The sequence below is a fragment of the Aspergillus melleus genome (genome assembly GCF_016097325.1).
Source record: "Aspergillus melleus strain CBS 546.65 chromosome Unknown contig2, whole genome shotgun sequence".
Lineage (NCBI taxonomy): Eukaryota > Fungi > Ascomycota > Eurotiomycetes > Eurotiales > Aspergillaceae > Aspergillus > Aspergillus melleus.
The window spans coordinates 1835131-2302000 of record NW_025763371.1 but is presented as its reverse complement, the minus strand read 5'-3'; the positions used below and the strand labels follow the sequence as shown (position 1 = coordinate 2302000).

Genomic DNA, 466870 nt, shown 5'->3' with positions numbered 1-466870 from the left:
GACCAGGACGACGCAACGAAGACGACAATGAGTCTCCATATCTGTAGGCATCAAGAATCTTGTAAACGAATCACTAAACCAAAAAGGACAAGAAAACCAAAACGAAAATAGAAGAAAAAAGAAACGTGAGCTCCAGTCCAGTCCACTGCTACTCCGTATGCTATGCTAAATGCACCAAATCTAGACACTAACCAAGAGGTAAACTGGTAACGCAGTCGCTAAACTCGAACCATTAGAAAATCTCCTCGGAACTGGATAACTCTACTGCCCTTAGTCTCGTCAACTCTCCGAGTCCGGGACCACCTAGAAGTTGCATAATTTGAGCAAACGAAAATTAAACACCTTAATTATGGCTTATGCCCAGCTAGACCAGCCGAGAGAATGGCTCGGATTTACCGGTATCGACGGCGTATGATACAGGATGCTCCGTTACGCTAAACTTACGGGTTTTTTTAGGCCTAGGTAGGATTTAGTAGTTAGTTACCTTAGGAAGACCCGGAAGTTTTGCGAAAGTTTGGAACCGACGGGAACCCTAAAATCTTGGTGTCCTTCCTTGAGACCAGATGGAAAAAACCAGGACGGGCCGGGAATAACGCTCGGGTTAACCCCCATCTCGGTGAACATTGAATACTGGATACTGGACACCAGTTTGCTATTCGGACTCCGTACATACCCCGAATGCAGGTAACCATGTAAGGTACACACTACAGAATACAGATGGAGTCTGGCAAGTTGTAGTAGTCGGTTTTTAAGATTTTTGTTCCTGACGAGCCCACAAAATCTGAGGTCGGGCTCGGGCTCATGATTGTCTCGGTCGAGAAATCTGATGCTTTACTGTGTAGGGGTCCGGTAAGGTGTCTGGTACGAGTGGCTCTAAAAATTTTCCCCTGGGTTACACTTACAGACTACAGTGAGGTATCCGTATGCACAAGGTTCAGCTCCCTTCCCGTTCCAAACCTTCTTTTCGGGACCCTGAAGATCTCGACGGGTTGATGATATTTGAGTCAGCAGAGAGATTTTTTAGGTATTGATTAGGACGGGATCGACCATGTCCACACCCCATACCGGAGTGGACGGCAGGATAGATTCTTCAAGAACAATTGACAAGAAAAAAGAAGGACGAATCAGAAAAGCTATTACTGAATACTACGCTGCTAGACAAGGTAGGGCATGTAGGGTTACTTCTGCAACTGCGACTACGACTACGACTACGACTACAACCCCGACACTCCCTGCAGGATAGCAAATAAACAAGGCTGCACCCCTCTCGAATATTCAATCCCTGGCCCGCCAGACCTGGCTGGACCTGACTCTACCCGGTGTGGCTTGTTTCAGGTCCCTTTTTAGGGTTCGTGATTCCGGGTTCCCCTATCTCCGGGCCTTTGCCTGTGGACTAGTTACTTACGGAGTCATCACGGAATCTCTCCGTTGGAGTAGAAATACCACTTTGCCGGTGTACTTCCTTTCGATACCATTGTTAGTTATCTATACGAGCTGAACAGAGTTAGTATACCAACTTACGGAGTAGCTATATCATCAGGAGGGAGGGGAACGACTAACGAGACGGGAAAGGCAAGCAAGCAAAGAAAGGCAAACATCGACCGGGATAGGAAAAAACAAGGTAAAGATGGAACACGAGTCAGAGAACCCTATATTTGTGCCTGATCACCTGTCAAGGCGAGAATCACGATTCAAGAAAGACATTTCTAATATAGTAAATGATTGATAGTCAAGTTTTACCTTGCGACCATTGTTTCAGTTTGCAAATCGATCTCCATGCTAACTTGCTCGATGAGCACTGGAGAGAACTTGAAATAGAGACAAGTCAAAAGCCTGAAACTTTTATCATGGGTCTTTCTCTCCTACCACAACCCCTGTCTGGATGGGTATCATCGTGCGACGAGGTGCATGATTGCTACGCTATAGTTCCTTATCCCTGCTATAGGTGGATGAAGTATGCATCCAGGCCCCGACACAGCATGGTAGTCATTCTTCAGTATTCAGCCACGGGAGACCCAAGAGGGACGGGGAAGCAGCAAGAACCGGGTGTCCTTGATAGGTGAGGAATACGAGACTACGAGTAAGAACCAAGATATGCGTACCCTTGGAGTCCTAACTAACGAATAAGCTATCCAACTTCACACCCGGATTGGTTATTAACGTGGCATGATTTAGTGAAATACGGAGGATTTCTAGGGGATTCTTGGCAGGGTTGATGAGGCGCTAATTCACTAGCCTTGAACTGGGTCTTGGAACTTGTCTGGTCATGGGTACGGATATCGGCCCTTGGCTACTTTTTTCGTTCTATTTTTTTTTTTTTTTGGGTCTAACCCTGGCTTACTCACTTTTTAGGGTTCTGGATTGGATTACCCGACGGCCTATGAGATTAGGGTGGATGGGGAATGCATTCTGCGCCGAGGAGAAAAGAAAAAAAAACTGAGCAGGGTACCTGCCCCGTAAGACATCTATCTTAAACAAACCAATTGTTAAGACCCTTTTTATTTCCGATTTCCGTTTTCTTTCCGGACATATGCATCTACTCCGACCATCTCAATTACCTTAGACCACCCATCACCAAATTTTCCAAAGGTGAATACCCAACAAAAAGGCAAAAAAGTTTATCTCTGACCTCGTATCGAGATCCAACCTACCTTACCATACCTTACCCAATCTGAACCCGGAACAGAACCAGTGGACCTCCGTCGAAACGTCCGCTGACTAACTCCACGGTCCATGGTCGGGGCCTCGACTGCCGACGAGAAAAAACCAGCGCTTGCCCAGTGATTACAGGTGGGGAAGTCAAACCGCCCTAAAGGCTCATCTAGATGATCTACGGCCGGCTGTTGGCCAGTCAGCAGACTCGGTACTGTTGGCGGGTCTCCACCCGTGGTAAATTGAGTCCCCTGGGGCACTAGTAACTGAATGGAAACGTACGGTTTACGAGTGGAAGGTAGGTCGAACTTGGGTACCTACTACTTACCTATGTGTGGTACGATGTAGTTTTGTATCTTGGTAGAGCAGGTAGTGACTTGTAGGAGTGAATATGCGTTTATGCGTCTGAATGCTGATAGTAATGATAGAAAAAGACGCTACGGCATCGCTTACCGTCCCTCAACCCAAAACATTCTCAATCATGTATAAGTATCTGCACCTGCATTCCTGAAGGATTAACCTACTGTAGGGTCCTCTATAGTATGCCTTAGCCCTGGGGAGAGAGAAAATCGAAAATTACAAGTCTCTCATCCCCAAGAAAACAGAGGTGTCATTTTCCAGCCCTTGCGTTGATACGACATGCATAATGTATACTTCATACAATACACACCCGTCTAACTGAATCTGGCACCAGCCCTAGTTATCCCTGATACATACGTATAGTTAACGTCTCTCATCGTCCACACTGACATACACATTACATAGTAGACAGACAGACACATGTGGTGGCTTCAGATAAACTGGATCGATCATAACCCGCGCAAGCCCTAAACCGGTAAACCAGGAAGGAAGATTTCATCCCTTGCATGACGGACCTTGGCCTTGGACAGTATGTAGCTATCATGTAAGTTGCCTTGTCCGGAGGGTTCTCCGATGCTGTTGTCAGTGGCTGCGTTCGTTATGCATCTGCTTCAACTATAATTAGTAATTGGCTAGGTAGTTACGGTGCACTACATACTTTGTACTCCGTACTCCGTATGATTGTGTGCTTTGCTCGAGGGACTTGACATCTCGACCGATTGGTTCTTGGTCCCTTGGAGAGGTACAGTAATGCGCGGAGTTAGGTAGAGACATCCTGGAAAGTATATCATATGGGCCTGCAGCGGCAACTCCGATGTAAGTACGCTGCCCGGCCGGGATTTCCTGCAGATGCCCTACATTGAAGGTACTTGGCAGTTGGCACCATTTGTATGTACACATACTGTGTACATAGTCATACATCCATACAGTACCGATTGTATCTCGGTACCTAGCCATATACATAAATACTTACATACCTACCAGCCATAATAACAACAGACACGATCCTGCGCACACAGCTAGATAGCCACGAGAACTGTGGAGTAGAGAGCTCCAATCTCAGTACTAGGCAACAGACACGATGACTAACGAAAAGGGAAAACAAGGCGAAAGACCCTCAACGCGACACGTCAGGGTGACCACCAGCCCCGGAACCTAATCGCCAGATCTGGATATTTGATCCTATCAATCTAAGGCTTAACGCGTATGATGAGTCAACACCATCCTCGACAAGATTAGTATGTGGCTTGGTTTGGATACGGAGAAGGTATCCCCGGAAGCACTACCGAATGGGGATATTATTTAGAAAAAAGAGGAAAAAAAAAAAAAAAGGTAAATACAAATAAAAAAAAGATGAAAAAAAAAGGGCCACGAACACACGCGGAGGACCACGGAGTAGGACGAAAGGATGAAGCTAACTAACAATGTCCAATCTAACCCAAGTCTAACAAACAACGGGGTACCTAGCTAACCACCTACCCGCAGGTCAATGCAGAAAAAGTGTATACGTATGCCGGTAGATAATGGGCCTTGTGCATCTGATCACGGCGCCAAGCAATACCAGTGATGAAAGAGAGTGTCTATCATCTCCCGGACAAGCGTAGTCTGTCTGGTCTGTCCCTCTTTCGAAACCGCCTTCCCCCCCTCTTCCTCGTCCCCTCACCTCCCCTCGTCCCGGGCGATCTCGCAAACTACTTACCTAGTCTCTACGGTGTATGGTACCATTGCCCTGCTTTTCTCATTGGATGAATCCAGAGCTTTCTAGCGGCTGTCGAGGAGAGGAGAAGAAGAAGGATGAACCAGGGTAAGTGAACTAGTGGACCAATTCGAGACGAACTAGATGGGGAAAGGAGAAGGAGAAGGAAAAAGGACGACGTTGACAACACGTATGCGTGGCTTAACATAGCTATCTACTCCATAACTACTCCTCCGGATACCTTCGAGTGCCTGCGCAGTGACAGGCCACCGGCACATCTAGATATGATGCTAAGAATGCTTTAGCGCTCTAGCGTGCCTGCTATGGGTCAGATGAGGAGGGGGTCCGGACACCACTAGATTCCAAGCTACGACGACTAGCTGTGTCCGTCTCTCGCGACGAGGCCTGTCATTGGGTACTTGGGGGGCGCCCTGCTGAGGAGAAGAAACTTTAGTGTCGATGGCTTTGTAGGAGGTAAAATAAGGGTAATCCAGGGGAAAGAGGGGTGACTGGGTGAGGGGGCTGCAATAATAATCATGATAGGGTGAATGAGAGAAGGCAACAAGAAAACCAAAGGATATCAAATAATAGAGGAAAAGAAAAGGTAATCTGCAAGGGACGGAACCCACGTTGTTGAGAGGTTCGCCAATTCCGTCTACTGTCAAATGCTGGCTCATACCTTACACAAGTACTACGAAGTAAGGTTACAGGATTGAGAATTCCCATACGACAAACGCCATACATACGTATGCAGTTTGTTAGTCCCGCCTGCTGACTGGTTGATTCGGCATATCGGGGTATACTGTAAGGCTAGTGATTATAATCGCGACCATGCTTGTGGTCGTTTTGCTATTATTGGCATCAAGGGACACGATGCGGATGAACTGCGTTTTCGTGGCTGTTCAACAATTGATCCTATTTCTGGCGTCGGTGGGACGCCCTGGTCTTCCAGAAAATCGGGGTTTAAGCCTTTACACGTTAGCTACGAACAAAAGGAAAGAAAAGAAAAAGAAAAAGCGTACGCACTACTCCGTACGGAGGCTAGCTAGAGTATTCTACGGATGGTCCACGAGTCCCCACCCCGCAAGGAAGAGAAAAGAAAAAATCTCCATGGGAAGTACGGTACGTTACAGACTTACAGTCCAACCGAACAAACGTCCGATGACTTCAAATGCCCGAATCGCGATCAATAAATCCGAGATGACGGACGAGGATGCCAAAACGGGAATCGGAAAATTTTGGACCAGAGACAGAAAACAGTCAACCGTGATGGGAATAATTCCGAACACGCACCATTATTATCGACCCCATTTATTAATGCAGGGTTCCTTAGCTTCGGAGCAAGAGAGAGAGAGAGAGAATTCGACGGCGATGTGCACACGGAGCCAATATGAAGATGGTTACCAGACAACTAATGCAGGATATGAGAACCACGGTTTCCATCGCACCGTGGCTAAAAGCTTGTCCGTAAGGCTCTTCTGGTCAGGGGCCACTTTACCCGGTCTGGTAACGATGGGCATGGTCCATGATGAATGGCACGACCTTTGACTATCAGATCGGAGGTGTCAGATCGGTCGAGATTGCATCGCTCAGAAGGCGATCGGGTGTGTATGGATTTATTGCCTACATTTATGCGAGCAAGTCAAGATGATTCCTGTCCTTGGCCCTTGCCCGGCCATCGTTAGAGCGTTGGCGTACGGCGGAATGCGGATACGGCCAAATACCACATCAGCTTCCGAGCGACCCAGAGAGTTTACACCGGTGCAGGAACTAAATAAAAAGCGACGAGAACATTGCTCTTTTCGGAACCTTTGGATGTCCATGTCAACGGGGTCGGAAGTCAGGGACTATGGAGTAGTCAGAATCAACATCGACCTCCAGCTTTACGCGGCGTTGGTGATGAATGTTATTTTTGGGAAAAATCGATGAATGTCATTGGTACTGTAGGCGAGATTGATTGAGGGACTTTGGGCCTGAGAACAGGGACCTTTTAGTGTCGCTCTCTGCAGCATACTATCACGAACTAACTCTTAGTTACCCCATCTTTTAATTATCGGGAAGAAATTGTCCAGTCCAGTATGATGATTCGGTCCCGAGTTCCTGCTCTCTGACTGGAAACACATTGAATACCGATTTTATGATTATTGTAATTATTATTATTATGATTGTCTTTCTTCTAGACATGTTTGACACATGGCTCCGTTTAGATATCTTTCGGCTGACGACAGGGAATACGTATCGTTTAGGAAGCCAACCATTACTAGTTAGACCGGGTCCTGTTGGGACGGGAGGAGAATGGCGGAGGGGCAGTTTGGGCCCTGGAAGGCTGAACGGGGAGGAGAATACCGTGACGATGTTGACGTTATTGACGTTGACGACGACGATGATCCGGAATGAACGAATAACAATAAAATATAAATATACAAAAACAACCATAATCTCAAGATCCAACGCAATTCATAAATAATGAAGATGGATAATTCTTGACAGGGCAAAGCCACCTTGAGCGGGCCAGGTCCAGGTGGCTGTTCGAGGAAGTAAGGAACTCCCTGCCAATTGGGACTGAATCCCCGATGATGCCACTAGTGCCAAAGACTGGAGGTACTTCGGGTATACTTCCACATGTTATTAGAGTTGCCGTGAAGCTGAAGCCAACCAAGATTGCCTTCTGACTGGAAATTATCTTTCTTTTCTTTTTTTTGTCTTAAGGGTTTTATTTTTATTCATTTGTTTTTACTTTTCTGATTCTATGATTCGGATTGATTTATCCTTTTTTACTCCTTGACAAATAAACTTTCGGCAAAGAAGAGAAACAGTCAGCGTGTATTTTATTCGTTAGTATTTACATCCATACAGACCCAGGGTAGTATTTCCATAATTTTATGATGATTATTTTTTTCCTCTTGGGGTTGGCTTCCGCCCTGCTGTAATGGGTTTTATCATTCGTGAAAACCGCCCAAATTCCCTGCATCTACCCACCCGTACTTATGATGGGGAGACCAAAAATAAAAAATGACACACACAAAAAAAAGAGAACTCTGGGCAGACCCTTGGCCGTGATTCTTGGGAGGGGAACAATTTCAATTTCCTCACTCCGTCAGCCATCAAACCATCAACCAAGGATTGAACGTTTCTTTCTTCTCCAAATGAAGATGCCTGCTCCCAGGCTCCACACCCGAACTAAAGTCGCTCGTCGACACCCTCCTCGAACTAAGTCTGCCACTAGTCCGCTCCCTTAACCCACCCTGCTCGACTAGACTAAATGGACGGACTGACTGACGGACTCGACGGCCTCGACGGCGAAAGACTGACTGCCTTGACGCTCTTCCCAGATGGCCAGAGCTTCGGGAGAGACCCTGGACCAGTTTCAAGATGCTTGGTCTTCTTCTCTGCTCTTCTTATTCTTATTCTTCCTCGCTTTTATTTCCTCGGCCTCCCCCTTCCCATTGCCATTCTTCTCATCCCTAATCCCGCTTTTTCTTCGCTTCTTATTCTCTTCTTCTTCAATTCTCTCCGTTCCCTACTATTCCCCCTCCGGCGCAAGACCGTTACCATTGTCATCCTCTCCTTCACCATACGACCTTTTCGACCTACTTCCCTTTTCTATCAATTTATCGATATCCACCTGCTTATCTCCGTATCTCCTCTTCCACCATCTCTCCTCCCCCCATTGACGCTTGCTCGGTATCCTCTGATGCGATCCGTTTAAACCCATTTCTCCTCCCCTTTCCTTCTCATTACTGGACATCTGATTTGCATCTGGATTTTGTGAATCCCACCATCTATCTTCGGATTCATCGTTATCACTTTCATCTGGTTTCATTCTTGGCCCCCGCACTTCTCTGGAAGACTGTTGCTGGTGCCCGTGATTTTCGCCTCTTGACTATCACTATTATTATTATTATTATTTTCTTCCTGAACCTTCCCCCCAAATTCACTTTTCATCTAAACCCTGCACGTCTCCCGGACCGGTTTACAACCTTTCTCAAGCATCACTTTCCTATCCGCCTGCCCGCAGCAACTAGTGGGCGCCAAAGAAAAGAAAACCACCCACCCCCCTTGCGACATCGTTGTCTTACCCGTCGATTGGCGTGGGATCAGCTTTGAGTTCGGTTTGATCCAGAACGTGGGAGATCTGGTCGGGATTCTATCCGGTTCGACATCGAGAGGTTAGGCAAGGACGCCTCAAGTCATCCGTCGGGTTGCTGTCAGATTTGCGCCTAGGTGCCTATCGACAGATCGGGTGCGCGTTACACGAAAAGAAAGGACAAACATCCTCGACGTTAGCTGGTGTGTACTTTCGGCTTTCCTCGTTCTGATTTTTCGGCTTTTTTGCTTTTTTACCCTTTCTTTCTTCCTTCCCCCTCCTATCTCCGGGCTTTCTTTCCTATATCTTGGGTGTCCTGAGACAACTGCAATCTTTTCCTTGACGAAGCGTGATTCTGTCAGAACAGCAACACGCAGGAAAAGCGAAGCAACCAAAGTGTGGGAAGAAAAAGCAAAAGAGACGGAAGAAGGAGGGGAACCGAAAGAAAGAAGGCAAAAAGAACACAAAAAGGTCTACGAAGCAAGAAAGCCTAGCTAACCGGTTTGGCAGTTTTTTAATTATATTACCAGACCTCGGTGGTGTAGGAAATGGCGAGCTGCAAAGGGAGTTTTGTGTCGATCCTGAACAATGATGACAATCCGTCATTCGCCGTTCGATCGGCACCGAGGATAACGAGGCACCAGTCGTCTCCTACATACCCTTATCCATCAGAACAACCCCGCCAGGCCGTCGGCCTAGACTATCGCTATGGGAGCGCCTATTCCAGGTCCCCGGCAGTATCCCCGAGGGTGACGAGGCAACAATTCGATCCCGTGTCCGAAGCGACGCAGCCGACATCTCCCGGATCCTCGGATTGCTCCTATGATTATACAACAAGTGCCAGCACCGGGTCATACTTCCAACAAAGTCGTCAAGAATACCCCGGCTATTCCTCAGCGATGCCCGCTCCGGAGAAGCGGCTCAGCGCTAATTCTATGGTTGATCCTCCGTCTCCGCCGACGTCGATCGGTGGATCCAAAGATACGACGGCCGCCCGAGGGACGCGGAAGAATAAGTATCCTTGCCCTTTCGCCGCGAGTCACGGCTGCTCCGCTACCTTTACGACGTCGGGTCACGCCGCTCGTCATGGCAAAAAGCATACTGGGGAGAAGAGTGTGCACTGTCCGATCTGTAACAAGGCTTTCACGCGGAAGGACAACATGAAGCAGCACATCCGGACACACCGGACACATTCGGAGGACATGCCTACGGGTATGATCGAACGTGAAAGCGAAGGGAGCAGTGGGTGGAGAAGTAGGAGGACCAGTCCTACTTACAGCCACCAGCGATCGGCGAGCCAGTCCCAAATGGACGGAAACGCTTATGAGAGCATGACGAACATGAATTCTATGATCTCCAGTGGCACCCACCGCTCACAGCCTTATTGAACGATGTAACGGAGTCAATAGTTTGACGTGAGGTAAACCTGTGTGGAAAGACTCATGCCCCTGAAATCCCAAAACGGGACGAGCATGAGCGTACCAGGTGTTCTACCAAAAAAGAATTATCACGGCCCTTTTCTCCCATTTTTCTTTTGACCACGACCATCATCGTGTCGGTCTATTATTTGCGACTTCGTTTGACTAGCAGGCGAATCTGGCGTTCAAAGAGAGGGAAAGAAAAAATAATGCGCCCCGAGAATCAACTCGGGGTGACTACGGAGCCACGCTCAGCCCTCTTTTCGTGATTTTGTCGTTCCGACTGTCTGAGAATGACAGATATGGTCGGGACCTAATCAGGTTATGGAAAATGATTCAGCTCCAGATTGGCAGACTGGATAGCAGGACTCGAGCCGTTTCATCTATGTACAGCAACTCATTGAAAAGGATTGTTCGGTACGTGGTGAATTTTATTGGAGGACTCTTTTTTTATTCGAATATGCTCTTGGATACCGCTCTATACACCTGTCTTTTACTCTTGGAATTGAGGGCGTTTTTTGTTTGATTTTGATTTCGTGTGCGCTCTATGAACTTTTTGGATTGGACCACCAGAGAATGGCCGGAGAGCCAGTTGCCATGTATTGTATACTAGCCAGTACTTACCCTATGGAATATGAGATATACAAGGATGATGGTGTCATGAGGGACTTGGCGCATTTGATCGGCGTAGGATTTCATGTAGGCGACTTCATCGTAGGGTGCTATGAGAGGGTCCTCTGGAACCATGGAACGAGCGTGCCCAATCCGCGGAAGCCACACCGACCCGAGGACCTGACAGGGCGGGTTCAGGAACGGTGACGGGCCCATGGTCGAACTTGATTTGATCTGATCGGGATGTGCTAACGTTGAGATAGCCTTGGCCAGGCATGGTCGATGGCAGCGAGGCCAAACGCAGACCAGACCGGGCTTGACGATGCCGCATGATGTCAACGGCGTTTAGTCATCGGCAGAGGGCTTCAATGTCTCATTCTGGGGACGAGCCCAGCGCGGTCTGAAACATCTACGACGTTGGGCAGAAAAGGGTCGTATTATAACTGTAAATGAGAGAGATAATTTAAAACAAGGATAAAAAGAACAATAATGATAGAAAGAGAAAGACACAAATCAAGCAGAAGAGATAACATGTAAATAATTGAATCAATACAAACCAAATCCTCCAGATTGGCCCTACGTCACTGACAAGCCCCGCCTCTCGCCACGTCCCGTGCCTGGCTGGATTGGGCCATCGTCTCAGCTTCTGTTCTTTTTTATTCCTCTCCTTCTCTTTCTCTCTGTCTTCCATCTTTCTCCCTTCCCATCTCATCCAGTTCTATTCATTCATTCCCCTTGCATCCCCATGACTTTGCCCCCCATCTTCACTATCTCTTCCCCTCCATCTTAGCGTACCAGCCACCCCCACAATGGCTTACTACGAGGAGCGCCATTATCGACGTCCTCGCGATCGGCACGCCCGCCCGTCTGGCTACGCAAAGGAATATTACGAGGACCCCTATGGCGGTCGAGATGCCGGTGCCCTGCGCCGACGCAACAGGAGCGATGATTCCATCGAGGAAGTCCCCTCTGAATACCCCAAGGGTGATTATGGCTACGAATATGGGTACGGCCTTCCGCCACCCCGCCACTCTCGTGTATCCTCCGTCCAAGAGGACGTGCGCAGATCCTATTCGATGGGTGGTCGGGACCCGTATTATGAGGACTCGGACTATTCCCGCCCGCGCCATAGTCGGCGATCGAGACACCACGATGATCGACGTAAGTCTTTCTTAGTTGTGCACATCTACTTGTCCCGTCCGGGTGCATCTTTCACTCGCAAGGGTTATTGTAACTACAGGAAGAGCCGAGGATGTAGATATCATCTTCTTTCTTTGGAGCAGACGCTGACCTATCCTAGGACACCGTCATAGGTATTCGCGTTCTCCCTCAAGCAGCCGCTCGCCATCGCCCCCCAGGCGTCGCAAGTCTCTCTCGGAGCAGGCGTTAGGCGCCCTAGGTCTTGGCGCTGCCGCTTCTTCGGCCTCCTCGAGGCATCGGGACCATAGCCGTGGCCGTTCTCATCGCCATAGGGCTTCTTCCTACTCCCCTTCGCCGACTCGAAGCAGGAGCCGCCATGGTCGGGACAAGAGCGAGCAGCGGATCGCCCAGGCTGTCAAAGCGGCCGTGACAGCAGGTGCAGTGGAAGCCTTCCGATCACGAAAGGACCCCGGCGACTGGACCGGTGCCAAAGGCAAACGGATTCTTACCGCCGCCATCACCGCCGGAGGAACCGATGGATTGGTCGACCGCGATCCGAACAAGCATTCGAAGCGCCATGTCATCGAGTCCACTCTGGCCGGTCTCGCTGCGAACCACCTCATGAATGGATCCCACTCTCGGTCCCGGTCGAGGCACCGAGGACGTTCCAAGAGCCGAGGCGGATTCGGGGATATTGCCGCCACGGGGGCTTTGGCAGCGGCCGGCAAGGAAGCATACGACCGGTTCCGGTCCAAGTCTCGCCACCGAGGCCGATCTTCTTCGAGGGACAGCTACGACGAATACCCGCGTCGGGAGAAAAAGCGCAGCAAGAGCGTGACCGATTATATCAGAAGCGGACTGGGAGCCCTTGGCCTCGATGATAAAAAGGATTCCGACGACCGGAGAGACTACCACCGCCGCAGTCGCCCATCCCGTTACTCAGAGTACTCGGATGACGAGGACTACGATAGCGGCCATAGGTCCCGACGTTACGTGTCACCCAGACGCTCCAGGCCCTCCCGGGATCCCAGAGATGTAGATGTAGGTCGATCCTCTTACCCCAGCGACATGCAAAGGCCTCGTGCTGCGTCGACCACCGCCATGACTGGACCCCAAGGCTACGGTGGTCACCACAATGATCAAAATCGGCGTCACGAGGATTGCAAAACAGAAGGACAGGATTCTGACCCTGGAAATAGTACCGATGAGGAGAAACAGAAGAAAAAACTCACTCGCCAGACGCTCATGGCTACCGGTCTGGCTACCGTTGCCTCGATTCACGCAGCCCACTCGGTCCACAGCAGCATGGAGCAGCATCACAAGCGATTGGAAATGGTCAAGGAAGGTGAAATGTCGCCGGAGGAGGCTCGCAGACGACGAATCAAGGGCAACGTCGTCGACGCCGCCAGTATCGGTCTCGCGGCCATGGGAATCAACGGCGCCCTGGAGGAGTGGAAGCATGTCAACGAGAAACGCAAGGAGCGCACCACTTTTACAAAGAGTTGCTCGGAAAAAAGAAACCAACGACATCGCCGAGTGCAGAGTCAGGGTCCATCATCTGGGTCCTCGCGCGGAACGTATCGTCTCCCGGATGAGATCGAAGAGTATCCGGGCGACGCGGCTCGTTCGCGTTCGGTGGTCCATGAGCAACCCCGTTATGCTTGATTTGTGACTTGATTTGATATCTGTTTGAACCGAATTCAATCCTGGTTTCTGCGATGACACCTCGTTTTTTTGATATCGACTGTCTTATGACTGAATGAACCCCCTTGTTTTGAAACTGTTCGGCAGAGCGAAAACTCTATTTCGGGACTGAATTTGAATTGCATTGCTTTATGATGTTTCCCCTTCACCTCGATGACTTGATTTGATATCCTGCGATCTGATGATACCATGGCGGGGAAAGCGATTGATTTCACACGCAATTTTTGATTGATTGCATCAGTTGAAAGCGTAAGCGCAAGCAAGCGAGCAAGCAAGCCCAACACCACACAGACTGTTTTACTTTATGACATTGTGATATCTTGTTGATGTTTTTTTTTTTTTTTTTTGGATGTCAGATTGATGATGAATGACCCCTTATGACTTGATGACCTCCCCATGTTTTCTTTTACCGTCTCCCTGGTTTCTCGCATTCTACTGAGATTCCCGAACCCTCCCATTTTGTTTGTTTGAATGGGAACCTTCCATGCTCTTTCTTCCTACCTGCCTCGCCTACGTATAGTAGGTAGGTAAGTAGGGTAGAATAGCATCCTGTATGATTGATTCCTGTATACGTGTGGAATTACTCGTTTCGTTCGTTTGTATTTCACCAAGATGAAATAAACCATCAATCCATTCGATTGAAAATGTCCAGGATCAAGATCAAGAGAGATACAACAAATCAACAACTAAAGCAAGCAAGCAAACAACCATGCCAAAAAGGTTATAGCATGCAGGGAATACCAAGTGAGGTGGAAGCCACCAAAATCGCAAACAAAACAAACCAACAGATCTATGTACAATGCATACAATAGAAAGTATGAGAAACGAGCAGAGAAAAGCAACACCGATCCGATCCCTAAGAACCCAACCCCTCCCAACAGGCACTGACAACTGACAGATACAGACAGACGGGCACAACTAAACAAGAACAGCACGGTGGCTGAAATTCAAACAATCAATCAATCATGGAACAAGAACAAGAAAATGCTGGAGAAAATATGAGAACTAGACGGAATGGAACGCTTCAACGCTCGACTCTGGCCAGTGAAGGAGGGAGAGAGAGGATGGTTAATATGTCGTAGATGGGCAAAGGGAAAAAAGAGAAGGAAAGGAAAGGAAATTGCGGCTAGCTAAGCTGTACATCGATCCATCCCAAGATGAAGACGCGTGGAGAACAACAAGAATTAATCTTTTTACAGGTGACTTGATCTTTTTTTGCAACCCTGCTGGAACCCGTGCTTGGAGCGAAAGAGTGATTATATTAAACTGGGCGGGATATCACGAAACACGACAAAAAGAGAGACAGCGGCGGTGGGTGGCTTTTGATTATTTTGTTCAAGGAAAGTGAGCGAATGATACTGTGCACCCCGGAGGAATGTCAGCGTTCGGCATGCAGGTTGAGCCAACTCATATCGGAATTGATGTTGTTACGGTTTGAGTCTGACGGCAGGGGTTCGTGTTCGTAGGTGTCGGGGATCAGAATGCTGGATCCGCGCGTGTTGGTGGCGGTGGGCGGCATCGACGGCAAATCGCGCGAGCTCGGGTTATACATGCTAGGATTGTACATGCTTCGGCTGTACGTGCTGCTGGGAGGACGACCCATCCAGCTCTGTTGGTGCATGCCGTGCGGTAGTCCGTCCCGGCGCTCCCATTCGTCGTCGGACAGGTTGCTGATGGAGCTGGCGCTGGAGATGCGAGCGGACTGACTCTCGGGAATGTTGATGTACCGGCCGTCCTTGGGCGACGACGTATGTTCGGTGGTTGGGCTTCCCGTGACCACTCGTCCCAGAGGCTTGGGTTCTTCCAGCAGACCCATGTTCAGTGGCGCCAGGGTCGGTCCCGGCCATTGACTCACTTGGCTGGAACGCTCTTCGGCTCTGGCGAACGCCGGCTTCGGAGGCTGCTGCTCTTCAAAGAACGTGCGGTTCACCGGAGTCAGGGTCGACCCGGGCCACTGGCTGACCTGACTCGCGCGATCCTCCGCCCGGGCGAACGCCGGCTTGGGCGGCTGGTGCTCTTCCACAACCACCCGACTCACCGGCTCGAGGGTCGATCCGGGCCATTGGCTGACTTGACTCGAGCGATCCTCGGCGCGGGCAAAGGCCGGCTTAGGAGGCGCTTGGGTCAGATCCGTCGCGCTGTTGTCCTGGAAGTACCGACTCCAGCCTTCATCGGTGTGGCGATCGCCCGGATGGTTGGCCGGGGAGATGCCATGGGCTTCGATAGCCTTGTCCACTGACGCGGGCGTGCCGACGGCCGTGACCTCGGACTGCATGGACAACGGACTCGGCTTCAACGGCGACGGTTTCTGGCCATTGCCGCGAGCGGCGCCCAGGGCACCGGACGATTTTTCGTCGCCCGCAGCGCCGCCAAAGATGGCCAGGGAGTCGACCGAGGAGGCGGCCAGCGGGGCGGGACTCTTGGCCATCGGATACGCGGACTGGGCGAGAGGCTCGACGCCGCGGTCTTGGAAGCTCAGACGATCCTTGTCACCGTTCTGGCCCTGCGCGGCCCGCTTCAAGGCATTCTTCTTGCGTTTGATCAGGAAGATGATCAGCAGCAGGACGGCCGCCACGCCCAGAATACTTCCCAGGGTGGCGCCCAGGACGGTGCCGACGTTGGAGTTGTCCACTCCGGAGCCCGCTGCAGGGGTCGTGGTGGCGGGACTGGATTCCGAGGCCGTCGAGGTGGGACCGGACGTGGTGGTGGAGGTGGAGGATGTGGTGGGGAGAATCTTTTGTCGAGGCTCGTCGCCGTAGAACAACTTGGTGGCATTGACCCAACTGTTGGAGGTCTGGTTGAAGATGGCCAGCGTGTCGGTGCCGCTGCCGCTGGAGATGACGACCTGGTTGTCGCCCTGGGCGATGGAGAAGTCGTCCCGCTTCGTGGAAGAGGCCAAGGAGTCGTCATACTTGGGGTAGTCGTCGAGGGTGATGCGCTTCCGTCGGCTTGATTTCGAGCTGGAGCTGGCGGACTTCCCGCCGGCCTTCAGCAGAGTTTCGCTGGTCACCGTGTTGGGCGAGCTTCCCATGTCGAACGTTTCGAGAATCTTGCTCCCGTCCGTTCCCTTCACCAAAGCGCATCGGGCGTCGTCGGACAATTCCTTGGCGATGGTCACGTCGGAGCTGCGCCAGCCCTTGGCGGGATCGAACAAGTAAACCTGTTTCTTGTCCGTGAGACCGCCCACCAACGCCGCCTCCTTGTCGTTCCACGACAGCAATACGGGATAGAAGACCGGCGACGCCTTGGAGGCTTCGAAAGCTGAAATGTTGTAGGGGTCCGCGGTGTTGATGACGAAGGTATCGGAAGAGGCGTCGGTTTGATGCTTCTGGTGACCGCCGTACACGAGAATGGAGGCGGAATCCTTGAGGTAGACGGCGTTGTGGTCGGTTCGGTTGGCCATGTTCTCCTGAGACGGTTCGAAGGATTTCCACTTCTTCTCTTTGAAGGAGTAGCGTTGCACACCGGGGCCTTTCCCGTTGGACTTGGACGGGGTACCTCCGACTACGTAGAGCGCTTGTTGGCCCTCGTCGCCGTCGATGCCACCGGTGACGCAGGCGGCATTGGAGACCGGTTCTCCCATGTGGAGCTTCGACCACGTTCCATTGCGTTCGAGCGGGATAGAGGCGAAACCATTGGCGGAGTATGTGTATAGCGTGTTGTCGTGAATGACGGAACAGTGGCCCTCCAATTTGACGGGGGGCTTGGGAACAATCATGTCGAATGACGAGTGAAGAGAGTGAGGAGGGGGAGGGGAGGGAGAGGGAGAGGTAGATTCTTCGAGAATACCAGCCGAAGACAATCAATCGAGAATACCAGCCGAAGACAATCAATCGAGAATACCAGCCGCCGGGCGATTAGAGGACGGGCGGAGGGGTGCGAAACGAATGGAAGGGTTGTGACTGCCAGAGTACTATCTCATGGTCGAAGGGGAGTCAACGGATCGTCGGTGGCACTGGGCCGTGAGGTGAGGAATGAATTCGGAGACGGGCTGGATGGTGAGTGGCAGATCTTCTCCCTCGGATGATTCCGACGTAAGCTTTTTGTTATTCTGGGTCTTGTACGAAGTCTCTGAGGAAACGAGTGGTCGAGAGAGGCGTCCAGAGATCTATCTGATAAGTGATTGATGGGGTCGTGACGAAGCAATTGAAACACCACGAGGCGAGTCCGGAGAATTTTTGGATAATGGAAAAGAATGGCGACCTGGCAGCGTGGACGTTAACCAAGGAAGAGGCACGGCAGGCGAGAATTGAAGAGAATTGAAGAGAAAGAGATGCTCGATGTCAAATCGGCAGCGAAGGAGGGAAGCGAGAGAGCGAGAGAGAGCGACACGTCCGGACGAATGACGGTACCGTCCAAGGGGAGGGAGGAAGAAAGAGGAATGGGATAGGCAGAATGCCGTAGGACCGCAGGAGGAGGGAGGGAGAGAGGCGAGAGAGGGCGAGAAGGGAAAGGGAGGGGGGAGGGAGGTCAGGAGAGTCTCGATGGAGGATGAAACGACGGACGGCAGCTTAGACCAACACTAAGGACCACTCACCCTGTTTTTCGAAGACAACCCGACAGGAAGCAAGATCCGAGAACCCGCACGAGGTGACGAGAGTGCACAGCACGTTGTGATCAATTGACCCGGAAAAAAAAAAGAAAGGAAGGAAAAAGAAAAGAAGGGAGGAAGAGGAGGGCAGGTGAGAGAGAGAGGAAGAGGGAATGAAGGGAAATTGAGGAAAGGGAAAGGAGAGAACGTGACGGTCGGAGGAGTCGCCCACTCGGGTTTAGCCGGCCGGGTGGCCTGGTTTTTCAGGTCGAACCATCGCTGACTGCGACCGTGGTATATTTTAGATTAATTATGTTCTGATATTCTACCATTTTCAGTATACTCCGTACTACGGAGTGTTCAAACATTTGATCCATGATTGACCAGATCAGAATAGTACCATCTGTTTGTTTGTTGTGAAGCCCTCCTTGCGTGGAGCCAGAACCAGCAAGGAGACCTTGAAGGACTGACAGTTCCACGGATCGACTTCTTCACCCCCAAACTTTCCGCCCCTCTTGTTTGCTTTTTGTGAGATGTACAGGAGTACTTTGGTCAGATTCTCTCTCTGTTCCCTGTCTGACTATTCTACCACCTAACTAGACTCGAGTACGGAGGGTATACTCTACCGAGTATACCCCCGAGTGTACACTACGCCGTATGCACAGTTGGAAACATCGACAGGGGCGAATCTCTTGACTGCAGCCCCCGTGAAGTGGATTGGCTCGCTCGTCAGGAACCCGCATGGACCTGCAGGGATTTCCATGCAGGTCCTGTAGGAGTATCCCGTAAGTAGGGGCACGGAGGTATTTCATTGCTTCATAACACTTGATTCAATTCAAGATATCTCTCATCTATCGACAACTAGCATCGAGTCCGCCATTAGCATGAAACGAGTATACTCCGGAGTAGATTCCAGATAAAAATAGTACTCCTATAGATCCACGGATGTTACCAGTTACCGTACCATACCAACGGCCCCGCCCCTCCCGCTGGGACCCTGTCCATCTCTGCAGGTCTTATTGGTTCGCAGGTTGAAACACAGACCCGCCGGTACTCGGTTACCGGTATCGTCACGTTGATGGAGATTGTGTCTTATTCTGTATGGTTATGATATTCTTCTATTCTCTTCTTTTCTATTATTACAGTCCAAGAAATCGTGGTGGTAAGGTTGATAACTTGAAATATCCTCTCCTTCCGCACAAAACATGAAGAGAATTCTTGTGTCACCTTCCAGCCCCGTAAGATCAAGCAGATTCTTCTTGCTTCCCCTCCGCTGACGGGCCGGGCCTCCGTTGGACGCTGCCCATTGCACATTGGACGGGTTCCTTCTGCCCAGCTCGTAGCTCTTGGGGCCGTCTAGTTCTAGTGTTCTACCCTCGTCGAGGCCTCTTGCCCTTTGCCCTTTGCCCTTTGCCTCCACGGACACGGAGCGCATTTCCCTCCTCGAATCTATATATATCCCACCCTGGCCCCAAGATTCCGGAGATGTTGGTCTGTTGGTCCATGCCGACTTACTCAATCGTTATCGCGAATTGACTTCTCTGTCCTGTATCCGTAGACGGTTTTATAATCATCAACCCATACCCTACTATCCGGTATGCACAGTAGGATCCCTGCCCAGCACGGTGGCGGCCGAATGTTCTGGAATGGACGACGCTAGCTAGCAGGTAGTGTCCTCTAGTTCCTGTCTGTCTCTGACCATTCGATTTAGACCGGTTGGATTTGTTTTCTCGCGTCGCACGAAGTACAGGATTGTGTGACTTGTCTGGAGGTGTTTTTCAGCTTACGGTGCACTCATTTGTCTTCTTCCGGTTAAGGGAGTCCACACAGGTCCTCGATTCCAGACCCAACGGCGGAATGTGTCTGTCTTTCTGAAGCACCCCCCCAATAAGCTAACCCTCGTTCTGTCTCATCCAATCATCTGTAATACTAATCACCCAGCGCTAGTTACTGTTAGTTATGGGTGGCTGAGCTCCGTTCCCGGCTAATTGGCCCCAGATGGTCCCTCGCCCGGCCACCAGAATTCCTCTCTAGGGCATGCAGTGAGAGAGATTCCACACGAGGCTGATTCGAATTGTTGGATTTCAACATCTTGATAAGATGGATTCTCACGAGGGATTCCCGTGCGTTCTCGTTTCTCCGGACGGGTGCTGGGCTTATCGCGAAATCGCTAAGGAAGGGTTTAATATCCACGATGGGTACAGTGACGTGATACTTAATTTAACCGAGAACGGTTGGCCTCCGGGGTCGCATCCTGAGGGTGGCCCTTTGTTTGGCTCTCATTTCTTCTGTCTAGAGACTGCTTCTTCTCAGCCGTGTCCTGAATTTCAAGTCGGATTTATGTAGGAGTACAGAGTATTGAACTATTTCTCCACGGGGCGATTCTTTTCTGCATCATTAGGAACTAGATTGGCCCAATGAAGTATTGTAGACTGGAAACCATCTCTGCGGAGTATCTCCAGAGTAAATGTCTAGGCAGAATGTCACTTTATATGATCTCATGCTCTTAAAGTCTTATCCCCTTGTCAGAGATGGAAGCCGCCGTTTAACTAAAGAATCTGCTATGTGCCTATCCACCTCTCTTTCTGATGAAATTTATATGACTATTTTCCTGTAGGTAGCAGGTAAGAGGAAGTGCTCGGGTTAACCTACTTTTCCGCATCCCAATGATATTCTACGGTCTTGATCATCGCATCGCGGTGTCTGCGGCGTTCGAGGCGTGCCCGTGTATATTGTGCACACAAGAATGAGAACATATTTGGAATTGTCACGTAGGAATATGAGGTAACTAGAATAATACCATACTGTCTACTGGTTTAAGAAGAATAAGAACAGAGAGAAATGAATATATTTACCTGTATCTGTATCGGGCACTATATCATACATTGCGCCCATAGTGTCTTCTCGACCGATATGTTTAACCAGCACTGTCCCACCCATGAATCCCAACAATGACGTCTACTATAGAGCTATAAGTAAGAAGTTAGAAACATGAACCTATAGATATACTGTACATCCATCATAAACACCTACTTATTGAAATAACCAGACGGCGAGACAAGAAGAGTCAAATACCAAACGAAGCAGTTTCATCCCTAGCCCTAATCCTTTTCTTATATCCTTCTTTCACGCTGGGACTGATATAATTGTGGCAGGTTAATGCGTTTGTTCGTTTAGTCTCATGTTCAGGCATTTTGACTTTTCTCTTATATGCCGGAGTTGGACGGGGTGGGTTTGGGAGGTCGTTTTTATGTTTGTGCTGTGTGGTTTTGTGTTGTGCGGACTCGGGATGTATATATATGGTGGAATGAAATCGATTGGAATCTTGCATGCCGGAATAATCTGCCAATGCAATTTGCTGCGTAGGAAGATTCTGGCACTCGATTAGGGAAGATCCACTTTGATTAATTTACTTTTGACCATTTGTCCCCTGTGCAGCTTTTCTACAAAATCTAACGTTGACATAGAATTGCCATGGGTCATGGAGTGGGGAGATATCACTCTACCCATACTGAATATGCGAGACAAGACACAAAACCAACTAGCATTCACTTTTTACAACTAAGATAGTGGAGAGAAACTTTTGTACCAGGCAGTCACCAAATGTTATATACAAATTCCCAAGCTAACCTACCCCGACCCAACTCGAGCGAGCCCAGCCCAGCTCAATGCAAAGCAAATCAAATCAAATCAAATCAGAAAATCAACATCCACATCCATCCACCTTCTCCAAACGACAAAAGCACGACGACCGAATCTCCACATCTGCCACCGCCATCGCAACCTTCAACGTTGGTTCAATCATCCTGGCCTCCGCGACGCGTCCCAACCGCACCAAACACCCATGATACCCGTGCAGCGCCCACACGTTGTTCGGATGCCGATGCGTACCCACCAGTTTCTCGCTGAGACCCAGATCCTCGGCGTACGCTTCCGCCGCCTCGGCGACGTGGCCTTGTTCGAGGAGGAGGGCCGCGTAGGCGTGACGGGCCGGTACCATCCAGCCCCACGGCTCGGAGTAGAGGAGGGCGTCTTCGGCGCGGATGGCGTCGCGGAGGTGCGCGAATGCGACGTCGTAGTTTCTGCGTCGGTACTCGAGCTCGCCGTCGAGCATTGCCGTGGCGACTCGGAGCATGTCATTGACTTTGTTGGGGAAGTTGATGCGGGTGTCGGGCACGCGGGAGGCGGCGGACTGGTAGAGCGTGCGGTGGCGCTCGGCCTCCGGGATATTGCTGGTGGCGGCGTACGCAATCGCCTTGCCGTAGTAGATGGTTGCGATGGTGACGCAGTAGAGGTCTGGGTCGGTGGGTATGGGTAGGGCTTTGAGGTCCTCCCAGAGGCCGAAGCGGATGAGGACGTGTACGCGCACCGAGAGGAAGGATTCCATCCAGTTGGCCATGGGAGGGGATTCAATCTTCAATAGGGCCTCGGGCATGGTGGACTCCATGCGGTCCGTGGCGTCGATGGATACGGCGCACTGGCCGGCCAACATGGCGGCGTAGATGAGCGAGTGGTAGTTGTGCAGGCGGTAGAAGCTGTAGAAGTTCTGGCCGCCTTCACGGGCGTAGAACTTGTCGTCGGCGATGGTCGCCTTGGTGTTGCTGGCAATGGAGCGGCGGTAGTCGCCGATGAGCACGTCCAAATGCGACGGCATGTGACAAAGATGACCAGAATCCGGGATGAGGTCGCGGAGATGATCGGCGGGAACGAGGGCCGCCTCGGGGGTGGTAGACATCTCCATGAGATGGATGTACATGTGGAGGATACCCGGGTGGGCTTTGGCCATGGGGTCTTTGAGACCCCGTTCAAGGACCTCTTTGACTTCGAGCACCGGCGTCGAGAGAATGGGTTGGCCGGTGCTAGCTTCGTAGAGGCCCCATGGACTGACATTCATGAGAGCGTCCGCGAAGAGTGCGGTCAGGTCGAGATCGTTATTGCCACCGTGCACTTGGTAGACAGTCCGCATGGCATCAGCGTAGGCTCGATTGGTGGCGTTAAAGTCCTCGATGACGCCGTCCGTGGGAAACCGGTGCTGGATGGCCTGGATGAGACTCTGCTCGAGAGGTGTAGCGGTAGAGAGATGGGCGAGTCCAGCACGAGGAACATGATACGTCTTCTGGACGGTATGGCGTAGATCGGCTTCGTCGAACGCAGCCCACTGTTTGTTGTAGTTGGGGCCCGCGGCGAAGGCCACGCCCCAATAGCCCATGACGCAGGTCGGGTCGTGGGCAAGTACCTGCTGGAAGCATTTTTCGGCCTCATCGTGATTGAATGCGTATGCCCAGGTGAGGCCACGATTGAACCAGATCTGCGCATCAGAGCTCGTGGTGCTGATCTTGCGGCCGAAGGAGCCCAGATCATAGTATTCTTGGCTGGCAGGCACCGGGGTGGCCTGCAGGAATTGATGTGACATGCTTTATGTGAGTAGGAGGGGTTTGATGAGACAGGGAGATGAAGCAGAGAAGAGAACAAAGAACAAAACAAAGAAGGAGGGGTTGAGTCGTATTTATACTGGGATCCACGGCTTGTCATGCACGTCGGTGATTGCCTGTCGGTGATTGCTGATATCATAGTCTTATCGCCTGGACGGTCAAACGCCGATCTCGCCGACCTCTCGGGGATCCATACTTCTTCTTCATCCACTTGAAGACCGACGAGACCCAGTCGAGCACATAAATATCATGTCATTTCCTGCTCCATGGATTCAATCATATCCTCAACTCGAATCCTTATCATCAGGCCATTGAGCAATCCCAATTGAACCAAACCATCATCATGCAGCCCATCACCCTCTACTCCCACCAATACGGCCCCAACCCATGGAAGGTGGCCCTCATCATGGAGGAGCTGCAAATTCCCTACACGACCACCTTCGTCGACTTCGCGGACGTCAAGAAAGAGCCCTACACGCTCATCAACCCGAACGGCCGCCTCCCCGCCATCCACGACCCCAACACGGACCTGCACCTCTGGGAGTCCGGCGCCATCACCGAATACCTGATCGAGAAGTACGACGTCAAGCACAAGATCAGCCCTGCAGGGTTCGCCGAGAAGTACCACGCCAGACAGTGGCTGTATTTCCAGGTCTCCGGGCAAGCACCCTACTACGGACAGGCATCGTGGTTCATCAAGTTCCATCCCGAGAAGGTGCAGAGTGCCATTGAGCGGTACCAGAAGGAAATCCATCGCGTGTGTGGAGTACTCGAGTCGGTGCTGAAGGAGCGGGACTGGTTGGTGGGTGAGAAGTGCACCTATGCGGACCTGTGCTTCGTGGCCTGGCAGCGGTTTGCGCCTCGGTTTGGAGGCGAGGATCTGTATGAGAAGTTCCCGAAGGTTGGGGCGTGGATGAAGAGAATAGAGGCGAGGGAGACTGTGGCTAAGGTGTATGCGGATCAGGATAGGGCTATTGCAGAGGTCGAGGGCAAGAAATAGATCAAAGGGTTGGTCAAGACAGGAAAATCTTGGATGTCGCTATTATACACATCGATAGACGTTGAAGAGTTGATCAAAACATGTGAAATATCTTAAAAATGTTCAGTGGTTTCTCGTATGCCAGAAACTGTGCCCAAATTCCCGTGGGAGCAACTCAGGTGCATCAGCCGCGATCCGCAAAAGTTGAGTTATAAGCAGAATCCATCTCGCGTGCCATCTGACGTATACCTTCAAACAACGCATTTCTCTTCATCGCAATATTTAATGATTCAGCCCCATGTCGTAGTTCCTCCATAAACCTCTCGGCATCCTGGATCTCTGTTGCCGGATCCGGATAGGTAAGCAGGGGATAGCAGTATGAAAGGCGATCTGACACCATTGCGGCGCGCACCCGATGCAGCAACATGTATAACGTGTAGCCAGCTTGCATGGACGTGCATGCAAAATACGGTAAACCGTGCGGGTACCTGCAAGATAGATCAGGTTTAGACGTCAACGGATCTGCTGGCTCCTGTCCCGTTTCTGCGCTGCTGGGACCGCATGATGTGGGATATGGTAATGTGCGGAAGATGCGCGAGATGGTGAGGGAAGACTTCAGACATATAATCGACGATTCCACCTCGGTGAAGGGGAAGACAGCTTCAAAGTCGGGAGGACTCTTGGGGTAGGCCGACGCTGGCAGAACGCCATTTTCCTCAATGGCAGTCAGGTCGCAATGTTTCTCGTAAAATATTGGAATGTCCATGAATGCTCTAAACCGGTGGAGCTTATTTCGGGCACTGCATATCGTATGCTTTCTGTTAGCTCTACATGACGTCCTTGTACTCTTCAATACTTACACATGAGTTTCAAGACGAGCAACCATCCCCAGACTTTGTGCGGCAAGGCCTTCAACGCATTCTTTGCGAACTGGGCCTGCGAAGAGGTCGCATTGCGTTATCAATGACAAGATATGAGCGTCCATGTGGCGGATTTGGTCGCGTAGATGCGGCGATGTGGAAGGGGCTTTCCCGCCGATTCCACAATCGCTGAGAATATCGGAGACGGCCAAGAGGGACTCTAGCGCCCTGATCAGCAGTGGCCATGGCTACATTCAACGATTAACGAATGAATCTATTAAGAAAAAGAAGGGAGGTTATGCTCATACTTCCGGCTTCCCTGATCGAGCATCAAATATAGGGTAAGGCGTGGATATTCGTGGGTCAGATGAATTGATGATCGGCGACTGTTTGAAGCGATGAGCAACCATACTGACAAGGTCGTATAAGGAACCTTACTGTTTCCTGCAAAATTGACGATAGAAGTACGGTAAACATCTAGTATCGGTTAATCGAGCCCAACATCAAAACAAGAAGAACCAACTAACCGACGTCCACCATGCGCGCCGTTGCGCCTCAGAAGCGTTCGATCCCAAATTATGAATAGAGAGATCCATGGCCGTCGTCATCGCTTGATTAGCACGGGTGCGCATGCGAGATACATTGCCCCGCTGACAGTACTCGTAGATACTTAACACCACGAGGGCTAGGACTGGATGTAATCGCATTGGCACATTAGGATGAATGATCCCTTGTTCCGGCGAAAAGTTCGAACCGCTAACTGAAGTTAGATCGTCGATTTCCCTCTCTGCGCTGGTGAGCGCAGCTTGTGCGTAAAGCCTTGCGTATTCGCGCCTCATCCAGACACTGCACACGCTAGAGGGGGTCGGATTTTGGTCCGGAGGAATCAAGGCTAGAATCGCACATAGCGCTAAACTCAACGAGGATCTCGGCCAGTACGGTAGAGAGGACTGTTCAACGGTGCAGGTTTCTCCAGGCGGGGGCTGAAACGCAATGGGCCGGTCCTCGTACAGTGGCACTGCAGGAGCAGGTAGTAGGGAAAGGTATGGATGGATGTAGACGTAATAGGCATTCGCTCTGTACATTACGTTAGCCAGCTGCAACCCTTGGTCAATCGTTCTACAAATGCCAAATAGAAAGCATACATATCTTCTTCCGATGTATATACCCTCAAACTAGGAGAAGCCGAGGCCGTCTCACTCCTAGAGCTTGTCGAGTCCATGGGCTGCCATAGAAATTCCGTCTCCACATCTGTGCTCTGCATGCCACTAAAAGGAGACAGCAGGCCAATGATGCTCTGAAGACTGGAATCGATCGACTGCGGAGGGATCGGACATGCCGGGACTGACACCGAATTGCCATTCGAGATATCGACTGCGGGAGTCGGTATCGACGGGGACTTTGGCGGTACTGGCTGAGGATGATGCTGCTTAGGCATATTCGGGCTCTGAGTTGCGCTGTCATGTTTAATTCTTCGGCGTGGTCCGCCTCGCCTGCTGGGCTGATAGTGGCATTCTCTGGATCTTCCCATGCACTTGAGATGATCGTCAGTGTTAGTTAATCTATTGGGTTCTCCACCGGGGGATGGCGAGTCGCCCGAACTTACAGCCTTACATGGATGTTGTCCGTCACAGCGCGTCTTGGATGCGCGGCTGGGGCAGTGTTAGCATTCGCTTAACTGACCTGGACAGGCAGACTCACCAAGCTAGACAGGCTGCCTTAACTGGCTGCGTTACCACTCGCGGCATAGCGAAGGGGCAATCGGCGTGGATGGCAGCAGAAGAGTGGACTGAGGCTCGGGCTTTGAAGAATCGGTGATGGACGGTGATGTAACTGTCACATGACATCGCGTGATCCCCGGCAGGGACATTTGATGTATTTTGTGATAATTATCTTCTGGCTATTAGAACTTGGAGCTCGACGGGAGATAAGTTCAAAAAGATTAAGACAGGTTCAGAATAATCCTGGCACAGACTCTTCTGAGATCTGTGGGAAGAACTTCCATGAGTCTAGGTAGCCACTCGGCGTTTGAAAGTTGTCGGTGTCTGTCTAGGATGGACCCATGGTTGACAGCCATCAGTCGAAACTCTACAGGATGAAACTAGAAATGACTGCGTAAGAGTTTGGTGACGTGAGTTGTATTTTTTAACCTCCAATATGCCACGCCCATGCTCATTAACAAATAATATCCACATGTGTATTCCCTTCGCCATTTCCCATCTCGTTCTGCCACCATCACGCCTCTCCCTGTTGCTGCTTCCATTGGTGTGCTCTCTGCAACAGCCGCGACAGGTTCGCCGACGACTGATCGTCCGCCGGGAACACATAGTCCATGTATTCCTCGTAGCGGTCATCGTCCATCTTGCGGCGCTTCTTGGCCCGTCGGGGCATTTGTTTCTCGATTTTCTCGATGTCCTCGGCCGAGCCATGCGTGTGTTCGAACGATCGCCAGGCGTTGAGGAGTTCCACTCGCTGTGTACATATTAGCATGCTGTTTCTGACGGAACTGTTTGAAAGGTGGAATCTCACCTCTTCCTTGAGCTCCTTGTCCTTGAACACCTTGTGCGCCCGCTCGAAGATCCCCCGAGCACGTCGCTTGGCCTCGTCGCTGATCGGCCGTTCCTCGTCTTCTTCCTCTTCCTCCTCGTCCTCCGGGAGGTTGATCTCGAACCGCGCGTAGTTGATCCAGACCTTGACGTGGTCGGTCTTCTCCAAAAGACGTTCGTAAAGTTGTCGCACCCGGTCGTATTCGCCCTCGTATTCCTCAAAGTCAATGTATGACTTCCACACGAGCTCGGGCATATCCAGAGTCGGCTGGGCGATGCCCAACTCGTAAATCGCGCGCGCACGATCGGCATCATCCAGACCTCGTTCCAGCTCGGCGAACTGGATCCAGGACTGGCTGTTGGATGAGTTCCACTCGATCTGTTTCTCAAACAGCGTCCGGCATCGCACAAACTCGAACAGCTGGCGCTCCAGATCGATATAGCCCCGGAACAGCTTGTCCTTTGGGCACATGCCGATCGCCTGACCCATCGTTTTCCGAGCGGTGGCGAGGTCCATTTGACGGATCTCAAATTGTGCCTTCATGAGCCAGAGCTTGGCGAATGTGAACTTTTTGTGCGGCACCAGCTTCAAGCATTCGTTGTAGACCTGGCGAGCGCGCTCGATATCCTTCGCCTCCATCTCCTCCCAGATGGCGTAGAAGAACCAGAGGTAGATATACCGCCGCCAGTGACGCTTTTCTTGTGACGGGGGGATCTGTGCAATCGCGCGTTCATAGATGTCGCGAACTCGTTCAGGATCACCGGCATTTTCCTCCAAACGGGCAAAGTCGAACCAGATGTCGTAGTTGCGCGGGTTCTCCTTGAGCTGTTCCTCGTACTGGACTCGGCGCTTGGAGAAGATCACATCCTCCACTCCCACCTGATCGCCGTATTGCTTTTCAAACGTCGTGTACGCCTTGTGCAACGTGATCGACTTGGACCGTGGTAGCCGGTCCAGAGCATATTTGTAGATGGCTCGCGAACGCTCGTACTCCTTGAGCTTGGCCTCAAACTTGGCGTAGGCGATGAACAGCTTCTCGTCCATGAAGTCCTCCCCGAGCGTCTCAATTGCCACTCCGTACACCTCTCTCACCAAGTCACTCGTCCCGTACTCCTCTTCAAAGCGAGCCCACTTGATCCAGTTTCTCGGCTCGGGATGCACGATGGTAAACCGCTGGAAGATGTTGCGTGCCCGCTCAAATTCGTTGTATCGCTTCTCCAGCTTGATATACGCGCTCCAGGCGCCCTCATCCGGCTCCCACGACATCCACCGCTCGAACACCTGGCGCGTGCCGGGGATATTGCCCAGCGTCTCCTCCATGTAGACATACTTGTACCATAGCTTATCGACACGGGGCAGGATCGTCACGGCGCGATCCAGTAGGTTCCGCGCGTGGTTGATATTCCGGGTCCGCATCTCCGCCTCGATGTAGCGAATCCACAGGATCACCGACGTCGGGTTGACGTCCAGCGCCCGCTCGAAGATCGATCGCGCACGTCGGAATTCCTTCTGTTCCAGCTCCCACGCGGCATAGCGCATCCAGTTGTTCATGTTGATCCGGTTCCGGCGCACATAGTCCTCGAAGTCCTTTCTCTTGCGACCCTGGTACTCGTGCAGTTCTTCGAGGTCCGCAAACCGCTGCGTCGGCGCCTGCAGCGCAGGCTCCTGTCGGTCGACAGCCTCGCGGAGCAGCTGCTCCGCTGAGATCTGGACCGGCGCAGCGGCCTTGTTTTTGACCCTGGGAGGGCCCCGTGATGACTCCATGTTGGGAGAGAGACGGGCTCGCGACGCGGCCTAGAATCGTAAAGTTCGATCCGTTCGGGATTCTGAGATGGTCTTGTTGATTAAAAGGGATCGAGCCAGGAATCCCGCAAATGGACTGCAGGCCGAGCACCGCAGGGTTAGCTTTGAGGTTGGTCTGAAGGTCGAGTCGCGGAGCTTCGATCGGCCGCCAAAAGTCGGACGGCTGCGGTAGTGGTCCGCGCCGCCACCCCCTCCGCCTGACTAAGCGATCAGCGGCCCAAATCGGTGGCGGCGCATTCAAAACCTCACTTTCTTTTGACCTTCCAGTTTATTTACTTGAACGGTTCCTCATCGGTCCTGCCCACCATGTCTACAGCCGAAGAGCTCCTGCGGGATTTTGAATCGGACGAGGAAGATCTTCAGGATCTTCAGCAAGAAGAAGGAGGAGGAGGCGAGGAGGAGATTCTCATCGACGAAGAGGAGGAGCATCGACAGAAGACCGGCCCCGAGGTCACCAACGAGTTCGAAGTCGCCCTCTCGACGGGCGATGAACTGACGCGACTACACAAAGTTCTACGGGACCATTACTCGATTCGATTTCCAGAACTGGAGACCCTCGTGACGAACTCGATCGAATACGCCAAGACCGTTGCTATCCTGCAAAATGGCCCCCTCAACGACATTAAAGCACTGTGGACGTCGGCGGACAACATGGTCGGCGCGCCTCTGCAGTCGGTCCTGGACAGACCTTCTCTGATGGTTGTTACCATGGAAGGCACGACGACTCGAGGACGCGAAATGACCCCGGCAGAGTTGAAGACGGTGCTTGATACGTGCGAGAGGATTCTGAAGCTGGATCGAGAGCGCACCGCTCTTACGGAAAGCATCCAGTCTCGCATGAACCAGATCGCTCCCAACCTAGCAGCGCTAATTGGACCGGAAACGGCCGCTCAGTTCCTCAACCAGACCGGTGGACTACGCGAGCTGGCCAAGATTCCCGCATGTAATTTGGGCGCTCAGGGCAACAAGAGGAAGGAAGGATTGGGTCTTGCTACGAACATTGGTATTCGATCGCAGGGGTTCCTCTACGAGTCTCCGCTGATCCAGGACATCCCGAACGACCTGAAGCGACAGGCCATCCGCATTGTCTCTGCCAAGATGGTTCTCGCTACGCGAGCAGACGTTTCTGATTTTAGTCCCGACGGGTCATTGGGTGAGGACTTGAAACAGCAGTGCTTCCAGCGGCTGGAGAAACTGACGGAGCCGCCGCCAAACTCCGGTACCAAGGCACTCCCCGCTCCGGATGACAAGCCGTCCCGCAAGAGAGGTGGACGACGGGCTCGAACCGCCAAGGAAGCGGTGGCCATGACCGAAATCCGCAAGGCCCAGAATCGCGTTGCGTTTGGCAAGGAAGAAGCGGAGGTTGGATACGGCACGGGCGAGGGTACGGTGGGTCTGGGCATGCTGGGTCAGCAGAACGACGGGCGAATTCGCGCTACCCAGATCGACCAGAGAACCAGGGCCAAGCTCAGCAAGTCCAACAAGGGATGGGGTACGGCGACACCCGCCAGCGGTACTGCGTCGTCGCTGCGTACGTTCGGACAAGGCGGCCTGGGAGGCACGGCCAGTGTTCTCAACGCAAAGGGTCTCCGCAGCTCTGGCATCGGGACTTCGTTGGGCGCAGGGTCGGCGGGTACCGCGAGTACTATTGCATTCACGCCGGTGCAGGGTCTCGAGCTGGTTGACCCGAAGGTTCAGGCCGAAATGAGCCGGAAACGCAAGGCTGAAGAGGACCGATGGTTCAAATCCGGCACCTTCACGCAGGTTGGAGGCAACCAAAACAACAACAACAACAATGGCCAGCGGACAGATAGCGCAGGGTTCAAAGTGCCGGCATTGCCTGCCAACAAGAAGGTCGACACGGGCGAAGGTAAAATGGCACCGCCTCCGCCGCCACTGAAGCGGTAAAATGGGGGTTGTGATATGTCTTTGAACGAAAGCATTGCGAAAGAAAAAAGAAATGGCGTTTTTTCATTTTTACATCTGAGACGGGGATTCTCGAGGGGATTTTTTGCGCATGATACCAAGTTCAATCAATGTATAATAGGTTTCGAAATGACAAGCAATCTTCCAAACCAGACAGGCAAGAGTCAGGGCTTACTCACCGTTGAGGATCTTTCATCCGGGTGATCGGGTCTGCGAACCATGGAACCCTCCGGCTGCTGAATTCGCTCCGACATCTGTCCCAAGAATGTGAAGCAAGGACCATGGATGGCGCGAGATGGGAACTTCCTGTCGTGCGATTGCCCCCAATCGGCAAAGTGTGGTGTCAGCCACTTTTGCCCCTGAGTTTCTTCTTCCTTTGGTCTTCGAATGCTTTCGGCCATTCGGTAGTACACCGTAGTAGTAAGTTAGGTAGTCTTCACTACCGGCTAAGGATCCGCCTCGGGCACGTTCTTTGTCCGTTTCATAACGGCGAAACACGCGAGATGAGACTCTGAAAGCAATAAGCATAACTTTAAGTCGTGAAACCCACCGAGGGACCAATCGGCGTGGCGCCCTTTCTTTTGCCTTCTTGTTTTGTTGCAATTTTTTTTTTCTCCGACTTTTCTTTTTTTGCCATCCGAACGCGAACAGATTGAGCTCGTCAGCGTATTGCGTGCTTTTTGGAAATTCTGTCTTCATACCGCTCCGGGGTCCTTTTTTCCCTCTAGGGCTGGGCTTCTGGGATTGTAGTATTTCCTTCCTTTCCTCGTAGTCCTTCCTTATTCTTTCTTTCTTTCACTTTCTCTCTCTTCTGTATCGTTTCTTTTCCCCATAGATTTCTGATCTTCTTTTTCTTTCTCTTTGTTCTTCCCACGTAATTGTTAATTGGTCCTTTCCAAGACTGCTTTCTCCTCTTTCTTTCCCCCCAGTGTCTGTCTATCCAATTGTCCCATCTACCGAGTCACCTCACCTCGACAGCCCAGACAACAGACAAGCAAGACAAAGACAAAGAACAATATCGCACCAATGGCCCCCGAAATCGGCAACCCTGTCTTTTTCACACCCCCAGAGACAACGACAACAACAGCAGATACCACCAGGGAATCCTCGCCATCGCAACCCCTCCCCACCGTCTCGTCGTCATCATCTCCCTCTATCTACCACCATAGTCTCATCACCGATGACTTTGACGCTCTGAAATTCCACGCCGCTGCCGCTTTGCAACTGCAACTGCGCAATCCCAATGCCGATGCCGATGTCAAGCCTACTCACCCGCAACTCGCCCTCCCCTCGAGCACCCACCTCATCGCCTCCCCCTACAACTCCCCACCCCACCTCCTCGACCTCACGACGCTGGACACAGCAAACCGACTCCTCGCGCAGGCATTGACGATCTTGAAACCCGTGCGCGACGACTACGCGACCGCGGCGTACGAGGAGTCGCTGAACTGGCCGGCGGTGTTTTCATTCCTGCGTGACCTGGTGGCTGCGGAGGGAGGTGGGTTCGAGTGGACGAAGACGCATTTCTACGTCGTGGTCTTCCGGTCCCGGTTGCAAGATGGGATCGATAATCAGCGCTTGCATGATCTGGATGCCTACTCGCATCAGGAGGCTACTGTTAGCGGAGGGTTGTTGAAGTATTGGTTCGGGTCGAAGGATGCGGAGAGGAGGAATTTGGCGACTTGTGAGTTTTTCTTTCCTCTGTGCTTTTGGTCTTTCTTCATCTTGTAGGGAGGGGAATAAGAAAAAGGAGTGGAATTGGAAGTGAGGATGAAAGCTAACGAGATGAATAATGCAGGTCTTTGGCGCAGTCGACAAGATGCACGAGCAGGGGGTACTGGTCCTTGGCATAAGAAGGCACGCGGGGCAGCTCGGGAGATGTACGAGCAAATCACCTTCACGACGTTGAAATTGGAGGTTGGCGATGGGGTGAAGTCGTGGGGGTTTGCGGATTGGACGGAGGAGGATGAGTAAGTTGGACGATAGAAGTCGGTGGGGGATCGTTCATACATGCACATGACCCATTCTAGAAGCGAGTTAGATACCTTTTTTCACTATTTTGTCATTGTTTAATAATACTATTTGGGTGATTTGAGAACTTCCCTGCATATGATTATGAAGTTACTCAAGAAGCGAGGTCCACTCTTTCGGCCATGCAGACTAGCGAGTAGCGGTACCTGGAGAAGACTCCATAGTATCCACATAGTGGCAACGCCTTCAAATGCAGAGGATCTCACTGGAAGAGACAGACCCTCTGGTTGGGCTCCAGGACCCCTCCTTCTGGACTGCGTTCGAATCGAGTATCTTTTCACGCCCAATATATCAATATTTGCGTCATTGGTCATTGTGGTCTTGCACAGACGTCACACTAAAACGCGGGTGTATCGATGGCTCAGAGCTGCCCGCGAATCCAATAGAGACTAGCAGGCGAATGTGGCAGTCTGTGCATCTTCTGCAGCCATATCGCATAATGCTGACATAATAGCATAAGATCGGAACAGAAAGTGCACCTATCAATTTAGTGCCTTTGCCCCGCTCTGTGCCCATTATCATGTATAACATAAAGGAGAGTATCACCTTTCCCCTACTTTTTAGAGAGCACACTTGGTGCTGAACAACACAGCGGTCTAGACTGTGCAATGTGTTTAGGAGATCCTACGTGCTCAATCAACATATCCTTACCGGTGTCCAAACCATCGAGATGAGTACAGTCGACGTTAAGCGAAGCGGAAATGATATCGCCGACAGCAGTCTGCACCTGCGCAGCCGATTCAAATTCCGATAGCCAGCATTGTTTGATAACTGGCCCACATATCATGTCAGAGACATCGGGGAATTCTTGCTCTCGATATAGTCTTTGTAGTTCGTCACTAGGAACCTCTTCGTACGGACTAGAGCCTTGAAAAAGCTCGAACAAGGTCGATCCAAGGGCGAACAGATCCGTAGCCACGGTGGGTTGAGCTGCCCAGTGGCGTGGAAGGAAAAATCGTGTGCCTTCGCCAGAAGCGGGCTTCGACCCGTCGAGCGACGAGCCGGAGAAGTCAATGACCTTAATGTCAAGAGCCGCATCCAACAGAAAGTTTCGTGGCTTTACGTCGCAACGAATCAACCCGTTTCTATGTATTAGTTCGACGGCCTCCGCGGCTTGATATGCCCACTTCAGTTTGAGGTTCGTGGGTATCGAGCTATGGGTTTGTAGATATGTCTTGAGATCACCATTTCCCATATATTCAAGCACGAGACCATCCCTGGAATGACCCAGTAGCTGAACAAGCCTCTTATGGGGTCCAATACGACGATAGATGGTGGCTTTTTTGGCGATGTCTAAGACGTGGCTTTCGATGTCTGAATCAGGAAATGGTGACTTGAGCGCGGTCCCATCATCCAGGAGCTCCACAATCCCTGTGATGCCTCCCGAAATGAATTGGCCTTGGGCGTCCCTTGTATTCGAATAGGCCTCGCCATGCTCTATCCTGGCAGTATTATTTTCACTGGAACCCAATTCTCTCTTTTGTTCGATAGTTAGCAAGGTTGTTTCGCCTGCGATGTGATGGAATGTAGCATCGTACGGTTTCAACGTCTCCAACAGGGGAGCGACCGATCAGGCGCGGCAATAATGGCATCCAATGCCATGTCCAATCTATGAAGAAAGACCATATCGTCAGAAGCCACCGCGGTCTTCCAATCCGAAGACCAAATGCCATTTTGGACGTGACACTTGTCGATGGTAGAGCATGAAGTGGTTAAGGTAGTAATATCATCCAACCAAGGGGCATAGAGCAAGAGCATCACGTGGGGATACGGGGACCGCAGCCCCGGTCTAATCTAAATTGGGTTAGCTCGCCGTCTAGGCGATGCTCCCCGAGGAGTCAATTTGGGGCAAGAAGCAGCGATGATCTAAGCCCATTCCGGAAAGGGAGATATACCCCGCCCTCCAGCAGAGTTGTGGAACTATGTACTGTTCGATTCAATCTATTTAAGGAGTGTCGCGACCAAGGCAGGATGCATTCTCAAATTCATTCGTCTATCCTGTTCCTCCATAACCCCTCACCATGCCTGGCGTGATCAGCGACTCCAACCTCTCCGTCGTCGACGGCCCCTTGACCTCCGAGAACGCCGCCCTCCTGCGCCCCTCCGACCCAACCCTCCCAGTCGAGGAGCTGCGCAAGCGATACAACGAAGATGGCTACCTTTTTCTCAAGCAGGTTCTGCCCCGCGAAGACGTCCTCGAGGCCCGACGGAAGTACTTCGACTACCTGGCTCCCACGGGTGTCCTGAAGGAAGGCACCGACCCCGTCGAGGGCATCTTCAACCCCACCAAGTCGATCGACGAGTACCCCGGCATTGGAGCCGGGCATGTCGGCGGAAATGGCCGACCGGGGGGCGACAACGCGGCGCAGTTCGTCGACCGTGCCATCGAGGCCCATTATAAGGACTGGTATACGAAGAACTTGGTCAACCACCCCGCCCTGTATGACTTCGTCGCCAAGTTCACGGGCTGGGGAGCGGATACTTTGACCTTTAAGCGGACGCTACTGCGGAACAACATTCCCGGGTCGAAGCCGATTGGCGTCCATTACGATCAGATCTTCTTGCGGTATGGGGAACCGACGAGCGTCACGGCTTGGGTTCCTATTGGCGATATTAAGATCAACGGAGGGGGCTTGATCTATTTGGAAGATGGTAGGCTTGCTTTCCGCCGGGTTTGAATCAACGTTGAGTCGAAGCTGACGACTATAAGGCGATCCGGTGGGTTTGAAATGTGAAGAAGAGTTCACCAGCAGGGCAAAACAGGCTGGTTTGTCGGAAGAAGAGGCCAGGTCGGCGTTCAACTCCAACATGATGTCGACAGGTCTGCTCTCCGAGTTTCCTGCTCAATTCGCAAAAGATAATAACCGGCGATGGCTGGTCTCCGCCTACGAGGCAGGTGATGTCGTCCTGCACAAACCTCACACGGTAAGATTTCAGTTGTGTTACTGCTTCAACCGGCTGACAAAGTCTACTAGATCCACGCATCGACTATCAACAATGATCAGGACAACGTCATCCGACTGGCGACGGACCTGCGTTTCTGCGACTCTTCCAAGCAGTATGACAAGGTGAGCACGAATGCCCAGGTCGGATGCTAGATCATGCTAATCGAGGTATAGCGATGGATGAACCATTATCGGTTTAATGATGGTGTTTGAGCGGATGATTTTGATTTATCTTGTCGAAATATGAAATTAGTGCACCTGTACCTTCTTTAATGAGATATGATCTTTCTCCGCAAGTATAGATTCAAATCACATGCGACTTGTGGCTCAAATATGCAGTTTTTCTGGCTGTCATTAGCCATAGATCTCTTTAAAGTGTTCCAATAGACTTTTACGGCACCCCGACAAGTTAGAATTGGTGGTCGCACACAACAGGGCCAAAGGAGGCCCAACCATCAGCATTAGCTCGGTAAACATGCGCAGCTGCTCAATTATCATTTACCCTCGGCTCTGTATCAGAGACCGCGAATGCATCCCGCAGTTTGTTTCGGTATTCTTCTTGATCCTTGAGCTTCTTCGCAAGGAAACCCTGCATATCCTCACTGCAATAGGGCGCCACCATTTACTCCAACTTGTCCACTCCGGCATCGTCTAGCTTTGCGAATATAGGCTGAATATGGTCGAGAAATATGTTATATAGTCCTTTCGGGTTGTCAAGGGCATGAGAATACCAGAAGCTCCCGTTTTCCAAGCCCCATTTTATAATGTCTGTTAAGCTGAAAGCCCTGGCATGCTTCTCGAAAAGTGATTCTCCCTCTCTTGCGAACGCGTCCATGAATTCGCTATGCATGTTGTTGAAAGCATCGAGATGCTCCCCCTCTTCCAATTGGTCCACCCCACGACTAGTAAGCCAGTATGGGGGATGCAGCATCTCTACTGGGCGTGAGCATGCCCACTCTAAGTCAACAAGACACTTGATGTTCCAATCTTGGTCCACAAAGATGTTGCTTTGGTGTAGGTCCGTGAGACTCAAAACGAAAGGCCCTCGTCGAAAGTCACGATTTATGAAATGCGGCAGGATAGCGCGCATTATGGTCAGTGTTGATAGCTGCGCTTGGCCATCAAGCTCATCCCGTACAGAATTCGGCGAGTGTCGTAAGTAACTGTCGTGGTACGCCAGGAGGTCTAAAAGGTATGCATCTGTGGCATGATAAACAATGTCTCGGTCGATGCTTGTCGGTACGGATTGGTTTTCAAGGTGCTGAAGTCGGAGCGTGAGCGGGCGATTTTTCAGTCGTATGACGCTTCGGTTATCGATTGTTAGAGAACCTATCCGTTCAAATGGCAAGCATGCCAGCGATAAGATAACCCGAGATAACCCCCTGAAAAGATTCTCTCTCCGAGTCTGGTCGTGGCGTGACCCTTCCCAGGACTCGGAAAGCATAACTCCTTGAGTGCTATCAATGTAATCCATAACCAAATATGGAGACTTCAATTTGTAAGGACACTGCCGACTTACGTATCGGCATGGAACCGAGTAACGAAAGATGGAGGAAACGATTCGGCGTAGATTCCACATCAGCCGGCTTGAGAAAGATACTCGGCCAAGTGCGGTGAACTCCAGATGGACAGATATAAAGTCAGCCCCACCAATCAAAAGAAAATATTTGGTTATACTCACACTATGGCCATTGGCAAGCCCAAAGCCCCATAAGTTGGGTATTGGAACCGATGGGCAGTTCTCCTGGAGCTATATAAAAGTTGCAGCCTCACAGCGCAGCTTCTCCTCCGCGTTGCCAGGGTATTCGACTTCCCCGACTTTGTAGGGGAGAGGAAATCAGATCAATACTCGTTTTTCGGTAGGCCAGTGATTAATATACACCGGTATGCAAACATTGAAGCTCCCAGAAATCCATTCTTTGACTTCTCCAATGCGGCATGTCTGTTTGCGCTTTAGCCCAAGATGGAATGATATAATATTCTCAATCGTATCCCGCTGCATAAGCAGGTACGCGAAAAATTCAATCCTTTTTTCTGGATAAGACAGCTCCTGGAGCACATTATCGTCATCATCTAACGCTGATTTCAGTGAGACATGTCCTTTGAGAAGGGGGAGTGTTCTCTGCATTGTGCCTTGCCAATCAGAGTGCTTTTCAAGATAGATCTTCTCGTTTTTCCTCACACTGCCATGTGTAGATAGTCATCTACTAGTACACGAGACTAGGGTGCAAAGAATTCGAAGCGACTGCGGTATTCTGGAAGGGGCTTGCCTTAACTTGGGGAACAGTCGCAGTGACCCACTGCAACTACTCCGTACCTGAGCGCCGGGCGTTAGTAATTCGCATGCCAAAATTTAGTGACACTATTTTCAAGAAGAAAGGTTACCATGAGATTAGAGATTTTCGTCGTATTTCGATTGCGTATCAAGAAAGGGGTTGCAAACCACGTGTCAAAAGCCTGGGGAGGTTTCGGACAAGACCAGCATAACAAAACAATGCCCAAAAGGTCGGAAAAGCTAAACCATTTCGGGAGACCCGCATCTACACTTCCCAAGGGTATCTATACATGGAATCAACAAAGGGTACGTTTACCTAGACTTGAAGTTTATTATATTTGTCTAAAGACTGGCTTCATCATCATGATCATCATCAGCATCACTCATATCGTCTGCATCAAGACCATCGAAGTTCATGAACTGTTCATTTTTGGCATCGGTCTCTTCCTCGACAACAACGCCATCTTGTACCTCGCAGTCCTAGCAGCAGTCAGTATTCGATCTGATTCTTGAAAATTATTCACACGCACCTTGAGAACGGAATCGCGTCCGACTTGACTATATCGACCGACTGGAATATTGTTAGTTAAAGAACCTAACGGATCTCTATCTGGTTCGGGATTAACTCACCGATACATCCGGTGAGCACACACTTCGGACCGATGACGGCGTTGTCCATGATCACACATCTAGTTAAGTTAGTGTTTGGATGTATCAGGTTGCAGGTTGCGTTTGAATGCCTACCTCGTCAGGCGAGCGCCGCTGCAAATCTTCGCCTTGGAAGAAATGCACGATTCCTTGATGACGCACTTCTCTTCCACCTTGTAATGAATTAGATGAGCTGTTTCGACAATATGGGATTGGGACGGAGCGCTTACCGTCACGTTAGACCCAAGTAAGCAATCGCCTTTCGTGACAATAGACTTTGCAGCAACTCCTTCTGGGCTGGAGATCTTCGAGGCATGACTAAATGGCGAGGCAGCAGCACGGCCAACCTCTTCGATAGACTCCAGCTTGGCGAGCTGTAGAGACATGGCTAATATCAGGGCCGAACTGTCCACCCGCCGAACGAGTTGCTCAGAGGGCTTGGTCATGTATGCTAGAATTGGCGGCACCTCCACTGCGGACGGGGCATTAGGAGAAGAGGACTTTTGATCCCGGGCCTCAGAAATCTGGGCGTGCGTAGTAGTCATGCCACGAAGGTCAATATCATCCTCCAACGAGTCCCCATCGAGACTTGCATGCTCCTCATGATTATCATCCTGTCCGCCTAAGACCTCATCGATCCCCAATTTTGCACTCAACCCACGCTGCCATCCTGCTTTTGCCCAGTATCCGATCAAATCTTCACTCACCGACTCGAACCGCTCCTGGTGTCGAACCAAGGACTGAATCCACTTCGGCAAGATGTACAAATGTGCATCTCTGTAGCTCGTCAGCATTTTAATGGAGGCATGCTTCTCGACCAAAGTACGACGGAGCAAGAGGCCTTTATCCTTCTCCATCTGCTCTTTCAAGGTATCCATCGGCATTGAGGTAACCAATTTCGAGAGTTCGTATCGCGAGAAGCCAGGTCCTTCGTCTTCCTTCAACAAATTGACCGCTACGAAATCTGTAGGCTCTTTTTTGACCTCGTCTTTGACGCCTTTTGCCGGATAGAATACGGACAAGCCGCCTTGGGACAACGGGCCCAGATCACTCTGCGAGACTAGCCATGCTTCTAGCAAATGTTCGCCGGGGATATCGCAAAGCAAGTCGCAACTCAGAAGCAGAAAGTTGGATCGAATGCAAGCCTGGACCTCCGGTAGACGGAGCAATTCGGCCGTTCCTGTCGTCATCTTGAGTTCCTTCGGAGCTATGACGGTGGGCGAGGGCGAGGGGAGTGATGTAAGATAAGGGTTTTGTTGAAGAGCCGCCTTGACAGAGGTGAGAGCCGACGGGGGTGTAATCAGAACGATATCTGATCGGTTAGCAATTGCAACTATAGAGCACAAGTGGCCCGGAGAAGAAGCCAAGCCACTACTCACCATTTATTCCTGCGCGCTTGCACCAGTCGAGTGGATAGTAAACCATTGGCCTCAGCTGAAGATCAATTGGTATTAGTGACTGCTTCCTCCTAGAACCAGCCCTAAGGTTCGCCAGTACATACTGCTATAGGAATTAAACATTTTGGATGCTCGTCCGGATTCGACGAGATAGTATTCAAGCTTTCACCAGGGCCACAAAGAATCAAGGCCTGGAAGCCACTGCTTGGTACTGGTGCCGAAAGCACCATGGTGTCTTAGCGTTGTTTGTATAAACAAGCCCCGCGGGCAGAGGTGGGGTGAAAGAGTTGGATTGATGCAGCCAATGCGGTTCAAAGGAGCTTCGAGATCAAAAAGTGGGAATGTTGAAGATTGAATTGTCTTAAATCTGTCATTAGAGGAACGAAAATCTTGCGAGACAAAGAAGATCCCCCAGTCCTGCAGAGAGCTGGATGCATAATGGCCCAATGGGTGAGTCAGGCCCCGCTGTCACCGAACAAACACTGCAAAATCAGTCCCTGTCAGTCGGCGGTCGGAGTGCTGCCTCAGGCTCCAAGAAGGCCCGGGTCATGTGACCAAAACTCTAAAAACCACAGATTTCACATGACTTTTTGGCAGTGGTTAAAGCTGGAAATAACAGAAATTATATGAGCTGTAAAACCAATACGCGTTTTCCCTCCGCAAATTGGGTGCAAATTTGGTAAAAGTCTCATCTCTGCGAAACAAACCAACTAGCTACCTGTTGCAGTTTTCCAATCTTGATTATCACCTTTTGTGCGACCGTGGCAGTCGATTCAGATGTTGCCAGGCGCTCGCCGTACAAGTTCGAGAAATGGAGGTTTTGGCAGTTGGTCAGGTGCTGGCGGTCAGCTCCTCCGCGCTAGTCCTAACCCGATTCTGCCGGTCACGGGGTGCCAGCCAATCACATGTCGGCCTGTTACTCTCGTCAATAAAGGTCTGGATTTCGTCTTGTTATTTCTTGGTTCTTTTTGCTCTCTGAGAATCTTTGTTGTTTTTATATAAATTTCCCTCTCTATCTTGGAATCAAATTCCTTTGGCCGATAAACCCTGTACCCAACGCAATGTATGTAGTCCTAACCTCAGCCTCGGAGTCAAGCGGGCGTCGAAGGAAATGCATCACGATTCGTCCATTCTCCTCTTGTATGTCGGCCGACAGCTTCCGGATGCGTTGATGCTCTGGTATGTAAACAGTGGGGTCATCTGCCGGCTCCATGACTCGGCCCTCCTCTTCAATTTCAATGATGCGTTGCGCGCAAAGGCCCGTATACTGGTCGGGCCAGGCGCCGTGGTAGAAAGGGGACTGAAGCATCAGACTGACAGCTCTGCGTCGGATCTGAGGATGACGACAGCGAGATGCAACGAGAAACATGGGCGGGGTGATACCGAGGTCGAAACTGAATAGCAGGCTGAATTGCTGCGATGCCGTTTTCCAGGCCTCGACGATCGCTTCGGCCAGTTCGACGATCGCCTGGAATCTGTGGACGTGCTGGTCGAAAACAATTTCGCGCTCCGTGCCGTAGGTATCGGCTATAATGACTGAGACGTGGTAGTATAGCTCTAGGAGCCTGCGAACACAGACCTGGACTGTGGATTCGGTGGCGAAGGTGGAAGCGTCCAGGGCATCTTTCCACTGCCGGAGGATGAGGGTCGGACTGACGCAAGGTCGCTGGGAGTCCATCATCGAATCGCTTTCAAGGATTGAAAAGGCGTAGCTCATGGCGCGGTCAAAGTCTTTTCGTGCGAGGCCCAGGGATGCATATGAGGAGGGGATCGCAGGCGCAGGTAGGCAGGGTGTCATCCTGGCGTAACTCACAGTATGACGGGAATCCATGCACAGAGCGAACTGGACTCTCAGGCGTTGTAAGATAGGGGTGATCTTCTCATTCATCAACTCGAGCGTCGGCCGGGAATAATCTTTGAGCTTTGTGTAGTTCTTAGTCGTCGACCTCCACCAGTAAATCAGCTTCAGTCCCGCCGTTAGGTGCAGAAAACTGGCAGCATCACCGCTGCGTAGCTGTTCGAAACAGATAAAAAGGATGCACAGAATCATGGTCAGATCTGGTTTCGAGGCCATGTTCAGAGCTTCGATACGTAGCGACTTCATCGCTTGCGTATAATGCTTCAGCGCAAGTACTTGTGAAGCGGTACTAGCATACCTCGGAAAATTGCGCACTAATGGACATGCCATGTTAGGTTCAAGGCTCTCGTGCAGCGAGGCCAAAGCAGTGATGGCATGTTTCACGGAGGCCTCATTATGGCCGAGTTGGAAAAAGACAGGGGCCCAGTCGTCTGCATCCTGTTGGCCTAATATCCTGGGAGCTGTCCTGGACTGGAAAAAAGCGAATGCCCGGCGTTCCTGATCGCTCAGAGCATTCTGCGAGGAGATAGACAGAGGCACAGCGCTGTAACCCTCGCAGATCCGTTTGGTGGCGACGCACCGTAAGCAGGCCGGCTTCTGCTCGTCACACTTGACGTGTCTAGAGAGAACCAATCATTAGCCTTCGAGGGCACATGAATGGCCAGTCTTTTCCAAATTCTTCATTTATCATACCGAGATCTGAACTCGTAGATACGTTAGCGTGGAGTGGTGATGCAATGGTACCCGAATTGATCTCACTTGCAAGTCAGGCAGCCTGTGCGAGCTTTTCGACGAGAAACAGCTGGTTTGGCTGCCTTCATATTTCTCCAACCTGGAGAAAATGCATTAATAAGACCCCGTTGACCTGCATAGATCGCGGCGTGGGGGATAAGGGTGGTTAAGAGTTACTTTCGAGAGGTCGAAGAGAAGCGGAGATAAAAGCGGGTGATCAAGCGAAGGGCGCGAATGGCGGTCGGTAGTACAGTACAACAGACTCCGCAATTCCATGGTTGATCCCAACTCTCATTCCTCTATAAAAAAGCATGTAGAGATCAAAACTCGATCCAACCAATCAGGCAAGGGGCGAAGAAATCTATTTGATATCTATTACTAGTAGAGAACATAAGCCACACCGAAATCAGCCAACATATATTCAGGTATTTGGGTTTCCTCCCGTTGCTACATGCCTACATTAGAGCTCACTATAACCCAGAGAACTACCATATCAAATCTAATTCCATCAATATGTCTCAAACTCCATCCAAAATCCTCGTCGTTGGCGCAGGTGTGCTCGGTCTCAGCACCGCATGTGCCCTCGTCCAACGCACCAAATACTCCCAGTCCAGCATCACCGTCTTGGATGCGGCGTCAGAGATCCCCAATAGCGTCGGCGCATCCGTCGACACGAGCCGTATTCTGCGAGCCGACTATGCTCTTAAGCCATACACTAAACTCGTTTCCGAGTCGCAAAAACTGTGGAAAGACCAGTCCGTCGATGGCTGGGGCGGAGAGGGACGTTACCATGATGCAAGGCTAGTGTTAACAGCCCAACCAGGCACCGAAGGCCACGTGGATGGCTATTTGGAAGAGAGTCTCGAAAACATCAAGGAGCTGGCAAGGTCCGGAAACTGTGCATTCGATGTTCAGAGACTGAGGGAATTGCCCGATCGCGAAGCCATCGCCCGAGAAACCCGCTCCGGCGGAGCCAGTGGGGACTTTGGCTACGTGAATGAAAGATGCGGCTGGGCAGATGCTGAGAAGTGCGTGCGATATGCGGTCAGGACTCTTCAGCGTCGAGGTGGCGATCGGGTTAGCATTAGGGCTAACGCCGGAGTGCGCCGATTGCTCTACGAACGGTCTGATGGACCTGGACCTGCTAGATGTATTGGCGTTGAGTTGCGTGATGGCTCTCAGGTTTTGGCGGACCTGGTTGTTCTTGCGGCCGGCGCATGGACGCCGTCTCTCGTCGATCTCGAAGGCAGAGCGGCGGCCACTGGCCAGGTACTCGCGTACTTGCCCGTCACTGAGGAAGAGGAAAGAGAACTAGGGTCTACCACGCCACTCTATTTCAACGTGAGCCGCGGAATGTTCATGGTGCCCCCTCATAATAAGGAATTGAAGGTAGGCCGGCACGGCTTCGGATATCAGAATCCCACAAAGGTGTCCATCCCGGTGCCAACTCCATCAGGGGATATCCAATTTGTCGAAAAGATGGTCAGCGTGCCGCGAACTGACCTGCCCATCCCGTCCGAGGCGGAAAAGGCATGCAAGGACTTTCTGGTGGAGCTGTTCCCGAATTGGCGCAGCCGACAATTCTCCAAGACACGAGTCTGCTGGTATTGCGATACGTAAGTGGAATCCTGCTTGAGTTCTGTCACAATGCTCGAAGTTAACCGATTCCAGACCAACAGGTGACTATATCATTGACTACGACCCACGAGCTACTGGGCTTTTTCTAGCTACAGGTGACAGTGGTCATGCTTTCAAGGTCTTCCCGATCATTGGAGAGAAGGTAGTGGATGCCATTGAGGGCAATTTAGAGTCGGAGTTACGAGAGCTATGGAACTGGAAGAGCGACGCACCCTCGACCTTCCTGGGAACGAATGATGGCACAAGGGGAGGTAGAAGGGGTATGGTTCTGGAAACCGAGACCCATAAAAGCGCTCCTCAAGGCCGAGAATACCGCCTTTAAGGCTTGGGGCTCGCCGCTAGTGGATACCAGTCAGGATCAGAAAGGGGGTTGGCGGATCGGGGCATTCAGGCAAGTTGGCTTTAGAATCAGAGTGAAACTTTCCCAGAAGAAGACTAGGGAAAATGACAAGATTGCTCACTTCAGGTGAGAAAAGCACTACAGGGCCTGGAATTTACGGTCAACTAAATTGATGCCGAGAAAGCTTCACTCGGCGTTTTAAAGGAATAGAATATGATGATAACTATGTGAACTTTTATACAATTTCGACACTCTATTCGGTCTGTCCGTAAACACAGTGATAAATTTCACAGAGACTCAACTTCAAGTTCCTTTTCGATCTTGACCGTGTCTTTGCCTTCGAGTCCATCCCGGCTCGGACGTACCCAATATATAAACTTGAAGAAATTCAAACACGCAAGGCCAGTGTAAGTCACCGGAACATACATCGCCCCCCGTCGAATCCACCACATCGTTACGCTGGCTGCCCATTCCGGCGAAACGATCGCCTTTCCCATGGAGGACTCAAAAGCAGCTGGAACGATATGCCGATAGACCACCCGCGGGTCGTCGTAGAGCGCCCGCGCGAACGGCAAAAAGGCACGCTTCGAGGCAGAATAGCGTTGCAGAGTCGGTATGCCCCAGGCAGGATGCACCTCAATCTCACTTCCCACGTACCAGATCTCCGGGAGTGTCTTCCGCCCTTCCCCAGTCTTAGTCTTCGATTCTATGAAACGCCGTGCAAGCTGGATGCTGGAGGTGCAGTTCGAAGCCATAGCGTCGGGGCCCTTGCTACCGTGCGCGAGTATGAGAATATCGGCTTGTTCGAGCAGGGAACTGGTTTTAGAGAAGTCATCATGCGTCCAGTCCCTTCCGTATTGAAGTTTCTGTACGCTGCGGACTTTCTCCCCGTGCAGTTGTTTCTCAATAGCCTGGCCATAAGCCCCTGAGCCCCCCGTCATCACGACTCGTTTATTCCTTAAAGAGTATGCCGTTCCTGCAAACCAATCGAACAGTTTTACCATAGAACTCATGTACTTCTCCGGGTGGACGTGATGTAACGCGTGGAATTGAGGGCCGACAAGGATGGCATGCGGGTCTTTAGGTACGGTGTCATAGGCGATATGGTTCGAGTCCTGGCCGCTCATAGCAATCACCACAAGGGTCCTAACCACCTGGATGATAACTATGAGATACAAGGGTCTGCTATCGAGGGCTTCGCTGACCAGGAACCCCTGGATGAAGGCCCAGCCTAATATGCTTCCTAGGACCTGGCAGAACATTTCGAGGGGTAGGGCGATCCAGGCATTTTGGAGTTTGTAGCGTGCGTTGAACTTCAGCGATCGGTTGTAGTATAGGTGGTGGTATTGGTGCCATTGGGAGAGGGTTCGGAGGAGCTTCCATTGGGACGTGGACCATTGGTGCAGGAGGTAATGGGCTATATCGAAGAATATGGAGCCGACTAGGTAGAGGTAGAGGAGGGAGAAGATGAGCGACGGCAGAGACATGGTTCGCTAGTGTATTATAGATTGCTTTTTGACTGAACTGGCTGTTTCTAGCCTGCTAGAGGGGCTGGTATATAAATATTGTAGCTATTAGGCATCTATCAAAGTTAAGGGACCTCTACAGAATGAAGGCTTTTCTTAGAACTTAGAAGTACCCTATGTATTGGAGCTATAGGCCCACCTGCGGGATATCTGGGCTCGATTTAACCTTGGCATGGCATGAGATAGAAAAGGGGGAGCCATAAAGAGCCTTTGTGGTGAAGCTCTTACAGTTCTGTACGGTGAGGCCATCCCTCTATGGGCAAGTCTATGGACCTAAGTTGAGAATGTCTCATAAAATTTCAGGGTCTACCAATACGGAAGTTCTTTAGAGAGAGAAAACCCGAACAAGGTGTGAACCTGTCGATCGAAGTTGCTTAGTGTAAGAGAACCACAAAGAACCCCCGAGCTTAGCTATATCTGGCTAACAAGGACCGAATTGACTGGGTAGCAAATGTGAACTAGGACTGTTTGACCCATTGTGGCGGGGAGATTCGGTCATTGCTTCGCTTCTCCTGTGTCAGACTCAGATGTCACAATGTGCCAGGATGGATGAGGAAAATGAACTGTGGAGTGGGCCTATTGCAGGGAATGTGAAGCTTCTGCAAGCCCTAGTATTTCCATGATGGTTGAGGACGGAATATACTCGGAGTAATTGACCTGACTGACCGATGAGCAGATCAAGAACGGTCTTTCTCACCACGCTGCATCATTAACAGCCAATCGTTAATCGCTGAGAATGTTACGATATCGGCAAAGCATTCGTATGCACAGACTTTAGCCCAAGAACGAGCAATAGGCAGATGCAATCTTTCGAGATACCGTTAACAATAAGGTGCTTGGCAGGAATGGTCCACTGCGATTAACTATCTTGTAGAAGGCATAGCGGGAACAACACAGCTGCTTCGAAGACTTTCCTCTTCATTAAAACCATCTTATTTTTTATCTGATAGAGATTGGAAACAGTTTTATCTGTTACACTGGGTGGACATCAGGCTAACACCTGAGCTTAGATGCCCTAATACTTTTTCAAGTGCATGATCTGCAAGAAACGCTGGTCGAGTATACAGATTCCATTTTCTTTTATTCCACGGGGATGTTTCAAAGTGCGACAGTAGGCAGAATGAGCCTGACTAGTTCAATGTGTGCTCTAAGACGAACCATAGGTACTTCGCAGGCCTAAGTTTAGAACGTTCATCCGGTAAACGTTGTAAGGGAGGTCCACTCTACCGGTGGCAGTGCAAACGAATACGGCGTCGGGCGTTTCCCCCACAATGAAAGTCTTCTTTACCGCGGGAAGTGGGTATGGTCAAGTAGGCAGCTATATTTCACTTCATGTGAGTTTTTGTCAAATGTGCACGAGAGATACTATAACGCGTTGATCTGGAAGAGTCTAGGGTCATATCCAGCAATACTGAGATGGTATAGTACATCACAAGAGATTTGTCCACAGCTAGAGTTGTTGTACTCGGAGCACTTTGTATATCTATATGTCTGGAATCCTCCCAATCGATTTCATTATCGAATTAGAATGGGGCGACCTTCTCGAAAGAGTTAGAGTAGTCCCCAACCATCGCCAAGGAAATCTTAACCATCAAGATCCCCTACTACAACACTTATCCTATTTCCGATTACTTAATCGGGTGCTTAATCGGTTGGAAACCCCGACTAATGAGAGGGTCTTTGGTTGCCGATTTAGCTCGCCGTAGGGAGCACGGATTGATTCAGGGTCCCGGCGAGGCAGACTGCACTGGTAAGGCTGATTCGGCTAGAATTGTCAAATTTGTTTTAATCCATTCAATTATGGCTCATATCTCATATCGCAATGTTTCATGTTTCTACCCCTACATAATGCCCCATCTTGCCTTCAGCCCAAGGTTATAGGGAAAGAGGACTAGCCTGTAGGCAAAAAAACCTGAAATTCTCTCTTTGTTCTATTTTCGGAAACGGGTTTCTCATGCTTAGATGACCCTTTGGACTGATAAAGCCCGATGAACCAGCATGCTAGGAACAAGTGGGATTGTGCCCTTCATTTTACCATCACGGGTTGCGGAACAGGCCTGTCAGATAACTAAACAAGGGGCAAGAGAGAGGAAAAAGAGTTTGACGCCCTATCACCGATGGCAACAAAGTTGAATTATATCCAAAATTCTACTGTCAGGTGCTCTTCTATAGCAAAGACCCCGGTCTCCCCTTCAGGGTACATGTCTCAAGGCTCGTCGTTGCCCATTACTGGCAACAATTTATGTCTCAGGATGAGCAAAACCATATCCATATGCGCTTAGACTGGTTTCCAGGGAGCTTTAAGCTCAAAAGGTACAGTGGCAGATCCTAGAAGAGAATAAGCATTGACGTGTTGAAATTTGAAAGACAGGACCTACTGAAGATCATCGCAATAACCGCCCGTCCATCCCTGGCCTTGTTGAATACACTTAAACATCATCAATGGCCGCATTGAGCGAAAGACCGAAAGCATGTCAACATACAGTATTTCTGCAGATAATACTGCCAAGCTCACCCCCGCCGTCAGTCTGACAGGATGTCTCGTTTCTCAACATAACGTCGCCCGCGGGCAAGGCGCCCACGGAGAAAATTAAGGAGAGACCAAAGAGAACGAAAGACTTCATTTTGTTTTCAGTTGATTTTTTGGATGACCCAATAAGTCAATCAATTGATTTTATCTGAGCCCACAGAATGTGGATCGACTGAAGAGAGGATCTGGGGTAGTTTTGGCCGAGATGACAGCTGCTGCTCTTCGGGGATCTTCTCGGCCTTATAGCACTACCACCCGCAGAATTCCCTGGCTGGTTTAACGTTCTTCAAGGCCACGCAAGCATTTGATCAACGAGGCGGGATTGGTCGAGCCCAATTCATCGACGTGAGGGTGCAAATGCGTGTTTCAAACTTTTCTTGGTAGATTATGCAGGCCGTATTACGAGGTGCTACCTAAGCCCGCAAGGATTCGGCTCAGTATCGGAGGCTTTTTTCAACGAGCCAAACTTTCAATTTTGGACCATGGGAAGGGAAAGGGTTCCTGAACCAGTATAAACCGAAGACTTCCATTTTTCTGGTTGAAGATGACTTCATGAGGGCAAAGAATGAAACCCTTGCATCCGAGCCTCTCAAGGTCCTTCCCGATTGGGTTGTCTAGGGCAACTGGCGCCCGGTGATCGGCGCAACGTTACGCCGGTCAATGCAAGCCCCGCCTTTCCCTCTTTTGGCCCCGCCCCTCTTCCTCTCTTACGGCCGTTCCTTTTTTCTTCTCTTCTTCTCTTCTTCTCCTCTTCTCCTCTTCTACTCCTCCCTCTTCTCTCTCCGGTCATCATCCTCCCTCCCCCCTTACTTCCATTTCATCTTGTGAGTGCTTTCCCTGGTAGCTGTCATCTAGAAGTGTCTTGATCTGCATCATTGACAGCCATTGCTAACTGCTTCTCCATCCAGTTTCTCTTTTTTACACTCAGCTGTAAATATCATCATCATGGCTGCCCCCGCTCAGAAGTTCAAGGTCGCCGACATCGTAAGTAGCACCCAAGCTTTTTGAAAGCAACTTTGGTTTCAATTGCTAACTTCTCTAGTCTCTGGCCGCCTTCGGTCGCCGTGAGATCGAGCTCGCCGAGATTGAGATGCCCGGTCTGATGGCCATCCGTAGCCGTTATGCCGCTGACCAGCCCTTGAAGGGTGCTCGTATCGCCGGTTGTCTTCACATGAGTATGTTGCTTTCCCCTTCTCGGGCAGACGAAGACCAGGCTTGCTAACTCCGTCTAGCCATCCAGACCGCCGTCCTCATCGAGACCCTCACTGCTCTTGGTGCCGAGGTTACCTGGACCAGCTGCAACATTTTCTCCACCCAGGACCACGCTGCCGCCGCCATTGCCGCCGCCGGTGTCCCTGTGTAAGCCAACACACTCCTCTATCGCCTGACCTTCCGACTAATGAATTGTCTAGCTTCGCCTGGAAGGGTGAGACCGATGAGGAGTACAACTGGTGCTTGGAGCAGCAGCTCCAGTCCTTCAAGGATGGCAAGAAGCTCAACCTCATCCTCGACGACGGTGGTGACCTGACCTCCCTCGTCCACGACAAGTACCCCGAGCAGCTCAAGGACTGCTTCGGTCTGTCCGAGGAGACCACGACCGGTGTCCACCACCTCTACCGTATGCTCAAGGACGGCAAGCTGCTCGTCCCCGCCATCAACGTCAACGACTCCGTCACCAAGTCCAAGTTCGACAACCTGTACGGCTGCCGTGAGTCCCTCATCGACGGTATCAAGCGTGCCACCGATGTCATGATCGCCGGTAAGGTCGCCGTTGTTGCCGGTTACGGTGATGTCGGTAAGGGCTGTGCCTCCGCTCTGCACAGCATGGGTGCCCGTGTCCTGGTCACCGAGATCGACCCCATCAACGCCCTCCAGGCTGCCGTCCAGGGTTACGAGGTCGTCACCATGGAGGAGGCTGCTCCTCAGGGTCAGATCTTCGTCACCACCACCGGTTGCCGTGACATCCTCGTTGGCTCTCACTTCGAGGTGATGCGCAACGACGCCATTGTCTGCAGTAAGTCTACCTGGTCGAATAATCGCGGATAGCGAATAAATGATTCACACATCACAGACATTGGTCACTTCGATATCGAGATTGACGTTGCCTGGCTCAAGGCCAACGCCAAGTCGGTCCAGAACATCAAGCCCCAGGTTGACCGCTACACCATGGCCAACGGCCGTAACATCATCCTGCTCGCTGAGGGCCGTCTGGTCAACCTTGGCTGTGCCACCGGCCACTCTTCCTTTGTCATGTCCTGCTCTTTCTCCAACCAGGTCCTGGCTCAGATCGCTCTCTTCAAGGCTGAGGACGTTGCTTTCGGCCAGAAGTACGTCGAGTTCGGCTCCGCCGGCAAGAAGCCCGTCGGTGTCTACGTTCTGCCCAAGGTCCTCGACGAGCAGGTTGCTCTGCTCCACCTCGCCCACGTTAACGGCAAGCTCTCCAAGCTCACCCCCGTGCAGGCCGAGTACCTGGGTCTGGATGTCACCGGTCCCTTCAAGGCCGACCACTACCGCTACTAAGCGGGGTCACCCATTTTTCTTTTCCTTTCTCTTTTGATGATGTTTGGTATACCCTGACCCCTAGACTTGTTTTCTTCAACATGTGACGATGTTACGATCAACATACACCGAGTTCTGTATCAACTTGGAACTCAAAAGCGTTTGTCCTTCAACGGCAATACACAAAAGGTGGCATATACGGGGGTTTCATTTCTCATGGCTTAGGTTTTCTGGTTGTAAATGGGCTGGAGTATTTTGCATTCAACTGTGTGCCGCTGGGGGATTTTCTTTTCTTAATGTTACTATAACCTGATACACATTAGACCGGGCCTCTGGCCGGTGTCGTGCATGAATGAAGACATTCAATGCGATCATTGCTCGTTACGTTGAGAATCATATGCTGATATGTACAGAGGAGAGTCTTGCCTACGCCTGCTGGAGTGTGTCGGCGATGAGCTGGACGAAGGACTGGGCGGCCGTGACGGCAAAGTCCTCCTCGTTGATGGCGCGCGCATCTCGCACGACGGCGATGCCGGTGCCCTGCAGCTCCGTCTCCAGCGTCGAGAACAGCATCTCATCCGCCGCCGGATCATGGAAGAGTTGATCCGGCGTGTCCAGCAGACTGACGCCGCCCGTCGGCAGCAAAACCCGCACGCGATCCGGCCGCTTTGCACGCTTCAACTTGTCGGCGATCCACCGCGCCACGCGACGGTTTTCCTCGACCGTCGTCCGCACGATGGTCACCGTCGGATTATGTTCGTAGATCCTCCGATCGGCAAACTTGGTCGGCAGCTCCTCGCGGGGCCCAAAGTTCACCATGTCGCAGGCTCCCACGCTGACCAGCTGCGGAATGCCCGCCTCGGCCGCGGCCTCCAGTCGACTGGGACCGGCGCTGAGGACGCCGCCGACCAGTTCGTCGACCACCTCGGTTGTTGTCATATCGATCACCGCGTCCAACTGCTTCTCTTTCACCAGCCGCTCCATCGCCTTGCCTCCTGCCCCGGTGGCATGAAAGACATAGACTTCGTACCCAGACTGTTGCTGCTGCTCGGCTGATTCCAGATACTCACGCACTCGATCCACACAGGGCGTAGTCACTCCGAACATGGTGATTCCCACCTTTACCTTATTCTTCTTCCCTGCCCCTTTCCCCTGTACTGTCTCCTCATCTTCTTCTTCATCCACATTCGCCCAACTCCCTGCCACCATCCCACTAATTGCCGCCGCCGCATTCCTCAATATGCGATTCAAAATCGTATTCGTCCCCGCGATATCCACCACGCTATACATCATCGAGATATCCGTCCCCTCGACAAACCGGCGCACATCGCCGCTCGCCATCGTCGAGACCATCAGCTTCGGGAACCCGACCGGCAGCGCCTCCCGCATGACCGACGTCGCGATGTTCGTGCCGCATGATCCGCCGATGCCGATGATTCCGTGGATGTGACCGGCACGGTACAGCTCGGTTGCTTTCCTGACGGCGGCGTGGCTGATGGTCGTTATGTATTCGGCGCGGGGGAGGGTGTTGAGCGGGGTGGTTGTTGTGGGGGTGAGGATTTGGGGGGTGGATGTGCTTGGATTGTTGTTAATGATGTTGTTGTTGGAAGTACGAGTATCGGAGGTATTGGACTGGGTGCGTCCGACGTCGAGGATGAGCACGTTGCAGGCGTTTAGGCGCTCGATCTGCCGTCTCGTGTAGTGCAGTTCGGGGGACTTGGAGTCGAGGGTTCCGACGAGGAGGATGGTCGGTTGGGGCATTTTGCTGATGGAGGTTGACTGGATTTCCGCGAGAATGGCAAAACGAGAGTAGCAGTATGTGTAGAAGGTACAAGACAGAGAAAGAAAAATCGTGTGAGGTTGCAGCGATGAAAAGGAGGGGGCGTGAATTGTTTGCCATGACGTCGTGCGGGGTTCTGGCCCTTTTTTTCTTTTTGTGCTTGTGAATGCAAGCCACATCACTTCTTTCCCTACCCTCCATTTCAATTCTGTCTTGTCCTGTGCTTTCCTTTAATTGCATTCACTCAACTACTACAAATCCAACGAACATGCCTCGTCCCACCACTCGACAGGAAGTCCTGGATCGCCTCCGCAAGACCATCGCGGACGGTTCCATCGTCGTGGGTGCCGGTGCCGGTATTCCTCCCTTCTCTTTTTCTCTCTTCTAGCGCTATGAATCGAAGATGTTCTAAGAAAGGCGACAGGCATCGGTCTCTCAGCCAAATTCATTGAAAAAGGCGGCGCCGATCTCATCCTCGTCTATAACTCCGGTCGCTTCCGTATGGCCGGCCGCGGGTCGTTGGCTGGCATGTTGCCCTATTCCGATGCCAACCAGGTGGTGGTAGACATGGTGAGCCTCCATTCCTTGCATACACTCTCCACCCTTATCCTGAGTTCATGCCCAAAGCTAATTGTACCCATCTAATTAGGCCAACGAAGTCCTCCCCATCGTCGAAAACACCCCCGTCCTAGCCGGCGTCTGCGGCACCGATCCCTTCCGCAGCATGCCCGAGTTCCTGCGCGAGCTGCGACGCATCGGGTTCATTGGCGTACAGAACTTCCCGACAGTGGGACTCATCGACGGCAAGTTCCGCCAGAACCTCGAGGAGACAGGCATGGGGTTCGACCGGGAGGTCGAGATGATCCGCCACGCGCACGAGATGGATCTCGTCACGACGCCGTACGTATTCACCGTCGACGAGGGCGAGCGGATGGCGCGCGCCGGCGCAGACGTCATCGTCGTGCATGTCGGCTTGACGACCTCCGGGACTATTGGCGCGCAGACGGCCCTGTCGCTAGATGACTGCGTCAAAATCGTCCAGGAGATTAGGGATGCTGTGGTCAAGGTCAATCCGGAGGTCATTGTGCTATGTCATGGCGGGCCGCTGGCGGGACCGGAGGATGCGCAGTATGTGTTGTCTCGTACGAAGGGCGTGCATGGCTTCTTTGGGGCGAGTAGTATGGAACGATTGCCGGTGGAGTTGGCGTTGCAGGAGAATGCGAGGCGGTTCAAGGAAATCAAGGTGTAATGTAGTGTCTTCCATCCGACTGAAATATCGAGAAGGAATCAGGTACATTGAGTGTCGACATTTAACAGATATCGATCTAAGAACTTAGGGCTAGGGTCCGCCGGGGCCCAAATAGGCAATTCTCCCGTGGGGGAGCGGCATATCGAAGTATAAGTTTCACGGTCTCCAATTCTTCCAGCCATCCTCGACACTCCTGAGCCCCTCATTCTCCCCTCTTCACACTCTCTGTACATCATGCTTCGTGCTCTTGAAGGAAAATTTGGTATCGTCACCGGCGGTTCGCGCGGTACGTGTCTTCCTCTATATCCGCCCAGACAGAGCAAACCACTAACTCAGGCACAGGAATCGGCGAAGCCATTGCGCGCAACCTCGCCGAAAAAGGCTGCTCGCTGCTCCTCAACTTCACCTCGGAGTCGTCGCGCGCCCGCACCGAGGACCTCTGCGCCTCGCTCGCAAAGGACCACTCGGTTCGGTGCGTCAGCGTGCAAGCGGACCTGAACCAGCCCGAGGCCGGGACATCGACGATCCTGTCCGCGGCCAAGCAGCACTTCAGCCCAGCCGACGGAGGCGACCTTCGCATCGACATCCTCATCAACAACGCCGGCGTCTCTGCCGACCGTCTCCTCAACGACCCTGTCAACGGCCCCATCGACCCCGCCTACTTCACCTGGCACTACAACGTCAACGTCCTGGCCCCGCTCCTCCTCACGCAAGCCGTTGCTCCGTACCTCCCCCGCGGCGCCCCCCGCACCGGCCGCATCGTCAACATCTCCTCCGTGTCCTCGAGTCTCGGGTTCGCCGGCCAGACCGTCTACGGCGGCACCAAGGCCGCGCTGGAGGCCATGACGCGCACCTGGGCGCGTGAACTGGCTGACCGCGCCACCGTCAATGCGATCAATCCTGGCCCGGTCATCGGGGACATGTATTTCCTGACGGGTGAGGGCTTCTGGAACCAGATCCAGGGGTTCCAGGATAATACGCCGCTAAGTGAGCTGGTGGACGGCGACCCGCAGTTGGAGTCGTTGACGCCGGAGCAGATTCGTCTGGTGAAGGAGAAGATGGGGGGCAGGAGACCCGCGTTTACGGGGGAGGTGGCCGGCGTGGTGGGTATGTTGTGTACGAAGGATGGAGGCTGGACTACGGGGAGTGTGGTGTGTGCGAATGGAGGGATGCGGATGGGGTGTTAGTTTTGGTGATTTGATTTGACCTGTTTAGACATAGAGAATATGTTATGTATGAAATGCTATAGACCCATGTTCATGTTGTGTCCCTATTTCTGAGGCATCCCCAGAAATCATTACGTCATCCCGCCCTCCTCCGTCTCCTTCTCTTCGTTGCTCCAATTCCTCCTCTTCTTTCATCTCGCCTCCATTTAATCTAATCCATTCATCCATCTCAATTCAATTCATCGTTAAATTAATCAACCCTCTTATCGCAGCTAATCTAACACAAACATAATGTCCCTCCCATCATCCCTCCATCTCCGTCTCCTCCGTCTCCCTACTCCGCGTCTCCTTCGCCCTTCTACCTCGGCATCCGTGCCGTCAATCCGATCATACCACTCTAGGAACCTGGGGTCGCGATCAGTCCGAATCGGCGCCAGTCGCTCTCTTACGCGGACGGTTCCCGTCGCGCAGACATTGTCGTCTACATCCACATCGGCGTCGGCATCTACTTCACGAACTCTTGCAACCTCCTCGGGCAAAACTCCCGCTGATGAGATTGTTGAGGAGTTACAGGAATTGTACGTTACTATACATCTGCACACTCAAACATCTGACACCCTCACTCGATCGTATCTTCTATAATACATTCCCAATACTTCCCCCTCACCTGAACCACGAAAGGAAGATAGAAAGCGCACTCACTAGCTACTCCGGGGAAAAAAACCTCCCAAGATCAAAGAAAGAAAGCTAACGTCTCAATTTTAAAAAACCAGATACGAAAACGCCAAAGACGAATTCGAAATCGCCACCGACAGCACAGACGGCGGCACCATCTACGCAGCCTCGGACCGCGAAAGTGCCCGCGACGCTCTAAACCAACTCCTCATTGTCTTTGAGCTCTACACACAAGACCACAGTCCGACGCAGACGGCCGTGCGGGCGCAGGTCCGGGCGGAAGCAGAGGAAGGGCGTCGGGAAGAAGGAGAAGGCGAAGATGAGGGACAGGTGATCGAGACGAATTTCGATCCGTCGGCTGTGGAGCCGGAGGTTAGGGAGGAGGTTAAGAAGAGGGTTGCGCAGCGGGTGAGGGAGTTGAGGAATGCGGTTGAGTTGTTGGAGGAGAGGGCGATGACGGAGTAGTGATCTCTCTGGCTCTTTCTCTCCCTCTTTCTCGCTGGGGTCGGGTCCTGTATATTGTGGGTTTTATTCATAGATAATGAATGGATAGGTAAAGTAGACAGGCACTGGGCAATTGTATCCCGTCTATTCCTAGCCATCTAAATCACCTTGATGAATAGTGAAACTACGATTTGATCTGTACTTATCACGTACTATCGTATTTAACTATTTAACTACCTTACATAATGTCTGATATAGTTGCTATATGTCCCAGTCTCATGCGAATAGCAACATAACCAATTCGAATAGACGGTGTGATGCTGGAGCCTTCGATCATTATCTATATAAGGTCGGTTGCTTTCATTGTTCCATCAACGTTAAAAATATCCCGCCCTGAAGGCAGACAGATCGTATAGTTACAAACCCATAAGCGCACAATCAAAAACAGAACTGATTAAGCTGTCCAGAAAATCCGGCACGTATGTATGTAGGTATATGTGTGTACTATACAGACATGACAATCGTCATTCAAACTCGTCATTCGTATCCATATGCATAATCAAAATCCAAACCCTAGGTATCGTAACATTCCGCCCTCCTCTCGTACAGGATAGATAACTTATACTTCGTAGTTCACATTCCATCGCTAATCAACGCCGATTGTACCCGAACGCCGTTATGCCACCGCGGGAAAGGATAGGTCGAATGTATCTGTGAGCGGGGACATTAGGGATGTCTCGTCTTTGTGCGTGGATCGCATGTGTCGTTTTAGTTGGTCTGTTCTGGTTAGCAGAGGGTTCCATCGGCTAAGAGGAGAGAGGGGTTCTAACCAGGTCGGGTGAAGCTTTTGGTACATCCTGGGTATATACATTTGTGGCGTCGTTCGCCGTGAGCTGTGTTCGTTAGTCATCTCTCTCCTTGTTTTGTATGTCAGATTATACATACTTAATCGATGACTGGACATATTCGACGACTGGTCCTTGTTAGAATTTTCCGGCAGTTAATCAGAAAGTGGACTTACGTCGCCGGTCTGGAAGTTGCACCCCGGGTACGTGCACTTGAATGGCTTCTCGCCCGTATGTGTCCGCGAATGCGTTTCTATTCTGGTCAGCTCTGCCCGTACACTCTGGTTATGCCAATGCCACATACTCAGCTCGCTGCTGTCGGTGAACGACTTGCCACACTGTGAGCACTTGTACGGCTTCTCGCCACGGTGACTGCGCTCGTGTCGTTCCAGCGTGGCCTGACGCGCGAAGAACTTCCCACAAACAGAGCATCGAAAGTTTTTATCTACCACAGTCAGTCCCCATCCTATACAGACGATAAAAACAACTTACAATTACTGTGCGTCAAGAAATGACCCTGCAGCTTGGACTTCTGCGAGAACGGCTCGTCCGGCCGGTGACATCCCTCCCAGCAACAATAATACCCAGTCCCCTTGGCTCCCTCCACAGTGGCCATGTGCCGAGAGATCAAATGCTCTTGTAGAGCGCAACAGTCGGAAAAGGCCGCTCCGCAGGTGGTTTTGATGCCGTTCGAGCTCGAGACCCATTTACACACGTGCAGGTCGCGGTCCGTGGGGCTGAAATCCGGACTCGTGATGACCGAGGAGCCGCCCTCTAGCGGAGGCGGCGACTCTCCAGGACTGGACAGTAGTTGCGAGCTGATGCTAGATCGGGAATGGCGGGAAAAGGGCGAGTAATGAGCGTATGGGTGATGATGGGTGTGAGCATGAGCATGAGACCGACATCGGTGATGTGAGCGACATGGCCCCCTCGACGCGCTGCCATTCAACTGCGCCGGACTCTTCATGAGATCATTGGCATTGAAGTGCGGGATATGGAAACAGGCAAATGAGTTTGGGTCAGGGTTCGGGTTCGGATTCGGATTGGGGATGGAGGGTTCTGATGTAGGGTGTTGGTGAAGGGTTTGATCTTCATGGACATGAAAGTTCTGGCAGGCCGACAGGTCAGGACACATGCCCAGCATGTGGAATACTTCAGCCGGATTCACTGAGTTGGGTAAAGGATAGGACTGGTTCATCAAATTATCGTGAACCTCTTTGGGAAAGTCATGACAGTGAAAATGGGGCGTATTTTGCGGGTGACAGTGAGGCATCGCTGTGGAGAAGGGAGGAATGAAGTGCTCTGCGGAAGAAGTTGGGCCCATGAACCCCGACACGGGGTTGCCGGCAGCTTTAGATAGCTGGTCGTCGGATGAATGGTTGAGGGAAGCCGAGCAAAGCAATTCATCGGAATCTAGGGCGAGAGGGGCTCCCAACCCTAATAGTGACTCGAGGCTGTGGTCCGTGCCTTGGACATGGCTGTCATCGTTCCCAAAGCAATGGTCCTCGAAGCAGGCCGGGTCGGGGTTTTGGCAGTCATTGTCATCGCAATTGTCATTGCAATGCACCGCAGAGCACGCGGTGGACTCATCGCAGTCGACAAAACCATCGCAGACGGAACCACAATCGTCGGAACAATGGTCCTCGTCGCAGCAAGTTTCATCGGCATCGCAAGGAGCCAGCGAGGCGTTGTGTTCGTCACCTTGACAATCCCATTGCGACGACGGGTGAGTAGCAGTGGTGGCAGTGGCAGTGGCAGCCGCAGGAGTCGTCTCCTGCGGGTCTTCCGAGTCTTTCCCGTCCAAATGGAAGGCCTCCCAATGGCATTCGAGACAGAAATCGTCCTGTTTCGTGTGAGAAGCCATTGTCCGTGTGATGTATCAAGGCCTCGACCAAAGACCGATTAAACTTCCGACGGAGAGGGACTGTCTTTCCCCTGATACCCGAAGAAAGAAGATCACTTTAGGGGCTCGCCTCAGCAAAAGGAACAACAGCAGAGACGGAGAGAACACCGTGCAGCGGAGACCAGGTAACGGGGGAAAAGGGAAAGGAAGAACAGCAGGGCGGGGAGCAGTCTGGGAAATCTGGGGGGGCAGCCGCAGAGAAACGTCCCGTCTCTTTTTTTTTTTTTCCCTCCCTGACCAGTGACCACTGGTGTTAGTGTGAAGATGCCTGCCACGCGAGTTCTGACCGACAGGAACGAAGGATACCAATGGAAACAGCCGAGAAATAGCGCAAGCAGCCCCAAAAAGATGAAAAAAAGAAAAAGCAAAAAGGAAAGCGGCGAAGAGCGTCAATCAGGGCCAACAGGCAGTGCGTGCGCAGAGATCGCCTGGAAGAGAAAAGGACCGACGGGTCGGGGCATGAGGGACGACGGCGGAGGACCTTGGGAGCATGAGGTCGGTATAATGAAATTGCGCGAGTTGGGCGAGGATGATTCCCTGGCAGAGCGTAAGATGGCAGTTGGTGGTGGTGACGACGGGAGAGCGCAAAATGATGAGGACCTTCGGAGTCCTGCGCTGAGGACCTTGCGGGTTAGCGTGGGTCCGCCCCTCTGCGCCAATGAGCGGCCTGAGGTTGTCACTTTTTTCTTCAGGCGCCCAGTGTTCTCCTCCGTAGGACTAGTATCCCTACTCTGTACATTGTACTTGTACATCTTACCTGCTACATCCTGTGCCGGCGACAGATCTTTCTGGCGTCGTCCATTTTAGCCTGCATTATCAGACCCCGCCGAGGTGTTCGATAGTAGTAGTCATGACTAGCCTTATTCTCCATAGTTATCAAGTAAGTTCAGTAACGCTGATCGCCAACTCACTTCCCATGCAATATCTCCACCATGATGTATACTATTCCCTCCCCCTACCGGTAACACCAGATAGCTTCTCCCCGGTCCCTCTGCATGTCTGGTTGCACTCACCACGTTCTATAGTTGCTCATACCAAAGAAGCCTAGTCCCGATCGGAATGGACGACGGGAAGACCACGTGCGACGCCCACCGCCTTTTCTCCAGATCGTCATTCCTTCGCCGGAATCTGGTTACCTTGGATTATCTACATCCCATCTATCTACCTGATATCACACCCCCCAATCCGTCAATCGCATCATCTCCAATTACTCATGGAAGACCACTAATCAAGCTCTCTAATTAACTTTAATTACACATTCCCCCCTCTTTCTTGTCTCCACTCCGGCAATACCCCTCCTCTCTACGGAAGCCTGATCTCCAACTCAACCCCCACCAACCCACCGCAAACAAAACGAAAGGGAAGAAACAAAGAAACAAAGAAAATGGGAAACATCTGCTCGCGCTCCAAAAACGAACCCGAACCCTTTTCCCAACCCGGTCGCGTCCTCGGCTCCAATCCCCCTCCTTCGTCCGCTGCAGGTACTCCTGGAGGGAAGAAACCCGCCGGCCCGCGCGCCCCGCTCCCCGCAAACTCCAAATCCAATTTCGGCTCCCCGGGGAGGACCTTAGGGGATGACGCCGGTGGCCAGAACGCTGATGCTCGTACTAATGCGGCGATAGCAGCGCAGGTATGCAGTTTCCTTCTTCTTTTTCTTCTGTTTGGTTTTTGTTTGGTTTTTGTTGCTTGCTTGCTTGTCTGGTGAATTGGTTGGTTAGGATGAAACAAGTGCTGACTCGGGTCGGGGTTCAAACAGAAACGCGCAGAGTCCTCGACCACCGCCGGAAAAGGTAAACTAGGGTCGAAACTAGCGGCGCAGAAGGCCCAGACACAGACGCAGACCTTAAACGAGGTTAGTCGCGATGAGAGAGCGGCGAGGGATGCGGACGACGCGGCGAATTCGAGAAGGTGGGAGTGATCTGCACCTTTGCACCTGCAGTCACGTCACTATCGCACTTTTGTCTACATATGTACTTGATCGAGAGAGGTCTGGTTGACTACATTGCGTTCTTTGGTTGATGTTCTTCTGTTCTTGTTTCGTTGTATCTCATGGAGCCGGCATCCAGGAGTCTACGGTTGATTATAGCGATTTCAACATATGTCAGTCAGGTGCTTGGCCAATGTTAATACCCTTAAGCAATCTAGCGCTTGGGACATAACCATCTATTTCATTCCATTGCCATCTCCCTGCGTCACGCCAAATCCCCGCCGTGGCTCAAAAAAGACGACACTTTGGTATAGTAAAGTATGATACAATTATATGTGAGGCGAGAAGAGTACCTTTAGACCACGTTATACCGTCCTCCGACGGGGGCCCGCGCGTCGCTGTCCGCAGCGGCAATAGTTCCTTCCTTGAGCAGCCGCATAAGCTCCCGCATGGCATTCGTGACGGAGAGCTCGGTTTCACCCTCAACAAGAATATACAGCTTGGGGTTCTCGCCAGGACCCGGCTCCTTGCCAGTCCCGTAGAAACTGCCCTTGGTGGTGATGGACGTTCCGGTAGCTTCGAGGATTTTGGCCACGTTCGTACGGTTGGTAACGGCCCATCGAGCTTTCTCTGTTTCGGACACCATATCATTAGCAGTTGTTCGAAGCCAAAAAGACGGGTAAATGAAGAAGTTTGGGGGGGGAGCAACTTACGTGGAAAGTCGTTGATCTCCAAAGTAGCATGGAAAGCTCCGGCGTCAGGGCCGCGGTTGTCAATAGGCACTCCAGATCTCATAACGCCGGCACGGCTAAGACGAGCATGGATGTCCGCAACTGCCGAGCCCACCTTGTCCAATGGGTTCTTCGATGTGCTGGCAGGATCCTTCTCAGTCCTGTGCACGGTGATCTTGCCATCGAGATCAATGCCCTTGGGAACGCCGGGTGTGGGTGCCGCAGGGGCGTTTTGGGTCCCGGATAGCATCTTGTTGAACTTCTCTTCGGCCTGCTCATTCTTCTTTTCGTCCTTCTCCTCTTCCTCTTCGCCCTCTTCGCCGGTCTTGTACGTACGGCGTTCTCGCATCCGAGCGGCATCTCGCTCCTGATCCAGCCGCTCCAGTCCTTTTCCACCGAATCCGGACGCGCTGGCCTTCTCTTTGCCTGCGCGCACCTTCTCCAAGAACGAATCGACCAGCTTCTGCACGGGCTCGGGCACTTGCTGGCCACTTTGTTTCAACGCCTTGGCGATATCGACCGAATACCGCTCCTGATCTTCGGTCAGGAACGTCACTGCAGTTCCGGTATTTCCAGCTCGCCCAGTTCGTCCTGCGCGGTGGACATAATCTTCGAGATGGTTCGGCGCATCGTAGTTCACAACGAGCTTGAGCTGCTTGACATCCAACCCACGAGCGGCAACGGAGGTGGCAACCAAAACGGGGAATATACCGGCCTTGAAATCCTCGATCGTAGAATCGCGGTCAATTTGATCCTTTCCGCCGTGAATGGACATGCACGGATAACCCTTGCGCATCAACTCGCGAAGAAGGGTGTCGGCTCCTTCTTGACGGTCAACAAAGATCAGGGCACGGGAGTCTTCGTTAGCCTCGTCGGAATACAGGTTGCCCAGCAGCTCGAGCAGACGAATAAACTTCTTGTCTTCACTACGGACCTCCACAATCTGTGTAATCTCAGGCGCAACCACACTCTTGCCGCCGACCACAATCTCCACAGGTTTGTTCAAGGTCTTGCGGGCAAGTGCTTCCATGTTCCGCGGGAAAGTGGCGGAGAAGAGCACCGTCTGTCGATCCGGTCGAATGTTGGCCATGATCTTCATGACCTGAGGTTCAAAGCCCATATCGAACATGCGATCGGCTTCATCCAAGACGACATAGGTCACGCGGCGCAAATTCGTGACTCGCCCAGAATTGGCCGCAAGCAAGTCAATCATTCGTCCCGGGGTGCAGACAATGATCTCCGCACCACGCTTGAGATCAGCAATCTGGTCTTTGATGGGAGCTCCGCCATAAGCGCACACGGCCCGGAGATTCAAGGCCTTCAAAAATGGCTTGCAGTCTTTGTGGATCTGGGTTGCCAGTTCACGCGTCGGCGTCATAATCAGCCCAACAGGCCCTTCCATGTTATCCAGTGGCCGCTGGTCTTTGATATGTCGGAACATGGGGATCAAGAAGGCGACTGTTTTACCAGACCCCGTCTTGGCTACACCGATGACATCACGCCCGGACATGATTGCTGGGATGGCCTGTCCCTGAATCGACGTAGGACTATCGTAACCCAGTCGATCAATCACGTCTAGAGTCTGCACTCCCAAGCCACATTGTGACCATTTCTGCACCGGCTTTGGAACATCCACTCCGCGAACCTTGATCCCGTCAAATTCCAACCGCAAATTAGCGACCTCCTCTTCGGACATTTGCGCCAGATCGCTAGGCTCGGTGTAGAACTTCTTTCGGAAAGGTTCATATTCCGCTTTCTTATGATCGACTGTCGGGATGTCCTTCTTCTTTTTCGCCTTGTTGGCAATGGCTAAGAAGTCGTCCGCATCACCGTCACCCACGGCGGTCATATCAACATCGTGCTCATCACCAAAGATAGCTTCCGGCTGTTCTGGCTTCGCTTTGGAAAACTTGGCGCCCGAGGTCTTCTTAGGCGGAGCAGACTCTGCCAGCTCCGACATGAAAGCATCCAAGGGATCGACCTCCTCCTCTTCTTCTTCTTCCACCTCTTCCGCATCGACATCCATTTTATCGGATTCTTGTTGCTGATTCGAAGATAAATCATTAGATTGCACGTCTCCGTTAGTTTGATTCTCGTCTACTGGAGTTTGGGACTTGAACGCTTCGTTCTGCAGACGTTCCTCTCGCCTTTCGGCAGCTGCTCGTGCCGCCGCGGCATTTTCCTCTTCGGTGCCCCCGTCTTGCATGTCAACATCGTCGTCTTCTTCTTCCGCTCCCGCTTCAACTGATTTATCAGCTTCTTTAGTATCATCTAACGGGGGCGTTGGCAACTTTTCGAGCTTTCGCCGAGTCGATTCTTCTTCACCAAACCCAAGGGTCTTCTTCTTCGTTGCGGAGGACTTTTCGGTATCTGTGGCTTGTTTGTTTACCAAGCCAAATCCACCTACATTGCCCTTGGCTTTTAGAGCAGCTATAGATAAACAATTAGCCAATGCCGAAGGAGGATAGATGACCAGAGAGTAAAACTTACAAGAAGACACACTCGAAGAGGCAGTAGGTTTGTTAGCAGACACCTTAGACGTGGTGGTAGTGGTGGTGGTGGATGTCTTAGCCGTAACCGGAACAGAAATATCAGTCCCCAACACAGCTGGAGCAGCTTGAGTTGGAGCAGCGGCATTCTTTGCGATAGCCTTGGGGTCGAACTTTCCGGTATACCCGGTGGGAGCAGGTACAGGCGATTGCAGGGAGTCGACAGCTGGCGATAAGCCTGACTTTCGATCGATTTCTTCGAGAATGTTCCTAGGGCCCCCAGCGGCAGCGGCTTCCTGCTGTTTTCGTTCCTTCTCAGCAGCCTGTTTCTGTTTCCATGCTTCCAATTTTGCTAGCCGTTCGGCGCGTTTTTGCTCGTCCGTCGGAGCGGCAGAGACTGGTGTGGAGGGTTTCGACGTCTGGATGTCGGTTAATACATTACAGTCTTTTATGCGGATGGCTTGAACACATACCTCGCGAGATCGCGGGGCCGAGTCCTTCCCCCGGTCTCGGCTGTCATCCCGTCTAGACTTGTGTTTCAAATCAGCAGAATCGTCTGTCCGTCTCCGAGCCCTATCGCGGGAGTCATCTCGCCTGCTTCGATAATCCCTATCGCGGCTTCTGCGACGGTAGTCCCGATCATCGTCTCGGTCTCTCGATCGACGTCGGTCACGGGAACGATCTCTGCGACTGGGCCGATAACTGTCTTCGTCACGGTGATCATCGCGTCTGTCTATCGAGCGGTCACGTCTGCGGAATGAATCACGATCACGGTCGCGTTCGCGTTCACGGTATCGTCTCTGCATGGGCCACAAATCATTAGTTCCCGAACGAGGTCTGGGTTTATCGCATGCTTGCGTTGACCGCCACAGACGACTTACCTCGGGACTGCGAGATCTTCGGTAACTTCTGCCATCATCTCGTCTACTCCTCTCATGACGATCATCTCTGCGACTGCGTCTGGATGAAGAATATGTGCTGCCTACAGGTGATGGTGAGCGAGTATCCCCGTGGCGAGCCATTGTTGCAGGCCAGCGATGAGTGAGTATTACTGGAACTCAGAAGCACCCGACGAGATTGCGGAGAAAATAGTAGAAAAAGCAAAGTGTTACCCTTCCATTAGACGCAAAGCTCGGGGAAAAGCAAAGCCACTCCAGGTCGAAGTTGGGGATAGATGGTGGCAACGGGCTGTCCTTAGCAGGGTGGAGAGATTCTTCAGAAGCAGCCGCGCTAATGAGATAAATCCCAGCCTGACGCAAACTCCCGCGCAGGTTCCCGTCACGTGAGATCCGGGGCGTCAGGCCGTCAGGCAATAGCAATGATGTCACGTGGTACGTCCCTTCCTCTTTGGGGTTACCCCAACAAGACGCGCCCGGCCATCTTCCCGCTTGCGTCTCAGAAGCTCCCCTGCGGCCAAGCCCCTGCAAAGGAACCTACCGCGGTAGTCGCTTTCTTCGTTTTGGTTGGCTACTTTTCTCTTCCGACTGACTGTTACTCTCACTATCCTATCGTCGCCTATCGTCGAACAACAGCACCATGCCTCTGAACATCGCTCGAGGTGGAGGCGGTGCCCTTCGCGGCCTCTACCTCAATGCCGTCTCTCGTCCCTTCCGTGTGGCCATCTCCCAGCCTCATGTTCGCCGCGTGTGCCTTGCGACGCATCGTGGTCCCTTGAAGCCTATCGCCAGATCTGTTCCTTCGGGTATCCTCTCGCGCCAGCTGGTCAACACATACGCGACCGCCAGTGAAGCTACGACCAAAAAGAAGGCGACAAAGACAACGAAGACAACGGAGGCGAAGAAAGCTACCAAAGCCACTTCAGAGAAGAAGAAGAAGACTACGCCAAAGAAGAGCCCTGGTAGGCCAAAGGTCGTGTTGACAGAAAAGCAAATGGAAGCAAAGAAGCTCCGGGAGCTCAAAAAACAGATCAGGGAGCTCAAGGAAATTGCGCTGGACCCGCCCAAGAACACCAAGCCGTCCTACTGGAACGTCGCGGTAGTCGACATGTTACCCGAAGCCTCGAAGACGCAAAAAGGTCAAGATAACATATTCACGGAGGCTGTCGAGCTTGCGAAGAAAATAAGCCCGGCAGACAAAGAGGTATGTATAATGTTTCCACCAGCAAGCTTTCGATGTAGCGCTTCAATGCTCACACCTTACTCTAGCGCTATGCGGCTATCGCCCAATCCAAGCGGGAGGAAGCCCAGGCCAATTACGAGAAATGGGTTAGGTCGTACACTCCCGCGCAAATTCGGGAAGCCAACAATGCCCGGCGCAGACTTACCAAGCTGAAGGGTCGCCGTTATGCACTTATCGAAGATGATCGCTTGGTCAAGCCACCCCGTACTTCTTTCGCCTGCTACGTGAAGGAAAGAACCCAGTCGGGCGACTTTAAGCACATGGGAGGCCCCGAATTACTCCGTCAACTCGTGGTCGAATGGAAGGAGTTGAGCGATTCCGAGAAAGAGGTATGTTTCCCAGCTTCCATTCATTTGGAGCCAGCGAGGTAAACCCGTGCAATGCTAACATCAAATTAACAGAGATATGTCAAGCTCCGGGAGGCTGAACAGGAACGCTATGTTCGCGAATGCAAGGAAGCCTATGGTGAGGTCAGCACCAAATGAATGGATGGAGACAATGATATGCGCGCTTAGTGATGCAATGCTTCTCGGTCATACTCATGGTAGGGAAGAAATTTGGGAAAGTGGGCCGTATCGCGTGTCATACCGCGACCTTGTGTTCCTGTTTTTAATGTGCCTTTGTCTGTTCCTGCGCTGTCTTAGTCTACGAATTGTACTTTCTAGCCATATTGCCTGAAAACGAATTTAATCGGTTAACTTGCTCACCCATGTCGTAATCTCTCGGTGTAGAATGCGGCGTCTCTTCCATAGATGGAGTATTGGAAATAGCACGTTGCCTGGGCGCTCAGACAGGCCATAAGCTAGCAGGAGCATGTAGCACAAGGCAACGAGGGGCGCAACCTGTATCTGTGGGTCGAGTAACGATAGCCAACGAGTTCCTTAATGTGCTCGGCTCAACCAGGGCGATGTAAATGTACTTGCATAACGAGTGGTCCGTCATGTCGAATTTCCCCTTTTGGCTCTAGAGTTTAGGCACTTCGACTTTTTGACATATCAAACAGCCTGACTACCAACGCGAGGTCATAGCTTCGTCTTCACACCGATCTGTCTCAAAACACCAAGAAAGACGGTGATCAAATGAGCAGACACCGTCTGACCAACCCAAACCAAGAACTCCATGTCGTGTCACCGAGTCTGCGACCCATGATGCAAGCAAGTGACGGGGTCAATGTCTGTCGTTTCACTTGCACTGCTCCTCCCGAGAAATAATGCAGGCACGTACAGTATGTTGACGTTGGGCAGAAAGAACTACGGTAACTAATTCGAACGACATACATGCGTAGTACTCCGGCGTACATGGGAAAATGTGGGTATACGGAGGACTCTCGGACATTACGGCAGTGTCTTAACTCTCGGTGCCCCATGAGTCATTTGGGAGTGTACTGTGTACCTAGCCACGAGAGCTGCGATGGATGTGGATTGTGCTCAAGCAACGTTGCTTCTTTGGCTCAACTCGTCATCATCTTGGATTTGGTTGGGTCTTGTCTTCTGCTGGGCCTCGTCGACCGGTTCCCACCTGGGTCCAGAATTCTCTGGGTCGGGTTATATGCAATGTTCGAGATGAAACATGCGGTATAGCCTCAGTGACTTGTCCCGGATCTAGAAGTTTCCTCCTCAGTTACATGATCAGTGAGTAACCATGGCCGGAGTCGATGGGAAATTGGCCCGCATATGCTCCGCAGCGGGGATTACGATGCAGCTGGAGTCGGAACTCTGAAGAATCAAGAAGTTCAGCCTGATGAACAACTCATGAAAGAAAGCATCAGAAAAGAATCATGAAGAAAATCAACAGAAAATAAAAATATAATTAGACGGTACCGTCCAAAAGAGGAGTCGCACGGAGGAGTCGGACAAGTCTGTCAGGACTTACCACATCCGACTTGACTAGAGAACGGACGTTGGGGCGTCTGGTAAAGCGCCGACTCTCATAGGCTCGAGCGAAGTCTTTGCCTTCGATGCGGTGAAGAAAAGACGGCGCTGGAGGAGGGGCTAAAGTAGTCGCTCTGCTGGGATGGGATTTTCCTATACCCGAGATTCTCGCTGGATTTACGGCGACAGAAAAAGGAATAACAATTGGGAGTTGGATGCCCGATGGGGGTATTTCTTGGGAAGAATCCATGCTGTGATAATGTAGAAGTAGAGTGTTGTTTGTTGTTGTAGTTATCTGATCAATGCTCCGGAGGAGAGTAGAGATCCGTCTCGTGCCTTGTTGCCTGAGATCGATCTTATCGATTGTCTCTATTGTTGTGTCGACCCAAGGAACCGTCTTCTCTTCTTATCCGTCACCCCACTCGGAGGGACAACAAACACATTCAATACATCAAGGGTGATCTCCAATTTCCGAGTGCAATTGACGGTAATCATCATAGTCCACCGTCATACCGTCAGGGTTCAGCCGGCCTGCCCACCATTATCACCGAAGGAGGGGGGCCATCTTTATCGATAGGAGCGTTGCGCGCACTGCGACCGGGTGTGTGACTGGCTTGTGCCTGCGTGACTTTCTCTTCCCTACACAATCTGTTGATCTTGCGCCAATCCCAGAGATCCGCGGTCATTGCTGTCCCCAGCCACCAGCCACCGTTTTTACTTCTTGTCTCTCGGGGAATTCAGATCATACTGCCGAAGATTGATTACGTTCGAGGTAAGAAGAGAGAAGAAAAAAAAAGTCCAAACCCTCGTCCTTTTTTTCTCTTGGTTTCCCTTTTTCCCGCGCAACTGCTGACTCTCCCCATGTACGTGCCATACTAGACTAGTTCGCATTCCGAACGGTGCCCTTCGCATACCTCGCCGTCCAATCCAATCTACTCGTGGGACGATCTTCACGACTCTCCTTTCTCCAATCTTGCCCACCGCCTCGTCATGAACTACTGCGCTTTTCTCCCTATCCCTACGCCTTCTTACTGATCTTTTCTTTTCAATTTTTCTGCTCTCTCTCTTCGACTTTCTCCACCTTCAACTATTCTGTTTTTCGTATCATCATCTTTAATTTCTGATCTTCTCTTTACCTCTTTTCTTTTCGCAAGTTGTGCTTCACGTCGACTCGCATTCCATGATTGTCGCGTCTTACTCCGTCTGACCTCCATTTGGCTTCTGGTGTTCTAAAGGGAGGCCCTTTCCTTTTTTTTTTTCAGCCCTTTCCTTTTTTACTTCACCCTTCGACAGCCGCTCATTCCATTGATTACTCGCCCTTGGTATTTCCACCTAAATAAAATCGACCTGACAATCCTCAGCGCTCGACTCGCTTGACGTCAATTGCCTGTGGCCGATGCACCCTCAATACCCATGCGCCTGACGCTTTCGTCTCGCTGACCTCTGTCAAACCGCGTATACTTTTTCATATTGTGTTTTTTCTCAACTATGGAAACCCTGCGCATGGCTCGCAACGATTTGTTTACTTCCGCTTTCGGTGGTTTCTCGCATGCGCGCGATGCAGCCGTGCGTCATGGGCAGCAAGCACGATGCAAGGGAAGTGGCCTGATTGGGAAGAGTATGGAAGCCGAGGGATTGTGCCGGGACATGCTGAAAGAGTTCTTGGAAATGGGACTTGTGGGTGTACTTGAAGTGTGTTTGCTTTGCACGGGTTATCAATACATCTGAACCTCTAACTGACTACCTCAATCTAATATAGGCGAAAAGCTCTCGAAGTTCTCTCGACAAGGGGCTTCTGATTTCAGGAGTGAACTCTCACAGGCTAGATGATCCAAGTTACGATGACGTCCCTCCTTCATACGACGACGCTGTCAAAGACCTACCGCCAGAATACGCTGCCCTTTCGCCACTTGCCCATCGAAAAGATTCGATCCACGATTCAGCGCCGTCCAAATATTCCCAAGATGCCAGTTCGAACCCCTCGTCCCGTATCATCGACTGGGATGGTTCATTCGGAATTCGAGAATACAAGGGCGGGAAAAAGAAGAAGAACAAGCCGGCACCGCAGCGACAGGCTACACCTCCGCCGAACGATGATGGCGACAAGAAAGGTGAGGGCGCGGATGAGGGATCCAACGGTGGGGATCCCCCGGCCGATGGAGGTGATGCTGGCGACGGGAACGGCGACGGCGGAGATGGTGGAGGCGGAAGTGGTGGCGGTGGCGGTGGTGATGAGGGCGGAGACGACGACTGGGATGCTTGGAACACTACCAGCACCAAGAAGAAGACCAAGAAGCAAAAGAAAGAGGAAGAGGAGGAACTAAAGCGGAAGGAGGAAGAAGAACAAGCGGCCAAGGAGGAGGAAGAACGCAAAGCCAAAGAAAAGGAAGAACGAAAAGCAACAGAGGCCGCGGCAGCAGACAATAACAATCTCAGCTGGGCGGATGATCCCGACGGCAATGGCGATGACTCATGGGCTGGGTTTGCTACTGCAGGGAAAAAGAAGAAGAAGGGCAAGGTATTTTTATCACGTGCAACATACTTTTCGGTTTTTTCGAGCTAACATTCTATAGGGAGCTGATTTGTTAGGGGCTGATCCTCCTGCAAACTCTTTCCAAGACATCAGCTTGGGTGACGGGGCTCCGCAATTAGACCTCAGTCTTGACCCTCCGGGTGGGAAGTCTGCCGGGACCGATTTCAATTTTGGTACCTGGGGTAAAGGCTGGGGGGGCGGAAACAAATGGGGACTGGATTCCTTGGGAGACATGAATGGTGCCAAAGACGATAAAGGCAAAGTGGACAACAACCCCTGGTCGCTCGGCTCCAAGGATCCTCTAAAAGGCTCAGTCGGGTTCGATTTCGGTGGCTTCAGTGATCCCCCACCGGCCGATAACGCTGCTCCTGCGGAGGAGCCAAAAGTCGAGGATGATGACTGGGGTGGTCTTACTGTCACCAGCAAGAAGGACAAGAAGAAGAAAAAGAAGGGCCTTTTGGAAGAAGAACCCCCGAAGGAACCTGAACCTGAGCCAATTCCACCCCCCGAGCCGGAGCCTGTACCCGAACCCGAGCCAGCAGCGGACATGGCGGGACTCTCCAAGAAAGAAAAGCGAAAAGCAAAGAAGGGGAAAGCTGCAGATGATCTACCGGCGCCTGCGCCAGTTGTAGAGGAGCCTAAAAATGACGATACTTGGGCAGAAATTGACACGAAAAAGGAGCCGGAGCCGGAGATTGCAGATGATAATGATTGGGACTGGGGCGCGTCGATCAAAAAGAAGGACAAGAAGAAGAAGAACGCAATTCTTGAGGAGCCGGTGATAGAGGATCCTCCACCGGCTCCGGAACCGCCACCGGAGCCCGTCGCCGAAGAAAAGAAAGAAGACGACGATTGGGGCGGATGGGGTGTGCCAGCTAAGAAGGACAAGAAGAAGAAGAAAGGAAAGCTGATTGAGCCTGAGCCCGAGCCTGAACCTGTCCCAGAACCCGAACCCGTACCTGTTGTGGAACCGGAGCCTGAGCCAGAGCCAGAGCCAGAGCCTGAACCAGAGGTCCCTACGCTGCCTGATGACCCTCTTTATAATAATTGGGACAAGTTGCCTTCCAAGGACCGGAAGAAGCGAGAGAAGTCGCTGAAAAAGAAGGGTCTTCCCATACCAGGTATAGATATTCTAATTCCTCCGCCTCCGCCTCCAGCGCCCGTGGAACCCGAGGAACCCAAGCAGGAGGAACCGGTCCCAGAGCCGGAGCCTGTGGTGGAGCCTGAACCTGAACCAGAGCCAGAGCCAATTCCGGAAGTGGTCCCTGAGCCGGTCATAGAGCCAGAGCCGCCTGTCGAGGAAGATAGCTGGGGAATCTGGGGCCCATCGAAAGACAAGAAGAAGTCAAAGAAGAGCAAAATCGCCGAGGAACCTCCACCACCTGCACCAACTCCGCCCTCCCTAGGATTGGATCACGATATCGATGCGTTCGCTATTGAAGATGTCCCTGAGGAGCCCATGCTGGATGATCCCCCTCCTAAACCCTCGAAGAAGAAAGCAGAAGAACCTGCCGCGAAGGCCACCAAGGGATTCTGGTCCGCCTTTGGAGCCGCAACCTTAGGGAAACCCAAGGCCACGAAGAAGAAATCCGAGGAAAAGCCCAAGGTGGTTGAGGAACCGAAGGAGCCCGAGCCTGCCCCGGCGGACGCTGATTTGCTCCTCGATGTCGGTGATGAGCCTGAGGAACCCGCGGCGCCTGACGCGCCTGATGCGCCTATAGTAGAAGAGCCACTCCCGCCAGCCGCGCCGCCAGCGAAGACACCTGTTGTCAGCTCCAAGTCCAAGTCATCAGCCAAGCTGTCCGTTGCTGAGCGCATCAAAGCCCTTGAGCAGGCGAAGAAAGATAAAGTAAAAGACAAGGCTTCGGGGAAATCTAAGACGAAAGAAGCCATCCCGCCCCCAGAGGATCCTCCCGAACCTCCTCAGCCAGACCCGGAACCAGAGCCGGAGCCAGTGGAAGAACAGAAAGTTGCACGAGACTCGGTCCCCGGAAGCTTTCCTGACGCCTTTGACGACGACTTTGAAGACCCACCACCTCCTGCCCCAGAGCCTGAGCCCGAACCGGAACCAGAGCCCAAGCAGGAGTCCCCGCCACCAGCTGAGCCTGAGCCCGCAATCACGTCGAAGAAAGCCAAGAAGAAGGATAAAAAGAAAGGGAAGGTTGTCGAACCGGAACCGGAACCTGAACCAGTCCCTGAGCCGGCTCCAGAACCCCCACAGGAGCCCGAGCCCGAGCCCGAGCCCGAGCCCGCTCCGGCTCCAGTTTCCAAGGCGGATAAGAAGAAAAAGAAGAAGGGTAAGCTCGGTGAGCCTGAACCGGAGCCTGAACCAGCACCGGCGCCAGACCCTGAGCCGGAGCCCGAGCCTGCTCCTGCAGATGAGCCCCAACCGGAAGCGGAGCCAGAGCCAGAGCCAGAGCCCGCAGAACCACCCGCTCCCGAGCCCGAAAAGCCCAAGAAAAAGAGCAAGAAAAGCTCAACTTCAAGAGGCATCATGTCCTCTGCTGATGCGCCGCCTGCGGATGTGACCGCGGCTGACGCGCCCCCGGAGAATGATGCCGGTGGACCCCCGACACCACCACCCGAACCAGTTGCGCCTGAAAGATCGGCCAAGAAGGAGCGTGCACGTGTCGATCGAACGGCTGGTGCCACATCCTGGGCGTTCTGGGGCGCTGGGGCTCCCCCGCCTAAGAAGTCTGGTCATCGGGAAACCAGGCATAGAAGGGAACAATCACCGGGAGTGTCAAGATCCAAATCGACTAGACACGCCAGACCTCGGGATCATGAGCACGATGTGGAGAAGTCATCACCATCTGAGAAGGACAAGCGCAGAGAAGCGAAACTCAACCGAGGAACGGCCTTCTCGAACTTCATCCTTGGAGGCCCCCCTCCGCCTTCACGCACCAAATCAAGCCGTCGAAACGGCCACTCAGCCTCAAAACATACTTCTAGAGGCCCGTCAGTCGATATGGATGACACTGGCATTCCATCACCCCCGCCAGAGGACCGACAGGAGATGCCTGATAAGGTAGCGCGGATGATGGGAGCATCCGGAACAAAGCGAGAAAGGCCGCGTGGGACGCGGACGAAATCAGGTGGTATGTTCTTTGTACTATATTCATGTTTGGACCTTGCTGATGGTAATTCTATTTGCAGGTGCTCGTGATCCTTACGCATTGGAGGACGAAGATATGGTCATGGTGGATCGGGAGGATGCCGAAGGGTATCCACCAAAGACTCGCTCTCGCGAGTCCAGACATTCCGAAAAGCGATCAAGAAGACAGGTTAGTAGGCCTGAGCCTTGACGTAATTTTCTGGTTGTGAATCTTTGCTAACCATCTACTAGTCGCGGTCGAGGCCCGAAGAACTTCAAGAAGATGCCGTTATGGTGGATGCTGACCAGGCGCACCAAGGCCCTGATGTCGTCTCTGGGCCAGATGACATTGCGTTTGTCGAAGCCCCACCAAAGGAGCCGCAACGACTCAAACGCTCGAACACCGCTCCTAAGAAGCCTGAAACAGGTGGGTTAATGGGTCTCATCGGTTCGCTGCGCAGGACTGCGCGTGCGGAGCCTCCTGAACGTCACAAGTCTCGCTCTCGTCGTGATGATGATGCGAGGATGGCGGACCCCGAACGGGACGAGGCTCGGCGTCAGCGCCGTGAAGAAAGAAGGAAACGCTCAACCCGCCCGGAGAACGAGGGCGAAGGGTTTGTCGCCGACGCCCCTCCAGCCGAGGAAGTGCCAGATATGGAAGCAGACGATGCGGAAGCCAGAAGAGCAGAGCGCAGGGCGCGGCGTGCCGCAAAACAGGCTTCTTTGGATCAAGCCCGAGAGAACGAGATGCGTGAGGCAGAGGAGAGGCACGCGAGACGAAAGGAGAGAGAACTCGCTCGAGAGCGAGAGATGCACGATAGACAGCTCCGCGAAGAGGAAGAACGGGAGCAACGACGCCAAGAAGAGAAGAGAGCACGTCGAGCTGCCCGTGAAGAGCGCCGCGCTCGTGAAGAGCAGGAGGCCCGAGAGGCGGAAGCCCGGGCCGAGGCGAAAGCTGCGGAACGCCGTGAAAGGCGCCGGCAGAGGGAGGCAGAAATGCAGGATAATCCCAGATCGCGACGTCACTCCCGCGTGGATGATCGCGCTGCTCGGGATTTCTACGCCGAGGACCCTTACGCGGACCCGGAGAGATCGAATCGCCGACGATCCAGGGCCCCAGAAATGGCCAGGGAGCAACCGCCGCCGATGATGTCTGGCGGACGGAGGGATAAGATCTCGTCTTGGGTTGATCAACAACACATCAACCCTCCGGAGCCGCCGCCCCTTGTGGCCACTGTACTCGACGTACCACCCGGTCCGGGCGATCAGACCAATGCGCACTCGATGTCATCGGATGAGGAAGCTCGCCGCGACCTCCGCCGCAGAGCCCGCAGACGGGCGCGGTATCCGGGACTGACAGACGAGGAAATCAACGACCTGCGCGAGAGAAAACGCGAAGCGCGCCGATCCGACCGGGATGGCCTGAAGAGCAGCTCCGGCAGCGGTGACTACGAGCGAGATCGTGGCATGCGACATGAGCGGTATGGCGCGCCACCACCGCCGCCCAACTCTGGTGGAAAAATGAACTGGTTCAAGAAACTCACCAGTCTGTGATGAAGGAAGGGAGATATATAACGATTTATTATTTCGACTTTGCGTGATGATTCAAATGATTGAAACGACAGAATTATTCTTATGACTTTGTTGGATTATGAGAACAAAAAAGGATATCAAATGGATGGACGAACAACTTTTAACATGAACCCAACAAATTGGACCGATGTTGGATACGATTGAAATGTATTATTAGCGAGAACCAAAATGTGTTACTCTCAGCTCGATCATTATAGCTCAAATGATGATGCTTTATATAACCTTTCTATTTCTATTGTATTAGAACGTGGCCTAAGTCTGTAAAGCCAAGAGACACAGTGTTATCTTGCTGTACTCTTACAGATCTCAGAGTGTAAGGATAGGCATCCACCGCAGCACCCGACCACACCGACCTTTCATATATGCCTTCCTACCTTAAACAGCCCTTAGATGCCCAATGCCCTCCTATAGATATGTTATTTCAATGCCTTGTCATTTAGATCCCTCGAACTCTTTAATCACCTGCTTCTCAATTTCAATGCTGTTTATCCCCCGAGCCCTCTCGCCTTCTCCAGAACCAGCACTCGCTATGTTCCTTTGATTTTAGCACCTCCCGAGCAAGATACAACGAAACCGTAAATGTAAACGCCTAAAGTCATCGCTGCCAAGTGTGAGGTACATAACTTATAGCCTCGATTTCAAGTTCAACTGTCTAGTTGTTCTTATCTATCTTATCTAATCGGTTATCGATTGCGATAACTCGTCTATCACGTGCTGCAGATGCCCTAACAGCGGCATTAGGGCACGGGCCATAGATATGGAACTGGATATACAAGATAAAGTAGATTGGACGGGAGGGAGAAGAGGAAAGATAAACAAGAAAGAAAAGAAATAACAGCAGAAAAAAAGATAAGGGGCAGTGCCATACGTGCATCAAAAGGGAAACAATAAAAAAAAGGAAAAAGTTCAAAGTAAAGAAGAAACAAAATCAAGAAGGAAGACTCAAGTCATATCCCGTAACGTAAAACTCTAGTCGTCGTCACTGGAACATATTAACAGGTCAAGATACACATAAATTTTCCCTCCCTACGCCGTTAAGGTCATGCATTGCGATTTTCCCAGAATCCCCCTCGGGTGGTTTTTCCAGACAAATAAAAAAAACGGTTCATCTCGCTCCGTCAGCCAATTCTCTCCTTTGTCTCTCTCATTCGTCCCGCATCTTTTTTTTTATTTATTGTGTATTTATTTGGCGGTCTCTCCAGGCAGCAGGTTGCCCTTGACGGCGAACATCTTACCCGTCGTGGCCGAAACGAAGCTGTCGACCTGGCGGGCGTACTGCTCAACCTGTCGGCTGTTCACCATGGTCTCCAGGCGGCTGGGCTCCTGGGGAAGCTTGAACAGTCGCTGCCACTCATCCTCGGGAAGCAGGGGCTGCTTAAGGGCGGCGCGGCTGGCGTTCTCCTGCTTGCGCTTGTTCTGCCAATTCGTGATCTTGGTCTGCTCACGAGCAAGCGACCGCTGGTAGTACTGGTAGTTGTTGGTCTCGGTGTGGTGGGTCTCAATGCTGTCGAGGAGAAGGTCGCAGTTCTTCTCGAGGAAGGGGTCGATGCTGAGAGCCAGGTTATCGAAGTTGGGCGCCAGGACGGAGTCCTTGACGAACGGGCCCGATTCCAGAGCGGCCAGAGACGAGGGAAGATCCGCGGGGGACGACTGGCTGGGGCACTGGAGCTGGTGGAGGAAAGAGGTGATCAGGTGAGAGTTGTGGATTTCCACCGGGAGTTCAACGAAGATGTCCTGGAATCTCAGGTTGGACTTTTGCAGCCTGCATTGAGTGTTAGCTGGATTTTCAGAGGCGCAGATGCAACAATCGCTCAGATTTTAGACAAAAAAAAACACATACTCGTCGGAAGTGAACTTGTTCTCCTTGAAGGCAGCCATGAACTTAGGAGACAGGCGGAAGGCCCGCAGGCTCAGGCTACCCTGGGCACTGCGGCTGACGTCGTGCACCAGAGCGACCGTCCTCTCGTTCATCTCCTTCTGGTAAAAGAACTGGTTCTCGATGACGCTCATGTTGACGAAGTTGCCCATGTTGGCGCTGGTGTACCATCCGACGTTGTTCGCGTCCACGTTGACCTCCCGAAGCATGCGGATCATCTCGGCCTGGTAGACGGCGTTGGCCTTCGCGCGAGGGGCGGCGGCGGCCGGGTTGGCGGCGGCATTGTCAAAGTGCGACTCCGCGGGCACTTCGACGACGGGGAAAGGGAAGCAGTTCGTGACCTCGAGGCTGCTACCCGCGTCCATACCAACGATCGAACCGGTCGCAGTCGTCGGAAAGGTCTGGGAGCAGTGCTTGATGATTTTCATCACCACCTAATTTGACACAGAATGAGTCTTGCTGTCGCTCACAACATGAATATCGCGGGTGGGGGGAGGAGGGAGAGGATTTTCAGGGAATGATCATACCAAGGCCTCGACCTTGATGGCCTCGAGGGGAACGGAAACTTCTTTCCTATAGACAGCATTAGCAAGCGGGACCAGAGACACGGTCTCGAGACGACAGCAGGGGGCACGTACTCCGCCATGTTGGATATAAGCAGCGCAGGGTATACGATGGGGTTGACACTTCGGGATGGAAAGGTAACTTTGTGTGGATGGATTTGATCAATTTCCCACCGCCTATCGCCCCTTCCGGTTAGCGCGCCAAGCCTGGCAGTATCGCCTCGTTCGGCCTTTTGCGGATCACCTCGTTTCCTCCTTCGCCGCCACAACAAGAAACAAGTTCTTCGCTCTCTTCGTGCTAGGAGCCGTCGGGTTCATGTCGTTGGCGCAATTGCTGTCCTGACTTTTCTTGGGCCAGCCCCCCGTCCAGGACGACGCGCGGGGGCCTGTGTGAGCCATACGCCCATCCTAGCACTACTAACCACCACTACCCCCGCTAGCCAGGCCGCCAGGACCCCATCCTGGGCTATGTATAACCACTACTATTTAGTACGCCCGATTCCCTCTTTCCCCTCACGTCCATGTCCCTAGCCTTCTCAAATCATCAAAACCATGCTCACCGAAACCCTACAGTACGAAAAGGACCACGTCCTCCAAACGGTGGCGGTCACCACCCTCCCAGAATCCTCTCATCAAGATAACAGCTACTGGGTGATGTAGGTACAGTACATGATCCGATCACCAAAGACCGATGTCTAACCGGCATGGTCTCCCAATTCATTACCCACCCTCCCCGGCATCAAACACCTTCAAAATCCAACCCTACATAGCAAAGACTGATTTTTATCTACTATGTTTACAAAAACCTTCAGCCTCATACACGGTGGCGCCTGGCGAGACCCTTCGCAGACCTCCATCGGATACCTCACCCGCGCCGCATCCATCCTAACCACCTCGCCGTCCTACACCACCACCACGCTTCCTCGTATCGCCGGCCTCGCCTCCATCGAATATCGTCTCAGTCCGCACCCAGCGCATCCGCAGGACCCGCAAACCACCGACCCGCGCGCCCTCCGCGCCGCCAAACACCCCGATCATCTGAACGACGTGCAGGCCGCGCTGCGCTTCCTACAGCGCAAGTTCGGCTTCGGAGAACGGTATCTTCTCGTCGGACATAGTTGCGGGGCGACGTTGGCGTTTCAGTCGGTGATGGCGGGGTTGCGCGGAGGTGATGGAGGAAGTGATGATGCAGAGAAGGTCATTCCATCTCCGATGGCGATCCTGGGCGTCGCGGGGATCTATGATCTCAGGCTTCTTCGGGATACGTTCTCCGATGTGCCTGTCTATCAGGAGATCGTGGAGGGGGCGTTCGGTAAGGACGAGAATCTCTGGGATGAGGTCTCTCCTGCGGTGGTGCAGGGTCCCAGTGGCGTGGTGGGGTGGGAGGCCGGTCGGTTGGCCGTGCTGGCTTACTCGACGGAGGATGAACTCGTCGATCCCTCGCAATGGAAGGCTATGAAGCAGGCGTTGACGGGGTGGGAGGACCAGACCGAGGAAACGAGTCGGCGGGTGGAAATGCTGTCCCTCACCGGCCAGCATGACGAAGCCTGGGAGAACGGGGAAGAGCTAGCGAGAGCGATTGCTTTCACGATCGAGAAGCTCGACGGTTGATTTTCCGTCCTCGAGGGCTTAGATAATGCCTTGTTCGATAGCGAAGATAGAAACAAGCGTAGATAAGGTGGACAGAAAGTTTGCAGATTACATGAGAACTGAATCAGTTTATCTATTTCGCATTTGTGCCACGACGTCCGCGAAAGACATCGTTGGGATTATGTAACTAGTCCACATGAGAAGAAAAGAAAAACAGACCGGCCATTTTCAGAACTTCCGACGCCCACCAGTGTTCGTGATCATAAAATGCAGTACATGGGATTGCAGCTTGAACGTCTCCGTCATACGCCGGGTATTGGAGAAACAAAAGACTAAACAAAGAGACAAGTCATAGCAGAAAAAGCAAAAGGGGATAAAAACAAGGTTATCTCGAGCACCACTATGTCTAGGCGGTACGTGACCGGAGAAGTGTATGAAACGATGAAAGTTGGGTCGGAAAGGAGGAAAGGTGGGGATGAGATCAAGGTTGATGAAGAACAGCCATCGTGCAAGGCGCATGTAGCAAGGGTGCCAGGTCACAATAGCTTAAGACACATAGATGCCTTAGTTGCCAATGTCCATGCGTCCGGAAGCAGCGTCGCCGACGGTCTTCTCTTCCTTGCCATCAAAACCAGGCTCGTCGATTTCATCGTCGTCGTCCTCCAAATCGTCTTCCTCAGTATCCTCGATGTATTTCGCCTCGATGCCCGCCTCGCGAAGACGCGCCTTACTCTCTTCGCGATATTGATCCTGCCAGCGAGCAAGTGCAGCGCTAGCGTGAACACGGAATCCATAGATGCGAGGCTCGTAACGGCGGATGCTCTTCTCCGGAATCAGCGCAGGATACACCTGGAAAAGCATGCTGTGGAACGTGGTTCCGAAGTAGGCACCATCGATTTGAGCGTGACGCGAGGACTTGGGGTTGTAGATATCTTCGCACTTTGCGCAGTAAAGACGAACGGTGCTGGTGTGCGGCAAGTCATGCTGCCCCATAGGAAGAAGAGGATGACCCTCACACACGACACGAGGGCATTTGCCGAAATCGCCCTTCTTGTACTTGTCGACCTATAGACGAGTCAGACTTAAAAAGATCAGCGCCCGGGATTTTCACTGTTGTTTACGAACCATTTTGGAAAGACCACGGGTGGTGATAATGTAGCGAGCATGTACGAGTCCGTACAAGTGACGTGCGGACTTCTCAATTTGCTCGCGCAAGTCGTCGTCCGCGTCCAAGTCAAAGACATCGGTCACAAGATCCAAGGCATACTGGTAGTACGCGACCTCGGTATTCAAGCCAGTAAGGTTGAACCGGTCGGTTAAATACTCCTCATCGACCTCGCAGAAATACTCGTTTCCACGGGAAGAAATGAACTGTACAAGCCAACGACTGTCAGGGAAATCTGTACAAAACTCGGCAGGAACGTGGGGGACGGTGATTGCATATGGGAATCTTTCATGCTCTCGCATTACAAAAACGGGGGAGGGAGCCTGAGGAGCCTCGGGATTCCGGTCGAGGGATTCGCCTTCATCATTGGTAGAATAAGTCGCTTCAGCTTGCTGCCTCATTCGCTCTTCCCGTTCTCTCTTCGCCTTGTTCGTCTTCTCCTCCTCAGTAGTAGAATACTCGTACCACCAAGGATCGAGAGGAACGGGCGGTTCGGGGGAATAAGGCCTTTTTGGGGACTTGGGTTTCCCGGAAGAAGAATTCGAGGAAACAGGCTCCGAAGACATTTTGAATAACAATAGTTGTGTTGGGCAAAGATCAAGTGTGCTGTGACGTGTGATGGGAAGATCAAGGGGCAGTGAGAGGTGGAAGCTTTAGCTGTTTCCAAAAATCCCCCAGAAGGGAATTCTCCCTTCACTGGGTCATGGTCGCATCGTCATCACATTGTTGAACGCAGCCGCACCCACCTTCCCTCAGATGCGACTCACCAGCCGCAACTGTCTTCCGCGGGGGGCAGAATCCATGGAATGAACAATGGAAGGAAATAAAAACTTACCCAATCTCTCCAGTAACTAGTGTAGTCACTGTCAGTCTCACTATTAAAGTCTTCCATCATTTTGGCGCGCAGTCACAGGACGATCAAAGAGAAGGTGTCTGAAGGTAAGATTATTTCTTGCTTTGCCTGTAGCAGTTGCTGAGAGGAAAACTGGGTCAGACCATCCCAGAGCAGGAAAGCCCCCAGAACTGTACAGCTGGAATAATCTTCCTCAGAGCTTCCAACAGCCACAGATTGGAGTTGAGAGGTACGGGAAAGCGTGCAAATCGGGAGTCACGGATGATAACGATGCGCAGTGTGAAGATGGATGAAGTGAGCCTTTCTGCTTCATTCCGTCGGCCTGTTATCTGTGGATCTCCTTCTTCGGGTTTAGCGCGGGGTTGGCGGTGAGTTCCGGTCGTTTTTTTATCACCGCCTTTGTTGGCCCTCTTTGCTACAGATTATTCCGCATGAATGAGTGCATACTACATTCACTCGAGATTTTGGATTTGATACTGTTTTACAAATGGTGTTCTTAAGTGAAAGCTACCATAGTTACTATGTTTATTGTAAAGGACATGCAGTGAAACACGGATTGATTCCTATGCCGATCAACGGCCATGTTGCCAGGGTCTACCATGGATCGAGCGAACTATATACATCCAACATCCATCGAAAGAATAGAAGGAAACCACATCTCTCTGACTCTCTGCCCAACTGTCCATTCATTTACAGAGACGGGCTAGCATTCTCCACAAGCTGCTCAAAGTATGCCTATAATAACAGCGTCAGTCAATCAAAACTCAAGCCCCTTTGAAGCAGGTATCAGATGCAACTCACCTGGAACCAGGTGCCAGCCTCGGGAGCGGGCTGCAAAGCAGCAGCGAGACCACAGTGGGCATCGTAGCGCTCCGCAGACTGATCAGAGGTTCCGTCGCTCTCTCCGCCCGGCTTGATCCAGACAAAGGCGTCTACCAGCTCATCGCCCGTGTCGGTTGAAGGGCGAGCGCCGAAACCGGTGTTCTTGACATTGCACCAGTCACCCCATTCATTCTGGCCGGTGGGCTGGTTTCCATTGCGTCCTGCCAACACGAATTAGCAAACCGCTTGTCTAATTTGATGAAATGAGGAAGGAGCTTACCAGTGTCGACGATGAAGTGAGCGTCGAAGCCGGCGCTGGCCAGCTGCGGGGCAAAGTTGTTTATGTAGCTCTTCTCGTCACAGATCTCGTTCTCAGACGTGTACGAGGGGCAAGAGTCAATGGAGAAGGCGTTGTAGTTGGCCACGTTAGTCGCCAAGCCACGAAGAGCATCGGGAGAGGAGGCGTTCTTGTACACGGAGGCGTACAGCTCGGCAGCAGGGCCGATGTTCGCAGGCCATCCAAGCCATCCGGCATGTCCTAAAGCCGTGTTAGCACGCTTTCGATGATCAGAGAGAGCGTGCCGGGGTCTTCTAGCCACGTACCAGCATCCAGATACATTGCGACATTAGGCAGGCTCAATTGCGTAATCGCGTAGTTGGTGCACTCCAAATACGCATCCTTGGCGTTGGCGCACTTGGGAACGTCCAGGTTCGTGACCAGGTTGGCCAAGCTGTCAGGCTCTACAAACAGTGAGTAACAAGTCCAGCCTTTCCTCCTTGACAGGTATGCTCACCGATGACCAGAATGATCTGGGTATCCGAGTATTTCTCAACGTGCTCACGAATGGAGTCGATGTACGCCTTGTACTTCTCGACTCCACCGTCATCGATCGCATACTCGCCGTTGCTAGCCAACGCGGCACAATCGCGGTCGGGCAGGTCATACACGACGAAGATACCGGCGACTGGGGGGCTTGCTCCGTCATCGTTCTGGGACTTGATGTCTTCCAGGAATTCGCCCATCGTCGGAACCTTGTCAGCAGTGTCCCTAGAGATCAATTGGTCAGCAATTGAGTTGGATCATCCAGTTCACCATCAAAGAACCTACAGCCAGTGGAACGATGGAATATCGGCGACGGCGCTTGCCTGTTCAGCCAGTGACCCGGTCATGGAGGGGATGGCCAGGCTTTCCACCTCGGACTTGTAGTAGGGGTTCACATATTGCTGAACGCCTTCGAAAGGGTTACCGTCTGCAGGGCTACCGGTAGGGGTAGGAGAGCTTGACGGGGGGTTCGACGCCGAAACAGTGGTGCTGGCAGCAGGGAGCGCCTTCACAGAAGAGAAAAGAAATGGGACGAGAGCTGCGAGAGCTCGCATGTTGACGGTCTGCATACTGAGAGAATAAATGCCGGTGTCGTTGCTGCAGTCCTCAGAAAAGACAGTAGTTGACTGTTGTCACCTTCAATGCCAGATTCCCAGCGACAATGACCTCCTATTTATACCAATTGCTTCATATTCTCGACCCTCAGCACGACGCTCCGACTACCAGAAGCAACAAGGAGACGGACGAAGTAATTCGGCTAAACCCAAGGCATGGCAAATAACAACAGCCGGTATTCAGAGCAGTCTGTAGGGCTCAATTCCGATCCGCATCGGGAAATGGAGGGCCTGCAATGATCGATCCAAGGCCTCCGATCCGTTAAGACGGACTCTCCGTCCCCGAAAGGGCTGGAAGGCTGATGATCGTCATTATAACGGTGCACGTTGAATTCTTCCGGGATTGGCGTCTGATTTCCATTCCCTTTGAATCAAGGAGATCTACTTCCTGGTTCCTGACTTATTTTCATGCAACTTAGGTGTGGAAAAAGAAGGGTCCTGATAGAGTTGCCCCAAAAAAAGCCATAGAACGTAGAGCCGAACGCTCAATAACGCCACGGAGGGAAGCCACGACGCCTTCATACGCCATCGACACTGCAATAGTACTTGGTCCATGACTCGTAGATGCAGTGTTTAAATCACGAGACGAGTTTATGAAGGACTGTGGAGGCAAATTCGGGGTGATGATCTTTGCGGGGTGAAGAATGAAGAAGGAAATCATTAGGCTGTCCCGCCCGCATTGAAACCGAATCCGTTTCATCTTTAGGGTTAGATTAATGGACGGGGTTACCAGACGTGCCACCAGGTTCTTCCGCCGCACCGAGCCATCTCATTGAAGCCCCATAATGGCATTGTTTTGTCAAGCAAGCTGGCTGCAACGGTAACTTAGATGCTCTACGGTGTACATGCCACGAAGATTAATCGAGCACGCAATCCACCTCCTGAAAAGTCTCCGTGTCACAGAGAAACTAAACAAGGCAGATGTAAACTTGCCAAGATGTGGAGAGTCAATAGACCTGGGAGATAGCAGGCATCTTGCTCAATTTGGTCCGGTTCGGCGGCCCGAGTTCCCACGAAGCGGATCATCGTGGATTCTGCTCATTGGGCTAATACTCAAGTGGAAGGGGATACCAAGTCTAAGGTTACTCGATACAGAAGCAACAATCTCACAAGAAAGCGGTATAAAATGTTCTTATATATATATAATTCATTGACAAGGTCGACGTGGTATCAAAGTATGACCTTTCCGATATTTGGGCTATACAAAAAAAAAGCAAATGAGCGTTCAAAACAGGTCGAAATCAAAGTGAATACGTAGATATTCTCCGCCAGCTAATTGTATCGCGCGGCGTAATCGCATTCTGCTAGAAACCTGTGAATCCCTTCGACTCCATCGTATCCCGAAGAGCTCGCTGGAAAACTAGCGCTTGAGACCTCGGGGAAAAGGGCATGATCACCGAGTTCACTAACGTTGATGCTGGAATAGCCCGAAGATGATGAGACCCATGGGTTCTCAGCGAATAATGTAACGTCCTCGAAGCTAATCCTGTTCCCTGACTGTTCCAGACGGCTGGTCGAAGACTTGGTTTTGTTCTCCGGAGACATCATGGCCTGCCAGTCGACCTCTTCGGGCTTTCGTAGCTCCGAGGCATCCTTCTGGTAGAAGTAGTCCCCGATATCCGAAGAGTGCGCACTGGGAGCAAAAGGGAAATGCAGAGCCACGTCAGCACCTGTGAGGGCATCGAAATCTTCATCTTGAGCAATCTTGCCCCGCTGAACCCCGACCTCGTCGCAGAGCCGCTCCACAGTTTCGGCATCACAACCAGGGAACCGCACACGGATAGTCGATTGATCGTGAAGCAAGATAGGCAATTCACCCAAGGCTGAGAGGCGCTTGAGGTCATTCAGCACGATGGCCAGATCCTTGAGGGCACGCGCAAAGTCGGCGGAGAGGAGATCCAGAAGGCCATCCGTGTTAAGCGTCTCGGACTGGAAGGCACCACTGGGATCGAACTTCTTCTGCAGACCCAAGGCCGTGATGGTAGGGGAGAGCTGGAAGTCAATGAACGAGCCGGGAGCAGTATGAGGGATGGCCATCATCTGCCGCTCAGCCTGATCCTGAAGCACAGTCACAGCTTTGTATTTCTTGTTTCCGCTGACGGAATCAATGCCGTCGAACCGGACCTTCTGCCCCGAAAGGAAGAACGCTCGCATTGCCACAGACACATTGTTGATGACCTGGGCTGGTGCAGCGGGGCCATGCGAGAAGTACCGCGCGCCCCCAATGCGGCCAGCACCGATGGCATAACCACCCGCTGTACGGCAGAGTGTACCACCGGTCAAATTTGGGCGAAGAGCCGACGCAAATGGCGCCCGGCTTGTGAGACGACTGATGTTGGAGGCAACCCGCGACGCCTGCGGGGTAGCCTTTCCACCTTGTAATCCAGACCGGATATAAGAGACGAAGGAACCGGCGGCACGAGTGGAAAAGTGGCGACTTCGGGCTTGTCGGATCGCAGCAGCTCGACTGATGGGCTGTTGAGGATTGATGCGAGCATATGCCGGTTGAACTCGAAGGGAGCTTTGTTGGACAGGCTCTGGAAATTTGGTTTTGATGGTTTTCCAAGCCTTCTCGTAGGCAAACCTGCGGCCGATCAGCAAGGCGAAATATAGTTAGCCGGGGCAGTAGATGGCTCACCTCGCTGCTCTCCAGAACTTGGGGAGCAACAGGTGCCCGCTAGAAGGCGGCATCCTGACGGTGATGGAAGATATGAATTTAAAGAAGACGAATAGATGGAAGCACCATCCCTGTGATGGACAGTAGATGGCAAAGAGATGAAGGAGAGAGGATGACTGGATGCCTGATGATGACGGCAACCAGTGGCGGTGCAGGCGCCTGACCCACACGTGCTCTTATCGGGTGTCACATGACCGGGGTTATCCACTCCGATTGTCTGGCGCTGCTCCGTCGGACTCGGAGCACTGACTTGCCTCCTTTCGCGAGTTTTACTGTCCCACCGCCACTACAAGTCAATTTTACAGTGCTATCAGCATCACTAGTTTATTCGTCTCAAATATATTTACAATTGAATTTGGTAACTTTCGTCTAGATACGTGGGATATCATAAATAAGGAAGCATTTACTCGTCATCGCCAAAGAAGACCTTGATGGGGAGCCAGTCATCACCGCAGACCTTGAAACGGTCCTTCAGGTTGTCGAGCTGGTTGATCTCCTCATCCGTCAACTCGTAACCGTCAATCTCGAAGTTGGCGTCAATGCGAGACTTGCTGACGGACTTGGGGATGACACTCCATCCCTTCTGCAGACCCCACAGAAGCAGGACCTGCTGGGGAGTCCGGCCCTTCTTCTCAGCCAGCTGCAAGAGGGTAGGATCCTTGTACAAGGGGGAGTTGGTGGAGCCCAGGCAGGAGTAGCCGGTGGAATGGATGCCCTTGGAGGTGTTGTAGGCAACCAGCTTGGGCGAAGGGTTGTTGGGGTGCAGCTCGATCTGGTTGACGGCAGGGATGATCTTGGTGCTGGGGTCGTTCAGAAGTCTCTCAAGGTTCTTGATTCCGAAGTTGGAAACACCAATGTTCCTGACCTTGCCGGTGGCAGGGAGCTTCTGCAATTCTTGCCTGGAATAGACACGAGAGACGTCAGCTGGCTTATTTGGAAGCCAAATTGGCGCGAAATCAAGGATGAGCTCTTACCAGGTCTTGATGAAGTCCCAGTCGGGCAAGTGCTTCTTCAGGTCGTTGGGGTCAGTCGAGCTGGGCCAGTGCATAAGGTAGAGGTCGACATAGTCAACGCCGAGGTCCTTCAGAGACGAGTTGATACCGTCTTGAACGCGGTGGTGCCAGGGGTTGTCGAGCTTGGTGGTGATCCAGATCTCGCTACGAGGAACGCCGGAGTCCTTGATACCAGCACCAACCTCAGCCTCGTTGCCATAGGCAAGGGCACTAGAACGGAGTTATCAGTGGATTGAACATGATGTGAAGTAAGCCGAGGAGTGGGCACATACGTGTCGATGTGACGATAACCCTTCAGGAGAGCGTTCTTGACGGCCTCACGGACCTCGTTGGGCTTGGACTGCCAGGTACCAAGACCCAAGGCAGGGATCTTGTCCCCGGTGTTCAGGGTGTAGGTCTTCCTATGATTTCAAACAAGACCACATTAGTTTGAGCGTTGCATAATTGGGCGGTGGAAGTAAACAAATGCAACTGCAGTGGAGACTTACTTGGTGTGCTCAAGGTTCGACATTGTGAGTAGTTGTAAATCGAGGAACTTTCTTAGAGTTGGGAGAGAGGTTTTGGATGTTGAAGATAGAAGAAAGGGACAGGGGGGAAGGCGGGAATTTATAACTGGGGTCTGAGAATTTACTCCGTCAAAAGCCAAAACGAAACAGGCATGATAGAAGGCAGGTCCATCCAGCGCACCAAAGGCGGGATGATGTCGATTGAGGGGCAGGACTGACGCCTCAGCGTTGCCCCTCCAAGCGTAAAGTGGGGAGCGAGTGAGGGTAAATCAATGGCCAGGAATTACCCGAGCCATTCCGTACAGTCCCCTATTTACCCATCCAGGACATTGGGGACAAGGTACAAACCCCGTACGGAATCGGTAGGGCCAATGGCCAACTCGGGATAGGATGGACGGCTTTCCGGTTGATTCATTCTGGAATCCATTGCCGAGTTCTCCTGCAGGGTCGGAAGCAACCCCCAATAACAACCAGCCCTCTAGGATTTACTCCGGAATGATGAATCGGCAGAAACGCATTTTGCCTAAATTCGAAGGCTCCACTTTGAATGCGGGTCTGCCTCAGGCCAGTCGGGCAAGCCCGGTCTCTCACCGCCCGTTTCTGCCGACCCTCCCAGTCCACCCGCGGAAAGTCAGGACGCCTTTGTCTCGCTGCGATTGCTCTTCGGTATTATTCCATTGCTTTCTTCACTTGTCTCAGTCCATTGGTAGATCCGGGTGTATTCAAGCGGCTAATTTCGACCCCCTTTGGTAATGGGTCCGCTCCCCTAGAATTGAGTGCGTTGGCTAACGATCATCTGCCCGCCAGGTTTTGACTCTCCTAAGACCAGAAGACCAGAATGTCTTCGGGATTCGTGTCTGCTGGGACAGACCAGGAGCCCGTCGAGCGCGACGACGAATGGCTCCGTGTCCAACACGAATTGGAGGAGGAGCGGAAGCGCAAGGCCGACCTCGGCAAACAAGATGGCGGCAAAAGCCTGTACGACGTTCTTCAGCAGAACAAAAGTGAGTCGAATCAACCGCGGGGATCAGGCTCGATTTCAAGGCTGTGCGGACGCTTTGGATTGACATATTAGGGTGATTGTTCCTACGGTATAAAGTGGCCAAGCAGGAAGCCTTCGAAGAGAAGATCAAGCTGAAGAATCAATTCCGCTCCCTGGACGAGGATGAAGTTGATTTTCTGGATTCCATCATGGAGTCGACACGCGCCCAGGAGGCCGCGGTGAAGAAGGAAACGTCTGAACAGCTGGAATTATTTCGCCGACAGCGGGAAGAAGCAGAGAAGGCTCTTTTAGAAGACACGTCGGCGGATGTTGCACCGGTAGCCGAAGGGGGGGACTGGAAAATACCTGCCCGCAAAAGAAGGCGGGAGAAGAACAGGGAGTTACTTCTTCCCGGTAAGAAACGCAAATCCACCAGCGAGGCAGCTGGCGAGACTTCTACTCCAGGGGAGGCAAAGACAACTCAAACTACCAGGAAACCGGAAGAAGCGCCTGGGTCTGCGTCGACTCAGAAGTCTACATCCATAGAGAAACAGAACCCTCCAGTGGAACCAACAAGGCCGAAGGATCCCGCAAAGGGTGCTCAAGGTACTGTCTCCGCTCAGCCGGAGAAGAAAATAGAACCAGCAGCGAAGCCGCCATCGCTGTCTCTTGGCCTCGCAGGATATAGTTCGGATTCGGATTAAATTTGGTTGCTCGACAGTCAGCTCTCGTGCGATCTTTATATTCACATTAGTGGATCCCTCGCGCATATAACTTCATGGCTTCCACCATTGAGGAATAACTGTACTCACCGATGGTGTTGTCCTGGTGGTGACTACTGTTTACTGGTGATGACCGAAAAGTCGGCAATCCAGGCTGCGGCACACAATGGGCGTGCATTTTAGTTCAGCCCAAGCTTACGCCTTTTCAAAGAAAGGGTAATTTATTACAAATTGAAGAATTTATAGCTATCTAGGCTGGCTGCTCGTCATTGAGATAGCTTAGACAATTCAAACAATTATGTCAATGTTATCCCTTGAAATATTCAGGAGTATGCAGTTGACTACGTGGTATGTCTGCGATGAAACGATCATCTATAACTGACATTTCCCTTAAGTCATAAATAATCTTAAACTTCAAACACAGGTATTAGAGCTGGAAATTATTGCCCATCGAGAGTGAACCCTTGATGCATCAGGCTGGTTACTCTCGGCAACACCACGCACCCGCCCGCTCACTCGCTCTATCTCTTGTGGTATCCTCTTATAACATCCGCCGTCTCCTTATTCCTTGTGAGTGGCATAGATCTCTTGCTTCTCCTCTTGCTCCACAACCTTGCGCTCCAAATCGTGGGGCAGGTAATCCTCCTTCTTGGTTCCCGGCACAATCCAAGGCGAGTTGGTGAACAGATAGTTCATCTCCTCCAAGGGCAGCTTCTTGGTCTCCGGCAGCAGAAGCCAGAAGAAAACCGCATTGGTGAAATTGCAGATGATGAAAACGAAGTAGTATCGGTATTTGATGGTGTCCATTGCCAGGGGTGTCACCTGGCCGATCATGGTGTTGAAGGCATAAGACGTCATGGTTGCAAGTGAGACACCCTTCGATCGGGTTCGTGTGTCAAACACTTCGGCCGGGATAATCCACGACAGAGGACCGCAGGTGCATGAGAACGAGAAGTTGTACAGCCAGGTCATGATAATGAATCCCCAGTGAGCTCCGGTGTTGTTGACCTCGGGAGGGAACCTGGCCAGCAGAACGCAGGCAATGATGAAAGTGACCATGTTACCCAAGTTTCCTGAGATCAGAGTCCAGCGACGACCGAAGCGGTCAATGAACATCATACACAAGAACTGAGCAACCAAGGCAATGACCGAGTTGATCGCCTGGTAACGCAAAGTTTCATCGCCCTTGATACCGATCTGCCCGTAGATATCGACCGAATAGTATCTGTCGCGTCGCATCGATTAGCCCTCCAAGCCCAACAACAGTGAATTTACTCAGGCAGACACTTACTGGATGGCTGAGACACCAGTCATCTGCACCGAGGCCTGCAATGCACAGCAGAGGAAAAGACGGCGGAAGGACGACCGCGATGTGAAGAGCTCCAGGTAGGATTTGGCCTCGTTCTCATGCTCATACGTGACGGCCTCCTGAATCTGGTTATATTCCGCACGAACCCAGGGGTCATTCTCGTCTCCATGAGCGTGAAGCTTCGCAAGGGTTTGAAGTCCTTTCTCATGGTGTCCATGGTCAATGAGCCAACGAGGCGACTGTCCAATCATCAGAAACAGCGAGATTGCGAGGGAAGGAGGGATATTTTACCTCGGGGAAGAACATAATCAAAAGACCGAGGAAAACGGCCGGGACGATCTGCAGACCAAGCGGTACCTGCCACTGGGCATTGTTGGTTGGATCGAACCCGATGTAGGTCCCGTATGAAATCCACGCAGCGCATAGCGAACCAACGCCCAACATGAACTGCTGCAGCGCAGTGACTCGTCCTCGAATGTCGGGATGGCAGATTTCGGCCTGGTATAAGGGGATAATCATGGTAAGGAAGCCGACCCTGTTAGTTGTTAGGGAAGGTTGGATCCTTTGCATCAGGTGTCCGACAAAGCTTACCCTAGTCCGGCTAAGAATCTACCACTATAGAGATAGTCCACCGTCTGGGCTCCAGTCTGAAGGCCTCCACCAAGACAGAAGATGATACAGCCGATCGAGATAGTCCATCGTCGCCCAAGCATGTCACCGGTGGGACCAGCGAAAGCGGAGCCAAAGAAGGCACCGGCAGTGAACAAGGATACTACCAATCCACTTTCGAATGATCAGCATGTCTTCTTGTGTCCTGCCTACTAAAATTGTTTGATCAGTGCGAACACTTACGTTTCCGTGGAGTTTGCCTCGAATTTGGAAGCAAAAGATTGACTGGCAATGACCTCGGCGATAACGCCCAGATCATCTGCGGGGAATCATTGTCAGTATTCATTCCGACGAGGATTGCGCAGGTCAAATACATACATCCATAGAGAAACGATCCGAGGGAGGCGAAAATGCCTACCAGGAACTGGAAAGCCGGTTAATAGTCTGAATGCCAGGAATACCTCGTCGGGCCGCGACTTACCTGGTACCATGCCGGAGAAAGACGCATGCTGGGCTCGATATGGGGCTCCTTCTGGGCCTCAGCGCATTCAATATACTAACACCCCGGACACTCAGAAACAGGATGAGATGTGGAGGCTGGAATGGGGTGAGAGGGTCCGCCCTTCTTTTTAAAGACTGTCTGGGGATCGGATGCCCGCAACCAATCCATGTTCAAATCCGGGGAATTCTACGAGAACGTGATCAATTCCCTTGGAATCTATTACGCATTGCTCACGAGAATCAGGGTAAACTAGAAAAAAAAATAATTATCACCGTCCTGTCCGCCGGAGAATCGACCGAAAGTGTGACTTTCCACGCCATCTCCAAGGGAACAAATCCCCGATTTGAGGCGAAATGCATCCAATCGAGCCTGCGCCGTAGCATGGCACGACCTATCACCATCTGATCACGAATAAGGATTCGAACTAACCCCATGGCACGCTAAGGGCCGCTTGACCTTTGCGGGGTGTAGCCGGGCCACGCCAACTGGGGGGAGGAGAGACGCTCATTAAAGGCCGCGTGCTGATTGACGGAAGATCTCGTGGCGCTGCCTCGGCTCCAACACCAAGACGACGGCGCCGTCCAAGACTGTCATCCTACAGCATCAGCTCACGATTCCCTATATCTCTCCGTGGCCTGGAACCACCCCGCAGGGGATTTGCCCAATTCATCCCCCATGGCTGGCGCTGAAATCGGAAACATTAATATTAGCCGTCAAGTCGCTTCCGCCACAACAGCTTGGTCCTTCAACTGGTCATCGTTCAATCCCATCTTTCCCTTTTTCTGTTATTATTCTTCGATTTGCCTTTTATTTTGCACGCTTCCTGCCAATCACCTGCTCCCCCTGCTTCGACACGTTCTGTCGGCCGCATCGCATCAACCATGACCACCTTCACGCAGCTCAGTGACCAGGATGCGCCTAGTCTTGCCATCCACCCATCCCGACGTATTTCCAAGATCAACCCTAACATCTATGCGGGGTTCACAGAGTAAGATCCCGCCCGTCAATTATTATCCCGTCTCAATAGTGTGTATGTATGGCGTTCTGACACGTGGTGAACAGGCACATGGGCCGCTGCATCTATGGCGGCATCTACGATCCGGGTAACCCCTTGTCTGATGAGAACGGATTCCGGAAGGATGTCCTCGAAGCTTTGAGGGATCTGGACATCCCTGTCGTCCGTTACCCCGGTGGTAACTTTATGGCGACCTATCATTGGATCGATGGAGTTGGACCCAAGGACAAGCGGCCTTCGAGGTATGTTCATCTGTTTAGTCTACGCTAGTCATCATCGCGTGACATGCATTGTCCATGTACATGCTAACTCTAATGAACTTCAAAAGGCCCGAGCTTGCTTGGCTGGGAACGGAGACGAACCAGTTTGGAACCGATGAGTTCTTGAAATGGTGTGAGGTCCTTGGGACCGAGCCCTACTTCTGCCTAAACTTCGGAACTGGTAAGGTATCAGTCTCCTCTATGATTTTGAACCCGAAAGCTAACTATCCCACCACAGGCACTCTCGATGAAGGTGAGGCGTTGCCTTTCTAAGCTATGTATATGGCGTCTGGTCTAACTCCATCCAACAGCGCTGGCTTGGGTCGAATACTGCAACGGCACCAGAGACACTTACTATGCCAACCTCCGCCGTAAGAATGGTCGCGAGGAGCCGTACAACGTATGTTTCCCTCCGTACCCTCGCCAGCTCAGCGATACTAAAACATCATTGAACCTAGGTCAAATACTGGGCCCTCGGAAACGAAACATGGGGCCCATGGCAGGTTGAGCAGATGACCAAGGAAGCGTACGCCCACAAGGCATTCCAATGGGCAAAGGGTACGATTGCTCCTACTTCAAATATCCCAACTACATCAGCAACTAACATCCCACTACAGCCCTGAAGCTCCTGGACCCCTCCCTAGTCCTGGTCCTGTGTGGACAAGATGGCACCGCGTCCTGGGACTACTACACTCTGAAGCAGTGTCTGCTTCCCGCCCACTCCCCCCTCTCCACCAGCACCGTCCCCCTCATCGACATGCACAGCATCCACCTGTACACGTCGTCCTCGTCCCACCTTCCCAATGCCACTGCTCCCTTGGCCGCCGAGCGCGCCATTGAAATCACCTCCTCCCTCATCGATCTCGCGCGGATCGAGAACGGTGTGCCGCCCGACCAGCTCCGTCCCACTATCTGCTTCGACGAATGGAACGTCTGGGACCCCATCCGCGCCGAAGGCAGCAAGGGCGCCGAGGAGTCCTACACCCTCTCCGACGCCCTCGCCGTGGCCGTGTACCTGAACGTCTTCGTTCGCAAGAGCAAGGACGTCGGTATGGCCTGCATCGCGCAGACCGTTAACGTCATCTCCCCCCTCATGACCACCAAGGATGGCATCATCAAGCAGACTACCTGGTGGCCCTTGTACCTCTTCTCGCGGTACATGCGCGGCTGGACTATCAGTGCGCACATCGCCTGCGGTGTCTACGAGGGCGAGACCTCTCCGAAATGGGTCCGCGGAGTCAAGGACACCCCCTGGTTGGACGTCAGTGCTACGCTGGGCGAGGACGGCTACGTCAACGTGGCCGTGGTCAACATCCACGAGGAGAAGAACATCGAGACGAAGCTGGAAGGCCCTGCCGGGGAGGTTGCCGTGTTCACGGTCACCGGCGACAGCGTCGCGGCTTGCAACATGAACGGAAAGCAGGAGGTCGGTATCACCGAGAGCACCTGGGACGGCAAGGGTGCGTACGTGTTCCCCAAGCACTCGTTCACCCTGCTCCGATGGAAGGCGTAGACTGGATCAGTCTGCCTTGTTTACAAATGAATCATGAACATATTGCTTTTACTAGAATTGGATTAGACGCATTAAAAAAAGAAACAATACATGACCCCGAGCAATTCGTACATCCACCATATCTAAACGCTCACGACCCTTCATATGGCCTTTAATCCATCGTTTAAGCCAGCCATATTAACCGAAATTGACATCATGCACAATATCATCTTCGCCTAGATGGATATTTAATCTGAAATTCCCACGAGGTTAGCCAACCAGTACTCGCGAATTACACTCTCCAAAACAAGCAGAAGAAGAAGACCAACCGATCTTGTCTATAGTCCATTGTCATAGCGTCACCTGGCTTGATAATCCGATGCGACTGGGGTAAATCCTTCTTCGCGAACGTCTATATAACGAATTCAAGAATCAGCCCCATACGACATTTGAAAGATGGGAACACGTATCAGTCGGAAGAGGAAAACGAACGTTCACATCACTCGTCGAGTCGCTGATTTTCTTCCCCGCCAGCTTGTTGAGCCATTCTTGCTTATTATCCGTGTCGTTTGCCGAAGCGTTGGTTAATCCCGGGACGACGAGCGGCATGGTGGAGTGAAATGGTCTATGAAATTCACGAGATCTTGATGCTGATGGGGAAAGTCTTTGCTTTATGAATGATTGAAGTCGGAAAGGTATCATGAGATGGGAGAAAGATGATGTCGAGGGATGAAGAAGGGCCGGGGAGAAGGAATATATAAGTACGTAGTGGTGATGCCTGTTTCTGGAAAGCGATGACGTCGATGGATCGGAATGCTCGTTTGGGTTTAGCGTGGAATGGGGGGTCGTGATCTGCCGGCCCGAGTCTGTCTTTCTTCTTCGTCCTTTTTCATCTATCTTCTCTCCTCTGCTGCCATCTGCCAGCCCTTAATCGAACAGAACTCTAATCCATGTATACTTCGTGTCCGTCGACTTCACTAGGCGAACAGCCCGGACTTGGGGAAAAAGTTCCTGTCAAAATAAAACCAGTCGGCCTTCATAGATTTCCAAAAGGAGAATTGATTTGACTTACGGGGTGGTTTCCCGGTATGGCTCCATTTCGGCTTGATTGAGGCCGCAGATGATGACTCGTCGAAGAGTGGCTTTGTACGAATGCTCGGTATTCAAGTATTCGCGGATTACGGCCAGCGTAAGCTCTGCTGCTTCTCTGGCGGGGAATCCAAACTCGGCAGCGATTGGTGGCAAGGAGATACTGTCCATCATGTTTCTTTCGGCAAGTTCGAACATGTCCTGGTAACACAAGCGGAGCAGCCGTGTCGATTCTTCAGTTTCCCGAACATCGTATACAGGGCAGATGGTACAGATTGTCATCTCGTAGGGACTTTGTCGATTCTGGATTGTCTGACGTTCAAATTGGCGGGGGGAAACTCCTTTCGAGTTTTGACACCGGAGACCGAATCTAGCGCAGCCCTTTCGACTCCCATTCCATCGCGAACTGACTTGTTGAGTATGACTCGACAATCGGTCTGCAATTTCTCGATGTCATACTGGAAAAGGGAGAAAGCGGTTCAGATCATGGGATGGCTGGAAGACTGGGTCAGACACGGGGGTAAGATGGCCGTCTTGATAGAGCTGTTTGATAGTCGGCACCTGACGAACAGCTAGAACCTTGTCTCTGCGAAATCCGGGCGATCGGGGCCTTCTAGGGCTACCGCTCACAGTACGTAGCTCTTCTGCAGAAAGTTCCAGTTTGATTTCAATTCCGAGATCATCCAAGTCCGAGGCTTCGTTGTTTCGCTCCTCACCGGACCAAGAGACTTCTTTGATTGGAGGCGTGGTAGGGCTTTCAATCTTCTCTTGTGTGATACTCATGTGGTTGATGGGAGGTGGCTCGGTGATGAACAGCTCTTGGATGACACTCGCAGGCATGCTCGGAGGCGTTTCACCGACGACAAGCTCGTTTTGGCTGACAGGTTCTAGGGGTGGTGATATTGGTTTCAGCAACCATGGGTGTCTCAGGCACTTCTGAAGCGATATCGAGTCATGAGCTATATTCATATTCGTTGATCTATGGAACCCAATCTGCAAATTCACTTACCTTCGTTGTCCGCATCGTCAACCTCCGGAGGACAAAAGTTAACCCTGTTTCGCACTATCAACTGCCGGAAGAGCACAACGGTATTTTCTGGATTTCTTTCTAGATACGGCTGGAATTACTGCACCACCAATTCAATGTGAAGCTTGATAGCTTCATGCACAGCGTCTGTTGTGCTCTTGAATCGATAATCCTTGTATAAGAGGTTTCGAGTATGAATGCACTCTAGGAAACTATTTATTATCTTCATCTCACTTATATCTGTGAGAGACACATCTAATCGGGTCCAGATGTCGTTAGGAGACCTTTTTCTCCGGCCGGTACCACGACCTTTCTTCGTGATGCGACGAGGAGCCATAATGTGTATTACCAAAAAGAGTCGAGGTGAAGTAGTCAAACGTGAAGAACATGTTTAGAGTGGCTATACATGGGTTACCAGAGGCCCTCGTGTGGGTTTCAGGATGAACTTGTCATAGGATGTGTCGATGAGTGAGAAGCTCTTTGCTGTAAGTAGGAGCTGTTGCCAACACTCACATGGTTACCATCGACAAAGAGCAAGGATGTGAAACGGGTTCTAAGATCGACAGTGGGAGGCTTCCGTTGTCCCAACATTGACTCTATGCGAGAAACTAAGGATTACTGGATTACTCGTGGGGTGGATTAATCGATCCGACAACAACAAAGCTTTGTTGGACAAAGATAACCAAATTCGTGTTCCGGGCAAGATCTACGCCTGCGGACAATTAACACAAAGACAGCGACCAGAGCTCGCGCTGTAACACAACCCAGGAGTGGTCCTAATAACACCACCGACCTTTTGTCGAAGCAGGAAGTAGCGTTGGGGAAAATCAATCTCCGGGGGCAGCTGCCTCGAAAACAAAGGATGATCCAGACACTGCCACAACAATTAGTTCTCAAGACGAAAAGCAAACTATTTCTTGAGCTGTCCTCTCAAGCTTCGTTCTTTAATCAGTATACTCTACTGCATTGCTAATATTGCTACTGGAGCTCGATTTGTGGTCCGGCATATGTCAATTACTTTCATCTTATACTCCTGCAGCTCGACAGAATCTTGCAGTTGCAGTAGTGTCGGCGATGGGTCAAACATCGCGAGCACCACTATCCTGGCGGAGGGAGGAACGGGAGTCTAATGATCTTGCCATTCGCGAAAACATATTGAACAGACTCAATGTTCCTGGATACAGCCATCATCCACTTGCTATTCGAGCTCCTCCGCCACCGGCCTCAGCCAGCAATCAGACTGTCAAAGTGGCAGCCAGCAACACAACCACTGCGAGCAAGCTATCCCCGACGCCGACAAAAGCTCACATCTCCTTGGTCCCGCATTGGAGCTATGAGAAGAACTCCATCGCTGTCGCCATTGTCATTTCCGTCGTGACGGTCATCGCCTTCACCACGCTGGTCATCCTTCTTGTCCAGAAGATCCGCAGAAGCTGGAAGCGTCATAAAAGTGAGAAGAAGGACTACGCTGGCTCTAGGTACCGTGTCTACTATTTGAACGACAGCGCTGAGAATGGGGGACTCGAGCACAAATTCAGTCGAGAACCAGTCATGTTCAGCAAGGATGATCCCACCGCTCGAGAGTATCTCGTCGAGCAGGATGGCGATAAGATCACTCGCGTTTATCATGCTGGAAATAATGATTCGTCACGCACCTTCGATTCGCTCGGAAAACCACAGGAACCGCAGCAGCAACAGCAGCCACCAGCACCACCAGTCCAAATACCGCAAGAGACCGCGGTGAGCACGGCCACCACCGTCGACCCAGCTCAACCCGTACCTGAGGTGCAACCTGACAAACCGTTGACTGTTCGTGGACGTTCTGGCTCCATCCCCAAGCCTATAGTCGTCGTGCCTCCTCCCTTGAAGCACGCCTCTTCGTTGAAGGCAACTCCAGTCACGCAGCCACCGGACCCGCTCCCTGAGAGACCATCCTTCATTCCCAAATCCCGAAGCGAGGCCAGAAGAAGTCTCATCAAGCTGGCAACGGATCCAGGCTCGCTGTTTCGACTGCCTTCGATAAAGAAAACCACGTCCCCTATCTATCGCCCTTGAGATAAGGTGGCATGCATTGGCTTGTGTACACGGAGCATACATAACGAACCATTTGACGAGCGCATCTGCCCAGCTAAAGATGATGGTTTGGAAAGCAGAAGCTTGAGTTGAAAAAGATAAGCTGGCATCAGTGATGCATTCTCCTTCATACTTTTGTATACTTTCTTTGATTCTTCTCTATTGTTCATGAATTCTTCTCCTCGCCTCTTAGACCAATGCCGATATCTTCGTCCCTGATGGACCAGGATATCACCTCGGCTGGTGTTTTTACTTCTGTTTATTCTTCAGACAGGGTAGATAGATCCTTACAGCTTTGAATTCAGTGTGCCTTGGTCTAGCTTTCTAGCAGCAGAGAGCCTAATAACAGAGGTGTCTTCGTCTCGTCCATTTTCATAAAGCAAGGACATAACTTATAAATCAGCTCCCTCATTATATGTGATCTTATTTCGGTCTCATATCATCGTTATAACAGAACACCACACCAGTAGAATAGAAGACAAGGCAAAAGGTACAAACGGCAATACAAAAGCGGCAAGGAATACAACAAGAGAGCGAGTACATCTACAGCGGACAAGGGGAGAAGAAAACAATGAAGTAAGAACACACGCACACAGAGAGCGAGTAATAGAGATGGAGAGAGAGAGAATGAAGACAAATGCAACAAGAAATTTCTATCTATAATACCACACACACAACATGAGAAAAAAAAGATGACTCAGATCTTTCAGGTGGCTTTATTTAGCCTCGTGCACATTCCTCAGACACCGTTCTAGTCTTTTGCCCCGTTCCTTCTCTCGGACGATAGTCGCCTTGACAAAGGAGCGGATGGCGTCGCGACCGACTTTCTCGCGCCAGGAGGTCCAGCCTGCTAGCTCGCTGACGACGACATCTTTGTTCCATGTGATTTCGCGGGAGACGTGGGCGATCTGGGACTCGGATTCTTGGATCTTGGACTCGAGGTCGCGGACGGACTTTTGGCGGGATTCTTCGAGGCCGGGGAAGTTGAGGTTGAATTTACGGGGGAGAGAGGAGGAAACGAGCGAGGAGCGGGAACGGGCGAGGGAGCGGTTGGCAGAAGCGAGGGTGGACATAAGGGAGATGGGGCGCGAAAGGGAGTGTAGGATGGCGGCGGTGGTATTGTCGACGGAGGTGAGAGCTGCGAGGAGCTGGAGGAGAGGGGAGGAGTCGGAGGATGGGGTCGAGAGGTACGAGGCGTAGCGGGCGAAGGCGTCGACGTGGGATTGCGGGAGGGCGTTGGTCGGTTCCTTGAGGGTTGAGATGGTGGCCGAGCAGAGGGTTACGGCATCCGCCACGTCCGTGGCCGAGTTTTGGAGCGCGTGCCCGTGGCGGATGAGGCTGCGAGTGTTGGCGTGCACCGAGCGAACCATGTCCTGGGCATGTCTGACGAACTGCTCCGTTTCTCGCATGCCATCGTTCGTGATCGGCTCGAAGTCGTCGACGATGGACTCGGAGAGAACCTGCGCCTTGCGACGGGACCGATCGGCCATCATTTCTGGATGCAGCTCCGGTACAAGGAAAAACTCCCAGAGCATTTCATGGGTCGCGAAAGTTGGATGCGATAGCAGAATCTTCAGGAATCGATCAAGCTTCTCTTGCATGTCGTGAAGGACCGAGCGGGACGGCTTGGAGTGTATTTGAAAGGGCGTGCGAAAGTCAGACAGCGAGGGCATATACGAGGCTGGATGTTCGATGGAAAGCCACTTGGCGAGATTCTCAAAGTCCGAGAACGTCCTGCGGCAAGTAGTCACGGTGTACGTGGTAGACCCAGGTCGGGATTCAGCTGCTTTGGCAGATGGGCTGGGAGCGCCGGACTTGAGTACGAAGCGCACCGTTGCATCCTCGACGAAGAATGAACGAACGACTGTTGTGACTCGACCGGATGGGTCGATACTCGTCGACGGGGAGTTTGAGATAAGAATGAGGTCGTCAATTCTATTTCGAACTTCATCGTCTTTCGCAAGTTCGACTGCTGTCAGTCCTCGGGCTTCTTTGAGGTGCACATCCACTCGCGGATCCAAAAAGAGGATCCGTACTTGGTCGATTCTGCCGTACTTGCTGGCCATCATCAAGGGTGTGAACTTCTTATCATTAGTTGCATTTGGATCACAGTCGCTTTCCTGAAGGATGCGAATGGTAATATCCGGGTCGCTGACAATGTGTAGTAAGGTATTGCCCCGCGAGTCAACATGGTCATCGAGGTGCAGAGGCTTTCCGTCTTCCTGGGACTTCTGAGCAGCCGTCAATGCTTGATGGACCATTGATTTGTAGTCCGGATGATCATAAGATCTACAGAGCGCGAACAATGGGGTTTGCCCGTGCTTATCGCGCTGTCTCCAGGGGAGCAACCCTTCTAATCGGCGCATGACGGAGGGCGTACTAAAGAGATAGTGGGCCACAGTACGGCCATGAATGTCAGACTTCTGAAAGTAGGAGACAACCGTATCCTTATCAGTTGCACTGAAAAGGTAACTAAGCAAGACGTCGACAATCTCGGTGTGAGCCAGCTGAACGGCAGCATTTAGCAGGGTTGTCCCGTCCATGTTGGTATCCACAAGAATATCCTCGAGTGGGTAGTATTCCTCGAGACTGAGGAGATATCTCAACGCCTCTGGTTGGCAGCTTTCCACTGCCATCATGGGGATCGTGTGCCCTGCAGGGTCTTGCGTCTTGGTTAAGGTCTCAATGGAGCTGTCACCCTCGATCGTGCTCGTGATGGATCCCATTGTGGTTGTTCGCGAAGCCATCGATATCGCAGACGATTCGGACAAACTACGAACGTCCATGGAAACCTTTTTGACCGGGCGTTTGATCTCTCTCGGGGATGTGGTCTCCCACGTCTTGAACGGGAAGACGTGCGAAAGTGGCGGCACGTCTTGGGTATCATCCAGGATCGCCGATTCGCCGTTGGTTTCAGTATATCCATTGGGAATAACCAAAGGGGCTCGAGAATGGCTTGGCTGCTCATCATCATCCGTTTTGAAAAGGACGCTCTTGCTCTCGGGTTCATAGGGAATGTCATCCATTGATTCGTGGTCGCCATCGGGTTCCAGAATAGCCTTCATATCGGTGATTCGCCCGCCTTTGGTAGCATTCCATAAGCGTTTATTTCGGATGCTCGCCCTCCGTAGGCCTGCCGAATCAGTTACAAGATACGTGAGGACCGCCTCAAGAGTACTTAGAGCGTATCCCATTTCGCCACTGTCGACATCGTCGACGTAGATAAAATGCTGCATGTATAACAGTCGTGCCTGCAGATGCTTGACCTGAGATCTGATAACAACGATAAGCAATAAAGAAACCAAAATGTCAGCATTCACCGTCACAGGAGAACGCTGCTTCTCGGACGCCTGCGGATCTGCTTTATCGTAGTTGCCAGGATACGAAAGGATCTTGATTGTCTCCAGAAGGATGGTGAGCATATCATGGGGGCACTTCGCATCGAGCATTTTACGGAATTCTTCCACCGCCTTGCCTAGGCGTTGCAGGAGCTCGCGCTTGCCTTCATGTCCGCCCTCGACGGTGATCCCAACCTGGGAGACATCGATGTTGTCCATCTGGCGGGTCCGCAAGTCCAGCTCTGTATCTTCAGGCTGCCGGAAGGCACATAAGCGAGGGAAAAGGAGCGATTCGTGCACCTGCTCGGCCACATAGCGCTCAATCAAGCGCTCGACCAGTGGCCCGGTTAAATCCGTCGTTGCGCCGAGGAAGGAGAGTTGTTGTTTGTCCACCAGCCGAAACAAGTCAATAGCCGCAGTCACGGCCGTTTCCAAACTGCGACGCATAAGGTCTTCGTCGTCTTCAAAATACTCGTCCGAGTTGAAAGGAAGCCCTTCCCTGAAGCGAGACGATGAGCTTCTGATTGACGCACTTCGGATTGATGCACTTCTGACTGATGCGGCTTCATCATTCGGGGTGTCCTCCCGGCCTCGTTTCCCCTCAAACTCGGGTATCGAGGGCGAGCGCGACGGAGGAGGGGGCAGCGGTTTTCCCAATTCCTTTCCAAATTCGCGAAATAGTCTCTCTAGTCCGGGCTGCATTTGTCTGGCGATCATGGGGAAATGCGAGAGTAGCTCCCCAAAAGTTCGGATCTCCTTCTTTGGCGGCGATGAGGTAGGCTCCCCTGACTTGGATCCCGATCCCATGACGGCCTTAGCCGGAAGCGTCCCCGGGACGACGGCAGAGATGATCTTTCCGGGGTCGAAAGAGCCGATCAAGGGTCGGGAGATATAGTATATAAGCCATGGCTGGGAATCGTTGCTCGGGGTGTAGTAAAGCGCATCGGAGAGCAGCTGGGCTTGCGTTAAAGACTTGAAGCCTAGAAGAGTAGTTCAGCATATAAACGTCGAACCTCCTGCAGGGGGGGAGCAGATCGTCCCCACCTTTGTTGCTGTAAACCGAGCTTTCCTTGATAATCACAGTCCGTCCATTCGCCGTCGGCACCTGTTTTGCCTTCCCCCTACTATCACGGACGTTGGAATCATCCTTGGCTCCGGCCGGTCCATTGAAAGCGGGTATTCGCAAAGTATGGCTTCCTAGGAATTCCTCGGAAACAACGAGATCGGAATAGAGGAGGGACGATTCGCGATCGCGTGAACCAATCAGGGATTCTGTTACCGGAACAAGAAGAACCTAGAGAGCGCATAGCAGGTCAGGAACAGCGGTCCGAGGGGATGATGACATAGTGCAGAAGGGGATAAGTACATGATTCTCGATCGGCACGCACTGCCCCGGAACAGTGCTGCGGAAGAAGGCACGCAGGAAGGGGTTTAGAGGGTGCATCCAAACGGTCTTGGACGACGGCCCGACGAGGGAGCTCTGGTACTCATCAAGCCGTCTGTATCAATTGCGACACGGGCTTGCGCTGCTCGATCGACAGAGGGCGAGGAGCAGCTGTGGCGCATGTGTTTGCGGGTGAAGGAACGCGTGGGAAAGACAGGTCAAGGCTGTGCGTGGAATCCGGAATCACAACGCTAAATAACACTGCAACTGAAGTCAAGAGAGCGCGGAGGAGGGACAATCGGAGAATTCGCAGTCGGGATTACGGTCGAAGGCGAAGAGGAGCAACAAGGCAGCCTGGCAGCTTTCGCGGAGTTGGAAGCTCCTGGCGCTATACCCGATTCGGGCGGCCAGTTGGCGGGCCTCGTTCTAGATTTCCTGATGATGTTGACTTGTGACTTATGAGAGAATTGTTTCAATTGAAGACCATAGTATCTCTACGGCCGCAGTGGCTAGTATAATACAAACATAATAATGAACAGAGCACATCCCGAAAAGTATTACAGTCGGCGGACCTTCCTGCTTCTGGTACCACCGAACTTGAGGCGAGTCGCGTCCGTTACGCTGCTCACCAGTCCTCGAATATTCCTCCCCTCGTTGCCCAGCAAGACCTTCGTAAAGGCCTCGCGGCCCTGACTGTATCCCCGGAAGATCACCTCCAGTCGCTGAATGCTGGGGAGAAGGCCTCGCTCCTGGATCTGACCAAACACGTGGGCCGTCAATTGATATGCCGAGTCGTATCCTCCACGGCCGCTCTTGCGGAAGCCCAGCTGACCACAGCTGATTGAGAATATCGGGTTGCCATTCGGACGAGTCAGGGTCAGGTGCATGTTGTGCTTATGAGTAAAAACGTGGAGATGATGCGGAGGAGAACGGTCGGAATACGGTCGCTTGATCAAGTCGGCCTCCAAGCTCTCGGCCATGCGGGAGTAATCGCGCGTAACACTCTGGTTGGTACGGATTTTCTCTTGCTCCATCATTCGAGTGATCGCGTTCAGCGGCGAGTTGTCATTTGCGGCCGCGCTCGGCTCCGAGGGCGTGTTCAAGATCTGCCTCTCCATCTGTCGGGTTCTCTCTCGGGCATCCGAAAGGGTCTTCTGGGTCGTAGAGAAGGGTCTCATGGATCGAGCCAGAGAGCCTTGAAGCTGGCATGGCCGGCTCATTGACGGCAAGGCTCTCGTCAGGGCGTTCACGAATGTCGAGTTCATTCTCGCGGCTGCTAGTGGAAGGGGAATGGACGTGAGGTAACAAGAACACAGTGCAACTGACCAGCAGGGCCGTTGACCGAAATGAATAATTGGTTCAAATTATTGACGACAGCGACAGGCGCAGCACCGTAGGGAAATCGGGAAAGGGAAGAAGTCGGGGCAAAAGGCGGCGGAAAAGGGCCGAATTTTCGGGTCTTGGCGCATCTCAACTTTTTCCTTGTCCTTCACTTCTCTCGCGGCCGAAATCGCTTCCTCTTCTTCCTTCTCTTTGCTTCCCCACGCCGCTTACCCACCAACACGCCCCCCTTTTACCCCCCGGGGAGTTGCAGACTTTAATCTCTTTTTCTTTTTTCATCTCCTTTTCTTTTTCACTCATCTATCATCTCTTATCCCCTTCTACAGAGCATGATCTCGGCTACCAGGATGTCGGCTACCGCGCGGGCGGCCACCTTGAGATCTCAAGTGCCCAATATGAAAGCCACCTATGGCACCGCGGTCGCCTTGCAGCGGTCTATGATTCAGTCCGCTTCTATTACCACGTCGCCAGCAGCGAGATCCCCTCTTCTTATTAACTCCGAACGTCCTGCATCTCAGATCCTTTCCCCGTACGCTGCTCTTCCGCTCACAAAGTCATTCCACGCCGCCACTGCTCGCTGGCAGGAGCAGCAGCAGAATCAAGAACAGCAGAAGGAAAACAAGTCCGACGGCACAAATCAGGAGAAGAACGAGGAGTCGAAGGACCAGGAGAAGGAAGGAAAGAAGGAAGAAGGAAAGGAGGAGGCTCCTCCACCGCCCCCTCATGGAGACAAGTCACCTTGGCAGGTGTTCCGGGAGACCCTGCAGTCTGAATTCAAAGCGTCCAAGGAATGGAATGAGTCGACGAAGGCCCTGGCCTCCTCGGCTCACGAGTTCTCCGAGAACGAAAACATCAAGCGGGCTCGCGCCGCTTACGAGGCTGCCTCGGGAGCTGCCACTTCCCGAACCTCGACGGCATTCAAAACCACTGGCCAGGCTATTGGCAAGAGTGCTGCGTGGACATGGAACACGCCTGTTGTTCAGGGTATCAGGAAAGGTGTCAACGCGACTGGTTCCGGACTTGAAAAGGCCACTCGACCTGTGCGAGAGACCGAGGCTTACAAGAGCGTGAAGGATGCCATTGATGACGGCAGCAGCTCTCGCTACGGAGGCTGGATCGAGAAGGAGGAGCGACGCAAGCAGCGTCAGAAGCGTGAAGCGCTGGAAGCCCAGTCTGGTCGTCGAGTCGAGCCCATGGTTGAAGATCCCAAGTAAGCATTGCACCCGAAGAAAAACACGAAGTATTTTGGTTTCTAATGTCTATCTAGCGCTGGTACGAACGTCACTCTTCACAAGGATTCCGCCTGGAAGGAGTCGTGGCGCGACTTCAAGGACTCGAACCCCATGATGCAGAAGCTTTTCACTCTGAAGGAAACCTACAACGAATCTGAGAACCCTCTCATCAGTACCGCCCGCAGCATTTCGGACCGCGTTGCCGGGTTTTTTGCCGAAAATGAAACCGCCCAGGTTATCAAGAGATTCCGCGAGATGGATCCCAACTTCCAGATGGAGTCCTTCCTGAGAGAGATGCGCGAGTACATCCTTCCTGAGGTGCTTGATGCCTACGTGAAGGGAGACGCCGAGACTCTGAAGCTTTGGCTCTCCGACGCTCAATACCACGTTTATGCTGCCCTTGCGCAACAGTACAGCACCGCCGGACTCAAATCGGATGGCCGTATTCTTGACATTCGTGGCGTTGACGTCTCCCACGCGCGCATGCTCGACCCCGGTGACATTCCCGTGTTTGTTGTGACCTGCCGTACGCAGGAGGTTCATGTCTACCGCAACGTCAAGACACAGGAACTCGCCGCCGGCATGGAAGACAAGGTCCAGCTGGTGACATACGCCATCGGTCTGACCAGGATACCCGAGGATGTCAACAACCCCGAGACCCGAGGATGGAGACTGATCGAGTTGCAGAAGGCTGCCCGCGATTATATCTAAAACTGCTACCGGACTCTTCAATCCTGCTTTCTCCCTTTCCGACGACTTATATTTCATCCGTGTCTTGATTATCGGCAATTTCCTCATGAATTCTTTTTATCCCTCCTCTTTTATATTTATCTCCCTCCTCGAATGTTCTGATATCATCCGACTGTACAATACCGATTATTAAATAGAGACCAGGTGGAAGCGGCGCTTTATTTCTTATGTCTGAAGTAACCATGACTAATTTCGTTGAATATTTTTATTTCTTATTTCTTCTCTTCGCCTGGCTTTTGGCTTCCTTTGGTGTGGTCGGTGTTTGGGGGGTTTCTGGATTTTCACCATCGCTCCACTCCTAAATTTGCATCTGGATCTATGTCCAGCGTGTTGTTGATCAATGTTGTTGAAAATCATAAATTTACAGTTACATTGCAAGTCTAGTTCTTTCCACTCATAAGCAAGCTTGTTTGGATTTCCTAGGCAATAGATGGGGGACTCTGCTGGAATAGGTTCTGGCATAATTTAGATCTGTCAGTGCATGAAATCGATGGTAGTCATCTCTATTAGCTTCTCGACAGTATCGTCGAGTGCGTATCAAGGTATAGACAACGGGAGCAAATTCAGCGCAGGAACATTTTCGAACGAGGATAGAAAGGCTCAAGAGAGCGTACAGAATTGGGAAATAGAAACATTGAAAGATACAAGGTTCTTCGTTTACTGGCCTTGGCCTCCCCGGCCGGCACCTCCCATGAAATTCCGAGCCCTATAAATGTGAGTTAGCTGCCACCAGTCTCTAAGATTCAGCAAAGTGGTGAACCTACATATCGGCAAGGTTGGGGTCGTTCATCAACTGGGACATATCGGGCATACCGCCGCCTTGGCCAAAGTTCTCGGCCATTTGCCTCAACCGGGGGTTGCTCATGAGGTTGTTCATCATGTCCGGGTTGCTCATCAGGTTCTGGGCCATGCTGGCGAACATGGGGTTGTTCATGATCGAGCTGAGATCAGGCATGCCACCACCGCCTTGTCCGCCAGCGCCGCCACCGAGCATGCTCGCCAGGGAAGAGAGATCGGGCATGCCGCCACCGGCACCGCGAGAGGCTCCAGGGGCTTCGTCAACAGCATCGGCCGGAGGCTCGGTGCCACGGCTGGCCTCCTCGATCTTTCTCTTGGTAGTCTCGAGACCACGCTTCATGGCATCGCTGCCACCGTTTCCTTCCGCCTCGATACCCTTCTCGTAGGCTTCCTTGGCACCCTTGTAGTCGGCCATGTCGAACCGAGCCAGGCCCAGACGGCTCCAGGCCTTGGAGTACTTGGGGTCGACGGTGGTCGCAAGCTCGGCATCCTCGGCGGCCTTCTCGTGCTGTCCGGAGGCCGAGTAGGCGGCCGCGCGGTTGGAGAGGTAGATAGGGTTGGCGGAGGCAATCGCCAAGGCCTTGGTGTAGGAGTCGATGGCGGCGTTGTAATCCTTGCGCGCCATCGCGGCATTTCCCTCCGACTTCAGCTTATCCGATTCAGGCGTGGGGGCACCAGCCTGGGGCTTCTGGCTCTCCTGCGAGGAGGAGCCAGCGGATTCACCGGAGGGCTTCTTGCGGAGCTTCTCATAAACACTGTAGATGCTGGCCAGCGACTGGCCGCCCAGGGCATCCTTCACGGCGGCCTCATCGGAGGGATCGACTTTGAAGGTATCGGCGATACACGACTGGGCGATTTCGATCGATTCGGCGTCGTCGGCAGTAAGGGTGCCGTCCTTGACGCTGGCACCCAGGAAGTCGATAATCGCGAGCGCGAGGCGCTTCTTGGACTCGGTAGGAGCCTAGATAAGCAGAGCGATCAGAATTCAGTACAGAGAGGGTGGATGAAACGACAAAGCGCCTGGTACACCTACCATTTCGTAGATCGAAATGTGATAAAAAAGAAAGCAATGGGGAAAGTGTAGAAGAAAACTGTCCAGTCGCGGGGGATTTCACTCACTGCGGGGGAAGCAAAAGATGGCCTGTTTGGCCCGTTTGCCTGCCGCACGTGATGGCCGCCGATCCCCCGAGGCTCTTCCAGCTGGACATCATCGTCAACCATCCTCCCTCTTCCCCCCTCTCTCCCCTTCTTGATAGATCGAAGGCTTTGGATGGATATGGTCGGCTCGTTTGGGATTGAATCTGTCCCGCGCCCGACAGAATAATCCCTCCGCACCCTACGAAGATGACTCGGTGTGAGCTTGCTTTCCTCCGTGACTGCCGCACCTATATCAAGCCATGTACTGGCCCCATGGAGTTCCGCGGGTCTATGCGATCAATGGCCCTGGAATTCCGTTCACTGTCTCCGACGACGACGAGTCTATAGGATTGGAGAATGATGTCGAGCAGTCGCTATCCCTAAATGACAATGGGCCCAAGAAACCGTCCGGTACGGAGTCAGCATGGGCAAATGAAGCCATTGACGGCCTCTGCGCGTCGCGCACGGGTCATATGTTTGCGACTATGACCCACACATCGATTGCTTTGTGGCAGACGCGAGTATGTATTGGTTGCGCAGTGCCTGTCTGCATCTATATTGACCGAATAATAGCCTACCGCCGTCGTCGCCGCCGTCACCCGATCCACTTCATCGCTCGAGACCTACGGGCCCAATGTAGCCCTACTCATGCATCCTGATTCCACCATTATTGTTGTCCAGACACAGAACGGCTATCTTCTGACCTACACGGTTGCAACGGATCCTCATAGCCGGGTGTACCAACAACACTTCGACCACTCTACCCAAAGACAGCTCGCACGTTTGTCCGCAGAGGAGGATGCCAATGGGGTTCGAGATGTCAGTATGCGATTCAGGATGGCCATTAAGATTGAATCTGGTATCGTTCGGGCTCTTGCCCTAGATAATGAACTTGTCGTGGCCACTGTGAAACCACCGGCGATCCAGTGCATTCGATGGACTCCGGACGCCAGCGGCTCGCAGACCACCTCGGAGCTATTGAGCCGGATTCTAGGTGTGTCCAAGCGGACTTCGATAACGGACATGGTGTATGACCGTGCCATCAACCTCCTGGTATGGGTCACCAATGACGGACAAGCATATGCGGTCCAACGCGCATCAAGCACGGCGCAGGAACCCGGAGCGCCCAAAAAGCTTTTCAACGGACACTGCTTTCATAACCCCAAAGATGACGGGGAGAAGGCCGTCAAGGTCGCCGTGAATGCCCGGTTCTCACTGCTGACGGTGAACTGCGCTAACGGCGAGGTCTTGGTGTACACGGCGAAAGACTACCTGGGGAATGTACCCCTTTCTCACAAACTGCAGCTGCCTGCCTCGCCGGTGACGACCGGCAAGTTGAACTTCATGTGCTACTCGCCAGATGGATACTGCCTGTTCGCCGGTTACGACCGGGGGTGGACCACATGGAGCGTGTTCGGGAAACCCGGAGGCAACAGTTTTACAGCGGACCGGGAGCTCGCCAAAACCAACTCCGAGGATTGGTTAAATGGGACGTCGTATGGATGCTGGATCGGCGGAGGCTCCGACATTATACTGGCAGGGTTGGACGACCGACGACTGTGGATTTTGGAAACAGCCCGCAGCGCCCTGACCGGCTGCTTTTCTTCGGCAAATCTCGCCAGAGGCCTCCTGCAGACAGGAACAGAGGTCATTTTATATCGAGGCCACGACCTGCCTGACCTCATGACCATCTCCGGCAAAGATTCGCTGTGGCATCATGCGCAGTACCCCCAAAGCTACCTCCATTCCCAGTGGCCCATCCGGTCCAGCGTCGTGTCGCAGGACGGACGCTATGTAGCCATTGCCGGCCGACGGGGCCTTGCGCACTACAGCGTGAACAGTGGGCGGTGGAAAGTGTTTGAAGACTCGAAAGTCGAGAACTCTTTTGCAGTCCGAGGCGGTATGTGCTGGTATGGGCATATTTTGATCGCCGCCATTGAAAGTGACGGGTCATACGAGGTAAGCTGGTTGTTCATTGGATTTTTACTCGCGACTAACATTACGCAGCTGCGATTGTACTCCCGGGAGCAGCCCTTGAACAACCAATCAATCTTGCACATAGAGTATCTTCCCTCGCCGGTAGTTTTCATCGGGCCATCGGGCGAGGACTCCATCCTTGTTTATACCTACGACAACATCTTATACCACTACATCATCTCTTCTGTGAATTCTCGGATCACGCTGGTCCCGGTTGGCCAGATTGCTTTTAACGGCATTGTGCGGGCCCCAACTCGAGTACGAGCGATCAGCTGGGTGTTGCCGGAGGATCAACTGCGTAAGTGCAATTGAATTACGGAGGCAATGGCGTTGTATCTGACTCTAGCAGGCAATGGCGACCCATCGCAAGATGTAAAGCAGGCTTCGGTGCTCCTTTTGGTTGATGGCAACCTTGTGTTGCTCCAGCCATCAACGTCGGACGCCGGGGACTTGAAGTACGACATGAGGGTAGTCTCTCACGACGTCGAGTATTACATCTTAATGCGGGATCAGTTCTCATTCAACTTCGCGCCGTCGGCGGACGAGTCTATCCCGTCCAGTCCCTCGGCCGAGATGGCATTGAACATGTACCACCACAATTTGTCCCTGAGAGACTCTCTCTGGACCTTCTGCGGCAAGGATCTGCTGGCCTGGGGCGATGTGCAAGACGTCCTGCGGCGGGAAGACGTTCCCAAGGCGATCGAGATTCCACTGGACTTTTATCCGCTGTCAGTATTGTTGAATAAGGGGATAGTCTTGGGGGTGGAATCCGAGATGATGCAACGACGCGACGTTACATTTGCAGTACTGAAATTTGCCATCCGAGTGAGTTTCCTCCTGTGTTTTGCCTGGAGTGAAAGACTGACGATGAACAGAGCCATCTATTCCTGCCCTACCACCTGCAGCACTGTCTGGTCAACGGGGATATGCCAGCCGCACTGTCGCTCTGCCAACACTTCTCGCACCTCTCATACTTCCCGCATGCTCTTGAAGTCCTCCTTCATCACGTCCTAGACGAGGAAGTCGACAACGAAAGCCGCAACAGCAAAGTCGACGACCCGTCCTTGAAACAAGAGCCCCTCCTCCCCTCCGTCATCTCCTTCCTCCAAGCCTCCCTCCCCGCGCGCGTCTACCTGGACATCGTCGTGCAATGCACGCGCAAGACCGAGCTCCGGTCGTGGCGCACCCTCTTCACCTACCTCCCTCCGCCGCGGGATCTATTCGAGCAAGCCCTCCGGCTGAACTGCCTCAAGACGGCCGTCGGCTATCTCTTAGTGTTGCAAGCCTTCGAAGACGAGGAGGGCCACGAGGCGCCCATTGAAGATTATGTGGTGCGGCTGATGGCGCTGGCGTCCCAGAAAAGCGAATGGGAGCTGTGCGCCGAGCTGGCGCGGTTTTTGATCGCGCTGGACGGCACGGGCGAGATGCTGCGACGGGCGGTTTCGCGCGCGGGCCTGCGCAATCCGGGTGGGTATGCTGGGACGGGCAGTGTCAAGGGACTGGGGTTGGCGATCAGTCCGTCGTGGTCGTCGCTGTCGCAGACGTCGTCGATTTCTCCGCGACGAAGTCCGAAAGAAGACGAGTTGCCTTGACTGGGATAGGGGGGGGGTGTACATAGATAGATAGATAGTTTATTGATCTTGGCTGATTGCCTTTATACTCGACTGGCTTCTCACTTACTTCATACTGTCCATTCCTACGTCTATTCATTTCACATAAGATAGGCAAACATTGAAGATCTATACGGTTCAATTCATTCAATCCCATCATGATCATGACAAATGCCATACATAAACAAACAATACTCAAATCAATCGAAACAAATCATATCATCAATCATCCCCTCTCCACCCCCCCAACTCCCCAGCCCTTCAACCCCAACAAACCCAAAGGGAAGAGAGAAAAGAAAAGAAGAAGACTTAATCCAAAGCCAACCTCCACAACCCATCCCCCAAATAATGCCCCTCATCAATCGCCACCCCCTTCCCCTTACTCTTGATCTCCTCGGTCCCCACACACAGCGCGCCCACCAGACACGCCGTCTCCTTCCCCTCCGCCATCACAGCCACCACGTCGCCTTTCTCCAGCTTGTGTTCGGCGTCGGGCAGTTTGCCGCCCGCAGACGTGAGCCCGGGGGCCATGAGCGCGGCGCCGGAGAGGACGAAGCGGATGGCGCCGCGGTCGATTTGCACGGTGGGGAGCGCGGAGGGGTAGGCGTGCACGAGACGGAGGTGCGGGAGAGGGGGGCCGTCCAGGGGTTGGAAGAAGAGGGGTGTCGAATCGATGGTGTAGAGGGTGCATTTGTCGGGTCTATATATAGCATTTTTTTTGTTAGTTATTTAGTCGAGTTGGGTTGGGTTGGGTTGGGTGGTGGGTATGAGGGGTGAAGGATCTCTCATAAGAACATGCATCCCTCTCCTTGACCTGATCCCCTTTACTCCCAAGACAATATGATAAGCAACAGGATGGATAGACAAGGAACATACAGTTTGACGGCATCCAACTGCGCCTTCTTCGGCAAGATCTCTTCAATGAACGGTTCGAAGCCGGGATGCGCTTCGACGAACCGTTGGCGCAGACCGCGCTGCACGGACGATTTGACCTTGGAGCGCGTGCTCGCGGGGATACTATCATCATGGTTTTATGTTAGTTTGCATTTCCCTTTTATCTTGGGTTCCTCTTTCTCCAATGTTCATATCTTCTGCGTCTGTTGTCGAGTTGTATTTATACTATGCGTGGTACACATTGTATAGAAGAAAGAGTTGCAGAGGGTAATGGATGTGGCTTTAGGTAAAGAGCTAAGCTCCATGGACAATGACTTACTCCTTCTTGAACATTTTGTCTGATGATCTGATTGAGAGGAGCTGATCCGATCAGTTTCTCGTAACAAGCTCGAGGGGTTGCGCCGACGCGGGGAAAGGATTGCCGCGTCACGTGCGCAGATACTGCCGGACAAATCTGAGGTGAAAGGCGGGAAACAACTTGCGGTGTTTACTGACAGTAGGGAGTCCATCATCCGTACTTCATACATTTACGAGAAATAAGATTGAAACTGAATCGTTCGTCATACATTCTTTTATCGTAACTATGAATGATGATACTATTTAACCACGAGCAGCACCCGCCTTGATGAGGAGCACGTCGCCATCCTCGACAACGTAATCCTTACCCTTGGTCATCACCTTACCGGCGGCCTTGACGGCACCTTCGTCTCCGTACTCCCGCAGGGTCTTGTAGTTGTACACGACGGCCTGGATGAAAGTCTTCTCGAAGTCGGTGTGGATGACACCAGCAGCGGCAGGAGCCTTGATGCCCTTACGGATAGTCCACTGGCGCACCTCGTCGGCACCCGTGGTAAAGAAACTGGCCAGGTTCAACACCTGACGCATGGTGGTGATGACCTTGGGCAGCGACGACTTGGTGTTCAGCGTCTTGCACTCCTCCTCAGCCTGGGCCTCGGTCTCGAAGCGGGTCAGACGCTCCTCGAACGCCACGGAGATGGGGATGAGAGGGTCGCCGGGCGAGTTGGCCTTGATCCACTCAAAGACCTTGGGAAGGTACTTGTTCTTCTGGCGGATGTAGTCACGCTCACTCAGGTTGACCAAGTAGACAACGGGCTTGGCAGTGAGAAGCATGAGAGGGTTGATAACCTCGACCTGAGATACCAAGTTAGTGAATGGTAAAACTCGTATGATGAGTGATTAAAACATAATGGATCAAAAAGATATCAGATGGGACGTTATCTCAATATGGCCTCGAACGTTGGAATTAAAAAAATGAGGCCATTCGACGAGCTGGGATTATCGAGCAAAGCTCTTATTCATCATAAAAAGGTGCAGTAACAAGAACGAAAGGTAAAAAGATACATACCTCCTTGGGACCCCACTCGCCCTTGCGGACGTCATTGCCCTCCTTCAGGAACTCCAGCACCTTGGCGACGGTAGCCTCCTCCTCACGGAGCTTCTTCATCTCCAAAGTCTGGCCACCACGTCGCGTCTGCTTGCCGAGCGCCTCCAGAGCCTTCTCAGTGAACTCAATATCCTTGATGCGCAGCTCCTCGTTGATGATGGTCAGATCCCGGATGGGGTCGACGTCACCCTCGACGTGGATGATCTCGGCGTCATCGAAGCATCGGACGACCTGGAAGATGGCGTCGACGGCACGGATGTGCGACAAGAAAGAGTTACCCAGACCGGCACCGGTGGACGCACCGCGGGTCAGACCGGCGATATCGTAAACCGTCAAGTTGGCAGGGACCTGCGACTTGGGCTTGTAGTGATCGCACAACCAATCGTAACGCTCGTCGGGGACGATGACGCGCGCCTCTTCGGGGTCGATGGTGGCATAGGGGAAGTTGGCCGGGTTACCCAGCGACGACTTGGTGATGGCTTGGAAGAGTGTCGATTTACCGACGTTGGCCAGACCAACCTAAGCAGGACGGAAGGTTAATAACATGTTCAAAGCAATTGAATCGGTGACCTGAAGGATTACATGGTCATGGGTGGTGAGAGGGAAAGAGGAAGAAAGAAGAAAAAATTTTCAGTTGTGTGGAAATAAATAGGGGGGAGTGGAAAAAAAGGGAGCTAAGGATGGGTGGCTGGGTAACCAATCCATACCAGAAGGGAAACAAAAAAAAAATTAAAAAAGAGAGGGCGGTGGGGGGGGAGATAGCTCACATACGATACCACTCTTCAAGTTGTTACCCGGACGGCCCAGGAGCACCTTCTCTTGCACGACAGCCTTCTTGGGGGGCATTTTGGACTTGGACTTCTTTTTGCTGGAGTAGTGACGACGACAATAGAGGGAGGAGAGGGGGGAGGAGAGTGACGAAGGAGAGTAGGAGGGGAGAGAAGCGACGCGGGGCAGAGAGTGGAAGCGCGAAGCCAAAGCAGGACCAGCTGCAGAAGAAGGGAAGAAGAGGGGAAGAGAAAGAAAAAGAAGGACGGAAGAGGGGCGGGAGGGAGACAGAGTGGCGGTTGGCCCAATGACGTGGGCTGAGAATACTTTACAAGAAGGAAGATGGTAGGAGGGAGTGTACAGTGGACAGTGGTGCTGGTGCTGGTAGAGACTAGAGATGGTAGAGAACGAGGAGACTCGCTAATCGCGTGTGGGCTCGCTCTCACCGCCCACGTGACCACTGAGCCCTGGTCGTCACCTGATGTTCAACTTGTAGTATCGTGAACTATGTACTACAAGTAAGATATAATACATCCGCACCGTAAATCCAGTCAAATCAAAAGCAATTAATGTCCCGCCCTCCCCGTAAACTCCGTGGAACGCCCTTTCATCTCCTAGTTATCCCATCTGACTACGTTTCCATCGCTTCACCCGCCTCCGACTCGTTCTCCACCACCCCCAGTAGCTTCGCATACGGGACCGTCACCCGTTGCAGGTCTCGGTGTTTACCTGTCGTCAAGTCAGCCGGAGACTCCTCAAATCACCAAGATCACAAATGTCACACTTACCCAGCGCCAGAATCACCTCCTTCAGCAGCACCTCTCGTGGCCAGCCACAGAGGGTCTCCGAGCTCTCACGCCAGTTGCGGTCCTCCTGTTCATTCGCCTGTAGTCGTCCCCCGTGGCTCGTCTCCTCCTCTTCAAAGAGTCCCCCAATAAGTCCCTTCAGCAACTCCTCCACCTTCATCTTGAGTCCCTCCGCGCCGATGCGCTTGGCATACATCGACAGATACAGCCGGAACTCTTCTTTCGCGCCCAGAGACAGCGCCGCCGCCAGTCGGTTCTCCAGATGCGCAATGGACACGCTGGACTCGAAACTCTCGTAGCCCTCGCGCGACAGCAGAACCTTGATCAGCCGCTGGAGGAAGTACGCTCGTCCGCGCAGCAGGGTCTCGTTGGTTGTATTGCGCTCCAGGAACGGGATGATGCCCGCCGACACCGTCGCCTTGGCCTCCCTCTCCTGCTGCGAATCTGTGGACTGCAGGTTGCCCACCGGCGCGTCCGTCGTGTTCCAGTACTGGCTGCCGACCGCCCACCACGCCTCCGAGATGCGCTGCCACGTGTACAGGGCCGGCGAGTAGGCATATCCTTCCCCGTTGGACAAAGCCACCACCACCCGGCCCTCCGAGTTCACGCGCGCGTTCGTTACCGCCGGTGCCGCCGACGGGTGCGCTCCCAGCGTGTGTACCGCCGCATCCAGCACCGGTTGCAGGGAGATGGGAGGGTGAGGCGAAGAGAGATGTTGCACGTTCCAAACGAAGCACATGCCGACGGCGGAAATGGCTAGAATCCACGGCCCTTTGCATTCCAGGATAACCGGCTGCGCCTCCAGCACTAGAGCGCTGACGAGACGACGGCCGGCAGGGGTCCAGATGTAAATCGACCCGTCCTCGCAGCCCGCAGCCCACATGTGCTGATTACCCGTCACGAGCAGGACGGCGCGTGGGAGGAAGTCCTGCCAGATGGGCTGCTCACCTCGCGACAGCGTCAGTCGCACCGGCTCTCGATCAACGGCGCGACCCGTCAAGCTGGCAGGAGACGGGTTGCGCGCCTCGAACACCACGTCGACTCGCGACTTGCTGGATTCGGCCGCCGTGCCCGGCGGCTCCGTGGGGTTCCCGGCCGGGTCGATGGCGCGCACGATCTGGCTACGGACCTTAGGGACCGCCATTCGAAGTTGACTCATCGCCATGGACGGATTGACGACCGCAGGCCGGATAAAGTCGGGTGTGGGTTGCTGTCCAACTGAGGGGGGCTGTGGTTGTGCCGGAAGGAGGCCATCGGGCGTGTTGGCAAGAATCGGGGTCGCGCCGTTTGCACTTGCCACGGCTACTCGCTTTTCCACATGACCGTCGTCATCCCCCTCTAATTGGGCAAGCTTCCGTTTGTTACCAAACAGCAGCGACGTCAGCCCCCCTTTCGGTAGGCCGTCGAAGGGTTTGGAGAGATCCACGATGGACTGGGGCGTGTCGGCCTTCACTTGGTTGCTGACCGACGCCATGAGCCGTGCTTGGGGCAGCGAGGATTCGGCCGCCCCTGCGCCGGACACCAAGAGGGGCGCAATGCGCTTCTTGCCATCCTTGGTGTAGGTGGGACGTTGCTTTAGCCTTTCCAACTTGGCCTGGTATGGATCAGGCTTTGGCGCCTCGGGGGCGGCCGGGGTCGCTGTGCCGTTGGTTTGGTTCTTCTGGGTTTCCGCAGGGGGCGACGCAGCTCGAGCTGGGGTGACTCCATTCGACGGTAACGGGGTCGACTTCCCGTTGACGGTGTTTTCTGAGGCCGTGTGGTCATCGCCCATCAAGGCACCCATTCTCCCTTCGACGCCCTTGATCTCGCCGGCTTTGCTCTTTTCCTCCAGTAGCAATCCATCCGTAGTCTCCGCAATGCCAGCACCCCTCCGATTCGTACCGAATTTGGTGAGCGACTTCTCGTTCTCCTCCATTTCCATGGGATACCCAAGGTCCCCGTCTTCAAACCGGATCGCCAAGATCGTTCCGTCTAGAGCGGTTGCGTAGAGACATCTCCCGTCAGGACTCCATGCCAGATCGGATAAGGACTTGGCCGCTAGCTCTTGGGCAACCACCAGCGGTCGAGGGTTACTCGTGATCCAGATGCTCAATGACTTGTCGCCTCCGGCACAGGCAATGACCGTCACGGAGGGGGTTGCATGGCCGTCGACAGTCTGTTGGTTGACCGGGGCATACAGTCGCGGAGAGAATGCGCACACTTCCACCGGAGCTTCATGTCCGATCAGATTGATATCGCCGTCCCACGTCCCGCGGTTGATGATGGCCACAGAACTAACGGGTCCGTTCACGGCATTCGCGGCCGCAATATGCATACCATCCGGAGACCACGAGCATCGACGGAAATAGGCGGTGAGGGGGGAATTATTAAAGGGGTCCAGGATACTGGTGTCGAGGACAAAGTTGTTCATCTGATCATGAGCCGTCGAGTTCGGCGTCGGGGAGGTAAATCGGAAGATGCGAACGGTGCGGTCATCGCTCGCCGTGGCGAAGTATTTGTTGGCCGGATCGAAGGTGATGCCCTTGACATGACTCTGGTGCACCGACAAAGTCTTCAATTTTTCAAAGGTATGTCCCGACCACACCACCACCTTGGAATCCAGGCCGACAGACACCAGAATCGAAGAATCGTACGACCATCCCAGATCTTGAACGTCGTTATCATGCCCTATCAATCTGCGAGTTGTGCGCCAATTCTCTACCGGCGGTGCTTCGTTCGAACCTAGAAAGATATCCCAACCACCATCAGCTCCGCGTCATACCCCCTCCCCAGAAAAAAAACATCAACCCCTCTCCGCACTTACCGAACGTCGAAGCGTGTGATGGCGCATTCGCATCCAAAGCGTAGATACAAACAATCTTATCGTCGGCACCCGACGCCAGGTATTTCCCATTCGGCGAGAATCTAACGGTGTGTATCGTCCCGGAGTGGTTGCTCATCGACGCCAGCTGTTTCGGCTTGTTCGCGACCTCGGGGTCGTCCGTGTTACAGATCGCCTCCGTAGACCAAATTCGAACATATCCATCTGTATATCAAAGGCGAATGCGCAAGTCAGTCCCCATATTCTATGCACCCGTCACCAGCCCTGCAGGGGAAAGGGGTCTGTCTCCGCAGGAGCAAACGTAAGAAACTGACCTCCGGCGGCCGTCACAAGTCGGCTTCCATCGGGGGAAACATCGCAACTGTATACTTCGAAATCTTTCCTCTCGCCTGTAGACCGGAAAAAATGGATGTTAGCCAGCGTTTCACTTCCTCGAGTCCTCTCGCATATCTGTTGTATCCGATCCGAGTCCTCCTTCGCAAACCGGGGGAAAGAAAGAATCCAAAAAGAAATACCTCCATGCGTGAGCCAAACTGGCTTGATAATATGCATCGTCGCAACCTCGTAACTCCCTCGCTAACCCCAAAAAAATGCTTCCGTTATTTGTGAATGTAGTCCGTCGGGGGTTCGATCACTAGTAAATTGACGTGGACGAAGGAGAGCTTCCTGGGGACATCGCAACGCAACCGCGTCGACAGCTCATCGAAACACAAGGCAGATTTCCGGGTCGGGTAGAGCTTCGAGATGGAAGAGGATGGTTGACGGAGCTAAAGTGAGTCTGCAGGGAGATCCAGGCACGGTGGGAATAGCAGCGGGGAAGGAGAGGAGAAACGCGAATTCAAGAAAGGGCCGATGGAGGGCGCGCCCGATTCCCTTCAAGTCGCGATCTTCCGTGGTCCGAGCTTTCTGCCTTCTCCGCCCGGAGGTACTGTGTACAATACTTCGACTTCTACGACTTCACCTCAGTGACCTTCCTATATCTACAATAACTAGACTGTTCCATTGCGTCGCCTTCGTGCATTTGATTTACTGTACAGCCTATCCCCATGCCAGATACACGCAAAGTACTGGAAATAGTCCTCGCTCCAAATTACCTGCCCGCAACACTCTAGCAATAGTACATACATGGACCATATCTAGTCCCCTTTTCTGTTCTTTTTCTAGCTCCTGCAATCACATACTTTGACTTCAACGCGCTAGAGGGATGTCTAGCAGTCAAAGACAGAAAAAAAAATGACAGGCGTAGAATACATGAGGTGGGAAGGAAGCAGTTTCATACTCGTCCAGAGGCAATCGTAAGAGTAGAGAATTAGAGAATACAATTCACGGGGAAGAAGTGCCAGATAGATATCACATAGAAAAGGAAAAGCAATACTTGCGAATGGTCACTCAATACTTTCCAGTTCACCGGCCCTCAGTGGCTTGGTCGAAACTCTGCAACACATCTCCAACAACGCCGTCCTTGCCAGTCGATCCCTCCTGCTGCTCCGAGTTGGGCGTCTGATCATGCTCAGACTTGCGGGACGAGGACTCCTCGGAAGCCGGTTCTTGCACCCCCAGCGACTTGGCCGCGATGCTCTTCGCCTGGCTGCCGCTGACGTTGCCGTAGACAGCCATGGCGTTCGCAATCATTCCACCCAGGTCACCCACGTTACCGGGGACCACCACCGAAGTACCTTCCTTAGCCAATTTCGAGAACGCGTCCACGTATTTCTCGGCCACGCTGAGACTGATAGCACTGTGAGCATTCTCCTTGTCGGCGTCGATAGCCCGAGCCACGGCGTCGATACCGCGGGAGGTAGCCTGCGCGCGCAGAAGGATAGCCTCAGCCTCACCATCGGCACGGTTGATCTGCTCGGCCCGCATGGCCTCCGAAGCCAGAATGACAGACTGCTTGCGACCCTCGGCGATGTTGATGGCACTCTGTCGCTGACCCTCGGACTCAAGAATCTCCGCGCGCTTCGACCGCTCGGCCGTCACCTGGCGATGCATGGCAGCCACCACGCCCTCGGGGGCATGGATATCCCGGATCTCGTACCGCAGGCAGACCACACCCCAGGCCTGGGCCGCCTCGTTGATGGCCTGCGTGATGTTGGTATTTAATGTCGCACGCTCCTTCAGCACATGGTCGAGTGTAAGCTGGCCGATTTCCGAACGCATCGTGGTCTGCGCAAGCTGGGAGATGGCATACTCGGCATCCTCCACGCCGTAGCTAGATGATCGACATCCGTCAGCCCCCAGGCCCTAACCTTACAGCTTCAAACGGATAAAAGTTTCCCAGCAAAAACTCACCTCGCCTTGTAGGCATCAAAAACCCTCGTATACAGCACACCGTCAAGCTCCAGTGTCACGTTGTCCGCCGTAATAGCATTCTGGCTGGGTATCTCGATGGCCGATTCCTTCAAGCTCTTCACGTAGGCGATGCGGTCGATAAACGGGATCAGAATCGCAAGACCGGGGTCCAGAATGCGGTGGAACTTTCCCATGCGCTCGACAATCCACGCGGTCTGTTGGGGGACGAAACGGACGACGGTGTTCATGGGAAGTGCGGAGTGATTCGCAAAGTAGGAGGGCACGCCGCCCGTCGAAGGAGCACCTCCAAAGTTCAGTAGGGACTGCTCGGGGGCCAGTTTTCGAGATGATGAGGAGACATTTCTTCGTTGAATGCGGTTCAAGGTGTTCGTGGTTGTGAGGCGGGAGGCAGGAAGACGAGAATTATGGAGTAATCGGTAGGAGCTGCTGGCAGAAGACCGGAGCAGCCTCGATGTATGCCTGGAGGCCACGTCCATTGTGGAAAAGGATAGTACCGACAAATAAATCCCGAAAGCGCGACGGAGGGGAATTGTGAGGTCAGATGAAGCTATCTTGAGACGTGAAGCTGGCCGCTCCGGCGTTCATCACCTGCCGGGGTCGGTAGCCTGAGGCAGCTATGAATGCTGAGTCATCCGATCTACTTGGTGTGCATAACCAATCATTTCTCCTGCATTTCCGCCCGCATAAATCAGGGCAGTTCTTCCTAACCTCTGCCGATGGAGGACTTCTAGTCTCTACGAAGAATCTGGCAGATGAATTGACAAAAAGCTGTGTTCATACATGGTATTTAACACAGAAAAATCAATCAACTACCCATAAAATGCATATCATGTTATCATCTCACAGCCAAAAGAGAAAAGAAGATTTCAATAAAACGGTCTTCTGCAACGAATCCAAGCGCCAGCCCAAGATCCAGACCAGTTCAAGAGGCGATACGCGACAGTAATGCTCCAGTAAAGAAGTTGGTCATGAACCCGTTGAAATGAGAAGGTATTTCCATAGAAAACGATGCCGGCTTCAATTTCGTAGTTTAAAATCGTATTTGCGCCCCGCTGTGGATATTTTTTTTTTCTCTTTTTGGTTCTGATTCTACCATTCATACTAGTGGTCGAGAGAACAGGAATTGAAACATTGTCACCATATTAGAAAGAAGAAAGCAACGAAGAAACGGAGAATCCGGGTACACATTCTATAGTTGTGGGAATAGCTTCAGCCAGAAGCAAGCATCGAACACAGAAGATACTGCCCAGTAAAAAAAATGCCCGGACTCCAGAAATTTTAGAAACCTCCCATGACTAAAACAGTAAGAAAAAAAAAAAGAAAAAGAAGAGGGAGAAAGAAGAAGCAAATTGAAGAAAAAGCTGGACAGAATCAACAGACACAAGCCGAGACGTCGAATGTGCATAGATGAAATTACCTCCATAGAAGCATGTCGTCGGCAAATGATGAAAAACATAAAAGCTGACAGAATAACGATGCAAGTCATGATTGATAGAAAGGAACAGAAAAAAGCAAGGGAAGAGAGAAGAGGTAAATGGTTGATCGAAGAAATGGAAAACAAAATCACTTTTTCAGCTCGGCTCAGCCAGAAAACAGTCAAGTTCTTTTTGCATGTCTGGAGTCAGGAAACTTTGCTGGCATAGTTGGAACGTAAGGCTTGTGGTGTGTTATCGTCCACTTTGGCCGAGGTCAGTCGCGGTAAGACAGACGAGTTTCGATCTCTTCGAGAATGACTCCGGCGCTCAACAAAAAGAGTAAAACCGTAAAGGCGATTCGGCAAAGCCATGTGCTGACGTTTCGTGCAAGATCATCAAACGCTAGACTCTTAAATTCATTGTACATTTGTGCATTGAAATTTTTGGACCAAGAAGTGCGACCAGAATTGGTACAGAACATCCATATCACGGGTCACCGTCTCGGGTTGCCGTAAAAACTTTGTTCGTCAAGAACTCGTTTCGGAAAGCACTGCAAAGGTTCGTAAGAAGAAACTGAAAAGACAAAAACCATAGAGGAGTAGCCTTCTTCGCGCAGGATGTCGGTATGTAGGCTGCGGTGGTTGTGGGTGTATATAAACCGCGGGGCCATGGACCTCGAATCCGACATAAGTCACGTCTCGACTTAGGACAAGTTAGTAGATACTAGGGATATCTTGGAAAGGAGACAGGACATACCAAGAGATCAACATCCCGGAAGGAGAAGAGAAGTGGTGTTCAAGAGAATTTAATCCGCCCGCTGTCGCCAAGTCAGTCAAGACAATTCCTGTGGATAGCAAAACCAGGCCACGGAGTGTTCGGAACTTACGATTTCATTAACAGGCTTCGAAGGAGAAAACTCCGGCGCATCAGAAGACAACGAAGTCTTCGGGGCGGCAGTACCGTTAGACAGAGGAGCAGTACCATTTACTGCGCCTTCAACGTGGTTCTGAGGTGCGGCGTTCTCATCGGTCTTGCTGGGCTTCGCCGGAGCGGTACCGCTCTTCTGCGCGGAAGGATCACGCTGTTCCAACGGCAGGACCCACTGCTCCCATTCCCTCGGTCGCAAACGATCAAGACCATCCTCGCCAGTGATGTATTCCACGTTTCTCAATTGACGGGACACATGACGGAGGAACTCGAAATCTTCGGTCAGGGTCTTAATCCGCTTGAAGCTGCCGATGAACGCCAATTCCACGAAACCCTGCGAATCCATGTGCTTGCGGAGGAAGAGGTCCTTGCAGAGGTTGTCCACGGAGAAATAGTACTCAAGCTGCATGGAGACCATGCTCATCAGGGAGAAAGGCTCCATATATTGCTGGTAGGGGACTGCCGTCATGGGGCCGGCGTGCATGGGCTGGTAGCCATACATCGTGTTGATGTCGGCGGGGAACTGGTAGACACCGTACATAGTGGCAGAGTTGGGCAGCGAAGGTGACCTCAGGGACATCCTGTGGCCTTGAGAGCCATTGGGGATACCGTTATGCGATCGCTGACGGTCGTTGAAGCCGAAGGACTTCTGGTGCATGAACGAGTTGTGCGACATGTGGTTGTTGGCGAAGTGAGAGTTCTGAGAGCCACCGAAGCCACCGCGACCCCGGGAGCCACGGCCGCGGTCAGCGCGCGACTCGCGAGAGAACTCCTTGTCCTTACGGTCACCGTGGAATCCAGAGAAATCAGCCGACTTGGGACCATTCTCGAACCGGCGGTCGTTGGACGAACCCGAGCGGGGACCAGCCTGTGCATCCACGGAGAGATTCGAGTTTCTGGGGCCGTGTTCTCCGCCCTTGTGGGTCGCATCGTGGTTTCTGAAGGCCTTCGCATCGCGGTGGTGTCGGGGGAAAGTCTCGCCTCCGTTGGCCTGTCGCCCGGCAGGGGCAGCGTTCGCGTTCTCCGCACCCTTGGCTCCACGGCTCCGGTCCGTCGCCTGGGCTTTACGCTGGTCGGCAGATCCAGCATCGGCACTGTTCGATCGCCTCGAAGGCGCAGGGAGGGAGTTGGCGCGAGCGGAGTTGGCATCGTTCCTTCCTCGGTCTGCGGGCGAGGCCTTGGCGGAGCCTTGGGCCGCCTGTCCAGAGGCAGCCTTATCGGCGGCGGCAGCGTGAGCGCCGTTGCGACCACCCTCCCGTCCACCACGGGCAGTACGTCCGCCTCGGCGAGCGGCAGACGGAAGAGGAGTGTTGAACACAGCAGTAGGGACGTAGGGCACGGGCATCCACTTCTCCTTGCCATGAGGTCGGATCACAGGGCTCTTCTCAGACTTGTCGCCCTTCTCCTGGGCCTTCTTCTTCTCCTCGCCTTGGGCGACTTGCGGCGTGGGCCACAGAGCTGCATCCTCAACGGGAGGGACAGTTGCGTTCTCATCACGGCCCGTTCTCTTGCGGTTGTTACCCTCGGAGGCGGCATCGGCTCCCTTCTTCTTTGGGACAGCCTTGGGCTGTTCCTGCTGAGTTTCACCCGATATCGAGGAAGCTGCCGAAGCAGTCTTCGCGTTGCCGTTCTTAGGCGCAGGCTTGAGCGACTGCACGACCTTGGCTTTGGCTTCTTGCGCCTCCTTTCGCTGTTGCCACACGTTCACCGCGGGAAGAGGGGCAGCCTTCAGCTCCTTAGGGGATTCCTCCTTTTCGTCCTCAGCGGACTTTTCCTTGGTATTTTCGTCTCCATTCTGCGGCTTCTCAGACCCCGAAGCCTGTGATTGTTTATCCCAGGTAGATTCCGAGGTACCATTGGGCGTATTTGAACCCTCGTCTTTCGCTTCCGTAGAAGTCGAGTTGCCAGCACTGGGGGACGTTGTGCCCGATGCGTTCGCCTTGGTTGCGGCAGCCGTAGTCTCTGATTCCTTCGTCGAGTTGACGGGGGTCTTCTCTGCTTCCTGAGGTGCCTCCGACTGCGAGATCACCGCATTTTCGGTTTGCGAACTAGAGTTCGAGTCCTGCTCATCGGGCTTCGAGACAGTATTCGGCTCTGACGTCGTCTTCGCTGCTGGTACCGAGGGAGCAACGCCCTTAGCGGCCTGAGCATAGGAAAATGTAGCAGCCATTTTCGTTATGAAGATAGAAAAGCGAAGTCTAATATATCCGTTCTAGAAATGAAAAAGGTGTGAAAAAAAAAAGCAAGTTGTTCTTCCAGAGAACAGGTGCCTCCGTTGGCAACTCCAATCAAAGAAACCTGCGTGCGCCAACTGTGGGCGAGAGCTCCAGCACTTGACGGCAAACAGAGGAACCGACTTCCGTCCTCTTGCGACCCCACCAAGCTGCAGATTCCCGTCACTGGACGTGGCTCCTACGTCGGTGCAGGTTATTGAAAGAAGGCCGATTTAACGGTTGGCAAAGTCACGAAAGCTTTATTGGCTGTCGAGGAAAAACGGTGGAGGATTCGAGAGATCGTATCCGGGTCTTTTCGATTGCAAAAGATTTTCTACCACGCGAATCGCATAAAACTCGCTCGTCGATAGAAAAAGATTTCTTCCCTGGTATTGTTTCGTCCGAAAGTCGGGATGAAGAGGGTTGAAGACGGTGTAGGGATTGGTGTCGGTGGCTTCGGCACGATAGTCGAAAGAGACACTGACTTCGAAACGAGTTGAGGTTAATACACGCGAGATCGAGACATCAACAGAGGTTTTCGTGATGATCCACTGAGCGTTGCGTAGACCTAGCACAGAACTCACCCAATATATGCCGTTCGAGATTCGGACCGTCGGAAGATTCGCGAGGACTTTCCGATATGCCGCTTAGGTGGTCGAAATGTGAAACAAATCACGACCACGAGTACAAGCTATTAATTTCTCGAGAGGACCCCGTTGGCGTAGCCCCTTGTGAAGCGTAGGCGAAAAGGCGCGACTTGCACGTGGTGATTACCGCAACGGAACGACGAGATGGAATTTCGGATTTCCCTGCGAATTGAGGGGAAAGAAAATTTGGCACAAGGATAATAGATGAGGTCGAAAGCGACGATGAGCAATATGAAAGAATCGAAGCAGATCTCGTGCGGAGAAAGTAAAAAATCGGAAAGGGATCAACCGATCAAGATGCCCTTGCCAGCAGAAAAAAAAAAAAATAGTGGACGTGGGAGAAGATCGGAAGGCGGAAGGAAGATGTGCACTGAAGAATGAGAGCACAACCTCACTGCGGCAACACGGACGCCAGCAACGGAACCACGGGGTTAGGCGAAGTTCAAGAAAGGTGGAAGGAAGAAAACTTCCGGGATGTTGAGGGGAGAGGGAGAGAGAAAGAGAGGGGGGGGTTAGAAGGAGGGGGGTAAGAAACAAGAGGGAGGAAAGGGTAAGGTAGGAAGAGAAAGCGAGGGAAAAAGAGACGAGCGTAGCGCAGTGTGTGAGAGAGACTGGAGAAGTCCGAAGGGCAGCGCAGGGGAAAAAAATTAAAAAAAAAAAACAGTAATAAATTTGGAGGGACGTGGAAGAAAATCCGAAGGAAGCAAATGAGAACAGAAACAGTAATAATAATTGTGGACTACCAGGGAAAAAAAAATTAAAAATTAAAAAATTAAAAAAAAAATCAAAGGAAAACCGAATAAAATGGTTAAGTTACGCCTGTAAATGCGGCGTTTTTCCCTTTTCTCCCAGAATGTAAAGAGGTTTCCTACGCTTCCTCCCCTCCACTTTGTCCAAATAATTCACCATCAATATAATAAAAAATCCCAATCAATGTGTCTTTCTAGCATAATATAATTCATACCTGCCTCGTCCGTCGTCTCTCGAAAGCATCCAAAAAAAGACGGACCGCCGAAGAAGTCCTGGATTTTAGTGGACTTCAGGGCTTCTGTGGGTATGAACCGCCCATTTCCCTTCCTGTCTGGGACTAATTCCGATCGTGATTTTGGTTCGACTCGCGCATTATCATATATTATTATTATTATTATTGCAGACCATTCTCAATTCCAATCCATCGGATGTTCCTGTTAAGTTGTTAACCCAGTTAGACCGGCGTGGTACCTGAGACCGAGAGACGCACACGCGGTATTCTATATATAACTCGTCGACTCGAATTCCAGACCTGCCACAGAGACAGTGTGGTATGTGCTTAACCATGTTGGGGGGCGGGTCCAATGCTCTTTCTGATTCAAGATCATATCGACTACTCCTACGAGGTATCGTATATGTTGGAGATCCTTGTCCTCGGGTGTCCTCTCTCTACCGACGTTCCGCAGGCACCCATTCGCCCATGGATCTCGGACGACCCCTCTTCCTATCGACCTTCAGCCATTGTTCGACCATCATTGCCATGGGCCAGGGCAATTGGAGGACCGGTGGAATTTCCGCCGACTCCGAGTCAAAGCCGAGATCAGAGGCACATTCTTTTCAGCATAGAGCCGTGCTTGGCTCCCTACTCCGTACACATTACATACGTATGTTTGCTGGAAACGTGGATCTTCGACTTTCCAATATACCCTACTTCAGATTACTACCGCGACCAAGATAATTGCACTGTCATCAACAGAACTGCCATCAATCGAGTCGCAAGGCAACCGGATGGAGGGGCTTGGAGGGGTTGCGCCGTGAACCCCTCTAAAGCCTGTAACTATACAGATTTGGAATAAGCAGTCTGGCCGTGCTGGCCCAGGTGTGACCTATAACAGATTAGCAGTAGCGCCAATCTCGCTCCCATGTGGTATTGCAGCCCCGGATTTGCACGTCTGACATATTCTATTATGTCTGTCTGTCTATGATTGCTTTAGAAAGGGCATAGTATTAAATACCACACAAAGTCCGCGGAGTGGGTAGGATTATCTCATCGACAATGATTCAACCTCGGGAAACAAGAGAATTCCCCCAATTAAACATCGCCCAAGATCCTCATGTTTGATGAAGATTATCCAGACCATCCTGAATAGTGAATATTGAAATTACCTCACCTTGGTGTACTTTGGGTGGTGGGCCCACCTGTCAGAGACTTACAGACTCAGTACACATAGTTTACATTGCCATACAGCTCATTTATACCATTCAGTCTCAAATATCACTCCCTGTTATCCAGATTAATCTGCCGTTCTCCGTAGGTGCCCCGAGACCTAAGACAAGCATCAGGGTACTTCCCGCGTAGCCCCGGATAGCAGCAGCAGCAGCCGTAGTCTACGGTGTGCTGCGTACGCTCAAGGTAAGGGATCAGTGTTTCTCTCCGGCTACCCAGGACTACGGGGAATGCCTTTCCCTGCATCGGTTTACGGTGTACACAAGAGTGCCAGGGGGGTAGGATCTTTCTTACATCTTGCGTTCATTACCCCTCTCATCGTCCAGGATTATGTCTACCTATAGATTTCATTCCTTCGCCCGTTTATTTCTTTTTCCTCCCCTGACTAGTAATGTTTGTACAGTATGTGCCTGCTCCCATCAGATCTGACAGGTTCTTTCTTCGAGAGTAAATAGTTATTGTGTACTCTGTCGACATGAACATCAAGGTCAAGTGAAAAAAGAAAAATTAAATAAAAAGAAACTGTACCTGTAAATCTGTAAAACTCGAGAATTCACGTGCCTCCGTCCGTCCGTCAGACTCGCACCGAAACTGAGACCTTCTCGGCTCTGCTCTTGTCTTGTCTTGTCTTCTGTCTGGGGTCCTCTTGACAAAAATACGTAATAGTTAAAGACAAGAGTCCGGTAATTTTAATACTCTACATATTCAATTACATATTTCTCCCTCTGTTTCTAAACTGTGAATACGGATTCGGCATAATTTTCTTCATGAATTAACCGTTCATCCGAGATTGCATTAATTTCAAGGTTGATTTACTTCGTCCCCGGAACTGGATTGGTCTGCGCTTATTTGCATAACCTTATGCTCAGCACTTTACCACCATCGGAGTCTTAACATACGGAGTAGAACTTAGGGCTACATACAAGTAGGATGTCTGGATCTTTAGTCGAATCGTATAGTTATACTCCGTACACTGGATAGACTATAGCTAGTAGTTTCTTGTGCATCAAGGTACCTAGATAGATACATTACACATATGCATTACATATATAATACACGTGACATGTAACATATAAATTACTATACTATTTCCATCTATTACTTTTTCCCTTCCGGCGCATGCCGTGCCATGTTTTATCCACACCGGTGTAGTCTTAGCCTACCATAATAAAAGTACTGAGTAGTTACCTGTGAAATCGATATTTGAACGCAAGTATCCGTACTTTGGTCAAAATCAAAATGCTCATGTCATAGTTGTTCAGACCGACCAATCAATAAACCACTGCATTTCCCGTTCAAGAGAAACACTAGAAACGTCCAAGGAGGTTAAGGTTGCGGAAGTAAAGAAAAGAAAAAAAGTCCTCTGTAAACCAATTACTACAGTAACTGTGACTATTAGATTCGAACTAACTAACTTAGATGGTATGAACCATCGCTTAGCAACCCGCGTGGGTGATGGTCATTAGGGCTGAGGCTTTCCCTTTTTTCTTCTTCTCTTTTCTCTTTTCTTTTCTGTTCCGCTTCCGCTTCTCGGAACTCGGGATTCTTCGGAGGTCGTGGTACCTATTTCGGTGTCACGTGCTCAGTTGCCCTTCATGTATACAACACCGTAGGTAGGGAAAGAGTCATGAGGTACAGGATTTCTATATACGAATTGGTTCTTTTGTTTCTCGGGTTGCGATCGACATTTAACCCCTCAACCATTACCAATGTCGCACACTAACCAAGACCTGTTCGGCCGGATCGAGCTCCAGAGATGACTGCGAACTAGTTACAGATCCCAGCCGCGCGAGCACCTGCCAGACAAGTTTCCGCTTGAGGTTCTCCCGCACAGGGATCTTCTCGACGGCGTCGTATCCGTTGAAGTATTTGATGTAGGTGGGCCAGTACTCTTTCATGGAGTTTCGAAGGCCCGCGTATTCCACATCACCCTCGCCGACATCCCCGGGTCGTCCGGCGCGACCACGCAGGAAGAAACGCGGATGGTCGGGGAACCGCGCCACGATCTCGTCGAGCCATCGCGACTCTAGCGGCGAGGCTCGGTGCGGGAATAGGATCAAGGAAGATGTTTTGAGCGACGTGTGTCGGTCCAGCATCGAGTGGGTCAGCCGCATCCCCCCGTCCGGTTTGTATTGTCCCGGCATCGGGGTCTCTTCGCCGCTGCCCTGGCTCGCGAGGGACGAGGAGGACGAGGAGCTGGCGTCGTCAAAGTCATCGTCACCATCGCAAGACTCGCTGCGCTTTTCGGGTTCTGGCGCGCGCTTTCGCAGGTACTTGTCGACTTCTTCGCGTCGCAGGGCCATCTCCACGGCCATTTTGATTTCCGGTGTCACCTTGACTCTGGAGAAGGACCGGAGCTGGGTCACCCACCCTCCTCGTAACAACCAGGCGAGTATAGCGAAGTATGTCTCTTTGTGGTCTTTGCTGGGAATAAAGCTTCCATAAGGCCGGGGGGTCCCGCTCAGGGCGGACAGCATCTTTGGAAGGCTTGGGAGCGTAGGAAACGCCGTTTGATAGGCGATCGTCGCCACTTCCAGCTTGCTCAGGTCACAGTTCGGAGAGACAATGAAGGTATCCCGTTGGTGGAGTGGTGGGATCGCACGGGCCCGTCTCCAATACACCAGATGACTTGCCAGAAGCTGTATGGTTGAGAGGGAGATCCCCGACGACGCCGATATCTGAGCAAAAGACTTGGTCGGCTTTGAACAGCGGATGTAGTGAGCTAGTGCGGGAGCCAAAGCTCCCCCAGATGACTCGACATCCTTCAGAATGCTGGCCTCGTTGTCAAGTAGTAGGAGCGCAAAGTGTTTGGCCGGGACTTGGTGCGGCGCGGTATTCTCATCAGCGGTTGGGTCATCTACCGGAGTGACGCTGTCGGCCGTCGTGAGCCAGAGACCAGGGTATGCCTTGTCGGTTGGGCCAGGAAGATACGGTGTCGAGGTCAAAGGAGGGATCTGAAGGGAGATGGACACGTCCGGACTCAGGGCCACGGACGCAATCTTCGACGCCGAGATACTAGAGTAGACGGTATAGATGGCTCTAGCCAAGGACGATTGGTTGATGAGCTCCGAATAGAGTGTAGTCGCAGACATTCCTGTAGTCCATTGTCAGTACGCACAGGCTTCTATCATCCAATCTCGGTGAAAACCACCGATCACATACTCTTCTCTTTCGCTTTCTCCTTAATATGTGATATATGCTGGGCCTCCCTCCAGACATAGTCCGTCCGCGCCTGTTCCCATTTCAAGGCCTTTGCGAACTTCTTGATTATATTGTCGTAGATCTCGCGAATGCGCAGGGAATACTCGAGCAAGGGCGGATCCAGCACGAAGACGACATTGAACATAGTCATGGAGTCCTTATCATCCGCGTCCAACGACTCACTCGCCGTCCGTCCTCCACCAGTCTTACTACTCGCCATCGACGCCATCGACGCGCGCTGCGATTCCGCCGCCGCCCATAAACTCGGACTCAGCGTCTCCGTCGACGCGGCCATCGTCAACTCCGGACCGTCGTCCTGCACGTCCTCGACATTCTCATTGTGACCCAGCTCCCCGCCCTCCCAGTCCGCGCGCGGCTTCTTCTTCTCCTTCTTCCGCCGCTGCTTCCGCCAGGTGCCTTCTTCGCGCACAAACACCGGCCACCCGACGAAGGCGAGGTCGTTGATCCCCACCTCGAACCGTCGTTTATGCCACGACCGCGACGGACTGAGCACCTTCTCCCACACGTCCGCCGGAAGCCCGAGCATTGACTCCCACGGAGCGCGGAACGGTCCCCCCGCGTCTCCGCCTGCGCCATCCTCTTGCCGATCCGACGCCGCGCCCGGATCGTCTTCCACGTCTGACGCTGCGCCGCCGCGTTTTCGCAACAGCGTGCGACCCGAGCTGATGGATCCCGGTCGCTGAGAGTCACACCCAGGCGACACGGACATGGCGACGTGGTCGTCGAGGCCGAAGTTACTCGACCGTCGACCGGCAGTGGCGGACGCAGACACCGCGCTGCCGGCTAGGTGCGTGGAGCTGGGGTTCTGGCTGGTGGCATGGTGTTGTTGCTGCTGTTCGTCCTCGTCTTCATCGGAGGTCGAGCCGCTGTCTTCGCTGGAGCTAGAGTCGTTGCCCTTGCTGCCCTGGCCGGTTTTGGTCTTCGAGGCGCGCCGCGCTTTGTTGGTGGAGGTTGCGGATCGGAGCCCGTTCTCGCTGAGCGGGTTGGGAGGGTAGTGGAATACGAAGCGAGGGCCGGCTCGCGAGCGGACGATCAGGGCGATTGCCACTAGGCAGGGGTCTGGGGGGCGTGCGATTGAGGACATTGGAGGTGAGCAGGTAAGGACATGCTGGAGTGTGTGGTTTTCTCGATGGGAGTGGATGGGGGATGCGGAAGAGAAGGCTGGGGAGGGAAGGTTTGGGGTTGGATTCCAGAACGGCGGGACAGCTTCCCCGCATGACTTGCGGTGTACAGATAGGACTCTACTTTCATTCATCCTAACTGTTACCATGCAATGACTTGAGGAAGTTCCAGTTCATATACCATATACAATGCACGTTCACTAATATACACATATCTCACAAGATATAATTAACACAGCCCACTCAACGCCCGAAATGGAGAGATAAAACAAGTCCCGATCTCAACACCAGGTGATGGATCTACTAATCACCCAAGGTATCAATCACATCACGCATCTCATGAGTCTTCAGCTCCCATGCTTCCGTCCATCCTCACGGCTTTGTCCCTGTCCCGTCACTCGACGTCGCCGCTGCGTTCGCCCCGTTCGAACCCTCCTGCTTGTCAAAGACCAGTCCGAGGTTCTTGAAATCATCCGGCGCCATCAGATTCCTATCAATTGGTGGAGTGTATGATTAGCCTTCATTCCTCACGACAATGTTTCCCATGGCGAACGACTCCGACTTGGTAATCGCCGCGATCGGATTCCCCAGGACCGGATTAGCAAGAACATACTTGTCCATACGACAGGCCAAATACCCCTTAGCCAGTTTCCGACATTCCTCGTCATTGACGCCGCGGCTGCCTTTGAGGCATTTCAGGTAGCTGGAGATTAGGTGCTTGCATTCGCCTGGTCGGGAGCCCGTTTAGTTAGTGTTCGTGGAATCGAGGATGGTGGTTATGATTATAGGATGGGATAATCGGTACCTTCGTGGTCGAGAGGGAAACTGCCACGCTCGGGACTATAGTTTCAAATCGGTCAGCATCTCGTCCAGTCCTTTGTTTTGGTGCTCGCCGATTGCACAGTCCGGCGACGGAGTATAGCGAAATGGCATGGCAAGCAAGAACATAGCAGGCGGAGCAAACTCACGGCGTAGGTTTAGTAGGCACGGCGGCGCCACCAGGACTTCCGAACCCCATGATGTTTTAGATGTCGTCTTTTAAAAGGACAAGGTAGGTAAAAGGGGTATTCAATATCAATCCCTCAGTCAATCAAGCCGGAGAGCGAGCGCAAGAAACGAGAATCGGAGAATCGGGGGAAAGAACGGATCGGCTTCCGGACAGACAAACAGAACAAACATGGCAAACATCCGGATGACCGTCAATGCATGCAGGCAGATCAATTACAGTTACTGCCCAGCAAGCGATTTGTTGATGCTACACAGTAAGGCATCTTGCGCTGGAAACTTTATGCAATGACGTAGACTAGCTTTGTCACGGTGCAGATGCGCGTTCAACCCCTCCCTCGTATCTCGTTGTGCAACATATATAATGGGTAACGGGAACCGGGGCGCCCGGATCTGAGCTATGAGTGACGTCGCTGGTCTAGAATATCGACATAGCACCTTCAGACAGCTTGAACGCGCCATCTCTGCAACATATTGCTAATCTCCGAACTCTATCATTCAACCGTATATCAGACATCCAAAATGCCCATGTACGCAACTACCTACAGTAAATCCCCATCCTCAACCCTCTCACAACACCAGCTAACTTGCTATGTGCACCAGGACCCTCGAAGGCAGCTGCCAATGCGGCGCCGTCGAATTCACTCTCGACTCGAGCACCCCCGTGCCCTACCAGCTCTGCGCATGCAGCATCTGTCGCAAAGTAGGCGGATACAACGGCAGCGTGAACCTAGGCGGGATCAACGATAGTCTGGACATCAAGAAGGGGAAGGATGTAATCAAGTACGTCGCGACTTTTACTACCCATAGATATACAAGCACGTCTATTATCTCGGTCCAGCATCCTATAAGCATCGTCCAATCAAGCCGCTGTTCTACATAGCAAGTGCAACCAGGCTAAGGCTAACCAAATACACAACAGAAAATACTCCGCCATCATGAACCGCGGCGCAGCCGGCGAGAAGAAGTGTTCGAGCGAACGGAACTTCTGCTCCAACTGCGGCACGATGTTATGGCTGTGGGATCGGCACTGGCCAGAGCTGATCCATCCGTTCGCCTCGGCCATCGACACGGATTTGCCGGCGCCAGATGAGATGGTGTGTATCATGCAGGGCTCGAAGCCGGAGTGGGTTCGCTGGCCGGAGGGGAAGAAGCAGGTGTTTGAGGAATATCCGGATGAGAGTCTGGAGGGATGGCATAAGAAGCATAAGTTGTTTATGGAGTAGGTTGAGGTCGAGGTTGAGTTTGGTGGTATTGTGTGCATGATTGATGATGATTGACCGGTGACGAAGATGATGATTACGAATGACCAAAGCTACGATGTAAAAAGGTAGTGAACGAAAATATGAATTGAATTTGACATTATCATTATTCTTAATAAGTAACTGAAATGTCCTGCGAAGCGTAATTGTCAGCCTCAGCAACAATAAAAGTTGGCAGATAAATTTGCTCAAAGCACAAAGATCAGTTCTCCAAGGTGAAATTTAGTTTTTTCTTCAACGGTATTCAGTAAGAACACAGCGAATAAATTTGTTCATCATGAAGTGCAAGCAAGGAAAGAAATGGAAGGCAACTCACACTTTAATGGCACCAAGTCCTCTACAAAACGGTGTTCCTACTGTAGAAGTTGACGAGTCAGCACAAATCTCGAAGCATGCATGAGTGATCCAAGATTGAGTTGTGTCAACTGAAGTCAGGCTTTGAAAACTGTTAGCATATATTGCGACCAAATGACATGACAATAGCGACATACCTCATTAAATCAGATTTTTGTATGGTAATGTTCATTTCCACACGCAGTACGCGGGATCAAACAGTGTGAATAAACTATTCATCATATAATGTTGACGAGATAGGTGTTGGGGCAGAACTGGGAACGTGGACAAGTATTACCTAGGGCAAGCCCGTTAGCATCTTGTCTGTCAAGAGATTGACAACCATGAGATATTGAATTCAAGACTCAGGTGACGAGTTCTCAACAACCAATACACCGTCCTAACACCCGCAAGGTTTGTACGCCTTGCTTTTGATGGATGCAGGCAGATGCACACGTCTGTCCGCCCGTTCGTTCAAAATATCCTCATCGAGGGGGTGATAAGAGGCAATGAATCGCGGGAAGTTGTATTTACCTATTCAATCGCTTGTTAGCAGATGTCATACAAGACAAGTGAGTGAAGCAAATGAAGGTTTCCAAAAGGAGTCAGACAAGGCTGAAACTTGAGTTAAAACACGAATTCCACATAGTGATTAAGTTTGAGGAATGCCTTAGAGCGTGTCATAGAGTCATCATCGAAGGGGTGAAGGGAATAAACCAAAAGTTTGAAGCAAACAAAGTCCCAGCATACCTTTTACAATTGATACAGAGGTGGTCGAGAACAGCAGAGATCATCATTGAATCCTGTGTCCTAGAGGCATGACCCCTTAGTGAACATTGCAAGTGTCGAACAGAAAGAGCATTGCAATGGCGGCGCAGTGCGTTGTCCAGATGGACGCAGCTGCAGTTGCAAGCTGATGCAAGTTGAGAAAAAAAAGTTTGTGGGTTGCGGCAGGGTTTTATACTACGAAGCTTAGGGCCACGGCGGGCGGATCCCACCAAAGATGCTGTTTGTCTCCCAGACAAACACAAGCTCCGGATGGACCGTGCTCTTGGCCTCAAAATGTCCTCAGATTGAGCAGCATTGGGATGCAAAGATAACGGAAGGAACTTAGCAGTTTCTTCACAAAAATCTACCCTAAACATGTTCTGTATAGAGTGTAATATCCTTGGATTGCCCTGTTCGATAGGGCGATGGTATGATTTCCCTGGAGGAAGCTGGGAGTGGATTGATGAGATCAGGCAAATCCACCGTTCACCACCACCAGCCATTGCTGGTTTTGCGTGCTCAACGTAGTGGAGTCAATGATCCCATCCCCACGTGGTGGCCCATTGGCGAGCAGATGGGAGCAAAACAACCTGGTTGTCTGGAGCTCGACGTTGGACAGCTGAAACTCTGGTTCGCGCAAACGTCATACCCATAGCCAGCGGCCAAAACTGGGTGCGTCAAATTGACGTCGATTCAAGTGCGTGAATAGACAGGATATAAGAAGCTCTCGCTTGCCGTGGTAGACCTATACAGACCAACGAATAATTCAACTCTTTTTTTATTGATAACACATCCCATACCCCACCGAAATGTCTACCACCTTCAAGCTTAACACCGGCGCTGAGATTCCTGCCGTCGGATTCGGAACCTGGCAGGACGCCGATGAGCAGGAGCAGGCTGTGATCGAAGCCATCAAGGCAGGATACCGCCACATTGACACGGCTCGCATGTAAGCTTTGCTCTTGAGTCGGATCGCGCGTAAAATTGCTGACTATCTTCAATAGTTACGGCACTGAGAAGGCCGTGGGATCAGCCATCAAGAAGAGCGGAGTGCCACGCGACCAGCTCTTCATCACGACCAAGCTCTGGAACAACAAGCACCACCCCGACGATGTGCCCCAGGCCCTTCAGGACTCCCTCGACGATCTGCAGCTGGACTATGTCGACTTGTTCCTGATTCACTGGCCAGTAGCATTCAAGCGCGGCTCCGAGGCGTTCCCCAAGGATGCCAATGGAAAGACTGCTGTTGCCGAAACCGACTACGTCGCGGTATGTTTCGCTTGATTAGAAGCAAACCTTTGGCCTCTGTCCAAAACAATACTAATCATCACTCTGCAGACATATAAGGCTCTCGAGAAACTGTTGTCCACTGGCAAGACCAAGGCCATCGGTGTCTCTAACTTCTCCAAGGCCGAGATGGAGCACTTGTTGAAGAACACCTCGGTCGTCCCTGCGGTGCACCAGCTGGAAAGCCACCCCTGGCTGCAGCAGCGGGAATTCGTCGACTGGCACAAGTCCAAGGGCATCCACATCACTCACTACTCGCCTTTCGGAAACCAGAACGCCCTTTACTCGGAGCGTGGCACCATTGGCAGACTCATCGAGGACCCGGTGCTGGTGGAAATCGGTAAGAAGTACAATAAGAGCGGAGCACAGGTTGCTCTCGGTATGTTATTCTTACCTTAATAAGGCATGTATAGTGAGCCAGTTAAGCTGACAATTGATATAGCATGGGGCATCACTCAGGGTCATTCCGTGCTTCCCAAGTCCAAAACTCCCTCGCGCATCAAGGCGAACCTCGAGGGCGACTTCAAGTTGAGCGACGAGGATATGAAGAAGATCGAAGGAATCAACAAGAAGCTTCGATTCAACGACAGCAGCGCGGACTTTGGTCGAGACTTCTTCACCGATCTGGAGGGAAAGAACTAGAGTAGTCCGTTCATTGACGTCAGACCCATGCCGCTATGTATAATGATGTAGTTTGTTAGTTTAGTTAATCTAGTTAGCTCCAACGAGGAAACGAATAATGTTAAAAGTCCTGTCCATCAGTCGAACCCATTTAGACTTTTTCCAACGGAGATCCCAAGACTTTTAGATCGTGGCGCAGTCCAGCGAGCTCTCGTCAGCGTTCGGCCAAGATCGCTCGGCGGGTTTCTTTTGTACGCCGTCATTGTCTTTGTCCCTCCAGCATGCCGGCAGGCTCCGCTTCATTGTCATCCCTTGCCTGCGACCGTCTCGTCGACGCAGCTCGGTTCATGATTTCGGTCAATTTTGGATATATTAAAGACCCGTATAGTTCATAGAGTCTAGCATGGGCTCTCCCATGTTGGCAAATGCTCGCGTGGGCATTTCTAAGCGCCTCGTGCTGTCGTACATCATCGACTGGATCTTGATCATGTATGACGCCCCCCTTGTTCTCTTCTCTTTGTTGGTATAGAACCTTGTTGATATTAACGTTCTTGCTGCAGTGGTATTGCACTTATTGGATATGGCTTTTCTCGCGTGACTCCTAATCACCGCCCGTTCGTGTTGACGGATCAGAGCATCTCTTTCCCTTACACGGAGGACGAGACGGTCCGGACCAGTGTCCTGGTGGTGGTCTCGCTGATTGCTCCGGCGGTGATCATCTTTCTGGTCATCTTGCTCTTTGTCCCTGCCTCCGTTTCTCGGGAGACAGGCTCGCGGCTACTGCTATTGAAGTCTAAGATATGGGAGTGGAACGCCGCGTGGCTGGGCCTGGGGCTATCTGTCGCCGGGGTTTTCATGGCTACTCAGGGCCTGAAGGCGCTGTATGGCCGACCCCGTCCTGACATGCTTGCGCGCTGCGACCCGGACCTCTCCGACATTGCCTCGTATGCCGTCGGTGGTCTGGGCCAGAGGCTTAGCGACGCGCCTACGTTGGTGTCTTGGGAGATATGTCGGAACAAGTCTGATGATCTGAAAGTAAATGGATTCTCTAGTTTCCCCAGTGGTCATTCTTCCAGTAAGTTGAAAGCTCTTGCAGTTGCCGAATACCTAGCATCGAAGCCAAATACTAATGACGCTGTTTCCAGTCGCGTTCGCGGGTTTGGGATATTTTAGCCTTTGGCTATGTTCCAAATTCGCCATTGGGTTCCCGTATCTGGCCCATTCGCCCCTGAGTCAGGAGCTGCGGGTACAGAATCGAGAATCAATTCGCACCCAGGGAGCGGCCCCGCCGGTGTACATGGTCATTGTCGCGTTTGTTCCAATTGCGGTCGCTTTCTTCATAGCCGCATCGCGCTGGTTCGACTACCGACACCATGTGTTTGATATTATCATCGGGACCCTCATGGGAGTGGTTTTCGCTTGGGTTGGGTTCCGACTGTACCATCTTCCCATCATGCGTGGCGCAGGCTGGTCATGGGGAGCGAGAAGTCCACGACATGCGTTCTTCAAAGGCATCGGACTTTCCAGCCACGTTGGTGCCGACAATTGGTCCAACACTGGGGAAGTTCAGGCGACAACAGAGACCGAAAGACACGAGGACACGATGGACCTCGAAAGTGGGAGACGTAATTTGGCGGATTGAGATTGACTTCCAACGGACTGGGTGATGGAGACGAGACAAGGGTGTCGGCGTTGAATCTTTCCGAATGCGATATGTAATATGTATGATCAGCCTCTGCGGTGTAATAATTGTTTTTGGACACAAGTTAGTGGTTCTTGATTCCCCTCCGCAAGTTGAAGGCCACGTAAACGTATCGCCGACGTTCACCTCCATCCACCCACTCTCCCCTCATCCCATCTAGCTTTGGCTTCCCTTCTAGCGGCCAATTTGGCACTCTCGGCCCTCACTCGCCGAATCCAATCAGCAACCTCTTTCTCGGTAGCTCGCCCGTGATGTTCTTCCTCGAGAAAGCTCTCCTCTACCGCTCGGCACACAGCTTCTTGCTCGGCGATCGAGGCCGCCAGCCGCTGATATAGTGCCTTAGGCGACCACGGAGCCAATGCGGTATCCATCTCCGATTGTTTCTTCCGCCAGGAAACCTCCAGGGACTGATGCGTCAAGAGCAGCGTTTCGGTCGAGCCGCGCAGCTCTGTGAGATGGGCCTGAAGCTCCAAGAGACGGTTGGCTAGGTCTTCGTTGTACTTGAGTCGCGATTGGAGGTTCTCCTGATGAGCGGAGTAGGAGGGGTGCTGGCTAGCGAGGGCAGAGAGGAGATTCGGGTCCTTGAGGATGGTCTGGAGGTCCACGGTCCTGGATACATTTCCGGTTAGAGACATGCTTTTCTGCGCTGACTATGAATAGAGGGGGAACGCCATACGATTTGTCCTTGACGGCGTCGGGCAACCATCCCTCCTCGGCGGTCGGGGCCTGGGGAAGAGGATTGACAGGGGCCATGCCGGAGGAAGTGTGTTGATGAAACCCCTGCGAGCCCATCCCGTTCAGAGCGTACCGAGGGTCCTGGTACTGGTGTGGTGTAGATGGGTTGATCTGCGGTGTACCCCCTCGACTAGCCTCGTGGCTGCCGGGCTTGGGAGGGGGAGGCGGAGGTGTGTCGGGATTAAGGGCTGGATTCATAGCGGAAGAGTGGAAGGCTGCGGGATGCATTTGCACCAATCCAAAGGGAAGATGAAAGGGGAATCGTCTGGGGATGACGCCGGACGAGCCAATGGAGATCGGAGGACCTCAGGCAGCGACGGAGAGGATGCGGGGAAGGTCACGTGGAATGCATAGAACGGAGTTTTAAGTAGTTCTAAATATGTACATCGCATCCATATGTAGGTACTTTGATAGCAAACGGATATCCGATAGTTCATGTTGTGGCCCAGATCTAACCAACTCATTACTTTTGATATCTTCATTATGTCATAATCAGTCGGGGGAAAAACTGTCTGCTCGTAGCCTTGTAAATACCCCAAGTCCATGACCTGAAGTCATGTATGACGGCATATGGCCTAGAGAGATCCCCTCTTGCTTTTTCTTGAGGGTTGGGTCTATATATCAAGGGTTCTATCCATCTCTCAGTAACCAGGACCCGGCCATGCCTTGACCAAGCCCAGCTAAGTCGTAGACATCCTGCAATTAAGCCGGACTTCTACGGCCTGATCATCGCGAGGATGATACGACTGGAGAGTCTAATGCCCCTCTAAACGCTCCCACTGTAAAGATTCCTGTTTCCCAGTACTTCCAGACCCCTCCCTCTAATCCACTCGACGCCGCACTTCCCGATCCTGGGTATCGACATTCCCCCGCAGAGCGTCCTGAACCAAGTTTCGCAATTCACTCTGCGTCTCCTCGCTGTGGAAGTCCTCGCGCGCCGCCAGCTCATCAATCCGGCGCTTGAACTCCGGATCCACCTGATCGGCACCCGCGTTGACTTCCTGCTCCGACACCGTCCCCATGTTGACCTGGATATTCGGCGGCAGCGGCGGGGCGGGGTTCAGCGCATCCGCCGGCTTCTCAGCGGGTATCGGGAGACCCATCACCTGTCGAAGATAGGTGGCGACCTCGGGGAAAGCGTCTTCGGTTTCGATGTTGTCCAGCGCCGTGAATCCCTCGTAGTTCTTGCGGTAGAAGTCCACCCGCAGCTCCTCGACGAGACATTTGGCGATGTCGACGGTCTCCGTCACGAATAGGCAGGTCTCGCCGTCTTCGTCGAGTAGGTTCACGTCCACATTGTATTCGTTCACCAGGGCGTGGAGCAAATCGATGTGTCCATACGACGTGGCGGCGTGAAGGAGCGAGTATCCGTGCTCATCTTGACCGGTTGCGATGGAGGGGTTGGCTTGTAGGAGAGCGAGAACCCCGGCGGGGTTTTCGGCGGCCATGATGTAAGGGTTGGGTTGAGTCATTGCGGCGGAGGGTGACTTTGGGGATGAGTCAATGTCTTGAATTGTGTCACAAAAGGAGCCCGGGAATGGCAGTTGATGGAATGCCGTTTGTTGAGTTGGAAGAAAGAAGGGGAAGAAGTGGCGCAGGCGGAGCGATGAAAGGAAAAAGAAAGAAAAAGGATCGGCGTGAATTTCTGCCCCGCAAAGCAACCAACACCGATAAGCTTGACTCACACAAGGCTCTAGACACTTTGCCTTTGAATTCATTTCGTTAAAAATAGCTTCTCGCTCCTGAAATAATTGGGCAGGAGTGGATGGTTTGATTATTTATACCCAAACCTTTTTCTCGTCAGCAAATCCACTTCGTTCACCATCTCGCGAACACTCCCTCCCTTCGTTCGGCTCTTTCTCCCGCCGACCCTGGCGATCCCAACTCGAGCTTCAACAATTCCCGTCAATTTTACGTATCCTAAAGGAATCCAGGCACCGATAAGAACCAGCTGCACAATGGTGAAGCAAGACGTTAGGGAGGTTGTCCGACTCGTCGGCAGCCTGGAGACCGCGAGCCAGAGGAACAAGAAAGACGGGAAGAAGGCGTTCATTTGCAAGAAAACCACCTTTCCGGTCGCTGGGTCTGATAACATCGCCGTGGACTCCTGGAGGTTTATGGACTGGGACTACAAACGATCCGACCTTCCGACATACGCTCGTGGATTGTTCACAACCAAGAGGAAGGATGGGACCCCCGAAATCGCGGTTCGCGGCTACGATAAGTTCTTCAACATCGACGAGGTGGACGCGACCAAGTGGAGGAACATTGAGAACAAGACCCGGGGTCCTTACGAGCTCAGCGTGAAGGAAAACGGGTGCATCATCTTTATCGCGGGCTTGGAGGACGACTCGTTGTTGGTGTGCAGCAAACATTCGACCGGAGGACGGCAGGATACCGAAGTGAGCCATGCGCAGGCCGGTGAGCGATGGGTTGAAAAGCACGTCAGCTCGGTAGGCAAGTCCGTCAAAGAGCTGGCCCGAGAGCTGCGCCGGATGAATGCCACCGCGGTGGGCGAGCTGTGCGACGACAGCTTCGAAGAGCACGTTTTGGCCTACGACCAGGTTGCGTCGGGAATCTACCTTCACGGTCTCAACTTCAACGTCCCGCAGTTCGCGACATGCTCGAGCACCGAAGTTCATGAGTTTGCCGATAAATGGGGGTTCAAGAAGGCCAAGTTCATGGTCTATGACGATATCGACACGGTAAAAAAGTTCCTTGATCAGTGCGCGGAGTCGGGAACCTGGGATGGCCGAGAGACCGAAGGGTTTGTGATCCGATGCCACAGGCAGGAAACAAGCACGGCGCCTCTGGAGGACTGGTTCTTCAAATACAAATTCGAAGAGCCGTACTTGATGTACCGGCAATGGCGTGAATGCACCAAGGCGGTCATTTCAGGCAAGGTACCCAACATCAAGAAGCACAAGAAGATCACCGAGGAGTACCTGCAGTACGCCCGACGGCAGTTCGTCAAAAACCCCAAATTAACAACCCTTTACCAGCACAACCACGGAATCATTTCTCTGCGAGAAGGCTTCCTCCAAGAGCGCGGGCTGAAGGGCTCGGAGATCATTGCCATGGAAAACGAGGGACCCTGCGAGGTGACCAACAATGTGATCCTGGCCCCCATTGCCTCGCTCGGATGTGGAAAGACAACCGTGGCCGTTGCCTTGGTTAAGCTGTTCAACTGGGGCCATGTGCAGAACGACAACATCCCTAAGCAGAAGAACAAGCCGAAGAAGTTCGCCCTCGACATCACCAACCTTCTTGCCGCGCACCCCGTTGTCATCGCAGACCGCAACAACCACATGCGGCGCGAACGGCAGCAGCTCATGGATGATCTCCTTCCGGTGGTCCCTGACGCTCGCTTCGTCGCGCTCCAGTACGTTCACGAGCCTAAGGGCCAGCTTCTCCCTGGGATTCGCGAGGTGACGCGCCGGCGAGTCCTGGACCGCGGAGACAACCACCAGACCATCCGCGCCGGCACCCAGAACTCCGAGGATGTCATCGGCATCATGGAGGGATTCCTGAATCGCTTCGAGGGCATCGACACCGACCGCGAGCCGGACAAGAGCTTCGACGCAACGATCGACCTGGACGTGGCCGCCTCGTCCCGCGAGAACCTCGAGAAGGTGGTCACCTCCTTGCATTCCCTCTACCCCCATCTCATCAAGCAGGTGCCGACCCCTCAGGAACTGGACGCCGCCATTCACAGCGCCATGGCCGAGTACGAAGTCCAGCTGGACCTCAGCCATCAATACGGCAACAAGGGCCCCAAGCAGAAGAACAACAATAACAAGAAACCCAGCCCCGGCGCTGCCTCCACTCCACCTCCTCCCCCCAACTCGCAAACGCTCGCAAAGAACATCGAATACTTCGGCATCACCCTCCCCGCCGCCGACATCACCCACACCCTACAATCCCTCTTCCCCGCGTCCACCACCAGCCCCGACAAAGCCCGCATCTACAACCACCTCCTGCACTCCCGCCGCATCCAGCCCGCCTTCCACGTCACCCTCATCCACCGCGCCTCGAAAAAAGACCGCCCGGACATCTGGGACACCTACACCCGTCGCTACCTCGACAAGATGGCCTCCAAACCGGACTCCGACCCCACCATCACCCCGGTCCTGGCCCCCGCCCGCGTCCGCCTCGAACGTCTCATCTGGGACGACCGCCTCATGGCCTTCGTCGCGCGGATCCTACCCTCCTCTTCCTCTGCCACCGACTCCGACGACCAGCAGGATCCCGAGTGGTCGTGCGCCAACCCCATCCCACACGTCACGGTCGGGACCGTGTCGCCCGATGTCAAACCGAAGGAGAGCAATGATCTGCTACAGCGCTGGCTGAAGGTCGGCTCCGGTCCTGGGACGGGGATCTGGGAGGCTGAGATCCCCGGCGTGAAGGTCGTGTCGGGACAGGTGGGTGTGGTGATGAGTCGGAGGTGATCTTTCTTTTGCTTCTTAGCTTTAAGCAAGACATGTTTGGTATGCTTGAGGAGGAAGACAGGAAGGAAGGGAATATTGGATTGGCTTTTTCTGTCTATATAGATGTCTATCTAGACAGGGTAGGATGGATGGGATGGGATAGAACAGGATTGGGGTCACGATTATTTATGATTAGGATCAGGATCAGGACAGGATTTAGACAAGATCAAGAGTCAGAGAAAAAAAAAAAGATGAATTTAAAAGGAATCAATCTCATAACATTTACAGGAATGATTCATTCTCTTCGGGTACTTCTATTACTTATCAACAGCATCGGATATCATACACGTATTCAGAAGATGACTAAGTCAAGGACAGTCCATTAAATTGTACATAGAATATAGAGGGAGAGAACACTACAATCATCTACCCATCTATCACGAAAGTGATCTAGATATGCTCGACAACGTAACGCTACATCCCAAGTCGTGACAGCAACAGTATAACATTAGTTGGTTATCCAAGAAGAGACGCGCTGGGCACCGAACCGGCCCATGAACTGCAAGCCGGTGCTGCCCATGGGGAAGTAGCTGACGAGGTACCAGAGGAGGGCGGCCAGCTGGAAGATAGACGAGATGAGCGTGAGGAAGGTCGAATGAAGCTGGAAGCAAAAAGGGTTAGCTTTCATTCTCTGCGTCGTAGTCATCCGGAGGTATATTCGCATGGGAAGGGGGGATAAGCAAAGGATGCGGCTCCCTCGAGTCGCGGGAAATTTTCGTCTGCACCCGAAGGAGAAAAGGTCACGCCTGGCATGTGCATGAATGATGTCATAGCAGACAGGAGCATGTTGTGCATATGCATCAGGTGGAGAGGGAGGGAAGGAATGCAAGATCTGGTCTTGTCGCGATTCTCAACACGACCGCACGGGGACCTGGAGAGGCGGCAGGCGGCAGAAGCGCGAATCTCGAGAAGCGTCCAGAACAGGGGGAGGGATAAGACGCCACCAAATCAACGAGAAAGAAAAGGAATAAAAAAAGAAAATCAAAAACCAAAAACCAAGAAAAAAGTAATAGGAATAATCAACAGGCAACCACTTACCCCGATGGCAAAGTAGAGAGTCATGGCAATCGAACCAAAATAGGCGGCCGTAAAGGGCAGCCGTGATCCCGAGACCAGATGCTTAGCGTAGACCAGGGGTCCCATGAGAACCGCCCATGATAGCAGAAAGAGAAGAGAGCCGACGGACCATCTAGATTAAACAGCCCCGAGCCGGATGGCGTCAGCGTTTTGGCAGGGCAAAAAAGTAGGGTGAGTCGATCTTGGCAACGAGCAGAACGGATGTGTATGCGGGCAAGATCGACCGGGCGTGGTACAGCCACAGGCCACAGGCATGACAAGCCCTACACCGCCTCGTGCCAGGACCGATGTTGAAGAATGCAGTGGGAGGCAGAGAGGATGAAGGCACTTACAAGATCGCAAACTTGCGGGGTTTGAGCGACAGCACTGGGAACAGGAAAAAGCAAATCATGAAGCAGACCGCCGCTCCAAGGTTACATGCCGCAAAGACGAGCATGCGATCCCACCGACTCACTAGAAAACAGATCAGATGGTTAGCCAGACATGATTCGATTTCCCTCTCACTCCGTCCATGCCCTTTTTTCCCTTTCTTTTTTTTTTTCTTGCACTGGTGTGTAGGAGAGACCAAAATCAAGGCACAGTCCGACTAGATACGCTCGTCCCCACGGCTTCCGTGAAACCCAGCCAGACGCAGGAACTGAACGGTTGTCACCTGGACCAGGCAGTGCAGCAAATCAGGGAATAGACAAGAGCTTGTCGGAGCCATCGGTCATGGGCTCGGGGGGATCTTACGGGCAAAGAAAGTGTCCTCCTCTTCCCGTCGATTTGCAGCCGGTAGGGGAGCTCCCGGAGCTTCGTGAGTGGGCAGTTGCACATAGCCTTCCCCTCCGAACGGATTCCATGACTGTAACCGTGATAGGAAAGGAGTCGACGCCGACGAGTTATTGGTGCGCACCGGTAGATCAGGGTCTCGTCGCGCCCAGCCTAAGGAGTTGACCGAGTCGCGGAACGAATTAGAGGCCATGGTTGTGATTTGCTTCCTTGGGGAACCCCCCTGTAATGTCTAAAATGCGTGCCGAAGAAGGAAGAATTGTTCGTAAAGGGGGGGGTGGAGGGTGAACCGAGAAGGAGGGGTGGATTGGTGTGGGTAAGGGGAAGAAAAGAGGCTTTTTGGCTGCAAGAAAAGCAAGACCGGGCCAGCGTTAGTGTCAACGGTAGGCAGACCAGTGAGAACGCAACGCTAGAATGTCAAGCTGAGGCAGTCTCTGCAGGGACTATGCACGGCGGAAACCAGTCTGTACGTGCAGATGATCTGCAGATATCAATCAGCCAGTGTGGGCGAGAAGGTGTCCGGCGTAACCAGCGGTCGGCGGGCCAGATGACTGTTGCGCAACCGGACTAAAACACCCGAGAGGGAGCTTGGGCACGGGGCAACTCGAGCACCCGCTAGCACGTCGTGCTTTCTTGGACGCTCGTCAACCCGATAAGCTTGTGATTGATTCCCCTTGTGTCTTGTAAATTAACTCGCGGGCAAATTCTAATTTTCTTTGATAGATTTTATTCCGGGATGGGGGGGGGGATATCCGGGTTCGGTAGAGCGGTTGGTCAGTCGGCGGCAGGAATGACGATATACAACCAATCCAGCACGGGGAATGTGAAGGCGACTAAGGTAATGTAGGTATTGAGGGTGTAATAGACGGATCGATAAGAGCTAGGTACTAGCACGATAGCCTGGTGGAGAAGGCTTGCGGAGAATAGGAAGGTGAGGAGGAAGAGGGAGGGGGGGGGGACTGCTGCAAGATGATGGTAGAGTCAAAAATCGGACGGCGTAACCTAAGGCTCTAGCACCAAACAAACGCACGATAGAGATCGCTTCTAGACAGGCGGCAGCATTAGCCATCATCATCTGACTTTGGAAAGGGAGGAGAAGAAGAAGTCAAGAAGGAGGGGGGGAAAGGGAGGGGGGAAGGGTGGGTGTGGCAGTGGGAGGGTTGAGCAGGTGGTTTACAAAAATCGAATCAAATCAAATCATAAAAACACGAACAAAGCCGGGGTTGGAAAGACCAGGGGGAGGGTTACATACCACGAGAGTTGGAAACGAGGACTACTGTGTCAGTAGTCGTAATGACAGTGATGATGCTATTCTGGGGGGAGCCTTCCGGTGATGTCTCTGAACAGGCTGGAGGAAGAAGATGGAGGAATTCGGGTGGGTTGCCTGAGCCACCAATCGAAGTCGGGCGCAACGGTGACGGGGGCCAGCTGACGGCACTAAGCCTGATCCGCGCTGGTGCCCCACTGTCTGTTGCCCATACGCCAATGAGCGACTGACGATGTACCGCAGGGGACGGCACCAATGCAATTGATTGGCCACCCGTGCTGGTCCGTGCCCTCCCCGCTTGAGGCCATTGGAGCAAATCCGCCACCGCCCATGGGGTTTAATCATTTAGCGCCGTTCCCGCTGACCTTCCATTGTTCCCTTCTTACTTCCTCCTCCTACTTGCCTATGAGCGATTGAACCACACCTACATCACTCGCGTTAGGGCGGTCTCTACGGTAGATCAACGGAGCACTACTCACTACGAATCAGCCAACCCTACCCCAACGAGCATAGTCGCTCTCTGCTATGACTCCTCGCCGAGTCAATACTAGCCCGTATTCAGTAGCCAGTACAGATAGTCAGGATCACTTTTGCGCGGGAGACCCGACGGTGACCAAGAGGGTACGCTGTTTGGACCAGTGACGATCGCAAATCCCTCATTGATTCCCTGCTTGGTCTCCTTCTTAGCCCAGTCGATCGTTGCTAGAGCAGCCGTTGAGTGCAGAAGTCTACTTGAACTCCATGTACGGGTACTGAGCGGTCTAATCGGAAAGTATAACGAGCGCGGCGGGGGAAGTCTGATCAGAGACACATTACGTAGTTGGACACTTGCGTTTTTTTTTTTTTTTTTATCGATCGGGCAGATCATCCGAGCCGGGGGTAAATCATCCAAGGCGAATGACTGGTTTGCAGCAGTATCAGCATCATGGTCTCCATTCAGATGCCCTCTGAGGTAGTTGGGAGGAAAAGAAAAGAAAAATTTATACTAAATGACTGAAATAAAATCAAGGAAAATAAACAGGATAATCGGGTAATAACCCTATCTTATATCCGAGACCACTCGCAAGGTTTCCCATGTTACATTACCTATCATAAGCGGATATCATCTCCTCCTCCCATAGAGAGACAGGGCTCGCTATCTCCAGGGTGTCATATTAGCCCCGACGCTTGCGAAGAATAACCGAAGGCAACCCAAGAACAAAAGGATTCGCATCCTGTAACTTACCGGGGGCAGTTCCTGAAACGCCAACTTCGCATCTGCACGGCCATGGAAGCGTAGCCATAATTAACGGATATCCCGGGGTGCGTCTCCTTGCAGTCAACCGTGGATATCGCGGCCATGCACTCCGAACTTTGACGGGACGGGACGACCACGGGAGCCAAAAAAATCGCCTCCCTCTAAGTGAAGATAGCACGAGTTCCCCCGTTCGCACCTGGATGAAGCACCATTCCGTTGTTAATCAAACTGCAGACGTGCAGGAATCGTAGTTGATGGGGTTTGTCGGTATGTGCCGTGCCTTGGTCCCACCCCACACCGCATCTTCTGCTGCCATCATGCTTGACGCCCACGATGAAGGGAAACCATGCCAGTACCGACATACCTGGACATATACACGGTACATCCATTTAGGGCACACCCATGGTACGGTACATACATCCCACCCACGCACCCACGTCGGTAGATGACTATTTCCCTAGGAGGAGAGAAACATATTAATATCGGCTTGGCATACCTGACCTATCCTACGGTGTACTTTGCCGTAGCAGGTTTTGGCCGGACAGGAGATAGCAGTAGATTGGAATGGAGACCCTGATTGGGCTAGCATATTTTGACAGCATTCCTATCTCCAAGGTAAAGTCTTCTCGGGGGAGCTGAGGGCGAGCTAAAAGATGCTACCCACATTCCTAGATCCGCAGTATTCCAAATCATGGATGACTGAACGAGCTCGAAGAATGACTGATAGAAGACCAGGGCTTTGACGGATAACCTCAATGAGGAAAAGGAAAAGGAATTAATTTAGTGGTCGGACCGGAATAGGCAATCCACTTGGGAATCATTATCTCTCTCTCTCTCTCTCTCTCTCTGCGCAAGGGAAAACGCCTCGAACTAAAAAAGGTGACCCCTCCAGCCTATCACACATGCCCGCCGACACGCACGACGCACTTCGTCTCGGGAGGCGACAGGATCTCCAGCCTGCACCGTGTCACGGACCGCCTTTCGAGTGTCAGCGTCGAAGAACGCTCGGACAGCCGTGGGGATCCGGGGGTTTGGACTCATCAGCGGCGTCGCCTTGTGGGAGAAGGCAGCTCTGATACTGCGGCGGTGCGGCTACTGCAGAAAATCATTTATCCACGCCGATCTACACAAGTAGTAAATCAGGATCCTACTCCTCCCGAGACTGAATAATAATAGACTGCGATTATAGCATAAGCGGTAGTCCCGTCGTCATCAAGGGTCGTGTTCACTGGTCATCCAACGCTGCGACTCAAGAATCCAACATTACTACTACCGCCTAGCTGCACACCTCTTCGTTTTTCTTCCTTTTTCTCCCGGTTGAATCGGTTTTCTTGGTTTGTCGATCGTCTTAGTGTCCTCCTCTCGTCCGTGAATAATGACTATCCCTCGATAATCAGGTATGGGGGAAGATCCGAAATCCTTGGATGGGGCTGCACCAGACTTGCAGGAAGGAGATCGCTTCCCCCATCCATCCCTTCCACATGGTGTCCCACGATCATCCATACATTCCAGCAGTACCCGCCATTAGGGTCGTATTGTCGGCAAGACATTTACGAGAGGGTAAACTCAGGGCTGCCTTTTCATGTATTTTTCTATTTATTTTTATTTTCTGATCGAGGGAGGGGGGAAATTTCTTTTTTTAAACCATAAATCATCCACCATAAACCATTAATTGATGGCACTCCATCTGCGATGATGTCATTCCTCCCCTCCCTGTCTCATTGCTTCTGAAATATTTCGTGCCTACAGCTAAATGAATCATATTACTATTACTATTATTATTATTATTAATCCGGTTATCGCTATGATTGCGACGCTAATTTGGCCTCACGCTTCGGGGTCATCATCCCCCTCTTGGTATGTTTGGGGTTTGCCCGAACGGGGCATCTGATACATTCTACTCAGCTTCGGCTCTCAAGTCCGGCCGTCTTCTGCCAACCAGAATTCCTGCTAATCTTCCTCAACGAAACCAGACTAATCGAAGTACTATTCTTTCAAACCATCCAGCCTAGCCTGACCGCGGTGAGTCATGGTGGACGGCGAGGAACAGGTGACAAAGCTGGTAGTACCTGGCTGCTCATGGGATGATAGTGGATGCTTGATTTCCCCCCACCGGACTGTACGACCCTCCTTGAGGAACAAGAAGTTGGCTACACCATCTTGCTTTGGATCACACCCCCTTTCTTCACTGAATCTGGGCGTTACCGGAGGTTGACACCCTCCTTCAGCGTAGTTTAGTTCGCCGGTGTTGAGTGGAGTTCTTCGGGGTCCCCCTCACGCACCTTTCCCCCTCCTTTTCGCCAATGATGTTTTTTTTATTTAATCCTGATCATTTTTTATTTTCTCTTTTGATTTATTTATTTATTTTATTTTCATTTCTAGATAATTAAATTAAATTAATCAATTTACAACCCCCGATCCCCCGTTGAAGAAGGAAGAGCGACGCACGTAATTCCCGTCGCGAGTTTATCAAGCCTCGTCGATTTGAGGATCGACGGCCTGCATGACCATCGCTGTGATATATCAAATGGGAGCCGATGGAGAACGCCTCGACTGCCCTTTAAAGCCTCCATTCCCTCGCTCGTTCGACCTACCGACCTTTCTCTGGATTCTCATTTGATTCCAATTCTCTGTCTCGCTTCAGCTCTACCGCCATCGCGCTTGGTCGAAGTTGGCATATCCTGCATTCGACCTACACCAGCCTCCAACCATCCACGCAGCCTTTGGTTATTTCTTTTGCTGCTTCCTTCCCCCTCATGGGCTCCTTCCAGACAGGGTTACTGGCGATAAAAGATAACCTGACCCGACTCTTCTTCTCGTACTTACTTACCGCCTGAGCTCGAGCCTCTTGGTGTTTGCGACGACTCTTGGAATCGAACAGGGTGCATGTAAGTTCGCAAACGAACCATTTCCTTGCTTTTTCCTTCCTTTCTGCTCTTTTCTTTTTCTCCCTGATCGCGTCTTCCCTCCTACCCTGTTTCCGGTCTCTCCGTGGTTACATGTTCATGGCATTCTTTGCGGCGCAACGAGGCTTCTGAGGAACTACTGTCTTTGCCTAAGTCGTGATTGGACTCGGCGAGGCGCAGGCTATCCTCGCCACGTGTGAAGAGCATAAGAGTCCTTTTTAAGGCCGCTTCCTTCCTGGTGGCTGTTTTCCCGCCGTGCATTTCACCTATATATATCTCGGTCCCCACCGCGATAACCAGGTAGCTGATCTGACGGATTTGTTCTCTCCAGGAACGCAGTTCCATTGCCCAACCAACTTGATCAATAATAGATCTCAAGTGGTAAGTAAACATTTATTTTCCTTTTCATTATTGCTTGCGTTTCTTCAAGATTTGCGCATTTCACCCACCTGCACACTGCACACTGCACACTGCACACACATGGACCCTCAGCGCGAGACACTGGCGGGGTAGTGTTGTTCTTTCTTTCTTTCCTGCATGTTTTCCAACTCCGATTTTTCTCCGGGTTCACCGCAACCCGATTTGACTGCGGGCTTCATCCCCGAACCCTGCAGACTGCCTGCTTGACTCAGCGGGAGAATGGAAGGCGACACGGATGGCAACCCCTTGAGGAACGCGTTGCGGGGCGGCTTATTCGACGGGCGAAGTCGCCCAGACATGCCAGAAAAGGCTGAGCCGCCGCGGGGCAACGATTTGGATCCCAGAGCGTCTCACAGACTCACAGACCCCGAGGCGGGGAGAACTCAGTTCCTGGTTGGACCGAGGCGGAGCGCCGGAATCCGGGAGAGGCAAGAAAGTGAAGAGAAAAAAAAAAGAGAGAGAGAGAGAATGAGAGAGGACCAACGACAGGGGAAGTCCAGGCGCAGGCAACCGAAGAAGATGCAGTTCCTGGCTGGTGCCTTGTAGGATGCACCCGGTAATGCCGCGCTCCACCGCCCCGGGACTCAGGCTCACCGCCCCTCTTTTTCTTTCCTTTGGACTTCTTCGTCTCTCGCTCTCTTCGTCCCTCTCGCGCTTCCTCTGACCCCACCGGCTCTGGTTGCTCCAATAATCAATCAATTGCTCCATCCGTGATCGCTTCCTGTTCTCCATCTCTCCACACCAGCTACTCTCTGTCCCTTTCCCCCTCTTCTTGTGCTACCCGTATACTCCAAGACCGGGTGAAAGAGCTGGCATTTTATCACTCCTTCTCCCCTCGGAGAAGTACAGTGAGAGCCAAATCCGGGCAGAACTCCAGCTTCGGGGCTTTGTCCGACTCGGCCGGTCCTCGCGCGTCCCTCCGTCCCTCCTCTCTTTCCTAGTCTTATCGCACTGTTCCAGCCCGTCAAGTCTCCGCGGGCCCATCGTGCCGGCCTTTTGACTCTGGATTGCCTTCTGGTTGTCTCGCTTATGGCCGCGATTCCCTAATCTCTCCTGATTTTTTGTTTTGCTTTTTTCCTTGATTGACTTTGTTACCCCATATTCCCGGTCGCTCACGGTAGAATTTTCCAGACTTGTCCCCTATTTCCATCTTTGTGCGATCGACGCCACCCGGCGCTGCCGCCTATTGGACTTAGAATTCCGCCCACGATACTGGCATTTGCCGACCTGTCCGCTTTCGACTCATACTTTTTCCCTTTCCCCTGCTTCCTTTTAAATCATCCCCATCCGCCTGTCTAGCCTTGCCATTCGTTTTTGGCATCAACGAACCTCCTCGCATCCGCCTCGAGTCATCGCGCTCCTACAACCAATTGCATTTCATCATCACCATCAAGGGGGAGGTGTGTGCCTACCGCCCTATTTCCTGTTTCTTCATCTTCTCCTGGTGAGTGTCTCAGTTCGCCCCTCCTCACATTTTTGGCATCCTCGCCAGGACCTTGTTGGCATCCATTCTTGTTGAATGGAGAAGAGTAGTTATATTAACCAGATCCGCTTTCCTCAGGACCTTAGACGCAATCTTTTTTCTTCGTTCCCGCTTTTGATGCCTTGACTCGGTGACTCAGTCTCACTCGCTAGTTTTTAGCATCCGTCCCCATCGAATCCTATCATCGTTACCTCGACTTGAAGTGACTCGAATATACTTTTTGCGACGCTTGGTGTCGCATTGAATTTGGAACGAACTCGCTAGTTGGATCGGATTTCACCGACCCTTTCTTTTTTTGCCTCTCTTCGTGCTCTCGCCCGTGAGTTTGGATCTCGGACTGTAAGGGGTTCCCTGTGGATACGTTCTCTCGGCCTTTTGTCCGAGACTTGTACATGCTCGCTACACTATGACCGAAACGAGCATATTCATAAAGAGTGACCCTGACGAACACAACAGTGACCATTTCATGATGTCGCATTCCGGCTACATGTCCAATCAATTCGGCAACACCGACGGTGTTGACCCCTCAGAACTTACCATGCAAAATGGTGGATTCATGTCATATCCATTTGGCTCCCAACAGAACATGTCCTCAAGCTTCAACTTCGGAAACTCCGGTATTGACACCGATGAATTACTGGACCTGGAAATCAACGGCCACAATGGGATTCAGCGCGCCGACAGCATGAACTTCCTCCAGGATCAGACCCACTCCAGTGCCGGGATTTCCATGAGCCACCCCGGCCAGATGTCGCAGATGTATTCCAATACCCCGGAGGGAGCTCCCATGCATAGCCCCTTCATGCATAATAGTTTTAACTATGACCAATTCCGGCCAATGAACCAACAGGGACAGCAGCCCACCCCCCACATGCAGAGTGCTGGCTCCCACTTCGAGCAAAGCTACCTGAATGGCAAGACACGACCCAGCCTCCAGGCAGTGGATCGCTCCGCGGATGGCCGCAGCCCGATGACCCCGAAGACCCCGGCCCTGGGCGCGTTGACTCTTGGTACCCCCGAATCCGGGAGCTTCCCTACCCAGCCCATTCGCACAGGACTTCAGCACCGCCATCAGAAGACCCTCTCCAACCAGTGGGATGGGACGCCGGGAAGCGCCCATTCGTATGTGGAATCTCCTATCTCGTCCCCCAGTCATCCTCACCACGCCGGGATCTCCGAGATCCTCAAATCGGGCAAACATGCTTCCTTGCCGGCCAAGGTTGATGGTCACATGCCCGGTAGCGCGCAGGATTTGGAATCGCAGGAAGCCAAGCGCCGTCGCCGCCGGGCCTCCCACAACCTCGTTGAGCGTCGCCGGCGGGACAACATCAACGAGCGAATCCAGGATCTCTCGCACTTGGTCCCCCAGCACCGACTGGAGGACGACAAGGTTCGGAAGCAGCTGGTGAATAACACGACCATGTCTGCTACGGGAGCCAACCCTAATGCCGCCACGTCTCTGTTGGCGGGCGGCAATGGCCGTCGCGCAACGGCGGGTAACATCACCATGGGCCTTCCCATCGAGGAGAAGGAGAAAGGTCCCAACAAAGGTGACATCCTGAACGGCGCCGTGGGATGGATGAGGGACCTGATGTGGGCTCTGCATGTCAAGCATCAGCAGGAGGCCGAACTGGCCGAGCTGATCAGCAGCCTTGGAGGAACTTGGCCCTTCGAGCAGACAGAAGAAGAGAAGCGAATGCGAACCGAGATTCTTGATGCGCTCGAGAAGAACGACCCCAGCTCTTTCAGCTACAGCCGAGCCCCCGGGACCGGTCTCCGGGTGCCGAAACACACGAACATGGCCGGTGATGCTGTCTCTGGCAACGGCGGCTTGAGCCCCCAGAGCCTTAGCCCGTCCTACAACAGCGGCGGTAGCAGCAGTGGCGGCACTGGCCAGGCGCAATACTGGAGTACCTCAGGACACGCCGGAATGAGTTTCAAGGAGGAGGATGAATACGCCATGGAGATGAACTAGAACCGACATGTGGTTCTAGGACCTCTTCACGCTCATGTCATCTTTCAAAGTACCATCCGATACATCTACGAACACATGCCATGACCTGTTGCATACAAACGGCGTCCAACGGAGCAGTTGAACCGGCGAACACGGAAGTCTTGACATATTCATATCTGACTTTTAATGACTCTGCGCTTTCAGTTGGTTTTTGTTTTAGGGTGAGCTTTAATTGTCTTGTTTTCTATGGGTTATGGATTGATCGATTCTGTCCTTCTTTTGTTGTTATTACCTTGAAGCTTTTTCCCTTTTGATTATTATTATCTTTTATTCTCTGGCTCTCGAATTCGTTCTGATGTTCATGCGTTTATTCTGGGTCGGACTATGTTAATTCTGCTTCTCTCCCCTTTGACTATTACTGCATACATGTTGCCCAGATCTCTTGTCTTCATTGCCCCCTGGGTGGCCTAGATTGAATCCAACATTAGTCGGGCCATTCCTTTCGCGATATCCGGGCCGAGGCAGCGCCTTACCCGGTTGAACTGTGATTTCCCCTTTTGCTACTGCTTGTCTCATTGTCTCTTTCCTCATTTCCATTTATCTTTTATCTTTATCTTTCATCGATACCCTTTTCCTTTTGCTGCTCTAATATTCTTTGCTTGCTTGCTTTGCCTTGTTCCTATCTCGGTTGTTATCTATCTCACGGGTTATGTATCTCTTGCTTGGTTCATATAACTTGATCTTTTTCTCATTATATTTTTGATCGTTTCGTCGGCTTTGCATTGACTATGGCTTTGTTTCTTGTGCTTCTTGACTTGACGTGTAATGTCCATGATGTCCCTTAGTCAGGGATTGACGAATTCACGATAACGCTGAATTTCAGATCATCTTTTTGAAACCGCCATTCTATATTTACAACGGTCTTGATATCTTAACTGCGTTAGTTTTGGCAGCAACTTGAGGTTATTATCTATGTTAAGTGCATGCATACAATTATTATTACTTGCAGTCTTCCTGGTTCTCGAATGGACTATTGAGTAGCAGGGTTGTAGATTGGTAGGCAGGTTGGTACACTGATAGATATACAGATTGCAGCCATGCTGTAGATCTGACCCATCTATGTATCGCAGCCCTAAAAAGTATCCTTACATATCAACTAATCCATTTACTTGTACATACTTGTTTATATTGTATAGCATCCAAGGCGAGAAGATGGCAAAGCCAACGATGAAGAGAAATCGGGTATTGAGTCTGAGACGTACATCTAAGTTCATCATCGCAGGGGACACAATGCACACAGGGCTTAAGATAGACAGAAAGACAATGTAGATGGAAAGATAGTCTAGTCACGAGACGAACATTCTTCAATCGCACAGTCTAACCCAAAGTCGATCTATTTGCAAAAGAAAGGAAACGAAAGAGAGAGAGAGAGGTATAAAGAGGGAGAAGACGGAAGGGGGAAAAGAAAACCACCAAAGGTCTAGGATTTTAAGAAAAGGAACAAAGACAAGCTGCCAACATAACAGTGAACACAAGATAACATGGAAAAAAAACATTTTACTCGCCCCGCATTTGGCGGAAGAAATCCATGACACCGGTGAACACCACCAGCAGGATACCACCACCAGGTCCCAGACGGAGCACCTTGGGAAGGAATCCCTTGTACAGGGCAGCGAATCCCTCCTCCTTCATGACGGTGCCGACGGCGGGCCAGGCCCAGTTGTACTTGGGCGTCTGACCGGGAACCTTGGGGCTGTTCTGGATACGCGACTTGACGACGTCCATGGGGGTGTTGAGAATAGTACCGGCCGTACCACCGATGGAACCGGCCAGGAGGTCGTTACGGGTCTGCTGGGCCTTGTTGCCGGGCTCGGCGGCGGGCAGCTGCGCGCGCACCTGGAAGATACAGCCGAAGTAACCGCTGTTCCAGAGGATGTGACGCCACAGGGTCGACTCCAGACCGTTGTACATGGCCAGGGGACCCTCGGTCTGAACGATCTTCTTCACCACGTCCAGCATGCCGTTGTACTTGCCGGCCGAGGCGCGGTCCTGCAGACGGATCTTGACCAGCTCGAAGGGCACCACGACGAAGGACTCGGTGGCACCAGCCGTGGCACCCGTGAGCACGGCCAGACTCTGGTTCTGCTTCTCCACGCCGAAGAGGCCTCGGTAGAACGATCCCCAGCTGTCGTTGGCGGCGAACTTGGTCGCACGCTTGGGCGCTTCCATCAGGATGGGAGCGCTGATACCGCGGTATAGACGGGAGAAGCTACACGGATAATAGGGGGCATCGCGTTAACGGTCGGGGTTGAGAGACGAGACTAGGGTGGTCGGTTGGATTGGGAACGAGACCGGGACGGCTCGGTTTTTGGGTGGGTGTTGGGTGCGAGGACGAGAGCGAGAACGTACCCTTCATGCTTGACGATCTTGCGCATGCAGTCGAACATGCCATTGTAGGCCTCCTCACCGGTAGCGGCGTTGGTCTGCAGTTGACTATGGGGATGATTTGTGTGTCAGACACGTCAAGTTCCTTTGTTGGTCGGTTCGGAGAAAATGCCGGCGGGTAAGTTCTTACACTCGGGTCTTGACCACATCCAATGGGTACCTGAGGGCGATTCCATGGTTAGCAAAGGGGTCGCGCAGATCGAGTGAATTGGCTGGAATTGGCGTACATAACGAGAATCTGGATATCGAGTCAGTCCACTGTTAGTCATACGGCTACTAGCCTACCTAGCCTGGGTAGGCCCCGGTGAGGAGAACGTACCTCGGACACACCAGCCACCGCGCCGGCGGCAAACTGGTAGATGAAGGGGAGAGGCTTCTGGTTTTCCGACATGATGGTAGAGGCGAAGAAGATGGATGGAGAGAGAGGAATGGAGAAGGGAAAGAAAAGAACGAAGGAAGACAATTGAAGGGAAGAAGAGAAGGAAAGGAAGGGGAGGAGGAGAAGAGGAGAAGGGAAGAAGTTGGACTCACCGGGGAATCTCCCGAAGGGGAAAACTCACGCCCGGCCCCACGTGCCCACGCGGGGAACCTTTTTCGTTCTGCCGCGGGTTTTTGTTTTCTCTTTCTCTTTATCTTCATCTCTACGCGCATATCTTTGGTAAAGCGTCATGGTCATTATTCTATCATTTTCATGGTCGCGTCTGTCATAGATCATATACTCTCGATTCATCCCATCGTCCAGATCATTCCCAGCATGCCAATTCCCACGATCCTCGTCCATTCGGACCAATTCCGACTCGCCGCGTTGGTCGGCGCCTCCTTAGCTACGGTGCCTGTCGCCGTCGCCGTCGCTTGAGCGGTACAGCTTGAACCGCACGCATATCCTGTCGGACAACAACCTCCGCCTGCGGTGTCGGCGCAGCTGAACCAGCCAGTCGCGCATCGTCCGCCGCTCGTCGCCGTCGCCTCCGTCGTCTCGACCGGAACCACGATCGTGCGATCATTGGTGGTGATGGTCGTGGATCGTGTGGAGGGACACGAGGTCGTGTCGCAGTCGCGTCCGGTCTGACAGCATCCTCCGTGATACACCGCCGAACATGCGTAGAATCCAAGGGGACACACGTCGCCCGTTTCCCTGGCGTGGGAAGTAGTGGCCGTCGAGACACTTGTGGGCCGCGCGGGCGGGGACAGATCCCCGGTCGTCTTGGTTTCCTTGCTGCTAGTAGACGCAGTACTATGGGTACTACGGCTGGTGGTCGTGGTGCTATGCTCAACCGTGCTTGTCGCGGGGACTGTCTGGGTGGAAGTGGACAACATCACGGACGAGGACACCGTGATAGTGATCGTGTAGACTCTGGCACCTGGAGGAAGATTGGTCAGAGAACCGAATGTAGAAAACAGTCAACAGAGCAGATCAAAGAATAACTCACATCCACCACTGACACAGTCATAACCCGGAATACAACAACCGCCGCCCAGCGACGCCGAGCAACTCGAATACCCCTGCCTGCACTTCCCAATCGTGCCCGAGCAGTCCTCTCCAGTCGGGCAGCAGCCCACGTCGCCGGACCCAGTGTCTTTGACCAACTCGCAGGTCTGACCGGCATTGCAGCAACTGTTGGGGCGATCGATCGAGGCACAGGAAAAAGTGCCGGCCGGACATTTAAAATCTCTGCGAAACAGCGGTGAGAACTGCGCGGCCATCCAGCCGTGAGCGTCGCTCGCCGAGTCCCGACGATTCAGTAAAAGCGATGGATTATGGGGAAACGATCGAGGCTGGAGGTCGAGTCGTTCCTCGGTCGCGAGGTGCTCGTTCGTAGATGTCTCTTGTCGCTCTTGTAGTGGTTTCGTGGTGTGGTTTTCATTGCCCTCAACTGCATCCTCCCCGAAGTACCAGTAATCCAAGAAGAACTTCTCGCCCTCATCGTTGCTCATCTTCTTCACGCCGCGCACCGGTCGCTGGGCGAGATGGGCTTGAATGACCGCATTCCGCTGCAGAATGTCATCGGGGATCTGCGATAGGTTGGCATGGGTATCGACAGGATCGGTATGTGCTGCCACCGCCGTCGCAAAGGCCGGACCCAGCCCGACTAGTAGAGGGGTGAAAAACATCGGGACTGATGAGCAATAGCGAGGAAAGAGCAAGTGAAGTCACAGAGTGAATTGTGCACGAGACATGGAAGACCCGAATGGATCGAGAATTAATTTAATTCCGATGGCTGGGCGTATTTACTATTTACCGCTTTGGTATCCGCAATACGGATGCGCCCACTTTTGCGGTGGGAATGAAGTATGGAGTATGCACACTTCTCGATCAGATATCGAGAAAACGAGACAGATTTCCGCTGAATCGCTCTATTTGGAATTGTGGTCGGATTCTCAAGGATCGATGCATTGGCGATCATCTGCCAGCTTGGTCGGGATGGTCTGATGCCTGAAATCCCAGGCAGCACATATAGTTTAGTGCGTTCTACTGATGACTGAATAGCTTCATGAAGAAATGACCTGTAGTGCAGTCTGACAGTCGCTGATCTCTTATTCTGATTGGACCATTGGAATTATTCACGACGTGTAGTTGTACCGAACCTACTAACATTTTCTCATCAAGTTCAACTTGCTTTGATTTTTCCTGTCTACAGAAGAGAAAGCTCCAAAGAGGATCCCCCATGCCGGGAAACCCACTCTCATCGCCATGGAAACTCCTAGCTACTTCACACGCATAACAGTACTAGTACATCTAGTCAAACAAGAGCACGCAATCCGACAGCAAAAAGCCACCACATGCGTAGAAATTAACCAGACAGGAGGTCAACGAAAGAAAGAAAGTCAAGGAAAGGAAAATCAAATAAAAAACAACTCTACCTCCCCAATAGAACCTCTACCGCAAGCTGCAACAAACAATTCTTCACATGAAGCTCGCACAGCCAGAGAACCGTAGCCCACCGAACAAGATCCAACCCGAGTCGAGTCTCCAGTCCAGGACCGTCACCGTCACCAGCGTCAATGCCTGCGCCCGCATCCCAGAAAAAGCCAGAGCCGGGTCTCGCGTATGGGCTGGTGACTCCTAACGCGCCGAGCTCGCTCATTCTAGCGCCTCGGCCTCGGATTGACGGGACGATGGTGTTCTCGCTGTCCGGGAGGAGTCGAACCTCGATGAGGGTGAGGGCAGTGAGCGCCGGGAAGTGCAGAGCGAGACGGCAGGCTGTGATGAGGGTCTGGGATGCGAGTTTGGCTTTCCAAGGGGAAGCGGTGCGCTCGGTTTCAGGGACCAGGGTGATGACAAGGCGGAGGAGGATGCGAGGTAGTAGGTCCATTAGGATCTGCACGGCGGCGAAGAAAAGGGATGGAAGGGCTAGGATGCGCCACGAGGAAGGCCGATCGAATGGTGAGGATGTCGGCGCGGAAGTGACGAGCGAAGAAGAGGGTATGGAGATCGTGGCTTGCGTCCATGCGAGATGGAGGTTGCTGAGGAAGACGGTGGAGAGGACACGCGCGACGAACGGAACGATGGACCGAGGACCTATCATGACGCGCTCGATCTTCTCGAGGAAGAGGCTTGTGAGGAGGAAGGAGGCACGGTAGACGATGGCTGCTTTGATGCCCTTGAAGAAGACGCGCAGGCCGGCGGTCCGTACCAAAAAGACGCAGGCGCTCAAGATGCTGCGAGAGACTGGGGCTGGGATGCTTGGGTTACCGGTGTCGGCTCGCATCAAAGTAGATGAGTGGGTATGCAGGGTCTCGGCCTCGAGAATCATTACTAGAGTCAGGACGTGGCCTAGGAAGTAATGGATCTGGAGACATTGTAGACGCAGACATGACGATTAGATGGATACAACGATTAGAAAACGGAATCCAAAAGATGGTGCAATGGACTTACAAAAGCCTTAAGGACCTCCGCTAAGACGGGCATGATAAAGAGGGAGACAATCGATGCGTCACGTCGGGTGAACTCATGAAGCAGTCTTTCCGCTTCGATAAACATATAATTGTCGCTGCTGGCATAGAGGACTATATTCAAATAGTGCAGCAGCAGTCCGCAGAGAATGTTGGGGATCTGATCGAGAAACATGATTGCTGGAAGCTTGGATAGAAGATGGATTACACAAGGTCAGGGCTTCGGTTGGTTTTGAAAGCGAGTGTGTTCAGTCCGAGGGAAATGGCTGAAGAGGAGAGGAGAGAGTGGAGGAAAGAAGAGCTAGAAGGTGAAAAGTGTAACGTTACGCCGAGACATCCTGGTCACGATGACCTGGATGAAGGCAGGTAGATGTCTATGTTAGGGCTCGCGCCGATGAGGTGGTGAACTTTAGAGGAATTGTTTTGGTCGTGAAGACAGACACGGGGAATCACGGTGCATGATCATGTATGAACTCCCATATGATCATTCTTGGGGTACAAATTCATGCCATCACATCATGGACCATATACTCCATCTTTATAAAGAGTAACACTGTTCTAATACTGACTGATTGGAAGTCTGTAGTGAGCCCTACAAGGTGAATAAAGTTGGCTTATAAGGCCAACATAAAGAAGGACACAGGCAAAGGCAATATAGATCTCCAATTCAATTCTCAACACAACTAAGACTATCCAACTGCACGGCCAAAGTATATCCCATACATATCAAATAAACCATATTCAATCAAGCTGCAGTCGGCAAGCACTGCGAATAGAAGTCATTGTAAGAAGTGCAGGTCGCACCGGTCGAGCAGGCCGTCGGACCAGCCCATCCATTTCCACCGCATTGGCCATAGTTCGACTGTACCGAAGTCACGGAGCCCCCAGCCGTCGTGGTCCTCGTCGCACTGGTCGCGGTGGTCGTCGTAACTCTCGAGGTGGTGGTGCTCAGCGTAGTAGTCGTCGCGCCCGCCGTAGTAGTAGTGACGCCACCGCCAGACCCGGTTACTGGAGTACCCGACGCCGTGATCTGCGAGCTTGACTGCACAATCGATACAGCTCCGGGGATGAGGGTCGGACCAGGGACTACGTAGGTCGACAGCGACTTGTAGATATCGACCAGAATACCCGGGTCCGTGGGCTTATAAAGAGCAGTACCTCGCACGCCGGAGGGTTTCGCAGTGCCCGATCCAGTGATCTCCAAGTTGAAGCACTGCATGTAATTCTGGGCGCCATTCTCGCTGAATGCACCGTGCAAGGCAATCAGCTCGTGTCGCAGCACGTAGTGACCCGGCGCAATGGTTGGCGGGATCTGAACCATCCAGCTGTTATTGTTCTCGATGAGTTGGTCGTCACCCCAGAACCCGGGAACCGTCGTGCCGTCGACCAGCCCGACGCCGCTGATTTTGAAGAATTCTAGGGTCGTTTTGTCGACGGTCTCACAGCTGGAGCCGCACGATGCCAAGTAGTCGACGACGGGCCCGTGGTGGCTCTCGGGCCACTCGGTCCATTGAATGCTGAGTTTATCGCCAGCAGCGACGACAGCATGCCCGCGGGCGTTCTTGGCATCCAGGTGGCAGATCACATCGGCGGAGGAGAAGGCGTCCGGGGAGATGAAGCCGTTGGCGGTGTTAGGAGTGCTCCAGGCGATAACTACTGGAGGATTGGAATTGTAGGGATCCGAATTGATGTCGAAGCCGCGGTAGGAGACACCGTTGATGACCACGTTGGTGACATGGCCGTGCCCAGCGGCGTGGGTGGCGAGGAGAGTAGTAAGGATGAAGGAGATGGTATGCATATTGCTCTCACTCAAGGAACTGTAGGGATGGTGTTGGTTGGGCAATGAACAAGAGAGCTTGGATAGGGGACGAAGAGGTCGTTTAAATATGCGAGTCCAGGCCATGTTTATCCGGTAGATTGGTCTGCAATGGTATATTCAGTGGTCATCCCCATTGCAACTTAGATGCAACCCGGAGACGTCCACCAGGAAAGAGAAAGAGTGGCAGATGCAACTCTCAATTCCATCATGAAAATGAGCATGATAAGCGCCACCAGCGCTAGATTGGTGGGAGCAACACCGAGAATACGACGTTTAATCTAAAATTACGGGCAACGCCGTGTGATAGAATCACCGTCACAAGATGCCCAGACGGAGAAGAGAGAAAGGATATAGTGGCAGATGAGTTGCAATTAAGGTGTTCTGCAGAACTAGTCTTGATTCCCCACGGAGGTGATCCTGGAGTGGCGTGCATGCGTCTTCTTCAGTCTAGACCGTTTTGAGAACGGATCACAACCGGTGGCTTTGAATTAAGCCAGTACCTTGTCTGTGGGGTATGGGGATACCCTGGAGGAAGTGAGATGGGTGGAGGGCTATGGCCCCAAGAACGTTTTGGGTACTGATGTGGGTGGTTTACATACCACATGGAGGACTAGACTACCGACATCATCGGCAAAATTCAAAGGTCTGGACCATTCGCTTGGGTAAACCCCAGACTCGATGGAATCTGCATCCCGGAAATGCGGTCAACTGCTCCGATGGAGGCCGCCGTTTGAACACTTCTTTCATAAAGTCTTATCCCGCTCGGACACCCTGTCCCAAAAATCTAAAGAATCGCCCCTCTTGAGTAAAACCAGGCGCGTATCTCGTCGATTCCCAAGACCGCACTCAACAGCATTCGCCCGAACAGGTCCACATCCGTAGGTCGCGCCCGTTGCAACACGTCCGAGAAATTGGCGTTATAGACCACGAAATGCTCTTTTTCAGTCCAGGCCACCGCAAAGTCGAATGCGCTCTGGGCGTGCCACAGCTCCGCCGAGAAGTACCAGGAATGAACGAGACCTAGTCGGCCGTCACACTGCATATTCGGGTCGTCGTGAAGAAGTCGGTGGATCTGAATGAAGTAGAACGTGACTAGGACCGTGCGCCGTGCGGACTCTTGGAAGACCCATGAGGCCCAGAAATCCATGACTGGCTCGATGGAGCCAGGAAAGGTGACCTCCGGTTGCAGGGGGTCCGGGAAGTGAATATACTGGAGGAGCGAGAGGGCCGATGATTCTAACGTCGAGATGAGGGGTTCTGCAGAAGCCCGGGCCTGAATGTCCCCATCGAAAAGGCGCATTATCTGGTAGAGAAGCAAGGCCTGGGTGTGGGCCAGGGCCTCTAGGGGGGTTGTGGGAGGACTGGAAGAGAGCAGATCCTGGATGCGTGTCTTGAAAGAAGCCAATATGACTGGTGCATTTACGTCGTTCCTTGCCATGTACATAGCACAGCAAGCGAAGGCATCTAGACCCCACCAGTTTAGATTCGCTACTCAATGTCCTAGCTTGTGTCGCTTTTACTTACCCTGCATGGCCCGAGGCATCCCATCTTTATAGAGCTGAGGATGGCACCACGGGGTCTGATTCTCAAGCACCATCATGCGAGGGGCACTCTTGAGCATATCGATGGAAAATTGCAGTCGTTGAGCTATGACGGTTGATATCGGGGTCGATGACCTCGTTCGCAGTATCATCGTTTCCGCCCTTGGTGTCTGCACAATAGACTGATGATAGCTATGAAAGAGATCTGGTGAAGTAGTCAAAGAATGATCAGTCTCCTGATCCAGCATAGCAAATTCTGGGGGCTCTAGATCCGACAAGGCCGAGAGGTTGAATTCCGGTGGACATTGGGATCCCATGGAAGAAAACGGCGGTAGATCCTGGGATTGCTCGAGCATCGAGAGTACATCAAGTGCCGGTTCCTGAAACGGTTGCTTGCCGGGATAAACGCAAGTCAAATTCCGACGCGCACATCGAAAACAGGCCGGAAAGGCTAGATCGCAGCGTCGCTTGGCGATTTTGCATGCTTCACAGGACTTCCGCCGCGGTGGGGGATTGGATCGCTCGGTGGTCGAATTAGAAGACTTCATTTCGCTGGACAGTTCGATAACCAGTGGCACTTGAGTCTCGTACTCCCTTCCTCCAAACAGAAAGGGGTGGGAAAGCGCAGTTGGACGTGGACAAGAAAACAAGGGAGCGCCGCCGGTGGAGTCTGAAAGGGCGGAGTTCCGCACGCTAAATCAATCAGGCTGCACGTCTCATGCCAATCAGCATCGCATCCTCATACTTGCAAAGTGGAGTTCCGCGCGATTGCCGCAATTTCGACTCCATCAGCTGTGCGGGTGCATATCGTGGAATGCAAGATGTAGATCGGCGAGGGTCTGAGCCTGGAGGTCCGGGGGTATATAAAGGATCAGAGGAGCAGCTTCTTCTACTCCCCAAGTCACCGCTTTCAACCCATCTTTTCTACCTCAATCAATCAAAACAACTCACAAATCCAAACATCCATTCCTCATACCTTCAAAAAATGACTATCAAGATCTTCGTTTGCGGAGCCACTGGCACCCAAGGCGGCGCCGTCACCCACCACCTTCTTCAGAACGGCGCCTCGGTGCATACCATCGTCCGCGATCCCAGCTCTCATGGCGGCCAAAAACTCCAAGAAGTCGGAGTCACCGTCACGCAGGGAAATTACGACGACGAAGAATCCCTCCGAAGAGGCCTGCAAGGCTGCACGGGCCTTTTCCTCAACCTCTCGCCCGACTTCACGAACGAAAAACACGAACTCGAACAAGCCCGCCGGATCCTCTCCATCGCCAAAGCATCCGGCGTGAACCAAATCGTCTACACCAGCGGATTCGCCGTCAACCAGCCCGAAAAGCTCCCGTACTGGGATCCCACTAGTTTTCTGGGCAAGACGCTTCTGACGAAACAAGCGATCGAGAACGAAGTCCGCGCCACGGGGTTCGCTTCCTGGACCATTCTGCGCCCGGCCAACTTCATGTCGAACTTCCTCCTGCCCCTGGTGAAATTCTTGTATGCCGGGTTGGTCGAGACGGGCGTCTGGACCACGGTCCTGTCGAAGGAGACCCTTTTGCCTAATGTCGACCCCAACGACATCGGGCGGTTTGCTGCCGAAGCCATCTTGAATTCGCAGCGGTTCCATGCGAAGGAAATCGATCTGGCGTCTGAATTGTTGTCTGTGGAGGATATCTTGAATGAGCTGGCCCAAGCGACGGGTCGGCAGTTTAAGGCGAAGTATCTGACGCAGGAGGAGGTGGATGCGCAGTTGGCCGTGAATCCGATGATTGGGGGACAGTTAGCGATGCGCGATATGCATCGGTTTGTGAACATGGAGGAGGTGAAGGCGTGGGGAATCCCGCTGGGTACTTTCAAGGGATTCTTGGAGCGGAAGAAGGAGAGCGTCGAGAAGACGTACTCCGTCTGATTCGTTCCTCAGGCAGCATGTTTTCTAGTATCTCGTTCAGCATCAAATCATGAAAACACAATGTCCACATCTACAATTTCCATCAGAAAACCCTGGTATAGAGCTTGAATTTAGGTCCCCATTGCCCTTTAGCAAGCATTTCTTTCCTTCTGACAGTTTTTGTTCTTGTATACTTTCGCTCACTCTGCCCAAGCTCATAAATGATAAAGAAGGAAGTGTTTGAAAAGTAGTAAATTCAGATCAGACCGTGTATGCGCCACTTAAGATATGAAGTAATAAAAGGAATCTATCAACAAGCACTGATGATTTTTGGTTGGAAAAACATTCAAATCCCATGACCGAAGCGTTCGTTAGAAACGGATAAATAAAAGAGAATACCCAAGGAAAATCATTAACCCCCCAAATCGCTCTCCTCCGATCGAAATAAGATCAATCAGATCGTCGTTCACATCATCATCTTCCGCCGGGACGCAATCGTCCGCAGGTTGCCATAGACCTTTCCGGGCGGCGAACCCAGCACCAGACTGACGACGGCCTCCCGGGCCATGCGAATATTCTGGAACCCGCCCAGAATGTGCACCTTCTGGCCGGCCAGGACGATACGTGTCCGCGACGCATTCTCAATCGAGTACCGCATCTTTCCGTCCTTGCCGGCAATACGACCGATCGCACGCGCCAGATGGTCTCCCTGCAAGGTCATCTTGACGTCCTTGATCTCGAACGTCTCGATGAAGAGGTCGTCTAGTCGCAGCAGCGCGATGGCGTCCTCCACGTCGAAGCCGTACGCCAGCGCCCGCACGAAATCCTCGCCCTTCTGCAGTGCCCCCGAGTCTGTCGTGAACTTCGAGCTGCGCATCTCCACCGACTTGTTCTTGATGTTCATCCGCACCTGCAGCTTCAGGTGGTCGCAGAGCGGCGGGTAGATCTTCGGCCACTCCGCCTTGATGGGCGTGAATCGGTGCGGCGGGATGGGCACCTTGCGGGTCTGGATGTGCACGAGGTTCTGCGGTTGCGAGTCTGCGGTGAGATGGAGGGTGGTAGGGGGAGCGGAGTCCATGTCGACGAGGACTTCATCGTCGTCGTTGTTGGCGTCGCCGGCTATTTTGGGTTTATCGATTAGCGGGGGAGATTCTTTTCTCCAGAAGGAATTGGCAGACTTGGAGACTCACCAGGGGCGGACTGGGGGACGCCGGTGTTGAAGTCAATGACGGGTTCGTCTTCAGTGCGCCGCAGCGCCGTGGGAGCAGGCATTTTGGAGTGGTTTGGTGAGTTTGACTGGTGAAAGACTTGACTTGATCGATTGAAGACCCGCGATTTCTTCTTTTTTCGCCCAAAATTAGAGGGTTTTCCATGTGGGGCCGATGAAGATCACGTGGGTGGCAGTCATGTGAGTCATGTGACACCGCGGCCAGCCCTAAGTCGTCGAGGGAATGCTTGCATGCTTCTGCCCATCTGCTCGTATCCTAACTTCTTTTATAAAGCTAGTCTAAGGCCCAAGAAGTCTATTTCCAATTTAGTCCATTCCCAGGTTTGACTTCGTCCCGTTGCGTCCAATTCCGGTTCGCCGGACCTGAACCATTCAAGAATGAAGTACTACTAATCAAAGTACTCTCTATCAACCGACCCAGTTTTCTCAGATCTAGGTCCCTCTCGGTTCAAATTAGGAAAGAGTCGAGGGACTATTCTCTACAACTTACAGGGGAGTTCTTCCCCTGCTGCCCATCGAATTAGTCCATCCTCTCGCAACCGCTCCATCGCCAAAGGCTCCAAGACAACCCGAACCTTCCACGGTGGATCTTCAGCATTCCCTTGACATCGCGGCAGTATCGAACAGAGCCCGTTGATCCTCGTTTTCAAATGTTCAAAGTTCACCACCTTGCCCAGCTCCGGACCAAACTCCCACCGGTGCAGATTCAGCAGTCGCGTATTCGTTACGAACGTTTCTGGGAAGTAGAACGATGCGTCCTGGCGGTCCTGGCTTTGTTTGATGTGCTGCATCACTTGGCGGACGTACTGGTCGTCAACACCCTGGACGATGTGCCGGATCTTGAATGCGAGGTTAGCGAGTAATCGTAGTTCGTCTTTGTCGATGGAGGTGGCGGTGGTGGTCCCGGAGGCTCTCATTTCATCTCGCGCATGAGTATCGGATGCCACGACCATTGCGTTTCCGAGATAGCTTAATGGGATGGGTGGTTTGAGGACGCCACGGATATTGACTGCTACCGAGAGGCGAGTGGTGTCTGTAGTATAGGGACTTGAAGCTGATCGCGAGCGAGCTCCGGAACGAGCGCGTGTCCCACAAAGCCACAGCAGTGCGGAGAACACGTCGCTAGTCGAGAGCTCATTAACCTTCCTTGTATCATCTTGACTCGCCTGCTTCTCCGGAATCAACTGGCTGAGGACACCATTGCAAACTTTTCCTAGCTGGCGGATCCTTTTGGACGGAAACTGGAGCTCGCAGCTGGTAAGATGCAAGTGCGACCAGTGATGCCGACCGTAGCTTTCCATGTCCATGAAAGATCCACTGGTTGTGATATTCAACACCCGGCTTCGGACAGAGGCCTCGGTGTGAGAAGATACGGGTAGACGGGGCATGTCGTGGCTCGCGCAGCACATTCCTATCATCCTTATCACGTTCATCACCCCTAACCCGTCCATGGTGGCATGGTGGAACGAGGCGCAGAGTATCAGCCCGTCAGTCATGACATTGATGCAGAATCGAATGACAGGACTGTTATTCTGGGACTGTAGCGATATCGGGATCGGGAGGAAAGAGTCGCTGGAAATGCCGTCATTGAAGCCATAATTAGGCTTGTGGAGAACAGAAATGCTCTTAAGATGAACCTCTGTGCGGATCATAGGATTTTCTTCTAAAAGTTTGCCACTAGGCGGCCTCACGACACCCCCGTTGCCTTGATTCAGGATAACATTGCCAGCTAGAAACGGGAGTTGTGTGACTAGACGGGAGATGCCGCGCTCGAGTGCTTCAACCCCTGCTGGGATGCTGGCAGGAGTGAAGACGAAGGCAACAGGCACGTGGATAGGTAGATTGACCCAGTCCAGGGGTGTTAAATTATAGGCCTCGAAGGAGGATGGTGGCTGCGTTTGTGTAGTAGCTGACATAGTCGTTGCATTAGCTGTTTTGTCTGTTCATGTCTGACTTTGTGCTCAACCCTGACAATTTATATCGCATTCATGCGCAAGGCCCGATACCCCTAGGGTTCTGTTTATATTTAGCAGGTCGGAAATCTCGGCATTACCAATCTAAAATCAGGATTGAGGCACCATCAAACCATGGGCGACAGCTGATATACGAACTTGTCAAGATGGTTACTCATGTACCAGAACCTGTTAGTTATGTCATTGTGAACTTTATATAGAACTTGCTGTGAGGACACCAGACACGACTAACGGCCGCCATCCTCCACTGTACTCGTCTCATACACCTGCAGACTATAACTCGCAAACCGACTTCTCTTCCGCAACGAAACACCATACCGACTAAACAACACTGGTGCCACACAGAACACCGTCGCGACGGCCGCCAACACCGACACCGCGACGTTGTTCCCCAGCGAATTAAACATCTTGGGCGTGAATAGGGGAAACAAAGCCCCCATCAGCGATCGAAGCATACTCAACGCTGCCTGCGCGCTACCTGCATAACTCAAATAGCTGTCCGCGATATAGCCCGCATAGACGGTGGTGAACTCGTTAAGTGCGAACCCGATGAAGAATAACGCCAACACCGACACAATCCAGTGTACGTCCGGAACCATGGGTGGGATCGTCCATGCAAAGAGCCACAGTGCGCCGGCGAGAACGGGGGCTCCGAGGAAGAGTCCGATCAGCTTGCTCTCCGGTCCGGCGACGTGGCCCTGTTTCCGTAGTTTGGCACGTAGTCGTCGATCGAGGAACCGTGCGGGGATGTTAAGAAGTATGCCTAGACTAAAAGCCACGAAGGGAAGGTTGGCTTGTGCTTCTGTGAATCCGAACAGAGGGTAGATAATAGGGAGGGCCTCGGTGAAGAGGTAAATCAGAGCCATGCAGGCGCCGTTCATCAACGCCACCGTAAAGACGATGGGCTCGGTGAAGAAGAGTTGCAGCGGTCGAAACAGCGAAAGGCGCACAAAAGTCTTCATGTCGGATACGTGGTCGGGGTTGGATGCTTCCAGGGATTTGTTTCCTGTTTGTTCGCGCAGTTTCTGTACCTTGCGGGCTAGCAGCAATGTCGGTCGTGACTCTTTAATGGTGAGCATCAGGACAGCGAGAACTCCGGTCACAATGGCTGCAATATAAAACACCCATTGCCTGTCATCTTGAGTTAACTAGTATCTTCAACATATGCATACGACGAAGCAGGGAAGTCGTACCACCCCAAAGTCGTGGTAATATAACCACTCATAATCGGTCCACCGGCCAGTCCTATATTCGTGGAAATGGCGTTCATAAAAACAATCCAGATACGAGTGTCTGTATTAAACATATCCTCAATGCTCCCATTGACGACAACGCTCGGCATGGCCGACAGAGAGCCCGATATAAACCGTCCGACAGCAACGGCAGCAGGCGAAGGCACCGCGGCGATGATGATGCAAAAGATGCAGTAGAAGACAGTGCTCCAAACGTACATGTTTTTGCGGCCAAAGGATTCCGAGCAGGGTGGGAACACGACGCATCCCATCGCTTGACCGAGTAGGTACCTAGGTAAAAAAGTTCAATGTCGATATCCAATTCCAATGGATGATTTGGTACCCACATCGTAACAAAGTAAAGAATCGACGGAGTCACGTCGATATGGAATTGATCGCGAGCATGGTTTGCTGCTGTTGCCTAGACAGCCAAATTAGACATTTTAGATTGAGCAGTTGACGAAAGGAAGAAAGAACACATACACCAGCTGTACTAGTCGCGGTTCTGTAAAAAGATAATGTAAGCTCATCTGACTATACCCTCTCTCTCTCTCATATGCCCAACGAGACGAGAGAACCACCTACGTAAAGATTTCCAACACGAAAATCATACTAAAGTCATAAGCTTTTCGAAGCGGGTGCCAATTCCTCGGATGGCATTTGTTTGTCTTTGCCCAGCGCACATGGCGCCCGTCCTCTGTCAGGGTCAGCCCATGCTCAGATAGAACATGTTCCAGATCGTGATGCGGCGCAGCTGCTGCCATTGTGCGGAGAAATGAAAGAACGAGAGTATTTTTCCATTGCTCCCCCTACCCCTGGGCACTATTACTACGGAAGTATATAAGGGGCAGGCCGTTGCAACGAGTTGGAATGCATTACCCCCTGTCTGGAATATCCCGATCTACAAGTCACATGCAAGGGTATGGAAAGTGAAACTTAGATGTGATTTCATAACTGTATCAGGTAAAAGATACTCCATATAGATAGCCGTCTCCTGCACTAACTATGCCAGCCCCTTGCATGAAGCTCTGTGTACAGTTTCTACGACTCTGTTTGACGACCAACATCTACGTGATGCATGCAAGGACTTTTCTTTCTCCCTGATTAAATAACGCTTGGTAATGAGGTTCTATGAAAACGGTATTTGAGATTGCCTCCTGTTTTAGTATTTAGCTCTTCTGTATAGTTTATATCATCTGAGATCCGTCGTTAGCTTTGTTTCCGGTACATAATATCTCAAAACCCACGGGCTATGAAGGCATATCTATACTTGACGTACTATGCAAGATGATAAGGACCTTTGTATTATTGTGCTAATTGCAAAATACGACAAACCGCTGCATCTCCTTTAGTGCTTAGAACTAAAATGTCGCCGATACAAACCCCAAGACTGATGCCAAGATATCTGTATCGCCGAACTGAGTATATCGGCGATATGAACAACAATTGAAATACACCCTACTTTAGATAGATGGGCCATTTCACCTTCTTTTTTCAAGTTTATGCAAACTCCATGTCTATTCTACATTGATCCCCTTATGAAGAACTAAAATTGTCGCTTCGTGGGCTTTCAAGTCCCCAAGACAGCTCATGCTATGGAAGACTGCACCCATTCTTCCGCAGTACCGGTTCTCTCCAACCTGGACAAAACACGCCATCAATAGTCCTTCGCAATCTGTCTCGGTCCCTAGCAAGAGAATGCTGGAAAGCTGCATCACCTCCTGTATGCTTCTCAGTGTTGATCCCTACCTCAAGCCGGCCTATACATCCACTGACCTGATCGTTACTAGGACTACTACTGATCAACTGATCAACTGGGCCCGGCAAGGATCCCTGTGGCCTGTAACCTGCGCTCTCGCTTGCTGCGGTATCGAAATGATACACGTATCCATGCCTCGGTACGACCAAGACCGACTAGGTATTATCTTCCGAGCCTCTCCGCGACAGAGTGACGCGATGATCGTGGCGGGCACCGTGACCAAGTGATCGAAGCGTCCATATGTGAACGCGTTCTGCAAAGTCTCAGGCGTCGGCGAACCATGGGTGTTCCAATACTTCGCGCGCAGTAAGCCGTTTTGCCGGGTCCAAGTTCATGAGTCTTTCTATAAGATCCCTGAAAGCCGCATCAACGACGTCTGGCCACTCGGTAAAAGGTTTGTACGCTATGTGTTCGTCTGTCCTCTCATCCCATAGCATTCTCAAGACGTGGCAGGTAACTTCGTCGTCTCCGATATGTCTTAATAGACCACCGATTCCTTGCTCGTCGCCGAAGTATGATACCTGGCGCTGTAGGCGTATAAACGTGGGCAACGCACCCTGCGCTTAATGTTGCCGGAAATCATTATCGGGGCCAAAGATAACACGACCGAGGACCGCATATATGCACTGGGATTGTTAGAGTTGGATTGCGGAAGAATAGACATACTCACGACCGTTCCAAATGCGAACATATCTGTCGGCTTGTTGAGTTCACCCTTGAAATGTGCTTCTGGAGTGCGCCAGTTGTCGTTTCCAGCAAGCATACCCTTGATGCACCTGCCTTTAGGGAGATATGCGGCGTTTTCAAGATCAGTAAGCTGTGCGGTTTTGATGATAGTCTCTTCGTTTCCACATTGGCAGTTCACCATTATGTTACCCGGCTTTATATCTGGGTCAATTTAGTATCGATCATGGCACCAAGTCGGTCGGAAATTACCAAGATAAACAACTTGCTGTTCATGCAATTCAGCGATACCCAGCACAGAATTAGATTACACCAGTCAACAATCCTGTTGTGGAGAGTGCTGACAGCATTCTAGGGGTAGCGTTGCTTTTTCCGGATCAAATGGACCTGGCATTGTTTGTCCTTTACGTGTACACCATATGAACACCCACAGGCATCGGACTCTTGGTTTGCATCGTACAGCGCTTTTGCCCTTTGATAAAACGTGCATGTGGCCAAGTACCTACTGGAAAACCCAACCTCCTTATGCAACGTCTCTCCACAGTAAGCAACGCCGACAAAATAGATCGCCTGCAAGAGCAACTGAGAGACACGGCCAGAGTCACCACAGTAGACGACTTTGCTCTTCGCATTCTGAAGTGTATCCACGATTTCTGGTGCTGATGCAGAATCCTCCATCGATAAGATGCTCGATCTGGCATGTCACCTGGAGAGGTTGATACTTCTGGCAATGCGTTGTCTAGGGCCACCCTTTGTTCACTACCGCCGGGCAGACCGACGAAAAACAGCTATATTCGCGGAGCCCTTGCCCTTGACTCGTTTGTGTCTGAATCATATTCATTATCGGCACAACTGCACAGAACTCCAGTTTATGACGAGACATACTTGCCACGCCGAGAGATGATATATTGGCAATCCTTCCTTGAGAGTCGGCAAATTGGTACATGCAGCTAGCTCTGTGCGATCACATTTGACTCGTCGCAAATTGCATGTTTGACAGGCCTTTTTTTTTTTTTTCTCTTGGTTCCAGAAGGTGTCATAATGTTGCAGGGAAGAAGATGGCAGCTCAGTAATTGCCAGGCATTGAATGGGGTTACAGTGACTAGGCCTGAATGGGACTAGCCAATACTGGACTATTTGAGACTAGCGCAGATGCTTAAAAATTCAGCAGAATCACACCGCCTCCGTATCACGTGGCTCACCACCTTTCTTGTTGATCGTTGGCCTTCTTGATCTTAGTCTCTTAACAGCGATCAAGTCGAATTTTGTTCTCTCTAGCCAATGCAATTCAGCTACTCAATGGCGTAGGTACCGGTCCTTCATGGCTTAGTCGAAGTTATGAGACGGAGTTTTGAATCGGTACACCGACGGTTCTCCAGACTGGCCCCTTCTGCAGTACCATGATCTGCAACGGCTCTGGGGAAGTACTACGGATAGCCCACCATGTCCTACCATCGAGAGGTGTGGGCTACAGCAAACGAAGCTTACCAGTCTGAAATACCCCAGCAAAATTATTGACTCCTCTGTCAAATCGATACAGATCCAGTGTATTCTATCCAGTGAGAGGATGGATGAACACCCGCTATGCGATCCGCTGGAAGTCAACATGAAGGTGCATGGCTCCATGACAGACCCGTGTATAACCATCACCATTGAGTACACGCCCCGAGGTCATTCAGATCTTTCCATGGACAATGGACTCTCAGACTCGGTAGATCGCACTCATTAAACTGGAGTGACTTGTTCTACAGCCGTTGGCCAGATTCTAAATGGCGTGCAACTCGCAGATTGGAGACAATCCCATGAAATAAGTGCCTAAAGAGAGTATGGCTGTATAACCTTGGCCAATAGACTCACGTCATTTCGCGCCAGTTGATGGATGTCGGAACGCAAATCCACGAGTTACCGAATGGGGTCAGACTCTCTGCGAGAAGGATCTCGCAATAGCCTAGAGATGCATATCAATGGAGAGGATCAGCACGGACTTTAATATAGAACTAACCGTTTCTCCGGGATGAGGAATGAGGAGTACCTGACAGGCTATGTTTAAATGCGAGACAAGCCACACAGATAGTCGGTGTGGATGGCTTCTGCGGCGATGCAGGAGAACACATATATGGTCTTCACCCGCCCAATCCCCCCATCCCCCCAGACTCTGGTTTCATCGAGAGAGAAGAAAACACCAAAAGAGCAAACCACAGACATGGCACCCTCCTCCTCTTCCCCTCCCAACGGCAAAAGATATGTTCAGCTCCGTCCCAAGGAAGGTCAGTCCACTTCGTTTATCACCTCAGTTACCTTCCGACCATAGATCTGCCTCGAATCTCCAACTGACGTCTCCTAGGCCGACTTCTGATCACGTTTCCTGATGGAACCTCGGGATCCGGGGATTTCCGACGCAAGAAACACGCCCAGTCTCAAAAGAACCAGCGAGACCGTCTGAAGGGGGCATTTGAGCAAATGGCCCAGGTGCTACGGGACGGTGGCGTTGACCACGCAGGGAAAGGGGCGACCAAGGTCAGCGCGCGCAATGTGGCATTGGCACATCGAAAACACCATCTCTTCCTTCCCACACCCATAGCCCCCAAGCCTCTCTGTGGTCCAATCAGCTAAACGTTGCATTTGCAACTTGCTCAGGTCGAACTGCTCGAGGCTGCGGTGGAGTACATACAGCAGCTGCAACGAGGCATACAACAGGCCCAGACCGAGCGATAGCGCGACCAAACGACCACATGGTGCATCGGAAATGCCAGCGCTGCGTCGGGGAATTTCCCTGTTGCTTTCCTCCCTCGTATCGTCACCTTCTCCGATGCAGCACATGCCATCGAGCACGACGCAGACTGGTCCAACGTCCCCCGAGCACTAGCGGAATCTGGACATACCGCAGATGCCAAGGGATCCCTTGGCGTCGCCAAATGAACCCCCGTAAGCTTGACTGCGGCCCACGTTCCTCACTTGTTGCCAGTGATTGGCCGTCGTCGTCTGGCCAGGGAGCGGAAGACTTGGCATCGACATCCCGGGCGCCAAGACCGCCGAGGATATTGTTCTTATATTGGTTTTTCTTGGTCTATACGGAATACCCCCCTGTACCGACCAATCTGTTACTATCTCATACTATACCCTGTCTACGCGACGTCTGCCCATGTCACCGTACTGTTTGTCTGAGTCGACTGACTCGCCCTCGCGTAGTTTGGCCCTCCCACGCCTGTCCTTGCCACTTTTTTCCGCCGTATATAAACATCTGACAAACACCCCCATCCCTCTCCCTGTTCGTTTGAGATCACTTCATTGAACCATCCACTTTACTCAGCGGTCAACATGGCGCTGCACCAATTTGACTACCTGTTTGCCCTCGGCACCATCTTTGCCTTCCTCGATGCATGGAACATCGGTGCCAACGATGTCGCCAACTCTTTTGCTACCTCCGTTTCCTCGCGGTCCCTGACCTACTGGCAAGCTATGGTCATCGGTTCAGTTATGGAATTTAGTGGAAGGTATGTTTGAGTTGTAGTACAAAATCGCACAACCCGGCTAATCGCAAACCTTACCTATCTAGTATCGGGGTCGGAGCCCGTGTCGCAGATACCATTCGAACCAAGATCGTTGACGTGGACCTGTTCGAAGGTGAACCCACAATGCTCATGCTGGGCATGGTGTGCGCCGTGTGCGCCTCCTCTATCTATCTTACCGTTGCCACCAAATTTGGTATGCCGGTTTCTACCACCCACTCTATACTGGGCGGCGTGCTCGGTATGGGTATCGCGGCGGTGGGTGCCGATGGTATACAGTGGTGGGGAGGAGACGTCAACTCGGGTGTCGTCCAGGTCTTCTTAGCCTGGATTATTGCCCCCGTTCTCTCAGGTTGTTTCGGTGCCATCATCTTCCTGTTTACAAAGTACGGGGTCATGCTGCACGAGAACGCCGTTGTCAGAGCCTTCTTCAGCATTCCCGTCTACTTTGGCATTACTTCCGCTCTTCTGACCAGTGAGTCTGCCCATGTTTACTGTTTCCTTCGTTGGTGTTATGATAGGCTGATTACCGTCTCAACTAGTGTTGATCGTGTGGAAGGGAGGCTCCAGTAGAATCGACCTCACCAACGCCGAGGTCATCGGAGTCATATTTGGTGTAGGAGGTGCCGTGGCGCTCATTGTCGCCGTCTTCTTCCTCCCCTGGCTCCATCGCCGCATCATAAAGGGGGACTGGCAGTTGCAGTGGTACCACGTCTTCTTGGGTCCTTTGGTGCTGCGTCGCGGCGAGGTGCCTCCTGCCCCTGAGGGCTATGCCATCGTGCAAGATTATTACCGTGGCCACAAGACCATGGAGGAGCTACAGGCTGAGCGGAACACCCCAACAGACCCTGAGCATGCCGCTGAACGAAGCACCGAACACACCACCGAGAACGGCACTGAGATCCACAAGGAAAGCCACACCACATCTACGGCCGCCGAAAAGTCCGAGCCGTCCAGCAGTGCGCCTCCGTCGACCAACGAGCCCGCGCCCTTCAGCTTCATCGGCCCCCGTCCCGAGGGCAAGGGCACCTTCCACCCCGTCATGCTATTCTGGCAGTTCCGTCGGTTCTTCTTCCGTGGTGTCGAGAAGGATGTCATCAGTCTGCAGAAGAAGCGTAACATCTTGACCGGAGACATTGAGATGACGCACGCTCATGCCAAACACTACGATAACCGGGCCGAGTACATGTACTCGTTCCTGCAGATCATGACTGCCGCTACTGCGTCGTTCACCCATGGTGCAAACGACGTATCCAAGTACGTTTCCATATCCTGATCCCTCTATGTAATTCCTTCCACTCACTAACCAATGAACGCAGTGCCGTCGGCCCCTACGCTACCATCTACTTCATCTGGTCTACCAACGAACTCAAGTCTAAGAGTCCCGTCCCCTACTGGATCCTGTAAGCAACATCTTCTCCAATCCCTTCTATTATATCTAGTCTAACCATATCATAAAACAGTGCCTTTGGTGGTGCCGCCATCTCCATCGGTCTCTGGACCTACGGCTACAACATCATGCGCAACCTGGGTAACCGTATCACGTTGCACTCGCCTTCGCGTGGATTCTCCATGGAACTCGGTTCAGCAGTGACGATCATCATGGCCACGAGACTGAGTACGTCTTTCCTTACTTCCCTTCCCTCCCATTGATCACCCCTGCCCCTCCTCCCTCCCGACCCAGAAAAGCCATACATACACACACACACAATACTAACACCCATTCCCAAAATCCAGAACTCCCCGTCTCCACCACGCAATGCATCTCCGGCGCCACCGTCGGCGTGGGTCTCTGCAACGGCACCTGGCGCACCATCAACTGGCGCATGATCGCGTGGATCTACTTCGGCTGGATCATCACGTTGCCGGTCACGGGTATCGTGGCGGGTTGTCTAATGGGTATCATTATTAATGCGCCGAGATGGGGAATGCCGCTTTGATTTATTCGATTTGTTTCAATGTTGGCTTCCTCGCGCTCTTTCCTTTCTTCTGGTTTTGCTTTCTTCTTCTGTTGCTGCCGCTTCCTCTATAATTGTGGATATGCTTGTATAATTGATTCGATGGGCTGGTTGGGATACAGAGAGAGAGAGATGTGGCATGGAATGGGTCGGATGAAAAATATAAAAAGGTGACCTGCTTATGTGCGTGCATGTATGTGGTCTGGAGATGTCGAGATGGATGAATCAGGGAGGAAAGATACCTTAATTGTTTGATGGTGATGGTGACAGTGCTTTATGTCTAGACTATCGATTCCCAAGATTCCCAATTCTGCACTTGCGTGTTTATGGCCGAGTGTCTAGATAAGAAAAGTTTTTAACTTCTCTATACTATAAGAATTCTTCAACCAGAACGTCTGCTCTGATTATCTTGATTCAACTTCGAGTAGTGACAAATTAGAAGAAAGTATACAAACCAGCAGTGATGAACCAAACCGGTCCAGTCAACATGGAAAGACTCTGCGCAATGCACCCAATTTACAAACTGTCAGCCGAATGCCAATTTTGCCAACATCAAAGGATGTGGCAGAGATCCCTCTAATTAGAATCCTCCCACATAAGCCAATTCAACTTACCAATCACCCACGAGTGATTCATGTGTAGAACCCACAGAATGGCCCTAGAGATGTAGTAGAGGCTATCTGCCATCTAGTCCTGATCATTGAGGTTCCAAGTGTGCATGTCGCGCGAATGATACTCGAGGTTGCCCAGCACGATGTCCCGCTTGAGCCAGTGGCAGGTTAGAACCATCGAGGAATTCAACACGCTGACTCGATTTTCCAAACTCGGCATCTCTTTCAGAAGACATGACGGTATGGTTGCTAAACTGAGCTTCACCATGTTCCGCAGCATGATAGGAGCAGCATACTAACTCGGGCACCTGATATGCTCATCGTCACCACCTTTCACTGGAACCGTGACGCACGGCAGCAACAGGCTGGGCTTCTCTGCGACAGGGGTAAAACAAAGGTGAGATAACCCGATCTAAGCGCAGAGATGAGGTTGCTTCCTCCGTGTCCGAACGTCAGATCCGGGCAAAGCGTCGGAAGCTCAGCCCGCACCCCTCCAAGGTAAAGAAGTTGTCTTCCACTCCTTTCGACGGCACATTTTTACAATATCATCTTTCTCGTACAAGGCCACAAAGTGCAAAAGAAGAAAAAGCAGTAACCCTTGGAGCTCATTGTTGTCATCCATCAAGCTGGTCATTCAACGAGCCCCTTGGATATAAAGCAAGTCAAGCTCTTCCCGGCCATCGTTAGAGGCGAGATAGCTCTGAAGTGTCTTCCAGTCATATGGGGTGGGCTCCACCGTCTTCGCCATGTACGATCACGCCGCGTATGCGCAGCTCTCGTTGGTAATCAATGGGAGGACCATTTCTATCTGGGAATAGAGGTTGCGTTAATTCAGCCGTAGGGGCATCCTAGAAATGCAAATGGCTGGATGCCGGCGATGGCCTAACCTGGGGTGGAGGCTGGGCTAACGATAGCGTGGGAAAGACTGAAATAACAAATGAAGGGATTTGCTAATGAGATGTCAAGGTAAGTGTGTGCTTGTTCTCAGATGAATATGGATGGGGTTGATAGGAGGATGAAGGCGAGGGAAATGCAGATAAATGGTTCCTTCTGCTCGAGGTCAAGTCGATATCCCACATAAGCTCTACACTCTATACCAGGAGCTGTACATCGCAAAGAGGCTGAATACGTGGTGATATCGCAACGCTGTCAAGAAGCTCAAAAATATAGTATAGAAGACAAAAAGAGATAGGGAATATAATTCGATATCCCCAAAAGTATCATCACAGGGGTCATAATAACAGGCCACAAATCGTGGCAGGGTATCGTCAGCAATGCATGGATAATGGTTGCATTTCCAGTGTAGTCCGGGGACAACCCAAAATATTCAGGTACCAAAGAAACCAGCACTTGCACAGGTTGTATTCAAGCAACCGAACAAAAATTAACAAAGAAAACAAGAATTGAAGGAAAGACAGGGTGGGAAACAACAAAGGGAAACAGGCTCAAGGACCGGCAACAATTAGTCTAGACAATGCAATGCATGAAGAGGTAAATACCAACACAGGAAAGAAATAGAAGGAATGTGAATGGAAGAGAACACAGACGGGGGACGGTTGAAAAGAAGAGTTCCAAGAAACATAAGATCCAGCACACGAGAAACAGTCCAGTTGAAAGCTTCGAGCGTGAGTTCTCAGCGTACCCCGTGAGCTATTTGGTCTCGGGGTCTACCGCGTCGTCCTTCTTGGAGGACTCATCCTGTTTGCTAGTCTCGTCTGTCGCCTCGTGCGTCTCAGGCTTGACGCTACTGTCATCCTTCTCGGCAGTCGCGATCGCTGCTGGCGGTTGTTCATCTTCGGGCTTCGCAGGTTCCGGTTCGGCAGCGTTCGCCTCGCTATCCTTGTCCGCAGCGTCGTCGGCGGCAGGCTGTTCCTGGGCTTGCGAAGATGCTGCCTCGGCGGCCGCCGCTTTTTCAATTTCCGCTGCGCGCGCTTGCTGCCTTTCCCAGACCTCTTTGCGGATGCGGTCATCCTTGGCTTTACGCAGTCGCTCGGTCTCCTCAACGCCGCCACTCTTCTTCAACTTGCCCTCCTCAACAAATTTACCCAGCTCTTTCTGGAAGAGCCCGATCCGCCGGGTCTCCAGCTCCTTCTGGCGTGCCTTCTCGGCCCTCTCGATAGCTTCGAGACGAGATTCGTGATTGGGTTGTAAAGCTCGCACCTCCCCTAGGACGCCGTCTTTGGCTTTCATGGGATCCACGGCGGGGTCGATCACCACGTTTCGCGAAGTGCTGCGCAAGGTCACACCTCCGGGGGCGTTGTTCTGCATGGCTTGCTGCTTGGTAGCCTGTTCAACTAGACCAAAGGTTTGGGCAGCCTTCTCCAAGTCATCCTGCAGATCGGCGGCAAGATCCTCCTGCATAGTGAGCTGATCACGCTCCTCACACACCATCTGCAGTTCCTTCTCCCATATCTTGGTCCAGATAGGCTTCTCTCGCTTGAGGAAGTCTTGCATCTTCTTGATCTCTTTGGTGACGGCACTGATATCTTTACTGACTCCTTCCAGCTGGCGCGGCAGAGGTCGAACCCCGCGAGTAACCACATCTTTCCGGAGATCCTCCACCAAATCTTGTAGGTCATCAACGCGCACGACGAGACGTTCTGACTCCTCGGCAAGCTCCTTCTTCCCGGAATTTACCCGCGCACGACCCGCATCGCCTTCGAATGACGGCACAGAGGCATCGGCCGCCACGGTTTTGACGCTGCTGGCTTTGGTGCGAATGGCGCTCATGGAGCTGGCAATATCCGAAGAGAAATTCGAATACGTCTGGCGCAGCACAGCAAGATCGCGCCGAAGGCTCTGAAGCTCCGCAAGCTGACTGTCACTACCCGTGATCGGACCCTTGCGGGTGGCTCCCTCCGCGGGAGCATTGGAGACCGGCGGCGGCGCTGCAGCGAGGCGGGCCATCTCCTTGGCGGCATCGAGCTGACGGTCCGAAACGCGTTGCATCATGGTTTCCTGTCCGTCCAGAGCACCCTTCACACCCTCGATCAAACGGCGAACGCCGCCAAACTCCTCGTCAAAGTGCTTCTTTACTTCATCCAGGATGTCAACATTCAGAACGAGGACGGAGCGGTCTCTGACATCACTGAGATCTTCCAGCTCGTGGCGAACCCCCGAAACTGGGTCTTGAATATAGATCTCCGGTAGATCGACGCCATTGTTGTGCGTGTTCCAGGCAAACTTCTCGATAAAAGCCAGCTGCAGTCGCCCAATCGTCAAGCCGGTATAGCCCTCCGGCAGCACGTACTTCTTGATTTTGCTCTTGTACTGTAGGAATAATGTTAGTTCCTTGCCTGGAGACGGTTGCTCAGCGGCCAATTGGGAGGACTGAGGAGGCGTAGACGTGGCCGTCTGAGGCTGTCGATGTTCAGCCTTCGGCGTTGTGGGAGCAGCAACGGCATCCGCACCGCCTTTCTCCGGCTCAAATGCCTCATCGAGAAGTGGTTCCTCGGGTGGTCGAGGCAGCTCCGGCGGCGGCCCAACTGGAGCAGCGCCCGGGCCATCCTTGCCGATGCGAGGATGAGATCGCTCCTCCGTAGCTTTCACCCCGTCGGCCGACAGTTCCACGGGGGACGGACCCCGAGGTGAGGCGCGTTCTTCTTGGATCTTCGGAACATTTGGGGCCACCGCAGGTTGGGTACTCTTGGCACTGGCGGCATCGTTGGCACGGTTGGTCGAGCGCTGTCTGCCATGTGCATAGGATCCCCGCAAGCGCACTGCATTTAAGGATTCCCGAACATCGCGGCCTCGATTGGGGATGGGAGAGTTCTGGGTAGGGAGCACAGGGACCCCGTTGGAGGAAGTACCGAGGTGTTTCTGTATCTGATAGGCGGAAAATCTTCGAGAGGCACGACGCTCCAACTCGCCACTTCTTTGCAACGCGCCGATGGCATCGTCTTGTTTCGGGGGCGGAGGCGGCGGAGGAGTGGGAAACCCGCCGGCGTTATTCGATTCGGGGGCCTTGGCAGCCGTGGCCTCGGAGGGTGAGGATTGAGACAAGATTGTCTGTGCCTCTCGTCGCGACGCTTCTCGTTCGGAATAGCTGGAACCACCGGGCCCAGACGGGGTTGGAGAGGCCCGAGCCATCGATGGCGGGGGGTCTTCGATCGAGCCGTTGCTTCCATATCGACGACCCGGACGTTTCGGCGACGAGACCGTCGAAGCCGTTTCCTCGTAAGCCTGATTCATCGCCGCTTGCCCACTGGAGATGCTTCCCGCACTCGCCTGGCGACCCGGGAGGGTTCGCGACTCTTCCCGCTGTTGCCGAGAGCGTAGGCGAGCCTGTTTCTTCTTGAGGCCATGTAAGAGATTGATGATGATGTCGCGAATCCGGGGCAGATAACGATCGAGACTCTGTGGGGATGCATCCTGACTGAGGGTATCTTCGAGGATTGTGCGGAGGAGGTCGGGAACGGGACCCAGGTCGGAGGTATCGACGCCGATTGCATTGAAGGCGCGACAAGCAAGATTGAATTCATAGCCCAGCCGCACATACACGTCAGACACCTCGTTCTCCGAGGCTTGCGTACGGGACCATTGCGTTAACGTTTCCAACAGTTGTTTTGTGGCCACCAGGAGATGCGTAACACTCTTTTCGATTTGCGAGATCTGCTTATCGGGCTGTTGAACAGAAGACAGGTTAGAGGCGAAAAACCCATGACCATACATTCGAGATGGGACACTTCGTGCAGGCTCGCTCGCACGCGACCGAAAGCGGTCGGGGTTGTGACATGTAGTCCGATCATCGCCAGGCATGAACTTACCACGGCACTTCTAGATTGCGACCTTCCGGAACTTGAGGAACTGCGCGGTGCAGAAGACTGCGAAGTCATGGCGGAATCGATACTGCTCCCGGAACCTGAAGGAAAATGTTGGGCTGAGGGACTTCGCTGGGAGCGAGAGGAAATGCTCGAGCCGGACTGCATGTGGGAAGGGGATTTCGGGGGTTTTTTTCCCTCGCTTTAAAAAGGGTAGGGAATGAGCGATGGCGGGACAACCGGAACAACGGGAGAGGGGGAAGAAAGAGAAATGGCTGAGATGCAGGGAGTAAGAGTCAGAGTAAGGAAGGACAAGTCAAGAAGTGTAAGGGGGAGGAGAGTGAGAGAAGAAAAGAAGAGGAAGAAGAAGGAGGATGATCCCGACGAAGGAAGTTTAGCCCAGCCTCTTTTCAGGCTGCCGGCGATAAGTTCACAGTTGTTCTCGAGGTACCTCTGTAGGTACCTAACATTACTTGGGTTGACTGGTACCCGCGTAACTTCCTTACACTCTTACCCCCAAGTCACAGGCTCCACTACTCGAGTCAGCTTTCCACGTTGATATTCCTGACTATCAGTTCATCTTTAACGTCGGAATATCTCCTGTCATACCTTTGCTCCCTCTGCATTGGGCAACGTGGACTGAAACCTCGTGTTGAGCGCTCGGCCTGTGTGTCTAAATTTAATCCTACTAGCGCGGCCCCGGCCATCGCATTAGTTTTCATTCAGCCTTCTACGGAGTACAAACTACAGCAACGGGAGGGTCCAAGGAGCCTCAACTGATGTATGATCATGTATCTGCAGTGGTCAGATGGAACATCGAGGTACTCTCGGTGGGTGATGTAAAACCCTGGTTGTACGATGTAATAGTGGCCTAAGTCCGGAATACTGAGTGCCATGGAAACGAGGTCCTGATATCCAGACGTCGCTCACTACTATACAACCAGTAGATTCTCTTTTCGGAGACTCCTGCCACCACGCCCGGGCTCCATTCAATGACGATCCGTTCAACCCACCAAGCGGTGCTAAACTCCTTAGGGATTTTCCTCACCTCGTCCAGTGGGGTGCGAAGGAAATGGGAAACGTTTCGATGTTTCAACATGGACCAGATGTGCTGGCACCTGAATGACTGACCCTTGCTCGGCACTGGTCAGGTAGGAGGACCAGGTAACATGGGTTCCCCCCGGGTTGTCAATTCCTCCTCCATAGACGAGTCCCGTTGACGGCTACTTTGCCGACAAAGGACTTGGAATTTGTACCGAACATACTTCAAAAGCAATTGGATCGCGTGGATCCATGGTGTGTTGCTGAGTTGATTTGATAGATTGATCTTTTTAGGTTCTAAACAAGATCGAGACCTGCTGTACGGAGTACCGGATACGCAGAAGTCCAATGCAGCAAGGGTGCGTTCAGCATTGGCGTGCGAGGAAAGTCTTCTGTGCCTCGCTAGCCTCGGTGCTAGCTGCTGCTAAGCCATAGCGATTAGCGACCGACCCAGTGGAGGATGACAGGCATGCACACAGCTCACGGCTTCTCGGTCCTCATAGGCTCATATTCTAACCAGATAGGTGGAGTGAGGCGACACGGTGCGTCTCCGTAGCGAGTGGAACACGCACACAGCTGAGAGGAAGTGGCGTACGGAGTAAGGGTGAAAAGGGGATTGAATCCATCTTTAAAGCGTAAGAATCATGACCAGCCCTGCAGGATCATCAGTTTTAGAATTGGCAATAATCTCATTGTCTGTCTGGACTCTGGACTGATCCTGTCGGTTCTCAGTGTATTGTAGTCTGTAGGAACATCCAGGCGGGTCTCTTAGCGGGCCACGGCGGCACCGCCCAACGGAAACCATGGAAATGCCTCAGGCTCATACTCCGGAGTAGTCTCATAGACCATCATACATTCAATTATTCCTTTTCCTCTCCCCCCCCCCTCTTGAAGCCCACCCCGCCTAAATTCTTATTTGGTCTTTTCTTTTCTGTTTAATTCACTCCTATTTTCCCATTCTTAATCTGATTCTCATTCGACACTTGACTCTGCTTGTGTCTGGGTCGTCGTTCTCGGCCTGTCTTTTCTCCCTCCTTCCTTCCCCTCTTCCCTCCCATTTCGAGGTCCCGTGACCTGTCCACTGCGGCTTTCTCGTTTCGTGATTGCTGCTTTTCGCATCTTCCAATCCATCTTCTTGTTGCTTTCCCTTCTGGGATCACACTTCTTCGGCCTGAACTCCAGTTTCTTCTTCTATTTCTTATTCTCTTCTCCGTCCCTTCCTTTCTTCCTCTCGTCATTTGCTCCTCCCTCCCCGCCCGTCCCTCCTCCCACCACCCCCCCAAGCTTAAACCACCGCGTTCTTTGAGAGCGCAGACGGTGCGCCGTGGCTTTGTGCCTGCTTCTGACTCCCGTCATTCCATCTTGATCCATCGCTCTGCGTCGTGTCTAATTCCACGACCGGAGTGAGTGTCCTGTCGGACAATCCAAAGCCAGATGGCTTCTACCGCCAACTCCATGTCAACTGCCAACAGTGCGTCTGGCAACCCCGGCAATGCATCCATCCAGAATCCAAGCGCGAGACCCTCGCTGAGGCCCAGCGCCAGCACCAAGGCGTCGGACGGCAGTCGACGACAGTCGGGCAGTCCTCTCGATGGGGGACAGAGGTACGTTGCGTTGTCATGTTCATTCGTCGCCTGCCATTCCTTGACTATCCTATTTATTTGCTCTTGCTTCTTGATCAACTTTCACCGCCTGTTCCCCGGCAGACCGTGGCTGCGGGATCCCCTTGCCTTTTCTTTTTGATGCTTGCGAGGCTCAATCGATTCTTCCAATTGGCTGTTTTCTTCGTTTGCGTGGTCTTTCTTGTTTCTTAGCTTTTTTTTTCTTGATGTTCATGCTCTTTCCCCTTCATACAATCCTCTGTGCGTCTCGGAGCTTCATGCTTCCGGCTTTATCTGTGCGCATGGACCAATCGGGTTTCCCTGCAATCTAGACCGCAGCACTTACCAGGGCCTTGAATGCACTCGAACTAACTCTCGCCTCTTCCCACGCAGGCGCAGTAACTCCCAGCGGGCGTGGACCCAGGGCACAAATCCGATTACCCAGAGATCTTCGTACACGCAGCAGAACGGAAATATGTCTCAGAAACAATCTCCTTCCCCCAGACCGACTCCCAAGGAATCGAACACGCCCGATAACCATGCACACGACCGCCTCGTTTTCTTGGTCACCAGCTTTATTGTAAGCCTGGTTCCCCCTTTCTTATTTCTGAGGAGTCCGCATAGTTTGTTGGTGGAATGCTCATCGTTGTTAGGGTTTGACTGCGACTATCACCACGAAAAACGGAGACAAATTTACTGGAATCTTTTCATCCTCGTCTCTTGAGCCGACCGACTCTTCCTTTGCCCTTAAGATGGTACAGCGGCAACAAAATAAAGAGCAACAGCGGACAAATGGAGTGAGTGAAACGGCAAGCCCGTATATGGGAACGGTACCCGATCACACGGTATCGTTTGACATACGGGATGTGGCAGACATCGCGGTTGCCAATGTCTCCACCTCGGAAGTCATTGCGAAGCCTTCTAATGGTTGGTTCACACAGCCTCCGTCTACACTGAGTTATCTGTATATTAATCATATTGTGTAGGCGCCTCGAGTGGTTTTAGAACCGACGCTGATATTTCCGGAAACCTGGCGATGCGTGAACGGACATTGAAACGGTGGGAACCCGCTGCAGACACGGACGTCGACTTGTCGCTGGAAGGCACATCGGCGTCGGCAGGCTGGGATCAATTCGAAGCCAACGCTCGACTCTTTGGTGCCACCAGCAGCTACGACGAGAATATCTATACCACTCGGATCGATCGATCCGACCCGACTTATAAGCAGAAGGAGCAAGCCGCCGCTCGTATCGCTCGCGAGATCGAGGGCGTCGAGACGGATAATGCTCATATGCGGGAGGAACGAGGGCTGGCCACGGCCGAGGGCGGTGACGAGGAAGACAAGTACAGCGGTGTCCGCCGTGATGAAAAGAACTTCCCCCCCTTGGTGTCGGGACAGCCAAACAAGTATACCCCGCCTGCACGCCGCCAAGCTGCTGCGGCCACCAGCGGAACTCCAGCCGCCGCACCGCCCAAGGAACCTGTTAAACCGCCGGTGCAGCCCGTCGCGCCCGTGGCTTCGACGAGTGCTGCCGCCGATGCAGAACAGAAGACGGTCCCTGGCAAATCCTCGCCAGCTGCCAATGCCACCCCGAAGCGTGCCGCCGCGGAGAATGCTTCTGCGAACGTGGAAACGGAAGTGCTGGATCATTTCCGACAATTCGCCAACACGGAGAAAATGAAGATGCAGGAACGCCGCCGGAACCAAGCCTCGCTTGAGAGGAATGTCAAGCTGAACGAGCTGATGAAATTCTCGCAGAATTTCAAGCTTGGTACGCCGGTCCCCAAGGACTTGATCCCGATTCTTGCCAAGGACCCTCAGAAGCAGGAACAGATCGTACAGCGGGCTCAGCAGCATGTGGGCGACAAGCCTACATCCAAATCGCCTCCCACGACCGCCAGCACCGAGCAGAAGCCTGCTGGTCGTAGCTCCGGTACCGCCCGTCACGACGGTGGAACGCTGCCCGCAGCGCCATCTGAACGACCGACCTATCCTCGCGGGCGTCAGATGTATCCTCCCGCCGGTCCACACGCCGGTCCCGGTGGGCGACTGCCACACCAAGCCATGCAGCAACAGGGCCGTCAGGCGACTGGGATGCTCGGCCACCGCCTGGCCGACAATCTTCAGCAACGGAAGGGGGCTGCTATGGGATCAGTCCCGGCGCCTCTGCCCATCAACGATGCCCGCTTGCCCCCAACCGGACCGGCCGCTGATCAGCCAAGCATCACCAGCCCGCACAAGGCGCAGACTCCGACCTCCGCCGCTTCGACCAAATTCAACGTTCGGGCCTTGGAGTTCAAGCCTAACCCGGCCGCCAGCACATTCACCCCCGGTGCCTCGTCGAACTCCTCGCCGTTTGTTCCCGGTCGCTCTGTATCCCGCGCTACCAGCCCGTCGGCTTTCTTTGGCGGGAAGAAGCTGCGGCCCCTCGCTGAGCGCCCGTCTCTCAACGACCAGTTCAACCCCATCAAACGGATGAGGAAAGAAAGCACGGAACAGGCGGACAAGGACTATGCCTTCAATGGCGGCATTCCTCCGGCATACAAGACCCTCCCAACCTGGGACGTCGCCGAAGGGAACGAAGACAAGACGCATGATCAGATGTTCAAGGCGCCCGTTGTCTCGCCCCAGAATCGTTCGGCATCGAACCCTCAGGTTCCTCAGCAACCACAGATGCCGTTCCAATTCCCGCAGGCGACGCCGGGTATGCCCCCTACCTCGGGCCCGCCTCATGGACCTCACCTGCATCCGCAACAGCACCACGGATCGGGCCCGCCTCATTATGATGACCCGCACCGGATGCAGATGTCTGCATCGACCTCGCAAATATTCCCCTCCCCGCGTCTTCAGCCCGGCTATCCGTCTCCTATGGCGCCGCATGCCCAGCTTGCGTTCGGTCAGCCGGTACCGCAATTCTATCCAACCCCCCCGCAGCCGACTCCCGCCAGGCACTATCCGGGGACCCCTCAGTTCATGAACCCGCAAGCCGCCATGGGTGGCGCGCCCATGATGGTCCAGCAACCTTCCAGCGGGCCTTACATGGGTGTTCCGCAAGGCATGGCACCGTACACGCCTCAGATGCAAATGTATTCGCCTAACCCTAGCCATGCTTATCCACAACACGCCCCCCCTCAGCCGCACAGTGGCTATCCAAGCCCGAGTCGGGGTGCCCCTATGATGATGCATCAGAATTCCCAACCCGGCCAGCCTCCACAGCCGGTCATGTTTATGTCTCCCGGCCAACATGGACAGCCTGTTTATCCCGGCCAACAGCCCGGGCACAGTATGTCACCATGATCCAACGAGAACCATATTTCCATCGTTCTTGCTAACAGTCGCCAGTGCCACCGGTTCGGGGAAATTATCCTCAACAACAGCAACAACCGCATTTCCAATCTAGCCCTCATCAAGCGCATCATTACCCACCCCATCAACATCGCACGCCCAGCAATGGCTATAATCAAATTCCTCAAATCCCACCTCAGGCCGCCTCCCAGCCACCACCCTCCGTTGCCTCTGGTCCACAGGCCCCCGAGGCTGCCGACGAGGCGAAATGAATGCGACAACCCGGGCCTCCATAGTGCGCCAGACGCTCTCGTTCATTGGCCTCGGAATTGAAACGGTCATGGCCCGCGCGAGCGAACTGAACCCTGTCTAGCCGCACTGCGAAACAACGGCCCCCTCATTCTCTGTTCCCCAGTGGCAGCAATTCCAGTCTCACGCTCACTTCTCACTGCACGTTTCTCTTATTTTGGAAGGTATTTGTGCCTTGGAGGTCTGCGACTACGCTGGTTTGTACAGTGGGTAACCTTCCGCACTGCTGCTGCTGCTGATCCGGCATCTGATACTCCCACTGGTGAGTTGTCTTTATCCAATGTCATCTCAGGGGAGACCTTCGGGCGTGAATTAACCAATTGTAGGCTGCATATTCTCCAGTTACCCCATCATTTTATCGACTGTTCGCCTCGGATTGAGACTGGGACCGGGAATTCAATTTCCCTCAACCTGTCACAAATCACTGGACTGGCCGTTCGTGCAGCTTTAACGTTTTTACAGACTATCGCATTGGTCGGTGATTCTGTTAACTTTGACCTTGCTATACTATACACCACTTCAAGCGGTCTATGGGTTGGCTCCAGCGAATGGAAACTCCCAGCGAACTACAAGAGCTCCGTCCACGTCCGTGGAATGGTATATGCTATCATGTTTGGGGAGATTCTTTGATACTTTTTGTTCCATTTATGTTTTTCTTTTCTCGTGTATTTCTTTTGGCCTATGATGGGTCCACTAGGGCAATGATTTTCCGGCAACGGGTGCAGGGAGGTAGTGACTGACTTGCTTGGAGAACGATCTGATGCTGACGGCGATAAGTGACTTTGTTTCATGTCAATGGGTGGCCGGTTGCAGGTACTTTGACCGGGCATTTTCGCAAAGGCTTCTCGGGGGACTTTCTGCGTCCTTCGAGAGAATTGGGCGTTATACAATTAGTATAGACGAGTAGTTGCTAGTGGACGGGGAGCAAAGGAATGCGCTATCTCAAAATTCACCATAGTCTAATGATCTAAGAAACTCGCATTGTAAAGCGTGCAGTTGAGCTATAGGGGAATGGAGAATGTCCCCGGCGCTGAGAGGGTGTCTGAAAATCTATTTCTGAGAAGTGGTTAGCAGGAGAAGTAACCAATATCCTTGCGGGCATTTTTGGGGTAAATCAATTAAAGCGTCTCCTCAGGTCTTTTCAGTTTTATAGTTGGTCGTCATCCAGCCAAAACGCACGTCGCGGCCGCGGTACTATACAGCACCCATCCAGAGTGCCAGCCGTCGAGACCCAGTCCAGAATTGTCGATTCCACAACCATCCTACCAAAACCAAGACGAAGCCCAGCACTCGTTTCCGACCTCCAGTCCCCTCCGCGCATCATTTCCATCCGCAGTAGAATCCCTCGCCCAACCGATGTTTGCCACAGCCATTAGTTTCTGAAATTCCTCATAGAGACAAAGCGGACCAGAAACCCCAAATTGTGGCGCCTGCGGACCGTACGGCCCTTGATATACACATGTCTTCCCAAGGTCTGTCACGCCGAGAGTCTCGCGGCGAAGTGACCCTCGTGCCTTTTATTCAAGTCATGTGCCTGCATAGCTATATTGGAAGAAAAACGATGACGAACAGAAAATGAAGGACTTCGCGAGCGAAAGACATCCACCTTGATCGACGCTATGGAGGCGGGATTCGAGCGGACTCTGGCTGGGGGTGAACCTCTTCGGCTGGGCTGGATAGGCAGTTCCTTCGGTTTTGGTGCGACGTATCGTTTGGACAGCGCGGTCTGACCTTTTACCAGATTCACATCATAGGAGACGCATTTTGGGGCAGGGTTAAGGGAGTGGGTAGAGTATTGTTTTTGGGGAAGCGTGGAGAAGAGGAGTAAAGACAGCTATAGCTTACCTATTGCGCGTAGGAGCTGGAGAGGAATCCTCCATTCATACATCTTGAATGGAGAACGATTGATGGGTCCTGAGCTCTCGGGGTGAGAGGAACGAAAAGGAGTGGAAAGAAGAACAGAGGAAAACAAAACAATTGAAATCGAGACCGACAAGAGAGCGGCGACGGCCCTAAACCGGATTGGGGGCGGGGTACCACTTGCACGGCGACAAGGAGACTCGAGAACTCCGAGAGACCTTGAAGACCTCCGTCTGTCCTTCTTTCGTGCCCATCCGCGGCGACTCTTGGGGGCGGATCGTTTCTCCCGGCTTTTTTCGTGTCTTAACTGGCCCGTGTTTGTCCCATCGCTTTCTCTTATTCTCCCGCTGCTATATCTTCCCCTTTAACCCTCGATCGCCCCCGTTCGGCACCGCCGAATATACTCTCTCCAGCGCCATGGACTTCCTCAAATCCGCCGTCGCGTCCGCCATCGCCAAGGGTAGCTCGTTCCCCTATTCGCTCGGTGACAGAGTCGACATTTCGGATTCGATATGGACCCTTCATAATGCCACCAAACGGGTACGCGGATCTTCCTTGTTTAATTGCAATCTCGGGACTTGCACATGAAACGGGGCTAATGCGATGATCTGGTCTTTGCGCGGTGCAGGAGGACGGTTCGTCATGCAGCATCTTCACCTTCGACATCGCCGCCAACAAGTCTCGTCTGCCCCTGGCCAAGAATGCGGTGCGAAAATCGCGGACGTTACGGCACCCGGGCGTTATCAAGGTTCTGGATACTATCGAGGTACGGGATCCGGGGAAAGTTGCTGTGGACCGGCAACCCATGGCTTACACAATCTAGACAGAGTCGAATATATACATCGTGACCGAACGTGTGGTCCCGCTATCCTGGCATGTCAAGCGCAGGAGCCTGAGTGAGGAAATCTCCAAATGGGGATTGCATACCGTGGCGGTAGGTTTATGATTTCGTTCCCTCATCGGTGTGATCTCGTGACGATTTTTCTGGCTGACTGAACTGGATTCGAACATAGACTACCCTAAAGTTTATCAACGAGGATGCTGCGTCTGTCCACGGTGTCGTGAGAGCGTCGTCCGTGTATGCTAGCGAAAGTGGCGAGTGGAAACTGGGCGGTTTCGATGTCTTGAGCTCCATGAATGACGAAGAAGCGGTTATATATGTGCGTTTACTGCTCAGGGGGCTTGTTGCGGTGCGGTTTCACTGACTCTTATCCAGACATACGGAAGTCTCGTACCTGATGCGGCTCGCTATACACCTCCGGAGGTCGTCAAGGGTGGATGGGATATCATCAAACGTCACCCGCTAACGGCGATCGATGCCTACGGACTAGGCATTCTAATATACGAGGTATACAATGGCAACTTTACCGGAGGGGATCAAGTGGGTAAAACGACGAACATTCCGCCGACCATGCATCAAAGCTACAAGCGACTGTGTACAGCCAATCCGAAGTTACGACTCAGCCCGGCGCATTTTGTCGAACAAGGAAAGAAGACCGGCGGTTTCTTCCAGACTCCGTTGATTAGATTGACCGATGATATAGAGAGCCTGGGACTGAAGACGGAGGCGGAACGGGAGGAATTTATCAAGTATGTGATCGTCCCTGTTGGCCGATTGCATGGTTACTGATCGTGGCAGTGAACTGGACAACCTGTCCGATGATTTCCCCGAGGACTTCTTCAAGATGAAGGTGCTTCCGGAGCTATTAAAATCGGTCGAATTCGGCGGTGGCGGCCCGAAAGTCTTGAGTGCGCTGCTGAAGATTGGGGCGAAGCTGTCTCAGGACGAGTACAACTCCAAGCTGACGCCCGTCATCGTTCGACTGTTTGGGAATCCCGATCGAGCACTGCGAGTGTGTCTCCTGGATAATTTGCCATTGATGATTGATAATCTCCCTCAGAAGATCGTCAACGACAAGATCTTCCCGCAAATGGTGTGTTCTAGTTGAACTACCCATCGTCAGCCCTTCGCTAATAACTCCTTAGACCTCTGGATTCACCGACATTGCGCCGGTAGTCCGAGAGCAGACCGTCAAAGCTGTATTAGTGATTATTGTCAAGCTCAGTGATCGGACTATTAATGGCGAGCTGCTGAAATTCCTAGCTCGGACTGCCAACGACGACCAGCCCGGCATCCGTACTAATACTACCATCTGCCTTGGCAAAATCGCCAAGAACCTAGGCCAAGGTGTAAGTAAACGCCTTCAACTACGCCCACCGGTAACGCGATGCTAACTGGACTTTACAGTCGAGGAGCAAGGTCCTTATCGCTGCCTTCACTAGGTCTCTTCGGGATCCCTTCGTCCATGCGCGCAATGCCGGTTTGCTCGCCTTAGGTGCAACGATCGAATTCTTCACCGACGAGGACTGCGCAGGCAAAGTTCTTCCTGCCCTGTGTCCTTCCCTTCTAGATAAAGAAAAGTATGTTCCCCACGTTCATTCCCTACCATCCCCTGCGCGTCATCTTCTCACATGATGAATCCGTAGATTTGTTCGAGATCAGGCGAACAAGACATTCGATCTCTACCTGCAGCGCATTCGGAAGGTTGGTAGCAATATGGCCGACACGGTACTGCCGCCGTCGTCGTCCAGCCCCGACACCACCAAAGATGCCGCTCGTATTGGAACGTCAAATGACAAATCCTGGGCTGGATGGGCCATTTCTTCCTTCACAAATAAGATCACGACGGCCAACGGCGAGATTCAACCCACAGCGAACGGGGCCAAACCGGCGGAGGCTGAACCCGCTCGTCCCGCATCTGTCCCTCGTGTCACCAAGCCATCTCCTTTGGCGAAGGAGACCTTGCGACCCGCAGCTCAGCCATTAAATCGATCTCTCTCGGAGCAACCGGTCCCGATCACTCAAGAGGAGGACGAACCGGATGAAGTCTATGATGCTTGGGGTGCGATGGACGACGACGAGGATGACCAGGGACAATCGAAAGATGACAATCCGTTTAGTCCTGCGACGACCACGGCCTCGTCAACCAGCTTCGCCCCGGCGGCGCCCAAATCAGCACCTGTGCCTTACGATGACGGGGGAGAGCCGGACTTTGCCGGCTGGCTTGCTGCGCAGTCCAAGACGAAAAAGCCATTACCAAAGGGTCTAAACAAGACAACATCGAACACGTCGGTTTCCCGCACGGCCAGTCGGAGCAATTCCAGTAAACCGAAGATCGTTACCGCGGCTCCTGCAAAGAAAATCGACACCAAACCGAAGGACGAGGAAGTGGATGATGATTGGGGCGATGCTTGGGATTAAGAACTACCTTGGAATCAATCCAACCTGTCATTTCTTTTCTTTTGTTGTCTTTTTTTTGTTACCTAGTGATCCACTTCTGGACCAGGGCAGGGAGTCGGGGAGAAGAATTGGCGTACATAATTCCAATAATGATAGAGAAAGCGACATAGATAGATACTTCTCTAGTACCTACCGCGGAGTGGTCAGCGCTAGGGACGAGGAGGTACCCGGCCAGTACCTCCTCCCCCAAAATAGGGCTGAAAAAGGGCGTTGCGCCTTATCGACGGCCGCAGCCAATCAGGGGGCGGTTTGCCCCGTGATCATCGACAGTCGTCCCCAACTTTCCCTCTTTCTCGCTCCCTCTCCCTCTTCTCTCTTTCTTCCCCGTCGTCGTCCCCCTCCAACTCTCACCCAACCACCACCCTCCTGTATCATCATTGTCGATGCCATCTTGGGTGTCGCTCGTGCATGTTCTTTGATCGACGTCAGAGTGGAGACCGAAGCAGCTGTACTACCGAGAACCTTCGACATAATCTTGCTGCCTTCCTCCCGCGTCAGCCAGCTGCGTTGGTGCGTCTTGCTCCGGGGGGAACCGCCTGCATACGATCCAGTCATTTCATGCGCGATGGATGACCGTTGACAAAAGTCGCCCGTCATTCTTATCGCCTCGCACTGAACCACCTGCCATTCCCCACGCCTTTCTCGTCATCGACCGCTTCCCGCAATGGAGCCCGAGGAGGAGGCTCCTCCGCCGCCTTACTCCGCCGTCGACCCGTTGAGTTCGTCGGCCAACAGAAACAGCCCCAGCGATCGCAATGCCGCCGCTTCCGCCGAGGTGAATCGCGTCCTCCTCCGGCTTCGCGGGGGAGACGCCCCCCTCTCAGATACCGCATCGAGTGATGGCTCCAGTTCCGTACTGGCGCTGACAACTCGCTCTCCGCTATTACCCGTCCACTTCACCTCCGCCGCCGCCTACTTCGTCGACCGGCCACCCCCCACCTCCGACGATAGGAGATCGGTCCAAGAACATCAGATAACGATATACCCTCGAAGTCAGTCGAAGGACTTCCCCCGTCGCCCCCGTTGCTGGGGAGCGCGACCGGAGGACCTCACCCAGCAGGACTGGGACATGTTCCTCCGGTATTTGTTCCCCCCGCATCTGGGACTGGCATCAGCATCTGGCCAGCTACCGCGCCAAGTGAGGGCCGAGATCCAGCGAGATCGCAAGGATCGACCACAGGAGACAGATGAACAGCGGAGGATGCGAGTTTCGGCGGTGATTACCGAATGGAACCAATACTTTTTCGAGCCTCGGGCAACCCGCATCGTGTTTGCCTACGTGACCGATCCTCAAAACGCCCCTCCGTCGCCCCTGTGTCCCAGATGCTATCCCGCAGCTACGAGAGTGTCGCAAGAAAACCGGATGGTCCAAGCCCCCGAGGCCGGTCGCAGCCGCCTCGCCCGGCCTAGCTTGCCGCCAGCCGCCGTGAGGCAACAGCCTGCGTCGTTGCAGACTGGTCAACACTATCCTCCGACGCCCCTCTACAACTATCCGAATCCGCCAATGCATCAGGCTCCGTATAGCCCTTACGGTGCACCGCCCTACCTCAATCCTCCCGCCCCTCAACCTCCTAACGCCTATCCTTATCCTCCGCCGCAGCCTCCGTTGCCTTATCAGCAGCAATACCAGTGGGGCTATAACGCCCGGCCCTATGCCCCCATGCCGCAGGACTCCGGTTCCAAAGGCGGGCCGTTTGGGTGGTTTGCCTCGCTGGCGTCCCAGGCGCAAAAGTATGGCGAACGTATTACGGAACAGGCCCAGCAGTACGGGGATCAGATCAGTGCCCATGCCCAGCATTACGGCAGACAGGTTGAAGAGCAGGCCATGGCTCACGGCCGTTGGATCGAAGAACAAGCAGGCTTCTCGGGCCAGAAGACGAATAATCAGTTCAACGGTAGTATGGTCCATCGGCCTCGTGGCGCTGGCGGTGAGTGGGCTGCCACAGATCCTCGCTCGCAGGCTGCGTACTACCCCAACGCCTATCCTTATCCTTACAGCACCGTTAGCAGTCCGGCCGAGCCTGTCGCCGCGCCTGCTCTTCCTCAGCGGCCTCGACGGGCCTCTACTTGCTCAACCTCGTCGGATTCGTCATTGACATCGATCGATTCCCTATCGACCACCTCGGAGCTGAGTTCGTCTGACCTAGCGACGGTCAGGGCGCAGCTTCTTTCCCTCGACGATCACCACGATCGGGATCTCTACGAAGCCGCCGTCGGTCTTCGCCGGCAACTTACCCTTCTCCAGGACTCGCGCCGCCAGACGCGCCAGGCAGGACGGGGCCATTGGCGCAATGGCTGGGGCCAGCAAGCGCAGCAGGGCTACGGTCGCGGCGGCTGGGGACGTTGGGAATCGCCACAACAACATCAACGCAGCTGGGCGGAGAAACGCGCGCTGAAGGAGGAGACGAAGGCAACCCGGAAGGCGTTCCGGGACGTGCTACGTCGTGCCAGGGACGAGCACCGCGAGCAACGACGACTCAAGCGCAATCGAGTACGGCAGGAACAGCGGAATCGACAGGTCGAAACTCCTCCGTCCGAGCCGCCCCTCGAGCAGCGCCTGCAGAACCTAGAGCTGGACCACACCAACCGAGAGAGTCGCTCTACGGTCCAATCATTTTGCCCGTCACCGACCCGGTCGCTCGTGTCGGAAGTCAGCGAGATCAGCTCCATCAGCACTCCGAGCTCGGTATCGTCCCGACGCAGTAACCACCAGACGCATATTGGTAAATCAGAACTGTCCGCCAGCAAATCGGACCCGAAAGGCACGGATAAGAAACAGGACGATGCGGAGAAACCGTCAGATAAGAGCAATCCTAGCTCATGAAAAGCTAAGCCTGATGTTGCGGCACGTCCAAGACAAGCCAGGACCGATCGACCATAGATTCCTAGAGATTTTTCTCTTACGGATATGATAATAATGACCAAACACCAGCGGTGTATTTTGATTGCGCGTGAGGATTGCGTGGAGAGCGACTTGATTTCTTTGTATTATGCTTGGTTAATATTTGCCCGCCATCTTGCCTGGGCTGCTTGGGTTGGGACGAAAGCTTTTCACTTCTTTTTTTCCCCCCTTCGTGTCATTGGGTTTTTAAAATCGCATTGAGGATACTGGCGATCAATGGGTTTATGAGGTTATGACTTTTGACATCTGGTTCTTTTCCCTTCTTCATATCTTTTCACATATCCTGTCTAGAGACGTTTATACAAAATCCATCCATTCCAGACCGTCCGTCTATAGATCATTTCATGATTTCGTGAAAGAGACATAGTTGAAGGTGTAGCGGGGAGAGAGTGAGGGAGTGAGAATTCTTTTCATCTTTTCCTTTTAAGATTGAGGTTGCGACTCATTCTTCTCAACCAAATCACCCACACCGAGACCCCGACCAACCTTCACCTTGACCATCCTCTCCTTCTCCTTCTCGGTGCCAACCTCACCGACCGCGTCGCCCTCGTCCGCATCCTTCTCGTCACTCTGATGACGCAACCGATCCTGGCGCTCGACCTCCTTCCAGTCCATCCACATATTCGTCAGGTCCATGCGCATCGCGTACGCGTCCTCCCCGTCGGCGTAGTACTTGCTCTCGACATTCTCGACCTGGAAGCCCAGCGTGTCGCGGTACAGGCGGAGCGCGGCGTTGTTGGAGACACGGACGTGCAGGGAGACGTAGTGGGCGCGGTGCGATTCGGCCATGGCGCGTTCTATGAGATATCAATTAGCCGTCCATGTTCCCGTGAAGAACAGACCCGAGATCAGAAAATGGGGGAGGGAGAAGAAAGAAAAATCAAACATAGAGAGTGCGTGGTGCTGGTAGTGGTGGGGGAACATACGACTCATCCTCATCAATCTCTCCGCAATACCCAATCTCCGATGCGTCCTCATGACACTCAAGCTGGTAATATGCCCATGCTGCATCCCATCCGTCGGCTCCTCCTCCATCTTCGCCAACACGTACCCCACCACCTTAGGGTAGGCCTCTCCGGAGCCGGCCGCAGCGCCGGCGCCGTGGCCGGCGCGCTTCGAGTAGCCGTTCTTGGGACGCACGACGGCGACGAAGCTCAGTTGGGGCCAGGTCAGGGCATGATAGAGGTAGTATTTCAGGAAGTAGTTCTCGGGCAGGTTGGTGATGTTGCAGGTTTGGATGGAGGGGAGGAGGTCGATGTACGAGGGGTAGGAGGATAGGGGGACGATGTCGACCATTTTGGCGGATGGGTGATCTCTCGGTGGATGTTCCCCAAGAATGGTGAGGTGATTTCTCTTGAGAAGGTAGAGGGGTGGGGGGGGAATTGAATTGGATTGGAGAGAGACAGAGAGAGTGTGTTCAGGCGGTGGTGGTGCAGCGTCAGTGCTTCGAGTCGCCGATCCCGTCAGGTGCGCGCGCTAGTCCGCTTTTGGAAGTGCCCTATTCCAGTCGCTCCAGAGTATATCCTGCGACCTTCGTTTGGGTCAATTCAGTCCTCCAGTTCGGCGCTTGATTCGAAAGATAGAGTTCCATGTATTTGGTTAGACACTCATCTCGTACAATTATCCTTATGCCCAGTTCCCTGTGATTGGCCCCGTGAATGGGCACAAAGATCAACCGTCCAATGCTGCATACTTGCCGCAGGCTAGAATCTGCCTGCTATGGCTTGTGCTGTGTTTTAATTCTATATATTAGAGGGCTTTCACTGGGCCCTGGTTCAGAGCCTTCTATAGATCCTAGTTATTGTATCATAAATTCATGATTTGGCGAATATGAAGATTGCCGAATTACCACTTAGGCATTGAGATCTTGGACAGGACAGAGAAACCCAAGCTGTCTCGCTCCGGCCCCGATTGTTGTTCGTACCTTCTCTGTGGAAATGCAACCTACCATGTTGTCTTGTATACGCTACCGAGGGATATCTCTCCCATACGACTCACCCCTAAAATTCTTCCTTCCTTCCTTCCTTCCATCCACCCACCCAACTTTACGTTCGTGCAGTCAGTCATCCAGTCATCAATCATAGTAGCAGAGTGGAATGTCCACATCGACCTGGTCAGCCGATACTCAGCCTGTCGCCCATCACAGACTCCCGTCTCACTTGATACGGTAAGTGGATATGACCATGCTTCGCTTTGTAACAACACTGTTGCAAGTCGCAATCATTGTAGTCTTCCATGCCACAGCTCGCTGATTATGACCAGTAAAACCTATCTAACCCATCTGAATGTCTTTGAGGCTGACCAACATTTGGAATGATGCACATACTGTATACGAAGGACTCGCCGGTCGCCTGATCGAGTCACCAGGAAGGAAACAAAAAGTCCGAAGGAAAGCAGGAATTCCAGAGTCTGTCCTTCATCCAATGGATGAATGGGGAAATACCATCCCCCCATTGTGGCAAGCCGAGTTAACAATAAGGTTCGCGAGTCAGTCGTGCAGTGCACTGTCCCCTACAGACATTCCTCATAGAGAGTCAAATGGTACGGAGCATTAAAGATGTGCATGGTCTAAAAACCAATCCTGGCGCTCATATCAAATGCAATCCATTCCATGTGGAGGGTATATGCATTGTAACACATTGCACTGCCTACTCAATCTCACGCATTCCATCTCAGCGACGACGAAGGAAGGTAACATCGAGGAATCTTCAATGAGTTGCATGAAAGTCTCTCTGTTGGGCACTACATTAATCAATCAGTCTGTGATGGTTTTGACTGTTTTCTTCTCTTCTTGATGAATTTGAAGAAGGTCCGGTTTCTTGTTGTAGAGGCCTCTACAATAACCTCTACCTAAGCTTTGCATATCCACTCCTCCGTGCAGTCTAATCCAGCTTTGCCGAATGAATAACACAAAGGAAAACGTTTCCGCGTCGGTGATATGCTGGACCTCTCCAGTCTTTCCGAACAGCTAAGCTGTCCAACACCCATTCCGAGTCTAGATCCTAACATTCGACCCAATAACCCTTGCGTATAAACCAAACAAACACACATTCTCAAAACCGCAGCACACATTCTATGTAAACATGAAAAACAAAACCTGTTTCGGACGGTCCGGGCCTTCATTCTTCTCATCTGGGACCAATCAGATATACTCCGTACATTCCTCAATTTATATCGATGTGCTGTTCATTAATCTCACCTGACGATCTTTATTTTCTATCCCCAGAGCATGGGAGCAGTATATAGAGCACCCAAATTTACACTCCGACGTCCAGTCCCTTAACTTCCTTTTCACCAAATAAGTTCTGACCCTAATCCTTCTGCTCCACTTTTGTCTATCTATATCTGGATAATCGCCTTATCCTCGGGCAGCAACAACTAGTCAAACGGTAAACGATAAACCCGACTATCAGATCCACTCGCCCGCCGGTCCCAGTCTCACCATCATGCAATTGAAACTTCTACCCCTTCCCCTGACCGAGACCCTCCTCTCGCTCTCCTTAATCTCCGTCTCCATCTCAGGCGTCTGTGCCTTCACCGAGCCCTGCAGACAGGGCCTCTCCTATTGTGGATCGACTCTGCAGCAATACCACGGTACGTATATGTATTGAACTACTGTCTGTGTACGACTATGGAGCAGCCCCTGTCATGTCTATCAGATTTTGAGGACCTATTTTCTCTAAACACAAATGCCTCTTTACCTTTTCTATCTGAAAAATGAAAATAAAAATAAACCACATTGGAAAACCCCCTTTTACCCTAACCCCATAACCTACCAACCCACACTCAGCTCCCTGACTGATTAACTTGAACGTCCTGAACACTAAAATCAGGAACAAAACAATACTAACGCTGAAAAAAAAAGACTATTCCCCAGACGAACTCCGAACCAAAGTCCTCGCCTCCCCAAATTCCCCCTACAAGTTCGCCGCGCTGGGACGGCCAACCGACGCCCTCTTCCGATGCGACGATGACCAGGGCGCGGTGTCTTTAAGGGAGTTTTGTTTCGCGGGGTGCGCGCAGCCGCTGAATGGGGATTCTTGCGCGACTGAGGGCCAGAGTCAGGAGGAGGTGTGATTCTATTTCTTCGATACGTAAGAGATTTTCGGGGACGGGAGTATAGGGGGTTGTTTTCTTCTTCTTTTTTTTGTTTGGGGGTGAGGGTTCATGTCTGTCTTGATTGATATTGTCACTTGGTTGTTGTAATTGGGTCCGGAGTAGGTAGTTTGATATGATATATCATGCATGACTTATCGAATCGTTTGAACTGCACGCACGATCGATCGACAATGAAATACAAGTCGTATTTTGAACTAGACTAAGTCATGCAAATGTTGGAAAAGGCAATTTAAATTGATAATGTATGATGATATCATAATCTACAACACCACAGAATTGTAAAATTCGCACAGTCGTATCTCATAATCACAAGGATAGATATCTATATATAGGAAGAAGGGGAAAACAATCTAGAAGGGCTATTAGAATATCGAAATCAAATACTGCACGCCTGCAATCAGCACCACCGACATCGCCATGCCGTGCGGCGCGAAACTCGTCCCGGACGACGTCGCACCGCAGCATTTGCCATTGTACGTGACGTTGTTCATGTCGGCGGCGACTTCGAAGACGGACCCGTTCACCGGGCCGTAATTGTAGTAGTCGACTAGGAGGAAGTTGGGAGGTCGGGCGTGGTCCCCTGTTTTTGATAAATGTGTCAGTGGTCATTTCTTGTGTAGACGTCTTTAAACCAAGAGCAAGGTTAACATACTGGTACAGTTACTGGCCATCCAGCCCAAACTGCCAAACCCTTCCGCGGCGTTCGTCTGGTTCAGCTGGGCCGTGTTGGGAATTAACAGATTCAGATTGGCAAAGTTCAGTTCCAGGTTGAGGTTGTGGTTGGCCAGGTACATGCGATTGCGAATGTCGGGCGGATGCAGACCGGGCGGGCGCTGCACCGTGCAGGGGAAATTGCGATCCGTCGGCGAGAACGGCGTCTCCCACATCTGCGAAAACTCGTCCATCAACCAGGGGTACGCAGTCTGGTTGGCCATGTAGTCCATGAACAGGACGGCGCGCTTGCCCGACAGGATCATGGTGGACAGCGTGGGCCAGTCGTGCAGACCCATGGGGATCTTGGGTGGCGTGTAGGCCAGGTCCAGCAGGCCGGATTTGCGGATGGGTTCGGTGAAGTTGCCGGGTAGAGCGTAGTCGTAGTTCCCAATCAGGATCGTGACCACGTCATACGGATGGCTCTTCATCCAGCGTGCGACGGTGTTGAGGTAGGTTTCCAGCAGACCCATGTCCAGCAGGTCGCAGCTGGTGTGGCAGAGTTTCACGGTGTTGTTGACGACGTGGGTTTGGAATTGCACTGTTCAAGCGAAAAGGGTGGGAGGTTAGTCGAGTTGGAGCATAGCGAAAGGGACACAAGGACAAAAGCATACGCATGCGGATTCCATCGTTCAATTGAGCCTCGACATCCAAGGCCTGATTCGCCGCGACATTCCCTAGTTTCACGAACGGACTGTTGTGGGCTGCCACCATGGTGATGTTGGAGTAGTTGCGCGCGCAGAACTCGGCGTAGCCATTGCAGGGCTGGGTGTTGACGACGGGGGTCGAGGACGAGGTCGGACCGGTGTGCGTCGCATTAGAGGTGTTATTGCCCACGAGCCGGGTCATGGTCTCAGAGGGCGTCGTGTGAGTGGCATTGCCGGTGTGCGAGGCGGTCGTCACGGCGGACTCGGAACCGCTGAGGGCCGTCGAGCCCACCATGCCGCCATGACCGGTGGCCAGAGTCTTGGTGGAGGTGTATGAGAGGTAATGACCAGTGCGTGTGCCGGCATCGCTGATGGGAGCCGTGATAGTACCGTCCAGAGTGAGGATGTTCTTGGTGTTGGTGAGGGTGGTTTTGGTGTCGGACGAGGTCTCGCTATCACTGGCAGCCAGTACGACTGCCAGCAGCGGTAGTAGGGAAACTAACCGCATGGTGGGGGGGGGAGACCAAGTCACGGGCAGAATGGGAGATCAGTCGGTCGGGAGGGGAGATTTCTATATAGATTTTAAGATAGATATGATAAAATGTGATCTAGGAATGAAGATCCCACCAAGGGAGCGAAAGAGAGACAGAAGGAGGAAGAGGAAGAAGGGCCGCCGCCACAAATGCCTTAAATGGAATGTCGTATTTTTGCCTGACCGTATTATGATGTACACCGTACGGCGTATCAAAGCTGAGTCATCCCGGATCCCTGTCCCACCCGATCGGCAGCCCGCATGGAACTGCGTCTGTGGCGGCGCACCCCACTCCCCGGTCGGCCAATCATCGGGCGGTCCAGGCCAGGCAGCCGGCAAAACAGGGACCCACTTGCTGCCGGCATGACGTTGGGCCCGGTGAGTCGGAGCCAATAACGGCAGGGGCACGCCGGTCGTCGTACTTCCAGACCGGCTCCGTCTGAGACATTCAGTCAATCATTTTCCTCCGATCTGTCAATCGGGTCGATGAATTGCTCGGCCAGGAATAGATATTCCTAACAACACGAACGATGCGTGACGATCGTTGCCACTTTCTCCTGGTTTCAGGGATCGTTTTTTTTTATTGTTTTGCAGCTTTGCTCTGGGTCCTTTGCGACACCCAACACCCAGCCCTACTTTAAAAAGGTTAAACAGTCTAGCCGCCGATCGACCAGACCCCCGAATTAATTAGGGATCAAATAGAAACACATAATTCCAGACTAGCCGGTTCTTAGCTGCGGCGGCGGTGGCTTGTTTTTCTCGCTCGTTTGGTCTTCCTTTTCCTGCTCCTTTCCCCTTCCCCTGCACTCAATTTGGATTTACGTTTTGACTTTTATTTCCCTGGATTCGGTCTCGGCTACTGAACTCATTTTCTCATCTCATTTGTTGCTCGAAATTTATCCACCATCCGTCTTTCTGTCAAAAAATTTTTTTTTATCTTTCGATCACTCATCTCTGGCTCGTGTTTGGTCGTCGATGGAGCAGCCGAACCACGTCATCTGGCCAACCTCCACCTAGATCCATCCCAGTCCATCTTATATCATATCATATCATATCTCATCACTCAACTCCGTACCTCCGTTACTTTCCTGTCCCTTCTCTCCTTCCCTTCCGCCCTCCCTTTACTCTTTTTTCTTCCCACATTCCAGTCCAGCCAGCCCCCTCCTCTCCCCACGTGTTGATTGTCAATCGAACAATCGACCGTTAGAGAGGAAATCACAAAAGTCCATGGCCAAATTGCCCTTATTCAATAAAGCTCCTCCGCGGCCTCCCACCGCCGGACGGTCCCGCTCCACCGTTCTCTGGCATCGCATCCTCCGCTCCTTTTTCTACCTGATTGCCTGGATCTTCCTCATCCTGGTGGTCATCGGCAATCTCTCCAACAAGCCGGTCTTGCGCGACACCTACTTCCTCAAGATCGATCTCTCCAACATCGTCCCGCTCTCCATCCCCAATGCCGTCCTGATCAACAGTATCGCCCGGTCTATCGGCTTGCACGATTTCTATCAGGTCGGATTGTGGAACTTCTGCGAGGGCTACAATGACAGTGGGATCACGCATTGCTCGAAACCCGAGACGCTGTACTGGTTCGATCCAGTGACGATCCTGTTGAGTGAATTGCTCTCGGGCGCTACGAGTACGTTTTTCTTTTTTTCTTCCCCTTCTCCACCTGTCGACCTAGAATAGATCACATCGCCTAGCATGGCATAGCATACATACCTGCATTGCATTCTTTCCCCTTGATCCCGTTTCCATTCCTGCAGCTCATTCAACTCGATATACATTGAACTAACCATTCCTCTCTTTCAAACCAGTCGCCCTCCCCGGAGACATCACCTCGGCGCTTCAAATCGCCCGCAAAGCCTCGTACTGGATGTTCGGGCTCTTCCTCACCGCGACGGTGCTCACCTTCGTGATGATCTTCCTCTCTCCGCTCGCCACCTCCTCACGACCCCCGCAGTCGCTCTCCTCCGATCCCTCCGTCAACGCCGCCTCCCCGACCCATCGCCGCCGCACCTTCGTGCTCTTCCGCTCCCTGCCCTTCCTGCTCCTCACCTTCCTAACCGCCCTCTTCACCATCGTTCCCTCCGTCGTCGCCACCGTCATGTTCATCATCTTCAAAAACGTCTTCACCAACTCCGCCCAGGACTTGAATATCAACGCTGAGGTTGGCTCGCAGATGATGGCTTTCATGTGGGTCGCGTCTGCTTTCAATTTGTTGCCCTTCCTGTGGCAGCTGGGGTCGTCGTGTGCGGCGTGCTGCGGCGGCCGGAAGGCTAGGAAGGAGTTGAAGCGCGCGGGGAGTCCTGCGGCGGGTACGAATACCGATTCGAACGGTTCGGGGTCCTTGGATCGCGAGAAGGTGAGGAGTCCGACGGATTGAAAAAGGTGGATGGTAAGCGCCGGGTAGGTTTCAACTGTATATTGTTTCTCATTGAGAAGTGGAGGGTAGGAGGTTGGGTTGAGTCAAGTGTCTTCTTTGCCTTCTTCCTCCATCTGCCTTCTGTCTTCTCTCTCTCCCTCTCCCTCCCTCTCTTCTTTCCTAAATCATTTGGCGCGGGATTTTGTCTAGATTCTTCTTTTTCTGATATATATATGTGTTGTTGGCTTTGGGGATTACCTTGTTTTCTTTGCTCATCTGTCTCTTTGTGGTTTATATAGCAGGCTTACATTTACTATACCGGGCTGGATTTCGTACATACATGTTGCTTGCACTGGTTCTGGTTCGGTGGATTGGAATACGGATCTGGATCTGGATCTGAACATGGATTTGGACTGGCTTAGAAGGATGGTATAAAGAAAAGAAGGATGTACTTGATATCTTACCTTACGATCGTTACGACTAAACTTGGATTACGATGGATCTTTTCAATTCGTTCACCACTGGTAGTTATTTGTAAATGTGTATTTGGTCTAAATTGTATTTGTGATGTTAATGTTCGTCAAATGGTAACTCGTTCAGTCCTTCGAGTGACACGGCAAAAGTCAGAATCCCAGATCGCTATGCTATCATCTCTGAAAATACATGAACAAAAAAAACGCCCGAAAATTATGTCAATCTTCCATGCAAGTGGGTATGTGTATGGTATGTATGGGGTATCATCAGTCTGTTGTTTTAGGCTTGTGCCAATTCCTCCTCCATTGCACGCGCCAACTCGTCATCCGTGGTGTCACCGCCGTTTGCAAGTTCTGCGGCGTCGGCATTCGGCGGGCGGTCGCGAGGAGTGATCGAGGCGGGTGTCGCTCCGTCAGGACGTTGTGCGCCCGAGTATCCAGCCGAATCGGTCTCGTTGAGCCAGCCATATTTCTTGTTGCGCAGGGATTGGAGCATCTCGATGCGCCGTCGTTGTTGTTCTGGCGAAGGTTCCGGCGGGGGAGCGGGTGACTGCTCGGTCGTGTCCTCCGTGAGATCAATGGTGACCGGCGGCGGTCTGGACTCGCGAGGTGCTGGGCGCGAGGCCAAGGTGGCCGTGGCACAAGACGGTTGCGCTTGCTGGTGGTGTCCTCGGGCAGCAATGGCGTCAGGCGTCGATGCGGCATGGGGCACGAGGCCTAGAGGTCTATGTACAGACGGTGTAACGGGTGGTGGCCCCCGAGTTGTCGGGGGCTTGTATCCGGCGGGAATCGGCGTGACTGCAGGCATCTGGCGCTGAACGTGGATCTCGTACAGAAGATTGTTGTGGGTGATCCCAAGTTGGCGCATTTGGTTCTTCCACTCCGCGATCTCCTTCTTGTATTGCTCGGCGCGGTTCTGGTGTTGCGAGGAGACGCGCCTGAGGGTCGCATTTTCCTCGCGGAGCAGTTGCTCCTTCGTTTTGCCCGTCTTCTGGTCGAGCGTCGTCCATTCATACCATGCGTTCCGGTACTTGTTCCGCTCCCACGTGAGGTGTTGGATTTTGTCCTTTAGACTAGATAGCCGATAATTGGTCCGATCATCCCCAACTTCTATGCAGCGAACGTGTACATTTGGCGCCGACGGAAAGTATCCTAGCGGACCTCCATATGCCGGATAGGGGGATGTGTATTGCGGCTCCTGGTAGATCCGCTGTAGAACCTCTCGGGTGGTACTGGCAATGATGTCCTGAGGGTCAAGCGAGAACCGCTCTTTGGTAAAATCGCTGAGGCACGCTTCAGCGGGCCCGGGGGCGACATCTACTTTCTCCAAAGGCTCCGAAATGGTATCGTCGAGATTGGGGTCGGTGTTGGGATGACTGGTCGAATGGACGGCCGGTTGCTCCTCGGCGACTGGTTGATCGAAAAACGAAGGGGATTCCAAGTCAAAAGGGAAGTTATCGGGGTTATCTAGTGGGATTTCGAAATTCGGATCCTCGAAAAGTGTATCTAGCGATTCAAAAAAGGGGCCGGGCGACTTTGCTGTTTCTGTCCCCACGGGAGTATGAGGGTAACTATCCCCTTGTTCAAGTCGAGCGATTGAGTCTGCCGACGACAGGGAGGGGGTTTCATCGGGAGTGGTGCATTGTTCATTCGTCGTCGGATCAACGGATCGCTTCTTCACCGGCTGGGCCCAGAGATCAAACTCTCCTGGAAACGCGTCCTCACCAGACCGTTTCCGAGACGCAAAGACCGCGTCCAGTTCTCGGAGAACAGAATCGGAGTCAAACAGATGGTCGTAGAATTCTTTGTTGACATCGATCGCGTTGTGGTCGGTCTCAGAAGGGATGTCTTGTGAAGCGACCGCGCTCTTTTCGGCTATAGAGAACGGAATGTCACTGGCGGTCGATGATTTCTCGTTGGCGTGGCCGGAGCCATCGGTGTCCCTGGTTGAAAAGGAATCTCCTTGCTTCTGACCAGGTCCATCGTGAACAATACCTTTCGGCTGGTCTAGATCATCTTGCATGACAAGGCCATCTGTTGACCTCATCGGATTTCCGTCAGACGTTCCATGACTCTCACCCTGGGGGAAATTCCGAAGAACGTCGGTAGGTTGCTGCAGCGGGGACCCAGGGGGAGGTGTAAGCCCCAGATCATTTACATGCAGATGCGAAAAAGATGGAGAATTCGGGAGATCTCCCAAGGGCATGAAAGCCTGGGGATCAGGAGGGCAGGTCTGGAGAGAGGTAGAAATACCTTCAACCACACTTCCGTCCATCGCGATTCAAACCGTTCAAAAGAATCGCCCGCAGTTTTGGTAAAACAACGGAGACTTTCAACACGTCAACAAAGTCAACGTAGCAGAGTGATCGAGCAGGCCATATGGTATGTTGAAGGCTAGAGAATAAAAGCAAATGAGAACCAGGCCAAAGGGCTTCTTGCCACAGCGCAGTCGTACCTCTTTAAAGCCAGCAGCACCTTCAATATAACTAGACTCTCACGAGTTTGAATAAACCAAATTCGCAGAGTTGCCACGGAAGGTTCAATCTTATTGACAACAGATCCTCTCAGGAGACAACCGGCTACCGATCGCCGGAGTCACCTTTGGATGCAAGAGTGGAGGAGAAGCAAGTAAGAAAAGAAGGATGAATGCGGGAATGCAGAAAAAAAACAACCGTTTGATCAGCTGCGCGCTGACTCCGCCTTTGGTACCGCCTTGATGACCGCTCACGTGCGGGGTGCGGCTGTAGAAAGGCCGGGGCCCAAAAGACCGGCATTTCTGCTGGCTCTTGGTTATTACTGGTTTCACCCGGCGAAACACTTCGCAAAGTCATCGCATCCTCCTCCTTCGCTATCTTCGGCCACCTTGAGTGGCCTGCGCATTCAAAATGAGCGTTATTCTCTGCACAGGTGAGTCTGAGAAATTCGTTGGTTCTTGCTCTGTAGCGAGGTATTATACGTGACATTAGCTGAGATGGGAATATCGCCCACAGCGGGCTATGACCATACCATTCGGTGAGTCCCGATCAGATCCCCATACGGCATTGATCAGTAAGACTGATTTCTTTCAATAGTTTCTGGGAAGCGCTGTCTGGCATCTGTTCACGTACCATCCAGCACCCGGACTCGCAGGTTAATCGGCTATGCATTACCCCCGACAAACGCTATCTAGCAGCGGCAGGCCACAACAACGTCAAGCTCTATGACATCAAGTCCACCAATCCCAACCCGATTATGAGCTTTGACGGTCATACAAATAACATAACTGGGGTCGCATTCCACTGCGAAGGCAAGTGGATGGTTACTAGCTCGGAAGACGGCACGGTGAAAGTCTGGGACACCCGCACCGGCAGTTTGCAGCGCAATTACGCCCACAAGGCTCCCGTGAACGACGTTGTCATTCATCCCAACCAGGGTGAGCTGATTAGTGGGGATCGCGCCGGTATTGTGCGCGTCTGGGATCTGGGAGAGAGTGTTTGCACCCACCAGTTGATTCCTGAAGATGACGTTGCCGTTCAGAGTGTCAGCGTCGCAAGTGACGGGTCTTTGCTCTGTGCCGGAAACAAGAAGGTGAGAATACAGTCCAGTCTATCCCCCATATGACTGATCTATCTATCTCTTCTTTTTGAAACCCCACCCTAATGCCTTCCCAGGGCAATGTTTACATCTGGCGCATGCTCCAAGATGCTGAAATCACTCGCATCGTCCCCATCTGCACCTTCCAGGCCCACAAGGATTACCTCACCCGAATTCTTCTCTCCCCCGACGTCAAGCACCTCGCAACCTGTTCTGCCGACCACACGGCCAAAGTCTGGAATCTCGACCTCGACTACCCTCCCGCGAAGATGGCCGCTGCCAAGGCCAAAGTGAAAGCTCTCAGCCCGGGCACCCAGGACATCGCATCCCCGCAGCCCACGCCAGACAGTCAGAACGGAACGCCGGGCAGTGACAAAGCCAAGGCCGCCACCGATTTCAACCCCTTCAGTCTCATCGACGGAATCACGCCGCCCCCCAGCACCGAGCCGCAACAGACCTTCCCCGTCCAGCCCGACGGGCCGCCGATCGACCCCAACACCGCAACCCTCTACCTGGAGACGACACTAGCTAATCATCAGCGCTGGGTCTGGGACTGCGCGTTCTCCGCCGACTCGGCTTACCTTGTCACCGTCTCTAGCGATCACTATGCCCGTCTATGGGAGCTGGCGTCCGGCCAGGTCATTCGTCAGTACAGTGGACATCACCGCGGGGCGGTTTGTGTCGCTCTCAACGATTACTCTGAGCCTCGTTGAGACGGAGAATGGAGAATACGTAGGACGAGACCAGATACTACTCCTTGGTTGTAAGTGTGGGGTGAGAAGCGGTATACCCATGATTTGGATTGGCACGATTAAGTCTTTAATACGGGTAAGCATGGCGCCAGGGATCTGGGACAATGAAGTAATTACCCTTCTTTGTCTCTCTTGTCTTTTCTTAATTGGCGTTTCGGGTTGCTGTTGTTCTCCTGTTTTTGCTGTTTCTGTTTGAGGTTATGGATAATCTACGGGCTCCGTTGCATGGAGATCGATGTTGTTTGTCCGAGGAACGCTGCCGCCTGTCTAATACCAATGAGCATATGCATGACGTCCTAGAGAATTGCCTCTTGATCACCCTATCTAGCTATATTTTGTTAGAATAGTAAGACCTAGAAGTTTCTCTCATACAAACCAATATCTTATTTGAGACACCGGAATGATGTCAGAAAGAGTACAATAACAGGGCTCCCAGTATACAACCATACACACAAGCCATAGAATTACAATCAAATACTGGAAAATAGAAGTAGGAGAAATAAAAAGGCAGCCCGAACAACCAAAGCTAACATCAATCAGAAAAATATCTACTTTTTTTTCCTTTTCTTTTCTTGTTCAATTTGGTTATACGACCTTACTCCGCTTAGTTCACCGCAAACCACGTCACGCTGACCACCACATCTAGACCCCGCTCGTCCGCTCCGGGGTACTTGAACGTCCACATGCCGTCGCGGTTGACGTCCCAGTAGGCACCGGAGGCCGAGTGCATGCCGCGCTTGCCGACGTTGGTGGCGGCGCCATCCGCGGCCGCCGACTTCTCGATCAGACCTTGTTGCACGATGGTGCTGTTGACGGTGAACCGGTAGGGAGGGCCGGCGGAGGGCGTGGACGGCGTGGTAGCGGTGATGAGGGCTTTGAGGATGTCGTTCTGAGGAAGATAGAGATTAGGCGTGCTTGGATTGGCCGATGTCCCGGGACCGATGGAGGGGAAGATTGCGGTGAGAGGTTGGGAGGAAGGAGAGGGAGGTGGGGGGGGCTGTTCTTACGATGATCTGAGAGTTCCAGTCGCCGACTTTCACGTGGTCGTATGCCTCAACATCTTTCAGCGAGGTGTCGCAGGCCTGGTCCGGGGTTGTTAGATCGGGGCGCAAAAGCGAACGGCGGTGGTTCCGGGGTTCCAAGTGGTATGATGTTGGCGGGGAGGGCTAAGAGAGTCAGACGTACCTCTGTCGCGATCTTGGTGAGTTCCGCAACGGGAACGGGCTGTAGAGACAAAAAAAAAACCGGTCAGCGAACTGTAGGAACGGCCTCGAGTATAATTATGGACAAGTCGTGCGGAGAACGCTGCCTCGGCCGGAAGTCTCGATCACTCACGGTGGTGGGAGCCTCAACAGCCATTGTGGATGATCAGAGTGAGTAAGGAATTGTATACACGTGTGTTTCGAAGACTTCCTAACTCTTAGTTAGCATGGACCGTTTGTGTGGGGTGCATCGCTGTCATAGAAGAGCCCATGATAGCGGAAGACCGAACCAGACCCGCGACGCGGAGATGCGATTGTGGGTGGGGGGGAGACATAAACTCCAGTGTCGCGGGAACGGAATGGATTGCGGGGGGAAGAATTCCGTACTTGCTCAAATCAAGGGACAGAGTATGCAGGGATAGAGAACGGGCTCGAATCTGGCAGCAGGAATCGATGCGGAGCAGGCGTGTTGTTTGGGATGTTTAGCAGATTAGGAGACTCATGGATGTGGCTGAGCCGCGCATAGTAAGCCGTTTAACTTCGGCTGCCGCTATGCCCGATCAGGACTGGATTAGTAGCTGGCTTCCCAGTCAGGCTTAGCGCGTTGCTTGACTGCGCACCGCCACAGACGGGTACTTTTGTTCGACCTCAGGCAGCAAATCAGTTGAGCACGTGCGCCCTGAGCAGCGGAGAGCAGCGGAGAGCAGCGGCAGAATAGTCGGGGGGCGCCACACGCTAGGCCCGACAGGGTAAGCACCTCCCCGTCAACTTTCCAGCGGCGGGGGCCTGGAGCGAGAAAGTCCCCATTAAATACTGTCCCAAGTGCCCCGACCTGCGCCCCCGTCCTTGCTGGGCGTCGTTTTTATTTCAACTTTTCTTAATCGTCGAGTCGACAGGAATTGCTCGACAGTCTCTCCATTGGGGCATTCATTATCTCAATTATCCACCAGTTCATTCATTTTCTCCGAGAAACGTGACCTCACTCGTCTAAATCCGGTTCTGATATCATTAACGGCTGTCCACCCCTTGGCCGATCTCTCTCCCTTCTTTACTCGAGATCTCTTGCACCCACACACCACAAAATGTCCAGTCAACCTCTCCTCCAAACAGCCCCAGGTTAGTCTCCCAGATCCCTCCAGATGCACCATCGCAACGATCTCCCTCCATCCCTCAGCACCCAAGCCCCATGATCCTATCCAAACCCATGTCGTCATAACCTCATTCTTACCCGTAATCAATCAATCAACCACCTAAACATCTCCCGCAAACCACACACAGGCAAACGCATCGCGCTCCCCACGCGCGTCGAGCCCAAGGTCTTCTTCGCCAACGAGCGCACCTTCCTCTCATGGCTCAACTTCACCGTCATCCTGGGCGGTCTGGCCGTCGGCCTGCTGAACTTCGGCGACCGCGTCGGGCGCATCTCCGCCGGCCTGTTCACCGTCATCGCCATGGCCTCGATGATCTATGCCCTGGTTACGTTCCACTGGCGGGCGCAGAGTATTCGGAAACGGGGTTCGACGGGCATTGATGATCGGTTTGGGCCGACGGTGTTGGCGTTGTCGTTGTTGGCGGCGGTTATTGTGAATTTTGTGTTGAGGATGAAGGAGTAGGGGATCTGTTTTCTTCTTGTTTAATCAAGGGAGAGGGGAGTTGGTGGATTGTGGAGAGAAGGAGAGGAATGTGGACGAATGATTGATGAGTCTTGGTTTGATTCATGCTCTGTGATGATCTCGATTTTTTGCAATATGTATACGCCTTCATGCTGTCTTCACTGACTATGTTTTTTACACCCGCTATCATTACCACTGGGCTGCATGTGTTGATTTGGATGAACGGCTCTTGTTATTACTATGACGGCTGGTTTTGTTCGTGTATTCATATTTGTGGCGTACTTATCTTTTCTTGGCTTGTTTTTAAACTGGCCTTAGTCGCCATGCTTGTTCAGCTACTATTAGATCGAGCGGCTATGGTTGAACGAATTCGAAAAGTTTCAAAGGGTATATTGTTTCTAACAGATGAATTCGTCAAAATGAGAATCAAACTAGACTACTCTATTTCCCCAACCGAACTCTCATTTACTCCCAAATTGCTTAACGTAGCCCCGGTCAATAAACCCCTCGAAGTTCCAGTAATCCCCTTGCGTTCCCTGTCCGTCCACCGTGACATTGCTGGTAAATTTCGCCGTCCAGTAAGTGCTTCCTTGCATATGTGTGCGGAAAGCAGTGGCGCCAGCGTTGAAGTTCCGCTCCCGGAGAGCAAAGCTGTTGTTCTTCGCGGCCTGGATGGACCACTCGCCCACGAAGACGGGGAACTTGCCGTCGCCCGATTTGGTCCGCGCGTCGGAGTCGATGTAGGCGGGGAGGTTAGCGGAGGTGGCGTTGGGCTTGGAAAAGTAGTAGTTGTGCACGTCAAAGATGATGTTCGTGTCTGACGGGAAATGGCCCGACCAGTAATTTACGGGCTTGAAGCTGCCCTGGAACATGATCGGGATGCGAGGGTTGACGGCGGCCACGCGATCGACGACCGCCTGGATGTATTTCAGTACCCAGGAGGCGCCGCGGTCCGATAGGGCGGCCGGGGTGCCGAAGACCGACATGTCTTGGTTGCTGTCGGCAGGCTCGTTGATCGGCGCGATGGTGTAAGACTGGGGGGAAGAGGAGCTCTGTATGAAGTCGACCACGGCGTCGACAGTCTGCAGAGAGTAGTCGAGTGCGGTCTCGTTGTGAAACCAATCCCAGTGGCCGACGGCTTCGCCGATGTCGAGGCCGTTCACGCCGCCTGGGAGCGAGTGGAGGTCAAGGACCACGTGCATGCCGTAAGTCTCGATGGCATAGTCCGAGATCTTCTTGATGTAGGTAAGCTGGTTTCCAGAGTACAGGAGTGAGCCGGGAAGCTTGATCCAGGCGGCGTAGGTGGTGGGGATGCGGATGATCTCCACCCCAACGCCGGCCAGCTTGTCGATGTCCGCTTCGGTGATAAAGGTGGCGTATCGATGCTCTAGTAGAGAAGCGCACTGCGATCCAAGACGCTTGCATATCCCCCATTCATCATCTTCACCGAGGGAATATTTGCCCCACCATGGAGTGTCAATCGTGGACTCTTGCACGAGCCATCCTCCTAGATTGACACCATCGGCTTTGAAGTTCCTCCAGTCAACGTATCCTGATGAGTCCCGGCCCTGGAGATGGGGAAGTGCGAGAGAGAAAGGAAGGCAGGATAAGGCACCGAGTGCCAGCGAAAGGTGCATTTTGCTAGAGGAGGCAAAAAGAAAGGAGAGACGGAAGAGCGCTCGAGAGTTCTTTGGCAGGTTCGTCAATCAGAACATGTCCGAGGCAATGGACCCCTCCGGCCTCATATAGGCACAAGAACAGTGCCAGCGATCCGTTGGAGCCATGAGCTCATACTTGAGCCAAGAAGGAATTTCCGAAACCGATGGGTTAGAGGATGTCCATGACTCCTTGTGCTAAGAATGGGCGACCCGTTGCCAAAGTGGCATCCGAAGTTCACCCAGCCCGTCGGCCAGCGTCGCACCCAATAAGCGAGGGTCATTCAATTGAAAGATCAAATCCCGCATCTATGGGACTCGGACAGCTTCCATGTAGCGGGGTGCATGAGGACTAACGAGGACCGGGGTTGCTGCCAAAAGCAAATGGCGGTTGCGGGGTGTGGGGAAAAGGCGCCGTTCCTCATAAGTGCAGGACCCTCTGGTCGCGCGGGCGGTGCAATCAGCGTCCAGTGCCTCCCGGAGAACCTCACGCTTGCCATGTTGATCCGGCCGTGCCCAGCTTCAGGCGGAACCAGAAATGCGCTGTTTTTCTGTTCGTGTCGGAATTCCCAGGGTTCGGTAGAGCAGGCCCCGAAGTTGAAGTTTGTGCGTCTTTCGGAAGTTCCGAGTAATGAGAAGATCTTCATGACATAAAGGGGAGATTGTTGCTGATACTGTTCGATGTTCGCCAGTTTGAAGTTTCTCCTTTTCCACTGGCTTTTCTGCGCTGCAATCTCCTTACTTTGTTCTTTCTTGCCTCTTGGAAAATCCCATTGTCTCAAATCCTTTTTCATCTATTTTTTCTTTCTTGTTTGTTTCTTCTCCAAAACCAGTCTTAGTCGCGTTCGTCCGTTTCTGGGAACAATCAGAAGCTGCGGTATACCGGGATAGAGAATGACTTGCCGTGGTCTAGTTTATTCCTAGGACCAGGCAGAGCGGAATGACTCTCATGGCGCATCGCACATGCTCGTCTTATATGTATCGGGGATAATAACTGATGTCTACCGTATCTCCGGGGTCGATATAGCAGGGGAACGCAATTGAAGATCGAAGATGGATAAATGATGGATGCTGTTCGGATGCATGACGTCAACCAGGAGAGCTGATGGAGCACAATAATGGACAAATAACAATGGCCATGTCAGTCCATCAACCACGGGTCTGGAGATGGAGCCTGGGCCGGAGCCAGACGACGACTCCGAAGTCCGTGTTCGGGGCGTCGTTTGCAATCGGAAGAGATGCGAGACTTGAACCCTTATACTTCGTATAGAGTCCAGTGTCAAGGTACTTAGTAGGGCGTAGTCTCTAGTCTTATCTACTGATGTGATCTGAAACGCAAAAAGGTGCTGGGGCCATCGACGACCAGCAATCGGACACGTCAAGAAGGGTCTGGCCGGGTCGGTGGAAAACAGGAAAACCAACCTTTCTGACGGTTGGACTGACTAAGAAGTAAGAAGTCTTCCGTCTTTCCCCTCCTTCTTTCTCAATCTTTCATCCTGGATTCTTCCCTCTTCGGTCAACTTCTTCCTCGTCCCAGTTTCGTATCCTCCGTTTGACTTGTGATCGTTTAGATTGATTTCTAATCAGATTCTTTCTTTTTTTCTTCTATTCTGAAATTATTGTGATTTACATACCATTCAGTCTGTACAATAACTACTATCGTCGTTATCATTAAACTTTTAGCAACCGTCTCTCTACTGCTGCCCAAACATTCGACAGGCTGCTTACAGTTTTGTTCCCTATCTGTCTGCTCGAAGGCCAAGTCAATTCGTTGCCATTCGAATCCTTCTCTTTCTCTCTTTCTCTCCCTCTCTCTCTCGGTCGTCGTCATCCTGTCTGCTGCCTGTTCCTGGGCGGTGGATTGATTGATTGAATCCCGGGGAGCGGACCCGTTAACTACTCTCTTCTTTAATTCTTATTAATAGATTACGCCACCCACTTGGAGCCGGTGGATCGTGTTCTTGACTTCCTGTTCTCTCTGCTTCTCGTCCCTTTCGATTGATTGATTGATTGATTAGCGGCTTGCCTGGCGATACGCCATACTTCCCTCATCCCATTCCAACTCCTGCTGGTTGTTTGTTGTCAACCTTCCTCAACATTTCCATTCTCCTTCATTTAATTTGCTTCCACTGGATTGATTTGTTTTGATTCTGTTTTATCTTTCCTTGGCCATTCTCCCCCTCTTCCTTTCCTCCCACCCAATCGGATCCGACCCTCGTTGTCTGAATCGCTTGGTTGCATCCTGATTGCGCGCCCGCCCGGTGTCTCTTTCTCTTCCCCCCTTCGCCTTCTCCCCCTTACTCCCTTCTCCCTCCCGGTCGCAATCCGCTTCCTCCGCCGATCGGCGACGCCCACTCCTTTGCGGACTTTCTACGCCTCACTCCACCCTTCATCTTCTATTCCTGTTTCTCCTCCCCCCAGGATCTAGATCTCGTTCGCATGCGCCGGTGCATGATTTTGTCGCTCGACGTTTGACTTTTTTTTTTGTTTCTTTTTCTATTTTTTTTTTGTGACGTGTCGCATCACTTCTGCGCCTTCCCCTCCCTCCCTTCCGGCCGAGATCTATTTCCCATCCCGCTGTTCCTGTCTTTCGCATGGCATGTTTCGACTGCTTCCCTGGTCCTCTGCAGTCGGGGGAAACAAGGTGACGGCCGAGGAGCTCAAGATGCTCGCCGCCTCGTCTCACTGCGCCGCCCCAGGCGTCAACGCTCTATCCCTGCCCCAGTTGAAGCGCAAACGCTCGGATTCCAGCGACCCCATCCCCGGTCAAGATGCTCCGGTCGCGACCAAGTTGCGCGCTGACGATGCGCCCGGTCATCCCGTCGCCTCGACGCAGAAGCCGGAGCCCATGGGCGACCGTCTCTCCGGTCCGACGTCCACTTCGTCTGACACGTCGCATCACTCAAATCCAGCTTCCGATCGTTCAACTCCCGCCGCCGGCGGCGATGCCGCCTCGCGCAAAGTAGACGTCGGCCGCTTGCGCGAGACGATCGAGGCGCAGCTAAGTCTGGAGGTCTTGCTCAAGCACAACGAGCTGCGCTTGATCGACCAGGAGATCGCTAAATGTCAAGTCGCGTTGGAACAGCTGCGGCGATGCGCCGAAATCCCCTATCCAGCCTCACATCCCGCCGGACTTGCGCCTTCCGTCAGCGCCGGGACGGGGATGGCGGTGCTTGCTCCTGGAAATGGGCCTGCGCCGCTCTCTCCAGCTCCGTGGGGAGTCGCCGACGGTCCCTACACGCGACACTACGCGCGATGGTTGCTTCCTGACCCTCGCTTCGACGGTGGCGAGGTTGAGCCCGGGACCCCTACGGCGATCGGAGCCGTGGGGACGCCCACGGCGGAAGGCCGCTCGACGCGTGGGAGCGCGGGCGACGCCGGCTTCCTGGCTGGGAAATCTCGCTCCCAACGAGCATCCGCTGGCAGTACCCGGCTGCAATCTTTACCCAACGGCTACCCGGCCCCGAAAGAAAAAGCCGGCCCCATGATCATCCGGCGAAAGTCGGATGGCGTCATGGTCAAGCTGATCTGTCTGGACTGTCGGCGGGACAACTTCTCCAGCACCCAAGGCTTCATCAACCACTGCCGCATCGCCCATAGTCGGAACTTTGCCAGTCACGATGCCGCTGCCGTCGCATCCGGGGAACCGGTGGAAGTCGACGAGGCGGGTGCGATCGTGGGAGGCAAGAATGAACCCCCCAGCACCACCACGGCTGGGTACGTTCACCCGTTGATCCGGTCAGCCCACGTTATCGAGCCGTCTTCCAAGACGCCCTCGTCCGGGTCAGAAGCCCCCGGCAGCGACGCCGCGACGCCCCGGAAGCCATCGGATTCCGGCCGGCAAGGATCGTCTGCGGTGGAAACACCCCGGGCATCGGCTCGCCCGTTGCTCGGCAAGCAGACCACGCCTGCCACGGCGAACGCGTCGAACGTCTCCTTCATGGCCTCCCCCGACACCCCCCATCTCTCATCTTTGATGCAAATGCGGGGAGTTGGTCTGGACCTTGATCGGTTAGTTGGGGATGCGAAGACCACGGTCGATCTCGATGCCTATTCTTCGGACGAGGGCGAATCCGAAGCGGAACCGGAACAGCCGTTAGTCGACGAAGCCCCGGATCAGCAGAACTCTCGCGTGGGCCGGCAGCCCATGCGCACGACCGCCTCGCAGGCGACGTCGCGGCGGCCCGGCAGCCGCAAGGGAGTAGAGAAGACGAGTCACCGACCTTTCCCCATTGAAACTTTAACGCCGACGCGACCCGCCCCCTATCAGTCGCCTTACGGCCCAACCACCTCCTCGCGGCCCTCTCAGCTACTTGACCTTCGCGAAGTGGACGGGATAGATCGCGCCCCGAATCTGAGCCCGAACACCATGGAGTCCAATCAGGCTCCGAGTCTGGTGAGCGACGACGAGGACGACTACGAGGAAGCCTCCGATTCGGAGAGCCCGGGTCCTAGCTCGTCCGAGGCCGGGGATCACGAGGAGGATTTCAGTCACATCAACGTCGAGGGTGACGAAGACAGTCCGGCTTCTTCCACGGCCACCGATCCTAAGACCGCTCCCAGTATGGGCGGCGCGGCGGCTCATCCCTCCGCGTCGTTGTCGAAGTCTCTTCGGCGCGGCAACGCAAGGACGAAGGAGCAAGTCATCTCCTCTTCCGTCGTACCTTTGAATCGGGACAAGGATGAGAGGCGAGTCAGCTTTGTCAGTCCCGACACGAGTCCGGAAAAAGATCAAAAAGACCCCAAGCGCAAGCCTAGCCGGGGACCATAAAAAGGATAGATCTGTTATATCTCTTCTTGCTGTTTACTATGCCAGGGTTCTAAGTGGGACCCTTGTTGTAATCTTGACATCTCTCTTCTCCTGTGTATGAGGCCTTCAACCTATTTGCTTTCCTTGGGCGATGTTGTGGTTTACAGAGGTCGCCATACCACCTTCATGTATCTCGGACCTATCTATTATCATTGCTCTTTCTTTGCCCTTGTTGTATGGGCACAAGGATCGCTTAACTCGATCTTGTGTGATGAGGAATGTTGTTCAGCGTTTCTGGCGTGCTTTTATTGTTATGTTATGGGCTCAGCGCTGACGATAAGTTTCCACCGAATGTTTTCCTGTACCTATCAATTTTAATATAATCTGAACTTAAGACAAGCTCTATCATGTTGACTATGCTTGGTCCCAGTAAATCGAAGAGGTCAATAGATTGAATCTGCCGGAGCAGTCAAAATTACCAAATCACATGCCCACCGGTACTGGCGTTACGAGAATCTCCATCCTCCGCCATCAACCTTGAACCAGCATCAACATCACCAACCACAGCTACAAAGAAAGCCCACCATTCCCAATGGCCAAAGACTCCGCGCTAACTAAGTCCGAGAAGGCTTCTTCTAAACCCACTTCATCACAGAAAGCGCAATCCCCAAATTTCCACCCCAACCAAATAACCCCAGACACCTTCCACCGTCTACTCAATTTCTACCCCGTAACGGTAGAAGCCATTGCGCGTCGCAAAGCAACTGCACGTGCTACTCGCTCTTCAACCGCCGCGGCGAAGAAGGCCAAGAGGTCGAAACCTGGCCCTTCGTCTTCGTCTGCAGGGGTCGGCGATGAGGCGCTGACGGAACAGGAGCAGGCGGACCGCGACGTGCGGGGGTTCTTGGAGTTAGATGAGAGAAGGTATCGTGGGCTTCCGGAGCTTGTGAGGGACAGAGCAAATGGAGATGGAGGTGAGGGTGGGTATCTTACGAAGGAGGAATTGGTTGAGATTATGGAGTGGAAGTTGTACGTTTCTTTTCTCTTGCTCTTTCTCTCTCTCTCTCGTTCTTACTTTCCATGCCTTCATGACTAACAGTTTCTATCTAGAAAACACGGCGTCTTCCGCCCCATGCTCCTCGGCATGATCAAAAAAATCACCGACGACGTGGTTGAAAAAGCCACGGCGAATGCATTTGCCGAGCTCCCTGCGCCTCGACGCAGACTGATCAACGAATTCGATGGTACCTCAACCGAAGAAGGTGGTGCATTTCCTGAATTCTGCCTCGGGATGCTGTCCGGGCCTCTTCGGGGCGTTGGGCCCGCGACGAGTTCTCTTTTGTTGTCGGTTGCGACGGCGGCGAGGGACGCTGTGGAGGAGGTTCCGTTTTACAGTGATGACGTTTTCCTTTGGCTTTGTCTTGAGGAGGTACCGGTGGATGGGAACGAGGAGTCGGCGAAACAGAAGAAGGAGAAGATACGTGCTGGGATCTTCAAACCGAATGGGGAGGTTAATGTCAAGTATACTGTTCAGGAATATCGGCAGTTGTGGGATGCGGTGGGGAAGTTAAAGAGGCGGATGAACGCGCTCGGGTCCCCTGTTTCCTGTTTGGATGTTGAGAAAGTCGCTCTGGTGTTGAGGCATATCGACGTCTCGGGGTTCTTCGAGACTGAGGCTGAGGAGGGTAGCAGCGCAGGGAGCAAGAGGAAGCGGAATGGAAAGTCGGGTTGATCTGTGGGACTCCCACCGGTGGTGGTTTGGCTTCCTTTTGCCATGTCTATTGCTGAACAGGCTTTACTGATTAGTGACTTCTAGGCTTGAGCTTTTGGAATATACATTCAACATTTGACATCCTTCGATGACCGCAAGCTATTCTAGACACTGTCTAGTTGTAAACCTTCGCATGCAGCCCAGGAATAATCTCGAGATCCTTCTTGCCATAGCTGAACTTCCCCTCGGCAGATACTTTGACCTCCGTGTTCCGTCGCTGTTGCTGCGTCTGTCGCTTCTGGACCCATTGCTCGGTCGTCAGATGCTGGCCAAGCTCTGTGAAGACGTTCTGCGTCAGTCCGAGACGCTGGAGCAGCGGGCTGTTTTGGAGCGGATCCAGAACGACATGGTTATTGGGTCTACTGCGAGATTAGTATGTTCAACCCCCATCGACAGGATACTACTTACCGGGCGAAATAAAGCACGCCTAGCCGGTCAACATGGGCCTGATCAGGTGGCGGAGCATGCACCCGGTGAATGCTCGACTTGATCAGCCCGCCTGTGAGAGCCGTCAAAGCATCGCAAGTGTTGATCGTGATGGTTCCATTCTGAGGACGCACCCATTTCCACTGGCCCTCCGAGTTGAGGATCTGCAGCGCTGCAACAGGCTGTCGGAAAAGCAGGGTTACTGTGCCCAGGTCGGTATGGCCGGGAATGTAGAGGCCGCCGACCTTCTTGTTGTCCTCGGGGTTGCGAGCTTCATAGTGCATATAGCGCAGATGATCCTCGCCCTTCACGTCGTATTGGTGGTCGCGGACCAGCTGGTCCTCGTCGGGAAGTTCTAGGAGAATTGCGAACAGGCGGAGCAGCTTCTCAACTACCTCCGTGTGACACTTGCGGCTGAACGCCTCGATCTCGGCCAGGTTGTCGCGGAGCACCGGGGGATGCTGTCGCGGGTGGTAGCCGTCGAATTTGGGGATGTTGTATACCTGGGCGTTGTCTTTGAGGCCGTTTCCCAGGCTGTCGGAACCGCCAGTCAGCTTCAGTCATCACGACATATCTCTAGGGCAGACCTTACTTGCGGTGACCCGCGGGCCTGTAGCCGTTATACTCTCCGCGATCGAGGTCCTCTCGGTTGTGGAAACGGAGTTTCTCCTCGAGCGGCAGTGCATAGAACTCGCGGCCTAGGGCGAATTGACGATCAATTTCATCCTGGCTGATGTTGAAGTTCTTCACGTAGAAGAATCCTACAGAGCTTGTTAATAAGAGCCACGGGCATACCAGAGTCTTACTCAGGCGGATGAACAGAAAGATACAAACACCTACCCACATAGCGCACGGCGTGTTCCAGCTGCTTGACAAGATCCTGCTTTCCACCTGGTTGATCATACAGACTCAGGTCCAGAGTGACGAGCTCCGCCCAGTCCACTGACTACATTAGCAAGATTCAATTATGCAAGAAAGATAATGCTCACGGTCTTCCTTAGTCTCGGGGACATGGTCATAACGATCGATCAATTTACCCGGCATGATGACGACGTGATATTAGCCCGATTCTTGCAATCAAGGTACCGTTTCTACCACACAGACATCCAGCACCGTGGACAAGTCCGGCTACTATAAGTATACCAAACCACCTAATCACATCCAACCCTCCCCGCAATTCCCCTCACTTGGACGCCTGCGATTAGCAAGCAAAGCACGCAATCCCTTCGAGCCATGAGGTCTTCGGGGGGTGCATGCGCTAATCAGAGCCGGTGTCTGTCGATGTCGACGCCATGTTCTCCTCGGTCTACATCCGCGATGTTGAGCATCAAATGTGGGATGTCTCCGAGTCAGGTCGTCGTTGGTATACGCCGTGCGATACCGGACGTCAGCGCACGCCATCGTCCGACACCATGTCGCTGTCAGCGTGGCGGGCGCTGTCTTCGAATGAGCACTTGCATAGAGCCGTAGAGTGCTTATCTCTCCGGCTAAGCGTGCCTTGGGATCTGCAATGGCGAATGGATGTGGGGGAATTGCTCACTTGTCAGCAAAGTCGTGCAGATTGAGCAGGTGCGAGAATGTGTCGGAATGGTCCAGCCATGCGTACATAATGAAGGGGATTCACGGAGATTCGGATTGAGATGATATTTCTGGTGATAGAGCAGCAGCTATGCCGACGTCGGACTCGAAGCCTGGAAGAGGTTCGCTTCTAGGGCTTTTCAAGGAGGTCTTCAATTGGTACCCGTCGGCTTATCCTTCGGAGGAGAGAAGGTAGTATACTCTCATGTATGCTTTTTCCAAGTCAAACTAACCATTGCAGACTGCTATTCAAACTCGATGTATCGATTCTAGTATTTGCTTGTCTTTGCTGTAAGCTCCCCGTCAGACAGACGCGAGTTCCTAGCTAACGGTCAAAGTCTTTGTCAAGTATCTAGGTACGGAGTTACTGAGCGCCAGTCTGGACGAGGACTCACGGTATTAGATCAAACGAACATTAGCAATGCCTATGTCAGCGGTCTCAAGGAAGACTTCAATCTCAACGGGAACGAACTCAACTACTTCAATGTCTGCTACTACACCGCATACGTGGTATTCCAGGTCCCGGGTCTTCTTCTGATGTCACGTCCATCACTGTACGTCAAGAATTAGTCTCTATATCTACTCCAGGATGATCGGACTATGCTGATGCATATAGGGCTCGCTGGCTGCTTCCTGGACTTGAGGTCCTCTGGGGAATATGTACCTTTGCCCAGAGCCGCGTCACCAATGTCGGTCAGCTTTATGCCCTTCGGTTCCTTGTTGGCATGTTGGAGGCACCGGTGTTTGCAGGGACTCATTTCATTCTTGGTAGGTGCCCCACGCACTTTCAGGTTCAGAAGCGTGGCTAAGACGATCAGGATCCTGGTACTCCGGCCCCGAACTCTTCAAACGAGCCGGGACATGGTTTGTGTGCAACCCGCTCGGCACCATGGTCAGCGGATACTTGCAGTCGGCAGCATACACCAACCTGTCCGGGGTAGCAGGCATGCCTGGCTGGCGGTGGCTGTTCATCATTGACGGCATCTTCACCATCCCTGTGGCTCTGCTGGGCGTCTTCATCTTCCCGGGCATCCCAGACTCGCCGAAACCGTTCTATCTGACGGACAGCGACATCGCCTTGGCCAAGGAGCGGGCACGGCGAGCCAATATCCGGAGGCCGGGCAGGTTGGGACTGGATGTGTTCAAGCGGACACTGAGACGGTGGCATATCTGGGTGTTTATATTTTGCTATGCGTGAGTTTCCCTTCCTTTTCTTGCCTGAATTAGTGCATGTTTGTACATGTTACGGAGATTAGCTAATGTCCTTCAGATGCATGATCATCTCCTACTACCCCAGCAGCTACATGAACCTCTGGCTCAAGGCCGAGGGATACTCGGTGTCCCAGATCAACGAACTGCCCACTGTCGTCTATGCCATCAACATCGTGGCCTCGTGGCTGGGGTCGACCCTCGCCGCGATCTATCCGACCTGGGTCATCTATACGATCATCTCGGTGTGTTCGCTGTTTTCGACCCTATGCATGATCATCTGGAACATTCCTACGGGATTGAAGTACGTTTCTCGCTGTTCTTCGCATGCATTGGCAGACTCTGACCCATCCAGATTCTTCGCTTGGTATCTCTTCGGAGTCGCCGGATGCGCAAGTCCCATTTTATACTCGACCGTCAACACCATCGTGAGCAACGACTCTGAAGAACGAGCTCTGATTCTGGTATGTCCCGTCCCAAGTCTAACCATCCACCAGATCAGACCTGGCCTGACCAAAAGACTAACTAGTACAGGGCGCCATGATGACATTCGGCTACTCATTCAACATCTGGGTTCCTCTTCTTCTCTTCCCGACTGCGGGACCGTACGGAGCGCCGCGATGGCCCAAGGGCTGGCCCGTTACGTTTGCGTTCTACTTTCTTCTCTGGGCGGGGTTTATTGCTGCGATTCTGATTCATCGACGGTGAGTTCGCGTCAGTTTACTTGGTGGTTTATATTTGATGTCCTGATGTCTGGCTAATGCATGATGGTTGATGGGGATGTAGTGAGACACGGAAAAAGTCGGCTCTGTCGGAAAGCGAAGGGAGTCAGGAAGATGCGGAGACTATTATAGTCGGTGGAGATGGAGATGGGAAGAATGGGAGGGACTCTATGGGGTAGTTGTCGTAGGAGATATATCCCTAAGGGTTACAGGGTTCGATGAAGTTCGCAAACACTTATTACAAGTTGCTCTACATACTTAGTTATATCAAGAGACATAAGTAATGCATTTGATCGTGGTATCCATACACAGAGCTAAAGACAAGTAGGATTTAGTACATATAAGTACTATATATTAAATAGATCGATCATCCTTCACATACACATAAACCACATTCTCACCCGGAAGCCCTAACTTTCCTCATCCCCTACCTAAGCACACACACAACCCCTCAGCCCCCCAAACCCAACCCAAGTGAGTGAGTCAGTCCATCAGTCCATCAGTCCATCAACAAACCCCCTAGCGAGAAGAAGATCTAAAAAACCCCCAAAACCCCCACCATCGCCGCCACCAAAGCACCACCGCCACCACCAAGTCCCACCCCAGCAACAGCAGCGACACCCTCCGATTTACTATCGCCCGTACTCGTGGCCGACGCCTCCGCAGCGCTCGCATCGCTGCCCGAGGCCTTGGTCTTCGACGTCTCCTCTGTCTTGGTTGGTTTCGCAGACGTCGAGGTCGAGACGGTCATGGAGGCGGCTTTTGCGGCGCGGCAGTAGGAGTCGAGTTGTTGGGCTGTTGTGCTGCGGTTCGGGTCGCTGGGACAGTTGTTGTAGCATCTGTTTTTTTATTACTGGAGTTAGTTTGGGGACTTGGGTATGGTGGAGTATTGGTTTGGTATGGGTTTGGATAGAGGAGGGGTATAGATGCGGGTAGAGGTATGAAGTCTGGAGTGTCAAGGCAAAGATGTTTTATATTGATAGAGATAAGATGGACGAGGAAAGGAAACATACGTCAAGACATTATTCGTCTGTTCACACAGACAGTCCCATCGGTTCGGGGTACATTTCTTCAGTTGCGGTTCCATGCGTTCGAGACATGCTTGGACGATTCTGTCTGTCTGTTAGTTCTATTCTGCCTTTTATTTCGGTTCACGGGAGGGTTTGCTCATGGGAGTCTTGGTGTAGAATAGACTGTCTGGTGGGAGTAGAAGATCCGAGAAGATATAGGTATATATCTATCCTGTCGATCTATCTGTGTCTTTTCAGGGTGGAGAAGATGATGGAGAAGATGGAGACATGGTAAGGTATAAGGTAAAAGAGTTAAGATAACATACTCCTTTGCACAAGTCGAGTCCGACGTCGACGAGGTCGGAACCGCAGTCGCCGCGGCAGGTGAAGTCTCGGCCGCAGAGACAGCCAGGACAGAGGATGCCAGGAGGGTGAGAAGAGTGAACTTCATCTTGTCTTTCTGTTGACTGTTGTCTGTCGTGTCTGAATGGAGGTTAACGAAAGAAACAGAAGACGTATGTATAGATATGCCCGAGAATGTAGAACACCTGAGAAAGAAAGAAAGAAAGAAAGAGCAAACGAACGAGGATGGCACCTTTTATCTTGACAGGTTCCTCCGTCCTCCGTAGAGTTACACTTCTATCAGGTGAATCAGTCCGTGCAATATTGACTCGCGCATGCATGTCGCTGAGACACTATTGGCAGCCCAGGTGAGACATCAGAAGTGCCACCACTGCCATTATTGAACCTACAGAAACGGACGTGCAGGAAGAACCTCTATAATTAGACACATCAGAATCAACTCGCTGTCTTACTCGGTCAAAGGGTTCTTGCTCTCGGACTCAAGTCAAATGGTCAGGTCCCTGACAATAATACACAGTATATACAAAGTTCAACCACGAATAATAAAAAAAAAGGGAAGACATGAAAAGAAAGGAGGTTAAATAAGAAAAGAAAAACCATCGAAAGGACCCGCGTATAACATGTATCTGCTCCAAGAACCGCCACATGCAACAATCATCAAACGAAGGGGGGAATAAATCAACGAGAGTCGACGGTGCTGCCTCACACCTCGCAAATCAATACGCTCTCCAATTCAAACTTCTTGCAACGCTTCCGTCTCCATCGGCTGGTTGGGGTTATTATAAAGGGAAGCCCGGGGCTGTATATGTAATGCAAGACATCTTCATTCGTCTACTCCTGGCCGAATCCGAGCGTTTCCTCCACGGCAATGGACATCTTATGCTCCAAAGCATCGTGGGTTTTATACGGCGGAAGATCCAACCGATTGAAACTATTCTAGTTAGTACTATGTGGACAATATTAGGAGGGGGAGAGGCGTACCATGTGTGGGACTTGGGCAGTGCAGCCGGATCGCCCGACTTTTCAATCGTGAATCGTCGCGGTCCATCCGATCCTTGAAGATCCTTGAATCCGTTGACGGGAATACGCGAAGTACCCGTGGTGAACTGAAGCAGTCGAGACTTCTGCTCCGCATCCCACGAGCGGACAATCTTCCAGAAGTTCTGGATCACCTCGTCCTGCTCCTGGTAGCCACGGTAGTCGGTGTGCTTCTTCCAGTCGTCCACATCGATATCCGCAATACCTCCGATCAGCAACTCCAGTTCGCGCTCGTCGAACACATTCACCAGATCCGCCGGGATCAGCTCGTTGAAGCCGGACATGAAGGCATTGAACTGCTCCTCAACGCGCTTCACGATCTTCCATTCCGTCACCAACCTACATAAATTAGTATGGGAACGAAAAGAAGTATAGACAACACGTACTCAACATATTCGTGCTTGTTTTCGTTGGTCACGGGAATGTCCCGACCTCCCGGCTTCAAGTCGATCGTGCGACGTTCGCCAAACTTCTCGTCATCCACCGAGAAAGTCAACTCTAGGATCCCGTCGATATCATTATCGCTGTTCATCCAGTTAGCCAACCATCATCGTTCCGAATGGGATAACCACGTACATGGTCCATGCCAGATTACGGTGCAAGTCTTCGTCGACACCCTCCATGTCCTGCAACGAGACCTTCTTGCGGAGCATCATCTTGTAGAAGGCTCCGATGAAGAAAGAGTCGAGGAAACGACGGTGGAAAATGGCCAATCCAACCACACGTCCGATGAACTTGAAGTAGTTCAAATGTTCCGGGTTGACGCCCGAATGGGGATTAATTTGCAGGGTATAATTATCGTGTGCGGAGTACTCGAATAGACAGTAGAAAGGGTTAAACATTTCGTGCGAAAGAAGGAAAAAGAATTCACTAGGCGGTGATTAGCAAGAAATCGTCAGGGAGAAGAATTTCTGAGAACCAACCGAGAAAGACCGCCGTAGTCCAGACCGTCTTCGCCGTCGAACTTGATCATCAACCGCTTCTTCAAGTCCGAGGCGCTCTGCCGCATAATTTCCGCGTACGAGTCTTCAAAGATGTTGTTACGGCGCACCTTGACATGGCATTGTCCGGACATGATTCGCAAAGCGGGCTGCGACCGGAAGTAGATCAACTTGCGTCTAAAGTCACGCTTGTACTGTGGAACGCCCTGGTCCAGCGACGATGGCAGACGAGGGTCATCCCAGGTGGTCGTCTTGGTGTTGTGGTCGACGAAGTAGACTCGGGCCGTATTCGTCAGACGCATTTCCCACCCACTCGGCAGCGGTCCCAGCTGAGACACGGGCTGTTGCTGAATGGTGGTGTTGTTGCCGTTGGCATTCTGACCGTACATACGGATGTACTGCTGCCGGCGGGGGTCCACCCAGGTCGTGGTCCGGGTGTTGTGGTCGACGAAGTACGGCCGACCCTCCGGGGTCGTCCGTTGCTCCCACCCGGGAGGAAGCTCACCAGTGCCTGCAGTGGTTGCTCCCGTGGCCATCATGGACACCGCGTTGGCGCTCCCACCGGCCGGTGGGGTGGCAGCTTGCTGTTGCGGCGACGGCTGTTGCTGGCTCTCCTGCAAATTCGGCGAGCTGGCGCCCGTTCGGTCCTCCGGCAGCATACGGCTCTGGTGAGCTCGTCGTTCCAGCTGCATGTTGGCTTCGCGTTGGGTGCGTTGCGTTTGCTCGTTATAGTTCGCCGACGGTCGGGTCCAAGTGGTAGTCCGCGTGTTATGATCGACGTAATACGTTCTCCCCAGGTTGTCTTCCCGACGCTCCCAGCCAGCCGGCAGGCGCCCTTGGCTGTCTTCAAAGGACGAGAGGTTGGTGCGAGAGCCTTGCTGACCGTTCGGGGGCGCCGGGGCTCCGTTGGGAGGGATCACCGTACTCGAGGGTCGAGTTCCGGATGGCACGCGCTGCGGGTTGAGGGACGGGTTCGACGCGGCAGCGGGAGAATCGACAGGCGGCGGGGGAGGATGCGAAGTCGATGCCGGGACCTGGGGCACAAGGCCGCTAGATGTTGAGGACTGGAGATGTGACCGGTTCATACTTCCGTTGGCTTGGTTGGTGTTGGGGGTACTGAGGTTAGTAGACAAATTGATGATCAGTTTCCCGTGTACGACAAGGTTGTCGTTGGACTTTTTCAAGTCCCTGGTGAGCATTTCTAGGCGCAAGAAGATGGCCAGGTCAGTGCAAGTTCTTTTTCGGTTTATCAAGACCGGCCACGCCTCCATCGTAGAAGGTCGGATGGCGGCTTGGACGAGAACTCACCATCACCACCCATCTGTAGATCGATCACATCGCCGATGCGGACGTTGATGACGCCAAGGAATCCCTGATCCTTCTTCTTGAACTTTTTCTGGTCGAAGATCTGAATCGCGAGGATGCTGTCTTCGTTGACTCGCCTATGAGTCGCAAAGAACGGGATCAGCCGGGAAAGATTTCCCCACGTCGGGTTCCTCAATAGGTGCTTACAAGTCGAACATCTCATTCCAATACGGATTCAATGTCTTTTTGATCACCGAGGTCGTGTGGGTTTGCTCACCACCGACGGTGGCCACTGCGAACGGATCGGGGAATCCTATCAAGAGAGCGAAGAAAGAAGGTCAGTCACCCCGTCTTTTGGAGAAATACCCGATCGACACACGGAGGGGGGGACATCGACGCAGAACATACGGAAGACATCGCGCTTGTATAGCCCATCCGCCGCGATAACTATAGAAGAGCAAAGAAGAAATGGTCAGTTTTGAATTCCGATCGGATTCCCGAGTCTTTTTATGTGTCGTTCATATTTTTCTTCATGAAAGAAAATGGTGGTGGGGGAGGGGGGGAAGTCGAGTGGGATCTCACTGGTGACCCTGAGGTTCGGCTGGCTGCAATTCCAATGATGAACCCGTTAGCATATTGGACCATCAAAACCACGGGGATTCCTGGCAAATCGGGGGCGATCGAATCGGAGAACCGACGGGAAAGCGGGGACGAAAAAGACTCACGCAGGTAGATTGGAACCCATGCTCAAGGGAAAGAAGAGATGAGGCTGGCGGGACAAAGGCTCCGGAAATCAACGGCCGAACAAGGACGAGCCTGGGAGGTAAATTGCGGCGTGCGCATCCACCGCCGTCCACAGACACGGGACACCGAGAACAGTCCAGGTCTCCCGGACAGGACAGGATGGAGGGAACAAAATTGGGGGGCTGCGTTGGCGGCGAACGGACGGGCGTGGGAGACGGAGAGGAAGAAGGGGAGCGAGAGAAAAGAGACGAGGGGGGGAGGGGAGGGGAAGGAAAGATGGTACGGGATGGGATGAACAAGAGGGAAAAGCAGCGATGAGGTTGGCGATAACTAACTTAACGGGGGGGGAGATGAAGTTGACTAAGGCTGAACCAGAACTACTGTTTAGTTATGGGACTTCCGGGGCTGAGCACCAGTCTTGACGTTGCCTCCGCCTTCGCCCAATCATGCCTAGTGGCGAAGGAGATGTGAAGTACGATCGTTTCTATCTGTCTAATTCATTCTTGATCTTTTTACTTCTACTTGACTACGGAGTACAATTTGCTGGAATTTCTTGTCGTGACTCGTGAGGTTATCCTCGTATTGTCCGTCAACGATCCCGAAGTACCGACAAAGTACCTCGTCGGTACCTCCCAAAGAGTACACCGTAATGCCCTAGGGAAACCCTGCCAGGGATAGATTTCCAATTCATCCTGATGAATCCCGCCGTTTCTCGCGTGGGCGGCTACTGAAAATCCTACAGACGATACAGAAAAAAAACCCCCGCGTGCTGGTCGGCCAAGAAAGGTCTAGTTTCCTGGGGTGGTTCGGGACAAGGCAGCAGAATTCAACGGCCTGAGGACTTCAACAGTTCAACTCGGTCCTGGAAGATCTTAAAATATCTTTAGCTCCCTTACCACTCAGTAGAGAGTAAGAAGGAGTCAGCTTGATGGAACTGCTGGGAATCCGTGACGGAATGGTTGCGTACGTCCAATTACGTACCAAAGCCCATCCCTTAACCCTTCCCTCTCCGTGTACCTCCCGCGTACCCTGCAAGTCCCTCCGGTGCGTTAGGACTTACAGAGTAGAGTAGAGTATCTTTGGCGCTGCCGTGGGTCCCCTTCGACTTCCGAATGAAAATAGCAACCCCGTCTGTCTGTTCCTGGTTTCCCTACTCCGGTATACACAACACCGTCAAACGGTGAGGGCGGAAATGCAATACGTCATCTCACCTGACCCGCTCCGTTCCTGTCGAAGCAGGAGGATTTTTTTACCACCGAATTCAATGCCCCCAATTCATGCTGATTCTCACGGAAGATGAACGCCTGACCGGTGGCCCAGACTACTTAAGACCGAGATTGATTTTGCTTTTTAAAAGAGAGATAAGATATAGAAAAGAAAAACGTAGAAGAATACGATGATATCACAGAAAATCAGCAATTGCGGCGGTCCGCCCATCTTGCCCAGTCCGAAGCTTGCCAGATGGTTATCATACAAGTAGTACACCCTAGTCCCCCAACTCCAAAGATCTGTTTCATGAGATCGGAGAGATTGCCTCGTGATCTTCCAGCGCTTTCGTTCGTCGCGGTCCGCTTTCGCTCCCTCGGTCCTCTCGCGTCGTGCCGTGCGTCGGAGATTCGCCCGTTCGTGTGCTGTCGGCTTGTCCTAAGGCTCCTAGCATGGCTTGCTCTCCTTAATACGGCGCGTAGCCCCTACCCCGGCCGCGGTAGCCACCGCGGTAGCCGCCGCGAGGGGGGAAGCCTCCGCCGCCTCGGTGGAAACCACGTCCACCCCGGAAGCCACCTCGTCCGCGGCCTCGAGCCATTCCGGGAACGTTGGTCCGTTTGGGAACGACCTGAACCGACATCACGTTAGTGGATTTTATTTGGTGGTCTGAGTAGACGATTGGCAGGACGGCACTCACCTTGAGATTCCGGCCGCGGAACACACTCTCGTTCAGAACAAGTGCCTGAGCCACCAGGCTGGGCTCGGCGAACTCTACATAGGCGTACCCCTTGGGTTGACCCGTGAATTTATCCAACAGGATGGTGACGCGGTTTATCGAACCGCAGCTCTGGAAGTGTGCTTGGATCTCCTCGGGCGAAGCTCCGTAATCGACGTTGCCGACGAAAATACTCCGGGCATCAATCTCTTCTTTGTCCTCTCGTAGGTTCTCGGATTGCTGGTCAAGGGTGGCCTGCATTTCGCGCAGCTTCGCAGCTTCGGATTCCATCTCGGCTACCCGCTTCTTCATCGCCGCAATCTCCTCCTGGACATGAGACAGAGTACATTAGTAAGAGGAAACAGAAAGAGACAGTTGGTTAGGTACGGTAGGTATTCGGGAGGCAAAGAGCGAAAGCATCGTGATAAAGCTTGCGGTGTGGGCTCGGAATGCTGGAATCACAAGCCCCAGCGTTGGTTAGAAAAACTTACCTCGTCGTCACCACCCTCCTCGTGAGTCTCGAGGCGCTCATCTTTGATCTCGTGCTCTTCCGTAGTCATTGTGCTTGTATGATGAGGAAGGAGTGTTTCCCTGTCTAATTCAACCCGCAAGTTCGCACGGAGGGGGGAAAAACTCGAAGTTGATCCACCGGATGGAGTAGGCGGGGAAGAGGTTTTTCTTAAGGGAACAGAAACAAAGAACAACCCAAAGCCAATGCAGATGCAGACTCTATGGGTTTGAGGGAGAGAAAGAAAAAGGAGAAATGCGACAAGGAAATGGAGTGAAAGAGAGGCCGCAGGTCAATGAACCTGATACCCGCGTTTGGATCGACGCCGAAGTCACTGCTGCTCTTTTCGGCTTAGCGACTTTTGTCATCCTCTCCAGAGCCAAACCGGGCAGAACAGCAGAAGCTCCTGCTGTGCTCCATGCATTCCGATCTAATAATGTCCTGACTTGTTTCTCTTGTTTCCTTCTTTCTTGCTCTTTCTTTCTTTCTTTCTGCTCTTTTATTTCGATTCTTTTTTTCTATTACAGCAAATCCTTCACCAGAATTCTTCTCCACTGCCACGTGAGACACTAAACCCAGGTGCTTCCAACTCTTTACATCGGATATGCTTCTGGTAGCACAACCACAGTTGGATTACCTTCATGAGCAATGTAAAGACGATTCTCCACGCTCGCAGCAGCACGGGATGTGCCCATTCGTCGAGAGGTCCCGCGTGTCTTACAAACCCCGAGCAACAATCATGTGAGAGATAGAACGTCAAGTTGAATTAGAGTGTCGTAATCGTGTCTGTTTCTATGGCGTATATACAAGCAAAGAAAGGGGGATGGAACGTAAGAAAGTCAACTCATGAGGACGGGACGTTGTTCTTGCGGTACGAGACCTTCTCGACGGCGACCGTTTCGACCCCGTTAGCGTCCGTCTTGAGCTGATAGACATACAGCACCAGCACGTCTCCTTGGATCTAGACGGGCGCGTTAGTATTGAAGCAAGGCCGTTCCGGCGAGTCTCACGGGGCGCACTTACGTCCATTAAGCAGAAACTGGGCGTCGGATCCTCTCCGTCAGCCCAGTAGCCCGTGCTCAGGGCACCTGTGGCACTTCCGGGGTTCACAAAGAATCTGCCCTCCATTTCAAAGGCCTCGAATCGATGGGTACCGCCCCAAAGTAAGATGTCGACATCCATCTGGCGCGCCGCAATCAGCAGGGCGTCGGCGTCGCCCGGCGGGATGATGGTGTGGCCATGGGTGAAGCCGATGCGGAGGCTGCCGTGGGTCACGACTTTGGAGAGCGGAAGGTTGGGGGAGTCAACGTCGAAATCACCCTTCACCAATTGCAAGTCGGGGGCGACCTGGCGGAGAAATTCAAAGGTATGGCGATCGGTCAGATTGCCCAGGCACAAGATCTGGCCAATCTTGCCCGGCGTCAGGAGCTTGCGGAACTACAGATGGCGGTCAATTGAGAGCGGTCGGATGGAAAGGCCAGGGACGAGCGGGGTCCGATGAGCTAGAGGAAGCAGGACGGTGCGTACCTTGGCCGGAAGATCCTAGCGATGGCAAGTCAGTCGGTCAGTCAGGAAACGGGAATAACAGCTGCATGAGCGGCGGAGAGCAAGTCGGCGGCCACTTACCGGAGCGCGATCAGGGATGAACAGGTCACCGATGACCAGGACTAAGCGCGAGGTCATTTTGGAGGAAAGGAAAGATTGGCGGGAGGGAGGGGAAATTCAACGGCGCATAGAGTGGACGGAAAGTAACCGATCCAGAAGGGAGCTATCACGATGCGCGCGATAGAGCAGCAACCGCAGGTCAGCTTACGACGTAAGGCAACTAAGGCTAACTACTTCGTTCTCCGTTACTAAGATACATCCATGGATGCCTGCTTCCTCAGGTGTCGTCGCGGGGAAGCCTCACCGCCCGCCCAACCCTAAGCCCTACTTGGACCAGTCTATCTAGTTATGTACTGTATGTACACATAGTTCTTTGAACTTCATACTGCTATAAGGCATGCCATTGATCGAGATTACTTGGTCATTCAAGATCGAATTGCTGGTCTGTCAATGGTGCATATCTTTACTGGCACCTATCGTGGCCATGACACATCAGGCTGTGTCACTGGCGATATATACTTCGGGAAGACTCCCGATGCCGCCACGGATCAAGCCGATCTACTTTCATACTATAACTCCTTGTAGCCTCATATTACATACATTCTCCCCTCCAATTTTCCAGTCCAAATCATGACTCAATTCTAGTCGGCGGACGGACGACGGCGGTGATCGTAGTACGGAAGGCGCCGCCCGTTCTTGAATAGCTTATGAGAGTAATAGTCTATAGACTCTCTTCCGGCCGATAGACGCGGGTGAAGACTTAATAATCCGGGGGAAAATTCCAACAAAAGGACAAATATCAACCACCACCCCTTTTCTTTCCCTGAGCAGAGGGTGTCGACGGCCACAATCACTGCAACTGCATCTTCTAGTCCTCCTTGTCCGTCTAGAGTATAGATACACTTCCCACGAACCATTCATTAACCAATAACCAACGCAACCGGCGATCCCCGACCCGACTTTCCCACGTCTGGCGGGAAACTCAAAGGGAACCTTGTCCACTCACTCGTCCTTCTCCTCACTCTTCCTTATCCCCGCGGGCTCTCGGGTCAAGAGCCGAGCATCTCGGAACGGTGGCCACCAAACAGACGTCGCAGCGCCTGAGTTTGATCTCCAGACACCTGGATCAACGCTTGCCGCTGCCGGAGCTGAACACCCCCTTCTCGACCGAGAGGAACTCGCTCGCTCCCGACGATATCGAATATAAGCCCCTCGATCGCTCATCTCCGCCCTCCCCTTCTCCTCCCTCCTCTTCATCCCACCCTTCTGACTCTCCCCCCGTCACCATGTCGGCCCAAGCTCCTCACCCTACTCTCTTGATCCCCGGTCCCATCGAATTCGACGATGCTGTGCTTCAATCCATGTCCCACTATGCGTGAGTCTTTCCCTTCCCCCCCACCCTTCCCCGCTATACCCCTCATATACATCATCGTCATCTTCCAACCCCGGGAATGACTCGAAAAAATAACAAATAAACAACCAAACAGTCAATTTGAACAAAAATAAAACTAACGTTGTGTAATAGTGAGAGCCATGTCGGACCCGGCTTCGTCAAGACCTTCGGCGAAACATTGAGCTTGGTTCGGAAGCTCTTCCAGTCCACCAGCCCCGCGGCTCAGCCCTTCGTCATCTCCGGTAGCGGTACTCTTGGCTGGGATATCGTCGCCTCCAGCTTGATCGAGAAGGGCGAGAACGCCCTCGTCCTGCACACCGGCTACTTCGCCGACTCCTTCGCCTCGTGCCTGCAAACATACGGCGCCAATGCCACCCAGCTGAAGGCCCCCGTCGGAGACCGCCCGTCGTTCGAACAGATCGAGCAGGCCCTCAAGGAAAAGCCCTACAAGATCATCACCATCACGCACGTCGACACCTCCACCGGCGTGCTGAGCGACATTAAGCGCGTGGCCGAGATCGTGCGCCGCGTCAGCCCCGAGACCCTGGTGGTCATCGACGGCGTCTGCAGTGTCGGCTGCGAGGAGATTGCTTTCGACGCCTGGGACATCGACGTCGTGCTGACGGCCAGCCAGAAGGCCATCGGCTGCCCGCCCGGCCTCAGCATCCTGATGCTGTCCGGCCGCGCCCTGGACCGCTTCAAGACCCGCCAGACCCCTCCTTCCTCCTACTACGCCTCGCTGGGCAACTGGCTGCCCATCATGCAGAACTACGAGAACTTCAAGCCCTCCTACTTCGCCACCCCGCCCACCCAGCTCGTCCACGCCCTGCACACCACCCTGTCCCAGATCACCGCCCGCCCCATGGCCGAGCGCTTCGCCGTGCACGCCCAGGCCTCGGACCGCGTCAAGGCCGCCGTCGCCGAGCTCGGCCTGACGCAGCTGGCCGCGAAGCCCGAGAACCAGGCCCACGCCATGACGGCCATCTGGCTGCCCGAGGGTCTGGCCCCGCCCGACGTCCTCCCCGGTCTGCTGAAGCGCGGCGTCATCTTCGCAGCCGGTCTGCACAAGGAGGTGGCCACTAAGTACATCCGATTCGGTCACATGGGCGTCAGCGTCACCTCGGGACGCCAGGATATTGACAATGCCATTGCGGCTCTGAAGGAGGCTCTCACGGAGGCCAAGCAGGCCAAGGGTTTGTAGATTTTTTATGGTCAACTTTTCCTATTCTCACGTAAATAGTCAATTATAAAAGGATGAATGTACGAATGAGGTTCTCTCAATACAATGGAACAAACATAGACATTAAACACCTGTCATACCCTGCAACTGGGAAGTATAGACTACCGTACACTCCAGTGAAAGACTAACCAGATCTAGTTATTACTTCCTGGCCCGTCATCTAGCCCCCATTTCACATCTCTATGCCCTACGTTTCCCGCATCTGTAACCCTCATACGGTCGCTTTTTTTAGAACAACAACGCAGACCGCCAGACCCGACCGATCGACTGCATAAGGCAGACACGTGAAGCAACCTACCTAGGCATGGGTCTCGGTCTCATTTCCCAAAAACCGGTACCAAAGTATCAGTAAAATGAGAATTACCTCGGTAAACAATCTAGGTCAGGTAGGAACATGTGACTGAAGCGGTGATATTCGTACATAAAACATAAAAATACCTGGATTATCAAATACACGGAGAAGAATACCTGCAAATGGGGAAACAGAAGAAAAAAGAAGAAAAAAAGAAAACAAAACAATTAATAACAAATCCTGACTCGTAACGGCCATGCATCCACATCCACCCAATCACTTCGGCAAGAACGACACAAGAGGACGGGTGATCTCAGAAAAAACACTAAAAATTACAAGGAGAAGTAAGTTGAGTCTTTAAGGAGAAAGAAAAGAAAGAGAAGAGAAAAGAAAAAGGGAAAAAAAAAGAATAGGGAACAAACACCGAGCATCCAAGATAAACGGGGGTATGAAGAGTCATGCTTGGCACTTCTCATGCTTTCAATCAGCTTTCTTTACAATGACGTTAACAAGAAGCAAACAACTATGGATGATGCAATAGGACTTTCGTCAATATCAAACAAGCCTGTATACTTTTTTTTGCCGGATTTTTCTGGTCTTTGTGCGTGTTTCTTTTTTTTTTTTTTTTTAAGTTTGCTTTGGCGGTTACCCTCTCATCATCATGATATACCCCGTCTCTAGGCTATGCTTCTGTCTCTCCCCTACGTAATGCCAGGGGTGCCCGCACATCGGTCACATACTGCAAAGCTTCCAGCATAGGGATCAGATGGAGGAGTCCGTTGTCGGTAGGGTCATTGATCCAGCCTTCGATGGGAATGGCATTATCTAAATAATGGAGTATAGTGTTAGTGATTTGACGACAGGAGCAAAACTTGGAAAGATGGGAATACGGTACCTTCGTGAAATATGTAGCTCATGGGACTGTTATCCAAGATCATTACTTTACTCAAGTCAGGTTCCACCGAGCTGAGGTCTTTGATATACGCGCCGTTGCGGAACGTGCAGTGCTGGCGGTAATACCGAGCGTGGAAGAATTTCCGCTCTTGTTCCAGCCAGTCGATGACGGGATCGGCGTATTCTTGCACGCTAGCGGTGAATATGACAAGCTTATACCATTTGCAGATCTTGCGAAGAAAGTCATCGCAGTGTGGCCGCTTGTGGACGTAGTAGAGAATGGGGTGTTGCGGTCCTAGAGTCGTGGGCGGAGCTCCCGGAGTCAAAGCAGTGGTCATCGGCGTGGCCAGCTTGACTTCAACCATATGGCCGCTAGACATACGACCCCCCTTGGCCAGCGAATGGATAAGAGTTTCGTCCAAGTCAAGTACCAGGGTCTTTTGAGGGACCCGGGACCCGCGCGAAGTAGCAGTGTACGACGGGATACGTGGCGGGATGAGCGGCCGCGGAGGCACCGGAGAATGGGGGTACCTGGTCACTCGATGCACTGATGGAGACGTCGGAGACTTTAGATTATCGAGGTTGAGCGCCCCTTGCGTTCCATTATGCGAAGCCGACGATGACCCCAGATCGGCGCTCTGCGCTCGACGGTGTCGTTGACGTTGCAGGGCTTCTTCGTTGTGCAGTTTGATCCGGATTGAGCGACGAGGAGCGCTCTCATCGGACACCGGCTCCAAGCCCGTAGATTTCGCCTTCGAGGTCCGATGATTACCACTCGTGAGGCCCTTCACGGCTCGACGATCATTATCCGATTCGGAGGTGCTGGATGCGATCGACTCCCGGGATGCGTGGCCCTTGAACTTTCGGGCAGAACTGCCTCGCCGATTGTTGCTGGTCCGTTTTGGGGAGCTGCCTCTGCTGCCTGTTGCCTTGGACCCGAAAACCGCCTGGCGCAGCTTCCGGACTGGCGCCATAGGAGAATAATGGCCGTTGTCATCCCGGAAACACTGGGCTGCGTATATCCCCGGAGCTGCCAAAGTAGATAGGATAAACTTGATTGTTTCGGTGATCGCATCAAAAAAGCGCTGAGCAACCAGGCCCAGAGAACTTTTGGTCACAAGCGAACCATCCTTATGGATTCCGCGGATTAGCGACGTCTTCTCATCGAGGACATGCTCGAATGAATCCCCAACTTCCGTCGTCCCGGTCGCATCGTCACCAAGTTTCTCAGTAGCATCTAGCGAATGGAAGTCGTTGCTACTGTAAGACCGGAGTTTTGCGAGATCGCCCGGCGAGCTCGGGGGAGGAAGGTCACCTTGCGAACGAGATCGCTGACGGCTACGGCTGGAATTTGAAGATTGGCCAATGACTCGGGACGAGAGGATATTCAAAGAGTTCATCTTCCTACGCGGCCCACGGGTGTCCGGGCTGGCGCAGGTATCTACAGCAAGCGAAGAAGCGCGAGTCAGCCATCGTACAACAACAGATCATAGATTGACCGAGATCGAGCCAGGAATAATAAGGCAAATCGCTCGAAACTGACGACAGCAAAAATCTCGATTAAAACTTACCTCAATGCGCCAGTCGACAGCCCGTGTTTCGGAAGCAACCGAACTCCAGTCTTGTTGAATGGGGGCGGTCGAGAGGGAAGAGGTGAGATGAGAGGTCAGACGAGTTAAATGACCGTAGAAGGAAGAAGCGGAGGGAGGAGGAAGGAGGGAAGGTAGAAAAGAGTCGGAGGGCGAGGATTAGGGCGAGGGAGAGAGAGAGAGAGAAAAGGCGTTGGGGTCGAGGATGACGGCGAGGTGTGGGGAGAGGAACGGATGGATTGTCCGGAGATGGTTTGCTGCTCTACTTTTTAGTCTCGCGTTGGGCCGAGCATTTCTGCGCCAATTTCTCCCTCGTCGGCACATCCCACCTCCTCCCCTCTCTTTGTCCTCCTCGCTGCTCCCCACTCTTCTGCACGTTTTTCTGTCTTCTTCGACACCCTCCTGGATTTTATTGCAATCCATCGGTAATATTTTACCCCAAGAATCCCCAAATTAGTCAGTGTTCTGGTACGCCGTGCAAAGTTCTTATCCGTGTGCGGTCATGACTCAATCCTGCTAACTGCTGGCCCCAGGGAGCTGTTGACGAGTCGCCAAAGATCGAAATTTGAACTTATACCCTTGCGAAAGAACGACTCGAAATAAAAAAGAACCGCAACTATGCCGGCCACGCCTGCGGCGTTAACGCCCGGATTGGCGTCCTTCCTCAAGTCGCTGAAGACCAACCCGATCGACACATCCATTGACAATCTGATCTCGTACGTTGCTCGCATAGTCACCCCGTCCCATCCCGGGCTAATGCGCAATTCAGGCTACTAAAGCGAAGACAAATTCGTCACTCCCGATCATGCGCCACGGCGACCGCTTACCTCCTCCTCCGTGTCATCTCGGCCTGCAGAACGTCGGACGCCGCGAAACTGATTGAACGGGTCCAGAGTGTGGGAAGACGGCTGGTGGCTGCTCAGCCGAGAGAGATGGTGGTTGGGAACGTGGTCAGACGTGTGCTCGGTTTGATCCGTGACGAGGCCGAGGACGACAGAGAAGCCGACTTTACACTGAGCGAGACCGGCTCTGAAAGCCAGCCGCAGACCCCGCGTGCTATGGATGGTGAGTCTCGCTCATTTCACGGACATGACTCGCTCGGCCCAGGCAATTAATCAGCGGCATTATATTTAGATCCCTCGGAATCCATGTCTAGCCGCTTCGAAGGCTCCGATCGATCAGCTTCCCGACCCACGGCGGCCTTGTCTGCGCCGATTTCTATGTTCAGTCTTCTCTCACACCCAGAACCCGATCCATCGCTGCCAGGTACGCCGGTGTCGGCCTCGCCCTCTGGTCGCTTCTTGGGTCACGCACCCAACAAGGACGTTCGGGCGGAGGTTCTCGAGGGTATCAATGAAATTATCGACGAGCTGGGCCAAGTCGACGACCAGATCGCCGCCTATGCCCTCGACCACATCCACTCCAACGAGATTATCCTCACGCATACCTCGTCCACCACCGTGCAGAGGTTCCTGCTAAAAGCTGCTGCCAAGCGCAAGTTCACAGTCATCCATGCCGAATCCTTTCCCAACAACCACGAGGCGACGCACGCCACCGTCAGTGGTGCCAACCCCAACGACGACGAGATTCTGAGCACCGAATCGTTCCAGAAACCATTGATCGCTTTGGGTATCACGGTCATCTTGATTCCCGACTCCGCCGTCTTTGCTTTGATGTCGCGAGTGAACAAGGTGATTCTGGGTACACACTCGGTTCTCGCCAACGGCGGCCTGATCGCTGCGGCCGGCACTCGGGTCATTGCTCGCGCCGCCAAGGTGCACCAGACTCCCGTCGTGGTGGTTAGCGGTGTATACAAACTCAGTCCGGTGTATCCATTCGACTTTGACTCGTTGATTGAGTTTGGCGACTCCAGCAAGGTCATCGGCTACGAAGATGGCGATCTCGTGGACCAGATCGACGTACAAAACCCGTTGTACGACTATGTTCCGGCAGAGCTGGTTGACCTTTACATCACTAACTTGTGGGTTTCCCTGATTTATCATATCGTCTTTAATTTCTTTGACAAGGTGCTAACTTGGAATCACAGGGGCGGTCACGCACCATCGTATCTGTACCGCATTGTGTCCGACCACTACCGCAAGGAGGATATTAACTTCTAGTTGTGATCACGATGGAAACAAACAAAATAAAAAAATAAAGAAGAAGAACAAAAAAGAAACAAAAGAAAAAGAAGGAATCAAATGGCTATTTTATTCTGTACGGACAAAGTACGAATTGAAAACAGGCGTAAGGATAAGGATGGTTAATAGACAAAATACGAGGCAATGAATATCCATGGATGCTGTGACGTATGGAGGGCTTGAAGGACACCTCAACTATTGATCTAATAAGTCCATCTGAGACAAGTCCAGAGCAAATAGGAACGTGATACCAGGCCAATGAAAGTTAGTTGCAGTCTAGATGCTTGCTACAAGTATACAATCCCACGGGAGTTCGGTTATTGTTTTTTTGAAGATTTGATATTTTAGGGCCCGTCCCAAAGAAATCAATCATGGCGCCATCTTTTTTATGAGTATATCAATCGTAGTAGCTGCAATATCTGGTATTTGCAGGGTCATCCGTCCTGAACCATAATTTCCAGACCATAGACCGAAGACAGATCCCGTTGGTATCTCCCCCATCTTCTATGGAATGGGCCCCATTGCTCCGCTATCATTTCCGTTGCATCTCGTTCGTGCACCTTCTCTAAGAGCGGGGCTTCTCCTTCTTCTCCTTCCACAGGGCCATAAGACCGACACCCGAGACCTTGACGACCTTGAAACGGACACCGGGAATATCACCCTTGGCCTTACCCTTACGACCGAAACCGGCGAGGAGAACCTCGTCGTTCTCGTCGATGTAGTTCAGGCAACCGTCGTTGGGGACTGTAGAGAAATTGACCGGTTAGCATGCGTTTGTTGTACAGAGCACAAGAATCAGGCCATCCGATCGGATCCACTCCTTTCCGCCACCCGTTCGAGATTCATCCGAGAACCCCCCATAAAATTATCCCATCCGCATCAAACAAAAATCCACTCCGCATATCCAGGATCCGATCGAGTATATTGGCCATCGTATATACCAAAAGGGAAAAAGAAAAAACCGGGCTACCCACCGAAAGCGGCGACCTTCTTGCCGTTCTTGATCAACTGAACCTTGACACACTTTCGGATGGCAGAGTTGGGCTGCTTGGCCTCAACACCGACCTTCTCGAGGACGATACCCTTGGCGTGGGAAGCACCACCGAAGGGAGAGGACTTGTAGGCGGTACCGAGAAGGCGCTTCTTGTAGTGCAGATCGGCCCAGCGGTTGTCACGGCGAGTGGTCGCGAGCTTGCGCGCGGCGTTGAGACCACGGGGTTGTCCCTTACCCATCTTGGCGTATTATGTTCGGAGGACGGTTCAACTGTAGAGATTGCCGTGCGTTAGATCTTCCTGTTGCCTTGTTGCCCTTGGGTTCTTTTTTTCCTTGTGTTGATCTGACGAACTAGAAGGGAACCGCGGAGGGGGGGAAAAAGTCGACGGTGCACAATTTCGGATATGGACGAAAACGATCCTAGATTCGACGGGGGGACTCCTTTCAACAACACCAGGGGGCCTGTACGTACCGACTGATATAGATTCGCCGAAAGGCCTGATGGGGATGGTTGTCGAAAGTCGAAGGTCGGAAGGTTCCTTCACGGCCGGCGGTCTCGCTAAAGTCGGGGCGAAAATGTTCAGCTGTGCGCCCCGTGCCCCCTAAGCGAGCGTCGGACGAATATCGGCCCGCCTCCCGATAAGATAAGCGTTATCGCCGGGAGGCTGCCTGATAGATTAGGCATAAGTTATTGACGTCCTCGACGGAGTAGAACTTGTAGTTACTCCGTACTCCGTCTGTCATTCTTTCCTGCGCATCCCCCCCGTCCAACTCTCGTCAACTCTCTCACCATGGACGCCGCTCCGCGTATGGAGCACATCCGGAGGGTCAGCACCCAGCGCCTCCCCCCTCCGGCTCTCTTCCAAGGTCCACCCTCTCACAATGCGTCGAATCTTTCTCTCGCGCCCCCGGTGCCGGCGGTGTCTTCGCCCGGAACCAGCCAGCCGCCGCCTCTTCAGCGCAATCGCTCATCCCGACAGCCCGGCGGGCTCGAACCGCCCGGCTCGCTGTCCCCGTTCGTGTCACGTAGACCGTCCAAAGGCGAGGCTGATCGCTCCGATGCCATCTGGCAGGAGATGCAGAATGCCCTGTCGGAGGTCGAGCTGAGCGCCGTGACCAGTGAATACGTCTTCGGGGAGAAGCACTCCGAAGCTTTGGAGGATCTCCGGACCAAGCAGCTGAAGCTGGCGCAGGCCTGGGCTGCGAGCGAGGCGGACGACGAGGGGGCCGAGAATAAGGGGAATCCCCCGTCGTTGCGGAAAGGCTCGCGCAATACTGCCACGACGGGAGAACCGGTCGCGGTGGACGATGCGTCCCATCGAAACTTGGACGACGAGACTGAGAAGGACCTGGTTCTTGCGCGCGAGCGACGAGAGGCGAATGATCGGTATTTTGATCGGGTGAATAGCGGCGTGTTGGATGTGGTTGCCAGGCTTGAGGAAGTTGCTCAGGCCATGCGTGCGGTGGAGAGAGAAAGCAGAGATATCTGGAGTGACAGCGAAACGGACAGCGTAACGGCGACGACGCGGTCGACTCATTCTGACTGAGGTGCTCAGTATCCATGTTCATGATGGGACACTCATGACAATACCCAGGCCTGATTCAAATCGACTTCGGGGCCCCAGCGAGATGCAGTGCAATTCCGGCTAACAATGAGCCCGTGAGACTACGGAATTCCGACATACGCTTGGGACAATATCATGCTGCTTCACGCCATTGACGCGCAGCGCGAGGTTGTCCCCACCGCGGTTTCTTCAGCACATCCTGACAGAGAAACACAGTTCGTATGTTCGAAGCGACTCGGGCTTTTAGCGCTCGGGCATAGTTATTACTACACCGCACAAGGACGCCGCATATTAACACAAGCCTAACGAATCGGCTATACGTAATAGACAGTCGGAGAGAGCATTGACACAGCGAAGAACAACATGTAGTAAAAGCATCCAGCATCAGATATGTGAATGCAATGCAAGGGTATCAAAAATTCAGCTGTGCGCCATAATCACACAACACCACATGAAGTATATACGTAACCAACATCAAATAAATCAAAGTAGAGCATCCCCATCTCATTCTCTCTTCACCAGTCGCACCACGCTTCTCCATCCTTCCGCGGCGGTCGCCCGCGCATCCTCCCACCGACTCTCGTACGCTTTCCGGGCCAGCGTCTCGACCTCCTTGTTCCACCGATGCTTTAGGAGATCCTTCAGTTCCGGTCGCGACGACTCCGCACTCGTTTCTCTGTCGGGCTTGGGAAGAGTGGTCGGGGCCAGGCGCCGGTCATATGCGCCTATCGGGGAGGCCAGCTGGTTCAAGATCCGGGTCTGCTCGCGGATGACATCGCGCTGATCCAGCCGATTTGACCGGTGGACTTGGATGGAGAGGTATAGAGCGGTGGTGGTCAAGGCAAAGCCGCTGAACTATTTCCCGCGTTAGGAGCTGCATGAACAAGAGGTATGTATATAGAAACATACGAATCCGGCGAAAAACCCCATTCTGAACGAGACAAATGGGCGGCAACAAGAAGAGATGAATAGTATGGAGTACTTTGCGCCTGTAGCCAGACAGGTACGGTTGAGAGCGGAGAGAGGGAGAAAGATGTCGCCCTTCCGCCGATGGGGAGGATTTCAACGGGGGACAACAAGCGAAGCGAGACTTGAGGGAGATGGAGAGTAAGAGACTCACGAGCCGGAGCAAATGGACTCTTCATGAAGGAAAGCGACGAAGACGGGAAAAGCGAAGAAAGTCTGGGCTGATCGGGACTGGTCGCTTCCACCACTCCGATTGGCTGCGGCGGGAACGTCGAATCTTCCCTTTCAGTTGCACGTCCTGATCCTCCAGGCATCAACTCCTCCGTGACCTCTTCAGTCTTGACAACTTCGCCCTCAATCTTTCCTCCCTCGAATTGCGTTCGTCTGCGGCACCACTGGACTCGTTCGGCTTCGTTAATTGGCTACTCCCTCACCCCTGCCTGTCCCCCGGACTTGGCTAGAAAAAAAACTACTTCCGATCACCGAATTAAAAGAAGCACCGTCAAAACATCCTCACAATGGCCGGAGGTGGAGGCAATTTTCGCCATCTTGGCCGCAAGTCGTCGCATCGACAGGCCCTGCTCCGCAACCTGGTCACCTCCCTGATCAAACATGAGTCCATCACAACGACATGGCCCAAGGCCAAAGAGGCCCAGCGACTGGCCGAGAAACTGATTACCCTGGGCAAGAAGAACACCGAGTCCAGCCGGAAACGCGCCTTGTCAATTTTCTACGTATGTGTGCACCGTGTGGTCCCTCAGTTGTTGTGTTGAATCGTTGGAGTTTTCTCTTCTTCTTTTTCTCTCGATCTTTTTGTCGGGGAAATGGTACCCTCATCAAAATACACAGCGTCCTACTACTACAACCTCATCCCAGACCAAGAAGAAAGCAAAGAAACAACGAAACTAACTCTCACCCCCACTAACAGACCCCCCATGAGATGCTCCCCAAACTCTTCGGCTCGCTGCGCGAACGCTACGCCGAACGCCCCGGCGGCTACACCCGGGTATTGCGCGTCGAACCCAAGAAAGACGACCAGGCGCCCAGCGCCATCCTGGAACTGGTCGACGGTCCCAAGGACATGCGCTTTGCCCTGACAGCCCGCACCATCGCCCGACAACGGTCGCAAGGCCTCGAGACCCTCAACGAGTTGACCACCATGAACGTGCGCAAGGTGACGCAGTTCCGAAAGGACGGCGTCGAGGACCTCGAGCGGGAAATTGGTCGGTTAGGGCTCAATGACAAGAAGGCGGATAAGCCTGCCAAGGGGGCGGGTGAGAAGCAATGAATAAGCAATAATGCGTGCGTGTGAGTGTGTTGATTTTCTAAAGTCGCATGTTGCATATCCCGGCTCATTCTTTCTTGCTTGGGCAATGGGTGCAGCGGAGGGCGAAAAGAGAGAGGAAGAGGGAGAGAGGGAGTTGTTATGACCAGTCTGGGGCTTCCTGTCTGGTGCCTTCTCTTGCTGAGTGTCCTTGTATCTAACCATTTATTTTCCCTTTCTGTTCCGTTCTCTGTCTAGTTTACTTCCTGTTTGACCGTCATGATCCGTGTAATTCTAGCTGTCTTGGTATGCAGATTGCCAGTCTGTTTCCCCTCCGAATTGGGGCTGGGGTTCTCCTATGATTTGCACTGTCCCTACTTAAGCATTATAATCCGAAGTAATAAAAAGACTCTTCATTTGGAGTTCTTAAGCCTTGTTTATCTTTAAAACCAGTATCTTCAACCTTAACGTCCGGCAAAATCTAAACGTACATGATAACTACCAGGAGGAACAACCAATTCAACCGCTTATGGTAGATGACGTCGCAGACAAGCCGGAAGAGTTTGCAATCCGCTAATCGTCTCGTGCATTGCTTCAATCCGTAGTAAGACCAGATGATTATTTTTGCCATATACAACTCAACCAATCGAAGAGAGAATAGCTGGTTTGAATAGGAATTGTGACCAAACATGTAACGTGGGTTGACCATTTCTTTGATATTTTTCTTTTGAGGCAGATGTTCAAGAATTCTAACACCCCCTCGCTAGAGGATACAAGGCAGCGCGGCCCTAGTTAGCCCGCGGGAGAGACGTGCCTCCAGAAACAACAAGCGGGCCTTTATTCGGATTTGGTGCGTTGTTGTTATTGTTGGAGTACGCGTGAGTGGTGCCACCAGTAGCCCGGTGCTTTAGGTCAAAGTCAGACGGAACTTCAGATGGTGGTGGCTTAGGGGGGAGATGAGACGGTGTTCCCCATTTCGCAATCGAATCTCGCCCTCCTAAGACTGCTCCTGGGGGTGGGATGCCAGCCTGCATGGCCGCATACGGGTTGATGCCGTTTTGATTGCCTTTGCTCGGGTGCCGAGCCAAAGGAGCGCCGCCCGGGACAAACGAGCGTGTCTGGGGATTGAAAGATGGACGTGTGAAGCTGCCAGGCAAGGGATGTGCACCCGAAGGGTTCTGTACTCCCGGGTTCATCGGCTGGCCCGGGTATTGAGTGTAGGGGTACGAGGTCGGGTTGAGGGGTTGCGACGAGTAGTTTTGCCAGGGAACTGGCGGATGATTCCGATGGGTTGTTTGCTGATATCCTCCGTGATAAGGGGAAGGAGTCCAGGACGATGGCGCCTGTTGGAACTGCGCGGCACCTGGCATGGGGTAGTTGTTTATGGTCGGAGACGGCTTGGCCGCCGCCATCGCAGGTGACTGGTTTATGGTGGCATACCCAGAGTAGGGAGATTGTTGGGCCATAGCCCCGTTTTGCCAGGGACCACTGGCAGTCATTTGCGGGGACGTGGGCATGGGGTATTGCGGCATGGAATTCATAGGAGCAGAAAACATGCCGCCGGTCTGACCACTGTGCACGTATCCCATTCCCGGCGGGGACACGCCGGGGCCTACCATGCAGGGTTGGTTGGGAAACGACGAGTCATTCATAGCCACGTTGTATGGGAGTACGCCTTGACCATAGTGCATGCCGGGGTAGTAGGCGTTAAACTGAGAACGCACTTCAAAGCTGTCATCGTGAGGAGTCTTCTGTCTCTGTGTCTTCTTGCGCCCATTGGTTGAACTCGATCGCGACATATTGGCGCCTTGGTCACCACCCGTGTTGTCGGAAGACTTTGAATCAGGGAAATCGCGGAAGATTCTCTCCCTGACTTCATGATATTTAGCCTCGCGCTCCTCCCGGGTCAAGATCATGCGGTCTTTGGCCGGCGTTGCTCCGGCCGAAGAGCTGCCACGCTCTCCATCATTTCCACTGTCACCAGCCTCTGACCCATTTTTGGAAAGAAATCCCGAGCTTGCCGCCGTACTCCCTTCCGCAGAAGGCCGTTCACTATCTGTTCGGCGCATGATTTTCATAGCAGGCATGGCCGGGGGTGGTGTAATGTTCGTGGCAGCGTGCAAGGTAGAGAGAGGAGTAGGTCTATGGAGAGTTAGTCCCTGGGTAAGAAACCAAGCCAACGTGTAGGATTCTCTGATGACCTAGTCGGAGCCGGGAGAAAGGTAGATGTATAGAGAGTAGAAACACTTACAGTCGACAGAAAGGTGTTCGATGTAGCCGGACGGACGTCACATTGTTATCCACAAAGTGAGTTAAGTGGTAGTAATCACCCAGCTTATGCGCGAGGAGTCGCCCGAAGGCATTGGATGGTGGCAGTTCCAAGGATTGATCCCTATAGCAGATCGTTAGATAGGCCTGTGAAACGGATTTATTTGCACCGATCGACTCACGTGGACTTCTCGATGAAATTTCGCACTCTATCTTCCAATTGCAAAATCAAAAGGCGATCCTTTGGAGATTTCATCGCTTCCAGAAGCTTCTCGTCCGGATCTAGAGGGAATGGGTGCATTGGTATGGGCTGGCCTCCGGAGAAGGAATCGGTATTTGACACAACGTAATTGTTAGATACTGAATCGGGCATGACGACACCGTTGGTTCTCTGACCGCCATCGTAGACAGGGCCCATGTTTTGCAACGTTGCTCGAGCCCTCTGCAAGTCTCTGAATCCCCGAGCGCCGGCCTCGGACCCGGTCAGCGAATTGGGTGCACCCGAGGCCACTCCCGAGAGACTTTCCTCCTCGTCGACAGCCTGAACGCTGGCGCTATCGTCAGGACGCAAGGAGTCTTTCTCATCCATTGCGAAAGTGGTGACCGATGCCATGCTCTTGGAATCGAAGCTGGTCGGCTTGGTCGAAGAGTTCGATAGATGTGTACGATCGTCTTCGAAAGACGCTTCCCGTTTCAGAGTCCCAGCGTCTCGAGCTTCAGAAAAGTCGGGGCTCTCTTGACCCTTTTTCCCCATGATATGCACGTCGTGCACTGCCCGTGATAGACTGTCGACGTTTCGATCGACAGGATTTGCCTCACCCGGGACTGAGCTTTCCTGGCTCGGAAGGGCATCTTTCGGGCCCTGTGATTCGGAACATGCCGGTTCCTCGGCTGACTGTACACCATTCTTTTCATCAGATGCGACATAATCTTCCGAATGTGGTGGCGGGATCATTGCAGCGATCTTATGCGCAAGTCAGAAGGTTGGAACCATCATCTACATTGCGATAGGCGATTCGTGCAAGCAAAACATACCTTTGCAAAAGAGAGGCGGTTGTCGCCGCTTGTAGATCCTTGCGATGTCATGGTTGGATCGAAACTTTCTTCCCCCTTGGCGAACGATCAAGATGCACCTATTGGCTCTTCTTTTGTTGATGTGAGGACTGGATAGGTAATGATGGATCTCAAAGAATGGGAGGAAACCCGACGAGAGATAGTGCACGGTCAAAATTGACAAGAGTGCGAGTTTTCACAAGACAAAAACCGAGATTCGAAGCGATAAAATGCCACTCAATAATCCCACTTCACACAAGCCCAAAAAGAAAGACGACATATCTTTGAAAAACGTAATTCGCCATAGGGAAAGTCGCTCGGAGTCAGGACCAGTGGGGACACGATGAGCCGTGCGCTGTAGGCAGGTCGAGAGAGAATAAAGCCTAGTAGATAGCGGTTCGAGTTTCCAAAGGACCGGAGGGCACTAGGAAGGTTTCCAAGTGGAGTGGCTGGTCTAACACGATGGTCAGAAACGTCTGGGTTCCCTAGGGAAGTGGTTTTTTCTGCTAAGGAAATGGTGTGGATTTCTCACGGGAAGGAAGATCGGGAATCCCCTCCTACTCGCAAAACCAAGAGAGATCGTCCCCACCCAACTGGAAACAATCAAAGGGACCAGACAGCTCTGCTTCGGGGAGAAAGCAGCGATGTGGTTGGCGGTCGCGAAGATCGAGGGGTGGTGGCTATATTTTTGGGGGTGGGAGTTGGTTCTTTTCGTTTGGGCTGAGAAGGAAGGAAAGAAGATCGGGTCGTGGGCGGTGAGACGCGCGCTTAAGCCAGTCGGTCTGACCCACTCGTCTGCCTGAACAGCCGCGGGGACTTGGTTTGCTCTGAGATAATTGCGACAAGTACGAGAAGGAGAACAACCTCTGCAAACGTATTGATATTGCTATTCGTATCTGCTGCACATGAATCGTTATCGCAACGCCCCCGGGGCTCGAGGCCCGTCCAAGGCAACTCCCAGCACGCTGTGTCAAAAGTGCTTAAAACGAGATATGTTCTTTGCCCTCTGGTCGCCCCTAGGCCCTTGAGCTGACCTTTATAGCACGACACTATAGCTATGAATGCACGGTGACGGCCCAGGATCGGCCATATACCTCGCGTCCGTCGCGTACACAGCAACTGTTGAACCCCAAACTCAGGCCGCAACTGTCAACGGAAGTCCCCAATGATCTTTTGCGCACGTAAGTCGTGGCATCTAATCGCTGCAGTCTTGGACCAAATGCCTAACAGATCTACAGCAAAGGCGTCGCCGATGAGATCTTGGCCAAACGCGAAGAAGATCGTGGCCGAAAGAGGGACTTGGACGAATTCGGTCCCCGTGATGCCCAGGAACAAAGCTCAAAAAGAGCTCGTTCGGTATCATCGCATTCCACAAATTCCGTGTCTACGATATCTACGAGTCGCTCGCGCTCGGAGTCGCCCCCTCGTCGCTCCGGCTACACTGCGCGAAGTGGCCGTGACCGGTCAAGATCGGTGTCCTCGCATCCGTCTAGGCCAAGGAAGAGGAGATACAGCGACTCATCCGGATATACAGGCTCTTCTCCCTCACGGGAAGGGGCACGCTCTCTGTCACGCGACTGGCCTGATGATAGGAACACCAGGCGGAGACATCGAGAGTCCAGCCCTGCCCACCGTGGTCGAGCAGTGAATGTGTCACACGAACGCAGAGAAAGAAGTCGCAGTCGCAGTGTGGACCCAGGCCGGATTGTACGAGGCCGACGTTCCATCACCCCGGCAGATCTAGATGATGACCACAGGAACTCTAAAGGATATCCAAGAGATCATCTGGGTCGGCATGATAGCAGCCGGGGTCGTTTCAGCCAGGCGCAGGACAAACGAGGTGGGCGCGATCAAGGCCACGTCTCGTCTCAAGCTCCTCCAAGAGAACGGAGTCTCAGTCCTTACAGCAAGCGTCTAGCTCTAACTCAGGCCATGAATATATCATAATGGGGGTTGGCCCCCTTTTGGAAGTATAGGAAGGAACGGCAAAAGAGAAAGGACGAGAATCAAGGGGGGAAAGAGAACGGCGGAGAGAACAAACGCGACTCGATGATTCTTCTGGGGATTTGCTTGGGGAATTCAAGCAAGCTGGAGTAGAACTATAGACATGACACCCTGTATTATACTAATTGAAAGGAAAATGTATTGATATTGAGATCCATGGAGTATACCTGGCATGCTAAACTCCCTCAACGCCCTTTGAATGTACGTCCTAAATCCCCAACTGCGAGCGCCTCAAAGTAGTATAGCAAAGAATGAGATTAAATAACAACATTTCTCATACACCGTCCCTCGGGTATCAAAACCATGCATGCCACTTAGTCTTCCCTGTCCCTCTCATCTTCGTCCTCCCTTTCACGCATATGGATCCCCTCTACCAGCACCTCTCCTTCGATGCCTACCTCCTCGCCCTGCTTATCGCTGTTGATGTCCTTGTTCTTGACCTTAGCCGCACGCTGCGCATTCTCTATCCGTTGACGAACAAGCCTTGCGACAGCATTTTGCGTCCTCACGTCAAGAATCTTCATCTTCTCGTCCAAGTCCCGTTTCAGATCCCAGTTGGGTTTTTTAGGCTGCAACTTGAAGAGATCGATGGGCTGGTCTGCCTCTGCATCCTTCTTTGCCTGCTCAGCTGTGGCCTTTGCAATCTCAGCGGCTTGTGCTTCTAAGGTAGTCTGGCCGTCTAATGGATTCTGGTCGAATCCCAGCTTTGGGCCCCGGGTTTCCGCATCGTAGTTCCGCCCCGAGAGATACTTTGTCGAAACGTCGTGCTCGACATGCTCCATGGCATCCTCCTGGACATGGTTCTTTTCTTCTGCCGGAGCCTCTGGTTCGGGTTGTTTTCGTTTGAGCGACGCCAACTTCGCAAGGCGAGCTTTGCGCTCTGTCGCCGCCGCATCAAGAGAGGCATGGTTGGACGCCATATTTGCGGGGCAGGACTGATGTAGGAAGGCGTCAGAGGAGGTAATGAAAACTCAAAAGACGTAATTAAAAAATCGACGCACCGGAGTGGGAGGGATTGCGACAAGGCCGAGCTCTGAATTTGTTGAAGGTGATAGTTATAATTGATTAATTCCGCAGCGGGAGGAAAAGGTGGTGCGCCACAGGCCGGGCGGACTCACCAGCCACAAAGTCGCGGGCGGAACAAAATCGGGGTTTCCATGCGAACTAAAAGTTTCCCTTCCGCCATCTCTCTCTCTCTCTCTCTCTCTCTCGCTCTCTCTCCCCTGTTGCTCTACACTTTACCGCCGAATACTCAAGTCATTGTACTGATTTTTTCCTATCTCTTTTATTTAACACCTTTCTAATGCCTGAGATCACGAAATCCTGAATGTCACTTTGTCCGTATCAGCTTCTGCGTCCCCGCGCCAATGCTGGACTGTCCTATATTCCACGACATAGACTGCGCCTAGGACCACTGCGTCAAGTGAAAAGAAATACTCTCCCGGCACGGCCCATCGCCCACTATTCCTCGCATTCCGATGTGGTATCCTCGCACAATCACGGGCTAACCGACAAGGACCATGATCCTTCTCTACGGCGGAGACACACTCCGCCAATTTATCCCCCCGGGGGTCCGACCGGGCACCGAAAAGGGCGAAACTCGGGGGAGAAACGCCCAAGTCACACTATAACTCCCGAAACCGAAGGTCTTGGTAAAGTAATGGATGGGATGCCTATTATAAGACTCGGTCCCAGCTTTGCCGAAAACCCACCTGGCCCACGGTACCTATCGCTTGCGCCAGGTGTCATCGAACAAGAAAACAAAATGAGGGAGAACAATCTGTATTGCGACTCGGTAGCTGAGTTTCGACGATGGAAAGACGACTTTGCGCAGATTTGGGCAGTCAGCATTGAAGGGCAGAGTCCTGATAATCTTCCTACACGGTGCCTGGAACTCGATCAGGCGTCCTACAACCTCTTCGAAAAGCTCACGCTGGATGGTCCGGACGGCTTTCGTCTAGCTTGGGAAAAGCTAACGAAGGGGGAAAAGTCAGACCACTGGCCGCGTTTGTCCCTATATCTGCTGTACTGCGCGCCCGATTTAACCTGGCAATTTCTATATGTCACTTGCCAAAGTGAGAATAGGCCGATGTTCATAATGGCATGGTATTGCTTAGACTACCTCAGAGTGCGGTGCTCTGAAGAAATCATGCGCCACGGAGTCCGCGGGATCACATTTGACAAGTTGATCCAAACCGTCTTAAATCCTGAGTTTTGGCCCCCCATTTTCGCGGCTCAGAGAGGCATACGACTTTTCATCAAAAATTCGACACAAGAAGACTTACAACGTGCTTATAACCTCGTACTCGAGCGCAAAAACCACCTCAAGCCCGAGACGTGGCTCTGTTTCATGAACCAGTTCGTGCACTATGGTGACATTGAAAACGCACTGGGGGCACTTTCACACCTACCAAGACTACAACGCGATGGCTATCTCTTGGATCACGACATGGTTCAGTCCCACTGCTGTAGGCTCCTATTGCAGGACTATGTGTGTGACGGCCCCGATGGGCGTAATTTCTACATTCTCCCGAAGCTCCTCGAGATGGGGATTCAGCCTGGCCGCAGCATGATGAACGTCGTTCTTTCCAACGCTTTCAAGACGGGCGACCCACGATTGGGACAGGACATGTTGCATTACATGGAATCTGAAGGCCATGAGTTCGATAGTTTTACTTACCTGGCCCTTCTTCGGGATGCCGTTGATCGTGGGGACCAGATGCGCGTCGAAGAACTGAGCGAGGAGATACGCAGCGATCCCGAGATGTACAACAACCCGTACATTGCTAGTAAACTCCTCCACGCTCGTTACGTATTCACAGTGAAAAATCCCGATTCCAACGTCCCCGCCAGCACGGTGTTTCTTGCGCTGCTGGACATGTATAACCAGTTGTACGACCTGACGCCGCTAAAAGATCTCACCATCCTCCCGCCACATTACACCCCGGAGAAGCCAGGCGAGAACAATCCCCCTTCAGTGGTCGCTCTGTTTATTATGATCGCGGCCTACGTCCGATGCCAGAAACAATTGCCCATTGTGTTACGCATCTATACTAAGTTCAGGTCCCTCGCGTGGCAGGGACACCCTACCATCGCTCCCTTGCAGGCCACAGACCATGTATACAACGAATTTCTGGCCGCTTATCGACTAGACCCGCATGGGGCGCGACCAGCCGTGCGACTGGTGCAGGATATGCTGCGAAGATCGGAAGAGGTTCCAAGCGTCGAACTTCCCGACGGGCGGGTCATTACGCCTACCAAGCCAACCGTCTGGACCTGGAACATCCTGCTCTCTATATTCGTCTGGAATAGACAACCCTATGCCGTGGAAAGAGTGAAGGAGATGATGAGCCAGCACAACGTTGAATACGACCAGGTTACGTGGAACACCGTCATCACCGGGCTTGTCAAGACCCAGAACATCCATGAAATTGCTCAAAGTATCAAATCCATGGAGAAGCAAGGCTTTGGATTCGACGACTATACCTTGAGAGCCCTCGGTTACCTCCATGATCCGCATAGATTATGGATGGCTGTCAAGGAACTGGATAAAGACCCCGAACCACCCGTCGATCAGGTCAACGCCGGCTTGCGGGACCTCCCAACAGCAAAAGCGGACGAGGCGGAAGGAGACGAGGCGAGAGTGGACGAGGCGAGAGAGGCCGAGGCGAGAGAGACCGAGGCGATAGAATATGCGGCGATGATGAATGCGGCGAAAAGGAGTCAGGGCGAGGACGAAGGGTTGCTTGTGCAAGGCTTGCAACGCCTGATCAAAAAAACCTGACCTAACGACCTCGCTCACATTCCATTCTATACCCCAGATACCCTTTCTGTCTATCGTTCGTTTTCTAGGCGGTTTCCCGCCCCCCCCCCCCCTCTCTCTCTCTCTACCTCACTTTCTTTTTCTTTCTCTTCCCCTCACTTTTGGCGTTTGGATCATTTGTTTGGTGTCATGTAGCGATTGGCCACGAGGAGGGAAGATTTTAGCTTGTAAAAACATGGATGCATAGTTCATTTTGCGCTGTATAGAAAGTCATCCTCTATGTACAATACGAAATATAATCAAAAGTAACAGAGAAAAGGAAAATAAGATTCAACTCCTGGCCACGGAACGTAGTCCCCAAACCGACAGAAAAGACCAGTCAGTAACGCCGATTGCCTGGTAAGAAAGACCATGCCATCTTGAAGTCATAATAGGAGGGGGTAGGGTGAGATGAGATGAATTAGAACGGATGAGTTGATTTATTGATAGATAGATCTCAACCACCAAGGAAGATCGACACCTACAACAAACGACTCATTAGATGAAGGTTCCTCAAGGCGCGGACAAGATCGTGTGGAAAGGAATCTTCCGGTCCTACTTACAGCCATCAAGACGCAGCAGATACTGACGTACGGACTCAACCTTTCCCCGATTCGAGCGCATTTCCAGAATATCCCGAAGAATCTGCATTCAGATGAGTTCCCTGGGCCACTATATTCACATGTGAGTTGAACGTACCCATGACGGTTGCGATCCATGAACCCTGGCAGCATAGCGTGGACATAGGTGCTCGTGCAGATGATGAGCAGTATCACCAGGAGGAGGGACTGGAAATTGAAAAGAGCTGACTAGATACACCACAGGTTGTTAGCCACACATTTCACCCAAACCATCAGGATAATTCCCATCTCCATCTAGAGACAGCTTCGAGCTGTACTCATCAGGACGGTAAGGCGCATTTTCTCACTTACCATTGCGTTTACTGTGTCTCAGACCTAGTGAAAGAAGTAGCCCAGAGAGAGAGAGAGAGAGAGAGAGGGAACTTGAACTTGCTCACTGCAATCTCGCAAATTCTAAAAGTTTCCCACAAAGCCAACACTCCTGTCAGTCTTTCACGAAGGTGAGCATGCAAAGTGAATGACGTGCAACAAGAGGAACTAAACATCGGCCAGCTCGACCGCAACCGCCCTGCCATTCTGCCCACCATCATGGCGACTCACCGCCCTCGCACCCCGGCGCACCGCGCCAACAAGAACGACTCGCCTCGGATCCCCAGCTCGGGTCATGTCGCCAGTCAACTTGCCCCTCCGTGGCCCTTCAATCGTCAAGATACTGCTTTAATCCGTGCTGGCTATCGCCCTGCCTTTACTCCTGAGCAAGCACAGCCGCCCGAAGCCAACAACCGCGGTCTCGACCCTGTGCAGTCCTCCGCCAAGGAAGACCCCCAGAACAGCAAGAACAAGAAGACCGACAAGAAGAATAAGAAAGGAGGTCCCACCAAAATGGCTGAACCCAGAGCCCGCGCCGCCCGGCATAAGGGCCAGATGAACTTTTCATCAGAACGTGAGTGTCTACCTACTCTATCTATACCTATCTCACCCAGAGCCCTCCCCCCCGTAGAAAAATTGGTAGAATAGGAATGCTCAGGATCATAATCAATCTATAGTCCGCCTCCTCCTCCTCGCCTACGGAGATCCCAGCCCCCATCCGTCCTTCCCCTCGGAACCGCTCCCCGAAACGGTCCGCGTCCTCGACGAGATCGTCACCGACTTCATCCTCGAAATGTGCCACGGCGCCGCGCAGTACGCGAGCTACTCGCGCCGACAGAAGATCAAGGTCGACGACTTCCGATTTGCGCTGCGTCGCGACCCGAATAAGCTGGGTCGTGTGCAGGAGCTGCTGCGCATGGAGCGTGAGCTGAAGGAGGCGCGCAAGGCGTTCGACCAGAACGACGACCAGGTGGGGAATCTCAAGGATGCGGGTAAGAAAGGGCTGGAGGAGTTGGGGGAGAGTGCTGATGGGAAGAAGAGTAAAGGGAAGGGGAAGAGAGGCGCCAGACGGGACTCGGATGCTACGGAGGATACGGCGCCGCCGAAGAAGAGGAAGGTTGCTGGTTGAAAGGTCACTGTCTCGATTTGTGTTTCTTTTTTACAAGCAGGCGTTTCAGGGCACTGGGCATAAGGGACCTTTTTTTTGACATATGGAAATACCACTAACTGCACGGCGGGCGTTAAGAGCATGATTTGATGGCTCTGCAAATGATTGAGACAGAGGATTTGCTGCTCGAAGATAGGGCCATAAAACCCAAGGAGTTCGAACCGAGAGAATATAATATCTAGCACATATATGTCCATTCATCATGATTGATATTCCGCTGCCGGAAATGCGACGTCGTAATCATCTCGAATCTACACATCAAAGACCAGAAGAGCTCAGTAGGATCCTCCCTCCAAAATTGGAAAGAACCAAGCAAGGGTCTCAGACCCGCATCACCTTTCTCGGTTCATGGCCTATTCCCATCTCGTTCCATCTCTCTCTCTTAGGAGGATTTCTCGATCACTCTGAACTTTGAATAAGCCAAATAGATCGACTTGACTCCCATACGCCGTGCTCTTTTCTTTTTTGTTTGTAAGTCCCGGTCCCGCACCTTTAATAAGGACGATGCTGCTGCTGATGTCATACTGCTCCAACGACCAAGCATATGAGACAAGGAGAGGAGGGGATGGGAGCAAAAAGTGACAGGATGCTTTTGGTTTTTCCACAAAAGAGACAATAAACCCCTGAACAAAGAAATAGGACCCTAGATACGTATCGAAAGACAAGAAGACGGAAGAGATAGAGCGAGAAAAGGCATCGAAAATAGGAATAGCGAGATTGAAGAAAGCAAGAAAAATCGTTGGGCCGGAGGAGAAAAGGGTGGGGCAGTTGAAAAGAAGAGAGAGAATGAAGAAACCTGTAAATCTGAAATATTATTCATTTGTTTTTTCATTCTTAAGCGCGAGCCTCCTCGCCGCTGCGCTCTTGGTTCCGCTGTTGACCTCCACGACCTCCTTTGCCGCCTCGTTGACCGCGCTGCTGACCACCCTCGGTGGCACCGGACTCTCCACCCAGAGTGAGCTGGGCAGTTGCTAGCCGGTTGGACAGCTCCATCTGTGTACGGATGGTGTTGGCCAGGTAGGACACAACCAGGACGTCCTGGATGTGGTTGTTGCTAGAGACACAATGTCAGTAAACCCATGCTAGCGAGGAGTTAGGAGTGATATAGAAAACGTACAAGTCACGCTCGACATCCGCAGCATCAACCTTGGGAGCCAAGGCAAGGGTGTTCAGAAGGAACTGACCCAGGGCAGTCGAGGCGGGAGTCTCCTCGTCGATGACCGACTCAACGTAGCGGGAGACGCGATCAATCATGCCCAGAACCTCCTCGATGGCGCGCTCCAGAGCCTCGATGTCGGTGAAGAGGTTGGTGGCACGCTCCTCGGCGTCGCGAGCAGCGGAGATGGCCTCCAGGCCACTCTTCTCGGTCTCGCCGTAGCGGATCTCGTAGGGGACGGGGATGAAGGCGGCGCTGTCGGCGGCGCGCTCGGCGGTGACACCGACGGGGGCGGAGATGTAGGCCCGGGTCTCGATATCCTTGCCGGGCTCGGTCGACACGGTCAGGTGGACGGCGGGGTGAGGCCATGTGCCGTCACCCTGGCCGCTGTAGAAGTTCTGGATCAAGGCGGAGAAGGTGTTCAACTCGGACGAAGTGGCGTACCAACCGACCAGGACTTCCTTGGGGTTGGCCTTGAGATGCAAGGCCAGCATCTGCTTCTGGTATTCCATGTCGACCTCGACCTGATCCGTCGTTTCGGTGTGACCGACAGCGAAGGTGCTGCGGATCTCAACCTCTGTTCCATCCTCTGAACGGGTTCCTAGCAGGGTTCCGATAACACGCTCCTGATCGGCATTGCGACGAAGAGAGTGATCCAGGATCGAGAAGAGCGCCTGAGCAAGTAGGGTCAGCCACGGAATCCTTTGACATATTCTTCCATACTCCTTCGCAAACATACCTGAGGTTGAATGTTCACGTTGAGAGGGGCGGTCGTCGGTGCAGACCCCACTGCCACGGGGCCCAAAGGACGAGCCAGATGAACGAAAGAATCGGATTCAGCCATTATGAGGAGGGTGGGATGTGGAGGTAAAAAAGGTGCAAGTTGCCGGGGGGGAGGGAGGAATGGAGGGTTCAGGGCAAACTCTCTCGTCAGGGCAGGGTCACTTGGCGTGGTGGAGAGAGACTGCTGGACAATCAATCGAGCTGCTTCCAAATTTTCCCGTCAGTTCGTTCCGGGCGACTTCTTTGGCGGGCGGTCGTTCGTTCGGCGCCTCGAATTGTGTGTGCGAATTTCGCGCTAAGATAAGATAAGCCGCCCAGCCGCCCGGCGAGAAAAAATAGTGAGAGAACTAGAAGTACTACTTACTCCGTCCCTTACGGAGTAACCCTCTCTCTCTCTGTCGTCCATTGCCTATTCCTTTCTCTCTTTTCCTTTCTTTCATTTCTTTTTCAAATGCCTCCCCCTCGGAATCGTGCCCCCAGAGGCCGTGGAAGGCGCCCTGGTGGCTTTGCGAATCGACGCAGTGACTTTACAAAATCCCGAGTGGAAGAGGTCGAGTGAGCCACTCTCCACCTTCTCGATCTTCTTTCCCTTCAATACAACTAACTCGAACCCTCAGTTCCGACGAATCCTCTTCCGGAGATGAAGGCCCCGGTGCCGAACAGCTTGAGGACGACATCGATCACGAAGGACCCGTCGACGGAGCATCCTCGGACAGCGAAGAAGAGGACCAGCCTGCGGGACGCCCATACAACGAATTGCTGCAACTACTGAATCCCGGCTCGGATAACAAGGGTCCCGCTCGGAAGAAGAGGAAGGTTGAACACAAGGGCCGGGAGTCCGAGCGCGACGCGGTTGCGACTACGAATGAGGAGGAGAACGACGAGTCGCCGGCCGATGACGACCTAGAGCAGCAGGAACCTGAGGACGATGAGGAGGAGAACGGGGACGAAATGGATGTTGACGGGCAGGCCAATAGCGATGACGAAGACGGTACCCATTCCCTTCATCTGCGACGATCCTTCGTGGTATACTAACCATCTCGCAGACAGCGATCCCTTCGACGCGCATTTCTCAAGTCCAAAGGAAGACGAATTGTCGGAGAAGATTCAGGCTGCGGGAGCGAAGCAGTGGCGATCTACCAAGAAGGAACTCCCAGAAGGACTGAAACTGATGCATTCGGTGCCGGATCTTGGTACTGATGTTTCCATGCTTCCTCCCATGAAGAACATTACAAACGTGAAGGTAAGATGCGGCGGTGGTTCTACTACGCACGGAGAAACGGCGGACGCTGACAGTAAAACAGCTGAAGAAGAAGCTCAGCGAGCCTGCGACGGAGCACATCCGGGATATCAGCGGGCATGCTCAGCACCTGGCTCCCTACATTTTCGATTACCAGGATGTCCTATACGGCGCTCGAACCGCATCCAACTCCGCGGCGATGCAAGACCTACTCGCAGTCCATGCCACCAATCATGTGCTGAAGACGAGGGACCGCGTGCTCAAGAACAACGCTCGCGTGGCCAAAGAACAGGACACCGATCTAGACCTCCGAGACCAAGGCTTCACCCGACCCAAGGTGCTCTACCTGCTGCCCACCAGGCAGGCCTGCGTCCGGGTAGTAGACGCGATCACCCGGATCTACCAGCCAGAGCAGCAGGAAAACAAGAAGCGATTCGTCGACACCTTTTCCGGGACCGACGATGAGAGCTGGGAAAACAAGCCGGAGGATTTCCAAGAGCTCTTTGGCGGCAACGACGACGACATGTTCCGTCTCGGTCTCAAATTCACCCGCAAGACCCTCAAGTTCTTTGCGCAGTTCTATGCGTCCGACATGATCCTCGCCAGTCCTCTGGGTCTGCGGACCATTATGGACCAAGCCGAGTATGTTTCCTCCTGTCCCCGGAGTCGTTCGCTTCTGTACTAACCGGACCTCCCTCCACAGCGCCAAGAAACGCGATCACGATTTCCTGTCATCCATCGAGGTGGTGATCGTCGACCACACGGACGCCCTTCTGATGCAGAACTGGGACCACGTCGACTACATCCTGAAACATCTGAACCTGCAGCCCAAGGAGGCCCACGGCTGCGACTTCAGCCGCGTGCGGACGTGGTACCTGGACAACAACGCGCGCTACCTGCGGCAGGTTATCATGCTGGCGTCCTTCGTCACGCCGGAGATCAACTCGGTCTTCTCGTCGCACATGCACAACGTGGGCGGCAAGCTCAAGGCGACGCCGGTGTACGCGGGCGCGATCTCGGAGGTGCCGCTGCCGGTGTCGGTCAAGCAGACGTTCTCGCGGGTCGACAGCCTCTCGCCGGCCAAGGATCCCGACGCGCGATTCAAGCACTTCACGACGACGGTGCTGTCGACGCTGGTGCGCAACATCACGTCCAGCCGCGGCAAGAACGGCGGCGGCACGCTGATCTTCATCCCGTCGTACCTGGACTTCGTGCGCGTGCGCAACCACTTCGCCACCTCCACCCAGACCAGCAACCTCTCGTTCGGCGCCATCTCCGAGTACACCGACATGCGCGACGTGGCGCGCGCCCGCACCCACTTCATGAACGGCCGGCACTCGGTGCTTTTGTACACGGAGCGCTTCCACCACTTCCGCCGGTACCAGATCCGCGGCGTCAAGCGCGTGATCATGTACGGCCTGCCGGAGAACCCGGTCTTCTACGGCGAGATGATCGCCCTGCTCGGCTTGGATCCGACCGGCGTGGTCGAGGCCGCGTCCGAGGGCGGCGTGCGGGCCTTGTTCTCCAAGTGGGACGCGCTGAAGCTGGAGCGCATCGTGGGCACCAAACGAATGGGTAATATGATGCGCGAGAGAGGCGGCGATACCTTTACCTTTGTATGATCAGAAGATCGCGGGGAACAGGGGCAAGTGTATATAATTGAGAAAGATCGCAGCGCAGGTGTATTGTATGTAACGATATAAAACTAACGTCCCACGATTACAATATTCCTAGGAATAGTGTATCCCACCACCACTATCCAGAGATCTTCAGCATAACATAACATGACCAAGCACATAAAGGTACAGTACCTACTGAGTACATCAGCCTCCTACGGATGATCCTACGCAGTCAGCGCCACAAGCGCAAGGAAAACCCCAGTTGAAATACTTGCTTTTTTCAAACCCCCTGTCACACAACATGGAATGAGAACCAAGAACAAGGGAAAAAGCAAAAGAAAAGAAAAGTCAAGAAGAAAAGAGGCAAAAACCGGACAAGACCGACTAACCAAGCAAGAAGTTCAGCTGACCGCCAGAAAAAGAAGGGTCGCTTGATGAGGATTAGTCATGGCGCTTGCGGTCGATCGATCGGATAAAAATCCTGCTGAGGTATATATTCGCTCCTCGATTATTATCGAATTTAGACTTTAGACGGTCTTCTTGTTCCTTGTTCCTGGGGTCTTCGAGAGAGTGAACGGTGGCGAGTATAAAGTTTAAGGAATAAAGGTGGGGGAAAGGACGATCCAGAGGTTCTACTACCTACAGATACATATAAATCATCATGTCAACTCCGCCTTCAGATCCTGGCCGGATTTCTCATCCCACGGCGCATGCAGATCCCTCATCGTCTCGACGGTTATTCAGATGGATGGGATTCAGTCGACGGTCTAATCTGCCCGACGAGAGTGAAGATGATGTGCGTCAGCCTCTCCTGGGTTCACAGGAGCCGCCATCTTCATCCTCCTGGTGGCATGACAAGCGAGAATCGGCTCGCGAGGTGTGGGCGCAGGGCAAAGGCATGATTCTCGTGATGATGTCGCAGTTCTTCGGGGCGTCGATGAATACGATGACCAAATTGCTGGAGAACCAGGGACGCAATGGCGAAGGGCTGAGTCCGTTCCAGGTACGTTGGCTTTTTGGTGATCGACACCAGGTCACCTACACAATCCCTGTCGACCGATAGGGCTAACGATTGTTGACCACTGCGACAGATTCTCTTCGCACGCATGTCCATCACCGTGCTGGCCAGCTACCTCTACATGTGGTATGCCAATGTGCCGCATCCCCTCGGCACCCGATCCGAACTGGGCTTGCTGCTACTGCGCGCCGCCGGGGGCTTCTGGGGCGTCTACGGGCTCTACTACTCGGTGCAGTACCTGCCGCTCTCCGAGGCCACCGTCCTGACCTTCCTGGCGCCCATCCTGAGCTGTTACGCCTGCTCCCTGTACATGCCTAACGAAACGTTCACGCGCAAGCAGCAATTGGCGGCGCTGGTGTCGCTGGTCGGCGTCGTCCTGATTGCGCGGCCCTTCTCGCACGCCAGCTCGGACCCGGACTCGGTCGACAAGATGCATCGGTCCCTGGCGATCGCGATGGCGCTGGTGGGCGTGCTGGGCGCCTCGTGTGCCTACTCGGCCATCCGCATGATCGGCCAGCGCTGCCATCCGCTGGTGTCTGTCACGTACTTCTCGACCTTCACGACCATAGTGTCGTTCGTAGCCATGCTGGTGATCCCCTCGGTGCCGCTGGAGTTGCCGGGCACCGTGACGGAATGGACCTTGCTGGCGGGCCTGGGGGTCTGCGGATTTCTCCTGCAGTTCCTGCTGACGGCCGGGTTGTCGTACGTGCCACCGGCGCCGCGACGGTCGACCACGAAAGGGGGTCGTCGTACTACTACTAGCCCGTACGGTAGCGACGAGCATAACGGAAATGAGGATGATGATGTGGATCAGCCACGTAAGCCGTCGTCTTCCGGGTCGCGCGCTACCTCGATGCTCTACACGCAGATGCTCTTTGCGTTATTTTATGATGGCGTGGTCTGGAATAATACGCTGTCGGCCGTGAGCTGGTTGGGATCGGGATTGATCCTGGTCAGCGCCATCTATGTGGCCATGGCGCGGGAGACCCGGTCCGATGGAGGTGCAGCAGCTGTGGCGTCCAAAGAGACGGACGAGCCGAACGAGGGGCGCTCAGACGTAGTAGACGACGATCCTGGGCGACGTCATGGGGGAAGAACTCCTGGAGGAAGGCGGGGGAGCAACGATGCATGAAGGAGGTGGGGAGACAGAACGAAGTAGGCGGCCGGACGATCTGGAGGGAATTGGTATTTTCGGGAAGAGGAAAAGCATGTTATCAAAAAGGCGATGCATGCATGCACCGGCGACACTGGGATCAAACCAGAGCTGCAGCGCTCAGGCCAGGTTGGCATGGCTTGTGCAGCAGTGAGGCTGTCGGACTAAGACCTAGGAGGATTGTGCTCCGGATGGCATCATGGCTTGCATGACGGCAGGTATCTCAATTGCCTGGTCCATTCTGGGGGGATTGATTGTCTGACAAGGTCTGTCCAGGAGGACTTTTGGTATGGTGGGTAAAGCCTGAGACATAGACCACCTATATAGGAAGAGTCGAGAGTTAGAGAAAAGGGAGGAAGGGATTGAATCATGAATCATGACGAAGAACGACAGAGGAAGCCTGATAATTCAGGCACTATATCCAACTTGACCGAGTCCCGAAGAGGCAGTAATGACATCATAGGGTTGCACCGGCCGCCGACATGGTCCGAGAGGCACCAATCAGAGCGGCGGACAGACCCGACTTTGACCGGCGAAGGGGGGAAGGAGCGTCCAATGAGAGGAAAGGCGGTGGAGCTTCCCCGGACGACAGTGGCCCTTTTCCTTCAGCCAGTGGCGGCCTTCAATTCCAGCTTGCTCTTCATCTGTACTCTCGAAGGAGTATATATTCATCTCCTCTCCTGTTTCCGGCTTCGTCTGTCTCCATTCCTTTCGTCGGTTCGGTTCCTGGTCTCGTTCCTGGTTCTCCCCCTCTTTGATATCCTTCTTTTCCTTTCATATACACTATATACTATACTATATACTCTATACTCTAGATCATATACACAATCATATACAATTCCATACATATACAGAATGCGTCACTTCGATGCCTGGATCCTGCGAGATCCGTACTCCATCAATCACTACTACCCCACTGGACGTCGATGGCAAGAGGCCGTTCGCCATCTGATTCAAGAACGCAAGATCTGTGATCCCTCCGTGGACCTTCCGTTCCGTTCCTCCTCCACCCCGGTCGATCCTTATGCGCGTCCCATGGCCGACCAGACGGACTGCGGCCTGCTGCACAAACTACCCGCCGAGATCCGCCTGATGATCTACGGATACGTCTTTGGGGACGAGGCCGTGCACCTGGTGCAGGTCAAGGACAAGATCCGCCACGTTCGCTGCCGCCAGCCCGCCTCGTCCATTGACAAGAACCGCCGCTGCTGTCCCGCCACCCAGGCCCGCTGGCGACTCGTCGCCGACGGCACCAACCCTAGCATCGGTCCCGGGACCAAGTCCGACAGCATGCTGTACCCGCACACGCATCCGGACCTGACGCGCTCCCTGAGCAACTCGTCGCTGACCCTGCTGCGCACCTGCCGCGCCATCTACGCCGAGGCCGCCCGGATCCTGTACGCCAACGTGACCTTTGACGTCGACGACCTGAACACCTTCGTGGCCTTCTCCGCCGGCATCTCTCCGGACAGCCTGCGCGCCATCCGCCGCCTGACCGTCCAGTGGTCACCCGTGTGGCAGCCCATGGCCGGCCATGAGCAGAAGACCTCTATCTTCGCGCACACCCACAACGACCGCCTCTGGACCCTGTTCTGGTCGCGCGTGGCCGCCCTCCGGGGCCTGGAAGCGCTGCATCTGAGCCTGGACCTGGGCCGCTTCAGCGGCAACCCCGTCGGCGGTCTCGTCGCCGGCAAGCAGCGCCTGCGACTGGCCATCGACGAGCCCTGGGTGGCTCCTTTGTTCTGCGTGCGCGGGCTGCGGTCGTTCGAACTGGGCATCACCGCGCGCTGTGACGCCTACGCCAAACGGGTGCTGGAAGGTGATCTGGTGCGCGATGCCGGGGCCCTTCGTGATAATCTGCGATCCATCCTCTGTTCGCCCGCGGGGACGATTCCGTTCATCCCGGACGTACAGTTGCAATTGCAGAAGCGACCGTGTGGGAGGAAGGAAACGAATGATCTTGCCGGGTCGAGAATGCGGCCTCGTCTGGCGATCACGGCCGCCTGACTTTCCTCTTCCTCTTCCTCTCCTTCCTTGACTCCTCTTCCCTCTCTCGTCAACCAGTGGCGTTGGTCGTGGCTGACAACCCATTTTCCCTCCGAACTTCCCGTCCAAAAGTGAAATTTTGCATCTTAGAGATACCCCATTTGAATTTGATTAGTTGCTGTTCTTCCTCGTCACATTTGCTCTTTCTCTGAATGGATCTTTGGTTGACCTGTGCACCTGAAACAGCACAAGACCCTTCCTTGCTGGTTATATTAGATGTGCAAGAATAGAGTAGATGACAATTGCATTTGATCGGATTTGTCCGACCGGTTCCAAACTACTCAGTCCAAGAGATAGAAACAGAAGAAAGAGATTAGGAAAAAAAAAAAGAAAAAAAGAAAACGCCCGTCTCGAAGCCTTCGTGCGTCACCCTACCATCTATCCAAGCATCTATTAGAGAGTAAATAACAGCCATTTCCAATCTTTGTGTTTGTCCAATTTCCACGTCGTGCGCGTCCTTTCGGTTTCCTCGCCATGCCAACCGATGAAAGGAGTGCTGCATGTCGACATACAGGGCAATGACAAAAGTAAGTAGTACATCGAAAACCAAAAAACCGGAGAGAGACAATAGGCCTAAATAAGAGAAGTAAAATGAGAAAAGGCCCCCAAAATCGGATACATGCACGTCTTTCCCAGTTAGTCAAACAATCGCAAAGTCCACAATGATTATGTTGAGAAGATTCAATAGTAATACCAATCAGAAGAGAAAAGAAGAGAATGGAATATGTCATCGGGGCATGTCACAGAGATCAAAATTGTCGTCTCATATCAATCCATCAGAAAATTGCAACCATAGAGCTGCTTTTCTTTCTGCCTATTTTTGGAGCTTAACCTTTTCTTGTTAATGTGCTTGGCTCGAATCGAGATCAGATGGTGGATGAGAAAGAACGGAGATCTATTTCTCTTCCCAATCTACCTTGAGATCAAAAACCAGGAAGATCGTTGCGTTCCGTGGCTTTTAGCTTACATCGAGCCAGTTAGTCCAGAAGGGACATGGATCATTGCGATCCAACCTTCTAGTGGGCAGAAATATCAAACAAATCCGACAGATCAATCAGAAGACTGAAAGATACGGAACTCCGCATTCTCTTACGCGGAGTGAACCCCGGCATGGGCTGGGGTTTCGGCCGTACTGCTGACATGGCCATTGCTCCGTTCTTGTTCCGAGTCATGTTCCTCTTCGCTAGTCGGAGAATGAGCTCGGCTTTCCACAAGGGACCGACGGCTGCGCATCTATACCACCGTTAGTATCCTGCCATTGCCGCAGGATTTCGAGAAGATCGAACGAGGGATGGAACTTACCCATGCTCTTACACCACCGATCAAGCCCAGACTGTAACCGGTCGCAAAGTCCTCGTTCCGTCCATTTCCCACGGGGCTGTCCGGACGGCCCAAAGTCTCCACCCGCGACAGATGGGACTTGGCCCCCGTGGTCGGACTGATCAGGCCTCCACGAGTGCTACCCAGATCAACGCTGTTCCGGGCGCTCGGGGCCGGGCTGCCGGGCCGGCTGTTCTGCCAGAGCTGCCGCAATTCGCGTCCCAATTCTTGGCCGGTGGTCGACCAGTTTGTGCGAATGTTATCCCGGATCTCAGACACATGGCGCTTGATTTCCAGTTCGTTCTTCTTAAGCCACGAGACGTTCAATTCCTGTCGGGAGGCACCGCGTTTGAATTGACGGGAAATGTATTGGTCATAATCACGGACGATCCTGGAATCGATTAGTTTCTGGTTCTTTTGCGTGGAAAAGTTGCATCCCGAACTAACCGTGTGATAATCCCTGTGGTGCTGACGCCTTCAGTCCGCTGAGTGGCTAGGAACTTTCCTTGGGCCTTGATCGGAGCATAGATGTCGTCGCCCTCCGCGGCACCATAGGGGAGGTCATCGTGCGCAACGTAGTCGATCTGGTGTTGGTCGATAAATTCCGGCGTCACGATCCAAGGGCAATTGGGAATCACTTCGTCCACCCATTTGCAGTGGCGTATAGTTTCCGCTCGTTCTGCGCCGCTCAACACCGTGAGACCCTTCCGCAGATGAGTCTCTTCATCTCCCGTAACGCCGACCATTAGATGCACATCGGCGAAAGCCTTCTTGGCCTGCTCGAGCTGACGCATGTGACTAAACGAGCATCAAGCGGCGTTAGCATGGACGCGAACCGGGAAGCTTATACAGACAGAAAAAAAAAAAAAAGACACGAAACCTACCCCATGTGGAACAAATCAAACACACCATCGGCATACACCCGAACCGGGCGTCCCGTGGGCGGCGGGTTCGTAGTGTAACCCACGGGATTCTGCAAACCGGCCTTCTCAGGCGGTTCCAGGTCCTGTCGGGTCTGTACATGTAACCCGGGTCGGCCCTTACTCTGGTTCTCGATATCACTGCTGGCGACCGTGGTTTCGGAGGGTTCGCCGGGGTCCTCTTTGCTGATTCCGGACGGGTCCTCCGCTGTCTGTGCATTGATCGAACTGTCGTCGATCGAGCTCTTCCGGGCCCGTTTGGTAGGCGGGACGGTCGTCGCGGACGTTACGTTAGCGGGAGCATGCTGCTTGTGTTTGATGGATGAGGGAGTTGCGGGGGCGGTCGACTCATCGCCCTCTTCACCGGACGCATCGCGCGACGAAGGCTGCAAGAGATCGGCGGGATTGGGCTTCGTGGCAAGATGGGAAGCACTGCGCTTGCGTTTGCCTGCAGACGACGGAGACGACATGGTGGCTGACCGAGGGAGCACAGCTCGACTTCTATCGGTGATCAATTAGGAGAGAGAGAGTGGAGAGGAGATGATAAAGATGGAGGAATTGATATTAAAATGGGGGGTGGAGAGACGCGTTGATAGAAAAGAAAGAAAAGTTGAAGAAGCGGCCGGGTTAGGGGGGGGGAACGAGGAGGAGAAGGTAGGATAAGAGACTGCGAGCGCGAGCGGGAGGGAACCGGTCGAACAAGGAGTAGTAGTAGGACAAAACACGGGACGGACGACGCTCACGGGCTTTCTCCAGGTCCAAGGAAGGAGAGGGACCAGAGATGGAGAGAGAGAGGACACGAAAAGCGAAAAGAGGCGGAGCTTCCGGTAAAAGCGACTAAGGAGAAATTAGAAAAAAAAAAAAAAAAAAAAAGGAGATGATTCCTGAGGCCGAGAAACATGGCGTATGAAAATGTCATCAAAACCCACGGCGGTGGACCAATATTACAGGTATTGGTCAGGGCACGAGCAAGGTACCTCTGAGGTCCCTCTGAAGTCCCTCCGCCGCGGACTTTGGGTGGGCGATACCTGCTGGGTACGGTACCGTTACCCACTAAGTCCCTGAAGCTTACTAGATGCGGTCAAGCGTTCCCCAACGGGCCTTGACTTGGCGGTGATTCTTACTTCCAACTTCCTTACGCTGCTCTGCTCTTCGGCCGACACACTTCCTGCTTGAGCCCATTGTCTATCTCCGTTACGCAATGGATGAGAACGATGACAGAAAAAATAAAAAGAGAAAAGGATCATGAGCAACTTGAAGCTCGCTTGCATCCACCACAATTCCAGAAACTCCGCGGCTCGGCATTCGCTTCAACGTAACGTAACGCCTTGCCTGCCTAAGGAAACACGATTTTGCATGTCATGGTCTGATTTCCGCGTACGTCGTCATGCGTGCAAGTATATGTAGTCTCGTCGCCCTCTCCCCTTTACAACTCCTCCCCGGTCGTCATTATACTACATGGCCCGCCTAAGCAAAGCGTCGTCTCCTCTGCTGAGTCGTCTCGTTCGTCATGATGCCATACCCGTAGGTGGAAAGCTGCAGCATTCGGGAGAAAGGAAGAGACGGAATCAAGAAACAGAGAGAGGAAATCAAGGGCAGTAAAAGTAGGAGGATCATAAGAAGATATCAAAGTTCATCAATAGCGGTCGGCGTTGGCGGTATCTTGCGGGAAGGCATGAAACAAGACGTACTCTCGTGAGATCTGCCGCTCGCGGCTTCGAGACAAAAAGAAAACAGAGGGGGAAAGAGGAAAATAAACACGGTCCCTTCCTTGTTCCTTCTAAGGCGAAGATTGCTCCACCGTCAACCTATACAGGTAGACACTGAACAATTGGCCAGCTGGGTCTGATTGCACGCTGCTTGGCTCCGCCCCACTCACTGCCACAGGAAAGTTCATCACAGAAGGCAACAAAAAGGGATAGAAAAAAAGAAAAGAAAAAAGCGCGTTTGAAATGAGAAGGAGGAGTGGGTGAAAGGTAGGACACAGTAACACGGCGCTTCCAGGGAAGAGAAGGGGGATGGGGGGGGGGGGGGGGGAAAGATAAGGTAGATCGCAAAGGCGGAATCAGTCATGAAATCACAAGAATCGTTTTCAAAAGCCAAAAAGAAAAAACACAGACATGATAAAAAACCCCATCATAACTACGAACTCGTAGATTGTTCCGTGGTTCCAGAGTTGTCGCCGGAGTTGTTCTTCGTGGCGGTCGAGGGGGACTCGGAGGACTCGTCAGACTTGGGGCCGTCGGATTTGGTCTGAGGTCCCGGGGTTCCTTCGCGCTCATTCCGGACCGAGTCGGGCGACTCGTGCTGAGCCTGACGGGGCAAATCGCGGTCTTCCTCGGTCTGGTCAAAGAGTTCCTCATCATTCTGTTCAGGGATTAATTCGGTGCCGTCTCCCAAGAGGATTATGCGACCAGAACGCACGCTAAACCCACGGGCACGATCATTATCCATCTCATAGTCATCCGGGTTCTCTTCAAATTGGTTACGGATACCAGGGCCGCGGAATTCAGCTGCGTCCCCATTCAGTCAGTAGGGGTTCGAGGCCGTGGATTCCTCAAGAGACTTGCCGTATTCGGGAGGAGCACAAGGGCCGTCACCGTTGGCTACCCGTTCAGCGATCTGATTGTACCACTCTTCCTTGGTTCTACCGTTCAGAAGTCCCACGATGGTCATGGTCATGTTGTCGCAACCGACTCCACCGGTTTCGCTGTTCGAGGCGAGGCAGTTGTCCATCATGTTCTCACAAATTCGGTAGAGGTCTTGCTTGGCAGCGATACCGCGACGAACAAACTCGACCACAGACTGAGAAGTTTGGCAATCCCAGATACCTAAAGAGAAAGGCGGAAGGGTTAGCGGACACGGGAGTCAATGCGATCGTAGGAAAGTTGGCGTACCATCACAAGCAATGACAAGGAATTCGTCGTCGTCACTCAATTCGTGGACCGTCACATCCGGGTAGGCGGTCACGATCTGCTGCTCGGGCGACAACTCGGCGCTCTTCTTGAATTCGAAATCTCCAATGGCTCGCGACAAGGCTAGATTGCCATTCACACGGCCAAAGTCGACGAAACCGCCCGCGGCACTAATACGAGCTTTCTCGCCTGGTGTTCATGTCGTCAGCATGACTGCTCCGGAACCGAGGACAAGGTCGGATCAACTCACCTTCATTCTGCGGCTTGTGGTCGAACGAGAGGGGTTTGGCACGGCCCTTAACACCCAGGACCGAGCGGGAATCACCGGCATTGGCCTATAAGACCGGGTTAGGTACGGGCCATACAACCGGCCAAGCAGAGAAGGAAAGACATACGACCCAGATTTTGTGCTTTGAGATCACACTGACGGCGGCGGTGCAGCCGGAAACCTCTTCCTCGTATTTCGGGTCTGGACGAGTCAGTGGGAAAGAACGGAAATATATATACGTCGTCCAGACGAACCTTCCAAGATGGCCCGATCGGTGGCCAAAAAGCCGTCCTTCAAGGCCTGTTCAATGTCGCCCTCGGCGAACGCGTCTTGTTTCGCGACGATCTTGTGCAGATTCTCCCCGGCAAATAGAGCCACTTTATCACCACCATGCCCGTCATATACACCAAAGAAAGCGAGACGTTTATCGGGTTCGGAAGGGGTATCTTTAGGAGTCGTATATTTCGCATACAGATCTAGGACAGCAGCGTGGGCATCTTCCATGCTGATCCGCCAGCCTTGCATGGCGGAGACGCCGTACACACAGCACTCATCTTCACCCTCGGAAGAGACCTAGACGGTTGGCAGCGAGTTAGCGACCGTGCAGACCGCGAAGATGACTGGGCATCCGTCGTGGGAGGCGGCTGCGGGAAATTTTCTTCCACTCGTGGAGGACCCCGCAGGCGAGGATCACCACGGCGTGGTGCCGCCCAATATACCGAGGAGAGGGGGTGGGGTGGGAGATAACGAGGTCCAGAAGGCTCTAGACACGAAGAGATAACACAATGAGGAGGAAATAGGTAGTGAATAAATCGAGGGAAGATGAGGCGTGGCCGAGGAGCATGGTAGGCGAGTTCTGCGGTCCGGATAGGGAAGGGATGGAATTGCGTAAGGACAGTGTGGGGAGGGGAGGGGAGTGCAAAAGGGCAAGTTCAATCGGGATTTTTTCACTCACCTTATCAACGACTGGCTCTGACAAAGTCTGACCCATGATTGCGACTGGAAAGGGGGGAAGAGGAGGGAGGGGGAGGGGAGGGAAAGACTTTCAGGCCAGGGAATCACACACAAAGAGGGACAAGCAAGGAATCTAGAAGAGAAGAGGAGGAAGGAATAAGAGTGGTTCTGAGGGGGGGGGAAGAGGGAAAGGGAGAGCGAAGGACGAGAGAGAAGGTGACGGGCGGCAGAATCCCCGGGCGGCGTACGGGGGCAAAGGTTTTCCTTGTCGTGCTTTGCTGAAGGCAGCCGCAGGCATACACTGTACAGACTACAGAGTATCTGTAGGTATAATACTACCTACTCTAGGTAAGAAGGTGCCTTGGTTGTATGCACTCAGGTAAGAGATTGACCGATTTCCATGGCCATCTCTGCGTCACTTTTACACACTCATCTTCACAAACCCAGACCCAAGTGGGGAATCCCAAATCTTGGAAGCTGGAAATTGAAAATTACCGAATACCTTCTTTCCGTGTTCGTCCTCCTTAGGCTCCAACCGAATGATCACCAGACGGGCCTAAGAAAATTGATGATCTCGCCATTGTTGGCCTTAAAATTCTGCATGTCGCGTGCCCACCCTTCAGGCAGCCTACCTTAGGTAACTAAAGTACCTACACTTCCTTACTTATCGGAAGCCTGCATTTACTTATTGCTTAACCGCATGTAAGTACAGTACATACATACTGTCATATACTGTAACTCTGTACGGTACGTACCTTGCTTACCGGTCAGGTGCCCCGTCCTTGCTTCGACAGGTCTCCAGCTCCAAAGCAAGGCCCAAGTGTCACGAATCCTCAACGCAAAGGATCTCGACACAAACCAACCTGTTTTCCCTGGACCAGAATAACCTTGTTCTTTACACTCCTCCCCTCCTGTCAGTCGCCTTCTCCACAAAGACTCTTGTTGATGTGATTAGCGGGGTCCCTGATGGCCATGGCATTGGAGTGATCGAATATCTCGAGCCTATCGAGGCCAGGAACGAGGAAGCGCTCGTGCTACGCTCGTGCTAATTGCCGAGCCAACTCTGGGGAAGGAATAAGGTAGTTCTAGAACCAGTGTTCCAAAGCCTTATCACTTTCGTCTTCCTCGGCTGCCATTCAACTACTATACTGGCTAGTCAAGCGCATGCACGGCCGGACGGGACTCGCTTCCTACGCAAGGGCTCAGGGCCGTAATTCGTTCAATTTGGATCAATTTCATGAGTCTGTCCCTTGACGCAATTTCAGATACACACCGAATTTTCTTCTATCCGTGACTGCATGTGGAGGGTCGGACGCCCATACCGATTCATTGATCCTAGTTTTTACTATGGTATATTGACTTTGATTGGACATGCCTTACTTGATTTGTCAAATGATCATCGATGTAGGGTTCTATTCCGACTTATAAACCGACAAGAAGGTTCTTGGTGTTCAGCGGACAACAGAAAAGAAAGATGCTTGAAGCCAATAGTCAAGCCACTGGACTCCTGTGACTGGAAGGTCTTAAGGTTCCTTCTTGCAAGAGCTTCCTCTTCCTGACATCCATTTATCCCCCACATTAGCGGTGTGTTATGTCCACTGCTAGCGCTGACAAGAGTTGTGCCAGAGACAGATCCCATACCGACCGTGCACATTGATTTGGTGCTCATGTACTACGGGACCTGCAGGTGAAAGAGGGTACATACCCCGCACTATGTACCTTTCTTTAACATAAAATCCTATAAGCAGTATCTTCACCGTCAAGTCGGCAGCCGGGGATGTGTCTGGTAGGCCCTGTTGACACGTAACAACCAATGCAAGCTGCCCACCGTACACACGAACGATGCAATGGCCACACATGGAGCATAATAATGGCCTGTTCGTATTGAAAAGCTGCAAACGAACTCTCTAACTAATGCTTCTAGATATCAGATGTATTGGCGGCGTTGGGTCTCGGCACAGGTTATTAGCAATGCGTTATTAAATGCATAGTGCAGTACCAAGACTTCAAAAGCCTGTTCTAGGTTTTTGTTTCCATGAAGCCCCAAACGAGTGGACCTGGTGTGAGTTCTCTTGACTTCTCTTGCTCAAGTCTCTCTTTTAAAACAGTTTTTTTTTTTTTTTTTTTTTTTTTTTGGGGGGGGGGGGGGGACATCAGTGCCTCTTAACCCTCGCATAACACAATGTGTATGCTACCAGAGAAAACTATGTCATTCATTGTGCAGAGCGATTGCTGGGTGCTATGATTGCATCTCCCCCATGGGGAAATAACTTGAAGCCAGCAAATATCAAGCCCATTCTTTGTGGGTTTCGACTCTTGTTTTAGGATGACTAGATCGTGGAAGCAGGGAGGCTACTGAACATGACCAGTCTCTACTAATCTTTACTGGAAGAGGCTGATACTCTTGTGCAAGCCGCGCCTAACCAAGTGGGGTATTAGCCAACAGAGCCAATAAGGAGCGAGTCTACCAGCGAGGACATCTGTAGCCTCATTTCATTCCCATCGGAGTTTGGATACCTTCGGTAACGACTCTGATCCTGGTCTGTCTACCTAGTGAAAAACTCCACAATCACCTCAAGGCACATAGACCCGTTCCTTGCCAAATAAAAGCACGCATAATTCACAGTAACGTCTTCTCAAGCCGAAGCATCCCTCCCGTACTTTCGAGGCGCCCAGAAACAGTAAATTAGGTCTAAAAGTAGATTTAAAGTTGCATTAGTCCGAACCCACCCGCCCCACCCGCGGCAAGATAATCTAAGCTTTGCAAACCGCCGAGATATTGTCTCACTTTTTGACTGGGAAAGTTGGCGAAAGAAATCGGGTTTTGGATTGACGAGATCAGGCTCATACTTGCTAATCATGCTGCTCTCAAGTACATGCTCAGCATGGACATATTCAGTCAAATGAACTTCTGGAGGCTATATCGACGAAATTGCGCATCACTCTTGTTTTAGAGTCTGAAACGTTGATAATTTGATTTTTCAGGGGACTGGGGGATGCTGCTTGCTCCCTTTGATTATGTCTATATTAACAATATAGATGCTAAGAGATACGTATATAGCAACAATTGAGAGCGTAACAGAAACCACATGAACCAAGAAAACATGAACAATAGATTAGGGATATCATGCTGCGAATTGCTTGCTGCTTGTTGGCGTAAAAACGGGACCCAAGCGAAATCTATAGAACAAGGTGTTTCATAAAATGTTCCTGCCCGGGCTTATACAAATGCTATGTCGCTTTTCACACTGCTGTTTATGTCCCTAGAAAGTCCTCGCTGACGATTCGCATCGCTTTCCGCTAGTCGAATTAAGCTTGCTCGGCGTCCTTTGCTGTCGAAAGGAACAGATGACGCGGACGGACTTTTGCGGAATGGATTCGTGGATTTACCAGCCGGCTGGTTCTGTAGATTCGAATTGGATCGCGGAAAATCGGGCTGCGTTGTTTGAGTCTGTGGTTCCTCAACGAGAGGATTGGTGGCTGTCATAAGGCCCGGCTCGGCCCGTCGCCCACTCTTCATGCTAAGTTCACTGAAGAATCGAGGCAGCGGCGTGATCGCCTCGGAGTATTTCTGTGCTAAGCTAGACTGACTTGGCCCCTTTCCAATGGGTGCTAAGGGCCGAATGTTCAAAGACTCCTCGGATAACGATTCGAGGTAAGCTGATTGTCGATTGTCATCGGTGTATATGGATGCGGACATGGCCGTTGACCACGGGCGATCGTAGATGGATCGCCTGTAGTCTTCACCGTAGTTGGAGCTGTCGATTGTGTCGGTCCGGCTGGCTGTGCTTCGTGCCCTCTCTAGAGCGCGCAGACCGGAGGACGTTCGGCGACTGAGCTGACCGGAGAACAGTGGATTAGATGAGTTTCGATATTTTGCCCGGCTGTGTACAAACGCCTCTAATGAGTCGGAATCCGCTGTATTTGTATTGTCAGGTTCCACAGTCCGCAAACTTATTCGTTTTGGGTATTCCGCGCTTTCGCGCGCCCGTGGGGGAGGCCGAGGAAACAAAGGCGCAAGGTTCCCAACACCGCTCTCGTCACTTTGAAGGGATGCACGAGTGTTCTGCCATGAGACCCGGACAACGCCATGGCCCGGAGGCCCGAAACCGCCTGCTCCATGCCCAGCGCCGCTGAGTCTCAGGGGCAGCCCTGAAGCGATCGACGAGATTCCACTGGAACGCTTCGAATATCTTCGGGAACGAGACGACTGCGCCGAGTGTCGTTTCAGTGACCTTCTTGGCTGGATTGATCTGAGGGGCTCTCGGCGGCGGGTGCTACTGGTTCGCACGCGCCTGGGTGGGCTGTTCTGGAAAGACAGGCGCTTCGGCTGCGGAGGTGCATTCTCATTTGGTGCGTCTTCTCGTGATACAGAGGCTTTGATAGGGGCAAAGTCCCATTCGATGGTAGGATTTGCATCGTCGTCTTCTCTCACGAGCGATTCGTTCTTTCGTTCGATGGAACGAAAAGGGCTTGTATTCCACAAGGGTCCCAGTTCCAATCTTGGCGGCCTCGATGACGGCGAGGGACTCCTGGCTATTCGCGGTGGACTGCCCTGCGCTGTGTCCTCAAAAGGTTGGCAGTGTGGCAAATTCGATGTGTTTGGGCCGGTTGGCGGAAGTTTTTCTTGAGTATCATACCCATCTTCTGGTGTCGCCGCTCTACGCTTACGACGCCAGCAGCAGAAGAGGATCAACAGACTCGTGACGACCACAAAGGGGACGACCACAGCGATGGCAATGATCCCCGCCTTTTTTCCATGAATACCGCCACCGCCACCATTTGAATCGGCGGTGCTGGATTCATGTGAATTATCGTCTTCCACAGTTTTGATAATCAAGTCCCGAGTATCCTTTGCAGACCCCTCGCTGGCCGTGAGCCGAACCGATGATTCATCCGGGTTGAGATCGGAAGGCACCTGTCCATAAAGGGTTTTGTTGTCGGGATTGTAGTGGAGCCATGGCAAGTCTCGTCCAATGTCCACGTCCAGTTGCACTGAGTCGTTTCTGAGAACTGTATTGTCAAAGACAAAGGTAAAATAGTGGCCGATGACTGCCTCACAGTCCTTCACATGGCGAAAGAACTGCGAGTATTGCAGACTGACGAGAAGCTTGGCTTCATCCTGGTACTTGTCCGTGACAGATATTGTAACATTCTCATCACTCCCATCGATAGGGGGGGTGCCGCTGAGTGACATGGATTTTTTGTCCAGTTTAACCCAGTCCGGCGAGTCAATGTCAATACCGGTTAGATCGGCAGGCACCACTTTGCGTCCATCCAAAGTTAGGGTCTCTTCAAAGCGAGGACTGGTGAACTCTTTCCCCCGACTGACAAAGAAGGTTTGCGCACTCTCTTTGAATGTCAGTATGTGTGGACTGACGGTCATGTCGAAACTAGCCGTAGCTGCGCCAAAGCCAGCCACATCCGAGGCGACGAGGTTAAAGCTGAACGTTTGGGGTCCAATATTGGGGGCGACACCAGAGAACCGGAGGTTGGACTGATCAAATCCAACCCATGACGGCAGAGGAACATTCTCCGGCGACGTTCCATAATATACAGTCGAGGGTCGCGTATTGACGAAGGTGTCGGAATCAAAAGATATCGAAAACGAGTCGCCCGAGTGTATGAGGATGGTCGAGGGTGCGGACGTGGCTCCGATGCTTTCAAGTTGGGGTAGCAGTGGTTTTCCTGGCTTAGGGCCTTCATCTTTCGTAACAATCAAGGTCACCTCCATGTTTGCGGAGTCTGACCCATCTGACGCCACAAGATTGAACTTTGGGTGACCCTCATCCTCCTCTTTAGGGGTGCCCGAGAGGGTACGGCTTTTGCTATCGACATGGAGCCATGAGGGGGCGTTTGAGAGCGAATATTCCGTGTTCGAATCGACACCGCCGAAGGTACCTTGAGAGAAAGTGAATTTGAACGGCTGCGCAACTCTGGCCACGGGAGGTAGCTGCGCATTCACGGGATAATCTGTCACCAGCGTCGCATCCACGACCAGCAAGATACTGAGGACTAATAGTCCCCAAAGTGCCATATCTTCGAACTGACCACCGTCTTGGGCTGACTTGTTGATAACGCCCGCTAAATGCCAGTATACTCTAACAAACCATTTGACTGTAGAGAGTATGGTCTTCTGGGCAACACTGGTTGGAGAGGGTGCAGGAGGTTGAGTCGAAGAGAGTATGAATAATGTTTCAAGGATGTGGGATCATCCTTAGGAAGAAGACCGCCGTGCTAAGATCCTGGGGCCTGCGCGCTCAAGGGTCGTTGGACCCAGGAGAGGCGCGAAATGTAAAACCCCTTCAACCGAGCCATACCAGGATATGCTCGACATCACGGAAATATGGACCGGTGTCAGCGAAGATGAATGCCGGCGCGATAGAGGTTCACGTTGCGAAATGCATGCCCCTGCAAGGGATGTTTCGCGCAGGAGCCAAGGAACGCGAGCCAAACCTCCAACCCAGCCCAAACTAAAAATCCTGCCCCTCAGATAGCATAGGAGCGGTTGACAGGGGAGGATCGTCCCCTGTCACAGGTCTGCCCTTGCACAGGAGAGGTCCCGGGTATCTAAGGAGACGCGCAGGACGGGCAGGACGGGCAGGAGTGGCTCGAAACCCTTCAACATTACATTCAAGCGTCAAGATCCAGCACCATCTTGATCCCTGTACGCCCAGGCGCGTAGTAGTCAGGAATCACTTCCCGTTCTTCGAAGCCAGTGCGAGAGTACAGGGACCGGGCGGGATCCCTAGCCTTGTCTACCCATAATTGGATGTATTGGCAACCCTCCTTTTGTAGACGGCACCGAATGTACTCCATTAACTGCATCCCCACGCCTTGTCGGCGATATGACTCCACCACACAAACCTTGTGCAGTAAAGCTACTCCTTTCTGCCTAACATAGACAGCATACGCGATCACAGACGAGGTTGCTCCAGGCGTTGCTCTTGTTGCATACAAGACCCTCGTGTTCGGCTTCTTCCTCCATAGTTCCTGGCCGAACCCAAAAGCCTCATTGGCGGGGAAGGTCTTCTTCTCGGCGCGCGAAATCTGGGTAAGAATCTCGAATGCCTGATCCCTGCTTAGGGAATGAATGTCGGATATTTTTAACTCGGCCTGCATTCTTGCAACCCCTCCAAGATCCACATTCATGACCGTTCGAGGGCCGGGGATAACGATCAGACCAATGGGTCTAGAGAACCAGGGATGAAAATTCAAGGTTGATTCACGGTCAATCTGAGATTTGAACAGCAAAGACCAATGGGCGTAAACAATAAGTAGGATGGAGTAGAAAATCAAAATAATTACGGAGTACGAATACTGCATAAAAAAAAGTTGAGGAAAGGCACGTGATCCTGTCCCTGTAAATACATGTAAGTAACATTGATACCCGCCGCCGTATTCCAAAAATACCATACCGCCCGTATTGTGTCACTCCGAAGTACTGGACGGTAAGGCAGGTATGTTCTTCCCTTAGGCCCTTTCCCCTTCCCTTTCCCCTTCCTCTTCCCTCTCTCGACCAGTTGAAGAAACTCCACTGAAATTCCCAATATCAAGTTGGGGCTCTGAAAACCCAACCTTATTGTTCCCCGCTACATCTTAAAATGCCGTCGCAATCCGATGACAAGCGTCAGGCCGCCCGCGAGGTCGTCGACATTCTTCACGAGATCTCAACCCTCCTTGTATGTTGATCGATCTGTCATTCTTAGTCGAGGCATTGTGTCCCAGAATGAAACATGAATGGTACAGTGAGGCTGATGCTCCTTGAATGCGGCTAGAATACGCACCTAGACAGAACAGAACTTTCGCTGTGTGTCTCTCTCATCGAGAATGGAGTAAACCCTGATGCCCTGGCGGTAGGTTGCCTGATGATCTACAGTAGAACAGGACCAAACTAATGCAATGACCTCTGCTCTGCAGACTGTGATCAAAGATCTCCGGAAAGAAGCTACGGCGGCTTACCCTAACGACCAGAGTCTGCCCGAGTGATGAATTGAGCGGGCCTTGTTTGTTAGTTTCTTTTGTTCGTCTATTGTGTTTTATAGTTCCAAGGATACCCAACCTTAGCTTCCACGTGTAGGTAAGAAATCAGATTGCATGGCAAATGGGCGTACGCGTACACGTCACGGATAAAATTAACTAAACTACCCTTGAACCCTTTCATGCCTCCCGTGCGGCAGTCTCTGGTATCATCAACATTGTCTTTTGCAAAACAACAAATAACGAGATAAATCAAGATGCAAATGCAGTGGTACAGAACAGGGCCTCTCATGGTTTCCCCGCGTTGTCCGCCTTCTGGCTATCTTTCGATGAAGACCCAAGCTCGCCGGACATTGCCTCGGCCGTATCCTTCTTTATGCGATCGGTCTCGTCTGCGGCCTGCGGATTCTTAGCCTTCGTGTCCTTCTCATCTTCGCTGTCGCCTAGGCTAAACGGATCGTGGTCCCCGACGGGAGATGGTTCCACTGTCGAGAGCGGCTGCCACTTGCTAGGCTTTCCTCCCGTAGAGCTGCGCTTGGCGGGTTCGGACGCGTCATAAATGTTACCAATTTCGGTGGGCGGGCCTTCTTGGAAGGACACCTTGCGCCTGTCGGGGGAAGGCGAGGAGGACTTGTAAAGGTTGGAGTTCGCGAGAGGTCGGGGGGGTTGCGCAGGCGGAGCTAGACCCAAGATTAGCTGAGTGTAAAAGTATGCGCCTTGGGGAGGAAACAATCAAACCTTCAGAGTCTCTCAATTCAAGCGCAGAAAAGTCATCACTCAAGACTTGAGGATCAGCGTCGTAACGTTCGCGGTCGCCGCTGCGACGACCAAGATCCCCGCTTCGCCTCGGTCGATTGTAACCTTCATTGCCGTAGCCCTGGCTCGATTGACCACCTTCCTCTTCTTCGCCGTCAAGCCGCTTTTTCACGGTTTGAAACCACGAGCTGACTTTGGTCTGGGTGTCCAAGAATCCCTTGCGGATGTTTTCGCGGATCACGGGGAGGTCATCTTTTTACAGAGGAAGCCTGTTAGTATTTCGGAGGTAACGGCAAAGTACGAATACATACCATCAAAGAAGCTATATTCCCTTTCATCCGAGTGATCGCTACCCCTTCGGGGGCGCTCATGGGGAGGGACACCCTCCCACTGGGATTGCTGTGCGCGGCGGTTGTAGTGTTCGGCAAGCTGACGAGCATACAGTTCATCTGATTCTAGTTGTCTTTGGGCTGCAGTTGGACGAGGAGGTTTGGGGGGAGCAGCCACTTCCTCCGCACTTGGGTCGGTCATGCCTAGGGGTGTGAAGTTAGTAAACGTGCGATCCCCACTCCTTTAACATGCAGGACCCCACGAACCTAGAAGAGCATGGAAAGCCCGCTCGACATCGAAATTGCTTGCCGTCAACACTGCCTTGACAACAGATGCATCAACCGAGGGGAAAGCTTCTTTGAGAGTGTTTTCTGCCTGCTGCCGAGGGCTCAATGGGCGCGGCGGTTTTGGCGGGGCAGCTTCCGTCGCATTCGGCTGCGTTGTCGCTGAAGGAGGGACCGAAGTAACGCCAGACTCCTGGGGCTCATCATCGAAATCCAAAGGACGTGCCGTAGTAGGGGACTCGGGTTTCGGGCTGAGTGGCCCAGTGGGGGGCTTGATAGTGGACTGCAGTTAAATGAGCGGAGGCTTGAAGACACGGGTAAGATAGGAGAGGAGACCAACAGTCTTGTCTTCTTCAGACATTTTGACGCTGCTAGGAAGGATGTTCAGAGGGAAGATTCGGTCAGAGTGAAGGCCAAGCTGGTTTGGTTCTGCCGACACTGGAATAATGGATGCGACGGCAAAAGAATGAGACCACAAGGCAGAAAGCAATCAGAACGTTGTCATTGGAAGCTCCGAACATCAGCCACACTTGGGCGACGCCGATGCGCAGTGACGTTAAGCCACGTGACTATACGTGCTGACATAATCCCGTGCATGTCGTGCATGTGAGGATTCCTACGAACTACGGAGTATCTAACTCCTCCTCTGGCGCAGACTTGACGCCTTTACCTTCTAGATCCACGTTCTCCACGCCCTTCCTTGAGCCCGAGGCTGTGGCTTTGAGTACAGAGAGCTTCTTTGAACCCAACATGTCTCACAGGAGCCCGTCAATCAACACCTGGATCTAGACTTTGATTGTGTTTGGTGACCGCAAATGGCGTCCGAACTGGAGCTTTCCTCAACTTTCATTCCAGCGCTGTACAAGCCTGCGGCGCTGTTGCCCATAGCAAGGCATAGGCAAAGCTTACTCTATCTTGTAGAGACTTACCCGGTCACCATTGTCGTGGGGCAAACTGGTTGCGGTAAAACGACGCAGTTGCCTCAGTATCTCGACCAAGCAGGATGGTGCGCCGATGGGAAAACCATAGCAGTGACGCAGGTGAGTCTCAAAACACGTTGCAGCAATCTCCCAGGGAGAAAGGCTAAAGTGACTCCAGCCGCGCCGGGTGGCTGCCACCACAGTGGCAACGCGAGTAGCGGAAGAAATGCGCTGCAAAGTGGGCGAGGATGTGGGATACTCAATTCGTTTCGAAGACCTAACCTCCGCTTCTACGAGAATCAAGTTCCTAACGGATGGGATGCTACTTAGGGAGGCCCTTGTAGACCCTCTTCTATCACGATACTCCGTAATCATGGTGGATGAAGCCCACGAAAGGTCACTTAGCACAGATATCCTTCTGGGGATTCTCAAAAAGATTATGAAGCGTCGTCCTGAGCTCAGAATTGTGGTTAGCAGTGCAACACTGCAGGCTGAGGACTTCCTACGGTTCTTCGCCGGCGATGAATCCACTGATGACGACGGGTGGGTTCAAACTAGGGGAAACGTGGGACGGATCATTAGCCTGGAGGGTCGGATGTATCCTGTGGATATCCTTTATCTTGAGTCGCCCGCGGAAGAGTATGTTGAAAGAGCGGTTAAGACCGTTTTTGACATACATCTACAGGAAGGAGACGGCGATATTCTTGTGTTTCTGACAGGCCGAGAGGAGATCGACACCACCGTGCAATTAATTTCTGAGCGCGCTGCATCTTTGCATCCAAAGGCCCAAGGAATTCTTGCCCTTCCCCTTTACTCCGGTCTCACGACAGACCAACAAATGTATGTTTTCGAGCCGGCGCCGGAGAACACGCGCAAGGTGATCGTATCCACGAACATTGCCGAAGCATCTGTCACCATTGACGGCATTGTATACGTCGTCGACTGTGGATTCGCCAAATTAAGGGCGTATAACCCAAACTCCGGGATTGAGACGTTAACGGCAGTACCGATTTCGAAGGCAGCAGGGGTTCAGCGTGCCGGCCGAGCAGGTAGAACGAAACCTGGGAAATGCTTCCGACTCTACACTCAGCAGGCGTACGAAGCCCTTTCGGAGGCGACCGTCCCCGAAATTCAACGATCAAACCTTGCGCCAGTCATAATGCAGCTCAAAGCTCTCGGTATAGACAACATAGTGCGGTTCGACTTTTTAACGCCGCCTCCTGCCGAGCTTGTGATTCGTGCGTTTGAGCTACTGTACTCTCTTGGAACAGTGGATGATTATGCCAAGCTCACAAAACCTTTGGGCATGCGTATGGCTGAACTGGCAGTCGATCCAATGATGGCCAAGGTTCTCCTTTCTGCGCAGTCCTTCAATTGCTTGAGTGAGATCCTTTCCATCGCAGCGATGGTCAGCCTCCAGGGATCAGTTTGGGTGCAACATGAGGGGGACAGAAAATCAGCCGAGAGCACTCGCCGGAAGTTCGCCGTTGAAGAAGGCGACCATCTGACGTATCTCAATGTATACCAGGCGTTCGTTACAGTTGGCAAAAAGGATTCCAAATGGTGTCGGGACAATCTCTTGAACTATCGATCCTTGCTACGGGCTGTGAGCATCAGAGCTCAGCTAAAGCGTTATCTCGAGCGGTTTGGCATTCAGGTTGACGAGACCCTTTCTTCGTCTCGTTCCAAGCAGCCTAGCCTAGCTAATCCCTCCGAATCCCTTCGGAGATGTCTCACGACCGGTTACTTCGCCCACGCCGCCAAGATGCAGCCCGATGGAACGTTCAAGACCGTCAGCGGAGGTCTCACACTGCATGCTCACCCCACTTCACTGATGTTTGTATGTATTTCTCTCGTCCTTGCCACTTGATGCTCGGCTCTTACTAACTTGGTGTCGTCAGAATCGGAAAGCAGACTGGGTGATCTTCCACGAGATATTGCAAACGGGAGAGAAGACCTTCATCCGGGATATCACCAAGATCGAAAAAGGATACCTTGTTGAATATGCGCCCAACTATTATAAAGTTCAATGATGGGTTCGGCCGCGCCTCGTTTCAACGGATAGGCTGTCTGCCTCGCTGAGGAGGGCAAGTAATAGATCATATACCCTATGAGGACGGAATAATGAATCGACGGTGTACAGTACCTGGTAGAAATCATTCAGCCCTATAGAGTACGGCGTAGTAAGACCATTGACGTCATACGACGGCTTTGTTTTCGACACTTCGGAGCGGAAGAAGATCCGCCTTTTGTCACATGTCGATTTCCGAGCGGAACAAACACACCTTTTGTTTTCTTTACAACCAGATCACCTTCTTCCAATCTCGAGATGTCTGGGAATCACCATCATCACGATCATGGCGGGCATTGCCACGGGGAAGACGGACATGATCATTCTAACGACATTACCCCCGCTATTCAGTCCCTCCTGTACTCGCAGATCCAGTTCGATTCTATCACGACGTTGAACGGTATGAAGATATATGATTAGACGCGACCTCCTTGCTTTCTGCTCTTGGATCGAGGTGTGTCCTGACGTGGGGTTATAGAGGCTGTTCCAAACTCCGGGGCTGCGATCGCCCAGAAGACGTGGGCGGAAAGACTGAACGACCAACCCGAACTTGAAAGCGATGCGGACGAGCAACTGCTTATGTATATCCCGTATGTTTTGCCCTTCCTGCTGCGTTTGTAGGAGTCTCATCGTCTTCGTTGTTGATCTTTTTCTCATCTTCCACGTACCCCGCCACGTGCCCCTCCACCCCGCCGTAAAAACACCCGATCTTTGCTGATTTTCTATATTTCCAGGTTTACCGGACAAGTCAAGGTTCATTCACTCCTTCTTTATACCGCGCCGACCCTATCCGTTCCCAAAACCCTGAAACTTTTCAAGAACCGGGATGATCTGGATTTTGCAACGGCCTCGGAGCTCACGCCCACTCAAACAATTGAGGTTCCACAGCCGGTTCCGGGAGCAGATATCTTCGAGTTGCCCTTGAATCGTGCACACTGGAATACCACCACCTCCATCACCTTGTTTTTTGAAGACAACTGGAGCGATGGGGAGGAAGAGGTCACCAAAGTTGGATACATCGGTTTCAAGGGTCAGTTCATGGCACTGAATCGGGAGCCGGTCAATTTCCTCTACGAAGCAGCTGCCAACCCCGGTGATCACAAGGCAATCCAGGGGGTGAACGATGTAGGAGGCAGAGTCATGCCGGGCCAGTGAGGCTACTTAGGACCATCATGCATTCTGACGAATATGTGCAACGAGAAATATGACTTTACTGTTGTTCGTGTAACAAACATCCTAATAGAGGATTTATGTCAATGGTAAGGGTGAGTACACCGATGTACACGCAAGCTAAGCGAAAAATTCCCTAGCAAAAGCCAAGAAAAGGAAATAAGAAAGAAGCCAAAAAAAGAAAACGAACCGAAGAGAAAGGCGGGGAATATCAATGTGACGACGCTCAAAGTCTAACTGCGAGTTGATAAAATGGGTTTCCCTCGTCATCTTAACTTTCAATATATACGTAACGAAAACCCTCAACGCCGGCGATGCTTCAATGGTTGTTGGTTAAACATGAAAATAGAGATGAAGATTCCAGGCGCCCGGAGCGACTGGTTAAGCTGGAACTGCGGTCCGTTCTTCACTTCTGGCCGGTGTCTTTGCCTCTGTCTGTTGGTTTCCTTCTTCGTGTCGGATTGGGGCAGGAGCCGCTATGGGAGGAGTGGGAAGATCGATGGGCTTCTGTGTTTCGCGCTGCAATGCCGCCAATTCATCCTCGACCTCATCTTCATCCTGATGTGACAAATGACCAGCCAGCATTTGGCTAATTTCCTATGACACGAAACCATATTTAGTACGTCTACAGTAGCTGGCATTTGTCCATGGAATATTCTCACCTCCTGGTACGCCCTGGCGTCCTCCGTCTCGCCCATCAGTTTCTCCACCCCTTCAATGCCACCCATCTCCTTGTTGATGGTTTGTAGCACTTGCGTACCTTGCCGCAGGCCAAACAGGACATCCTTCTGGACGAGGGAAAACTCCACCTGACTGGTCAGTTGTTCAAGTTGTTCGAGTTGCCCGTCCGTCTTGGCGAGAAGCGATTCTTGGTATTTCTTGCGGCGCAGAGCCAGGAGCGCACGTTTGCGATCATCCCGGGCCAGGCATTCCTTTGCGATTGCGGTTTCCCGATCGGTGAGGACAGTGATCCGCCGTTGGTATTGATGGAGTTTATCCCTCTGGTTCTTCAAGTCGAGGATTGCTCTAAGGACGAAAAATCCGGATCTCAGCAACACTTCTGTTGAACACGGAGATGCACCGTTCAAGGGGAGGCCCGATGGAATGTATCACGAGGACAGCTTTTGATACCCGTTCGGTGAAGAAGGAAGAAGAAAAAAAAAGAAAACACAAAAGTGGATGATAGGAGAAAGACCAAGCCAGACCGAAGCACTTACCTATCCTGAGCCGAGATTTTCTGGGAGCTGGTAGAGTTGCCCATTGTCATCGCATGGTTGACGGGGGTCGCAAGAGCAGCGGGACTCGATAAGATCATCGAAGACCGATAAGCCTGAGGCCGAGTGATGACGTGACGCACGTTTCCGTATTTCACGCTACTCCGGGCGGTGAAGGTCCTCTGTCCAATCGTCAAGAAGCCCTGTGGTAATACCGTAATGTGGACTTACCGCCGGCACATCAATTCTCCGACCGCCTTCAAAATTGACAAAATTATAGAAAATCCGAATGTCCGTCGGTCTCGCCGCGTCTTTTCAGATCGAACAATCGGCTGCGGGGCTCAGGAATCATGCGTCGCGGGGGAAGACCGACGTTGAGGCAAGGCCTGGATCGGGAGGTGAGAGTCCCTGCCGGATGAGCTTAGACGAAGTACATATCGCTGAACTTTTCTGGAATATATATAGGTCTACCAGATCGTGCGCAAAATCATTGACGATCAATCCGAAAAAAATGAACAAATTCGTCTCTCGTCGTCCGCGATCTACGATACCATCAAGCGCTCCAACTCGAGCCTGAACAGGAAACCCAAACGCATGCTGGAAGACAGCATCGAGCGGGTGGTCGAAGTTGTCAAAACCGACGAGCTTGGGCAGGATGACGAGGACTCCGTAGAGGGCGACTTTGAGGGATTGGAGGAACCGGTTCCAGTTCCGGTATGCGATTCTACCTACCCTTGCCAGTTGGCTGTCTCCGGCAGGTCAATGGAAGTGTTATGGACGTACATGGGCGCAATGCTAACTCGTCCGGTCGCAGGAGTCCAACAGTCTCAATAAAAGTATGGTGGGCATGTGGAATACGACATCGAAACAGCCGAAACCTACCGAGCCCAAAAATTCCGAGTCGGCCCCTCCGGCGACTACTTCTTCCAGTAAACGACGACAACATGGGGGAGAATCTACCTCTTCCAAGCGCCGCAAGGCTGAGAGCGCGGTCGACCGATCACCCCCCACCCATGTGAGTCTGTCGGATCTGGGTGGCCTCGACGACGTGGTCCAGGACCTTGGAGATCTTGTTATTCTTCCCATGACCCGCCCTCAAGTCTACATGTCATCGAATGTGCAACCCCCGCGCGGTGTCCTGTTGCATGGTCCGCCAGGATGCGGAAAAACCATGATCGCAAATGCCTTTGCGGCAGAACTGGGGGTGCCTTTTATCGCCATCTCGGCCCCGTCGATTGTCTCCGGAATGTCGGGAGAGTCCGAGAAGGCTTTACGGGAGCACTTCGAGGAGGCCAAGAAAATAGCCCCTTGTCTAATTTTCATCGATGAGATCGACGCCATTACGCCTAAACGAGAAAGCGCACAGAGGGAGATGGAGAAGAGAATTGTCGCCCAGCTTTTGACATGCATGGATGACCTCGCTCTGGAGAAGACGGATGGCAAGCCGGTTATCGTTCTTGCTGCTACCAATCGGCCCGATAGCTTGGATGCCGCTTTGCGTCGAGGAGGCCGCTTTGACAAGGAAATCAACATGACCGTGCCGTCGGAGCCGGTGAGAGAACAGATCCTCCGAGCCCTCACGCGCAAGATGCGCCTTGCCGATGACCTGGACTTCAAGACCCTGGCGAAGAGAACCCCAGGGTTTGTGGGTGCGGACCTGAACGACCTGGTTTCCACGGCTGGCTCTGCCGCTATCAAGAGATACCTGGAGCTTCTAAAATCTCACGGTGGTGAAGAAATGGAAATTGAAGAAGAAGTAGATGATATCAGCCCTAAGATCAAGGAGCTGCGCCGTCTAATCGCCCACGCGAAGGAGACGCCAATGGGCGAGGAAGCCCAAGTTGTCCTGGTCTCCAATGCAGACTTCTTTACAGCGCTTCCTAAAATCCAGCCATCATCGAAACGTGAAGGCTTCGCTACCATCCCCGACACCACCTGGGCGGATATTGGCGCTCTGGGCGGCATTCGTGATGAACTGTCGACAGCGATTGTCGAGCCAATCAAGAATCCGGATATCTACGCCAATGTCGGCATTACGGCGCCCACCGGTGTGCTCCTTTGGGGTCCTCCTGGGTGTGGTAAGACCCTGTTGGCCAAGGCCGTGGCCAACGAGTCGCGCGCCAACTTTATCAGCGTCAAGGGTCCCGAGTTGCTCAACAAGTACGTCGGTGAATCGGAGCGTGCCGTGCGGCAGGTGTTCGTGCGCGCGCGCTCGTCCATCCCCTGTGTCATTTTCTTCGACGAGCTCGACGCTCTGGTTCCTCGACGAGACGATACGCTGTCCGAAGCCTCGGCCCGCGTCGTCAACACCCTGCTCACCGAGCTGGATGGCCTCGGCAGCAATCGCCAGGGCATCTACGTTATCGCGGCCACCAACCGGCCGGATATCATTGACCCGGCGATGCTGCGTCCAGGCCGTCTGGAAACCCTGCTCTTCGTGGCCCTCCCCGATAAATCTGAGCGTGTCGAAATCCTGAAGACCCTGGTCCGCAACCTGCCCATCGAGTTCAACGAGGATCTCGAACGACTGGCGGTGGAGTGCGAAGGGTACAGCGGTGCTGACCTGGGAAGTTTGCTGCGTCGGGCTGGTTACTCGGCCATCAAGAGGCGGGATACCATCGCCATCCAGGACTTCGTGGCTGCGAAGGAGTTCATTCGACCGAGTGTGACGGATCTGAAGAAGTACGAAAAACTGCAAAAGGACTGGGGTGGAGGTCCTCCCCGCAAACTGTAAATACCATAGATTTCCTATTTATCCTTGCTCTTTCTTATACTCCCATCATATATACCCCGCCCTATCTATATAGATGAGATCGCGACTTCGCAGTGTCCTTTCTCGCATAGATTAGTGTGTTTTTGGAAGAGAACTTTACACTACATAGCCGCCAAAGAGAGTTGTAAACGAGGAAGAAATAAAGAATTATGGGGCGAGAACTTTTTAATGGATATCTAACAGTAACATTCATACACACCAAACGCCCCATGTAGATAGATATGGCAAGAACATAGAGACAGGAAAGAGATTTTGTAATTACATCCACAAGCGGCAAGTTCCATCGGCACCCGCACTGACACACCAGGCTTCTCGAGGATGCCAATCGATATCCAACACACCCAGTTCCCCGGTGATCTTATGGCCCTTCAGCACCTTGAGGGGTACGATACTGGCATTGCTGAGCATGTCACCTGTGACGCTGCCGTGGAAGATCTGAAGGGAGCCATCGTCACTGGCATCGGCGAAAAGAGGGTACCGGCCACCGGGGTGGAAACGCACGGAACGGATGGCCTTGCGGTGGTACCGCAGAGTCTTGTAAGGACGCTGCGACAGCTCGAGATCATGCCACAGAAGACGTCGATCGTACGATCCAACAATGAGGTTGTCGCCGCCAGAGGCGGTAGAAGAAGTCGGATGAATGTCGAAGGAAGAGATCCAGCGGGCACCGGGTTGGATAATCTTGACAAGGAGCTGTCGCGAGAGGTCGTATGCGCGAATGGTCCGCTGGTTGGCAACAAAGAGGATCGGCTTCGAAGGGTGGAAGTGAGCCGTCTGTGGAGGACCACCACCCTTGATGCGTCGGCGGAAGGGGAACTGGGTCATATGCTTAGAGAGTGTGTGAATGGAAATCGCCACGGAAGCCGGAGTGGAAGATCCGGGGCACACAGTGACGAAGTAGTCACCGCGGCGATGCCAGGAGATAGATTTGACCACATAGCGAAGAGGAATAACCGCACAGATACCGGAATCTGCAAGGGAAGCCGAGGGGCGGATCCATTGCGGAGGAGTGTTCTTCTTGTTTTCCTCGGCAACGCTTGGAGGAGGCCTCGTGGCCGCAAAGCCCCAGCCGGCATCCAGGATATCCAAACTGGCTTGTTCGATTTCAGGGTCGACAATCGGAGGCACCGCAAGGAAGATATCGTCACCGGCTGCGGCCGCAAGCACCACGGCGTCCTTTCCAGGTCTCCAGCGAACCACATTGACAGGTTCCTCATCACCAATCTTAACGCTCCAGAGTTGACGGCCGGTCAGAAGCTCCCAGACTCGGACAGTTCCATCGTCACCACCAGTAGCAAGCCACACACCCGTGGGGTCCACAGCCAGGGAACGAACACGGCCCTTATGCCCCCGGAACACTGTGGCGCAAGCGGTAGGGAACGGCTTCAGTTCTTCAGGGCTAGGAAGTTTAGGGAGAAGGCTTTCAGGGTCGATGTTCAATTTGCTCCTCCGAACCCGAGGAGCCAGGTAAAGATCCAAGCAACGCTCGAATTTCTCCTTAACAAAAGACTCGTACCCAGGAACCTTTCGAAGAGAGCCAAAATCATTGGGAAGGAATTCGCGCTCCCGATCTTCCGGATCCGCCTCCTCCCAGGCTTTCCGTTCTTTCTTGTCGGGCAAATATTCGGCAGGGGGGTGGTAACTCTCCTCATAGCCCGGTGGCGGAAGTTTAGGAGCAGGTGCATTCATAGGATGATCCGGGCGTTCTGCTTCATCCTCCCACAAATCGTATTTAATGATGTCTTGATCAGCCTCATCTTCTTCAGTCGGAGGCTTGAAGGGCAAGATACGTCCTTCTCTAATGGCCTTCACGATTTTCATGACCCGCTTAGCTTCGTGTTTGGATGGCACGAATCGACGCTTCGGTTCCGGCGCAGCGCTCAGAGGCATGATCTCCTCCTTGTTGGAGAACCATTCCATCAGTGGTTCGTAGGGGTTGAATTCATCATCCGGGACTTCGTTCATCTGGACCTTGCGCAACAGCTCCAGCTCATCCTGACTCAATTCCAGGGGTTTACCCGTCGAAGGATCCGTCAAACCAGTCCAGCCCTTGGGCATCTCAATGCTGTCAAGTAGTGCGTCAAGAGCCTCTCCCTTGGCGGGACGCAGAATCTTCTTTCCATTGATATCGTAACCGATATGAGGGTACGAATCGTAGAACGACAGGGGAATGTTACCGATGGTGTTGGCGTTTTCGTCGGCATCGGAGTACTCTGAGTTGTCATCGGGATTGATCTCGTCATACAGAAAGCGATCATTCCCATTGGCGTCCTTCTCAATGCGAAAGTTCGGTTGTTCTTCGTCGGAGCTCTCATCGTCTTCCGCTGGTTTGCTGGCTTTTGTTTCGGCGAGCTCTTCTCCATCTGAGGGAATCTCGTCACTGTCCAGCTCCTCCTCATCATCATCTTCGTCACTGAACTCGTCCACCAATTCAACCTCCGAATCATCTTCATCGCTCGACAGGTCGTTGGCATCAAGTGCGCCGTCCAGGCCATCTCCGTTTAACTCATCGCCTGAAAAGACACCTGGTTCCTCCTCGACATCGCGAGTGACTGCCTTGCGTTTTTTCGAAGCCTTAAGAGCAGGCATAGTGGAGGAATGACACCGAGTCCTGCGTGAATCTGTTTAGTCTTTCGTCTTCTTTTTCCTGTCCGGAACTTTTTTTTTTTTTTTACCTTTTGGGACTACCCGATGAACACACCGCCCACGTGACACACCGCCCGCGGGGTCATCTTATCGTGGCCATTTCTTCGCGCCAAACTTTGGAGATCATTCATGATATTGATATCGAGATAATAAGTGCCTTGGATGCTAGCGCCGAGGATTCTTCGTTATCATGCAGTTTGATAATACCGAGTGGAAAGAGCCACTTCCGAATTTGACGGGTGGGATCTGCCCCCAAGATATCGCCGCACCCCCCGCTCAGGCGCTGAAGAGGCATGCGGCTTGTGACGAGTGCAGTAGGTCTCATAACCCCAGATCTTCGGACAGATATCAGTGTGCTCACCAAATGATTGCGGAATAGGGAGTCGAAAATTGAAATGCTCAGGTGAAGCATCAGGGTGTAGTCGTTGCCTCAAACAATCTCTCGTCTGCCATTATTCTGTACAAAAGCAAATGGGACGCCCACCAAAGAAGCGGGCGCGAGAAGACGATAACCCTGCTCAGTTTGGTCTGTCAGGCAGTGAAGGGTGGACTGACTCCGATAGCTCTCACCTCGCTTCGCTTGGAACAGATACACCCGTCGCAGCAGAACCATATCCTTATTGTGCTCCAGTCTATGCTACTCCTTTCAGTACGCCAGAGGCATACCCTCATCTGGTGTCCACAGACAACAACCACAGTCACTCGTGGGAACTGGACCATGGGAAATTTTTAGATCCGGTTCCAGCAACTTCCAGTCCATGGCCTGACTTTTCTAGCGTATCCGCGGCAGCGTCGAATTCATTCACACATCCTCCAGGCCTGCCACAATTACAATCTCCTCCGCTGTCTCCATCCAATTCAGACTCCCTCGAACCCCAATGCACATGTTTATCGTACTTGTATTTGTGTCTCAGTCATCTGTCCTCGCTTGCCCCGTTTCCAGTCTCCCAGCATACCCTGTGTTCGTTGTTCATTGGCGCCAAGACTGCGCGCGCAGTAATACAGTGTCAAGCCTGTCCACGAAAGTTTGCCACTGGTTTACAGAATGTCATGTTCACGGGAACTTTGCTAAATGTCATGGGTGACGCTTGGCTGCGCGTATCAAAAGCCGACCCCGTTGAGCTTGGGAAGCAAGCGGCACCATCCAGCTATGTGCAGGCCGTTACTCAGAATTCTTCGGATCCTGCCGAAAGCTGGAAGGAATGGCTGCGTCAGACAGTTCGCAGCGCGGTTCTTGGTGGGCCAAGTGACCCTGCTGGCTCCGTTCAATGCTCGGATGCGCCAAGTCTGCTCTGTCTCATCCAAGAGATGGAGGCTCGCCAGCGCAGATGGCATCAATCCCATCCGCTTCCGCCGGAGGAACGCTTGAATATGCCGCCTGCGCATTGTGCCAAAACGTACGATGCGCAAGAGGAGCAGGACTATCTCTGTTTGCGGGTGGTCAATAGCGCCAGAGAAGTCATTGCGAAATTTGGATTTCAGCGGCATGAGTATCCGGACGGCGTGGTCGCCTAAAGAGCGCTCGTGCCTTTCGATCGTTTGGTTTATCTGGCGTCAACACTTCTTTCTCACCTATGTCAACACGATGGAGTTATACTCGGGCGTTAGGGTTTTGATGGTACGACTTTCCCTGAACATACAATTGAGGTCCACGGCAAGGCGCGGATGTTATTTTCTCTTTCCTTTTTTTTTTTTTTGACTATGTTTAAATGTTCAAGCGTCTCTTTCTGAGGCGGCCATGCTGCCGGTGTTCGCTGATTTGACGATATACGACTTTTTCGCTCTGGAAGACATGCATGTACATACATAATTACAAACCCAACTTCTCTGTATTCAGCACGCATCTTGCAAGATTCGCTTCTATTCTTTTGTTTTAAGATCGATTAAAAACACCAGAACGCACAATGACCACTCGTTCGCTGAGGAATAAATTACCCATGAGAAAATTTGATATAGATACAGAGTGCCGTGACTAAAGCAATATTCATAGAGGACATGATCTAGGTGGGATGGAGAAAATCGCATCAGACGCTTCATTCATCATCGTCATCATCCACAATGAAACGATTTTTCTTTCGGGCAGGAGGAGTTCCGGCCGCTTCTCCCGGAGATGCTCGTCGTTGCTTGGGTTTGGCGGCGGGCTCGTCTTCATCGCCCTCTGCATCCATGTCCTCGTCCTCAAGAAGATCCTCGTCATCGTCGTCATCGGCAACTTCAGGCTCTTCGTCACTGCCAACCAGGAAGCCGTCATCTTCATCATATTCATCCTCCCTCGTGTGTCCCCTGCGGTCGTAATCATCCTCGTCATCGGTGTAGATTTCACCACGGCGGTTGGGCTTGCGCGGCTTTTTGGCCCGAGGCCTCGTGGTGAGCAATCCGTCGTCGTCCTCCAATCCACCGACAGTGAGACCAGCACCCCCGGTACGAGAAACGCCGACGCGACGGCCGCGGTCGAGCTCCCGGTCGGCAAGTTGCTGGCGTCGACGAGCAGCCTTCAGTTTCTCCCGCTCTGCCATTTCCGCCTGTCGTTTCGCAAGCTCGGGATCCTCCGTCACTTCAATCACAGGAGCCGATCCATCCGCGGTCTTCTTGCTGCCACGAGTGGCTGCGGCCAATGACTCTTGGAGACGCTGAACGGCGTCGTCGGTCTCCATGGTCGTTGGGTAAACAGTAAGTCCATGTGTTAGGTGAGACGTCAATCTGAATACGGATGACGTTTCTGCGGCAGCTCCCAAATACACGTGCGAGTCCAATTTGGTATCATATTCGCCCGACTTGTTGAGCGGCGCCAGAGGTTTTGTCGAAATTCTGTACTGTTCCTTAGGGGCTGAAGCCATCTGAAGAGTCATTGAACCGTCTTCCCAGCGGATGATACGGGCGTTCGACTGAAGAAGGGCATCGTTATCGGGGTCGTGCCGCCAGCAGAGAGACGTAGCGGCGGTCGAGTATGGGGGCGCAACATATGTTTCAGGGTTGAACTCTTCGGTCTCCACCGACAAGAAGTTGGGAACTGGCATGGTATAGATCTAATACCGACAGTGTCAGCCGAGAGAAAAACTCGCGCTTGGGCCTAGATTGTTCCACGTACCTCGCCATTGGAAGTTACCGGCTCCGGCGCCCGACCCAGGCTCAGGTCCATAATGTTCACCGTTTCCTGGTATTCACCCTGATCGCCATCCTCATAGTCCATGCGCTCCCCAGTTCGATCAAGTCGATCTTCGTCATCGCCCGAGTCAAGTTCTTCGTCGTCCAGAATCCGTTTTGGTTGGCTGGTGTCAAGGTTAGCGACTGGTGTTATTTTCGGTCCTCCTTTGCTCCTTATTCCTAGAGGACCTAGAAATATGTCTAGAAGGGGTCATCTCTTGGGCAGAGCACGTACTCATCATCGTTGCCAAACCCTCCATCTGACCCATCCGAACCAAAGAGATCGGCATCGTCATCATCGCCATTCAGATTGCCCGCATCAAGGCCGGCCGGACTTTCGGGTGCAGCAGCAGGGTTGCTACGCTCGCTGCCAGAAGGGCTCGCGGGTTGACCAGCACCCGAGCTCCGACCGGGCCGACGAACCACATCCTCATCCGACGAAGACATGGTAGGTGATGAAGGAAGTGTACTGTGTGAGGCGAGCGAGAGAGAGGAGACGATAGCATTCACGAGAAACGCAGGCCGCGGAGCTTTGAGGCGGCGCGGCAGATGATCCGAGCCGGACCCAACGGGGCTTAGCGGCGGCAGGCAGCTGGACGGGGCCAGACCGATAGAGGAGAAGCGCAGTTTCATCGATTCCACTGCATCTCATTCTGTTTCCATCCTCGCTTTCTCCCTCCTACTCGATCTCGTTCCTCTCGTCGTCTTTCCTTCGTCTGCTTGATTGCTCCGCGAAAGTCATCATGGCGACCTTCTTCCAGAGCGTGTAAGTTGCCCTTGGTCTACGTTCATCTCTCCCCGGTTGCTCTCCCCATTCCCCATAGATTGTTGTCCCCTTAAACTTTCCCCCCTCCCTGCTCGGACTCGTCTCTCTTGCTTCCTTCGCTTCCCCCTAAAGCTGCAGCATGATGTGCGCCGGAAGTATAAAAACTCAACACTGTCACTCTTCAATTCGTTCTGCTTCGCCTCCCCTCTTTCCTTCACATTACCTTGAAACTTCCCCTTTTCCTGAAGTTCTTCCCCACATTTCGTATTCTGACTTGTTTCTCGATTCTACAGTCGTCAAGGGTTCGGCCGTGGTGGTAACAACAAGAATAACAACAACGCCCCGAAAACCAACAATGGAAGCCCGGCTCAGTCGCCGGTTCCCCAGATGCCTCAGGCGGGATCTGTGCCCAACTCGCCCTCTGTCGCGTCAAATCTCTCCGTGGACGGCCCCGCACCCTATGACCCCGACGCCCCAAAATACTTCTTCCAGGAAAAATACGCCCCCTTAAACGTGAAGGGTAACTTTTTGACTCTGTGTGCCTGCCCCAAGAATGTCGAATTGGGAGAATGGCTGGCTCACCAGAGTAAGTGGATCCTCCGAACCTCAAGGGCGTTCGCAAGTTCCGATCCTCTGACATTGTGATGTGAACAGTTGTCGAACAATATCGCCTGCTCCATGGGATGCTCCAAGTCATCCAGGATGTCAACTCCGTGACTGGCTTTCCCATTTGCAACGAGGCTACCTGCCCCACGATGTCGGCTGGGCGGTAAGTCATATCGCTTTAGATGAGCATTTGACGAAGAATCCCATCGGCTAATGATCTTACCTTTGTTCAGGCTGACCTACACCTGGCTTGTGGATGGCCGCGCTGCGAAGATCTCAGCCCCTAAATTCATCAATCGCGTTGAAAAATGGATCGTTAGCAAGATCCACGACCCCGTCATGTTCCCCACAGACAAAGTCACCGGCATGCCCGAGACATTTGCAATTCACGAGGCGGGGGGCACGAATCCCTCCAGCCCGGGAGCAAGCGCTACTGGGGAGGAGTGGATTGGAAAGTCCAGCGGCTTCCCCCAGACGTTTTACAAAGACTGCCAAGGCATCATGAAACAAATGTTCCGATGCTACGCACATCTATACCATGCGCATTGGCTGAACCCCTTCTGGCATATCAACAAGCATGACATTCTTAACATGTGCTTTGTCCACTTCGTGACCGTTGCCAAGTATTACAAGCTTGTCTCTGATAAGGAGATGGAGCCTATGCAGCCCCTCATTGACTTGTTCATCAAGCAACAGAGAATCCCTCCCGAGGCCTTGTCGGGCGGTCACTGGGGCCAGCCGAACTCTGGTTGAGCCAGAGAACAAGTGCCTTTCTCCCCTACGTTCATTGGCAATCACTTAGCCTTCTGACCTGGTGTTGGAACCTCTTTCTTGGTGTCTTTTACTCCCTGCGTGCGTGACAAATAACGGACGGTATGACCCAGAGTTCAAGAAATTAAGCATTTAGCATGCGATGTGAATATCCTCTTTCTCCTGTTACCCTTGCATAACCTCTTTCTGTCGAGATTCAATTATCCACCCAAATGTTTGTTCTGTCTGTTTTTCTTTTTCTTTTGGCCTAGATGATAAACAGAGCATCGATCCCTCCTGTTGTCGTTTGTTGAGATCTATTGACTTTTCCTGGAACTAGCGTGACGTGGAAATGACCCTCGTGAAACAAGCCGGAACAATAAATAAATATTAAGAATAATTAATCGAGGCCCTTTCTTCCGATCGGCAGTATCCCAAAAGATTGTGCATAACCGAACCGCCGCAGTAGGTGAACTGTCTCGGTACGAGGTTGTGCGCTCCGTCGCTAGATCTTCGCGCGAGGTAAATGCAAGTCCAGCAGTGGCCAGATAGTCATGAGCTTCTGTCATGTAGAGTTGCGCGATCGTTCGGGATGGTCGATGATTTCCTAACGAGGCAGTACTTTGAGCGTCCCTCTTTCAACCTTGAAAGAGCAAGGCGAGAGACAAAGGCCGTGTTAAAGGTAAACGCCTTCTTGATCCTGATCAGGCTGTGCCTCGTTTTGTCCTTCACCCGCTATAGAAGCATCCGGCTGCGCCGTACTCGCGCTGGCTCCATTTGTTCCATTCACCAGCGCCGCCTCTGTTCGCTTTTCCTCCGTTTCGATCCACTGCTGGCCCCGGCGTTCCACTTCCGCCTTCAACAGGGCAATTCTTTCCGTCATAGACGTCATCACACCCTTGTTCTCAGTGATGTAGCTTTCCAGTTCTCGCTTATCTTCTGCCGAATCGCATGACTCCTGCACAAACGTTTCCAACTCCGCGTTTGAGCGCTGCAGATGCGCGATGGAGTTCCGAAGTTCCGAAGCTTTGGCGTACAGGATGGAGAGGGACAGCTCCTGAATCGCCTCAGCGAACATGGCGGGAGTGATGGGAATGGATTCTGCAGACATGGTGGGCTCTATCTTGTCTTCTCCGGGGTTCCTCTGAGGATGAAATGAAGCTGAGACAAGATGGGAAGTTCGAGTTGGACGAGCGACTTGCTTATCAGTCGTCTATCAGCACGTGACCGTATGTGGTTATCTCCACGTGCCGCGACAGGCCCCTTGAAGTCTGGAGCGCAACTCCCGTACATCACGATGCATTGCGCACAGTCGCACACCACCCCAAGAATGCGGAGGGAGGAACAGCCCTGGCCAGGGATGCCAGATGATTTCAACCCGGTGGATCGCAAGTCGTGGGCGGTGTCACTGATTCAGGTACCGCTCGATTGATGCTAATCAATACTTCGGAACAACTGCTCGGCGGCCCGGAGAAATCCCGTCTTCTGGCACCATCACCGTCGCCATATCTAGTCTCCGTCGTGCCCGCATTCCTCCTCTACCATCATTGAGTTTCCACCCTTGAACTCTCGACACGAGTTGGTAGAGGCTCGGGTGCAGCCCGCTATCGCAGGATATGAACAATGCGTTCGGCGTAGCATGGCGCGTTCCATGCCCGGGGCTTTGTCCCTCCAACTTGCTCCCGTCGAAACCCACGTCGCTCCGTTTACTCAGCTGCGTCTCTTCCTCTACACGAGCATCGGTTAATGTACCCAGGCGCCCCTTCAGCTTTTCGAGCCCGTTGCCATTTTTGCACCGTCCCCCTTCGCCTCGCGGATCGATTCAATCGCCATTCTCGCTCTCCCTCGCTCGCTCGTTCGCAAACTCCGGCTCTCTCCGTGCTCAGTCGGCCCCGCCGCGGGAAGATGGTATCAAGCCCCGTGCTGAGCCATTTTCGCAGGCTGAGATCAATGCGATCTTTGGTCCCGGCGCAAGGGTGTCCCTCCACATGGGAAATCGTGTGCTTGCTGTACTGCACGGCAGACGTCTCAATGGCACTCCAGAGCTAGATCTTCCTAAGGATATCACATCGGCCGTCCGCGGACCCAATCGCGACAAAGCCTTGGAGTGGCTTCGCGAACACTATCCACTCGATGAGGATGCAGCTATACTTTCCCGATTTGAAAGAGAGGCGCGTGAGGAGGAAGAAAAACTCATTCGACGCGCTGAGAGCTTAGGTCTCTACAAGCCTCAGAGTGGCTCCTTTGGGGCAGAACTGGGAGACTCCAATGACCCATCCGGCCGAAGTATCTTACAAGAGACCAGACAGCGGAACGAGGCGAGGATTTTGGCAGAGGAAGAAGAGCGACGTCAAAAATGGCTCGAGGGCGAGGAACAGGAACGTGAGAAGATGCAGCAAATGGTCAAACGCAACACGGATCTTCAACTATACGAAGACTCAACGGCCTTGGAAGGTAAAGGCTTATTCATGTCAAATATCTTCTGTACTTGGAGATGCTGATACTCCCGTTATAGCCCGCCCGCGTGCAGATCCATCTCAGCGTCCTCTCCTCGCATGGATACAGAAGCATCACCTCCGAGCAACAGACTGGGATATGGATATCTCCCATGTCACCACCGTAAGTCGCTAATCTGTGGCCTCACGTCGATATTCACGAATACTAACCTCTTTTCCTATCGTGTATAGAGCAGTCGGTTGCTTCCGGCTCTTGCTTTCACCGTCGTTGCTCTCGGCCTTTGCTACGTCTTCGCACTAAATTACGAACCTCCGGCAAAGGCAGACCGAATCTGGCCTACGATACCTCCGGCGGCAGCCACAGTCATGGCTATCATTGGCGCTAATGTTGGCATATACGCCTTATGGACTTTATGCCCCCCTGCGTGGAGGATGCTCAATCGGTATTTCATTACCGTCGCCGCCTACCCTCGTACCGTTAGCTTGGTGGGAAATACCTTTAGCCACCAATCGATCAAACACCTGGCCGCAAACATGTTGGGTATTTGGATAGTGGGAACCCGGCGTGAGCTTTGCCCAACACTCCCCTTTAACGTGAATGCTGACTGATCATTTTTTCCCCTGGTGGCCTAGTCCACGACGACATTGGCCGAGGAAACTTTCTGGCCGTATACCTTGCCTCCGGCATCTTTGGTTCCTTCCTCTCGTTGACAGTCAATGTACTCATGGGCAGGTTAACGCTGACCGCACTTGGAGCTAGCGGAGCACTCAGTGGTGTTCTTGGCTCTCTGTGCACACTTCACCTCAAGTAAGTATTCGCTGACGACCCTACCTGTTTATATCCGGGAAAATTTGGGATTGTTCTAACTCTTGGCGTCATTCCGATAGCGACTCCTTCACCATTTTCTTCCTCCCCAAAGAATGGCAAGAGGTTGTATCTGCCCCGGGATACGTCCTCCTTGCAGGCCTTGTCCTTTTCGATATTGTCGGCATGAGAGCCAAAGCAGTCCAAGTGGACTACTGGGCCCACCTGGGCGGATTCCTCATTGGAATTCTCTGGGCCGCGGCATACAAACGACAAGAAAAGGAGCGTTTCAAAAACAGGTCTTGGTTTGAACGGTTTCTTTGGGGCGAGTAAAGGTAGATTTCCCCCCGGTTCAGGCTGGAAATGGTGGGGATAAACCGACATTGTTTGGATCTGCCTCTTCATTCTTTGTTTTATTATCTTATACTTTTCACATATTTGATGTCTCCCTTTGTACCACAATGATAATACCCAATGTTGCTGGTTTTCCGCATGCCTCTCTCAGGAAGAAGGATATAGGCTTAGGTCCGCTATCTGCGGATACCAATCAACTTGTGGTGTCGAGTTTCGGACCAGGCGGGTTATATCTGCATAGCCGTGAGTGGAGAAAATATCTCTGTGTTCTTCGCTTTTGGCCGGCCCCAAAAAGAAAGTATCTTCTTGCTTGGGACTTCTTGTTGAAAGGGTTTCTGACTTTCTGTTCTGTGTTTGGTGGAGAAACCTGTCTCACTCGTAGCACGTGGAGGGTTGGTCAACACTCAGCAACAGTCATTGCTAATGCTGACTCTAGGAAGGTAGAGTGGGTCTGTGGAGAGCCAAAGTTGAGTTCCCTGCTGGGGAGGGTCTGTTCTAGAAGTCTTCTTTCATGAGGGTGGAACATCGGAGGCGCATCACTTGTCAGGCACACCGCAGTTTGCCATAGGGTTCTAGATCTCCATCCTATAGGAGCCGTTGATGTCTTGGTGATGTGTGGCTCATGATTCAGAGCTTCAACTCTGATGTGAGCCGGCATCGTCAGTGGTAGGACCCTAGAAACAACTTGCGTGGGTGAAAGTCTTTATGCTCATTGCTCACCTTGCTGATGTCCCAGTCTGTGACAGATGTGAGGTGAAAGCACTTCGCTTCTGCACCTACAAAGGGCCGCGAAGCCCACTGCCATCTTCTCTCCTGTCCCCTTCCTCTCGTTCCCCTCTGCAGGAATCTCTCATACTTGTTTTCTCATCATAAAATCTCAGTTTCTTCTGCTTTCTCTCTGGTTTTTTGTATCACTCCCTTGTGCTCACCTAGTTTTGTCCGTCATCCGCAAACAGAGCTCCTCTTGCTTCTACAATCCATCAAACACCTTCCATCGGCCCTAGAGCCCTTACTCTTTCTAGAGTCTTGCAGCCATGCCTTTCAGAGTTGACCGTGCCGCGGCCAGAGAAGAGCCAATCCCTTTTGTGTTCAAGCTCCGAAAGAGCTGGGGAGAGATCAAGTACGCGCAAAGGATCATGGAGAGTGACAACTTCTCTTTTGGAGACATTGACCAAGTTCTTTCGGAAGACGGAGCTTTGCGACATACTCCGAGCAAAGGACAGACCGATACGACGGAATTGCAAGACGCTTATGACGGTGACATATCCGAGACTGCATCGTTGGCATCGTACCGCTCGACCGAGTCGAATCCCCAGAGTAAGCAAGCTCAGCAACTTACTCACAACGTTTGTCACCCGTGGGACGTGGTAGATTACCACCTGTACCTTTGTGGGATCGAGAAGGGTACGGATATCCACTCGCGACGCAACGGCATGTATGTATACGACGGGCTTGATTGCCGGCCGGTATCCTACCGTGAGCTTTTCGACGACGAGGCATTCGATCCGTCCAACATTGGGGAGGATCCTAAGTTTTTGTCCTGGATCCTGCCCGTGAGCAACGGGGGATCCTCCTTCGAGGGGAGGAGCTATGTCCTAGGTTTCGAGTACAGGAGCCGGACTCTCTTCGTCCGCCAGTTTCATTGGCTTCCCGGTGAAACCGACGACATTTGGTGCGTGTGGGACGAGGGCTTCACCATGTACCGTCTCTCCATCCCCGAGTTGATCGGTGTGCTGGATTCGGTGCTCTCTGGCACAGCCGACGTGGGAAGGGGGATTCTCACCTGCCACGCCCTTTGTATGATCCCCCGTACCGGCGACGACCCTGGCCTCGAGATTGTCATTACCATTCTACTCAGTCAATGGGTGATCGATTTTGCGGCAGTTTTCTCTGGCATGGATCCGACGGCATGCAACCAATTCACCAAAACCCTCACCACCTACATGGAGGACTGTCGTCTGATTCTGCAGCGAGCCTCGTACCGGGCGTGGTTTGCCTCCCGCGACGGCCATACGATGAGGGATTACAACCGCAAAGGGGCCATCGACAAATACACCAACGATCTTTATACTTTCAGCCAGTCTGCCGAAAGCGGAAGTTTGAAAGACAAGTCATGGCACGCCCCAAGCCTTGACACGTGCAATATGCTCCGTCGCCGAGAGCGATCTCTGAGAAGAGAACGAACAGAATGGAAACTGGAAGGTCTCTTCATGCGTCCCGCAACTGCTTTGCCAGTGGAAACCCCCGAGCAGGTCCTGAAGAAGATGTTGGCAAGAATTGAGCCTCCTGGGACACCTTCGCCACTCCAGTCTCCGAGCGAATCGGCCCATCGTGATCCTTCCTCGGGTGATTCCTCAGGCGTGCAATCCCCGGATGTGGTGGCAGCCGAGCCGTCGTTGATCTTCGAAGCAACGGACTTTCACAAGATACCGCTGGCCCTACTTTTGGAACGCTTTCTCGAACTTGTCGAGACGTACCCGGGATTGGACACTCCGGGCCATCGTCGCCTGTTTGGACGTTTCCTGAGCGAGATCGGCATTGACATCGAGCACACTTCCAGCGAGGACTGCTCGATGGCGCCTGTTCTGGAGAGTCAGGATGACCGTTGGATACTTTCTTCCGAAGCGGACACTTTTGGCAGCCCCCGTCTTCAGCCGAGCCCTCTTCTTGACTGCTAGCAATTGGTGGTACAAGCGGCAGGATTTTGTGTTAGTTGTACCTTTGGCTTGAATGCGATCTTTTGATGTTTGATTTTTTGTATGTGTACAGAGTAACCAGGAAGTATAGGTGTCACGTGCGCAATGGATGCCACTTGCAGCCCTAAAAAGAAGCTCAAGACTTGAGTCAATCCTTCCGGATGTACGCAGTAGATTTCAATCTGCATTCCGCCGTCTGGGCAGTGCAAATTAGAGCGTCAGGGGGGGCGATGGATCGGCGGGTGGTTCGCGCAAGTCTTGGCTTGCTGGTCATAGTCACCGGGGCGATTCAGTCAGCCTTATTCTTCATCTCTCCCTTTCCCTTTCCTTTTCTCTCTTCCACCCCCCCCAGACGGAGTAGTACTGACTACTGATTGACTCTCCCTTCTCACTCCTTCGATCCACTTGTCTCGCTTGTGCAAACTCAACCTCTCCTTCCATCCATTCAATTGACTCCCTCCTTCTTGGCCACTTTCCTTTCCTTTTCTTTTGCTTTGGAATTCCGGGTTTTTCAATTTCCCTTTTTTATTGACTCTGTAATTTTTTACCTTTCCAATTCGTATTTGTATCTTGTCTTCTTCGTCTCTCCCTAAAAACAACCAAAACTTAATTGATTATTAATCCCCGGACGCTCATTGCATTGCCCTCCTTCTCAAAACAACCCCCAATTCCGTCGTCTAGGAAGCATCATTCCTTGCCTTTCCTTACATTAATTACAGCATGGCCGAGCAGCCCGCCCCGGGTGAGTTGTCTCCCTTTTTCTTGCGTCGCCTGTCGCTGACGTCGCGTCGTGCGCGTTCCAAGGCTTTGCGCCTACTGCGCAGACCCAGATTGACGTAGTCTGCGGCCCCTTGATCAACTTCAAGAACATGGACGTGACTCCGACATCGTCCGTCTGGCGTGGCAGCGTGTTAATTGTCACCAAGCCCGGTCAGACTCCGCCGCAGCTGCTCTTGCGCCAGGCCGGTCCTGTCGGCGACAGCGCGGCGGTCAATGGCGCCGCATCCCAGGAGACTACAGTTGAGGGTCTCCGCCTCTATGAAGATCCCGGGAAGGCCTTCTGGCGGTTCTCTATCGCTGTGACCCAGGAATCCTACGAGTCGCGCTGGGAGTACCGCATCCCCGGTTTTCGGTATGCCGACGGTCCGGAAGTCATCACTTCCTGGGACTTCGTCGTCCCCTCGGCGTCGCAGTCTATGCGCCTGATGTTCCATTCCTGCAATGGCTTTTCCGTTGGCACCGACATGGACGCCTGGCTCGGTCCGAGTCTGTGGAATGATGTCCTGCGGGTACATGCGCAGAAGCCCTTCCACGCCATGATCGGAGGTGGGGACCAGCTTTACAACGACGGCATTCGCGTGGACGGTCCCCTGAAGCCGTGGACCGCCATTAGCAATCCGCACAAGAGACGCGCGCACGACTTCAACAATGTCATGCGTGCTGAATGCGACGATTACTACTTCGCCAACTACATCCGCTGGTACTCGACCGAGCCGTTCAAGGCGGCCAACGGACGGATCCCGCAGATCAACATCTGGGATGACCACGACATTATCGACGGCTTCGGCTCCTACACCGACCATTTCATGCGGTGCTCCGTCTTTCGCGGCATCGGAGGCGTCGCCTTCAAGTACTACTGCTTGTTCCAGCACCACATCGCACCGCCCAAGTCCACCTACACCACCGACGCCCCGCAAACCATGCAGGCCGTCAACGGTACAGCCGGAGCCGATCCCCGGCAGCTGGAAAATACCTTCGTGCTGGAAAACCAGCCGGAGGATGACAGTTGGATCATTGGCAGACGCCCCGGCCCCTACGTAGAAGAGCGGAGTCGAAATCTCTACATGCGTCTGGGCAAGCGAATTGCCTTCATCGGCGTGGATGCCCGTACCGAGCGCACGCGTCATCAGGTAAACTATCCGGATACCTACGACGACATTTTCGCTCGGCTGGAACACGAGGTATCCGCCGCCGCCGGGGATATCAAACACCTGGTCGTGTTGCTGGGCGTGCCCATCGCGTACCCCCGTTTGGCCTGGTTGGAGAATATTCTGAGCTCGCCCCTGATTGCCCCGATTCGCCTGCTGAACAAGCGCTTCGGGTTTGCCGGCGGCTTCTTCAATCAGTTTGACGGCCAGGTCGATCTGCTGGACGACTTGGACGACCACTATACCGCCCGTCAGCACAAGCGCGAGCGGCGCGTCTTCATTCAACGTCTCCAGGATTTCGCCAAGGCCCACTCCGTTCGCGTGACGATCCTAGGCGGCGACGTCCATCTGGCCGCCATCGGCCGGTTCTATTCGAACCCCAAGCTGGGCCTACAGACGGACAACGACGCCCGGTACATGGTCAACATCGTCAGCAGTGCGATCACCAACAAGCCGCCGCCCAAGGCCGTCGCCAACCTTTTGGCACAGCGGAACAAAATCCACCACCTGGACGCGGATACGGACGAGACTCTGATGGATATGTTTGACCGGCAACCCGGTGGCCAGGAAAAGAGTGCCTCGTGGAACAAGGTCACTATGCCATCCCGAAACTACGCGTGCATCACCGAGGTCGACCCGCCCGTCCCCAACGAGGACGGTTCAATTCCCCAGAGCAGCTGCGCCATCGAACATCTGCCGAAAGATGGACATTCTCCCCTCCATAAGGCCGAAGCCGAAGCCGGCTCGTCTTACTCGGCGGCGGACGGCTTCAGCAACCGAAGTGGCGTCTACGGCGGTTTGGACGTGTCCATCCGCGTGGAGATTGACCCTCAGAACCGTGAAGGTGCGACGGACGGATATGGGTTCAGCAGTAAGTTTTTTTATCCCTTTTTCTTTTCTCCAGTGTCATCAAGAGATTAGCTGACATCCAGTGTAGTTCCCGCATTGAACTACATTGCGTCGCAGGACAGCACACGACGCAGTTCACGTCCCCGTTCGGCACGCCCTCGTTCCTCTCAATCGCAGGCGCAGGCCAAGACAACTCGTCCTCAAACGGCTACGAATTAGCTCTCGCCTATCAATTCTTGAAACTCTTTTGGCGCCCTCCTTCTCTCCAAGCCCGACGGTACCGATCTCTGGATCGTCGCCCGGCAAAGCGTCAGCTATTCTTCATAATAAGATATTATATATCCCACTATATGTATAGTCGCCCCTGTTCTTAATGAAATAATTGGACTGCGATCTAAACTTGTTAGTTGTTGTCTCGTAGCCCAACCCTTGCATGTCGCCCAACCCCCTTTGTCCCCACCGGGATGGGAGAAACACTCGCTTCGGCTACACAAGGGATCATAGGTTTGGGTTGCTTCCGTATCTCTAAATCCAAAAACAAAGGGTTTCAGGGATCCTGATGAAAGCCCTTACCGATGACCGGCCGGTGGAGCTTCCCAGCACCACGGGGAGGGGGATTACTGAATCAGATCGTCTGGGATACAGACAAAAGCTTCGTCGCAATTGCTCGATGACGTCGCTACTCTTCCAGCTCTTGGCCGTCGCGGCAATTCTGTTCGGCGCGGGCTGGATTGTGCTTTGTCTGCTCAAAGAGTGCATTGCTCTGTCCTTCAAAGGACAACACCGGTGTCGCGCTATCCAACGTCCGTCAATCCGTCTTACTGATCTTCTTTCCAGATTACGACCCACGCCAACATTCTCATGTCCTTCCTTCGTCAACGGCTGGGTCTTCGTAAGTCGTTGGTCACTGGACGGTCTTACCTTGTCAATTTCGGGTTTATCTCGCTGGTGTCGGTCCCGTAGTTGTCTCCATGATGAACGTTATTTCAACTTCGATTTGTCAATCACATATCCTTCTAACTTTACCGGGATCGAGAGAGAAAACTAAGCAATTCGACAGTCAACGATCATGGCTCGAAATAATATTAGGTCATGAAGAATGGATACAGAGTAGATCAGAATTTCCATTATATCCCAGTATTACGCTTATTTCGACTCCAGTTGAGCAAACTATTCCCGAGATATATAACTATAACGGATTGGAATCATCCTCTTGGTACTCCATTGTCCCAAGCACAGCGACCGGGTCCCGTCCGTAATCTATACTATACCCTCTGCGTCTCCGAGGAAGCCCTTCGTTTGGCATGCGTCGTTGCCCTGGCGTGGGAACGTTCGCACCCGGGTAGTACGTCTCGGACGGCCGTCGGCGCCGCACGACCTGGTACCCTTTATCCAGCTCGACCTCCACCACGCATCGCACCCACAGGGCGCTCACCGCCGGCCACAGCCCCTTCTCGCCTTTCAAAATCCAGTGGTCCAGACCCTCCTTGGTCGGGTTCTCGAACAGCTTGGTGAAGTCGCTCCAGGCGAGATCGGGGACTAGCGTGAGGCTAGGACCGGGGATGGTTTCCTCGATCAGGAGCCGGCCGATCGACTGGGGCAGGAGACCGAGGAAGCTCAGCTGCTTCAAGCGGTGGCGGAATTCCGCCACAACCAGGCGCATCGGGGTCCGTGTGAAATTCCAGCGGCCCACGGGTCGCTGGTCAAGAAGCTCCGATTCGGAGCTGAGGAATGGAACGAGGTATGGCCGCGCCTGCGAGATAATGAAATGATTGACGTTGAAGAGCTCGGCGATACGGGAAAGGGGCGATTCCCCTTCGCTATATTGGACGTGCCGCCAGGGCTGGAAAGTGACGTCTTGGGAATATGGCCATGGCACAATGGAGCCGGTTTCGTCCTTGCAGTAGATCGTGACTGGCTGGTACAATGAGCTACTAGATACATTAGAAGCCACGGCAGCAGACCATATCAACTACGATTCTCTGGTCAGTCCAAGAAGGGCAGGTTTAGGCGGAGGGCTCTCGGTAGTAGGGGTAAAATGATGCATACCACGTTCGGCGCTGTCAGGTAATTCAACAAATTCGGAGCCCCCGTCTTACTAGACGTAGCAATCGTAATATTCAGAATACGTTTGGAGCGGGCATACGCCTCTTCAAAGGTCAGGTCGCCGAGGTTCGCTCGCACACATTCCTCAAGCACCCCGGAATCGAAGAAATGGCCTTTCTGGACGAACCGTTTGATACGACGCAAAAGAATCCATAGCCAGCCGTCCTGGCTTCGTTGCCACAGCCACTGATCGTGGCCATTGGACATTTCCCTCCCTCGTCGACGATCAAATGCAGTTAGGTCTATGCCATCCCCATTGAGGAACGTCAGTAACTCGTCTTCGGTGTGAATCCCAACTAGAGCAGCAATCAAGGCCCCCGTGCCAGTTCCGGTAATGATCCTGGGCAGAAGACCCTGCAAGTGCAGTGCTTTGACCACGCCGAGGTGGCACATTCCGAAGACAGATCCGCCTTGAAGGATTAAGGTCGTTCGTCCGAACGCCTGGCGCGTATCGTGCAACAACTCCAGCTTCGCCTGGGATGTGAATCCGCTCTCGTGAATCGGGGTCGTTTCCAATGCCGTCACATGCTGGATGGCACGCGCGACCTCAGTGACGTATTCGGTGATCAAGAGCTTCGTGCCGATGTAGGCGTGAACGTAGAGTTTGGGCGACGTGATATTGCCCAGGTTACGCACCAGGCCCGACCGAAGCAGGTTGACGAGATTCAAGATGTCGTTGGTCCGTTTAGCTGTCCTCAACGCTTCCAGTCTTCCCTTGATCAGCCGATAATCATAGTGTCGGCTTGCGTAGTTGTCTCGCCTGGTCTCCGGTTAGCGTGGATGACCTCTTTTGTATACCCATTCCTTCTCTCCGCCTCACCATGCATCCGAGTAGAGGAGCTTATCCAACTCCAAGGCAGCTTCCTCCCATTCTTCGTATACTTGCGCCGAGGCCAGAGATTGTCGCAGCTTTTTCTTCCTGTCTGACGTCAACCATGAAAAGAGTCTCTGTCCAGGGCTAGGTATTAGTCCGGTGCATTATCAATCAATTGTATATATGTGATACAGGTCAACGTACAGCCTTCCAGAACAGCACCACGTCCAACATCATCCTGCAAAAGGCAATAAATGCAACACAGATGCGAATGGACCTCCAGGTGTCATCCATCGTGGCCATGAGTGACCAAGAGGTCATGTCTTGGGTGGGGGATGATGGAGGAACGCGAAGGGCGGATTACTCTGGCCGGTGTGGGGGAGGGCCTCTCTTTCACATGCTTGCGGATGACCACCAAGACCCCGGCTTCAGTGCCTGAGGTATCCCCCGTCGATGACCTTCTTTACAGTTACAGCCCAGTCCAGTCCAGTCCAGTTCAGTCCAGCCCAATTCTGGGTGTTCCATTAAAACCCCCCCAAAGCCATAAAGGAACAAAAAAAAAGAAATTGGATTGCTCATCGAAAGCGGAATATTTTTTTCTACACACCACGTCTCCCAAGGTGAGAAAAGCCATATCCGTGGACACGTAAAAGGGGCATTGGAATTCCATGGTCCTTGTTTTTTGCTTTAATTTCGCTTTGCTTCCCTATGCAAGTGGGCGAAAATTAAGATTCTCCAGACATCCTATCTACCCACCAAGGCGGACAATCCTCGTCACCATTTACTCTTCAACAATGTTACCCCGCTCCGACACGTACAGACCGTCAAGGAACTAGTAGAGGTAGAGAAGTTAGCAATCTATGCCTGGCCAACCCACGTTGTTTCCGTCCCGCTGGATCTCGGGGCGCGGTCTCTCACCTTTCGGATATCCTTGTTGCGGACTCTGCAGATCTGCTGGATGTCGGCGGCGCTCTGGGAGACACCCTCGAGGGAGTTTCCGGAGAGCTGGAGCTCATCCTTGACGTTGGGGGAGGTGATGATCTCGACACCGGGCTGGGCGGTCACACGGCGAACGTACTTCTCACCCAAGAAGTTTCTGTAGAGGAAGAACACAAGACCATCAGCACATTGTTCCTTTTCAGCAGTTTACCCCCGTTGCTCGCATATTCTCCTCTCTTCTGATCTCAATCCTTCTCTTTCAAGAGTGTCGATTTCTCGATTCCATGCGAATCCCGGTTTAGGTGTGGTCGGCATACCTGATCTCAATCTCGCACTGGCCAGTCTCGCCGTTCTTCTCGATGTTGACGTTGATGGGAAAGTGAGCGTAGACGTAGCGCATCTTGTACTTGAAGCCCTTGGTGACACCGATGATCAAGTTGTTGATGATGGTACGGACGGTACGGAGGGTAGCGATACCCTTGCGGACACCGTGGTGCAGCTCAATCGAGATGACGTTCTTCTCGGGGCGACCGAAAGTGACGGCAATGTGGGAGAGGTCCTTGACAAGCTTGCCTGAAATACCACAAAGGTGCCGGAGGTCAGTGTGCGTGCCCAAGGTGGACTCCCCGCGAAAACTGAAGATTTTTTTTTTCTTTTGCAAAGGAGATCGCTCGTATCATGGAGGGGAATCAAGGCATACCTCGGGGGCCCTCAACGGTCACAGTCCGCGAACGAATGTGAACCTTCACTAAAGGGCGAAATTCGAATCAGTCTTCTAGATCCTTTCTTTCTCAAGACATATGAACATGGCCGATTTCCGACGTCCTCCTCTTTTTCCCTGGCCAAACACTAGGCAGTCGATATTCTTGACGCAGGCGCAACGGCTTCTCCTCAATCCCTGTCCTTCGCGACGCTCTTCTTCCATCCGGCCTCCCTCTCCGGTAGCAACACCGGAACGAAGGGTAAAATCAGGGGGGTGCGATCGAATGCTCACCATTGTCGGGGATGGGCAGCCGTTCCTCGGAGTGAATGTACCGCATCTTGACTGCGTGGGTGTGGAATGTCCGAGGGGAGAATTGTCGATGTCGTCGTGCGGTCGGTCGTTCGAGAGGATCGAAATTCGTCGAGACAAACCGCAGGCTTTCTTTGGTGGAGCGAAAACCCGCGGGTTGTGCGTCGCTTAAGGCCTCTTGCGGTTTAGCGTCGTCCGCCTAGGGCTGTCTTGTGGTATTCGGTATTGTCACGTTACGCCGCCGCTTACACTCCGTACGGTACTTTTCCTCCCGAGGACTGTAGGTATCTCCTCTCTGGTTCCTATTTCAAGTAGGAAAGCAGGTTAGAAGGACAGTAGTCGATCAGGATAGTAGCACTCGATCTGAACAGCTTTTATTCCAAGCCGAGTGGTGTCGTGGAATTTGCACCGGTGAGTCTGCCTCTCCTAGTACGCCGTACTCTGCCACCTAGGTCACGTGATCTATAGTGCCAAGAAGCGGCATCACCCACCCCCCAGTAGAGTACAAGTACCAAGTTGGTGTTGGTAGAAAACTTGCTTTCAGCTGATTATCTGATTAATTAATGGACCGTCGTTCGGATCCATATATATATCCAGTATATATACTGCAATGTCAATGATCATCCAGAGCGCCAGGCCAAGGTTTCGCTTTTGATACCAAAAACACAACGAGCATCTCTTCCCTCTGCCAACACCTGATATATTACACTGATCAGGAAATCCTGCCTCAATTGTCGGGTGCCTTATGGCTGACTCCTTGAAGCCATTTGCCCCCGAAGCTCTTCAGGGTGGATGCCAATTCATCCTTCTCGTGAAGAGCTGCCACGTCGTCACCTCCCCCAATGCTTCGGCCACTCACCAGCACGTTGGGAACGGTGCGGCGGCCCGTGTTTTCGCCTAGCAGAGCCTGTAACTGGGGTCCCAAAGGATGTTGATCAAGCTCCACCACGTAAGGCGCCGGGACGATGGAATATTGGTCTAGAATAATAGACTTGGCTCTCGCACTGTGAGGGCAGTAGGATTTCGAGAAAATGATGACTGGGCAAGGTTAGCCAAGTGAACTTCAGCAAGCTGAGAAATTGCCAAGACGCAAAGGGAGCGAGGTCGGTAACCAAACGGCTATACTGACTTGGTGAACGTTTCAATATGCTATTGAGCTCAGTCTTCGCCTCGATATGTTCATCAGCCACCGGTGCTTGTTCTTGCTTTTCTGGCTCGTTGCGATTCTTGGCGACCGTCATCTTGGTTCGTCCTGCGATTGGTATTTCCTCCGTCTCCTCGTCGCTGTCTTTAGGGATCGCGGGCTTCATCTCGTCGGTGATAGGCTTCATCGGCGTTCCGTCGGCGGGCCTCAAGTTGGGCGGCTCTTTCCGCGACGAGCCCTCTGCGGTGGTTCCGAAATTCTTCGTGTCCCTATGAGCTTCTATTGCCGCCACGGTTGACTGGTAGAACTTCTGGTTTTGAACTCTCCGTGCATCGCCCTGCGTAACAGTCGCGCGCTGGATCAGTCCACCGGTTCCGGAGTATGGTCAGAGGGCAGGGTATATACCGAGTAATATAGTGTGATAATGATGAAAACTAGGACGCCGATGGCCAATAGCTTGATGCGGCGTTGGGAAAGCATTTTGGAAGGAGAAGTCGTCTGGTAGGGGGTTTCCGAGAGACGAGAGGTTCTCCGAAGGCTCGTTCTCGGCACGAGTACACGACAGAAAATGGCGCTTTATATAATATTCTGAAAAGGACTGCCGGGTCAAATTGCCGCTTGGCGCATTGGAGTCAGACGTTTTTTAACAGCCTTGGTGAGTCGACAGATCATAGGCGCAGCTCCGACACCAGTCAGGACGGGACATTTGGCGCGGGGAGACAGCGGCAAGGAAGAAATAAGAAACCGTGTAGCTGTCCAGCGTGAGTGGGGACAAAGAGCTTTTTTCCAACGTCTCAAGCGCCGAGGGACCCTTCTATCTCTCTCTCTCTCCACAAGACTCAAATCAAGTCCGACTGTCGAGGATCGAATGAGGTGGTCGTGCGTGGGGGCTGCACATGGAAGAAGGGGAGGACAAGGAACCATTTCCTTGTCGGGGAGCGGCCCGCGCGCCTAACTTGTTACGTCACGAGGGTCCGGTCCACCGTTCTATTCTTGGTTCGAATTTAGACCGAACTTCATTATTCAAGGTACAGTTACACCATAGAGTGGCACAGTGGCACCAAGACAGAAGATCTCAATTAAGCATTATATTATCAACTATCCATGCTATATTCGGGTATTCTAAGGGCAAATGGAACATCTGCATGGTATCATGATCGAATGGGAAAAACGAGGGCATAAATCTTGCAGAAGCACAGGCTGTCTTCGCGCACGCAATGAAAAAGAAAAGCCAGTGACCGCAGGACCTGCAAGCGGCACGGCTGGAGACCAGAATAGATCACGCTTGAACGGCAACCCCTGACCGTGGTCCAATAGTTCCTCGACGCTTGCCCTGGACCACGATCATCCAATCCTCCCACTCCTTGGCAATCTCCATTAGTACATTGCCCATTACCGCGGCCGAGGCCATCAATCCATGGCCTTCACCCTCAAGGACTCGAACTTCACAGCGCCGCATGGTTTGCCCTAGCCATCGGACGTTGTCAACAGGAACGCGGGTGTCTCTGCTCCCATGGTGGATGACAACGTTTCGGGTGATATCGACATATCGAAACCCAATTGGCTGGCGACGTTCCAAGCACACCAGCAGATCAACGGCCGGGTTGGCGTTCGCGGTAGCCAACTCCCAGATCTTGTGAGTCAGCCGAGTGTCGTAATCGGTCTGGCGTTCCCGTTCTTGAGATGCCGTCACCGGGGCCGGACTTGCGGTCACTTCGGGTTTCTTATCCCCAGCCGCGTTTGATAGCGACGGGGCTTGGATGATCTGCAATGCCCGCAAATCTGTTCCCTGCTGGTGAAGTTTACTTGGGAGTCGCTGGGTCCCGTTGCTCTCGAGGGCAGTGGGGCTTGTTGAGTCCTTGACCGTGGCTCTTCGCCTGGCACGTCGGGGAGATTTCGGTAGGCTAGAAGTAATACTTGCGCTTGTTGCGCTCATGAAGCTGGAATTTGCGACCTTTAGGATGGATGTCGGAAGCGCCCGGAGAATTCTCTGGGAATAAGGAACAGCGTTGGTGGGAACAGGGGCCTTGGGCGAGCCAATACTGGACAACTGGGAGGGCGGTATCCAGGGGGCGAGAAGATGGATTCGTCCTCGGATGTGCTGCGGAATCCTCAAGGCGGTTGCCAGCGCATAGATAGCGCCGGCAGAATGAGCCAGGATGGAGAACTTGGTCACTTTGAGGTGGTTGCACACGATTGCAACATCATCTACTTAGTGTTAGTCATCGATGTATCACCGTACGCGTGAGCCAAATCGTGGGGTGATGCTCTTACCAGGCCAGCTCAGAGGAGTCCCCGCCTCGCCCACGTAAGGCCCACTCTCACCAACTCCAGGTCGATCCAAAGTTACGAGCCGGAGGTGAAGAGACCGTGCTAGCTCGTCGTAAAAAGCCATCAAATATCGGGTGAGTCCCATTCCGAGGCAGCATAATACTACATGGCCCTTGGGGTCACCGACTTCCGAAAACGCTATAACACGACCGGTAGCGGGATGAACCACTTTCTGCGTCAATTTTGAAGACGATACATAGTCAAAAACCGCAAGATCGATGGTATCCGCACTTGATGGGCGCTCATCCATGATTGAGCCATGACTTGGGGAAGCCTGGCCGGGTGGGAATTGGCTGGGATTCCGCAGGGGAGATTCCGTCGACTGTCCATGACGGGTTCTGTCGACTGAGTCGGGCTTGTCAGATGATTGCCTTGCCGATAAAGGCTGCAGGGGTATGTTGCTCGGTCTAGACGCGAGTGTCGAGCTTTTGTGTTTCGCTGACCTGCTTTTCCCGGTCAGAACAGCCGGTGATGGTGCGCTCTCGTCGAATTCCAACCCAGTTCTGCATTCGACCTGCCTTTTCAAGGGCTCCTCCAGGCGCTCCCCTTCGTCGGGGTTCTGTATTGGCGAGGTTTGTTGAGGAGGAGGCTCCCTGGCGGGCTTGTCGGGACTATCGTCGATTTCCAGCTCAGTCTTGATCTTCTGCTGCTGATCCTTTAGCTGTTGTATCCTCTTGGTCACCTGTTCGGCCTCGTTGCTCGGACCAACGGCCCCACTGTCCGCTTTCATCTCTTTGCTCCCCGAGGACGAATAGCGAGCATGGCGGACAGACCTGTGGTGCTTGGGACTGGACGAAAAACTATGTCGTAGAGACGACTCGCGAGTAGGAATAACCCTGCCACTTCCAATACCGCCCGGGGTGCTGGGCGCGTCCTCGGGAGCATACTGTGATGATTGTCGCGCCTTACTGGAGCTTCTGCTAATCGTCCTTCCCTCCAGAGCGGAGACCAGATCAGATGGGGCCGGGCGCCCCTCCTCGGCGACATCAGCCATCGAATACAAGGATCGTAGGCTGGCTCTACTGCGGGGAACGTTGTGTCTCAAGCTGTCGTTGTAGCTACTTGTTTTCCGTAACCTCTCCGCTCGCTTGTCCTTATCGCCTCCAAATTCCCGGGAGCCTTTCTTCAATAGGCCCAATTGGTTCTTGAGGCTCTTTCTTGACCCCGACGAAGCAATGCTAGGTGCAGTCGACACTCGGGGGCCGGGTTCCGCCGTTATCATTCCGAATGCGTAGTCTTCGTATGCGGCTTTCGACGAGGTGTACGAGCCCCGAGAGGTCGGTCGTCCGAAGGAGGAAGAAGGGTCTGGGGTCGATTTGGGCTTTGGAGAGGGAGGAGCTCGAGCCATGCGAATGACGGGCGCAACCGCTGCATCATCCGGATGCAAGAAGGGGGTAGTCGGTGATTCATCGGAGACTGGGGGTGCCCCGTAGCTCACACCAAAACCATGCTCGCTATGCGGGCGCTGATCCGAGATGGAATGTTGCTCAGACGGCAAGACAACGGGCGAGGATGGATCGGTTTCAGAATCGATGCGCGGAACGCTGTCGAAATGAGACTGCAGGGGCGCGGAGATGGTTGAAAGGGATGAGATCAACGAGGAGATCACTTCGGGCGATGCCGGGTCAACTGTGGACGGTTTCGCGGAATGTGAGCGCGACGGCGCGGCTTTGCGATGTCTCGAAAGGAGTGCGGTGGAAGACTGGAAAGGGGTTTCGAGCATCGACACCACCGCATCGTCGGTGCGGTCCATGGCGACTATTGACGGGAAAATCCGAAATTATAAACCCTCCAAAAGATTTTGGACCCTCCCAGCCCAAATGCAAAGACGGTCAAGGACGATATATGCGGGTGGCCTTGGAGCTCACCTGCATGATCTGGAGAGAGCAGGAGGAATTGGCGTCTGCAAGTTGACCTAACGGCGTCAATCTATATCTGGCTTTAGATTGCAGGAGTTGTACGCATGTGCCAGTCAGAGACCAAAGAGAGAGAAAAAGAAATTAAAAAGTTAGAACAATATAATAAAACAATAATAATTCAAAATAAGAAAACGGGTTCCCGATCCAAGAGATAGTATGCAAGATTTTTTTCTTTTTCTTTTTTTCGCCCCCCTTGCGATGGGTATGCAAGTGAGCGCCCCTTGCAGAACGTTAGTTCTCTGGAGAAGGAACGAGGAGAAGAGTTGTCGATCACAGGGAGCGAGCGAGAGAGAGAGAGGTAAAAAGAGAGAGGTCGATCAACGTATGACGGGGGTAGTGAATGGACTGTGATTGACCAAAGTGAAGCATTTAGGGCGGCCTAGGAAAAAAGGAAGGTGTTGAAGAACAGAAAAGATTAGGAACAAAGGCTTGAAGAGAGAGGGAGAAAAAAACGATGAGAAAAAGGATGGAAGAGAGAAAAAAGGGGCGGGGAGAAGAGCAAGCAATAACTTCCTGCGATATGGAGATCATCCAACCGGCCAGTTATTAAAATATTTCAAATGTTCAAGAAGAGTGAGGGGCAGGATGGGCCTCCGTATGATCTAGATTGATCATTGTAGGAGTACATACAGTCTCTCCTGTGAGTCCTGTACTCCTCCCTGCTTCTTGTCTTCTTCTCCCTCGACGGACTTCCCCTATCGGATGAGCACACGCCACTAGGACCGAGATAGTTAAATTGGCATCAGAAAAGAAAAGCCCATCTTCAGTCGCTCCACCGCCGGCCCCCCGATTCGGTCTGATTCGACCAGCCGTCCTCCGCATGGTTCGCAGATCCAAATTTCACTGCAGTTGGTTCACGAGATCACTGGCTCAGTGGCTGCTCAAAGTTGGTCTTCCCAGAATCTTAATTAATCAATGCGATCCAGCTAACCCTGCAATCTGCACCCTACGGAGTACATACAATTGCTTTTGTCGGCACTTGAATCTTAGGAAGCTCCGGCCTCCGTACACGATGGTGTCCACTTCAGACTGAGTCCTCCCCATTCCAGTTCCACCGTACTAGACCGTCTAGACGGTTCCTGGGATCGTAAGGATCCTGACGGAGGCTCCCGACCGGGTCGAGTCTCCACTGCCGGACCACCCTGAATCGATTCAGTCGAATGACCATGGTGACATTGGATGGTCTTCTCCGTACGAAGTATAACTATCAATAATCATGAGTAACCATCGTTCACGGAAGACAGAACCCGCATTTCCCAATATCTTGTGGCACGGTGAAAGTAGAGTGCGAGAACCCTGTCGTCATCGATATATATATCTTTTGTTTTTTTATGGAATTGTTGACCACGAAATTGTAGGGCTATACTCAACAGATTAGTGAAAAAGCTTGGTAGGAACCAATTCTTTCTTTCGCTGCGTTCTGTACAGTAGAGCGAAAAGAAACGACATGCAATTGGATACTGAAGGGTGATTTGAATATCACTTTCGGGTCTGGGACTCTTGCCCGAGGGAGGGATTGATCAGTGAATGGACTTTCTTTGTATATTTGATTTTTGGGTCCAATTTAATGACATTTTTTGATCATATATTTCTAAGAAAAAGGATATAATTTCTTGGTGGCTGCAATGATCACTTACCTGACCATAAACCTGACCACCCTACCTTATATGTACCGCCAGGACAGTCAGTCCCCCAGAAGTCCTACAATCGACCATTCCTTCAGGTCCGGACTGCCAAGATAGATACTCTACAGGACAGTCCGAAACAAAGCGTGCTTGAAGAACCATTGATGAGGTCCCTCGGGCAGCGGGGCTTGGCATGTTTCGAGATGGACTCGACACGCGGGAATGACACCACCGTCACCTCCGTCCGTCACCACCTCCCACCGAGACCTCGCTGCCGATCTCCAACGTCTAGCTCCAGCATATGCTTCTGCCCTAGTCAATCGATTTATCGCGTGGTACCTGGCTACTCAGGCATCATCCGGATCTCTCGCAGACCAGTCACCCGTGCTGGATTTAGAAAAGATATGCGGTGAATCAAACACGCGAAACACCTGTCCGCAATGGACGCCTACCCAGAAGATTATGTCGTCAACAATCTCCCGTTCATCTTGCTATCTGGACTGGAAGCAACCGCTGAGAATGATCCGGAACCAAAGCAGGCCGACTATCCTCTTCTTCACGAGAGGGGAGTGAGAATATACTCCGATTTCCCATCCTTGAACGGCCCGTCCGCAGAGGCATTGCGGGACGTGCTCGTGGGGGAGGATGCATCGACTGCTCCGTGGGAATCGCGAGCGGACGTCGATACCGAATCTCCCGGGATAATATATAAGATCAAGAGTGTTGGTCGGGTATGTCGGTCCATGTTAGTCCGCAGACATTGCCTCGCACTGGTCATGTTGAAGCGCAGCCCCCAATTCTGGCAGATCCCAGTTGCTGGACGGATTAATCTGCCAATGATCGCATGCCATGAATTTTGTGAATACTGACGGGCAGAAAGTCCTACAGTCTTCCTCCACGCAAAGCCGACCCCCCACCTGTGTCACCTCCGACAAGTCCACCGGCCAGACAAGGCACTGACATATCGCATGCGTCGTCCTTAATTCTCCACTCTCCAATATCTCCATTGACCCCCAGCTCTCCGACTTTTCCAGATGGGCTACTTACACCGCTATGGGTCACGAAACATCAGAATCTGGTCCCAGCTGCCGTGATCAACTTCTTCCCTTTCTGTTCCGACCATAACATGAGCTCTTTACGCGACAATCAGTTGAAGATAGAAATCAACGGACTGAGGAAGGAATGGTCATCCTCCGGCTACAAAACTCGTTTCATAGTCGTCTTGTTGTCAGAAGAACCGCACAGTGGTTATATCGGAGACGCGGATGATCGGGTAGCGAGCATTCGCAGGGCGACCAATCTAGATCCGAAATCCATTTTTCTTCTCCCGTCAGATGCAACCCCGTCGGAGCTAAAAGATTTTGCTCGGTCCCTGCTGTCAATGCTTCAGCCGTCGATCATAGAATACTATCGAGACCTTTCCAAGCATGCTAGGCGAAAGCGAAACCGGAGCACCATACCTCCCCCAACGGCGCCGCCAACTACTGGAACCTCTCAAACTCTCTCGCTGCAAGGGTGGAACGTCCGATACGAGTTCAAGATGGGGATATTTGCTGAATTTCGACATGAGATGGATGCCGCGCTGAGGAACTACGAAAGCGCCTACGAGACTTTGTTTGGGCAGGAGGTCTTTGAGAATATTGCTGGATGGAACCCAAGGTTCAATGATGCACGTCTCTTGGCAGATGCCATTGCCATTCGCATTATTCGCTGTCTGCTCTGGTCCGGGCATACCACTGCTGCCGTGCGGTCATGGGTCAGCCACCGAGACCACTCTCAGGATATCATCAACAGACGCGGCAAAGGAACAAGAAACTATGGCTGGGAGGCCTGGGAGGCTAGATGGTCCATGGTAATGGCCGAACTAATACGCCAGGCCAGTATCCCTCATCTCGCCTCGGTCGGGATCACCCAGGACCAGTTCCACGAGCATTTTCCCATTTTCGTGCCTCGCGAGAAGAATAGCCCCCATGCCGATACCCCCTGGGAACAACTTCACCATGAAGGGTACTGGTTATATCGATCGGCGAGACATTCTATGAATCGCCGGAATCTGGCTGAGCAGATTCCTGACGAGGACCGGATCCCGCCAGGGCAGTCCCCTGCTTCTCAAATTGCGAGCAAATCGTATCTATACGACACATACCTCGCCCCGGAGACCCATTTAGAAGCGCCTCAAGCAGGCTCTACCGGCTTCGACCACTCATCTCTTATAATACGTACTCTAAAAGCCGCGCTGGACGAGTTTGCAAAACGAAATCAAATCAGAAAAACGGAAAGCCTTACTTTGGAGATAGCAGAGGAATATATGCGCAAGAACTCTTGGGCAGAGGCCTTTGATCTACTTCAGCCGCTTTGGTCAACCCTTACCTGGCGACGATCAGGGTGGTGGCAACTCATGGCAAAATTTGGCTGGGCGCTGCGAGAGTGTGCTTCACAAATACAAGATAGTGAGATGGTGCTCCGGGTAGACTGGGAGTTACTTCATGACGGTGAGTGCCCGGCACGGCATAGCAGTTTTTCTAGTTGTGGTGTCTTCCCTTCGCCTTGCATAGCTGACGTTCGATTGCTTTCAGTCTTTCAACCGAGACTTGACTGGCGGTATGACCTCCACCACAGCCTCGGGGACCTTCCGCTGGTGATGCCTAAACCATCCATCGTTCTTAAAGCCGAGGATATTCTATCTAGTGGTAGGTTTGAGATACTACTTAACCCCTCGATGCTTTTGACGCTAAAAAATTCCTTGTTACTATAGCCACCGCTAGCTTCGTCTTTGCGAATTCTGAAGGGAACGTTGGCGAACCTCTTCGGGGTCAGATTGCGATTACATCATGCGCCCAGAAGCTTTCAAAACCAATCCGATTTTCCGAGGTTAAGGTTGTTTTTGAGGGCTGCCTTCGGCCAATCAAACTAGAGTCTGATCACAGCACGGATACCAGTACGGCGGCTGCTTGCACGATATCCTCACTCTCATTACGCGAACCGAATGTATCTGGCGATTCGTCGTCGTTGCAATCGCCTACCAATTGCTTGACAGCCCTCGTCGGTGCTGCCGATCTGACCCTTGGGCCCTCCCAGACTAAAGTGTTTGATTTGACGTGTATTCCCCGAGAAGCTGGAGACTGTCGGGTTGCATCTGTGGCCCTCGTGGTCGAGGAGGAAAAGTTTGACATGGCGTGCGTGGCTATGGATATGTCCCAGCAGGAGTCTTTCTGGTGGCGCCATGGCACGAAAGGCCCAAGCCGGAGAAGAATTGGCAAAGATCGGGATACGACTCGATGTAAAATCATGCCCAAGCCGCCGAAGATTCGGATAACAACCCCGAATCTCCGAGAAAACTACTACACCAACGAAAAGATTATACTGAAAATCGGCATACACAACGAAGAAGACGAGGCCGCAGATGTTTCCACCGAGATTCGACTTTTCGGTCGACCAGAATCTACTGCCAAGATTCAATGGCTCGACGAGGAAAACTCATCAGATTCCCAGAACTCCCAGGACTCCGAGCGGAGCTCCCCGATCGAGAACATTTCTCATTTCGTGAAGCGGCCGATCGGCGTGATGGCAAGTCAGTCACAACAGGAGCTTGCCATAATACTCACAGATACCCACGACGCTTCGGATTATGAGCTTGAGATATCCTCTGTATACCACCTGGTATCTGACGTCCAAACACCTATACTCGCATCCATCAGGGTCGGTTTATCTGCCATCCGACCATTCGAAGCCAACTACGAGTTCCTTCCTCGTCTGCATTCTCAACCATGGCCAGATTTCTTTTCGGTTGAGGATACTTTGCTTGCTAGTGAAAGTGCGGGCAAGGCCGGGGGTCTGCAGCAACGGTGGAATCTCAATTCTAAACTAGTCTCATTTGCACTGGAGCCTCTTGTTATTGAAAGAGTGTCCTTAGTGCTGCTCGGGATCGCTGGCGGAGCCACTTCGGACATAGGGTCGGAGGTGGTTGTCAGTCCCGAAACACCAGAACTCCGCCCCGAAGAGCTCCGCGAATCCAATTTCGTTCTGGACATACAGAAGGCCATACTGGGCGATCGGCGGCCTACGGCGCTGAATCTGGCACTGGAGATTCAGTGGCGCCGAGTAGATGAAAGCGAAACGCCTCAAGATAGTGTCACCACGAGACTTGCGATTCCTCGCTTTGTTGCCCCGGCTGGCGAACCTCGTGTGCTTGCTTCGGCAACGCCCTCCAAGACCCTCTCTGGCCTCATTCACCTAGACTACACTCTTGAAAATCCGTCGATGCACTTCCTCACCTTCAACTTGACAATGGAAGCCAGCGAGTATTTTGCGTTCAGCGGTCCAAAGACAATGGTCGTGCAACTGGTGCCGCTGAGCCGCCATACTGTCCGGTTCAACTTGTTGGCATCTAAGCGGGGACTGTGGATTCAACCTCAGCTCCTTGTGGTTGACACGTACTTCAACAAAACTCTGCGAGTCCTTCCAACGGAGGAGATGAGATCTGACAAGAAAGGAATCCTGGTATGGGTTGATGCAGATGACTAGAGCTTCTCATCCTGAACATCTGTCTGACATCTCTTTTCTGACCCGATAATCTTTGGTGATGAGCTTTTGCAAAGAATTAGCGTCTCGTTTGAATGTTGAGAGAGTATCATAGATGAAATCCAGTACTCCGTACATTACATGCTGTAGATGAACCTCGAGAAGGTAGCGTAACGGGGACAGACACGTGACATGGGCCCTTATCACGCGCGGCCCAAAGGAGACTAGCGGCGATCGCAGTATTGCCCGCAGCTCTCCATTAAGCGGAGAGCGAAGAGAGAGAGAGAGAGTGCCCGTTGCTCACTGTCCGTTCCATTTCCAGAGCCCATCGTTTCCTAAATTTTCAGATCAACTAATCAGTTATCTTGATCACGTCTCCCTACCCTATCGCCTCTCATACCCTTTCTCATCCCTCCCCATCTTCACTTTCGTCTTCGTCCTGCCGCAGTGCGACACCCTCGCCCTCATTGGTCGCCATGGCTGCGCAGGCGGCTTTGATTGCTGATACCATCGTTGGTATGAAGCGGGCTTTACACAAGGAAACTAACTGTAGGCTACACTGAATACCCTCATCCTCGCTCCTTTGGCTAGCACCAAACCTGACTTTCCTTCCTCTAGACTCAGGCCCGGATGACCCCATTACGGAACCGACCAATCGAGGCAACAAACTACGAGCCAATGCACAGTATGTTCGTGAGGGCGCACTAGGGTATATTCACTCGGAAGATCTCTACAAACAGGTAGGATATCTCTAGTCGGCACGACGATTGCCTGATGCGCGCGTCTGCTCCGATGTCGGTTCAAGAAATCGCTAACTCGGGATTCTTTTTCGTCGTGAGCAGAAAATTGAACATGCCGGATACACTCGATACATCCTTCAACAGAATCCCGTGCGATACGACTCCGAGGGCGATGAGCTCGACGAGGATGACGAAGATTCCGAAGCGGATGCCATTGCGGCGGAAGAAAACCCTTTTTCTGAGATTGCGCTGGAAAGTAAGTTGTTCGCTTTACTATTCATTCCTTTCCCTCCCCGTGTTTTACTTCGTGTTTCTTAACAAAGTGACTTGAATTTGACTTACAAGTATGCCTTGCGTTTAGACTTCCTGTGCCCTCTGAAGCATCCTTCGGAACTACCTATCCACCCCTCGTTATCCCATGCCTATACCTCCAAGGCCCTTTTTAATATGACACAGGCCATTGACGCCAAGTTACGTCAAGAGCGTGCATTATTATGGCGCGCAAGAAATCTTCATCGGCAGTTTCTAGGTGACGGGTCGTGGGTACCATGTGGGACAATAGAAACATCAGAAGACAGGTGGATTTTTGAGCCCCGAATGGCCAGCACCGGACACAGCACTCCGTCAGCTCAGGGGCGGGGAACTGGGACTACACCATCACATGTTCAGAATCATGAGCCATCGAACCCGCGCTCAGCAGAAGATGTCCCAAAGCAGTCACAACCGGACCAGAACGGGGAGCCCCAAGCTGCAGACAAAGATGTGGAAATGACAGATGCCCAGAACCAAGAGACGCAAAGTGATGTCCCCAAGGATAATGTGGAACAAGGAAAAGTTCCCAAGGCGGAAGAAGTTGATACACCCGTGGGAGATCTCCCACAGCATCCGGAGACCACGGTTCCGGGCCCACTCCCTAATGGAAATAGTACAGGAAACCCGGAGTCTGGGCAAGATCTGGCGACTGATTCCGACCACACACTTGACAAGGCGAGGAGAGACAATGCGAACGACAAGCCAGCCACCAGCGTGAAGGGGGCCCTGGCTGATCCGGGGTCCTGGGTCGATACGCAAGGGAACGAAACCGATCAAGATGAGGAGATGCACGATGAGGCTGACCACGGGCTACCTCAGCGCATGACGACTCGGGCGCAAGTCAACGCCGTCAACCCACAGCAGGAGCTTGACCCAAGCAATATCTCCCCATCGCCTTCATCTGACACTCTCAGTACGCTTCCAGCACCACACCCTCTTTTCCTCACCCCGAATTCTGTTCGACCAGACCCAAATTTTGGCCTGCCGCCCAACGAGGCCGAAGATACGCGGCGGCTACTTTGGTCTTATGTTCAGAAACAGGAGGAAACTGTTCGCGGGTTCGAGCACATGCTGGAGTGTCTCCTTCGTGCCGGCCGGATGAAAGAAGACGTCTTGGAGTGGTGTAAAGCGGAGGGCCACGTGGGGGAGATGAGTGACGGGGAAGATTGGTATGACCGTGAGAAGTGGGGTCTTGCAGAAGGAGAAGATCTCAAGAAGGGAGCTGACGAGGATGAAATCGAGACGGTCGAAGAGAGTCGGACATCGAACAAAAGGGGTAGAGGCCGACGAGCCTAAACTGACATCACACATACACACTCTCTCCTTCCCCCTTCACATTATTCTACGATCATGCTTCTTGCTACGCATTCACGCCTATCCTCATACATAGATCCATAGCGTGGAGTTGGCGGTGTTTGTGTTCCGATGCCGTTGACATTTTCGGGGGTCTTTCTTTAACATGTTGTTACCGGATTCCCCAGCAATAATCTTTTCTTTGACGAATATGAAAACGAATCAACTGCTTTTTCTTTATCATGATACTCTAGTCCATTGAAATCCCATCTCTCTCCTCTCTCTGAAGCAAAAGTCGAAAGAGAAGTAACATCTATTCAATCCCCCTGCTCACCACGGATCTCATCACATAACGGTGGAACATACTATTTCCCACACCGTACCCACTGGTCGATCTTCTCTTGTTGAAATTATCACCGTTGTACTACTTGTCTCGACAGCTCGCCGTCTTTCTTTGCCCACGGGACCCCTACTGTCTTCTATCGTCTCACCACCCTTGTCGATGTTATGGATGTTGAAAGTCCAAAGCCCCGACTTCTTACAAGGGGCATGTTGCCCCTTCTAAGTCGTGGCTCGCATTCTCGTACATCGAAACAGCTGCCTGTTCAGGCTTATTTTCAAGTGATTTACTGACGCTTGCCGCCTTGCTTCGACTTTGCACGCTCGCGTTCCCGCTTAGCGTAGATTTCGGCGGTGAAAGGACTACCCAGTCACGGTTAGTGAGTTACTTCATTCTTTCTTCTCATGCCGATTCATATTGAAACGCGTAATGGCCGCATGGTTGCAGAGGGGCGGATGGCTAGGATTGGCAGAGGGGAAAATAAAAGTGAAGGACTTACTCCTCCCAGCGGAGCGCAAACCAATACAGAATGAAGACCTCGGCTGTCAAAAAGATGCCCGCCACCTTGCCCTTGTAAAGAGCAACGCCCAGGAAGTTCAGGGTACTTCCCCAATACATGGGCGAGCCGGTCACGTTGAAGGGGAAGCCGGTGACGGGGGCATCCATGAGAATGCCAAAGTAGTCACCGAGGTAAGTCCCGGTGACACCCAAAGCATACATACTGGATAGGACGAGAACGGAGCCGATGGCGAAGAGGGCGCCGCCTAATATCGGTTGGTGCACTGGGGCGTAGTAGGGTTGGTCTTCAAGGGCCAGTTGATACACATGGTCGCGAGCGATGCCCAGAGTGAAGATGGTGACGGCGAGGAAATAGCACCCGGAGTAGGGGCTGCCGAATATACGAGTCAGGTAGTGGTTTCGATACTCTACAGAATGACGCATCAGGGTTGTGTTATGAGCCTTTTGTACACACAAGAGACAAGCATCTCCAAGTGAGCTAGAATCGAGTCAAAGGGGACCAACCGGCACGGGCCACGATGCTAACAACACGACGGGCCACGGTTAGCGAGATGTCTTGTGCAGGAATTAGGACCAGAGAGAGCAACTTACTTCCAAAAGATGGGGTTGAATGCAACGGACAGCGCACACACTGGGAGAAGAGCGGAGTTCAGGATCACATGCGGGGAGAGTCTCGGATGGGTAGCGGACTTACACTGAAGGGATTGTTGGGAGAAATCCACGAAGTCTGTGAGAGTAGCCATGGTGTATAATTTGGGGGGAGGGTTAAGGGGCAAAAGAATGGGTTGAGGAGAGGGGAGGAAGGGAGAAGGGGGAGGAGAAGAAGAGAAGAGGAGAAAGTGGAGAGAAACACCGAGAGAAGCGGCCAAAACACATGACGTCGGTGGGTACCGCGTCTGGTACAGATACCGTTTCCTTCATACCTCACCGCCCGAGACTCGGCGCCGACACCATTTCCCTTCCTTCCAAGGTAGTTACTTTCTACTTTCTACTTCCTACTCCTCCCTTTCCTACGTCCTTCCCTTCCTCTTCGGCAGGCCTTCTTTTCTTGCCTTCCCCTCCCTCGGAAGCGTCATGGGACTGTCTCCTTCGCTGACTGTGCATCTGGTCCGGGGAGAATGGCCCTGAACCGTCGTGATCTTGTTCTGCTGGGCACCGGTGGATTTATTGCGTGGGGCCTAGCCGTTCGTTGGATTCCTGTTCTGCGGTACCTGGGGTATGCCGTCGGACTAGGCATTCTCCTTGCGTCGGCCATTTTGTTCTCGCTCGTTATCCTGACCGTCCAGAAACCAAGCGTCACGAGGTATCCCCGCCCCAAGAACCCATGCGTTGCTGCCGTCGCTTCTCGTCACTGGAGACAGGAGGTGCAGGGCCTGCAAAGGCGCTCTAACTACCAGCCGGCCTCTCTCTTTCCTCCGTCCTTTGTTGTGTCGGAGGCCATTGACGACATACTGGCTCTTCTCGTCCGAGACTTCGTCGCGTCTTGGTACAAAAGCATCAGCCCAAGCCCTGTGTTTGTGAACGAGGTGGACCGAGTCATTAGAATAGCGGTTGGCAACCTACGCGATCGGATGCTGGACGAAGATCTGGTATCTCTCGTCGTGTCCCGCGTGTTCCCCATCTTGACAACGCATCTCAACGAGTTTGACGTCGCCGAGCGGTCAGTGCGCGGACGCAATCTAACGCGAAATGTTACCGAGTCGGAGGAACTGGATCTCGCCATTGCGAGCAAGTATCGCGATGGCCACCTGCATCCAGCTGCAGCGCTCTCGCTTGCCGATCAAAAACTAGTGGAGCAGGAATACCTCCGGAAGATTGCAAATGCACTACTCCCCCAACTGCTCCCGGAGACTGTCCTGAAAAGTCGCATCGTCTCGGTCCTGGTCAGGGAACTATTGTCTTGCGCTGTTCTCTTCCCCTTGGTGTCAGCCCTGTCGGATCCAGATACATGGAACCAGCTGATGGAGGCTTATGGGAGGACTGCTCTTCAGGATCGGAAAACGGTGCGTAAGCTCCGAGCGGCCTTGGACGAGCATGCATCTCCTGTTGCGAATGCAAAAAATGCCCGTCAATTTCCCCGGCTTGGCCCAAATGATTCTGAGCGTGCTTTTGAACGTTTTGTTCGAGCCATCCGCCGCTGCAACAATCTTTCAGATGCCAGGCGGTTCAGGGCACTCGTTGCGAGCCAGTTGAAACGAGAGACCATGGTCGAAGGACAAGACCAGGTTTATCTGCGACGCCTGGAAACTGGGAAGAGAGTCTTGGATCAGAAGGTATTCAAGCTTTCGACCAGTGGCGGCGGCGCAGTCTCGCACGCCTCCGTGGCAACGTCGCACTTTCACCGCAAAAGCTCCGCGTCACATGAGGCTTCGTTGGTAGACGTGATGCACGATGCTGCCGGCCTCTCATACTTCATGGAGTTCATGGATCGTCAGCAGCTCATGTCTTTGGTACAATTTTGGATTGTTGTTGACGGATTTCGCAATCCACTTGAAGATGACTTTGGCGACGAAAACTCTCCAGGCTCGACCCACTGGACAACGGCGGACCGAAATGATATAGCGTTGATAAGTGAGACATATCTCTCGAAGAGCGAGCTTAACGTGACCCAGGAGTCACGTCAAGCCGTGAAAGCGTTCCTGAGCGCGGGCAAGCGGGCAACTCCTGAGCAGTACCGTAGAGCTAGAACGGTGGTTTTGACTACCCAATCTGCCGTGTTGGAGGAGCTCCAGAACACTTATTATCCTAAATTCAAGCACTCTGATTTGTACTATAAGTATCTTGCTTCCGACGAGACCTCCCATCCGCGGTCTCATACCTCACCAGTGCCTCAGCAAAATTCCCCTTCCACCATGGAAGCGCTCGAAAGGCGGCCTCTTCCTCCTTTACTGGGTCGCACAGCATCACATCCAGGCATCAAACCAAAAGACCTTCGGAGGGCCGCGGTTTCCTCAAGCGATGTTCGAAGCATGGGCAAGTTATTTGATGATGACGAGCCTCTACGGCGATCCTTCGACTCGGAGCGATCGGCTCCACTGTTTGATGATGATTACGACACGGACCCTCTTGCCATGTCTACTAACAGTCTGGGCCGGGACTCGCAAAATGGCGAGAACGAAACGAACCAAAGTCAGGTGATTGAAACCATGGAAGCTGCACTGAATGAAATTATCACCAGCGAGCCAAAGAATGGCAGGCTGGAGGACCTCAAAGGCGTCGATTTACCTCCATCTGGATCTTCGAGCGAACCAGCTTCCAAATCTCCCCGGAGCTCGCTGGAATCGGCACGGGCAGAGTTTCGGGCCGATGACAAGGCGAAGCCCAGCATTGCCTCGCTAGGGCTTATAGACCAGTCTTCACGTCTGGGGGTTTTTGCCGATGATCTCTTCCCCGACCAGCAGAAGTTCATCGAGGATGAATACGAAGAACCGGTGGGGCCTGATGACAAGGATCCAGCCGACGAGGTCCTTAAGGCGGCCCCTGGCGACCTAGGGCTAACCGAAGCGGTTGAAGCGCTCACCGCAGATATTGAGAAACTAGGGTCACAAGAATCAGTGGTCGATGCTCTGACCAGGAAGGCGGAGCTCACCAACAATACGGCAGAACTGAGAATTCTCCGGAAATCCAAGGCTAGCATTCGACGTGAAATGCAGCGTAAGGAGATGCAACGACAACAGTACATCATCCAAGAAAGTGACAACAGCCTGTATGGTCGGTCGGCCGTTCGAATCAAGTCCATCGTCGTGGGCAAGGAAGAGGACGGCCGAGAATTTGCCATGTGTATGATATACCCTATTCTACTCCCATCCGGGCGATCAGCTAATAACACTTACTCCAGATGTGGTGGAAGTGCAAAGAAACGCCGGCGAGCAGATGCCCGCGGCCTCCTGGGCTGTTGCCCGCCGATACAGTGAATTCCACGAGCTTCACCACAAACTACGCATGAGGTACCCGTCGGTTCGCAACCTGGAGTTTCCTCGGCGCCGTATGGTCATGAAACTACAGAAGGAGTTCCTACAGAAGCGGCGACTGGCCCTTGAGGCCTATCTACAAAAACTACTCCTACTACCGGAAGTATGCCGCAGCCGGGATCTGCGTGCGTTTCTATCCCAGCGAGCCATCATTCCCCGCGACGAGAATCCTCGTGAGGGAGAGACCAAGGACCTAGTGACTCGGATATACAATTCGGTTGCGGATGGGATGGACGACTTCCTGGGAAATTTCGGCGTATTGGATCAGCTTTCGACGGCCGGGCAGAACCTCATTTCCGCCGCGACCACGCAGCAACAGGGCCCTGCTTCGGAGTCCGGACTTGCCACCGAGGATGCTGTGACGGCGGCGGAGGCAGAAGCGGAGCTAAATGCGTTTGAAGACCGGGAACTGGAGCCGTTCATAAAGCCGATTTGCGATCTATTCTTAGAGGCATTCGAGCTGAATCGCGGGAACAATTGGCTGCGAGGCCGCGCGGTTGTCGTCGTCCTACACCAGCTGCTGGGAGGCACTATCGAGCGTAAGGTGCGTGAAGGGGCGCGATCGCTAGTCCAGGACGAACCCTTACTGCGATACCTCGCTCTGGCCAAAGAAACCCTTTGGCCCGGGGGTTCGCTGCGTCAGAGTAAAGTACGCACGGCGTCCGAGCGATTAAAGAGTCGCACCGAGGCCAGTCTGGTCCTGGCCACGCTGGTTCCAGAGCTTGCGGGCAACGTCGTAGGACGGGCCAATGCGCAAGGGGCCGCGCGCCGGATTTTCGCGACCCTGAATAACCAGCGACTCAACACGCACCTGGTGTTTACCGTTTTGGATGAGATCACTTCCGTTCTCTTCGGTGGAGTGGACTCGGGTCGGGTGCGATGAAGGATGTTTCTGCATGCGCAGTTCATTATCATCGTTTACTTCGGATGTATCTAATAGATAATAATAATGATGTTATGGCCGAATCGATTCCGGGCTAGTCCAGCCAAGCGACTAGGGCAACTTAGTGGCCGTCGGGGATGCATCTTTAATTCGGCCGATCTCTACGTACTTCGCAGCCCTGATCAAAATGGTTCGTCCCAGGATTACAAAGATCTTTCGTATTGTTCAGCTGGTAAAGAGAGTGACACCGATCCGAGGAATAGACCATTTAGCTCTTGATCTCTCCGCAAACAGAGTGATCCAGCCACGGCACATAATAAACAAACAAACCCAGCAGATAGACAAGGAAACCGAGAGAATGATTGCAGTGACAAACGCCATCTGAGCTCCAGCTTCTACATCCCCACTAGCCTTCAGACCCGAAAAGACCGGAGCAGCAAGACAAGAGACGAGAAGAAGTAATAGAAAAGAGGGGGGTGAACAATTGCCCGTACGAGCATTAGAGAGAAGCGAATGGGTGTGGACCTTGGCCTGGCTGGCAACAATCCATCTCTACGCCTCTTCCTTCTTCTTCTTGGACTTCTTACTGGGCGGTTGGGGAGGGCCTTGCTTGGTCTGGTGAACAATCAGACGTGTCCAGCACTCATCTTTGTCCCACTCAAAGCCAGCAAGGTAGGGCTTGTCAAGTTCGTCGTCGGCCTGGAAGAACAGGTTAACTCAGTTTCTCCAAAACGTGAGGAATACCTGCAACGGCTTGGTGTCAACGTACCTTCTTCTTGAATTGCTTGTAGATTGCGTCCAGCGCATCCTTGATCGTGACACCCTTCATATTCCGAGCAGTCACTTCCAGTCCCAGCGGGAAGTGCAGGTCAATCTTCTTGACCGGTGGGTTGATGAGCTGAAGCTTAAGAATGTCTTTATCCTCGATTGAGGCTGGTGAGGTGTTGAGTTTCCTGCGAGGATTTAGTCTGCGGACGGGAGCATGATCACCAAGTGGACTATTAAACCTACCATCCGGTCTTCTGTGTCTCGATTGGCAGCGTTAACTCAATCTTCTGGTCCTCTAGGTCTTTGATGTTCCAGACACCTTCCGCGTGTGACGAGGTGCGCCTGTGGGTTTTCTTGGCCTCCTTGTCGTCTTTGGGAGATATCGACAAGCCAGCAACGGCGGAGTCAACCTTCGTGAGTTCGGCAGACATGGTTCAAACCAGGTGGGAGATGCAGATACGGATCACTGTAGATGCCCAGGTGGAGATGGTTAGTACCTCTTCAGACTGGGAGATGATGGGGTGATGGGGTGATGGGACGAAGGTCAAGCACATGAGCATAAAGAGAGAAGGGGAGTGGAGAGGAACGAGGAGAAGAGAAAGAAGGGGGAAGAGGAGGAGGATGACAGGCTACGGGGATGGATGGAACCTACCAAGCTGTTGGAGAGAATACTACAGGGAGAATGGATGAAAGAGAAAAGAGAAGGAGAAGAAGAAGAAGAAGAAGAAGAAAGAGGAAGGAGAAGAGGAAAAGGAGGGAAGTAGAAGAGGGGAACGACCGGGGCAGGTGACCAGAGACCGGGCCATCATCCAATGCATCCGACGGTGTAATGAACCAGGAGTACCGACTACCTACTCTTGCCAGCCAAGCAGAGGGTGGCTTTTCGGTACCTACTACCTCCCTCCCTGCCTGCCAGCAGGAATCCGGTACGAACCACCATTGGATCAATGCGGACGCCGTACGATGAATGACGATGCCGCATGCTGCGGGGTCTGGCAAGCCTTCATTCTTCGTCCTTTCTCCCTTTGATGCTTTCATTCGTTCCTGCACCTGGAGACATTCTTGTTTCATCTATGCTGGCTGGCGCTTTGAATTGGCGTATTCAGTTAGGATCCAGATGGTCATACCTCGATTTCCATTCTCTACAGATGATGTAGGGGGTCTCCACCTTGGCGCATTGGAGGTAGTGAATCCGTCGACTGTTTCATGATTCCTGTCCCCAATCGACTGTCTGTCTAGGGACTACTTCGACCCGTCACCTTACTACTCAATACTGAGTACTGAGTAAGTACATACAGTACACATCCCAACAGAAGGCCGGGGCAACCGGATCACGCGAGGAATTGAGTGAATTGACGTCGAGAGCTCTCGACGGAGGTCCACCAAGGCTGCACCCCGCATTCCCGCCCGCTCCACTCGCCCCGTCTAAACGTCTTAGTCCCGTCAACGGATCATCGCTCGCTTTTTCCTGCAGGGATTCTCGACGTGGGAGGGGGGGGGGGGGGGGCGAAGATGGACTAGGTGAGTAGGCCACCTGCTCAAGGAGACTGTGAGTATGAAGAAGAGCGACGAGGGAAAAGAAAAAAAAAGATACTGTCGAGAACAGTCGGTACTTTTTTTCTGTCACCCCGAACAATGCCGATCATACCATGAGAGACGCTGCGTGGGTGACACGTCATGCCAGACCATGTGTGAATATATTCCTCAATTATTCTGATTTCCCCAGTGCTAGTGACTTCCGGCCTTCTTCTGGGATCTTCCATCGGAGAGGGTTTCAGCTCCTCGTCCAAGTCATGGCATCATGGCCAAACCTTGTCGCTCCCCCCTCATTATTGGATGATCTCTGCCAGCCATTGGTCCGAGTGGGCAGACTCGGGTGGTGTGATGCGCGAACCCCAGTCGATAAGGGGTGGTGTTACCTCCTCGATCCATGCAGGTGTATACGTCAAAAGATGAGGAGATGCAGCGAGGGTGGTCATATCATCGTATGGTTGGCGGCTGGCCGATGATCTCGGGCGGTACGGAGTACAAGATGTCTCGTCCTTGAATCCAGGCCCCTTCCGTCTCGTTGATCGGCCATGAACCTCGCAGCAAACAGATAAAGACCATTGAATGAGTTGCAAGTCATTCTTTGTACGGATGAGGGAATGACGGGCCCGAGACGTCACCTTACGCTAGTTCGTATCGGACTATAATTTCTGTTCTTTGTCTTAATCCATGTAGTTTATCCTCTTCGTTCGGTCTTTGTTTTCAGGTCACCCGGGAAAATATATACATTAGGTGTAGGTAGGAACTTTGAGGATTTTTATTTAAGCTTCCGGCATCCCCTTTTTACGGACCTCCTCAACCACCAAAAGGCGGTTAATTACCCTGTACACGTAGAGAAATGATGTTTATCTACACTGTCTACACCGTAGGACTGTAGGCAGGTAGGTAGTGAAGTGTGTACCTTGGAGGGTGACAACTTCGGGGGCGGTGTGAAGGGCCCGAGGATACTGCCGCCTCGTCAGGTCAAGCTGGCGGTCCTGTTCAGCGCGTCGTCTCTTTCTTGACCATCAACCCCCTCGCGACCCTTTGTTTGACCTGGACTCCCCTCTTGCATTGACTACTCAAGACTAGGCAAATATTGCCCAGTCAGGTGTTTATCCGACTATTACTCTTGGCCTAGTCCCCGTGCCTGCAATACTCGGTGCTACCGTATTGGATCGGACGGGTCTTCCAAAAAAAGGCAAAAAGTTCTCGCTCGAATGTCGCTCTTCGGTAACGTCGGCGCTACGTCGACATCGGCAGGCCAAGCAAACACCACCGGTGATATATCGAAAGATGTCGCTCTCGCTCTACCTCCGGAGGATAGCATCTCAGACCTTCAATTCTCTCCCGCTACCGATCATCTCGCAGTAGCCTCGTGGGACAAGAAAGTCCGCATCTATGAAATCAACGAACAAGGCCAGAGTGAAGGAAAAGCGCTCTTCGATCACGAAGCCCCCGTTCTAAACTGTTGTTGGGCACCGGTGAGTCTGATTACCTCGGAGCGCCATAGGAAGCTTCCTCCCTCCCGGTCCATTGCTAACGAACTTTTTTTTCGCACGCTAGGATGGAACGAAAGTGGTAGGGGCCGGCGCCGACAAAGCTGCTCGCATGCTCGATCTTGCTTCGAATAGCACGACCGCCGTTCAAGTGGCTGCCCACGATGCTCCAATCAAATGCTGTCAAATGATCCCCAACCCGAATGGAAATGGCCCCCTTCTCGTCACCGGCTCATGGGATAAAACAATCAAGTACTGGGATATCCGAAGCTCGAACCCCATTGCCACGGTAGAATGTCAAGAGCGCGTTTACACGATGGATGTGAAGAACAAACTGCTTGTTGTCGGAACCGCCGATCGGTACATCAACATCATCAATCTGGACAACCCTACCAAATTTTACAAAACCATGCAGTCGCCTCTGAAGTGGCAGACGCGGGTAGTCAGCTGCTTTACCGACGCAACGGGGTTTGCGGTCGGCAGTATTGAGGGCCGGTGTGCCATCCAGTACGTCGAGGAGAAGGACTCCAACTCCAACTTCAGTTTCAAGTGTCACCGCGAGACTCCTCCCAACCAGCGGGACCTTAACAACATCTATTCTGTCAATGCAATCTCATTCCACCCGGTCCACGGTACTTTCAGCACGGCAGGTAGTGACGGCACCTTCCACTTCTGGGATAAAGACGCCAAACATCGCCTGAAGGGCTATCCCTCCGTCGGAGGACAGATCTCTAGCACGGCCTTCAACCGCACCGGCACCATCTTTGCCTACGCCGTGAGTTATGACTGGAGCAAGGGATACTCGGCCAACACCCAACAGCTTCCAAACAAGGTGATGCTGCATCCGGTTGCACAGGAAGAAGTGAAACCTCGGCCGAACACTCGGAAAAGGTAACGGCAGAGTACGGAGCATCTAAAATGGGGCGTCGCATGGGGTTCGGCGTGCCTGGGGCCAGCTTGTTTTAAGTCGATACCAAATATCAACAATGTCGGATCCAGGGTCCTCATTTTGACGGTTCGTTTTCGATCAATGACCAGTCATCTAAATGGTCTTGGTCACGCTGGGTTGATTTCTTTGCATTATGATCCTTATCTCTTGTCTCTCTTCCTTGATTTTTCTTTCTCCCTTCCTGTTCAACATCCATCCGTCATGTATTTCTTTTTCTTTTTCTTCCCCCCGGAATATTTCTTAAAAAATCCTTGGGAATGCATATGAGCGAATAATTTCTGGTGGGCTATTTCTACACGGCCGTTTTCTTTCTTGTTCACTTCTCATGCCCTACCTACCCATAATTCCCGAGGGAAGTGTTGAGCAACCTCTTATGTTTGTAGTCAGCTTTTATAGTCCATAGACAAAGAGTAGCAATAAAGATCACCCATCTCCCAAACATGAGGGGGTGGGGTGAGGAACAACGTCGGTGTCAAGAAGACCATTCACTCTGGCGGGGTTTGGAGGGGCAGCACGGAGTAGTTTAACATTGGGAGAAAATAAGAATCCCGCCGTTTGCCGGAAGCTTTTCACTAACAACCATTTGTCTTGCTTTCGTACCTCTCCTCTCCATAATTATTTCCTCCACTTCTCATTAAAACATCCAAAGTTCAACTGGGTGCCTAATCTACTTCTGTGCGACCTCTGGTACTGAATCAATCGCCTGCTCACTTCCTCCACCATCCCCGCAGCACACGGCCTGATCGATCAAATGGAGAATAATCTGCTTGAGAGTCTTCTTGACCTAGAAGAAGAGTTCTACCAGGAAGGATATAATCTAGGGGTTTCTGACGGCGCCAAAGCCGGATATACCGAAGGGAGCGTGTTTGCCGTTGAGAAAGGATTCGAAAAATTCATTGAGCTCGGGCGTCTTTATGGGAAAGCTCTCGTCTGGGCCCAGCGGTTGGCAGACAGCAAGCCATCGAAGAAGCCCGATCATGATCCTTCTGAATTAGGATCTTCCGATGCACCTCAGCGGGCCAACGGCGAGGAAGAGCAAATTTCGCTAAAGCCATCCATCTGCACGGAAATGTCGAGCTTTCCCTCCAGTTCTAGGCTAGCCAAAAATATCGACACGCTCCTTGAGCTTGTTGATCCTGCGTCTCTGCCAATGCAAAATACCGAGGAGGCTGTCACCGACGTGGATGAGCGCTTGAAGGGCGCTATCATCAAGGCCAAGCTCATCCAGCGTGCTCTTGGGGAAAGGGAAGACGTGTCGGATGTTCATCCGGATGCGAAAGACACGCAGACTGCGGGCGACGGGACTGGCAGCATTGAAGACATCAGCGCGCTTAATATCCGGCACTGATTTTGAACATCCTCCCCTCTGCAGGACCCCCTCCCGCAAAATCACATATATTCTGCGGTCTGCTCCCCCGGCATACCACATCCCACGTCCTCTCGGAGTTCCTCCGGCCGCGACCGAGCATACCTGCCGTTCTCGGAGGCTCCCTACGCAAGGCGATCACTGGGGTACATTCGATTCTAGTGAGCCTCGAACGAATCATATGGCTGTCTCAAGCTTGAAGTTACCCCTCCCGTGGTTTCGCCTCAATTATCGGGTTATTCTTCAATACCCCCTCAACGGCAATACACCGCCTGTCCTCCAATTAACGCCATTGACCTGGCCTTGGTGGACTATAAAATCTCCGACGATCACCCTGTCCCCTTCATTCAAGAATTGTCTTCAGCTCCGCATGTTTATTACTCTGATCCAGCCTGCCCAATTGCGACGGACCAGGACATAGGACACTCTGCCAGCATTTCATTTCTCGACCCCTGTGAATTGCCTTGAGCACCCCAAGAACAAGAAGTGAATATGCGCTTGGTTTCGCTACAATGCCAGCTGCTTCTTCTTGGATGCGCGTGTGCACAATCTGGAATCACCGCCCCGATTTCAGAGATTTGTGGGCCTTCCGTGACATGCATTAACCATTACGCAAATGTCCTGCCGTGAGTTTGATCTCTAGCGTATTAGAAAGGAAGACAGAGGAAGACATGCTGATGTGCAATCAGCTATCATTTCTTTCGCAACGTCTCTACCCTGGATGCTCCTACGACGTTCGGTGATACTTCAATTGCCAACGGTTCTGTGCTATCAGAAGTGAAATCGGCCGATTTTGTCGTCTTTGACAAAGAAAGGGGGCTAGAGATACTGGGCTCTAAACCTAGCTACGAGTTCATGTTTGCAGTGTCCGAAGCCGTCCACGAGGCACCTGTTTACGTGGCGTCACAAAATAAACTGTACCTGTCACAATTGGCTCCCCCGGCCGGCTACCTGCCCCAGCTTGTGGTCGATCTAAACCAAGACCCTCCTACGCTGTCGGAATTTCTGTCCGACCCCCCTGTTTATGCCCCAAATGGCGGCACTTTCCATAACGGCAAGATCATCTGGGGAGCCTCCGGTGGGAATCGGTCTGTCGGGGGTGGCGAGCAGCGTGTATCTTTGAGGACACTGGATCCGGAGACCAACAAGACCACTAACTTGGTCAATAACTATTACGGCTTCTACTTTAACACTATCGATGACCTAGCCGTGCATCCGAGGACGGGAGATATTTGGTTCACAGACCCTCGTTAGTTGATCCCGTGCATTGATCCCACCACGCTATAGTCGAGACGCATGGGCTAATATGTGAGCAAGACTACTCTTGGTTCAATTCTCTTAGCGATACCCCTCCACAACTTCCGTCAGCTAGCTACAGGTACAATGGGTCCTCGGGCGCCGTCATGGTCGTGGATGACAGCATTGGCCAGCCCAATGGCATTGCCTTCAATCCGGACGGCACGACCGTATACATCAGCGACACTGCCGCGGTCAGTGGGCCCGTCGACCCCGACGCCGGACATCCGGGGACCCCTTTTAATGCCACCCATCGCAGGTATGCTCCCTCTTTTTTTTTTTTAGTCCGTAGCACATGAGAGCAATGTGATCGACCGTTCTAACTTTATGACAGGACTGTCTATGCTTTTGATGTGAGCAGCGATGGTACTCAGGCCTTGAATAAGCGCCCTATCTATTTGGCGGCCGGGTTCGTGCCGGATGGCCTCAAGGTGGCCGCGAATGGGTATATCTTGGCAGGGACTGGACGAGGCGTCGACGTACTAGACCCAGCTGGCCAGCTTCTCCTGACGATCCAGACGAACTACACGGTGCAAAACTTTGCCTGGACAGGCCCCGAACTCAAAACCCTCTGGTTGATGGGGAACGGGGGGATCAGCAAGGTTGAGTGGGAGCTTGCAGGCCAGGAATTGAAGTGATCGCCAACACCACCCAAGGAAGTGCTTTGCATTGAGCACGCGCTGATCGGAGTCAATCCGAGCGGATGGTGACTGGACATAGACAATGTACAATGAGGAGAGGGTGAGTAGAGAAGGGAGGATAGAGGAATAAACGAAACAAAGACTTTTAGACCACCAATGCAACGACCCGTATTGCCCCAGATTCGTAAATAGAAAGATTATGCAAATTGAAATGCGCCGTAAATCATGATTGGAAATCCGCAGCCGCTCCTTGAAGAAGATCGCTTCACACTATTGCTCCAGGCCCCGAGCGGCCATGGCGAATGCACCGTCCTTGGTCTGATGCCCACCAATGAAGCCGCTCGCGTGAACAAAGACGGCTCCTTGAGGGATGGCGGGCTTGCCGGTCTTCTCAGCCTCAGCAGCCATGACGCCATCCAGGTCCGCGTCGCGGACCCCGCGCCAGGATTCCGGGAGGGGCTTGCGCGACTGGAAGCTCCCCTCGCTGACCGACACACACTGCACGCGCCACTTGGAGCCTTCATTGGCGCTCTCGGGGTAGAGAACGTAGTACACCTGCTCCTCGGAGTTCTGCTCCCCAGCACCGGACGCCTCCTGCTCAAAGTTGTACAGGTGCTCTTTCCACGGGACACCGCCCTGCGGCAGCACGATGATACGGCCGGAAGGATGAACGTCGCGGCGGGAGCGATAGGCGGCGCCGACGGTCGTCCGGGCGGGCAACCAGGAGGTGGCCGCGTGGTGCAACTTGCGCGTGAACACGTTACCGATGAAGGTGCTGGCCCGGGCAAAGAGGCTGTCCTCGTCCTGGGGCTCCCCGGGCGGGCAGGTGGGGTCGGCGTTGTTCATGTCGCCCACGACGGAGGCAATGGTGATGCCACCATCCTTGAACCGTTTCTCGATGTTGGCAGTCGCCAGAGCGGCCGGATCGTAGGCCGAGACGCCGTTGTCGTTGGCATCGATGGCCTCGATGAAATCGGTGTAGAGCTTCTCATACAAGAGGGTGACGTCTTCGTGGTCCAACGGCAACGAGGTGTGCTGCGCGATAATGGCGCGACCAAAGTGCATGTACACTAAGCCGGCGGACGAGAGCTTGGTGTGGTGGCTGGGGAAGGTGGTTGCGAATGTCCGCTGGTGATGGTCATAGCGGTTGCTGGCGGGGTCATATTCGCCGCCAACATCGACGACGGTATGGCAGGTGGCCAGTTGGGCGGGATCCCGAGTGCGGACGAGAGCAGAGGCGGAGTAGGTCGGGAGCTGACGGAGGAGGTAGACGGCGAGGGCCTCGTCAGCGTGGAAGTGGCCGCTATGAAAGGATCAGTAATGAGCAAACGATCATTGGAAGATAGCGGACTAGAAGGAGTAGCGGAAGGGGAAACGAGGGAAGACGGACTTGTGGGTGCCAATCAAGGGCGAAGAAGTCTTGATCTTCTTGGTGAGAGTCTCGTCGGCCATTTTGAAGAGAGATCGGAAGCGTAGCATCCAGTATCAAAGGGCAAAGAGGGTTGATTGACAGTCGACGGAGAGATGAAGCTGATCCGGGGCCTCTCCTCATCGGGCAGTTAGGGCTCCGGTCCGGGGGCTGTCTCTGCTCACGTGCTCTATGTACGTGCATACTTACATAATTATGCCTAATTAGTACATAATTAGCTAGTACCGGTACCTGTACATAATGATACATACAGACAGCGGTACCGTATCCTCCCCTTCTCTCTGTCTTCCTTTCCCTTCTTCTCCTCTCCCTCTCTCCTCTCTTCGAAACAATGATGGAAACGTCTTGAAGGACAACCATCTGTGGGACCGAACTTATATCAAGTGTTACTCATGATCATCAAACGAGGTTGCTGCAAATCCAAACTCAAATACAAAAACCCTTCTGGCGTTGACCGCTATTTAGTCTGCTTAGTGGATGAGCAATGAGTCCCGACAATTAGAATTAAACTCCCTCTTCTCTTTCGCTGCCTCTTTTCATATTCTCTTTCGAAGTGCCTTATCTCTGACGCCTTTCCTTCTCTTCTGGAGACCGTGAGATCGTGTGCTTTTACTTTGCCTGTCTGATACTCTGCTTACCAGCGGAACCACGTGAAAGTCCGTTCCGTTGCGTCTGAGACAAACAGGGAAAAAAAAGAAAGAGAAAAAAAAAACGAAAGGAAGAGAGCGCGCGCAAAGATAAGATCAAAAACCTCCCCAGGAAGACAAATCGAGAGAAAATAGAAAAGAGATCAAAGGTCAAGAAAGAACAGAACGGAACAGACCTCTACGGACTACTTCTGTCTACTTTGCTTACCTTTTTCTTTCTACTCTTTCTTCCTTTTTGCCTCTCTTCTATCACCCACCTTTCCTTCTCCTGACTAAGGATTTCGTCACCCCGTCATCCCATCTCTTCATATCTCCACTCCCTCGTGTCGGGTGTTTGTAGCCTACGCCAGCGGCTGCCTCTTTTCTTGCATCGTCTTTCTTTCGTCCTCTCGGCTACTTTCTTTCTCCTGGCGTGCGCGCGTGTCCTTTCCGCCAACTCTATCCGATGTGGCTCTTCCGGATTCTCTCGTCGGCCTTCTTCCTGACCGTGACCGTTTCCTCCATTCCCCTGGCCTTCGATGTGGGCGGAAAGACATGCGGTCTGGCATTCTCCCTATCTCTAGCGACCTTCTACTTCCTATTTTCGCTCCTGCGCCTTACCACGCCTGATCGTTCTTGGCTTCGCTCCTCCCTGATCATCCTCATTCGATCGACGCAATGGATTATCATCCCGGTTCTGCTGATTTGGTCCCTTAATCGCTTTTCGATCGACGCGGACAATAACCCTGGATGGGTGGAGCGAACCTTCAGCCGGAACCGAGCTCAGGATGCTTCGATCAAGGAGTGGCTGTTCGGGCCCGGCGGCCTGATAGAAGTATTGACAATTGGCAACTGGGATAAACTTTTGAGATGGTCAACCCCCTTCTTTCAGCTGGTGGAAGGGTTCTGCAGTCTATTGGTGATTCAGGCTGCAGGGCAGATCACTCGCTGGCTAGTCAACCGTGGTGGACGAAGCGATAGCTGGATGGTAAGTACACGTTAGTGTCCACCTCAACCACGCCCAAGGGCTAACCGTCTCTTATTAGATCGGTCTCCTGGTTCTTTCCGCCTCCATAATTTCAAGTGCCGTTTACTTCCTTTGGCGGGTCCTTCAATTTCCTGAAATCTCCAATGTCGATGCGGCCCTGATTGGTGTGTCGATCACCTGTGCTGTGATCTTGTGCGCGTGGGGGATTGGGAGTGGTCGCGGGAACCCCGTGGAGAGCTCTCTACTGTTCGCATACATCGTTTTGTGCATCTACCAGATCTTTACCGACTATCAGCCGTCATACCCCGTGGAATCGGTTCCGTCCCCCGCACAGGCTGGAGATTTCCCACCGCTACCGCCCATAATCATGGCCTCCTACACCACCTTACTCCATGCTCTGTCCCTCCTGCCCTCTATTATCCACGCCGCTTTCAACGTCATCACGGCCGTCTTCGGCGCGGTGACCCCGTCCGTGCTGATCTCGTTAACCTATCGCATTGCGGTTTTGTACGCGTCCACTCGAATTATACCTGCTGTCCGCGAATCGGGCGCCCGTGCACTATCGCAAGAAGCCTCGTTGGATGATTCGGACGCTGCAGGCCAATTTTTGGGCCTCTTGAGTTACTTTGCGCCGTCTATACTCATTTCCGTTTACACAAGTTTATTGATGCAGCATTTCGCTTCAACCTCCCAAGCCATGGGAGGGAGCGGCGAATGGTGGAGCAGTCAAGGGGGTGGCGGTGGTAACCTCTGGCGATGGGTCAATCTGGCCTGCACAATGGCCCTGTATGCCGTTGAACTCTGGCTGGGCGAAAACGACGACCTGGATTCGGGATTGGCGGGTCACTGGAAGTCTGACTGAAGCAATGGCGACCCGGCCCGGTTACCTTAGAGGCGTCTGTAGCCTGCGACAAGATCCCGATTCTTGTGGACCGTGTAACGACGGGCCCCACACACACACCCCGGCGTCAACTGCCTGTGCATGCGTTTGTAGCTTGACCACACGGTTTTATGGAATTGGTGACATGAATCGACTGTGGACGCATCAAGAGACTCAATAAAAGCACGAGTCCGATCTAGTCGGTACATGCGACTTGTGGATGGTGGTTGATCAGCCGGTGGCCCTTGGGATTTCCCCACTCGCTCGTAAAGGCGACACCTACCTCTCATATCTAACACCGTCTCGGCATACTACTTGAAGGTCTTGCCTCTCCTGGTAGGCTCTGTTCATCGGAGTCTGAGGGTAAAGATTGGAAAGGCCACCAGGATTTATCGTGTCATGGAATTTTAAGCAAGATTCTCCCGGTTCCCGGTTTCATGCCTGAGAATGGCCGCGACAGATCTAACCAGACAGCATGGTGTTCTGATCAGTCCAGATCGACACCGCCCTATATTTGGCGACTACATGCTTGTTGAATTTCTCTCTGAACTCAGGTTGATGTGCCTTTCCTTACGTCATTATGTGGATTTTGTCCGTATTTTAGCCCAACTGCCCTTAGTCTTATACCCCCGGCATTTTGCGTTCCCTGCTGGCTTTGTGAGTTTGCTTCTTTTTTCTTTCCAATTCTTTTCTGAAAGGCGACATTCGATGCATGTGCGGCCAACTTGGTGATTCTACAAGCGTCACTTGACCTTAGGTGATGTATACTATTTACTACGTGAATGGCAATATCCAACTGCAAGTACCGAGCGATGGTCCCTCACGTGCAAACTGACTTTGTAGTTCACATGGGTAACAAGATCAGCCTAACGCCAAAAGAAACGTAGATATCATATTCAGGCAATTTGGGTTCGTCGTCACACACGTGAAGCTGTAATCCCAGAATAGAACAGACGCAGGAGCTAGCTATTGGAATATTTCCCCTAAACTCTGATCACAGACGGTAGTTTTTTGTAGGCTCCAGGATCTGAAGGAATCATTTTGGAAAGGGGAAGGGAAAGTAGATATCGGAACAAGAGAAACAAATATACGTTCCGCATATAGACAGAGAATTGTAATAAGGCGGGGAAGTAGAATGAAAAGAAAAAAAAAAAAAAAAGGATAGAGAGGCAAAGGAAAGAAGCGGAAAAGGTCAAGGACAGGCATGATGTCGAAGGCAGATGATTCATGTGTTCGCTTGAGACATCTCGCCATCTCAATTTATACTCTGCTCGTCGATAGAAACAGATCATGGTAAAACATCGTGAATACATAAAAGAACATGAATCCATAGCGCCAGGCTCTTTTGATACCACCGACCAACGGATGGTACGAAACGCAAAAATGGAAAGAAGAAAGAGAAGCTAATAGATAGCGACCGCAACTATTGTCGGATTGGAACGCCACCTTGGGTAGGAGGAGGGCTCACACTGAGATCCTTTGCGTCCTGATCCTTGGCTGCGGGAGCATCAGACTCATCTGCGCTCGTTTCCCGTTGCAGGTAGCTAGCCTCTTTCACGGGACTTCGACTCTGGAACCCAACAGAGCCTGGGTGAGCACTGAAGCTTCCAGGGATCTGCTGGCCTTGAGAGCTTGTGCTGGTGCCATTGCTGGCGGCGGCGGGGTTGTTTGCCCCAGGCGACGTGGCGGTCAAATGAGGGATATTTTCAGGCACAGGATGCTGCGAGCCAATGTTGGTGACGCCGACGTCCGAGGCTTTTCCGGCCTTGCTCAGGGCGTAGTCGCCCGAATCGAAATATTTCCGCTCCTGGATAATTGGGCGTTGGTTAGGAAAGGAACGCCAGCCGGAAAGTATTTGGGTCACCTCACCTTCAATTTATTCTGCAAAACGTCTTTCTTGTTGGGCATTTTGCCATACAAGCGTAAAAGGCGCTGCTCATCGGGACTCAACGACTGGGGGGCGGGACATAGTTGAATATCAGTAACTAATACTATGGCATGAATTGACGGGGCAAGAAGTAGGACTCACGCTAATGTCAACCTTATTTTGCTGGTGAGGATTCATTGCGATAGAGGAAAGGGTCTCGAGTAAGGGGTAACAGGGAGGGATGGGGATAATAGAACAAGAACAATGCAAGATAATGGTCAAGATAGGAATAGGAAGAAGAGGTCAGGCGGCGGCGGAGGAGGGGGAGGAGAGATTGGGAGACAGCGGACGGCGAGGATCGATCAATCAAGTGAACGGGTGTCGTCAGAGAACCCCACCAACCCGGGATGGATCCTCGAAGTGGTTCCCACTTGGGTGGGTTTTGGATGGTCAGGAGATGGAAATCAATCGGTTCATCCACGGATGAAGGAAGGATGCTGCAACAGTCAAACCAAGGTGACAAGAAGAAGCGGATGGGAAAGAGACAGAGAGAGAGAGGAAGAAGGAGGGGAGACGGAAAGTCGAGGAGGTTCCGAAGTAGAAATCCGTACGGAGGATACAGTACAGTACAGTACATTCGGTACAGTAGTTACCGTATGGTCACGCGGATGAGTCAGCCTCGTCTTGTTCAGTCTCCATCAGACTCCCCTGCTCTATTGATAGGTATGTACTTGTACAATAGTCAATCGTGTCTCAGTATATTCCTCCTATAGAGATTCTAACCAAAAACAGACACATCCTTCTGGTTGACCCCTCGTCGCCAAAGTCTCGTCATTATTGAAATCCAGTCCTCCAATTCCACATTCGGTCAGATCCACTTTCCCCGTCTCAAAATTGATTCACTATTAACAAAATCTCCAAAGGAACCAAGGTCACAAGATACAAGACCGCAAAGACAGCAACTCCTGCTCTCTCTAATTAGTTTTTGCACCCCTCTCCGTGATGACAGACCGTGTATCCCCAAACCCGGTGACGATCGTGGTCGAGCACTTGGACCCGGAGTTGGGCGCCTGGTCTGCATTGGAATATGGCTGTATCGCTCGTGAGGCGCATGCATCTGGCAGTCGATTCCTGCTAAGTTCCGTACCCACGTCTCTGCAGATGCCCCAGGACCTGGCTGCGACGCAAGGGCTCGAGGTCGAACACCGAAGCATTGAAGAAGTTTTCGCAGACCGGAAGTCCAAGGTCTGTCTGCTGGACCCCGCCGCTCAGGTGGAATTGAGCCCCGCCGATGGAGATGATTTCGAAGTGTTTCTTTTTGGAGGCATCCTTGGTGCGGGCTACCTTTTTTCTTCTCTGACCTGAACCAAGTCCCCGGTGCGCTGACTACAGACCCTTCATCGAGCTGCAGGTGATGACCCCCCTCGTGGTAAGTTATTCATGCTACCTCCATTCTGAACGCGAGAAGACCGCGTCGTTAACCATCAATGGCTCAGACCGGACCTCTGAACTTAGAAAAAAGGGCTATGCCGGCAGGCGATTGGGCCCCAAGCAAATGACCACCGACACGGCGGTCCGAGTAACGCGCATGGTGGTCCATGAAAAAGGTTTGCAGACTTGAGCCTCCAATTCCTCCACTATAGAAACCGTAGGGGGAAGGACGTAAACTAGTTCACTGATCAATTCTATAGTACCCCTGGAGCAAATCCAGTACCTGGATTACCCCGAGATCCTCATCAACGAGCATGAGCGAACCGAGATGCCCTTCCGTTATGTGAAGGGCGAGGATGGGCAGCCCATCATGCCTCGGGTGTGTACTCCTCTGAGCGGATTTGAATCTTGTCTAGAAGATATGGCTAACGTGATGGCGATGGCTGTAGGGAATGGTTGACCTGATCAAAAAGGACGCCGACCAGGGAATCGATGATCTGTTCTGATTCTCCGAATCTGTTCGGAGAGGCGTGAATGTTCTTGCTCCAAACCCAAATTAGTAATAGAAACCAGGTCAGGCCGATTGAGCCTATTCATGATTAGCGATTCCTATAGAGGCCCCAAAAGGGCCGTCGACACCTGGACACCTGACCCGGCGGCGCTGAGTCACCGGTAACTGTACGGTAACTACGTAAGCGGAGGCCACGCCAGCCGTTTGTTTCATCGCCGACTCTCCCGTTTCCTCGACGCTCTCCGCAAGGGGTCGCCTTCCACTTCCCCTTATTGCGTCCACCTGTCGCCCGATTGCCGGTCCACGTCTCTGCTCCTCACGAATCCCGTCTCCCGACTCCCGACCTCGATTCCCCCATACCGAGCACCGTCGTCCTCGTCTGCAGCAGCGCCAGCAGCCAAATCCATGTCCTCTTGAGCGGCTCCTTCGTCCTCCCCGGACTATTGCATTCGCCGGATTACCTTTAGCTCTCCAACAGATCTTCTCTGCCCGTGTATCAGTGATCATGGCTCATACCTTCTCAGATGCGGGCGCTCGGAAGGAGAAGGGCGTTGCCTCCTTCCTCGCCGTATCATGGCTGCTATCGCTACTCTTAATCGTGAACCCGACTCTCGTCTCCGCCGCGACGGCTGCGGACTACTACGTTCGCTCGCTACCGGGGGCTCCCGAAGGCCCGTTGCTGAAAATGCATGCTGGGTGAGTTCCCGACCATCTGTTAACTTCTAAATCGGATTCCAACAACAATCCCTATTACCGCTACTGCTTGGGTCCCCAGGGTTGCTAATTCCTGATCTGTAAAGGCATATCGAGGTTGACGAGAAGAGCAATGGGAACCTTTTCTTCTGGCATTATCAAAACCGGCACATTGCCAACCGACAGCGAACCGTGATCTGGTTGAACGGAGGACCAGGATGCAGCTCGATGGACGGCGCATTGATGGAAGTTGGGCCCTACCGACTGAAAGACCGCAATACGCTTGAATACAATGAAGGGTCCTGGGACGAGTTTGCCAACCTGCTCTTCGTGGATCAGCCTGTCGGGACGGGTTTTAGTTATGTCAACACCGACAGCTATCTTCATGAGCTGGACGAGATGGCTGCCCATTTCATTACGTTCCTCGAGAAATGGTTCGAATTGTTTCCGGAGTATGAACCCGATGACGTACGATCCCCGTCCCCTCATACTTGACGTACGTCGGACCTTTGGTTTCTAACTTGTGGTGACAGCTTTACCTCGCAGGCGAGTCTTATGCCGGTCAACATATCCCATACATCGCCAAGGCCATCCAGGAGCGGAACAAGAAAGTACAGGGCAGCAGTGCCCAGTGGAAGCTAGGGGGTCTCTTAATCGGTAACGGCTGGATTTCCCCCGCAGATCAGTACCCCGCATATATGAATTTTGCATATGAGGAGGGCCTTATCCAAAAGAACAGTCAAGTCGCAAAGGAACTGGAGGTGTATAACTCGGTCTGTCAATCCAGGTTACAGGGCGGGAAGAACAAGATCCACCTAGACGATTGCGAAGCGGTTCTACAGAGGCTTCTGGGCCGGACGATGGATTCGAAAAACACATGTTTCAACATGTATGATATTCGCCTGCGTGATACATATCCGTCTTGCGGTATGAACTGGCCGCCAGACCTTGGAGATGTGAAGCCCTACCTGCAACGCCCAGATGTTGTCGAGGCTCTGAACATAAACCCCGAGAAGAAATCTGGATGGGAAGAATGTTCTGGTTCGGTTTCGAGCTCGTTCCTAGCGCGGAACTCCAAACCTGCCGTTCAACTACTGCCTGGCCTCCTTGAATCTGGGGTTCCAGTCCTTCTTTTCAGCGGCGACAAAGACCTTATTTGCAACCACGTTGGAACTGAGCAACTTATCAGCAACATGAAATGGAACGGCGGAACTGGCTTTGAGACCTCGCCAGGGGTTTGGGCCCCTCGTCATGACTGGACTTTCGAAAGTGAACCGGCCGGGATCTATCAATATGCTCGGAACCTGACCTATGTCCTTTTCTACAATGCAAGCCACATGGTCCCGTTCGATCTACCTCGCCAGAGTCGTGATATGGTGGATCGATTTATGAGAGTTGACATTGCGAGTATTGGAGGAAGCCCTGCGGACTCTCGCATTGATGGTGAAAAACTACCCCAGACATCGGTTGGGGGTCATCCGAACAGCACTGCCGCCGAAGAGAAAGAGAAGGAGAAAATGAAGGAGACAGAGTGGAAAGCCTATGCTAAATCCGGCGAGGCTGTTCTTGTGGTCGTGATCGTGGGTGTGTGCGTCTGGGGCTTCTTTATCTGGCGCAGCCGGCGTCGTCAAAATGGGTACCGGGGAGTTTTCCACCAAGATATGAGCGGGAGCTCTATCCTAGAACGTTTCCATAGCAAACGTTCCGGCGCTGATGTCGAGGCCGGCGATTTCGACGAATCTGAGCTCGATAACCTTCATTCACCTGGAATCGAGCGAGATCATTATGCAGTGGGGGATGACAGTGACGAGGACGACGCGGCCCGGCGACATTCTCGACAAGCCTCATCTCAAGGTGGAGGTAACAAATCATGAGATGTATGTGGGTCTATAGCCTTCGATGTGAATATGTTTTCTTTTTTTTTGGTGACACTCTTTTCTTTCATTTGGACCCCTCTGCCCTCTGAATTTCTGTATCCCCCAATAGTTAGTTACCATATTCTTGCCATACTTGAGCACACGGAGCTAGGGTGGAGTTTGTACGCAAGATCAATAGACTTGAACAAAATCGATAATGGCAATGCGCCGCTTGGATTGGTAAAAGCCTCTCGGCTCGTTGCTGCTTCTCGTTTTCCATCTGTTATGAAGCATGGTCGGTTGATTCTCGATCCAAAATAAGATTGACGTAGAACGGAATGCTCTATCATGACCGGGTCTTTGCCCTCCCTTTCTATTTAGAAGAACGCCCGTATATACCATAGATACACCAATCACAGCAAAGAAACTCCTTGAGTGCATCGGAATTCAGATATTCATCTCACATGAACAGCCGCATTTCTAATTGCCAACTGTCCAAACTTTGATACTTCCGTCATCGGCGGTGGTGATCAGGACTTCTTGGTCTTGACCTGCCTCTCGGCTTCGGTCGGCGCGCTTGGCCCAGGCGACATGATTAATTTCGTAGATGCCGTGCGCACCGTCGACTACCGCAATTACCTCCCACTTCGTTCTGGGGGCGGACAGACCGGCGTCGTCACTGGGAAGCTCGCCATCTGCGGTGGCTACAAACTTCTCCTGGTATACGACGATGCGCCCATCCGCGCCCACCGACGCAAGAAGCCCGGTCCGTTTGCTCCATGACACGGCGTATATGGAGAGCTCATGCTTCGACGGCAGGACCGCTTCTTCCTCCCAGGTCTCATCGGTACCCGTCGGCCGGATGATACTGGGCATGCCGGTGCCCCCAAACGGCGGCTGGGTCTGCTGCTCTTTCGGCTGTCGTCGCCAGATGCGGACGGTTCGGTCGTCGGAGCACGAGACGAGACGCGGCCCCGACAGCGCGTGTTGACTCTGCCACTGGGAGGCGAGCGCCGGCAGCGCTGCCTCTGCGAATGACGGCACGTTGTCGACCCCCTCCCAATCCAGATACCAAACGGTGCCGGCATGGCCCTTGATGCAGGCCACCTGGCCCCAGTCGTCGATATCCTCCCGCCACAACCGGATGGTATCGTCGTAGCTAGCGCTGGCTAGGCACTCTTCGACCGGGTGCCAGGCGACGCATTTCACGTCGCCCTCGTGCTCCTGCATGACGGCCACCGTCTCGAAGTTGTTGTCGCCGTCGTCCAGGTCCTCCCAGATCCAGATGGACTTGTCACGCGAGCATGTTGCCAGCAACATCCCCGACGGGGACCACGACACGGATTTGACCTCGCTATCGTGCCCGTCGAGGAGAACGGCAAACCGCCACTCTTCGTCGTCGTCGTCGGCGTTACCATTGCCACCGTCGATATCGCGCCCATCGCCATCCACGGGCTCCGTCTGGAATCCTAGGTCGTCTGCGTCCGCCTCGTCACGACCATAGCTGTCCCATCGGCGCCATATTCCCACGGTAGCGTCGAAGCTGCCCGAGGCCAGGACGCTCTCGCCTTGCACGTGCGGTTTCCAGGCAGCGGTGCGGACGCTGCGTTTATGTCCACCGGATATAGTCGAGAGCAACCGGAAGTTGGTCAGCGAGTAGACTCGAACGGTTTTGTCGGAACTGCAGGTTGCGACAATTGGGAGGGTGGGGTGCGGCGCGGTCAACCAGGTGCGCTCGAGGGACGGAGGGTTTAGGTCGGAGAGAAATTCAAGGCGTGCTGCCATGATTGTGGGAGCAAGCGATCATGAACAATGTCCGGCTCTTTGTTGTATTTACTGTTTCACTCCCACCAGAAGAAACTATGATCGGAGGTTGGAACTCGGAATGAAATGCAGGTGGGGGGAGGGGGAGACGGTGGGTTGATTACGTTAGCCCAGGGAGTAGCTAGTTAACTAGTTACTATGGCGGGCTATGCTCAAATTCCTTATGATAAACCCCATGTATATATGATCATCATATAACATTCAGCTATAGACAGCGATGGAATTCTAGTCGACCGACCAAGCGCAGTCCGTCATCCACCAAAAAGCAAAGAAAGGAATACAAATCAAATCCAAACAGAACCAACCCAAAATTCCCAAGCCCCTCAGAGTCAACCTGAACAAACGTGCATATTAATTAGTGAACAGTATTGACAAAACCGCCATCATCATGCGCTCGGCTCCTGAGAAACAGATTCCCCGAAGATTTGCTCATAGATCATGCCATGACTTATCCAGTCCACCTCACGGACCTTCTCCAGCTCTTCCGTGAGTTGTCCCACTTCGTTGACGAACTCAGGCATACCTGCGCCGGCCAAGCTCTGGCTGGCCGTCGATGTAGCCCGCACCCTCTCACTGGCACTACTGGCACTGAGTCGAGAGAGGATGTGGGTGCGCAAGCGTGAGAGGATGAGACGAGCAACAGGATCCGTAAAACTAGTCATCCCTGCCGCGTTCATACTCGATCCTCCGACATTCCCGGGCTCCGACGACGAATCGGTATAGATCTCCACTGGTGCCTGCGTTGTTTCGAAAGGAGAAATGGCCGCACATGCTGTGGCAACCGGCCCCAGAACCCGCCGGATGGTGGCCGCGAGTTGAACGCTCGCACTAGACGGCATGGGATGCGTTGATTCTAGTATGGACTGAACTCGGTCCGGTCGAATCTCGCTAAAATCCAGGGACAAGATACGATCAGCGTCCGCTTTCCACTGGGAGCGCACATCGCGCTTGAGCAGATTCTTTGCCGTTATCAGAATGGACGCCGTGGCCACGATCCGGAATGCCTGCGCATGGAGCTTCCTCAGCCGCCGCCGATCTAATTCCAGAGTTTCAGGAATCAGGTCGTCGGACACTGGTGCGTTGCTTAGGGCAAGGTCTACGAGACCCTGCGCATATATTTTGGATGCTGACGGCCGGGGCTCTCCATTGACGTGCTCCGGATCACGCTTCCGCATTTCGTCCACAAGAATTTTGCGGTGTGTTCGACAGAAGCGCCGGCTCTTCCCCAAACCTATGGACCCGTCCTGTACTCCTTTCTCGAACGTCCTTTTTTCGTAGCCCGGAGCTTCCTGGATGAGCTCGGGAGCTGCGATCTGAATCATGAAATTCGTGTGATCGAGTGAGAGAAGATCGATGATGGCCATGAGTCTCGCTAGACGATCGATAGCATCGCCTGAAGTGTCCTCAGCGAATGCCTTGACCACGGGATCCCGGTAAGGGGCGCAGAGCTTTGGCAGTAAGGTGTTCATGAAGTCGAAAAAACTATCGTAGGAGAAAGCGCCAGCTTTGCATTGGCTTTCGACGAGCTTGGGGTCGAGTACCTCGCTTATCAGCACGTGGAGGGAGTTTCCCGGGCGTAGTGATCGTAGCAAGCGGTCCTGGATCACGGTAGCCATGGCCACTGTCCAGTCAGTCCCTAGCCCGGCGTCTACATCTTTTCGCATCATATCACACATGTGCGCCATGATCTGTCTCCGGGGCTCTGTGTATTGAGTTTCCTCAATCTTGAATTCTTTGTTAATAAGAAGCTCATGCACTAGGGCGCGGTTTTCTGGCAGAGCCGTGAGGAGCCGAGTGAATCGCTCATGAGGCGAGACCCGTTGTCTTTCGAGCTCTCGAAGAACTGTACTATCTACGTTGTTAAAAGTCTCGCTGATGGGGGAAGCGACACTCTCCGTGAGGGCCTCGGTAGATGAGGGTGCAGCTTCGGCGGACCGTGGAATGGCTTGCTTGGAAGTGGTTCGTTTCTTTTCGCGCTTGGCCTTTTTCAGGGCCGCTCGCACCATCTGCATTGCCTTGTCTGAGCCCGCAAGACGCTTGAGCCTAGCGAGAAGCAGGATCTGGTTCTGCCGGATACCCTGGCGATAGTCGTCCGCAACTCCACCAGCTCGGTCATCCTTGACCGTCTGCCAGATTAGTTCCAGCTCAACGAATTGAGCTAACATGATTTCGATTAAAACACTCGAGTCGTGGGTTTTCCACGCATGAAACGCGGAAAAGAATACGTTGTATGCCTCACAGAGCGTCTGTAGCTCAGTCGAGAGGACTGCGGGTGAGCGAAAGTCGGTTGAGAGCAGTGGTACGACTTGTTCAAAAGCCGCCAAAAGCTCCCGAGCTTTGGCAATGAGATCCTGCTCCTGCTCACCGTTGCTGCTCAAGACCTCGACCGGATGGGTCACAATGAGAAAGCTGCTCAAGAAAGTACGCACTGCACCTCTTCCGCCCATCGTGCCGCTTTCCATGTCTTGCAGCCCGCAAAGCTGAAGAACACGGGCTGTACTGGTCAAAACTGTATTATCGGAGAGGAGCGAGCCCACATCTTCGAAGACCATGCCCCGAATACGATCCGTTGTCAGCTCTAGCTGGTGGAATTCCTGCATGACTTTCCTTGCGTGGAAGGTCCGCCAAGCCCTCTGGATGGCCCTTGCTGCTGCATCCCGAGTGAGTGATCGGGTGACCACTCTGGCCATCTTTTTCTCCTCTGTGGCAGGCAGACTGCTCGTGCGATGTCGCCGATAGTTTTGTTGGTAAAGCACCCGTCTCTTTTCTGCCTCCGCAAATTTCTCCGCCATTTCCAACCGGAGCCGCGCGTGCTCCGCAGCTTTCTTTTCTCGATTGTCCTCGGCCTTCTTTTTCGCCCTTCGAACTTCCTCTTCACACTTGGCAGTGATCTCGGCTAACAGTCGCTCGCGAGCCTGGTGAGCAGCCAGCGCTCGTTCCTCCCTCTGGAGGTTTCTGGTAGCAGCTTTTGTCAGGGCAGCGCGGAGTCTCACTTTCTCCGCGTGCAAGGCGCGGTCCGCAAGTCTAGCTTTCCGACTTTCCAGGATAGAGGTCCGGCGAAGATGTTGCGCAATGTGATCCGTGGAGGATGCGCCATGAGAGGACGCATTTGAATGGTGGGAATGCAGCGAGGAAATCGAACTTCGGCGAGAGGAGGCTGCAGAGGAGCGGCGAACTATACTCGGCTTCCGTGAGAAACGGGCCGCAAGGTGCGCAGGCAAACTGAGCGGCAGCGCGTGCTCGTCCGATAGCATCTCCACATCAGGCTCATTCAATGAGTCGGGTGAGTCGGCAAGGCCTGCGTCAGGAAGTTGAATCTCGAGGTCGGAGTTGCGTCGTAGCATTGTATCGAAGGCAAGGAGGCGCCGCTGACGCCTGCAGCGCGGAAAGATCGGATTATCGATAGCGGGGGCTAAAACAAAGAGTACTAAAATCGGAAGCGCGTTGGTCTTCTGTAGGCCTGACGTCCCATTCAAGGAGTTTGTTCTTCTCCTCCTATTTCCAGTACCTGTCCGTTGATGCGCAAGGGCGTATTGTTTGTGAGACTCAAGGGGCAACTGAAGAAAGACAAGGAAGGACTTTTAGGATTAAGGACGCTGTAAGATCCCGCGGGTCTGCGGAGGGAACTGTGCTTGTTTCAGAAGTGAGCGGCAAGGCAGGGCTTTAAGTGCGAAAGAATGTAAGACTCTAGGAAAGGAACGGGAGGTATGACGGGGACATTGAATTTAAGGATATCGGAGCAAGCGAGAATCAGGACTGGGTAGGTGGGATTATCTACGGAGTCCGGAGGAGTATGACGGGATATGAACGCAGTCAAGGCTCATCGGGGGCGCATGACTAAGCCACTCACTCGATCGGCCGAAGAAAGCAATCGAAGCCGCAAGCAGACAGCTTAGTTAAGCTTGGTTCTTTTAACGTAATCAACCACCGAGCGGCGGATACCATCGAGCGGCGGATTTTTACCGCAATCATTACTATTCGAAGCTTTACCACCACCAACGCCATTTAAATTAACTAGATAAATATATGAAATGATAGCTATTTACTAGGGCAATTTCAAATTGTATGTCCTACTGTTCCACAGCCACTGCAGCGTTGCGGAGCTCGTCGGCGAGGCATCGGAGTAGATTTCTCAGGTTGTTTATTAAACTGCATATTAAGCTGCTGAACCCGATTTTCGCCTTCTTGTATATTAAGAAGACGGTCATTTTCTAGTTCAGCACGCTTTCTTGTCTTTCTTTGACGTTGTCGCCCATTTTCAGCGCGTATAGTCCTGATTTCTTGCTCTAAGAGCAGCTGGGTTTGCATTGCCATTTGCGCTGCTTTCTCAAGATGTTGAATATGAGCAATAGGATTGTTAGAAAGCTGCCATTTTTTATTAAGGCTGTTCTGCAGGCTTCTAACCTTTCGATCTAGCTGGCGAGTATTCTGCGGGGTTTGAAAAGCAGAGGAAATTGAGCCTTTAATTAATGATGGCGTAGGCGTACGTAGTTGAAAGGTAAACGTAGAGAGAATATGCTCTGGATTAAGCGGCTTAAGTCCTGTTTCTCTAAAATTGCTGTAAATATTAGATGAAGTAAAGACTTCTTTATGTGCATTCGGATATAGCGATAAAAAGTCTTCTTTATTGATATGATTATTGCCGACTTTTATACGATATTCAAGAAGCTTTCTGTATGCCCTCTTAAGCGGGCTAAAGACACCCACATCAAGCGGTTGAAGAAGATGCGAAGCATGGGTAGGCATGTAGAGATAGATTATTGCATGTTGTTTGCAGAAATCATCGAATTTAGCAGTAAGATGGTTGTTATGGCCGTCAAGAATAAGTAATCGCTTAGCATCAGTCATATAACGCTTAGAAAGCGGTTCAAAGATATTTTTCAGCCAGAGAAGGTCTATTTCATCAGTCGTCTAGCCATTCTGATTAGTAGAAATCCACCAGTCGCGAGGAAGCTTAGGTTCTTGGAACTAGGCAGCTTGTTGGACGTTTGCTTTTAATATAATGATTGGCGGTAGATGTATGTTTTTTGATCCGATTGTCTTGATGACTGTGACCCATTCGCGATTGTTTTGAATGATTCTACGCGGTTGTTCATTTTGTTCAATTGCAGTAATCACTTTTGAAGTAGAGCAGAGTCCTATTGCAAAGCCAGTTTCGTTGAAATTCCAGATATCGTTTTCGTGTATGCCGTGTTCTTGAATAGTCGCTTGTACAGTCTCAAATCATGGTTTTATAACTTTTGGATCTTTCTGCTTTGTGCGCTGATAGGTAATCCGTTTTGTATATCGCGTACATAGTTCAGGATGGCGTTTAACGAACTTATAAGGCCAGTTGATTCCGAGAGCTGCCGTTGAATCTCGTAATCGATTGCAAAGCAATGTTTGAGCCATTCCACGTAGGAATTCAGGTCGAATTGGAAATCCTTGCGTATCTGCGTCTAATAATTGCTTTAAAAGCAATTCCTCTTCAAATTCGATCAATTTATAACCATTTGCGCGTGTTTCTGCGCGTGGTTTCCTTCCTTTAAGACGCGCGTGTAAGGTCTTTTCAGGCACCGTGTAGATTTCAGCAGCCTTTGAAATTGATTTGATTTTTCGACCTTTATAGGCCTATATAGCCATCTGAAGGCGAGCTTCTTGAGAAAGTGGCATTTTATATGATTGATGCGAAGAAATGACGCGTTAAATGATGCTTGAGGTGGTTGGAGTGAAAATCCGCCGCTCGATGGTATCCGCCGCTCGGTGGTTGATTACGTTAACTAACGTTAACTTAACGTAATCAACCACCGAGCGGCGGATACCATCGAGCGGCGGATTTTCACCGCAATCATTACTATTCGAAGCTTTATCACCACCAACGCCATTTAAATTAACTAGATAAATATATGAAATGATAGCTATTTACTAGGGCAATTTCGAATTGTATGTCCTACTGTTTCACAGCCATTGCAGCGTTGCGGAGCTTGTCGGCGAGGCATCAGAGTAGATTCTTCAGATTGCTCATTAAACTGCATATTAAGCTGTTGAACCCGATTTTCGCCTTCTTGCACATTAAGAAGACGGTTATTTCCTAGTTCAGCACGCTTTCTTGCCTTTCTTTGACGTTGTCGCTCATTTTCAGCGCGTATAGCCCTGATTTCTTGCTTTAAGAGTAGCTGGGTTTGCATTGCCATTTGCGCCGCTTTCTCAAAATGTTGAATATGAGCAATAGGACTGCTAGAAAGCTGCCGTTTTTTATTAAAGCTGTTTTGCAGGCTTCTAACCTTTCGATCTAGCTGGCGAGTATTTTGCGGGGTTTGAAAAGCAGAGGAAATTGAGCCTTCAATTAATGATGGCGTAGGCGTACGTAGTTGAAAGGTAAGCGTAGAGAGAACATGTTCTGGATTAAACAGCTTAAGTCCTGTTCCTTTAAAACCGCTGTAAATATTAGATGAAGTAAAGACTTCCTTGTGTGCATCCGGATATAGCAATAAAAAGTCTTCTTTATCGATATGATTATTGCCGACTTTCATACGATATTCAAGAAGCTTTCCGTACGTCTTTTTAAGCGGGCTAAAGACACCCACATCAAGCGGTTGAAGAAGATGCAAAGCATGAGCAGGCATGCAGAAACAGATTATTGCATGCTGTTTGCAGAAATCATCGAATTCAGCAGTAAAATGGCTACTATAACCGTCAAAAATAAGCAATCGCTTAACACCAGTCATATAACGCTTAGAAAGCGGTTCAAAGACATTTTTCAACTAGAGAAGGCCTATTTCATCAGTCGTCCAGCCATTCTAACTAGTAGAAATCCACCAGTTGCGAGGAAGCTTAGGTTCTTGGAACCAGGCAGCCTGTTGGACGCTTGCTTTTAATATAATGACTGGCGATAGATATACGCCTTTTGACCCAATTGTCTCAATGACTATAACTCATTTGCGATTGCCCTGAATGACTCTACGCGGTCGTTCATTTCGTTCAACTGCAGTAATCACTTTTGAAGTAGAACAAAGTCTCATTGCAAAGCCAGTTTCATCGAAATTCTAGATATTGTTTTTGTGTATGCCGTGTTCCTGAATAGTCGCTTATACAGTCTCAAACCATGGTTTTATAACCTTTGGATCTTCCTGCTTTGCGCGCTGATAGGTAATCCGTCTTATATATCGCGTATGCAGTTTAGAATGGCGTTTAACGAACTTATAAGGCCAGTTGATTCCGAGAGCTGCCGTTGAATCTCGTAATTGATTGCAAAGCAATGTTTGAGCCATTCCACGTAGGAATTCAGGTCGAATTGGAAATCCTCGCATATTTGCGTCTAATAATTGCTTTAAAAGCAATTCCTCTTCAAATTCGGTCAGTTTATGACCATTTGCGCGTGTTTCTGTGCGTGATTTCCTTCCTTTAACACGCGCGTGTAAGGTCTTTTCAGGTACCGCGTAGACTTCAGCAGCCTTTAAAATTGATTTGATTTTTCGACCTTTATAGGCCTGTATAGCCATCTGAAGGCGAGCTTCTTGAGAAAGTGGCATTTTATATGACTGATGCGAAGAAATGACGCGTTAAATGATGCTTGAGGTGGTTGGAGTGAAAATCCGCCGCTCGATGGTATCCGCCGCTCGGTGGTTGATTACGTTATAGTGATATTTTTAGTTAACTAACAAGTACCGATGTCTAGTCTTAAACTGCAAACGAACGGGTACTTTCTCATCAGAGCCCGTTTTTTCTGTGCTTCGAACCATCTACTCCGTAACTATTTCCTGGTTTGTAAACGATACTTTCGCAGTCACTTTGACCCAAAATGACAACAACAAAAAAGTGAGGGTGCCTGCCATGCTCATCGATGTCCGAATATATCAATCCCCTCGGCTTCGTCTTCGTCCTCCTCGTCTTCCACTCTCTCGTTCTCGTCTTCCGAGGCACTATCCGCTGATGTACTTTCGTCATCTTCTCCGCTTTCGGCGTCTGACGCGCCGTTGATCGATTCATTCTCATGACCAAGTAGACCATATCCATATTTGAATCTCTTGCCCCAAAATCGTAGCTCATTGGCATCGGGGTCTTCTTGATTTTGAGATGCCTGTCCACCGAACAATGACGTTGAAATTGACCTTTCGGTTCCGCGGTCAGGGGGTATCCCGAAGTAGTTACTGATCACCGGGGACACCGTGCGACCACGCGTGAGACTGTACGAGGAAAATCGCCCGTTGGGTTCGGCGGAAGAAGTTGCAGTGAGCCGTGAGTCTTGACTTACTCCTGAGGCGGGACTAGTATCAACTCGGAGGGATGCCAGTGTTGATACCATGGCGTCGTCGGCATCCTCCGAAGATGACCTCAATCGGGACCAATTGGCATTATCGATGCCGTCTTCCTGCTCCAATGGATTCGGGCCATCATTCTGCACGAGTTTTATTTGCGCGGTATTGTATGATTCACACCTAATCCGTTAATTAGTTGTCTTGGTACGCCGATTGAGCATGAGGCTTACATATCGCATCTCAGGCCCAGCCAGTGATATTTCACAACTGACTTTACGCCGCAATCATTGCAATATACAAGAGCTCTTGTGTTCTTGAACTCCGCTGGCATAGGCTGGCTGTGAATGGTGCGGTCCAAGTTTCGAAACGTGGACTCCATATTGGTGATGGTCTTATTGCATATAGGGCAACGGTAGGACGTTTTAGAATACTCGGAAAGACATCTCTGGTGTATGCTGTGGCCACACCGCATGAAGACCACGGTCTCCGGGGAGGTGAACATGTAATCACCGCAAATCGGGCAGTCGCACTGAGTGGAGCGTTCAATGCATCGATGTGTATTTTCAATCGAGATGGGCAGACATACGCAACATGTCTAAACTCGGTAAATCAGTGTTCAACTTTTTTTTTCTCAAGTTGAAAAGGGACGCAATAATGGTTTCTGCGCCTTACCTTGCAATGAAAAAAGTCTTTACCCAGACCTTGACCGATACGGCAGATTCCACAATCATTGCAATGATAGATACTCTTGCTGCTGTCATTATCCCATAGTTTGCAAGTGTTGCAATAGTACTGAGCGGTCAGTTCGCCACATTTATTACAGAACTGGGCTGCTGGTTGTGCGTGGCCACACAACATGCAGAGCATGTTCTCAGTCTTGGGCCGGTCAAGATGATGGTCTTCAACTTCGTCATGGCAAAACCGACAGGTATACCACTTTTTGCAAGAGAAACACTGCAGCTTAACGTTTCTTTTGTAATGCGGACATCCCAAGCAAGCTTCCTCTAAATCCTCAGAATCCACATCCTCGTCATCACCCAGAAGCGCATCTGGGTCAGTCTTTGGGTGGAAGGTTGGCCTCAAATCGTGTTCCGTCAGGTTGTATTGAGTTTCCTCGGGAGCGATTGGCGTTGTTGTCGTGGAAGCTGGAGTTGAAGGCAGCTGGTCAAACGACTGCCGACTCCAACGAGAGGCGGGTGTGCCAACTCGCTCCGGACTTCGTGGACTGGAGGGTGATAGTGCTATTTGAGATAATTGGCAGCCATGATCTCCTTGGGAAGAATTGTAGTCTGCCGTCATCAACTCATGGATCATGCGTGCTTTCTCTGCACTGCCGCAATCCAAGTCCCTTATGGCGTGGATCTTTTCCCTTAATATACCCATTCCATCATCTTCAGGGAGCAATTTTTGTCCGCCGCTGTCATACAAATAGAAGCGATCGCCCAAACTCTGCCCCGGCTCTCCGGAGTCCGTGTCTCTTTGCCGTGGGGGGGTTTGCGAAGAGAGGGGAGCGGAGGCACCTGGTCCCAATTCGGGAGAGTGGCTTCGGTCTATGGGGTCCGATCGGGCATCCATGGATGTTAAGGAGGTATCCCCGGAATCATGCCTATTGCTCTGAGAGGCGGCGGAGTCGCTTTCATGATGTTCACTGTTGACGTCAAATGACGATGATGCTGAGGGGTCAGCGTCCTGTCCCGGGCATTTCTCAGGTAATCGTGTATTCGAATGGGTCGTGTCCTCTAGATCCGACATAATGTCACACCCGTTGCCATTGCTGCTGCAGTTGTTTGTGGAGAAGGTCCCGTCTTGGGTGTTTGGGGAGAGTGCCACTTGGTCATGGTCGGAGGGCGGGTGAGTGTGAGTCGGTTGAGAAAGGCGGCGGGCTTGCCGAACGACGGGTCCGATCAGCAACGAAGAGATGAGCCCGCTCATGGAGGATTGGAGGTAGCATTTGAGGTGATTACAAGCATGAGAGAAGAGCGGTGGACTACTCGAAGAAACCGAAGATCTGGAGGTCTCAGGGGTGGTCACAGCCCCCGAGAGACAACAAAAAAATCCCCTGCGAACGTGCCGGAACAGGAATACGACCAGGCATGTGACGTTGGCCCGCTAATTCGCTGCCTGAGGTGCTGATCGTCGGCCTTTACGCCTGCTGCACCTGCAATGGGAGAGCAAGTACGCGCTACTATGGAACAAAGAAGGACAATCTATATTGATTCCATACGTTTCTCTCTCGCCATCTCGATCCAAGGAAGTCCGTAGATATTCCAGGGCTCCGATGCAGAACTCCGGTAGCTGTCGCAACGCATACCGAGGAGCCGTTCGAGGGAACGACCAGCCCTGTCATTCATTCAATTCGGGGTTTCCCTTCCTGCTCGCTGCTCGATGACGATCCCAGCCGGGAGTGCTCTCTGTACTCTATGATGGTCGCCATCTTCGAGCTACCCGCGTCCGGACGATTTGTCGCTTTCCACAGGTCTAGCTGCTCTGTGCGCCGGTATATATAGTCGTGTTTTGCCCTAACAGAAGATTTCGGGCGTGTCGGCGGTGCAACCCCCGGCGGTCTGGAGCTAACTACAGCTTAAGAATCTATCATTTTAGACACGTTCCTAGACTCTCGTTCAGGAGGCGTAATGTCTGATTGAATTGCTCATTGGCACCCTCCCGCACCACGAACTGCTTCTGGTCGATCCCTAGACCTTTGAGACTTGAAAAATGGTCAGTACCCAAGTTTGATTAGGAGGAACAACTCTGGTCGAGATGCGATAGGGGAACATACACTCGATACTCTTTCCTCATGATAGGCTGTTCCCAATAGTTCACCATCAGTATGTTTCTCACTATCTTGTGCTCAAGCCCTGCAATGTCGCGTGCTCGCTGAAGGAAGCTCAAAGTATTGGCAATTTTCTGCGGCTGGAATTCTTCGCGGGTGCCTGCTCGAAAGGCAGAACGGAGAGTATGAAGAAGCACATGGCGCGACGGAGTAGAGTAATTCACCACCTTCAACCCCAGACGATAAAGATGGCGGTAGGCGTGAATGACAGCCGTGGTGTCGGCCCGAGAGAATCCGTTCATCGCCGGCAGGTACGAGCTTGTCGACTGTTTTATTTGGGAATGACGAAGGAGGAAAAAGTTGCCCGCGAGAGAGGACGGAAGAGGGAGAGAGAGAGAGAGAGAGAGAGAGAGAGAGAGAGAGAGAGAGAGCCCGTACGGGACCTTCCAGGAGGAAAGTGGAACTAGCCCCGATCGGGCAGATGCCGCGTTAGGCCGCCAAACCGCCTGCCTCGTCGTTGCTCGCCCTCCTCCCACCTTTCTCCTTCCTCAGCTCAACCTTCTTCCGCGTTCTTGTATACTGGTATTCTGGTATACTGCCCGGGGACCTCGGCTTATTTACTTCAGACTGTGAACCGAAATCTTGCTATCTGCCCCCCTGTTTGGGCTGGCGTATCTCACAAGTCTTATCTTCTCCAGAAACACCAGATCAACTGAGCCCGCGCGGTCGAGCTGTTACTGGTAGTTTGCAACTTCATGCGCACGCGATCCGTCGTGTAGTAGAGATGATTACTAACTGGGTGCATTCACTCGTGGCATACTACTGACCCTTTTGAACATTTTGCGTATGGCATGCTCACAGAGGCATCGTGATCATGAAGACTGGTCTTGTGTAGCCACCTGAGCAGATACCGACCTTGACAATATGGCGCGTGTATTTCGAAGGCCCGCCTCGGCCCTTTCTAGGCGCGCTCCGAGTAGAGCTGTGCGGGTGAACAGCCGAAAGCACAAAGTGATTATGGAATCTGTCACGCAGGAGAAGAAGAAGCTTCGGAGTGTTGTATGTTCTTGCGCGCAGCCGGGTTTGTGGACTATCTTGACAGTGAAGACAGATTTCTTTTGAAGCTAAAGCACCCCCTGGCTACACTTTCATCCCCGCAGGCAATCCTCAACTTACAACTGCATGCAAGGAATTATGCCGGAAGGATGGCCTCAAAGTCTTCGCCGTCACGGTAGGCCAACCGCAACATAACCCTTCTTGGGCTGCCTGATCCAATCCCCCCCCCCTCTCTATCTCTCTCTTTCCCCTTCCCTTTCCCGTCTAATTTTTGTCGTCGCTACTAGACAACCCCGCACATGCGTACCCATAATCTTTCCCAGCATGTACACCGCATTGGGTATCATTTCCCAAGCGCTGTCGTTGCCGCAGTCTGTACGGACCTGGATCTATATCTGACGGCAACCGGGAAGGCGGTCCCTTTCAATGGTGATAAAAGTGCAGGAAATCGCAAACGTGCTAATTCAGAGGTATCTCAAATAACGATCAACACTGAAGCGAGAGACGTTCTGAAAGATCTCTTCCCCAACATACCTGCCAATGATTTAAACCAAATCATCAAAACAGCCTTCCAAAAGGTAAGTGGAGATGATTCAGAAACCTCAGACGAAGCAATACTAAAAGTCTGCTCAAAGGGCCAACGGAAAGTTGGCACGGCGGTTGAGCTACCCTTGGCCCGCCGGGCGCAGTTGGCGGTGGTTGCCCACATCCGACATCTCTACACTGATTACGATCGTCTTCTGAAAACGACCTCATTTCACGAGGCTAGAAGCGCGGTTGAGGAACCCACTCTCGCGAGGTTGGTTGAATGGCGAGGAGACGATGAAAACGGAAAGACCATCCTCGAAGACGTCTTTCGCGAAGTAATCGTCATCTCCGATGATGAAGATAGCGATGCCGAAGAGGATGTACCTCCCCCTGTAGATCGTGACTATAGTGTGGAGGTTGTCTCAAGCAACCCACGAATTGACGAGCTGCAGACAAAGCCGGTGAATTATGCGAATCCGGTTCTCCCAGAGTCTCACTTGGATCTTTCAGACGATGATGCGCCACCAGGTTTTCGATTTATTCCAGGAGTTCCACGGGAGAAAAGAATTGATCGCCGCGGGTTCAGCAGGTATCATGCTTGGGACCGTGCCATGAACCGGTACCGGAACATCGCAAATAGGGTTGGCGCGACTGGCCTCAGCCGGCTGAATGATAGCTCTGCCGACAAATCCGACCCCCTATGCGCTGTACGACAGCCCCTACTGGAAAGTAACCACCATGAACTGGAATCAGTTCCCAATCGAGCTCTCGGTCCTCGCGGCAGACAATATGCGAGACCTGTCACACCTAACCCGAGACCTAGAAATAACGGAACCAACAACTTAGTTCCTAGTCCCGTCTTAGACCGTCGCGTAAGTCCCCAGAGCTCACCGGCAACTCGCATGGTGCAACTTTATCCGATGACGAGCTCTGAAACCGACAACTTGCTGACTTTTCCCGAGCCGTATGAGTTATACCCTATGGTCAAATCATCTCGCCAGACCCTGGTTGCCCCTCTGTCTGGCGGAGGCTCCACGGAATACGGCCCTAAACTCCACCATGAAAAGGGTTTGTCTCATCAAAGCGGCTTGTCCAACGCCCCTGTATTTGTTAGTGGCCCTAGGGAATTTCGTGACCAGTCCATGGATCGACCTGGCTCCCCTAAAATATCAGGCCCTTTACCACCAGGCCAGCCCAGTTTGAATCCACAGGATCGAGCATTACCTTCAATCGAGGCTCCTGCGCCTACTTATAGTAGGCGCCCTGATAGTGGCCCCTTAGATCACCTAGCCCAAAGGATGTCTGGAGGGTTTTCAATCCGCTCAATCACACCGCATCGTCCGCCCCAAAAGGAAAGTCCACAGCACGCTTTTGAAGACAACATAAGAGACCAGGCCCCTAAGAGAAGGCGTGTGACCTGTTACGACTCTAGCAGGCCATTTGGGTCTCGCTCGGATATCGACTTCTGTACGGCGGTAGAACTCAACCCAGGAGAACGGCACATTCCCCCAGGATATCTGCCAGCCGAACATCTGTCTTCTTTGGATGAACCGCATCTCCGTAGGAGATATGCCCCTCCAGCTAATCCGCGCTATTTTGCAAACCCTCACCCTGAGTCCTTGCAGGACTCAATGTCTGATGTATCCAGGGTTAATGCCGACCTGGGGATTATTATGCACCAGAGGCGTTCGGAAGGCCTTGAACGTCACCCAGTCTCTCGTGGCCGCCTGCCTGCGGTTCGCGAGGCCCCGGGACAATCTCACGATCTTGGAGAAACGGGAACAGTTTTACCTGCGGGACAAGGCCACCAGCGGTTTATTCCTGTTCGGCCTTCAGGCCTAGGAGAAAAACGCATGTATAATCTTGGCTATCACTATGATGCTGACGGCATGCGACCAGCCGAATTGCCAAGGTCCCATGGACCTGGTGTCCGAACCAAAACTGACCACCTTGCATTGCATGAAGCCCCTCGCAGAAGACATTATGCTGATGATTTTGTTCGTACTATTGATTTGCATGACCCTATTCCATTGGAATACACACCGCACCGTCCGCATCAGACCGCCAACCCAGTAGAAGTCCCGTCTCCGCCTACCCTTGCCCGACCTGATGAGAAACTAAGGGGAATCCATGACCATGCTGTGGTGGAAGACGACAGTCCAAAGTACCATAGCAGCAGACCAATGGGAACCCAAACTGCTGCTGCACGCTATTCTGATGGAGGAGCTGAAGACGCTATCAATTATCGGTATGACTTCGAGCATTTGTCTGACTTGATATCAAAGCTACAGATTCCACATGGCCTTCCTAACACTTCCCCCAACCCTCCTGTCGCCGCGAGACTGTAGGAGCTGACATGGACTGACAACCTTGCACAGAGAAACATATGATCGTTATCTTCATTCTTATCCCACGTATCCCCGGGGGAATCAGCGGCTCCAACCACGTTATTCAGTGCCCAAGGGTCAAACTGTTGTCATTGTGGACTGAGTTCCCAACGGCCGGGAATGATTCTTACGAATGATACGGGCTTTGGTAGTCAAAATTATCTGCCGTTCTGTGCTACGATGATGACATTGAGGTTTATTGTAAATGCGCGTGTGAGCTACTGTACATACCAGGGAGTGTGAGGGAAGAGATACCCATCTATCAATCGAGACATTATCATGACGATTACATATCGAGAATGTTCAGTAAGATTTATAGCGCGCTAGGAAATGCTAGACGACATGTTCAAGGCTCGAAAGAAGCCGTCAAGGCCTTTTATGCTGTCCAATGTCCAAATGGTGCCCCGCCGTTAAGAGAATCCCGCTCAAAATCCACGAGTCACCCCAAAAAAAGAGGAAACACAATATCCATATATACACCCCTCTCCAGATCAGACACTCATGGCCTGACCATCTGCTTCTCCACTGTTGACGGTCTTCCCGGTCTTCTTAATGGTCGTGAGCACGGTCTCGTAGGACACAGAGGGTTCCGTAGTAACGAGGGCGGATTGGGAATCGAGGCTGACATCGAAAGATTTAACACCTGAGAAGAAGAATAGGTCAGCGATCAGCGATTCACACAAAGCATGAGAGGGACATATGTGTGCATGCATGTACAAAGCCAGAGCCAGAGAAAAAGAGGGGTGGGGGGAAGGGAACCATTAGGCACAACATACCGTCCAGTTTCTTCAAGACTCGCTCCACGGCACCCGAGCAACCACCACAGCTCATGGCAACGTTGAATTTGTACTGATGTTCAGACATGGTGCAGATGGAGGGGCAGGTGGGGGAATAAACGCGGTGCGTCTAGTTGATGTCGAGAAGTAGAGTTGGGGGTGAGGGTGAGAGGGGAACAAAGGGGGGGGAGGAGGGTGGGGTGGAGACGAAATGCGAGAATAAGAATAATGACTAGTTCTCACAAGATATCAAGTCAGTGTCACAAGTACAGTGTACACCCAGTTTGCAATTTACACCAAACACCTATGATTGATCATGAGGCCGACTTCTTGAATTATTAATCCTACCCCCTAATTAACTAACTACGGTGTCATCCTGAGATTGCGCCATCGAGTCGTCCTCTGATTGTCGAGGTCTGATAGAGCCCATGCTCGGCGATTCCCTAGAATCCAGCTGCCCTCTTCTTCTTTCTAGTCTTCGTGGCGACCTTACGACTGGCTTCGCGTCCTCCGAACATTCCTCGCTCGACTTGAGTCATTGGAAGGTCGTCTTCAACGTGCTGGCTGCTTTGCAGTCTTATGGCCGGCGGTTCGCTATTCTCCGGCTGACTGCCCCATTCCCGAACTACAGGGACCGCGGAAGACGCTGAGGGTATAGGGGCGGTAGGATGCTGACTGGACCCTTGTGATCCCCCTGGTACCTTCTTACGCGGCTTTCGTTGCGAAGCCGTCGATTTGAGAACGCGCCGCGAGTCTTCACCATCAAACATCTGCGTGGTACGGTGCCAGCTGTATGTAGTTGGGTCCGTTCCCAACTTCCAATGCTGTAACATACTGTCTGTACTTCTGGACACCGGTCGCTTGCCAGAAAATGTAGTGAGGGAGGATAGACTGGAGCACACTGCGGCCAAGCCTTCCGCGCGATCAGGTAGTCCGTCTTTCCTAGCACTGTTTCCTGCCATGGCAGTTCTGCCCGGTGACCCTAGCTCCTGATCATCGTAAAATGAAGGCCTTTCTCTCAACAGAGGAACCACAGAGCCGATTTCAAGATTGGACATGGGGTCATTTGTCTGATTTTGTGGTGCATTCAAACTTGATCTACCCTCCTCCTGGGAGGATGAATGCGTCAAAATTATCTGAGCCAGAGCGAGTTCCGCCGCGACGGATCTGATTATTTTTTCTTTCATGATGCGCGTGCGCCCAGGTATACCATATGGCAAGATAGCTAGCCAGTCGTTGACTAGTCGATCATAGATATCAACCAATGTCCCGGTCGCAGAAGCTTCTTCCAGGCCAGGTGCTTTTGATGATGGCACACCACAAATGTCAGGTGGATATAGAATGGATATACTCTGATCCGGGGTTATCCAGAGTGCGTTGGTGCCCACGAGCGGGGAGAGAAAAGCTTTTAGGTCCCGAGCGTTCTGGTCAATATCATCTAGCCGCCAGCAGCTGCTTTTGAATGCTTCGAGTCTTTGGTGGATGTTAGAAACAGCGTGATTCGAACGGGGGTGGTTGCGAAACATACAAAGTTTGGCTGACATTATGGCTGGTCGGGTTGACTTTCAAACCCTCTATAAGGTCTTGTAAGCACTTCCCCCTCGTGTGCAAGCCCTCGCCTTCTTTCGAAAGAACCAAGCTCCCAATGGCGACTTCATAGACATGTGAGTAATCAACAGTCCAATGTAAAGAGGTCAATGGTGTACTCCTAGAAAATTTCTTATCAAGTGCAGGGGGGGCACTGGCCCCAAAGACAGATTCGTCCCAATCATCTACTATGAAACCATCCAAAGACCGTATCGAAGAAGCCTTCGGAGCTCCCGGGTAACGTTTTCTTGATCGCAGAATATCGTTCTCGAGGAAATGCCCATCGTCAGCACCATCGTCACGAGGACGAGTATATACTATTTCACGGACAGATAGGTCAGAGTCCAGTAGGAAGAGTTTTATCATATTTGCGGTTGGGTCGTAGTGCTTTTTAGATGCAGGCAAGTGTGCAATCTGCTTGAAGCAAAGCGAAAACTGTGTTGATTTCCCAGGCATTGAGGATTCTGAAACATGGTCTGACGGGGGTGGAATTTCCAGCACGAAGGGATCAGGAACAGTTGCCATATCTGTATAGTCTTCGGTTGCAGTAGGACAATGAAAGGTCATCACAAGATTATGTAGCCGAGAAGAAAGCACGAGATAGAATTCTGGTATAGATCTTATCAGTATGACAAAATGATGGCAAGGGACCGAATCCTTACGTCGATTCACTAGGAGTGGAGCAAGTTGCAAAGTCGTGTCCTCAGGGTCCCGAAAATGACGCCAGTACAAGCGAGGATATAGAGAGCTCGTCGTACTTCTCGCGGTGGTCGAGACGTGGTCTAGGGCGATATCAATCCACAACACCCGAGAGGTTGTAAGAATGAAAACATGCGACACATTGCAAGTACTTCTCTTGATATCTAGGATCCACTCCGATGGGCGCTTCAAGTCAAGTTCTATTGGGAAGGAAGATACCTGATTGTCTTCGATGCGATACAATATTGGGCAACGGCGATCAGACACAATGAAGCTGTTGTAATTGCTAGCCCATTCTATGGCTGCCCATCCATCATACCTAGAATGGTTGTCTGTGTCTTGGCCGTCGCCATTGTCGAGCCATGGCAAAGAGCCGGACTTGCTGCAGTCACTAGTCCAATTGCCCTTGTTTCGATTATTGTCACGCGATAAGTTCCATATCCCCCAGTTCCCACACACGTCGACAATACCCAGTTGTTGTGGATACCATGGATTGAAGGCCACATCTGCATGCATGACTCCACCGGTCTGCTGGCAAGATATTTCCACCAAAGGGTTCGCGTCAAGGCGAGAAGTGCCATATTCGACGGGTTTCGTGGACTCGCCATGACCATAAATGCCAGTAGATATGGGCTGTCGATGATATAGCGGCCGGAAGATTCTGGTAGAATGAGGGAAACGAGCTGCCATCCATGTGAATGTGGTCTTTTCTTCTAGAGTCTGCCCGAAACAAATTTGCTGGACTGGCGCACCACCGAGAGACCACTGCACACTCTCTAACCTCCCGATTGATGGAACTCGGATTTTGACTGCTGCATCCTGCCTCAATTCGACTGTATCATCTTCGATTCTATACAAGGTAATAGCGTTGCCGCACTCCCCGGACGCTACCGCCGCTATGGGAACAAGACGGTTGCCTGAGTCATCGCTCTCAAAGTCTACCGCATATCCCAAATCGAGAAGCGAGGCGACAAGTGGATCGCAGATGTCGTAGGTTCTTGAGATGGCATTGGAAAGAGTCTCATTACGGATTTGCGGCCAACAGGATCCAAGCTCGGGATAGGCTTGCGGTATCAGAGATTTATTTTCAATAGACGAGGACTGTGACACTGTGAGGGGAGATGGGACAGTGGTCTTTGTTACTCCGGCATAATGTAAACTTGGGGCTGTAAATGGCTTTAGTAAATGATAGCACCTTTTCTGCCTCTTCTAGCTCTTCAAGGCTTACCCGGCGTCAAGGATCGGGGGAACCTCCATGTTTGAGTCTCCGAATCGTATTTCAGTTTTCCCAAGTGCCCATATTGCAGAGCACCTGTACAAAGTTCATTCATCGGGACTCTCGGGGACTTTGGAGAAATGTATATCCACTAGGCTCTAATTTGGCGCGCATATCGAGATTCTTCACCATTAATTCATCTATACTGCACAGCCTTGAAGGCAGTTCCGCTAGATGGGTGAATTTTGTTACACGCCAACCAATGCGCAAGGCGCCGGTCAGCAATTCATGAACGTTAGTTGTATGTAGAGTTTGAAAGTTCGCCGCACGCTCTTCCGCTCAAGCTCAAGCAGAGCAGAAATTCTGCTAGTCCTCACCGCCCTGACTCCCGCATCATGTTTACCTACTATTCACTCCACTACCAACATCAACATCACCACTCACGCCGTGCTTCCACTTTTACTCCACCAGCTAAATTTGACCTTCCCCGATCTTGTCTACGCGCCGACTCATACAAACCCGCAAGATCCTCCAATCCTTGATCTAGGGATCACACTTTGTGCCAGGTTCTGTTTACTACCGACGGTTGCCGCGCAACGAAAACATCAGTGGAACAGTTATCGCGGGGCAATCAGGAACACTGATACATGAAGTGCTGTATTTGAGCCCAACTCCTCCGTGCTTAAAGCAAGAAGATAGCCCATAATGTCTTCGTCGTTCGACCCTTCATTGTCCACTAGTGGCATGCGCCCACCTCTGGCGTCGGCAGACGCGCCTTCGATGGCGGACTCACTGCCGAGTATAAACTTTGGATTCGAGGACTTGCGCAACCGTATGGCTCAATTCACTGCTCGTTTTGATACTTTCATTGAACGAGGCAGGAAGCAGGTCTTGGAGGAGAGGAATCAGTTCAAAATAGGGCTAGCTGAGCTAGAAGGTTGGTAGAGATTCTCAGGCCAAAGGGTAAGAGGTTACTGCTGCTAATACCTGTCTCAGAGGATGAGCGAATGAAGCAAAGAGATATCGAGATACTGAACCTCAAGTCGCAAACCCACGAACAGACTCTTCAGAAGGAATCGGCCGAGGCTGCTGAAATGCATGCTACAATCTCCTCCGTGGCTTTTGAGCGCGATTCTCGCCTTTCCAAACGCGATCGTTTAAAGCAGCAGATTGACGAGACGCAAAAGGCTACAAGCCAAAAATTAGAAGCACAGAAAGCCCACGCAAGGTATTTAGATGCACAATCCCGTCTGAATGTGCCAGAATTAGAATTCTGGCAGGATTATCTATGTCTTCGAATCGACGGTGCTGGGCGAGAAGATCGCTTGAAGTTCGTTTTCAGCCATTTGTTGGAGAAGGACTGGGAGGCGGAAGCTTGGTTTGAGCTAGGCACATCGAGCCGTGATTACGAGGTGTTTCATACACGTCCTAAACTGGACAGGGAGGCTCTTGACCGGGAGCTGGACATTATGAATGAGGATCGTGACTTTGGTGCGTTTCTGAAAAGGATGCGAAAACTCTTTGTCGAGGCAATGAAGTAGCTTTCAGGTTGCCAGGCAAGGAAGCCAGGAAAATGCTTTCCTCTTAGACCTGTCAGTGCAGTGAATGAATGTTATGGTGCTTCTTTTTGCGCATTCATGAATCAGTATCAATAACAGCAAAATAATGCGTCGCGACCTGTCAGGTATCATAATCGATATAAGAAAAAGGAAAAAGATTCGTTTAATTTTCCATCCCGACAGTCACAATGGAATCAGGTGTACGTTTCAGGTTTTCAGCCTCCTGTGGCCTCCCTATAGAATGCTATGCTTCTATTCGCACCGCAAGTTGCGAACCCTTCTGATCTCCCGATCTTGGGAACCCACTTGACGCTCCAGATTGCCTTCTCGGTCTCGCAGTGGGTTGCAACACATGCCCTTGTATCAATTGACCAAACTTTGACTTTTCCGTCAAATGAACTATTGAACAGTCAGTCTCATATCACACATGGTACGATATAGGTTGTAAGGAGTAGCATCAAGTGTACATACCCACTTAGTAGATACTCTCCCGTGAGGCTCCAGGAAAGCGACAGGACCCAGGCCGAGTGTCCTGAAAAGTTCGCGACCTGCTCGCCGGATGATGTGTCGTAGAGGACGATGATCTTAGAATCTCCAGCGGCGGCGAGAAACTTACCGCCAGGAGAGAACGCAACGGCCCTTACGGGCTTTACCAACCCTGCAGGGCATTAGTGACGTAGATACTAAAGGCGTATACCGAGAAGTTCCAGTTCAAAAACTCACCAGCCAAACTGAACGGCATACGACCCGTTTCTGTGCTGAAGATATAGATGCTGCCGTTTTCATGCCCGCTGGCTATGAAGCGGCCATCCGCAGACTATACAGTACGTGTCAGCCCACAAGGGTTTAGAATACCAGCCAGGACATTGCTACCATATCTAAGCAAGTGCCAAAGCTCCCTTTTGTCTCATAATCACGTATCTGTTCACCGTTGGACTTCAAATCCCAGACTTTAATGTGTCCATCTTGGCTAACGCCCGCGAGATATTGGCCATCTTGCGACAGAGATACGGCCCAGACGTCGGCTGATCCTGTGCTGCCAACTGCTCATATGTCAGCTTACACGATGCCTTGAATTTTCGCCGCATAGGTTAAGGGGACAAGCCATCACTGAACAGAGTTCCAATTACCTGAAACGGTCTCATCTTGTAACCAAGTCCCATTGTGACAAGCCCAAACCTTGAGTTCACCACCAAAGCCGACGCTTATTGCCCTTGATCCATTTCCATTTGTGACAACATGGTGGCATCCGGCCTTGTGGGCTCCGTCGATTGACTGTACAAGCGGGAACTCGGGATCAGCAGTTGAATGGACTTTGAGTGCAGATGCCCCCGACGCCGACAACACTTGGGTATCGGTTACGGCTAGCGAGAATATGTCAATCGGATGCGCTATGTTTAGGTTAGTGAAAATAATCAAAACATGAAAGGCTAAAGTGCCAGGAGGGGGTTATAAACTCCAGGCATACCATCGTCGGCGGAACCACATGAGAGATATTGTTTCGACTGGTAAAAACGATTTGGTCACGTTAGAGCGTAGTGCAATACAAAAGACATTGAGTCCTGCTCGAGCCTCCTTACCATTGTTCGAATAGCAGAAGGAAGAAAGGAATGAATTCTTCGGTCCGCAGGGGACGGGGGTTGGGAGAAGCTGGGCTCGATGCAACTTGGGGTGATGGCGGACAAATAGTGGGACAAGTTGACTGACCGTTGCCGGATGAGATCATGGACCGGCTGGACATCTTTGGCCGATCATCCTCTAAGGAACTAACCGTAAACTTCAAATTCACACAGAGGTCTATTTCAGCATATGCATTCCCTGTGTTCATTCTCTGATTTCTTTACTGGGATTGCAAGCGACCGAGTAGTCGGGTCATTCAATATGACTTCCGTCAAATGTACAGGGAAACAAGCCCATAAATTCACCATAATATACCCAGACGCCAATTGCCATGCAGCATTTATCCTACACCTCATATATATCCCGAGAGAGAACCACATCAAAAATAACAGTACAAATACAGCCTTGAGTCGCAAGTCTCCAAGACTAGCGCCATCCTTTCTCTTCTTTGTCACACCCCACACCTAGTCCATTGGGCCTAAATCTTTCCCCGTCTAGTAGTCTTGATATTCATTATGCCGTTTGGATATTGCTCCATTCCTTCTTGATATCTAGACACGGATGCACGGTTAGACTGGGGCCCGAGATGGCACAGCGTAACATGGGACGAAGAAGACATACTTGCAACGCAGTGTGGACATAGAACATGCGCGCGCTTAATTTGACCGCACCCGGGGCAGGTATTAAGATTCTTCACGTCCTTCAAAGCCTTTCCTGCCATCTGCCTATGACGTTTCTTCATGTGCGAGGTTTTCTTCTTGGGCACGGCGCGGAGAACGGAATCCCAAATGCCAGAGAGCAGACCGGGGACATTCAAGGCGAAGGCGGCGGGCCTCCAGGGGTTCTGGGCGAGGGTGGACCCCAGGAGAACTCGAGACCATCGGCCGGCAGCGATTGACATGGTAGGGGAGGCCATCGGCGAGGAGAAAGCAGGGTGGGAGCGGTGGCAGAGAACGGGGAGGAATCGGCGACTGAAGCTTTTCAGGCCCGGGTTTGCTGGATTTGGATCTGGAGACAGCGCTAGGCCCAACGCGGACTAGCGGCCCCCCTGAGAGTCGCGACGACAGTTAAAGGGGTCCAGAGGATTGCATTGCATCTCCCTTCCTCCAGACCGACTGGCATTCTGGGGGTCGAATATAGCTGATCTTTCGTGCTCTAGCCCTTCTTGGTGGACGGTGCTTATCTTCTTCGCTGTCGTCGTCTTCGTCTTCTCTCTGTCTCCCCTTAATCACCCCCAGTCCGTCGTTCAACCTTCAGATAACAACCAGCCGTTGTTTACTCCCCTCTTTCCGCAACTCTTCCTTTCACTCACTCACTCGCTCGATTCGTCCTGCTTGACCATGGCCGCCGCAGCTAGCTCGACCTCGGCCTCCCCGGCTACCGTTTTCCCTCGCAGTCATGTCGGTTTCGATAGCATCACCTCGCAGATTGAGCGGAAGCTGCTGAAACGTGGTTTCCAATTCAACGTGATGTGTGTTGGTAGGTTCCGCAAAGCGCTTGGATAATCGTCTCCTATGTGCAATGCTGATCCATGCGCAGGTCAAACCGGTCTGGGTAAATCCACACTGATTAACACCATCTTTGCCTCCCACTTGATTGACTCGAAGGGCCGCCTGACCCCCAATGAGCCTGTCCGGTCAACCACTGAGATCCAGGCCGCTTCCCATAGTAAGTTGCACTGTCGACCAATACGAGGGGTCCATGGCTAAAACATTGGTATTCTAGTCATTGAGGAAAACGGAGTACGCCTCAGGCTCAACATTGTTGATACCCCTGGGTACGGCGACCAAGTCAACAACGACAGATGGTATATTGGACCACCCCCTCCATGACTTCACGACGGCCAGGCTAATTAGTTCGCAGCTGGGATCCGATCGTGAAATACATCAAAGACCAGCACTCTGCATACCTCCGAAAGGAACTGACTGCTCAGCGCGACCGCTACATCCAAGATACCCGTATTCACTGTTGCTTGTTCTTCATACAACCATCTGGGCATGCGTAAGCTCTGGCGACTCCCGTGCTGAGATAGATCGGAAGCTTACTCTCTATACGCTTAGTCTCAAACCAATTGACATCGTGGTCCTGAAAAAGTTGTCCGACGTTGTCAATGTCGTTCCCGTCATCGCCAAAGCCGATTCTCTCACCCTTGAAGAACGTCAGGCGTTCAAGGAGCGGATCAAGGAGGAATTTGCTTTCCACAACCTGAAGATGTATCCTTACGATAACGATGAACTCGACGATGAAGAGCGAGCCGTCAATGTCCAGATCAAGGTATGAGATCCGTAATAGCGTGGTACTCGCACACTATCTAACCACCACGCAGGATATCATTCCATTCGCTGTCGTCGGTAGTGAGAAAACCATCGTTGTCAATGGCCAACAAGTTCGTGGCCGCCAGAACCGATGGGGTGTCATCAATGTGGAGGATGAGAACCATTGCGAGTTTGTGTATCTGCGGAACTTCCTGACTCGCACCCATCTCCAGGATCTCATCGAAACAACAAGCCAGATCCACTATGAGACGTTCCGTGCCAAGCAACTTCTTGCACTGAAGGAGAGTAGCGCTGCAGGAGGCCATTCTGGCGGTAGCCGACCTATCAGTCCCTCTGCCGACAGAGAACTGAGCCGCAACTCGCAGCGAATGACCATGAACGGCTACTAACCACTCGCACCCGCTAAGGATGGATTTCAGTATCTCCCGGAACAAATGTTCTTGATTTACCGATGTCCAACACTTGACCAGCAATCTTCCTGCCCTCTCTCCATTTTCTCTTCCCCATAGCAATTACTTCATGCCAGCAGACCCTTACAGATATTCTTTTTTAACTTTAGGCTGTTTTTCTTTCTTCTCGTACTAGTTTCTGTCTTAATATATCCTCTGCAGGGAATACTGTCCTTCCTGAAATCACCTGTGTATGGTGTCGTTACCGAACAGATGAATCGACTGATTTGCATCGGGAACGCATGGCGTCCTTTCCCGTCATTTCATGTATTTAAACATCCTCAATTTCAGTTCTTGCTGGAAAGTTTGTCTACGCATTCTAGATATAAGGCAGAGAGAAGGACTGTCCAAAATGATAGCTCCGAAGTATGCCGGCAAGCCCTCATTGCGCCGCACCGAATCGGCCACCATCGACAATCCAATCCCTCAAGTCTACATAGGCCTTCTCGAGATCATCGTTTACGACAATCTTGTCGTGGGCACCTGGCTGCTTGGAGAATTCTAGCTCGTTTGTCGCTTGTGCGAGACGTTTGCTTCGGTTCAGTTAGCAGACGTCGATCGCGACGATTGAACGTCGGGTTCGGGCGGCGGGCCTGAACTTACTTCAGACTTTCTTCCGTCTCCGTGCCTCTCCCGCGCAGTCTCTTTTCGAGTTCTTCAACCGATGGCGGTGCAAGGAACAAGAAGCGAGCATTCAGGTCGGTGCGCTTGACTTGCTTCACTCCCTAATAATCGTATGAGGTCAGTATCTCTCCGCTCCGTTATATTCCTTTTTGACTCATTTGAAGGAGTCCTCCAAATTCACTTCTCCTAACAAGAACCGTCGGGAAAGTTCATTGTTCTTACCTCCATTTCAATGTCAAGGATGCAGATTCTGCTCCTCTCCGCGATATCCTTGACCGCTTGGACGCTGGTGCCGTAGTGGTTGCCTCCAAATTGCGCATGCTCGATGAAGCCGTTTCGGGCTACAAGGTCCAAAAAGTCCTCCTTGGTTGTGAAATGGTACTCGCGCCCGTTCTGTTCGCCCGGTCGAGGTGCCCGGGTGGTATCTAAATCGCTCGGGCAAGGTTCAGTCTCTCAACATGCATTTTGGATGTGGGTTATCGGGGAAACGGACGGGAAACTGAAAACCCAAAAGTATCGGGGTACTCAGCGAAGAGTCTCTTGAGCAACGTCGACTTCCCCGTGCCGGAGGGGCCCGATACGACCACCGGGCGGAATTTATGTACTGCAATTCCGATTAGCAAGGCCGCGGGTTCTGGCGCAGGCGGCGGATCGTAGGCGAATACCAGCGTTCGTAGCCATAGTTAGAGTTCGACAGCGAAGACCGACGGTCGTGGTCTTAGTAACGAAGGACGAGGATAGATGATTGCAGGATTTCAGAAAGCTATGCATAAACTCGAATTTCTCTCCACAGGGGAAGTGGGGGGAATCATAATATTAAAGGCCGCGGGCTCTTCGCAAATCAGTCGGCGGGCGGGTCTGGCAAAACTGCAGGCGGTGAGACTGCCCCCTACAACGATCAGTTGGGAAGCTGATAAGGACCTGCCTCATGCTTATCATTTTAGGCTTGGGTTCAACTAGTATATACAATCGCAGTTCATGTAGATGAACAGACAAATCAGCATCTATTGTGGCCACCTCCCTGTATGGCTGGCTATGAAATACTCATGGCTTCCTCTAGGTATTGTTCTCTGGTAAAGCCTGCGACTCCTGTTCGAGGAAGTTGGACCAGAGTTCCGCCAGTGACTCCTTGCTTGTGGTACCGTTGTCCAGGAATTCCGTGGCTAAAGTTGGAGTACTGGGTGTACGGTGAACGGGTGTACCAGGTACTCGGAGCTTTCCTGGGAAGCTGGAGGCCCCAGGACGTGCTAGACCGGCCTGTTCACGTTGTTCTGTGCAGGTGATTAGCGCAATCCCCTGCCCCAGGTACTAAAAAGGGATAAACCTACCATCTGTCCAGCCCAGAAGTGCTGCAATGAGCTGCAGGATTTGGAACTTCTTTGGATCAGACCGATCAAAGGCCAAAAAATGCAGGAGGTGGTTCGTAACAATATGTCTGAGAAACAAATCAGCCAACATAGCAAGACATAAAGTGGATTTCACAGCATCGGCAGGACATACCTGTCCACGTTGTCTTCCGGTTTCCCTTTCTTGAGAAAACGCAAAGCTTTTGTTAGATGGTCATTCAGCGTGACTGCCTCATGTCTGAGCTTCCCGATCAACAAATTTTTCTCCCTAACTTCCTTCTCGAAAGGCCTGACTCGCTCGAGCTCGTTCTGAACTTCTTGGAGAGTTTGACCGGCGTCTGTCGCTCTCTTCTCCGCACTCTGAAGGGATTCTTTGAGCTTCTCTAGCTGGGCATCGGAGCTCTCTACAAGCTCACGAAGTTCCTGCTTCCGAGCTGAGGTAGGTCAGCATTGACAATATCCCATGAAACCTGAAACGGCCCACTCACCTGACTGAATCTCTTGCAAAGCACGCTGTAAGCCATCCACCGTCGCCGTCTGAGAATCGCGTTCGGCAGCAGCTTTTTCGTAGGCATCCTTAAGATTCGCTACTTGCTCCTCGAGATCCATAGCCTTGTCACCAAGATTCTCCCGGATAGAGCGCTCTTCCATAGCAAGAACCTCCCAGTTATGCATAGCCTCCTTGGCTTGCTCGAATTCCGACTGAAGATATGACTCTTGTTCGAGAAGCTCTTCCTTCTCCTTCAACCAGTTCTGCTGGGATAAATTGGTCCTGTCTCGCAGGGTTGAGATTTCCTTCATCTTCTGCTCGCTATCCTCTGAAAGTTCGTTTATTTTCGAGTTCTTTGATTGGATCTCTTCTTTCAAGGTCGAGTTCTGTTCCTCCAGCTCCTGGATTTGTAGCCTTGCTTGCCCAAGCTCCTCCTGTCAAGAGGTTAACAAAACTCAGGTAGCCCAGGTGCGGCTGGGCCGAACTTACAGCATCTTCTTTGAGCCTTTCACCTAGTTGCGACTTGATTGTATTCACTCTCTCCAGGAGTTTTTGGAATTGTGACTCGGCGTGTTCCTTTTTGCTCTCCGCGTCATCCAATTTGTGCTGCAGCGTTTCCATGTCCGCGTGATGCTTGGACTGTATCTCTTCCAAAGACTTCCGCATATCCGTTACTTCAGCACGTAATGAGTCTCTATCACGTATCAGGGTGTCAAATCTATCCTTCGACTGTAGCGCGTCGGGTTGTGTCGTGTTTCCATTGTGCGTATGCCCAGTATCACCGCCGGTGGGTGATAATGCCTGATCATCCACGAGCCTACCCTTCGGTTCATCGTATGATTTCGCTTCGTCCTTGTTCGCTTCAGTTTCCTGGGTCTTCGTGGGATTGTTCTCGATGGCGTCGGACTGCACAGCCAGGAATTCCGATTCAGTTAGGCTTGAACAGTTAAATTCCGCGGATTGACGTACATTTACATTCGAGGATTCAGAAGTGCCGCGAGCTACTTCGGTACTCTTAGAAGGCGTGTTGCCATCCTCCACTGCTTTTGCGGCGGCCGCGTTCTTTTTCTTGCTCTTCGATTTTCCGCCTTGCCGGTCACGGTCAGTGAAACAGGACGCAGGGTCATAATTGATGAGAACGGATGAAGATACCTTCAGGCATTTTCTGTGAGACTTTCCCAGAGCGACTGGTGGGAATTGCTGGGACTTTTGGTGACCGGGTATTGTCTGAGCTGCACTGGGGGTGTGATGATCAAGTACGGGCCATAGTTGTCAACACCGCTAGCGCCCTTGGATTCCTCCCGAAGTCCGTAGTTACCTCTCTCGCTTAGGTACGCAACATAGTTACTTAATTTACCACCAGATATTTCCTCGCTAGATAACATTTGCTATTCAATGTGATAATATTTCTATGTTTTTTGCTTTCTTCTCTCCATTCTTTTCCTCGTCCCTCCTATAGACCCATCCCAGATCGTTATGGATTTGTCCCTTAGCTTCCGTATAATATATTGCTCTCCAAGTGCTCACCGACGCAACAGAGCATAGTGCGCAAACCATCCTCGATATGGATTCAGTGAAAGGAGGCAAAAAAGATCTAAGGTGGGAGATTTGTTGTCAGAATAGTAGGTGCATGGCGACGAATAAGACCGGCTAAAACCCCGAACCAGAGCCAGCGCACTCAAGGGGCAAATGTCCCTTAGCTCCACTGGATTTATGCTATGCGATGTGTGAACAGTCCAAGTGCTCAGGTAGCAGGTAACCTCTCCTCTTAGGTGCTTGCTCTTTTCAGAGATAGTTGTCGATGCTATGGGGGTTGTTGTGAGATCACATGAAGTCATCTAGGAAGTCAGGATCTCGATCCTGGTTGCTGCTTTGTTGTACATTCTCCTCACTCAACAGATCATCATAGGCATGCTCTTTCTGCCACTTGAGCTGTTCCCTCTCTCTCTTCTCCTGTTTTTCCTTGGTGCGTTGTTCGTCTCTGAACTTTCTCTCGCCCCTCCTCTTCATTTTTAGAAACTCTTCTTTTTCCGCCCTCAGATCGGGGAATTTCTCCTCGCGCGTCTTGTTGAGTCGGTTGACGATGGCATTTTCGCGCTCTCGGACGAGCACTTTACGGACCAACTTGGGGTTGTGGAAAGAGACCTGTCCCGTTGCCATGGAGCCGTCCTTCATGAGATTGGACCACGGGGTATAGATTATGGTGACGTTGTCTTTCTTGTTCCCTGTTTAACTGATTGCGTGAGCCATTCTCGGTTCGATTCCAGCGCCTCGGTTTCAATCTTGTCTAGCCGACCTTCAATTGAATTTGCCTTGGTAAGTTGCGCGCAATCCTCCAAGAGCGGCTGCGGGATGTTGTCCCATTGCTCGCCATCGCGTAGACGGAGGTAAACATGCGCACTGGAGAGGTTATCGACGTGGAACTAGACGACGTATTAGACTTGCTCGCGGGCCAGGATTGATCGCGTAGACGAACCCTGCAATGTCGGGCAAGCATCGACCATTAGCGCGTGCGACCTGAAAGGGCGAGAAGAGCGGACACCGTACCAGACATCCTTTTCTAGTCCATGTTCGATGAGATCCTCATCTAGTTAAAACGGGTTGATCAGACATTGGGACTGTCGCATGAGGTGGATATTGAGTGTCGTACTCTCGAATTTGTCTTTCCCTACGTAGATAAAAGCAGCCGAATCAACCACCTTCGACGTGAAATAGTACACCATGGTTCTCTAGGGACGTTTGCCTCGGTGTTCGAAACAGCAAGTAGGACCGGAACCGAATAATCGAGATTATAGAAAATTGAATTGAAGTTCTCAGGTCTCTAGGCTAAGAGTAGTGGGTGGGGTGGAACAATCAGGGTTAGTCAGCCCATTCTGAGGGAGGGAAGTTGGACGCGGTTGACCTTCGCCCGGAGTACTCCGAGTACATTCTCTGTTCTCCCTGGGTGCATCACTGCATACACCGGTGTCCTCATTGATTAAACTTATATTATCAATCTATCTATTTATACACGACTCCATACCATCATACGATGGCATGATCCACAGCCGAGGGAGTCTCTGCATGACCGAGAAAAAATCGAAAGGAAAAGAGAGAGAGAGAGAGAAACAGGGAGACAAGTTACAAGTACAAGAAAGAAGGAAAAAAGGAAAAAGAAAAAAAAAAAAGTCTCTTTAACGGAGCTGCGAGTCATTTAATCTCCTGGTCATCCAGCGATCAAATCATCTCCAGGCAAAAGACATTGGCTCCCCACTTAACTCATGCACCGGACCAGCCGTTTGTGGGAAGTTAGGCTCAGGGTGGCCTTCCGGAGATGGGCCTTATGGGCTTATGGCTGTTTGCTGCAATTCCCCCGAGGGATCCTCTCGAACCGTGATATTACTCCGTGTACACGGTGTCTTAACTCTTAACGATCAGGATATCCAGAGACCCCACCGGGCCCTGTTCTTGGAGCAGCTGCTCGTTTCGGGAGCAGCGTAGTGTTCACCCTAGTCTACCCTACCGTGGAGTCTAAATCGGATCCTTTCCCAACGCGATGAAAACCGTTACGCCAATGTTCGATGCTATCATATAATCATGCTGCTACAGCGGGTGAGCCCGTACACAACCCCACCCGCCACATGGCCTTTGGGATGGGCTCCCTCCTTGACTCGCTTCATCTGGAATGATGAATGCGATGGTGTGATTCATTCTTCCTCTTAGAATGACTGTTGGATCCTGCCCCCCCTTCTCAGACCCATCATCGTAGTAGTATCGTGTAGTATGAATCATAACAAAACAAATCGAGGAGAACCAGGACAGACCATCACCATCACCACCACCATCTCTCATTCTCTCTCCCTGTCTTTGTATCTCCGTATCGCTTGTCTTCTCTTTCCCTCTGTCTTCAGACCCTTTGGATTCCCCTCGCCATCTTCGGTGCCCCCCGCCGTTCCTTTCCACGCCATTGATTGATGGAAGCCATCGCAGCGACAAGTGATCAATCCAATAGAAGGAACCAAACCGCTGTCGAAGTAGCTGTGCCCATTCTGTCCCTCCGTAGCAGACTCGATCCACGATAGCCCACCCCCTGCTCCACCTGGACTGCGTTAATTTGAAAAGGTTCGGGGGCTTTGTCAAAGAGCAAAATTTCAACAGGGTTTTTAGATGGATTATTTCACTCCTCTTATTCCCCCCCTGCGACCCCAAACTGGGCTATTTCTCCTCAGGCTCAATCCTCCCCAACTCTCGTGCTTTTCCTCTCGTCAACCTCTGCGAAGGCTACGACAACCACCGTCGCCAGCGTTATTTTCCCTGCTCCGGCGAGAAAGACATTCTGAACCAAAGCCCAAATGGCTAATTCCACCTCCTCGGCGAACCAGGCTCGCATTCGACAAGCACTAGAGCATGCCCGGGATTGCGAAGATGGAAACATCGATCGTCAGACCAGCGACATTCTCGAGGCCGCCATCACCGACCTATGGCGGAGGGTACAGAACCAGCCCGACAGTTACGTGCTGAGTCGGGACGAGTTTGCGCTGTTCAATTATTTCCTTCGGCGATTCAATGGTTCACCCGTGGCGCGAAGAGCCGTGGAGCGGTTCTGGAATAATTATCAAGGAACCGGCTCGAGTGTCGACGGAAGCAAGACATAGTTCCAGAGTTCAGATCTTCGCCGCAGCATCCCGTTGTCAACCACGCCATGGTCGGCGTCCAAGCGGAACAATCATTTTTGTCCCCGTGAGCTAGGAAATCCCAGACAAAAAAAGATGCCTGTATTTGGCCCGGGACGAATTGGAGACGTCTCTTCTTCTCCTTTCACGGCCTTCCGCCTCTTCTCCCTCTCTTCCTCTCCCAACTCCGATTTGCAATCCTGCCTTTTCCTTTCTTCCATATCCCCTCCGCTCTTGCTTCTTACTCTGTTCTCCGGTCCCCTTTTTTTTGTTTTTTCTGCCTCACTCTTTCTCTTTCAAACTTTTCTCCACTCCACCGCCTCCGTCAAATCAAAAATGACAGGAAGAGAACGAAACAAAATGATTTCAAAGAGCTCGTAGCTCGTCGGCTCAAAATCCATGAAGGCCGCCCGGGGAAGGGAATTGAAGCCACACTTACACTGTTCAGTCTAGCTCGCATGGTCGATGCCAGTTGGTCGCCCGGTAATTCGTTTAGGAGAGCCACCGTCACGGCGTTCATCGGAGGGGTTGTTACGACGCTTTTTCCACTTTACTCGGTTTCCATCATCGTGATTCCCTTTCCTGGTTTATCCATCCATCTATCTATTTTGCCATTTTCTTCTTCTGTCTTACGTCTTTTTTTTTTTTTTTTTTTTTTTTTCTTAATCCTTCTTGTTTCCCCCCTCTTTTTGTTCTCTTTACGATGTATAGCTGGGCTACATACGTAATTGCATTGCGTTGCTTTTTGCTTGTTTTAGAATGAGCCCTTGTCCGACTCTGTATTTGTTAGCACGTTTCAGGTCTGTCGAGGCCCTTTCTTTTTCAATTTTGTCTCCGCTTGCCATTCGGAAATGTGGTCGTCCCAACCCAGGTACGCCGGGGATGTGCTTTTTTTTAATGTGCCGAATTCGTAGCAAGTAACCAGTTGAGATACTTTACAACACTTGCGTTCCTTCCACCGAAAGAGTCGGGGCTTGAGACTGCGACCATGGGGTCGGCGCAGAGATAGTTTTGGAACGAATCTTACACTGACCTAATTCCTACAATCGCGCAGCTCACATCATACCTGTACAGCGTGTCCAATTACTTATACATAAAACTCTATATACTGACATTCAAAAGATTCCACTTATTTGTTAGCGGCAGAGTCGTTACCGATCAGCTTGGTGGGAGTTTCCGGGCGAATGTCGCCATCAAGCACGTCGGCCGGGGGGCCTTAATACAGGAGTTAGCATGATCCAGCTTGAGCATTTCGGAGTCAGGTTAACTTACTGGTCCGGGGCGACGTCTTGTGCTCGGCAATGTCTACATCCCTGACCCGACCAGACTCAACCTCTGCTCGGGAGAGAGCGAGCATGTTCTTGGGGAGGCCCATCGACGAGAGGAAGTGGACGCTATCCTTCCACTCAACGTCCTTTCGGTTGTTGTCCCATTGAAGTTCTTCGCCCATCAGATCGATAACGCTGGGAAGAGCTTCGAGCGCGGCTTCCGCATTAAGGAACGCCAAGCGGGTTCGACGAGCGATTACGTCAACTGCCGTTTGGGCATACTCGTGGCGGACAGCATAGCGAATTTCACCATCAACGAAGGGGTACAGGGTCGAGATCCGGTTTCCGCGAACGGGGAACCGGGCGTTTGTGGGCGAAGACAAGGCCGCAACCTGCCAGGCTCGGTCTCCGTACGATTGCGTAAGGTGCTGAGCGACGTCGGTCTCCAGTCCAAAGTGCTGGATGAGGTTGATGAAAAGGGTCTTGGAAAAGCCGTGGGCTCCAATCAACCGCACCTGGTGAGTCTGGCAGCTTCCATCCAGAACAGCACCATCGGCAACCAATCCACTCCCACCAACACCGCTGATGTCCGGAGAGTCGCTCACGGCCCGAGTCTTGAGGCCGAAAACTTCAACGGCTTCATCCACTGCTTCTTCCGCCATCTGACGGTAAGTTGTCCATTTACCACCAGCGCACGTTAAGAGGCCAGAGGGGGAAACGGAGATAAGATGGTTGCGAACCAGCGCCTGAGAACTCTTCACCTTGGGATCACGGACGAGGGGTCGGATTCCAGACCAAGCGGCGAGGACATCGCTCCGCTCAACGTTGATGTCGGGAGCCAGATAGCCACGAACTTCCTTAAGGATCCAGTTAATGTCATGCTCCGATGGCTCCGGCTGTGCCGTAATATCTGTGGGCTGGTCGGTAGTACCAGCGATGGTGTTGCCCTGCCACGGGAGGAAGAAGATGACACGGCCGTCAGACGTGGAGGGATCAATGAGACCCATGTCTGAAGGACTATAGTAGCCTGGAAGAATGACATGGACACCAGCGCTAGGAGCCACAATCTCCTCTACCTCCTGGTCGTCCATTTTTCTGATTGAATCGGTGAAGGGGCCTGTCGCGTTGATGATGCCCTTCGCCTTAACGGTAATTTGCTCCGGCTCTTGTCCATTTCTTTCGGTGATCACGTCTTTGAGCTGTGCGCCGTTCAATTTACCCGATGCATCCTTGGTCAAACCGGTGACCTGCATGTGATTGACAACAGTCCCACCATACAGGGCGGCCGTCATCGCAAGGGAAACATTCATCCGAGAGTCGTTGTGCGCACCATCTAGAAAACCAATAAGATTCAGGACCAGGGAAGAAAGATGCTGAGATGCACGTACCGTAGTAAACCATGGCACCGATGAGGTTGTCCTTCCTCAACATGGGGAAAGCATCGATAGCCTTGCTTTTGGGGAGGAAATAGGAGCTTTCAATTCCTTCAGCCCCGGCCAAGAAGTCATAGAATTTCGTGCCAGCCCAAAAATAGGGAGCCTGCCACCACTTCTGCACAGGAACCATGATGGGAAGCCACTGCGAAAGATGAGGCGCCGTGTTCAGGAAATACTTTCGTTCCCTTAGTGCCTCCTTCACAAGCGCATACCTAAATGCATCAGATATGTTAGCATAGCCCGCGACCTTACAAAGATATTTCTTCGGCGCAAATACTAACTGGTTGTAATCCAGCTCCCACACAGCCTTCTCCAGGTAGCGAACACCGCCGTGCACCAGTTTTGTACTCTTGCTGCTCGTTCCAGCACTGAAATCGTCTCTCTCAACAATGGCCACTTTCAACCCACGTGTCGCCGCATCAAGGGCGATGCCGGAGCCAGTGGCACCGGCGCCAATGACAAGCAAATCATACTCGTCGGCACTGTTTCCGGACGCACTGCGCTTCAGGTCTTGTATCTGTTCTAACCGTGACTTAATGGTTGGGAAGCTCGGTGGTACAAGCTTGCCCTCGTGATAACCTGGGGGAGGAACTGCGGGGGCTTCGGAGCCGGGGATATTACGTGGACGATATGATACATATAGAACACCCGCTCCCGCGGCAGCTGCAGCGGATGTGTAGAGAAGAGGTCGCAAAAGTTTGCGAGAATGACGAGCGGCCATGACACGTAGTGTTGTCTAACACGGAAAATATATAGGTAGGATCAGGAATTCGCTCCTGAACTTTCTGGAATATTAGGCCGGTAAGTTAGCCATTGCGACCGACGATGATCGATTTCGGGGCGCATGGAAGAATCAATTCCGAGGCACGCGGATTAGGGGAAAGGGATGAGGAGAGGTGGAAGTCGGTGGGTTATCTAAATCATACCAATGGCAGTTATATGAGCGATGCGAGCCAAATTCCAATTGACGAGATCGAAATCGAGGAGGTAAGGAAGGGATCGGGGAGAGGGAGGTCAAGCAAGTCAATGCTTCGACAGCGAAGGGAGGGTAGGGAAGTAAATTGGAAGGAAGGAAGAGGAAGAAAGAAGGGAGAGTGAGAAGGGCAAAACTTTAAGTTATTGACTGGAATGCCGGACTACCTGACCAAGTTCGTGACCGGGTAACCTTCCACCTCGGGGGTGCGTCATGGATAATTTTCGCTGGCTCTGAAGGAATTGTTCCAAGCCGGAATGGGGGCGGGTCCGATGACGGCGACGCGGCGTAAATCAGCATTGTCCCACCAATCAGACGCTCGGCAGCCCCGGGAGGGAGCGGGGCTGCCCAGTGATCCCGTGATGAGGGTGCCGTTCCCGAGCCTCCGTGCTCCCATGTGACCAGCAAAGATTTTTGTCGCCGTTACCCGGTCGGGCTAGAGCCCCTAATAATAGTAGAAACTACTGTCCATAGTAGACTTAATCTAGCGATTCACTCTTTTTTTACCCATTTGACATGTTCGATGGAAGCATGCACCTACTCAGTAGATCAGGGATACAGGTAGAGCGTGGGGGGGCTGGAATTGCTAAAGGCCTTGGTCATGGGACAACTTTCAAGTTCTCAGTACTTACTCCGGTGTAGCACAGTGGTTCCCCACGGAGCAGCTACGGATACATACTGAGTAGGTACAACAAAAACAGAGTAAGTAGGTGCTGCGTATACTGTAGATACCTGCAACCCCGATTACTCCGTACATTTTCCTAGTCGCCTCTATATAAAAATTTCCCCTTCCTCTTCCGTGTCATGTGCCTCCTTCTGGTCCTTTGGAATCCAGTCCAAGTTCTTGCAATTTTTTTTTGATCCACAGCTACCTGGGGTACGTAACTTCGGAAGGCGGTTCCAGACCCTTAAAGTGGGTACCGCCAACTACCGGTTGGCATTATTTATGTATTCCACTTTCCAGGGCAGATGCGAGCGCAACTAGGAATTAGTCGCAAGCCCAATGTACGGTGTACCCAGTGGTTTATGCCCTCTTATGATGTTATCTACAGTGCAGGCTCTAGAAACCTGGACATTTTCCCACTTCCCAGTTTTTTTTATTTTTTGTCCCGCCCATTATTGCTTCATGCTTTCCCAAGTGCACTGCACCCAACCCCTTGCTCTGCTTTGATTACCTCATCTGCAGTGTGCTAACGATCTACCTCAATGTGGTAGTACTGAGTGCTCAACTCGATATAGTTCCTTAATGCCTACTTTAAATCCATATTTATCTTACCCCTGGAATTTGAGGACCGCCACGTTGGAAATTCCCTTTTCCACGAATCAATGTTGACGGTGGCTGAGGCGTGGCAGACCACGGGAGACTAATATGGAAGGTTATGCTGCGAACGCCTATTCCGATCATACTCCTCGACTCGACCATGTTTTTTGAGCTGCATGTCTAAACGGCCGACTTCCTACATTTGATACAAGGGCGAGGAGGGGATAAACGGGCGGTACCTGGATCACCGCACACGCAAAATGCGGCTATGCGCCCGCAAGGACTTGCAGTCAATGAAAGTTCTCATCATGGCCCAGGCTATTTATCCTTAGGTTTTATGGGCGCAGGCAGATAACAACGGCTGGCGGGTAGAGGATTTGCTCATTTGGACATTTGCCGACCGAGGAAACGCGGTTGACGTCACTAGGCGGAATGGCTCCGAACGCGGAATCCTCGGTTGCTTCCTGGAGGGAGGCAGCGCTCTCTGGGGTTAGTACCCCGACTTTCCCCTGCACAGGAAAGGCGGGGAAGGGAGTCCCGGAGGCATATCAGCCCTGGTAGTCCTAATTCAAGGCTGATCAGAGCGGAAAAGTTTCCTCCCTTTTGGAGAGCGAAGGCGGTTGTCTTAAAGGACATGATAGCCGTGGCTACCATCGTCTTGTACTCTGCAACATTCCTGCGGTCACGCGATCCAAGCAGCAAGGTCAGCGGATAAAGAGCCAGGAAAAGAGCGCAGACGAATCGCGAAAACCAAAGCAGCGCTACAATGGCCATAGGGATGGTACTGTCTGTTGTGCAGGAGAGCGTTGTCCAGTCACCCCTGCGGGCGTTGGCCGCTATCTTCTTCACTGTCTCTTTGCTTTACACTATCGCCAATGAATTCATTCGCTCCTCTGCTAGGGTCCCGGGGATTGGAGGGCCTCGTGGGGTACCGTTGATTGGCAATTTGATTCAGATCCGGCAGAATGCAGCAGAACAATACCGCATATGGTCGAAAGCGTATGGTGCGGTCTATCAAATCCAACTTGGCAACATTCCCGTCATCGTTGTGAACTCGGCGGCGGCTGCGAAAGCTCTATTTGGGCAGAATGCCCAGGCGCTCAGCTCGAGGCCAGAGTTCTACACTTTCCACAAAGTACATTCTATTACCCTTCTTTGTTCTGACATATGCTGACTGGCACAACGCGATCTAACGTACGGTCCAGATTGTTTCTAACACGGCTGGTACTACCATTGGCACTTCCCCATACAGCGAGTCGTTAAAGCGACGCAGAAAAGGTGCTGCGTCGGCCCTGAATCGACCTTCGGTCGAATCTTATGTCTCGCACTTAGACCTGGAGTCTAAAGCATTCGTGGCGGAGCTTTCCAAGTATGGGCACTCTGGAAAGAACCCGGTGGATCCAATGGCAATGATACAACGGCTCAGCCTAAGTCTAGCTCTGACCTTGAACTGGGGGACACGTGTGGCATCCCGAGAAGAGAACCTTTTTGACGAGATCACCCATGTCGAAGAAGAAATCAGCAAGTTCCGAAGTACCACAGGCAATCTGCAAGACTATATCCCGCTTTTGCGTTTGAACCCATTCAGCACCAATTCACACAAGGCCAAGGAGATGAGAGATCGTCGTGACCGCTACCTCCACGGACTCAACCGTGACTTAGACGCCCGAATCGAGAAAGGGGTCCATAAGCCTTGCATCCAAGCCAATGTTATCCTTGACAAAGAAGCCAAATTGAGTCCAGACGAGCTCACCTCCATCAGCTTAACCATGCTTTCGGGGGGGCTTGACACTGTTACCACGCTCGTAGCCTGGAGTATCGCTCTCCTCGCGAAACGACCAGACATCCAAGAGAAGGCTACAGCGGCGATTCAGGAGATGTACGGACAGAATCAACCAATGTGCGACGCGGCGGACGACCAGAAATGCGTCTTTGTTGCGGCCTTGGTGAAAGAATGCCTCAGGTGAGTAATTATTGTTTCTTAGCGACGCAACACGCAAAGCGACTAGTTGAGGTTGACAGCATTGCCTAGATACTTTACAGTTCTTCGCCTCGCGCTTCCTCGAACTTCGATCCGGGACATTACTTACGATGGTACTGTGATACCCAAGGGAACTGTCTTTTTCTTGAACTCCTGGGCTTGCAATATGGGTGAGCTGCCCCTCGGTTGGGTTCCCCCCGTACATTACGTATGCTGATGTATCGACAACCCTTGGCAGACCCCGAGGTCTGGAGCGACCCGGAGGAATTTCGACCAGAACGGTGGATAGAGCAACCAGATGCACCCATGTTCACATACGGAATGGGTTACCGTATGTGCGCTGGCTCACTGCTTGCAAACCGTGAATTGTACTTGGTCTTTATGCGAACCCTCAACAGTTTCTGGATAGAACCGTATGACGAGATTGACTGGCATCCGGTCAAAGGCAATTCCGATCCCACCAGTCTAGTGGCCATTCCAAAGAGATATAGGGTCAGGTTCATTCCTAAAAACGAGGAAGCGCTTGCCCAGGCTCTGATCTGAGGGACCGAATGCCCCCCATGATTTGTCCGGGGCCATCAATGGCCCATCCAATTGTTTGCGAATTAGGTACTCCGTACTACTTAACCGATTCCACTGTTTCCCAGAATGTATTAATGAAATGGTTGATTGTCATCACCTATTACACCTAGTCTCATCACAAATACCACAATGTTGAGATGATTGCGCTGTAGACGAGATTTCTAGGATAAGAATAATAGCAAAGATTGGGTCTGAGACCACGGTTCGTGCTGTTCGATAACTAGGTACGATGCTCTATTACTAATCCTTTCCGCTGTTTTGCTTAGTGATCAGTGGCTCCCGAGGTCGAGGAAATTCCGTCATCATCCCGGACAAGCCCAGAAATCACCATCTGGTTGTCTTTGCATTTTCAAGGTAGCATCACACCTTTCACCATGTTTTCAAGGACTCTATTCTCATCTGTAAGTTTGTCCTTTCTCTTGTACTTCTTCTTCTTTATTTTGGGGCCTCGAATATATCCCCCATGCGTTGGTCTCCCCTCTGAAATCCCAACCTTACTGAAATTCCAGACAATCCGGCCTCTCTCCCGGCCGTCATACGTCTCGTCGCCGCTCTCTACAGGCCTCCGGCTTCCCTCAGTCCTCCATGCCCGGCTACTGTCGAATGAAACGAGGTCCGCTATCGATAAAGCAGTTGGCTCTGCCCCGGTGGTCCTTTTTATGAAGGGAACCCCTGAGACGCCCCAATGCGGCTTTTCACGAGCAAGTATTCAGATTCTAGGATTGCAAGGTGTAGACCCAAAGAAGTTTGTCGCATTCAATGTGCTGGAGGATACAGAGCTTCGCCAAGGTATGTGTTCGAATACAACAAGACTGCGTGATCGGCCTGTCCTAGTAGTTTCATCGGCTAAGCCTTGTCATCTGGCAGGTATCAAAGAGTATTCCGATTGGCCAACAATTCCACAACTGTATTTGGACAAGGAGTTCGTTGGCGGTTGCGATATATTGATGTCTATGCATCAGAATGGAGACCTCGCAAAGATGCTTGAAGAGAAGGGCGTCTTGGTTGCTGTCGATTGAGTCAAGGATTCGAGAGAAATTTAGGAATATCCTAATGTATCATTCTTCTTTGTCTTCCTCCCCCTCTTCGTTGACCTAGTTATCTTGTGCGAATAGAAACCCAACTCAAAGGTCTGTTTTCTGAAGCCCGACAGGAAGGCCTCGGCTAGTACTGGTGGCTATATTTCATGCGTTCGGGCAAATTGCCCATCTCAAACAATGAAGGTCTCGGTACATGTCATTAGTCTTACAGGCAACGAGCGAGTATCCGAACAGTATCTACTGGTCAATTCATGTTCCTTGGGTATCGTCGGTCTAAGTTGTGGCTTCCTTCGCTTTTTCCAATTCTTCAATGATCCCCTTTTGCAATTTGGCACGCTGTCGCTCTTCGTAGGCTTCACGACTCTTCAATATTCTCTCAACTATCTCACCAGCATTCACATGTTGGAAGAGATGATTGTTGGTTTCCTTGAATATGCCCATTCTCTTGGGAGCAGAATAAGGGTCATATGTGAGGGGTATAAAAGTCGTGGGCCCGTGGTAAACAACATCTGGAACACCTAACGGCATGGCTCTTAAGTATGGCTCGCTTGGTGAGAATGGGGCAGAAAATATGACGCCGTGGATGTACTAGATCAAAGCCGTTAAACAAAGGTATCCAGAGGAAATGGTGGGGGACTTGGGACTCAAAAAACATACGCGACATTGGAGAACACAAAGCCCGCGTTCGAATATGTTCATGATAGGGTAATTTAGCCCTTTCCAATGATTAATCACATCGTCATCATGAATACCGGCAACAACGTAGGCCGGCCCGTAGTCTTCTCCGCATTCATCGAGTCTCTTTTTTCTTTGCTCTGGTTCGAACCAGCCACGCTCACGACCCGCAGCTTCCTCGTACGATAAAACCTGTCTGAGAAATTCAATGTGGCCGGATGAGAAGAGATCAAACCCTCCGTCCACATAAACAATTCGTTGTCCTGGCTTAGATGATTTGCCCCCAACCAGAGTTTCAAAGGACCCTGGTTCTTCGACGGTGTTGTCGGATTTTGCCGAGCTTGAGCCATCCCATATCCAAACGTGCGGCCCAGGCTGTAAGCCACTCTCATCCGTGGCATAGTCACAAATGCGCTGCTTGAGGGTAGAAGCTGATAGCCTGCGTTCTTCCTCGCTCCCTGATCCCTCCTCACCAGCAAGCGTCTTCTGTACACTCTTGACGAAATGTCCTTTGGTGCATAGAAGCATACGGCCAACAAGATCAGTGGTCGAGATACCCGGGGTCCTTTTAACGACTTGAAAACGCCCTGCGGCCTTTACAAATCGATAGCAATCATTCCCATCACTGTCGGAAGTGATGTCGTCCCCGTGAACCACATACTGACACCCATAATGGGAGACCCATGGGAGGTATGTAACGTAAGGAGCATGCGGCACACAGCGAGTTACCCAGCGACATGCTTCCACCGCCGCTACACTGGCACCGGAGGCAATGATTTTAGCAAGCAAAGCGAGATACAAAAGCGGGAGGGGTAATCCAACCGTTCTTGTAAAGTCATCACCGTAGGACCTTTATTCTCCAGGATTGCTTCATCAGAATGAACCCCGACACAGAGTTCATTGCCCAATTTGCGGGCTTGGAGCATGGCCCCCGCGTGTCCTAAATACCTCGGCCCAGATGAGCATCGTAGGCTGCTAAGACGCAAGCAAAGCTTCCTTACCATGATGACTGAAATCGAAACATCCATCTACCCAGAGACGATGCTCTGAGATTGGGACATCTTCCTGGGGGTCCACTGGCCATTCACCGGGCGAAGGGACTACTTCCTCTGGCGAAGTAAACATCGAGAAAGGGTGATTGGATATATGGGGAAAGAAATGGTTCCAAAGCTCGAGGATACCACCGGATATTGTGTTCTTGTATGGTTGGAAATCAATGCAATTTATTTGTGTTTCCTCTGCTGTGTACCAGAGATCGATCTAAATGAAGCTGCGAAACGACAAGAGGGAGAGGGGCTCGGTGAGGGGCCGTCCTAACCCCACGGAGGGCGGTGAGCATGTCGACCCGCTTGATACCTAAGGCACCTAGGTACCTTATCGGAACACCGCCCAACTTACCGCCTCGTTGCCGCGATTATCGGATCGAGAGAGCCACATCTTTGTCGGTACTCCACTAATATGTGCCAAACCAAGTTCTAACAAGCAAGATATAACAAGAGGCAAAAAAGGGGGCCATTTCTACCAGCGGCGTGGGGCGTTTACCTAGTCCATCATAACAGTGGCTTTCTATCCACACAAGTTGTTGTCAAGGACCGTCAAGCATGATCTCCTCTACATTTGCCCCTAATTTGTCTCGTCGGGACACGGGCAAATCGAGCATAGGGCATGACAATGCCACCGGTGCAGCTCCTCCTCCATTAGCCAGTGGAGGGGGGACTTTTGGGCCACAGAGTGCCACGGCGATTTACCAGCACATCCATGATATGGCTACCAAGCGAATATCCACATTGGACTACTTGCGAAAAGCGTCAGTTGCCTCTATTTGATCCCCGGATGCGAGTCTGTTTAAGACAGGAGAAAGAGATATTCCAAAAGAGAATGATTATGCGTCTATATCCGCTGACACTTCCGTACTCAACAGGCATGAAGGCCGCATTTACTGGTTTAATACGGTACATTTCTCGCGCACTGACATTGGTCGAATCCCCTACTTCGAATCCCGAAAACTCTCCCGCCGCGCCATCAACTATCTCCTGCTGGGCTTGTCGCTTCCACCAATACTCGACGTCAGTTCGACTCCCGCCGAGTATCTGCGCGCATTGAACGCTCTTCTAGTTGAGTTCGAAACTTTCCAGCAAGTGCACCCACCGGACGGGAGTTCATCTTCATCTCTAGCCAGAGCACGAATTCCTCAGATGTTCAAAAGAGCTGCACAGGCTGGGGCTAAAACTCGACGAGCAAGCTCGGCTACTGAAATCGGCCTGCCTATGCAGTCTAGTGACCCGTCCGACCTGAAAGGCATGACAGGGAATATATCCTCTTCTGCCACGGCGGCAGCTGTCATTTCTTTTCCTCACACTGAAGCCTCGGAACTTCTACCGGGCGAAGAATACTCGTATCTCTTGACCCCGTCATTGCCCTTCGAACCGGATTACTTCGAGACCTTTGTAACTCTGTGCGACGTACTGATAGATTGTTATACTCGGCTTGCCTCGTTGATCTCGAGCCCCTCGGTGTGCACTGTCGGGTTGGGTGAGATGTTCTCCAAGGCAGATGCCAAAATTAGAAAAATCATGGTTGCCGGCATTGTACGAGAGTTCGAAGACGCAAGTCGGAATAATGCCAAAAACGAAGTCTTTGGGGTTAGCCGCGTGGTTCTTGGTGGCCTTTTAGGTTGACACTAAAGAAGTATATGCCATTGCCTTAATTGATACTCGAGTGAACAAAATTCAGTGGAGGCTTGGATTCTCAACCTGTTCTCTTGCGATAAGTAGCGGTCACATTTGTCAAAAGTACTCGATGACTCTGTAGGTCATCCCGGTTCCTCATCGATATCGGAAAACCGGGCGCTGGTCCCCAGTGAGCTAGCCCAGCCGTTGCGAGGTCGTTTGCTCGAGGCGGTCTCGGGGAAGAAGCGAGAATCTGGAACGGTTCAATGCGGACGTTCTTAAGAATGAGACATATCGTAGTGGAATGAATGGATTGGTATCGGATCGCAAGGTTCGTTAAAACAGCAGTAATAATTTTAAGGGTACAGCAGCAACACCAGGACCAATACCAAAGAGTCTAGGGGATTCTGTCAAGATAACGTATCAAACGCCATGCCACACCAAACGCTTTAAAACATGTCAGAATAACGCCAGTATATGCAACCGCTCAGATCATCGAGGTTCAAGAAAAACAAATCTGGTTGCCCGCAAGCACCGCCAAACGAGCCATGGGGCAATATGCGAGCTGGGATCATGGTTGCATTTTCCGCTCTAGCTCGCGCTGTTCGCCAAAGACTCGTCGGCTCATTTCGAGAACAGCCTCGAAACCTTCCCGCCCCCTCTTAGCGTTTTGGCTGAACCTCTCCACACTCGCCTCCTCGACTTTGTTCTTGATCTTCTGCCAGCCACCGCATAACGCAGTTATCTTCGCTTCTTGGTTGAAGCTGGTGGTTGAGGTCGGTTCTTCTGACGATGGTTGATATGTAACAGTCTCTCGGACATTAAGAACGTTAGACCACGTAAGATTCGACGAGCACATCGTGACCTTTTTTGAGATTGGATCGACATAAGATATCTCGTAGACATGGGAGGTAGCGCTGCCGCCAAAAAGCGAGAGGACCCATTGTGGGACAGATTGATCGCAGGTAATGAGACGCTCGGTACGCAACTAATTGATGGTAACGTCAGCGACCGTTCAGGACATGAGCGGGGTTTGGTCCAAAGAACAAAAAATATAAATTCAACAAAATGACCGTGGATGTTAGATTTACATACAATGCCAGTGGTTGAATCGACGCTTCTCGATAAGGTATCTACCGCCACGACGTGGGGAGATTTATCATTCCAGGGGCAGTATTTGCGCCAGTTGGCTGCTGAAACCTCCTCCCATGAATAATCGAAGGTGCATGTTGAAGAAAAGACCTTCATGATGAGGCTCGCCGATCCGGATTATCTGTGAAGATTTTGTGATTTCCCACGGCGTTCGAGGAAGGGTCGGATCCAGTAACTCCGGGTGATTGCCTGTGGGGATGCTCTATTGAAGCAATTTGATGGTTATGAGAAGTAAGAATGAAAGCCTGTATTCATATTTAAGACGAGTGATCGATGGCAAAAGGAACTCCAAACACCGTCAAGTGGGTGGCGAAGGAACGGGGTGGATGTACGGAGTAATGACAAAAAAAATTCTCTTCCCAAGCGCCGGGTTTTCCCGGTCATCAGGTACATCAACTCTAAGTCCAAATCTGGGGCAGGGACTGGGCCGTGACAATGATAACTCGCCATTTCTCTTTCTTCTTGGTTCTTAGTTCTTAGTTCTTAGTGGACTATTAAAGCAAGTGCTTAGAAAGGAAAGGGCCACTTATTGAAATAAAAGTGCAGGCAGTACTTAAGGAGGTACTCCCAACTTTCGTATCTATACGAATATGTTACCGCCCAGGCTGTACGTAGGTTTGCCCGGTGTATTGATAATCAATCTATACCTGGTAACGTAGGGGTGTCGGCCTAGACAAGGTGTGAGCATTAGTGCAACAATTTGCAGCCTACAGAAAGGACGATAACTTTTGTGAGAGTCTCCTGGTCCCACCCGACATCAGTACTACACTTTCACCTAACTACAACAAAGCTTGTCAAAAAGGATGGTTGAACTTCGCAAGCGCAAGGTCTCTGAACAGCCTCCCGCGGTAGAGAAAAGGGTCAAGAAAACCGCCACCACTGCCAAAGCATCGACTGGAGCAAGTGGGAAGGGACGATCCATCTCGGCGACTTCTCCGGCGTCCATCCATAAGGTCGGAGACAGGGTCGCGTTGGATGACTTTGGCGGACAAGTTGAGACCAACGATGGAAAACAGACCTCATTGAAGGAATTGGTCGACAGCAGCCAAAGTGGAGTGGTCCTGTTTACATATCCAAAAGCCTCTACTCCAGGTTGTAAGTTGTTCAACTGTCTCCGAAGAATGCCGTCAGTTCGTATACTTGCTGCTATTGATCGCGGACACGTCGATGACACCAATATGGAAAGAGGCTCACATTATTCAAGGTACGAAGCAAGCATGCATGTTCCGCGACAGCTATGACCACTTAACGTCCACTGGACTGTCAATCTATGGGCTGTCGGCGGATTCACCAAAGGCGAATAGCACATTCAAAACCAAACAAAAGCTCCCTTATCCTCTCCTCTGTGATCCTACATTTGGTCTTATCGCAGCGCTGGGACTCAAGAAGTCACCCAAAGGTACAATCAGGGGTGTGTTCGCTATCAACAAGAGTGGTGAGGTTCTGCTGTCTCACAAGGGAGGACCAGACGCGACTGTAGAGGCTACTCGACAGTTGGTCGCTAAGTGAGCATGGTGATCAAAATCATCAATATTGATTTGCACCGAATTCCCTGTCACAATGACAAGACATTCACTGGGTACTGGTCTCTTGATTATTGGTTTTATATGATTGAAGGCTAGATACTTGGTATTCCTTGACCCAATGCAATACATGCAACAATGACTTGATGACAGACCCTCTCGATCATATTGGGGGGCGGAAGCTATATATTGCCCGGTTGTTTACTTGAATTTCATTCCAAACGAACAAATAAAGTAAGAAATATAGAATCCGATTTAATATTCCATTATCATTCAAATGGCAGCATTAAAGGAGGCCATCATCTCGGAGGTACTGTTCTTCCGGCTGTGCCGACACTCGCCGTTTCGCCGGATTCTCTGGAGGCCTCGTCCAACACAGCAGAAGGTGATTGTGTTCCCCTTGTCCCCCAGCAGCCATTCCAAAAAAATCACTAGGTTAGTATATGGCGATTGAAAGGACCGAAATGGGAACGTTCACGGCGCTGATAACCTCTAGAGGGCACAAAATCTTGACCGAACATGGGTCGCGGCTTTCTCAACGCGGCCAAGTCCGCATCGAATGTCATAGCCGTTAATAAGGTATGAAAATCCCATGGCTTTCTTGACTTCTGATTTCATGCTCCTAAACGACACTAGAAATATACCCTTCAATCCGTCGGAGTATGGGAACGGCTCCGCCGTATCTTTTCCATCGAACCCAACCGTTCAACCGGTGTGCCATTGAATTCTCAGTTTCGATTGCCGACCCCTGGCTCCCTGCCTCCGCTTAGCTATGATGACCCGGTCACTGTACCGGCTGGCGATATTGCCGACAACCCGTACTGGAAGCGCGATGTTCGGAGGAGTTACCCCCGGCTCAGTACCGTGAACCAGGCCGATGCCGTTGGTCTTCTCAGCGTTGGTAGCCAAGCAGCGCCCAAGGATGATGTTTTGCAAGTCGGCGAGGCCGGAGAGAAGCAGCTAGTCTCGGTCAAGCAACAGGGGGAACAGCGTGGCTTGGCCGGCCTGTTCGAAAAAGACAATAAGGGCATCAAAAGCGTCCTGGGTGCCAATGGTTTGCCGCCAATGCCCTGCAACTTGAATTCCTCGGCCTCGAAGTATCAGCTAGGCGATGACCACGGCTACCCTGATGTGTATGTCTTACTTACTCTCCCTTGGTCTTTACGGGTAGTTGCTGTTCTTGGCTAACATTTCAGGAAAGCTACCCTTGCCGTACCTTTGTTTAGTCGCTCGATTGGCCTAATGGGATGACATATGTCTAAGCCTTTGACCTCATATAGCAGAGAAGTCAAGTGTGAAAACAGGACTAGTATGTATTAACAATGCCATTTTGTGTTACTCCCGGGTATGAACTCTAGCTGCAGAAGGTATCGATAGATTTTCGACCATGATATTGAAGCAGGGCATAACTGTGGGACTTGCATGCGGCGGCTGACCAAGTCATATCCACGACCGCGGGTTTATATGATTTGTATGGACTACATTCGCTTGTTCACTACTGCTGCATGTATAACGCGGTGTACATTGTTTGAGTATTATGAGACTAAGCTATACAAGATAATTCAAGGCGTACGAATCCTTCTCTTCGGGGCACTTAATCGAATGGATTTGTGCGCGTACCCCACCATGTCAGGAACAAACTCAGACCGACTGTTTCAAACACTCTACTCACAGCTCCCACGGCCACCGTATCCAAGGGTCTCTTCTCCGCAAACACTTGGCTGATGAACTGTTTCCGAAGGAGGGCATGTTAGCGTGTCTTACCCAGGGTAGGGGGAGGGGGATGGTAGGAGACCACGTACACCTGGGGCAGCGCTTGCCATGAAAACTAGCCCACCCAGATACGCCGCACCCTTGTAACTCAAGGTTCCAGTGGCATTGATCAAAGCTGCCACCCCGTAGGTCTGCAAAGCACTTCCAGCCAGGGAACTACCCCAGGCAGCTGCGGCTCCAGCAGCCTCCTTGGATTTGAGGAACTCCTCCTTTGAATTGGCGGCTTGCGCCCGGTGGTAGGTGTCGCCAAAGACCGGTGCAAGTATACCCAAGGAGGCGGAATGAGTGAAGAAGGTGCCAAGTACAATGGCCGATGGCTTCACCGGAGGTAGATCTAGTTTCTCCTCTTAGCATCTGTTCCGAGTAGTAAGTCAAGCGCAAACCAGGCACTTACAGTGAAGAGTAGTCATTTTTGAGGTTTGACAACGAATATCGAGAGATGCTTGGTTGGATGTGGGAAAGGTGTTAATTACCTAGTGGTCTGGAGTACAAGGAAGCTTTTTCAGGATACATGGACATGATGGTTCTTATAGATCAGTTCAGTTCAGATGTGGTGTCATCATGGGACACGAGGTGACGTATCTATGATCAAGAGACACCGTCTCTACCTGCGGAGAGACTATCGCGGGGAGTGACAAGAAATGACGTCAACTATCGGGTTACGAAGTAGTAGGTAAAAGTTGAAACTTATCATGCCTTGTTTCCCCCTGGCCAGTAATTGTTGGACCGGTTGAACCTCCTTGGAGATAGTAGGACATAGCGCAAATCACCTAGCTAGTAGTAGGATGCCCCATATCAACTTCCAACGCCCCTCTCTATCCTCGAGTCTCGACCCTCCGGGATCCCGGCGCCAGAGAGCAAAATGCAAAATTTGCAAGAATGGGTCGCTCTAACCACCAGTCCGCATTTAGTGCTATCTGCACAATTCAGGAAGAGCCTTCCCCCTCCCCTTTTGGTTCTTACCCGAAGGCCCAAGTCTATCTGGATTGTCCATTTTTGCCACGCAACGTTTGGGAAATGGTTGTTCTTGACTGATCGAATAACGTATTCCTTCTGTGTCCGCCAAAACATCAACCCATCCGCAGCAAGCCCCCTCCGGACACGCCATGGAGCAGCCTGACGATCGTCTTCCAGCTCCGGACGGTTTGAACGATGACTTTGAGGTCAGCGAATCCCTTGTTCCCATGCGGGACCTTAAAGCAGCCGAACAGAACACCGTCTCCTTTGATGGTCTTTTGGCGGAGCCCTTAATTCTCAAGGAGGATCTCAAAGAAGGGTGCGGGGGCCAGCTTTGGCCGGCCGGTATGGTGCTTGCAAAGTATCTGTTACGGCGGCACCGCTCGGATCTTTCGAACAAAACCATGTCGGTAGGCCCCGGATCCTTTGCTCCCCTTCCCTGTGCCGGTTTTCTCTGACCGTCCCGAGCAGAATTGAATTGGGAGCCGGTGGCGGGCTGGTGGGGCTTGCGGTTGCACGTGGTTGCAACATCGGCAAACCCCCTCTATACATTACGGACCAAGCGCCCATGCTCCCTTTAATGGAAACGAATATTAAGATCAACAACCTGGCCTCGACCGTTGTCGCCGGGGTGCTGAACTGGGGAGAGCCCATTCCAGATCTTATCCCAAGCCACCCGGCCGTCATACTTGCCGCTGATTGTGTTTACTTTGAGCCAGCTTTCCCTCTGCTGATTTCGACATTGGGGGATCTGCTGGGCCCGGAATCCGTTTGCTATTTCTGTTTCAAGAGACGCAGACGCGCCGATCTTCGCTTCATGAAAATGGCTAGAAAGGCATTCGAGGTGGAAATTGTCACCGATGACCCCGAGGCCGAAGCGTACGGGCGAGAGAATATATCCATCTTTTCCATACGCCCTAAACAGAGTGAGGCAAGACCCTAGCAATTCCAGTGGAAGCGAAAGCGCGGCTTAATCCCAGTGACCGCCGCAGTGGGGTATTATGTGCAAGCCCCCAGCGAAAAGGGTGGTCTCGGGGTACTAAAAAAGAAAGGCTGTATGTAGTATGGGGTTGAACTTGAACAGTGTAGGGAACTTGTTGGTGAGACTTGTTGATGAAATTGCTCGATTCGAACCACTGTCTCTTTACTAACTAGTGTTTGTTGGATTCTTAGTTCTTCACAAGGGACATAGACAGAAGAGAACTGTACTCTACTCCGTTGTTATACTTGATGCCCAGCATCGAACCTTCAACTTGACGAGGAAGCTCTAGAGATGGGCTACCAATGGCAATTGTAGACATCGTTGATCACAATAGAATTCGCCGATTCTACTACACAGTAGACTGACCCTAAGAAAGATTCCTAACTGCGGTTGGAGAATATAGGGCCGAAAGACGCAGAACGGTGGGGAATGCCAACTGACCTCATTCACGGCAGGGTGGCCTCCTGAAACTTCTTTCTTTGATTCTGTACAATAATCCTACGCTACCAAGATAACGGTACATTTCCCTACCAGACGCGGCTCAGTCCATGTCTGCCTAGGAGTCATCTTCAGTATCCAGTGCGGTCTTGCCGTCTGGTGGTTGATGGTGTCACACTTGTGTCCGGTTCGTACAAATATTTCAGCGCCTGCACCCGCCATAAGCTGTCCGAATCTTAATCACAACACTAAAGATGTGGGGATGGGGGAGGGAGGGAGAGAAAAGGAGAAGATTTGTCCATTGCTACGGAGTACCGTACGTGGCAAGCCAGCGTGGGAATCCGGTATCAAATAGCCCGGGCTACTTACAGAGTATAGAGTGGATGTACTGTACTGTGTACTCCTTATATATGTTTCGTTGACTGGTCATGTGTAGTTGCCCAAGAACGGAATCTAAGTCCAGTAGATATCTATATACAGCTACAAGTCGCTACGGGCACAGAGATCTGCACCCCCCAAACGTCAAAGCCGGAGTCATCTTTCCCCTGAAGGGTACCTTGGACAGTCATGTGGTTTCCGTTGGTCAATTTTGGTCAATTATTAAGTGGTATGATCTGTACAAAACAAGATCTTCACCTTCGCTGTTTAGAAACATTCTACATCGTACACTACCCTAAAGCTTCAACATGTCTGCACCCTTTCCACGGCCTCCAGCGCTCGTCTCTGAAACCCTGTTGCCCTGAATGTCAGTGACCTCACCCTGCTTCCCGATAACTTTAACGCCGCCCTTTCTTAAATCAGACACGACTTGTTGTCTTTCGGCCGCTTTCCCAGTTGTTTGCCTTGAGGGGTCATTTCCGGACTTCTTTTGCTTCTTGTTCTGGCGCCGAAGCCTGGCCTTTTCTTCCCGCGTCATCTCTTCCTTGGATACCGAAACTCCGTTCTTCAGAACCCTTTCGCCAGCAACATTGCCATTATCCCCGGGGGTATAGATTTCTTGTGGTGCCAGAGTAACCGTATCATTGACAGTGCTGGATGCTGTTGGTCGCGCATCCTCCATGGTGATTGTTGCCACATCAGTAACCACATTTATACTTGGCTGTGGAGCTTTGGGTTTATAGTGCCAATTTGAGAGGGTGTCCAGTTGGGAGCCGATTTCCTTCCACAAATTAGTGATCTCTGTATGCTCTCGCACCAGTTTCTGATCTTTTGGATCAACGTAATTCGGATCCGTGGCACGAAGATGGTCTGTTTCATAAAGCTCGGCAAGACCCTGCTGGGGTTTAGCATCATCCAATTCAAATCGCCCTCTCCGTGCATCTCGTGCATCTGAAACGCCAGGGTGTCGACGAATGATCTCGTCAAATTCTCGTGCCAGAATTCGACGCTTGACGAGCTCCTCAATATCTTCCGAGACTTCCGCAGTGACTATCGGCACCGGCTTCCCAACTCGTTCAAATTCCATATCCTCCTCGATGAGAGAGTTCACGGGCCTTTCAACTGCTCTAGCCTCGCCCCCAAGCATCCATTCTTTCTTGGCAACATTGGCGGCTTCCAGGCGTCGAATCTCATCGGCAATTTGTGCGCGCCGTTTCTCATGAGTCGAACGCTGGCCTTGGGGGTCGCTTGAAACGTTATCAGAGGCATCCATTTCGTCGGCCGAACTTTCGTCGTCGAATAGATCGCGGCGAGCATCGGCCATCGCACGATCTATATCGCTGTCGACAATTGTTTCGCGAGGTTGCGTTTTTGGTAAGGGGCGGGATACCTTGCCGGTGGCCTTACGGGGAGGCGGCGCGAAGAAATCGGAATACTTGATGTCGCTTGTGTTGATCCAGCCGTTATCATGTGAGTCACCAGCATCGCTGCCGTCCTCTGAGCTCAGCCCATGATCAACCCCCATGTTATCAAATGTGGGCCCTTCTTCGTCGCTCTCTTCATCGGAGCCGAGATCACGGGGATGATGCTTGGAGTTTGCGACTGAGCTTGTAGATGCCAGCGGATTAGAATGCCAGTTAATAACCTCCTCATCACTCTCGGCATCATCATCTGGCCCACCCCTGGCATCTTGTTTCTCAAATACCTCCGATTGTTTGTTGAAATCGTCGATCGAAAAAAAGCCATCGTTAAGATTGAAGGGATCTTGCATATATGTATCCTGACCAAGATTGTCGTGACTTATATCACCCGCATCTTCAGAATTACCATCGTCTGATCTGTCGTCAAAACCTCTCGGTTCTGAACCCGAGTGCGAAGAGGCATCAGATTCCACTGCGGATTCTGTGCCGGCTTCTTCGGAACCATCACTTGATTGATCTGTATCATCTCCGAGAGGGGTATTCAGGCCACCAATTGACCGTTCGTCAGATTCAAGTTCCACGTTGTCGGGACGGGTTGCAGCAATTTGGGCATGGTGCAAAGACACATTTCGCGTATAGTCATGCTCAATTTCTTGACTGGAGGAATGGAGAATTCTCAGGGCTTGCTCCCATATCTGTTCGGAAGAAAATCCGTCCACATATAATTGTTTGAGCTGCAAAACGTGATTGTCGGATTCTTGAGAAGATCCCGGTCTCTTGCGCTTCCTATTGTTTTGAAGGCGCGCACCTTGTGAGGCGCAAACCGAAGAAGCGAGCACATCGATCATGTACTTGGAAAGGGCCACCGATTGAGTGTGAAGCTTGTTTGTTGGATGAAGAAAGGTCCATGGCGCAGATAAGGCGGTATTGGTGACAAAATTGCGGTCGCCGGAACCAAGAGCGTCGGGGACATGGTCCAGAAAATGTTTACTGTGGCTCATTTTGGGGCGAGAAAGGCAGTAAATTGAGACCGGCCCCAGAAAGACAAGAAATGAAGCAGCAGAAAAAGGGCAGGTTGCTGATCAAATACTTCGGTTCAGAAATATTCCCGGGGGGTCCAAAAAAAAAAAAAAAAACCTAGCCAAAAGATGAGCGCGCCTAATATGGTTAGCCGCAGCATTAGTACAAATATAGTAGGCGGTGCCCGTATACAGATCCCAATCGTGGCCGAGTTACTACGCAGTAGATTGCAGATAAACATGTCCCCATACTAGACAGTAGAAACGTTCATCGGCCAGCCTGCACAAACATTCAAAAAACCCCCCCGAACTGCACCCACGATTGGCTTGTTGTTAAATGTGGTTATGGTTTACTAGCCCACTAGCAGAGCCCAGCAGGTGCAGGCAAACTTCGAACCCATTGGACCGATATTGCCATCGGGATCTCTACCTTGAATCTCGTCCTGGTGGCAAGCTGTCGCACAGTTGCCCTACGATCTCCTACCCGACGAGCACTTCAAAGGTTGCCCAGTCTGATACCATATCCGTATCACCAGCATCGGGGAATGTCCTAAAATTAGCGTTAGGGGTGCGGCAAATATCTTCGTGTCGCTCAAGCCAATGAATATGGGATCTTGCATTTATTGCAAAATAGAACTTTGGTTACGTTCTAAGCCAGTGCTTACTTCACAAAGAGAGAGTATAGTCAGGAGAGGCCGGGGGAAGGGGAGCCCATGGAGGTAAAACCGTTGTGTGGTAATTCGCGAGGAAAACTATGACATAGCAGCACGAAAGCAACCAGAATAAGTAGCTGAAAGTGAAATAAAACTTAGAATTGTGACATCCTACTGATGGATTGATTGCATCCAGAACCTGGTCTAAAGTCGCAAAGGATGCAATTGAGTAATAAGTACACGTTTTCCTCCCAGGAACAGCACAGTAATTTTGCGTACACAACACGTACCTTGTCTGGTTTCCAGACAGGAGCCCCTATCCTCACATTCATGGAATGCGCCTCAAAAAAAAAAATAATCAACGTCTGTACCACATGCGCGTAATTCTTGTGTGCCTCATCTTCTTTTGAAGCTGGAAGATGCCATACATCAGTGCCTCCGATGTAGGTGGGCCTGCGACGGATGTTAGCAAACACTGTACAAGTGGTGGTAAATGACCAGGGGTGAACGAACATCCAGGCACATAGACATCGACAGGCACAATCCTGTCGCATCCGCGGACAACGGAGTAGCTGTAATGATAGTACCCGCCGCCATTTGCGCAGCTTCCCATACTGACAACCCAACGAGGGTCGGGCATCTGATCATAAACCTGCCGGAGAGCAGGAGCCATTTTGTTGGTCAAGGTGCCGGCGACAATCATGACGTCTGACTGTCGAGGCGAGGCTCGGAAGATGATACCTAATCGATCTTGATCGTATCTCGGCGTGGATAAGTGCATCATTTCGACGGCGCAGCATGCAAGGCCAAAGGTCATGGGCCAGAGAGAGCTCTGACGCGCCCAATTGGCAACCTGATCAAGCGTAGTCCTGCGCATAGGGTTAACACAGGTCGGAACTAATTACGCTTCATGAATGATGGGCCACCAACAAGACATATTGCATCGCCCCCTCCTTCTTCTCCTGACTCGGCAAAGGCACTTCCTTCCGTACCTTCCCAGATGCGGACAGAGGTTGGCCGGATTGGCCTTGTCGTTCAAGCGCGGTCGCTGATTTAGTGGAGGAGGTCGAAAGCATAGCGACGGTTTGAATCCGAGGTGTGTTTAAGAAGCCTGGTCGCGCTACCCAGTGTGAGCAAATCACATCTCGATCAGTTGAGAGGGAAAAAAGGAAGAGAGAAAAAGCAAAAGATACTTACCATGCAGCGCGCCCGCAAGGGCGCGTTTGGCGAGGAATGACATTTTTCGAGAGTTGGCAGATCAAGGAGCGTTGAGGGTGGAAGAGGGATTCAATGGTGGCGACCAGATATCGAGCAATTCATTTCGTCGAGGCTCCCGTCCGCATGTGGAGCCGGTTGTTCCGGGTGTTACAGACCTGGTATTGGAAATGGCTGCCAAGAGGCGTGAACCGGACTCCCTAGGGTGTTCGATACCGTAATGTTCGTGTTTCGGTAACAAACAGTTGAAATCATCGGGGAAGTAAGAGAAATTCAAAGCTGCTTCATTGGCCGCTAAGTGTAAGGTGGACTCTAGCGGCCAACTTCGTAGCAATAACCTGGGGTTGCTGGCCTGAAGTACGATAATCAACATTCCTTGACGATGGAAGTACTCAGGTCTTCCAGGCCAAGAATTGCCTGCATCAGCGTAATTGGAAAAGCTGTGCGCTCCTCCTTAACGACTCTAATGGTGTATGCTAACGGTGACCTTGAAGGACAACCCTCTCCACACCTCCCTCTTCCCACCTTACGTCGATTCTAGCGTTGAGTTCTCGTTTCTGTTGAACTCGTGTCTGGATGTATTTGAGATACGCCAGAAGCAAACCTCGGTTGATCAGGACCTAGGCCTGTTACATGCTGTGGATGAGCGATTAGCAGCATATGGCTGGCTTACTACGACCGGAGTGAAGTTGCTCGTGGTTGTGGACTTGATCGGACAGCCAGACTCTTCGAAGAGCGAAGGCCACAAAGTTTCTTCCGCAAATGGTGTGAAGGAATCGGATCTGAGGCCGGTACGCGTACAGTTGTTCATCCGGCCAGAGAATCCTCGGAAACCTTCGAACTAACGCCAGGGGCTTCTAGGTATTTCGAGCTTTACAAATGGCATATATACAACTTCTACAGAACCCGTTCTACTCTCCAGATGGCTATGGTCACGCAGTGAAAACGGCTAGTCCGGTGTCAGAGTCCTTGCCCATCACCAATTCTAGATTCGTCGCTGAAGTAAAGCGCATTGGCGACTCGTGGGCGCCAGGTGCAGCTTTACCGTGAACCAAGCTGCTTTGGCGCAATGCTGATGGCGGGACCGAATGTCCAATCCTCGGTCCACTTCGTTTCCGAAATAAGCACTATTACTCTGAGGATACCACTGATTGCTGAAAAGCCGGCGTTGATCTTCGATGAATCTAATAGGATACGGACCGGCCCCATACTTACGGGCGAAGTTATGTGCCAGATCATCTCGCTGCCCTCTCATATGAATCTAGTATGCTGGAAAGTGAGGCAACGCAGAAAACAGCTGATATATAGAGTTATCCAATGGTGATGTAGTAAGATACCGCAGAGATCTCCGCTGAACGGTGTCATACGGATATGAAAGCAAACCAAATGAAAGAAAGGAGGGCGGGGGAATAATCCATATCCAGAAAGCTCCACAATGCACGTACAGCGAAATGACCTGCGTGATACGTTTAGTCGCCCAAAAGGTCAGCCTCCGTTTGCTCCAGGGCAACCATAATCCTCTCAAGCTCGTGGGGATCGCAAATAGCCCAAACACCGCCACCCTGCGTGACAACTTTGCCAACGCCTTTCCCTACCAGGTTCCTACCAACCTTGCCGGGACCTAGGCCGATCCACCGCTTGACTCCCTCCTCCTGATCTAGAAACCTAATGCTTTCCCACCATCTCACCGTCTCAACGCATTGCTGTGACAGGAGCAATTTGAGCTCCTCTCGAGAGGCGAAAGGACGGCCAGAAACATTTGATATACACGGCATAAACGCCGGATAATTAATTGTGGTATGTTCCAGGGCACTTCTCATGTAATCGGCGGCGGGTGCCATGATGGGACTGTGGAAGGGGCTTTCACTGTTCAATCTCACAGCACGAGGATCATGACCTCCAAATTGGCGAAGCTGGATGAGAAGAGTTCTAATTCTTTCCAAACTGCCACTGAGCACTATTTGGTTTGTGGAGTTAATATTTGCGATCATCACATGTTCGATAGGCGGCATTCGGGAGCTTGAATCGTCTTTCAAACCGGGCGATGAGAGATCAAGAAATTCATGAATAACCGAGAGCAGCTCTTCCAGATGGTCCGGCTCGCATATTAACGCCACCATACCATATGTTTCACCAGACCGTTCGACGGCATATCGAGTGCACTGGGCCATTATTTCGGCCCTTCTGCGAACGATTCTCAAAGCATCGCCAAAGCCAAGGTAACCTCCAGCAACTAGGGCTGAAAACTCTCCTAGACTATGTCCAAGGGTAACATCAACGCGAGATTTGGTGTCAAAATCAAAACTTTCCTCCAAGATTCGAAGGATCAAGATCGACGTCGCCATTATGGCGGGCTGTGAATTTTCAGTCTTATTAAGCTCCGAATTGGGTCCCTCTAAGATAAGACGAGATAGCCCAAACCCTAGAATTGTATCCAGCTCACTGAGAAATCTTTCGGTGATGTATGGGAAGTCATGGGCCCAAGAGGCAACCATTCCTACCCGTTGTACCCCGTGACCTTACCAAGGAACTGTCAGTGGTGATGAGACTCGAAAGGCAAAGCAGCGAAGACAATTCAGACCAGGGAAGAAAAGGGCCGTTCGCAGTTGCTTCTTTCGCGAGGGTGTATAGAACTGCTTGTGGCACCTTGCGGGTTCAGATCTCGGCCGGCATTTCGAGCGAAGATAGTATGGCATAGTTTGGACATGTGACCCGATCTTTGGTTTGCAAAGAGCCGGTAGCATCTTGGATTTCGCCGGCCTTTGAAGTTTCCTGGTTCTTTTTATCGACGGGCAAGGATTGGTATACGAGCATTGTCATTCATGAAAGTTTGACAAGGCCGAGAATAAGCTACGCGGTGGATACCGGCAGGACCAGCCCAGAACTACCGCGTGCTGACGGTGACATCACGTGACATATGCGAGGCCTGAGCTGTCATTGTCAATCAGTGAGATTTCTTGCAATGTAGCGTTTCTAGGAAAAAAGGTAATGCAGAGGTATCCGGCAGCTTTACGACGCCAGTATCAGGCCAGAGCAGGAAGTAATTCATTGTAGGGAAGAACATTGTCGGAAAGGTCTACGACGGCATTATTATCGTCACGCTAGGTAGAGCTCACCGCCTTGGGAAAAGAGCAGCTATTTTGTTTTCCTTTCCCCGTTTTCACTTGCCTACTTACACTTGATTATGCGCAATCGAATTACCCAATACTAGCAGCACGAGTGCATGGTCAAGTCGACACTGGTTGCCAACGCAATCTACTCTGGCCTTCAGCCTCCAACCCAAATGAATTAAATATTCTCATGTTGAACGTCGCCCTTCGCATATACCCGATCGGTTGCGACAATGTTTGTACCAAAAACAGCAGTTACGTCTACGGGTCCCCTGCGCAACCCTCGAAGGCGTCAGCGCACAGGTTCTGATGATTCCGTCAAGCCACCAAGTGCTAAAAGGCAACGCTCCGCTTTGCGGAATGGAGATGTCGGGACATCGTCAGAAACCCAGGTGGGCCAGCATAGTTCTGATGAGTCTTCGGAGCATCCAATTCACTCAACTTCGGACGAAAGCGCAACATTCGCTGTCGATTCTTTCTCCAGTGCAAAAGCGATACCAATTAGGACCCTGCAGAAGAGTGAGAAAGAAGTTGACAAACTTGACGCTACTATTGTACTAGTCTGTAACACCTGTTCCTTGCCCTGCCACGCTGGTACCGCGGGAGCCGCTTTGCTAATGCCTCGGGAGGACAGTCGAAAACAGATTTCTATACAGTATCACAACTCCCTACATTACCTGATCAGCTCCGCAATTCGCAGCCTGGTACGTAAAAACCCCGCGCTCTATAACTCTCGTTAACAAGATCGCAAAGGACCCTTGACATGTTTTGCCGGAATCAGTCTGGGGTATGGATTGGCTATGACAAACTCCCATGCAATAATTTGGCCATATGCAATTGCTGCCTCGTCACCTTCGCCCGCCGATGTTTTCACAGTTTCAATACCTGACCCACACAAGGATTCTGCAGAAACAGTCCCTCTAGGCGTCTTATTATCTGCTGCAACGAATGGCGTTCCTGGCCTGATGATCATTGTGCCTCACAGTGGAATAATTGTTTACTGGGAAACCGTTGCTAGTGCAGCGTCTTTGGGGTTGCAGAGACAGAAACAAACAGGAATCCAGGCTCAGATAAACAATCTGTCTTATGGCGAGTACGCTACGGATTTGATTAGTTGCGAGCCTTCTGGGGTCTTAGCTACATTTTCTACCGGGCGTGTCGCACACATAACAGTCAGAGACCCCCAGGGCAGGCCCATGGTGAGTGTCAACTTCCTCCGGAATTCGTCAAGCAACAGTCGCGCCGGTAGCTTTTTGGGGGGGATCAAACACGTGCTTGGCAGTGGCTTTTGGAAGAAAGATCTAGCTGCTATTCGGGCAGGTCAATCCCATCAGCGAGGTCAACGCGATGTCATTATTGCCACCTCATCCGGTGTCATCGAGATTTGGGATACGCATTGGAACAATGGGAGCATTCTCAGGAAACAATTCGACATAAAGAGCCACCTCAACCAGTTTCTCAGGGCGCATTATGAGGCAATTACCGAGGATTCCAATATTCGGATCTTAGACTTTGCATTCCGGCCCGTGAAGAACAACACAAATTGTTCGCCTGTCGAGATCGCAGGGGCCTGCCAAATCCTCTTGGCTCTAGCACTCCCCGAGTCAAAAAACAACAGTGTTTCTCTGGTACAGCTCGATTTATCAGAAGAAGTCCGTATCGATTTTATCACTTCTGTCGATCTGTACAGCGCTTCTACTGGTTTGGACAACACCAAGCCTAAGCTCCTGGTCCCCCATCCTGGAGATACGGCATTCATTATGATAGGACACTCAGTTATACTTGCATCATTGACACACTTAAAGGGCCCAGTTGCTGGGGCCCCGTTATCCATCGATGCCGATCAGAAACAGCGAGTTCCACATGATTCACTCACTTTTCGCTCAGGCGAAGGCTACGAGATCTTAGGTTGTTGCCCCGAACACCAGAGTATCGAGAGCTCACCCCCTGCCTGTCTCGTTATGGTCCGGGATTTCGGCCTTATTCGGATCTCTGCCTTCCCGCGTCAGATAACAAAGAGCACAAACGAAAGTGTCAGTGTCTCCGCCAAGGAAAAAATCGAGCAAGCGATATTCTACGGGACCATGCTAGGCAACCCTTTGAGTCTGAATAGAAAGAGCGACCTGGCTTTCCCCCCAATTGATATAGAGCAGGCCGCACTGGAAATCTGCTCAGAGATACTGCACTCCACCTCTAGATTTGTACCCACGACGGCAATATCAATGGATCAGAACTTGAGGTCTCGAGCGAAGGCGCTTACAGATCTGGCGTCGCTCTTAATGGACCTGAATTTGACGATCAACCGGCGAACTTGGTGGGAGTTGTTGTGGGGCGCAGAGAAACTCGCGGCTCAAAGAGCTTTGTGGAGATGGGAAGAAAATGCTAGGGAAAATAAACCTTCCGGTCCAACCTTCCTCGGTCATGTCATTGGCATCATGAGTGATAAATTCAAAACCTGCAATGACAAGTCAGGCGGTGAAATTGATCCAGTGCGCAGCTGGTTACTATACGATACCTCTCGAATGGAACACATTGTTCCATGGATATACAATGCTATCAAGCCCCAAAAAGGACAACCTACAAGACAAGGACGAATGATGGCTGAGCAGATACATGAGGCTAGCGAGCTTTCCTTGGCCGTGTTAGAGACCGCTTTTCAATACCGAGATGAGCACGCCAAGCAGTACGGCATTGGCGATGGTTATCTAGAAGATGGGGTTTTGATTACCGGCTACAAGGATCTTCCGGAATTCTGGACTTCAAAGAGCATTAGCTGCGTTGAAACTGGTCACCTGTTAGATTTGGAACTTGACAGCTGCAGGCTTTGGATCCAAAAGCCAAGTTCGACTGTTGAAGCCCCCGAGCACCAACTGATCAAACGAATCGCGAAAAACTGTACAAGGAAACTTCAGGTTCTAGGCCAGATGCACAGTGAACGAGTCCGGTGGCTTAACGCTCAAGAAGACCCCAAATTGCTTGAAGAGAGCATCTCTACGGAGCAAGCACTTGTCAGGCAACGGAAATGGCAATTGTTCAAGCTAGCGGGCATCGGACAACTGAAAGACGCTATCGCCATGGCGGAGAAATTTCGAGACATGGGGGCTTTGGTAGAGCTCATAATCGAGTTACAAGATCAGACCAAGAGCCGGAATTTGCAACAAACTTTCCCAGGAAAGACCTCCGCCGTTGCTGCTCCTGGTAGCGAGTCGGAGGATCTTAGTAGGAAAATCAGCTTATATTTTGAGAAATTCGGGGAGCCATGGGCAGATGCCTTCTTCTCGCGACAAATCTCGATGGGCCAACCTGGAGTATTGTTCGCAATGACTAAATTTCAAACCTTTGTCACTAGGTTCTTACATAAATATCCAGCTTATTCGCGGTTAGGCTGGATCAATGATGTGCTTGGCGAACATAATTTCGACGTCGCTGCTCAGTCATTGGAAAACCTGGCCATTGAACAGGAATCAGACATCTGGAGCCATCGAGCCCAATTATCTTTCTCAAAGCTTGCCAAACTGGCATCATGGGAGGAGGGCAATTGCTCAGAGAACCCAGCTCTTCATCACGATATACGGCGTCTCGAAGACCTTGCCGAAATCGATGCAGTCCAGGAAGTCGTTCATGCCTACATTGCACCAGTGCTACAGGGCGCGATAGATCACAAGGCTGAAATCGATCTGGCCATGGGTCACTTTGGGAAATCAACTGCCGAGGACAGACCATCGCTTCATGAAATTCTAAGGGAAGCCTTGACTCGAATAATCAACAGGCAGGTCGTCGGTGTCGAGCGATTGGTCGATTTTTTGACGTTAATGGATTCCACTGGCGATACCGAACTCGATCAAAACGAATTTTCAGGAAAGGAATTCTATTTGGCTTTGCGTGCAATTCGACTCAGCCCCTATGGCCAACGCGACCCCCTATATAATGCGGCGTTGCAAAAGCTGGTATGGCGAAGATGCATGCTAAAAGACAATTGGATGGTCACAGGTCAGGCCGTCCAGGAAGTGGATCGTGAATTCGAGTCTTTCCTCTATAATTCCACTCTTTTCCGTACCCTCGACTTATGCCTAAAAGACAGTAAGTACTGCTGCTTCGAATGAACATACATCTATTAACTGTATAAAAGGACAAAACGAAGACAACAACGTTTCGCTCTTTGTACCCACCTCTCCTCGTGATGTGTCCCTCACGGAGTCGGATTTGAGTCACCTTGTTTCCCGGTTCCCCCTTGAGAAGCGCAGTCGAATTGGCCGTGATCTGGAGAGGGAGAATGAGACTTTAACTCAGAACGTCGAGAGCGGGAAGCTTGAGTTTTGGTTCAACCATCTTGTTGCATGTGCGGAAAACGCTGGATCAACGATGAACACAGCCAGTGTCGAAAATGGGTTTAATAACCACCAACGGCAGCTTGAACAATCCTCACCACGTTCACCAGAGTCGGTTGGGAAAAAGTCGCGCTTAAGTTGGCTTTGAATTCTTTTAACCTCGGCTCCTGACAACGTTTCTTTGGTTGTTTTTGGTTTGCTTCTTGAATCGCGTCCGACCGTCTACGAGTAATAGAAAAAGAACCCTGGCTCAATCAATGTGTGTGCATATCGGCTTAGTTAGGGAATTCTTAGTTGGGTGATCAACAACTACGTGTTATTTCCCTGGCGTTAGAGGAACATGCCAATCGAGTTCTTGATGAGGTTCTTTCGGGAGCCAACCCACATTTACATGGGTTCACAGTGCCCTAGGCGCGGTTAGGCGGACTAGGGTCGTGGTAAGCAAGGAGGGTGGTTTTATGATCTGCAATTCGTAGGCCGTCAATCGATAATTCAGACTCATGAGACTTATCTAGCCTAATGTGTATTCACGGGGATGCTAAAGGACGGCTGAACTTCATTCCGACCTAATTGCTCGATAATTTGCGGATCCCGCAGTCCCCATTACTACTACTACTGGCACTGCGAGTTTTACTGGTAGCGCTCCCATCTGCGATGCTAGTGACATCCAGAGTTTTGTCCAATACTTCTCCAAAGACGGGCTCCGGTTCGGTGGTTTCGAATTTTGTTCTGAATTCCCCAATGCCTTGGGTACTACTATTCGAGTGGCGTCGAGCGTTCGTAAAAGTGTAGTCATAGTCTTGAACTTCGTCGCCAGAGCGACCCCTACAATATATAATTACCATTAGGAGCGGTATTATCTGAAGAGTCAGAAGCTTACCAGTTCCTCTTTCCCCCGCCGTTTTTCTTTGTCTTGCGGGGATCGGCGTCAACTGGCCCAGACTTGGTAAAGTATCGGGGAAGTTGCTCGTGGGGAGCAGCCGATACACCATTGGCCAGCGAACGATCCCGGTAATTGGCCTTGTGGGAACGTGTCACTGGGTCTGTTAGTATGTTCGAAAATCTAGGCGGTCATATTTACTTGTCAGTGTTGCTCTAAAGCCAGCGAAGAGGCCCTGTGTGATGTGTCACCAAAACCTAAGCAACGGCCTTGTCAATGAGAATCGCACATCCAAGGAAAGGAGCAGAGTAAGCATCTCCAGAGGAAATCGAAGTCAGGGAGCTTCTTGATCAATTGGTGGGCGAGGAGAACACAATTTCGTACAAGCCTTGGCGGAAGACACCAGGTACCTACAAGTGTGCAAGTGTGGAGTATGAGGAGAGGACTGATAGTGTCTTGTGCGCGTCTTTATTTTGAAAAGCAGAACAAGTAAAACTCAAATCGGTAAATCAGCGAGTGGCTCTGCGTTGGTGAACAGTGGTCAATGTCCTGCAATGACATATCGACATAAATCTGGCTATTGCTGATCAGGTGTTGAGGGGCCATGAATTGGGAAACAAAGACCGAGAGGCTTATATGGAAGATCTGATGTATACTCACAATTTCCGCTAGTATTAGGCCGAAGAATCTTGGGAATAGCAATTGTTCATCCCGGTAGGTGGATGGGAATGTTCGAAGGTTGCGGTATCGATTTCTTTATAAGTAGCTGCATGTGACATCATGCGGGCTGTATCCGTATCAGGCAAGGACTGCGGGGTAGAACCCGGCCCAGCCCTGCGATAAGGTCTAGGCTCTCTCCCGCCGCTGGCAAATGAGCATCGCCTTGGGATATGTAGAACAGACGCACCTACGTATGTTTGTACAATAGATGATTCAAGCGTCAATGTTTACCGCGGAGCGCCCACTCTGTTAGGTTACCATCAAAGCCAAAAGTACTAGTCTTCCTATGCTATGAAAATATGATCATTTACGCATGATGTCATGAACCAGAACGAGCAGAACAGTTGCATATTCAGTAGGCATGACGGACTATTGCATATCGTCCATAATGTCCTCGTCACCATGAATATGATCATCGGCTTCATCTTCAGCAACAAACGAAACTCTCGCCGGGGTATCGGCACATCTTTGATTCTTGTGCAAGAATTGGAAGAACTCGTTGCTAAAACCCAGGTCTGCTTTGCCATGATCAATGCCACTCGCAACACTTTTCACCAAGCGGCTTTCCAATTTCAACTTTGCCTGTAGATGGCGTTCCCAGTAGAGAGGCTGCCCCCTCTTCGACGCAAAGCGAAGCATCGTAGGCTTTGACTGGTCCCTGAGATGAACCAGGACGGCACCGACACGCCCCGACATCACAAGCGATGCCACGTAGGTCTCAGTTTCCCTCGGGGACAATTGGCCAGTGCTAAATCGATGCCAGGCTACATCTGACAACTTGAGAGCGGAAAACGTCCTTCCTAATTTCAGGATGATAAATTCATCAAAGGCGGAAACCAGCTGTGATACAAGACCCGTATTATTGTCCTAATCAATGATTAGCATGTCGACATCTTTTTGCCAACCTATTTCTACTAGACAGTATCGAGATGACGTACTATTTGCCAAATGGAGCGACCCAGTTCGACTTCTCTAGAAAGTTTTCCAAAATCACCCTTTCCAAAGGCTTCCGCCAACGACATGTACGGCTTGGTCAAGGCTTCGTATACTCTCATCACGTGTGAAGAAGCTACTGATGGGGCTGGTGCCAGCTGTAGCGATAAAACATGATTAGTCGGTGACAACAAACAAGACTGCCAAGGTGATACCTTTCCATTTCCCAGCAAATTAACTAGAAGCCATTTCTTGTACGCCTCTACCATGATCTTGCTAACGGGTCCTGTGATAGGAGAGGAAATGACTATACTCAACCAGTGAATCGCCTTCTCCCAATCCTTGAGCACAATATACACCATAGCCCCATAGAGGAAATACGTCAGGTGGTCTCGATATGCCAGCTTGGCCGAGAATCCAGACCCTTCAGAGATGATGGCTGTGTTGTGCTCGTGCTCCGTGCAGAGAACCAAATGGCGGTATTGCTGATAGCCTTGGTTGGAAGGATTGGGCAAATGACACACCTGCCGATCAAGGATAGGTAGGGCATGCGTGTATGTTTTCGCGAGAAGAGACAACCTAACAAACAAAAGATGGACTGATGTGAATGTGTCGGGTATACCAAGCCGGGAAATGGAGTCTCTGATGACCAACACGGCTAGATGTGGCTTTTGAAGTCAGTAGCCGCGAGTCAGTGGCATTTATGACCTACCTTCGATTCTGCCTCTGCGGCTTCAGCGACGAGCTCGATAAGCTGGCGCCACTCTAGGCCCGCATATCGAATTTGGATGGGATCAAAGTGTCGTAGGAAATGAATGGCATTCAACCATAGCCTACCGCCGGGCAGGAGTTCGCTAGGTATAATTGTTTTGGTTTTTTTTTGAATGGATTGCACGTGCAAGTGGAAGACGCATAGGTAAGACAGGCTATGCTGGGAAGGGTCCAGGTTCTAAAAACACAATGATCCAGATGAGCCCACAATTCCCCCGTAGTGTACAAACAATTTCTGTTTCTCATTGCATTGGCCTAAAGGGGCAGCTTACATTCAAGATATAGTCACTGGACGATGCGATAGCAGGTGTGTTGCTGGGGTGCTTGAGAAACGCAATCAGATCATTTAGTTGGTTGTTCCAAGTTTTCTCACTGCTAGCTAAGATCTGTGATTGCGATGACACGGATGTCAGTCGAGGGAGGAGCTCCGCCATCCTTTTTATGTGTTACTTGACGGATATCTGTTTCGCTTGGGAAGGCTAGGGTAGGAAACAATACTAGAAATTAGGCAGGTTGGGAGGTGATAATTAGTTAATGGAATGATGTTGCTGAGGTAAACATCAACTGAAGGAGCGCTTGATCTCGGCGCCTGATTATAAAGGCGGTCTATAGATCCCAGGTAAAGGCTTGCGTATTCTTTTTTAGGGTCGCTTTTCGTATTACAAGTAGACCATATTTAAGAGGAGAATTACAGTATATCCAAAATCTATAGGAGTTCATAGTAATAATAAGTGCCTTTCATTTTTCGATTACTCTACTTGTGCGCTATCGATCTCAGGCCAGTGGCCCAGTATTTAGCTTTATCCGTACGCCCCGGCTCAGCTGAGCATGTGACATGACTGACCGCCTATCTAGAAGAGCTCCAGAGAAGATTCTGATTAAACAAAAAATTATTTTAATAAATCTAGAAACATATATTAATATTTTTGTAAATAATTATTATTGGTTATTTTACTGCCTCCTGCCATCGCCTGTCATAAATGGCTAATCTTGTCACAGCCTAAATGATAGCATTATCAATAAATTATCGTCTTCTAAATTAATTGTTTCATTTTCAATTTAAAAACATTTTTTCATGGTTTTTTGCAAATTTTCAAATATTTTAAATTAATATCATTTATTTAAATAAATTTATTCCATTTTTTAAAATAATTAACATTCATTAAATCTTGTTTAATATTATTGACATTTACTATATTCAATTTAACATCATTAAAAATTATAAATTAATTTCTATCAATTATATTTATATAATTTATTTTATATCTTTAATATACAATTATATAATTAAAATTTATTTTATCATTAATTGATTATATTCGAATATTTTAAGATTATTTTATATTGAAAATAACATCATTTTAAATTAAAATAGATTTAATCTAAATGTACAAATTTGAAATAAATCTTTAATGCATTATTTTTATTATTTATTTATTATTTTATGTATTAAAAGATATTTATAAATATAAAATCGAATTTTTTCAAAATCTAATTTTTTTAGATAATTGATTTAATCCAATTTAATAAAAATTTATTCATTCTTTATCATTTTTTTTATTTTTCTTATTTATAATATTTAAATTATATAATCTTTGATTATCTGATATCACATAATTATTTTATATATCAATTATAAATTTAAAATATTTTTCATACATTTTTTTATATTTTTTTTATATAATTGTTGTAAATATTATTCGTTATATTAATTATATTATTTTATTTATTATATTTTTATTGATTTAAATGTTATTTTAATTTATTATAAATAGAAATAAACTTAATTTTATTAAAATTCATGCAAAAAATTGTCATTTATAAAATTATATTAATTTAAATTAAAAGATTAAATCTATTTTATCAAAAAAATTTATTATTTTAAAATTATATAACATTAATTTATATATAATTTTAATTATTTAATTAAATTTGAAAAATCAATTCATTTATTAAGATTTTATTTGAAAATATAAATTAATAATAAAGAAATATTGTTATATGAATAAAGATTTGATATTAATTTTAGTTTTAATTAGAAACTTTTTTTGTTAATTAATAAAATTTTCATGACTAATCAAGATCATTTTTATAATGTATTTTATATATTTTAAAAAAAATAAATGTTAAACATTAAAATTTGAAAATAAAATATTATTTGTTAATATTATATATTAAAAATCTTTATTGATTAATATTCAATTAATTTTTTTATTTTAATATAAAAAAATATTTATTTCAAAATAGTTATATTAAAAATAAATCAAATTTATTAATTAATTCGAATTTTATATAATTTTTTAAAAATGATTTTAAATCATTATTTTATATTTTCAATCTTATAAAACGATAAATTTAATAATATTAAAAAAATTGTTAATTTTATTTTAAATTTTTTTTCATTTAATTAAATAATTTAAAAATTATTTAGAATTTTATTTTATGTTCTTGACTAAACGAATTAATTAATTATTTTAAATTGTTATAGTAACGTTAAAAAAACATAATAAATTAATAAATAATTAAAATAAAAATAAAATAAAATAATAATTAAAAATTTTTAATTTTTAAAAAAAAAGATTAAATGTTTCTGCAAATCTGAACCAAATTAAAAAAATTATGATTTTAATTAATGTTTTTATATAAATAATATTAATTCGGATTTTTGATTAATTGTTTAATTTTATTATATATAATTATTTTAAAAAAGCCAATTAGAGATTACAATTTTAATATATATTTAAAAAATAAAAAGATGATTTAATTTAATCGATTATTTCAATTAATTAAAAATTTTTATTTTAAATAGTATTATTATAATTAACATTATTATCATTGCAGATTTGGCTCGCCTCGCTGCGCAGAGCGAATATATTCTTTTTCTTTTATTTCCTTCTCACTCGCTTGTTTCGCTGCGCAGAGCGAATATATTCTTTTTTTTTTCTTTCTCGCTTGTTCGTTTTGTTGCACAAAACAAATATATTCTTTTTTTTCATTTTTTTTTGTTCGTTCGTTTTATTATGCAGAATGAATATATTCTTTTTTTTCATCTTTTTTTCGTTCGCTCGTCTCGTTGCGCAAAATGAATATATTTTTTTATTTTTTTTTCGCTCGTTTGTTTCACTATACAAAATAAATATATTTTTATTTTATTTTTGAAACGAACAATTGCGCAATGTTTTAACAATTTTTTATAATTGTATTAACTGCAATTATTTTTTTTAATTTTTTTTTATTTTTTATAATCACTTCTACACGATTAAAAATCTCGTTAATTTCAAAAATTGTTTTTACATTATTTTTATTTTTTAAAAAAATATATTAAAACATATTTTTCAAAACATTATATAATACATCAATTTATTATATCAATATATAAATGTATTAATTGACACAATAAACAATTATTAATATCATTTATAAAATAACAATTAAAATATATTAATTAAATATTAAACATGCAACAAAATTACATTATAAATTTTAATATTTTTATATAATCACAATTAAATATTATGAAACATCATATAATCAAAAAATTTCACAATTATATAAAATTCTTTTTACAATTTTTATACAAAATTCAACATCTCAAAAAACATTATTTAAATAATTTTTAATTATTAATTTTAAAATATATTATATTTTTTTTATGATAAGTTTTTTATTCATAATTCATTTAAATTACATGTAATTTTTTATTATATTAATTTTTCAATTTTACACATATTTTCAAAGCAATAATATAATATGCAAAAAATCATTTTTAATTCAAATCATTTATCAAATATATCACGAATTTCACAATTATTATAAATAATTTAATTAATTAATTAATCGCATAAAAATCTATTATAAAACAATATAGATTCAATATTACAAAAATCTTTTTAAAAAATGTTCAAAGTACATTTATTGTAACATTCAATTATATAATTAATTTATAATATATAAAATCTTTTGTTAATTTTTTATTATTCACGATTTCTAAAATTCGCAAAATTGAAAAATAAATTAAAAATATTTCAAATAATATATCAATTTTTAATCAAAATATAAACAATTCTTTTTTAATTATATAATCAATTAAAAAATTTTAATTGATATAATTTAAAAAAGATTTCAAAAATTATTTATTATATCACAAATTTAAATGCAATTGAAAAACTTTATTAAAAAACATTCAAAACATTTCAAATCAAACAAATTATTTAATTATAATAATCAAAATCAAAATAATTAAATTTCTCTTTTTAAAAAATTTCAATCTTTATTTATTAATGCACACAAATTGAAAATAATTATTTTACTATTAAAAAATTGTTTATATTTGTGATTTTTTTTTAATGTAAAGTTATATAATTTAATTTGTTATTTCATATAATGTTTATAATATTATCAATTTAAATACATTTAATATTTTTGTTTTATTTTTATTTGTTGTTCATATTGTGCTGAAATATATTTTTTTATTAATTATAATAGTAAATATATATAAAAATATTATTAATGCATAAATTATTAAAACTCATATATTGTCATGAACAATAAATATTTGAATAATAAAAATATTAAAAAAATTAAATTAAATGCAAACAAAAAAACTAAATTTTTTTTTATATTCAAACAATTTTAAATGTAAAAAACAAATAAATTTTATAAAAAAATTAATTGCAAAAATTTAACAAAAATAATTTTTTTATTTTCAATATTATTCACGATAAATTTTAAATCAAAAAAATTAATAAAATTCATTTCTATTTTTAAATCCAAAATTGCTGCAATTAATTATTACATCAAATTAAATTTTTATTAAAATGTTTATTTTTGAATTTAGTATTAAATCGATTAAACTAATCAAAATGATCGAAAATGTCAAATGAATAATTTTATTTTTTATATTAGTAAATTTCATTGTTTTATTATTAATTAAATTATCACAAAAAAACAAGATCAAGATTTCTTTTTTAAATTTAAACAAAATATTTTATAATTACATTTTCATTCTAACAATTAAACAAATAAATCAAATATTTTTAATTTTTATCAATATATTGCAATTTGATATTTTATATTTTCGATTAAAAATGAATTTAACATCATGTTCCATTTCACAAAAATTAAAACAAATGTGTTTTGAATTATCAAATAAAAAAATATAATATATTTTTATTGTTTTGTCATTTCAGAAATTTAAAATATCTAAACAAGAAAACAATATTATAATTCAATTATTCACATTTAACACAAATATATATATCGCTGAAAAATCAATTAAAAATATATTGTTTTTTATTATTAAATTTATATTTTGTAAACAAATTTTTTTATTATCATTTTTATAAAGAATCAATTCATATATCAATTTCATTATTGCAAATTGTTATTTCATATCGTTTTATACTAATCTTTCAAACAATTTTATCAATTTTTAATCGATAAATTTTTTTGCATTTTATTATGTTTATTGATTTTAAATAATTATTTTAATTATTACTATTGCTAATTAATTTTTTAAAAAATTATTTTTACAAATAGCATGATAAAAAAAATAAAAAAAACAAAAATTAATCATAATTTAATTCAAAAAAAAGTTTTATAAAATTGAATTAACAATTTTAATAATATTTTTTCAATTTTTTACAAAACAAATCCGATTTTAAAAACTTTCACATAAAATTCAACATCTTTTACATGTTTTCTACGAAAATGTGTAATCTTTTTATTAGAATTATTCTTATTCAGATTAGAAACAAACTATATAAAAAAATTATAAAATGTATAAAATAATTGAAATCATTTTATATTACATCGCAATTAATTTTTGCATTTAAATTTTTATTGAGTCTCATTGAAACAAATGAAATTAATAAAATAAATAATTTTAAAATTTATTAAAAAATAATACGTGAAAATCTTTATATTTGATATAAAAATCAAAAAATCTTTTTTGCAACAATTTCAAATTTTTTTGATTTTCAATTCAAATTTTCTTTTATAAGGTTATCAATCTTTTTATTTAATTTTAATTTTAAATTGGATTTTTCAAAATCAATTTTTTCAAAATTTGTTTTTTCACATTTTATTAATGTGATTAATTCAATCTTTTTTATATAACATTTTTTATTTATTTTAATCAATCATTTTTTATTTATTAATCAATCAAAATCCAAATAAAACATCAAATTAATTATTAAATTTTCAATATGTTTTGAAAAAAACTTTTACACAATAAAAACGATAATAATAAAAATACAATTATATGATAAAAAATTAATTGACATTTATATCGAATCTTTAATTATATATATTATGTTTATATTAAACTGTATATATTGTATTTTTAAACAGATATTTTTTTGATTAAACTATTTTAAATGAAAAAAACATAAATAAAAAAATAAAATCAAATTATTTTTGTTAGATATATTTTATTACAAAAAACGATAACACGCATTTGTATAAAAAGATTTTTTGTAAAAAAACATATTAAAATATATTTTTCATTTAATCATTTATATCAAAAACAGAATCTCATTTCATTTTATTAAAAACAAAATATTCGATAAAATCTTTTTTATTTAAATGCGAACATTTTAAAAACATTATAAAATAATATATAAAAATTTGATCAATATTAAATAAAAACAAAATATTTTAAATATTGATTTAATTATATTTTCAAAAAACTTAATATTCAATGATTTTTGTACAAATTTATCAAATTTTGTAAATATTATAAATTCTTGATTTCTGATTTCGAGAAACAATTATAATAAAAAAAATAAAAAAACATTTCATTTTTATTTAACTAAAATAAAATATCAATTATATAAACAAAAATTATTGTTATTTCTGATTTCAATTTTAAAAATTAATCATTCACAAAATCTTCAAAGCCAATCAAACAAAAATAAGATTTTATAAATATTTTAATATAATGTAACAAAAGACTTTAATCAAATTATAATGATAATATTTTATAATTTGTGTGTTGAAATTTATGATGTGATTGTATTTTAAAAATTGTAAATTAACAAAAAAAAACTTTTTTTGATTTATCATTATTCATTGTTTTTTTGTTTATAAAGTTTCTAAAAATATTCAAAATCTATTTTTTTATTTACAAGATTTTCAATTAAAAACTACTTTACATCACACAATATATTATATTGATATATATATTTGTATAAAATCATTTCTTTTTTATATATAATATTTATAATTATCTTAAATCAAAAAACAAAAATATTCACAAATTACAACAAATCTCTTGAACAATTAAATTAATTAATTTTATAATTAAATATCATATAATTATAAACAATTTCAATCTTTATAATCAACAATATTAAAATTTATTTATCTTTAATTGACGTACAATCGCAAAAAAATCAATAAATTTAAAAAATTGTTAAAAAATATTTTTTTGCAATTTTTATTTTATAAAATCTCGTCATTCGTCCCACGCGCATTATTAAAAAAATAAATTCAAAACGATTTAATTAATGTATATAAATTTTATTATTGATTTTTGTTTTTGCATATAAAATTTAAAAAAAAACAATTAATCAATATCAACATTGATATAATTTTAATAGAAGATTTAAATTATTAATTGATAATAATTATTTTTAATATTAATTAATTTTTAAAATTTTAAAATTATGTTGCAATTAAATTGTTATAAATCTCAATAAATTGCTTTACACAACAATCATTTTTTTATTATTGTGATCGAATCTATTTAATATTTTAATTATGATAATCAATTAATTAAATAAAATCATTTAATAAATAATTAAAATGATATAAAAAATAATTAATTTATTTTCTAATTGCATTTTTACAAATATTTTAAATCTAATTTCATTTTTAAAATTTATTGATTGTAACAACTAAATCGCAAATTGTAAAAATATATTAAGATTATATAAAAATATAATTAATTGATGTCAAAAAATCTATATATTATATGAAAACAAATGATTTATATGATCAAAAAAATCATAAAATAATTACACATTATCAATTATCACAAATAAATAAAAAAGATTAATAACAATATAAATAAATTTTGACATTTGATTTGTGCAATCAAAGAAATAAAAAAACATAAATTTACATATCATTTTTTTACATAAAAATTATTACTTATTATATTTTTAAAACAAAAACAAAAACGCTCATCATAATCTTTTTTTTAATTTTATTTTCAATCAATTTTTTCAATTTATGAAATTTTATATATTTTTTTTCATAACAAATTTCGCACATTTTTAAACAAAAATGGCAAACAATTATTAATTGACCGACTTTTAATTATGTTTTAAATTTTAACAAAATTTCAAATTAAATTTTTCAGATTTTGACCGAACATTACATAAAATTTGTTTTGTTAATGATTAATTTTTTTTATTAATGTTTTAATTTAAATTATTATTTATTTTATTTTCACAAATTTTACATTATAATTCTATACAAACTTAACAAATCCAATTATAATATTTTTAAAAAATGTTAACTAATAACACTATTTAATATATTAAACAAGATTTTAAAAAACATTTTTATTATACAATTCAATTATCTAATCGATATGCATAAACTATTTTTATTAAATTATTTTAACAACAAATAAAATAAAAAAATGAATGTAATATTTCATATTATAATTGAAATTATTCAATTAACATAATAACAAAACAAAATAATATTAATTTTTCATTCAAATATATCAAATGTTTTTAACAATGTTTTTTATTTGCATTTTTTTTATAATTTACACAAACGCAACATTCCGACAGAGATTGTCAATTAAATTAATTTTTTTCTTTGAATTGATATATTACATTAATTTTATTCAAATATATTAATTTATGAATTTGAATCAATATCCATATTTTATAAAAATTTTTATTGTTTTTAATTTTTTATATTTTTTATAACACAAATATAATAATAAATTAATATATTATAAATATTAATTATATTGACAATATTATTATTATTATTGTTGAAAATTTTAAATTTAAGAATTATTGCATTTTGAAATAAAAATTCTAGATTATTTACATGTTTTAATCAAACAGACACATATTGATTTTTGTTTTAAATGATACATTATTATTATTTTATTATAATTTTGCAACACAAACAAAAACAATCAATCTGAAATTCTATCGTTTTCGCGAATTATTTAAAACATAATATACACAAATATATTATTTTTGCAAACAAACAGTCAAACGACAACAATATAAATTTTAATTAAAATGTTCATTTTTACTTTATTATCTTCTTTTTTCAATTTTTTGAACTGCAAGACTCTTCGAAATTCAAACATTTTATTTTTTTAAATTTAAAAAATAAATAAATAATTTAAATCATTTATTTTGTGTGTTTATTTAAAATCTAATTAAATGAAAATCATTTTTTCAATTCACATATCAAACATGTAAAGATTTGTGTTTTCAAAATTTTATAAACGATCAACACATTAAAAGATTTTAATTGAAATGTATCAATTAAAAAATAAAAATATATATTTTATTTATATAATTTTTATTTTGATTTACACAATTCCAATTTAATATTTCCTTCAATTTTAAAAACAAATCAAAATATTTGATAAACATTTTTACATTTTAACAAAAATTTAATAACATGTGAAAAAAATTATTTTCAGAAATTTCAAATTAACAAAAACAAACATTTTTAATATAAAATTTTATTTTTTATTTTTACATCTTTAATTACAATAAATTTAATTACAAACGTTAATCTAATTCATTTTTTTTCATTCATTGATTGTTCATTGTGTGTAACATTTAAATTTATTGTTTATTATTGTTATTAAATATGTGATAATTATTTTTATAAAAAAATGCAAATTGATGTTTTAATAATAAAAATATGTTTTTTTTATTTTATGATCTTTTAATGAAATCTTTCTACAATTTAAATTGAATCTTCGAAAAATTTCATAATCATTTATCACAAGATTCACATTATTATCTTTTTTAAACACATATAATTTTACATGAACAATTCTGAAATTAAAAAAATATGCGAAAACGACATTTTATAACATATAAAGATTGCAATAATTTTATATAATTACAAAATAATTTTTATAATTTATATAAAAAGAAAACAAAAATGTATAATTTCAATCGCAAAGCTCGCAAAAATTATTTTTGTTTTTCAATTAATACAAAATTATTTTTTATTTTATAATTTTTTAAAAATTTACATCAATACTTAAAAAACTTTTTGCAATTTGATTTTTTTGAATTTAAATTTGAAACAATATTTGATATAAAAAATTATTAATTTATTGATTGAACGACACATTATATATAATAAAATTAAAAAAATGACATTTTATTAGATCTTGGTTTATTTGTAAATATCTGACAATAAAGTAACAGACAAAATAATCAAACAAATTATTAATTAAAAAAATAAAATTTTTTTGAATTGTCCGCGGCGTGTTTTTTTAATATATAAATTTAATATTTTCGTTTAATAATGAGAATTTAGATCAAAAATCATATAAAAAAATGAAAAAATAACTGACAGCATATGATTCACGGAGATTTTTTATAATAATGATTTTCAAAGTTTAATTTGCAAAGTAAAATATTATAATGATATATTGATTTGATAATCATGCAAACAAATGTGTTATTTCAAATATATATAAAAAAAATTAGATTCAATTATTTTTTAATCAAAATTAAACATTCAAACATTATATTTTGTTTATACGATTATAAAAAAATAATATTTTATATTTTGTTTTATTACATTTTATATAATGTTTTGCAACGCAAACATTAAAAATTTGATCACATAATATATTCACAACATATATAAAACATTTTGATCGATTTTAAATATGTTTCATGCATAATAACATTTTTTTAATCATAAATTGACTATTTTATTTGTAAAAAATGATTTAATTGCAAATCACAAAAAATAATTAGATGAAGAAAATGTCTGAGAAAAGACAAAGAATTATAAAAAAGATATGAAAATACATTATAAAAAATTAAAAAAAGATGATTTCAACGCAAAAAACAACAAAAGAATTTTGGATTACAACAATTTAAAATAATGATTAAAAACGAATCACAAAAAAATAATTGTTTTTAAATTTTATTTTTGATTATCTGGTTTTATATTTTTGTATTCGTTTATATATAAAAACATCTTTTGTTTTCACGAGCGTATTGACGGTGCATTGTTTTCGCATAATATTGGATTACAAAGATTACAATTAATAAATTATGTGAATTAGTGAAAGAGAAATAGACTTAGTTGGCGGAGATCTAACAATCTTTTAAAAAATTTCTCATTAATTGGCTTTGTGTGGAATTTATATATATATATATATATATATATGTTCATGTGATCGATCGTCGTGGTCAATTGATGTTCAATAATTTTACAAAACGGCGTGCCATGTTGCCACCACAAACTCCAACGTGGCCCTGTACGGTGTCACGCCCCGGCTCAGCTGAGCACGTGACATGACTGACCGCCTGCCTGGAACAGCCGCAGGATGATTCCGGTTGAACAGAGGGATCGTTTCAGTAAGACTAAAGAAAGGCTTTAACATCTCGATGGACAATCCCGATTGAAAAATGAAAAGTTTTTGTATTTAATCGGATTTCGTTAGTATATAAAAATCTTAGAATCTCTTGTTAAATAGTTTCTTTTCTCTTCATGAAAAAATTATTTGATTAAAAATCATAAACAAATTTGTTTTTATTAAGCTCCTTTGTAGATCATCTTATAATTTTTCCATTCTTTGATTTTTTTCACTTCAAATAAACGCGTTTAAGACATATTATTATATTATTAATCGATAATAAGCTTTGCAGTCTATTTGAAGTCTTTTTTGTGATATAATAACACGACATCTAAATTGTATCAAATGAATCGATTGATCAATTTAAAGATAAATCTGATTATTTTGATTTTTTTTTTCTTTGAGTCTTTGTAGAACAAGATGAATTTATTAAAATCTTGAATGCGTAGATTATAAAAGATTAGTTGAAAAATAAATTGATTGAAACAAAAAATTTCATGACTTTATGCAGATTTTAAATGTGAATGAAAGATTTTATATGATCAAAAAAAGATTTATATCGAAAATTAAAAGAAATTTACAGACAATTTATAAAATGTTAATCGTTATAAATCAGATGAAAATCAAAGAGATCAATTGTTGTTAAAAGATTACTAAGAAAATGAAGAAAGATATTGCAAAATTGATTATTGAATGAGATATCATTGTTATTAAATGGATTTTTATTAAAAATCAGAATAAAAGTCAATTGATTTTTCGAATTATCAAGATTTTCGATCTTTTTATGTTGAATAATGAAGACAATTCGAATTTTAATAATTGATAATTTGCGATCAATTAAAAAATGATTGTCAATGTTGATTATTATTTTATTGTTAAAATCTGAATTGCATATATAATTAATTGTTGTGAGTAAATATTTATTGATATATATTTTCGCGTTTTAAATCTCAGAATTATTTCGATTTTGATAATATTTTGTATTATTTGAAAGATATTTTTGTAAATCTTAATCGAACAAAAAATGTTCGTTGTAAATTTAACACAATTTAAATGCAAGATTATAAAAATTATCATATTTTCGTTTTAAAATTTCAATATTTGACGATAAAAGGACAAATTGACGTAAAAAATTGAAAGAAAGATTTTTTTTACATTTTGTTCGATAATATGCAGCGCATAATAATTTATATTTTTAATGATAATATTTATGATTTTAAGAACTTCATTCATGAATATATTAAAATGATTGATTTTTGAATAGATTTCAATAAATATTAGAATGAGCGGAGAGCGGTTCGTGAAAAAGAATTTAAAATAAATATTTCAAATAAAGAATCTGTTTCACAATTCAACATTTTGATTAAGATCGAGAATAAAGATCAATTGATGAAAAAAGACTGATTTGTTTAATTGTGAGCTCAAGATTTTGGAAGAGGTTTTTGCTATTGAGGAGCCAAAAAACGAAAAAGTCTAGGATTAGACTTTTATTTAGACTTGATGTATCAATCACCGTGTGAATTAAATGTCTCAATAAAAAATCTATTTAAATAAAAGATGACAATTTTTTAGTTTCAATCCAGTTAATTATCAATAGATATTTAATTTTTACACAAATCTTGATTGATATCGAAACAAACAATTTTAATTTTTTTAATTATAATCTCGCGATATTATTTGTAAAACATTTTAATCTTTACATTATATCGCTGTCCAATAACGTGTTAATTAAAGATTATAACAATCAAAAAAATGAAATCATCTATATTATTATTTTGATTCTGATCATTAATCGTTGAATATAGAAATTTCTTTTTTTGATTGTGGAATTGAAATAAAATAATGTGATTTTGAGAAAGAGATAATTGCAGATTTATCAAATTTTCTTTAATTGTTATCATAACCAATTAATATAATTTGAGAATGTCATTTTGAAGAAAAAAATTTAGATTCAACAAATGATTTTGATGTCTAAAGTCATATTATAGCGTTTTAAAGTTAATTTTGATCATTAAAAAAACATAATATGCAGAAATCGACAATTAGATTAAAAATTGAATTGTTGAGATATATATGTTTGCAATAATTGATTTAATATGTAATAAGAAATTTTTTAATAGAATTTGTACAAAATGGAATAAACTTTTGCAGAAGTTCAAAAAAATTTAAAATTGAAGTTTAAACATTTTTAAATGATCAAAGACAAAAAGAATTTGTCAAAAATAGATATCTGCGGAATTAATATGACGACATATCAAGTCTATTTAAACAAATTAAAATGTTTTATTATTTCACTTACGCAAATTGACAAAATTATTGAAAAAAAGATTGCTTCAGAGCGGCAGTTGAAAATTGAGCAATTAAAAGAACAAATTTTTAAAATATATTATGGATTTGTAAATATTTTTTTGAAATTAGCATTTGATGCATTGCTTTCAAGACAAAAGAATGATTACAAAATTGAATTTACAAAAAAGAATTTATTGAGATATAATTTTTTGTATTGATATTTAATCGCGGAATTGAAAACAATTAAGATCTATTTAATAAAGAATCTATAAAAAATTTTTATTATTTTTAGTTCCGTTTCATTTGACTCATCCATGTTGATGGCTGCAAAGTCAAAAAAAGATTTTCAATTTTGTGTGAACTATTGAAAATTGAATTCAATTATTAAAAAAAATTATTATTTTTTATTTTTCATAAACGAATTTCTGAATTGTTTTGATTACGCAAAATTCTTCATCAAATTGGATATTCGATAAAGATTTCATCGAATACAAATGTATTCCGATTCCGTGGATCTGACAACATTTTAAATCAAATATGAATTTTACAAGTATCAAATGTTATTTTTTGATTTATTTAATGAATTGATCGCATTTCAATAATTTATGAATGATATCTTTATTGATTTAATCGATAAATATATGGTAATTTATATGAATGACATTCTGATTTTTAATGAGAACGAGTTAAAGTATGAAATTCCTGTTAAAAAGATACTGCAACGACTTTATAATATCGGATTGCAAATAGCGATTCACAAATGTGAATTTAGTGTTAAATGAGTTAAATTTTTGAATTTTATTTTAATTACAAAAGAGATTGAGATCGATTCGGAAAAGATTGCAATAATTTTTGATTAAAAAATTTCAACTATAATTCAAAAAGTTCAGTTAATTTTAAGATTCTATAACTTTTATTGTCAATTTATAAATATCTATAATAAGATTGCAAAACTGTTATATGTTTTAATGAAAAAATTTATTTTTTTTGAATGAATTTTTCAGTGTCAAAAAACGTTTGATCAATTTAAAAAATTTTTGATTTTTATACCGTTGTTGTATTATTATAATTCAATATTACTTTCAAGATTTGAAATCGATATTTCAAATGAGATAATCGCGAGAATATTTTTTTAATTTTTTAAAAAAAATTGACATTCGGTTATTTATTTTTTTAAAAGTATGTTTGATGTTGAATTAAACTATAATATTTATGATAAAAAATTATTAATCATCATTCGATCTTTAAAATTCTGACATAAAATTTGAAAAATTTCAAAGTTTTTAATCAATTGAGATTTAAATAGATTATTACACATTCAAATATTTTATGATTATTAAAAAATTTAATGAATGTCAAACCCGATAATCGAAATTCCTTTTTTGATTTTATTTTATTATTAATTATAAATCAAGATTGAAGAACGTTGCAACGGATATTTTTTTAAATTAAAAAACAATGATCAAGAATCAGATTCACAAATTTTTGTTTTATTAAAGCTGAAATAACTTGAAAAAAATATTCAATCTAAAAAAAATGAATCAATTTTTACATTTATTGAGATTGATAATGTTCAATTGATGAATTGAATGTTTTAAACAAATCGCAATTCAATCGATCTAGACGAATAATAGACAATCGCGAACAAAAAAGAATCAGAATAGATTTTCTGAAACGGATTTTTATTATATCAAAATTGTTTGATAATCTCAGAAAAAAATAATTTTCGAATCCATTTTTTAAATATGATCCATCAGCAATCCTCCACTGCATATTTTAAACAAACAAAGACAAAGATCTTAATAAAAAATCAATATTGATAATCATGTTGACAATATAATGTCCAACAATATATAACAAATTGTTTGATTTGCAATAAAACAAACACCCGGCAAGATCTACCCTCTGGACTTCTTCAACTTTTGAATGTGCCTAGTCGTCCTTAGAAGCATATTTCCATGGATTTTCGATCCTGTCCGAAGGACAAACATGGCTAAGATGAAGCAGCAGGCAGATAAGCATCGAAGACCAGTCGACTTCGCGGTTGATGATCGGATATATGTCACTACGAAGGACTGAAAACTGAATCGGTCAAATCGCAAATTTGATAATCAATGAATTGATCCGTATAAGATTTTGGAACAAATTGGACATGTATTTAAATTTGAACTATCTTTTACGCTGCAAATGCATTCAGTATTCGCATCGAAAAAATTTTGAAAGACAATTAATTTTCTGTTTATGACTGATCAGTTTCGCGATTTTGAATCTTTAATTGAATTTTAGAAAAAATCAGAATGAATGATGAAAAAAATTTTCGTGTCGTGCATGTATAATAAGAAATTGCATTATCGCGTTCAATGAAAAGATCATTTTTCGGATTTGATATGATATCCTGCTTCTAATTTTTGCAACGTGTTACTCAAATTGCAGAAATTTCATAATCGATATTTAAACAAATCGAAATCGCCGCAATATTTTGTTAACTGATTCACTGCTGCGGTCAATGATGAGTTTTTAAACGAATATGACGATAATAATTTATCAATTTAACATTACAGATTTGTAAAACCGCGGGATCGGTCTTTTCATAAAAAGGAGCCATTGTTACGCTTCGGCTTGGCTGAACATGTGATATGATTGATCGTCTGCCTGGAACAGCCGCAGAATGATTTCGATTAAATAGAAAGATTGTTTCGATAAAACTGAAAAAAGATTTCGACATCTCGATAAACGATCCCGATTGGAGGATGGAAAGTTCCTGTATCTAGTTAGGTCTCGTTAGCATATAAAGGCCCTAAAATCCCCTGTTAGATAGTTCTTTTCCTCTCCATGGGAAAATTGCTTGACTAAGAGTCATAAACAAACTTGTCTTTACTAAGCTCCTTTGTAGACTGTCACATACGGGTGCTGAAATAAAGTCTAATGGAATGAATGAATCAATCAATCAATCAATCAATCAATATCATTGCAGATTTGCAAATTTATTTTAGTAATTTAAAATTAAATTATAATTTTAATTCTTTTGAATATTTAATATTATATTTAATAATTATATTTACAATAATTTGTTGTTGTAGCGCCGCTTACCGACCATCTTCATGTTGTTTTTTGATGGGATACGGGTTGTGGAAGTGATTTCTACGGATAATTTTAAAATTGTGATTGTAATATGTATGTTTTACTTTAATTGCCAGTCATTTTAATGATCAAATTTAATCAATTCTTTTTGGTTTCAACAATCATCTCAATATTAATAAATATAAATATAAATATTTTTATTGCGTTTTTGTTTATTGCATTAAAATGATAACATGTTTTTTCATTAAAACTTAGATTTTATGGATTTGAGTTTTTTGTTCTGAATTTTTTAAACGATTTTTTATCATTATTATACATTATTTGTTCGTTGTTCCATTTATCTTACATCTATTTTATTTTTGTTTAATGCGAAATTTTATCATTTTTTATTATATTAATCATCAATAACTTTCTTCAATTATTGTTTTTCATTTTTTTTATTTAATTTGTGATTTACAATTGTCATTTTAATTTTTTTTATCATTTTTCTTTACTTTCCGAATCATTTCATTGAAAAAAGTTTTCGCAAAATTTCTAAACAATTTGAAAATTTCGACAATCGACTGACGCAATTATATGTTTTTATTTTATTGTTCGATTCATTTAATAATTCTGATTATGTTATTTGCTATGTTTACTTCTATCTTGTTGTCTAATTCATTTGGCGATTTTTTTTGTTTTATTGTTTAATTTATTTACTGATTTTGATTACGTTATTGATTTTTTTAATTTTATGACATCGATTTTGACATTTAATTTTCGATCATGTTATCAATTTTGTAATTATTTGTTGTTTGTTTTGTTGTTTTAAGAATTTGACATTCAATTTTTATTTTTATTTTTTGTTTTTCATCATCTAATTTTTTTAACATAATTTGTAATCTCTTCATTGACTCTAAAATTTTAATTTAATTTTATTTAATTAATAATTATTCATTTTGCAAAATTCGATTATCAATTAAAAAGCTTTCATGAAATTGTGAAATATTTTTGATCAAACAAGTTTAACAACAATTTTTTAAAATGAATTTAATTTATTTCATTTTTATATTCAAAATGGCAATCAATAAAACGCAATAATTTGTTTTTTATTGATTAATTAATTTATAAATTAAATATTTAATGCATCACAAAAATATTTATTTAACTCAACAAATGTTTGAATGTTGACAAATAATTTGTCGTTTGATGTGATCTTTATTTTTTTAATCATGACAAATCATGTTCTTCGTTTAATTTAATTCAATTTCATTCCATTTTTATAATGAACAATTTTTATTTCAATCAAAAACAATTTATCAAACTTTTTATCAAATTCTTTAAATCAATTACATTACAATCCATAGAAACGTTTAATAATTTCATTAAATTTTTTATCACTATTTAATTATTTCATATTAAAAATCTTATCGACAATCTATTTCAAACAATTTAACACTTATTTAACAAAATCATTAACAAATTTCTTGACTCGATCACAAATCCTTTTAACATCAATAATATTTTTAAAGCCTTTTTTGTATCTGTCGTTAACAATCTTTCTATTTATCTCAAACAGTCACTTGAAACTTTGATTATACAATTCATAAAAAATCTTAATATTAAAACGGAATTTGACAATTTTCATTAAAAAAATACTTTCGAAAAACTTCGTTTTTATAAAGTTTTTTACGACAATCTCTACAACATATTTTTCGATTTTCTTGAAAACGAATCAATTCAAAATCATAATTTTAATTTTAAATTTTATGAAATTTCTGTCGATCCTGTTGAAAACAAATCGATTCAAAATTATAACTTTAAATTTTACAAATTGATTCAAGTTCTTGTTCATCAATAATATCGTAATCTTAACAAAATGAATGTTTTCAAATCAAATAAATCTATTTTCAATTTAATCGACAATGGCCTCGACAAGATATAAATTGTTTTAAAACAATTTTTTCAAGATCAAAAAACACTATAAAAGATTCAAAAAAACATACAAAAAATACAAAAAATTATAAATTGCAATTTACATGATATTTGCGCTCAACTTTATCAAATGAAAACAAAACAAAATCAATCAATTTTATTAAAACCTTTCAATCCATTTAAAAATTGTAATTTTTAAGATTTTCAGAGCCCGATAGCACCGAGTATTAATTATGAAATTAAAATTTCTTAAAACAACAAAATAAAAAATTTTTAATCAAATATTAAAAATAAAAAATTTCGATCTAACAATATTGTTTATCAAAATGTGTTAATTTTTGTTAATTGATTAATTGGTTTTTATTATAAAAATATCAAATTCATTAAAACAAACATTCAAATTTATTTATGCAATAATGTCATGACCTAATTTATTTCATTATTCAATAATTAAAAATGTTTGTTACATAATTTTTCATTTAAATACGATCAAAAAGAATTCATCATATTAAAAAAACATTTCAAAATCAATCTTCAATTTGCTTTAAAACAATTTAAGAATTTTTATTTTACATATGTTGATGTAATCGCGAAATAATCTTTTTAAATTTATATAAAAAAAAATTATTTGATTGTGTTGAAATATTTATGTCAAAAATGAATATCAATAAATAAATTATATATAAAATAATTTAAACATACAATTACAACAATATATTTCAATTCTAAAGTCAATTATTTTTCGTTCTGAATTTTTCGAGCAATTAAAAAAAAATTTTTTAAAAAAATTTTCATAACGGCTATCGCAAACATCGTGAAAAATAATTCAACAAAAAATTATATAATTATTAATTTTTTAATGATCTTTTCAATTTTACAATGGTTCTTTTCAATTTTATAATAATTTCTTTCAATCTTATATCAATCTTCCAAAACAATTTTTAAAAATATCATCAAAAATTTAATAATAAAATTAATATCTTATACAAGTTTTCACAATATTAATTTAAAAATCAATTATACAATTGCCAACAATCCTATAATCGTGATAATTATAAATTTTTATTTATATAAATCTTGTCATTTCCGTTTCAAAATTAACAAGATTAAAACAATTTAAATAATCTTAATTAATTCTATAATAGATTTCGTTATCAAAATAACTTTAAATATCTTTAAAATAACAATTGCAATAACAATAACAATAATCTTAAATCTTATAATCATGTTTATAAGATTGATATCAATATTAACATGAATAACATTAATATTCAATCTATATTGAATCAATTTAAAATTTTCAATAATTTTTCAAATATCATTTAATTTTATCATATATTACAATTTTACCAATTCATTTTATACAAACTCTTCAAAGATCATTCATCAAACTTTTATAAAAACAATTATATATTTTATTATAATGTCATAATTGTCGAAATAAAAAATAATTATAATCTCAATAATGATTATTATAATTACAATAACATTTATATAATGTAAATGATCAATCTCATAAATCAATTTGAAAAATCTTTCTTTTATTTTAAATTCAAATCTAAATTCAAATCTAAATTCAAACTTATTAAAATCATGTTTACTTGTTATCATTGTTACAAAGTCTTTTTATTCAATAATATCTTATATAATTATATTAATGAATGTCAATATCAATGCAATAATATTTATGTTGTCAAATCAATGTCGAGCAACATGTAAATTTATAAATTTAAAATTATTTTTATTCTAAATATTAATCGATATATTATAAATATATACATTTAAAAATATATTACAATTCATGTTACATTCAAACGATTCAATTCAAAAATAAATTTTAAAAAAATCTGTCTCAATATCGATTATTTGTTTATTATTATAAACAAAATCTTTATTAAAATAATATTAAATATTTTTATATAAAACATTCAATCTTTTATTACAATTCACAACATTGAAAAATCTATTTACAAATCAATTAAAATAACGATTTTCAATCTTTATTTTTTTAATTTTTATGAAAACAAAATAAATAATTTTGACAAATTTTTTATTGTTATTTATATTATGCCCAAATTTTATCTAAATATATTCGTTGATATCGATATTTTTATTTCAAATAAAATAAACTTTGCTTTTACCAAACGCGTTATTATTATACAAATTTGTCAAGAATTCATCTTCCTTATCATAATAAACATTAAATATAAAAAAATTTCTGAAATCTTTATTTATACTATTAAATATATAATTGTATCAATAAAATCTATAAACAAAATCTTTATATATATTAAAAAAATAGTATTTTTCAACAAGAATTATTTATTTAAATTTATTAATACAACAATGTCAATTTATATTTATTTTCATTTAGTCAATGAAAATCTTTCATTTGTAAAAATCTAAAATGATTTTGTTAATTTCGTTATCATACAATATTATACTCGCGTTAATATTGTCTTTAACATTAATTTTGCAACAATTTATAAAATATTTATAAAAATCCTTTATTGCGTCTTCATAAAATCAAACAATTTCATTAAATATATCGATATCAATATTATTCCGTATATAAATCGCAAACAATTATTATTTGCTTGCAAAAACTTTTTTTAAATATCAAACATCTAATCACACATTATTAAACAATCGAAAAAACCTTTACAAAAATCTATCTTTTAATAAATCAATTTAAAACATCAATAACAATTTTATTTAAATTATTTTGTTCAATAAAATAATTATTTATGACACTGACTTTTATATCATTAAATGCTATCGCAATATAATTGAACGCTATAACATTTAAATAAATCTTGAAAAGGCTCTGAAAATCGTTAATATTCTAAAAAATTAATAATTTCAAATTTTTATAAAAAAAATGACAAAAATGTCTTCCAAAAACCAAGATCTATCGTTTAAATTTTAAAAATTGTAAGATTGTTAACACTATATTCAATCTTTTAATATGTCGAAACAAATTCATACAAACTATTTTTCATATTTCTACAAAATATCTAATGTTCGTCATTTGAAAGTTCATTTAAAACAATAAAATTCATTCATTTAATCAAAAAAAACAAATAATCATCAATCTTCGTGCGACAAATAAAGAAATTGAATTAAATCTTTATTTTATATTATTTTAAAACAAAATCATCGCATTAATCCATAATTATGGTTATATTTCAATAATAAATATTTATCCTTTTTTTTTATCAATAATCCGTTCGGCATAATCATCGCAATTATTTAACAATAATCTTTCATAATCAAAAGATTTTTCAAATTGTTATTATAAAATTTATCAATTTCGTTCCATATATGCAATGATGCAGCCGATGAAAATGTTGATAAAATGATCCATATTGATTAATATGAAGATGGTTATTGAAACAGAAGAAAACTGACTAAGTCCAATCAGTAAAATGGCCAATAATTAAGATAAAGCATACAGATCACAACCGCAAAAATCTTAAGATTATCTGTAAAAATCATTTTTGCAATCCGCATTCCATCAAATGACAACATAACAATGGCTGATAAACGGTTTGCAATAAAATAATAAAATTTTAAATGCGATATTTTTGTGAGTTAAATATATCGTAAAAACAAATACATTAATAAAATTAATAAAATAGAAATGTAATAAATAAAAGAACAAGATAAAATGAAAATGATGATAAATAAACTTGATAATAAATAAAATAACAATGCGATTATAGCGATATTTTATATTTAATAACAAAATCAAAACTGTTCAAATTATTAACACAAATTCAGTTTTTTTTTCAGTAAAATAATCACATCAAAAAACAAAATATTATGTATAAGAAATTTGATTACATTTAATATAATAATGTGTCAATCGATAATACATTTAATTTTATAATGATTTTTTTTGACAAAAATATTGTCATTTTTATCATTTTTCATTTGAACAAAATCAGATCGCTCATGTTGACATTTAAAAAGATTAATATCAAATTGTACAGACTTGAATTGAACAATAAAAAATATAAAATGAATATAAAACGTTCAAAACAATTTTAAGTGATATATAAAACAATTGACATGTCAGGAACCTTCCGGCTTGTTCCCAGGAACTTGCCGGTAGGATCCCTTCGTATGGAACTTCCCGCCAGGAATCTCCCGATTCCTGGCAGTCATGTTGGTAGTAGGCAGTATCATAAATAGGGGCTTCTGCCCACACCCAGTTGCTGCATCCCATGCAGCTTATTCTTTGCTAATACATACCTACGTTCAATGGTTTATGTTCCTTACATGACACGTTTGAAAATCTTGAAAAATTTTGCATATTGTTAAAAAAACAGCGATTGAATTGTTATATAACAAATATGATATAATCTTGATATAAACAAATAAAGATCTTGTTTTTAAAATCGAATTCAAAAAACAAAATATAATGTTGATTATAAAAATGTTTCATGCGTATCTTTACGAATCAAAATGTTTTTTTGCATCATGTTTTCAAAAAAAATCGAGATGCACAAAGAATTGCAAAAAATTTCAAGATTTTTGCAAATTTAAATTGAATATAATATAATGAAATGAAATATTTGTATTAACATTAAAAAATCTATTTATGATGTTTACAATGAACAATATAAATGAAGATTATTATTTATTTATATTAAAATTGATTGTTAAATAATGTTGTAGTATAATTTTAATAATATAATTTATATATTTTAATTGATTATTGATTTAAAAATGATAAACAATGAAATAAAATTATATAACATTTATATAAAAAAATATGTTATTTCAAAATTCAAAAATAAAAAATCGATTTTGATTAGTAATAGACTATTTAAAAAATCTTCAACTATGAAGATATAAATAATCGATAATGATAACACTTTAACATTTAACGTTTCAACGGACACATTTTAGAAATATATTGATTTGTTTGATAAATTTGTTCACAAATATAAAACATTTGTTGTTATTATTATTGATAAATAATTTGATAATCAAATTTATAATTATAATATAAAATGATTTCGATATGATATCAATCAATTGCAAATTATTATATGACAAATAAATTTGAAACTTGTTGATAAAACTAATAAAACATTAATTAATATATTTTTCAAGCAAAATACAATCCTTATAAATATAGTAACTTGTTAATGCGATCAAACATTTGTTGATATTTTAATAATTATTATTGTTATGCATTAATTTAAAAAGATTTTTGACAATTGTACAAAAATATAAAATTAATGTTTTTTAACAATCTCATTGTGCGCAATATAACATTTGATCATAAAAATTATATTATTGTTCAAAATATAAAATGGATTCTTTATATCAATCGATTGATTATTGATTGCAACAAAGATCTTTATAGTTCGAGAATCATTAATATATACAATTCAAATATGATTTTTAAACTTGTTCGACAATTCTATTAAAAAAATAAATGCAAAAATGATATTAAAATCTTCAATTTCCTAAAAAAAACAAAGACATTAAGATTTTCAGAAATGTTGACAAAATTTTTAAAAATATCAACAGTATCGATGTCGATTGTGTTAAAATCAATTTAAGATTTGTTTTTCACAATAATGCTAAAAAGTTTTAATAGAATGTTAACAACAATATTTTTTTTGCCAGGCCGATGATAGATAAAAAATCGGAATTGTTATATATATAGAAATACTTTAATAAATTGTAGATTGATATATTTCAATAAAATTGTATGCATATTGATTTGATTCATTATATCAATGATAAAAGAGTGGTTTGTGTAAATAATAAAAATCAAATGATTCGATTTGATCAAATGACATATTTTATATAAAATCTAAATAAGACAAAACATTTTTAATTTAATAAACCAATAATTCTAATTTGCTGCAATGAAAATGCGATTAAAAAACAATATAAACTCAATAAAACATTTCAAAAAAATTTAAAAAGATTTTCAAGATTGTGTGACATGATAAACGATAATTTCATGATCTTTATAAAAAATATCTAAATTAATATAAAACTGACGATAAGAATCAAAATAATAAAAAAATAAAAAATCTTTAAAACAATTTTGTAAAATTTCAAAAACAGCTTTTTCGGAATTAATAAAATCATTTAAAATTTTGTAAAACCACATCTTGCGCTTTTATTCGGATTTAAGATTTCTTTTGAATATAAAGATTTTGCGAATTTATAAAGCTTCAACAATAAAATATATTTTGCAATATAATGACGAAAATAATCGATAAATTTTAAATAATGTTTAAATTATTTAAGAATAATCAAAAAGAATAAATTGCAAATAACAACGATCTTTTTATCAAAAATAAAAAATTTTAACAGATTAACGTATTGTTCAAACAAGATTATTGAAAAGAATTTTAAAAACATTTTTTTTGATTCGAGCTTGACATTCATCGATTTAAAATATTCAAATAAATAAAACAAATAATCAAAATACTTGTTTAAAATTTAATTAACATTGATAATATCATCGATATAAATCTAACAAAAAAACATTTTTTAAAAAAACATTCATGATTCATTGTATATATAAAACAGAATTAATAAATCTCATAATAATGACTTGAAAGATTTTTTAACCGTGATATGAAATTATTATTAAACAACTGCAATAATTATATCGAATGGATTATTGATAAAAGAAATAACAAACATTTATTATTAAAATATAACGACAATTATAAATTAATATGATGATTTTATTTTGAAACAACACAAAATAAAGATTAAATCCAATCTTCTTATTTGTCACACGGAGATTGATAATTGCTTGTTTTTTTCATTCAAAAAAATAAATTTTATTGTTCTAAACAAATTTTCAAACAATGAATATCAAATATTCAATAAAAATATGAAAAACAATTTATATAAACTTGTTTTAGCGCATTAAAAAATCAAATGTAATATCAACGATTTCGTGATTTTTAAAACTCAAATAATAAACTTTGATCCTTGAAAATCGCTTTTGTCAACTTTCTTTTATAGAAATTTGAAATCATTGGTTTTCAGAAATATTAACAATTTTTAGGATTTTTGAGACTCATTTACATATTATAATGTTTAATCATCTCGCAATAACATTCAACAATGTGAAAATCAATGTCATAAACAATTATTTCATTGAACAAAATAATCTAAATAAGAATTATCATTAATGCTTCAAATTAATCCGTTAAAAAATAAATTCTTGCAAAATCTTTTTGATTATTCATCAATATATATAGCTAAACATTTAATATTTAAAAACTTTTATAAACAAACAATGCTCTCGACAATTTATATACAAAATAATATCAATATTAATGCATTCGATAGAATCACATTGAGTTGATTTAAAAAAGATTTTATAAATTATAACAAAGTCAATATTAAAAACAATATTGACACAGACATAACATTATATGACAACAAAATCAACAAAATCGTTTTGAATTTTTACAAATAAAAGATTTTTGTCAATTAAATGAAAACAGATATAGATAGATATCATTATGTTAACAGATTCAAATAAATAATCTTTGTTAAAAAATAATGTTTTTTTAATATATACTAAAATCTTGTCTATAGATTTCGTTGATACAATTATATATTTAATAATATAAACAAGAATTTCAGAAACTTTTTCGTATTTAATATTCATTATAATAAAAAAATGAAACTCTGACAAATTTGTATGATCACAAAATACTTGACAAAATCAAAGTTTATTTCATTTGAAACAAAAATATTAATATTGATAAATATATTCGGATGAAATTCAGACACAATATAAATGATAATAAAAAACTTGTCAACATTGTTTATCTTGTTTTATAGAAGTCAAAAAAAAAGATTGAAAATTATTATTTTAATCAATTTATAAATAAATTTTTCAATGTTGCAAATCGTGATAAAAGATTTAACATTTTATATAGAGACATTTAATATCATTTTAAAAAATTTTTTGTTTATAATAATAGATAAACAATTAATATCGAAGCAGATTTTTTTTAAAATTTAAATCTGATCCGAATTATTTGAACATGACGCAAGTTGTAATATATTTTTAAATGTATATATTCACAATACATCAATTAATGTTCAAAACAAATATAATTTTAAATTTATAGATTTGTATTTTACTCGACATCAATGCAATGATATAAATATTATTATATTGATATTGACATTCGTTAATATAATTATATAAAACATTGTTGAATAAAAAGACTTTATAATAATGATGACAAATAAACACAATTTTGACAAATTTGAATTCAGATTCAAATTTAAAACAAAAGAAAAATTTTTCAAATCGACTTATAAAATCGATCATTTGTGTTATATAAACATCATTATAATTATTATAATAATCATTATTGAAACTATCTTTTATTTTGACAATCATGACATCATAATGAAATATATAATTGTTTTTATAAAAATTTGATGGACGATTATTAATAAATTCATATAAAATGGATTAATAAGACTAAAAGACATTTAAAGAATTATTAAAAATTTTAAATTAATTCGATATAACTTGAACGTCAATGTTATTCACATCAATATCGATATCGATTTCATAAACATAATCATAAAATTTAAGATTATTGTTGTTGTTATTGTTATTGCAATTGCCATTTCAAAAACATTTGAAATTATTTTGATAACAAAATTTATTATTATAAAATCGATTAAAATTATTTAAATTGCTTTAATTTTGTTTTTATTGATTTTAAAATGGAAACAACAAGATTCGTATAAACGAAGGTTTATAATTATCTCGTCCATAAAACTGCTGACAATTATATGATTGATTGTCAAATTGACATTGCGACGAATTTTGTTTGTATAAAATATTAATTTTATTATTAAATTTTTGAGGATATTTTTGAGAATTAGTAAAGAATTGTTTTGAAAAATTATAAAACTAAAAAAAATTCATTGTAGAACTAACAATTATTATGCGGTTTTTTATTGAATTGCTTTTCACGATATTTGCGATAGTTGTTATGAAGATTTTTTTAAAAGAATTGTTTTTTTTTAATTGTTCGAAAAATTCAAAACGAGAAATAGTTAATTTTGAGATAAAGATATGTTGTTGCAATTACATGTTTAAATTATTTTATATAAAATTTATTTGTTGATATTTATTTTCAACACAGACATTTTAACACAATCGAATAACTTTTTTCGTATAAATTTAAAGAGATTGTTTCGCGATTACATCAGCATATAGAAAGTGAAAGTTTTTGAACTACTTTAAAGCAAGTTGAAAATTAATTTTAAAATATTTCTTCAATATAACAAATCATCTTTGATCGTGTTCAAGTGAAAAATTATATAATAAACGTTTTCGATTATCGAATAATAAAATAAATCAAATTATAACACTATCGCGTAAATAGATTTGAATATTTGTTTTAACAAGTTCGGCACTTTTATAATCAACAACATTAATCAATCAATTGATGAAAATCAACATGTTTTAATAAACGATATTGTCAAATTGGAATTTTTTATTTTCAATATTTGATCAAAAGTTTTTTATTTTGTCACTTCAAAAGATTTTGTAGTCAATATTCAATGTTATTGGATTTTAAAAATCTTGAAAATCAGGATTTTTAAACAAATCGGAAGATCTTGGCAAAAATAACTGATTTTGTTTTATTTTTATTTGGCAAAACCGAACACGAGCATTATACAAATTGTGATTTATAATTTTTTATATTTTTTGTATGTTTTTTTGGATCTTTTATAATGTTTTTTGATCTTAAAAAAATTGTTTCAAAATAATTTATATTTCATTGAGATTATTGTCGATTGAATTAAAAATAAAAACGAATTCATTTGATTTGAAAATGTTTATTTTACTGGAATCGCAATATCGTTAACAAACAAAATTTTAAATCGATTCATTTTCAGATAAATTGTAAGATTTAAAGTTATAATTTTGAATTGATTCGTTTTCAAACAGATTGTAAAATTTAAGATTATGATTTTAAATTGATTTATTTTTAATAAAATCGAAAGACATGTTATAAAGACTGTTATAAAAGGTTTCAAGAAAATGAAATTCTTTGAAAGTATTTTTTTTTCGTGAAAATCGTTGAATTTTGTTTTGATGTTAAGATTTTTTATGAATTGTATAAAAATCAAAATTTCAAACGATTTTTTGAAACAAATAAGGGAACTGCCAACAGCAAATACAGAAAAAACTTTAAAAATATTATTAATGTTTAAAAAAAAGCCCGCGGCCGTGTCAAAAAAAAATTTATAATTGTATTAAAAGATTTGTCAACGATTTTGTTAAACAAACGTTGAATTGTTCAAAATAAATTGTTGATGAGATTTTTAATATGAAACAATTAAATTACAATAAAGAACTCAATAAAACTATCAAATGTTTTTACGGGTCATGATGTAGTTGATTTAAAAAATTTGACAAGAAATTTGACAAGTTATTTCTGATTAGAACGAAAAAAGTTATTCGTTATAAAAATCAAACGAAATTAGATTAAATTGAATAAAAAACAAAATTCGTTATAATCGAAAAAATAAAGATCGCATTAAACAACAAAAATTGTTTATTAACATTTAGATGTTCATTAAATTTGATAAATTTCTTTGCGACGCGTCGAATATTTGATTTATGAATTAATTAATTGACAAAAAATGAATTATCATGTTTTATCGATTACGATTTCAGATATAAAAATGAAACAATTAAATTCATTTTAAAAGATTGTTGCTGAATTCATTCAACCAAAAACATTTTGCAATCTTGTGAAAATCTTTTAACTAATAATTGAATTCCACGAGATAAATAATCATCGATCAAACAGAATCAGATCAAGATTAAAATTCTAAAATCAATAAAAAAATCACAAATCATGTTAAGAGATATCAGATGATGAAAAACGAAAACAAAAATTGAATATCAAATTTATAAAACAACAAGATAAAAAATGAAACAAACAGCAAAACAAACAACAAATAATCACGAGACAAATGACGTGATTGAAAATCAAATGTCAAATCGAAATCATAAAATTAAAAAGATCAATGACGTGATCGGAATTGTCAAGCGAATTAAACAGCAAAACAAAAATAAACACAGCAGATGATATAATCAAAATCGTTAAACGAATTAAACAATAAAACAAACAACGAAACAAAAATACACATAAAATTCGATCGCATTATTGTCAGAATTCTCGAATCACTCAAAAAATCGTTTTTCAATGAAACAATTCAAAAAATGATAAAAAATGATAAAAAATATTCAGAATGACAACCGTATAACACAAACCAAATAAAAAAATGAAAAACGATAATTGAAAGGACTTATTGATAATCAATATAATAAAAAAAAAACAACAGATTTTCACATCAGACAGATGTAAAACAAACAGACAAACAAACAGAATAATAAACAAATAACGCGTAGCAATGATAGAAAATCATTTGAAAATTTTAAAACAAAAAAATCAAATCGGTAAAATCCAGATCTTGACAAAACATGTTATTATTTTGATACAATCAATAAAAATATCGATAAAATGATCGATATTGATTAATATAAAAATGATTGTTGAAACGAAAAAAAATTAATTAAATTCAATCAATAAAATGATCGGCAATTAAAATAAAACATATAGATCACAATCGCAAAAATTTTAGGGTTATCTGTAGAAACCACTTTCGCAACCTGCATTCCACCAAATGACAACATGACAATAGCCGGTAAGCGACTTGCAACATGCAACAAATTATAAATGTTTTTTTAAAAAATTTTCTTTTTTGTTAAATCTATATCGATAACATTGTCAATATCAATCAAATCTTAAATAAATATTTTAATTATTTGTTTTGTTTATTTGAACATTTTAAATTTATGAATATCAAATTCAAATCAAAAAAAATATTTTTAAGATCTTTTTTAATTATTTTATTCAATCAACACATTAATTCACTAAAACTTTTTATTTTCAATAAAAAGATTGCTATTATCTATAATTTATCTTTTTCAATTATCTTTAAACAACTTAAACATTATTTAAAATTTATTAATTATTTTCGTCATTATATTGCGAAATATATTTTTATTATTAAATTTTTACGAACTCGCAAAATCTTTATGCTCAAAAAAAGTTTTAAATCCAAATAAAAACACAAAACATGATTTTACAAAATTTTAATTAATCTTATCATTTTTTAAAAAGCCATTTTCAAGATTTTACAAAATCAATTTAAAAATCCTTTATTTTTTGGTCATTTTAACTTTAATTGTCAGCTTTATATCGACTTGAACATTTCTTGTAAAAATCATAAAATTATCATTTATTATATCAAAGATGATCTTAAAAAATCTTTTGCAAACATTTTAAAAAACTTTTTTCGACCTTTTTTTGATTCGATAAATTTTTTTAAATTTTTTTTAAAATGTTTTATTAAATTCATATTGTTCTTGAATCGCATTTTCATCACAACAAAATGGAATTATTAATCTATTAAATTAAAAATGTTTTATTTTGTTTAAACTTTACATAAAATATATCATTTAATCAAATTGAATTATTTAATTCTCGTTATTTACATAGATCATTCTTTTATTGTTGATATAACAAATCAAATTAACATATATACAATTTTTTTAGAACGAATCAATTTATATTTTAAAACATTTTTATACATATAATAATTCCGCCTTTCTATCTATTATCAATCAAACAAAAAAACATTATTGCAAATATTTTATTGAAATTTTTTATACGTTAATCTTTTAATGATTTTATAAAAAACAGATTTCAAATTAATCTTGACATAATTGACATCAACATCATTGATATGTTTAAAAATCTTTTTAATTTTTTTTTTGAAAATCTTAATGACATCTCTAAAAATTCTTCGTTTATTTTTTTTTTAAAAAAATTAAAGATTCTAATATCTTTACATTTACTTTTTCAATGGAATTGTCAAACAAGCTCAAAAATCATATTTATATTACATATTTTAATGATCCTCGAGTCATGAAGATTTTTGTTATAATCAACAATCAATCAATCAACATATAAAATTCATTATATGTTTTAAATAATAATATAATTTTTATAATTAAATGTTATGTTACACACAATAAGATTGTCAAAAAATATTAATTTTATATTTTTTGTACAATCGTCAAAAATCTTTTCAAATTAATATACAACAATAATAATTATCAAAACATTGACAAATATTTAATTGCATTAAAAAATCTTTATATCTATAAAAATCATTCTTTGTTTAAACAATATGTCAATTAATATTTTACATGTTTCGTCAACAAACCTTATATTCATTTATCATATAATAATTTACAATCAATCGATATTGTATCGAAATTATTTTACATTATAATTATAAATTTCATTGTCAAACTGTCTGTCAACAATAATAACAACAAATATTTTATATTTATAAATAAATTCATTAAACAAATCAATATGCTTTCAAGACATGTTTATTGAAATATTAAACATTAAAATATTATTATTATCGATTATCTATATGCTGACAATTAAAGATTTTTTAGATAATTTATTATTGATCGAAATCAACTCTTTATTTTTAAATTTTAAAATGACATATTTTTTCATATAAATATTATATAACTTTATTTCATTGTCTATCATTTTTAAATCAATAATCAATTAAAATGTATAATTCATATCATCAAAATCATATTATAATATTATTTAACAATCAATTTTAATATAAATGAACAATGATTTTCATATTTTTCATTGTAAACATTATAAATGGATTTTTAATACTGTTATTGATATTTTTTTACATAAAATCTTGTTTGACATTAATTTGCGAAAATTATAAAATCTTTTTTGTTCATTCATTCAACAAAATTTGTTGTAAAAATATAATGTCAAAAAAACTTTTTATTTCATTAAAATATATATGAAATGTCTTTATAATCAATATCATATATTATTATTTTTAAATTCAATCTTGAAAACGAAATTTATATTTGTTTATATCAAAATTATATTATATCTGTTACGCGTCAATTCAATCATTGTTTTTTTTAATAATATATAAGATCTTTCAAAATTCTCGAACATGTCGATCATTTCATATATCATTGAAAATTATTTCAAACATTTTATATCTATCTCATATTTTTTATTGTTTAATTTAAATTTGCACAATTCAATATTGATTTTTTCGAACATCAATATGAACGATCTGGTTCTATTCAAATGAAAAATAATGAAATTAATAATATTTTTGTTAAAAAAGATTATTATAAAATTAAACAAATTATTAATTAACGCGTTATTCGTATTAAACGCAATCAAATCTTTTATATGCAATATTTCAATTTTTGATGTGATTATTCTATTACAAAAAATGAATTCATGTTAACAATTTGAATGTTTTTAATTTTGTTATTGAATATAAAACATCATTGTAATGACATTATCATTTTATCCATTATCAAATTTTTTTATCATCATCTTCATTTTTTTTTTCATTTTTTTATCTATTGCATCTCTATTTCATTGTTTTTATTAATGTACTTTTTTCATTGATGTATTTAATTAGCTCATAAAAACATCGTGTTTGAAATTTTATTATTTTGTTGCAATATTATTTACCGGCCATCTTTATATTGTTTTTTGATGGAATATGAATTGCGAAAATGATTTTTACGAATAACCTTAAGATTGTGATTGTGATATGTATGCTTTATTTTAATTGCCGGCCACTTTAGTGATCGAACTTAGTCAATTTTTTTTTGCTTCAACAACCATCTCAATACTAATGAATATCGACGTTTTCATCGCGTTTTCGCCCACTGCATCATTTGTTAACATTTATCAATTTTATTTCATAAAAATCAATTATTTTGATTAAAAATACAAAAATATTGATTAAAGATTTTGATATTATTATTTTTTTATTTGTAAAATTATATAAAATTAAAAATATATTCAAAATGATTTATTATATTTTTATATCAAATTTTTATTTAAATATTTTTTTTGTTTAAAAAATTCATTTTGCACAAATCTATTTTAATTCATGTGATATAAATTTTGAAAGTATTAATAAAGATGTATTATATAATATTTTTAAATATAAAAATATTTTATTAATTAATTAAAATAATTTATAAAATTCAAGTCTAATTAAACAATTAATTGAAAAAAAGTTAGTTTTAATTTAACAGAAATTAATTTTAATGTAGAAAAAATATAATTTTTTAATTAATTTTTAAATTATTCAACAAAATTATTAACAAAGGATAATTGATTAAATAAGTTTAAAATATATAAATTTAAATTTATTTTTATTTAATATTATATTTGATAAAAACAATTATTCTATATATTAATTTAATTAGTTAATTATTGTTAAGACTTTAAAAATTTTTTTAATATTTATAATTAAAATATTTTAATTGAAAGGTTTAAAATAATTTCAAAATGACAATTAATAAAATTAAATAAATAAGAAATTAGTTAATTATAATAAAATATATTAAATTCATTATAAAATTAATTTAAAATAACAAATTTTGCGAATCTCGATTTAATTAAATTAGAAATTATTTAAATTAATTCATTAAAATGTCATTTATATAAAATAAAAAATAATTTTAAAATAATATATTAATTATGTATATTACTTTTATATGAAATTTTATATGATTATAATCTTTTTTTGAAAAGTCACGTGATTAAATTGTTTATCTAAATAATCTTATTTATTGAAAATTAATATTATATAATTTTTAAACAATTTTATTCAGATAATGATCCGACTTTTGTTAAATTTTATATTTTTAAATAATTTAATTAATTAAAAAAATTATTTTTATTATGATTTCATTTAGTTAATTGAAACGAAATGGGTTAAATAAATGGTTTAAAATGTTAATTATTGTTAAAATGAAGATTTTTATATTTTTATGATTTAAAATATTTTATATTATCATTTATTTATTGAATGTAATTTCAATTTAATTATTGTTGCCGCGCCGGTTACCGGCCGCCTTCATGTTGCCATTTGGTGGGGTGCGGACGGATTGCGGAACTGGTCAATATGGATAACCCTAGGGTTGCGGTTGTGGTATGTATGCTTTACCCTAGTTGCCGGCCACTTTAGAGTGGTCGGACTTAGTCGATTCAACCACTCAGCATCCATCATCATACTAATGAATATCGATCGTCTACAAGACGTTTTCATCGCGTTTTCATCGACTGCTTCAAAGTGGTAGCATGTCCTGTCAAGACCTGGGTTCTACCGGCTTGAGTTCCTTGTTCTGAGATTTTCAAGCGTTTTTCTATCATTTCTGCGCGTCATTCTGCTTGTCTTACGTCTGTCTAACGCGGGAACCCGCCGCCCCTTTCTCCACCACGCTGATCATCAATAACTCCCTCCAATCATCGTTTTTCATCTCTCTATTCGACCTGTGTCATACGGTCGTCGTTCTGAATACCCTCTGTCATTCTCCTTCATTTTCTGAATCGTTTCGTTGAAAAGACGGCCTTTCGAGCGATTCGAGGATTCCGACAGCGGCGCGACCGAGCCCTGTGTGCGTTTCTGCCTCGTTGCCTGATTCGCTTGGCGATCTTGATTACGTCACCTGTTGTGTGCGTTTCTGCCTTGTTGCCTGATTCGCTTGGCACCAGATCACGTCACCTACCCCCTCGACCCCGTGACCTCGGCCTTTTCTTGATCACGTCATCGATCTCGTGACCACCCGTCCCGTGACCACCCGTTGCCTGCCTCGTTGCCTGCCTCGTTGCCTGCCTCGTTGCCTGCCTTGCTGCCTGCCTTGCTGCCTTAAGGGCCTGGCATTCGGTTTCTGCTTCTATCTTCCGCCTCCCGTCACCTGACATCCCTTGGCACGGCCCGTGACCCCCTCACCGGCCCTAGGGCCCTGGTCCTGGCCTGACCTTGCTTGACCGATGACCACCCGTCTCGCGGAACTCGGTCATCAGTTGAGAGGCTTTCACGAGATCGCGGAATGCCCCTGGTCGAACGAGCTCAGCAACAATCTCTTAAAGCGAGCTCAATTCGTCTCACTCTCATACCCGAAACCGCAGTCGGTGAAACGCGATAACCCGTTTCCTGTCGATTGGTTAATCCATAAACCAAGTATCCGACGTGCCGCGAAGGAATTTACCAGACTTAGCGAACGCCTGGACACCGACGAGCAATTTGTCGCCTGGTGCGACCTTCATCCTCTCAGCCGTGACGAGCCTTGTCTTCCGCTCGACCTCGTGCGCTCTCGTTCGACCTCCATAGCGAGCAGCTCTTGTTCCAATCAGGAACAGCTTGTCGAACTTCCTGCCGAGCCCCCTGGACCGACTACGCCACGGCCCGTAGGCGCGTTTGACAGTCCTACCGAGCCCCCCACCGCTGTCCGGTCGTCTCACGTTAAAGACCTCGTCGGCAACCCGTTTCGAGCAACTCGACGCTTGTTTGACAGAGCCGTTGGCAAACCCCTCGAGGCCGCAGGCCCTCTCCTTAGCACCGATAACACCCTTGAAGCCCCTCCTGTATCTGCCGTTGGCAGTCCCTTTATTCGTCCCGAAGAACCGCTTGAAGCTCCGATCATACGGTCCATAGAAGACCTTGACATCAAAACGGAACCCGACGATCTCCGCGAGGAAGAAAATACTCTCGAAGAACTCCGTTCCCTTGAAGCCTCTTACGACAGCCTCTACGACGCGTCTCCCGATTCCATTGAAAAGGACCACAACCCTAAACCCTACGACGTTTCTGCCGATTCCACTGGAAACGAGTCGATTCAGGGTCATAACCCTAAACCCTACGATCAGTCTCCCGATTTTCTTGAAAGCGAGTCGATTCAGGGTCTTGTTCGTCAAAGATATCGCGATCCCGATAAAATGGACGCTCCCGGACCAAGTGGATCCGCCCCCGGCCCAGCCGACAACGGCCTCGGCGAGATACAAGCCGTTCTGAAACAGCTTCTTCAAGGCCAAAAAACTCTACAAAAGGCCCAGGAAAACATGCAGAAAACGCAGGAAATCACGAACCGCGATTTGCATGATGCTCGTGCCCGGCTTCGCCAGATGGAAACAAAGCAACAGCCGCCCCCGCCAGGACCTCCCGGCCCGCCTGGGGACCCTGGTCCTCAAGGCCCTCAGGGCCCAGTAGCACCGAGTACTGGCTACGGAACCCTTCGGAGCGACGAGATAGGAAGCTTTTGGCCTGATGCTGAAGATAAAGAGCTCCGATCTGGCAACATCGTTTATCGAGACGTGTTGATTTTTGTCGATCGACTGGCTGATGTCGTTGACTATAAAGGCGCCGAACTCGTTAAGGCGAACATTCAAGCCTGCCTGCGCGGTAGTGCCATGACCTGGTTTACCTCACTGTCCGATGATCGAAAACGTCTGTTACGTAATCTCCCACTTGAACACGATCAAGGATGGTTTGCCATACTAAAGGAACGTTTCAAGGCCAATCCCCAACTTGCTTTAGAGCAGCTCAAGAACCTTCATTTTACATATGCTGATGTAGCCGCGAAGCGGTCCCCCCAAGTCTACGCGGAGGAAGTCATTCGACTGTGTCGAAATGCCCGTGTCGAAGATGAATATCAACAAATAAACTATATGTGGAATGGCTTGGACGCGCAGTTGCAACAGCATATCCCGATCCCGAAATCGACTACCTCTCGTTCTGAGTTTCTCGAGCAATTAGAGGAGAAACAGTTTCTCTGGGAGAATCTTCATAACGGCTATCGCAAACATCGTGAGAAGCGATTCAACAAGAAGTCGCGCGATAGGCCCCATGATAATCGTCAGTCCTACAATGGTCCCCTTCAGTCCTATACTGGTCCCCCTCAGTCCTATGGTCCTCCGAGACAGTCCTCTACTGGCCCTCAAGAGTATCGCCAGAGGTTCGATAATAGAGCTGATACCCCATACAGGCCCCCGCAGCGTCAGTTCGGCCAGCCATACAATCGCCAGCAGTCCTATGGCCGTGACGACTATAGACCTTCGTCCATGCGAACCCCGCCGTTTCCGTCTCAAGGTCAACAAGGTCAGAGCAACTTGAATAACCCTAGACCCTATAACGGACCTCGCTACCAGAATAACTTCAAACGTCCTTGGAATGGCAATCGCAATGGCAATGGCAATAACCCTAAACCCTATGGTCGTGCCTACGAGGTCGATATCGATACTGACGCGAATAACGCTGACGCTCAAGCTATACCGAGTCAATCTAGGGTTTCCGGTAACCCTCCGAACGTCACCCAGCCTTACCAGCCTGTGTCGCAGTCTTATCAGCCCGTTCCATATGAACCCCTCGGAGACCGTCCATCAGACTTCTATGAAGACGATTACGCACCTCACTATGACGCCATGGCTGTCGAAATGGAAGATAGTCCCGATGACGACTACTACGGTGACTACGATGACGCCTATATGACGCAGGTGGTCGATCCCATGGGCCGGCTTGAAGAGCCCTTCTTTTGCCCTGAGTTCGAGCCTGTCGAGGTCGTGTCTACTTGTCACCATTGTCACGAAGCCTTTCCGTCCAACAATGCCCTGCATAGTCATATTGGCGAGTGTCAATACCGGTGCGATGATGCTCATGTCGCTGTCCCCGATTCGGTGCCGAGCAAGGTGCAAGTCTACGAGTCCAATGTTACCCCTGTCATGGACACTGATCGGCGCGTTGCGAATATACGCACTTGGAGATGTACTACAGCTCGCGTCGCGCTCGGACGGCTCAGTTCAGAGCTGGACCTTAAGGAAGTCTGCCTCGATACCGGTTGCTCGTCTACTATTATAGACGAAGCCTTTGCCAAGGCGATACCGGATGTCTCTATACAAGACGTCAAACCTCCTATCACGGTTCGCGGCATTGGAAAGTCTACCTACAAATCGACTAAAGCAGCGGTCTTCAGCCTCTATTTCCCTGACTCCTATGGAGGCAAAATAAGCAGCTTTGGCAAGCTCTCTATTGTTGCTCACATTGTGCCCGAGCTCCGCCCGAATATGCTCGTCGGTACCGATGTCCTTGTTCCGAATGGAGTGAGCTTTGACTTCGCCAAGCGCGTTGCTACTATACAGGCTTGTCAGAGTTTCACCTTCCCTATTATAGTGGACGCTAAGCGCGAGAGAGTCCCTGAGGCCCCTGTCTATGCTACTAAGCGCATAGTCGTACCAGCGAGATCTGCAGGCAAGATCCCTGTACGTACTAAGAAGGCGTTGCCCCCCGACAAGGACTACTTATTTGAGCCTGCTGGTGCAACAGTGCCTGTCTACGTTTGCTCCCATTTAGTCGACGAGGATCTCTCATTTGTAGAGGTTCGGAATGACTCTGCCGACTCCGTTGTCATACAGCGCCATGCTCGCGTCGGTACTGTCTCCGACGTTGACTTTGCAACGGCTTATAGAGCCTCTCCTGAGTCAAGTCAGTGCGATCCTGAATGCGTCGACATTGATACTACTCCGCATATGGGTCGCCGACAGCGTCGTTTGCTCGCAAGAGCCCCTAAATGCCAAACGCCTAGCCATGCCTATCGGCGGGCAGTCGAAAAGGCCCTCGCAAAGGCCTACCTCCTAGCGGACCAGTCTGAAGCATCGGTGGCAACTCCTGTTCAGACTATTTTGCCCAATGGAGTGACTGTCTATGGCACTGACCCTCACATCGTTGAGCGCTATCGCGACGTAGTCGAGCGCTATAACGTCTGGGCGAGTCCCGAAGAGGCCCTGGGAACCGTTAACATTCCTGAAGACCAGTGGCTTCAAGTCCCTATGAAAGAGGGATGGCAAAAGCGTCTTCCAAAGACCAAGGTCTATCGCTTAAGCCCTAAGGATCGCGAGGTCGTTGACGCTACGTTTGACCCTCTAGTGCGTCAAGGCAAGCTTATACAAGCTGTCTCTCATACTCCTACTGGGTACCCGGTGTTCGTCGTTTGGAAGCTCGTTTGGAACGATAAAACCCATTCTTTCGAGCGAAAAGGGCGAGCAGTCGTCGATCTCCGCGCGGCAAATAAAGAGACTGAACCAGATCTTTACCCCGTGCCGTCTCAGGACGAGATCATCGCATTGGTCCGTGGTTGCCGCTATATTTCAGTGGTAGATGCTTGTCGTTTCTTCTACCAGTGGCCCGTCCGGCGTGACCATCGCGGTCGTCTAGCGGTAATCTCACATCGCGGTCAAGAGGTCTTTCAAGTCGCTATTATGGGATTTATCAATTCCGTCCCATATGTGCAACGGATCATGGATGCTTCCTTAAAGGACCTTCCCTTTTGTCGAGCCTATATCGATGACATTGTCAATGCCAGTCAAACCCTAGACGAGCATCTTGACCACCTGTCTCGCCTATTTGAACGTCTTGAGTCCATGAATGTCAAGCTCGAACCAAAGAAAGCGTTCTTAGGATTCCCTTCAGTGACCCTGCTCGGACAACGCGTTGATTCGCTAGGGCTTTCTACTCCTGATGAAAAGATCGCCGCCATCCGCGATTTATCTTTTCCAGCTACCCTTGGACAGCTTGAGCACTACCTAGGGCTCACCGGCTATTTCCGTCACTATATCGCGAAATACGCCTCTATCGTTGAGCCTCTACAAACTCGCAAAACCCTCATGCTCAAGGGAAGCCCTAAATCCGGACAGGAGCGCAAGACGTGGTCCCGCAAGACCCTGACTGACCCTACCGTCGCTGAAAAGGCTGCTTTCGAGGCTCTACAAAGCCGATTTAAAGACCCTCTGTTCCTCTGCCATTTTGACCCTAATCGCCAGCTCTATGTCGACTTAGATGCTTCTCGCGAGGGTCATGGAGTCGTCGTTTATCATGCTAAGGACTCTACGGACCCTATGAGACCCTCTACGGACATTCTAAAGGACTCCTCTCGATCCTCTCTTGACCCTCCGGCGGACCTCTCTAAGCCCCCTCCGAGGCGTCTTATCGAGCCGATATTGTTCCTCAGTCGCACCCTCACCGCGGCGGAGCGGAATTACTGGCCTACCGAGTTGGAAGTGTCCTGCCTCGTCTGGACTTTACGTAAGATACGTCATTTGATCGAATCGAGCCATTTGACCCCTGTTATCTATACGGACCACTCCTCTACCGTTGGTATAGCGAGTCAAACCAGCATGCATACAGTCTCCTCAGAGCGAGCCAATCTGCGCCTTGTTAGAGCCTCTCTATACATACAGCAATTCCGCCTTTCTATCTATCATCGGCCAGGCAAAGAGAACATTGCTGCAGATGCTCTGTCGAGACTCCCTGTGCGCCGGTCCTCTAGTGACTTCGTGGAGGACAGATCCCAAGTTGATCTTGACACGATCGACGTCGGCACCGCCGATGTCCCTAGAGACCCTGCCAACTCCTCTGAAGACCCTAATGCCTCTGCCTTTTCTAAAGAGATTGAAGACCCTAATACCATCTCTGCATTTGCCTCTTCAGTGGAGTTGTCGGACGAGCTCAAAAACCGCATTCGAGCTGCGTACCCTAATGATCCTCGAGCCATGGAAATCCTCGCTGCGATCGACAACCAGCCGATCGGCATAAGGAATCCGCCCTACGTCTTGGACGATGGCATGATCTTCATGGTCAAACGTCATGTTGCGCACAATGAGATTGTCGAGGAGCATCAACCCTATATCCCTCGTACGATCGTCAGAGACCTCTTCAAGTTGGTGCACGACGGTGATAATCATCAAGGCATCGACAAGTGTTTGGTCGCATTAGAAGGTCTCTGCATCTATAAAGGCCGTGCCTTGCTTGAGGAGTATGTCAATCGATGTCCTACATGCCTTGTCAACAAGCCTCGTGCCCACCTGCCATATGGTAGCTTGCAACCGATCGGTGTCGTACCGGAGCCATTTTACACTATAACTATGGACTTCATTGTCGAGCTGCCTGTCGACAACGATAACGACAAGTGCCTTGTGCTCGTGGACAAGTTCACCAAGCGAATCGGTATGCTCCCAGGACGTGCCCGTTGGGACGCTAGACACTGGGGCGTTGCCACTGTCGACTATCTACGTGCTCACGACTGGGGATTCCCTAGGCAGTTTATTACTGACCGAGACCGGCTCTTTATCTCTGAGTTCTGGAATGGCATGTTCTCTCGCATGGGCGCCACATGGCTCTACTCCACTGCTTACCATCCTCAGACTGATGGTCAGTCGGAGCGCATGATCCGTACTGTCGAAGTCATGCTGCGGCACCACTTGACAGCCAATCCCAATATGAACGAGCAATGGTCTTCATTCATACCTTCCATTGTGAGCACTATAAATGGGTCCCCCAGTGCTGCCACGGGCATCTCGCCTCATCGTGCCATGTTCGGTTTGGACTTGCGAAAGCCATGGAACCTCCTGCGCCCCTTCGTGCGCCCCGACTTCTCTTGGAGGCATGATGCCGAAGAAGCCCTTCGTTTCGCTGAGATACGCATGAAACGTCTCTATGACCAGCATCATACCCCGTTCCCTGAGCTCGGTCCTGAAGACGAGGTCTTTATCCGTTTACATCGAGGCTATACCATACCTGCTACACGCCGACTCGGTCGCCGCCTCTCCCAGCAGTATGCAGGACCCTTCAAGATCCTCGAGCGTGTCGGTCGTCTCGCATATCGCCTAGAGCTGCCTCGGACGTTCCGTATCCATCCCGTGCTCTCTATTGCTCAGCTCGAGCCTGCACGACCCGGTGTTGACCCCTTCGGACGCCAGCATGAGCGGCCCGGTCCTGTCCAGGTGGAAAACGATGATGCTCCTGTCGAGGAGGACCGCTATGAAGTCGAGCGTATTATCGATCGGCGCGTCATTCACATTGGGCGCAACCGAACCCCCTACACGCAATACTTCGTTCTCTGGCGTGGCTATCCTGTTGAAGAAGGAGAATGGATTCGTGCCGACGACTTGGATGCTCCTGACCTTGTCGCTGAGTATGAAGCATCGCTGTAACCGCATCGTCATCCTGTCCACTACCGAACTCGGTCATCGCCCCCATCTCCTTTCATCTCGTCTTTCATCTATTGCATCTCTATTTCATTGTTTCTATCGATGTACTACTCTATTGATGTATTTAGCTCACGAGGACGTCGCGCTTGAAGCCCTACCACCTTGTTGCCGCGCCGGTTACCGGCCGCCTTCATGTTGCCATTTGGTGGGGTGCGGACGGATTGCGGAACTGGTCAATATGGATAACCCTAGGGTTGCGGTTGTGGTATGTATGCTTTACCCTAGTTGCCGGCCACTTTAGAGTGGTCGGACTTAGTCGATTCAACCACTCAGCATCCATCATCATACTAATGAATATCGATCGTCTACAAGACGTTTTCATCGCGTTTTCATCGACTGCTTCAATTATTTAAGTGAAAGATTCTATATAAAATTATATTTAAATTATCAAAGTGAAAGATTTTATATAAAATTATATTTAAATATTTTCATAATTTATTTTTATGTATGATCTATTTTTCAGATTTCGTTAATTTAAGACAATATAATTATTAAATTTA

General features: G+C 49.7%; 185 protein-coding genes across 190 annotated transcripts; 84 read left to right on the top strand and 101 right to left on the bottom strand.

Annotated features, from left to right (window-relative positions):
* Positions 1-7970: 7970 nt before the first annotated feature.
* LDX57_003595 (uncharacterized protein) lies at positions 7971-8417 on the top strand (the record flags this gene model as incomplete). The annotated part of the gene is made up of 1 exon (XM_046085246.1): positions 7971-8417. One exon carries the CDS (start codon positions 7971-7973, stop codon positions 8415-8417), a length of 447 nt encoding a protein of 148 aa, XP_045941209.1.
* Positions 8418-11634: 3217 nt separating this feature from the next.
* On the top strand, positions 11635-13630 carry LDX57_003594 (uncharacterized protein; the record flags this gene model as incomplete). Its single annotated transcript, XM_046085245.1, has 2 exons — positions 11635-11986; positions 12126-13630. The coding sequence occupies 2 exons, from the start codon at positions 11635-11637 to the stop codon at positions 13628-13630; spliced, it is 1857 nt and encodes a 618-aa protein (XP_045941208.1).
* Positions 13631-15047: 1417 nt separating this feature from the next.
* LDX57_003593 (uncharacterized protein) lies at positions 15048-17387 on the bottom strand (the record flags this gene model as incomplete). Its single annotated transcript, XM_046085244.1, has 1 exon — positions 15048-17387. The coding sequence occupies one exon, from the start codon at positions 17385-17387 to the stop codon at positions 15048-15050; it is 2340 nt and encodes a 779-aa protein (XP_045941207.1).
* A 4516-nt stretch (positions 17388-21903) lies between these two features.
* Positions 21904-23613, bottom strand: LDX57_003592 (tetratricopeptide repeat protein; the record flags this gene model as incomplete). Its single annotated transcript, XM_046085243.1, has 1 exon — positions 21904-23613. One exon carries the CDS (start codon positions 23611-23613, stop codon positions 21904-21906), a length of 1710 nt encoding a protein of 569 aa, XP_045941206.1.
* A 362-nt stretch (positions 23614-23975) lies between these two features.
* Positions 23976-24632, top strand: URE2_1 (glutathione S-transferase family protein; the record flags this gene model as incomplete). Its single annotated transcript, XM_046085242.1, has 1 exon — positions 23976-24632. The coding sequence occupies one exon, from the start codon at positions 23976-23978 to the stop codon at positions 24630-24632; it is 657 nt and encodes a 218-aa protein (XP_045941205.1).
* A 163-nt stretch (positions 24633-24795) lies between these two features.
* On the bottom strand, positions 24796-26909 carry LDX57_003590 (fungal specific transcription factor domain-containing protein; the record flags this gene model as incomplete). The annotated part of the gene is made up of 6 exons (XM_046085241.1): positions 24796-25411; positions 25472-25719; positions 25780-25857; positions 25910-25948; positions 25999-26548; positions 26617-26909. The coding sequence occupies 6 exons, from the start codon at positions 26907-26909 to the stop codon at positions 24796-24798; spliced, it is 1824 nt and encodes a 607-aa protein (XP_045941204.1).
* A 650-nt stretch (positions 26910-27559) lies between these two features.
* Positions 27560-30084, bottom strand: clf1 (putative cell cycle control protein (Cwf4)). Its single transcript, XM_046085240.1, has one exon. The coding sequence runs from the start codon at positions 29780-29782 to the stop codon at positions 27707-27709; it is 2076 nt and encodes a 691-aa protein (XP_045941203.1). The 5' UTR covers positions 29783-30084; the 3' UTR covers positions 27560-27706.
* A 43-nt stretch (positions 30085-30127) lies between these two features.
* On the top strand, positions 30128-31729 carry PRP31 (U4/U6-U5 snRNP complex subunit PRP31; the record flags this gene model as incomplete). The annotated part of the gene is made up of 1 exon (XM_046085239.1): positions 30128-31729. One exon carries the CDS (start codon positions 30128-30130, stop codon positions 31727-31729), a length of 1602 nt encoding a protein of 533 aa, XP_045941202.1.
* Positions 31730-32773: 1044 nt separating this feature from the next.
* LDX57_003587 (uncharacterized protein) lies at positions 32774-33721 on the top strand (the record flags this gene model as incomplete). The annotated part of the gene is made up of 2 exons (XM_046085238.1): positions 32774-33431; positions 33546-33721. 2 exons carry the CDS (start codon positions 32774-32776, stop codon positions 33719-33721), a joined length of 834 nt encoding a protein of 277 aa, XP_045941201.1.
* Positions 33722-34331: 610 nt separating this feature from the next.
* Positions 34332-35451, bottom strand: LDX57_003586 (uncharacterized protein; the record flags this gene model as incomplete). Its single annotated transcript, XM_046085237.1, has 2 exons — positions 34332-35255; positions 35317-35451. 2 exons carry the CDS (start codon positions 35449-35451, stop codon positions 34332-34334), a joined length of 1059 nt encoding a protein of 352 aa, XP_045941200.1.
* A 348-nt stretch (positions 35452-35799) lies between these two features.
* On the top strand, positions 35800-36876 carry LDX57_003585 (uncharacterized protein; the record flags this gene model as incomplete). Its single annotated transcript, XM_046085236.1, has 3 exons — positions 35800-36430; positions 36489-36703; positions 36754-36876. 3 exons carry the CDS (start codon positions 35800-35802, stop codon positions 36874-36876), a joined length of 969 nt encoding a protein of 322 aa, XP_045941199.1.
* A 469-nt stretch (positions 36877-37345) lies between these two features.
* LDX57_003584 (uncharacterized protein) lies at positions 37346-37813 on the bottom strand (the record flags this gene model as incomplete). Its single annotated transcript, XM_046085235.1, has 1 exon — positions 37346-37813. One exon carries the CDS (start codon positions 37811-37813, stop codon positions 37346-37348), a length of 468 nt encoding a protein of 155 aa, XP_045941198.1.
* A 1527-nt stretch (positions 37814-39340) lies between these two features.
* On the bottom strand, positions 39341-41273 carry GCD1_1 (translation initiation factor eIF-2B gamma subunit family protein; the record flags this gene model as incomplete). Its single annotated transcript, XM_046085234.1, has 7 exons — positions 39341-39478; positions 39529-39569; positions 39629-39687; positions 39743-39819; positions 39877-40958; positions 41026-41080; positions 41148-41273. The coding sequence occupies 7 exons, from the start codon at positions 41271-41273 to the stop codon at positions 39341-39343; spliced, it is 1578 nt and encodes a 525-aa protein (XP_045941197.1).
* Positions 41274-41433: 160 nt separating this feature from the next.
* Positions 41434-43722, bottom strand: LDX57_003582 (Zn(II)2Cys6 transcription factor; the record flags this gene model as incomplete). Its single annotated transcript, XM_046085233.1, has 3 exons — positions 41434-43520; positions 43595-43600; positions 43661-43722. The coding sequence occupies 3 exons, from the start codon at positions 43720-43722 to the stop codon at positions 42056-42058; spliced, it is 1533 nt and encodes a 510-aa protein (XP_045941196.1). The 3' UTR covers positions 41434-42055.
* A 424-nt stretch (positions 43723-44146) lies between these two features.
* On the top strand, positions 44147-45593 carry LDX57_003581 (NAD(P)/FAD-dependent oxidoreductase; the record flags this gene model as incomplete). The annotated part of the gene is made up of 2 exons (XM_046085232.1): positions 44147-45249; positions 45305-45593. The coding sequence occupies 2 exons, from the start codon at positions 44147-44149 to the stop codon at positions 45591-45593; spliced, it is 1392 nt and encodes a 463-aa protein (XP_045941195.1).
* A 305-nt stretch (positions 45594-45898) lies between these two features.
* Positions 45899-47098, bottom strand: LDX57_003580 (uncharacterized protein; the record flags this gene model as incomplete). Its single annotated transcript, XM_046085231.1, has 1 exon — positions 45899-47098. The coding sequence occupies one exon, from the start codon at positions 47096-47098 to the stop codon at positions 45899-45901; it is 1200 nt and encodes a 399-aa protein (XP_045941194.1).
* Positions 47099-50367: 3269 nt separating this feature from the next.
* On the top strand, positions 50368-52540 carry SAH1 (adenosylhomocysteinase). Its single transcript, XM_046085230.1, has 6 exons — positions 50368-50491; positions 50576-50651; positions 50710-50842; positions 50900-51026; positions 51080-51681; positions 51739-52540. Exons 2-6 carry the CDS (start codon positions 50613-50615, stop codon positions 52185-52187), a joined length of 1350 nt encoding a protein of 449 aa, XP_045941193.1. The 5' UTR covers positions 50368-50491; positions 50576-50612; the 3' UTR covers positions 52188-52540.
* On the bottom strand, positions 52541-54139 carry LDX57_003578 (Tm-1-like ATP-binding domain-containing protein). The gene has a single exon (XM_046085229.1). It carries the CDS (start codon positions 54123-54125, stop codon positions 52593-52595), a length of 1533 nt encoding a protein of 510 aa, XP_045941192.1. The 5' UTR covers positions 54126-54139; the 3' UTR covers positions 52541-52592.
* Positions 54140-54214: 75 nt separating this feature from the next.
* On the top strand, positions 54215-55195 carry TM1 (TIM-barrel enzyme family protein; the record flags this gene model as incomplete). Its single annotated transcript, XM_046085228.1, has 3 exons — positions 54215-54302; positions 54371-54516; positions 54596-55195. The coding sequence occupies 3 exons, from the start codon at positions 54215-54217 to the stop codon at positions 55193-55195; spliced, it is 834 nt and encodes a 277-aa protein (XP_045941191.1).
* Positions 55196-55429: 234 nt separating this feature from the next.
* Positions 55430-56382, top strand: LDX57_003576 (SDR family NAD(P)-dependent oxidoreductase; the record flags this gene model as incomplete). The annotated part of the gene is made up of 2 exons (XM_046085227.1): positions 55430-55481; positions 55538-56382. The coding sequence occupies 2 exons, from the start codon at positions 55430-55432 to the stop codon at positions 56380-56382; spliced, it is 897 nt and encodes a 298-aa protein (XP_045941190.1).
* A 270-nt stretch (positions 56383-56652) lies between these two features.
* LDX57_003575 (uncharacterized protein) lies at positions 56653-57501 on the top strand (the record flags this gene model as incomplete). Its single annotated transcript, XM_046085226.1, has 2 exons — positions 56653-56939; positions 57135-57501. The coding sequence occupies 2 exons, from the start codon at positions 56653-56655 to the stop codon at positions 57499-57501; spliced, it is 654 nt and encodes a 217-aa protein (XP_045941189.1).
* A 655-nt stretch (positions 57502-58156) lies between these two features.
* On the bottom strand, positions 58157-60189 carry SUR1 (C2H2-type zinc finger protein; the record flags this gene model as incomplete). The annotated part of the gene is made up of 6 exons (XM_046085225.1): positions 58157-58257; positions 58311-58373; positions 58426-58453; positions 58502-58578; positions 58630-58770; positions 58818-60189. 6 exons carry the CDS (start codon positions 60187-60189, stop codon positions 58157-58159), a joined length of 1782 nt encoding a protein of 593 aa, XP_045941188.1.
* Positions 60190-61612: 1423 nt separating this feature from the next.
* Positions 61613-62146, top strand: LDX57_003573 (uncharacterized protein; the record flags this gene model as incomplete). Its single annotated transcript, XM_046085224.1, has 2 exons — positions 61613-61858; positions 61985-62146. 2 exons carry the CDS (start codon positions 61613-61615, stop codon positions 62144-62146), a joined length of 408 nt encoding a protein of 135 aa, XP_045941187.1.
* A 364-nt stretch (positions 62147-62510) lies between these two features.
* PRP5 (DEAD/DEAH box RNA helicase) lies at positions 62511-66397 on the bottom strand (the record flags this gene model as incomplete). The annotated part of the gene is made up of 5 exons (XM_046085223.1): positions 62511-62785; positions 62869-65316; positions 65377-65794; positions 65849-66175; positions 66257-66397. The coding sequence occupies 5 exons, from the start codon at positions 66395-66397 to the stop codon at positions 62511-62513; spliced, it is 3609 nt and encodes a 1202-aa protein (XP_045941186.1).
* Positions 66398-66768: 371 nt separating this feature from the next.
* LDX57_003571 (HMG-box domain-containing protein) lies at positions 66769-68726 on the top strand. Its single transcript, XM_046085222.1, has 3 exons — positions 66769-67475; positions 67541-67843; positions 67916-68726. The coding sequence occupies exons 1-3, from the start codon at positions 66912-66914 to the stop codon at positions 67997-67999; spliced, it is 951 nt and encodes a 316-aa protein (XP_045941185.1). The 5' UTR covers positions 66769-66911; the 3' UTR covers positions 68000-68726.
* Positions 68727-70873: 2147 nt separating this feature from the next.
* Positions 70874-71948, top strand: LDX57_003570 (uncharacterized protein; the record flags this gene model as incomplete). Its single annotated transcript, XM_046085221.1, has 2 exons — positions 70874-71077; positions 71145-71948. 2 exons carry the CDS (start codon positions 70874-70876, stop codon positions 71946-71948), a joined length of 1008 nt encoding a protein of 335 aa, XP_045941184.1.
* A 202-nt stretch (positions 71949-72150) lies between these two features.
* On the top strand, positions 72151-75084 carry LDX57_003569 (uncharacterized protein; the record flags this gene model as incomplete). Its single annotated transcript, XM_046085220.1, has 1 exon — positions 72151-75084. One exon carries the CDS (start codon positions 72151-72153, stop codon positions 75082-75084), a length of 2934 nt encoding a protein of 977 aa, XP_045941183.1.
* Positions 75085-75303: 219 nt separating this feature from the next.
* LDX57_003568 (uncharacterized protein) lies at positions 75304-76566 on the top strand (the record flags this gene model as incomplete). The annotated part of the gene is made up of 1 exon (XM_046085219.1): positions 75304-76566. The coding sequence occupies one exon, from the start codon at positions 75304-75306 to the stop codon at positions 76564-76566; it is 1263 nt and encodes a 420-aa protein (XP_045941182.1).
* A 1221-nt stretch (positions 76567-77787) lies between these two features.
* Positions 77788-79127, bottom strand: LDX57_003567 (putative eukaryotic translation initiation factor 3 subunit EifCh; the record flags this gene model as incomplete). Its single annotated transcript, XM_046085218.1, has 4 exons — positions 77788-78367; positions 78446-78915; positions 79009-79054; positions 79120-79127. 4 exons carry the CDS (start codon positions 79125-79127, stop codon positions 77788-77790), a joined length of 1104 nt encoding a protein of 367 aa, XP_045941181.1.
* A 385-nt stretch (positions 79128-79512) lies between these two features.
* On the top strand, positions 79513-80655 carry LDX57_003566 (arylformamidase; the record flags this gene model as incomplete). Its single annotated transcript, XM_046085217.1, has 3 exons — positions 79513-79533; positions 79618-79700; positions 79857-80655. 3 exons carry the CDS (start codon positions 79513-79515, stop codon positions 80653-80655), a joined length of 903 nt encoding a protein of 300 aa, XP_045941180.1.
* Positions 80656-81198: 543 nt separating this feature from the next.
* CKB2 (casein kinase II subunit beta family protein) lies at positions 81199-82694 on the bottom strand (the record flags this gene model as incomplete). The annotated part of the gene is made up of 3 exons (XM_046085216.1): positions 81199-81699; positions 81760-82005; positions 82635-82694. 3 exons carry the CDS (start codon positions 82692-82694, stop codon positions 81199-81201), a joined length of 807 nt encoding a protein of 268 aa, XP_045941179.1.
* Positions 82695-83584: 890 nt separating this feature from the next.
* On the bottom strand, positions 83585-84083 carry LDX57_003564 (uncharacterized protein; the record flags this gene model as incomplete). Its single annotated transcript, XM_046085215.1, has 2 exons — positions 83585-84031; positions 84078-84083. The coding sequence occupies 2 exons, from the start codon at positions 84081-84083 to the stop codon at positions 83585-83587; spliced, it is 453 nt and encodes a 150-aa protein (XP_045941178.1).
* Positions 84084-84215: 132 nt separating this feature from the next.
* Positions 84216-84866, bottom strand: LDX57_003563 (uncharacterized protein; the record flags this gene model as incomplete). The annotated part of the gene is made up of 2 exons (XM_046085214.1): positions 84216-84522; positions 84583-84866. 2 exons carry the CDS (start codon positions 84864-84866, stop codon positions 84216-84218), a joined length of 591 nt encoding a protein of 196 aa, XP_045941177.1.
* Positions 84867-85985: 1119 nt separating this feature from the next.
* LDX57_003562 (uncharacterized protein) lies at positions 85986-87706 on the bottom strand. Its single transcript, XM_046085213.1, has 2 exons — positions 87550-87706; positions 85986-87495 (listed from the first exon to the last, which is right to left on the bottom strand). Exons 1-2 carry the CDS (start codon positions 87600-87602, stop codon positions 86184-86186), a joined length of 1365 nt encoding a protein of 454 aa, XP_045941176.1. The 5' UTR covers positions 87603-87706; the 3' UTR covers positions 85986-86183.
* On the bottom strand, positions 87707-89327 carry gcy1 (putative glycerol dehydrogenase Gcy1). Its single transcript, XM_046085212.1, has 4 exons — positions 89090-89327; positions 88874-89002; positions 88563-88811; positions 87707-88487 (listed from the first exon to the last, which is right to left on the bottom strand). Exons 1-4 carry the CDS (start codon positions 89110-89112, stop codon positions 87992-87994), a joined length of 897 nt encoding a protein of 298 aa, XP_045941175.1. The 5' UTR covers positions 89113-89327; the 3' UTR covers positions 87707-87991.
* A 428-nt stretch (positions 89328-89755) lies between these two features.
* On the top strand, positions 89756-91094 carry LDX57_003560 (uncharacterized protein). Its single transcript, XM_046085211.1, has 3 exons — positions 89756-89856; positions 89915-90111; positions 90207-91094. Exons 2-3 carry the CDS (start codon positions 89946-89948, stop codon positions 90791-90793), a joined length of 753 nt encoding a protein of 250 aa, XP_045941174.1. The 5' UTR covers positions 89756-89856; positions 89915-89945; the 3' UTR covers positions 90794-91094.
* A 235-nt stretch (positions 91095-91329) lies between these two features.
* Positions 91330-93237, bottom strand: LDX57_003559 (sugar porter family MFS transporter; the record flags this gene model as incomplete). Its single annotated transcript, XM_046085210.1, has 7 exons — positions 91330-92036; positions 92103-92359; positions 92412-92655; positions 92712-92903; positions 92973-93048; positions 93108-93153; positions 93211-93237. The coding sequence occupies 7 exons, from the start codon at positions 93235-93237 to the stop codon at positions 91373-91375; spliced, it is 1506 nt and encodes a 501-aa protein (XP_045941173.1). The 3' UTR covers positions 91330-91372.
* A 474-nt stretch (positions 93238-93711) lies between these two features.
* Positions 93712-96058, top strand: LDX57_003558 (alpha-N-arabinofuranosidase). The gene is made up of 7 exons (XM_046085209.1): positions 93712-94219; positions 94294-94488; positions 94575-94687; positions 94745-94759; positions 94818-94906; positions 94965-95064; positions 95124-96058. The coding sequence occupies exons 1-7, from the start codon at positions 94113-94115 to the stop codon at positions 96017-96019; spliced, it is 1515 nt and encodes a 504-aa protein (XP_045941172.1). The 5' UTR covers positions 93712-94112; the 3' UTR covers positions 96020-96058.
* Positions 96059-96753, bottom strand: LDX57_003557 (uncharacterized protein). The gene is made up of 3 exons (XM_046085208.1): positions 96491-96753; positions 96328-96410; positions 96059-96251 (listed from the first exon to the last, which is right to left on the bottom strand). The coding sequence occupies exons 1-3, from the start codon at positions 96698-96700 to the stop codon at positions 96197-96199; spliced, it is 348 nt and encodes a 115-aa protein (XP_045941171.1). The 5' UTR covers positions 96701-96753; the 3' UTR covers positions 96059-96196.
* A 313-nt stretch (positions 96754-97066) lies between these two features.
* On the bottom strand, positions 97067-97285 carry LDX57_003556 (uncharacterized protein; the record flags this gene model as incomplete). Its single annotated transcript, XM_046085207.1, has 1 exon — positions 97067-97285. The coding sequence occupies one exon, from the start codon at positions 97283-97285 to the stop codon at positions 97067-97069; it is 219 nt and encodes a 72-aa protein (XP_045941170.1).
* A 255-nt stretch (positions 97286-97540) lies between these two features.
* LDX57_003555 (uncharacterized protein) lies at positions 97541-97927 on the bottom strand (the record flags this gene model as incomplete). Its single annotated transcript, XM_046085206.1, has 1 exon — positions 97541-97927. The coding sequence occupies one exon, from the start codon at positions 97925-97927 to the stop codon at positions 97541-97543; it is 387 nt and encodes a 128-aa protein (XP_045941169.1).
* A 1261-nt stretch (positions 97928-99188) lies between these two features.
* On the top strand, positions 99189-100169 carry LDX57_003554 (uncharacterized protein; the record flags this gene model as incomplete). The annotated part of the gene is made up of 1 exon (XM_046085205.1): positions 99189-100169. The coding sequence occupies one exon, from the start codon at positions 99189-99191 to the stop codon at positions 100167-100169; it is 981 nt and encodes a 326-aa protein (XP_045941168.1).
* Positions 100170-100903: 734 nt separating this feature from the next.
* Positions 100904-104969, bottom strand: LDX57_003553 (putative VPS9 domain protein; the record flags this gene model as incomplete). Its single annotated transcript, XM_046085204.1, has 3 exons — positions 100904-104505; positions 104570-104819; positions 104892-104969. The coding sequence occupies 3 exons, from the start codon at positions 104967-104969 to the stop codon at positions 100904-100906; spliced, it is 3930 nt and encodes a 1309-aa protein (XP_045941167.1).
* Positions 104970-105466: 497 nt separating this feature from the next.
* LDX57_003552 (mitochondrial 37S ribosomal protein uS11m) lies at positions 105467-106174 on the bottom strand (the record flags this gene model as incomplete). Its single annotated transcript, XM_046085203.1, has 1 exon — positions 105467-106174. The coding sequence occupies one exon, from the start codon at positions 106172-106174 to the stop codon at positions 105467-105469; it is 708 nt and encodes a 235-aa protein (XP_045941166.1).
* A 405-nt stretch (positions 106175-106579) lies between these two features.
* tim44 (protein translocase subunit TIM44) lies at positions 106580-108193 on the top strand (the record flags this gene model as incomplete). The annotated part of the gene is made up of 2 exons (XM_046085202.1): positions 106580-107460; positions 107518-108193. 2 exons carry the CDS (start codon positions 106580-106582, stop codon positions 108191-108193), a joined length of 1557 nt encoding a protein of 518 aa, XP_045941165.1.
* A 722-nt stretch (positions 108194-108915) lies between these two features.
* On the bottom strand, positions 108916-110144 carry sgt2 (putative Hsc70 cochaperone (SGT)). The gene is made up of 2 exons (XM_046085201.1): positions 110064-110144; positions 108916-109991 (listed from the first exon to the last, which is right to left on the bottom strand). The coding sequence occupies exons 1-2, from the start codon at positions 110064-110066 to the stop codon at positions 108993-108995; spliced, it is 1002 nt and encodes a 333-aa protein (XP_045941164.1). The 5' UTR covers positions 110067-110144; the 3' UTR covers positions 108916-108992.
* RIC1 (RIC1 family protein) lies at positions 110145-113878 on the top strand. Its single transcript, XM_046085200.1, has 4 exons — positions 110145-112126; positions 112175-112442; positions 112494-112969; positions 113020-113878. The coding sequence occupies exons 1-4, from the start codon at positions 110816-110818 to the stop codon at positions 113734-113736; spliced, it is 2772 nt and encodes a 923-aa protein (XP_045941163.1). The 5' UTR covers positions 110145-110815; the 3' UTR covers positions 113737-113878.
* Positions 113879-114063: 185 nt separating this feature from the next.
* On the bottom strand, positions 114064-114981 carry TMA20 (translation machinery-associated protein 20; the record flags this gene model as incomplete). Its single annotated transcript, XM_046085199.1, has 3 exons — positions 114064-114454; positions 114631-114771; positions 114968-114981. The coding sequence occupies 3 exons, from the start codon at positions 114979-114981 to the stop codon at positions 114064-114066; spliced, it is 546 nt and encodes a 181-aa protein (XP_045941162.1).
* Positions 114982-115248: 267 nt separating this feature from the next.
* OLA1 (YchF/Obg family ATPase) lies at positions 115249-116899 on the bottom strand (the record flags this gene model as incomplete). Its single annotated transcript, XM_046085198.1, has 3 exons — positions 115249-115800; positions 116015-116572; positions 116825-116899. The coding sequence occupies 3 exons, from the start codon at positions 116897-116899 to the stop codon at positions 115249-115251; spliced, it is 1185 nt and encodes a 394-aa protein (XP_045941161.1).
* Positions 116900-117452: 553 nt separating this feature from the next.
* Positions 117453-121000, bottom strand: hir1 (putative histone transcription regulator Hir1; the record flags this gene model as incomplete). The annotated part of the gene is made up of 5 exons (XM_046085197.1): positions 117453-117550; positions 117610-120348; positions 120431-120652; positions 120763-120837; positions 120964-121000. 5 exons carry the CDS (start codon positions 120998-121000, stop codon positions 117453-117455), a joined length of 3171 nt encoding a protein of 1056 aa, XP_045941160.1.
* Positions 121001-121443: 443 nt separating this feature from the next.
* SLP2 (SPFH domain-containing protein) lies at positions 121444-123323 on the bottom strand. Its single transcript, XM_046085196.1, has 2 exons — positions 122741-123323; positions 121444-122660 (listed from the first exon to the last, which is right to left on the bottom strand). The coding sequence occupies exons 1-2, from the start codon at positions 123235-123237 to the stop codon at positions 121853-121855; spliced, it is 1305 nt and encodes a 434-aa protein (XP_045941159.1). The 5' UTR covers positions 123238-123323; the 3' UTR covers positions 121444-121852.
* A 76-nt stretch (positions 123324-123399) lies between these two features.
* LDX57_003544 (La domain family) lies at positions 123400-127889 on the bottom strand. The gene has a single exon (XM_046085195.1). It carries the CDS (start codon positions 127271-127273, stop codon positions 125009-125011), a length of 2265 nt encoding a protein of 754 aa, XP_045941158.1. The 5' UTR covers positions 127274-127889; the 3' UTR covers positions 123400-125008.
* A 3616-nt stretch (positions 127890-131505) lies between these two features.
* On the bottom strand, positions 131506-134641 carry npr3 (nitrogen permease regulator 3 family protein). The gene is made up of 2 exons (XM_046085194.1): positions 133323-134641; positions 131506-133254 (listed from the first exon to the last, which is right to left on the bottom strand). The coding sequence occupies exons 1-2, from the start codon at positions 134635-134637 to the stop codon at positions 131864-131866; spliced, it is 2706 nt and encodes a 901-aa protein (XP_045941157.1). The 5' UTR covers positions 134638-134641; the 3' UTR covers positions 131506-131863.
* Positions 134642-134875: 234 nt separating this feature from the next.
* Positions 134876-135521, bottom strand: COX19 (coiled-coil-helix-coiled-coil-helix domain-containing protein; the record flags this gene model as incomplete). Its single annotated transcript, XM_046085193.1, has 4 exons — positions 134876-134993; positions 135117-135231; positions 135309-135343; positions 135472-135521. 4 exons carry the CDS (start codon positions 135519-135521, stop codon positions 134876-134878), a joined length of 318 nt encoding a protein of 105 aa, XP_045941156.1.
* Positions 135522-136030: 509 nt separating this feature from the next.
* LDX57_003541 (GFA family protein) lies at positions 136031-136734 on the top strand (the record flags this gene model as incomplete). Its single annotated transcript, XM_046085192.1, has 3 exons — positions 136031-136038; positions 136112-136291; positions 136431-136734. 3 exons carry the CDS (start codon positions 136031-136033, stop codon positions 136732-136734), a joined length of 492 nt encoding a protein of 163 aa, XP_045941155.1.
* Positions 136735-136988: 254 nt separating this feature from the next.
* On the top strand, positions 136989-139800 carry LDX57_003540 (aldo/keto reductase; the record flags this gene model as incomplete). The annotated part of the gene is made up of 4 exons (XM_046085191.1): positions 136989-138820; positions 138876-139140; positions 139210-139537; positions 139601-139800. Exons 1-4 carry the CDS (start codon positions 138681-138683, stop codon positions 139798-139800), a joined length of 933 nt encoding a protein of 310 aa, XP_045941154.1. The 5' UTR covers positions 136989-138680.
* Positions 139801-140182: 382 nt separating this feature from the next.
* LDX57_003539 (phosphatase PAP2 family protein) lies at positions 140183-141421 on the top strand (the record flags this gene model as incomplete). The annotated part of the gene is made up of 3 exons (XM_046085190.1): positions 140183-140268; positions 140340-140854; positions 140925-141421. The coding sequence occupies 3 exons, from the start codon at positions 140183-140185 to the stop codon at positions 141419-141421; spliced, it is 1098 nt and encodes a 365-aa protein (XP_045941153.1).
* A 182-nt stretch (positions 141422-141603) lies between these two features.
* Positions 141604-142414, bottom strand: LDX57_003538 (vacuolar protein sorting family 37 protein; the record flags this gene model as incomplete). The annotated part of the gene is made up of 2 exons (XM_046085189.1): positions 141604-142090; positions 142158-142414. 2 exons carry the CDS (start codon positions 142412-142414, stop codon positions 141604-141606), a joined length of 744 nt encoding a protein of 247 aa, XP_045941152.1.
* Positions 142415-143037: 623 nt separating this feature from the next.
* Positions 143038-143688, bottom strand: LDX57_003537 (ankyrin repeat protein; the record flags this gene model as incomplete). The annotated part of the gene is made up of 1 exon (XM_046085188.1): positions 143038-143688. The coding sequence occupies one exon, from the start codon at positions 143686-143688 to the stop codon at positions 143038-143040; it is 651 nt and encodes a 216-aa protein (XP_045941151.1).
* A 486-nt stretch (positions 143689-144174) lies between these two features.
* trl1 (tRNA ligase) lies at positions 144175-146664 on the top strand (the record flags this gene model as incomplete). The annotated part of the gene is made up of 1 exon (XM_046085187.1): positions 144175-146664. One exon carries the CDS (start codon positions 144175-144177, stop codon positions 146662-146664), a length of 2490 nt encoding a protein of 829 aa, XP_045941150.1.
* Positions 146665-147151: 487 nt separating this feature from the next.
* Positions 147152-147846, bottom strand: SFT2_2 (Got1/Sft2-like family vesicle transport protein; the record flags this gene model as incomplete). Its single annotated transcript, XM_046085186.1, has 2 exons — positions 147152-147304; positions 147742-147846. The coding sequence occupies 2 exons, from the start codon at positions 147844-147846 to the stop codon at positions 147152-147154; spliced, it is 258 nt and encodes an 85-aa protein (XP_045941149.1).
* Positions 147847-148108: 262 nt separating this feature from the next.
* SFT2_1 (putative Golgi traffic protein SFT2) lies at positions 148109-148744 on the bottom strand (the record flags this gene model as incomplete). Its single annotated transcript, XM_046085185.1, has 2 exons — positions 148109-148233; positions 148513-148744. 2 exons carry the CDS (start codon positions 148742-148744, stop codon positions 148109-148111), a joined length of 357 nt encoding a protein of 118 aa, XP_045941148.1.
* Positions 148745-156270: 7526 nt separating this feature from the next.
* Positions 156271-157839, top strand: LDX57_003533 (basic helix-loop-helix domain-containing protein; the record flags this gene model as incomplete). The annotated part of the gene is made up of 1 exon (XM_046085184.1): positions 156271-157839. One exon carries the CDS (start codon positions 156271-156273, stop codon positions 157837-157839), a length of 1569 nt encoding a protein of 522 aa, XP_045941147.1.
* A 1536-nt stretch (positions 157840-159375) lies between these two features.
* Positions 159376-160654, bottom strand: LDX57_003532 (putative mitochondrial 2-oxodicarboxylate carrier protein; the record flags this gene model as incomplete). Its single annotated transcript, XM_046085183.1, has 5 exons — positions 159376-160087; positions 160228-160311; positions 160394-160423; positions 160491-160501; positions 160583-160654. 5 exons carry the CDS (start codon positions 160652-160654, stop codon positions 159376-159378), a joined length of 909 nt encoding a protein of 302 aa, XP_045941146.1.
* A 335-nt stretch (positions 160655-160989) lies between these two features.
* On the bottom strand, positions 160990-162375 carry LDX57_003531 (putative GPI anchored protein; the record flags this gene model as incomplete). The annotated part of the gene is made up of 2 exons (XM_046085182.1): positions 160990-161624; positions 161694-162375. 2 exons carry the CDS (start codon positions 162373-162375, stop codon positions 160990-160992), a joined length of 1317 nt encoding a protein of 438 aa, XP_045941145.1.
* A 746-nt stretch (positions 162376-163121) lies between these two features.
* On the bottom strand, positions 163122-164018 carry LDX57_003530 (uncharacterized protein; the record flags this gene model as incomplete). Its single annotated transcript, XM_046085181.1, has 1 exon — positions 163122-164018. One exon carries the CDS (start codon positions 164016-164018, stop codon positions 163122-163124), a length of 897 nt encoding a protein of 298 aa, XP_045941144.1.
* Positions 164019-164101: 83 nt separating this feature from the next.
* On the bottom strand, positions 164102-164332 carry LDX57_003529 (uncharacterized protein; the record flags this gene model as incomplete). Its single annotated transcript, XM_046085180.1, has 1 exon — positions 164102-164332. The coding sequence occupies one exon, from the start codon at positions 164330-164332 to the stop codon at positions 164102-164104; it is 231 nt and encodes a 76-aa protein (XP_045941143.1).
* Positions 164333-164902: 570 nt separating this feature from the next.
* LDX57_003528 (putative endo-1,4-beta-glucanase) lies at positions 164903-165955 on the bottom strand (the record flags this gene model as incomplete). The annotated part of the gene is made up of 1 exon (XM_046085179.1): positions 164903-165955. One exon carries the CDS (start codon positions 165953-165955, stop codon positions 164903-164905), a length of 1053 nt encoding a protein of 350 aa, XP_045941142.1.
* An 805-nt stretch (positions 165956-166760) lies between these two features.
* LDX57_003527 (uncharacterized protein) lies at positions 166761-167420 on the bottom strand (the record flags this gene model as incomplete). The annotated part of the gene is made up of 1 exon (XM_046085178.1): positions 166761-167420. One exon carries the CDS (start codon positions 167418-167420, stop codon positions 166761-166763), a length of 660 nt encoding a protein of 219 aa, XP_045941141.1.
* A 1082-nt stretch (positions 167421-168502) lies between these two features.
* On the top strand, positions 168503-169423 carry LDX57_003526 (NmrA/HSCARG family protein; the record flags this gene model as incomplete). Its single annotated transcript, XM_046085177.1, has 1 exon — positions 168503-169423. The coding sequence occupies one exon, from the start codon at positions 168503-168505 to the stop codon at positions 169421-169423; it is 921 nt and encodes a 306-aa protein (XP_045941140.1).
* A 445-nt stretch (positions 169424-169868) lies between these two features.
* On the bottom strand, positions 169869-170674 carry PNO1 (pre-rRNA-processing protein PNO1; the record flags this gene model as incomplete). The annotated part of the gene is made up of 2 exons (XM_046085176.1): positions 169869-170521; positions 170593-170674. 2 exons carry the CDS (start codon positions 170672-170674, stop codon positions 169869-169871), a joined length of 735 nt encoding a protein of 244 aa, XP_045941139.1.
* Positions 170675-170836: 162 nt separating this feature from the next.
* On the bottom strand, positions 170837-172546 carry LDX57_003524 (uncharacterized protein; the record flags this gene model as incomplete). Its single annotated transcript, XM_046085175.1, has 1 exon — positions 170837-172546. The coding sequence occupies one exon, from the start codon at positions 172544-172546 to the stop codon at positions 171110-171112; it is 1437 nt and encodes a 478-aa protein (XP_045941138.1). The 3' UTR covers positions 170837-171109.
* Positions 172547-172830: 284 nt separating this feature from the next.
* Positions 172831-174056, bottom strand: LDX57_003523 (uncharacterized protein; the record flags this gene model as incomplete). Its single annotated transcript, XM_046085174.1, has 2 exons — positions 172831-173734; positions 173797-174056. The coding sequence occupies 2 exons, from the start codon at positions 174054-174056 to the stop codon at positions 172831-172833; spliced, it is 1164 nt and encodes a 387-aa protein (XP_045941137.1).
* A 1369-nt stretch (positions 174057-175425) lies between these two features.
* Positions 175426-175821, top strand: NdufS7 (ndufs7 ubiquinone oxidoreductase subunit; the record flags this gene model as incomplete). Its single annotated transcript, XM_046085173.1, has 1 exon — positions 175426-175821. The coding sequence occupies one exon, from the start codon at positions 175426-175428 to the stop codon at positions 175819-175821; it is 396 nt and encodes a 131-aa protein (XP_045941136.1).
* A 336-nt stretch (positions 175822-176157) lies between these two features.
* On the bottom strand, positions 176158-176462 carry LDX57_003521 (uncharacterized protein; the record flags this gene model as incomplete). The annotated part of the gene is made up of 2 exons (XM_046085172.1): positions 176158-176220; positions 176265-176462. 2 exons carry the CDS (start codon positions 176460-176462, stop codon positions 176158-176160), a joined length of 261 nt encoding a protein of 86 aa, XP_045941135.1.
* Positions 176463-178481: 2019 nt separating this feature from the next.
* On the top strand, positions 178482-178993 carry LDX57_003520 (uncharacterized protein; the record flags this gene model as incomplete). Its single annotated transcript, XM_046085171.1, has 3 exons — positions 178482-178545; positions 178623-178810; positions 178916-178993. 3 exons carry the CDS (start codon positions 178482-178484, stop codon positions 178991-178993), a joined length of 330 nt encoding a protein of 109 aa, XP_045941134.1.
* Positions 178994-179433: 440 nt separating this feature from the next.
* On the top strand, positions 179434-181727 carry PHO89 (inorganic phosphate transporter; the record flags this gene model as incomplete). Its single annotated transcript, XM_046085170.1, has 6 exons — positions 179434-179772; positions 179835-180262; positions 180330-181044; positions 181107-181190; positions 181251-181405; positions 181525-181727. Exons 1-6 carry the CDS (start codon positions 179597-179599, stop codon positions 181725-181727), a joined length of 1761 nt encoding a protein of 586 aa, XP_045941133.1. The 5' UTR covers positions 179434-179596.
* Positions 181728-182432: 705 nt separating this feature from the next.
* LDX57_003518 (uncharacterized protein) lies at positions 182433-182636 on the bottom strand (the record flags this gene model as incomplete). Its single annotated transcript, XM_046085169.1, has 1 exon — positions 182433-182636. One exon carries the CDS (start codon positions 182634-182636, stop codon positions 182433-182435), a length of 204 nt encoding a protein of 67 aa, XP_045941132.1.
* Positions 182637-184006: 1370 nt separating this feature from the next.
* On the bottom strand, positions 184007-187191 carry BUD6 (formin-mediated actin nucleation enhancer; the record flags this gene model as incomplete). Its single annotated transcript, XM_046085168.1, has 2 exons — positions 184007-186979; positions 187123-187191. 2 exons carry the CDS (start codon positions 187189-187191, stop codon positions 184007-184009), a joined length of 3042 nt encoding a protein of 1013 aa, XP_045941131.1.
* Positions 187192-189274: 2083 nt separating this feature from the next.
* Positions 189275-195123, top strand: PBP1. Of its 3 annotated transcripts, none has more exons than XM_046085166.1 (5): positions 189275-189761; positions 190152-190338; positions 190412-190685; positions 190745-193042; positions 193102-195123. In XM_046085166.1, the coding sequence occupies exons 1-5, from the start codon at positions 189592-189594 to the stop codon at positions 193314-193316; spliced, it is 3144 nt and encodes a 1047-aa protein (XP_045941128.1). In that variant the 5' UTR covers positions 189275-189591; the 3' UTR covers positions 193317-195123. The 3 variants fall into 3 exon arrangements, with proteins under 3 accessions (XP_045941128.1, XP_045941130.1, XP_045941129.1); XM_046085165.1 differs by having other exon boundaries at positions 190745-193615; positions 193680-195123; XM_046085167.1 differs by having other exon boundaries at positions 189275-190338; positions 193102-193615; positions 193680-195123.
* Positions 195124-195630: 507 nt separating this feature from the next.
* On the top strand, positions 195631-198475 carry CEX1 (COPI-interacting protein CEX1; the record flags this gene model as incomplete). Its single annotated transcript, XM_046085164.1, has 9 exons — positions 195631-195753; positions 195842-195979; positions 196037-196147; positions 196227-196373; positions 196430-196803; positions 196853-197147; positions 197200-197403; positions 197462-197634; positions 197701-198475. The coding sequence occupies 9 exons, from the start codon at positions 195631-195633 to the stop codon at positions 198473-198475; spliced, it is 2340 nt and encodes a 779-aa protein (XP_045941127.1).
* Positions 198476-199178: 703 nt separating this feature from the next.
* Positions 199179-201338, top strand: LDX57_003514 (uncharacterized protein; the record flags this gene model as incomplete). Its single annotated transcript, XM_046085163.1, has 1 exon — positions 199179-201338. One exon carries the CDS (start codon positions 199179-199181, stop codon positions 201336-201338), a length of 2160 nt encoding a protein of 719 aa, XP_045941126.1.
* Positions 201339-201839: 501 nt separating this feature from the next.
* ARD1 (peptide alpha-N-acetyltransferase complex A subunit ARD1) lies at positions 201840-202712 on the bottom strand (the record flags this gene model as incomplete). The annotated part of the gene is made up of 2 exons (XM_046085162.1): positions 201840-202213; positions 202343-202712. The coding sequence occupies 2 exons, from the start codon at positions 202710-202712 to the stop codon at positions 201840-201842; spliced, it is 744 nt and encodes a 247-aa protein (XP_045941125.1).
* Positions 202713-204862: 2150 nt separating this feature from the next.
* Positions 204863-205493, top strand: LDX57_003512 (uncharacterized protein; the record flags this gene model as incomplete). Its single annotated transcript, XM_046085161.1, has 2 exons — positions 204863-205010; positions 205282-205493. The coding sequence occupies 2 exons, from the start codon at positions 204863-204865 to the stop codon at positions 205491-205493; spliced, it is 360 nt and encodes a 119-aa protein (XP_045941124.1).
* Positions 205494-205741: 248 nt separating this feature from the next.
* Positions 205742-207540, bottom strand: LDX57_003511 (PI-PLC domain-containing protein). The gene is made up of 3 exons (XM_046085160.1): positions 206861-207540; positions 206188-206787; positions 205742-206115 (listed from the first exon to the last, which is right to left on the bottom strand). The coding sequence occupies exons 1-3, from the start codon at positions 207399-207401 to the stop codon at positions 205898-205900; spliced, it is 1359 nt and encodes a 452-aa protein (XP_045941123.1). The 5' UTR covers positions 207402-207540; the 3' UTR covers positions 205742-205897.
* Positions 207541-208652: 1112 nt separating this feature from the next.
* Positions 208653-209111, top strand: LDX57_003510 (SUR7/PalI family protein; the record flags this gene model as incomplete). The annotated part of the gene is made up of 1 exon (XM_046085159.1): positions 208653-209111. One exon carries the CDS (start codon positions 208653-208655, stop codon positions 209109-209111), a length of 459 nt encoding a protein of 152 aa, XP_045941122.1.
* Positions 209112-209298: 187 nt separating this feature from the next.
* LDX57_003509 (uncharacterized protein) lies at positions 209299-209808 on the top strand (the record flags this gene model as incomplete). The annotated part of the gene is made up of 1 exon (XM_046085158.1): positions 209299-209808. One exon carries the CDS (start codon positions 209299-209301, stop codon positions 209806-209808), a length of 510 nt encoding a protein of 169 aa, XP_045941121.1.
* Positions 209809-210540: 732 nt separating this feature from the next.
* LDX57_003508 (uncharacterized protein) lies at positions 210541-212535 on the bottom strand (the record flags this gene model as incomplete). Its single annotated transcript, XM_046085157.1, has 1 exon — positions 210541-212535. The coding sequence occupies one exon, from the start codon at positions 212533-212535 to the stop codon at positions 210541-210543; it is 1995 nt and encodes a 664-aa protein (XP_045941120.1).
* A 610-nt stretch (positions 212536-213145) lies between these two features.
* LST8 (WD40 repeat domain-containing protein) lies at positions 213146-214546 on the top strand (the record flags this gene model as incomplete). The annotated part of the gene is made up of 4 exons (XM_046085156.1): positions 213146-213167; positions 213251-213272; positions 213332-213827; positions 213911-214546. 4 exons carry the CDS (start codon positions 213146-213148, stop codon positions 214544-214546), a joined length of 1176 nt encoding a protein of 391 aa, XP_045941119.1.
* Positions 214547-215189: 643 nt separating this feature from the next.
* On the bottom strand, positions 215190-215944 carry LDX57_003506 (dynein light chain Tctex-type family protein; the record flags this gene model as incomplete). The annotated part of the gene is made up of 4 exons (XM_046085155.1): positions 215190-215474; positions 215593-215667; positions 215771-215809; positions 215921-215944. The coding sequence occupies 4 exons, from the start codon at positions 215942-215944 to the stop codon at positions 215190-215192; spliced, it is 423 nt and encodes a 140-aa protein (XP_045941118.1).
* Positions 215945-216869: 925 nt separating this feature from the next.
* On the top strand, positions 216870-217400 carry nrf1 (putative vacuolar transporter chaperon Vtc1; the record flags this gene model as incomplete). Its single annotated transcript, XM_046085154.1, has 2 exons — positions 216870-216903; positions 217066-217400. 2 exons carry the CDS (start codon positions 216870-216872, stop codon positions 217398-217400), a joined length of 369 nt encoding a protein of 122 aa, XP_045941117.1.
* Positions 217401-217861: 461 nt separating this feature from the next.
* LDX57_003504 (glycoside hydrolase family 5 protein) lies at positions 217862-219037 on the bottom strand (the record flags this gene model as incomplete). The annotated part of the gene is made up of 1 exon (XM_046085153.1): positions 217862-219037. The coding sequence occupies one exon, from the start codon at positions 219035-219037 to the stop codon at positions 217862-217864; it is 1176 nt and encodes a 391-aa protein (XP_045941116.1).
* Positions 219038-221654: 2617 nt separating this feature from the next.
* On the top strand, positions 221655-223826 carry LDX57_003503 (uncharacterized protein; the record flags this gene model as incomplete). The annotated part of the gene is made up of 1 exon (XM_046085152.1): positions 221655-223826. One exon carries the CDS (start codon positions 221655-221657, stop codon positions 223824-223826), a length of 2172 nt encoding a protein of 723 aa, XP_045941115.1.
* Positions 223827-224397: 571 nt separating this feature from the next.
* LDX57_003502 (uncharacterized protein) lies at positions 224398-225537 on the top strand (the record flags this gene model as incomplete). The annotated part of the gene is made up of 2 exons (XM_046085151.1): positions 224398-224834; positions 224916-225537. 2 exons carry the CDS (start codon positions 224398-224400, stop codon positions 225535-225537), a joined length of 1059 nt encoding a protein of 352 aa, XP_045941114.1.
* Positions 225538-225691: 154 nt separating this feature from the next.
* LDX57_003501 (uncharacterized protein) lies at positions 225692-227046 on the bottom strand (the record flags this gene model as incomplete). The annotated part of the gene is made up of 5 exons (XM_046085150.1): positions 225692-225938; positions 225985-226536; positions 226595-226763; positions 226843-226944; positions 226992-227046. The coding sequence occupies 5 exons, from the start codon at positions 227044-227046 to the stop codon at positions 225692-225694; spliced, it is 1125 nt and encodes a 374-aa protein (XP_045941113.1).
* A 625-nt stretch (positions 227047-227671) lies between these two features.
* LDX57_003500 (uncharacterized protein) lies at positions 227672-229550 on the top strand (the record flags this gene model as incomplete). Its single annotated transcript, XM_046085149.1, has 7 exons — positions 227672-227772; positions 227822-227871; positions 227930-228134; positions 228197-228348; positions 228399-228774; positions 228851-229093; positions 229145-229550. 7 exons carry the CDS (start codon positions 227672-227674, stop codon positions 229548-229550), a joined length of 1533 nt encoding a protein of 510 aa, XP_045941112.1.
* A 496-nt stretch (positions 229551-230046) lies between these two features.
* LDX57_003499 (GPI anchored serine-threonine rich protein) lies at positions 230047-230972 on the bottom strand (the record flags this gene model as incomplete). Its single annotated transcript, XM_046085148.1, has 3 exons — positions 230047-230350; positions 230525-230623; positions 230848-230972. The coding sequence occupies 3 exons, from the start codon at positions 230970-230972 to the stop codon at positions 230047-230049; spliced, it is 528 nt and encodes a 175-aa protein (XP_045941111.1).
* A 743-nt stretch (positions 230973-231715) lies between these two features.
* On the bottom strand, positions 231716-234913 carry LDX57_003498 (NEDD4 family E3 ubiquitin-protein ligase; the record flags this gene model as incomplete). The annotated part of the gene is made up of 10 exons (XM_046085147.1): positions 231716-231815; positions 231866-232261; positions 232309-232446; positions 232499-232792; positions 232846-234064; positions 234172-234305; positions 234376-234481; positions 234577-234615; positions 234751-234773; positions 234894-234913. The coding sequence occupies 10 exons, from the start codon at positions 234911-234913 to the stop codon at positions 231716-231718; spliced, it is 2469 nt and encodes an 822-aa protein (XP_045941110.1).
* A 1671-nt stretch (positions 234914-236584) lies between these two features.
* PABN3 (polyadenylate-binding protein) lies at positions 236585-237145 on the bottom strand (the record flags this gene model as incomplete). The annotated part of the gene is made up of 2 exons (XM_046085146.1): positions 236585-236746; positions 236816-237145. 2 exons carry the CDS (start codon positions 237143-237145, stop codon positions 236585-236587), a joined length of 492 nt encoding a protein of 163 aa, XP_045941109.1.
* A 1040-nt stretch (positions 237146-238185) lies between these two features.
* On the bottom strand, positions 238186-239024 carry vps29 (vacuolar protein sorting-associated protein 29; the record flags this gene model as incomplete). Its single annotated transcript, XM_046085145.1, has 4 exons — positions 238186-238302; positions 238365-238778; positions 238869-238883; positions 238968-239024. The coding sequence occupies 4 exons, from the start codon at positions 239022-239024 to the stop codon at positions 238186-238188; spliced, it is 603 nt and encodes a 200-aa protein (XP_045941108.1).
* A 1208-nt stretch (positions 239025-240232) lies between these two features.
* LDX57_003495 (alanine--glyoxylate transaminase) lies at positions 240233-241540 on the top strand (the record flags this gene model as incomplete). The annotated part of the gene is made up of 2 exons (XM_046085144.1): positions 240233-240321; positions 240472-241540. The coding sequence occupies 2 exons, from the start codon at positions 240233-240235 to the stop codon at positions 241538-241540; spliced, it is 1158 nt and encodes a 385-aa protein (XP_045941107.1).
* A 1013-nt stretch (positions 241541-242553) lies between these two features.
* Positions 242554-244165, bottom strand: nemA (Nem1-Spo7 phosphatase catalytic subunit NEM1; the record flags this gene model as incomplete). The annotated part of the gene is made up of 2 exons (XM_046085143.1): positions 242554-242696; positions 242767-244165. The coding sequence occupies 2 exons, from the start codon at positions 244163-244165 to the stop codon at positions 242554-242556; spliced, it is 1542 nt and encodes a 513-aa protein (XP_045941106.1).
* Positions 244166-244972: 807 nt separating this feature from the next.
* GCD7 (translation initiation factor eIF2B subunit beta) lies at positions 244973-246474 on the top strand (the record flags this gene model as incomplete). The annotated part of the gene is made up of 4 exons (XM_046085142.1): positions 244973-245070; positions 245124-245419; positions 245489-246335; positions 246402-246474. 4 exons carry the CDS (start codon positions 244973-244975, stop codon positions 246472-246474), a joined length of 1314 nt encoding a protein of 437 aa, XP_045941105.1.
* A 586-nt stretch (positions 246475-247060) lies between these two features.
* rps23 (40S ribosomal protein uS12) lies at positions 247061-247728 on the bottom strand (the record flags this gene model as incomplete). The annotated part of the gene is made up of 2 exons (XM_046085141.1): positions 247061-247239; positions 247470-247728. 2 exons carry the CDS (start codon positions 247726-247728, stop codon positions 247061-247063), a joined length of 438 nt encoding a protein of 145 aa, XP_045941104.1.
* Positions 247729-248280: 552 nt separating this feature from the next.
* On the top strand, positions 248281-249036 carry LDX57_003491 (DUF5315 domain-containing protein; the record flags this gene model as incomplete). Its single annotated transcript, XM_046085140.1, has 1 exon — positions 248281-249036. One exon carries the CDS (start codon positions 248281-248283, stop codon positions 249034-249036), a length of 756 nt encoding a protein of 251 aa, XP_045941103.1.
* A 522-nt stretch (positions 249037-249558) lies between these two features.
* On the bottom strand, positions 249559-249984 carry LDX57_003490 (MICOS complex subunit Mic12 family protein; the record flags this gene model as incomplete). Its single annotated transcript, XM_046085139.1, has 2 exons — positions 249559-249909; positions 249964-249984. The coding sequence occupies 2 exons, from the start codon at positions 249982-249984 to the stop codon at positions 249559-249561; spliced, it is 372 nt and encodes a 123-aa protein (XP_045941102.1).
* A 232-nt stretch (positions 249985-250216) lies between these two features.
* On the bottom strand, positions 250217-255310 carry LDX57_003488 (putative R3H domain protein). Its single transcript, XM_046085137.1, has 4 exons — positions 254588-255310; positions 253735-254516; positions 253536-253676; positions 250217-253426 (listed from the first exon to the last, which is right to left on the bottom strand). Exons 1-4 carry the CDS (start codon positions 254636-254638, stop codon positions 252073-252075), a joined length of 2328 nt encoding a protein of 775 aa, XP_045941100.1. The 5' UTR covers positions 254639-255310; the 3' UTR covers positions 250217-252072.
* Positions 250539-251308, top strand: mrpl8 (mitochondrial 54S ribosomal protein bL17m; the record flags this gene model as incomplete). The annotated part of the gene is made up of 2 exons (XM_046085138.1): positions 250539-250754; positions 250949-251308. The coding sequence occupies 2 exons, from the start codon at positions 250539-250541 to the stop codon at positions 251306-251308; spliced, it is 576 nt and encodes a 191-aa protein (XP_045941101.1).
* A 109-nt stretch (positions 255311-255419) lies between the features above and the next one.
* Positions 255420-256746, top strand: LDX57_003487 (zinc finger CCHC-type containing 10). Its single transcript, XM_046085136.1, has 3 exons — positions 255420-255595; positions 255651-255786; positions 255844-256746. Exons 1-3 carry the CDS (start codon positions 255511-255513, stop codon positions 256550-256552), a joined length of 930 nt encoding a protein of 309 aa, XP_045941099.1. The 5' UTR covers positions 255420-255510; the 3' UTR covers positions 256553-256746.
* LDX57_003486 (CCDC12/cwf18 family protein) lies at positions 256747-257652 on the bottom strand. Its single transcript, XM_046085135.1, has one exon. The coding sequence runs from the start codon at positions 257527-257529 to the stop codon at positions 256924-256926; it is 606 nt and encodes a 201-aa protein (XP_045941098.1). The 5' UTR covers positions 257530-257652; the 3' UTR covers positions 256747-256923.
* A 284-nt stretch (positions 257653-257936) lies between these two features.
* On the top strand, positions 257937-260393 carry LDX57_003485 (pentatricopeptide repeat protein; the record flags this gene model as incomplete). The annotated part of the gene is made up of 1 exon (XM_046085134.1): positions 257937-260393. The coding sequence occupies one exon, from the start codon at positions 257937-257939 to the stop codon at positions 260391-260393; it is 2457 nt and encodes an 818-aa protein (XP_045941097.1).
* Positions 260394-260868: 475 nt separating this feature from the next.
* LDX57_003484 (protein kish) lies at positions 260869-261346 on the bottom strand (the record flags this gene model as incomplete). The annotated part of the gene is made up of 4 exons (XM_046085133.1): positions 260869-260892; positions 260975-261056; positions 261111-261220; positions 261344-261346. The coding sequence occupies 4 exons, from the start codon at positions 261344-261346 to the stop codon at positions 260869-260871; spliced, it is 219 nt and encodes a 72-aa protein (XP_045941096.1).
* A 234-nt stretch (positions 261347-261580) lies between these two features.
* LDX57_003483 (putative transcription initiation factor TFIID subunit 13) lies at positions 261581-262490 on the top strand (the record flags this gene model as incomplete). The annotated part of the gene is made up of 2 exons (XM_046085132.1): positions 261581-261935; positions 262039-262490. The coding sequence occupies 2 exons, from the start codon at positions 261581-261583 to the stop codon at positions 262488-262490; spliced, it is 807 nt and encodes a 268-aa protein (XP_045941095.1).
* An 873-nt stretch (positions 262491-263363) lies between these two features.
* Positions 263364-264529, bottom strand: LDX57_003482 (eukaryotic translation initiation factor 3 subunit F; the record flags this gene model as incomplete). Its single annotated transcript, XM_046085131.1, has 3 exons — positions 263364-263583; positions 263647-264359; positions 264425-264529. The coding sequence occupies 3 exons, from the start codon at positions 264527-264529 to the stop codon at positions 263364-263366; spliced, it is 1038 nt and encodes a 345-aa protein (XP_045941094.1).
* A 390-nt stretch (positions 264530-264919) lies between these two features.
* On the top strand, positions 264920-267330 carry UTP25 (UTP25 family protein; the record flags this gene model as incomplete). Its single annotated transcript, XM_046085130.1, has 5 exons — positions 264920-265023; positions 265086-265459; positions 265515-265711; positions 265773-266350; positions 266412-267330. 5 exons carry the CDS (start codon positions 264920-264922, stop codon positions 267328-267330), a joined length of 2172 nt encoding a protein of 723 aa, XP_045941093.1.
* A 745-nt stretch (positions 267331-268075) lies between these two features.
* LDX57_003480 (DMT family transporter) lies at positions 268076-269477 on the top strand (the record flags this gene model as incomplete). The annotated part of the gene is made up of 2 exons (XM_046085129.1): positions 268076-268330; positions 268419-269477. 2 exons carry the CDS (start codon positions 268076-268078, stop codon positions 269475-269477), a joined length of 1314 nt encoding a protein of 437 aa, XP_045941092.1.
* An 876-nt stretch (positions 269478-270353) lies between these two features.
* LDX57_003479 (uncharacterized protein) lies at positions 270354-271505 on the top strand (the record flags this gene model as incomplete). Its single annotated transcript, XM_046085128.1, has 1 exon — positions 270354-271505. The coding sequence occupies one exon, from the start codon at positions 270354-270356 to the stop codon at positions 271503-271505; it is 1152 nt and encodes a 383-aa protein (XP_045941091.1).
* A 1128-nt stretch (positions 271506-272633) lies between these two features.
* PCT1 (choline-phosphate cytidylyltransferase) lies at positions 272634-274254 on the bottom strand (the record flags this gene model as incomplete). Its single annotated transcript, XM_046085127.1, has 4 exons — positions 272634-272777; positions 272847-273255; positions 273312-273662; positions 273749-274254. The coding sequence occupies 4 exons, from the start codon at positions 274252-274254 to the stop codon at positions 272634-272636; spliced, it is 1410 nt and encodes a 469-aa protein (XP_045941090.1).
* A 1310-nt stretch (positions 274255-275564) lies between these two features.
* Positions 275565-277958, bottom strand: PTC2 (PP2C family serine/threonine-protein phosphatase; the record flags this gene model as incomplete). Its single annotated transcript, XM_046085126.1, has 8 exons — positions 275565-275662; positions 275935-276297; positions 276385-276615; positions 276682-276888; positions 276950-277034; positions 277095-277168; positions 277222-277540; positions 277923-277958. 8 exons carry the CDS (start codon positions 277956-277958, stop codon positions 275565-275567), a joined length of 1413 nt encoding a protein of 470 aa, XP_045941089.1.
* A 2735-nt stretch (positions 277959-280693) lies between these two features.
* Positions 280694-283958, bottom strand: AXL2 (putative transmembrane glycoprotein; the record flags this gene model as incomplete). Its single annotated transcript, XM_046085125.1, has 1 exon — positions 280694-283958. The coding sequence occupies one exon, from the start codon at positions 283956-283958 to the stop codon at positions 281142-281144; it is 2817 nt and encodes a 938-aa protein (XP_045941088.1). The 3' UTR covers positions 280694-281141.
* Positions 283959-284554: 596 nt separating this feature from the next.
* On the bottom strand, positions 284555-285043 carry LDX57_003475 (GNAT family N-acetyltransferase; the record flags this gene model as incomplete). The annotated part of the gene is made up of 1 exon (XM_046085124.1): positions 284555-285043. One exon carries the CDS (start codon positions 285041-285043, stop codon positions 284555-284557), a length of 489 nt encoding a protein of 162 aa, XP_045941087.1.
* A 482-nt stretch (positions 285044-285525) lies between these two features.
* Positions 285526-285910, top strand: LDX57_003474 (mitotic-spindle organizing protein 1; the record flags this gene model as incomplete). Its single annotated transcript, XM_046085123.1, has 3 exons — positions 285526-285603; positions 285700-285777; positions 285842-285910. 3 exons carry the CDS (start codon positions 285526-285528, stop codon positions 285908-285910), a joined length of 225 nt encoding a protein of 74 aa, XP_045941086.1.
* Positions 285911-286189: 279 nt separating this feature from the next.
* Positions 286190-287632, bottom strand: CUE5 (CUE domain-containing protein; the record flags this gene model as incomplete). Its single annotated transcript, XM_046085122.1, has 5 exons — positions 286190-286581; positions 286640-286909; positions 286969-287190; positions 287254-287554; positions 287612-287632. The coding sequence occupies 5 exons, from the start codon at positions 287630-287632 to the stop codon at positions 286190-286192; spliced, it is 1206 nt and encodes a 401-aa protein (XP_045941085.1).
* A 169-nt stretch (positions 287633-287801) lies between these two features.
* On the top strand, positions 287802-290443 carry LDX57_003472. 2 transcript variants are annotated; one of them, XM_046085120.1, is made up of 3 exons: positions 287802-288311; positions 288370-290031; positions 290093-290443. In XM_046085120.1, the coding sequence occupies exons 1-3, from the start codon at positions 288087-288089 to the stop codon at positions 290222-290224; spliced, it is 2019 nt and encodes a 672-aa protein (XP_045941083.1). In that variant the 5' UTR covers positions 287802-288086; the 3' UTR covers positions 290225-290443. The 2 variants fall into 2 exon arrangements, with proteins under 2 accessions (XP_045941083.1, XP_045941084.1); XM_046085121.1 differs by having other exon boundaries at positions 287802-290031.
* Positions 290444-290520: 77 nt separating this feature from the next.
* On the top strand, positions 290521-291417 carry LDX57_003471 (PITH domain-containing protein; the record flags this gene model as incomplete). Its single annotated transcript, XM_046085119.1, has 3 exons — positions 290521-290662; positions 290741-290852; positions 290997-291417. 3 exons carry the CDS (start codon positions 290521-290523, stop codon positions 291415-291417), a joined length of 675 nt encoding a protein of 224 aa, XP_045941082.1.
* A 396-nt stretch (positions 291418-291813) lies between these two features.
* Positions 291814-292747, bottom strand: VPS20 (ESCRT-III subunit protein VPS20; the record flags this gene model as incomplete). Its single annotated transcript, XM_046085118.1, has 3 exons — positions 291814-292029; positions 292095-292458; positions 292650-292747. The coding sequence occupies 3 exons, from the start codon at positions 292745-292747 to the stop codon at positions 291814-291816; spliced, it is 678 nt and encodes a 225-aa protein (XP_045941081.1).
* Positions 292748-292754: 7 nt separating this feature from the next.
* RIX7 (putative AAA family ATPase/60S ribosome export protein Rix7) lies at positions 292755-298145 on the top strand. The gene is made up of 3 exons (XM_046085117.1): positions 292755-293044; positions 293112-293360; positions 293461-298145. Exons 1-3 carry the CDS (start codon positions 292997-292999, stop codon positions 295378-295380), a joined length of 2217 nt encoding a protein of 738 aa, XP_045941080.1. The 5' UTR covers positions 292755-292996; the 3' UTR covers positions 295381-298145.
* On the bottom strand, positions 295678-298008 carry erb1 (ribosome biogenesis protein ERB1; the record flags this gene model as incomplete). Its single annotated transcript, XM_046085116.1, has 1 exon — positions 295678-298008. One exon carries the CDS (start codon positions 298006-298008, stop codon positions 295678-295680), a length of 2331 nt encoding a protein of 776 aa, XP_045941079.1.
* Positions 298146-298536: 391 nt separating the features above from the next.
* On the top strand, positions 298537-299580 carry LDX57_003467 (Zn(II)2Cys6 transcription factor rglT; the record flags this gene model as incomplete). Its single annotated transcript, XM_046085115.1, has 1 exon — positions 298537-299580. The coding sequence occupies one exon, from the start codon at positions 298537-298539 to the stop codon at positions 299578-299580; it is 1044 nt and encodes a 347-aa protein (XP_045941078.1).
* Positions 299581-299902: 322 nt separating this feature from the next.
* Positions 299903-301842, bottom strand: LDX57_003466 (Paf1-complex subunit LEO1; the record flags this gene model as incomplete). The annotated part of the gene is made up of 3 exons (XM_046085114.1): positions 299903-301091; positions 301154-301334; positions 301445-301842. 3 exons carry the CDS (start codon positions 301840-301842, stop codon positions 300099-300101), a joined length of 1572 nt encoding a protein of 523 aa, XP_045941077.1. The 3' UTR covers positions 299903-300098.
* Positions 301843-301952: 110 nt separating this feature from the next.
* On the top strand, positions 301953-303334 carry LDX57_003465 (Mob1/phocein family protein; the record flags this gene model as incomplete). Its single annotated transcript, XM_046085113.1, has 4 exons — positions 301953-301975; positions 302269-302561; positions 302630-302744; positions 302815-303334. The coding sequence occupies 4 exons, from the start codon at positions 301953-301955 to the stop codon at positions 303332-303334; spliced, it is 951 nt and encodes a 316-aa protein (XP_045941076.1).
* A 673-nt stretch (positions 303335-304007) lies between these two features.
* LDX57_003464 (uncharacterized protein) lies at positions 304008-304442 on the bottom strand (the record flags this gene model as incomplete). Its single annotated transcript, XM_046085112.1, has 1 exon — positions 304008-304442. The coding sequence occupies one exon, from the start codon at positions 304440-304442 to the stop codon at positions 304008-304010; it is 435 nt and encodes a 144-aa protein (XP_045941075.1).
* A 134-nt stretch (positions 304443-304576) lies between these two features.
* Positions 304577-306041, top strand: LDX57_003463 (uncharacterized protein). Its single transcript, XM_046085111.1, has 2 exons — positions 304577-305785; positions 305847-306041. The coding sequence occupies exons 1-2, from the start codon at positions 304948-304950 to the stop codon at positions 305960-305962; spliced, it is 954 nt and encodes a 317-aa protein (XP_045941074.1). The 5' UTR covers positions 304577-304947; the 3' UTR covers positions 305963-306041.
* A 178-nt stretch (positions 306042-306219) lies between these two features.
* LDX57_003462 (rhomboid family intramembrane serine protease) lies at positions 306220-306925 on the top strand (the record flags this gene model as incomplete). The annotated part of the gene is made up of 3 exons (XM_046085110.1): positions 306220-306352; positions 306421-306595; positions 306676-306925. The coding sequence occupies 3 exons, from the start codon at positions 306220-306222 to the stop codon at positions 306923-306925; spliced, it is 558 nt and encodes a 185-aa protein (XP_045941073.1).
* A 1055-nt stretch (positions 306926-307980) lies between these two features.
* LDX57_003461 (uncharacterized protein) lies at positions 307981-309624 on the top strand (the record flags this gene model as incomplete). Its single annotated transcript, XM_046085109.1, has 1 exon — positions 307981-309624. The coding sequence occupies one exon, from the start codon at positions 307981-307983 to the stop codon at positions 309622-309624; it is 1644 nt and encodes a 547-aa protein (XP_045941072.1).
* Positions 309625-310362: 738 nt separating this feature from the next.
* Positions 310363-312638, top strand: LDX57_003460 (uncharacterized protein; the record flags this gene model as incomplete). Its single annotated transcript, XM_046085108.1, has 3 exons — positions 310363-310384; positions 310447-312441; positions 312508-312638. 3 exons carry the CDS (start codon positions 310363-310365, stop codon positions 312636-312638), a joined length of 2148 nt encoding a protein of 715 aa, XP_045941071.1.
* A 970-nt stretch (positions 312639-313608) lies between these two features.
* On the bottom strand, positions 313609-315633 carry TGL3 (triacylglycerol lipase family protein; the record flags this gene model as incomplete). The annotated part of the gene is made up of 4 exons (XM_046085107.1): positions 313609-314391; positions 314469-315285; positions 315346-315473; positions 315544-315633. The coding sequence occupies 4 exons, from the start codon at positions 315631-315633 to the stop codon at positions 313609-313611; spliced, it is 1818 nt and encodes a 605-aa protein (XP_045941070.1).
* A 254-nt stretch (positions 315634-315887) lies between these two features.
* On the bottom strand, positions 315888-317399 carry RPL9B (60S ribosomal protein uL6). Its single transcript, XM_046085106.1, has 5 exons — positions 317273-317399; positions 316979-317026; positions 316596-316851; positions 316258-316435; positions 315888-316171 (listed from the first exon to the last, which is right to left on the bottom strand). Exons 1-5 carry the CDS (start codon positions 317316-317318, stop codon positions 316121-316123), a joined length of 579 nt encoding a protein of 192 aa, XP_045941069.1. The 5' UTR covers positions 317319-317399; the 3' UTR covers positions 315888-316120.
* A 618-nt stretch (positions 317400-318017) lies between these two features.
* LDX57_003457 (glutaredoxin) lies at positions 318018-318914 on the bottom strand (the record flags this gene model as incomplete). The annotated part of the gene is made up of 3 exons (XM_046085105.1): positions 318018-318328; positions 318420-318771; positions 318840-318914. The coding sequence occupies 3 exons, from the start codon at positions 318912-318914 to the stop codon at positions 318018-318020; spliced, it is 738 nt and encodes a 245-aa protein (XP_045941068.1).
* Positions 318915-319713: 799 nt separating this feature from the next.
* LDX57_003456 (alpha/beta hydrolase) lies at positions 319714-322518 on the bottom strand (the record flags this gene model as incomplete). Its single annotated transcript, XM_046085104.1, has 2 exons — positions 319714-320642; positions 320709-322518. The coding sequence occupies 2 exons, from the start codon at positions 322516-322518 to the stop codon at positions 319714-319716; spliced, it is 2739 nt and encodes a 912-aa protein (XP_045941067.1).
* Positions 322519-324749: 2231 nt separating this feature from the next.
* LDX57_003455 (uncharacterized protein) lies at positions 324750-328833 on the top strand (the record flags this gene model as incomplete). The annotated part of the gene is made up of 4 exons (XM_046085103.1): positions 324750-325040; positions 325190-326801; positions 326886-326999; positions 327065-328833. 4 exons carry the CDS (start codon positions 324750-324752, stop codon positions 328831-328833), a joined length of 3786 nt encoding a protein of 1261 aa, XP_045941066.1.
* A 274-nt stretch (positions 328834-329107) lies between these two features.
* On the top strand, positions 329108-331383 carry LDX57_003454. Of its 2 annotated transcripts, XM_046085101.1 has the most exons (4): positions 329108-329379; positions 329449-329570; positions 329673-329826; positions 329932-331383. In XM_046085101.1, the coding sequence occupies exons 1-4, from the start codon at positions 329307-329309 to the stop codon at positions 331176-331178; spliced, it is 1596 nt and encodes a 531-aa protein (XP_045941064.1). In that variant the 5' UTR covers positions 329108-329306; the 3' UTR covers positions 331179-331383. The 2 variants fall into 2 exon arrangements, with proteins under 2 accessions (XP_045941064.1, XP_045941065.1); XM_046085102.1 differs by having other exon boundaries at positions 329449-329826.
* OPI3 (bifunctional phosphatidyl-N-methylethanolamine N-methyltransferase/phosphatidyl-N-dimethylethanolamine N-methyltransferase) lies at positions 331384-332457 on the bottom strand (the record flags this gene model as incomplete). The annotated part of the gene is made up of 1 exon (XM_046085100.1): positions 331384-332457. The coding sequence occupies one exon, from the start codon at positions 332455-332457 to the stop codon at positions 332011-332013; it is 447 nt and encodes a 148-aa protein (XP_045941063.1). The 3' UTR covers positions 331384-332010.
* A 695-nt stretch (positions 332458-333152) lies between these two features.
* On the top strand, positions 333153-336888 carry rgsC (putative intermediate filament protein (Mdm1); the record flags this gene model as incomplete). The annotated part of the gene is made up of 2 exons (XM_046085099.1): positions 333153-335814; positions 335873-336888. 2 exons carry the CDS (start codon positions 333153-333155, stop codon positions 336886-336888), a joined length of 3678 nt encoding a protein of 1225 aa, XP_045941062.1.
* A 552-nt stretch (positions 336889-337440) lies between these two features.
* LDX57_003451 (uncharacterized protein) lies at positions 337441-338087 on the bottom strand (the record flags this gene model as incomplete). Its single annotated transcript, XM_046085098.1, has 3 exons — positions 337441-337587; positions 337658-337841; positions 337900-338087. 3 exons carry the CDS (start codon positions 338085-338087, stop codon positions 337441-337443), a joined length of 519 nt encoding a protein of 172 aa, XP_045941061.1.
* A 2316-nt stretch (positions 338088-340403) lies between these two features.
* Positions 340404-341577, top strand: sonA (putative nuclear pore complex protein (SonA); the record flags this gene model as incomplete). Its single annotated transcript, XM_046085097.1, has 2 exons — positions 340404-340667; positions 340750-341577. The coding sequence occupies 2 exons, from the start codon at positions 340404-340406 to the stop codon at positions 341575-341577; spliced, it is 1092 nt and encodes a 363-aa protein (XP_045941060.1).
* Positions 341578-342382: 805 nt separating this feature from the next.
* On the top strand, positions 342383-342979 carry LDX57_003449 (Yae1 family protein; the record flags this gene model as incomplete). Its single annotated transcript, XM_046085096.1, has 1 exon — positions 342383-342979. One exon carries the CDS (start codon positions 342383-342385, stop codon positions 342977-342979), a length of 597 nt encoding a protein of 198 aa, XP_045941059.1.
* An 873-nt stretch (positions 342980-343852) lies between these two features.
* Positions 343853-344931, top strand: LDX57_003448 (SMP-30/gluconolactonase/LRE family protein; the record flags this gene model as incomplete). Its single annotated transcript, XM_046085095.1, has 3 exons — positions 343853-344246; positions 344315-344552; positions 344628-344931. 3 exons carry the CDS (start codon positions 343853-343855, stop codon positions 344929-344931), a joined length of 936 nt encoding a protein of 311 aa, XP_045941058.1.
* A 273-nt stretch (positions 344932-345204) lies between these two features.
* On the bottom strand, positions 345205-346386 carry LDX57_003447 (MYG1 family protein; the record flags this gene model as incomplete). The annotated part of the gene is made up of 2 exons (XM_046085094.1): positions 345205-346237; positions 346325-346386. 2 exons carry the CDS (start codon positions 346384-346386, stop codon positions 345205-345207), a joined length of 1095 nt encoding a protein of 364 aa, XP_045941057.1.
* Positions 346387-347455: 1069 nt separating this feature from the next.
* On the top strand, positions 347456-348839 carry LDX57_003446 (ICE2 family protein; the record flags this gene model as incomplete). Its single annotated transcript, XM_046085093.1, has 2 exons — positions 347456-347977; positions 348036-348839. 2 exons carry the CDS (start codon positions 347456-347458, stop codon positions 348837-348839), a joined length of 1326 nt encoding a protein of 441 aa, XP_045941056.1.
* A 1441-nt stretch (positions 348840-350280) lies between these two features.
* LDX57_003445 (endosulfine family protein) lies at positions 350281-350922 on the bottom strand (the record flags this gene model as incomplete). The annotated part of the gene is made up of 3 exons (XM_046085092.1): positions 350281-350664; positions 350727-350810; positions 350887-350922. 3 exons carry the CDS (start codon positions 350920-350922, stop codon positions 350281-350283), a joined length of 504 nt encoding a protein of 167 aa, XP_045941055.1.
* Positions 350923-351726: 804 nt separating this feature from the next.
* Positions 351727-352661, top strand: LDX57_003444 (SAM-dependent methyltransferase; the record flags this gene model as incomplete). Its single annotated transcript, XM_046085091.1, has 5 exons — positions 351727-352057; positions 352136-352153; positions 352221-352331; positions 352416-352534; positions 352605-352661. The coding sequence occupies 5 exons, from the start codon at positions 351727-351729 to the stop codon at positions 352659-352661; spliced, it is 636 nt and encodes a 211-aa protein (XP_045941054.1).
* A 510-nt stretch (positions 352662-353171) lies between these two features.
* Positions 353172-355233, top strand: kexA (serine-type carboxypeptidase kexA; the record flags this gene model as incomplete). The annotated part of the gene is made up of 3 exons (XM_046085090.1): positions 353172-353362; positions 353467-353827; positions 353893-355233. The coding sequence occupies 3 exons, from the start codon at positions 353172-353174 to the stop codon at positions 355231-355233; spliced, it is 1893 nt and encodes a 630-aa protein (XP_045941053.1).
* Positions 355234-355695: 462 nt separating this feature from the next.
* cia1 (iron-sulfur cluster assembly protein CIA1) lies at positions 355696-357000 on the bottom strand (the record flags this gene model as incomplete). The annotated part of the gene is made up of 1 exon (XM_046085089.1): positions 355696-357000. One exon carries the CDS (start codon positions 356998-357000, stop codon positions 355696-355698), a length of 1305 nt encoding a protein of 434 aa, XP_045941052.1.
* A 163-nt stretch (positions 357001-357163) lies between these two features.
* On the bottom strand, positions 357164-360954 carry LDX57_003441 (IQ calmodulin-binding motif domain protein). The gene has a single exon (XM_046085088.1). The coding sequence runs from the start codon at positions 360381-360383 to the stop codon at positions 357426-357428; it is 2958 nt and encodes a 985-aa protein (XP_045941051.1). The 5' UTR covers positions 360384-360954; the 3' UTR covers positions 357164-357425.
* Positions 360955-364855: 3901 nt separating this feature from the next.
* LDX57_003440 (uncharacterized protein) lies at positions 364856-365323 on the bottom strand (the record flags this gene model as incomplete). Its single annotated transcript, XM_046085087.1, has 1 exon — positions 364856-365323. One exon carries the CDS (start codon positions 365321-365323, stop codon positions 364856-364858), a length of 468 nt encoding a protein of 155 aa, XP_045941050.1.
* A 1988-nt stretch (positions 365324-367311) lies between these two features.
* On the bottom strand, positions 367312-368424 carry LDX57_003439 (uncharacterized protein). The gene is made up of 2 exons (XM_046085086.1): positions 368056-368424; positions 367312-367983 (listed from the first exon to the last, which is right to left on the bottom strand). Exons 1-2 carry the CDS (start codon positions 368349-368351, stop codon positions 367869-367871), a joined length of 411 nt encoding a protein of 136 aa, XP_045941049.1. The 5' UTR covers positions 368352-368424; the 3' UTR covers positions 367312-367868.
* A 38-nt stretch (positions 368425-368462) lies between these two features.
* Positions 368463-372307, top strand: LDX57_003438 (uncharacterized protein). Of its 2 annotated transcripts, XM_046085084.1 has the most exons (4): positions 368463-369108; positions 369161-369683; positions 369741-371881; positions 372012-372307. In XM_046085084.1, exons 2-4 carry the CDS (start codon positions 369405-369407, stop codon positions 372121-372123), a joined length of 2532 nt encoding a protein of 843 aa, XP_045941047.1. In that variant the 5' UTR covers positions 368463-369108; positions 369161-369404; the 3' UTR covers positions 372124-372307. The 2 variants fall into 2 exon arrangements, with proteins under 2 accessions (XP_045941047.1, XP_045941048.1); XM_046085085.1 differs by having other exon boundaries at positions 369741-372307.
* A 204-nt stretch (positions 372308-372511) lies between these two features.
* On the bottom strand, positions 372512-372884 carry ATX1 (copper metallochaperone ATX1; the record flags this gene model as incomplete). Its single annotated transcript, XM_046085083.1, has 2 exons — positions 372512-372663; positions 372797-372884. The coding sequence occupies 2 exons, from the start codon at positions 372882-372884 to the stop codon at positions 372512-372514; spliced, it is 240 nt and encodes a 79-aa protein (XP_045941046.1).
* Positions 372885-373239: 355 nt separating this feature from the next.
* LDX57_003436 (uncharacterized protein) lies at positions 373240-373566 on the bottom strand (the record flags this gene model as incomplete). Its single annotated transcript, XM_046085082.1, has 1 exon — positions 373240-373566. One exon carries the CDS (start codon positions 373564-373566, stop codon positions 373240-373242), a length of 327 nt encoding a protein of 108 aa, XP_045941045.1.
* A 3437-nt stretch (positions 373567-377003) lies between these two features.
* On the top strand, positions 377004-377839 carry SPC25 (kinetochore Spc25 family protein; the record flags this gene model as incomplete). The annotated part of the gene is made up of 2 exons (XM_046085081.1): positions 377004-377235; positions 377295-377839. The coding sequence occupies 2 exons, from the start codon at positions 377004-377006 to the stop codon at positions 377837-377839; spliced, it is 777 nt and encodes a 258-aa protein (XP_045941044.1).
* A 233-nt stretch (positions 377840-378072) lies between these two features.
* On the bottom strand, positions 378073-379440 carry rec14_2 (SKI complex subunit WD repeat protein SKI8; the record flags this gene model as incomplete). Its single annotated transcript, XM_046085080.1, has 7 exons — positions 378073-378256; positions 378329-378515; positions 378581-378674; positions 378731-378900; positions 378988-379248; positions 379326-379362; positions 379438-379440. The coding sequence occupies 7 exons, from the start codon at positions 379438-379440 to the stop codon at positions 378073-378075; spliced, it is 936 nt and encodes a 311-aa protein (XP_045941043.1).
* A 211-nt stretch (positions 379441-379651) lies between these two features.
* On the bottom strand, positions 379652-380581 carry rec14_1 (mitochondrial 54S ribosomal protein bL32m). Its single transcript, XM_046085079.1, has one exon. The coding sequence runs from the start codon at positions 380391-380393 to the stop codon at positions 379956-379958; it is 438 nt and encodes a 145-aa protein (XP_045941042.1). The 5' UTR covers positions 380394-380581; the 3' UTR covers positions 379652-379955.
* Positions 380582-380817: 236 nt separating this feature from the next.
* Positions 380818-382142, top strand: aspD (septin aspD; the record flags this gene model as incomplete). Its single annotated transcript, XM_046085078.1, has 6 exons — positions 380818-380956; positions 381017-381145; positions 381203-381284; positions 381341-381478; positions 381538-381751; positions 381804-382142. The coding sequence occupies 6 exons, from the start codon at positions 380818-380820 to the stop codon at positions 382140-382142; spliced, it is 1041 nt and encodes a 346-aa protein (XP_045941041.1).
* A 442-nt stretch (positions 382143-382584) lies between these two features.
* Positions 382585-383597, bottom strand: GUK1 (guanylate kinase; the record flags this gene model as incomplete). Its single annotated transcript, XM_046085077.1, has 5 exons — positions 382585-382735; positions 382806-382927; positions 383049-383251; positions 383320-383430; positions 383492-383597. The coding sequence occupies 5 exons, from the start codon at positions 383595-383597 to the stop codon at positions 382585-382587; spliced, it is 693 nt and encodes a 230-aa protein (XP_045941040.1).
* A 285-nt stretch (positions 383598-383882) lies between these two features.
* On the bottom strand, positions 383883-385824 carry LDX57_003430 (putative Golgi matrix protein; the record flags this gene model as incomplete). Its single annotated transcript, XM_046085076.1, has 7 exons — positions 383883-384097; positions 384155-384261; positions 384327-384606; positions 384661-385096; positions 385152-385568; positions 385632-385750; positions 385815-385824. The coding sequence occupies 7 exons, from the start codon at positions 385822-385824 to the stop codon at positions 383883-383885; spliced, it is 1584 nt and encodes a 527-aa protein (XP_045941039.1).
* A 662-nt stretch (positions 385825-386486) lies between these two features.
* On the bottom strand, positions 386487-386837 carry LDX57_003429 (putative DUF814 domain protein; the record flags this gene model as incomplete). Its single annotated transcript, XM_046085075.1, has 1 exon — positions 386487-386837. The coding sequence occupies one exon, from the start codon at positions 386835-386837 to the stop codon at positions 386487-386489; it is 351 nt and encodes a 116-aa protein (XP_045941038.1).
* Positions 386838-388993: 2156 nt separating this feature from the next.
* LDX57_003428 (uncharacterized protein) lies at positions 388994-389296 on the top strand (the record flags this gene model as incomplete). The annotated part of the gene is made up of 1 exon (XM_046085074.1): positions 388994-389296. The coding sequence occupies one exon, from the start codon at positions 388994-388996 to the stop codon at positions 389294-389296; it is 303 nt and encodes a 100-aa protein (XP_045941037.1).
* A 1147-nt stretch (positions 389297-390443) lies between these two features.
* Positions 390444-392739, bottom strand: GUT2 (glycerol-3-phosphate dehydrogenase GUT2; the record flags this gene model as incomplete). The annotated part of the gene is made up of 4 exons (XM_046085073.1): positions 390444-390529; positions 390587-391915; positions 391971-392230; positions 392300-392739. The coding sequence occupies 4 exons, from the start codon at positions 392737-392739 to the stop codon at positions 390444-390446; spliced, it is 2115 nt and encodes a 704-aa protein (XP_045941036.1).
* Positions 392740-395018: 2279 nt separating this feature from the next.
* On the top strand, positions 395019-396219 carry LDX57_003426 (uncharacterized protein; the record flags this gene model as incomplete). The annotated part of the gene is made up of 2 exons (XM_046085072.1): positions 395019-395387; positions 395458-396219. 2 exons carry the CDS (start codon positions 395019-395021, stop codon positions 396217-396219), a joined length of 1131 nt encoding a protein of 376 aa, XP_045941035.1.
* Positions 396220-396443: 224 nt separating this feature from the next.
* Positions 396444-396776, top strand: LDX57_003425 (uncharacterized protein; the record flags this gene model as incomplete). The annotated part of the gene is made up of 1 exon (XM_046085071.1): positions 396444-396776. One exon carries the CDS (start codon positions 396444-396446, stop codon positions 396774-396776), a length of 333 nt encoding a protein of 110 aa, XP_045941034.1.
* A 413-nt stretch (positions 396777-397189) lies between these two features.
* GRX5 (monothiol glutaredoxin GRX5) lies at positions 397190-397834 on the top strand (the record flags this gene model as incomplete). The annotated part of the gene is made up of 3 exons (XM_046085070.1): positions 397190-397216; positions 397325-397604; positions 397683-397834. The coding sequence occupies 3 exons, from the start codon at positions 397190-397192 to the stop codon at positions 397832-397834; spliced, it is 459 nt and encodes a 152-aa protein (XP_045941033.1).
* A 294-nt stretch (positions 397835-398128) lies between these two features.
* MUQ1 (ethanolamine-phosphate cytidylyltransferase) lies at positions 398129-399655 on the bottom strand (the record flags this gene model as incomplete). Its single annotated transcript, XM_046085069.1, has 4 exons — positions 398129-398443; positions 398513-399287; positions 399353-399470; positions 399532-399655. The coding sequence occupies 4 exons, from the start codon at positions 399653-399655 to the stop codon at positions 398129-398131; spliced, it is 1332 nt and encodes a 443-aa protein (XP_045941032.1).
* Positions 399656-400131: 476 nt separating this feature from the next.
* LDX57_003422 (uncharacterized protein) lies at positions 400132-401208 on the top strand (the record flags this gene model as incomplete). Its single annotated transcript, XM_046085068.1, has 2 exons — positions 400132-400337; positions 400452-401208. 2 exons carry the CDS (start codon positions 400132-400134, stop codon positions 401206-401208), a joined length of 963 nt encoding a protein of 320 aa, XP_045941031.1.
* Positions 401209-401770: 562 nt separating this feature from the next.
* Positions 401771-402447, bottom strand: UPS2 (putative mitochondrial protein sorting (Msf1); the record flags this gene model as incomplete). The annotated part of the gene is made up of 2 exons (XM_046085067.1): positions 401771-402187; positions 402295-402447. The coding sequence occupies 2 exons, from the start codon at positions 402445-402447 to the stop codon at positions 401771-401773; spliced, it is 570 nt and encodes a 189-aa protein (XP_045941030.1).
* A 707-nt stretch (positions 402448-403154) lies between these two features.
* Positions 403155-403860, top strand: DOT5 (thioredoxin peroxidase DOT5; the record flags this gene model as incomplete). Its single annotated transcript, XM_046085066.1, has 2 exons — positions 403155-403446; positions 403556-403860. 2 exons carry the CDS (start codon positions 403155-403157, stop codon positions 403858-403860), a joined length of 597 nt encoding a protein of 198 aa, XP_045941029.1.
* Positions 403861-404393: 533 nt separating this feature from the next.
* Positions 404394-405100, top strand: LDX57_003419 (putative NADH-ubiquinone oxidoreductase 21 kDa subunit; the record flags this gene model as incomplete). Its single annotated transcript, XM_046085065.1, has 3 exons — positions 404394-404453; positions 404511-405007; positions 405076-405100. The coding sequence occupies 3 exons, from the start codon at positions 404394-404396 to the stop codon at positions 405098-405100; spliced, it is 582 nt and encodes a 193-aa protein (XP_045941028.1).
* A 269-nt stretch (positions 405101-405369) lies between these two features.
* Positions 405370-406587, bottom strand: LDX57_003418 (DUF1761 domain-containing protein). The gene is made up of 3 exons (XM_046085064.1): positions 406042-406587; positions 405677-405981; positions 405370-405603 (listed from the first exon to the last, which is right to left on the bottom strand). Exons 1-3 carry the CDS (start codon positions 406055-406057, stop codon positions 405469-405471), a joined length of 456 nt encoding a protein of 151 aa, XP_045941027.1. The 5' UTR covers positions 406058-406587; the 3' UTR covers positions 405370-405468.
* A 166-nt stretch (positions 406588-406753) lies between these two features.
* On the top strand, positions 406754-407547 carry EFM6 (Protein-lysine N-methyltransferase efm6; the record flags this gene model as incomplete). The annotated part of the gene is made up of 2 exons (XM_046085063.1): positions 406754-407010; positions 407076-407547. The coding sequence occupies 2 exons, from the start codon at positions 406754-406756 to the stop codon at positions 407545-407547; spliced, it is 729 nt and encodes a 242-aa protein (XP_045941026.1).
* Positions 407548-408697: 1150 nt separating this feature from the next.
* Positions 408698-410824, bottom strand: MPP10 (rRNA-processing protein MPP10; the record flags this gene model as incomplete). Its single annotated transcript, XM_046085062.1, has 1 exon — positions 408698-410824. The coding sequence occupies one exon, from the start codon at positions 410822-410824 to the stop codon at positions 408698-408700; it is 2127 nt and encodes a 708-aa protein (XP_045941025.1).
* A 1029-nt stretch (positions 410825-411853) lies between these two features.
* On the bottom strand, positions 411854-412735 carry LDX57_003415 (NuoB/complex I 20 kDa subunit family protein; the record flags this gene model as incomplete). Its single annotated transcript, XM_046085061.1, has 4 exons — positions 411854-411948; positions 412009-412364; positions 412426-412615; positions 412693-412735. The coding sequence occupies 4 exons, from the start codon at positions 412733-412735 to the stop codon at positions 411854-411856; spliced, it is 684 nt and encodes a 227-aa protein (XP_045941024.1).
* Positions 412736-413183: 448 nt separating this feature from the next.
* On the top strand, positions 413184-413555 carry LDX57_003414 (uncharacterized protein; the record flags this gene model as incomplete). Its single annotated transcript, XM_046085060.1, has 1 exon — positions 413184-413555. One exon carries the CDS (start codon positions 413184-413186, stop codon positions 413553-413555), a length of 372 nt encoding a protein of 123 aa, XP_045941023.1.
* A 624-nt stretch (positions 413556-414179) lies between these two features.
* MCT1 (ACP S-malonyltransferase) lies at positions 414180-415055 on the bottom strand (the record flags this gene model as incomplete). The annotated part of the gene is made up of 1 exon (XM_046085059.1): positions 414180-415055. The coding sequence occupies one exon, from the start codon at positions 415053-415055 to the stop codon at positions 414180-414182; it is 876 nt and encodes a 291-aa protein (XP_045941022.1).
* An 841-nt stretch (positions 415056-415896) lies between these two features.
* LDX57_003412 (putative nuclear pore complex subunit Nup133) lies at positions 415897-421185 on the top strand. Its single transcript, XM_046085058.1, has 4 exons — positions 415897-416380; positions 416455-416524; positions 416574-419900; positions 419950-421185. Exons 1-4 carry the CDS (start codon positions 416054-416056, stop codon positions 420294-420296), a joined length of 4071 nt encoding a protein of 1356 aa, XP_045941021.1. The 5' UTR covers positions 415897-416053; the 3' UTR covers positions 420297-421185.
* Positions 421186-422117: 932 nt separating this feature from the next.
* Positions 422118-423043, bottom strand: LDX57_003411 (putative COP9 subunit 3; the record flags this gene model as incomplete). Its single annotated transcript, XM_046085057.1, has 3 exons — positions 422118-422615; positions 422687-422839; positions 422897-423043. 3 exons carry the CDS (start codon positions 423041-423043, stop codon positions 422118-422120), a joined length of 798 nt encoding a protein of 265 aa, XP_045941020.1.
* Between the last annotated feature and the right edge of the window lie 43827 nt (positions 423044-466870).

Bases quoted from the DNA above. Each gene is read 5' to 3' on its own strand.
- LDX57_003578 (XM_046085229.1), bottom strand. From the start codon at position 54,125: ATGTGGCTTGCATTCACAAGCACAAAAAGAAAAAAAGGGCCAGAACCC.
- LDX57_003511 (XM_046085160.1), bottom strand. From the start codon at position 207,401: ATGCGGTTAGTTTCCCTACTACCGCTGCTGGCAGTCGTACTGGCTGCC. The intron at 206,788-206,860 runs GTATGCTTTTGT...TCGCTTGAACAG, and splicing joins GAACGATGGAATCCGCATGC to TGCAATTCCAAACCCACGTC. The intron at 206,116-206,187 runs GTATGTTAACCT...TATCAAAAACAG, and splicing joins GATGGCCAGTAACTGTACCA to GGGACCACGCCCGACCTCCC.
- npr3 (XM_046085194.1), bottom strand. From the start codon at position 134,637: ATGAATGAAAGTAGAGTCCTATCTGTACACCGCAAGTCATGCGGGGAA. The intron at 133,255-133,322 runs GTATGTGATCGG...AATGGACTACAG, and splicing joins GGAGAAAGCGAAAGAGAAGA to GAATGTCTGCGACTACACTC.
- LDX57_003441 (XM_046085088.1), bottom strand. From the start codon at position 360,383: ATGCTACGACGCAACTCCGACCTCGAGATTCAACTTCCTGACGCAGGC.
- LDX57_003418 (XM_046085064.1), bottom strand. The intron at 405,604-405,676 runs GTACGTGGTCTC...CTTCGGAAACAG, and splicing joins TGGCAAGCGCTGCCCCAGGT to TTCATCAGCCAAGTGTTTGC.
- SAH1 (XM_046085230.1), top strand. From the start codon at position 50,613: ATGGCTGCCCCCGCTCAGAAGTTCAAGGTCGCCGACATC. The intron at 50,652-50,709 runs GTAAGTAGCACC...TAACTTCTCTAG, and splicing joins AGTTCAAGGTCGCCGACATC to TCTCTGGCCGCCTTCGGTCG. The intron at 51,027-51,079 runs GTAAGCCAACAC...TGAATTGTCTAG, and splicing joins GCCGCCGCCGGTGTCCCTGT to CTTCGCCTGGAAGGGTGAGA.
- LDX57_003557 (XM_046085208.1), bottom strand. From the start codon at position 96,700: ATGATACCTTTCCGACTTCAATCATTCATAAAGCAAAGACTTTCCCCA. The intron at 96,411-96,490 runs GTTCGTTTTCCT...TTCGTTATATAG, and splicing joins ACTCGACGAGTGATGTGAAC to ACGTTCGCGAAGAAGGATTT. The intron at 96,252-96,327 runs GTTGGTCTTCTT...TGGGAATTTCAG, and splicing joins ATGGACTATAGACAAGATCG to ATTAAATATCCATCTAGGCG.
- RIC1 (XM_046085200.1), top strand. From the start codon at position 110,816: ATGCATCCTGATTCCACCATTATTGTTGTCCAGACACAGAACGGCTAT. The intron at 112,127-112,174 runs GTAAGCTGGTTG...AACATTACGCAG, and splicing joins AAAGTGACGGGTCATACGAG to CTGCGATTGTACTCCCGGGA. The intron at 112,970-113,019 runs GTGAGTTTCCTC...GACGATGAACAG, and splicing joins TACTGAAATTTGCCATCCGA to AGCCATCTATTCCTGCCCTA.
- LDX57_003571 (XM_046085222.1), top strand. From the start codon at position 66,912: ATGCCTCTGAACATCGCTCGAGGTGGAGGCGGTGCCCTTCGCGGCCTC. The intron at 67,476-67,540 runs GTATGTATAATG...ACCTTACTCTAG, and splicing joins TAAGCCCGGCAGACAAAGAG to CGCTATGCGGCTATCGCCCA. The intron at 67,844-67,915 runs GTATGTTTCCCA...TCAAATTAACAG, and splicing joins TGAGCGATTCCGAGAAAGAG to AGATATGTCAAGCTCCGGGA.
- LDX57_003487 (XM_046085136.1), top strand. From the start codon at position 255,511: ATGAATCGTTATCGCAACGCCCCCGGGGCTCGAGGCCCGTCCAAGGCA. The intron at 255,596-255,650 runs ATATGTTCTTTG...CCTTTATAGCAC, and splicing joins TCAAAAGTGCTTAAAACGAG to GACACTATAGCTATGAATGC. The intron at 255,787-255,843 runs GTAAGTCGTGGC...ACAGATCTACAG, and splicing joins CCCAATGATCTTTTGCGCAC to CAAAGGCGTCGCCGATGAGA.
- LDX57_003562 (XM_046085213.1), bottom strand. From the start codon at position 87,602: ATGCCGCCTTCTAGCGGGCACCTGTTGCTCCCCAAGTTCTGGAGAGCA. The intron at 87,496-87,549 runs GTGAGCCATCTA...GATCGGCCGCAG, and splicing joins AAGTTCTGGAGAGCAGCGAG to GTTTGCCTACGAGAAGGCTT.
- LDX57_003439 (XM_046085086.1), bottom strand. From the start codon at position 368,351: ATGAACGGATTCTCTCGGGCCGACACCACGGCTGTCATTCACGCCTAC. The intron at 367,984-368,055 runs GTATGTTCCCCT...CCATTTTTCAAG, and splicing joins ATGAGGAAAGAGTATCGAGT to TCTCAAAGGTCTAGGGATCG.
- LDX57_003454 (XM_046085101.1), top strand. From the start codon at position 329,307: ATGGCTGCGCAGGCGGCTTTGATTGCTGATACCATCGTTGGTATGAAG. The intron at 329,380-329,448 runs GTAGGCTACACT...TCCTTCCTCTAG, and splicing joins TTTACACAAGGAAACTAACT to ACTCAGGCCCGGATGACCCC. The intron at 329,571-329,672 runs GTAGGATATCTC...CGTCGTGAGCAG, and splicing joins CGGAAGATCTCTACAAACAG to AAAATTGAACATGCCGGATA.
- gcy1 (XM_046085212.1), bottom strand. From the start codon at position 89,112: ATGTCGAACCTTGAGCACACCAA. The intron at 89,003-89,089 runs GTAAGTCTCCAC...TTGAAATCATAG, and splicing joins TCGAACCTTGAGCACACCAA to GAAGACCTACACCCTGAACA. The intron at 88,812-88,873 runs GTATGTGCCCAC...ACTCCGTTCTAG, and splicing joins GGTTATCGTCACATCGACAC to TGCCCTTGCCTATGGCAACG.
- LDX57_003472 (XM_046085120.1), top strand. From the start codon at position 288,087: ATGGCGTCCGAACTGGAGCTTTCCTCAACTTTCATTCCAGCGCTGTAC. The intron at 288,312-288,369 runs GTGAGTCTCAAA...AAGTGACTCCAG, and splicing joins AAACCATAGCAGTGACGCAG to CCGCGCCGGGTGGCTGCCAC. The intron at 290,032-290,092 runs GTATGTATTTCT...TGGTGTCGTCAG, and splicing joins ACCCCACTTCACTGATGTTT to AATCGGAAAGCAGACTGGGT.
- rec14_1 (XM_046085079.1), bottom strand. From the start codon at position 380,393: ATGGCCTCCCCTACCATGTCAATCGCTGCCGGCCGATGGTCTCGAGTT.
- LDX57_003488 (XM_046085137.1), bottom strand. From the start codon at position 254,638: ATGACATCGCAAGGATCTACAAGCGGCGACAACCGCCTCTCTTTTGCA. The intron at 253,677-253,734 runs GTGAGTCGATCG...GATCTGCTATAG, and splicing joins AATTTCATCGAGAAGTCCAC to GGATCAATCCTTGGAACTGC. The intron at 253,427-253,535 runs GTAAGTGTTTCT...AACTCTCCATAG, and splicing joins CGAACACCTTTCTGTCGACT to ACCTACTCCTCTCTCTACCT.
- RPL9B (XM_046085106.1), bottom strand. From the start codon at position 317,318: ATGCGGTACATTCACTCCGAGGAACGGCTGCCCATCCCCGACAATG. The intron at 316,852-316,978 runs GTATGCCTTGAT...GTGGTATTTCAG, and splicing joins GACCGTTGAGGGCCCCCGAG to GCAAGCTTGTCAAGGACCTC. The intron at 316,436-316,595 runs GTATGCCGACCA...CTTCCTCTACAG, and splicing joins CAGTGCGAGATTGAGATCAG to AAACTTCTTGGGTGAGAAGT.
- LDX57_003412 (XM_046085058.1), top strand. From the start codon at position 416,054: ATGTTTGTACCAAAAACAGCAGTTACGTCTACGGGTCCCCTGCGCAAC. The intron at 416,381-416,454 runs GTCTGTAACACC...TCGGGAGGACAG, and splicing joins TTGACGCTACTATTGTACTA to TCGAAAACAGATTTCTATAC. The intron at 416,525-416,573 runs GTACGTAAAAAC...AAGATCGCAAAG, and splicing joins GCTCCGCAATTCGCAGCCTG to GACCCTTGACATGTTTTGCC.
- RIX7 (XM_046085117.1), top strand. From the start codon at position 292,997: ATGCGTCGCGGGGGAAGACCGACGTTGAGGCAAGGCCTGGATCGGGAG. The intron at 293,045-293,111 runs GTGAGAGTCCCT...GAATATATATAG, and splicing joins GGCAAGGCCTGGATCGGGAG to GTCTACCAGATCGTGCGCAA. The intron at 293,361-293,460 runs GTATGCGATTCT...GTCCGGTCGCAG, and splicing joins AGGAACCGGTTCCAGTTCCG to GAGTCCAACAGTCTCAATAA.
- LDX57_003560 (XM_046085211.1), top strand. From the start codon at position 89,946: ATGTCTTCGGGATTCGTGTCTGCTGGGACAGACCAGGAGCCCGTCGAG. The intron at 90,112-90,206 runs GTGAGTCGAATC...TACGGTATAAAG, and splicing joins CGTTCTTCAGCAGAACAAAA to TGGCCAAGCAGGAAGCCTTC.
- clf1 (XM_046085240.1), bottom strand. From the start codon at position 29,782: ATGGAGTCATCACGGGGCCCTCCCAGGGTCAAAAACAAGGCCGCTGCG.
- LDX57_003438 (XM_046085084.1), top strand. From the start codon at position 369,405: ATGCGTACCCATAATCTTTCCCAGCATGTACACCGCATTGGGTATCAT. The intron at 369,684-369,740 runs GTAAGTGGAGAT...GTCTGCTCAAAG, and splicing joins TCAAAACAGCCTTCCAAAAG to GGCCAACGGAAAGTTGGCAC. The intron at 371,882-372,011 runs GTATGACTTCGA...AACCTTGCACAG, and splicing joins GAAGACGCTATCAATTATCG to AGAAACATATGATCGTTATC.
- LDX57_003486 (XM_046085135.1), bottom strand. From the start codon at position 257,529: ATGGCGTCCAACCATGCCTCTCTTGATGCGGCGGCGACAGAGCGCAAA.
- SLP2 (XM_046085196.1), bottom strand. From the start codon at position 123,237: ATGGACGTGGCCTCCAGGCATACATCGAGGCTGCTCCGGTCTTCTGCC. The intron at 122,661-122,740 runs GTGAGTTTTTGC...TCGATCATCTAG, and splicing joins TTTGATGCCTACAAGGCGAG to CTACGGCGTGGAGGATGCCG.
- PBP1 (XM_046085166.1), top strand. From the start codon at position 189,592: ATGGCTTCTACCGCCAACTCCATGTCAACTGCCAACAGTGCGTCTGGC. The intron at 190,339-190,411 runs GTAAGCCTGGTT...CATCGTTGTTAG, and splicing joins TCTTGGTCACCAGCTTTATT to GGTTTGACTGCGACTATCAC. The intron at 193,043-193,101 runs GTATGTCACCAT...AACAGTCGCCAG, and splicing joins CGGCCAACAGCCCGGGCACA to TGCCACCGGTTCGGGGAAAT.
- LDX57_003558 (XM_046085209.1), top strand. From the start codon at position 94,113: ATGACCACCTTCACGCAGCTCAGTGACCAGGATGCGCCTAGTCTTGCC. The intron at 94,489-94,574 runs GTATGTTCATCT...GAACTTCAAAAG, and splicing joins AAGGACAAGCGGCCTTCGAG to GCCCGAGCTTGCTTGGCTGG. The intron at 95,065-95,123 runs GTACGATTGCTC...ATCCCACTACAG, and splicing joins GGCATTCCAATGGGCAAAGG to CCCTGAAGCTCCTGGACCCC.
- LDX57_003463 (XM_046085111.1), top strand. From the start codon at position 304,948: ATGAACAATGCGTTCGGCGTAGCATGGCGCGTTCCATGCCCGGGGCTT. The intron at 305,786-305,846 runs GTAAAGGCTTAT...CTCCCGTTATAG, and splicing joins AGACTCAACGGCCTTGGAAG to CCCGCCCGCGTGCAGATCCA.
- LDX57_003544 (XM_046085195.1), bottom strand. From the start codon at position 127,273: ATGGCTGCTACATTTTCCTATGCTCAGGCCGCTAAGGGCGTTGCTCCC.